The 508,922-nt window shown below is 45.8% G+C and overlaps 1 protein-coding gene and 1 pseudogene across 1 annotated transcript; both read left to right on the top strand.

Annotated features, from left to right (window-relative positions):
* The first annotated feature begins 45,530 nt into the window (after positions 1-45,530).
* On the top strand, positions 45,531-506,785 carry myo15b (myosin XVB). Its single transcript, XM_078529125.1, has 65 exons — positions 45,531-47,375; positions 49,014-49,075; positions 67,404-67,467; positions 71,743-71,852; positions 77,270-77,344; positions 77,647-77,743; positions 107,218-107,321; positions 116,701-116,764; positions 116,891-117,004; positions 123,251-123,412; positions 136,526-136,639; positions 137,514-137,572; positions 141,125-141,248; positions 144,975-145,070; positions 158,547-158,678; positions 167,813-167,938; positions 186,289-186,366; positions 187,910-188,058; positions 199,703-199,748; positions 216,205-216,329; positions 235,725-235,842; positions 236,328-236,503; positions 238,590-238,680; positions 259,477-260,004; positions 262,955-263,070; positions 268,195-268,327; positions 291,424-291,481; positions 313,334-313,464; positions 319,282-319,377; positions 323,588-323,823; positions 324,603-324,766; positions 326,044-326,116; positions 332,496-332,705; positions 334,804-334,922; positions 347,632-347,720; positions 348,771-348,858; positions 350,228-350,257; positions 352,723-352,893; positions 353,615-353,725; positions 362,815-362,972; positions 368,017-368,283; positions 391,817-392,028; positions 401,984-402,080; positions 404,071-404,314; positions 408,292-408,395; positions 417,961-418,020; positions 449,021-449,096; positions 449,741-449,859; positions 454,133-454,251; positions 457,675-457,816; positions 459,437-459,548; positions 460,916-461,070; positions 473,719-473,873; positions 484,057-484,120; positions 484,943-485,015; positions 485,820-485,896; positions 489,615-489,691; positions 493,661-493,791; positions 496,284-496,378; positions 497,038-497,115; positions 503,481-503,577; positions 504,050-504,198; positions 504,276-504,400; positions 505,922-506,055; positions 506,727-506,785. The coding sequence occupies exons 1-65, from the start codon at positions 45,531-45,533 to the stop codon at positions 506,783-506,785; spliced, it is 9,663 nt and encodes a 3,220-aa protein (XP_078385251.1).
* LOC144699565 (large ribosomal subunit protein eL33 pseudogene) lies at positions 498,579-498,911 on the top strand (annotated as a pseudogene).
* Positions 506,786-508,922: the final 2,137 nt, after the last annotated feature.

Here is a 508,922-nt window from a genome sequence, read left to right as displayed (position 1 = left end):
TAGTTCTTATGTTCTTATGGTGGAAAGCTGAAAACCCCACTACTGTCTCAGCCCCAGTGTATGTCACAGACATTTATATTCATAGCAAGGTTGGTAGCAAGCTGTGGCTTACTGAAAAGAACTCTCATCTTCAGGGTCAGGAAGAATGAGTTCAAGCCCCACTTCAGAGGCTTAAGCACAAAACCTAGGCTGATTCTATCATACTCTACTGAGTCATTACTGCACTATTAGAAACACTGGGCTGGATTTTCACCCCTGAATATGGGGACAGGAATGGAGGCAGGCAGGTATGTAATTTTGCACTTTGAGGAAAATTCCAGTCAGCTTATGGGCCCTCTTGGCATCGGGAGCATGGGGGCTAACTGGAGGTGGTTCCTGGTGGAAGACTGGGTGTGGGGGGGCCTACCCGACCATGGCTTCCATTTAATTGGATGACCTGCAGTATAGTGGGAATAGGGTCAAGAAAACAGGAGGTGGGTCTCATGGACAAGATGAACTCGGAGAGGGAATGAAGGGATATAGGAGAGAAACTAGAGAAAGATGGGAGTTAGGACTAGGGCAGGGGGAACATTAAAGGAAGTTTAGCCAGGTGGCTCCTGGAAGGGAGGGCAAGACAGAGAAAACTGATTGGATGGTCTCAATCTCCTTGACCAAAAAGTCCATGAGCTCCTCACACTTGGAGGTGAGAATGGGGGAGAGGGGTTTAAGAAGTTAATATGCAGTAGAGAAAAAAAGCCAGGGGTTATCTTTGCATTCCAAAATGACCTGGGAATATTGGAGCAGTTTCAGCAGGTGAGAGCAGGACCTGATTGTGCTCTATGTGGTCCAGACCGATCTGGAGGTGGATAATTAAATCAGTTGTTCACCATATCCATTCAAGTCTGTGTCCCCTGGACTTAACAGAGTGGAAATGAGGGGGAGTAATGAAATAAAAACAGGAAATGCTGGAAAAACTCAGCAGGCCTGGCAGCATCTGTGGAGAGACAAACAGTTAAAGTTTTTCAAAACAAAAACAGAATTACCTGGAAAAACTCAGCAGGTCTGGCAGCATTGGCGGAGAAGAAAAAAGTTGACGTTTCGAGTCCTCATGATCCTTCAACAGAACTGAGTAATATTAGGAGAGGGGTAAAATATAAGCTGGTTTAAGGTGGGGGGGGTGGTGGGGGAGAGAAGTGGGGGGGTGGGGGGGTGGTGTGGTTGTAGGGACAAGCAAGCAGTGATAGGAGCAGGTAATCAAAAGATGTTTTAGTAAACACCTTGTCAAACACCAGGAGAGAAATGGAAAGCAATGAAGGTGAACAAGGCAAAAGAGAGATACGGAAATCCTGTCGGAGAGAGGAGCAGTACTTCTTCAAGGTAGGCATTTCTTGAAGAGAAGTGGCAGTCAATTAAACACAGAGATAAAAACAAAAAACTGCAGATGCTGGAAATCCAAAACAAAAACAGAATTACCTGGAAAAACTCAGAGGATCTGGTAGCATCGGCGGAAATTTTTAGTTCGCATGACTTCTTCAGAGCTGAAGAGAGGTAGAAATGTGGTAGGTTTTATACTATTGAAGAGAGGGGGTGGAGTAGGTGGAGCAAAATAGAGGGGCAGGGATAGGTGGGAGCTCAGGAGAGATTTGACAAAGGTATCATGGACACAAGACCAAAGGGAGTAACACAGAAAATAGGAGCAGGAGTAGGCCATTCGGCCCTTCGAGCCTGCTCCGCCATTCATCATGATCATGGCTGATCATCCAACTCAATAGCCTGCTCCTGATTCTCCCCATATCCTTTGATCCCTTTCACCCCAAGAGCTATATCTAACTCCTTCTTGAAAACATACAATGTTTTGGCCTCAACTACTTTCTGTGGTAGCGAATTCCACAGGCTCACCAATCTCTAGGTGAAGAAATTTCTCCTCATCTCAGTCCTAAATGGTCTACCCCATATCCTTAGACTGTGACCCCTGGTTCTGGACTCCCCCACCATCAGGAACATCCTTCCTGCATCTACCCTGTCTAGTCCTGTTAGAATTTTATAGATTTCTATGAGATCCCCCCTCATTCTTCTGAGCTCCAGCGAATATAATCCTAATCGACTTAATCTCTCCTCATATGTCAGTCCCGCCATCCCAGGAATCAGTCGGATAAACCTTCGCTGCGCTCCCTCTATAGCAAAAACATCCTTCCTCAGATAAGGAAACCAAAACTGCACACACTATTCCAGGTGTGGTCTCACCAAGGCCCTGTATAATTGCAGCAAGACATCCCTGCTCCTGTACTCGAATCCTCTCGCTATGAAGGCCAACATGCCATTTGCCTTCTTTACCACCTGCTGCACCTGCATGCTTACCTTCAGCGACTGGTGTACGAGGACACCCACGTCTCGTTGCACATTCCCCTCTCTCAATTTATAGCCATTCAGATAATCTGCCTTCCTGTTTTTGCCACCAAACTGGATAACCTCACATTTATCCACATTATACTGCATCTGCCATGCATTTGCCCACTCACTCAGCTTGTCCAAATCACACTGAAGCATCTCTGCATCCCCCTCACAGCTCACCCCACCCAGCTTTGTGTCATCTGCAAATTTGGAGATATTACACTTAGTTCCCTCATCTAAATCGTTAATATATATTGTGAATAGCTGGGGTCCCAGCACCGATCCCTGCAGTATCCCACTAGTCACTACCTGCCATTTGGAAAAAGACCCATTTATTCCTACTCTTTGTTTCCTGTCTGCCAATCAGTTTTCTATCCATCTCAATACACTACCCCCAATCCCATACGCTTTAATTTTACAGGCCAATCTCTTATGTGGAACTTTGTCGAAAGCCTTCTGAAAGTTCAAATAAACCACATCCACTGGCTCCCCTCATCAATTCTACTGGTTACATCCTTGAAAAATTCCAGTAGATTTGTCAAGCATGATTCCCCTTTTGTAAATCCATGCTGACTCGGTCCGATTCTGTCACCATTTTCCAAGTGTTCAGCTATTAAATCTTTTATAATGGACTCTAGAACTTTCCTCACTACCGACGTCAGACTGACTGGTTTATAATTCCCTGTTTTCTCTCTGCCTCCCTTTTTAAATAGTGGGGTTACATTAGCTACCCTCCAATCTGTAGGAACTGTTCCAGAGTCTGTAGAATCTCGGAAGATGACCACCAATGCATCCACTATTTCTAGGGCCACTTCCTTAAGCACTCTGAGATGTAGATTATCAGGCCATGGGGATTTATCGGCCATCAATCCCATCAATTTCTCGAGCACCATTTCCCTACTAATACTGATTTCTTTCAGTTCCTCCCTCTCACTAAACCCTGTGTTCCCCAATATTTCTGGCATGTTTTGTCCTCCTTTGTGAAGATGGAACCAAAGTATGTATTTAGTTGGTCAGCCATTTCTTTGTTCTCCATTATAAATTCCCCTGTGTCTGACTGTAAGGGACCTGCATTTGTCTTCACCAATCTTTTTCTCTTCACATACCTATAGAAACTTTTACAGTCAGTATTTATGTTTCCCGCAAACTTACTCTCGTACTCTATTTTCCCCTTCTTAATCAATCCCTTGGTCCTCCTTTGCTGAATTCTAAACTGTTCCAAATTCTCAGGTCTGTTGTTTATTTTAGCAAATTTGTATGCCCCTTCCTTGGATCTAATACTATCTCTAATTTCCCTAGTAAGCCATGGTTTGGCCACCTTTCTTGTTTTACTTTTGTGCCAGACAGGAATAAACAATTGTTGCAGTTCACCCATGCGCTCTTTGAATGTTTGCCATTGCCAATCCACTGACATCCCTTTAAGTAACGTTTCCCAATCTATCATAGCCAACTCACGTCTCAACCCATCATAATTTCCTTTATTAAGATTCAGGACCCTAGTCTCAGAATCAACTATGCCACTCTCCATCTTGATGAAGAATTCTATCATATTATGCTCGCTTATCCCCAAGGGGACTCGCACAACTAGATTGCCAATTATTCCTTTCTCATTACACAATACCCAGTCTAGGATGGCCTGTCCTCTAGTTGATTCCTCAACGTATTGGTCCAGAGAATCATCCCATATACACTCCAGGAATTTCTCCTCTGTGGTATTGTTAGTAATATGATTTGCCCAATCTATGTGTAGATTAAAGTCATCCATAATTACAGATGTTCCTTTATTGCATGCGTCTCTAATTTCCTGTTTCATGCCATTCCCAACATCACCACTATAGTTTGGGGGTCTATATACAACCCCCACTTAAGACTAAGGCAGGTATTAATAGTGCCATAAAGGTCAGATAGTAGAATGTGTTAATAGCAGAATAAGGGTCAGTGCTCTCTGAAAGCAAAACATAAGAACAAGTTACAGACTGGTTCTGTGGGGAGGGGATTGGGGGGAAAATATATCAAAATGGAGGACAGAGTTCATGGTCTGAAATTGTTGAACTCAATGTTAAGACCAAAAGGCTGTAAAGCACCTAATCAGAAGATGAGGTGCTGTTTCACCAGTTTGCGTTGGGCTTCACTGGAACATGGTAGCAGGCCAAAGACACAAATATGGGACAGAGGAGTAGGAGAACAGACCAAAGTATGATTTGGTGATAGGTGTCACACCATGACTGCGAAGGCCTTGACCGGAAAAGTGGTGAAATGCAGGGAAGCTTCATTAAGGGGGAAGGTGTCATCGCCCCTCAACCAGGTTTCTGTTAGGGCCATGATGTTGATGCAATCATTAACAATAAACTCATGTACGGCAAGGGCCTTGTTCACAAATGAATGGCCATTTTGGTGGGAGATGCAGACAGGGGTGATGAGAGTTGATCAGCTGGCAGAGTACCCAGCCCCAGCAGTAGGAGGTATATGTTGGATGAAGGGAGGTTGGTATGATTATTCTGCAGTAAGCACATCATCAGGAAAGTTGGCAAGGAGTGGGATGAGGCATTTGGGGTTGCTGCTCATAATGAACCAGCGTTGAGTACCTCAATGGGCCATTTGGAGGCAGAGAGGGAAAGTTGTGTCAATCCAACAGGGAGTCAAACCTGGGATGGTGGCAAGACAGCAGGGAGGTCAAGGAGCGCAGTAGAGTAGGGGTGGGGATTTGGAAGGTGAGTACCCTATAGGGGAGAAATGAAAAGAAGCATGATGGTAGAAGAGAGAGGTTACGGAGGGGTAGAAAGAAAAATAGTGAAAAAAAGAAAGTGGAAATAGAAGTGATGGGGCTTGGATTCGGAGTGGCAAACAAAATGTGCATGCCAATCCGTGCTGTTCCTGTCCTGGGCTTAATGGGATAGTGTAGGGGGAGCTTTACTCAGAATCCAACCTGTGCTGTACATACCCCGGGCGTGTTTGATGGGACAGTGTAGAAGGAGCTTTACTCTTATTTTACCTACACTTTCTATAATGTCTAAAAAGCAGCGAGTGGTCTCAAGTGGCTAATGGTATTGCACCTGCAGAAGGTACTGTGACACAACATCCTGTAACTGATTGATCTAACCAACTTTACACAATGGCTGCCAATTGAATAGACTGGAATCTACCTAATTGTAGCCTGAATATGGCTTCGCTTCCTGCTCCTTAACCATTACCTCTGGTGTCCCCTAAGGGTCTATCCTTGGGCCCCTCTTATTTCTTATCAACATGCTGCTACTCAGTGATATCAACTGATAACATGTCAAGGTTCCATACGTATACTGACAACACCCAGCTCTGTCAAACCACCTCCTCTCTCAACCCCTCCACCTTATCTGATTTGTCACATTGCTTATCCAGTTTCCAGTACAAGTTGAGCACAAATTTCTTCCAACTAAACATTGGGAAGATTCTGTCTTCAATCCCTACCACAAACCCTGTTCCTTAGCCACTGGTTCCATTCCTCTTCTGGGCTGCTGCCTGAGGCTGAACCAGGCTGGTCACAACCTTGGTGTCACATTTGATGCTTTTTCCAGTGCAGTACCTGAGGGAGTGCTGCATTGTCAGAGGTGCTGTGTTCTGAAGGAGAAGTTAATTCAAAGCATTATCTGCCCCATTGAGTTGGATGTAAAAGGTCCCATGGCATTATTCAAAGAAGAGCAGTGGAATTGTCCCTTGTGTCATGGTCGATCTTTATCCCTCTATCAACATCACTCAAACAGATTATCTGATCAGTATCACATTCTTGTTTATGGGAGCTTGAGGCTCAAATTGGTTGCTGCATTTCCAATACTTAAAGAGTACGCCATTGTCTTTAAAGTGCATTGAGATGTCCCATGGCTGTGGAAGATGCTATACTAATACAAGTTATTTTTTCATCTCATTGCTGTTTGTAGAATCTTGCTGAGCACAGCATGGCTGTTGCATATGTTTGCATAACAACAGCGGTGGTACTTCGAAGCAATTTAGTACCTGTGAAGTACTTTGAACATTTTTGATGGAGGTTATAAAGGCTTTATTTGAAATGCTTGCATGAAGAAGGGTAAACAGAGAGAGACAAGGAGTTTTATTGTTTTAAGGTCCTAAGAAATAACTGGTATTGAAGAGAGTTTGAGATTTGACCTTAACATGATGTGGACACTGAGAGAAGGAAAAGCTTCCAGGACTGGCATCGGGATTCTTGGAGTTTTATGTAAGAAGACAGGAAGTTGAGGAGGAGAAATGAGCTTGGCATTGTCAATAAAATAGACAAGAAAAGTGCAGAGATTGAAAGAAATGAGAGAGGACAGAGGTGGCAGTGGCATAGCAGTAATGTCATTGGACTAGTAATCCAGAGGCCCAGGCTAATGCTCCGGAGACATGAGTTCAAATCCCACCATGGCAGCTGGTGGAATTTAAATGCAATAAATCTGGAATTAAAAGCTACTCTCAGTAATGGTGACCATGAAACCCATCGTGTTCAGTAATGCCCCTTTAGGGAAGGAAATCTGCCTACATGTGACTCCAGACCCACAGCAATGTGGTTAACTCTGAAATGGCCGAGTAAGCTACTCTAACCACTACAAAGTCAAAAAGGAATGAAACCTGACAGACCACTGGCCTAGGCACTGACAGTGGCAAACCCAGCCCTGCCAACCCTATTCACATCTGGGGGTGGGGGGGGTTGTACCAAAATTGGGAGAGCTGTCCCACAGGCTAGTCAAGAAACAGCCTGACATAGTCATACTTGCCGAATCATACCTTACTGATAATGTCCCAGTTATCACCATCACAATCACTGGGCATGTGCTATTCCACTGGCAGGACAGACCCACCAGAGGTGGCGGCACAGTAGTGCATAGAGTCAGAGTCATAGAGGCCTACAGCACAGAAAAAGGCTCTTCGGCCCATTGAGTCTGAGCTGGCCAAACAAGTACCTAACTATTCCAGTCCCATTTTCCAGCACTCGGCCCATAGCTGTGTACACCGTGACATCGCAAGTGCACATCTAAATACTTCTTAAATGTTATGAGAGTTTCTGCCTCTACCAGCCTTTCAGGCAGTGAGTTCCAGATTCCCACTACCCTCTGGGTGAAAAATTTTTCCCTCACATCCCCTCTAAACCTCCTGCCCCTTACCTTAAATCTATGCCCCCTGGTCATTGATCCCTCCAGCAAGGGGAAAAGTTCCTTTCTGTCTACCCTATCTATGCCCCTCATAATTTTATACACCTCAATCATATCCCCCCTCAATCTCCTCTGCTCCAGGGAAAATAACCCCAGTCTATCCAACCTCTCCTCATAACTAAAACTCTCCAGCCCAGGCAATATCCTGTTAAATCTCCCCTGCATTCCCTCTAGTGCAGTCACATCCTTCCTTTAATGCGGATTCCAGAACTGCACACAATACTCTAGCTGTGCCCTAACCAGCATTTTATACAGTGCCAGCATAACTTCCCTGCTCTTATATTCTATGCCTCGGCTAATACAGGCAAGTATCCCATATGCCTTCTTAATCACCTTATCTAACTGTCCTGCTACCTTAAGAGACTGGTGGACATGCACACCAAGGTCTCTCTGATCCTTGGTGTTTCCCAGGGTCTTACCATTCATTGTGTATTCCCGTGCCTTGTTTGTCCTGCCCCAGTGCATCACCTCACACTTATCCGGATTAAATTCCATTTGCCACTGATCAGCCCATCTGACCAGCCTGTCTATATCCTCCTGTAATCTAAGGCTATCCTCCTCACTATTTACCACCCCACCAATTTTCGTGTCATCCACAAACTTACTGATCAACCCTCCTACATTCAAGTCTAAATCGTTTATATATACCACAAACAGCAAGGGACCCAACACCGATCCCTGTGGAACCCCACTGGACACTGGCATCCAGTCACAAAAACACCCCTGACCATCACCCTCTGCTTCCTGCCACTCAGCCAATTCTGGATCCAATTTGCCAAATTGCCATGGGCTCTTACCTTACTTATCAGTCTCCCATGCAGGACCTTATCAAAAACCTTGCTGAAGTCCAAGTAGACTACGTCAAATGCATTGCCCTCATCTACACACCTGGTCACTTCCAAAAAATTCAATCAAATTGGTCAGACGTAACCTCCCCTTAATAAAACCATGCTGACTGTCCTTGATTAATCCCTGCCTCTCCAAGTGTAGACTAATTCTGTCCCTCAGAATTGCTTCCAATAGTTTCCCCACCACTGAGGTTAGACTGACTGGCCTGTAGTTCCCTGGTCTATCCCTTCCTCCCTCCCTGAATAACGGTACCGCATCGGCTGTCCTCCAGTCCTCCGGCACCTCTCCTGTGGCCATAGAGACATTGAAAATTATTGCCAGCGCCCCTGCTATCTCCTCCCTTGCCTCACTCAACAGCCTGGGATACATTTCATCTGGGCCTGGAGATTTATATACTTTTAAGCCTGCCAGACCACTTAGAACCTCCTCCCATTTTATGCTAATTTATTTAATTATATCACAGTCCTTCTGCCTGATTGCCATACCCACGCCATCCCTCTCACTTGTGAACACTGACACAAAGTATTCATTTAGAACCCTACCTACGTCTTCCAGCTCCACACACAAATTACCACGATGGCCCTTAATGGGCCCTACTCTTTCCCTAGTTACCCTCTTACTCTTAATGTACTTGTAAATTAACTTTGGATTTTCCTTTATTTTACCTGCCAATGTTTTTTCATGACCCTTTTTGCTCTTCTAATTTCCTTTTTAAGTTCCCCCATACACATTCTATACTCCTCTAGGACTTCCGCTGTTTTGAACCCTCGGTACCTGCCATAAGCCTCCCTTTTTCTCTTTATCCAATCCTGAATATCCCTCGACATCCAGGGTTCCCTGGATTTGTTGGTCCCACCCTTTGACTTTACTGGAATATGTTGGCCCTATACTCTCCCTAATTCCTTCTTGAATGAGTCCTACTGCTCTGATGCAGATTTACCGAAAAGTAGCTGCTCCCAGTCCACTGTGGCCAAATCAAATCTGATCTTATTAAAATCGGCCTTCCCCCAATTTAGAACTCTGATTTCTGGCCCATCCTTGTCCTTTTCCATAACAAACTTGAATCTAACGGAGTTATGATCACTATCTGTAAAATGCTCCCCCACTGATACCTCTACCACTTGCCTGGCTTCATTCCCTAAAATTAAGTCCAGGATTGCCCCCTCTCTTGAAGGGCCTTCTACGTACTGGCTTAAAAAGCTCTCCTGGATGCATTTTAAGAATTCTGCTCCCTCTAAACCTATCATACTATGACTAACCCAGTTAATGTTGGGGAAGTTGAAATCCCCTACTATTACTACCCTATTATTTTTACACTTCTCTGAAACTTGCCTACATATCTGCTCTTCTATTTCTCTCTGACTGTTTGGTGGCCTATAGTACACTCCCAGCAATGTGATTGCTCCTTTTTTGTTCTTCAGTTCCACCCATATGGCTTCATTTGCACAGTAGTACACGGTCGGGAGACAGTTATCCGGGAGTCCTCAATATTGACTCCAGAGTCTAATAGCATCAGGTCAAATATGGACAAGGAAACTTCATGCTGATTACGAGCCATTGTGCCCCCACACCCCCTCAGTTGAAGAATGAGTTCTTCTCCCCCTGCTTGGAGGAAGCACTGAGGGTGGCAAAGGCACAGAATATACTCTTGGTGGGGAGCTTCAATGTATATCACCAAAAGTGGTTTGGTAGCACCACCACTGACCGAGGTGGAGAGAGAACCAACAAGAGGGAAAAACCTACTTGATCTTGTCCCCAACAATCCACCTGTTGCAGATGCACCTGTCCATGACAGTATGATTGCACAATGTTCAGCACCATTCATGTCTCCTAAGATACTGGAGCAGTCTGTGTCCTTATGCAGCAGGACCTGGACAATATTCAGGGTCAGGCTGATAAGTTGCAAGTGACATTCGTGCCACATAAGTGCCAGGCAATGAACGAGAGAATCTAATCATCTCCCCTAGAAGTTCAATGGCATTACCATCGCTGAATCCCTTACTACTAACATGCTGGGGGGGTTACCATTGACCAGAAATGAACTGGACTAGCCATATAAAAACTGTGACTACAAGAGCAGGGCAGAGGCTAGGAATCCTTAGTGAGTAACTGACCTCCTGACTCCCCAAAGCCTGTCCACCATCTATAAGGCAGAAGTCAGGAATGTGATGGAATACTCTCCACTTGCCTGGATGAGTGCAGCTCCAACAGCACTCAAGAAACTTGACACCATCCAGGACAAAGCAGCCTGCTTGAGCGGCACCCCATCCACAAGCATTCAGTCCCTCCACCAGCGACGAGCAGTGGCAGCAGAGTGTGTACCATTTACAAGAGCAGTGTGTACCATCTTGCATTTCTGCAACTCACCACTTCGACAACACCTTCCAAACCCGCAACAGCTACCACCTAGAACGACAAGGGCAGCAGATGCATGGGAACAACACCACTGTAAGTTCCTCTCCAGGCCACGCACCATCCTGAATTGGAACTATATTTTTATATAAGGAACTATGGTTCCTTCACTGTTGCTGGGTCAAAATCTTGGAACTCCCTTCCCAACAGCATGTTGGATGTACCTACAACACGTAGACTGTAGCAGTTCAAGAAGGCAGCTCATTGCCACCATCTCAAGGGCAATTAGGGATAGGCAATAAATGCTGGCCTAGCCAGCGAGGCCCACATCCCCTGAAAGGATAAAAAAATGTGATTGTGTGAGCAGGAGTAGGCCATTTAATGGGTCATGCCTGTCCCACCATTCCGTTCTGGTGGTTGATTTGTATCATAACTGCCTTACTTCACCTTCATTGTAAGGGGAATGGAGTGTAAAAGTAGGGAAGTCTTACTACAACTTTAAGGGCAGTTCAGAGTTGGTTCCTTAGGTTGATTCCTGGGATGAAGGGGTTGTCTTATGAGAAAAGGTTGAGCAGGTTAGGCCTATACTCATTGGAATTTAGAAGAATGAAAGGTGATCATATTGAAACATATAAGATTCTGAGGGCGTTTGACAGGGTAGATACTGAGAGGATGTTTCCTCTTGTGGAGGAATCTAGAACCAGGGACATAGTTTCGCGGGCACAGTTAAAAAATATGGGGTCCTCCATTTAAAATGGAGATGAGGACGAATTTCTTCTCTCACAGGGTCACTAATCTTTGGAATTATCCTCCCCAGAGAGCAGTTGAGGCTGGGTCATTGAGTACATTCAGCACTGAGTTAGACAGATTTTTAATCTACAAGGGAGTCAAAGGTTATGGGGGGCAGGGAGGAAAGTGGAGTTAAGACCACAGTCAAATCAGCCATGATCTTATTGAACAGCAGAGCAGACTGGAGGGGGCTGAATGGTCTACTCAAACATACGAACATATGAATTAGGAGCAGGAATAGGCCATTCGGCCTCTCGAGCCTTCTCTGACTCCTTCTCCTATTTCTTTTGTTTTTACTAATTTTGGTCCATATTGCTTTATACCCTTACCCAATAAAAATCTATTAATCTGAATCTTGAAAGCTCCAACTGATCCCCAGCTGAGATGGAATTAGAAGTTAAAGCACTAGTAAGTGAGTCTGGAAGGCAGAGGAAACATCGGCTAGATAAGGTAGAAGTGAGCTTAGCAAGGCTAAATGGAATATATTATAATGCAAGGAACCTGAGGAATAAGACAGACAAACTGAGGGCACAGATAGGCATGTGGGAGTATGATATCATAGCTGTGACTGAGACTTGGCTAAAAGAAGGGCAGATTGGCAGCTTAACATTCCTGATTATAGGGTATTCAGATGAGATAGAGAGGGGGATAGAAGAGGTGGGGGGATCACAATATTGACCAAGGAATCGATTATTGCAGTGAGGAGGGATGATATCTTGGGAGGATCATCAAATGAGGCCATATGGGTAGAAGTAAAAAACACAATAAGGGAAAACACACCGTTGGGTGTGTATTATAGGCCACAAAAACAGTCAGGGAGAGATAGAGGATCAAATACGTAATCAAATTTCAGAGAAGTGTAAGAATAATAAAGCAGTAATAGTAGGAGATTTTAACTACCCAAATATTAACTGGGATAGTTTTAGTGTGCAAGGTAGGGAGGAAGCAAAATTCTTAAATTACATCCAGGGGAACCTTTTTAGTCGGTACGTAGAAAGCCCAACGAGGGAGGAGGTAGTTTTGGACCTAATATTCGGAAATGAGCCCGGGCAGATATAGGCATCAAGGTGGAGGACTGTGAAATATTAGAAGAAATTAACATAGAGAGAGAGGGGGTACTAGCAGGATTAATGTCCTTAAAAGTGGATAAATCTGCTGGCCTGGATGAGATGTATCCCAGGCTGTTGAGGGAGGCAAGGGAAGAGATATCAGGGGTCCTGGCAGTAATTTTCAAATCCTCTCTGGCCACAGAAGGTGCCAGAGGACTAAATGACTGCTAAAGCTGTCCCATTATTAAAAAAGGGAGGAAGGGATAGACCAGGAAATTACAGGCCAGTCAGTCTAACCTCAGTGGTGAAAGAATTCTGAGGGACAGAATATATTTGGAGTTGGAGAGACATGGATTAATCAGGGATAGTCAGCATGGATTTGTTAAGGGAAGGTCGTGTTTGACAAATTTGATTGAATTTTTTGAGGAGGTAACCAGGAATGTTGATGAGGGTAATGCATTTGATGTGATCTGCATGGACTTTAGCAAGGCTTTTGATAAGGTCCCTCATGGCAGACTGGTCAAGAAAATAAAAGCCTATGGGATCCAAGGCAAAGTGGCATGTTGGATCCAAAATTGGCTCAAAGGCAGAAAGCAGAGGATAATGGTAGAGGATTGTTTTTGTGACTGGAAGTCTGTTTCCAATGGGGTTCTGGTCAGCACATTATAGGAAGGATATGATTGCACTGGAGAGGGTGCAGAGGAGATTTACCAAGATGCTGCCTGGGCTGGAAAGTCAGAGCCCTGAAGAAGAGTCATACGGATTCGAAACATTAATTCTGCTTTTCTCTCCACAGATGCTGTTAGATTTGCTGAATTTTTCCAGCGTTTTCTGTTTTTGTTTTGGATAGGCTGGGCTTGTTTTCCTTGGAGCAGTGAAGGTTGAGAGAGGACCTGTTGAGGTGTATAAGATTATGAGCGGCATAGATAGGGTGGATAGAAAGGCACTTTTTCCATTAGTAGAGGGGTCGATAACCAGGAGGCATGGATTTAAGGTAAGTGGTAGAAAGATAAGAGGGGAGTTGAAGAGAAAATTTTTCACCCTGAGGGTGGTGGGAGTCTGGAACTCACTGCCTGAAAGGGTGGTTGAGTCAGAAACTCTCGTAACATTTAAGAAGTATTTAGATATTTACTTGCTTTGCCATTGCCTCCAGGGCTATGGGCCAAGCGCTGGAAAATGGGATTAGTGTAGTCAGATCTTTGTTGACCAATACAGACACAATGGGCCGAATGGCCTCCTTCTGTGCTGTAAATGCCTATGAGCCTATGAGGCGTGAAGGTGTGTGTTTGAGAGTGAGTGGTGATGACCCTTGAGCTGGCAGTGAGTGAGATGCCAGTGAATATGTGATGGGCTTGTGAGTGTGTGAGTTGAGAATAATGACATGGTTGATTTACACTGGACAAGATCATTCATCCTTTTTCGGCACTGGATGACTGACCTCTTGTGTGCAGCATTGGCGCTGTCCACCTCTGCTACCACCTCCCAAGCCGGAGTGTTAGGAATGATAGGCCTTCTGCTGCCTGGGTGGGGATAGAGGACATCGTGGTGGGCCTCCATGGCATACAGAAGGCACCCCAGGTATGTGTCAGTGAATCAGGGGACTGCACTTTTCCTGGCTTTTGGGGCCATGTCTTCACCGGAGCAGTCATGAGCTGCCAGCATTGGGAAATGTACGCGTGGTTGCAGTTTAATTATGGCGCCTGGTGTGAGGAAGCAGCGAGGTAACGGCATTGCGGGCAAATCAGAGGTTGCCCAGCAGCGATCCGTACCCGTGTCGGCATAATTTATGAGGTGGGTAGGGGATGATACGGCACGAAAACCCGCCATTGCGGCCCGAGGGGTAAAATGTCTTTTCTCACGCCTATACCGCACTTAGTGCAAATCTGGGATTCTGCCTGTTAACACCATTTTTTTTAATATGAAAAGCTCTTTGGTTGAATGGGTCTCTTGTTCCTGAAAGAGAGAAGATGTGTGTGTGCTTCATATGGTGACTCCATCATCTGGTCAAGACCACAAGTAATCAAAATTGTAATTATCAGCATGACACAAATCCTATCTCACACCAAGTCCCTCTTTGTTTTCCTTTATTCTTTCATGAGATGTGGGCATCGTTGGCAAGGCCAGCATTTGCTGCTTGTCCCTTTTTGTGCTTGAACCAAGTGGCTTGCTAGGCTATTTCAGAGGGCAGTTGAGAGTCAACCATGTTGCTGTGGGTCTGGAGTCAGATGTAGGCCAGACCAGGTAAGAATGACAGATTTCCTTCCCTAAAGGACATTAATGAATCAGATGGGTTTTTACAACAATCAACAACTGTTTCACTGTTGCTGAGACGAGCTTTTTTAATTCCAGATTTTTAAAATTGAATTTAATTCCACTAGCTGCCATGGTGGGATTTAAACCCATGTCCCCAGAGCATTAGCCTGGGCCTCTAGATTACCAGTCCAATGACATTACCATTATGCCACCGTCTCCCCGCTAACCTTCTTACTCATAACCCCTGTCCGTGCTGACCTATGCTGGCTACTGGTTCTCCAACACCCTCACCCCCAATAGGGCATGTGATGAGCTCATGGATTTTCCTGCTTTGGTTGCCATCTGCCACTTGAATCCAGCCATGCTGCAGATACATATTCCTGAAGCTGATTTAATTCTGGATCCTGATTGTGAGTTAATATTGGGATCAGGTTGCTTATTCCTTGGACCAGCACCAGGAAGAGTATCTGTTGGAGGGAGGTAAACTTCATGCTCACTGCCCTGATAACTTCTTAGTATAGCTTCTACTGGCAACATAACTCCTTACTTTGATGAGTTTGTATGGGGGAGGGGTTAAACCAGGGGAGAGAGGGATATACCTGCAACATCAATTTTCATTCAAAGGGTAGTGAAAATCTGGAAATCTGGAACTCTCTGCCAAAAAGCTGTGGATGCTGAGGGGTGGTGTGGGGGTTGTCAAAAGGAGCTTTCAAGATTGAGGTTGATAGCCATTTGTTCAGTAAGAGTAATAAGGGTTAAAAAGTCAAGGTAGGTAAGTGGAGTTGAGGTACAGAGCAACCATAATCAAATTGAATTTTGGGACAGGCTTGAGGGGGGTGAATGGCCTCCTCCTGTTCCCCTGGTGCTAATTCCAGTCTGTGCCAGGGGACCTTTAAAACAGTTCCTCTGGGTTTGTCTGACTCCCACCCAGAGAAACCTGATGGCTCGTCTCTGCTGTGAATTTGTTGGCACATCATGTGTATGAGGAAGAGATTAGTTTCTATGCTTTACTTCAGAGCCCTTAAGGTTGCCTCAGGAGCCCTGAAACAATAGTGTGAATGGGGAGGGGAAGTGTTGCCAGTTCTGCTTAGATATATTCCTGGAGGTTTGTCATATGATCTCCCACCTCAGCACCCCACCCAATCAAGCAACCATTTTGTTTATCTCCAATATTTTTATGACTGAGAAGTGAAAGTATTCAAAGAAATTGAAAAAAACAGCTTTTTAATGCCCCAGTGGGTTCGCTCACAGCAGTGCCCAGTAATCTTTAATTCCTCTCCACTCCAGGGCAATCCAGAAGAGTTGGGAACTTCAGGGGTGGAGGTGGGGTGGGGAGGGGGGAGGGGGCGGGGGCAGGGTTGGTGTGGGTGGGGAAGCAAACAAAGCTAAGTGTCTGCCAGAAAAGTGGGTGTTGTCATCTATAGGGCGGAATCGTCCCAGATTTGCACTAAGTGTGGTAGTGGGTGGGTAAACGATGTTTTACCTGCCGGCTGCAAAGGTGGCTTTTCATGCTGTATCATCCCAAACCCACCACATTAATTATGCATTCCTGGGAAAAACACCGTTTCCATGGCGGGTGGGCTCTCATTCGCCATCATCTCACCACTACATCATGGCGGGCACCATATTTAAAGTCCAGCTGCGCGCACACACCTCTCAGTGCTTCCAGCCCACAACTGCTGCAAGGAAGACATGGACCTGAAAGGCAAAAAGACTGCAGACCCCCAGGTTCAATGACCCGTCCCTTGAGCGCCTTTTGGAAACAGTGGAGGCTCGCCGTGATGTTATCTAACCCCACTCTGGCTGCAGGATGGGCAGGAACCTCAGTAATCTGGCTTAGGAGGCGGTGGTCAGCACCAAAACCCTTCAAAAGAGGACAGCCACCCAGTGGCGGAAGAGGATGAATGATCTCCTCCATTCCACCAGGGTAAGTCACTCTTCTCATCACACTCAACTCACACACTCACAAATCCATCACACATCCACAGGGCCCTCACTCACTGCCAGTTCAAAGGACATCATCATTCACTCTCACACTCACCATCATTGTCCTCATCCCGTCCATGGGACTATTCACCTCCCACACATGCCAGGCATACTTATCATCTGGCCTGTCCCACTTACGCTCTCCCCATCTCTATTCATGCAGGACAAGCTGGCATACAACAAGACAAAGAGGTCACAGACTGGTGGAGGAATGCCTGAAATCAAGGTCCTCACGGACTTTGAAAACAGAATCATCCAGCTGGCCAACAAGGATCTGGACCATTCCTGTGCTGACGGTGAGGTCGGTGGTGCTCTACCAAGTGAGGAACCAGCAGTGCAACATCCATCAGGCAACCATGCTGTGATTGATGTGCCCTCTTTCACAGGCCACTGCCATGCACTAATTATCTCTCCTTGCTTTCGCAGGCAAATCTGGGAAACACCCAACAGAGTCCATGGCCCAGGGCCTCCAATCAAGCCCCAAAGAAACCTCTGAAGAGGAATCTGGAGACACCCTCCTTGAAGTCCCATCACAGCGCTCACCCACACCCTCCACCAGCGCAGAGACATACCTCGGTAGGACTTAGCTTTACATCAGCCTTGGGATCACAATCTGGTGAGCACATCGCACTATCTGATCCGCAACAGGCGGTGGCAGGGACTTCCCAGGTGTCTGGCACTTGGAGGACTGCTGGAGGCCAGATATTTGCTGAGTCCATGTCAGATGAGGAGCCTCTGGACTCAGTCATGTCACAGTTGTTGGAGCTGCAAAGGTAAGCTCGGGAACATCGGGAAGGGATGTCAGCTGCACTCCTCAGATTGCAAAGCACGATGGAGGAGTCCGTCTACCTTCAGGTTAAGGTGATAGTGCCAGCATGCCAACACACCGATGTGGGTAATGATAGGATGGCAGCTAACATTAAGACCTTGGTCCAGGACCTCGTTCCTGCACCAGTGCTCTGGCTCAACTTCATCGCTGTTAGTTGGCCTCCAATGGTGATCCCTGGAATCAGCAGGTGTATACCCCAGGGCCATCCACCCTGGTGACTCCAGGAGTCTCCAGCCCATCTGACTCCCCTCTTCCTGTGACCTCAGCAGCTCCAGCTCCACAGGCCAAGGAGTGTGCCACTGCCACAAAGCAGGACCCTGAAAGCAGGCCGAGGCCCTCCAGGTCTCGGCCCTCCAGAGGACACCTGCCAAGCTCATCACAGACAGGGCATAGCTGTGGATTTCTGGGGAGCATCAAGACGTAGTGCCAGGGTTAGGAAGGTTAAAATGATGTCGTTGTACAGCCTGGGCACGGTTGTTAATCATTTGTACATACTGTTCACTATTGTCATTAAACTCCAGAAATGTCTCCCTGCCTATGGCTCCTTGTTCTGATGAGTATTGTTCTTTTCACTCAGGCGTGAAACCTTTCTGCACTAGATAAAGACAGGTGTCTCAGTCCAGGGCCTCTTCCCTGTGCTTTGTGCAGCCTTCAGACCAAAGTGATGGTCCAACCTCACATTCCATTACTGATGCCTGTACCTCAATGGTGCTTGTCATTGCTGCCAGAATGTCGTGGGCAGGCATCACCGAGGTCTGTCATTCTCTCTGTGTGCTCTCAGCATCTTTAAGGTGGGGCTGGCCCCTATCCCTTCAGCATCTGTGACCAGTGACACTGTGCTCCTGAAAGGGACACGTGCTGAAGTCGGTCAAAGGATCAGATGCTTTTAAAGTTTCATGGCTGCGTCTCTATGATGTGACCCAGATCACAGAGTGCACCGAGCTGCCCTCAGCCAGACACGAGTCAGAAGTTCTCAGAGGCTACGTGAAGTTTTATGGAACGTCCTCACTGTATGTCATCATCATCCTCATGCAATCGAACAACTACTAGGGCCTCCACTGCGTCTTCATGACAGAAGCCTTATCACAGAGGGTATGTGCACTGCCCTCAGCCTGACTGGAGTCAAACGCTCACAGATGCAATGTGAGGATCTGTAGTGTCTCCTCACTGCATGTTGTCATCACCCTCCACAAACCTGGCAGCTATGAGGGCCTTCCAAGCATGCCTGCCTCGTCTAGCCAGTGCGAGGGCCTCATCCCCATCATCATCGCCTTTGAGGACCTCCTCACCCTCATCCCCATCGGCATCCTCCTCATCAGAGGAGACCTCCAGCTCCTCCATCTCCTCCTTAGCCGGCTCCTCTCCCCATTGCAGCACGAGATTGTAAAGGGCACAGCAGACAATAATGATGCATGACACCCTCTGTGGACTATATTGTGGGGCTCCACAAGACTGGTCCAGGCACCAGAGCCTCATTTTCAGCATCCCGATGGTCTGCTCCTCCAAGTTGCAAGTTGCAGCATGAGCCTTGTTATACCATCGCTCTGCTGAAGTATGAGGCCTGCGCACAAATGTCATCAGCCACATCCTCTGCAGGTAACCCTTGTCTTCGAGGAGCCATCCCTGTAGCTTCTGTGGGCCCTGGAAGACTTCAGGGATATGTGACCGACTGAGAATGTAGGAGTCATGCACACTCTCTGGAAACCATGTGCAGACCTGCAGGATGCGTTTCAGGTAGTTGCACAGCAGCTGCATACTCAGTTGACCCTATGTGCGACGGAGATCTGAGCGCCACGTGAGTGTACTATGGCACCCTGCACCTGTGGGCAACCCGAGATCTGGGCAAATCCAATCGCTCTTGCACCCTGGCTGTCCTCGTCCTGGGCAAAATGCACAAAATTGTGTGCCCTCGGGAGGCGGGTGTCCGTGACCTCATGGATGCATTTGTGGGTGGAGGCTCGTGAGACCCCACAGAGGTCACCTGTGGAGCACTGAAAGGAGCCACTGGCATAGAAATTGAGCACCGTGGTGACTTTCACAGCCACTGGCAGTGGATGCCCGCCATGTCCACGTGGCGCCAAACCCTGCAGCAGCTGGCAGATGTGACCAACCAGTTCCCTAGACATGCGCAGTCTTCGGCGACACTGGTTTTTGGTCATCTGCAGGAATGAAAGGCGCTGTCTATAGACCCTGGGTCTAGCTAGGCACTAACCAGCGACAGCTTGCTGTGGCTCTTCGGAGGCGTGTGCGGGAGCCCAAGCTGCCCCTTATTCCAAAGGGTGCTGCTCCTCCCTCTGCACAGCCAGACACCTCAGTCTCTTTCTTCTCAGTCGTCTTTGCTTTCTGTAAGCCATGTGGCATGCAGCTAAGTCACCAGGCTCCATGATCCTGGTGTACTCCTCCTGCAGGACGAAAGAGAGAGATGCGTGGGTTAGCATGGGGTGTACTAAGAACCTGTCTTGGTTAAATCTGAAAGCCCCTTGATGCATCCCGGAGAGTGCAGGCCCCCTCCACCCAACATGCCTCAACTGCAGGGCAGCCCTCGATATGCGCCTCGACCTTGGAGTCCAACAGGCGACCCGGGCGAGCGCTCAGCAACGTTACTGTGTACTCACCTTGGAGTTCTACTCAAAGTGCAGCCCACCAAGTGCACACCTTTTATATGCTGTTGTGAAACGTGTCGGTGTGCAATCACGCTGATGTCGGCGGATGATCCGGGCGGGGGGGAACGATTCCGGCGGGCTGCACTTATAATGATATGCAGATGTATTACAATGAGGTTCCCAACATCCGATGGCAAGAAATGTGGCCCGTCATCGACGGGCTGAGCGGACAACTGTAAACTGGTTTCATGGCGTTGCGTTGTGAAACCGATTTATGGCCTTCTCGCCATATTGTTTGTTCAAGCCATGCCCGACGCCAGTGATTCCACCCATGGACTAGTTAACTTGTTTTTACTGTAAAGTTGGGTGAGGGAACAATAGTGGCCCGAACACCAAGAGAATTTCCAGATCTTCCTCAAGTAGTCTCATAGGATCTTACTGGAACATTGGAACAGGAAGAGGTCATTCAGCCCCTCAAGCTCATTCCACTGTTCCTGGTTATCTGCATCTTAACCATATTTACCCTCATTGGTTCCATAACACTTAAATCCTCAGCCAATAAAAATCTATCATTCTCAGTTTTGAGATTTTCTATTGACCCACAGCTTCAATGGTTTTTGGGGGACAGAGATTTCCACTATTCATTGTATCTGTAAGTAGAACTGTATTGTTACTCAGGTTGATACAGATAAGTATATAATGTGTGGATATTTGTTGCATCATTCCAGATCCAGGACATCAATGAGGTGGAACCTATGCAAAGTATAGGAATTAATGAATCAGTTTGTGTCTCCTGAACACACCCTAAATTATCCACAAATTTTCATTTTCTTAAAGAACCTTTGTCAAAAAATTCCTCTTTATTAACTGGGATCATTTATTTGCAGAGATTGTGTTGGGTTCTTTTCAAATTACATGCTACTTGCATGATCTCCACTAATTATCTGGTGAGCAAGAGGTACAGGTTCCTACTCCCGATCACCATCCAGTGACCTCTGCTGGAGACTGTGTATAAATGTAAATGGATATTGGGTGGGGACAGGGCCTGACTTGGCTGTGGCGCTTCTTAATTTTTTTTTGATAAATATACTTTATTCATAAAATATCTGGAAGAACATTACAAACCATTTCAAAATCACCATCACAAAATGTGCAATCAGATTCAACTTTTACACACGGATCACGAGGTGCTTCTGTACAATCAATGAATATTACAATCATTTCAATATGGTCATTACAGACAGTCAGACAGTGCAATGGTATTGGAGTTATCATCATGTTGCACTCTGAGGTGCTTCAGTACAATTATAATACAATTATTATTCAATGCATACATTCATTGTGAGCTGTACAGCCCGAGGGGTCGATACAATTCCCAGCCCCTCAGTGCACTATGGCAGAAAGGTCTTAGACAGCGACATTTCCCCATTGCGCCTTTGCGGCGGCTGCCCCAAGCTTTAGTGCGTCCCTCAGCACGTAGTCCTGGACCTTGGAATGTGCCAGTCTGCAACACTCAATCGGGGACAACTCTTTGCGCTGGAAGACCAACAAGTTTCGGGCAGACCAAAGAGCGTCTTTCACCGAGCTGATGATCCTCCAGCTGCAGTTGATGTTTGTCTCGGTGTGTGTCCCTGGGAACAGCCTGTAGAGCACAGAGTCCAATGTCACTGCGCTGCTCGGGATGAATCTCGACAGAAACCACTGCATCTCTCTCCAGACCTTCTTTGCAAAGGCACAATCCACAAGGAGGTGAACAACGGTCTCGCCCCCACCACAGCCACCTCGAGGGCAATGTGCAGAGGGGGTGAGACTCCTGGCATGTTGGAAGGATCTGACGGGGAGGGCCTTTCTCACCACCATCCAAGCTACATCTTGGTGCTTGTTGGAAAGTTCTGGCAATGAGGCATTCTGCCAAATGACTTTGACAGTCTGCTCGGGGAACCATCCAACAGGATCCACCTTCTCCTTTTCCTGCAGGGCCTCTAAGACGTTACGTGCCGACCACTGCCTGATGGATTTGTGGTCAAAGGTGTTTCTCTGCATAAATTTTTCCACGAGGGACAGGTGGTACGGCACAGTCCAACTACTTGGAGCGATCCGCAGCAGCATGGCCAGACCCATCCTTCGCAACACCGGGGACAGGTAGAACCTCAGCACATGGTGTTTGTGTACCGAGGGTCTACGCACAGCTTGATGCAGCTGCACACAAAGGTAGCCATCAGGATGAGGGCAATGTTGGGTATGTATTTTCCCCCCTTATCTAGAGGCTTGAACATCGCGTCCCTGCGGACATGATCCATTTTTGACCTCCAGATAAAGCGAAAAGATGGCTCAGGTGATCGCCATCGCGCAGGAGTCTGGAATGGGCCAGACCTGCACCACGTACAGCAACAGCAAGAGTGCCTCACACCTGATGACCAGGTTCTTACCCGCAACGGAGAGGGAGTGTCGCTCCCACATGCCCAGTTTTCTCTCCACCATGGACACTCGCTCCTTCCAGTTTCTAACGCATGGCCCGCTCCCTCCGAACCATATCTCCAGCACCTTCAGGCCGTCAGCATTGACGGTGAAGAGGACAAAGGATCGGTCAGCCCAGTTCCCAAAGAACATGGCCTTGCTCTTTCCACAATTTACCTTGGCTCCTGAGGCCAGTTCGAACTGGTCACAGATGTGGATCAGTCTGCGCACCGACAGCGGATCTGAGCAGAAGACGGCGACATCGTAATTTCAAATAACTGGCCAGAGCTGACTGCCTATGGTCATACATGAAGAATGTCTACTGTGGTAATCTGAGGTGCAATACACCTTTAAGAGAATGTGAGCAGATTGACCACATCACTGTATTACCCAATTGCTGTGTAGCATGGGTTACAATATTAATTAGTATTTTAGAATAGGGTCTGATTTGAGAAGCACACATTGTGTTAATGCTCTGTTACTTGTGTAAATAAACAGCGTGTGCTTCACCTTACATTGGTTTCTGCATCTGCAGTATCTTGTTTACCAACTCACTCACCAGTAGAAAGGCGTGCAACCATGTTTGCTGAGCAAAGCGACCCAACAAAGAAGGAACACAACAACTGGTGATGAGGCAAAACAGTCGATGACACCAAGGAAAGCCATGGAAATTCAACAGAAGTAAATCAGCCGTCCCTTGCCATGCAATTGTAAGTACAGCCTTCATCATAGTCGTCAAAGTTATCCCCCTCCAGTATGCCACAGTTTGGCCAAATCAAACCATTTGATCAGACCACCGATGACTGGTCACATTATATTGAATGTTCTTTTTTTTGGTCAACGACATATCGGGGGAGGAGAAGAGGCGAGCAATCCTCTTACTGACATGTGGCAGTAAAGTATACAGTCTAATTTGTAGTCTAATAGCACCCAACATCCCAGATTCCAAGAACTTTGATGAGTTGGTAAATCTTGTGAAAAGCCACTTACAGCCGAAACCCTCGAAAAAATGCAGCACTTTAAATTTAACTCGAAGTGTCACGCCCCTTGAAAGACAGTTGTTTGCTATGTAGCAGTCTTAAAACAACTGACAGAGCACTGTGAGTTTGGGACATTGATTAACGACATGTTAAGAGATCAATTAGTATGTGGGATTAATGAAGGCGCCTTTCAAAAAGGTTGTCAGAAACAAAATTAGACATCAGCAAGGCGCTGGAGTTGGCACTCGCAATGGAGAACGCAGTCAGGGTTCAGAAGCAATCAAGGGAGCACAAAATGGTGCCGTGCTTCGTGTCAGGAGGGAAGCATCGGTTAGAAATGGTGTGAAAGCGCAGGGCTCTGCGGAAAGGCGGGAAACAGCTGCCATTAACAGACCAACAAAAAGCAATGGTTTAACAGAGAAAACCCATAATAATAATGGCAGAAATTGAACCAGACAGCCTGCAAGTGAATGACAATTTAAAAAAATCGAGTGTTTCTACTGCCATCATAATGAGCACATTATGCGATATTGTAAAGACAGATTAAGATAAAACTTGAAGCAAAAAGGCAGAAATCATGAAATCCACATAATAGAGGAAGCAGAAGAAACAGAGTCAGGTATTTACTCACTACACAACTTAAAAATGGGTAAAACAGAACCAATCTATGCCACAGTGGAAGTCAACGGGAAACTCAACCAACTGGAGATGGATACAGGGCATCCATGACAATTATACGGGAAGATACATTCAAATATCTGAACGGAGGGGACCACACATTAAATCTGGAAAATTCAGATGCTAAATTAAAGACGTTTACTGGTGAAGACATATGAGTAAGATGTATATATGCAAGGTACAGTATGGAAATCAGTCTGTTAATTTACCCCTAATAATAGTAGCAAGGAGGGTCCAAATCTACTTGGTCAGAACTGGCTTAAGGAAATAAAGTTGGTATTGACCGAGAATTTTCAACTCAAAATGAAAGATCTGCAAGAATTATTACAGAAATATGCCCCTGTGTTCAGGGAAGAGTTCGGGAAGATTCAGGGTCTGCAAGCTAAAATCCACGTGGATCCTGGAGCAACCCCCAGATATTTGAAGGCAAGGCCAGTCCCCTCTGCGTTGCGAGATAAAGTGGATATTGAATTGGGCAGGCTGGAAAGGTTGGGAGTCTTACAACCTTTACAATTTTCCAAATGGGCAGCACCCATAGTTCCAGTATTAAAGCCTAGCCAGAGTGTGCGAATATGTGGAGACTACAAGTTTACCGTGAACAAAGTGGCCAGACTTGATAGGCACCCTATACCGAAAATTGATGAATTGTACTCCAAGCTGGCAGGGGGAACCACATATATGAAACTCGACATGAGCCACGCTTACCAGCAAGTTGAGCTAGAAAAAGCCTCTCAGGATTTTTGACTATCAGCGCACATAGCGGGCTATACCAGTATACCAGGTTACCCTTCGGAAACTCATCGGCTTGTGCCATTTTCCAACGGACACTGGAAAATTTACTTCAAGGTTTGCCCCATGTGGTGGTTTATCTTGATGATGTCCTTGTAACAGGACTAACTGATGAAGAACACCTGGCTAACTTGGAAGAGATATTGAAGCATTTTTCACAATCCAGAGTATGTTTGAAAAGAGAAAAATATATCTTCCAAGAAAAAGAAGTGGTTTACCAGGGTCATAGGGTCAACTAGCAGGGCCATCGCCCAGTAGAAGACAAGGTGAGAGCTATTCGTGTGGTGCCAGCACCAAAAAATGCCATAGAACTCAAGTCCTTCTTGGGAATGATTAAGTATTATGGCCGTTTTCTCCCAAATTTGTCAACAGTACAGGCTCCATTATACGGATTACTCAAGAAAAACCACATGTGGACTTGGCAACTGCACAACAGGTTTTTACGACAATAAAGCAGTTGCTACATTCATCAGCCCTATTGGTACATTTCGACCCAAAGAAAGAATTAATTTTGACCTGCGATGCATCCCCTTACGGAGTAGAGACAGTACTCTCCCACCAGATGGCAGATGGCTCCGAAAAGCCCATTGGTTACGTCTGAAGAACACTCAGTGATGCAGAATGAAGATACAATTAGAAAAAGAAGACTTATCCATTGTATTTGGCATTAAGAAGTTCCACCGATACATCCATGGTCACCACTTCACCGTTGTATCTGATCACAAGCCATTACTAGGCTTGTTTGGGCAAGATAAGGCAATACCCCCAATTGCCTCTTAGTATTAATATGCCCATGCGAACCTACGCATTCAAAGGTGGGCACTGATTCTAGCTGCATACGAATATACTTTAATCCGTCAGCCGGGAAGCCAGATTGCAAATGCCAACACAATGAACTGATTACCTCTAAAAGACAGCAATGTGAACGTCCAAATTCCTCAAGAACTTGTTTTGTTATTAAACTTTCTGGATTCATCACCAGTACATGCCAAACAAATAAGGGAGTGGACAGGCCGCGATCCAGTTTTGTCTCATGTAAAGGAACAAGTCTTATAGGGATGGTTTAACGAGTCAAAGTCTGACAAAATAAAGCCCTATTTTAATAGGAGATACGAGTTCACCCGCCAAGATAGCATCTTACTGTAGGGAGCAAGAGTCATTGTGCCTCTGAGAGGAAGAAAGCCATTATTGACCAAATTGCATAGTGCTCACCCTGGCATCCACAGAATGAAAATGTTGGCGTGCAGCTACTTATGGTGGCCAGGGATGGATACGGAAATCAAAAACTTAGTCAAGAGCTGCATACAGTGCCAACAGGTGGAAAATTGCCCCCTTCTGCTCCATTGCATCTCTGGGAGTGGCCAGGAAGGCAATGGGTCCATCCCCAGGTTGACTGCGCGGGACCTTTTTTGGGCACAATGTTCCTCTTGATTATAGACGCTCACACGAAGTGGCTGGATGTATACAAGGTGAGATCACCCATATCTGCTACCACTATAGACAGATTGCGTCAGAGTTTTGTGAGCAAGCAACCTGACAGAGAAGGAACATAACATTTACATAGGCGAGGTGACACAGCAATGAGCCAGAAAGGGAACAAACTGAATGAAAGTAATAGTAGTTTAAAAACCCATTTGTGAATCAAAATGAAAAGTTGACCATGATTGGTAAAGAATAGCTTTGTTCATTGTATTTATTGGGTTTATATCTGGGAGGGGGAAAAAACCTGCTTTCATGTTGTGACCATTTCACAGTCCTTGTGGAGACAAAGCCCCATCTTCGCATCTTGCCATCTTGCCGTGCGGCACAACCACTGTGTTAAATGGGATAGATTCAGAACAGCTCAAAACTGAGCACCCATGAGGCGCTGTGGGCCATTAGCAGGAGCAGAATTGTATTCAACCACAACTAGTAACCTCATGGCCTGGCTTATCCCCGAATCTACCATTACCATTAAGCCAAGGGGTCAATTCTGGTTCAATGAGTGTGTTGAAGAGCATGTCAGGGGCAGCAGCAGGCATACCTAAAAATGAGGTGCTAATCTGGTCAAGATACAACATAGGACTACATGCATGCTAAACAGTGAAAGCAGCATGTGATAGACAGAGCTAAACAATTGCACAATCAATGGATCAGATCAAAGCTCTGCAGTCCTGCCACATCCAGTTGTGAGTGGTGGTGGACAATTAAATAATTGACCAGAGGAGGATGTCATGTTATTATAATGATACAATACCTTGGACTTATTTACCGTACAAGACACAAGGTATCAATTGCTCATAAGGGGTTGTATAAACATGTCGTGGGTTCATTTATTATCACTAGGCTCATGAGAACAGCTGTACATAGGTAAAATGGAGATATCAGAGCTCTGTGTGTGTGTGTGTACTCTGCCCAAAGCAAAAGTGAAACAGACTGGATCACATGACACGTTTCCCTTCTAGTGATGTCATGCTGATACCCTTAAAGGCATATTACAACAATGCAAGCTTCACAAATTTCCCTATCTTCAATGATGGGGAGCCGAGCACAAAGTCAAGACTGAAGCATTTGACCTAGTGGAGATAAAGTGCTGCCATTTCCAGTGATGTCAGATCAATCCAGTGAAATGTCGAAATTGTAAATGTATAAGAGAAATCAAATGACATACAGGAACCCAGGACTATCTGTAATCCTGCTGTAGAAATTACTGTTTCAACTAAACATGTATCCAAAGAGTCAAAAGCTGAAGTTAAGGTACCATTGGGCAGAATCGTCCGCACCCATTGGCGGTGGGCGTCATGGCAGCTGTGAGCAGACAATATGGCAGGAAGGCCAACAATCGGTTTCACGCCATCATGAAACACATTTGCAAAAATCTGCTTCACCCGTCAAAGGCCGCGTTTCCCACCGCCGGACATCGGGAACTTCATTGCATCTGCATATCATTATATGCCCAGCTTGCTGGAATCTTCCCTCATGCTGGATCATCTGAGCACATTGACGTGCTTCACAACAGCATTTCTAAGGCATGCACCTGGCGAGCTGTACTTCAATGGGAACTCAGAGGTGAGTGAGTAATGTTGTGCAGTGCTCACGAGGGTTGCCTGTTGGTTCTTAAGGTTGAGGTGCCGCTGACAGTGCAGTGCCGGGGCAAGGGCTGCACTGCGGTTGAGGAGAGTTGGGTGGGGGAGCAAGGGCAGCACCCCAGAGGTGCACAAGCATTTGCCCGGGGTTGGTGGGGGGAGGGGGCGGTGGGGGCAAGGGAAGCGGCCATGCATTAGGGAAACTTTGTATGAAGTGACCATTCCTCCGCAGCTCAGAGACAGCTCAGGTGCAGCCACATTGACATTCTTGGAGTTAAGGCTCGGACTTATCTACCGAATCAAGTAACACAGAGGCCTGAAAGTGCCACCAAGTACTCCAGAGCTTTCCACCCCTTGGGCACTGACAACAAACTAATGACTATTTTAATGGACTGCAGAACAATTGGGCGACAAGCACATTGTACAATCTCCTTGCGAAAGCTGACCATGGAGCAGTCACTGATGGAGGCGCTCACAATGTCATCATCCCGTTTTGGACAAGTCTCCCCCATGGTTCAAGCTTATGGTGCAGCCTCACAGTGCAGGTTAGGAGAATGCCTGCGCCTGAGCTGAGAGCACAGCATGCAGTCCAGTAGGCAAAGCTGCTGCCAATCAGTCAGTTGGAGTGCGGTGGGTGGGGTTTTGGACAGTCATGCAGCTAAACTCTAGCTATCCAAATGGTGGCCAGCACTCTCTGGGCTGCGTTAAGGGGCCTTCAGACTTAACCAAGAGAGGTTCTAAGTACACCCACATGTCTCTCTCTTTCATCCTGCAGGAGGAGTACATCAGGACATGGAGCCTGGTGACCTAGCTGTATGTCTCATAGCTTAAAGAGACCTGGGTCAAAGGAAAAGAGAGCAACGGAGGCACCTGGCTAGGCTGAGGGAGGACCAGCACCCTCAGGAAAAAGGGGCGGCTGAAGAACCACAGTGAACCATCATTGGTCGGTGCCTAGTTAGACCCAGGGTCTATGTAGCTGCTACCTTTGATTCCTGCAGATGACCGAGAACCAGTGTTGCTGAAGACTGCGCATGTCCAGGGAACTGCTCAGTCACATCTGCCACTTGCTGGATTTGGCACCACAGGGACAAAGGGGGCATTCACTGCCAGTGGCTGTGAAAGTGACCACAGCACTCAGTTTTTATGCCAGTGGCTCCTTTCAGGGCTCCACAGGTGACATCTGTGGGATATCACAAACCTCCACCGGCAAATGCATCCAGGAGGTCATGGATCACGTCATCTTCGTGAAGGTGCACAACTTTGTGCATTTCGCCCAGGAAAGCCAGGATGCAAGAACGCTGGGACCTGCTCAGATCTCAGGTTTCCCACAGGTGCAGAGTGCCATCGACTGCACTCACATGGCACTTAGATCTCTGTGGCAACAAGCAGTCAACTACGCCAACCGCAAGGGCTTCTTCTCGCTGAATGTTCAGCTGGTCTGCGACCATCACAAACGCATCCAGCAGGTCTGCGCATGGCTCCCAAAGTATGTTCACGACTCCTAAATCCTTAGCAGGTCTCAGATCCCTGACGTCTTCCAGGGTCCACAGAAGCTGCAGGGATGGCTTCTTGGGAACAAGGACTACTCTCAGAGGACATGGCTGATGACACCTGTGCAGCAGCTTCAGACTGCAGCAGAGAGAAGGTATAACGAGGCTCATGCTGCAGCTCATACCTTGGAGCAAACCATTGGGATGTTGAAAATGAGGTTCCAGTGCTTGGACAAGTCTGGTAGAGCCCTGCAAGACAGTCCACAGAGGGCGTCACGCATCATTGTCGCCTGCTGTGCCATTTACAAACTGGCATTGCAACGGGGAGAGGAGCAGGCTGAGAATGAGATGGAAGAGCTGGAGGTTTCCGATGAGGAGGACGTCAAGGGGATGAGGGCGAGGAGGTCCTTGAAGGCGCAGACACCGGCGATGAGGCCACCACACTGGCCAGATGCCTCAGGCCCACAAGAAAAGCCTTCATAGCTGCTAGATTCATGGAGGATGATGATGACATGCAGTGAGGAGACACCATAGATCCTCATGTTGCATCTGTGAATGTTTGACTCGAGCCTGGCTAAGGGAAGTGTACATACACTGTGTGGTAAGGCTCCTGTCATGGAGATGCAGTGGAGGCCCTAATAGCCCCTAGAATCCACGAAGATGATGACGACATGCAGTGAGGACACTCCATAGATCTTAACATTGCCTCTGTGAATGTCTGACTCCTATCTGGGTGAAGGCAGCTCATTTGCACTCTATGATCAGTGTCATATTATGGAGATGCAGCCGTGAAACTTTAAATGCACCTGATACTTTGTTAGTCTTCAGCATGTGTCCCCTTTAGGAGCACAGCATCACTGGATGCAGACGCTGAAGAGGTGGGGAGCTAGCCCCACCTCAAAGGTGCTGAGAGCACACAGAGAGAATGACAGAACTCTGACACCTGCCCACAACATTCTGGCAGTAATGACAAACGCCATCAAGATTCAGGCATCACTATGTGTCCAGTGAGTGTGAGGCCGGACCATCATTTTGGTCTGAAGATTACAGACTGCACAGGGAAGAGGCCCTGGACTGAGACACCTGCCTTTATCATGTGCAGGTGAGTGACATGAACACTGCTCATCATAACAAGGAGTCATAGGCAAGGAGACATTCTTGAGAGTTTATTTACAATAGTGAACATTATGTACATGTATGTACACCCATGCCTTGGCTGTGCAACTACATCTTATTAACCTTCCTAACCCTGCTGCTACATCTTGGTGCTTCCCCCGACATCCACAGCGGAGGCGGAGGCAGCCTGCTGACTGCTATGCCCTGTCTGTGATGACCTTGATGGGCGTCTTCTGAAGGGCCGAGACCTGGAGGGCCCCAGCCTGCTTTTGGGGTCCTGCTGTGTGGCAGTGATACCCTCCTTGGCTTGTGGAGCTGGAGCTGTTGAGGTCACAGGAAGAGGGGAGTCAGATGGGCCAGACATTCCTGGAATCACCTGGGTTGATGCCCTCAGGGTGTACACCTGCTGATCCTCCTCCCTATGGATGCCCGAAGGCCCCTGGCTGACACCTTGAGGAGGAGGGGAAGCTGGAGTGAGATCAAGTTGCCCTGCACCCCTCTCACATTGATACAGTTGGAGGCCAACTATGATGTCAGCGATGGAGTTCAGCCTGCGTAGCAGTGCAGGACCGATGTCCTGGACCAAGGTCTCCATGCCGGCCACCATCTTGCCAGCGTTGACCTTGGTGCATTGACGTGCCAATGCTATCACCTCAGACTGAAGGCGGACAGATTCCTCCATTGTGCCTTGCAATCTGAGGAGTGCAGCGGGCATTGCTTTCTGATGTTCCTGAGCTTGCCTTTGAAACTCCAACAGCTGTGGCATGACTAAGTCCAGAGGCTCCTCATCTGACTTGGAGTCAGCAGATTTCTGATCTCCAGCAGTCCTCCAAGTGCCAGACACCTGGGAAGTCCCTGCTATCACCTGTGGATCAGACAGTGGGATGTGTTCACCAGATTGTGATCCCAAGGATACTCTGAAGCTAGGTCCCACCAAGGTGTGTGCCTCTGCGCTGGTGGAGGGTGTGGGTGAGCGTTGTGACAGGACTTCAATTCGGGTTTCAGCAGATTCCTCTTCTGAGCTGTCTTCGGGGCTTGAGTCAAGGATTTGGGTCATGGACTCTGTTGGCTGTTTCCCAGATGTGCCTGCGAAAGCAGGAGAGATAATTAGTGCATGGCAGTAGCGTGTGAAACAGGACACATCACTCACAGCATGGTTGTCTGATGGCTGTTGCACTGCTGGAACCTCACTTGGTAGAGCACAACCGATCTCATCGTCAGCACACGAACTGTCCAGATCTTCGCTGGTCAGTTGGATGGCTTTATTTTCAAAGTCTGCTAGAGCCTTAATGTCAGGAATTCCTCCACCAGTCTGCAACCCCTCCGCCTTGTTGTGTGCCAGCTTGTCCTGCATGAATACAGATGGGGAGAGTGTAAGCAAGACGCCTACCAGGCCAGATGATAAGGATGCCTGGCATGTATGGGTGGTGAGCGGTCCCATGGACGGGATGAGGACAATGAAGGTGTGTGTGAGAGAGAGTGAATGCTGGTGTCCCTGTGGATGTGTGATGGGTTTGAGTGTGTGTGAGTTGTGGATGATTAGAAGAGTGACTTACTCTGGCAGAATGGAAATCATTCATCTTCTCTCTGCACCAGGTGGCTGTCGTCTTTTGCAGGGCATTGGCACTGGCCACCGCTGCGACCGCCTCCCAAGCCAGATTGGTGGTTTTGCTTTGATTGGTGGCCAGAGCGGGGATAGAGGACATCAGGGTGGGCCACGACGTTGTCCAAAAGACATTCGAGCGACACATCACTAAATCAGGGGGCTGCAGTCTTCTTGCCTTTCAGGGCCATGTCTTCTGTGCAGCAGTCCTCGGCTGGAAACACTGAGATGTTTGTGCATGGCTGCACTTTAAATATGGCGCCCAGCACGAAGACACAACGAGGTGATCGCGTGTTACTCACAATAAGAGGTTGTGGTGGAAGAATTAGTCTAGGCTGGTCTTTTGGTTAAAGCTGGTTTATTTTCAAGACAATTCCTCAGTACTACTAACTTCCCAGTAGCTTCCACACAAAGTGTTCCAGCTGTACCTTTCTATTCTATTTAGATGGGATAATTAATGCCCATCACCAGTTTAACTAACAATTGGTTTTAACAAGGTGATTAATACACCATAGCAGGCAAATAAGAGCCCACCCGACATCAAAACAGCATGTTTCTCGGGATTGCATGATTAATGAGGCAGGATTGGGACAATACAACATGAAAAGCCATCATTTCAGCCAGCAGGTAAAACTTTCTTTTACCTGCCCACTACCGTACTTAGTGCAAGTCTGGGATGATTCCGCCCATTGGAACATTAGACTTACAACAAAGTGTTTATAGCAACTGAAAAAGAATTGAAGCTGTCTGAATTGGACCTGTGGGCAGACCTTAAGCAAGAGGTGTCCAAACAAATAGCAACAGCACTCAAAACTGATGCTGGAAAAAAGGAAAGCAATGCTTTAAAACCAAATGACTTGACTGTAACTAATACTGATACCTTGGGGCTACAAGAAGGATTTGTGTTTTGAACATAGATTAAACCTTCAAATTGATAAAGCAATCACTCTTGCAAGGGAAGAATTGGAGAAATTTTGTGTTGAATGAGAAAATGAAAACAAAAAGAATTTAAAATAATTTGTGAACTTAATAAAAAAGAGAATCAGGATTTTTCACTGATGATCAACGTGACTTAACAAAGTTCTTAAAGCAGCTAAGGAGACAGTGTTAAACCTGCAACTCCTGGAGAAGAGCACTGAAAGTTTAAATCATGGGAAAAAATCTTAATGATAAATGTAATCCTGCATTTAAACAGGAGGAGACAACGTAGTTGTATGGCTGGTTGAAACTTTCCTTACAGATTTGGATATTAAAAAACCTCCAGCCATGAAAGGGAATGGAGATCAGGAGTTAAACCTAAGCACAGTGGTTCAAAGACTGTGTTAAAAGGTCAACACCCTAATGACAGTGTAGTGTCTGGTTTTAAAGAACAAAAGAAATTATTGCATCCAGAGGATAAAACGTGTTATGACAGAAGATTTCTTCTTGGTTTACAATTCACACCTGCCAGTACAGAAGGTCTGAGGGATTATCAAAATCAGCAATGTTGTTCTTGACAAAGTTGCAAGACCAAACCAATAACAATTTTCTAATTCAGGGCATGGAAAAGCTGTAAAATCTATTGGAAATTAGAAAAGAAATGTTCCTGACGGTGAATGACAACAACAGAAGCCCACCAGTAGTAAAAATGAACTCTCGTTCAGAAGAAAATTGGAATTCCAAGAACTCATATGAACTGAACTTTAAACCCTAATTGTCACATGAGATTAAACCTTATAATGCTGCCCAGTTGGACTGTTTAATGATTAAATGTGACAGCAAGGGGGACAATATTACTTTGTTGTATGTAGTCAGTGACAAGGTATTTACCATGTTATATTTAGATGGTGTTGTAGAAAACTGGTATTGTAGAACTATTACTTCAGTAATAGTTCTCATTTTTTAGGGGGCTGATGTTAAAAATGTAAGTTTTTTGGACTGCCTCTTTAATTCAAAGAAAGATGGAGTAATGAAGAGGTTCATGTGATCATTTGAGATGAAGCAAGGATTCCTTGCCATTCTTTTTTATGATGTGGCAGGCCCTGCATGTGTGTGTCTTCATGGTGTGGCTCCTACAATTGTAGGCCTTCTCTTCCATGAAACCCAATGAGCTCCTCAGGGATTATCACAGTGACACTGTCAGGGGCTCTGCCTTGCCAGACCTGAGAGTCACAGGCACCTGCAAACACAGCTGAAGGTCACAGACTTCCTTATCTTTCCTATCTCTTCTTGGCTGTGGTCTGTGTCTTCCGCAGATCTCTTCTACTAGGGACAAATCAAATCGCTCGTTGATTCCATCAAAATCCAGACTGTAGTAAGGAGGAGACTTATTCACCTGTTCACAGGCAGTTGAGTGAGAAGCACGTCCCTCAGAACCAGCTTAAGTTTGTCCTTAACAAAAACAGAATTACCTGGAAAAGCTCAGCAGGTCTGGCAGCATCGGTGGAGAAGAAAACAGTTGACGTTTCGAGTCCTCATGACCCTTCGGCAGAACTGAAGTATAGTTAGGAGAGAGGTGAAATATAAGCTGGTCTAAGGTGGGGGGCGGGGGGAGAGAGAAGTTGAGGGTGGGGTGGTTGTAGGGATAAGCAAGCAGTGATAGGAGCAGATAATCAAAAGATGTCACAGACAAAAGGATCAAAGAGGTGTTGAAGGTGGTGATATTATCTAAGAAAAGTGCTAATTAAGAATGGATGGCAGGATACTCAAGGTACAGCTCTAGTGGGGGTGGGGTGGAAAGACTAACAAACACTGAACAATTTCTCCTTTAACTCCTCTCACTTCCTCCAAATAAAAGGTGTGGCTATGGGTACCCGCATGGGCCCCAGCTATGCCTGTCTCTTTATGGGGTATGTGGAACATTCCTTGTTCCAGTCCTACTCCGGCCCCCTCCCACAACTCTTTCTCCGATACATCGATGATTACTTCGGTGCTGCTTCATGCTCTGTCGGGACCTGGAAAAATTTATTAATTTTGCTTCCAATCTCCACCCCTCCATCATTTTCACATGGTCCATCTCTGACACTTCTCTTCCCTTCCTTGACCTCTCTGTCTCAATTTCTGATGATAGACTGTCCACCAATATCCATTACAAGCCTACCGACTCCCACAGCTACCTCGACTACAGCTCCTCACACCCCGCTTCCTGTAAGGACTCCATCCCATTCTCTCAGTTACTTCGCCTCCGTCGCATCTGTTCTGATGACGCTACCTTCAAAAACAGCTCCTCTGACATGTCCTCCTTCTTCCTTAACCGAGGTTTTCCACCCACGGTCGTTGACAGGGCCCTCAACCGTGTCCGGCCCATATCCCGCGCATCCGCCCTCACGCCTTCTCCTCCCTCCCAGAAACATGATAGGGTCCCCCTTGTCCTCACTTATCATCCCACCAGCCTCCGCATTCAAAGGATCATCCTCTGCCATTTCCGCCAACTTCTGCATGATGCCACCACCAAACACATCTTCCCATCACCCCCCCTGTCGGCATTCCGTAGGGATCGTTCCCTCCGGGACACCCTGGTCCACTCCTCCATCACCCCCTACTCCTCAACCCCCACCTATGGCACCTCCCCATGCCCACGCAGAAGATGCAACACCTGCCCCTTCACTTCCTCTCTCCTCACCGTCCAAGGGCCCAAACACTCCTTTCAAGTGAAGCAGCATTTCACTTGCATTTCCCCTAACTTAGTCTACTGCATTCGTTGCTCCCAATGCGGTCTCCTCTACATTGGAGAGACCAAACGCAAACTGGGCGACCGCTTTGCAGAACACCTGCGGTCTGTCCGCAAGAAAGACCCAAACCTCCCTGTCGCTTGCCATTTTAACACTCCACCCTGTTCTTTTGCCCACATGTCTGTCCTTGGCTTGTTGCATTGTTCCAGTGAAGCCCAACGCAAACTGGAGGAACAGCACCTCATCTTCCGACTAGGCACTTTACAGCCTTCCGGGCTGAATATTGAATTCAACAACTTTAGATCTTAAACTCCCCCTCCCCCCTTCCCCACCCCGTTTCTTCCCCCTCCCTTTTTTTTCAATAATTTATATAGATTCTTATTTCCCCACCTATTTCCATTATTTTTAAATCTACAACTAATACTTTGTTAGTCTTTCCACCCCACCCCCACTAGAGCTGTACCTTGAGTATCCTGCCATCCATTCTTAATTAGCACTTTTCTTAGATAATATCACCACCTTCAACACCTCTTTGATCCTTTTGTCTGTGACATCTTTTGATTATCTGCTCCTATCACTGCTTGCTTATCCCTACAACCACCCCACCCTCAACTTCTCTCTCCCCCCGCCCCCCACCTTAGACCAGCTTATATTTCACCTCTCTCCTAACTATACTTCAGTTCTGCCGAAGGGTCATGAGGACTCGAAACGTCAACTGTTTTCTTCTCCACCGATGCTGCCAGACCTGCTGAGTTTTCCAGGTAATTCTGTTTTTGTTTTGGATTTCCAGCATCCGCAGTAGCTTTTAGCTTTTTGTTTTTATCTTTGAGTTTACCCTTTCCTGTTTGCAGCAATCTACTAAGTCTCCTCCACATATCTCTGGAGTAATGATGACCAATTGGCAAATCAATTGTGTTGCAAATGGCTGAGGACAGTCATAAACGGCAACAAATTGACAGGTAATGGAGGCTACAAGAATTTGGTCTGCTAGAGTTTCCCCTCATTTTGGGATCAGGAAATGTTGATCTGATCTTCCTAGAAACTCTTCAGATATGTTCAGGGCTCTTTTGGTGGGGAGCTGGCTTGTGAGGTCTGAGCTGGCAGTTAATGAAAACTCAGAGAACATGTCCATACAGATTTTCTTCTTGACCAGTAATTTCTGGGCCAAACCAGAGTAGGCTGAAGATTGAGAACAATCTGCAATGTATAGTCCATCAGAAGCTGGACAATATTTCCTTCCAACCTCTCCAACTGGAGTAACAATAGAAAGAGGTTCAAGTTGACAGTGATGTGGTCCACATAAAGAATGCAGCAGGCTAGCACCTGGTGGGACAGGCAGACACCCTCCCAAACCCTTCAGCCCCGCGCACTCTGTTTTGGCGCTGAATAAATATCCCATAGCTTTGAGTCTGCCGTCAGGCTGACTGAGCACTGTTCAGTGCTATTACTGTTGGCATGATTAGTTGTGCAGTCATTGCTTTAATTACAAATGGGAACCATGCAGTGTGGTGCAAAGATGCACTGTGCTGACTTTGTAACCAGACAATGCTGTGCACCTGTCATTGGAAGGTCCTGACTGTTCCCAGACCAGACTGATGGTTATGTCATCATGCTGCCCTGAACTGGGGCCTTGCTGAGGGATATTTGGCCAGCTGAAGCATTTCTGGACAGCCATTCGCTGGTTCATCCCCCAAGGCAATGTCAGAGTAATTCAGAGTAAAGCTGCTGGTTTAAATTTCAAATAATGCTTGGCAATTAACTGTCAGGCACAATCAATTGGTGCATCCTCTGTGGCAATGCCTTTACCAATCAGAGTCCACTTTCCAACCAATCAGCACTCTTTTCTTATACAGTATAAACATGTCGTTTCCCCTGACATTGGTATTTTCTTGCAAATTGTCCTGATGAATGCAAGACAAAAAGTTTCAACAAAAAATGTCTCTTTTTTCAGCAAGACTTCTGACCTTATGGTGAAGGAAAGATCATTGATGAAGCAGCTGGAGATGGTTGGGCCTAGGACACTACCCTGAAGAACACCTGCAGCGACTTCCTGGGACTGAGATGGTTGACCTCCAACAACCATAACCACCTTCCTTTGTGTTAGGTATTGCTCCAACGAGTGGAGAGCTTCCCCCCGATTACCATTGACTTCAGTTTTACTGATGCCACATTCAGTCAGATGCTGCCTTGATGTCAAAGGTAGTCACTCTCACCTCACCTCTGGAATTCAGTTTTTTTTTCTAGGAAATATTCACTCAGAAATCCATAGGGAATTCAGGAGAAACTTCTTTACCCAGAAGTTGGTGAGAATGTGAAACTTGCTAGCACACTGAGTGGTTGAGATGAATAGCATAGATGCATTTAATGGGATATTAACTAAGCACATGAGGAAGAAAGGAATCAAAAGGTATGTTGATAGGGTTAGATGGTGAGGTGTGGGAGGTGTTTGTGTGCAGCATAAACATTGATATGGACCTGTTGTGCTGTAAATACTTTGAAAATGTCTAACACGTCTCTATATATCTGCAGTTCTTTGTATTTTATCCCTTACAAAGAACAAAGAACAAAGAAAAGTACAGCACAGGAACAGGCCCTTCGGCCCTCCAAGCCTGCGCCGATCATATTGCCTGTCAAACTAAAACATTTTGCACTTCCGGGGTCCGTATCCCTCTATTCCCATCCTATTCATGTACTTGTCAAGCTGCCTCTTAAATACCACTATCGTACCTGCTTCCACCACCTCCTCTGGCAGCGAATTCCAGATACTCACTACCCTCTGCGTAAAAAACTTGCCCTGCACATCTCCTCTAAACTTTTCTCCTCTCACCTTAAATCTACGTCCCCTACTAATTGACTCTTCCACCCTGGGAAAAAGCTTCTGACTATCTACTCTGTCCATGCTACTCATAATTTTGTAAACTTCTACCAAGTCGCCCCCTCAATCTCCGTCGCTCTAGTGAGAACAATCTGAGTTTCTCCAACCTCTCCTCATAGCTAATAACCTCCAGACCAGGCAGTATCCTGGTAAACCCCCTCTGCACCCTTTCCAACACCTCCATATTCTTCTGGCAATGTGGTGACCAGAATTGCACGCAATATTCCAAGTGTGGCCTAACCAAGGTTCTATACAGCTGCAGCATGACTTCCCAGCTTTTATACTCAATACCCCTGCCGATGAAGGCAAGCATGCCATATGCCTTCCTGACTACCTTATCCACCTGCGTTGCCACTTTCAGTGACCTGTGGACCTGTACACCCAGATCCTTCTGCCCTTTCCTACAAACATCCTGATTTTCCTCCAAGTGGATATCATCTGAAACTTTAGACAGTTGTGTGTTGGAAGGGAATATCATTTGTATGTCATCACTAGATCAGCAAAGGAGGTGAAAACAATGAGATCAAGTATACTTCCCTGAAGAGCCGGCCCACTGATGCTGTGAAAGTAAGAATGAATGAATAAGTGAGTGATTAAATGATTGAGTGAATGAATGAACTAATGAGTGAGTGAATGCATGAATGTCAATGAGTGGGTGTCTATTTAACGATATTAACTATTCTTTATGTATTCTGAGAAAGTCACATAGCAACACAGCTCACCAATAGGGAAAGGTTTCGGGAGGAAATTCTAGAGCTTAGGGCCTAAGCAGCTGAAGGCACAGTGGCCAATGGAAGGGAAATGGAAATTGGGAAGACACAAATGACCAGAATTGGAGCAACACTGAGAATGCAGGAGGGTTGAAGAGCAAAAGAAGGTTAGCGAGATAGGGAGTGCATTCCATTCAATCAAGGACTACCATGCATTGTCTCCAACATATCTGGCAAGACGGTATTTCTGGTTCCCTCTCTGCTCCGTGTGCAGTGTGAGTGACCCTCCCCCCACACATTAACAGCAGAATTCGACAATCCTCAAACTGTCTCAACAAAGCCAGTGCCCTAAGCGGCTCCCAGTCTATTCCTCCCCAGGGTATACACTGAGCAGTGAGCTCTGTCCTCGTACTTCACCAGCTTTCACATGCCAACATATCTGGCAAGACTTTTTTTTTTTTTTGTAAAAATATACTTTATTCATAAAAAATCTTCAATCACATTCAAAACCATTTCAAAAACAACATTACAAGGGTACAATCCAGGTTAAACTTTTACAAAATGTATCACCAGGTGCATCAGTACAAACAATATTACAATCATTTACAGCCTTTCATTTTGATCTGTACAGCCCGAGGGGCTCTAAACAGTTCCCAGTCTCTCGGTGCGCTGTGGTAGAAAGGTCTTAGACAGCGACCCTTCCCCATTGCGCCTTTGCGGCAGCTGCCCCAAGCTTTAGTGCGTCCCTCAGCACGTAGTCCTGGACTTTGGATTGTGCCAGTCCGCAACAATCGGTCGGGGACAACTCTTTGTGCTGGAAGACCAACAAGTTTCGGGCAGACCAAAGCGCGTCTTTCACCGAGTTGATGATCCTCCAGCTGCAGTCGATGTTTGTCTCGGTGTGTGTCCCTGGGAACAGCCCGTAGAGCACAGAGTCCTGTGTCACAGAACTGCTCGGGATGAACCTCGACAGCAACCACTGCATCTCTCTCCAGACTTTCTTTGCAAAGGCACAATCCACAAGGAGGTGAACAACGGTCTCTTCCCCACCGCAGCCACCTCGAGGGCAACGTGCAGAGGGGGTGAGACTCCTGGCGTGTAGGAAGGATCTGACGGGGAGGGCCTTTCTCACCACCAGCCAAGCTACGTCTTGGTGCTTGTTGGAAAGTTCTGGCGATGAGGCATTCTGCCAAATGACTTTGACAGTCTGCTCGGGGAACCATCCCACAGGGTCCACCCTCTCCTTTTCCCTCAGGGCCTCTAGGACGTTACGTGCTGACCACTGCCAGAGGAGTGACGATCCCAGGCAGTGGAGGCACTCAGGTAAAAGCCTCCCTGTACATGGACGATGTCGCCGTTTTCTGCTCGGATCCGCTGTCGGTGCGCAGACTGATGCACGTCTGCGACCAGTTCGAACTGGCCTCGGGAGCCAAGGTAAATCGTGGGAAGAGCGAGGCCATGTTCTTTGGGAACTGGGCTGACCGATCCTTTGTCCCCTTCACTGTCAGGGCTGACGGCCTGAAGGTGCTGGGGATATGGTTCGGAGGGACCGGGGCATGCGTTAGAAACTGGAAGGAGCGAGTGGCTATGGTGAAAAGGAAACTGGGCATGTGGGAGCGACGCTCCCTCTCCATTGCGGGTAAGAACCTGGTCATCAGGTGTGAGGTACTCTCGCTGTTGCTGTACGTGGCGCAGGTCTGGCCCATTCCACACTCCTGCGCGATGGCGATCACTCGAGCCATCTTCCGCTTTATCTGGAGGTCGAAAATGGATCGTGTCTGCAGGGACGCGATGTACAAGCCTCTAGATAAAGGGGGAAAAAACGTGCCCAACATCGCCCTCATACTGATGGCCACCTTTGTGTGTGGCTGCATCAAGCGGTGCGTAGACCCTCAGTACGCAAACACCAAGTGTCACTACGTGCTGAGGTTCTACCTGTCCCCGGTGTTGCGAAGGATGGGTCTGGCCACGCTGCCGCGGAACGCTCCAAGTAGTTGGACCGTGCCGTACCACCTGTCCCTGGTGGAAAAATTTATGCAGGAAAACATATCTGGCAAGACAGAAACAAAAAGCAATCCTGAGCATTTGAGATAATGAAAGGTGGGCTGGTGTTTGATCAAGGTAGTTAAAGTCTTAATCATTTAGGTGAGGCTATCTCTTCCCATGGAGGGGACTAGAAAAAGCCCATGATAATCATCCCCATTGTGCTCCTTTTAATTATATATGAAGCTTTTCAGCTTGCACTTATCAGCACAAACACAAGAATGCCAAATTTCAAACAATCAAAACAATTTATACGACAGGAGAAAAGGGTGCTGATTGGTTGGCAAGTCCACTCTGATTGGCTGAAATGTTGCCATGGCGAAAGCAATGGGAAACCATAGGCTCCCCAAGCTCCCAGGTAATTAAAAAAAGGCACAAGGCTTGAACATATTTCTTTTGTTTGCAAAGAATGGGTCTCTGCATGTGAATGTACATCATTTCTAGCAAGTGTAAAAGAGTCACATTACCTTGGCAACACCTCGGCCAACCAAAGAGGTTTAAGGCTGGTGTGCTGGAATGCACTGTTTAATGGGATGATGTTGACTGAGATTGACCCTGGGGAGCTGGTGTGTTGGAATATGTAATGAGAAGCTCCCTCCTTGACTCAGAGTTTGACTCTACAAGCTCCCTCTTAAACCTGTCCAAAGCTCACATTACCCAACAGCTAAAGGCAGTCCAACCCTGTGAACAACAGTCAATTACTAAACAAAAGGGCTATGCAATATTAATAACTAAGCCTTGCCATGTGTTTCATAGACTTTTTCTCTCAATAATGAATATTTGATCTCAGCGCTCTGATATCAGTAATGTTGTGAGCTATGAATGAACTCTAGCATCATATTCTTCAAAGTGGAAACATGACCCTTTCAAATCTTATTATATTGGAACACTAATGGCACCAGCTCACCAACCTTCTTTACTTCCAAATATGCACAGTACAACAGAAAACTACAGATTTATGCCATATTAAACAGCGATTCTACCAAGGTGCCATCTGGTTCTTCTGTATCCTTGGTTGAACAACATTTGTTTGTACAACCCAAGAGTTGCTAAATGATAATGTGTGTGGCTGTGAATAAATCTGAATTATTCAGCGTCATCATTGTCAGACTATCACTTACCTCCTGCAGCCTCGTATCTAGTAGGTTCACACGGACCTGTTGGATAAGTCAATGGATGACACGCAGGGAACGCAGGTTTACACCATCCTTTGTGTTTGAAGAGCAAAAGGAACTCTTTGGGAAAGAGGTACAATCTAAAGTGGGAGTGAGATCTATTCTTCATCAAGTTCCAGACAAGGATTTGTTGCTCATTTACTGGAATCAGCTGAGGATACAGCTCACAGGTAAAAACCACAAGTGAATATCCAACTCCATTAATAAGGGCATATGACCCCTTTATCACAGGGAGGGAGTGACAGTCCCATTTATCGGAATATCTTTTGTTTCATCAAAGGCAAATGTTCCATTAACCTGGAATATATGCTCCCTATATCAGAGAGACTATTCACTTTCAGAATGTTTCCTCTTTAACAAAGGATATCTATTTGATCAGAAAGTGCCTTTTAATTAGAAAATGAATGCCCCCCCCCCCCCCCCCCTTTTCAGGAAATGCAATTAGCCTCTTAACCTGAGAGAGTACATAACTTCTTCTTATCGTGTCCACGGACAGTCTGTACTTGGCCCAGCCAGAACTGGACACATTTTTGCGGCTTGTTGTTGAATTCGGCAAGATCTGCAACAGTGCAGGGTTCCTCTAGCGATAGGCATTGCAGGAGATGTTGCATAGTCTGTGGCTCAGTTCCACATTCACAAGTTGTCGGGCTGGTTGTATATCCCCATTTGCTTAGTGACACCTTTGAATGACTTACACCAGTCCTAAGTCTGTTAAGGCACTTCCAGGTTGCCCAGTTGCAATTAGCTCCTGGGGGAAGGCTTTCATCCGGTAGAATTTCCATAATGTACATAACTGGCATGCAGATACAGCTCAGCTACCTGGATGGTTAGTTTTAATATTAGGAAAGAAGGAGCCCATTCCTCCCTAATATTAGGAGAAAGGAGGAGAGCTCAGTGCTTTCCAATATTAAGAGACAGAGGCTGGGCAGGGGTGTTTGCAATGTTCCCCAGTATTAGGAGATGGGGAAAGAGCCCAGGGCTCCTCAACGTTAGGAGATGGCTGGAAGTGGTCCTAGTGCTCCTCTGCATGACTGAAATTATAGACATTGTCCAGCCAGCCATCTGGGTATTATTCAAGTGGGCCTCCCTTCATAGACGTTTTACACTACCTGGCTCACTCTCTGGTATCAGATCAGGAAATAACTTCTGGGCAGCTCCTGTGCCTCTTTGCTTGAATGGGAACCTGAAAAGGAGGAGTGTAGTATAACTGCAGCCCCAGTTATTGTGTGCCAGGCTTAAGTTTTTTGTAAACTGCTTTCCTGTGAAATCATGAGACTCCCATCCCTCTTTCATTTTGGTTTTCTCTCCAGGAGCATTTAGATCTGAAAGCAGCACTATCTCCTGTGAACATGCCAAAATCCACCCCCCAAAGAAAAACAACCCATGGAGCCCAGGGTATGGAGCAGGGTCAGAAAGGGAAAACCACAATCTCAGAGATAGATTCCAAACGGACTCACCAAAACAGAGAGTCCAGCCCCAGAAGAGCATTCTCTCCCCATACTGGCCATGGAAAGCAGAGGTCAGGGGTCAAGCACTCAGGACAGCTTCAGGAAGGACGAGGGGACCAAGGCGATGTAGAATGCAAGTGTAAACTGGAGGATGTGAGGGTGAACAAGCCAAATTCCACTGACAAACAGGACGGAGAGAAGGAGCTGATATTAGGGAGAGGAGCGAGGGAGAAGACAACGGGGAGAAGAGGGAATGAGAAGTCAAAGGACATGAAAGGAAAGAGGAAATCACAGCCAGACAAGACAAGAGAGACTCAAAAAATAAACCTAAAGGAATTTAAAACCAGTGAGAAAAAATGCAATGAGAAGAAGGGAAAAGAGAGGCTGAAACCTGGGAGAAGGAAGATTATTGAAGATGAGTTGGAGAAGAGTGAGGGAGGGAAAGTCAGCAAGATAGAGGGAGATAAAGGCAACACATCAACAAGAAAGGATAAGGAAAAGGGAAATAAAGTAAGGAGAAATGGAAATAAGGAGAAGAAATTCCAGACATTTAATGAAGTGAATGATTCCAGCAAGTTGAAGAGCAGAGGAATCTCCAACACAAGACCAGCAGGAAAAATTGGAAGAAGCAGAAAGGGGGTCAGTAATGATCCCAGTGATGAAGACAGTGAGAGTTTAGTGGAATCCAGCAAGGAACCAAATAACAATGAAGAAAGCACTGACAGTGAGGGTTCAGTAACTAACTTGGAGGATGGCAAGTCAAGCTCCAGGAGGGATATTCATGAAAGGAAAGTTAGGAGGAAAGATAGTGAGCATAGTACTGAGAGTGAGGGTTCAGAGGAAGAAGGAGACAAGAAGGAGACTGGAGATGAAGAGACGGGGAAGGGGGTAGTAGCTGATGAAACAGTAACTGCAGAAAATGACAGAAGCAGCAGTGGGGAGGACAGTAAAGAAGATAATTCAGTGACTAGTGAGAGAGGAAGCCAAAGCAAGTTGCACAACAGTATTATCAGTCAAAATCCAAAAGATAGTGTTGGAAGTGATGGTGAGGGACAGGAGGATAAGCAGGGAGACAGTGATGAAGAGAGTAATAATGAAGAGGGAAAACCAAAAAACCAGGTGCGATCACTAGAGGGAGCTGAGAATGAGGTCGGTGGTACAGAGGAAATTCTCAAGAGAAAAACCTTACAGATGAATGTGAAAAAGAAGCTTTTAATGGGTATGAAAGTCAAAGCTAAAGAAGAAAGTAAGGGAACAGGTCAAGCAGAGACCAAGCAGGAGTCTAAAACCAGAGAGAAGTTTTTGAAAGTCCAAGTTCAGCACAGGTATCCGTCTCGGATGTGTGAAGCAATGAAGAGAAACGCTGCAGAGAAACAATACATCAAGCAGGGAGATCAGTCTGGTGATGAGCAGAATCTTGAGGAGTCAACTGATGTGAAAACCATCCCTTCTCTCAACATTCTCTCACACCAGTCACACCTGATTCACTCTCTTAGGACTAAAAGCAGAGATGTTAGAGCAAGATCAAAACAGCCTCTTACATCAGCTGCAGCAGGGGGTGGCTTGTCCCAACTGGTGAAGGTAGCTGTTAAGATTGGTAAAACCCAACAAGGTGCATTAGTCCAGGAGAAACCTACAGGTCAAACCTCGGGGAAAGAGAGACGCTGGCGGAGCAGCTCTGCTGAGAGCTCTGATGCAGAAGACCACCTTGATGAAGACCAGATACCATGTCCGCAGAATCTGGAGGCTCTGATTCGCCAGAAAAAGATTGCAAAGGTTGTAGGGAAGGTGAAACTTGCATCGATCAGGAAACGTAAAGCTCGGACACTGAAGACAGAGGAGAACACAGCAGTGGCAGATGTTATTGAACCTGAACCTGGGAGCCCCAGGATCGAGGGGAATTCTTGCCAGCGTTTTTCCGCCATTCGTAGGGTCACTGGATGGATCTGCCGTCAGATCCCCAAGATCCTACAACCCAGATCCAAGTTGGTCGCTGTCACCAAGGTGATTGGAACCACTGAGTGGTTGTCAAAGACATTGAGCATGAAGCAAAAGAACAAGCATGGGAAATCTGGTGGCTTCAGGAGACGCATGGCAATCAGGTTTGCTAGTACAGCAGAGCAGGTCAGCCGGAAAGGTCACTCCCCTGGTATCACCAATACAGATTTGAATGTGGGGGAAGAAGGAACTTGTCAGTTACTCGTGGTAAACAACACTACCCCCTGCAGCACGGGTGGTGCTGAAACAATGGCGCCTGATGACATAGAGCTTGTTCCAGAAATGGAAGCCAATGGACAGAACAAGCATCATCGGAGTGAGGACCAGAGTGATGTTGAGGAGAAGTTCAGTAGCAGTGATGCAAAATATGCTATCGTGCTCCCACGAGTACACCGACTGGTGAAATCAAAAGCAACTGTGTTAGCCAGTTGTAGAAGTGAAAGGGCACATGGAGATAGCCCACAGCCCTACAAAGTAGCAGTGTCAGCCCAGCCAGATTACTTGTACATGGATGCCAGTGGGAGGCCTCAGAGTAGACACAGAGACAAACTTCATGCTTTAGGGGACATCACACAATCTAATTCAGAGAGAAAGACTTCAAAACATCAACCAAAAGATGCCAGGATATGGAGGGCCAAGAATGTTCCTCACTGCCAGGATATAGTCACTAGTCCCAGGCTAGTGAATAAGCTACTGAGAAAAGACCAGGAGAAAAGAAAAATAGCCCTTTCAGATCCCAACCGACCCTTCCCATCCCATCTGAGAACAGATCCTCAGCAACAGGTCAAATGTGCCCAAGACACTGAGTATTTTCAGGATATGAAAGAGATTCACTGGGCACAAAGGGGGCATTTCAATAGTGAACATTTAACTTGGTTGGATTCAGAAACATTGCTTCCTCATCCGACAATTAAGAACCTGAACAAATGGACAATATACAAAGAGCAGGACATCATCAGAACATCCAGAAGGACAGGGGCTTGGGAGTCTGAGGACACTGTTGAAGATGTTCTTGAGAAAGACTTCAAATATAAACAGGTACCAATCCAACAGAGATTCTACCTAATCAGAGTTTCTTTTGTTCAATTGAAATCAAATAACCAATGAAAACTATTTATCTACTTTTAGAAATCGCAACTCCAGGACATGAGCACATAATTCAGGCTGGCACTCCAGTGCATTACTGAGGCCGCATCTGCCCTCTCAGATCGACATAAAAGATCCCATGGCACTATTTCAAAGAAAGCCAAGGGAGTTTTCCCCAGTGTCATGGCCAATATTTATCCCTCAGCCAACATCATTATAATTGATTATCTGATCATTATCATTTTACTGTTTGTGAAAGCCTGCTGTGTGCAAATTGGCTGCTACATTTCCTACGTTATGGCAGTGGCTACATTTCAAAAGTACTCAATTGGCTGTAATTGATTTGAGATGTCCTGAGGTTGTGAAAGGCACTATATAAATGTGAGTCTTTCTTCTACTCAGAGTCATTGAAATGACACAGAAGTTATGGCCTGGATTTTCCTTCACTATCCTGCCCCAGTTCAACTGAAATAATGGCAGTGAAAACCAGATACTGAGACCTGTCGCCACTTCTATGGCCCAACTTTGAATTTTCTCTGCTGTGTGGTGCCCCTCCCATGCAACCCCACACACCATCCCCCCTGCCAAGTCCACTGACTCCCATAAAGGCTGGGACACCTGATGACTGCCCCTTCTCCGCCCAATGCAAGCACATTCCAGCACAGGACATGTTCTTGCTTCATGTCTCAGTTCCCTCTTGTTGACCCCTTGAGCTGCTATACCCTGGAGCCTAGGGATGAGAGGTAGCAGTAGGTCCACAAGACCAGCATAAATGGAGAGAGAAGGACTCAGGAGAAGCCTCTGCCTACCACCAGTACCTTTGACCTACTTGCTGAAGGTCACCAGTCACTTCAATAGAATATTTGTTTCTGTCTTTGGGACATCTTTAATCTTTCTGTTCACCTCTTCTGATTCTGCAGTGGTGGATCCCTGGAAAGCAGCACCCTAGTATCGGTACTCAGGCCTGCAGCTCATTCCAACTTTCCTCTCAACTATTCTGGTACTTTTCCCAGTCAATTCCCGTGCTTGGAGTTCCCCAGAACCATAAGGGAACACCCTGGACAACTCCTGCCTCACAGGCACAGTGCACCTAAGGGCACATCATCCCTCTTATGGTGCTATTCACTAAAGACCAGGAATGTTCTCCAGCTGTCCTGGTCAATGTTCTTTCCTCAACCACCACCACAAAAAGCAGATTAATTGGTTATACTTCTCATTGCTGTTTGTGGTACTTTGTTGTGTATAAATCGTTACATTTGCCAACGGAAAATACTTCTTGAAAGTAGAAATAATTCATTGCGATCTGCTTTGTGGTGTTTTTTGTGAGATGTGACAATGCAACATAAATTATGATTCTTTTTTTTCTTTCATTTCGGATCTCTCCTCACTTCCATTTACTTTTCTTTGAATGTCTTTTCCCTGTTCTTCACCTCCCCCACCTATCTTCCTCGTTTCCAATGAAAACAAATGTTCAATCATTTGCAGCGATTTTGAGATTCCCAAGGGGAAAGATGTCTATATTTGATGTTTTGAATTTCAGGGTCTTTGATTAGTGGAAAAAATTGAAGTATCCAATATTCTCTATTTCAGCCAACACTCAGTGAAAATCACAGGCTCGAGACTAAAGATGTGGAGGATCTATCCAACCTAGAGTAAGATACTCACAAAGTTCATTTCATTGATTTTGTGAACTGAGGAGGAAAGTGAGAGACTTCAAGAGGACATGAGGGCATAGGCTGGTGGAATGGGTGTACATGTGGCAGATGAAATTTAATGCAGAGAAGAATGGTAGGAAGAATGGGGAAAGGTAATATAAAACAAAGGCCACAACTCTAAATGGGGTACAGGAACAGAAGGACTGGGGGTATATGTGAACAAACCATTGAATGTGGCAGAGCAGGTTGTGAAAGCGGTTAATTAAAGCTTGTGGGATCCTGGGCTTTATAAATCGAGGCACAGAGTAAAAAGCAAGAAGATTATGGTGAACCTTTATAACACACTGCTTTGGCTTCAACTGGAGTATTGTCTCCAATTCTGGCCTCCACACTTTTTTAGGAAGGATGTGAAAGTTTTTGAGAGGGTGCAGAAAATATTTACAAAAATGGTTCCAGAGATGAGAGACTTCAGTTACGTAGAAAGATTGGTGAAGCTGAGTCTGTTCTCTTTAGGTAAGAGAAAGTTAAGAGAAGATTTGATTAAGGTGTTCAGAATTATGAGTGGTCTGGACAGAGTAGATAGGGAGAAGCTTTCTCATTGGCAGAAGGGTGGATGACCAGAGGACACCTATTTAAGGCAAAAGAACCAAAAGCAACATGAGGAACAGCTTTTTTATGCAGAAAGTGGTTAGGATCTGGAATGCAACGCTATGGTGGAGGCATATTCAATTGTGGCTTTCAAAAGAGAATTGGATTATTATCTAAAGCGACAAAATTTGCAGGGTTACAAGGAAAAGGTAAGGGTGTGAGACTAGCTGAATAGGTCTTACAGAGAACCAGCATAGACGCAACAAGTCAAATGGCTTCCTTCTGTGCTGTAACTAATCTATGATTCTATGATTTCATCATAACCCCGGGAGTTCCATAGCATGAACACGAACTAGTGTTATGACAGGGCACACTGATGTTTCAATGAGTATGGCACAGATCCAGTGAATGTGATAATGTTAGTATGCCAGTATTACAGTGAGTGTGCCATAGTTACAGCGAGTTTATTAGTGTCAAAATGAATGTGTTAGTGTGATAGAGTCTAATAATGTTGCACTGAATAATATCTAGTTACAGTGAAGCTGACAGTGAAGCTACAGTTATGGTAAATATGATTGTGTAATATTGGGCAGAATCTTCCCATCCCAAAGTGAGGGGGGGGGAGACATGAAGTGGGGGGGAGTGGAAGACAAGAAAGGCAGGAGAAGATGCAAAGGGCGAGGAGACATGAAGCGGGATTTGTGGTGGGTGGGGCCAGAAGATATGGTGGGATGCAAAAAATCAGTTTCCCAACGTCAGGACCTTCCCCTCCCAATGTTCATGGTGGGTTGATGGCTGGTCGAGTTTCCTGCTGAAGCTCAGCAGGAACACATTTTGTACCTCATGGATACTCATTAAAACCCCAACAGACTAGAATCGTGTGTCCCCATCAAATCTTCCACCCCGCCAGTGGAAATTTACGCTGTTCCATTACCCGACTGCACATGCCCACCCAGTGAGGGAGAATTTTAGAGCACTAACCTTTCAGTTGAAGCTGTCTGCACCACTGGAGCTGACCGCAGGTATGGTGCACATGAAAACACCAAGTGGGGGAGGCCCAGAGGAGACAAAGTGGGGGAGTGGGTGGGAGACGTGAAATGAGAGAGGGTGGAACCCACGAAGGGGGAAGGATGAAAGACATGAGATGAGGGAAGAGATATGAAGGGGGGGAGGGTGGAAGACATGGAGTGGGGGGGAAGACACAAAGGAGGGGAGACTTGAAGAGGGGAAGGGTGAAAGACACAAAGAGGGAGAATCTGGATCGGGAGAAGATGGGTTGGGTGGAGTGAGGGGGGGAAGGAAGGCATGAAGGGTAAGGGGGTTGGGGCCAGAGTGTTTCAGAGGGAGGGTTCAGTTGAGTCAATGTTGGAATCCTAGGAGAAGAACTGAGGGCGCTGGTGATAGGAGGGACGGTGACTGTGAGAGGGGACGTGGGATGTCGCAGGGTGGTAGGGTCAGGGCCCAGGTATGGCAGGTATAGTTTTCATCCGGGGTGGTGATTGAGGGGGACAAGGATGGTGGCACAGATTACGGAGTGGGGAGGATCAGGGTGGGCATAGGAACGGTGACTGGTGTGGGCTCAGTGGGGTGGGAAGGCATGTTCAAGTAGATGGTGATAGGGTCCAGGGTGATGGGAGGAGGCTCAAGGGTTATCGAGAGAAGAGTTATGATGACAATAAGGTCGGGGGGAGGGGCGTTGATGGTGACGGGGGAAGTTGGTAGATGACAGGGGGAGTCTGATATGTGACACGCAGCACCCTGAGACAGAGCCAGCTCCAGACCAAGGCAACGCCCTCGATGTCCAACTGCAAAACATTGAGGTGGGGGAGGGTCTTCTCAGGTGGGTGGAGCTGAAGGTCAGCACAACTAGACAACCAAAGGAGACTATATGGGAGCTTTTGCTTTGCAAATCCTCACTGGTGAAGACCACGCAGTAGCAGGTCTGGCCCAGCGGGTTCTCACTACAACCAGATCCCAGAAAGGTGTAGAGCTGCTCTGAGCCATTTTCCATCGGCTCCAGGCAGAGTTAGTGAAGGAGGGTGAGAGGGGGATGCTTACAAGGGGCATGCAGGTGAATGGCAGCCAACTCATGACTGCAAACTTCCATCCTCCCATGGGAATGGACCTGCCTGACAAGGGCTCATGTGGTTAGTCATTTCATAGTGACAAGATCTCTCCTTAGAGTCTTGAGGGCAATGGAGGCAGGTGGAATTGTGTGATTGAGAGGCCTCTCAATCTGCCATGTGGCAGTCATCTTCCTTGTCAAAGAACGATGTCTCCATGCGTAGATATGTACTACGGGCAGGAAGACCCATTCTTAGTACCCCTCGGAAGGGGTGGAGTGTGCGCAACCATTAAAATAACTAGCAGCAAGAATGAATCCAAGAGACTTTCAAACAGTGCAAGACAACATATATTTAGAAGTGCAAAAACTATATACAATGATTGGACGCCTGTGCCACCAGCATTAGTTCAAAACTTCTTAATTTTCCTAACTTTACCACTACGTCTAGGTGCATCACTGCCATCTGCAGCAGAGGTGTAATCGGGGATAGTATAGTTAGTTGAATAGATATTGTTCTCTGTAGCCAGGATCAAGAATCCTGAAGGCTGTGTTGCCTACCTGGTGCCAGGGTTAAGGATATCTCATCTGGGCTGCAGAGGAACTTGGAGTTGGAGGGGAAAGATCCAGTTGTCGTGGTCCATGTAGGTACCAACGATATAGGTAGAAGAAGGAAAGAGGTTCTGCTGAGGGAATACGAGCAGCTAGGGGCTAAATTAAAAAGAAGAACCAAAAAGGTAATAATCTCCGGATTATACCTTAGCCACGAGCTAATTGGCACAGGTCAATAAGATTAAAGAGGTAAATGTGTGGCTCAAAGATTGGTTTGGGAGAAGTGGGTTCGAATTATAGGACGTTGGCACCAGTACCAGGGAAAGAGGGAGCTATTCCATTCCACTTGAATCATGCTGGGACCAGTGTCCTGGCGAATCGCATAACTAGGGTTGTAGATAGGGCTTTAAACTAAATAGTGGGGGGGGGGTTCAGTTGCATGGAAATATAAAAAATCAAAGTTTGAGAGGGTAAGAGTGCAGGTTAGTGACGAGGCTGATTGCTATCAAAAAGTGAAAGGAAGGGACAGAGTGTGTGAACGCCATATTGCACCAAAGAATCATATAAGAGTAGGGAAAATTGACAATAGGGCAACTTAAAGGCTTTGTATCTGAATGCACGTAGCATTCAGAATAAAACTAATGAGTTAACAGCACAAATAGAGATAAATAGGTATGATTTGGTGGCGATTACTGATACGTGGTTACAGGGAGAACAGGTTTGGGAGTTGAATATCCAAGGGTACTCAGTGTTTCAGAAGGATAGGCAGGAAAGAAAAGGAGGTGGTGTAGCTTTGTTAGTAAAGGAAGAGATCAGTGCTATCATGAGGAATGATATAGGCACTGGAGAGCAAGACGTAGAGTCAGTCTGGGTAGAAATAAGAAATAGTAAGGGAAAGAGGGAGTAATCTATAGGTCCCCAAACAGTAGGTTAGCAGCAGGGCACAGTATAAACCAGGAAATACTGGGAGCATGTAAGAAAGGCATGGCAATAATCGTGGGTGATTTTAATATGCATATAGACTGGACTAATCAAATTGGCAAGGGTAGCCTTGAGGGAGAGTTCATAGAGTGTATTAGAGATTGTTTCTTGGAGCAATATGTTGTGGAACCAACCAGGGAGCAGGCTATTCTGGATTTGATTTTGTGTAATGAGATGGGATTAATTAAGGATCTCATAGTAAAGGATCCTCTAGGGAAGAGTGATCATAGCATGATAGAATTTCAAGTTCAGTTTGAGAGTGAGAAACTTGAGTCCCACACTAGTGTTCTGGAGTTAAACAAAGGTAACTACATAGGTATGAGGGCAGATTTGACCCTGCTGGACTGGGCAGGAAGACTACAAGGTAAGACAGTTGATGAACAGGTATTTAAGGAGATATTCAATTCCTCCCAAGTAAAATATAGCCCAACGAGGAAGAAAGATGGTAAGAGGGAGAAAAAGCATCCATGGCTAAACAAGGAAGTTAAAGATAACTTAAAGGCAAAAACTAAGGCATACCAAGCTGCAAAGGTCAGTGGCAGGCTAGAAGACTGGGAAACTTTTAAAGATCAACACAGGGTTACTAAAAAAATAATAAAATCACCAAAGGTAAATTATGAAAGAAAACTAGCGCAAAACGTAAAAACTGATAGCAAAAGCTTCTACAAGTATATAAAAGGAAAGAGAGTAGCAAAAGTGAATGTTGGTCCCTTGGAGGATGAGACTGGGGAGTTAATAGTGGGGAACGCAGAAATGGCAGAGACGCTTGATCAATATTTTGCCTCAGTTTTCACAATGGAGGACACTAGTACCACCCCAATAGTAACAGGTAGTGCAGAGGATATAGAGAAGGAGGAACTTAGAACAATCACTATTACTAGAGAAAAAGTACTGAGCAAACTATTGGGATTGTGACAAGTCCCCAGGATCTGATGGCCTACATCCCAGGGTCTTAAAGGAAGTGGCAGCAGAGATAGTGGCTGCATTGGCTATAATATTACAAAATTCCCTGGATTCTGGAAAGGTTCTAGTGGTTTGGAAAAATGGTAATGTAACACCCTTAGTCAAAAAGGGGGGTGGGGGGGTAGGGGGCAGAAAGTAGGAAACTATAGGCCAGTTAGTTTAACGTCTGTCGTTGGGAAATTGTTGCAATCCATTATTAAGGAAGTAGTAATGGAGCATTTGGAAAGTCAAAATGCAATCCATCAGAGTCAGCATGGTTTTATGAAGAGTAAATCGTGTTTGACTAATTTGCTAGAGTTCCTTGAAGATGTGACAAGCAAAGTGGATAATGGGGATCCTGTAGATGTAGAATATCTGGACTTCCAGAAGGCCTTTGATAAGGTGCCGCACAAAAGATTAATAAACAAGGTAAGATCACACGGAGTTAGAGGTAATATATTAGCTTGGATAGAAGATTGGCTATCCAACAGAAAGCAGAGAGTCAGGATAAATGGGTCTTTTTCTGGATGGCAAGCTGTAACTAGTGGTGTGCCACAGGGTTCGGTCCTTGGGCCCCAACTATTTACAATCTATATTATGACTTGGGTTCAGGGATAGAAGAAACTATAGCCAAATTTGTAGATGACACCAAAATAGTAAGTTGCAATGAAGAAATAAGAAATTTACAAATGGATATAGAGAGGTTAGTGAATGAGTCAAAATTTGGCAGATGGAGTTTAACGTGGATAAGTGTGAGATTATCCATTTTGGTCGGAAGAATAAAAAGGCGACTTATTATTTAAATGGAGAGAAACTTCAGAATGCTTCAGTGCAGAGGGATCTGGGTGTCCTCGTGCATGAATTGCTGAAAGCTAATATGCAGGTACAACAGATAATAAGGAAGGCAAATAGAATTTTGGCATTTATTGCTAAAGGAATAGAGTATCAAAATGGGGAAGTTTTGTTGCAACTGTACAATGCACTGGTGAGACTGCACCTGGAGTACTGTGCACAGTTTTGGTCCCCTTACTTGAGGAAGGATGCACTGGAGTTGGTTCAGAGGAGGTTCACTAGATTGATTCTAGAGATGCGGGGCTTGTCTTATGATGAGAGATTGAGCCGTTTAGGCCTATACTCGCTAGAGTTTAGAAGGATGAGAGGAGATCTAATTGAGGTATATAAGATGCTAAAGGGGATAGACATAGTAGACGTGGAGCAGATGTTTCCCCTTGTGGGGCATTCTAGAACGAGAGGCCATAGTTTTAGTCTAAGGGGTGGTAGATTTAAATCAGAGATGAGGAAGAATTACTTTTCTCAAAGGGTCATGAATCTGTGGAATTCACTACCTCAGAATCCAGTGGATGCCGGAATGCTGAATAAATTTAAGGAGGAGATAGACAGATTTTAAATTCGTTATGGGTTGAAAGGTTATGGGGAGAGGGCGGTAAATTGGAGTTGAGGCCGAAATGAGATCAGCCATGATCGTAATGAATGGTGGGGCAGGCTCGAGGGGCTGAATTGCCTACTCCTGCTCCTAGTCCTTATGTTCTTATGTGCTGTGCCTTTTTATCTGTGATAACTTCAGCGGCCATCCTCTGGAGGTCCAATGCCTGGAGGGACCAGCAGGCTTGCATCTCCTGCTCAGGGGCAATTGCAATCCCTGCGGCCTGAGCAGCTGGAGCTGATGGGGTCGCAGACAGAGGGTATTGGGAACACCTGGACACTCTTGGGCTGTGCTGGGTGGATACCCTCGAGGTGCCCGCCTAACGCTGCCCCTGTCTTTGGGTTCTTGAGGGCTCCTCCTTGACTGCTTGAGGAGAAGGGACATCTAGAGAGATGTTGAGGTGCCCCAACCCCCTCTCGCATAGCCACTGCAGAAGTTTACCCATGGCTAGTGATGGAGTGCAGGTCCAAGCGCATCTCCAGCAGAAACTGGGCATTCAGTTGGAGCATGGTCACCATAGCATCTGCCAAGTTCTCCATGGAGACTTCTGTGCGCTCGCATGTCAGAGCCATGACATCAGAGACACGCGGATGGACTCCTCCGCCTCTCATGCCACTCTGTTGAGGGCCTCTGCCACCTTTGCCTGATGTTCCCCTGCGTCTCGCTGATACTCCAGCATCTTTTCCATGGCTGCTTCTAGATGCTCATCATCTGACTTAGACTTCGCAGAGGCCTCTTCTCTAGCAGTCCTCTGAGTGCCAGAGATCTTGGCTGTCACTGCCCCACCTTCTGCTGTGGACCCTGTGGTGAGGTGACACACCAGAATGTGAGTCCAAGCCTTGACTAGATATGTGACCCACCGAGGTGTGTGTTTCTGGGCTGGTGGAGGGTGCAGGTGAACGATGTGATGACTGTACTGGTGTGAAATAGTCCTCATCCTCCTCTGAGGTGTCCTGGGGGCTGAGGCTTAGCTCTGGTGCGTGGGCTGGCCTCACCTTCTTCCTCTTGGCACCTAGAATGGAGGGAAAAGAGAATGAGTGACTGCCTTGGCTGGGTCAAATGTGGCACTCATCAATCAAAGAACAAAGAAAAGTAAAGCACAGGAACAGGCCCTTCGGCCCTCCAAGCCTGAGCCGATCATACTGCCTGTCAAACTAAAACATTTTGCACTTCCGGGGTCCGTATCCCTCTATTCCCATCCTATTCATGTATTTGTCCAGCTGCCTCTTAAACACCACTATCGTACCTGCTTCCACCACCTCCTCTGGCAGCAAATCACTTTGATTGTCCAAGGTTCTCTGGATTATGCATGTTTCATCACTAGATGCTTGGGGGAGACAGACCTCGCTGTCGCATGGCAGCAGATGCATGGAAGCAGCAGCACCTGCAAGTTGCCTTGTACTCCACCCTATGGCTGTGCCTTCGCTGTTGGTGGGTGAAAATCCTGCAGCAGCCTCACTACCAGCACAGCACATGGGCTGCAGTTGTTCAATAAGGCAGCAGCCCACCACCTTCTCAAGGGCATTTAGGGATGGGCAAGAGAAATGCTGGACTTGCCAGTGATGCCCACTTCATGCCCATGACGGAAACACAAAATGTGTGGTGATGTGAGTTGGGAAAGTGAAAGGTTCACTCACCTAGCGGCACGGATGAGATCATTCATCCGTTTCCTGCACTGCAGGGCGGCCCTCCCCTGGATCCCACAGGCACTGACTGCCCTGGCGAATTCCTCCCAGGTCGGTGTGGTCAGTCGGTTGGTCCTCCTGCGGCAATCCCAGGGGAAGGGAATCTTTCCTACACGGCCTTGAGGAGATGCTCCAGGAAGCATCGCTGAAGTGGAGAGCAGCTGCTTATTGCCTTCTCCTGCTCTTCCTTCTTCCAGCGTCCTGGTGCCGTTAATGAAGGCCTGTCTGGGTCCTTTTTAAATATGGCACCCAGACATGTCAGCGGGGTGCCAACTTCCTGCCTGACTTGCCACAAACCTCAATGCAAACTGCGCGCATGCATAACTAATGAGACGGGGAGCGCACGATTGTGTAAAAGCCCGCCCTGTTCCATGGTGGGAATAACTCCGACTTTCAGATCCCGCCATGGAACTTAGGGTGGGAAGAGAAGATTCCACCCATTGAATGTGATGGTGTTATAATAAGTGTGATACCGTTACAGTAAAGAATTGTCAAGCTGCCACATTTTAGGGGGAGACCATGTCATAGTGGCAATGTCACTGGACTAGTAACCCAGAGGCCAGGCTTATCTTCTGGAGACGTGTGTAAATCCTACCATGGCAGCTGGTGGAATTTGAATTGAGTTAACAAATCTGAAATTGCAAACTACTCTCAGTGATGGTGTCCAGGAAACTACCATCTATTATTGTAAAAACCTATCTGGCTCACTAATGTCCTTTAGGGAAGGAAATCTGCCGTCCTTACCTGGTCTGGCCTACATGTGATTCCAGACCCATAATAATGTGGTTGACTCTTAACTACCCTCTTAAATGGCCTAGCAAGCCACTAAGTTCAAGGGCAATTAGGGATGGGCAACAAATGGTGGCCTTGTCAGCGATGCTCATATCCCATGAAAGAAATTTTTTTTAAAATAAAGGATTTATCAAGGAAGTTATTTTAATGTTGGATGTTTTAGGCAAAGCGTTTTCTCAGAAGCTTATAAAAGGTTCCTGGATGAAAGGTGATCAATACATTGGTTGTAAATTATTTTCCTCAATTCACCAGGTTGTCATATCTCACACCCATTGCATTAGAATATTCTTTGATCCTTGTCTGTTTGAAAGCAGAGTGAGTTAGAAAAAAAGGCACAAGGAAACAATTTTTGAATCAGGTGGGGTGCAAGAGCAGCCAGGTTTGTAAAGGAGAAGGCAGTAAGGGGCTTTGCTGAAGAGGTTAGAGATGCTAGAAGAACAGTGAGAAGTTCTTTGGCCCAGCTCACTCATATGGGCAAGAGTGGATGCTGTTTCTTTTGGGTTGTTACCTCTGCTACTGAAGGTGGGCAGATGGAGGTAATATTTTCGTCCCTTTTTGTTTGTGTCAGAAACTAATGGATGGATTTCAATAAAACTTGGTACACAAATAGGATATGGCCCAAGGAAGAACTGTCATTTTTTGACAAAGCTGTGGATCCGGATCCTGATTTTTTTTAAAAGATCCATTAACGTTTGGAGATAGGGTGGATTGACTTTTTCTAGGAATGTTGTTGATTGTTTTAGGATGTTGTGGATTGTCTCAGCCGCTGTGATAGAATTTGTCACAGCCGTCAAAATGTGAGAGTTTTCAAGTTGGATGTGGATTGGCCTGAAACCTCCTCAATGAGATGGAAGATCTTAATAAGAAATATATTTTCAGTTTTGTAGCTACAGAACATCAACCAGGCAGGGAAAAGCCACAAGGAAGATCTTTGTCATTGTAATAATGCTGAGTTAACACAGCATGGTGGAGGTATGTGCTCTACTGAGTGCCCTCTTCACTTGTTTTACTGATGGAATCGAGTGAGTGTGGTCATTACAGCTGTTCTGTATATTACCTTTATTGTGAAACAGCTGGCCATGTCTTTGCTCAGTCCACATTCAGAAAGCTGACAGAGCACATGCCAAAGCCACAAATCATATAGCAATCTCTGTGACAGGTTTCCTGCAGAGTAGGTGTAGAGATGATCTGATTGAGGTCTATGAAATAATTAAAGGACTGGATAGTTGCCTATTAAGAGATTATTTCAGTTTAACAGATTGGGGAGGGTTCATGAGTTTAAACTATGTAAGAGGTGAAAATAGGCTGGATGTTGGGCAAATGTTTGTTTCCCTGAGAGTATTGAGCCTTTGGAATCTGTTGCTGGATAGTGTGATGAGTGTATACGAACATACGAATTAGAAGCAGGAGTAGGTCACTCAGCCCCTTGAGCCTGCTCTGCCAATCAGTAAGACCATGGCTGATCTGAATGTAACCTCAACCCCATATTCCTGCCTACCCCCAATAACCTTTCAACCCCTTGTTAATCAAGAATTTATCTAGCTCTGCTTTAAAAATATTCAAAGACTCTGCTTTCATCGCCTTTTGAGGAAGGAAGTTCCAAAGACTCACAACCCTCTGAGAGAAAAAATTTCTCCTCATCTCTATCTTAAATGAGCGACCCCTTATTTTTAAACAGTGACCCCCCTAGTTCTAGATTCTCCCACAAGCGGAAACATCCTCTCCGCATCCACCCTGTCAAGACCCCTCATGATCTTAAAGGTTTCAATTAAGTTACCTCCTGCTGTTCTAAATTCCAGTGGATACACGCCTAACCTGTCCAGCCTTTCCTCATAAGATAACCCACCCATTTCTGGTATTAGTCTGGTAAACCTTCTCTGAACTGCTTCTAATGCATTTACATCTTTCTTTAAATAAGGATACCAATTCTGTACACAACACTCCAGAAGTGGTCTCACCAATGACCTGTACATCTGAAGCATAACCTCCCTGCTTTTATAATCAATTACCCTCACAATAAATGATGACATTCTATTAGCTTTCCTAATTACCTGCTGTACCTGCACACTAACCTTTTGTGATTCATGCACTCGGACATCCAGATCCCTCTGCATCTCAGACCTCTGCAATCCCTCACCACTTAGATAATAAGCTTCTTTTTTATTCTTCCTGACATATGAACGATTTCACATTTGCCCACATTATTATCCATTTGCCAGATCTTTGCCCACTCACTTAGCCTATATACATCACTTTGTAGCCTCCTAATGTCCTCTTCACAACTTTCTTTCCTACCTATCTTTGTGTCGTCAGCAAATTTAGCAACCATTCCTTCATCCCTTCATCCATGTCATTTATATAAATTGTAAAATGTTGAGGCCCCAGCACTGATCCCTGTGACAAACCACTCGTCACATCTTGCCAACCAGAAAAAGACCCATTTATGCCAACTCTTTGCTTCCTGTTAGCTAGCCAATCTTCTATCCATACCAATATGTTACCCCCTACACCATGAGCTTTTATTTTCCACAATAGCCTTTGATGTAGCACTTTATCAAACGCCTTATGAAAATCTAATACAGTACATCCACTGGTTCCCCTTTATCCATAGCACATGTGACTCCTTCAAAGAACGCCCATAAATTGTTTAAACATGATTTCCCTTTTACAAAACCATGTTGACTCTGCCTGATTGCCTTGAATTTTTCTAAGTGCCCTGCTATAACACCTTTAATAATAGCTTCTGACATTTTCCCTATGACAGATGTTTGGCTAACTGGCCTTTAGTTTCCTGCTTTTTGTCTCCCTTTTTGAATAAAGGAGTTATATTTGCTTTTTTCCAATCTAATGGAACCTTCCCCGAATCTAGGAAATTTTGGAAAATTAATATCAATGCATCAACTATCTCACTAGCCACTTCTTTCAAGAGTGCTGACTCTCTACAAGCCTTCAAGAGGCAGCTGGATCAGCTTCTGACTGATCATATTGTGTAGATGGTGAGTGGATTAGCGGTTAATGGACACATGGTCAAGCTGATCTCCTGGATTGGTATCGAACGCTTAAGGGGGTTGGGAGAGTAATTTTTCAGATTTTTTCCCTTCATTGGCTCTGGATTATTTTCTTTTTGCCTTAAGTTACATGGCTGCCATGGGGTGGGCGTTGGGGGAGAGGGGAAATGGGTGGTGTCTAGTTGTGTTGCTCCAGCTATCACTCACAAATGTGGGGAAGCTTTGATGGACCACTGGTCTTTTCCTGTTTGTCAATATTGAATTATGGTTATTTCAGTAAGGTTTATTCTGATTGGAGGCCAGGGCAGGGACCAAAGGTGCGTTGGGGTGACTCCTGTGTTACGGATAGGAGAGAAAGGCAAACTGAACTTCTTTCTGCTCACCAAATGTCCATAAACAGAAGGTGTTTTGAATTATTTTTAAAATATGCTGTGCGTGTTTTCCCAAACCCTCAGTTTGTGTGATCCAATTTACTAATAACTCGCAGCAAACTCATGTTATGATCAACTCAGAAAGCTAATTTATTTCACATTCAAAACCCAGGGTAGGAGTGTTTGCAACTTCCCACTCCAGTACACACACACACACACAAACACACACAGTAAAGGTGGGTGGGGGGGGGGGTAGAAAATGGAGTTTCACAACTATGGATAGATGGCAAGTGTTGATCAGAGATTTTTAAAAATGAAGCAGGTTTCATGGAGTTGAGAGATGGTGACTGACTGCTTGCTCAGCCAGGCTGCTTGAGTCTTTTCCAGTTGATATTAAAACAGCTGTCTGCATATGAGGCCAAAGATGTAATGTTAAAACTATCCAAATGGCCAGAGGCTTGGGTCATGTGATATGGCACATTAATGGTTAATTGCAGCTTAACACTCAGTTTCTGTGCTTCTAGCCAGAATTCCATTGTTCCCTCAATGGCCCACTTTTGAAATGTTCCTGGACCATGTGTGAGATGAGTCTATTAACAGCTTTGTAGACATAATGGCCAGAATTTTTCGCTTGGCGTATGGGCGCGTGTCTGACACGCTTGAGCGTAAAATAGCATGCAATGACATCGGGTGAGCATCCCGATGTCATCACACGCTCGCATGATATTTCATTGGATGGGCACGAGTGGGAGTTGGAGCTGCGCCCCTCATCAATTATGAGGCCAGTTAAGGCCACTAAAAAGGCAATTAAGCTGGATTTTATATTGCCCGTGCAATTTTGCGCTCGTCGCATGGGCAAAACAGGCAGGCAGGCAGCCGACAATTTCAAAAACCTCATCCAAGGGCGGGATAAAAAAGCTCTGCAGCATTGCCAGTGTGAGTATTGAGGAGTTTTGGAGATAGTTTGATGCTGGTTGCATATTGGTAATTGGCAGCTACATCTCTGTTCGGAGCTTCACTGTTAGCATTTCCAGACTTCATTTCAGGACTTACTGGTGCCTTTTTATTTTATTCATTCACAGGATGCAGGCTTCACTGGCTGGGCCAGCATTTATTGCCCATCCCTAGTTGCCCTTGAGAAGGTGGTGGTGAGCTGTCTTCTTGAACAGCTGTAGTCCATGTGGTGTAGGTACACCCACAGTGCCGTTAGTGAGGGAGTTCCAGGATTTTGACCCAGTGACAGTGAAGGAACAGTGATATATTTCCAAGTCAGAATGGTGAGTTACTTGGAGGGGAACCTCCAGGTGGTGGTGTTCCCATCTATCTGCTACCCTTGTCCTTCTAGGTGGTAGTGGTCGTGTGTTTGGAAGATGCTGCCTAAGGAGCCTTGGTGAATTCCTGCAGTGCTTCTTGTAGATGGTACACACTGCTGCTACTGTGCGTTGGTGGTGGAGGGAGTAAATGTTTGTGAATGTGGTGCCAATCAAGTGGGCTGTTCTGTCCTGGATGGTGTCAAGCTTCTTGAGTGTTGTGGGAGCTGCACTCATGCAGGCAAGTGGGGAGTATTCCATCACACTCCTGATTTGTGCTGCGTAGGTAGTGGACAGGCCTTGGGGAGTCAGGAGATGAGTTACTCGTCGCACAATCCTTAGCCTCTGACCTGCTCTTGCAGCCACAGTATTTCTGTGGTTAGTCCAGTTCAGTTTCTGGTCAATGGTAATCCCCAGGATGTTGATAGTGGGGCATTCAGTGGTGGTAATGCCATTGAACATCTGCAAGGCACCCGGAAGATTCAGACCATGTGGACCCTTCCAGTTATCAGACAGTCTTCCTTTACCCTGGTAATGGAGATTGTGGTCTCCGCTGGTGGCATCTCCTCTGAGGAGGAAGGCAGGGGCAGAAGGGAGAGGAGGCCACCTGTCCCAATACAACTTCCAGGGGAGGGTCCTGTGGGAGGACAGGCGCAGGCACAAGGGGCGCAAGGCCAGCAGGAAGTGCAAGGCGGAAGGGGCTGCAGAAGATGCCACTATCCTGCTGCCAGGGTTTCCATGTGGCGATGCAGCTACCTCAATATGTCCAAGGTATGATGCCGAAGGTGGCTCCGCCTCTCAAGGGAGACCATGACCACTATTTGTGATTGAGCCTGAGATCATCTTCAACTGTGTGGGTGGACACCCCATGCCAGTGCTCTGAAGGTCACAGCAGCCCTCAACTTCTGTGCCTCCGGTTCTTTCCAGGGGTCAGTGGGGGATCTATGCAGGATGTCCCAATCAGCTGTCCACAGCTGCGTCAATCTGGTGACAGAAGCTCTATTCAGGCGGGTACTGACCTTTATTCTTTATCATATGGACAAGGCCAGCCAGGCTGAGCGAGCCAGAGGCTTTGCAGTGATTGCTGGGTTCCCCCGCATCCAGGGTGCCATCGACTACACACGTTTGGCCATTAAGATGCCAGTGGGTCAGCCGAACGCCTTCGTTAACAGGAAGGGATTCCACTCCATGAATGTACAGAAAGAGGGTGATCACAGGATGCAGATTCTGCAAGTCTGTGCAAGGTACCCTGGCAGCTCCCATGACGTGTACATCCTGAGACACTCACAGGTGCCAAGGCTGTTCTGTGCTCCAGCCCGACTGGTTGAGTGGCTGCTGGGTGACAAGGGCAATCCGTTGAAGAGGTGGCTCATGACACTTCTCCACCATTCAAGAACAGAGGCAGAGCAGCGTTATAACAGGAGTCATGCCTCCACAAGGGCGGTGGTAGAGAGGACCATAGGTCTTCTCAAGATGTGCTTCCAATGCCTGGACCGTTCAGGGAGTGCACTACAATATCCCCCAGAGCAGGTGTCACTGATCGTGGTTACATGCTGCGCTCTCCACAATCTGGCACTGGTAAGGGGGGACCCACTGGAGGAAGAGGATCTTGACCCAGCTGCACAGGCCACAGATGCTGAATCCAGTGGTGAGTCAGAAGAGGAGCACGGTGATGAGAACGTTGGGGGCATGGAGGCAGACCTCGGCAACCTCCGGGGACACCTTTATCCAATGCTGCTTCAGCTCAGCTACCAAAGATCTGCTTTCGCCTCATACCAGGGCTGCCGCCTCCATCCCAGATGTCTGAAATGACCCTTCCATTTGCACCCAAATTCCACTCAGTGACTGTGCAATAAAGTATTGAGCCATTCACGTCCAGCATTACATACTGACATACCCTGCACCAAAAAGAAAAAAGGAGAAGCATATTCAGGCCATCAGAACCAAAGCAAATTTAATGTTATTGTCACTTTGAAAGCAGAATTAAATTACCATTAATGGTGTTGATGTCCACACCAGCAGACATATAAACCAATCATAAATGAACAGAAAATCACCCGTGAACTGCTGCTCTTGAGCTCATGGTGCCTTTAACTTACGTTTGCGAGTGCTACGTCTAAGTGCTCCCCCCTCACTGGCACCTGCATTGGAGACAGCCTGCTGACCCTGCTGTCTTGTTGGCCTTGATGACCTTGGCCCTGGCCAGTGGAGTCTGTGCTGGCCCCAACTGGGAGGGAGCAAGTGTGATGTGCCCTTACCAATGTGCACTGACATTCTAGCCACCAATCTAATGCCCACCGAGGTGCTGGTATCTGAGCTGGTGCCTGGTTCAGAGAGCGGGTGTGACACAGGTGCAAATGAATCCCAGTAGTCCTCCAGCATCAGGGGTGGCCCTTTGGGGTCCAGAGAGCGAGTGCGTGATGGTGAACCTAAAAGGGAGAACAAGGACATGTCATTAGTTAAAGTCATCATTCTGTCACTGAGCATGCCAGGCACCCTGGTGAGACAATGGAGATCTGCATCATGGTGCTATCATCTTTCAATGATCAAGGGGGACATCAGGTTTGAGGCTCCCATCAATGAAGAGACTACATTAGAATGGTTGCACAATCCGAAACTCTCACCTCTGTGCACTGCACTCTTACCTTCATCTGGCACCCCTGTTGCACGGGGAGCTTGCCAGCTTTCCAGCTCCAGGGCATCCTGCTCGAACCTGGTGAGCAGCAGCAGGTTGGGTGGGCCTCTGTCTGTCCGTGACTTCTCCAATTGGTTATGGCTTGTCTTCTCCTGAAAGCATCATTGCAGCCTGGCCAATCCCAGCTGAGGAACACCCTGCAGGGCACATCTGAGTCGTGGCCCTCGAGCCACAAGGGACTCAGTCCAAGCAGCCAAGGTGCACCCCCTTGGCCAGCTCCGGCGTCACTGACATTTGGCACTCAGACTCTGGCACCCCTGAGGTCCATGGGGGGGGGGAACGGCCATACCTTAATACTTCTGCACACTGACCCATGCCAACATGGTACTCTTTCCAGTTATCAACAGTCACAGATTGCAACTCTTTCGAGTACAATCACAGTTCTTGGTTTCCGGGAGTGGGACATGAACCCACAACCCTCTGATTCAAAGGCGAGGGTGCTATGAACTGAGCCACAGCTGACACCTCTCTTCTGGAGCGTAGCACATCATTGAACCACACATTATGTCATGGCTGTTAACCAGCGCTGCAACCTCCTCCCATTCCCTCTTTGTGAGGTGTGATGGCCTCCTCCTCCCATTTTCTGGGACAAGGGTGTCCCTCCTGACAGCCACCTCCTCCAGAGGATTGTGAGGCACTCATTCAAAAAGCAGGGGTCTGAGTATCCATCCGACCTGTGCTCCCACCTGCTGTATCCAGCCGCACTCAACTCCATAATTTGCATATTGACAACGCAGAGGAGACGTTCTTCCGTGGCAGCTCTCCAGGGGCTGCCTGTGCCATTTTAAAACCGGCTGCTGGCTCGCCATTGGACCTGGCGGCCAACAGGCACCCGCCTCCGCCCACCCCTTCCCAACCAATGAGGAGCCACGTTTCACGCTGGGTGGGCCTTAATTGGCCGGCCAGGGTGAAATCACGATCAGGGGCTGATTGTGAGCGGCAGGCCGTTTCCTGGCCGCTCCTAGGCCCGCCAACCGCACCTGTCCACCGACTGCAAAATTCTGCCTGACAAATGTCGATCTCTCTCTTTTGTGATAGTTCAGGTTGTGGAACTAGTTTGTCTGCATTTCCTCTGCTTTCTTTGATTACAAGGGGTCTGTACAATGAGGTGTGAGATTTCACAGGCTGAGGGATTAATTATTTTGTTCTTGTAGTAGCTCCCATAACAAAGGGCCAGTCCTGTGGTCATGTAGCAGCCATATTTTTTGGTTCAGCAGAAAGTCAATTTTTTAAATATGGCAAAAGAATGAAGTTTTGGATTTCCTTTCATGTTATGGGTTTGTATCTGAGTGTGGGTCGGTCTGAATAGGAGGGGAAAGTTTATGTGTAGGTCAGTATGGTGACAGGGTCAGGTTGCGGTTCAGTCTGGGGAAAGGCAGATGGGGGACAGTTTGGTGGCTGGGTCAGAGCATGAGTTTTTTTATTTGTTCCTGGGATGTGAGAATCGCTGGCAAGGCCAGCATTTGTTGCCCATCCCTAACTGCCCTTGAGAAGGTGTGCCACCTGCTTGAACATCAGCAGTTCATGTGGTGTAGGTGCATTCACAGTTCTGTTAAGGGAGGGAGTTCCTGGAGTCTGAACCAGTGATCCAGGTGCAGGGTCTGAGTGTGAATTTGTCTGGGTAAGGCAGAATATGGGTCATTAAGGACAGAGCCTCAGTGTGGATAGTCTTGGGAAGGGCAGAGTTTGAGCTAGAGTCACTATTGTGAAAAGAGTATTTTAGTTTGTGGGGAAGAGTTTTAGGGAGATGAGAGTTCAGAATCCTCATGTTCCAGTGTAAATGTCCACCAACTGATTCTCTTTGTTTTCTGGCTTGAGCTTTGTTGTCTGGTTGTTGTTGTGAGCAGCTGGTGACACGTGCACTGTGTATAAACATCTTTTTATTTGATTCACAGGGAGGTATGTGAAAGCTCGGTGTTACTGAGTCTGAAGAGGAGATTCCACAGAGACATTATTTACGTAAGAACTGGTTTCACCCGTTTAACAGGAAGCTGTTCTGTAATTTTTACATCAATCTTTGTTTAATATTCTTGCACTATGTTACATTATTCAGATTGGTGCACTTTCCTCTCTCTCTCTCACTCACAAACATCACACAGTTTAACAGTTTGACCTATTTGATTTTACCAACAGCATATTTAGCAAGTCACTTCACTGTATATGTGTGCAACCATATTCTTGAATTATTGGGAATGAGTTTCTTGTGCAGATGTATGTTTGTGAGTACATAAATGATTGCATGTGAGTGACTGTGGGAATGAGTATATGGATAAATGCAGTGTTTAGGGGTGTAATGCAAATGTACATCAATGCTCTTTGATGTCAGCTGTGGTTCAATTGGTTGTATGTTTACCTCTGAACCACAAGGTTCTGGGCTCAAATCCCACTTCGGGTTTGAGTATAGAAATCAAGGCTGACACTTCAGTGCTGTACAAAGGGAGCATTATGCTGTTTGAGCTGTTGTCTTTTGGATGAGATGTTAAAATGAGGTCCATCTGCCCGCCTGCGTTGATGTAAAAAATCCCATGTACTATTTTGAAGAAGAGCAGGGGAGTTATCCCCAGTGCAGAGCTGTATGGCGAATCGGGGCAACCGCCCCGGGCCCCGCACTGGGGCGACCTTTGAATGTGTGTGACCTTTCGTTTCTGGTTTAGTTTGAAGGCGATGGTTTAATTAATGTAAAGGAGCAGGCCTATTGTTACTTTGAATACAATGGCTAGCACTACCAGGGACAGAGACAAGTGGAGAAAATATAGCTCGGGTGCGGAGAAAAGGCACAAAAAGAAAGAGAGAAGAAATGGTTAAGACTCTGAAAGGTTCACTGGAAAAGTTCAAGGTTTTTAAAAGCATTTCGGCTAGTGAGGAAAATGCTGAATTAGTGCACTCCAGCGAATGTACCACCATGGCTAAGGAAAAGGATATTAGTGCAAAATATACACAGGTTGATGAAACAGCCAATACTCCCGACGTTATTTCCACTGAAGAAGAAATGTATGGTCCAGCAAATTGGCCAGATTTATTCGACAACAAGACGATAGACATTTTAGTGCAGAGAGGGCCTATGAAAATAACTGGTAGTGACTGTGTCTTTTCAAAGAATGATGAGAATTGAAACTTTTCAGAAGACTTATACACATGGAGAATACCAAATGGAGAAAGGGTTGAAAGAAATTGGCTGGTGTACTCAAAGAAAGCTGATGCAGCTTTTTGCATCTGCTGCATATTGTACAGCTCAAAAATGGCACACAAATTAGTAAAGGAAGGCTGCAATGACTGGAAGCATTTCAATGACTGATTGCAATCTCATGAATTATCTAAAGAGCATATTCAAAATGCAACAAAATGGATTGAAATAAAGTGAAGTTTCTCAGCAATGAGGACAATAGATGAGTACATGCAGAGAGAAATAAACAAGGAGAAGGAACAATGGCAATCAGTGTTGACACATGTAGCAGTTGTGCAGTGCCTAGCTGAGCATAACTCAGCATTTCGTGGAACAAATGCAAGGCTTTATGAACATAACAATGGCAAATTTCTCGGATTAATTGAGATGATAGATAACTTCGATCCTACAATGCAAGAACATGTCCGACACATCAAGAGTGAAAATCCATGACCATTATCTTGGACCTCATATTCAAAATGAGCTAATCTCGATGTTAGTGTTGCAGGTGAAGAAAACATTACTAAAAAGGTGAAGTCTGCAAAATATTTTGCAGTTATTCATGACTGTACTCCTGATCTGAGTCACCTAGAGCAGATGTTCCTTGTGCTTCATTATGTTGACATGACTTCTGAAGAAGTGAACATAAGGGAGAATTTTATTGACTTTCTTCCGGTTCAAGACAAAAGCGGACAAGGACTGCCAGATTCTCTCATGGGTGAGCTGGATGGACTTGGCCTCCATATTACTGATTGTAGGGGGCAGGGATACGATAATGGAGCAAATATGAAGGGCCAGAAATGAGGCATAGAGGTGCACATCCTTCAACTCAACCGCCAAGCCTTTTTCACTCCATGTGGCTGGCACACCTTAAATCTGGTATTGGGAGATATGGCAAGGTGTAGTTCTAAAGTCATGACATCTTTTGGAGTTGTACAGTGAGTTTGCAATATATTTGCAGCTTCAACTAATAAATGGCAAATATTGAGAACGAATGCTTCTTCTCTAACTCCAGAGCCGTTGTCAGACACTAGATGGAAGTGTCGAGTCAAGATTGTAAAAGCAATCTGTTACCAGACAAGTGATATCAGGGATGCCTTGCTTAAAGTTGCTGAAGAATGCGATGACTCAAAAATTAAAAGTGAGGCTGAGTCCTTGGTCAACTATGAACTCGAAAACTTTGAATTTCGGTTTACAATGGTTGTGTGGTGCGACATACAGGTCACCGTAAACACTGTGAGCAAGACACTTCAATCCAGGGAAATGAAGTTTGATGTGGCGATCACACACATCAAAGAGCTTATTGACTTTCTGCGGAAGCACAGGAACACTGGATTTATCTCAGCCAAGAACACAGTAACAGAAATAACAGTTGAAATGGATGTTGAACCTAAATTCAGATAACGTGTGAAATGAAAGAGAGGTGAGGAGCAGCTGGAGAATTCGCCTGAGAAAGTATTTGAAACCAATTACTTTTGCTCATTGTGGATCAGGCTTTTGTGTCACTGACCACACGATTCGAACAAATGCAAGTATACACCGACAGGTGGCTAACAGAAAATAGAGAGTCAGGATAAGTACATCATTTTCAGGTTAGCAAACTGAAACTAGTGGGATGCCACAGGCATCAGTGCTGGGCCGCGACTACTTACAATCTATATTAATGACTTGTATGAAGGAACTGAATGTATTGTAGCTAAATTTGCTGATAATACAAAGATAGGTAGGAAAGCAAGTTGTGAACAGGACACAAAGGGTCTGCAATGGGATATAGAGAGGTTAGGTGAGTGGGCAAAAATTTGGCAGATGGAGTATAATGTGGAAAAAACTGAATTTATTCACTCTGGCAGGAAGAATAGAAGAGCAGAATATTATTTAAAAAGAAAGAGACTGCAGAATGTTGTGGTACAGAGGGATCTGGGTGTCCTTGTAATGAATCACAAAAAGTTAGCATGCAGGTATAGCAAGTAATTAGGAAGACAAATAGAATATTGGCCTTTTTTTGCAAGGGGGGGTGTGGAGTATAAAACTAGGGAAGTCTTCCTACAAATATTCAAAGCATTGGGGAGATGACATCTATACTGCCTACAGTTCTGGTCACCTTATTTAAGGAGGGATATACTTGTATTCGACACAGTTCAGCGAAGGTCCATTAGATTGATTCCTGAGATGAAAGGGTTGTTTTATGAGAAAACGTTGAGCAGGTTGAGCCTGTACTCGCTGAAGTTTAGAAGGATCAAAGGTGGTCTTAATGAAACATAAGATTCTGAGGGGAGCTTAACAAAGTAGATGCTGAGAGGATGTTTCCCCTTGTGGGGGAATCTAGAACTAGGGGGCATAGTTTCAGAATAAAAGATCTAACATTTAAGGTGGAGATGCCATTGTTGACATGGGTCAACTAGTTAAGCTTCTGGTCAATGATGACTCCCAAGATATTAATAATGGGATAGTCTGTGATGTTGGAATCATCGTATGTCAGGGCTCAAAGTTGTTATTATTTGGGGCTTACGTGATGTGAATGTTGCTTGCCACTTGTCAATCAAGGCTTGGATGTTATTTAGTTCCTTCGATGGACTGTTTCTTCATTGAGGTTGCGACTGTAGCTGGGCATTGTGGAATGGTCAGTTAAGGGTTCCATTTCTGAAATGAATGTTGGTGAGCAGATAATTAACAAAGTAGCCGAAGACCAAGAATGTTTCCCTGAGGAACACCTGCATTCGTGTCCTAGAGCCATGATGATTTGACTTGAACAACCACAACTACCTTCCTCCACATCAACTGTCACCCCAGCACCAGAGGGATTTTCCTTTGACTTCAATTTTTCTTAGGCTCTTTGGGGCGAGGGTTGTGTTGAGTTGAGGTTTAATTTGGGATGAGGGTTATGTTGAGGTGAGCGTTATTTTGGAGTGCAAGTTTTGGTGTGGTGAGGGTTATTTTGAGGTGAGGTTTATATTGAGGTAAGTTTTATTTTGGGGTGAGGGTTTTATTGAGGTGGGATTTATTTTAGGTTGATGGTTATATTTGTGATGTGCTGTAGGTTGCTTTGAGTCTTCCCTCTATTTCATTTACAGACCTATATTGGAAACATTTTAGTTTCTGTGAACCCCTACAAGCATGTTGGGATATACATCAAGGACAGAATCAAACAATTCAGGAGGAGAGATCTCTCTGAAAACCCGCCGTAAGTACCTCTTCTCATTAAAAGGGAAAGTTGATTGAACAAAGGCAGCTGGGATTGAGGGTGGGCTCAATGGTCAGTCAGGAGCTGATTTAAAATTTCAAATGTGAAATCCAAATTGAGAAAACATGGCCAGATTTTTGAGGACACATTTGCCTCAATTGCTGAATAAAGGATTAATTGCACATGTTTCACAGCTTGACTCAACTGCACAAATGCTGCTTTCACACTTTGAAGTGGGGAGGAGATCTAATATTCCTTTGCGAAAGAAAGACTTTATGAGAAGGCTGACAGGAAGTTAAGGATGGTTTCAACTTGAAAGAAAAGATGTACAATGCTGTGAAGATTAGAGATTGGCCAGAAGGTTGGGAAAGTTTTAGAGACCAGCAAAGGATGACTAAATAAAAAGGGAGAAATTGGAGTATGAGGGAAAGCCAACAACAAAACTAAAAACAAACAGTAAAAGCTTCTACAAGTATATGTAAAGGAAAAGACTAGCTAAGGTGAGAGTTGGTCCTTTAGAGGGTGAGACTAGGGAATTAATAATGGGAAATAAGTAAATGGCAGTGGCTTTGAACAATATTTTATATGTGCCTTCACAGTAGCGACCCAAAAAATATCCCAAGAATAGTAGAAAATCAAGAGGCAAAGGGGAGGGAGGAAGTTAAATAATCATAATCACTAGTGAAAAAGTACTTGGAAAACTAACAAGACTAAAGGGTAACAAGTTATGATCTCATGGAGATCAGTAATTTTTAAAATGAAATTCAAACTCCCAGTTATCAACTGGAAATCATGCTGGAAGATTTCACAATTCAAACAAAAACCTTTACTGTACAACAGTTATACAAAGCAAGCATGGCTAACAACACTATATTCCATAAACGCTTACATTCTGCACTTGAAAATCTCAACAGAACTATTTTTATTTCCACCCAAGAATTCCCCTATACTTTACACAATCTCGAGGGTTCCTTCACTTCTCCTGGGACCAAAGATGTGCCACAGGTTTCAGGAATTCACTTTGATTCTCCTCACTGTTCCCACTATTCTCCAAAGTATGAAATATCTTCAGGTCCTTCCACTAGCAACCAGCTAGATGACCCACCAACTCTTATTAAGCACTTCACGATTGTGGACATCTTGGCTCAAGCAATGGCCTCACTTCAGCCTTGCTTAGTGACTTCAGATCAGAAAACACCCTTGGTCCACAGCTCCTTTACACCTTCTGAAAGATAATCTCTCTTTGCCTGTTTCCAAGCTGTTCCAGCTCCAGACATAATCTGCCTGTTTCAAAGCTGCTCCAAAGCTGACTAACTGTTGCTGTGAAAAGTCACACAAATAAACCCAAATGAAAGGCCACTTGCCTGCATAATCTATTTCCATAGCAACATGGAATATCTGGGATCCTCCAGATAGAGATTCAACTCAATTAAATTCAAAATATCTCTTTGATTCTGGGACCCAAATGAATAATTTAAACCCCTTATGGAGACAGCCAAAGACATCTCGTCTCCACAAAGACACAGAAGACACAGAAAGGTGTCACCCCTTGTTTAGCATTTACCCACCTCCAACTCTGACCTTATTAAATAAACAGAGGCCACCTTTTGAAAGGCAATTACTTCAGGTCTGTTTATCAGCTTCTCAAACCGGGTGCTTTCATTTATCTTACATTCAAAAGAAATTTAAATTCCCAAGCTAAATTCCTGAAACACACGAATCACGAAATTACACATTCATAATACAAATCCCCTTGATGGCCCGCATCCTTGGCTGCAGAGATAGTGGATCCAGGCAGAAATGTGGAATTAAAGCCACAATCCAAGCAGCTATGATCTTATTAAATGGCAGAGCAGGCTTGTGGGGCAGAGTGGGCTATTCCTGCTCCTATTTCTTATGATCTTACGATCTTATGTATTATTAGAGAGGAAAAACAAGGTGCACAAAGAATTGGGAGAGACAGAGTGGGAGAGCACATAGTGGTCCAAGAACAGAGTGTTTTGAGGATGGAGTGCTAAGTCGGGAATGGCTTTATCAGCTTTGTTCTGGACCAGGTTAGTGCCGAGATAGGGATGGACAGGGTATCGAGGAATGGAGGTGAGGATTTTCGAGTCAAGGACAGAGTCTCAGTTGAGGAGTTCTTCAAAATGTTCTCTCCAGCAAGCACGGACTGCCTCCCTGTCCTTAATGAACTCTGCTCCATGCTTGGCTCTCAGAGGAGTGGGCCCTTGAGCGCTTGGGCCATAGATTGTCTTGACTGTGCTGAAGAAACCATGCATGTCATTGGTGTCCACAAATTGTTGAATCTCCTGAGCTCTTTCTACCCACCATTTGTTCTTTATTTTGCATGTTTTGTGCCGTACCATTGCCTTAGCCACCTGTAGGGTTGCTGCTTTTCTCTGGAGCCGTGGTGAAGTTCCCAGTCAATGAAAGCTTTGCGCTGATGCTTGATTAGGTCCTGTATCTCGGTCATTTTTGTCACACCAGTTACGATATTTCCTGGTAGTCAGACCAAGGACCTCTTCGCAGGTGCTTGCTGTGGTGGACTTTAGGTTTGACCAAACTGACCACACTTTGGCTTCTGGTGACTGGAGGTTGGGAAGTTGACAGTGAAGCTCTGACTGAGAAGGGACACCTTGGTGAGATTTTTAGGCCTCCAATGTTTATTTTCTTGTGGCTTTGCTTCTGCTGCCTCCCCTGTTTTGGGGCCAGACTGATGGGAGATAGTAGATCAAATTAGGCGGTGATTGGTCCAGCGGTCACCAGTACCTGTCATGGTGTGGGTGATGTGGACATCTCTGCAATCTTTGCTTGAACAATGACATAGTTGAGCAAGTGCCAGTGTTTGGAGATGGAAGCAATGATCCTCACTAACCCTATCTCAGTGAAAACTGAGGTCATACAAGGTTGTGTCATTGCACCAATTTTCTTCTCCATTTTCCACATTGCAATACTGCACCTTACCTTCAGCAAATTACCCACAGGCGTGAAGATAATCTACAGAACAGACGGAAACTGTTAAACCTATGCCACCTTCAATTCAAGACCAAGACTACTTCAATCTCAGTTATACAGCTTCAGTATGCAGGTGCCTGTGCTCACTCAGAAGCTGAACTCCAAGTCATTGTCAACTCCTTCTCCGAAGCATATGAGAAAGTGGGCCTATCACTAAACATCCGGAAAATTTAAGTGCTCTTCCAATCAGCTACCACAGCAAAACACCCCTTCCTTACCCCATCAATTAAGATCAACGCCAAGATCCTGGAAAATGAGAACCATTTTCTGGATCTTGGAAGCCTCCTCTCAACAAAGGCAGACATAAGAGATTAAACTCATCATCACCTCCAGTGTGCCAGATCAGCCTTCGGCTGACTGAGGAAAAGAGTATTTGAGGACCAGGATCTCAATCCCAAGACTAAGGTCATGGTTTACTGGGTGGCAGTGACCCCCATGCTCCGATATGCTTTTGAGATTTGAATTAATCTACAGCAGGCACCTCAAAGCACTGGAGAAGTACCAACACTGGTGCCTTCACAAGGTCCTCCAAATCCAGTGGCAAGAAAGGCGGTCTAACAGCAGTGTCCTCTCACAAGACAACATGCCCAACATCGAAACGCTAATCACACAAAACCAGCTCCACTGGGTGGTCATGTCGTTCACTTGCCTGGCACCAGACTCCCAAGATAATTGCTGTAGTTAGAACTTGGTTGCAGCAGGACACTCCCAGGAGGAGCTTTAGGGGTGTCTTCAAAGTATCCCTGAAGAGGTCAAACATACCCGCTGACTCATGGGCAACCCTGGCTTGTGACCAATCAAAGTGGAGAAGGCTCATTCGGGAAGGCAGTGAACACATCGAGAGACTTCGTCAGGACCACTTAAAGGCAAAATTTAGGTATCAGAGGGAGCACACAAATCTCCAAACAACCCATCAACCCAACCCTTCAAGCACCACCTGCCCCACATGTGGCAGACCCCATATTGGACTTATCAGCCATCTCAGAACTCATCAAACCAGAGTGGAAGTAAGTCACCCTTGATCCCAATGGTCTGCCTGAGAAGAAGAAGAAGCTATGTTGGGAATTTGGTGCAAGTGGGATCTCTCTGGTAACTATTTTGTGCAGGATTTATAACATTGAAACAGGACATTCAGCCCAACCAGTCCATGCCAAAAGCTGTAGTTTAGATTAATGTGCAGACTCTGACTTCAAACTTTAAAACTGCAAGCTAGTTAAGATATCTAGTTAACAGAAACTGCCTGGAGGTGGCAATTAAGTCAATAAACTGAAAGTCATTGCCTGAACAAGTGTTATTTACTGTAGCAAGAAGCTGACTTAGCAGTGTTAACTTGGGTGTGAGTCATAGGCTCTCTGTAAAAGTAGACAATGTTTGTGACCACACAAAGTAAGGGGCACAGAGTGATCTGACAGCATCATTCACTACCTGTCTGTGCAGAAATAAACTTTCAACAATGCTGAAAGTCTCATTTATCTCTAGAAATAAACAGAAGATTCATAGTGCCATATCTGGCATGTTCAGTTCACACAACCTCATGCTCTACTTGATTTGGGAGACTAACCTGGAGGTGTTCAATGGGATAGTGTAGAGAGAGCTTTACTGTTTATCTGACCCTGTGCTGTACCTGCCCTGGGAGTGTTTGATGGGACAGTGTAGAGGGAGCTTTACTGTTTATCTAACCCCATGCTCTACCTTCCCTGGGAGTGTTTGATGTGACAGTGCAGAGGCAGCTTTACTTTGTGTCTAACCTGTATAGTACCTCCTTTGGGACTGTCTGATGGAGCAGTGTAGAGGGGGTTTTACTCTGTATCTAGTTTGAAGTTAGTGTGTTTGATGCTGACACTGGGTGTCTGGATGGAGAATGTACCATTCCACAGCACTTATCTGCTGACACATGCACAATGGGCTGAATAATCTCCTTTTGTGCCCTAATTGTTCTATGATCCCATGCCCACTTTGATCAACAAAGTTTTCAGATAAAAATGAAGATCGGTGGAGAAGTGATATGACCAGGCCCCTTTTGAGAAAACATCTTCCTCCTGACAGCCACAATCTTAGTGGTTTTGACAATGACTATAAGGTTTCCCATGGTCTGTACTATCATGGCCTCTAGCCTGGCATTGATGGTAACCATCTGTATACTCATGGTCCACAAGGTCCCACCCTGCCACTCTTGAGCAGCAGGATTTGAGATGATGGAATTGCATTGAGAATGTAACCTGTGTGGCAGTATCAACATTTCTTTGATAATTTAACTAAAGAACAGAACCATAAACTCTTTTGCAGTAAGATGTTGGGAGCTATTAGGATTAATGTTGGGAAATCCCAGAGCCACTGTGTAGGATGCTCTGTATGAGTGTAGATCAGAAATGAGTTGGTAATGGATGTTTTATGATCTACAGGCACATCTTTGCTATTGCTGATGCTGCGTACACACTGAGCCAGAGCCTTGAGAGGGAACAGTGCATCATGGTCAGGTGTGTGGGGCAATTTCTCTGTGCTAAGTATCTGTCAGTCCTGAGTGATGCTGGAGTGATGCTGGAGTGATCCTGGAGTGACTCCAGAGTGACTCTGGACTGATTCTGCAGTGATTCTGGAGTGATTCTGGGGTGACTCTGGAGTGACTCTAGAGTGACTCTGGACTGATTCTGCAGTGATTCTGGAGTGATTCTGGGGTGACTCTGAGGTGATTCTGGGGAATTCTGGGTGTTGCTGGAACCTGGGTGTTGGTAGGGAATGATTGTGGCTGATGATTATTTTCCCATTTGTTTCTGTTCAGTGGACAAAGTGGTTCAGGAAAGACTGAGGCAGCCAAATTGATCATTCACTACCTGACGGCACTTTACCAGGACACCAGGGAGGAACGAGTTTGTCAGGTTAGGTTCTCTACAAAAAACCTGCTGTTAACCTGAAAACAAAAACATTGAGAGCTTCCTTCAGAAAAAAGATTGACGGTATTTACATAACGTACAGAGGTACACAGACACACGCAGACAGACACACAGGCACACACAGACACACAGACAGACACAGACACAGGTACACAGAGATGCAGACGCACAGTGACACAGACACACAGAAATACAAACAGACAGATACAGACACACAGTGAAGCAGACACCCAGAGATGCAGACACACAGAGACACAGACACACACAGATACAGATGCACAGACACACAGAGACACAGGCAGACACAGATACAGACACACAGTGACGCAGACACCCATAGACACAGACACACACAGATATAGACACACACAGACACACAGATGCAGACGCACAGTGACATGGAGACACAGACACTCACAGACACACAGTGATGCAAACACACACACACACACACACACACACACAATCTCTGTAGAGACCAATAACTTATAAAAAGAGATTTGAACTTCCAGTTACCAGCTGAAAGAATGACCCGAAAAGATTTCACGTTTTCATTTGTGCTAGCTTCCTCATTGTTATTATTGTTCTTTCATTATCACTTTGCTTCTCGCTTCAGCTCCGTTGTGGCTTTCCAAACAAAGGTTTGATGCCACCTATGGGCAGAATTTTCCATGCCTGCTGGTGTTGGGCATCATGGCAGGTGTGAGCGGACAATATTGCAGGAAGGCCAAAAATCGGTTTCACGACATTGTGAAACAAGGGGCAGAATTTTACATTGATCGGGCGAGTGTCTCGACGTCATCTCATGCTCATGCGATATTTTAGTCAGCGGGTGCACGTGAGTGTTAGAGCCACAGCCATCATCAATTAAGAGGCCAGCTAAACTGGCAATTGACCAAGATTTGATGTTGCCCGTGCGACTTCACACTTGTCGCACGGGCAAAACGGGCAGGCGGGCAGCCGACATTTGGCAAAACCTCATCCAAGCGCGGGATAAAAAGGGTCAGCAGCATTGCCAGTGTGAGTAGTGAGGAGTTTTGGAGATAGTTTGCTGCTGGTTGCTTAGTGGCACTTCATCTCTGTTTGGGGCTTCATTGTTAGCATTTCCAGGCTGCATTTCAGGACTCATTGGTGTCTCCAGGGCCCCCAGAGGATTCAGACCATATGAACCCTTCCAGGTATCAGACAGCCTTCTGTTACCCTGGTAATAGGGATTGTGGTCTTCACTGGAGGCACCTCCTCTGAGGAGGAAGAGAGGAGCAGAAGGTAGAGAAGGCCGGGTGTCCCAATGCAGCCTCCAGGGGAGTGACCTGAGGGAGGAGAGACGCAGGCACAAGGGGCACAGGGCCAACAAGAAGTCCAAGGTGGAAGGGGCCGCAGAAGACGCCACTATCCCGCTGCCAGGGTTTACAGGCGGTGATGCAGCTACCTCAATATGTCTGAGGTGCAATGCCGAAGGAGGCTCCCCCTCTCCAGGGAGACCGTGACCTCCATTTGTCAGATGATTGGGCCTGAGATCAACTCCGACTGTACGGGTGGACACCCCATGTCAGTGGCTCTGAAGGTCACAGTGGCCCACGTCTATGCTTCCGGCTCTTTCCAGGGGTCAGTGGGGGATCCATGTTGTCTGTCCACAGTTGTGTCAAGCTGGTGACAGAAGCTCTGTTCAGGCGGGTAATGACATTTATTCATTTCCGTATGGACAAGGCCAGCCAGGCTGAGCGAGCCAGAGGCTTTGCAGCGATTACTGGGTTCCCCCACATCCAGGGTACTGTCGACTGCACACATGTGGCCATCAAGGCGCCAGTGGGTCAGCCGGGTGCCTTCGTTAACAGAAAGTAATTCCACTCCATGAACATGCAGATAGTGTGTGACTACAGGATGCAGATTCTGCAAGTCTGTGCAAGGTACCCTGGCAGTTCCCATGACACTTATGTCCTGAGACACTCCCAGGTGCCGAGGCTCTTCAATGCTCCAGCCTGACTGGATGAATGGCTGCTGGGTGACAAGGGCTATCCATTGGAAAGTTGCTTATGACACCTCTCCACCACCCAAGAACAAAGGCAGAGCAGCAGTATAATAGGAGTCATGCCTCCACAAGGGCGGTGATAGAGAGGACCATAGGTCTTCTGAAGATGTACTTCCGATGCCTGGACCATTCAGGGGGCGCACTACAATAACCCCAGAGCGGGTGTCACTGATCTTGGTTGCATGCTGCACTCTCCTCCACCTGGTACTGGCAAGGCGGGACCTTGTTCCGCTAGGCTGCCAAAGGTCTGCTTCCACCTCATGCCAGGGCTGCTGCCTCAATCCAGGATTTCCGAAATACCCCTGCCTCGTGAACCCAAAGTCCACTCAGTGCCTGTGCAATAAAGTTTAGAGCCAATCATGTCCAGCATTACATACTGGCGTACCCTGCACCAAAAGTAAAAGGTGAAGCATACTCAGGCCATCACCAACAAAAGCAAATTTAGTGTTTTTGTCACATTGAAATCACTTTGAAATGATCATTACTGGTGTTGATGCCCACACCAGTAGACATACAAACCAAACATAACTGAACAGAAGATCACCCATGATCAGTTCCTCTTGTGCTCATGGTTCCTTGAACTTACATTTGCGAGAGCTGCGTCTTGGTGCTCCACCCCCCTTGCTGGCAGTAGCATTGGGGACAGCCTGCTGACTCTGCTGTCTTGTTGGTCTTGATGATCTTGGCGGTTGTCCTCTTGCCAGTGGAATCTGTGCTGGCCCAGCCTTGGAGGGTGCAGCCAGTGCCAAGGCTGGCATCACCCCAGTCACCGCAGCCTCATCAGATGTCACGGTCACTGGCGGAGGGGCAGAGGAGCTGCTGCCATCACCCAGAGTGCCCTGAGAGGAGCTCACAGAGACGACAAGCAGCTCTTGCGCCAACATCCAGTTGCTCTGGACGTCCCTGCTCGTTATTGATGGATGGGCACCTAGCTGGGATACTGGGTGCCTCATTCACCTCCCACACTGGCACTGACCACCTGAGCTCAGTGCCTGTGTGAGGGCTTGCAGGTCCGAGCACAATCCCAGGAACCCCTGATTCTGTCCCTGGAGCTGCCTCTCCACTCTCTCAATGGAGGAGGCAGTGTGCTCAGCCGTGAGGGTCAACGCAGTTCTCATGCTCTGCATGGACTCCTCCACAACGGAGACCGTGGCACGCAGACCCTCATGGACCTCAGCCAGATCCTTCCACACATCCTGCTGGACATTCAGCATCTGCTGCCTAATGGACGACTTCAGGGGCTCATCATCAGCCTTTGACCCGGCATCGTCTGGTCTCCGACTGCTAGCGCCCTGGGCAATCTCTGCCTCCACCTGCGCCTCGAGCGAGTGTGAAGTGCCCTCACTAATGTGTGCCGACATTCGAGATGCCGATCTAATGCCCATCGAGGTGCTGGTATCTGCACTGGTGCCTGGTTCAGAGAGCAGGTGTAATGCAGGTGCAAATGAATCCTGGTGGTCCTCCGGTGTCAGGGCCTTTGGGGTGCAGAGAGCGAGTGCGTGATGGTGAACCTAAAAGGGAGAACAAGGACATGTCATTAGTTAAAGTCATCACACTGTCACTGCGCATGCCAAGCACCCAGGTGAGACAATGGAGATCTGCATCATGGTGCCATCATATTTCGATAATCAATCAGGTTTGAGGCTCCCATCAATGAAGAGACTACACTAGAATGGTTGCACAATCCGAAACTCTCATCTCTGTGCGTAGCACTCTTACCTTCGTCTAGCACCTCCGCCTCTCCATGCCCAGTTGCACGGGGAGCGTGCCAGCTCTCCAGCTCCAGGGCATCCTGCTCGAACCTGGTGAGCAGCAGCAGGTTGGGTGGGCCTCTGCCTGTCCGTGACCTCTCCAATTGGTTATGGCTTGTCTTCTCCTGAAAGAACAGAGGAGCATTGATTAGTCCACTAACTACCTGCAGCACCATTGCAGCCTGGCCAACCCCAGCTGAGGAACACATCGCAGGGCACATCCGAGTCATGGCCCTCAAGCTGCAAGGGACTCAGTCCAAGCAGCCAGGGGGCACCCCCTTGGCCAGCTCCAGTGTCATTGACAGTTAACACTCAGACTCTGGCGCCCCTGACATCCATGGGGGGACGGTCACACCTTAACACTTCTGCACACTGACCAATGCCGACATGGTAATCACCCTTCCTGAGTGCAGCAGGTCATTGAACTTCTTGCGGCACTGTACTCATGTGATCTGCACCACATCATGGCTGCTGACCTGCGCTGCCACCTCCTCCCAGGCTTTCTTCGTCAGGTCCCTTGGTAGAAGGATGTCCCTCCTGGCAGCCACCTCCTCCAGGAACATGGTGAGGCACTCGTCTGAAAAGCGGGGGCCCGAGTGCCCACTCCACCTGCCCTCCCGCCTGCTGTCTCCAGCTGCTGCCAAGGCCGTTAGTACTGTCTCCGCTACGCAGACGCTTCTTCACCGGCAGCCTTCCAGAGGCTGCCTGTGCCATTTTTAAACTGCCCACCAGGTTGACCTTGGAGCCGGCACACAATATGCCCCCATCCGCGCCCAGCTGTTCCCGACCATTGTGAAGCCACATTTCACACTGGGAGGGCCTTAATTGGCCAGCCAGTGTGAAATTGCGGTCGTGGGCTGACCTTGGGTGGCGGCCTGTTTCCCGGCCAATCCTGGGCCCACTGATCGTGCCCGCCCACCGGCCTGAAAACTCAGGGCCAGTTTGCAGTTGTCCGCTCTGCCTGTCAATGGCAGGCCGTGTTTCCCCCTGCCATACGCTGGGAACTTCATTGTGGTACATCTGCATATCATTATAAGCCCAGCTCGATGGAATCATCCCCCCATGCCGATGTGTTTCACAACAGGATTTATAAGGCGTGCACCTGGCGAGCTGCACTTCAAGGGGAACTCGGAGGTGAGCGCACAGTAATGTTGCGCAGCGCTCGCGAGGATCGCCTGTTGGACCTCAAGGTTGAGGTGCTGCACATTCAGGCAAAGGCACAGGCGAGTCGCATTTTCCTGGCTGGCTGACAGTGCGGTGCCAGGGCAAGGGCTGTACTGCAGTTGAGGTGAGTTGGGGGGTAGGGAGGGGGCAAGGGCTGCACAGTGGCTGATGGTAGTGCACAAGCACGTGAGGGGGCGGTGGGGAGGAAACAGCTAAGCATTGTGGAAACCTTGTATTAAGTGACCGTTCCTCCACAGTTGAGACAGTTCAGGTGCAGCTACATTGACAGACTTGGAGTTGGGCTTCGAGCTTATATGCCCATTCAAGCTACGCAGAGGCCTGAAAGTGCCATCAAGTGCTCCAGAGCTTTTCATCCCTTGGGCACAGACTGCAAACTAATTCGTGTTTTAGTGAACTGCAAAACAATTGGACGACTGGGCACGTTGTACAATCTCTTTGGAGAATCTGACCATGGAGCAGTCACTGGTGCAGGTGCTCACAGCCCCTTGCAATGTCATCATCCCAGTTTGGACCAGTCTCCCCCATGGTTCAAGCTAACAGTGCAGCCTTGCACCGCGGGTTAGGAGAATGCCTGCGCCTGAGCTGAGAGCACAGCATGCAGTCCAGTGGGCGAAGCTGGCGCCAATTAGTCAGGTGGAATGGGATGGAGGTGGCTGGGGTTTCAGGCAGCCATGCAGCGCACTAAGCGCTGGCCATCCAAGTGGTGGCCAGCACTCTCTGGGATGTGTTAAGGGGCCTTCAGACTTAAGGAAGAGGGGTTCTTAGTACACCCAAATCAACCCACATGTCTCTTTCATTCTGCAGAAGTAGTACATCAGGAGCATGGAGCCTGGTGACCTAGCTGTATGCCTCATGGCTTTCAGAGAGCGGAGACGAAGGAGAAGAGAGCGACAGAGGTGCCTGGCTGGGCAGAGGGAGGAGCAGCACCCTCAGACTGGGGCTCCTGCATACACCGCCGAAGAGCCACAGCGAGCTGTCGTTGGTCGGCGTCTAGCTGGACCCAGCATCTATAGACAGCACTTGTCATTCCTGCTGATGACTGAGAACCAGTGTCACCAAACACTGCGCATGTCCAGTGAACTGGTCGGTCACATCTGCCACTTGCTGCAGGACTTGGCGCCATGGGGACATGGAGGGCATCCACTGCCAATGGCTGTGAAAGTGACCGTGGTGCTCAATTTCTATGCCAGTGGCTCCTTTCAGGGCTCTACAGATGACCTCTGTGGAATATCATAAGCCTCCGCCCACAAATGCATCCATGAGGTCACGGATGCCACCTTCGCGAGGGCACACAACTTTGTGCATTTTGCCCAGGACCAGGAAAGCCAGGATGATGCAAGGGTGTTGGGATTTGCCCAGATCTCAGGTCTTCCACAAGTGCAGGGGCCATCGACTGCACTCACTTGCTCAGATCTCCGTGGCAACAAGTGGTCAACTATGTCAACCACAAGGGTTTGCTGAATTTGCAGCTGGTCTGCGACCACCACAAATGCATTCTGCAGGTCTGTGCACAGTTCCCAGGGAACGTCCATGACTCCCACATTCTCAGTAGGTCTCAGACCCCTGACATCTTCCAGAGTCCACAGAGGCTGCAGGGTTGGCTCGACGAGGACAAAGGCTACCTGCAGAGGGTGTGGCTGATGACACCCATGTGGTGTTCTCAGACTGCAGCAGAGAGAAGGTACAATGAGGCTTATGCTACAACTTGCACCTTGGTGAGGTTTCAGTGCCTGGACTGGTCTGGTGGAGCGCTGAAATACAGCCCACAGAGGGTGTCACACATCATCGTCACCTGCTGCGACCTTCACAACCTGGTGCTGCAATGGGGAGAGGCCCCGCCTGAAGAGGAGATGGAGGAACATTTATGTCTCCTCCAATGAGGAGGATGTCAACGGGGATGAGGGTGAGTAGGTCCTCGAAAGCCATCACACTAACCAGGCATGCTTGGGAGGCCCTCATAGCTGCTCAATTTGTGGAGTATGATGATGATATGCAGTGGGAACACCATAGATCCTCAGATTGCATCTATGAATGTTTAACTCCTGTCTGGCTGATGGCAGCGCACATACCCTCTGTGATAAGGCTTCTGTCATGGGAACACAGCGGATGCCCATAGTCGCTACATTCCAGGAGGATGATGATGACATAAAGTGGGGATACTACATAGATCCTCACATAGTCTCTGTGAATATCCAACTCCTGTTTGGCTGATGACACCTTGCTTGCGCTCTGTGAACAGGGTCATATCACGGAGATGCGGCAGGGAAACTTTAACTTCTCCTGATCCTATGGCATCCTTCATGAGCTGAACCCTTCAGGATCACAATGTCACCGGACACAGATGCTATGAGGTGGTGGAAGTGGGGGGGGCGGCGGGGAGTTGGGTGGCTGGGGGATGGTAGTGGGCGCGCAGTCGCATCTCAAAGATGCTGGGAGCCACACAGAGAGAATGATGGAACTCTGTGCCACCGGCCCAGGACACTCTGGCAGCAATGATAAGCCCCATTGAGGTGCAGGCATGACTGATGTGTCCAGTGACAGTGAAGGCGCACCATCAGTGTGCTGGGAAGGTTTGCACAAAGCTCAGAGAAGAGGCCCTGGAATGAGACACCTGCCTTTATCTTGTGCAGGGACCAAGATTTCATATCTGAGCGACACGAACACTGCTCACCAGAACAAAAAGAGCCATAGGCAAGGAGATACTCTTGGGAGTTTACTAACAAAGTGAACCTTATGTACAAGTGATTAACACCCATGCCCAGGCTGTGCAACTGCATCTTCTTAACCTTCCTAACCCTGCCGCTATGTCTTGGTGCTCCCCTGACATCCACAGTGGAGGTGGAGGCAGACTGCTGAAATCAATGTCCTTGATGGACATCATCTGGAGGACCGCAGCTGCTTTCGGGGTCTTGCTGTGTGGCAGTGGCACCCTCCTCGGCCTGTGGAGCTGGATTCGCTGGGGTTACAGGAAGAGGAGATTCAGATGGGCCGGACACCTCCTGAGTCACCTGGGTGGATGGCCCCGGGGTGTGCACCTGCTGATCCTCCTCGCTATGGGTGCCCGTGGGCCCAGGCTGACTCCTTGAGGAGAAGGGGAAGCTGGATTGATATCGAGCTGCCCTGCACTCCTCTCACATTGACACCGTTGGAGACCAACTATGGCATCAGTGATGGAGTTAAGCCCACGTAGCAGTGCAGGAGCAACATCCTAGACCAAGGTCTCCATAGCAGCCGCCATCCTACCAGTGTTGTCCTCGGTGCGTTGGCATGCCGACGCTATCACCTCTGACTGAAGGCGGATGGGCTTCTCCTTTATGCCTTGCAATCTGAAGAGTGCAGTGGATATTCCTTCCTGATGTTTCTGACCTTGCCTTTGCAGATCCAGCAACTGAAGGATGACCGAGTCCAGAGGCTTCTCATCTGACTCGGGCTCAGCAGATTTCTGGTCTCCAGCAGTCCTCCAAGTGTCGGAAACCTGGAAAGTCTCTACCGCCGCCTGCTGTGGATCAGACAGTGCATTGTGCTCTCCAGATTGTAAGAGGCTACTCTAGAACTAGGTCCCACCTAGGTGTGTGTCTCTGCACTGGTGGAGGGAGCGGGTGAACGCTGTGATGGGTCTTCAATGAGGGTTTCAGCAGATTCCTCTTCTGAGGTGTCTTTGGGGCTTTAGTAGAGGACCTGGGTCGTGGACTCCCTCGGCTGTTTCCAAGATGTGCCTGTGAAAACAAGGAGAGATAATTAGTGCATGTCAGTGGCCTGTGAAACAGGACACATCACTCACAGCATGGCTGTCTGATGGATATTGCATTGCTGGATCTTCACTTAGTTGAGTACCGCCAACTTCACCGTCAGCACAGGAACGGTCCAGATCCTCACCAGCCAGCTGGATGACTCTATTTTCAAAATCTGTGAGGACCTTTATTTCCTCCATTGGTCTGCAACCTCGCCCTCTTGTTGTGTGCCAGCTTGTTCTGCATGAAGACAAGTGGGGAGAATGTAAGCGGGATGCCTGCTAGGTCAGATGATAAGTATGCCTGGCACGTGCGGGTGGTGGGTGGTCCCATGGATAGGATGACGACAATGAAGGTGTCTGTGAGAGAGCGAATGGTCATGTCCCTTGAACTGGCAGTGAGTGAGATCCCTGTGGATGTGTAATGGGTCTGTGAGTGGACGAGTTGAGAGTGATGCCTTTTGAGTAATGTCTTCTATATAGCAGTCCTGGGCTGGAAGCAATGAGAGGTGTGCACATGGCTGAACTTTAAATATGGCCCTCGGCATGAGGAAGTGGCAAGGTGATAGCATGGCGGGCGAATCGGAGGCCGCCCACCAGAAAAACGGCGTGTCTCCTGTGAATGCATGATTAATGAGGCAGGATTGCGACAATACGGCGTGAAAAGCAGCCATTGAGGCCGCCAGGTAAAACGTTCTTTTTCCTGCCCACTACCGCACTTAGTGAAAATCTGGGATGATTCCCTCCTATTTGTTAGTGCGATAACTCATAACTATCAGCTAAAACTGCAGCATCCCTCATTTTAGAAACTTTACGGTCTACTAGGTGGGACCTGATTTTTAAAAATTCATTCTCAGGATGTGGGCTTTGCTGGCTGGGCCAGCGTTTATTGCCCATCCCTAGTTCTCTTTGAGAAGGTGGTGGTGAGCTGCCTTCTTGAACTGCTGCAGTCCATGTGGTGTAGATATGCCCACAGTGCTGTTGGGAAGGGAGTTCGAGGATTTTGACCCAGCGACAGTGAAGGAACGGCGATATATTTCCAAATCAGGATGGTGAGTGCCTTGGTGGGGAACTTCCAGGTGCTGGTGTTCTCATCTATCTGCTGACCATGTCCTTCTAGATGGTAGTGGTCATGGGTTTGAAAGGTGCTGTTGAAGGACCATTGGTGAATTCCTGCAGTGCATCTCGTAGATGATACACACTGCTGCTACTGTGCGTCGGTAGTGGAGGGAGTGAATGTTTGTGGATGTGGTGCCAATCAAGTGGGCTGCTTTGTCCTGGACGGTGTCCAGCTTCTCCAGTGTTGTTGGAGCTGCACTCATCCAGGCAAGTGGGGAGTATTCCATCACACTTCTGACTTGTGCCTTGTAGACGGCAGACAGGCTTTGGGGAGTCGGGAGGTGAGTCACTCGTCACACGATTCCTAGCCTCTGACCTGCTCTTGTATGGCTAGTCCAGTTCAGTTTCTGGTTCAGTTTCTGAATATTACTTGCCACTTGTCAGCCCAAGCCTGCATATTGTCCAGGTCTTACTGCATTTGGACATGGACAGCTTCTGTATGTCGTGAATGGTGCTGAACATTGTGCAATCATCAGAAAACATCCCCACTTCTTGTGATGGAAGCAGCTGAAGATGGTTGGTCTGAGGACACTACCCTGAGGAACTCCTGCAGTGATGTATTGGAGCTGAGATAACTGACTTCCAACAACCACAACCATTTTCCTTTGTGCTAGGTATGATTCCAACCAGAGGAGAGCTTTCCCCCTGATTCCCATTAACTCCAGTTTTGCTAGGGCTCCTTGATGCCACACTCGGTCAAATGCTGTCTTGATATCAAGGGCAGTCACTCTCACCTCACCTCGGGATTTCAGCTCTTTGATCCATGTTTGAATCAAGGCTGTAATGAGGTCAGGAGCTGAGCGGCCCCGGCAGAACCCAAACTGGGCGTCAGTGAGCAGCTTATTTCTAAGCAAGTGCCATTTGATAGCACTATTGATGACCCCTTCCATTACTTTACTGATGATCAAGTGTAGACTGATGAGGCGGTAATTGGCCAGGTTGGATTTGTCCTGCTTTTTGTGTACAGGACATACCTGGGCAATTTTCCACATAGCCAGGTAGATGCCAGTGTTGTAGCTGTACTGGAACAGCTTGGCTAGGGATGCAGCAAGTTTTGGAGCACAAGTCTTCAGCACTACTGCTGGGATGTTGTCAGGGCCCATAGCCTTTGCAGTATCCAGTGCCTTCAGTTGTTTCTTGGTATCACATGGATTGAATCGAATTGGCTGAAGACTGGCATCTATAATGCTGGGGACCTTCGGGGAGGCTGAGATGGATCATCCATTCGGCACTTCTGGCTGAAGATTGTTGCGAATACTTCAGCCTTATCTTTTGCACTGATGTGCTGGGCTCCTCCATCATTGAAGATGGGGATATTTGTGGAGCCTCCTCCTCCAGTGAGTTTTTAATTGTCCACCACCATTCACGACTGGATGTGGCAGGACTGCAGAGTTTAGATCTGATCCGTTGGCTGTGGGAGGAATACTGTTTTTAAATTTCTCCACTGACAATACCCCTCCAAAGCTTTCAAAATCCATCCAACTTCATCCACTTATACCATTGCTTAAAGACCATGGCCTGAATTTTACCTTTGGCAGGTGCGCGCGATCGACAGTCCCGGTAGTGGCCGGGAAATGGACCGCCGACTGTGATCTGCCCCCGACCACGATTTCACGGTTGACCAATTAATGGTCAGCCATTGTGAAACATGCACTGAAAAGCTCAGCACTGCTGAGGTGAGGGCGGGGAGAGGGCGGGCAATGACTTCACCACGGGTGCGGGCGAGTTCTGCAAGAGAGCTCCCTGAAGGCTGACAGCTGCCTTGGGGGGCTCAGGCCTTCAAATGATCAAATGAAGATTTAAAAAGCTGCAAAAAAATGTTCATGCATGACAATTAGGCACATGAAAATATACCTGACAAAAGTGCTGTCCACAGATATTTATTTTTATTTTATTTCATAGCGGAGATTTCATCCGGCCCTTGGATGCAGTTTGACAAAAAATCTAAAGGCTGCCTGGCCAATTCGCCCATCCAGGCAACTGTAAGGTTGGATGGGCCATGAAAAATCATAGAAAATTGCGCCATTAATGGGCTTAATTGCCATTTAAATTGTTGGTGGGCTGCTTCTGACTTTTATGCACACCCGCTGAGTGAAATATCATGCGAGTGCGCAATGATGTTGGGATGCTCACCCGACGTCATCTCGCACAATTTATCGCCCGATTGGGTCAGGCATGTACCTGCCCGCAGGAAGTAAAATTCTGCCCCATTTCTTTTTCTCTAGCAAATTCCTCAGAGCTTGGATTCTGTGTCTTTTCCAAGTTTCTAAATATTTGTCTATAGTCTTCTGGAACTAGCTCATATGCATTAAACACAGCAGACTGTTATCTGTGTCATATTCTGTAGACTGTCCGTCTGAAAGGCTGAATAAACCTCCAAACCTTCTCCTAGCAAGACACTTTGGGCAGAATTTTCTGGCTGACGTGCGGGTGGTGGAGCCCCCACGTCAGCGCTTAAAATGTCGCGCGAGTGTCCCGACGTCAGTGCACGGCATCGTGATATTTCGGTCAGCGGGCGCTCACAGCAGCGGGACGCTCGCCCACCATTAATTAAAGGCCTCGTTAAGGCCCTTAACTTGCCAATTGTCCAGGATTTTGAGGGGCCCGTGTGAACTTCGGTTTGTCGCACGGGCCCAACGGGCAGGCCGGTAGGAGATTTTTTAATAAAACTCATGCACTGGCGGGATATGTGGACTCAGAGGGGTTGTTCCTGTTTCCACGAAGTTTTAATTGCAGAAAGTGTTTTAAAGTTGCCTGTTTGATTGTTAGCAGTTCACATCTATTTCAAAGAGCTTTTTATGTACTTTGAAACCAGTCTGCGGACAGTAATCTTTCTCGGGCCTGCAGCTTTCCGGAGGCCTCCATTTAGCCTGGGTATGGGTTCTGACATCTCCACTGGAGGCAGCTCCTCTAAGGAAGAAGGGAGGGATAGAATAAGGAGGAGGCCAGGACTGGACAATCAGCCTCCAGGGGAGCCATCTTTGGGAAGCCAGACGCAGGCACAAGGGGCGCAGGGCCCAGGGGTTGTCCAAGGTGGAAGGGGCCGTAGAAGACGCCACTATCCTCCTGTCAGGGTTTACAGGCAGTGAAACAGCTACCTCAATATGACAGAGGTGCAGTGCCAAAGGAGGCTCCGACTCTCAAGGGAGAGTCAACTATATATGTCAGATGATTGGCCCTGAGATCTCTCCTAACTGTGTGGCTGGACACCCCATGCCAGGGGCTCTGCAGGTCACAGTTGCCCTCCACTTCTATGCCTCTGGCTCCTTCCAGGGCTCGGTGGGTGATCTTTGCGGTGTCTCCCAATCAGCTGTCCACACTTGTGTCAAGCAGGTTACAGACGCTCTGTCCAGACAGGTATTGACCTTCAGCCATTTCCGCTGGGACCAGGCAAGTCAGGCACAGCGAGCCAGAGGCTTCGTGGCCATTGCTGGCTTCCCCAGCTTCCAGGGTACAATAGACTGTACACATGTGGCCAACAAGGCGCCAGCAGGTGAGCCCGGTGCCTTCGTCAACAGGAAGGGCTTCCACTCCATGAACGTGCAGATAGTGTGTGATCACAGGATGCAGATTCTGCAAATCTGTGCAAGGTACCCAGGCAGCTCCCACGACGCCTACATCCTCAGACACTCCCAGGTGCCAGGGCTCTTCAATGCTCCAGCTCAGCTGGATGGTTGGCTGCTGGGTGACAAGGACTATCCCCTCAGAAGGTGGCTCATGACGCCTCTCCGCCATCCAAAAACAGAAGCTGAGGAGCGCTACAATAGGAGCCACGGCACCACATTGGTCATTGGCCTTCTCAAGATGCACTTCCGTTGCCTGGACCGCTCAGGGGGTGCACTCCAGTACCCCCCAGATCGCATCTCTCTGATAGTGGTAGCATGCTGCGCTCTGCACAATCTTTCGCTGGAAAGGGGGATGCAGTTGGCGATGAAGACCTTGACGCACTGGAGGAGGCTGCACATGATGAATCCAGCAGTGGCTCAGAGGATGAGGAAGCACAGGGCGATGATGAGGGGCAGCACGCCGACCCGCTACTACACCAAGGAGGCAGGAACACCCGGGACAATTTAATCCAACGAACCTTCAGCTAGCTCCACACACATGGATCAGCAGGAGCAGCATTGCCTGATGCTTCCACACGTGGCACTTAGGTGCTTCATCTTCCACCTGTTCAGCTGCAACTAAGGGCTTAGTACAGAAACATCAATGTCCACTCAAACACTCATGATATGTCTGTGAAAAAGACAAATGCAGCACAAAGGAAACACCCTCAGCCATGGTCAGAAAAGTGGACTTTATTATGCCCAACATATAACAGAAACGTTTCTATTGCAAACATAAGTATATTTTTCCCTATTCTAAGGCCAACACAAAATCACCAATGACATACCCGTTGAGTGCCTAACTTGCCTTATGCTTTCGTTTGCGGGTGCTACATCTAGGTGCCGCCCCATCGCTTGGAGTGGCTTGTGAGACAGCCTGCTGACTCTGCTGTCCTGTTGGCATCGATGACCTTGGCGGGCGTCCTCTAGCCCGTGGAGCCTGTGATGGCCCCGCCTGGGAGGGAGTGGCCAGTTCCAGAACAGGCACCTCCCCAGTTGTCGCAGCCTCAACGGAAGCAACGTTGACTGCCAGAGGGGCGGAGGAGCTGCTGCCCTTATCCGGAGTGCCCTGAGAGGAGCTTGCAACGACGACAGGCAGCTGCTGCGCTGACATGAGGTCCCGTTGGACCTCCCTGCTCACCAGAGATGCATGGGCACTGAGCGCCAATGCTTAGTGCCCACAACATCTCCCACATTGGGAATGACCCGTGGCCGGTACCGCTGTGAGGGCTTGCAGGTCAGAGCGTAACCCAATCAGAAGATTCTCCATCTGATCGAACTCCCTCTCCATGAGAGTCTCCAATCTCTCAATGGAGGAAGTGTGAAGCTCTGTCCTGAGGTTCATGCCTTCACGTGCACTCTGCCTGAACTCCTCCATGGCAGAGACCAACTGAAGCATACCGTCATGCAGCCCTGCCAGATGCAAACGGGATTCCTGCCGCTTGTCCTGCAGCCGCTGCATTGGTGACAACTCCAGAGGCATGTCATCAGTGCCAGACTCAGCATTTGCCTGGTCCCCTGCAGCCCTCTGGCTGCTGGCGCCATCGGCACTCTCTGTCCCTATCATCTCCTCCAGCGATTGTGAAGTGCCCTCTCCACTGTGACCTGGGACACTAGCTGACGGTAAATTCCCCACCGAGGTGTTTGTGTCTGCGCTGGTGCCTGGCTGGCTGAAATGATGTGCCGCAAGTTTCACGTTTTGGGCCTCATGTGTGGAGGGGGTGCTGCGGTGTCTCTGGGCACGGCCATGTGGTTGTGATGCTGAAATTAACAACTAGGACAGTGCATCAGTTAGTGTACAGTCAGTTAAACCTTTCATCCCTTTCCCCCACAGCCTCATCAGTCACTCACCCTTCAAGACCCTAAGGAGACCAACATTGGTGGGGTGGAAAAGAGTTAAGAGGAGGCCCAAACATTAGACATGCATACAGACAGGCTGGTTAGATGGCCTCAGGAATGCCACATGGCATGTTATGTGCCATTGGAGTGGGGAGAATGCAAAGGTTCCTGACCTGCATGCTGGCCTGGATAGTTGCGGTGCTGAGGAAATATCGCAAACACTTGCAGCATTTGACGTGGATCACAGGAGATTGACAGGTCACATTATTGACCTTCATACCGTTAGGAGGGGCATAGACCGGGTGGGCAGAAGGCAACATTTCCCCTTGGCGCAGGGATGAGTAACGTGGTGGCATTTATTTAAGTTGAGCGCCATGAGGTTCACAGCTGAGGTGCTGAGGACCTTTTGGACAGAGTAATATGGGGCACACTGGCTGAAAGGGTGGTGGAGGTTCCAACTCCCCTAAGATGCAATAAGTCTTTGGCTGTGCAGCAGCGATGCCATGGCATGTTAGGCCATGGGGATAGTGGTCATAAACGGGATAAGGTGACTTTGGAAGGTGGTGGAGACGTGATTCCTCAAGGGGACGAGGGACCTTTGTGTATGACCCACATGTCAGAGTGTCTCAGTCTGTGAATGAGCAGTGTTGCAGCATTAACAATTGTGGCAGCCATCAGTTTGGATGGTGGGCAGGCAGAGTGGTTGGGACTGTGGACCTCAAATACCTGGCCGCTGGACCCCAGCCTCGCTGCCATCTGCCGCCCTGGCCGCCTGCCTCCTCCCCAGCTCCATGGCCTGCTCCTCAAAGGTCGTGAGGCGCTGGAGCAGGGCGTGCCCACCACCAGTCCTCTGGCACTTCCACTGATTGTGTTCAGTTTTTGCCTGCAGAACAGAGAAGAGGATTTATTGGGGCTGATCGCTCATGTACTCTGCACGCACACGCCGCACCCCAACCACAGTGGCCCATTTGAGGCCTCCAGCGGCTCCTGTCCACACTACTGGTGATCAGTCCCCAGAAGATAGTATGGCTGCTCCCAACCCCCTCCCCCAAAGGCCACCTTGGACACATTCGGCGTCCATCACTTTGAATAGCACATTGGACATAGTGCCCATGGCAAAGAAGCGCAACTAGGTGCGGCGCCAATGCCAGCAGATGGCTCTTGGCCACGACACCTTGAGGCTCCCCTTCCACCATCTCATTACCATCAATAAGACATGTGTTGGAGTTCTGAGTATGTGTCTGGCTGCCTCCCCTGCAGGTTGCCCCCAGAGTACTCAAATGCAACAAACACTAACATATGTTGCGGGGAGAACCCATCTTCTCCTCAACCACTAAGGCTGACGTAAGCATGGTCACTATCAGTTTGCCCACCCAGCGTGCGCCAAATGCCCAATGCAGTAACGACAGCAAGACGTCAGGGGGTAGAGGGGGGCTCAAAGGCTAAGGCTACCTGCTGGGTCAAATGGCCAAGGCCGACATGGTACTCACCCTTCCAGAGCGCAACAAATTATTGAATCTCTTGTGGCACTGCGTGCCTGTGCGCCGCACATCATCATGGGCGCTTACAGAGTCACCCACCTCCTCTCACACCTGGCTGGTAACATGGGGGGCCCTCCTCCTCCCATCATCCGGATACAATATATCCCAACGGCTGGACACCTCTTGGAGGAGGACAGCAAGGCATGCATCGGAGAAGCGAGTGGCACACACATGCTCCTGTCCTGTGACAGCTGCCTCTCTCTCTCCCCGAGTGGCCATGGTGCATTGCCTCAAGCAGGCTGCCTGGCCGCTCTTTATACAGACTGCCGGCTCCCCATTGGAACCAGCGGTCTGAGCACACCCACCTCCGCGACTATTTTCCCGTTCTCCACAGGAGTCGCTAACCCGCTGGGCGGACCTTAATTGGCCCACCCGCACAAAATAGCGGCGCAGCCCGTTTCGGCGGCGACAATCGGCTGCCTGCCCGCTCACCCGCCTGCCCGTCAAAGGCAAAATTCTGGCCTTTGTAATTGAATTGTCTAAACTTCCTATGGCCACTGTAACTTTGAAGCAATTTTCATAAATGAGATAAATGCATTATAACTCCTTCCGCATTGAATTTAGACACCAGGTATTCTTTGCCAAATCTAAACTATGAGCTAAATCTGACCCATTGTCATCTCTACATGCTATTTCCTGTTCATGTAATCAAACCCTTTCTGTATCCAGTTCAAATTTTCTGGCTTCCCTTTCTCTTTGTATTCTCTATCTTTTCCTCTTTCTTGCCAGTTTGCAATTGTCTAATCTGCCTGTCAATGGTGGGCCGCGTTTCCCACCATCAGACATTGGGAACCTTATTGTAATACATCAGCATATCATTATAAGGTCAGCCAGCCAGACTCATCCTCCTGCCCCCGCTCACAACAACACATAAGTGACGTGCACCTGGCTTGCCTACCTTGTTTGCCTACCTTGCTTCGCTGTCATCAGCGCCAAGCTTCATAGACAGCATCACATTACTTTTAGGGGGGCTCCCGGGCAGGTCTCTACCTACCAGATCAGCCAAATGTGGGTGGCTTTTCAATGGCTGCAGGGCTAGGGCTTGCTTGGGGAAGGGAGCGAAGTGGCCTCAGGCAAGGGAAGAGGCTGCAGGAACGAGGGTTGTACTGGGGAAAGAGCGTATCCCAGGGTGTGTATGGGGATACATTTTGAACTATACAAGTGACCTCAAGATGGTGAGGGCTGAGGAGGCAGTCTCCAGAGGAGATGAGGCCAAATGGACATGTGGGGTTATGTGTGTGAGAATGTGTAGCGATGTCCCTTGAGTTGGCAGTGAGTGAGATGCTAGTGAATGTGTGATGGGCTTGAGTATGTGAGTTTAGAGTGATGATATGGTTGCCATACCCTGGCTGCATGGATGAGATCATTCATCCTCTATCTGCATTGGATGGCCAACCTCCTCTGTGCAGCATTGGCACTGATCACCGCTGCCACCACCTGCCATGTTGGATTGGTGATGCCGCTGTCCATCCTGATAGAGATCATCATGCTGGGTCCACGCGCCCAGATGGCATTCCAGTGACGGGTCATTAAACCTGGGGACTGCAGTCTTTTTGCGTTTTGAGGACATCTTCCCTGCAGTGGTCGTGGGCTAGAAGCACTGAGATGTGTGCGCGCAGCTGGACTTTAAATATGGTGCCCGGTATGATGAAGCGGTGAGGTGATGGCGGACGGGCGAATGAGAGCCCACCCGCCATGGAAAAGGCGTGTTTCTCGGGAATACATAAAAAATGTGGCGGGTTTGGGATGATATGGCATGAAAACCCACCATCACAGCCGGTGGGTAAAGCGTTACCCACCCATTACCGCACTTAGTGCAAATCTGAGATGATTCCGTCCGTGGTCTCACCAAGGCCCAGTACAGCTGCAGTAAAACTTCCCCACTTTTATATTCCATTGCCCTTGCAATAAACACTAACATTCCATTGCCTTCCTAATCACTTGCTGTTCTTGCATGCTAACCTTTTATAATTCATGCACCAGGACACCCAGATCCCTCTATACCACATAGTTCTTCAATCTCTCTCTGATTAAATAGTAAACTGTTTTTCTATTCTTCCTGCCAAAGTGGACAAGTTCACATTTTCCCACATTATACTCCATCAGCCAAATTTTTGCCCACTTTCTTAACCTATCTATATCTTTTAGTAGACTCTTTACCTCCTCTTGACAATTTACTTTCCTACCTATCTTGATGTAATTGGAAAATAATAGCTACCAAACATTCGGCTCCTTCATCCAAGTCATTGATGTAGATTGTAAATAGTTGAAGCCCCAGCGTTGATCCCTGTGGCACTCCGCTAGTTACAGCCTGCCAACTCGAAAATTATCCATTTATCTCTACTCTCCGCTTCGAGTTTGTTAATCCTCTATCCATACTAATATGTTACTCCCTATACCGTGAGCTCTTATTTTGTATAGCAGCCTTTGATGTGGCACCTTAACAAATGCCTTTTGTAAATCCAAGTACACCACATCTACAGGTTCCCCTTTGTCTATGTTGCTTGTTACTTCCTCAAAGAACTCCAATAAATTAGTTAAACACGATTTCACTTTCACAAAATCATGTTGACTCTGCCTGATCCAGTTATGATTTTGTAAGTATCCTGCTATAAACTCCTTAATATTGGATTCTAGCAATTTCTCTCTGACAGATGTTAGGGTAATTAGCCTGCTTTCGACCTCTTTCCTTTCTTGAATAAAAACATTACATTTGCTATTTTCCAATCTGCTGGGACCCTTCAAGAATCTTAGGAATTTTGGAAGAGTATAACCAATGCCTCTACTATCTCTGCAGCCACTTCTTTTAAGACCCTAGGATACAGGCCATCAAGTTCTAGGGATTTGTCAGCCTTTAGGTCTAATAGATTCTCCAGCACCTTTTCACTGGTGATGGTGTTTGTTTTAAGTTCCTCCCTCCCTTTCACCTTTTGATTTTCAAGTACCTTTGGGAAGTTTTCTCAGTTTTCTACAGTGAAGACGGACACAAAATACCTGTTCGACGTCTCCGCCATTTCTGTTGTCCCTTATTAATTCTCCTGACTCACTATCTAGAGGACCAACACTAGCTTTAGTTACTTTTTTAGTTTTTAAACACTCGTAGAAACTCTTACTATCTGTTTTTATATTTCTGGGTAGCTTTCTCTCAAACTCTAATTTCTCCCTCTTTATTATTATTTTAGTCATTGCTGGTTCTTAGATTCAGTACAATCTTTTGAGTTACCAATAACCTTCACAGAATTGTACAGTACTTCTTTCAATTTGATACTATCCTTAACTTCCTTATTTAGCCATGGATGATGAATCCTTCTGAAAGAGTCCTTCTTTCTCACTGGGATAAATCTTTGCTGAGAGTTATTAAATATCTCCTTAAAAGTCTACCACTGCATCTCTACTATCCTACCTTTTAACCTAGCTTCCCAGTTCACTTTAGCCAACTTTGCCTTCATATCCTTATAATTACCTTTCTTTAGGTTTAAAACACTAGTATTTGACCCACACTTCTCATCTTCAAACTGAATGTGAAATTCCATCATATCATGATGGCTGTCACTTAGAGGCACCTTTACCATGAGGTTATTGATTAATCCTGTCTCATTGCACATTAACAGGTCCAGAATAACCTGCTCTGTGGTTGGTTCTAGAAAGTACTGCTCTGAGAAATTGCCCCGAATGCAGTCCATGAACTCATCTTCCAGGTTACCTTTGCCAATTTGATTCACCCAATCTAATGTGGATTAAAGTCACCCAAGATTATTGTGGTACTTTTCTTACACGCTCCATTTATTTCTTTCTGTATACTCTGTCCTACTACTGTTAGGGGGTCTATAAACTACTCTCACAAGTGACCTCTTACCTTTCCTATTTCTTATCTGTACCCAAACTGATTCTATGGGAGGAATTTTACGGCCCCATTTCCGTATGGGTGGGGGCTGTAAAATGCAGTGAGCCATTTAAAAGCCCATTGACTTCAGCGGAACCGTAAAATCCAGCCAACGTAAAATTCCGACCTACACCTTGCTCTTTTAAGCTAAAGTCATCTTCACTACTGTACTTGTGTCATCTTAAATTAACAGAGCCACCCCATCACCTTTTTCTAGCCTCCCAGCATTCCAAATGTTGAATACCCTTCAATATTCAAGTCCCAGCCTTAGTCACCCTGCAACCATGTTTCTGTGATGGCTATCAGGTGATATATATTAATTTCTATCTGTGGTAACAATTCCCCCATTTTGTTATGAATTCGGTGCATATTCAGATACAGAGATTTTTGCAATTTCTGGCCTTATCTGCAGTGCACTCTTAAGTTTGTATGCTCTGTCCCTTCTTGCCACACTCTGGTTATTTTTACCCAAATTGCTACCTTGTCGTTTACCTTTAATTTACCACATCTCCCCTCACATGATCCCTTCCCCCCAGTATTTAGTTTAAAGCCCTCTCTACCAGCCTAATTATACGATTCTTCAGAACAGTGGTCACAGCACGGTTCAGGTGAAGACTGTCCCAATGGAACCACTTCTACTTTCCCCAGTTCTGGTGCCAGTGCCCCATGAATTGAAACCCATTTCTCCCACACCAATCTTTGAGCCACGCATTTAACTGTCTAATCTTATTTAACCGACACCAATTTGTTTGTGGCTCAGGTAAAAACCCAGAGATTATTACCTTTGAGGTTCTGTTTTTTAATGTAGCCCCTAGATGTTCATGCTCACCATGCAGAACCCCTTTCTTAGTCCTATCTATGTCGTTGGTACCTACGTGGACCACAACCACTGGATCCTTCCCCCTCCACCCACTGTAAGTCCCACTCTAGTTCAGAGCATATGTCCTGAACCCTGGCACCAGGCGGGCAACACAGCCATCTGGACTCTAGCTCTTGGCCGCAGAGAACAGTGTTAATCCCCTTGACTATACTATCCTCTACTACCATAGCGTTACTATTTACTCTCCCCACTTGAATAGCTCCCTGTACCACGGTGCCATTGTCAGCTTGTTTATCCATAAGACCATAAGACCATAAGACATAGGAGCAGAAATTAGGCCATTCGGCCCATCAAGTCTGCTCCGCCATTCAATCATGGCTGATCCACTCTCATTCATACAAGCTGCAAGATCCCCAAACCTGTTGGACAATTGGAAGGGCTGAGGTTCCTCCACTTCTACCTTCTTGATCCTCTTAGCTGCCTCACTTGTAGACTACACCCTCCGGTCCCTGACCATGGACCAAACCAGATGACCCCATCCTAACAGATGTGATTACCTCCTCGAACAAAGTGGCCAGGTAACTTTCCCCCTCCCTGATGCATTGCCGTGTATGTAGCTCGGATCCAGGTCATCAACTCTGAGCCAAAATTCCTCGAGCTGTAGATACTTACAGCAGATCTGGTAGCCGTGGATCACACTGATCACAAGCTCCCACATAGTACAGTTGCAACACATCGACTGTCCTACCGTTGCTCCCAATGCGGTCTCCTCTACATTGGAGAGACCAAACGCAAACTGGGCAACCGCTTTGCAGAACACCTGCAGTCTGTCCGCAAGAAAGACCCAAACCTCCCTGTCGCTTGCCATTTTAACACTCCACCCTGTTCTCTTGCCCACATGTCTGTCCTTGGCTTGCATTGTTCCAGTGAAGCCCAACGCAAACTGGAGGAACAGCACCTCATCTTCCGACTAGGCACTTTACAGCCTTCCGGGCTGAATATTGAATTCAACAACTTTAGATCTTAACCTCCCCCTCCCCCCATCCCCACCCCGTTTCTTCCCCCTCCCCTTTTTTTTCAATTTTTTTTTCAATTTTTTTTTCAATAATTTATATAGATTCTTCTTTTCCCACCTATTTCCATTATTTTTAAATCTACAACCACTACTTTGTTAGTCTTTCCACCCCACCCCCACTAGAGCTGTACCTTGAGTATCCTGCCATCCATTCTTAATTAGCACTTTTCTTAGATAATATCACCACCTTCAACACCTCTTTGATCCTTTTGTCTGTGACATCTTTTGATTATCTGCTCCTATCACTGCTTGCTTATCCCTACAACCACCCCACCCTCAACTTCTCTCTCCCCCCGCCCCCCACCTTAGACCAGCTTATATTTCACCTCTCTCCTAACTATACTTCAGTTCTGCTGAAGGGTCATGAGGACTCGAAACGTCAACTGTTTTCTTCTCCACCGATGCTGCCAGACCTGCTGAGTTTTTCTTTGTAATTCTGTTTTTGTTTTGGACTGTCCTACCATCCTTACTGTGTTTCAATTAACTATTTAATTAATTAAATTATTTATTTATTTGTTTTAATTAATGCCAGCCATTTATGTTACTAATTTAAACCTTAGTAATAATAATGAACCTTGCCACTTATAAGGTAGCTACTTGAGGGTTAAAAAAGAAAATTTTACATTTTTCTAATATTCTAGCTATTTACACATAAACCCGAACAAACAATAACTCACCAAAAATCAAATTACAGCTTTTCTGTGATGTCACTACTAGATTTTTTCACTCTTTCTTCCAACCCAGCATCAGCCCAGCTGCAGCCCCAGTCCCAGCCTCAGGCCCAGCCCTCAGGCCCAGCCCCTGCCTCAGGCCCAGGCCCAGGCCCAGGCCCAGCCCCTACCCCAGGCCTAGGCCCAGTCCCAGCCACAACTCCAGTCCCAGATGCAGCCCCAGACCAAGCCTCAGCCCCAGGCCCAGGCCCAGGCCCAGGCCCAGGCCCAGACCCAGGCCCAGGCCCAGCCCCAGCCACGATTCCAGTCCCAGCTGCAGCCCCAGGCCCAGCCTCAGCCTCAGCCCCAGGCCCAGGCCCACCCCAGCCCCAGCCACAGCTCCAGTCCCAGCTGCAGCCCCGGGCCCAGCCTCAGCCCCAAGCCCCAACCCCAGGCCCCAGGCCCAGCCCTAGGCTTTGCCTTTGCCCCTGCCCCTGCCCTTGCCCCTGCTTGCCTCTCCTGTCTCCCTGCTAACTGTAGACCCTGAGCCTCAGGTTGAGTTTATATCCTCCCTCTCCGGTACGTTTTCTTGCAAGTCCACTGCCTCTCCTCTCTCCCAGGTAAATCATAAACATATAAACAGATACACATGTACAGAACTAAAAGGCACAAGTCACACATAAACATAGACATCCTACTCAAATAAACAACCTATACAATATCCTGGATCAAACTAGAACACAGATGAAAATGCAATCACACACAGGAAAGCACCATTCACATATATCCTTCTGTATGCATGTGTATACTCTGTACATGGTACACAATACATATACATGACAAATAGATATGATCGGTATATTACATGTCTGCATATTTTAGACATATATGCAATCAGGTACATGTACACAAAAATACATCTTAAAAGCACATTCATACACATCATGGAAATATACAGGCAAGCAAATGTCATGCACAATCTTCATACACACTCAGTACTCATTGTCTTATTTCCCTGCAGGTGACTTTGAGATAGTTCTTAGTCATAGCTGATGGAAACCAGAGAATGTAGTACCAATATGAATGACCAATGACCCTGATTAGATCAGAAGATCCCATGTCAGCCTCTTGGCATGTGCTGAGGTAGTTGACCTGAACTGTAGTGACACTTAATGGCCAACAATATGCCTCAGAGCCCCTGGGTTAAGGAAGGAAAATTCAGCCAGAAATTGTGCCCCTGATCACAGTCCAATGGCCCCAGTTGGAAAGCACACAAGGCCATTGTGCAAGAATATGATTAGTGTAGGTGATGACCACATAGGCCAGACTCTCAGATGAGTGATGGCCTGTTGGCTGAGACACTGATGATGGTTGGCCAGTGTGGACAAGACACTTTATTTTTTATCCATTCATGGGATGTGAGCTTCTCTGGTTAGGCCAGCATTTCTTGCCCATCCCTAATTGTCCTTGAGAAGGTGGTGGTGAGCTGCCTTCTTGAACCGCTGCAGTATATGTGGTATAGGTACACCCACAATGCTGTTAGGAAGGGGAGTTCCAGCATTTTGACCTAACAAAGGAACAGCGATATAGTTCCAAGTCAGGATGGTATGAGATTTGGGGAGTGGAATTTGCAGGTGGTGGTGGTGTTTCCAAGCGTCTGCTGCACTTTTCCTTCTGGGTGGGAAAGGTCGTGGGTTTGGGAGGTGCTTTCAAAGGAGCATTGCAGAGTTACTGCAATGCATCTTGTAAATGGCACATGCTGCTGCTTCTGTGTACCAGTGGTGAAGGGAGTGAATGTTCAGGGCAATAGATGGGGTGCCGATCAAGCGGGCTGCCTTGTCCTGCATGGTGTCGAGCTTCTTGAGTGCTGTTGGAGCTGCATTCATTTAGGCAAGTGGAGAGTATTCCATCACACTCCTGATTTGTGCCTTGTAGATGGTGGACAGGCTTTGGGGAGTCAGGAGGTGGTGACTCTCGACAGAATTCCCAGCCTCTGATGTGCTCTTGTAGCCGCAGTATTTATATGGCTAGTCCAGTACAGTTTCTGGTCAGTGGTAACCCCCCCAGGATATTGATGGTGGGGATTCAGTGATGTTAATGCCTTTGAACGTCTAGAGAAGATTAGATTTTCTCTTGTTGGAAATGGTCATTACCTGGCACTTGTGTGGTGCCGATGTTACTTGCCATTTATCAGCCCAAGCCTGAATATTGTCCAGGACTTGCTGCCTATGGACAGGAACTGCTCCAGTATCTGAAGAGTTGCAAATGGTACTGAACATTGTGCAATCATCAATGAACATCCCCACTTCTGACCCTATGATGGGGGGATGGTCATTGATGAGGCAGCTGAAGATGGTTTAGGCTGAGAACACTACCCTGAGGAACTCCTGCAGTGATGTCTGGGGGCCAAGTCAGCACAAGTCAGGCAAAGGGAGAGGAAACAGTAGAAAGTCAAGAAATTTACGCTGACATACCAGGCTTATAGGCAACATAATTAAGTGACCTTTGAGGAGGTGGGGTTGAAATCCTTTCCCTATTCCTCACCCCACCTGGTTGTTATTCAGCTGAAATGCACCTGAAGTGTGTTTGACCTGAACCCACCTGATAGGCCATTTCCCCAGGGACCCAACCCAACCCTTGGCAGGGCCTGGATTTGAAAACTGTGTCGGAATCTAACTGTTGCTGCAGGCCTCAGTGGCTGGTTGCTAGGCTGTCTGCCCTTCATAACCAGATTAGTGGGATCATGAAACCAAAAAGGTCACTTCCCTATCTACCTGCTCCTATCATCTCCTCTGATCTGAGGGGGCCTGGGCAGAGCCTGATGCCTGCTTCTTCAGGTTGCCTTTCTGAAAAAGCAGCCACCCAATGCTAAAGGTGGATAGTGAAGAGTCTATTGCCTTTGAAATGAATCCTCCCTCATTTAAATGTAACTTGAATGTTTTTATTTGCTCCTGACCTTGATAAACTCCCTTCACCACCACCTTCAGGCAAGAACCTGGGTGTCTGCCCCTTTTTCTATTGCTTTGTACTTCAGATGCAAATCAGTGTAGAATGATGCTCAGTGTGTAACAAGCGCTCCCTTTCAGAGTCGTCCCAGAGTCGACGCTGGCGTCGGATTTGTTCGGAGGTATGAGCAGACAATATGGCGAGAAGGCCAAAAATTGGTTTCATGACATCATGAAACCAGTTTGCGATCGTCTGCTCAACCCATCAGACATCGGGAACCTCAATGTAATGCATATCATTATAAGGCCAGCCCGCCAGACTCATCCCCCGCATTGGTTCATCCACCCACATTGTCAGGTGTAGGACACGTCTTGACAACTGTGACGTGCAGAAGTCGGGACTTACTGCCAGGGCCTTGCTCACATAACGGACATCCAAGCAGCAGAAGATGCTGGAGCCCGACAGCAATGGCACACTGGAGGTACATCCATGGCATGCTGGGTAGATTCTCATGGACATGGCTCTGCTGCAAAGCGGCTCATGGAAGGCGGAAAGTCACCGTTGATGCTCACAATGGATGATGGTCGAGGGGGTGGGAGAAGAAGGTCTAGGATCGACTGGGAGAGGAAGAGATGTCGCGGGGGGGGCTGTGAGGTGGGGAGGGAGGGAATGAAGGTGAGAAGTGGGTGAGGTTGGGAGGGGGGTAATGAAGGTGTCGGGGGTGTGAGGTTGGGAGTGGGGAGGGAGTACCAGGGAATGCCAAATCCAGAGGCTCGTCATCTGACTCGGACCTCACAGATGCCTGATTCCCAGCAGTCCTCTGAGTGCCAGGGAGCTCGGCTGAAGCTGCCTTCTCCTGCTGTGGACATGTGTCCGTGTGGTGACCACCAGACTGTGAACCCGAGCCTGCTCTAGATCTAGGTCCCACTGAGGAATGTGTCTCTGCGCTGGTGGAGGGTGTGGGTAAGCGCTGTGACCAGACTTCCAGGCTGCTTCAATGGAGGAGGTGTCCTCTTGGCTGGAGGTGAGGACATGGATGGAGCTGAGGGACTGGCTGGCTGGCTGAGGGTGCCAGTCGCTTGGCAGAGCTTCACACGATCCCTGTGAACCAAAGTACATATAATTAGTGCATGGCAGCAAAGTCAAAAGCAGGATAAAGAGCACTCACAGTTGTGTTGAGCGAGGGATGATGTGGTGCAGGATCCTTAGGTGGATGTTCACCGCTGGCCTTACCATTGGCACAAGCACGGTCCACATTTTCACTAGTCAGTGTGATGGCACGCTCCTCAAAGTGAGTGAGAGGTCTAATGTGGGCCACTCCATCCCCAGTCTAGGACGTCTCTCTGCTGTGAGCCAGCTTCTCCTGCATGAAAACAGATGGAGAGAGTGTGAGCAGGACATGTGGCACGGTGTGGAATGTTTGTGTGATGAGCGGAGCCATGGACGGGATGAGGGTGTGAGCTCGAGAGGATATGGCCTGATGGAGATGTGAGGGTGTGTGAGAGTTAGTGGTGTTGTCCCTTGAGGTGTGAGATCCCTGTGGATGTGTGATGGGTTTGTGAGTGTGTAAGTTGAGAGTGATGAGGAGAGAGAGTTACCTTGGTGGAAGAAATGAGACTATTCATCCTGTAGAGGCACTGGGTGGCTGTCCTCTTTTGCAGGGCATTGGCGCTGACCACCTTTGCCACTGCCTCCCATGCTACATTAGTAATGCCGCTGCCCTTCCTGCAGCCAGAGCGGAGGTAGAGGACCATGGCAGGCCATCCATGGTGTTCGAGGGACGCGTCACTAAACCCAGGGGCTGCAGTCTTTTTGTGTTCTCGGGCCATCCTGTCTTCTGTGCAGCAGTCAAGGGCTGGAAGCCCTGAGAGGTGTGAGCGTGGCTGAACTTCAAATATGGCACCCAGCATGATGAAGCAGCGAGGTGATGGCGTGGCAGGCGAATGAAAGCCCACCCGCCATGGAAACATCGTGTTTCCTGGGAATGCATAGTTAATGCAGCGGGATGATACGGCGTGGAAAGCCGCCACTGCGGCCAGCAGGTAAAATGTTTTAATCACCTGCAACCGCACTTAGTGCAAATCTGGGATGATTCTGTCCAATAATACAGACCAGAAGGACAGATTGGGAAACAGAGCTGGTCCTTCAAGCCTGCCGACACCCCATGATGGCCCGCACTCTCAGCCCTGCAGTCAGGTAATCTCCTCACTGAGGCGAAAGGTAACCCAGAGTAAAAAAATCTGGGAAATTTCTGCGATGCCCTCAGGTGATGGAAACCTGTCTAGGAAATCAAATTGACCAAATCTTCCACATAAAGACAGTTTCCTTCTGTGATCTCAGTGAAGAACTTGTCTAGCTTCTTCCTGAATGCTTGCAAGCTGTTAGCACCCACTGTTAGTGTTGCCAACTGTCCAGGATTGTCCTGGAGTCTCCAGGAATTAAAGATTAATCTCCAGGGCACAGCTGTGAGTAACCCAGGGAAAAAAATCATTGGGGACTTTAAAAAGTGTTCATTTTTAAATTTGCTTTGTATTGGAGATGGGAAGAGGGCTTTGATGTTTTGAGGTGGGAGGTTATGTGATGTAGCCTCCAGAGTACATCAAATCAAAGTTGGCAACATGACTCACTGCACCAGCCAGCAATGCATTCCAGAGCCATTCCATGGCCAAGGTGATGGAGCAGCCACCAGTCAGTCACAGGCCGGGGTAGATTTCCTCTCTATTATTGTTTTTGTTGGTCTTAGATGTGATAGTCATGGGTCTGGACTTATAGATAATACTGCTGGCAATGTTGTTAGCAAACTCTATCTTCTACTGAACATTGTCCAAACTATGTATAAAGTAGACTCAGCACAAGGCCCAACTAGAACTATCTCACTCCATGCTCTGTTGTCATGTAATCTTTCATCCCTGATGTAAACAATATATTTACATATTTAATATTTATTACATTAACACTGCATTCTCCATCATTTAAATGTTGATCAGGAATCATTGCCAAAGACAGCACAAACAAAATTTAAGTGTGAATGAATTTGGCACAAGCAGGGTCATTGATCTAATATTGCATGTAAATGTACTATACAATGCCCCAGCAGTCAACACTTTTACTTCTCTGATTCACAGTCAAAATGCTACTTTTCAGATATCTTCTAGTTTGCACATTGTAATGCATTAGCCGACAGCACATTAGCCCTGTCCATTTTTCCAACACCCTATGCACGCTTGTCAATGTGGAATAAGAAAGTGATAAGATGTAACCTGACCTGTACTGTTCCTCACCACAGGTAGCTGAAGCTTTCCCCATCCTGGAAGCCTTTGGGAATGCTAAAACTGTCCTGAACGATAACTCCAGCAGGTTTGGGAAACTGCTGTGGATACATATCCGTCAGTAAGTAACAGATGATTGACCTGATGCATCTCCCCAGCTTTTGCTGTTTTAATTTAGATTTACATGTGTGTATTTGATAATCTCTAATGTTAGTTTACACTCTGAACCCAATTCCAATGGGTGATTGCATTCACTCCTTTGGGTTGTGATCTCCACTTTGTGTCTCATTCTCATTGGTAACCCAAGTTTTCTTAGGCCAGAATTTTCTCGCTGATGTATAAAATGAAGCACAGTGACGTCAGGCGAGCGTCCCAATGTCACCGCGCGCCATCGCGATATTTAGGTGGATGGGCACGTGATGATCTCCGATGAGCGCCCGCCATTAATTAACAAGCTACTTAAGGCCCTTGAGGCAGCAATTGTCGGGGATTTTTCGGGACCTGTGCCATCTTTAGGTCATCACACGGGCGCAATGGGCAGGCCACGTTTGTATAAACCTCATCCACGGACGGGATAAGAGGGGTGAGTGGGGTCGCGAGTGTTATTTGTCAGACATCTAATGCTTACAGTTACTGATACTTGCCTGTGTGAGCAGGAATACTTCAAAACTCTTCACAGCTGCTTGGACAGGAGTAACAGGCCTCAGGTCAGGACTCTGGAGTAAACATCATTTCTGGGGCCTTGCTGGTTTCAGGAAGCCTTCCCTTAACCTGAATCGGAGTTGTGCTCTCCACTGGAGGCACCTCCTCTGAGGAGGAAGGGAGGGCCAGAAGGGGGAGGAGATCAGGAGTCCACATTCAGCTTCCAGGGGAGCCACTTTGGGAGGAGAGGCACAGACACAAGGGGCGCAGGGCCAACAGGAAGTCCAAGGCGGAAGAGGCCGCAGAAGACACCACTATCCTGCTGCCAGGGTATACAGGCAATGAAGCAGCTACCTCAATATGTCTGAGGTCTCAACAGAGACAGTCACCTCTATTTTTTTTATTCGTTCATGGGATGTGGGCTTCGCTGACTGGGCCAGCATTTATTGCCCATCCCTACATGCCCTTGAGGAGGTGGTGGTGAGCTGCCTCCTTGAACCACTGCAGTCCACGTGATCTAGGTACACCCACATTGCTGTTAGGAAGGGAGTTCTAGGATTATGACCCAGCGACAGTGAAGGAACGGTGAAACATTTCCAAGTCAGGATGGTGAGAGACTTGGAGGGGAACTTCCAGGTGGTAGTGTTCCCATCTATCTGCTGTCCTTAACCTTCTATGTGGTAGTGGTTGTGGGTTTGGAAGGTGCTGTCTAAGGAGCCTTGGTGAATTCCTGCAGTGCATCTTGTAGATGGTACACACTGCTGCTACTGTGCGTCGGTGGTGGAGGGAGTGAATGTTTGTTGATGCAGTGCCAATTAAGTGGACTGCTTTGACCTGGACGGTGTCCAGCTTCTTGAGTGTTGTAGGAGCTGCACTCATCCAGGCAAGTGGGGAGTATTCTATCATATTCCTGACTTGTGCCTTGTAGATGGTGGACAGGCTTTGGGGAGTCAGGAGGCGAGTTACTCGTCGCAGGATTCCTAGCCTCTGACCTGCTCTTGTAGCCACAGTATTTATATGGCTAGTCCAGTTCAGTTTCTGGTCAATGGTAACCCCCAGGATGTTGATAGTGGGGGATTCGGTGATGGCAATGTCATTGAACATCAAGGGGCAATGATTGGATTCTCTCTTGTTGAAGGTGGTCATTGCCTGGCACTTGTCTGGCGTGAATTGCTTGCCACTTGTCAGCCCAAGCCTGGATATTGTCCAGGTCTTGCTGCATTTGGGCATGGGCTGCTTCAGTGTCTGAGGAGTGGTGAACGGTGTTGAACATTGTGCAATCATCAGCGAACATCTTCTAACCTTATGTGGGAAGGAAGGTCATTGATGAAGCAGCTGAAGATGGTTGGGCCTAGGACACGACCCTGAGGAACTCCTGCAGTGATTTCCTGGAGCTGAGATGACTAACCTCCAACAACCACAACCATTTTCCTTTGTGCTAGGTATGATTCTGACCAGAGGAGAGTTTTCCCCCTGATTTCCATTAACTCCAGTTTTGCTTGGGCTCCTTGATGCCACACTTAGTCAAATGCTGCCTTGATGTCAAGGGCAGTCACTCTCACCTCACCTCAGGATTTCAGCTCTTTCGTCCGTGCTTGAATCAAGGCTGTAACGAGGTCAGGAGCTAAGTGGCCCTGGTGGAACCCATCTGGGCATCAGTGAGCAGGTTATTGCTAAGCAAGTTCTGCTTGATAGCACTGTTGATGACCCCTTCCATTACTTTACTGATGATCGAGAGTAGACTGATGAGGCGGTAATTGGCTGGGTTGGATTTGTCCTGCTTTTTGTGTATAGGACATACCTGGGCAATTTTCCACTTGCTGGGTTGATGCCAGTGTTGTAGCTGTACTCGAACAGCTTGGCTAGGGGCGCGGCAAGTTCTGGAGCACAAGTCTTCTGTACTATTGCTGGAATGTTATTAGGGTCCATAGCCTTGCAGGTATCCAGTGCCTTCAGCCGTTTCTTGATATCATTGGAGTGAATCGAATTTGCTGAAGACTGGCATCTGTGATGCTGGGGATCTCTGTAGGAGGCCGAGATGGATCATCCACTCAGCACATCTGGCTGAAGATTGTTGCGAATGCTTCAGCCTTATCTTTTGCACTGCTGTGCTGGGCTCCTCCATTATTGAGGATGGGGACATTTGTGGAGCCACCTCCTCCAGTGAACTGTTTGATTGTCCACCACCATTCACAACTCGATGTGGCAGGACTGCAAAGCTTAGATCTGATCCGTTGGTTGTGAGATCGCTTAGCTCTGTCTATCACTTGCTGTTTATGCTGTTTGGCACACAAGTAGTCCTGTTTTATAGCTTCACCATGTTGACACCTCATTTTTAGGTATGCCTGGTGCTGCTCCTGGCATGCCCTCCTCCATTCTTCATTGAACCAGGGTTGATCCCCTGGCTTGATGGTAATGGTAGAGTGGGGTTATGCCGGGCCATGAGGTTACAGATTGTGCTCGAGTGCAATTCTGCTGCTGCTGATGGCCTCATGGATGCCCAGTCTTGAGTTGCTAGATCTGTTTGAAATCTATCCCATTTAGCACAGTGGTAGCGCCACACAACACAATGGTGGGTCCCCTGAATGTGAAGGTGGGACTTCGTCTCCACAGTGACCGTGCGATGGTCACTCCTATCGATACTGTCGTGTACAGATGCATCTGCGGCAGACAGGTTGGCAAGCATGAGGTCAAGTATGTTTTTCCTCCTTGTTGTTTCCCTCACCACCTGCTGCAGACCCAGTCTAGCAGCTATGTCATTTAGGACTCGGCCAGCATGGTCAGTAGTGGTACTACAGAGCCACTCTTGGTAATGGACATTGAAGTCCTCCACCCAGAGAAAAATCTGCGCCCTTGCCACCCTCAGTGCTTCCTCCAAGTGATGTTCAACATGGAGGAGCACTGATTCATCAGCTGACGGACGGCGGTACATGATAATCAGCAGGAGGTTTCCTTGCCCATGTTTGACCTGATGTCATGAGACTTCATGGGGTCCGTCAGATGATAGGCCCTGAGATCTGCGCCAACTGTGTGGGTGGACACCCCATGCCAGTGGCACTGAAGGTCACGGCTGCCCTCAACTTCTATGCTTCCGGCTCTTTCCAGGGGTCAGTGGGTGATCTTTGCGGAGTCTCCCAATCAACTGTCATCTCTGTTCAGGTGTGCATTGACTTTCATCCACTACCGCTGGGAAAATGCCAGCCAGACAGAGCAAGCCAGTGGCTTCATAGCAATTGTTGGCTTTCCCCGTGTCCAGGGTGCAATCGACTGCACATGTGTGGCCATCCAGGCGCCAGCGGGTGAGCTTGATGGCTTCGTCAACAGGAAGTGATTCCACTCCTTGAACGTGCAGATAATGTATGATCACAAGATGCAGATTCTGCAAGTTTGTGCAAGGTACCCAGGCAGCTCCCATGACGCTTACATCCTCAGACACTCCCAGGTACTGAGCCCAGCTGGATGGATGGCTGCTGGGTGCCAAGGGTTATTCGCTCAAAAGGTGGCTCATGACGCCCCTTCGCCATCCAAGAACAGAGGCAGAGCTGCGGTACAATAGGAACCATGCCTCCACAAGAGCTATGGTAGAGAGAACCATCGGTCTTCTCAAGATGTGCTTCCGATGCCTGGACCGTTCAGGGGGCGCACTCCAATGCCCCCCAGATCGTGTGTTGCTGATAGTGGTTGCATGCTGCGCTCTCCACAATCTGGCGTTGGAAATGGTGGACGCAGTGGACGAAGAAGATGTGCATTTGCCCTGGCTGCACATGATGAGTCCAGTAGTGAGTCCGAGGATGAGCACGCTGAGGGGGTAGATGCTGACCCAGGCATACTTCAGGGAGGCAGGGACACCCGGGAGGCTTTAATCCAATGAACCTTCAACTAGCCCACCACAGATGGACCTCCAACACAAGCCAGGGCTGCAGGCTCCATACTCGATACCTGAGTGCAAAATCTGTTTGGGTAGGAACATTAACTAAGGGGTTGTCAATAAAGCTCAATGTCAAACAACTCACTCATAACATCATGGGTTCCCATCCACCTGCAGAAGTAAGGAATCACCCTGAGCCATGCTCACATAAATGATTTAACAAAATTAAGTACAAAAAAAAATTACAAAGGTGTTACGCATCACACCAAGTGGGCTAATGAACTAATAGTGGGGCAACATAAAACCACCAGTGAGAAACCTGTGGTGTGTCTAAGGTGCCTCAAGTTTACCTATTTGTGGGTGCTACATCTAGGTGCTTCCCCCCTCGCTGGCACTGGCATTTGAGACAGCCTGCTCACTGTGCTGTCCTGTTGGCCCAATGACCTTGGCAGGCATCCTCTGGTCCGTGGAACCTTTGATGGCCCCGCCTGGGAGGAAGCAGCCAGTTCCACAACTGGCATCTCACCAGTCACTGCAGCCTCATTGGATCCCCTGGTCACTGACAGAGGGGCGGAGGAGCCGCTGCCCTCGTCCGGAGCGCCCTGAGAGGAGCCTGCAGAGATGACAGGCAGCTCCTGCGCTGGTGTGAAGCTGCTTCGGATCTCCCTGCTTACCGTTGATGGATGGGAACTGAGCTGGGATACTTGGTGCCCAAACCATCTCCCACACTGGCACTGACCAGATGAGGTCAATGCCGCTGTGAGGGCTTGCAAGTCGGAGCGCAATCCCAGGAGGCCCTGATTGTTCTCCTGAAGGAGCCTCTCCACAAGAGTCGCCACTCTTTCCATGGAGGAAGCATGGCGCTCGGCCATGAGGCTCATTGCATCGGTGATGCTCCACATGGACTCCTCCAGCACAGACACTATGCCATGTATAGCCTCATATATCTCCGCCAGATCCTCCCGCATACCCTTCTGCACTTCCAGCATCTGCTGCCTCACGTTCGACTCCAGAGGCACATCATCAGCCACCGACCAAGCATATGCCCGGTCCCCAGCAGTCCTCCAACTACTGGCGTCATGGGCACTCTCTGTCTCTGCCTGCACCTCAAGCGAGTGTGAAGTGCCCTCACTGCTGTGCCCCGGGACACAAGCCAATGATCTAATTCCCACCGAGGTGCTAGTATCTGCACTGGTGCCTGCCTGGGAGAGATGGTATGACGCTGGTGAGTCCAATTGTTCAGGGCCCTCAGGTGTGAGAGGCAGCCCCTCTGCCTCCTCCTCCCAGCCCCGCTCAAGTGATGCTGAAAGGAAGAACAAGGACATTTGAATAGGGCAAGTGGAGGCAATGTCAATTTGCATGCCTGTCCCCTGGATCAGTATGCGCTTATCCTCCCATAATCAATGGTCAACCCATGTTCCAAGCTTCAATCACTGAACATTCAACAGCGCCATGGCTGCTGGGACACACATGGTGACCTCAGTACTCGGCAATCTTACCTCCCTGTAGCACCCCAGCCTCACTGCCACTGGTGGACCTGGGTACATGGCACCTCTCCAGATCCATCGCCTCCTGCTCGTATCTGGTGACGATGGCCAAATGGGCCTGGCCTCCGCCAGTCCGCATCCACTAGGCAGCATTGAGCGCAGTATTCTCCTGAAAAGCAGAGAAGAACAATGATTAGTGATTAGCCCAGCTTGTACCTGGGTTCCCATCGCATCCCTGCCACCCCAACCTGAGTGGGGCATTGCAGGGCTCCAGTGAATCGTCACCCCACAGCTGCCGCACGCTCACACAAAGAAGCCAGGGCTGACTCCCCTTGCCCACATGCTGCCTCCATTACATTTGGCACCACACGGTCTAACCTTGCAAAGCAAGGAGGCACAAGCACGTGGAACGCCAAGGCCAGTAGATGGATTGGTGCCCCGCCACCTGAAGCTCCCCTCCCAGCATGTCATGTTTGACATGTTTTGCAGTTCCAGCACTGTGCCTAGGTGCAGAACCTTGAGGTAGCCCCCAAAACAGTACTCTGGATGTAAGTATCACACATGCTATGAGTGCAGAACCCATCTCAGCACTACCCTCTCAGAGTGAACTAGGCATGGGCAATATCTGCTGGCCCACCTACTGAGGGAAACATACCGTGAAGGATTCAATGCTGTAACTGCATTCAGAGTTGGGGGGGTGGGGGGTAGCCTTGGGGGGAAAACCTACCTGCTGTGTTAAGTGACCTCTGCCAACATGGTACTCACCCTTCCCGGGCGCAAGAGGTCGTTGAATCGCTTGCGGCACTGGACCCACATGCGTCGCACCGCATCATGGGAACTGACTATCTCTGCCACCTTCTCCCAGACACGTTTGGTCAGGTGGAGGGGCGTCCTCCTCTTGTCCCTAGGAATAAGGATCCCCCGCCGTGCTGCCACCTCCTCCAGGAGGGTAGATAGGCATTCGTCAGAAAACCGAGGGGCACACTGCCCAACAGCCCTACCCTCCTGCCTGGCCTGCTCTCCAGCAGTGCTCTGGGGATCCCTTCTGCTGGCCATGATGAACAGCCTTTGCAAGGCTGCCAGCGCTCTATTTGAACAGGACACCGGGTCACCATTGGACCCAGCAGTCATTGCACTCCTGTTATCCTCAGGAGCTGTGTTTCACGCTGGGCGGGCCTTAATTGGCCCACCCATGTAAAATGGTGGCGCGGAGCCGATCGCAGGCGGCGATCAGCTCCGCGCCCGCCCGCGCTCGCTCCCAAACGGCCCGCCCGACAGGGAGAAAGTTCTCCTCTTAGTGATGGGATCATCTCTTATGTACATTGTGACCCAAGGGAGTGGATGCACTGTTGAAGGGGTGGGTTGTTGGGTGGGGAATGTCAACGACTGACCCATTTGCTAATTTACCCATTCATTTGGGTGGGGGAATGTGGATTCCCAGGCTGGCTGGGGCTTGCTTTTACCTCCACAAACTTTGCTGCCTAGCTCTTTATTAAGCTGGGTTCTGCCCTACTCCTTGTTTCTGAGGTCGACCCACATGAGGCTCTGAAGAGACTACCAGCCTGAAGTCTGTCTGGAAGTGCCACCCATTGGTCTGGTCACCAGGTGAAAATCTTTGAATGCGATGTCATGCAGGGTGGACTAAATTTTAAAAATAGGAAACCAGGTGGTGCATTGTGTTAGACACTGACCTTTCACCCCTGGGATCTGGGTTCCATTTAATCCAAGTTGACGCAATGAACATTTCTATTTCCTGTTCACAGTTATGTCAAGAGAAAACTGTAGTGTAGTGGTTATGCTATGGGGCTAGTAATCTAAAGAATGTGAGTTTAAAATCTCATGATGAAAGTTTGACAATTTAAATTTGGTTTTTGTGCAGTGAGTTGTTGTGATATGGAATATACTGCCTGAAAGGGTTGTGGAAGCCGATTCAATAATAGCTTTCGAAGTGGATTTGGATATGGACCTAGAAAGGGCAGGGCCTATTGAGTAAAGACAGGAGGAGTGGGAATAATTGGAGACAAGTACAATGGGCTGAACAACCTCCTTCTATGTTGTAAGATTCTACTTGAAAACAGGAACAAGCTGGATTACTAAATTCAGTAATTATAATATAATAATGAACAGCACTGTGAGTGTAGCACACCATATGGGCTGCAGCGGTTCAAGAAGGCAGCTCACCAGCACTTTCTCAAGGGCAATTAGAGATGGGCAATAAATGCTGGCCTAGCCAGTGATGCCCACATGAATGAATAAAAAAATACTATATTTACAAAACACCTTTTCACAACTTATTTAACAACAACAGTTTGCATTTGTATAGTGCTTTCAACGTAAAAACATTGCATACAGCTTCACAGAGGTGTAATCAAAACAAAATGGAAACCAAGAGCCAAAATAATAAATATTAGAAAGAGAGACCAAAAGCTTGGTCAAAAAGATGGATTTTAAGAAAGATTTTAAACAAGAAGAGATAGAGGATGGAGGAGGTTAGGTAGGGAATTCCAGAGCAAGGGGCATAATTGGCTGAAGGCATAATGACTAGTGGTGAGATGTGGAGAGTGGGGTGGACAAGGGGTCAGGGTTAGAGGAACAGAGGGTTTGGATGTCAGGGACTATAGAACTGGAGGAGATTATGGAGATAGGGAAAAGTGAGGATGTGAAGGGCTTTAAAAACAAGGAGAGAATTTTGGAGATGTTGAGGGACTAAGATTCAATAAAAGTCAGAGAGCATAGGGGTGATGAGAAGTGGGAATGTCCATAATTGACTGCATTGTGTTCAGTTGCATTTGCAACTCCTGATATAATGAATCAGTTCATGCCAGAAGGCAGCAAGACCTGGTCAGGCTTGGGCTGATAACCAGCAAGTAGCATTCACGCCATGTATCAACATCCTGGGGGTTACCATTGACAAGAAACTGAACTGGACTAGCCATATAAATACTGTTGCTACAACAGCAGGTCAGAGGGTGGGAATTCTGTGACAAGTAACTCACCTCCTGACTCCCCAAAGCTGTGCCACCATCTACAAGCCACAAATCAGGAACGTGATAGAATACTCTCCACTTGTTTGGATGACTGCAGCTCCAACAACACTCAAGAAGCTCAACAATGAAGGGGCTTTAATCAGTGTCTAACCCCGTGCTGTACCTGGCCTAGGTGTTTGATGGGGACAGTGTAGAGGGAGCTTTACTCTGTATCTAACCCCGTGCTGTACCTGCCCTGAAACTGTTTGTTGGAGCAGTGTAGAGGAAGCTTTACTCTATATCTAACCCTGTGCTGTACCTGCCTTGGGAGTATTTGGTGCTGGGAGGTTTAAATGGGATGAGTTCCTTTCAAAGCACCAATGTTGCAATCTACCATGAGCACACAAACATCATAATTATTATTTTGCTTTTATCATAATTATCAGTTCCGAACAATATTGATAAGAGCTGTCTAATGCAACTGTCTACGATGAGATCACTGGTTGGAAAACTGATCTGTTGTTTTCAATGCCTCAGGGGCCGGGTGGTTGGGTCCTCCATCTCCCACTACCTGCTGGAAAAGTCCAGGCTTGTCTTTCAGGTGAGTGTACTTAAGAGTATTCCCTTAGTGATTCTGTGTGTTTGTGAGGATTCAAGTTGATTTATGACTCTGTATTGATTGATCCGTTTCTGGGAGTTGGTTACTGTTGATTCTTTTATCTTTAAGGCACACAATGAGCGTAATTATCATGTATTTTATGAGCTGCTGGCTGGCCTGGATGAGGAGCAGAAACGGGAGCTGAGCCTACAGGAGTCAGAGACGTACTTCTACCTTAACCAGGTGGGATTGTCCCCTCTGCCCTCATGTCTCAGTGTACTGCAAAGATCAAACATACAAGGTCAATGATCACAGGGATAATGGGTGAACTTGGTGCAAGTTAGGATATGGGCAGCAGAAGTTTGGATGTCTTTGTTATCTCTAGACTTGACTGTAATGGTTTCCTGATCAGCATCCCACACTCCATAAAGTTGAGCTCATCCAGAAAGCTCATCTATAGCAATTTGGGGGAGAGAATTCCAGATTTATGCTCCCCTTTGTGTGTGGAAATCATCCTGGTTTCCCCCCTGAGTGACCCAGCTTTATTTTTAGGATTCTACCCCCTGTTCTGGATTCCCCCACCAGTGAAAATAGTTTCTCTCTATCTACCCTATCAAATCCCTTATCATTTTAAAAACCTCAATTAAATCACCCTTCATTCTTTGTGTAGCTTTTTGCACTGAGGTTAATAGCTGTCCCATTTCTGTGCTCACACTTTTACCATCTCAATTCAACAAAAATCAAATACTTTGAAATGTGAATACTATAATTAGTTCTGCTTAGGCCTCAGTTAGAATACTGTGTTCAGTTTTGCCTTCTTCAGATTGAGAAAGATGCATTGAAAAGGATACAGAGGAGGGCCACAGATTAATCCTCAGGTTAAAATGTCTTAGTTATGCTGGCATGCACTGGATGGGCCAAATGGCCTGTTTCTGTGCCATTCATCGAATGTTATGCAGATAGGCTCTGCCATATAGAGAAACCCAAACTTGTGGGTGATTTGATCAAAGTTTATAAGATGATGCGTGGGCTTAATTATTTTTGAGTCAACTATTTTTTTCAACTGTAGGTTAGGGACAGGAATAGAATAGAATAAAATTATGTAGCATGATTACAACACAGGAGGTTATTTGACCTGCTCTCTGCAAGAACAACTGAGCTGTAGTCCCACTCTCCTATCCTTCCCCATAATCCTGAATTTTGTTTCTCTTTAGTTGCTTATCCGATTCCCTGTGGAAAGCCATGAGTGAATCTGCCTCCCCCACACTTTCAGACAGTGTATTTCAGATCCTAACCACAAAAGATTTTCCTCATGTCAGATATTAGGTGATTCTCCTTTTCCCAGAGAATATTGTTTAAAATGTTGTGAAAGGGTAGATATGAAGAAATTATTCCCTGCAGCATGTGGGAGCTGCTGGACACCAAGGTGATCCGAAGCAAATACATCTGTAGTAAGTGCTTGCAGCTTGAGGAACTTCAGGTCCGAATTAAGGAGCTGGAGTCTGAGCTGCAGACATTGTGCCACACCGGGGAGGGGGAAAGTTACCTGGACGTTTTGCTCAAGGAGGTGGTCACACCCCGCGGGTTAGATAATTTGAATTTGGTCTGTGATCAGGGACAGGAGGGTGTGACTGCAGGTGAAGCAGGTATGGGGACCCAGGGGGTAGTGTTCGAGGAGCCTCAGGCCCTGCAATTGTCCAACAGTTATGAAGTTCTTGTAAGCTGTGTCAACGAAAGCAGGGACTGCAGGGAGGATGAACGAACTGACCACGGTACCGTGGTACAGGGAGCCATTCAAGTCAGGGGAGGAAATAGGAATGGAGTGGTGGTAGGGGACAGTATAATTAGGGGGATAGATACTGTTCTCTGCAGCCTTGAATGTGAGGCTGTGTTGCCTGCCCGGTGCCAGGGTTAAGGATATCTCCTCAGGGCTGGAGAGGAACTTGGAGTGGGAGGGGAGGGATCCAGTTGTCATCATCCACGTTGATAGAACTAGAAAGGAGGTTCTGCTGAAAGAATTTGAACAGTTAGGATTTAAATTAAAAAGCAGAACCTCCAAGGTAATAATCTTGGGATTACTACCTGAGCCATGGGCAAACTGGCATAGGGTAAATAATGTCAAGGAGTTAAATGCATGGCTCAAAGATTGGTGTGGGAGGAATGGGTTTCAGTTCATGGGGCACTGGCATCAGGACTGGGGTAAAAGGGAGCTGTTCCGGTGGGACGGGCTTCACTTGAACCATGCTGGGACCAGTGTCCTTGTGAATCAAATAACTAGGGCTGTAGAGAGGGCTTTAAACTAAATAGAGGGGGTGGGGGAGGGTTCTGGAGAGGGGATAAGTAGGCTTACAAAGCAAAAGGATATGGCAGCATTGCAGGGCAGCTACTTAGGTAATGATACCCAGAGTGTGACAGGAAGGAACAGAGCATAAAACATAAAAAATCAGCAGCAAATAGGGTCAAAGGGGGGAAAAAATGGTAAAAAGGCAAAATTAATGGCTCTTTATTTAAATACACATATTATTCAGAACAAAATAAATGAAGTAACGACACAAATAGAGGTTGATGGATATGATCTTATAGCCATTACTGAGACATTCTTACAAGGAGATCAAAGCTGGGAACTAAATATTCAGGGGTATGTGACTTTTCGAAAGGACAGGCAGGAAGGAAAGGGTGGTGGGGTAGCTTTGTTAGTGTGAGATGGAATAAATATGAGAGCAAGAAATGATCTTGGATCAGAAGATGTGGATTCCACATGGGTGGAGGCAAGAAATAACAAGGGGAAGAAGACACTGGTGGGAGTAGTCTATAGGCCCCCTAAAAGTAGCTATGCTGTAGGACAGAGAATAAATCAGAAGATAATGAGGGCATGTAAAAAAGGCAGTATATTAATCATGGGTGACTTTAATATTCATGTAGATTGGGAAAATCAAATTGGCAGAGGTAGCCACGAGCAAGAATTCATAGAGTGTATTCGGGACAGTTTCCTCAAACAATAAGTGTGGATCCAACCAGGGATCAGGTTATTTTGGATCTGGTAATGTGTAATGAGACAGGCTTAATAAATGATCTCAGAGTAAAAGATCCCCTAAGGAACAGTGACCATAACATGGTGGAATTTAGCATTCAGTTTGAGAGTGACAAACTTAGTTCGGAAACAACTGTGCTAAAATTAAATAAGGGTAATTTCAAAGGAATGAGGGCAGAGTTGGCTGGAGTGGACTGGGAAAGGAGTTTAGCAGAAAAGATGGTTGATGAACAATGGCAGACGTTTAAGAAAATAGTTCATGACTCACAACAAAGATATATCCCAGTGAGGAAGAAGGATTGTAGGAAGGGGATAAACCAACCATGGTTAACCAAGGAAGTTAAGGATAGTATCAAAGTGAAATAAGTGGTAGGCCAGAAGATTGGGAAAGTTTTAAAAACCAACAGAAGATGACCAAAAAAATAATAAAGAGGGAGAAAATAAACTTTGAGAGTAAACTAGCAAGTAATATAAAAACAGACAGTAAGAGCTTCTTTAAATATATAAAAAGGAAGAGAGAGGCCAAAGTCAATATAGGCCCCTTAGAGAATGAGGCTGGGGAAATAATAATGGGGAACCAGGAAATGGCAGAGGAGTTGAATAAATGCTTTGCATCAGTCTTCACGATAGAAGACACTAATAGCATTCCAAAAATACAAAATGTTCAAGGGGCAAAAGTGGGGGGGGAGGAAATAAATACAATAACTATCACTAGAGAAAATGTACTAATGGGGCTAAAGGCCGATACGTCACCTGGTCCTGATTGGTTGCATCCTATCATATTAAAGGAAATAGCTGCAGAGATAATGGATGCGCTGGTAGTAACCTCCCAAGAATCCTTAGATTTTGGAAAAGTCACAGAGGATAGGAAAACTGCCAATGTAATACTTTTATTCAAAAAGGGAGGGAGACAAAAAACAGGCAACAATAGACAAATTAGCTTAACATTTGTCATTGGGAAAATGTTAGAGTCTATTATAAAGGATGTAACAGCGGAACATTTAGAAATGCACAATCTAATCAAGCAGAGTCAGCATGGCTTCATGAAGGGGAAATCATGCCTGACAAATTTATTCGAATTCTGCGAGGAGGTAACAAGTAGTATAGATAAAGGGGAACCAGTAGATATAAAATATTTGGATTTCCAAAAGGTGTTCGATAAGATATCACACATAAGGCTACTTAATAAGATAAGAACTCATGGTGTTGGGGTAGTATATTAGCATGGATAGAGGACTGGCTAACTAATAGAAGACAGAGAGTTGGGATACGGGGGTAATTTTCAGAATGGCAATCTGTAACTAATGGAGTGCCACGGGAATCAGTGCTGGGGCGACAATTATTTACAATATATATTATATTGGATGAGGGAAATGAATATACTATCACCAAGTTTGTGGATGACACAAAAATCGGTGGGAAGGCAAGTGGTGAGATTGACACAAGGGGTCCACATAGGGATATAGACAGGTTACATGAGTGGGCAAAAATGTGGCAGGTGGAATATGGACCATTTCACGCCCGAGCATGAAATAAAGCATGTTGATGTTGGCTGAGTGTGCCGACATTAATGCACACTCCCGTGATATTTCACTAGGTGGATGCGTGATGAAGACAGAGGCACGCTTGCCATTAATCAAGTGGCCAATTAAGACCCTTGAGACACAATTGCCCCAGAGTTTATGTAGCCCATGCGATTTTCAGGCCGTTGCATGGGCTAAACGGGCAGATGGGCAGGCCACAATTTCAAAAACCTCATCCACAGGCAGGATTAAAGGAGTAAGTGGGTTTGTAAATGCAAGCAGTTTGTTGTTTAGGATATAACTTACTGCTGGTTGCTTGTGTGAACAGGACATCTTCAATTTGCTTCAGAGCTGCTTTGACAGAAATAAGAGGCTTCAGTTCAGGTCTCAGTGTTGTTTTCCAGGCCCCCGGAGGATTCACACCACGTGGGGTCTTCCAGGTATCAGACAGCCTTCCCTTACCCTGGTAATGGCAATTATGGTCTCCACTGGAGGCACCTCCTTTGAGGAGGAAGAGAGGACAAGAAGTGGGAGAAGGCCAGGTGTCCCTATTCAGCCTCCAGGGTAGCGACCTGTGGGAGGACAGGCACAGGCACAAGGGGCGCAGGGCCAACAGGAAGTCCAAGGTGGAAGGGGCTGCAGAAGACACCACTATCCTGCTGACAGGTGGCTACCTCAATATGTCTGAGGTGCAGTGCCGAAGGAGGCTCTGCCTCTCCAGGGAGACAGTCACCTCCATTTGTCAGAGGATCGGCCCTGAGATCAACTCCGACTTTGTGGGTGGAACCATATGCCAGGGTTGCAGGCTCCATACTCGATCACTGACAGGACCAGTTCCTTGGTCAACAATATACACTATGTGCCATTTCAATAAAGTTAAGGGAGAAACACGTCCATGATAACATCATGTACCTGCAGAACAAATGAAGCATCCAGAGGTCAGTTGCACAAAAACACATTTAATTAAATGGTGCCTGGCATACATTCTACAAATTAACATTGACAGGTGTTTTCCATCACACCAATAAACATTGAACGGAAAATGGGGGAAACAAACACCACCAGTGATCAGGCCATGTTGTGATTAAGATGCTTTAAGTTTTTGCTTGCAGGTGCTACGTCTAGGTTATCCTCCCTCGCTGGCACTGGCATTGGAGACAGCCTGCTCACTCTGCTGTTGACCTTAATGACCTTGGCGGGCGTGCTCTGGCCCGTGGAGCCTGTGCTGGCCTCACCTGGGAGGGAGCGGCCAACGCCATGGTTGGCATCTCCTCAGCCACCGCAGCCTCATCGGATGCCATGGTCACTGGCAGAGGGGCGGAGGAGCTGCTGCCCTCATCCAGAGCACTTTGAGAAGAGCCCACAGAGATGGATGATTGTATGGTGGAGTGATCTGGACACAAGGACTGAATGGTCATCTTCTGTTCGTATCTTTCTAATAGACCTATGGAACAGACTTCTGGCTCATGGGTTGAATGGTGTTTCACTCAATTCCTGCAAATGACAGCTGGACCTTTCTCTGGTTAGGGGTCACTTTGTACAAGAGGCAGGGACTTGGTAACATTAATCAAGTCTAGAACAAGTTCTGGGAATTGTTTTGATCACCTAAGAGGAGAAGAGAGGAATATTTCAGATTTTTTCCACCAATTGACTTGGGTTTTTATCTTTCTTTGTCCCTACCAGGAGAGGTGTAGGGTGGAGAGTGTATGCACAAGGTATCACATTGGCGTAGGACAGACTGCATGGACCTGTAGGACTTTTCTTGTCTGTCATTTTTTTGTATGTTTGGGTCTTTGGGTGATGATAATTACGTGAGGCGTAAAACAGGTGTACTAAGTTAGCTAGATTACTCCATGCCTCTGCCAGTGCCTGCTCTGTGATTGTCGACTAGTCCAGTATCTGCTGCCCTGAACTTTGCCTCTGTTTCTTGGGCAGGGTGGAGCGTGTGAGATCACTGGCAAATATGAACATGAAGATTTTCTGTGTTTGCTGGGGTCTCTGGGAAGAATCGGGCTTTTGGAGGAACAACTGATAACGGTGTGGTCCATCTTGTCCTCCATTTTGCAGCTTGGCAATGTCTGCTTCACATCCTATGAGGTAGGTCAGACACACACAAACTCCCATCTTAGTGTACAGTTGCATTACAACCTTGGTGCTGACATGTTCTAGTTTTTGCTTTGCATCAACAGCAAACTTGTATTTTACTAAATAACCTTGTGACATTTCAGGATTTCTAACAGGAGGACCTTTGTGTAATATATGATAGAAGAAGGACTTGCATTTATATAGCACCTTACACAACCTCAGGACATCCCAAAACACTTTACAGTCAATGAAATACTTTTGACGTGTAGGAAATGCAGCAGCCAATTTGTGCACAGCAAGCTCCTACAAATAGCAATGTGATAATGACTGGATAATCCATTTCTGTGATGTTGGTTAAGGAATAAATATTGGCCAAGACACAGGGGAGAACTACCCTTGTCTTCTGCGAATAGTACTATGGATCTTTTACACCCAGGCAGACATTGGTTCAATGTCTCATTCTAACAGTGCAGCACTCCCACATAACAATGCAAAATTGATTTAAACCTATCTCTCAAGGTGTTGGAAGCATAGGGCAGTAGGTTTGGCAGACACAGATTTAAATTCAGTTGGATGATCTGAACTAGTGTGCTTCAGAGAATGAAAGATAACTTAACATTTTAGTGATCATTTGTACTTACTGCTGCTGCAACAGCTTGATTCATTGAAACACAGGGAATTGGATAAGCACCAGCTGAGAAAAAATTTGCAGGCCAACAGCATAAAGGTGGGGGAGTGAGGCTAACTGAGTTGCTCTTGCAGAGAGCTGGCATTGACACAAGAGGCTGCATGGCCTCCTTCTGTGCTGTAACCATTCCATGATTCCACAAGACACAGGAGGTGAACTACTGCAGATGCTGGAAATTTGAAATATAAACAGAAATTGCCAGGCAGCATTTGTCGAGAGAAAGAGGCTTAACTTTTTAAGTCAGTAACCCTGGGTCAGGAAAAGCTATTACCATGTTCGGCAGGTGGATTCTGCTCCTGGATAGATGAGGTGGGGTGATGTGGGGAGGTGGGGTGTGTGGATGTGTTGTTAGTCGGCCTTAAAGCAGACATGGGAATTGGGCTGATGGAAGAAAAGACAGGAAGCTATAGGCAGAGGAGGCTCTCCATAAATACAGGGGTTCAGTTTCTTACAGCCAATAATTTCACAGAAGGAAACAAGATTCTGAAAATTCCAACATGGAATAAAATGAAGAGTTCACTATTTTCTTTGTTTGGGGAATGAAGTGCACCAGATTGGAATAAGTGGGTAAAAGCAAAAAACTGCGGATGCTGGAAATCCAAAACAAAAACAAAAATAAAAATACCTGGAAAAACTCAGCAGGTCTGACAGCATCTGCGGAGAGGAATACAGTTAACGTTTCGAGTCCATATGACTCTTCAACAGAACTAAGGAAAAATAGAAGAGAGGTGAAATATAAGCTGGTTTAAGGGGGGGGGGGGGGGGGGGGTGGTGGGACAGGTAGAGCTGGATAGAGGGCCAGTGATAGGTGCCAAAAGATGTCATAGACAAAAGGACAAAGAGGTGTTGATGGTGGTGATATTAGCTAAGAAATGTGCTAATAGGTGACATTAAGAGTAGAAAGCAGGACGAGCAAGGTACAGATGGCCCTAGTGGGGTTGGGGTGGGGAGAAGGGATCGAAATAGGCTAAAAGGTAGAGATAAAACAATGCATGGAAATACATTTAAAAATAATGGAGATAGGTGGGAAAAGAAAAATATATATAAATTATTGGAAAAAGGGGGGATCGGAAAGGGGGTGGGGATGGAGGAGAGAGTTCATGATCTAAAGTTGTTGCACTAAATATTCAGTCCGGAAGGCTGTAAAGTGCCTAGTCGGAAGATGAGGGGCTGTTCCTCCAGTTTACGTTGAGCTTGGAATAAGTGGGCTTTGACTGCAACATGCACTCTGGTGATCACTTGATGTGTGGAAAAATACAGCCACTTAAATATGTGAATTTGGCTCATCTTACCCAGTGCACACATGGTGCACCTTCAGAAAGATACAATTATCTGGTGCACGTCACAATATGCCATGGTCACACTCCCAAGGCGTTCTATTACACAAATAGATGGGTGTGACATCTTGACTTGGGTGCACTGAGTTGCTATGCTTGTCACACTAAGCTTCAACTATTGTTAGGTCTTTGCTAACCTGGGCAAGAATGAACAGGCTGCTGTACGATTGACATTACAGAACATTGAGCTGTTAACCTGTCACAAAATAATTCAGGGACTTTGCTTCTTCTTTGGAGACTTTGGTTCAGGGCTAAGGGCCAGATGGAAGACTCTACTAAGGTAAAAGAAGCAAGAGAGACAAAATTCATGGGTACGATTATCATCAGCGAGGCACATTTCTATAAACCCTTTCTCCCTTGGGTCATGACAGTCCTGATGGTGTAGCTTTCCAGAGTTCCTTTCCAACCAACCAACCAATGACACCCTGGTCACTTTGGGGAAGATACCCAGCTCTTTAGGTCTTTGGGCTATTCACACAGCTTTCCAGGCTTTAGAACATTCTAGCCAGTTCATACAGGACCTCTAAGAGCTCCTGTTTACTTTTCTGCCAAACAGAAAAATTGACCACTTCTTGAGAGTGATTGGCTTCTCCTCACAAGAATTCTCTGTTCCCCTTTTGTCTCTGTCAACTTTCTCTTTGTATATGCATCTGTGTCTTCACCCTCTAGCTCCTCTGCTTGTAGATCTCCTTAGTGTCTGCAGTTCTTTGTGAATGGACATACGACTTCTGTCATAACTTCCTTCCTGTTGGTACAAATTCCAGATCAAGGGTTGCTAGCTCGCATGGACCAATATTTATTATTGTCCAATTCCAAAATTACAATTGATCTCTTTACAATTGATGCAAACTCTTAAAAGTCCTTTTCAAACATTCCTAAGAACAATTACAGATTCCACAGATATTTTAAAGAAATAACAAATTTTCCTTACTGTACTGCTTCCAGGTCAAAGGTTGTCATATCCTTATAAACAATAAATGTAGATTATATCACTTGTTATGACCCAGTAGTTGGTAAAGCTGAGTTATTTAAAAATCCCAGAGGGAAACTTTAAACAACTGTCATAACCTATACTTTTATGTGGTATGTTTGAGATGCAACTCTAAATTTAGGAATCAGATCATCGGTTCTCAAGAGGTTTTATATTAAACTAAATGAAACATTTTATTAATTTACACAAGTTAAATATATACACATGGCTACAAATTACTACTATGATAAATTTTGACAAATTCCCAAACTAATCTCCGTTAAGGCAACAGCATCCATAGACTTAACCAGACATCAGGCAAAGCATTTTCACCCTACAAATTCAAAATGAGGTTTCTCTCACTTTAGTTCCTATGGAGACAGTCGTAGGCTTACAGCTACTTTGATTTTACATTGCCTCAGCACTGCATGCACAAAACTGCTGTCTGTTATACCTAGCACAGCTCATTGAATGTAAATTCTCATTGTATCACCAACCTCTTTGAACTCCACCTCTTCTAACAATAAAACCCCTTTCAAAGTACCAATGTTATTAGTAATATAAACATATTGCTTGGTCTCTGCTAGCTAGGTGCCAGATTTCATCCCGCTTCTTGAATAGTCTATTCAAAAAATGCAAATGCACTCTACCTCTTTTACATCTCAAAAGCATCCGGACTAGCTGGCTTTAATCCAATTAAGACACACCCAAAGACTAAACCTCTATTTAAAAATATATATTTTTCAATAATATTACATATATTAATAGCTTCACAACACGCTCATGTGGTTACAGGCAAGGCCAAAAAGCATGAAAGAATTTGGGGTGGGGATGGGGGATTTTGAGGCAGGAAACTTTTGGAATTGTTCTAAATTTTTTATTGAAATTAGATCAAACTAGAGTGGTCAGACCCTAATTTCCATGGCAATGTGGTGTCCCATTGACATCATCGGGACTTGCACACCTTTTTAACTGTGAGTTCAACTAAGGCTGATGCAGCAAAGGCCACCGGCACCAAAGAGGCCCAAGTAACTGGGTATTTTGAAATCTCTTTAGAAATTCCTTCTGAGCCTGGAAGACCAAAGGTCTCTCCTGCACTGGGCCTCATCCATTCACAAGTTCTTCTATTCTCTCTACCCCCCCTCCCCTCACCAGGGACTGTCTCTATGGTTCCCCACCAGTGCCCTGCCACCCAACAAGACTTGACTCCCTCCCATCAGTGGTGATGTCATTCTCGTTTAGGGGGGAGTCTCTAATGGGGCATGTAAATGAGGTATGGGAATTAAACTACCCTGGCCTCAAGCTGGTGTGGGGGAGGAGGGGATGGGGGGGGTGGTCACAGGGCTTGGGAGCAGATGTTTCATTTTGCTTTGCTGATTCCTGTCCCAAGTTAAATTTGCATCTTAAATTGCAGTAGGTTCTTTGCTAAGTGTAAAATAGCACGCCAGGACTAGTATTTCCCAATCACAGTGAGTGCTTTATCTTCACAGGGGTTTGATATAGGTTTTAAAGAGAAATGATGTTTGATGACACTTTCTTCATGCCTCTTGGATGAGGCCATTGTGTCTTCAAAGAAATAGTATTTTCTGTGCTCTGCTGAAGGACATGGTGAAGATGAAGAGGAAATGATTAGACTGTTAGAGAATTGTAAGAGAATTGAAGATCACGAGCATTGAGACAATGTGATCTGAAGGAAGTTGAAGAGTGAGGTGTAGAGTGTTGGTGAAGATGTGGAGAGGAAGAGGCAATAGAATTCTGAGTTATTGGAAACACTGTCAACAATTACTGCACCAGGAGAGCCACTTGAGTGCAAACTTCATAGAAGAGTATATGATGGTAGTTTGTTTAGTTGTGCAGCTTCCCTTTGGAGATGTTCAGGGCAATGGTAGATAATTCACCATAATGTTCAAACACAAAGTAACATAGCAACAAGATGGCCAATAGAACAGCCAATCGTGTTAGCCATGTTAGCCATCATGCACTTGAGAGGAGAGAGCTCCAATATCTTTAGAAAAGCATAGGTACAAGTGCAGCAGGGAGAGAGGGAGTTAGAAAGGTGAAAGGAACTCATTATTACTAGGGATAGAGTGGAGATAAGAAAACTCAAAAGGAAAAGAAAAAGTGGATTAAAGGAGAGCTTGAAGATATCAAATAGACTCGTGGTACATTCAGAGGCTTGCAGCTTGAGAACAGTAGGAGTGAAACCATGAGGAGTACAGTCAATGAGGTCTTATTTCAATACAGAGGTGGCTGGTGGGAACAAGGATAGAATAAAAGGCTAAACCTGGAGGAGAAACTCAGCTTCCTGTTCGAGAGTGTGCAATCCGGTCAAAAAGGACTCGATAAGAAGGATGAACCGCGCGTGGTTAACAAAGGTGGTCAAAGAGAGTATCCAATCAAAAACTAAGGCATACAAAGTGGCGAAAACCAGTAATAGGCCAGAGGATTGGGAAGTTTTTAGGAACCAGCAGCGGATGACTAAAAAGCTAATAAAGAGGGAGAAAATTGATTATGAAAGTAATATAAAAGAAAGAGAGTGGCTGAAGTGAGCCTGGGACCCTTGGACAATGAAACTGAAGAATTGATAACGGGGAACAAGGAAATGGCAGATAATTTAAACCAATATTTTGCATCGGTCTGCAGGGTGGAGGACACTATAAACATCCCAAAGATATCAGATAAGCAAGGAGTTAATGGGAGGAAAGTTCTTGTAACAGTCTCTATCACGAGGGACAAATTATTTGACAACTAATGGGACTAAAGGCAGACAAGTCGCCAGGACCTGATGACCTGCATCGAAGGGTTTTAAAGGAAGTGGCTGCAGAAGCAGTGGAGGCATTAGTCGAAATATTCCAGAGCTCACTGGATTCAGGGAGGGTCCCAGTGGATTGGAAAACCGCTAATGTGACGCCCCTGTTCAAAAAGGGAGAGAGACAAAAAACAGGAAACTATAGGCCAGTCAGCTGAACATCTGTCATTGGGAAAATGCTAGAATTAAGGAAGAAATAGCAGGACATTTAGAAAAGCTTAACGCGATCAAACAGAGCCAACATGGTTTTGTGAAAAGGAAATGATATTTGACAAATTTGCTAGAGTTCTTTGAGGATATAACACACAGAATTGATAAAGGGGAACTGGTAGATGTAGTGTATTTGGATTTCCAGAAGGCATTCGATAAGATGTCACATAAAAGGTTATTGCACAACATAGGGGCTCACAGTATTGGGGGTAATGTATTAGCACGGATTGAAGATCGGTTAACACACAGAAGACAGCGAGTTGGGATTAATGGGTCTTTTCAGGTTGGAAAGACGTAACTAGTGGAGTGCCACAAAGATCAGCCCTAGGGACTCAATTATTTACTATCTATATTAATGACTTGGAGGAGGGGGCAGAGTGTAATGTATCCAAATTTGCTGATGATACAAAACTAGGTGGGAGGGCATGTTGTGGTGAGAACATAAGGAATCTGCAAGGGGATATAGATAGGTTGAGTGAGTGGGCAAAAACTTGGCAGATGGAGTTTAATGTAGGAAAATGTGAAGTCATGCACTTTGGTAGGAAGAATCAAAAGGCAGACTATTATTTAAATGGAGAGAGATTCCAAAAAATTGCAGCACAGAGGGATCTGGGTGTTCTTGTGCATGAAACACAAAAAGTTTAGCATGCAGGTGCAGCAAGTAATTAAGGCAGCAAATGGAATTTTGGCCTGTATTGCTAGGGGGTTGGAGTTTAAAAATACGTAAGTCTTGTTACAACTGTAAAGGGTGTTAGTGAGGCCGCACCTGGAGTACTGTGTACAGTTTTGGTCCCTGTATTTAAGAAAGGATATACTGGCATTGGAGGCAATTCAAAAGAGATTCACTAGGCTGATTCCTGGGATGAATGGGGTTGACTTATCAAGAACGAGTAAACAGGATAGGCCTTTGTTCATTAGAGTTTAGAAGAATGAGGGGTGATCTTAGTGAAACGTACAAGATTCCAAGGGGGCTTGACAGGGTAGTTGTTAAGAAGATGTTTCCATTGGTGGGGAATCTCAAACTAGGGGTCATAGTTACAGAATAAGGGGACAGTCACTTAAAACTGAGATGTGAAGGAATTTCTTCTCTCAGAGGGTAGTGAATGTCTGGAATTCTCTGCCTCAGATTGTTGTGGAGGCTAGATCACTAGAAGTATTTAAAGAGGAGGTAGATAGATTTTTGAAATATCAGGGAGTTGAGGACTATGAGGAGCTGGCACGAAAGAGGAGTTGAGGCCTGGGCAGATCAGCCATGATCTTATTGAATGGTGCGGCAGGCTTGAGGGGCCGAATGGCTTACTCCTGCTCCTATTGCTTATGTTCTTATCTTAACCAGCCCATCAGAGTGAAAAAGGTGGGAAAAAGGGTTCAGAGGAGGTAACAAGAGAGGTAGATGGAAGCAGTGGCTCTTATACGACAGGGAGAGTACAATTGATGTATATTTTCAATAAAGTTATGTTTTGAAGATGATATATAGTGCACAAGCAGAAAGTGCAAGCTTTGGAGTGATCAGGGCATCAAGTGTGAAAGGCAAGGGGAGAGATCTGTTTGAAACAAGATGTAGAACATGACTTGATGGAATGAGGACCAACAAATATGAAGCCCTCTGAGACAATCTTATTTGCAGTGTGTCAGCTGTGGTTCAGTGGATAACAGTCTTGCCCCCTGTGTCAGTAGCTGTGGGTTCAAATGCCACTCCAGAAATTGAGCACAAAAACCTATGCTGGCCCTCTAGACCTGTGCTGTCTCTTGGGTCAGATATTGAAATAAAGCCCTAACTGCCCTCTCAGGTAGGTGTGAAAGTTCCATTGGCACGATTTTGAAAGAGCAAGGGAGTTATCTGTGGTGTTCTGGCCAATACTTATTTCTCAATCAACATCACAAAAACAGATGACCTCATCATTATCACATTGCTGTTTGTGGGAGCTTTCTGTGCGTGAATTGGCTGCCACAATTCCTACATCACAACACTTCAAAAATACTTCATTGGCTATAGAGCTGCTTTGGCATGTCCTGAGGTCATGAAAGGCACCAGATAAATGTAAGTCATCCTCCTTATACTTATAACTATCCAGACGCTGCCTGGAGAGAGTACAGGTGGGCACAAACTGGGCCATAAACTTGTAACAGTAGTGTTAATCTGAGGAAGAACAGATCCTATCTATTCTGCATGCTGAAGGCTCACTTGTTCATTTCCTTCCCTCCTTCCACACGTTCTGGTGAGGGAAAAATTGGCAGACACTTGTATACACACCTTCAGTGCCACACCTGCATAGACACTGTCAGTGCCACACCTGCATAGACACCCTCAGTGCGACACCTGCATTGCCACCCTTAGTGCCACGCCTGCGTCGACACCCTCAGTGCCACACCTGCATTGACACCCTCAGTGCCACACCTGTATAGACACTGTCAGTGCCACACCTGCAGAGCCACACTTAGTGCCACACCTCCACAGCCACCCTCAGTGCCACACCTGCATACACACCCTCAGTGCCACACCTGCATACACACTCTCAGTGCTACACCTGCATTGCTACCCTTAGTGCCACACCTGCATAGCCCACCCTCAGTGCCACACCTGCGTGTACATACTCAGTGCCACGCCTTGACTGCTTGTCAATGAATGAAGAGATGTCCTTGCCTTCAGGTAAAATTCCTTCCCTCTTCCTTCGTTCCACCAAGAAAAGTTTTGGAACAGGTTCTTCAGACTCTCCTGAGGCCTATTAACGCAACACTCCTACAGACTTTTCTAATCTAGTGATGTTCATCTTTAGCCTTTGCCTGTTAATCAGTTTTCACTTCACTAAACTTGATTAATACATGTGATTGCAGTGATTCATACGTTTCAGGGAACTTTAAGCAGCTGACAGTGGGAAAATAAGTAAGCTCTTCAGAGGCAAACATCTGGAAATGCATCATCCTCTTTAATTACCATACTGATATAGAAACAAAGACAGATTTATAATTAAAGCTTTTACTTGGTAGCAGAGCAATTACATAGAACAAGAGTGAAACCATCGATAAGATAATTACGTAAGGGAGTTATACTTGTTAGCTCGTTGGAAAAAGCTAGTTAATTAAGCAAAATGAAATTATTGATCAGTGACAAGCTCATTAAAATTTCTTAGACGTCAAGTTGTATTTTAATGTTTACATAATTATGCAGAGCAGCTTTGTGTGAGTTGTCACATAGAAGGAGTAAGAGAAACATATAAAATTGACAGCTTGCAATGAGTATCTGGATTTGTAAAAGCCCCAGATACTGAGGTCAGAACTATAACATGTAATTGTAACAGAAAACAGTGAGTGATGATAAATGGTTATTTTTCAGACTGAAGGATGGTAGACAGTGATGTTTCCCAAAGTTCAGTGTGAGACCACTGCTTTTCCGATATATATCGGGCTAGAACTTCTGTGGAATGGCCATCATAGTTGGATTGCCACTCTGCTCCTTTTTACTTAGCCGGATTGGGAGCTGCACATTTCTCAGCAGCACCTCTGACCCGGGCCTGCTGAGAAATGTGCAGTGCAGCAGCTCTGGAGTCCTTCCAGGGGCAGCAGGGTCGGGGGAAGTGAAGCCACACTGTCTTTTACAGCACTAACTGCTATAAGGCAGGTAATTTAAAGGGCCTGTAGTATAAGGATCTGGTACATTAAGGGTTAACCAGAGACTGAGTACAGTACCGCCCACCGGTGATGTAAGAAAAGGCCTAGAGCTAGGTTGTAACATATAAGGACATGCCATGGAGCCCTCTCTAAACCAGTACTCTCTAATGTAAATATGCACATAATTCAGTAATGTTAATAAAGACTTCTTGGTAACTTCTACAAGACCGCTTAATAGTGTCTAAACAGTACACACCACGAGTAGTGACAGCCCAACAAAACAGGTCCCAGCCACTTTGAGAAACCAGAGAGAAGGTAAGTGTGTAAGATAAGTGGGTGAGGGGTTAGGGTGGTTGGAGAGGGGGATCGAGTCGGGTGGTTAGGGGAGTCGGATGGTTGGGGGGGTTTGGATGGTCAAGGGGAGGGAGTCGGGGGAAGGGGTGTTCAGGTGGTCAAGGGAGTTTGGGGGTAATTCAGTTGGCGGAGTAGTCGGGGGTGAAGGATTGGGAGGGTAGTTGGGGTGTGAGAGTTAGTTGGGGGTTGGGTGTCGAGGGGGTAGTTGGGGTAGTGAGGGTAGTCAGGGTGTTAGGATGGTAGTTAGGGTGTCGGGAGGGTGCTCGGAGGGGTGGGGGTAGTTGCGGGGTGGGGAGGATGGTCACGGGATGGGTAGTGTAGTTGGGGAGTGGGGGTTAGTCGGGATGGTGGGGTGTAGAGAGGTCGGGAGCAGTAATTGGGTAAGTAGTAAGGGGGATGACAATTGTGGTTGGGAGGATAGTCAGAGAGTCCAGTGGAGTGTCAGGTGGGTCAGTAGGATAATTACCCAGGAGTTAGAAGTGGTTTTAATCCTTCTAACTTTTCTTGGGTAACTATTCTGCTAAGAGAGCCGGAACCATTCGAAGTCTCCGATTTAAATTGGAGTATCAGATTGTTCCGGATGCAGGGTAATTGCCTATTGAAGTTTAAACTTCCTGAGCAATTCCTGTGCAGTCCTTGTGTGGGGATACCCGGGGAGCCCCAACACATCTTCTGGAGTACCTCTGGGGTACAACACCCCAGAGATAGGAAGTTCTGGGCATTTGCTATGATCTTGTTAGGGACTGTTAACATTTAGAGAAATTTGAACATCCAGCAATCAATTGACAGAACTATGCCATACGATTTCACATTTAAAACAAAAACAACTTTATTGAAAATCAAAAAGAATTTTAAAAAATAAGCACTACTAACTTAAAGTTTATAATTACTTATGCTATAAACTTAGTTCCATTTTTTACTTCCCCAAGAGTTCCCTTACCTTACAAAATTATGAAGGTTCATTCACTTTTCCTGGGACCAACTCAAAGGTGTGTTACAGTCCTCTGGAATTCACTTTAATTTTCATCAGTGTTCCAGCTATCCTCTGAGATAAGATTCTAAACCATTAGTTTTTGGCTATCTGACCCTCCACCTTTTCTTTGCAGACCTAATGACTATGAATTTTTTAGCACCTTTTGTAAGTTGCTGGTAGATACCCAGTGGCCTTCCCACAACTTTCCAAACTAACTCTGCTGACTACTTTCTACTGCAAGACTCTTTGAGGACCCCTGTAGATTTCTTCCACTAGCTGCAAGCTTGAGCAAATCTTCCAGCTACTTTCCCCTCACAAAATCCAAAGTGAAATTGAACCCTACCTGCATTCCATGTGATGAATGACAAAGTTAGTATTTTCTCTGTTTAAATGCAGGCCTGATTAACCTTCATTTTCTTTGGCTCTCCCCACTGAGTTGCAGCCTACACAAGATCAAATCTGCAACTGTCTGTTCCCAAACTGAACTGCTTGCTTCTGTCAGCAAACACACATAGATAAATTAAACAAAAGAACCTTCTAACCAAGGCTCCACCTTGAATCACTATCTCTATGGCAATGTGGCATGCTTTCGGAGGCCCTCAAACAAAAATGTAAATTAATTGTTTTATCTTCATAACAACTCTTTGATTCTGTAACCCATATGAATAATTTATATTTTTAATGGATGTAATTGCCCTCTCTCCAGGCTCCTGGCTCCATTACAAGCTTAGAGATGGATCATTCATTGTTCAAGTTTTTTCACGATCAACTCTGACCTTGCAAGGGAAACACAAGCTACCGTTTAAGTGTAATAAACTCAGGCTTGTTTGAGTTGCATTTGCATCAGAGTTGATTTTACTAGTTCCTCACCAGATGCCCCCATTTTTCTACAGTTAAAACTTTAATTCCTAAATCTAACAGTTAAATTCCAAAATATATTAATTATGAACTAGATATTTGCAACAATATAAATGACTTGGATATTGGAATATATAGTAAAATTTCAAAATTTGCTGATGATACCAAACTTATAGGTGTGAAGATGATACCAATTAACTGCAAAATGACATAGGTAGGCTAGTAGAATGGGCAGAACGTGACAGATGGAATTTAATACAGAGGAACATGAGGTGATTCATTTTTGCAGAAGGGATAGGGAGAGGCAATATTAATTTAATGGCCAAGTTGTAAAGAGTGTACATAGACAGAGGGACCTGGTGGTGTATAGATCTTTGAAGGTGGCAGGATATATTGATGGAGTAGATAGTAAAGCATATGGGATTTTTGGCTTCATAAATAAAGATATTAGGTACAAAAGCAGGGAAATTATGCTGAACCTTTATAAAGCTCTGGTTAGGCCACAACTAGAGTATTACGCAGAGTTCTGGCCACCACACTTTAGGGAGAATGTGAATATCCTTGAGATGCTGCAGAGGAGATTTACCAGAATGGTTCCAGGGATGAGGGATTTTAGTTACAAGATTAAAATGGAGAAACTGGGGTTATTCTACTTGGAGCAAAGGAGGTTGAGGGGAAATTTGCTAGAGGTATACAGGATTATGACAGGTTTAGATGGGGTAGATAAAGAAAAGTGTTCCCATTAGCCAATGTTACAAGGACTGGGGGACAGATAATTAAGGTTTTGGGCAGGAGATGCAGGGGATGGTGTGAGGAAGATTTTTTTTTACGCAGGGAGTGGTAATTACCTGGAACTTGCAGACTATGAGGGTGGTGGAAGCAGAGATCATCAATTATTTCAAAAGGAAATCAGGGAAGTAAACTTTCAGGGCCATGGGGATAGAGCAGGGAATGGGACTGACTGGATTGCTCTACATGAGGGGATGGGCTGAATGGCCTCAGTCTGTGCTGTAACGTGTGCTTAATGAACATATGACACCTGACTACAATGTTCTAGAACATTATTGAAAACCTTAGGCCCAAAGGTGCCACCTGGCACCTTTATTGCATCAATCCCAGGTTCCCAATACCAGGTTCAATGCTACTGCTCCTCCAGGATTCACCTGCCTCCAGGTGACAGTTCCCATTGGTAAGTAGGCAGATACTGTCTTACTTTCAAACTCATAGGAGCTGTCAAATACCCCCTGGTACATTCAGCAGTGACTGCTGTGACAGGATGACTCTAACATGTGACTGACCTTGAGGGTTCTTTTTTAGGATGGGTCCCAGGAACTGGCTGTAATTGTTAGTCACACCGAGATACGAATTGTGGCCAATTTGCTGCAGGTCTCATCAGACACGCTTCACAGTGTCATCACACAACGTGTGACAGTAAGTACAACGCAACGCAGGGCAAGTCAACTATTGGTCCTAACTATTGGCATGAGGGACTCTGAGGAAGCATTGGATGGCTGTAACCCTGTTTCTTTGTATACAATTGTCTGTGTGTGTGTTTGTTTATGGGCTTCTATCAATGTGCATATGTGTCGGTGTAACTATTTAAATGTACATATTTTCCTGTGTACCTCTATCTGTGTCCTTCCTAAACTTCTCTACTTTTCTCTCCTCCTTTAAGAGGGGTGTAAGAACTTACTTCTGGGGAAGGCACGCCTCATCTCACTCAGCATACGAGCCCTCAGTCCTTCCTGACTCAGGCAAGCAGCTAATTACCCTGGGAAGGGTAGATGGAAAAACCTCGGAAGGAGCAGGAGCCAGTGGAACCGCCGAGGAAATCAGGGACATGATATTTTTCACTCGTGCCTTCCCTGCTCCATTTCCTGCACTGTCCATTGTCAATGATAGGAAAACACATTCTGAGGAGCATATATGTGGGAGAGTAACAGGAAAGGACAATTAAAGGAGAGTGACAGGAGGGAGGCCAATTACAGGGGAGTAATGGGGTAAGGACAGTAACAGGAGGGAGCGGTAATTTCGGATTTGAAGGGTGGAGAACTAAATTGCGGCAAGGCAGTGTGTATATGTGTGCTAGTGTATCATTGCATGTTTCATGAATCCCTGTGACTGAGTACCTGTCTGTGGTAAATGTTTTTGCATGTATGTGTGCGTATATATAAATGTTGGTTAATATATGGCCAGGTATATTGATCATGACCATACAGGCATGCTTCATGAATGCACACAATGTTGTTTCAGATATGACATACACAGAAATAATAGGTCTGAGTTTTCATTTTAATCTTTTCAGGAGACCAGTTATGACCGGATTTTTTCCCCCCTCTCTGTGGAAAGTTCTATAGATGCCAGGTATCACAGCTTTCTATGGTCTGGGACTATTAGTGTGTCCCTGTACCATTCTCTCTCTTTCTATTTGTTCTTTCTGTCCTGTGCCATCTCACTTTAAGACTTGCAATCCTTTCTCTCTGTATCTCACTCCCTCTCTTTCTCTCCTTCTTTCTTACTCTGTATGCCTCTCACTTGCACTTGATATTAACCCCCTCATGAAGGAAAGGAGAGGGGCGGGCGAGATAAAAGGTTAAATGTGGGGGAACATATTCCCAACACTCTGCACACATGCGCATGGCCATTTTTACAATGGTGGAGATTTTGGATCATCTAAGTGTCCCCATTGGAGAGGTGGGACACACATTAACATATTTAAATCAGGCTTCTTTAATGCAATTTAAAATAAATTGTTGCTTCTTGGGTTTCCCAGAAGTCAAGAACTTGGCAATGAGAGGGAGACAGGAGCTGACAGCTCCACAGGGTAGGTCTTCAGCAATGCTTCAGCATTCATGGCCAGGAGGAGCAGGAGTACTGCCCTTAGCCTTGATCCTCAGTCTTCCCTCTGTCGTCCAATTGACAATCTCCCCAATTGCTGGCCTCTCCCCTCCCCCAATTGTCAGGGACCGTTGCCAAGGATTCCAAGCGCCAGCTTCTTGCTTCTGATGTTCCCTCCCACAATCCAGACAGGTAGTTCATTTGTCCAGCTGCTGGGTGGATAATGGAGCTAAATGTTGTTAATGAGGTCCTGCATTAAGATCACCAAGACCTCTGCATCTTCAGCCTTGCTGGGTTCTTTGGTTGTTTTTGGCCTCACCGTAAATTATGGGGCCTTTGTCCCAGTTTCTTTCTTCCTCTCCCTCTGTCAGCCAAGGTTCATTGGGTAGTACTCTCACCTGTCAGTCAGAAAGGAGTTCAAATCCCACTCCAGAGATTTAAGCCCAAAAACTTATGCTGACACTCCAGTGTAATAGTGGAGGAGAACTGCATTGTCGTAGAGTCACCAAGGTCTACAGCACAGAAAAAGGCCCTTTGGCCCATCGAGTCTGCGCTGGTCAAACAAGTACCTAATCCAATTTTCCAACACTAGACCATAGCCTTGTATGCCACGACATTGCAAGTGCATATGCAAATACTTCTTAAATGTTATGAGGGTTTCTGCCTCTACCATCCTTTCAGGCAGTGAGTTCCAGATTCCCACCACCCTTTGAAATTCTCCCTCACATCCCCTCTAAACCTCCTGCCCCTTACCTTAAATCTATGCCCCCTGGTTATTGATCCCTTCACCAAGGGGAAAAGTTCCTTCCTGTCTCCCCTTCAACATCTTTCAAGTGAGACATTAAACCCAGGCCCTGCCCTCTCAGCTGGCTGTAAAAGATCCTGGGCACTATTTTGAAGAAGAGCAGGGGAGTTCTGTCTGGTCTCTTGGCCAATCTTTGTCCCTTAATCAACATCAGGAAAACAGATTATCTGGTTATTGTTGCACTGCTGCTTGTGGGATCTTGCTGTGCACAAATTGGCTGCCACATTTCCTATATTACTTTTTGCGTTTTGTGGTATATATTAATGGTTTGGACTTAAATGTAGGGGGGTGATTCAAGAAGTTTGCAGACGGCATAAAAATTGGCTGCATGGCTGAGAGTGAGGAGGATAGCTGTAGACGGCAGGAAGATATCAATGAACTGGTCAGGTGGGCAGCAAAGTGGCAAATGGAATTCAACCCGGAGAAGTGTGAGGTGATGCATTTGGGTTTGTCAAACAAGGGAAAGGAATACACAATAAATGGGAGGAGACTGAGGGGTGTCGAGGAAGTAAGGGACCTTGGAGTGCATGTCCACAGATCCCTGAAGGTAATAGGACAGGTTGGTAAGGTGGTTAAGAAGACATACAAGAAGGAATACTTGCCTTTATTAGCTGAGGCATAGAATATAAGAGCAGGGAAGCTTTGCTGGAACTATATAAAACACTAGTTAGGCACAACTTGAGTACTGCGTGCAGTTCTGGTCACCTCATTACAGAAAGGATGTAATTGCATTGGAGAGGGTATCAGAGGAGATTTACGAGATGTTGCCAGGACTGGAAAATTGCAGCTATAGGCTGGGGTTGTTCTCCTTGGAACAGAGGAAGCTGAGGGGGGATTTGATTGAGATGTACAAGGTTGTGAGGGGCTTGGATAGAGTGGATAGAAAGGACCTATAGCAGACATGTCAGTGACTAGGGGGCATAGATTTAAAGTGATTGGTTGAAGGATTAGAGGGGAGATGAGGAAATGCTTTTTCACCCAGAGGGTGGTAGGGGTCTGGAATTCACTGACTGAAAGGAGGCAGAATCCCTCAACTCATTTAAAAGGTGTCTGGATATGCACCTGAAGCCCTGCAACCTCCAGGGCTACAGACCAAGTGCTGGAAAATGGGATTAGACTGGGGGGGGGGGGGCGCTTGTTTTCAACCAATGAAGAGACGATGGGCAGAATGGCCTCCTTCTGTCCCATAGATTTTTCTATATTTTCTAAATATCTGAAAAGGAGGATTGATTGTGCAGCGATGTGGGGAGAGGGCAGGGGTGTGGCAGGATGCAAATTGCTTCCTAGGAGTGCCAACACAGACATGATGGGCTGAAAAGCCATCTGTGTTGTAACGATTCTATGATTCTGTTATAATAGTGATGTCACTTCAAAAAGTCCTTAAGTTGCTGCAAGTGCTTTGGGATGTACTAAGGTTGTGAAAGGCACTATATAAATGTAAGTCTTTCTTTCCTCTGCCTCTTTGTCTCTCCCTCTCTCTCTCACTCTCTTTCAATGTCTCTCCCTCCCTACCCCTCTCTCTCACCCACTGTCATTTTCTCACTCTATGCACGGAGGCAATTTGGAGGTGGAGGAGTTTTTGAAATTGTGTCACACGTTCCCACCTCTGACCAATCTTGCCAGAGTTAGGGTGACTTTGGCATCAGTTACCTGCCCAGCAGTGGTGGGTATTTAATTGTAAGCAATTAAGTGCCCACATGGGAATAAATTAATGATGACACCATGATCTTCTCCACAGTGGATGGCCTCCCCCAAGGCTGAAGCCTGGCATACAGTTGGAAGTGGTCTCCTGGTAGCAGGCTGGGATTCAGTGAGGCCTCCTTTAATTTCCTTCCCCAACACCCCCAGACCCACAGATGCCAGAGGGCCAGGGCTGTGGTTGTCCCTCCACAATGCTGACCTGGCAACTGTGGCCACAGTTTTTTAATCTTTTTTTTTCAGAGAGTGCCTCCATCTGGAGGTGCTCTCGCAGTGTCCCACCCACAGTGGCAGCACCCACTTCTCCTGGTGGGACTGCTGGCTGCCAGAGCCTTGAGCGCTCTGATTGGCCCTCTCACCTGCAGACCCTGCCCGCTGTCCCTAATTGGATGAGGCTCCTGGAGGTGACCTGTTAATTGGCTGCCTCCAGGAAGATTGCATTGGCAGGTTGACCCCATAAACCATTAGGGTTGGTACCTGGAAATTGTCCCACCCCTTGTTTAAAAGCTAGGGCAGGAAGATTTTGCCCTCTGACTCTGTTTGACGATTGTTACTGTTCTGTTTTATCTGCTCAGAGATAGTATCGCCAAAGCTCTTTATTCGCTCCTGTTTAATTGGCTGGTACAGCAAACCAATGCGTGGCTGATGCCAGTGGAGATGGATAGCTCGGTGGGGATCGTAGATGTCTATGGATTTGAGGTAAGACTCAATATATCGTTAAATGTTACCTCTTAGCTCAGTGCTGTCGGGATGCTCTCTGCATGTATGTATACAAGAAAATAATACACCACAGATATCAGGGAGTGAATAATGTGTCCTCTCACAATCTAAACAAAGAAAGACTTACATTTATAAAGCACTTTTCATAATCACGGGACGTCTCAAAGTTCTTTACAGGCAATTATGTACTTTCAAAATGTTGTCACTGTTGTAATGTAGGAAATGCAGCTGCCAATTTGCATACAGCAAACTTCCACGAAGAGTAATGTGAAAATGATCAGGTAATCTTTTCTGGGCTGATTGAAGGATAAACATTGGCCAGAATACTGGCAATAACTACCCAGCTCTTCTTCAAAATATTGCCATGGGATCTTTAAGTTCCACCCAAGAGGACAGATGTGGCCTCTTTTAATGTCTCACCTGAAAGATGTCTCATCTGACAGTGCAGCACTCCCTCATAACTGTACTGGAGTGTCATTCTAGAGTTTTGTGCTCCAGTCCTTTTTATGTTTGCACATTCTACAAATTTACTTTGCTTAGGATCTGGAAAACAAAGGACATTGTACTCTGGATTTTCAGCTCTGGGATCTAGTTTATAATCCAGCCCACAATGAACATCTTCTCTGTCTTTTGATTGTAAGGGATCTGTATGAAAAGAATGTAAGATTTTGGATTTGGGAGCCACAGATACCTAAGGTAGGCAGTCGAGTATTTGTAAATCATTTTAAGGTAGTTTATTGTAGAAGCAGCAGTTTAGACATGATGGGGTAGCTAAATATACAAGAAAAGTGTATGACCTGTGACAGTGGAGAACGGTTCACTGGTTCCAGAGGACAAATGGATGGTGGGCATGAGTGCGCTGATCTCAGTATCTTATGATGGCAGCATTCTGCTCTCCAGCCAAAATGTTGGTGAACTCTTCCTGTGTCTTCCTCACTCTTTCCTGTCCATCTTCAATCTGAACAAGGCAGCTACCTAATAAGGACTGCCCCCTGTCTCTGAACACTCGTTAATATATTTTATTTCTTGGGGCTGATAGTTAACCCAAGTCTTGTTTGAACATTTCTAACCAATGAACACAGGACAGGTACCCAAGAGGTCACCTCCCCATTGTCCATCACTTAGCTCCAGGTCACTTTTTAGTTTACCTCATGCTGAGGGTCATTTGCTAGCCCTTACCAGGCACTCATTTAGATGAAAGGGTACTTATGGTGCCATCCTATCGATTTTGGAATGTTGACATCGAAGCCTGAACCAAGAGACCTTGACGTTTCAAGGGACTGTTTGTGTTTTTCCAGAGAGAGAAAGAGATCAGTTTCTGTGTTTGAGAACAGTTTCTCTGCTGAGGTGGCCTTATGCTAATCCTACCAATTCCAAAGGAATTCTAAACAATTCTTAAAAAATATCATTTCTTAAAGGCTCCTATTTCCTACATGAGGTTAGGATGTCTCAATAAGTTTCTAGTATATGATACTACAGCATAGAATAAGCTATATTCTGTATCTCACCCATGTTGCATTTGCCCTTAGGAGTGTTTGATGGGACAATATAGAGGGAGCTTAACTCTATTTAATTCTGTGCTGTACTTGCACTGGGAGTGTTTGATGGGACAGTGTAAAGGGTGCTATATTCTGTGTCTAACCCCATGCTGTACCTGCCCTGGGAGCGTTTAGTGGGGACAGTGTAGAGGGAGCTTTACTCCATATGCAACCTGTGCTATAACTGCCTGGGAGTGTTTGATAGGATAGCGTTGAGGACGTTTTACAGTGTATGTAACCCATGCTGTACCTGCCCAGTGTCCTGGCCAATATTTATCACTCTACCAACATCACTAAAACAGATTATTTGATTATTATCATATTCCTATTTGTGGGATCTTGCTGTAAATAAATTGGCTGCCACATTTTGTACACTACACCAGTGGCTGCACTTCATTGGCTGTGAAGCAACTTGGGACATTCTGAGCTCGTGAAAGTATAAATGTAGGTCTCTCTTTTTCTTTTCCATATCAGGAAATTGTAAAGTTTCAGGATTTCGAACCATTAACATAATGGATGCTACGCTCCCACAGTGTAATGTGCTGCTCTAATTTGTAATGAATGATTCACTCCCATAGTGTAATGTGCTGCAGTAATTTCTGAACCCTTTCATAGCCATTTGTCCTTGACCCTGAACTTGGTTTCTTCTGATTTAGAGCCAGAAATTTACAAACATGTAAACTACCGCACACCTCTCCACCACCCACCCCCCGCCTTCCCCAGCCCTCCCCAATGCCCTTTCTGTATCGGTCTCTAACTTTAGGTGGGTAAATTACAAAAGCAGAGAGGGAGGTATGCTGAATCTTTCTAAAGCTCTGGTTAGGCCACAATTAGCGCACTGGAACCAGTTCTGGTCACCACACTTTAGAAAGGATGTGAGGATCCTTGGGAGGGTGCAGAGGAGTTTCACTAGAATTATTCCAGGGATAGGGATTTTAGTTACGAGGTTAGGGTGAAGAAGCTGGGGTTGTTCTCCTTGGAGCAAAAGAGATTGAGGGAAGGTTTGTTGAAGTGTACAAGATTTGGATAGGGCAGAAAGGAAAACCGCCCCCATTAGCTGATGACACAAGGACTGGGGGACACAGATTTAAGACTTTGGGTAAGAGATATAGGGGGGATGTGAGGAAGACCCTTTTTATGCAGCAAATGGTAATGACCTGGAATTCAATGCCCCTGAGGGCGGTGGAAGTGGAGACGATGAATGATTTCAAAAAGGAATTGGATGGGCACTTGAAGGAAATAAATTTGCAGGATTAGAGGGATGGAGCAGGGGCAATGGGACTGACTGGCTTGGTGTACAGAGCTGGCACAGACTTAATAGGTTGAATGACTTCCTTCTGTGCTATGAAGACTTTAAATTCTGTTAGTAAATAATTCCAGCCAGTTATATCTACATAGGAAGCCCATTGTTTCTCCATCGCTGATAACCAGTATATAGAACTGGTGTCTGTGCATTGAATAAAAAACATCTGTCCTGAGCAGGCCTTCTCTATTTGGTTCTGAAAAATTCAGTTACAAAGCTGTTTGTGGCTTCATTGAAATGTGAATACTTGCAGATTAGCATGCAGAGATGGAGAAGATCCTATACACTGAGAATTATGGTTTTATTTAGTGTGTAATATACCTTTAAGGATAAAGCTTGTAAAGGCTGATCACATGATCTTCAATATCCAATAGGAGAATAGCATGGGCTACCTCAGTAGTTAGAGTAAGTTGTGTAGAGATAGATTTTGAGTTGGAAGAATATGTGTAGTTGTTGCTGAGTACCATCGTAAATAAACTAAAGGTTTCCACCCAAGAAGTGTCTGCTGATCAACTCTATCAGTAGTACCAACTCGGCCACCACTCATCATAAAATGGATCATGGTGAGCTAAGAGAGACCCACATCATATTCGTACAGCCTGCTTTGAATAGGCCAGCAGTCTAGACAGAAAGGATGGAGGTTTCTTCTACCTCAATGGGTCCTCCCACCTCTAGGACCTGTGTTCCAATGTCCCACAAGTGGCTGGGATGAAAGGCTCTTTGTTTTATATGGCTCTTATACAAAATAAGTTTGAGGTAGCCTGCTGCTGGGAATCTGTCCATGTTTCATTTTAACAGCTCTTTTGTGTGTGTTTTGTTTCAACTTGTCACCTTATTGTAATGGGTTATTTTTCCTGTCCTCAGGATCTGGGAGTGAACAGTTTTGAGCAGCTGTGCATCAATTATGCCAATGAGCAGCTGCAGCATTTCTTTAGCCAATCTGTGCTCACACAGGAACAGGTAATGGCATTGGGCTAAATGGTAAGGGGTTATTTTAGACAAATGATGGAAACTGATGCTAAATGTGTGCTGTGCTAATAAGGAACACTTGTTTGAGAGTGTGGATTTAGCAGGCAGTATGTGGGCTAATTGATGATTGTCATAGGTGCTGAAACTGATAATTGCACCTTTAACACTCAAATCTGACTAGAAGCAATTTTCCTAAAGCTGTACACGGGGGAGAATTTTTGGCTCAGTTCATAGCACCCTCGCCTTTGAATCAGAGGGTTGTGGGTTCATGTCCCACTCCCGGAAAACCAAGCACTGTGAATATACTCGAAAAGAGTTACATGCGATCTGTTGATAACTCGAAATAATTTTTAGCTCGGTGGGCGGGCGCATGCCCACCCGACTGAGCGTAAAATGACGTGTGATGACATTGGGCGAGCGCCCCGATGTCATCACGCACTCGTGCAATATTTCAGTCGGCACGCGCTGGAGCCAGCAGCGTGCTTGTGGACAATTAAAAGGTCTATTAAGGCCATTATAAAGGTAATTAAAATAAATTTTTCACTGCCTGTCCAACCTTATGGTTGGTGGGCAGGCAAAAAGGCCAAGCGACCTTTGCATTTTTTTGGATACCTCATCCATGTGCGAGGTGAGGTTTCCAACAGCAAATAAAATTTAAATAAAAATGTAATTAATAACATGTCCCTGCTCATGTGACAGAGTCACATGAAGAGACATGTTTTATAACATTTTATAAAGTTTTATTTTTTATTTTGAAAACTGTGCCTCAGGGAGATTTTCAAGCACGCAAAGTTTGTGCTTGCCCTCCTCCTCCACCCCCACCCCCACCCACCCTGTACAGGCAGCGCTAAGTGCTGCCTCTTGCGTTTCATGCTGGTCAGGCCTTAATGGGCCCGCCAGCGCGAAATCACGGTCTGGCCCCGATTGCGGGCAGCAGTCAGCTTCCTGCCCGCCTGACGAGGGAAAAACCCTCCTCCCCTGCACTTTCACATTGATGGTGTGGACAGCACTGGTCAGGAGGGAAGCCAATGTAGAAAGCTGGCTCAGAAACAGAGGGGGAGGACACGCCGCACTGGAGATCCTAGTGGAGGAGGTCCAGAGAAGGAGGAATGTCCCTTACCCACAGGGTGGGAGAAGGCCACAGAGGTAGCTAATGCAGTAAATGTGGGAGGAGATGCCCAGGATGTGACAGCCAGGAGTACTGTCCCCAGGCTGATACTCCTGTGCAGCAAGAAATTTAGCAACTTGGGTAAGATCCCATCTCACAAACACACTACTCAACAACAGCACCACCATCAGCATCACAACCTCAACACACTACATTCACCATCCAACCTTACACTGACATTCACACACCCAACGTGATTGCATCCATCACAGGCACTGCTCATACCTCAGTCACATCTCACAGCTATTCAAAAGTGTGAGGCACATACATGCACACTGCGCATTTACAATCATCAACATTTCTCTACCAGGACAAGGTCGCACATAACAGGCACCTGCAGGACCTGACTGGGCGGAGGGAAAGGGAAGAATAACTGCAGGACATCAGTCCCCCTGTGGAGGCAGTGCTGTTCAAGATCAGGAGTGGCAGAAGCTGAGGTTAAAGGCAGAGCACAAGTTATATATCACCTTGAGGTATGTGGCTACTTCAGCTTCCTTGCACATGCACAACTCTTCCTGATCCCTAAAACTTCAAAAGCATCCTCACACACATGCCTTCTCAGTAGCAACATAGCAGTACCCCAATCCTTCCAGTTTTATCATGGCAGATTCCCAGGAGCAAGATCCAGCTCACCCCTCAGAGAAAGTGAAAAACGAACAAGAGCCACATTTCACAAATACCCACCACCACCACCCCCCTCCTCCCTCCCAGAGGAGGAGATGGAGGAGAGTGAGGAAGAATCCACTCCGTCAATGGCTACCACTGTCACAGGCACCAGCTCAGAGAGCAACACCACTTTTAAGCTAGTGGCTAGATTAAACAAGGGATCTTCACAATGAGATGAACCAAGCACTAGTGGGCAGCCACACCAGGTGGGAGGCACACCACAGGTACCATCTTGCCAGGGTGCAAGATCACATTCTAGTTCTGCTCTGGAGGAGTCAGATGCTGACCTTGCAGGGCCAAGCTTCAGGAGAAGGCGAATGGCTTTGCTGAGCCAAATGCTTAGTGAAGTGGAGAGCCTGCCTGAAAGTTTATTGATCATGTCTAAGGAAATGGAATCTAACTCCAGTATGGCCTGTGTTTTGATGCAGAGCTTGGAATCCATCCTTTCCAGTGCGGAGAGGCTGGTCAATTCCAACATCATGCAGCATCTGATGACTGAGGTTGCAGCTTCCAATGAAACCACTGCAGCTACCGCGGAATGATAAAATGCTCCATTGGAACCTCAGCCAGCTGCCCCTGGTGGCTCTGAGTTCCTCCATTCAATGGAGCTTGCAGAATGTCTCTAATGGACAGATGTCTGCCCTCCATCAGAGGAGCCCTAAGGTACTGGTGTGGGAATCATGGAGCAGGAACCTATTGCCCCCTCTCCAGATGCCAGCATTTCTGCTTCCTTGCCTTACAGTTGCCTGTCAGCCAGGTAGCCCAGAATGCTGAAGCCCATGCTGAGATGGTGCAGTCTGGAGCAGGACATTCTGCTTATATCCTCTTGAGGAGAATATCTACCCTCTTCATAATCTTAGTAGCCATCCACCTCATCTACTGCTGCCACTGGGATAGCACTTCACAGATGCAGCAGAGTAGGGAAGAACACTTAAAGGCTGGGATATTTGCTATAAAAATATAAATTGATGTAAAGTTCAACAGGTCAGGTATCATCTGTGGGGAACTGCTGAAAGATCATTGACCTGAAATGTTAACTCTGTTTCTCTCTCCGCCAATGCTGCCAGGTCTACTGAGCATTTCCAGCATTTTCTGTTTTTATTTCAGGTTTCCAGCACTCGCAGTATTTTGCCTTAATGCTTGTTAGTTGTGTGATGTTTCTATTGTTTGACCATACTGCAGATAAAGGTTGAATGTAGTGATTGAGTAGTCATGAAATTGCTGATCTTTTACACTGTGGTCTTCTTGAGGAAGGGCTTGAAGATAATGGTTGCATTGGGTTTTGATTTTCCAGAACTCCCTAGATTCTAGAATGGTCCCCATGGTTTAGAAGGTAGCAAATGTAACCCCGCTATTCAAGAAATAAAGGAGAGAGAGATCAGGAAACTATATGCCAGTTATGCTGACATCAGTAGTAGGGCAAATGAGAGAACTAATTATCAGGACATAGTAACAGAACACTTAGAGAATCATAATATAATTAGGCAGAGTGAGAACATTTTATAATAAACAAATAGCTTTTCACAAATCTGTTTGAGATATTGCGGTTTTAACGAACAGGATGGATGGATAAGGAGGAACAAGTGGATGTACTGTATTTGGACTTTCAAAAAGCATTTGCTAAGGTGCCACTCAAGAAATCATTGCACAAAATTAGAACTCATGGAATTGGGACTAATACATTAGCATGGATTGAGGATTGGTTAATGGACAAAAACAAAGAGTAGGAATAAACGGCTCATTTCCAGTTGGCAGGCTGAAACTAACAAGGATCACTTTTGGGGCCTTGGGTATTTACAATCTATATTAATTACTCCAATTGATTCATCAGCAAACTTGGATATACAAAGTTAGGTCGAAAAGTAAGCTCTGAGGAGGACACAAAAGGGATACAGACAGTTGAAATGTGTTGGCAAGAATATGGCAGATGGAATATCATGTGGTGAAGTGTGAAATTATGCACTTTGGTAGGAAAAATAGAAAAACAGAATATTTTTAAATGGTGAGAGCATGGGACACGTTAGTATTCATAGGAACCTGGGTGTCCTTGTACACAAATCACGGAAAGTTAACATGCAGGTACAGAAAGCAATTAGGAAAGGCAAATGTTAAATCAGCCTTTATTACAAAGCAATTGCAAAGAGTAAAGAAGTCTTACTGCAATTATGGAAGGCATTGGTGAGGCCACAGCTGGAGTATTTTGTACAGTTTTGGTCATCTTACCGAAGGAAAGACATATATGCCTCGGAGGGAGTGCAATGAAGGTTCACTCGACTGATTCCTGGGAGGAAGGGATTGTTCTGTGAGCAGAGATCGAATACACTAGGCTTATTCTCTAGAGTTTAGAAGAATGAGAGATGATTTCATTATAACATCTAAAATTCTTAATGGGCTTGACAGGGTAGATGCTGATTCACCTGGTTGGGGAATCTGGAACACAGGGGTCACATTTAGGATTGACATGAGGAGAAAGAGAAAAGGGTTGCGAATCATTGGTATTCCCTACCCAGAGTGCTGTGATACTGAGGGAATCAAGGTATATGAGGATAAGGTAGAGGGTGTAGTGGGTGTAGCTGAGGTAGAAGATCAGCCATGAGGCCAACTTACTTACTCCTGGTTGTATTTCTTACATTCTTATGAAGGATTCAGTGCCGATGGTGTATTTCCTGATGCATCCTGAACCATGGAAAGTACATCACGCGGTAATAGCGCTCCAGAGTCTGATGGCTTTTCAAAAGTGTCCTTCAATTAAATGGCAACAAGCGACCCTCCCATCTGTGGGCAGTAAACCTGGAAGCCTCTCATGATCTCAATGGCCCCCTCTCCCCCTCCTCTTCCTGTTCCTCCTCTGTGGCTCTTGAGCTCGCCTCTCTGGCACAATTGCTGGTGGTAACAGTTGGTCTCTCATGATCGCCAGATTGTGGAGGATGCAGCAAATCACCACAAACCTGACCACTTTGTTAGCTGAGTACTGCAGGCCACCCCCTGATTAGTCAAAGCATCTAACTCTCTATTTCAGGATCCCAGTGGTCCACTAGATATTCCTGGAGACTGTGGTTCTCACTGAGTGTTCAGCTAATGCCTGAGTGTTTCTCAAGGGAGTTGTATGCCATGGCGTGAGAGGGTAACCCTAGTTACCAGTGGCAAGCCACGCACATCATGTTCTGACTCAAAAATCTGTTGGTCGGAAACTGTCTCATTATATATTCTTGGTGGAAGCTCCCTGGACAGCAGTCAATCACTTTATGATGCACTGTTGGTGGTCACAGACAGCTGTACATAGAGGAATGGAATCCCTTCCTGTTCCTGAACACCTCTGAATTTAAATAGTCAGCTTGCATGCCATGTTTACAGTCAGTGGCTCCCAGGACCATGGGGAATCCTGAAATGCCATTGAATCCTCAAGCTGTCTTCCTCTGAGCTTCTCTGGCATAGGGAATGATATATAGTCATTCCTCAGAGTGCACAGAGCCAGAGAGACCCCCTTATGCAGAAAGCAGGGAGGATTGTGATGTGTGGTTAATATGGCTGCCTGTAGGGTTCCAGTAGGGAAAGAATTAAGCTTCTGCGACCTTACTGTCACTGGCAATGCATTCCTGGCTGTATTGCGACATCTGAGTTTTCATTCCACGGGGCCACAGACCTCTGTCAGGACTTTATTGGTAAAGTGCATGGGTCATATGAATATAGATGTGCTGTCTGAATACTTTGGGTGGATAGGGCCTCCTGCTTGGAGCCCGCCTTTCCCTCTCTCTTGCAAGAGCTGCTGCTGCTCTGCCTGGTCTCACCTCCTACAATTCCTTATGCAAAGTAAGGGGGCACACCTAGCAAGATCTATAATCGCCGTTCCTTCATTGTCGCTGGGTCAAATTCCTCACCACCACTTTCTCAAGGGTAATTAGAGATGGGCAATAAATGCTAGTCTTGTTTTGCCAGCAACACCCACATCCCAAGAATGAATAAAATCAAGATGCCCATGACAAAGCACCTCCCTATCTGCTGGTGAGGCCTGTAAGGTAGGGCACCAAAAAACTCATTCTCTTTAGGTGAAGTCCTGAAAAAATTCCAGGAAAAATGTTGATACAGTGTTGAAGTCTTGACAAAAGGCTGGGATTCTGTCAGACTGATGGGGTCTCTCCCTCCAGTCAGAGAACCAGTGGGGAATCCCCATCAGTTCCTTGTGGAGGTCCAATGGAATCAGTTGCCTTTCAGGCACTTAAGTGGCCACTGTTGGGCTTTCCTGTGATTGATATCCATGGAGACGGAGGTCCTGCACACAGAGAGCTGCCTGCCACTAAAACTGGTGAAAAAGCACCCATTCACTCAAACAGGCTCACTAACTCATCACACAGATACACTCACTCGTCACACACACTCACTCATCACACTCACTCACTCATAGATTCAGTCACTCACTCACTCACTCACTCTCTCACACAGGCTCACTCACTCACTCATACAGGCTCACTCACTCACTCTCACACAGGCTCACTCACTCACTCTCACACAGGCTCACTCACTCACTCTCACACAGGCTCACTCACACTCTCACACAGGCTCACGCACTCACTCTCACACAGGCTCACTCACTCACTCTCACACAGGCTCACTCACTCACTCTCATACAGGCTCACTCACTCTCACACAGGCTCACTCACTCACTCTCACACAGGCTCACTCACTCTCACACAGGCTCACTCACTCACTGTCACACAGGCTCACTCACTCACTCTCACACAGGCTCACTCACTCACTCATACAGGCTCACTCACTCACTCATACAGGCTCACTCAGTCACTCTCACACAGGCTCACTCACTCACTCTCACACAGGCTCACTCACTCACTCTCACACAGGCTCACTCACTCACTCTCACACAGGCTCACTCACACTCTCACACAGGCTCACTCACTCACTCTCACACAGGCTCACTCACTCACTCTCACACAGGCTCACTCACTCACACTCACTCAGGCTCACTCACTCTCACACAGGCTCACTCACTCACTCTCACACAGGCTCACTCACTCTCACATGGGCTCACTCACTCACTCTCACACAGGCTCACTCACTCACTCTCACACAGGCTCATTCACTCACTCTCACACAGGCTCACTCACTCACTCTCACTCAGGCTCACTCACTCTCACACAGGCTCACTCACTCACTCTCACACAGGCTCACTCACTCTCACACGGGCTCACTCACTCACTCTCACACAGGCTCACTCACTCACTCTCACACAGGCTCACTCACTCACTCATACAGGCTCACTCACTCACTCATACAGGCTCACTTACTCACTCTCACACAGGCTCACTCACTCTCACACAGGCTCACTCACTCACTCTCATACAGGCTCACTCACTCACTCTCACACAGGCTCACTCACTCACTCATACAGGCTCACTAACTCACTCTCACACAGGCTCACTCACTCTCACACAGGCTCACTCACTCACTCATACAGGCTCACTCACTCACTCATACAGGCTCACTCACTCACTCATACAGGCTCACTCACTCACTCTCACACAGGCTCACTCACTCTCACACAGGCTCACTCACTCACTCTCATACAGGCTCACTCACTCACTCTCACACAGGCTCACTCACTCACTCATACAGGCTCACTAACTCACTCTCACACAGGCTCACTCACTCTCACACAGGCTCACTCACTCACTCTCACACAGGCTCACTCACTCACTCATACAGGCTCACTAACTCACTCTCACACAGGCTCACTCACTCTCACACAGGCTCACTCACTCACTCATACAGGCTCACTCACTCACTCTCACACAGGCTCACTCACTCTCACACAGGCTCACTCACTCACTCTCACACAGGCTCACTCACTCACTCATACAGGCTCACTAACTCACTCTCACACAGGCTCACTCACTCTCACACAGGCTCACTCACTCACTCATACAGGCTCACTCACTCACTCTCACACAGGCTCACTCACTCACTCATACAGGCTCACTCACTCACTCTCACACAGGCTCACTCACTCACTCACACAGGCTCACTCACACTCTCACACAGGCTCAATCACTATCACACAGGCTCACTCACTCTCACACAGGCTCACTTACTTACTCACTCACTATTACACAGGCTCACTTACTTAGGCCCACTCACAGGGACTCGCTCGCTTGCTCACTCGGGCTCGCTCATTCACATTCGCTCACTCACTCAAACAGGCTTACACACAGGCTCGCTCGCTCGCTCCCGCACAGGCTCACTCGCTCGCTCACTCCCGCACAGGCTCACTCGCTCGCTCACCCACTCACCCCAGTGGCATAGTGGTATTGTTGCTGGACTAGTAATCCAGAGACCCAGGGTAATGCTCTGGCAACCCGGGTTCAAATTCAATTGAAAATCTGGAAATAAAAGTCTAATGATGACCATTAAACCATTACTGATTGTTGTAAAAACCCACCTGATTCACTAATGTCCTTTAGGGAAGGAAATCTGCTGTCCTTACATATGACTCTAGACCTGCAGCAATGTGGTTGACTCTTAAATGCCCTCTGAAATGGCCTAGCAAGCCGCTCAGTTGTATCAAACCACTAAAAAGTCTCAAAGGACAGACCACATGGCATTGACCTAGGCACCGGAAATGACAACGGCAAACTATCGACCTTGCAAAGTCCTCCTTACTAATACCTGGAGGCTAGTGCCAAAATTGGCAGAGCTGTCTCACAGATGAGCCAAGCAATAGCCTGACATAGTCATCCTCACGGAATCATACCTTACAGATAATGTCCCAGGCACCACCATCACCCTCCCTGGGTATGTCCTGCCCCACCGACAGGAGAGATGTGGCAGAGGTGGCAGCATAGTGGTAGTTGAGGGAGTTGCCCTGGGAGGCCTCAGCATTGACTCCAGACCCCATGAAGTCTCATGGCATCAGGTCAAAGAGGAGCAGAGAAACTTCCTGCTGATTACCACGTACCCAGCACCATGCTCCCTCGCTCCTCCCACCTTCACCTGATGAATCAATACTCCTCCATGTTGAACAACACTTGGAGGAAGCACTGAGGGTAGCAAGGGTGCAGAATGTACTCTGGTTGGAGACTTCAATATCCATCACCAAGAGTGGCTCGGTAGCACCACTACTGTCTGAATTGGTCGAGTCCTAAATGACATAGCTGCTAGACTGGGCCTGCGGCAAGTGGTGATGGACCAACGAGGGAAAAACATACTTGATTTCATCCTCACCAACCTGCCTGCTGCAGATGCATCTGTCCATGACAGTGTTGGTAGGAGTGACCACCACACAGTCATTGTGAAGACAAAGTCCCATTTTCACATTGAGAATCATGTTGTGTGGCACTACCATCGTGCTAAATGGGATGGATTTCAAACAGATGCAACAACTCAAGACTGGGTAACGATGAGATGCTGTGGGCCATCAGCAACAGCAGAATTGTACTCAACTACAAACTGTGACGCCATGATCTGGCATATCCCCCACTGTACCATCATCATCAAGCCAGGGGATCAACCCTGGCTCAGTGAAGAGTGCAGGAGGAGCATCAGGCACACCTAACAATGAGGTGTCACCATGGTGAAGCTATAACACAGGACTACTTGTGTGTCAAACAGCATAAGCAGCAAGTGATAGACAGAGCTAAACGATTCCACAACCAACAGATCAGATCTAAGCTCTGCAGTCCTGCCACATCCGGCTGTGAATGGTGGTGGACAATTAAGCAACTCACTAGAGGAGCAGGCCCCACAAATATCCCCACCCTCAATGATGGGGGAGCCCAGCACATCAGCGCAAAAGATAAGGCTGAAGCATTTGCTACAATCTTCAGCCAAAAGTGCAGAGTGGATGATCCATCTCGGCCTCCTCTGGAGTCCCCAGCATCACAGATGCCAGTCTTCAGCGAATTCAATTCACTCCACGTGATATCAAGAAACAGCTGAAGGCACAGGATACTGAAAATGCTATGGTCCCTGACAATATTCTGACAATAGCACTGAAGACTTGTGTTTCAGAACTTGCCGTGCTCCTAACCAAGCTGTTCCAATTTAGCTACAACACTGGCATCTACCCAGCAATGTGGAAAATTGCCCAGGTATGTCATGTACACAAAAAGCAGGACAAATCCAACCCGTCCAATTACCTCCCCATCAGTCTACTCTCGATCATCAGTAAAGTAGCGGAAAGGGTCATCACCAGTACTATCAAGCAGCACTTGCTTAGCAATAACCTGCTCACTGATGCTCAGTTTGGATTCCGCCAGGGCCGCTCAGCTCCTGACCTAATTGCAGCCTTGGCTCAAACATGGTCAGAAGAGCTGAACTCCAGAGGTGAGGTGAGAGTGATTGCCCTTGACGTCAAAGCCGCATTTGACTTGAGTGTGGCATCAAGGAGTCCTAGCAAAACTGGAGCCAATGGGAATTGGAGAAAACTCCGTTGGTTGGAGTCATACCTAGCACAAAGGAAGATGGTTATGGTTGTTGGAGGTCAGTCCTCTCAGCTCCAGGGCATCACTGCAGGAGTTCCTCAGGGTTGTGTCCAAGGCATAACCATCTTCAGCTGCTTTGTCAATGATCTTGCTTCCATCATAAGGTCAGAAGTGGGGATGTTTGCTGATGACTGCACAATGTTCAGCACCATTTGAGACTCCTCAGATACTGAAACAGTCTGTGTCCAAATGCAGCAATGTTCCGGGACTGTGATGATTGACCTCCAACGTCAACAACCAGTCTCCTTTGTGCCAGGTATGACTCCAACCAGCGGAGAATTGACTACCATTGACTCCAGTGCTCGTAGGGCTCCATGAGGCCACACTCTGTCAAAAGCTGCCTAGATGTCAAGGGCAGTGACTCTCACCTCACCTCTTTAGTCCAGCTCATTTGTCCATATTTGAACCAAGGCTGCAATGCGGTCAGGAACTGAGTGGCCCTGGTGGAAACCAAACCGGGCGTCAGTGGGCAGGTTATTGCTAAGCAAGTGCCGCTTGATAGCACTTGACCCCTTCCATTACTTTACTGATGATCGAGAGTAGATTGATGGGGCGGTAATTGGCCAGGTTGGATTTGTCCTGCTTTTTGTGTATAGGACATACCTGGATACCTGGATAATTTTCCACATAACTGGGTAGATGCAGTGTTGTAGCTGTACTGGAACAACTTGGCTAGGGGTGCGGCAAGTTCTGGAGCTCAATCTTCAGTACTATTGCCAGAATATTGTCAGGGCCCATAGCCTTTGCACTATCCAGTTACCTTCAGCTGTTTCTTGATACCACGTGGAGTGAATCAAATTGGCTGAAGACTGGTACCTGTGATGCTGGGAACCTCTGGAGGAGGCTGAGATAGATCATCCACTCGGCACTTCTGGCTGAAGATTGTTGCAAATGCTTCAGCCTTATCTTTTGCACTGATGTGCTGGGCTCCTTCATCATTAAGGATGGGGATATTTGTGAAGCCCTCCTCTTCCAATTAGTTATTGTCCACCATTGTTCATAACTGGATGTGGGAGGTCTGCAGAGCGTAGATCTGATCCATTGGTTCTGGGATTGCTTAGCTCTGTCTATCATTTGCTGCTTCTGCTGTTTGGCACGCAAATAGTCCTGTGTTGTAGCTTCACCAGGTTGACACCTCATTTTCAGCAATGCCTGGTTCTGCTCCTGGCATGTCCTCCTGCACTCTTCATTGAGCCAGAGTTGATCTCCTAGCTTGACGGTAATGGTAGAGTGGGGCAATACTGGGCCATGAGGTTATAAATTGTGGTTAAATACAATATTGCTGCTGTTGATGGTCCACAGCACCTCGTGGTTGCCTAGTTTTGAGTTGCTAGATCTTTGTAAAATCATTTAGTATGGTGGTAGTGCCATACAACACGATGGAGGGTATCCTCAATGTGAATATGGGTGTTCGTCTCCAATAAGGACTGTGTGATGGTCATTCCCGCTGATACTATCATGGACAGACGCATCTGCAACAAGTGGATTGGTGAGGACGAGATTGAGTAGGCTTTTCCCTTTTGTTCGTTCCCTCACTACCTGCCGCAGACTTTAGAACTCGGCCAGCTCAGTCAGTCATGGTGCTACCGAGTCACGCTTGGTAATGGACATTGAAGTTTCTCACCCGGAGTACATTCTGTGCCCTTGCCATCTTCATTGCTTCTTTCAATTGGTGTTCAACATGGAAGAGTACTGATTCATCAGCTGAGGGGGCGCGATAGGTAGCAATAAGCAGGTTTCCTTGCCCATGTTTGACCTGATGCCATAAGACTTCATGGGGTTCAGAGGCAATGTTGAGGACTCCCAGGGCAACTCCCTCTCGACTGTATACCACTGTGCCACCACCTCTGGTGGATCTGCCCTGCTGGTGGGACAGGACATACCCAGGGATGCCACGTTGGTGTCTGGGACATTGTCTGTGAGGTATTATTCTGTGAGTGACTATATCAGGCTGTTTCTTGACTGGTCTGTGGGACAGTTCTCCCAATTTTAGTACATGTCCCCAGATGTTCGGAAGGAGGACTTTACAGGTGTGACAGGGCTGAGTGTACTGTGTTGTTTCTGGTGCCTAGGGCGATGCCAGGTGGTCCATCCAGTTTCATTCCATTTTGACTTTTCTGTAGCAGTTTCATAACTGCTAGGCCATTTCTGAGGGCGGGTAAGAATCAACCACATTAAGGTGGATCGCAAGCCACATGTCGGCCAGACCAGGTAAGGATGGCAGATTTCCTTTGACTGAACCAGATGGGTTTTTATGACAATCAATGATAATTTCATGAGTTTCATTACTGAGACTAACTTTATATTCCATATTATTAATTAATTGAATTTACATTCCACCAGCTGCTATGGTGGGATTTGAACTAATATCTCCAGAGTATTAGCCTGGGCCTCTGGATTATTAGTGCTGTGACTAGGACGCCACCACCTCCCCTAAGTCTCATGCTGGGGTCAGTTTCTTCCGATTGGGTAGTCGGTGTCAAGGGGTCAACAATTTAAGAGAATGAGGAAAGAGATTTGGAGAAATGACTTTGTATGAAGGGCTATTGGGGTATGAAATGCATCGCTACGTGGATTGGATAAGCGTCTTTTAAACAAAAATTGGATAAATATTTGAAGTGGAGGAACATGTATTTAGGGACTGTCTTTTGTTAATTGTATATCAATTTGGTGTTAATTGTATTCGGGTGGTGGGTAGGAATTGGGAACTCACCTGTGTTCCTTTCTATAGGAGCAGGTTTAAAGAGGGCTGTACTATTGGAGGTGTATGATATATATGCACCTCTGCAAATAAAAACTAATCAGTGAATAAAGATTTGTCTTGAGCATTCCACCCTTCACGACTTGGCTATCTGAATTTTGACATCTTTCATGTCTTTAGATGTCGTAATGATACCAGGCCATGGGGAGAAGGTTGTGCATTGGGATCCATTTTTGATTGGTCTAGTAAAGATCTGGTACAGACATGATAAGCTGAATGGCCTCCTCGTGCAGTGAATCTCTAAGGATCTATGGTTTTTTGCTATGTCAGGCACTATGTTTATGACTGAACTTTACAATCTCAGATCTTCATAAACTTTGTTGAGGCTTCCTCAGAAAGGTGGATTTGACAATTAACTTCTCTCCCTCCATGCCCCTCAGGAGGAATATTCCCAGGAGCAGATTGATTGGGCTTTCATTCCTGTCTCTGATCGACAGAATTGCTTAGACCTCATCACAGCCAAACCTCATGGAATTCTCCGGATTCTGGATGACCAAACCAACTTGCCTCAGGTCAGATGGACTTTACAAATCTCAAACTGGTGGGGAGGGGGTGTGTCCCAGGTGTGACCCATAGGTCACCTGTGGTTCACCAGCTGCTTTGATGTGTCCCATGACATCCCCAACATTCCTTCCTTCTCTCCGCACTTGTGCACAAAGTTGATATTGCCCCAGTGGCAAAAGAAAGACTTCAATTTCTGTCGTGATTTTCATGACTTCAGCATGTCCCAAAGTATTTTAAATACTTTAGAAGTGAAGTCACTGTTGTAATGTAGGAACATGCAGCCAATTTATACACAGCTCTGGAGTCAAATTGGAATGTCCTCTCCAGGGTGTAAGCCTGGGTAAAATTTGTGGAGACCCTGGGCTGCCCAAATGTCAGGATCTCCTCTCCACCTCCCTGGTTAAGTCCAAAGGGATGTAAAGCACTACATTTGGCACCGGCTTGGTTGCAGGGGTTGCCGGAAGGATGACGTATTTAGACATCATTCGGGGTTTACTCCCTTAGCTTTCAACTCCCCAGGGTATCCACAAGCCAGTGGAGCTATTCACCCATAGCTGGGAGTTTGATTCATAAGTGTCAGGACATGTCCACATGCTGGTGGGCCTGCACACTGCATGTCTGGGGGCCAAACCTCCTCTGAGTTCCTCTGAAACTTTAGCCTGGGGCTGCGAGGGGTCCAATTTCTGTGTGTCACCACGAGGAGGCACAGCTGAGGACTTACCGATGGAGAAGCTGTGTATTGATAGGGAGAGACTTACATATTTGTGTCTCCTTTTTTTACATTGCTGTGAGCCAGCGGTTTAGGCTGAAAAAGAGAAGCAAATTAGCACAGAAAGGTGGAAAGCATATCAACACTCTCCACCCACACAGTAGATGCATCTCATCATATATAGCAAGATCCCAAAAACATAAAATTAGATAATGACTAGATAATCTGCTATAATAATATGGAATAGATATTGACCATGACACAGTGGAGAAAGCTCACTGTCATGTAATGAGTTAATAGAATAGCTATGCTGACTGATGTAGACCATGACGTGACAGCAACATCAGCAATCATGTGCTAGACACTCGGGAGAGAGGATGGAACATTCTGTACTCATGAGAGACACACTCTGTAACCTATCTTATACGTAATGTTAATAAACCAGTTTGGAGCAAGTACCAGAGTAAGACTACAGTTTCTCTAGATACGTTAGGCTATACATACCAGAAGCCAGCAACCACGCCACCAGCATATGAAACATGGTAGCAGCGGTGGTGACACCAATCTAACCAAGGGCTGGTGCCATCGATGGGACCATGGCAAGAAAGTGCAAGAAAACCTCATAGAAGTAAGAATCTGAACACATCCCTAAGAAAGAGGCAAACTGGAAACTGGTAGTGGTGCCTGTAGCAGTTGAGCAGCCACTGCCTTTTCCGAAGCAGTCTAAAGACTTTAAGGGCCCACACAGAGGCCAGAGTTGGGAGTTTTGGAAGAAAAACTTCCTCAGGCACCCAGCAGCATCGGAATTGCATGCTAAGGAGCAGCAGCACCAGGTTAGTTTATTCCGCTACCTGTAGGACTGGTTGCCGACAGTATCCTCTTGAGACGGGTGGAAGGGACCTCCGCAGGCTTTGACACTGACCTTAAAGCCTTCGACACATATTTTAGTCTGCCACAGAACCTCATAATCGAGCAAGCGGTTCAATATGCTACGCAGGCCGCACTCAGAGAGCTAAGCCAGGCTATGATCTGTCGAGGCACTGAGGCTCTAGATTATTCTTTTTACTGGGTAGGCCCAAGGGCAATGGCTCCACCCACTCAAAAGCCCACTAAAATGGGCAAGAAGACAGGAAATCCCACAGCGGCCATTTTGAGATGCTTATGTTGTGATGCAAAGAAATGACACAGGCGCCAAGACTGTCCAGCAGGGGTGGCAAAATTCTTCCAGTGTGGGAAGACTGGACATTTTAAATGCTTCTCAAGTCCAACACCTTTAAGTGAGGAAGAAGACAAGGAAATATTTGAGGCGCATTCCATCCAAGAAATTAGAAACCATGACAAAGACGAAATTACGGGGTTTCTAGGGGAAGTAAATGGTCTTAATCAAAACTATTGGTCAGTCACAGTGCAAGTTAAAGGCTTCGGCACCAACTTTAAAATTGACACCGTAGCTGGTATTAACATACTAGCTGATCATCTGGATGGCTTCCGTCGCTCTCCATCCATCAGATGCAAGGTCCAGATAGCACAACCTTTCCAGTAAAAGGCAGGCTAATCACTCCTCTTCATTACAAGAGACGACAGATTGTGAACAACATAGAGATAATCAATCAGCACACATCCTTATTGAGTGGAGATGTTGGCGTACTACTGGGTATTCTGGAAAACCAGATGATGACCTGCATTTGACCTTGATGCCTTTCATGGAAGAATTTCTGAAGATTTATGTAGAACCAGTGGATTTCCAGCCTATAGCAGCTGAAGAGGTTTACTCAGTCAGCAGTGATTTCCTTTCCATCACAGACACCATCCACTAGACCCTGGGGGAATATTAAGGTAATGGATCTCTCCATTCTTTACGAAGCTAGGCAAGAGGTGGCACTGAAAGCACAAAATATAGGCTCACATTCCAGTGAATACTGAGTGAATACTGCCCGCTGTTGGATTGAGATGTTAAACCGAGGCCCTGTCTGCCCCCTCATGCGGGTGGCACTATTCGAAGAAGTATAGGTGAGTGTTTCATATGCTGGTGGTGGGGTTGTTAGTGTTAAAGGAGGAGGGGGATAAGAAAGCACTCCGGCAGACATTGGCCATCTACAAGAAGACCTTTTGGACCTGGGTTGGTTCTTTCCTGAAGAATGAGGAAGAGGCCGCCGTAGCTCTGAGTGATCCATTGGAAGATGAGGCCCTAAAGGTTAATACGCTGTCCCACTTGACAGCCAAACCATATGAAGTTGCTATTTTCTTTTTTGAGCAGTCAGTGGCTGAGCAGCATTCAGATCTTCGTCCCACTGAACCTACCAATGCGATGCCTTGTGTATCACTGGTTAGCCAAATGTTGTCCAGGAGAACAACATGCTTGACTCCATGCTTGAGTCCGTAGGATCTCTCTGCCAGAGAGTTGGTAGCACCTGTTTCCTTGGGGAAAGTAAATTGACGCCCATGCTTCAGCCCATGCTGAAAATCGTCTTCCCACTAGATCTGTTCTTCAGAACAGAAGCCATGGCAAAATCTTCAGAGCTTCTACAGCTTCAGAACCCTGAATGGAAATTCTTCATCTTATCATCTTAGAGAATCATCCTAATGTCAAGAATAGTGTTATTTTATCTTCTTATCCTCAACAATTCTTCCCGTTGCCCAAGGTGGAGCAGTTTCACACAGTGAAATGTGTGGCAAAGTTACCACTGCCTACAGAAAGTGAATATCTTTTCCAAAATATCATCAAGAACCTATCTCTTCTTCGTTTCCTACATGCCGACAGGAATTTCGTCATTCTTCTTCTCATAGTCCTGATTCGTTGGAATCTCAGATCTTCAATATCTTTTTCATTCTCAATGCAGCAGTGAATGATATGGCTGTGAGAATCTTCATTGGGAGTTGAAGATTCTTCATCTGTGGTCTTTCCCCAGTGTGCTTCGAGGGAGCAGAAGATTCCTGAGAAAGTCCAAATTTCTTCTCTTCTATTTGAAGAGAGTCCAAGTGTTGCTGTCCTTCAGTCTTCTCTCTTGGATCAGTCTTTCATTGGTAAGGTTCCACGGTCCTTACAATTCAGAGGTCCTGGAGTTTACACTCCAATTACGAGCAGCTGTGAAGTTGCTGTCCCATTTTGCTGTTGATGATGTCCTCCAAGGAGCAGAGGAACACCCGTATGTCTCCAAGACATCATCACTGTGGGAGACTCTTAATGGTGACTTGCGGTGGGGGTGTGGTTGGGGGAGGGGGGGGTGGTGAGGAGGGGTGAGGAGGGGAAGAGTGGGAGTAGGAGTTGGGTAGAATCTGTAGCTGTAAAAGGGAGTTACAGAAATGCAATGTAAATAGTTTAAATATAGTTTCATATTGTTGTTAAGTTGATGGAATAGATGGGGGGAGGTACAGTGTAATGGGTTATTAGAATAGCTATTCTAATGAGTGATGTAGACCATGAAGTATCAGTGAAAGCAACAGTCATGTGCTAGGCACTTGGGAGAGAGGATGGAACACTCTGTAATCAGGAGAGACATACCTACTCTGTAACCTAACTTAACTATAGTGTTAATAAACCAGTTTGAAACAAGTGCCAGAGTAAGACTAGTCTCTCTAAACAAGATAGGCCACACACACCAGAAGCCAGTGTGAGGGGACTAAGACCTCACCCTGTGTATTTTTATAGAATATATATAGATACCCTCATGACTATTTCTAAAATTTTAAAGCCTGGAAAAGGACCTTATAAAATGACTGACTCTATGTCTATCTGTGACCGTCTAACAAAAAGAGCTACCTGGCAGTATTGAAGAAAGTTTCACCTTGTTATCCCTGGAGAGACACTAATGACCCCACTGTGGGCTTCACAGACCAAGCTCAAAGAGAACTATACAAAGGCCATCTGCACTTTAGAACCCATCTGGCCAACCGAAGTCTGCTAGTCTGCTCGGACAGAGGGTCTCGCAACCTTCCTTTTAATTCTTAATGGCTGGGACATTCAAGAACCTCGGGGACCCAGATGAGGGATACATGTCCTTTGTCAAAGGTGGTGTGGAGAGATGGGAGTCATGTGATAGGGACCTCTAGCTGGTGGAACCAGTTATGTTGCCCTGCTGTACTGTAAACTCAGTCTGCCATTTTACCATCCTACGAGCAGCCTCACAGAAAAGGGGCTCTGCCCTGGCCGAAAACTGCCCCCATCTACACTGTTTTCTGCTGGAACACCTGTACCATCGCCTACAACATTGATTCATCTTTGTGTGAAACAATACTTTTTATCTCTGTGATCTCTGCACTGTAAATCTTTCTTTTTTCCATCCCTTTTTTACTGTATGAATGTAAAGAAGGCAATGTTACTTCCCTCCTCCCTTGGTTTGAGTGTGTGTAAATAAACCAACCCTTTGAGTTCACCCTATCTCAGGTTTGCTGTGGGGTTATTAATAGAATATTGGATCACACTAAAACTGAGGGGTTGGGAAATACGCCACCGCTTATAAAAGGGGGAAGCAAATCAAAAACACCTTTCTGTTTATGGGTGGGTGGGTGAAGGGAGAAATTTGTGCTGTTTAAATTAACCCCCCTCCTGTCCTTAACTCCAGCAACCCCGTCACCATCATATGAAACACTCACCTATACTTTTTCGAATAGTGCCATCCACACCCTCAGTTTAACATCTCATCTGAATGATCACCTCCAGTATTCAGTGGGCAATATTCACTCAGTTCTGCACTGGAGTGTGAGCCTATATTTTGTGCTTAAGTCTTTACAGTGGGACTTGAAACTGCAACCTTTTGACTTGGAGGAGAGCGTGCTACCAATCGAGTGACTGCTGACACATGAATTCAATTCTTTAAACCTCTCATGGAGAATTGAGAAAGGTTGCCCCCTGATGGGTGAATTTTGACATTAAGAATCCACCTGTCACCAGTCAGTCAAGACTGTGAATGTACAGGGCCAGAGCTTCCAAGGTTTCAGGGAAAGGGCAGGGAGTGAATGGGAGGGGGAGAGGTTAGGGGAGGCTAAAGGTTGAAGGGGAAGGGATGCTTGTACTTTTGCATAGAGTGTTGCTATTTTGTATATATGAAGTATTTACTTTTAGGTGTCCGTTGGTTTTTGTATGATGCGTGGGTACTTGTGGTATTTGTGTGCACTGTGGCTCACGGTTCAGCGTAATCATATACAACACAGTTATTGGTTTTGACACATGCATCCGGCTCCCATCTTCAAAAGCATGTGCTGGGCACACCCTCTCCGCCAATGACTGGAAGATTTTGGGCCAGAGTCAAGGTGGGACATGGACTCAAACATTTGTGTCACTGATGAAGAACACTTGCCCCTGTTTATTTGGGCCAGTCCTTTGCTGGTTGTTTCACAACTATGTTTCCAGCTGTAGGCAGATTGAGTTGTATACACAGTGATGGACAAGTGATTCCTCTTGGAATATAAATCAAAGAAATGACTGAAACCAAAACTTATCAAACTCCCCCTTTAAACATAGAACCATAAAATGGTTACAACGCAAAAGGAGGCCATACAGCCTGGAGAGACCATGTCACTTCCCTGCAACAGCAATCCAGTGAGTCCTACACCTCCACCCTTACCTCATAACTCTACACATTTCATTCCCTTTAATTAATACCCAATTCCCTTAGAACCATAGAACCATAGAACACTACAGCACAGAAAACAGGCCATTCTGCCCTTCTAGTCTGTGCCGAAATATTATTCTGCTAGTCCCATTGATCTGCACCTAGTCCATAACCCTCCAGACCTCTCCCATCCATGTATCTATCCAATTTGTTCTTAAAACTTAAGAGTGAGCCCGCATTTACCATGTCAGATGGTAGCTCATTCCACACTCTCACCACTCTCTGAGTGAAGAAGTTCCCCCTAATGTTCCCCCTAAACCTTTCCCCTTTCACCCTAAAGCCATGTCCTCTCGTGTTTATCTCTCCTAATCTAAGTGGAAAGAGCCTACTCGCATTTACTCTGTCTATACCCCTCATAATTTTGTAAACTTCTATCAAATCTCCCCTCATTCTTCTATGCTCCAAGGAATAAAGTCCTAACCTGTTTAATCTTTCCCTGTAACTCAACTCCTTAAGACCCGGCAACATCCTAGTAAATCTTCTCTGCACTCTCTCAATCTTACTGATATCCTTCCTGTAGTTAGGTGACCAGAACTGCACACAATACTCCTTCTGAAAGCCCCAGCTGAATCTGCCTCCACCACACTCTCAGGCAGTGCATTCAAGATCTAAACCACTCATACAAACAAAAATCTTTTTCCTCATGTCATTTTTCAGTTCTTCTTCCATTAACCTTAGATCAGTCTCTGTTTCTAGACTTTTCTGCCAATGGGAACATATTCTCTCTCTCTATTCTGTCCAGTCCCCTCATGATTTTGAACACCTCTATCAAATCTCATTCTCAATCTTCTTTTCTAGAGTGAACAGCCCCAGCTTTTCCAATGTAGCACGTAACTGAAGCCCCTCACCCATGAAACCATTCTCGTGAATCCTTTCTGCAATCTCTCTAAAGCCTTTACATCCTTCTTAAAGTACAGTGCCCAGAACCAGACACTCCAATTTTGACTGAACCAGTCTTTGATACAGCCTTCTCATAAGTTAATCCTTTTACAGTACAGAAGGAGCCATTTGGCTATTGAGTCTGTCGATTTTCCCTGGAGCAATCCAGTCAATCCTATTCCACAGCTCCCCTACCCCCAGCCCCTCTCTACCTCTGCAGCCCTGCAAATTTATTTCCTTCAAGCATCCACCCAATTTCCTTTTGAAATCATGAATCATCTATGCTTCCATCATCCTTGTGTGCAGCAGTTGTTCCAGGTCATTACCACTCACTGAATAAAAAAATCCTTCCTCCCATCCCCCTGCATTTCTTGCCTAAAACCTTTAGCCTGTATCCCCCAGTCCTTGTACCATCAGCAAATTTGTTCCCTGTCTACCTTATCCAAACCTGCCATAATCTTGTACACCTCTATCAAATTTCCTTTGCTCCAATGAAAATAATCCTGCCTTCTCCAACCTAACCTTGTAGCTAGAATCCCTCATCCCTGGCACCATTTCGGTAAATCTCGTCTGCAGCCTCTCAAGGACCCTCACATCCCACCTAAAGTGTGGTGATTAGAACTGGACTAAATACTCTCGTTGTGACATAAACAGAGCTTTCTAAAGGTTCAGCATAAGTTCTTTGATTTTGTACTCTATGCCTCTATTTATAAAGCCCAGGATCCCATATACCTTTTTAATCATTTTCTCAACTTGACACCTTCAACGATTTGTGTATATTTGCCTCCAGGTCTCTCTGTTACTACATTATTTTAAGATTGTACCCATTATTTTATATTGCCTCTCATCGTTCTTCCTTCCAAAATGTAAAAGCAGTGATCCTAGTACCTGTCCCTAGGGAATCTCAGTATAAACCTTCCTCCAGTCCAAAAACAACTGTTCACCATGACTTTGCCCTGTCATTTTGCCAACTTTGTGGACTTGCTGCCATTGTCCCTTTTATTCGATGGGCTTCAGCTATGCCTCAGCAAAAAGCTCAATTTTTTTAAACACTATTTGCCTTTAAAAAATCCATGTTGGCATTTTTTAACTAACCCACACTTGTCCAAGACCAACATGGCAGAAATTTACCATTAGGGGCTTCCAACCAGCATATTTTATTTATTACAGCTTCGGACCACGCAGAAAACCAACCTCAAATTAAAGCAACTCAATGGAAGAGCTGAATAGACACAGCAACACTGAACTGAGACAGGCAACTCTTTTGAGTACAATCACAGTTCTTGGTTTCCAGGAGTGGGACATGAACCCACAACCCTCTGATTCAAAGGCGAGGGTGCTATGAACTGAGCCACAGCTGACACCTCCTGAGACAGGCAAAGTGAACCAAGCTAAACCAGCTAATGAGAACTGAAACACCTGCTAACACTGAACTGAGCTAAAGTAACAGAGACAGGTCTAACAGAGACAACACTAAGAAATTGCCAATCACAAACCAGCCAAAACAAACAGCCACACTGAACCACACTATACCAACCTAACTGAATTAATCCACCTAAAGAGAATCAAACCAAGCCAATCCAGCCAAAGAGAACAAAGCCACTTCAATCCAGCAATAGGTCAGCCATCATAGGCAGGCTGAACCAACTCAGTCAAAGAAAACTAAACTAGGACAGCCCCACAGAAAGCAGACCAGGCAAAATGAGCTAATCTAATCCAAACCAGGCAAAGTGCCAAAACAGTTAAGCTAAACTAAAATCAAATAACAGAACTGAGCGAAAAAACAGATCAAAGCCATCTTAGTGAAAGGATGCTGAACCAATTCAACTGAGCTTAACTACAGACAATCGAACAAGAACAATCTGTACTGAGTGAGATGCTGGGGATCAGTTTTGTGTAAATGATGACTGTACTCTGATTTGTGTTGTGTTTTTATTTTAAGGCTACAGATCACACCTTCCTCCAGAAATGTCACTACCAGCACAGCAACAATCCCTGGTATGTGAAACCCAAGTTGCCCCTACCAGTTTTTACAATTAGACACTATGCTGGTGCAGTAACATACCAGGTAAGTGAAAATATTAATTTAATCAACATTTGTCTTTTTAATTTGTGAATTTGAACTTTAATGGTTCTCAATGCTGAGAATATAAAGTCATTCCAACTATTATATCATTATCCTGTCGAACATTCCCAGAACAGGTGCAATACTGGGTTAGATACAGAGTAAAGATCCCTCTACACTGTCCCACCAAACACTCCCAGGGCATGTACAGCATGGGTTATGCAGAGTAAATTTCCATTACACTGTCGCAGAAAGGTCAAGTGTCTTTGTGGCTTTTTTCTGCTGTAATTCTAACCTTTTTTTAATTTTGACAAGTAACTTGTCGTGCTCATGATGCTTTTCTCCAAACCCGTTTCTGTTCTGTTCTCTCCATACGGTTCATCTTACATTCACTCCAACTTTCATTTTACTTAGCAATTTTGTTCCTCTTATCACTAAGAAAGCCCATTTAATGTCTTCCCTCTCTTATGGAAACTGCTATTGGACATCACGTTGCATGTTTATGGAGGTTCCTGTTTCATTCTTGATTTCAGAATCTTATTTTTTGGCAAGGCAATGGTGACCCTCCTGCCTATCTATATAGCTCTCTGATTTTACTCTTAAACACTTTAACAAATTGGTATTGTATTGGATATTTCCTTTTCCAAAGTTTCTGATTGGGTCTGGCAATATATTTTCTGAACCAGTTGACATTATATGGCCTTCCATCAGCTATTTAGCTTCCTCTTAAATCTATCTATTTAATCTGTAGTCCTTGATCCTTTTTTCATGAATTGTGGGTCTTCCCATGTTCTATCGCCTCTCTCATTTTGCTGCTTCTCCACAATAATGATTGCCACACAACCTTATCCACTGTTATGCTGAGCAATCTGTTCCACATTCATCAACTCTCTTTCAGACCAGCCACCTTCAATGCTGCTACCTCTATTTCTGTTGTCATGTATTAGTTGAAGAGTTAGGATGTTGAAGTGTTACAGAACCTTGTCCTTCAATATGGAAATAAAAATCTTGCAGTTTCTTCTTCACGTCTCTATGATCCAATCAACCACTTTCACCTCTTCCCTTTGGCTGCTTCCTAGTCCTTTCTCATCTGATCATGTTCTTGATTATCTTCTCTGGTCTCTGTACAGCTCTTACATCTCCTGCACTGTTAAGAATATCTCCAAGAAGCTTGATTTTCTCTTCCCAGTTTCCTTTCCCAGCTCCTTTTAGGGAAGGCTAAATCAGGTCAATGAGGGAAGATTGGAACTAAATTTGGGAGTTGGGAGTTCCAGTAATCTAGTCTCTAACATCGATTGCATTCAGAGCATTCTTAGTGATTGACTAAACAGGCTAAACTTATCACTGGAACCTGGAGAATCTGCTACTGGGAGCTGGGTTTCTTCTGACTAGTTCCTGAAAAGCCCAGAGCCAATGCCTCAAAAGATCCAGAATAGAGCAGCAGTGCAAAGTTTACCCATGCTCTGTACTGATGAGAAGCTTAGTTTTAACTGGTTAATCTCCAGTAACCTGAGCACACTTGTATTTTGCCAACCAGAATAACAGGTTACTGGGGACTATTATGCTGCACATGCCCTGTAGGTGAAGATTGTATTCATGGTCCAGATCTACTGGTCAGTGACTGAGTGAGGCTACATGCCACTGACCATGTTTAAAACATCGCCCTTAGCTTTACACATTGGACCATTGGACCTTCCTGTCCTGCCTCTGCTTCAGTCCATTGCCGAGCAGAGTTGGGGGGGGCCCAGTAGTGAAGTGCAATTTCAGCAAAGCCACTCCCTTTTTACAACATGAATAGAAGACACGCCCCTGAAGGCCTGTCGTCTGGTCATTCACTTCCACGGTCTTGAAATGGGCCTTTCTTTGTTAGGTTCCCCCCGGCCCCTCAAACCCACATTCCAAAAGGTGCTCAGCCTCCAATCTGACACTGCTCAACCCCCTCCACATACCCCTACACTGCTCACCCCTCTCCACGTACCCCTACACTGCTCACCCCTCTCCACATACCCCTACACTGCTCACCACCCTCCACATACCAAAACACTGCTCACCACCCTCCACATACCCCTACACTGCTCACCCCTCTCCACGTACCCCTACACTGCTCACCCCTCTCCACGTACCCCTACACTGCTCACCCCTCTCCACATACCCCTACACTGCTCACCCCTCTCCACATACCCCTACACTGCTCACCACCCTCCACATACCAAAACACTGCTCACCACCCTCCACATACCCCTACACTGCTCACCCCTCTCCACGTACCCCTACACTGCTCACCCCTCTCCACGTACCTCTACACTGCTCACCCCTCTCCACATACCCCTACACTGCTCACCCCTCTCCACATACCCCTACACTGCTCACCACCCTCCACATACCAAAACACTGCTCACCACCCTCCACATACCCCTACACTGCTCACCCCTCTCCACGTACCCCTACACTGCTCACCCCTCTCCACGTACCCCTACACTGCTCACCCCTCTCCACATACCCCTACACTGCTCACCCCTCTCCACGTACCCCTGACACTGCTCACCCCTTCCACATACCCCTACACTGCTCACCCCTTCCACATACCCCTACACTGCTCACCCCTCTCCATGTACCCCTGACACTGCTCACCCCCCTCCACGTACCCCTATACTGCTCACCCCCCTCCACATACCCCTACACTGCTCACCCCCCTCCACATACCCCTGCACTGCTCACCCCTTCCACATACCCCTGACACTGCTCACCCCCCTCCACGTACCCCTGACACTGCTCACCCCCCTCCACGTACCCCTAACGCTGCTCACCCCTCTCCACGTACCCCCAACGCTGCTCACCCCTCTCCACATACCCCTGACACTGCTAACCCCCCTCCACGTACCCCTGACGCTGCTCACCCCTCTCCACGTACCCCCGACGTTGCTCACCCCTCTCCACGTACCCCTGACGCTGCTCACCCCTCTCCACGTACCCCTGACGCTGCTCACTTCCCTCCACGTACCCCTGACACTGCTCACCCCCCTCCACGTACCCCTACACTGCTCACCCCCCTCCACGTACACCCTACACTGCTCACCCCTCTCCACGTACCCCCTACACTGCTCACCCCCCTCCACATACCCCTACACTGCTCACCCCCCTCCACGTACCCCCTACACTGCTCACCCCTCTCCACGTACCCCTGACACTGCTCACCCCCCTCCACATACCCCTGACACTGCTCACCCCTTCCACATACCCCTACACTGCTCACCCCCCTCCGTATACCCCTGACACTGCTCACCCCTCTCCATGTACCCCCTACACTGCTTACCCCCCTCCACGTACCCCTACACTGCTCACCCTCCTCCACATACCCCTGACACTGCTCACCCCTCTCCATGTACCCCCTACACTGCTCACCCCTCTCCACATACACCCTACACTGCTCACCCCCCTCCACGTACCCCTACACTGCTCACCCCCCTCCACGTACCCCTACACTGCTCACCCCCCTCCGTATACCCCCTACACTGCTCACCCCTCTCCACATACACCCTACAGTGCTCCCCCCCTCCACGTACCCCTGACACTGCTCACCCCCCTCCACGTACCCCTACATTACTCACCCCCCTCCATGTACCCCTACACTGCTCACCCCCCTCCACGTACCCCTACACTACTCACCCCTCTCCACGTACCCCTGCACTGCTCACCCCCCTCCACGTACCCCTGCACTGCTCACCCCCCTCCACGTACCCCTGACACTGCTCACCCCTCTCCATGTACCCCCTACACTGCTCACCCCTCTCCACATACACCCTACACTGCTCACCCCCCTCCACGTACCCCTGCACTGCTCACCCCCCTCCACGTACCCCCTGACACTGCTCACCCCTCTCCACGTACCCCTGACACTGCTCACCCCTCTCCACGTACCCCTACACTGCTCACCCCCCTCCACGTACCCCTGACACTGCTCACCCCTCTCCACGTACCCCCTACACTGCTCACCCCCTCCACGCACCCCTACACTGCTCACCCCTTCCACGTACCCCCTACACTGCTCACCCCTCTCCACGTACCCCTACACTGCTCACCCTTCCACGTACCCCTGACACTGCTCACCCCTTCCACGTACCCCTGACACTGCTCACCCCTTCCACATACCCCTACACTGCTCACCCCTCTCCACGTACCACCTACAATGCTCCCCCCTCCACGTACCCCTACACAGCTCACATCCTCCATGCACCCCTACACTGCTCACCCCCCCCAACGTACCCCCGACGCTGCTCAACCCTTCCACGTACCCCCGACGCTGCTCACCCCTTCCACATACCCCTGACCTTCCCACCCCGTCCATGTACCCCCGAAACTGCACATCCCCTCCACATACCCTCTACACTGCTCATCCCCTCCACATACCCCTGACAATGCTCTCCCCCTCCTCCACATACCCCTGACACTGCTCTCCCCCTCCTCCACATACCCCTGACACTGCTCTCCCCCTCCTCCACATACCCCTGACACTGCTCTCCCCCTCCTCCACGTACCCCTGATACTGCTCACACCCTCTTGGTCATCCAGAGGCGCTGTGGGCCATCAGCAGCTGCAGAATTTAACTCAAACACAATCTGTAACCTCATGGCCGGCATATCCCCCACTCTATCATCACCATCAAGACAGAGGATCAACCTGGTTCAATGAGGAGTGCAGGAGGGCAATCCAGGAGCAACACCAGGCATACCTAAAAATTCAGCGTCAACCTGGTGAAGCTATAACACAAGAATACTTGTGTGCCGAACAGCATAAGCAGCAAGTGATAGACAGAGCTAAGCGATCCGACAACCAACAGATCAGATCTAAGCTCTGCAGTCCTACCACGTCCAGCCGTGAATGGTGGTGGAAAATGAAACAACTCACTGGAGGAGGAGGCTCCACAAATACCCCATCCTCAATGATGGGGGAGCCCAGCACGTCAGTGCAAAAGATAAGGTTGAAGCATTTACTACAAACTTCAGCCAGAAGTGCTGAGTGGATGATCCATCTCAGCCTCCTCCGGAGGTCCCCAGCATCACAGATGCCAGTCTTCAGCCAATTCGATTCACTCCATGTGATATCAAGAAACGGCTGAACACACTGGATACTGCAAAGGCTCTGGGCCCTGACAATATTTCGGCGATAATACTGAAGACTTGCGCTTGAGATCTTGCCGCACCTCTAGCCAAGCTGTTCCAGTACAGCTACAACACTGGCAGCTATCTGGCAATGTGGAAATTTGCCCAGGTATGTCCTGTACACAAAAAGCAGGACAAATCCAACCTGGTCAATTACCGCCCAGTCAGTTTAATTCCACACACCTCCGATACTGCTCACCCCCTCCACATACCCCTAACACTGCTCACCCTCTCCACATACCCCCAACACTGCTCACCCCCTCCACGTACCCCGACACTGCTCACCCCCTCCACATACCCCCGACACTGCTCATCCTCTCCATGTACCCCTGACATTGCTCACACCCCTCTACATACCCTCAACGCTGCTCACACCCTCCATGTATCCCCGATGCTGCTCACCCCCTCCACGTGCCCCCGACACTTCTCACCCCATCCACCTACTCACACCCTCCACATACTCCGACAATGCTCACGCCCTCCACGTACCCCCTACACTGCTCACCCCCCCAATGTACCCTGACACTGCTCAACTTCCTTACCTTCCCCTGTTATTGCCCTGCCCCCATTGCACCCCAGCCCTTGCACTCCCAGCACTGCTCACCCCGATACTGTCCATCCCTCTGAGCCCCCAACACTGCTCACACTTCCCTTAACCCCCTGCAGCACTTGACAATGCTCAGCACCCCACCAAACTCCCATCACTAACATGCTCAGCACTCCTACCCCCTGCCCAGATGTGGAAGTTGGTGGGGTGAGTATTGTCGGGGGTGGGGGTGAGCAGTGTCAGGGGTAGGGGGTGAGCAGTGGCAGGGGTGGGGGGGTGAGCAGTGTCAGGGGCGGTGGGGGTTGAGCAGTGTCGGGGGCGGTGGGGGGTGAGCAGTGTCGGGGGCGGTGGGGGTTGAGCAGTGTCGGGGGCGGTGGGGGTTGAGCAGTGGCAGGGGTGGGGGTGAGAGGTGGCAGGGGCGGTGGGGGTGAGCAGTGTCGGGGGCGGTGGGGGTTGAGCAGTATCGGGGGCGGTGGGGGGTGAGCAGTGTCGGGGGCGGTGGGGGTTGAGCAATGTCGGGGGCGGTGGGGGTGAGCAGTGTCGGGGGCGGTGGGGGTGAGCAGTGTCGGGGGCGGTGGGGGGTGAGCAGTGTCGGGGGCGGTGGGGGTGAGCAGTGTCGGGGGCGGTGAGGGGTGAGCAGTGTCGGGGGCGGTGGGGGGTGAGCAGTGTCGGGGGCGGTGGGGGTGAGCAGTGTCGGGGGCGGTGGGGGTGAGCAGTGTCAGGGGTGAGGGAATGAGCAGTGTCGGGGGCGGTGGGGGTGAGCTGTGTCAGGGGTGGGGGTTGAGCAGTGTCAGGGGTCAGGGGTTGAGCAGTGTCAGGGGTCAGGGGGTGAGCAGTGTCAGGTGTGGGGGGTGAGCAGTGTCGGGGGCGGTGGGGGTGAGCAGTGTCAGGGGTGGGGGGTGAGCAGTGTCAGGGGTGGGGGGTGAGCAGTGTCGGGGGCGGTGGGGGTTGAGCAGTGTCGGGGGCGGTGGGGGGTGAGCAGTGTCGGGGGCGGTGGGGGTGAGCAGTGTCGGGGGCGGTGAGGGGTGAGCAGTGTCGGGGGCGGTGGGGGGTGAGCAGTGTCGGGGGCGGTGGGGGTGAGCAGTGTCGGGGGCGGTGGGGGTGAGCAGTGTCAGGGGTGAGGGAATGAGCAGTGTCGGGGGCGGTGGGGGTGAGCTGTGTCAGGGGTGGGGGTTGAGCAGTGTCAGGGGTCAGGGGTTGAGCAGTGTCAGGGGTCAGGGGGTGAGCAGTGTCAGGTGTGGGGGGTGAGCAGTGTCGGGGGCGGTGGGGGTGAGCAGTGTCAGGGGTGGGGGGTGAGCAGTGTCAGGGGTGGGGGGTGAGCAGTGTCGGGGGCGGTGGGGGTTGAGCAGTGTCGGGGGCGGTGGGGGGGGGAAGTGTCGGGGGCGGTGGGGGTTGAGCAGTGTCAGGGGCGGTGGGGGTGAGCAGTGTCAGGGGCGGTGGGGGTGAGCAGTGTCAGGGGCGGTGGGGGTGAGCAGTGTCAGGGGCGGTGGGGGTGAGCAGTGTCAGGGGCGGTGGGGGTGAGCAGTGTCAGGGGCGGTGGGGGTGAGCAGTGTCAGGGGCGGTGGGGGTGAGCAGTGTCGGGCGGTGGGGGTGAGCAGTGTCAGGGGCGGTGGGGGTTAGCAGTGTCAGGGGTGGGGGAGTAAGCAGTGTCAGGGGCGGTGGGGGTGAGCAGTGTCAGGGGCGATGGGGGTGAGCAGTGTCAGGGGTGGGGGAGTAAGCAGTGTCAGGGGCGGTGGGGGTGAGCAGTGTCGGGGCGATGGGGGTGAGCAGTGTCAGGGGCGGTGGGGGTGAGCAGTGTGAGGGGTGGGGGAGTAAGCAGTGTCGGGGGCGGTGGGGGTGAGCAGTGTCAGGGGCGGTGGGGGTGAGCAGTGTCAGGGGCGGTGGGGGTGAGCAGTGTCAGCGTGCAGGGGGGTCATTGAGCAGTGGTGGGAATGCAGGGGTGCAGGGGGTGGGGAGCAATGTCGGTGGTGCGGGGTGGGCTGAGCAGTGTCGGCGGCAGTGAGCAGTGTCGGGTGTGTTGGAGGAGGTGAGCAGTGTCGGGTGTGCGGGGTGGGGTGAGCAGTGTCTATGGTCAGGGGGAGTGAGCAGTGTCGGGTGTGCAGGGTGGGGTGAGCAGTGTCGGGTGTGCAGGGTGGGGTGAGCAGTGTCTATGGTCGTGGGGGGTGAGCAGTGTCGGGTGTGCAGGGTGGGGTGAGCAGTGTCGGGTGTGCGGGGTGGGGGAGTGAGCAGTGTCGGGGGTGGTGGGGGTGAGCAGTGTCGGGGGTGGTGGGGGTGAGCAGTGTCGGGGGCGGTGGGGGTGAGCAATGTCGGGTGTGCAGGGTGGGGTGAGCAGTGTCGGGGGCGGTGGGGGTGAGCAGTGTCGGGTGTGTTGGAGGAGGTGAGCAGTGTCGGGTGTGTTGGAGGGGTTGAGCAGTGTCGGGGGCGGTGGGGGTGAGCAGTGTCAGGTGTATTGGAGGAGGTGAGCAGTGTCGGGTGTGTTGGAGGAGGTGAGCAGTGTCGGGTGTGTTGGAGGGGGTGAGCAGTGTCAGGTGTGCGGGGTGGGGTGAGCAGTGTTGGGTGTGTTGGAGGGGGTGAGCAGTGTCGGGTGTGTTGGAGGGGTTGAGCAGTTTCGGGAGTGTTGGAGGGGGTGAGCAGTGTCAGGTGTGCGGGGTGGGGTGAGCAGTGTCGGGTGTGTTGGAGGGGGTGAGCAGTGTCGGGTGTGTTGGAGGAGGTGAGCAGTGTCGGGTGTGTTGGAGGGGGTGAGCAGTGTCAGGTGTGCGGGATGGGGTGAGCAGTGTCGGGTGTGTTGGAGGGGGTGAGCAGTGTCGGGTGTGTTGGAGGGGTTGAGCAGCGTCGGGTGTGTTGGAGGGGAGTGAGCAGTGTCGGGTGTGTTGGAGGGGTTGAGCAGTGTCGGGTGTGTTGGAGGGGAGTGAGCAGTGTCAGGTGTGTTGGAGGAGGTGAGCAGTGTCGGGTGTGTTGGAGGGGGTGAGCAGTGTCGGGTGTGTTGGAGGGGGTGAGCAGTGTCGGGTGTGTTGGAGGGGAGTGAGCAGTGTCGGGCGTGTTGGAGGGGTTGAGCAGTGTCGGGTGTGTTGGAGGAGGTGAGCAGTGTCGGGTGTGTTGGAGGAGGTGAGCAGTGTCGGAAGTGTTGGAGGGGTTGAGCAGTGTCGGGTGTGTTGGAGGGGTTGAGCAGTGTCGGGTGTGTTGGAGGGAGTGAGCAGTGTCGGGTGTGTTGGAGGGGTTGAGCAGTGTCGGGTGTGTTGGAGGAGGTGAGCAGTGTCGGGTGTGTTGGAGGAGGTGAGCAGTGTCGGGTGTGTTGGAGGGGGTGAGCAGTGTCGGGTGTGTTGGAGGGGTTGAGCAGTGTCGCGTGTGTTGGAGGGGTTGAGCAGTGTCGGGTGTGTTGGAGGGGGTGAGCAGTGTCGGGTGTGTTGGAGGGGTTGAGCAGTGTCAGGTGTGTTGGAGGGGGTGAGCAGTGTCGGGTGTGTTGGAGGGGTTGAGCAGTGTCAAGGGTGGTGGGGGTTGAGCAGTGTCGGGGGCGGTGGGTGTTGAGCAGTGGCAGGGGTGGGGGTGAGCTGTGGCAGGGGCGGTGGGGGTGAGCAGTGTCGGGGGCGGTGGGGGTTGAGCAGTGTCGGGGGCGGTGGGGGGTGAGCAGTGTCGGGGGCGGTGGAGGTTGAGCAGTGTCGGGGGCGGTGGGGGTTGAGCAGTGTCGGGGGCGGTGGGGGTGAGCAGTGTCGGGGGCGGTGGGGGGTGAGCAGTGTCGGGGCGGTGCGGGTGAGCAGTGTCGGGGGCGGTGGGGGTGAGCAGTGTCGGGGGCGGTGGGGGTGAGCAGTGTCGGGGGCGGTGGGGGGTGAGCAGTGTCGGGGGCGGTGGGGGTGAGCAGTGTCGGGGGCGGTGGGGGTGAGCAGTGTCGGGTGAGGGAATGAGCAGTGTCGGGGGCGGTGGGGGTGAGCAGTGTCAGCGGTGGGGGTTGAGCAGTGTCAGGGGTCAGGGGTTTAGCAGTGTCAGGGGTCAGGGGGTGAGCAGTGTCGGTTGGGGGGTGAGCAGTGTCGGGGGCGGTGGGGGTGAGCAGTGTCAGGGGTGGGGGGTGAGCAGTGTCGGGGGCGGTGGGGGTGAGCAGTGTCAGGGGTGGGGGGTGAGCAGTGTCGGGGGCGGTGGGGTTGAGCAGTGTCAGGGTTGGGGTGTGAGCAGTGTCGGGGGCGGTGGGGGTTGAGCAGTGTCGGGGGCGGTGGGGGGGGAAGTGTCGGGGGCGGTGGGGGTTGAGCAGTGTCAGGGGCGGTGGGGGTGAGCAGTGTCAGGGGCGGTGGGGGTGAGCAGTGTCGGGGGCGGTGGGGGTGAGCAGTGTCAGGGGCGGTGGGGGTGAGCAGTGTCGGGGGCGGTGGGGGTTGAGCAGTGTCGGGGGCCGTGAGGTTGAGCAGTGTCGGGGGTGGTGGGGGTGAGCAGTGTCAGGGGCGGTGGGGGTGAGCAGTGTCAGGGGCGGTGGGGGTGAGCAGTGTGAGGGGTGGGGGAGTAAGCAGTGTCAGGGGCGGTGGGGGTGAGCAGTGTCAGGGGCGGTGGGGGTGAGCAGTGTCAGCATGCAGGGGGGTCATTGAGCAGTGGTGGGAATGCAGGGGTGGAGGGGGTGGGGAGCAATGTCGGGAGTGCGGGGTGGGCTGCGCAGTGTCTATGGTCGGGGGAGTGGTGAGCAGTGTCGGGTGTGTTGGAGGAGGTGAGCAGTGTCGGGTGTGTTGGAGGAGGTGAGCAGTGTCGGGTGTGTTGGAGGGGGTGAGCAGTGTCGGGTGTGTTGGAGGGGGTGAGCAGTGTCGGGTGTGTTGGAGGGGGTGAGCAGTGTCGGGTGTGTTGGAGGGGGTGAGCAGTGTCGGGTGTGTTGGAGGGGTTGAGCAGTGTCGGGTGTGTTGGAGGGGTTGAGCAGTGTCGGGTGTGTTGGAGGGGGTGAGCAGTGTCGGGTGTGTTGGAGGAGGTGAGCAGTGTCGGGTGTGTTGGAGGGGCTGAGCAGTGTCGGGTGTGTTGGAGGAGGTGAGCAGTGTTGGGTGTGTTGGAGGGGGTGAGCAGTGTCGGGTGTGTTGGAGGTGGTGAGCAGTGTCTATGGTCGTGGGGAGTGAGCAGTGTCGGGTGTGTTGGAGGGGGTGACCAGTGTCGGGTGTGTTGGAGGGGGTGAGCAGTGTCGGGTGTGTTGGAGGGGTTGAGCAGTGACGGGTGTGTTGGAGGGGGTGAGCAGTGTCGGGTGTGTTGGAGGGGGTGAGCAGTGTCGGGTATGTTGGAGGAGGTGAGCAGTGTCGGGTGTGTTGGAGGAGGTGAGCAGTGTCGGGTGTGCGGGGTGGGGTGAGCAGTGTCGGGTGTGCGGGGTGAGGTGAGCAGTGTCTATGGTCGTGGGGAGTGAGCAGTGTCGGGGGGTCAGGAGAGGGTGAGTAGTGCGGGGGGTTGGGAGGGGGTGAGTAGTGCGGGGGGTCGGGAGGGGATGAGCAGTGTCAGGTGTGCGGGGGCAGGGTGTGAACAGTTTTGGTGTTTTTTAAATTATTTTTTCACAGGATGTGGGTGTCACTTTCTAGACCAGCATTTATTGCCCATCCCTAATTGCCATTGAGCAGGTGGTGGTGAGCTGCCTTCTTGAACTGCTGCAGTCCATGTGGTGTGGGTATACTCACAGTGCTGTTAAGGAGGGAATTCCAGGATTTTGACCTGGCAACAGTGAAGGAATGGTGATATATTTCCAAGTCAGGATGGTATGTGACTTGGAGGGGATCTTCCAGATGGTGCTATTTCCATCTATCTGAAGCCCTGGTCCTTCTTGGTTGAGTTTGCGGGTTTGGAAGCTGCTGTCTAAGTAGCCTTGGAGAGTTGCTGCGATGCATCTTGTAGGTGGTACACACTGTTGCTACTGTACATCAAAGGTGGAGGGAGTGAATGTTGAAGTTGGTGGATGGGGTGCCAATCAAGCAGACTGCTTTTTCCTGTATGGTGTCAAGCTTCTTGAGTATTGTGGGAGCTGCACTCATCCAGGGAAGTGGAGAGTATTCCATCATATTCCCGACTTGTGCCTTGTAGATGGTGGACAGGCTTTGGGGTGTCAGGAGGTGCGTTACATGCCACGGAATTCCCAGCCCCTGACCTGCTCTTGTAGTCACAGTATTTATATGGCTGGTCCAGTTCAGTTCCTGGCCAGTGGTTGACAGTGTGGGGGTGTGAGCAATATCGAGAGTGCGAGGAGCGGTGAGCAGGTCTGTGGGGTGGTGAGCAGTATGTGTTGCGGGACTGAGCAGTTTTGGGTTGCCTGGGTGCGGGAGTGCTTTGACACTCCACCTGACTGACTGAGAGCGGTGCTCCTGAGCAGTCTGTACACCTGCCATGAAAGTTCGATCAATGTAAAAAACAGCATAAGTTTAGGGAAAACAGCCCAAGTTTACATGTTTACAGTGAGTCAGTGAGGGCTCGTAACAAGCCATTTCTGAGGTATTGGAAGTTCTGCTTCTGGCGTAAATCAGCAGCTCAGCGGTTCTAATGCCACTGCGACCCTCGATAGCAGCCAGCAGCTGAGCATTCTCTGCTATTGAGATTGGAATTAGGTTGCTACACACATCCTTTCTTCAACAGCTTTTGACTCTTTATAGAGCTTAGAGCCTGAATTTTACATTTCCCATGTGGGTGCGCAGCAGTCACAATGCAGCGCGAAATGGTGCGGGATAATATCGAGAGGGCTTCCCGATGTCATCGCGCCTCCTCGCGATATTTCGGGTGGTGGACACTCGTGAATATCGGGAACATGCCCACCAGCAAATAAAGGGTCAATTAAGGCCATTAAAAGGGCAATTGATCCTGCTTTTGAGTGGCCCGCGCGCTTTTATGCTAGGCGCATGGGCCAATCGGGCAGGGGAGGTTTCACTTCTTTTAATCATTCTAGATCCAGGGTGGGAGAAAAGGCCCAGAAGGAATGGAGAGGTGAGGAGGTAGGAATATTAGATGGAATTGTGAGTGTGAAGGGTACAGCTTCATAGGTCAAACCTGTGCAAGCATGAGGTTTGACAGAGGTTTTGTGTACCATGCTCGAGGGATCCCCTCAGATGAGGTGGAGCGGGCAAGAAGGGAGAGGATACCCGCAGGCATCGCAATAGAGTCTGCCCTGAGGGATTGAGAGGCACAGCCAGAAGGGGTTGAAAGTCAGCAGGCATTGCAAGGGAGAAGGGGCAGGAGAAGGCACCAATACCCAGCTGGTAGAGTATACAGGTTGCAATCTAGCTACCTGGACATGACAGAGGTACAGTGCTGAAGAGGGCTCTGTCCCTCAAGACAAGACAAACAGTCACCTCTGTGTGCCATGATTGGACCCGAGATAGGTTGCCACCCAGTGCCGGTGGCTCTGAAGATTTATGCATCGGATTTCTCCTAGTGGTCTGTGGAAGATCTTTGCACACAGCTGCATCAAACTGGTAACAGATGCACTGTTCTGAAAGGTGAATACCTTTATTCAGTACAAGACAGACGAGGCCGGCCAGGCAGAGAAAGCCAGAGGTTTTACAGCAATAGCAGGATTTCTAAGAATTCAGGGAGCTATTGATTGCACAAATGTGGAGGCGATGGCATAGTGGTATTGTCACTGGACTGGTATTCCAGAGACCCAGGGTAATGCTCTGGGGACCCGGGTTTGTATCCCACCATAGCAGATGGTGAAATTTGAATTCAATAAAAATCTGGAATTAAAAATCTAATGATGACCATGAAACCATGTCGATTGTTGTAAAAACCCACCTGGTTCACTAATGTTCTTTAGGGAAGGAAATCTGCTGTCCTTACCTGGTTTGGCATGTGACTGCAGACCCACAGCAATGTGGTTGACTCTTAAATGCCCTCTGAATGAGGGCAATTAGGGATGGGCACTAAATGCTGGCCTCACCAGCAATGCCCGCTTCCCATGAACGAATGAAAAAAAGATCATGGCACCTGCAGAGGAGCCGGTACTTTTGTGAATAGAAAGGGGTTCTATTCTCTGAACATTCGGATTGTGTGTGACAACAAGCACGAGATCCTGCAGGTTTGTGCCAGATATCCTGGAAGTTGCCATGAGCCGTACATCACAGAATCACAGACTTTTAACGGCACAGAAGGAGGCCATTCGGCCCATCGTGTCTGCACCATCTCTCCACATGAGCATTATGACCTAGTGCCATTGCCCTGCCTTTTCCCCATACCCCTGCTTGTTATTTCTATTCAAATAATTGTCTAATGCCCTCTTGAATGCCTTGACTGAACCTGCCTCCATCACACTTCCAGGCAGTGCGTTCCCGACCAAAACCACTCGTTGTGTGAAAAAGCTTTTTCTCACGTCACATTTGCTTCTTTTGCAAATCACTTTAAATCTCTCATTCTTGATCATTTTACGAGTGGGAACAGCTTCTCCCTATCTACTCTGTCCAGCTCCCTCATGATTTTGAACACCTCTATCAAATCTCTTAGCCACCTTCTCTTCAAGGAGAACAGTCCCAACCTCTCCAATCTATCTTCATAGCTGACTTTTCTTATCCCTGGAACCATTCTTGTAAACCTCTTCTTCACTCTCTCCACTAAGTTCACATCCTTCCTATAGTGTGCTGCCCAGAACTGTACACAGTACTCCAGCTGAAGTCTAATGAGTGTCTTATATAAATTCAGCATAACCTCCCTGCTCTTATACTCTATGCCTCAATTAATAAAGCCCAAGATACTCTATGTTTTATTAACTGCTCTCTCCACCTGTCCTGCCACCTTCAATGATCTATGCACATAAGCACCCAGGTCTTTCTGCTCCTGCACCCCCTTCAAAATTTCACCCCTTATTTTGTATTGTCTGTCCATGTTCTTCCTACCAAAATTCATCACCTCACACTTCTCCACATTAAACTTCATCTGCCACCTTTCTGCCCACTCCACCTCCTCGCAGTTCACAACACTCTCAAGCTTCATCTCATCTGTAAACTTTGAAATTGTCGCTTGCACACCAATATCTAGATCATTCACATGTATCAGGAAAAGTAAGGGTCCCAATATCAACCCCTGGGGAACTCCGCTAAAAACCTTCCTCCAGCCTAAAAAATATCCATTGACCATTACTCTTTGCTTCCTATTTTTCAGCCAATTTTGTATCCATGCTGCTGCTGTCCCTTTTATTCCATGAGCAATAACTTTCCTCAAGTCTGTTGTGTGGCACTGTATCAAATCCCTTTTGAAAGTCCATGTACACCACATCAACAGCATTACCTTCATCGACCTTTGCTGTTACCTGTTCAAAAAAGTCCAGCAAGTTAATTAAACATGATTTCCCCTTCAGAAATCCATGCTGGTTCTTCCTTATCAACCCATGTTTTTCCATGTATGCCTTGCGTCACTCCCAGGTGCCAAGGTTCTTCATAGCCCTAGCAAGGTTGGATAGCTGGCTGTTGGGAGGGACAAAGGATATCTGCTCAAAAGGTGGCTGATGACACCGCTCAGACACCCAAGGACATCTGTGGAGAAAAGGTACAACCATAGTCATGCCTCCATAAGAACAATCATTGAGAGGGCAATAGGCCTGCTCAAAATGAGGTTTTGCTTTCTGCACTGCTCTGCAACGCATTTCCCTTATAGTGATAGCCTGCTGTGCCCTTCGTAATCTGGCTCCCGCAAGTGGGGAGCAGATGGAAGGTGAAGACAGCAATGTTGTTCCAGATGCCTCGGACGATTAATCCAGCGCTGATTCTTAGGAGGAGCCTGATCAGCCCCAGGGTGAGGAGCAAGATCCAGCTGTGAGCATGCTTATGGGAGTCAGGGAGACCAGGAAGGTCCTGATTCGGAGTACTTTCTAGTAGGACTCCAAAGCCAGGAGTCCAAATGTTCGTAAACAGACTGCCACCTTACTACTCGGTGCTGATGAGGCGCTCCTGGCAACATCGTCTCCTGTCCCTCCCTCTGAAATACACTTTGCAGCCCAGTTCATGTGTTACACAAAGTTCCAGGCCTCCTCCATAACTATGACATATAGCACAATAAGGCCATTTGACGTGATGTCACATTTTAATAATGATTTGTGACATATACGTACACCATTACACAAGTGACACTGAGAAATGATTCACCCATGATACCCCTTCTATAATCATAGTGACTTAAATTTATGCTTACGAGTGCTACGTCTTGGTGCTTTCCCCTCACCGGCAGTTGCATTGGAGGCAGGCTGCTGACCCTGATGCCCCGTGGACCTTGATGACTTTGGCGGCCGTCCCCTGGTTGCTGGGGCCTGTGTGGGCCACGACTTGCGGTGTCCTCTGATGCAACGGTCGTTGGCAGAGGGACGGAGTAGCTGCTCCCATCATCAGGAGTGCCCTGAGAAGAGCCCCCAGATGCATGGAGCTGCAGGTTATTAGCCAACATGAAGTTTGTTTGAACCTTCCTGCTCACGAGATGGACGGGACTCCAGCAGAGTCACTAGGTGCCTCATCCATCTCTCACCTCAGCAGGTCACTGCCAGTGTGTGGGCTTGCAGGTCTGAATGCAATGCCAGAAACCCCTGATTAAGTTGCCTTTCCATGAAAGGCACCACTGTCTCTATGGAGGAAGCTGTGCGCTCAGAGCTGTGGGTTAACACAGTGCTCACTCTCCACATGGACCCCTGCAATACAGAGACCATGGCATGCAGACCTTCAGGGATCTCTGCTAGATCTTCATGTGCATCCCACTGGACATCCAGCATTTTCCGCCTTGTAGATGACTCTAGAAGCTCATCATTTGCCTCAGACTCAGCATTGTCCTGGTCTCCAGTAATCCTCTGATTGTCTAATGCTCTGGAGACTCTCTGCCTCTGCCAGTTCCTCAAGCGAGTATAATGTGCCTTCCCCAGTGTGCAATGCCATCTGGTCCGGAACGCTCATACCCACCAACATGTCTGTATCTGCATGGTGCAGGGAGAACATATGAACAAGGAGCAGGAGTCGGCCATTCAGCCCACTCCGCCATTCAATAAGACCATGGCTGATCTGATAGTAACCTGAAATCTGCATCCCACCTACCCCCGATAACCTATTACTCCCATGCTTACCAAGAATCTACCCACCTCTGCCTTAAAAATATTCAAAGACTCTGTTTCCATCACTTTTTCAGGAAGAGAGTTCCAAAGGCTCAGGACCCTCTGAGTAAAGAAATTTCACCTCATCTCTGTTTTAAATGGGCGACCCCTTATTTTTAAACAGTGACCCCAAGTTCTAGACTTTTCCACAAGAGGAAACATCCTCTTCACATCCACTTCCAGTCCCGGGAGCAATTTCACATCCACTTCCAGTCCCGCCGACCGTCTGGCAACCCTAAAATTCAGGGTCACTTTAAGGTGTGAATGTTACTCTTAAACATTTCTGGAATTTTAACATTACTACAGCTTAAAGGAAACACAAACCCTGAATTATACAGAGTCTTTCAGGAGCTGAGAAACTGTTAATCCGTGTGAATCCCTCTGATTGAGAATGTTACAGTCCAATAAATCTAAATGCAAATTTTGTTTGTTTCTTGGGTGTCAGCAACACCCTGGCCCCTTGCCATTGTGGCTGTTAGTGATTGCTTCAGCCAGCTATTGTCCATGGAGACCATCACAGCTTGATTCTTTTTTTATTTATGGCCCACATGTATTTTGCAACAGGAATTACCAGATGGTTATCAAGAGTCCCTCACCCTGGAATGCTGAAGAAAGCTGGGTTCTTAAGGTGCCTCTCCAAGTGCTAATAGTTCATTCAACACAGATCAGGTTGATATTAATTTGTATCCAAGCCTCACACCATCCTGACTTGGAAATATATCACCATTCCTTCATTGTCGCCGGGTCAAAACCCTGGAACTCCCTTTCTAATAGCACTGTGGGTGTACCTATACCACACTGACTGCAGCGGTTCAAGGTGGCTCACCACCACCTTCTTGAGGGTAATTAGGGGTGGGAAATAAATGCCGGCCTTACCAGTGACACACATCCTGAGAATGAACAAATTGTTTTTGTTTCTAAATTTGGGCACCCCTGAGTCATCTGGACACCTGTCCATAATGAGCATTAGGCCAATAGCTTATGCACTTACTCATTTCAGACTGTAAAGTTGGATCTTAACTGACCATAGCATTCACTCTGTGTGCTACCATCAGCTTTGTCAGGTCTCGAAGCAGCCAGTGGGCAATCAAAGGGCCGTTTTGAGGCAGCTACCAAAAAGGTAAATGAAAGAAATTTACTGAATGTGGAGCCACGAGGGTCAAGAATACTCCGTCTGGTTCTATATTGCTATTACAGACTGCTGCCAGCCACCACTCATCCCCTCCCATCTCCTTCTCTGCATTCTGGACATAGTATGCCAGCATCCCCAATTGCCAAACTTCACCCTTGTCAACACTGGCATGGTCCCTTTTGGGGTACAATTACTCCCCAACACCCATTTGGATCCCAGTGATGAAGAGGACCAATCTTGCCCATTGGTTTTGGCGCTGTGCCACTTGCGCACCTGAGTTCAGAAATTGATCAATTCTACTCCATGGTGCCGAAAACTGCATTTCATTTTTATCTAACTGAAATTTTCTTTACCATTGACTCTAATCAACATTCTTCCAACACTTGGGTTGGGATTAGGATATGCAACGACTGAATTCCAACACTTTGATCTATTGTTTTTGAGAGAATTAAGCAGGTTACTTCTTTCACACAGGTTCATAAATTCCTGGATAAAAACCGTGACCAACTCAGACCAGAAGTGTTGGAACTCTTCATACACAGCAGGAATAAGGTATGTGACAAAGAGCTTCACTATGAGGTGGACTGGAGGCCGATGGTGGTTTGTACTGGCAGGAGGAGTAAGGTGGTGAGTGGATGTTCTCCGTCCTTGTCAGTGATGAGGCAACTTCTGTCAGGGGAGAACTCAATGTCTAGCCTGAAGAGTTTTCTATCATAGTTGGTGTCATCATTGTTCATACAACAACAATTTGTATTTGTATACTGCCTTTATCATAGTAAAATGTCCCAAGGCACTTCATAAGGTGGAGAGGTTTAGAAAGTGAATTCCAGAATTAGGGTTCAGCTGCTGAAGTAATTAATGGTGAAGCAACTAAAATTGGGGATGCTCAAGAGTCCAAAATTAGAGCAGCATAGATATCTTGGAGGATTGTGGGGCCAGAGGATGTTATAGAGAAAGGGAGGAGTGAGAACCATGGAGAGAGTTGAAAACAGGAATGAGAATTTTAAAATCAAGGCATTGCTTAACCGGGAGCCAGTGTAGATGAGTGACCGCGGGTGATGGCTGACTGGGCCTTGGTCTGAGTTAGGATATGGGCAGCAGAGTTTTGGATGGCAAGTTTACAAGAATAGAAAGTAGGAGGCCAGCCAGGAGTGCATTGGAATAGTCAAGTCTAGATGTAAGAACAGCATGAAAAGGGGTTCAGCAGTAGATGAGGTAGGGGTAGAGTTACGTCATGTTACAAAAGTGGAATTAGTGATGGTGCGGATTTGCATTCAGGAGCTCATCTCTGGATTTGTGGTAGGAAACAAAGGCAATGGGTTTGGGCTTTCTAACGTCTAATTGGAGGAAACTTCTGGTCATCCAGTACTGGGTATTCAATAAGCAGTTGGATAATTTAACAACAATGGAGGAGTTGAGAGAGGTGATGGTGAAGTAGAGCTGTGTGTCAGCATACATGTAGAAATTAACAACTATGTTTTTGAATGATACCACTGAGAGGTAGTACATAGATGAAAAAAAGGAGGGGGTCCAAGAGGTGCTCAGGGAACACACTGCGTGGGGGACACCACAGGAGCAGAAAGAGATGCCATTCTGTGGCTATGATTAGATGGATGAGAATGGAACCAGGTGAGTGCAGCTGGACAACATTGGAGAGGCATTGGAGGGTGATAGTGTCAACTCTGTCAAAGTCTGCAGACAGCTCGAATGACATATTGTGATTTAAACATTGAAATCAGTTGTTAACTTGCCTTGAGGAAATCAATATTATATTTGCCTTCTGCACAGAAGCACAACAGACATTTACCATGTTCTTTATGTCATTCCTCTTTTCAATATTTTAAAACAAAAATTATCACAAAACTATGTCATACAAAGCCATTAATGCCTTTTTGCAGGAACACTGCTAACAGTCATTTACAGGCTATATTCCATCACGACTCGTAGTCCAACATCTCCTTGGCTAACTCTCCTTTGATGAGTTTAAAGTACAAATTTTGGAATAATTTCTAGCTACATATACAGTTGCAGAATTAATTTAATCTTCAGCCACTGGAGTATCCGGACCTTGACCTTCCTTAATGTCCCACTGCAGATGATTGCTGATTTGTTTAAGCGAGCACAGGAGAATCTCTGTCAGCAGAAAAGGATTGGATCAAACTGCCGAGGTCATCGATACCAGTCACCAACTGTGGCTACCAAATTTCAGCACAGCCTCTCAGATCTCATCACCAGGTTGAAGAGGTGAGTAACCATTGGCGACTCACTAAGCAACAGTGTGTTCTCATTACGGTATCACTTTCCATCAAATGAGATTTAAATGTAATGAGGTGGATAAACTCAGCAGACTGTTGAGAAAGGGCCAAGTGAATATTTGACTGGGGCTGTTTTCATCAGAACAGAAGGGGTTAAGGCTGACTTGATGGAGGATTTTAAAATTATGAAAGGATAGGACAATGTAATTGGAAGTGATGGAGGAGTCTAAAGTAAGGAGATGTGGACAGTAAATTGGAACAGAGAGCAGGAGAAACCTTTTTACTTAAGGGGTTTTGAGGCAGTGGAATGTATTACTAAAGTTAGTGACTGAAGCAGAGACCATGTCAATTTTTAGGAATGGGTTGATAGGTGGTTGAAGGAAAGGCAGGGTAAAGAGATATATAGGAATAGATTGGACACATAGGACTCAAACTATGGGTTATGATGACAGCATCTTCAGCTGTTTCACCAAGTACATTCCCTCTGACATAAGGTCAGAAGTGGGGATGTCACTGATGATTGCTCAGTGTCCAGTACCATTTGCAACTGGTCAGATACTGAAGCATTTCATATCTACATGCAGTAAGACGTGGACAACACTCAGACTTGGGTTGATAAGTGGCAAATCGCAAACCACACAAGTGTCAGGCAATGACCATTTCCAAGAAGAGAGAATCTAACCATCTCTCCTTTACATTCAATGTCCATTACTGTCACTGAATCCCCCACTATCAACATCCTAGGGATTACCATTTACCAGAAACTGAACTGGACTAGCCATATAAATACTGTGGCTACAAGAGCCCACATCCCATGAAAGAATAAAAAAGAAATCCCCACTCCAAATTCTCTTCCCTGGCCAATGGCTCCAACCCTTCTGTTGGCAACTGACTGAGATTGAACCAGACTGGCCACAACCTTGGTGTGGCATTTGACCGTGAGTTGATCTTCCAACCACACATTTGTGCCATCACTAAGACCACCTATTTCGAGCTCCGTAACATCACCTGACTTCACCCCTGTTCTCATCTGCTGCTGAGACACTCATTCATGCCTTTGCAACCTCTAGACTTGACTATTCCAACGCACTCCTGGCTGGTCTCCCATCTTCCATCCTACATAAACTTGAGCTCACCCAAAACTCTGCAGCCATGTACTAACTCAAACTATGTCCTATTCATCCATTACCCCTGTGCTTGCTGACCTACATTGCCTTGGAGGGGAACTTCCAGTTGATGGTGCTCCCATGTGTCAACTTGTTTTCAAATTCCTCTATGGCCTCGCCCCTCTGTATTGCTGCAACCTTCCCCAGCCCCACAATTCTCTGAGTTCTCTGCATTCCTCTAATTCTGGGGCCTCTTGAGCATCACTGATTTTAATCAATTCACCATTAGTGGTCATGCTTTCAGCTGCCAAGGTGCTAAGCTCTGGAATTTCCTTCCTAAACCACTCTGATTCCATCTCTCTCTCCTGAATTCACTGTAAAAACTACCTCTTGACCAAACTTTTAGTCATCTGACCTAATGTCCCCTTAATTGTCTCGGTGTCAATTTTTATTTGATAATGCTTCTGTGTAGGTGCCTTACGATATTTACTGAGTCAAAATAGAAGCACTAGAGCCAGCACTGGGAGTGTTTTATGTGACAGTGTAGAGGGAGCTTTATTCTGTATCTAACCCATGCTGTATCTATTTTGGGAGTGTTTGGTGTGACAGTATGGAGGGAACATAACTGTGTATCTAACCCATGCTGTACCTATCCTGGGAGTGTTTGAAAGGATATATTCACTGATTCTATGGCCAAAGAACTTTCAGGTGAGAATCTGATGTTATTGTGTCATTGGACTGAATCTGACCCGTGCTCCCTAGTCTTGTGGCCCACCTCTAATTGCAGAATCAATGCATTAATTGCATATTTTCACATCGTATTTATAAAAAGGCAGAAACCAGTCTATTAGCACATTAGTATCTTCACCCTGAGCTCACAAAATCCAATGATTAGATTCCCTTATTTCTTCAAACTATCATTTTTCTGGAAATGAAATTGCAGTTACTGCTGTGTCTATTAAAGGGTGTTTGAGTTGCATTGTGGCCAATGACAAAGCCTTGTTACTGGGAGTGTATATGTGCATGACCTCAGGATAGTTTGGCCGATCTGTTCTACCAAATCATCAAATTCAACCTTCACAAGCTCTGGCTCCATCCTGGAACAGAGGCTCTTTGGCTCACTCTATGTAATATTTCTTTCTAGATTAATACAAACAAAGTTGAAGGGCAAGCATGGAGGTTAAACACAGAGCTTTAATGGAGATTTCTGCTAACAGACTGTGCAAGAGAACTGAATCACGTGATATTGCATCACTTCCTGTGATGACATAGATATTAACATAAACATATATTTAGATGATTATATTTAACAAACTAACAAATACATGATGACAATATCTGCCTTCTCTTAACTAACCACCCGATATAGTACAGTAAGTCGCTGTTTTAGGTTGTCCTAGTATGTTCTCGATCCATGGAGATCTCCTGGATGGCCTCAGGACAACTGTCTCTAACGAGCTACAGAGCTCTGGGTATGGGGTCTTCTCTCTTGTTTTGACTGTAGCATATTAGGTTTATGCACAGACTTCATTCAGCTGGATGTCAAGTGCTATGTCTCACACCTTCCTAGGGTTGAACAATTTATTTGGAGTGTCTGATAGGACCATCTGACTACCAGGTTTGTATCTGATATCACAGTTATAGCCCTGAATCTTGTTGAGGAAGCTTTGGAGTCGAGATGGTGCATTCATGAGCGGTTTATCTCCAGATTATCTTCAGTGGCTTATGATCTGCTTTGACCGTTGAACTCTTTCCCAAATAAGTATGTGTGAAACCTGGTGATCCTGAAGACAAGAGAGAGTTTTTTGTTCGGTATTGGAATAATTTGCTTGTGCTGGTGACGATCTTTATGAACTAAATGCGACAGGCTTGCCATCTTGAAAGAGGCATGCATCAAGACCTTTCTGCGATGTGGCCACTTCGAATGTTGTTGCCTTCCTAGTGTCATAGAACTGAAGACTTGACTTGGTTGACAGTTCCTGTTTCAACACATTGAATGTTGGAGATCATCCTGCCATAGGAATTGCGTGTCTTTCTTTAGCAATTCTTTTAGTGGAGATGCCTTCTCTGAGAAGCTATGTATGCAGCAAGGAAGCTTAATTGACCTAGACACATTTGAAGGTCGTCCTTGTCCTGCAGTGTCAGCATTGACTGGATGTCTTTGATTTGCAGTTGAAAACCAAACCTTTGTGTCTGGTGGTTTCCATTAACAGGCATAGGTTCCTGTCGTGCTTTTCTCCTGTGCGTCTATCTACAGTGATGTCCTCTACACACACAGCCCGGGATTCATTCTGTTATAAGGTCCACATGCCGTTGAAGTATGTCCTGGCTGAGCAACAGCCCAAATGGTAAGTGGATGAAACAGTATCTGTCAAAAAGAATTCTAAGCATTGTGAGCTTTTTGACTCTCTTGACAAGTTTACAGACCAAAATCTGATTCTTGCATCTAATTTGGAGAAGTGTTTTCACTCCAGCAAACATCGGATTTAACTCTTTTGCCGTTGTATCTTATGAGGACTTATGAGGACATCTCTTTAAGGTTTTGTTTAACCTCCTCAGGTCTAAATGTTGTCTGATTGAACTGTCCTTAATTACGGTAATGATGGAACTGCACCAGTCCATGTGATGATTATCTCATTGATTGGTACCTTTGATTTTCCATTCCATCCAGTTCTATCCTGAACTTCCATCGAATGTGCATGCTGCATTTTCACGGCGTTGACCTTCTTTAAGGTGTAGGACTGCATCCCCATGGGAATTCCCAACTGTGTCAAACTGGCCTGGGTATAACTTCTGGAGGTCTTGTAGCAATCTAGTGGGTGTGCACCTGTCTTGACTGCTGCGGCCTTCTGACTGGGTCAGCTCATTGATGGTGAACATGTTAAATTCATTGCACACCAACAGCTCTGCTACTGCTGGTCCTGGTACACCCACAATGTAGAACATCTGAGTAGACCACGTCGACTCTTCGTACCTGAATTCAGGTCTAGGAAACATAGGCACTTTATTATTGAACCATTGTAACTTCACGCTTGTGGATTGGACCAAAAACTTCCATGCCTCATGGTACATGTCCTGAGAATGCAGTAAGGTAGCGTTCTGGCTCTTGCACCTGTGTCAATCTTCACTCTCAGTCGAAGCCATCCATCCTCACTGGGTCAGATGATTTTGAGTGTTGCAAAAATTTCCGTTTTGTTAATGGAATGCAGCTGTCCCACTAAGGTGATTATGTGAAATGTTGTAGCTTCACCTCAATCCACCTCATCCGTTTTGGTCAGGCCTTTTCCCCCATTTTATTGCTATGTCTAAGCTTCTGGTGATGCCTGGAAGTGCTTTGCCTCCATTCACCTCTGGGTGGCATACTTGTGCAGTTTAAGGGCTGCCCACCCTGGCTTCTCCCTGTGTTTCTGCTGCTGGAACTTCTGCAAAGTTTGGCCCAGTGCCCCCTCAGCCGCAGGCTTTTTACGTGTTTATGTATCCGGGGCATCTACATGGTTTGTGGGAGAATCTGCAGTTACTGCACTCTTTGCTTTGCTTGGGTGCCATGGAACCACAATGGCCTTGCATCTACTTCCGCCCTGTAGTTGACTCTCCTTGGCGTGTCCCTTTGGCTTTTCTAGGAGATCCATATGGAACCCCTCAACAAGAGTGGAGACATTAGCCAACTCCATAATTCATTCCGAGAGTTCAACATCAGAGAAGTCACATTCTTTTGCTTTCTCTCTGTGTCGGTTAACAAAGTTGTCCGGGCTCTCTTCAGCTTTCTGTCTATACTGCTCGAGTTCCAGCAAGTGTACTCTGAAGTAGACTTTAATTCTAAGCTAATTTTCTAATGTTGTCCATAGTTTTGATGGATCCTTCTGGTCAGCAGCAGATAAAGCAGAGGTATTAATTCTGTGCAGACCTCGATTTCCTATGGCGATCTTAATTTATATAGTCTGCTTCTATATATCCACAACCTTGTGGTCTAGGAAGCATAGTTTAATCCACTGCTTAAACAGCTTGAATTTACCTTGGGCATCAGATGCTTTCTAGTCGACCCCTGGAAACCTGGCTGCTGTTGCCTAAGCCTTCTACCCTTTTCTCCCCTTGTGGAGAAAACGTTGCTTTAAAAGTTGCAGCAAGTCGTGATATATACAGAGCTGAGCAGGAGCACGACACCTCTGTTGCTGCAGCGTAGACTTCGAACTTACAGGCTGGAGAGGCTCTGGCGATGGCTAATGGCACGTGAATGCAGTGAGGGTGGGAAAGAACATGTGCCAGTACACAATGCTGCATTGATCTCTGCAGCTAAATCTGCCATCAATTATTTGTCTTGCCAGTTCTCAGCTTCAATCTCTATTCAATCCATTGCTCTGCTAGTGTGAGAGCTGTGGTCCAGTCATAGCACTTCAGGCCGGGCTTCTGACTTGAAATGTTATTTTCAGCTGCTGGCCGATGCTGCCACCTCATTACTGCTGCCACCATGTTGTATGATCGCTTTCTAGATTAATGCAAATGAGGCTGAAGGGCTGGCATAGGGGTTGAACACAGAGCTTTAATGGAGACTTGTTGCTTCAGCTTGCATGTGCTAACTGACTGTGCTAGAGAACTGAATCATATGATATTGCATCACTTCCTGTGATGACATACATGTTAGCATAAAAATATATTTAAATCATTATATTTAACCTACCAACAAATACACTATCACAACACAACCCATGAATCTGTGTCCTGTTTAGTGCTGAGTAATGTTCTCTGGGTTGTGTAGTACCCATTATACATTGCAGGTTAGACACTCATAGATCACAGAGGTCTACAGCACAGAAAAAGGCCCTTCGGTCCATCGAGTCTGTGCCGGTCAAACAAACACCAAACTATTCTAATCCCATTTTCCAGCACTAGGCCCATAGCCTTGTATGCCATGGCATCACAAGTGCACATCCAAATACTTCTTAAATGTTATGAGGGTTTCTGCCTCTACCACCCTTTCAGGCAGCGAGTTCCAGATTCTCACCACCCTCTGGGTGAAAAAATTCTTCCTCATATCCCCTCTAAACCTCCTGCCCCTTATCTTAAATCTCTGCCCCCTGGTTATTGATCCCTCCACCAAGGGAAAAAGTTCCTTCATGTCTACCCTATCTATGCCCCTCATAATTTTATACACCTCAATCATGTCCCCCCTCAATCTCTTCTGCTCCAGAGAAAACAACCCCAGTCTATCCAAACTCTCCTCATAACTAACACTCTCCAGCCCAGGCAACATCCTGGTAAATCTCTTCTGCACTCTCTCTAGTGCAATCACATGCTTTCTATAATGCGGATTCCAGAACTGCAGGCAATACTCTGGGCTGCAGCCTAACCAGCGTTTTATACAGCTCCAGCATAACCTCAGCTAATAAAGGCAAGTATCCCATTTGCCTTCTTAATCACCTTATTTACCAGTCCAGTTACCTTAAGGGACCGGTGGACATGCACACCAAGTTCCCTCTGATCCTCTGTACTTCCCAGGGTCCTACCATTCATCGTGTATTCCCATGCCTTATTTGTCCTGTCCAAGTGCATCACCTCACACTTATCTGGATCAAATTCCATTTGCCACTGATCAGCCCATCTGACCAGCCCGTCTATATCCTCCTGTAATCTAAGGCTATCCTCCTCCCTATTTATCACCCCACCAATTTTCCGTGTCACCCATGAACTTACCGATCCACCCTCCTCCATTCAAGTCTAAATCATTTATATATACCACAAACAGCAAGGGGCCCAACACTGATCCCTGTGGAACCCCACTGGACACGAGCATCCAGTCACAAAAACATCCCTCGACCATCACCCTCTGCTTCCTGCCACTCAGCCAATTCTGGATCTAATTTTCCAAATTGCCTTGGATCCCATGGGCTCTTACCTTCATTATTAGTCTCCCATGCGGGATCTTATCAAAAGCGTTGCTGAAGTCCAAGCAGACTATGTCAAATGCATTGCCTCCATCAACACACCAGGTCGCCTCTTTGAAAAATTCAATCAAATTGATCAGACATGATAAAAGCAAAAAACTGCAGATGCTGGAAATCCAAACCAAAAACAAAAATACCTGGAAAAACTCAGCAGGTCTGACAGCATCTGCGGAGAGGAACACAGTTAACGTTTCGAGTCCATATGATTCTTCAACAGAACTAAGGAAAAATAGAAAAGAGGTGAAATATAAGCTGGTTTAAGGGGGGGTGGGACAGGTAGAGCTGGATAGAGGGCCAGTGATAGGTGGAGATTGCCAAAAGATGTCATAGGCAAAAGGACAAAGAGGTGTTGACGGTGGTGATATTAGCTAAGAAATGTGCTAATGGTGACATTAAGGATAGAAAGCAGGACGAGCAAGGTACAGATAGCCCTAGTGGGGATGGGGTGGGGGAAGGGATCGAAATAGGCTAAACGGTAGAGATAAAACAATGGATGGAAATACATTTAAAAATAATGGAAATAGATGGGAAAAGAAAAATCTATATAAATTATTGGAAAAAGGGGGATCGGAAAGGGGGTGGGGATGGAGGAGAGAGTTCATGATCTAAAGTTGTTGAACTCAATATTCAGTTCGGAAGGCTGTAAAGTGCCTAGTCAGAAGATGAGGTGCTGTTCCTCCAGTTTGCGTTGAGCTTCACTGGAACATTGCAGCAGGCCAAGGACAGACATGTGGGCATGAGAGCAGGGTGGAGTGTTGAAACGGCAAGCAACAGGGAGGTATGGGTCATGCTTGCGGACAGACTGAAGGTGTTCCGCAAAGCGGTCAGCCAGTCTGCGTTTGGTCTCTCCAATATAGAGGAGACCGCATTGGGAGCAGTGAATGCAATAGACTAAATTGAGGAAAGTGCAAGTGAAGACATGACCTCCACTTAACAAAACCATGCTGACTGTCCTTGATTAATCCCTGCCCTTCCAAGTGTAGATTAATTCTGTCCCTCAGAATTGCTTCCAATAATTTCCCCACCACTGAGGTTAGACTAACTGGCCTGTAGTTCCCTGGTTTATCCCTTCCTCCCTTCTTGAATAACGGTACCACATTGGCTGTCCTCCAGTCCTCTGGCACCTCTCCTGTGGCCAGAGAAATATTGAAAATTATTGCCAGTGCCCCTGCTATCTTCTCCTTGCCTCACCCAATAGCCTGGGATACATTTCATCTGGGTCTGGAGATTTATCTACTTTTAAGACTGCCAGACCACTTAGAACCACCTCCCTTTCTATGCTCATTTCTTTAATTATATCACAGTCCTTCTGCCTGATTTCCATACCCACATCGTCTCCCTCACTTGTGAATGCCGACACAAAGTATTCATTTAGAACCCTACCTACGTCTTCCGGGTCCACACACAAATTACCACTATGGTCCTTAATGGGCCCTACTCTTTCCCTAGTTATCCTCTTACACTTAATGTAATTGTAAAATAACTTTGGATTTTCCTTTATTTTACCCGCCAATAGTTTTTCATGCCCCCTTTTTGCTCTCCTAATTTCCTTTTTAAGTTCCCCCCAACACATTCTATACTCCTATCTATCTATATATATATATATATATATATAAAAACAAAAAACTGCGGATGCTGGAAATCCAAAACAAAAACAGAAATACCTGGAAAAACTCAGCAGGTCTGGTAGCATCGGCGGAGAAGAGCAAAGTTGACGTTTCGAGTTCTCATGACCCTTCAACAGAACTAAGTAGAAATAGGAAAGAGGTGAAATATAAGCTGGTTTAAGGGGAGTGGGGGGTGTTGTTGGGACAAGCAAGCAGTGATAGGAGGAGATAACCAAAAGATGTCACAGACAAAAGGACAAAGAGGTGTTGAAGGTGGTGATATTATCTAAAAGAATGTGCTAATTAAGAGTGGAGAGCAGGACAAGCAAGGTAGCTCTAGTGGGGGTGGGGTGAAATAAACCATGGGTGGAATACATTTAAAAATAATGGAAATGGGTGGGAAAAGAAAAATTTATATAAATTATTGGAAAAAACAAAAGGGAGGGGGAAGAAACGGAAAGGGGGTGGGGATAGAGGAGGGAGTTCAAGATCTAAAGTTGTTGAACTCAATATTCAGTCTGGAAGGCTGTAAAGTGCCTAGTCGGAAGATGAGGTGCTGTTCCTCCAGTTTGCGTTGAGCTTCACTGGAACAATGCAGCAAGCCAAGGACAGACATGTGGGCATGAGAGCAGGGTGGAGTGTTAAAATGGCAAGCGACAGGTAGGTCTGGGTCATGCTTGCGGACAGACCGGTCTGTCCGCAAGCATGACCCAGACCTCCCTGTCGCTTGCCATTTTAACACTCCACCCTGCTCTCATGCCCACATGTCTGTCCTTGGCTTGCTGCATTGTTCCAGTGAAGCTCAACGCAAACTGGAGGAACAGCACCTCATCTTCTGACTAGGCACTTTACAGCCTTCCAGACTGAATATTGAGTTCAACAACTTTAGATCTTGAACTTCCACCTCCATCCCCACCCCCTTTCCGTTTCTTCCCCCTCCCTTTTGTTTTTTCCAATAATTTATATAGATTTTTCTTTACCCACCTATTTCTGTTATTTTTAAATGTATTGCACCCATGGTTTATTTCACCCCATCCCCACTAGAGCTACCTTGCTTGTCCTGCTCTCCACTCTTAATTAGCACATTCTTTTAGATAATATCACCACCTTCAACACTTTTTTTTGTCTGTGACATCTTTTGGTTATCTCCTCCTATCACTGCTTGCTTGTCCCAACACCCCCCACCCCTTCTCCCCCCCCCAAACCAGCTTATATTTCACCCCTTTCCTATTTCTACTTAGTTCTGTTGAAGGGTCATGAGGACTCGAAACGTCAACTTTGCTCTTCTCTGCCGATGCTGCCAGAGCTGCTGAATTTTTGTTTTGGCATTCTATATTCCTCTTGGGTTTCCGCTGTTTTGAGCCCTTGGTATCTGCCACAAGCCTCCCTTTTTCTCGTTATCCAATCCTGTATATCCTTCGACATCCAGGGTTCCCAGGATTTGTTGGTCCCACCCTTTATTTTTACTGGAATATGTTGGCCCTGTACTCTCCCTATTTCCTTCTTGAATGAGTCCCACTGCTCTGATGCAGATTTACCTAAAAGTAGCTGATCTTTTAAAATCGTCCTTTCCCCAATTTAGAACTCTGATTTCTGGCCCATCCTTGTCCTTTTCCATAACAACCTTGAATCTAACTGAGTTATAAGACCATAAGACATAGGAGCAGAAATTAGGTCATTCGGCCCATCGAGTCTGCTCCACCATTCAATCATGGCTGATAAGTTTCTCAACCCCATTCTCCCGCCTTCTCCCCGTAACCTTTGATCCCCTTACCAATCAAGAACCTATCTATCTCGGTCTTAACTACACTCAATGACCTGGCCTCCACAGCCTTCTGTGGCAATTAATTCCATAGGTCTTAGATTATGGTCATTATCCACAAAATGCTCTCCCACTGATACCTCTACCACTTGCCCGGCTTCATTCCCTAAAATTAAGTCTAGGACTGCCCCCTCTCTTGTAGGACCCTCTACGTACTGGCTTAAAAAGCTCCCCTGGATGCATTTTAAGAATTCCGTTCCCTCCAAACCTATCACACTATGACTAACCCAGTTAATGTTGGGGAAGTTGAAATCCCCCACTATTACTACCATATTATTTTTACACTTCTCTGAAATCTGCCAATATATCTGCTTTTCTATTTCTCTCTGACTGTTTGGGGGCCTACAGTACACTCCCAGAGATGTTATTGCTCCTTGTTTGTTTTTCAGTTCTACCCATTTGGCTTCATTTGAGGAGCCTTCTAAGATGTCAACCCTCCTTACTGCTGTAATTGATTCCTTGATCAATACTGTGATACCCCCTCCTCTTTTACCTCCTTCCCTGTCTCGCCTGAAGAACCTTTACCCTGGAATATTGAGCTGCCAATCCTGCCCCTCTCTCAACCATGTCTCTGTGACAGCAATGACATCATACTTCCATGTGTTAATCTGTGCCCTCAACTCATCTACCCTATTTGTCAGACTTCTTGCATTAAAATAAATACCATCCAACCTTGTCAAACTCCCTTGTGCCTTAATTGGCTTATAATTTCTATGCCTTCCAGACTCATTTGCTCTCTCTTCTAATTTTAGCTGTGCATCTCCCACTACTGAACCTCCTCTCGGGATCCCATCCCCCTGCTAAGTTAGTTTAAACCCTCCTCAATAGCACAAGCAAACCTCCCTGCAATGAGGTAATTCTCACCTTCGCCACCTGGGAAGTATTTAGTACATTGAAGTTACAAACCAGAAACAGGCCATTCGGCCCAACCAGTCCATGACAGCATTTATGTGAGCAAATAACATTTACCTGCTGTGTTCCCATTTCACTTCATCTCCTTTTTCCTTCAGGCATCTATACAATCAAATCTTGAATAGTGTCATTATTTCTGCCTCAACCATTAACCCTGGAAATGAGTTTTGAAGCTCTCTGTTGTGAACAATCTGTTGTGAAATTCCGGTAAAGTGCTTTAATGTTCGATTTTTCTTTCATTTTCCAGGTGTAACCCATTTTTCATTCGATGCATTAAGCCCAACATTAAAAAGGTATGAAATTTCTTTCCTTCAGCTCGTGCTAAGTCAGGCTGTTTAATGTTAGATTACAGATTTAAATGATATTCAATGCACTTAGAGAGAGCAGTTAGATTTTTTCTTCTTTGTAAATAACTACTGCATTTAAATATTGGTTGCACTTTTTAAATGCAAAACAATCATCTGATTTTTCCAATTACAGCCCAAATACAGATTACAAAGTCTATTTTCCCTGAGGATAAAGTTCCAATTCTGGGTGTAGTCCATATGCAGAGGCAGTTTTTACACGAGTAAATACCATACTCATTTCTTTGATATTGTAGAATTAAGAAGCCCCAATCAATTGGTAGACCAGTGTGCAAACTGGATGTGGGTGAATTTGTGTAATGTGCAAATGTTAGATGGAACGTAGAGTACAAGCGACATTGCCAAGAGAAGGTACAAAGGAATGGAATAAACACACGATAAGCCTCAAAAGTTTTATCAACAACGAATATGTTCTACGCTCATATCATTTTAATCCACTGGCAAAGCCCCAGATTTTCCATTTAAGCGATCCTGAGGCATGCGATGCATATCAGAAAGTTCCTTGCTCTCATTCCAAATACTTATTTTATAATTTTGTTATTATTAAAATCAATGGCTGGAAAATGACAGATTGAAGGGGTGCAATTTCCCCAGTCTGAGCTCCCAGTGTTCACCAAAAAAAGACTTGAAGACTTGCATTTATATAGCACCTTTAACCAGTGGAAATCTCAAAGTGCTTTACAGCCAATTAATTACTTAATTTTTGAAGTGAAGTCACTGTTGTAATGTAGAAAATGCAGCAACCAATTTCCACTCTCCAAACTCCCACAAACAGCAACATGATAATGACCAGATAATCTGTTTTTATGATGTTGATTGAGGGATAAATATTGGCCAGGACACAGGGGTGTGGGGGGAAGCACCCCAGCCCTTTTTGGAAATAATAACATGGGATTTGAGAGGACAGACAGAACCTCGACTTGACTTCTCATCCAAAAGGTGGCATCCCTGACAGTGGATATCTCCCTCAGTTCTTCAGTGGAGTGTTGCCCTTGATTAATGTGCTCAAGCCCTGGAGTGGAACTTGAACCTGGAAACTTGAGACTCAGAGCGAGAGTGTTGTCAAGAGCATGGAAGAACAGTATTTAAGTTAAAGCAGTCAGTCTTTTTATACAGTTGTGGTTCCGGTTCAATCAAAGGTCGACGTCCTCAGCAATTCCTTCTCAGCCCTCTTATCCTGTGGCTTTTCACTTGATTGCTTCACTCATTACTGTATTTGATAATTGGAGAATCGGGTCTACTGTTTGATAGCTTCTCTCTCACTGCACTGCTCCTTTCCCTTAAATCTGCTCCACAGGTTCCAGTGAATTCAAGCATCTTCTCACATTCTCATGATTGTCGATTCCACATGATCTAATTTCATTGTTAAAGGCTTCAACAAAAGCAAAAAAGTCAACATCTGAAATAAAACCACCACAACAGTCCCTGAAGCACAGTGTCCTTCTTGCATATATCAGTGTCAAATTAGTGTCAAATCAATCAAACAAACTCATAACATCATAAAATCCCACAGCACATTAGAAGGCCACTTGACCCATTATACGAATATGTGAACAAGGAGCAGGATTAGGCCATTCAGTCCCTTGAGCCTGCTCCGCCATTTAATAAGACCATGGCTGATCTGATAGTAACCTGATATCTGCATCCTGCCCATCCCCGATAACCTATCACCCCCTTGCTTACCAAAAATCTATCCACCTCAGCCTTAAAAATATTCAAAGACTCTGCTTCCACCACCTTTTCAGGAAGAGAGTTCCAAAGACTCATGGCCCTCTGAGTGAACAAATTTTGCCTCATCTCTGTTAAAATGGGCGACTTCTTATTTTTAAACAGTGACCCCTAGTTCTAGATCCTCCCAAAAGAGGAAACAGCCTCTCCACATCCACCCTGTCAAGACCCCTCAGGATCTTATATATTTCAATCAAGTCGCCTCTTACCCTTCTAAACTCGAGCAGATATAAGCTGTCCAACCTTTCCTCATATGACAACCTACCCATTTCAGGTATTAGTCTGCTGCAGATCCATTTGTCCATGACAGTATCGGTAGGAGTGACCACTGCACAGTTGTTACGGAGACAAAGTCCAGCCTTCACATTGAGGATACCCTCCATCGTGTTGTGCGGCACTACCACCATGCTAAATGAGATAGATTTTGAACAGATCTGGCAACTCAAGACTGAGCCTCCGTGAGGCGCTGTGGGCCATCAGTGGCAACAGAATTGTACTCGAACACAATCTGTAACCTCATGGCCCGGCATATCCCCCACTCTACCATTACCATCAAGCCAGGGGATCAACCCTGGTTCAATGAAGAGTGCAAGAGAGCATGCCAGGAGCAGCACCAGGCATACCTAAAATGAGGTGTCAACCTGGTGAAGCTATAACACAGGACTACTTGTGTACCAAACAGCATAAGCAGCAAATGATAGACAGAGCTAAGTGATCCCACAACCAATGGAACAGATCTAAGCTTTGCAGTTCTGCCACATCCAGTCGTGAATGGTGCTGGATAATTAAACAACTCACTGGAGGAGGAGGCTCCACAAATATCCCCATCCTCAACGCTGGGGAGCCCAGCACATCAGTGCAAAAGATAAGGTTGAAGCATTTGGTACCATCTTCAGCCAGAAGTGCAGAGTGGATGATCCATCTTGGCCTCGTCCAGAGGTCCCCAGCATCACAGATGCCCGTTTTTCAGACAATTCAATTCGCTCCACGAGATATCAAGAAACAGCTGAAGGCACAGGATAGTGCAAAGGCTCTGGGCCCTGGCAATATTCCAGCAATAGTACTGAACTTGTGCTCTAGAACTTGTCGCATCCTAGCCAAGCTGTTCCAGTACAGCTACAACACTGGCATCGACCCGGCTATGTGGAAAATTGCCCTGGTGTGTCCAGCACACAAAAAGCAGGACAAATCCAACCCAGCCAAATACTGCCTCATCAGTCTAATCTCGATCATCAGTAAAGTAATGGAACGGGTCATCAACAGTGCTATCAAGCGGCACTTGCTTAGCAATAACCTGTCCAGTTTTGGTTCTACTCAGCTCCTGACCTCATTACAGCCTTGGTTCAAACATGGACAAAAAAGCTGAACTCCTGAGGTGAGGTGAGAGTGACTGCTCTTGACATCCAGGCCACATTTGACTGAGTGTGGCATCAGGGAACCCGAGCAAAACTGGAGTCAATGGGAAACACTCCATTCGTTAGAGTCATACCTGGCGTAAAGGAAGATGGTTGTGGTTGTTGGAGGTGAAACGTCACAGTTCCAGGACATCACTGCAGGAGTTCCTCAGGGTAGTGTCCTCAGCCCAACCATCTCCAGCTGCTTCATCAATGGCCTTCCTTCCATCATAAGTTCAGGAGTGGGAATGTTTGTTGATGATTGCACAATGTTCAGCACTATTCTTGACTCCTCAGACACTAAAGCAGTCCATGTCCAAATGCAGCAAGACCTGGACAATATCCAGGCTTGGGCTGACAAGTGGCAAGTAAAATTTGTGCCACACAAGTGCCAGGCAATGACCACCTCCAACAATAGAGAATCTAACCATTGCCCCTTAATATTAAATGGCATCACCATCACTGAATCCCCACTATCAACATCCTGGGGGTTACCATTGACCAGAAACTGGACTGGACTAGCCATATAAATACTGTGGCTATAAGAGCAGGTCAGTGGCCAGGAATCCTGTGATGAGTAACTCACCTCCTGACTCCTCAAAGCCTGTCCACCATCTACAAGGCACAAGTCAGGAGTGTGAAGGTGTCAAAGAATAAATCAGCAACTGCAGGTTACTTCAGGAAAAAGTACAATTTATTTAGCGCTGTACAGTACAATGGCCATTGGGAGCAGATCACAACTGATCTGCTCAACGATACAGCGTTCAACAAGCAATATTTATACAATACAATTACGTGACTCCCGCATATTCACACAGTGATCTTATTAACTTGCCCTTTCTTATTCTCTTATAATTAGGTTAGCTAATTGATTTTGTTTACCCATAGTTTTCTTGATCGTCACTTATCTCTTCAAACAATGTACTATTCATTCCATGAGATAACATCTGATCCTTTTTATCTGAGTTATAATCTTGTAACAATCAGGTAGTTATGCATCAACCGTTATCAGTGCATGCAGTTATGTCAAATAGGGGTTCCCAAGGGCAGTTAAGAGCTTCTTCACTTCCCGGGCTCTCCTAGCATTGAGCTTTTTCTGTGCTCAAAGGGATGCTCTGTCCCGGGTGTGGACATTTGTTTTTCCAATGTCCTGATTCTCTACAGTTAAAGCAGGCACCTCTTGCTGCGATTGCCTGCATCTCCCCGCCCCCGTCCTCTCCCTCTGCCTCTGCTCCTTCCTCTTTCCCCAAAATTGTTTCCCTGCAATTGGCCAAGTTGCAGAGCAATCAATCATCCCTCCAATTGTTCTTTCCTTTATTCTAGGCAGCTTTGGCAGTGTGAGGCAACAGCTACCAGCTCTGTGAGGGGTTTGGTTTGCCACCCTATACAGATGCTCTTGAGCTGATTTTGGATTTTGGGCAAAAGCCCTCCCCCAAAGGCGGCTGCAACCACCTCTGGGGCCATATCTCTGGGCTTGGTGATCCCAGAGTGAGATTCAAAGATTCTAATCCTTCGATTGAAAAAAATCCGCAGGAGATTCATTATTTTGCTGCTTACAATTTTGGATTTTGGACCAATCAGCCCTTTTGGGGCATACTGCATCCATCAGTCATCCCTTAAAGTCATCCAAGGCTTCAGTGCGACCTGGATCATCTTTGGGCCACTGGGCTGCTTCGAGCAGCCTTTTCTGAACCTCGCTGGGCACTATCACTCTCAACAATTGCAGCATATCCGACCAATTGGGATTGTAACACTACATTACTGTTACAAGTTCTTCAGTAAATTTCTCTGGCTGTTCTCTAATAGGGGGAAAATCCTTAGCTAAATTCCTGAAATTCCCCGGGATCCATGGGGCATGGACCGTTACCAGTTTCCCATTTGCACCAGGCAGCTCTCTAAGAGGAGCTTGCATGTGCATTACTGGTTCTGCCTTTGCTTGTTGACCTCTAGTTTTTACTGGGAAAAAGTTTCATCGCCCAGGTGAGGGGTTTTCAAATATGTCTTTAGGCTTTGGTTTGGTAGGCCGCTCTTAATTAAGGACAACCAGTCATTCAGATCTGATTTAATAGAGGAACTATCTTCTGGACTGAATATTGAATTCAACAACTTTAGATCTTGAACTCCCTCCTCCATCCCCACCCCCTTTCCGTTTCTTCCCCCTCCCTTTTGTTTTTTCCAATGATTTATATAGATTTTTCTTTTCCCACCTATTTCCATTATTTTTAAATCTATACCTTTAATGCCCGGTTAGTCTTTCCACCCCACCCCACTAGAGCTGTACCTTGAGTGTCCTGCCATCCATTCTTAATTAGCACATTCGTTTAGATAATATCACCACCTTCAACACCTCTTTGTTCCTTTGTCTGTGACATCTTTTGATTATCTACTCCTATCACTGCTTGCTTGTCCCTACAACCACCCCCCCACGCCCCCCCCCCACCTTAAACCAGCTTATATTTCACCCCTCTCCTAATATTACTCAGTTCTGTTGAAGGGTCATGAGGACTCGAAACGTCAACTCTTTTCTTCTCCGCCGATGCTGCCAGACCTGCTGAGTTTTTCCAGATAATTCTGATTTTCTTTACTAACTTCCTCAGTTGTTTTTGATGGGAGTAGAGGATACAAAGGTGCTGTTGGCACTCTGGCACTAATAATCTTGTTAGCTTCCTTTAGAGTTTTTACTTCTCTCAGGAGCTTATTATGCATCTTGGAGTCCTCTAACTCTGGAGTCTGCCTGTCTTTTACTGGCTTCTTGGTACCAATCATAATAAACGTCCCACTGGTCTTGTTTAACTTTACCGCTTTGATGCTCATCCTCTGTGAGGTAGAGGCAGAGGCTGAGCGTCAGCTCGCAGACACTTCCTCCTACCTCCCCCTGGACCATGACCCCACCACTGAACATCAAGCCATTGTTTCCAGGACTGTTACTGACCTCATCTCCTCTGGAGATCTTCCTTCCTCAGCTTCCAACCTCATGGTCTCCCAACCTCGGCCCGCTTCTACCTCCTACCCAAAATCCACAAACAGGACTATCCCGGCAGACCGATCGTGTCAGCCTGTTCCTGCCCCACGGAACTCATTTCTTGCTATCTTGACTCCATTCTCTCTCCCTTTGTCCAGTCTCTTCGCACCTACATCCGCGACTCCTCTGACACCCTGCATCATATCAACAATTTCCAGTTCTCTGGCCCCAACCGCCTCCTGTTCACCATGGACGTCCAATCCCTCTTCACCTCCATCCCCCATCAGGATGGTCTGAGGGCTCTCCGCTTCTTCCTCCAACACAGGCCCGAACAATCCCCATCCACCACTACTCTCCTCCGTCTGGCTGAACTTGTTCTCTCACTGAACAATTTCTCATTAAACTCGTCTCACTTCCTCCAGATAAAAGGTGTGGCTATGGGTACCCGCATGGGCCCCAGTTATGTCTGTCTCTTTATGGGGTATGTGGAACATTCCTTGTTCCAGTCCTACTCCGGCCCCCTCCAACAACTCTTTCTCTGGTGCATAGATGGCTGTTTTGGTGCCGCTTCATGCTCTCGTCTGGACCTGGAAAAATTTATTAATTTTGCTTCCAATTTCCACCCCTCCATCATTTTCACATGGTCCATCACTGACACTTCCCTTCCCTTCCTTGACATCTCTGTCTCAATTTCTGGTGATAGACTGTCCACCAATATTCGCTACAAGCCGACCGACTCCCACAGCTACCTTGACTACAGCTCCTCACACCCTGCTTCCTGTAAGGACTCCATCCCATTCTCTCAGTTCCTTCGCCTCCGTCGCATCTGTTCTGATGATGCCACTTTCAAAAACAGTTCCTCTGACATGTCTTCCTTCTTCCTTAACCAAGGTTTTCTACCCACGGTGGTTGACAGGGCCCTCAACCGTGTCCGGCCCATCTCCCGCGCATCTGCCCTCACACCTTCCTCTCCCTCCCAGAACCATGATAGGGTCCCCCTTGTCCTCACTTATCACCCCACCAGCCTCCGCATTCAAAGGACCATCCTCCGCCGTGCAACACCTGCCCCTTTACTTCCCCCCTCCTCACCGTCCAGGGGCCCAAACACTCCTTTCAAGTGAAGCAGCATTTCACTTGTACTTCCCTCAATTTAGTCTACTGCATTCGCTGCTCCCAATGCGGTTTCCTCTACGTTGGAGAGACCAAATGGAGACTGGGTGACCGCTTTCATGTCGCCTTCCTTCTTGTCCGTGGTGGGTTTCGGTAGGCTACGGGACAACTGGCTATTTTCTTAGCTTACTTCCTCTTACCTCTATTTCTTATCCTGTAATATTTTCTTTCTCAATGGAATACTCTTCACTTGCCTGGATGAGTGCAACTCCCATAACTTGGGAAGCTTGGCGCTGTCCAGGACAAAGCAGCCCACTTGATTGGCACCACATCCACACACATTTACTCCCTCCACCACCGATGCACAGTACCAGCAGTGTGTACCATCTACGAGATGCACTGCAGGAATTCACCAAGGCTTCTTAGGCAGCACCTTCCAAACCCATGACCACTACCATCCAGAAAGACAAGCGCAGCAGATAGATGGGAACATCACCATATAGAGGTTCCCCTCCAAGCCACACACCATCCTGACTTGGAAATATATCACTGTTCCTTCACTGTCGCTGGGTCAAAATCCTGGAACTCCCTTCCTAACAGCACTGTGGATGCACCTAGACCACATGGACTGCAACAGTTCAAGGAGGCAGCTCACCACCACCTTCTCAAGGACAACTAGGGATGGGCAATAAATGCTGGCCTCGTCAGTGAAGTCCACATCCCCAGAATGAATAAAAAAAACGCTCTCTGAACTGCTTCCAATGCATTTACATCCATCCTTCAATTACGTGACCAATACTGTACATAGTGCTCCAAATATGGTCTCACTAGTGCCCTGTACAACTGAAGCATAACCTCCCTACTTTTGTATTCAATTCCCTTCGCAATAAATGATCACATTCTATTAACTTTCCTAATTACTTGCTGTACTTGCATACTAGCCTCTTGTCATTCATGCACTAGGACACCCAGATTCCTCTGCACCTCAGAGCTCTGCAATCTCTCACCATTTAGATAATATGCTTGCCTTTTATTATTCCTGCCAAAATGGACAATTTCACATTTTCCCACATTGTATTCCATCTGCCAGATCTTTGCCCACTCACTTAACCTACCTATATCTTTTTGTAGCCTCATGTCCTCTTCACAACTTACTTTCCTAACTATCTTTGTATCATCAGCAAATTTGGCAACCATCCCTTCAATCTCTTCATATAAATTGTAAACAGTTGAGGTCCCAGTACTGATCCCTGTGGCATGCTACTTGTTACATCCTACCAGCCTGAAAAAGACCCATTTATGCCTACTCTCTGCTTCCTGTTAGCTAGCCAATCTTCTATCCATGCCAGTATATTACCCCTTTACCATGAGCTTTGATTTTCCGCAATAACCTTTGATGTGGCACCTTATCAAATGCCTTCTGGAAATCTAAGTACAGTATATCTACCGGTTCCCCTTTATCCACAGCACATGTTACTTCCTCAAAGAACTCCAATAAGTTGGTTAAACACGATTTCCCTTCCACAAAACCATGTTGACTCTGCCTGATGACCTTGAGCCAAGTGCCCTGCTACAACTTCTTTAATATTAGCTTCTAACATTTTCCCTATGACAGATGTTATGCTAACTGTTCTGTAGTTTCCTGCTTTCTGTTTCCCTCCCTTTTTGAATAATGGAGTTACATTTGCTATCTTCCAATCTAATGGGACCTTCCCCGAATCTAGGGAGTTCTGGAAAGTTAAAACCAATGCATCAACTATCTCACTAGACTCTTCTTTTAAGACCCTAGCATGAAGTCCTTCAGGACCCTGGCTCTTGTCAGCCCGCAGCTCTGGCAATTTTCCCAGGACCACTTCTCTGGAGACTGTAATTTTCCTGACTTCCTTCCCCACTTCCATTTACTGATTTACAGCTACTTTTGGGATGTTACTTGTATCCTCTATAGTGCAAACTGATGCAAAATAGCTGTTCAGTTCATCTGCTATCTCCTTGTTTTCCATTATTAATTCTCCAGTCTCATTTTCTGTAGGGCCAATGCTCGCTTTGTTAACTCTTTTGTTTTTAAATATTTATAAAAAGTCTTACTATCTGCTTTTATATTTCTGGCAGCTTCCTCTCATACTCTAATTTTTCCCTCATTATTCTTTCAGTCATTATTTGCTGTTCCTTATATTCTGTCCAATCTTCTGGCCTTCCACTTATCTTTGCACAATTATATGCTTTTTCTTTAAGTTTGATACTATCTTTAACCTTTCTATTTAACCGCGGATCGTGTGCCTGCTCCTTGGACTTTTTCTTACTCGTTGGAATGTATCTATTCTGTGCATTCTGAAATATCCCCTTAAATATTAGCCACTGCACCTCTATTGACCTATCCCTTCACCTAATTTGCCAATTCACTTTAGTCAGCTCAGCTTTCATGCCCTCATAATTGCCCTTATTTAAGTTCAAAAACTTAGTCTCAGACCCACTCCTCTCTCCCTCAAACTGAATGTAAAATTCAATCATATTATGGTCACTGCTACCTAGGGGCACCTTCACTATGAGATCATTAATTACTCCCATCTCATTGCACAATACCAGGTCTAGTACAGCCTGCTCTGATTAGCTCCAGAAACTACCCCGAAAACATTCAATGTACTCTTCATCTAGGCTCGCTATCTTTGCCCATCTGACTTTTCCAGCCTATATGTAAATTAAAATCTCCCATGATTATCACCGTGCCTTTCTGTCAAGCTCCAATTATTTCTTCCTTTATGCTTCACCCTACCATGTGGTTACTGTTAGGGGACCTGCACACAACTCCTTTATCATTTCTCATCTCTACCCAAACCATTTCCACATCCTGGTTTCCTGAACTTAGGTCATTCCTTTCTATTGTGCTAATACCATCATTAACTAACAGAGCCACTCCTCCACCTTTTCCTCGCTTCCTGTTCTTCCTAAATATTCTGTATCCTTCAATATTCAGGTCCCAATCCATATCCTTTTGCAGCCATGTCTCTGTAATGGCGTTCAAATCGTAATTATTCATTTCGATGTGTGCTCTCAGTTCATCTGTTTTGTTTCGAATGCTGTGTGCATTCAGATACAGAGATTTTAGTTTTATCTTCTTATTCTTTTTATAACCTCTAGTTTCATCTGTTGATTTACTGTTAGATTTGTACTCTCTATCCCTTCCTGTCACGATCTATTTTTCATCTCCCGTAATAACACCTTTTTCTTTTGTCTTTTCTCTGCTCTTTGACTTAACACATCTTCCCAAATTTGTACCCTTGTCCCCACTATTTAGTTTAAACCTCTCTCTATTTCCCTAGTTATGCAATTCGAAGAACACCGGTCCCAACATGGTTCGGGTGTAGAATGTCCCAACGGTACAGATCCCACTTTCGCCAGTATTAGTGCCAGTGCCCCACAAACCGGAACCCACTTCTCCCATAACAGGCTTTGAGTCACACATTCGATTCCCTAATCTGATTTGTCCTATGCCAGTTTGCATGTGACTCAGGTAATAATCCAGAGATTATGACCTTTGAGGTTCTGCTTAATTTGGTGCCTAGGTACTCATACTGACTATGTAGAACCTCCTTCTTTGTCCTGCATATGTCTTTGGCACCTACATGGACCACGACGACTGGGTCCTCTCCCTCCCACTGCAAGTTCCTCTCCAGCCCCGAGCATATATCCCGAACCCTGGCACCGGGCAGGCAACACGGCCGTCTGGACCCACGCTCTTTGCTACAGAGAATGGTGTCAATCCCTCTGACTATACTGTCCCATACTACCACTAAATTCCTTTTTGCTCCCCCCACTTGAATGGCTTACTGTACCACAGTGCTATGGCCAATTAGCTCAGTCACCCTGCAGCCCCCACTCTCATCCAAACATGCTAAAAAAAACCTCAAACCTGTTGGACAATTGGAGAGGTCACACTCTTGCACTCCTGCCCTCTTGAGTCCCCTTACCTGCCTCACTCACAGTCACGCTCTCCTGTCTTTGACCACTGACCAAATCAGAAGACCCTGTCCTAAGAGGTGTAACTGCCTCCTGGTACAAAGAATCCATGTGACTTTCCCCCTCCCTGATGTGTTGCAATGTCTGTAATTCAACCTTCAGCTCATAAACTCTGAACTAAAGCTGCTCAAACTTCAAACGCTTACTGTAGATGCGCTTGCCCTGGATCAAACTGGCATCCAGGAGCTCCCACATGCTGCAGCTGTGACACATCACCTGTCCTGACATCCTTAATGTGTTATAATAAACTATTTCATTATTTTATTCAATTGTATATTTTACTTTTGTTAATATATATTTTATTAACCTTAGCACCAGTTGCTATTTTGAACCTTAGGAATAGAATAAACCTTAGTCACTAACCAGATGCTTGCCAAATAACTAGCTTCTTCTCTTGTAGCAGAGTATGACCACTTGCTGAAGGCTGAGAAAGTTAGAAAGCAGAAAGCAAAAGAGCACCTCTTTCCCTTTCCTTCCCGAACTCCCTTAATTACCCAACCCCCAGCACTCTATTTTAAGTCATATTTATCTCAGTAGACCTCACCTAAAGCACCTCTTTCCCCCTGTGTACCGAATTCCCACTTTGAACCAAATTTCCAAACGTACTCATTCGGTCTCTGTCTCACTCAGGCTAAAGTCTCCACTCACTGATGGCACGCCTCTTACTGATCATGCGCTTAAAAAGTCCCTTTCTAAGATAGATCTGTGATGAGTTACTCTCTAGCCTCGCTTTCTGCTTATGTCTGTGCTGGCTCTTTGAAAGAGCAATCCAGTCAGTTCCATTTCCCTGCTGTCTCCACATTGGCCTGCAAATATTTCATTTTCAGCTATATTTCCAATTCCCTTTTGAAAGTTATTGCTGCATCTGCTTATCCCAACCTTCCTAGCAGTGCATTCCAGATCATAACCACTCACTGAATAAAAAATATCCACTCAGCTTCCCTCTGGTTCTTTTGCCAATTATCTTGGATCTGTCTCTTCTGAGTCCTGACCCTCCTTTCCAGTGGAAACAATTTCTCCCTATTTGTTCCATCAAAGCCTTTCACCATTTTGAACACCTTTATTAAATACCTCCTTAATCTTCTCTGCTCTAAGGAGGTCAATTCCAGATTCTTTAGTGTCTCTACATAATTGAAGTTCCTGATCCGTGGTATCATTCTAGTAAATCTCCTCTGCATCGTCTCCAAGGCCTTGACATCCTTACTGCCAATCATTTCTCTATCAGTTTCGGAAGACTGGCTTGTAAATTAAGTTAGACACATCATCGAAAACCCCTCTCCAGACGACACTGATTATCAACAAGTTTTAAACTTTCGCTTCCATTGACTCTTAAGGACCAACACATTGGGCGGAATTTTTAATTCTGGGACTAAGTCCTGTGGCGGGGGCGGGAACAGGGAGAGTTTAGTTTGGTTTGCATGATGCTGACCTAACTAATTACGCAGTCCCAACGTTTTGCGCGGTGGGGCAGGCTGGATGGCCATCATACCTGAGTGCCATATTTTAGGCATCCGGACATCATCTTACCCACCGTTGAAGGAGAAGATTCACCTCCTGGAAGGTCCTGAAGTTGTAAGATCCACATTGTAGGTGCTCCACCCACCCACTGCTGCACTTAGTGTTCCAGGATCTGGTTGCTGGAGGCCTCCATCTTCCCTTCCAAACTCCGCGAGCTGCCCCAGGCCTTTTTGCAGGTAAGTCTGACATTTGCACACCATGTGTTCTAGACCAGCGTGAAAACCTGCTGACAACGTGGATGATTGGGTGATGATTCTGGTCGGGCCTTCATCTGCATCCAATTAACGGGATGCATAATGGTTTCGTGCCGGCCTCTAGTGGGAATAATCCAACATGACAGGTGGCAACGTATGTTCCCGCCGTCATTTTACGCCGGCAAGAAACCAACCTTTTGTCTCCCACTGCCTTGTCTCTTCTCCCCCGCCCCCACCAACCCAGTTGCCATTAAACCCGCTTCAGGGGGTCTGGAAAATTCTGTCTATTACATCTGTTCTTAGTTTTATCATTTCCAAATTCCACCAATGTTCAGCTATCTGTTATTAGGCAGGTTCTATTCTGCACTTTGATCACCATGGAGTAATTATCAGAACTTGCTCACCAGGCTGAACAAAGGTCACATTAGTTTAAGTTGCTAACTTTGCTTATCAGTGTTTAGCATCTTTCTGTGATGTCAGTTTATAACATAACTCCATCTAATGTGATTCAATTAACAAGATCACAGTCCATCTTCAGTCATTATTTTAAGATAGACAGTTGCTGCAACATGCAGTATCACCTCCACTGTGCCAGCTCAACCTTTGGCCAACTGAGGAATAGAGTAATTGAGAACCAGAATCTCAAACCTGAGACATGGTTTATCAGGCAGCTGTGATCCCTGCGGTCGGAGACTTGGACAACCTACAGCAGGCCCCTCAACGCACTGGAGAAATACCACCAGCAGTGCCTTCACAAGATCCTCCAAATCCAGTGGCAGGAAAGGCGGTCCAACGCCAGTGTCTTCTCCCAAGCTAACATGTTCAGCATCACGGTGCTAAACACTCAAAAGCAGCTCCGCTAGGCAGGACATATTGTTTGTATGCCTGACACCAGACTCGCCAAGCAACTGCTCTACTCAAAACTTGGCTGCAGCAGGAGACTACCACACTTTAGGGATGTCATCGAAGCATCCCTGATGAGGTCAAACATCCCCACCGATTCAGGGGAGTCCCTGACTTGTGACCAACCAAAATAGAGAAGGTTCATTCATAAAGACACCAAAAAGACTTCGTTGGGAACATGGAGAAGCAAAATCGAGACATTGGACAGAGCACACAAACCTCCAAACAATCCAACTACCCAACCCTTTAAGCACCACATGCCCACATGTGGCAGAGTCCGCAGATCCCGCATTGGACTTAGCATCCATCTCAGAACTCATCGAACCGGAATGGAAGCAACCCATCCTCAATCCTGAGAGACTGCCTTAAAAGAAGGAGGATTGCAGTCATTCCTTACAGACGTTATTAATCCTTAAATCCTCTTGCATGAGCCATCCATGCAGCTGATGGGGCACAGTCATTACTTGGTAGACTTACCAGGGCCATCAGATAGGGTTTGTGATTAATGATGGCCAGGGGAGGGGCTCTTAAATGCTTGGCCAGTGTGCCTGAAATTTCCAGGTTCTGGCGTCTCTCCCTAAAACAGATCTGGACAGTGAAGTCAGTTTCTTGACTGATACATGTTAACACATGTATATGTTTCTCCAATTTGTTCAGAAAGGTGCTGGGTTCCTATGACATGAGAAGAAAACCCAACACATATTCAAAACTTTATTCTTATTATTATTTTTAAAAATAGATTTCTTGCTGAACTAAGAAGATGGCTGCTACAAGTCACTTGACCACAGGGTGACGCTTTGTCAGGGAGCTAGCCCCAGAAATTACAAGAACAAAAGAAGTCTTTGCTCAGCTTCTGGAATCTCACACCTCATTGGCATTACCATCGCGGAATCCTCCACTATCAACATCCTGGGGGTTACCATTGACCAGAAACTGAACTGGACTAGCCATATAAATACTGTGGCTACAAGAGCAGGTCAGAGACTAGGAATCCTGGGGTGAGTAGCTCCCCTCCTGACTCCCCAAAACCTGTCCACCATCTACAAGGCACAAGTCAGGAACGTGATGGAATACTGTCCACTTGCCTGGATGAGTGCAGCTCCAACAACACTCGAGAAGCTTGACACCATCCAGGACAAAGTAGCCCACTTGATTGGCACCCCTTCCACAAACACACCCCTACCACCGACACACAGTGGCAAATACAAGATGCCCTACAGGAACTCACCAAGCCTCCTTAGACAGCACCTTCCAAACCCAAAACCGCTACCATCTAGAAGGACAAGGGCAGCAGACACATGGGAACACCATCACCTGGAGGTTCCCCTCCAAGCCACTCACTATCCTGACTTGGAAATATATCGCCGTTCCTTCACTGTCACTAGGTCAAAATCCTGGAACTCCCTCCCTAACAACAATGTGGGTGTACCTACACCACATGGACTGCAGCAGTTCAAGAAGGCAATTCACCACCACCTTCTCAAGGATGGTTAGGGATGGGTAATAAATGCTGGCCTAGCCAGTGATGCCCAAATCCCATGAATGAATTTTTAAAAATCCTGCAGTTTGCACCAACTGAAAAGGGAATACTGCAACTTCAGTCATTAGCCACCTGAACTCAAAATTCCTCATTGTACTCTGACTTTGGACTCTGGAAATCACATGAACTAATATTCATTTCAGAGGTTCTTGTATTATAAAACTCTTTTTCTGTTCCCCCCCTTTACTGTGTGTGTTTGTAGTCGGATGTTGTGAACACTCCTTCCCGGGTTTTTTGAATGTGGAAAATAAACTAACCTCATCCTACTTCGAGTTTGCTGTGGATTCTTTGTAAATCGCATCATAAAAACTGAGGGTTTGGGAAAACACACCACCATCTATTTTTAAAAAGTAATTCAAAACACCTCCTGCCTAGGGACAGGTGGTAAGAGGAAATTGGTGCAGTTTGTCTGTCTCTTTCCTGTCCATAAAACAGGATTATCAGTTTATCAAGACAGGATTATCAATTTATCCAGACAGACTGTAAGCTTTGTGTTCCCCAGAATTCTGCTTCCAGGGCACTCCCCTCACCACTTAACATTTCTAGGAGTTACACTCTATAGAATGACGTAGAATGTGCAGCACCGAAACAAGCCATTGAGCCCAACTGGCCTATGCCGATGTTTAGACTGCACACACACCTCCTCCCAATCTAATTACCTCTTCCCACCCATCCCTTACATCCCTCTACTCCCTTCTCTCTCAGGCATCAAGCCTCCCCTTAAAACTGTAAATATTAATGTACAACTCAGAGGATCTTTGTACCAGGACAGAACTTTTTGTTGCACATCTAGTTGATTCTTTTTTTAGATTAAACAGCTGAGGTATTGGACAAACCATGTCTGAACTGATTGGCTTGCTCTAATCAGCTTCCACTTACCTCTTGGATGAAATATATTGGCATTGTGGCTCAACTGGAAGTGACCGGAGAGTGCGGTGATAGGTCGGGATGGTGCTAGTGTTTGTTTCATGTGTGTTTTCTACTTTGATTTCATTGCCCCTTCAATGGCTGCCTGTGACAGATCCCTGGCCAGTTTGATGTAGAGTGCATTGGTGCCCAACTCAGACACTCTGGGATTATGGAGGTAATCCACATTCGAAAGGAAGGCTATCCTGTCAGAATTCTGCTCCTGGATTTTATCAGCAGGTACAGTTCTACATGTTATGATACCTGCATTGGCATTGGCCCTGATTGGAGGGGTGGGTGGGTGAGTGGTTTGATGGGGATAGGAAATCAGAGTGAAACTTTGTTACCAATCTTTTCCTTTAAATGTTTTCTTAATTCTTTTACAGGATGTGGGTGTCGCTGGCTAGGCTAACATTTTTATTGCCCATCCCTTGAGAAAGTGGTTGTGAGCAGTGACTGGATTCAATTCTCTGACCACTTTCCCCATATCCCAACCCCATCCCCCCTGTCGCCACTGGTCTTTCATCCACAGGCAAAGGAATTTCAGAATATAGGGTAAGCTTGCTATGCTTGATAGAGCCAAGGAACTACCATTAATAGATAAGAGAGAAGTTATAACTCAGTCCCTATCCAGAACAGATAGAAGAATCAGAACCAAAAAATGATTGGAAACCTGTATTCAAGATAGTTACCCTACCCACAAAACGGCTGATAGAGCTGGAAAAGAGGAGACTAGAGAAAGAGTCTCTGAAAAGAGAACAAGAGAGAGAATGGGCTCACCAGCAAAAGATGCTGGGGATGAAATTAAAAGCTCAAGAAGCAGAGAGGGAATTAGCTATATTACGAGGAAATGACTTAGTGCGATCCCAAGCACTGTGCCCCGAGAAACCAGAAAAGCCCAGAGAAGCTGGGCAACCCGTACAATTTCAGCAAAACTCCGCAGTGTGGCAGAAGGCAGAAAAAAGTTCCGAGAACTTGCAGGGGGCGAAAGAACCCATCAGGGAAGAGGTGGCTCAGGGAAAAGATTGATTTAGGATGTGGTGGGTGGGTGAGTGGTTTGATGGGGATCAACCCATCAAGGATTTTAAAAGGTTGAGATTGGGCCAGTAAAAATAAGAGTTCAGGAAAATGGGTTTCAAAAGAGTTGAAGGGAGTGAGCCGGAGACTGAATTAGCTAACACCTTTGCTAAATTAACTAGGGAACAGGGCCATTCCCAGGCAGCAAATTGATAGTGAGGGAGCTGCCTCACAGAGCCAAAGAGCCACATGGTAAAGCAGTAGAAGCTACCCAGAGCCATGTGAGCCAGGGTGTTCCAGAGGACATGGGCCCGAATATAGTAACTACATTGGGGAAGTCATTACCTTGTGAGCAAATCTACACTTGCCACCGCCTAAAAGGCAGAGCAAGTATTACAGTTAACTCCCAGACATCCAAAATAGGTGGGCAGGACTCAGCTGAGGAGCCGGGGTAAGCAAAAAAGCTGGTATGGTGTTGTGAGTGGTGGCCAAGTGGTACTATTGATAGAGTTGATCTGCAGACACTTCTTGGGCGGGAACTTTAAACTTATTTACAAGGTACTCAGCAGCAACTACATGTGTGCTTTCAACTCAAACGCTATCTCTACACTAACTACAGAGGTAGCCAGTGCTACTCTCCTAATGGGTACTAAAGGTCATGTGATCTTCCTTAACAAGCATTATTCTTAAAGGTATATTACACACTAAATAAAACCATAATTATTACCCCCCCTCCCCTTTATTTGGATATACATTTTATATTTACAAGTATAGTCTTTCTGGGGTCTCCTTATGCATGTCGAACATCTCAGCTCTACAACTTCAGATGCTTTGTCAGGAACCTCCTTTTCCAGAGTTGCCTGAACATGAGGTGCTTCGATGAGTACCTGCAGTTTCGTATCCTCAACTCTTACAGGAACATCAGACGTGTCTGTACTCTCAACAGGAAACGCTGACCCGGTCGTGAATACCGGTGGAATCAATTCTTTGTGATCTATTTCTCTCTTCCTTAAATGGTCCACATGTCTCCGTATGTCCTGGCCTTCCGCCTCCACATGGTAAGATAGAGGTCCAGTCACTACGCTTATTTCACCCGGTAACCACTTTGCTCCTTCTCCAAAGTTCTTCACATATACCGTCTCTCCCACAGTAAATATCCTCTCACAACTCTGCCAGTCATGTCTAGTTTTCTGGCTTCCCTGACTCCTTTCCACCTTCCCCTCTAAATTCAGCATTATTAAGCTCAATCTCATCCTGAGACGGCGTTTCATCAATAACTCCGTGGGTGTGACACCTGTTGTTTATGTGAGGGGTGGTCCTATACTGGAAAAGGAAGATTGCTAGCTTGGTTGCCAAGGAATTGCCAGTTAGCTTTTTCATACCTGCCTTGAACATTTGAACCGCCCTTTCGGCCAGCCCATTTGAGGAAGGGTGGTAGGGTGAAGTTTTTATGAGTGATACTGTTGAGGCTGATGAACCATTGAAACTCAGCACCGTAAATGCTGTGCCATTATCAGAAACGACCAGTTCTGGTAGTCCGTGAATGGCAAAACTTTGACAGAGCTTCTCAATTGTAGTGGTCGATGTTGGTGACTTCACCTCAATCCATTTTGAATGGGCATCGACAATGAGCAGAAACATTGTTCCTAGGAAAGGTCCCACATAGTCAATGTGTAACTGCACCTAGGGTCCATTTGGCCACTCCCAAGGGTGTAACGGAGCTGTTGATGACAACTTTTGCAGTTGCTGACATTGTGCACAATTCTTCATTAAACTCTCTCTTTCGCCATCCATCCCAGGCCACCACAGACAGCTGTGTGCTATCGTCTTCATTCGGGAAATTCCTGAACGTGTGCTGTGTAGTTCAATTAAAAGTGGCTCCCTTCCCTTTGGAGGAACTATCACTTGTGCCCCCCACAATAGGATGCCATCCTGGCTGGTTATTTCATATCTTCTGTTGAAGTACAGTTTCATTTCATCAGATACGAGCTCTTGTGACCAACCATGAAGCCCTTGTTCTTGTACTTGAGCTAAGACTGGGTCCCGACTTGTCCAGTCGCTGACCCGTCGGTCACATACCGGCGAGGAATCTAAGAAATGTAACAGTAAAACAAGTTCCTGTGGAACTGGGACGTCCTCACCATTTTCTTGTAAAGGCAAACGACTAATTGCATTGGCGTTTGCGATTTGGTTGCCAGCCTATGTAAGAAAGTGTATTCGTGTGCTGCCAGAATTAAAGCTCATCTTTGTATTTTTGCCGAGGCTATGGATGGTATAGCCTTGCCCTCACTGAACAATCCTAGCAATGGTTTGTGGTCTGAAATGATTGTAAAATGGCGGCCGTGTATGAACTGGTAAAATTTCTTCAAACCAAAGATGATGGACAGACCATCTTTTTCTATCTGCGAGTATCCCTTTTCTGCTGTGGTGTGCATTCTTGAGACGTAATCTATTGGCCGTTCCGTGCCGCCATCCATCCGATGAGAGAGTACTGCTCCCACCCCAGAGAGAGCTGCATCGCATGTCAGCAACAATTCTTTCCTCTGGTCATAATGTACTAATAGGTTGGACGAATGCAACAATTGCTTCACCTTTATGAAAGCTTCTTTCTGTGGCACCTGCCAAGACCAATGTTGGTTCTTCTTGAGTAAATAATGCAGGGGGGGTGCAGTTCTGTAGACAAATTGGGCAAGAGCCGCTCATAATAATTGATCATTCCTAGGAATGATTTGAGCTCGGAGGTGTTCTTTGGCGCAGGTGCCTCAATTATGGCTCTCACTTTCTCCTCAGATGGGTGGTGGCCCTGTGAATCTACTTGATGACCCAAATAGATTACCTCCCTCACTTGGAACGTGCACTTCTCTTTTTTTTAAATGCATTCCAGCTTGCAAGAAACGTTTCAAGACTTCTGAGTTTGCCAAATGCTCTTTTTTAGTGAATCCTGTCACCAATACATTGTCTAAATAGACTATGACCTGGGGCAGTCCCTACAGTAAGCTTTCCATTGTTCTCTGAAAGATGGTGTAAGCGAAGGACTCGCCGAAAAGCAATCGAGCATATTGGTACAACCCTTTGTAGATATTAATTGTGACAAATTCCCTGGAGGCATTACTTAATTCTAGTTGTTGATAAACATGACTCTTATAAAGCTTCATGTAGGTTGTCCCTCCTGCCTGCTTGGCACACAGGTCTTCAATTTTTGGAATGGGGTGCCTGTCAAGCTTAGCTGCTTTATTAACCGTCAATTTGTAGTCTCCACAAATTCGGATCCTTTGGTAGGGTTTAAGGACGGGGACTATGGGCGCTGCCCATTCTGAGAACTGAACGGATTGTGTAACGCCCAGTTTCTCTAGTCTGTCCTGTTCGGTATCGACTTTTCCTCGCAGTGCGTATGACACCGGTCTCGCCTTCAAGAAGCGAGGGGCAGCTTCCAGATTCACATGAATCTTTGCCTGCAGCCCCTGGATTTTCCCAAGTTCGCCCTTAAAGACTGTGGCATACTTTTGAAGTAGTTTTGGTAACCCACTTGCTCTCAACTGGAAAATTTCAGCTCATTCTAACTTAATCTCCTTCAGCCAGTTTTGCCCAGGAGGCTTGGCCCCTCGCCTGCTACCACCATCAAGGGTCGCTTTGCCAATTGACTTCCATAATGGACAGTTACTCTGCCTTTTACTTGAATATCTTCACCTGTACGTGTTTTGAGTTTGGCAGCTGTTTCTTCTAAACTTAATTGATGATCACCATTATTCAAATATCTGAAGATATGTTCCCCGATTATTGTAGTGGAAGCTCCCCTGTCCACATCCATTCTGACAGGTCTGCCATTTACTTTCGCTGTGACAAATATTGGTTCTGCCTTTCCAACTTTTAGATTAAACAATGAGTAAATATCTGAATTTGTTGTTTCAGGCTCTTCTACATTGTAGATTTCACTGGGCTTCTTCTTTTGTTTACAAGCCTGCTTGAATTTTTCCTTGTGGAGCCTCATTATATGTCCATTTCTGTGACAATAATAGCATTCGATTTTTTTAAACTGCCAATCGTTAAAAGACTGCTTGCTTCCACTTCTGTTGAAATTATTCTTTGATTTCGCTGCTAAGTTATTTTCCCATACTCTTCAGCTAGCGGGAGCTGGTCCCCACTTCCTGGCAGAATCTTGCATTTTCATGCCCTTTTCAGCTGGAGTTTCCCGCCCAATGTGGAGGACGGTGCCATTTTGTGTGCCCTGTGTTGCTTTTGAATCTCTTACTGCACTTTCCATGGCCAATGCTATCTCTAGCACCTGCTTGAAATCCAAATTCACTTCAGGCAATAGCCTCTTCTGAATAGTGTCTTCGTTCACACCACACACTAAACGATATCTGAGCATGTCATTTAGAGATGTACCAAACTCACAATGTTCCGTAAAGTTGTTCAAAATTTGCCATATAGCATGCAACTGTCTCACCCAGGGCTCTATTTCTCAAATTAAACTTGAACCTTTGCATTGTGACTGAGGGCTTTGGTTGATGATTGCCCTTCACGAGGTCCACAAATTCATCAAAACTTTTCGAATCTGGGGCACTGGGTGCTGTCAAACTTTGAATCAAACCATAGGTTTTACTCCCACATGTACTTAAGAGGATCACTCGTCTCGTCTCTTCCCCCGTAATCTCATTCTCATAATCATTCGATTAAAAAAAGTATGTGAGGCGTTCAATGTAATGAGACCGATTGTCTGTGGCTAGGTCAAAAGGATCAATTCTCCCGAATTGCAGCATTTTGAGAGGGGATATCTTTCTTAATTCTAACAGGTCTTTCTACTTACAATCACTGGGCGAGGTACAGTGCTGATTTCTTTTCACTTGACTTGTTCTGTTAAACTTGTTTTATCCTCGTCGCCAGTTTGTTGTGAGTGGTGGGTGGTTGGTTCTATTAATGATAGAGTTGATCTGCAGACACTTCTTGGGTGGAAACTTTAAGTTTATTTACAAGGTACTCAGCAGCAACATGTGTGCTTTCAACTCAAACTTTATCTCTACTGTACTAACTACTGAGGTAGCCAGCGCTACTCTCCTATTGGGTACTAAAGATCATGTGATATTCCTTAACAAGCAGTATTCTTAAAGGTATATTACACACTAAATAAAACAATAATCACTACAGATAGGAATAGCAAAGGGTGGAGGAGATGCAGCCAAAGAGGGGCTAGCGAAATCCTTCTCCCCAGGGATAACTAGGGGCACAGGAAGTCCCCAAGAGCCAGCCAGCAAATTTGCAAAGAAGGGAGCCCATACCCCTGCTGGATGATTAGGAGGTCTGGCTGTCAGAAACTTTCTTTTCACTTTTTGAAGAGGGATGCCAAGAAACTTCCCGAACAGATACTCAGTTGGTGAGAAAACTAGCTTACCCAGATTTAAAACAAGAGGAGCCTACAGCCCTGCTGGATGAGCAGGAGGCCTGGCTACCCAAACCCGCCTTTCCAAATTTGGATGCAGACCCGAGATTCCCCTAGTACCCAAGAATTAAATAGGGACCAGAGAAGTCCTAGAGTAGGGAAAGAAATAGTGAGGGAGATGCCCCACCTAGTCGAAGATCCTGAAAGAAGACAGGTTATTAAGCCTGGAAAGGAAAAGGATAAGGACTTGCCTGAAATATGGCCAGCAGGAAACTTCTTTCCAACATTAGATAAGGAAAAGGGGAGTTCCTAAACCCGTGACCAGATGGGGAGTGAGATGCCTCTGCCAGTTGAAAAGCCACAAAGGCAGTTGTGTTCCAGAGGACATGGAACACGTTAGGAGAGCACCATCTTCAAAGTCAAAGGCCCCGGCCAGGAAGCCAGTGATTGATTTCACTGACCACCAGATGGCAAATTTAACTGTGGAGCAGAAAAGTTCATCCAGAAAGAATGAGGGTGATGCCTTGCCCAGTTGATAAGTCACCCAGAGGTACAGCAAGAGCTGGACAGCTACCTGAGGGCAGTAGTGTCCCAAACAAAATGGGACAGCATGGGAACCAAACCCCTCCCAAGGTAACAGATGAGGGTAAGTCAGTAACCCTGAAACTCCAATGCCCTTGGGACTATCATAAGGAGACTTCAAGTGCAGTTAGAACCAAATTTAACCCAGAGCCCAGTCAACCAGTGATTGTCTACCAAGGGGTGGACACATCTGAGTGTAACCAAGAGGGTCAAGTGAGAAGGAGGCTTCCCCAGTTGAACCCTCGGCTGCCAGGCTGGCAGATCCCAGAATCTCAAATGCCCAAACAGCAACCCTGTCCCCAGAGCAGTGGGAGGATGTGGCCACCCTGCTTGGGAAATTTAAAGAAATTCTCAGGTTGGCTGGAGGGTACCCCACCAGCAGTCCATGATGTGGATCTGGGAGAACCCCGCCCCCCCCAAATAAATCAAAAGCCCCAACAAGCTAGGTCAGGCAGGGAACCCAGCACCTGCTGGACTCCAATATAGCTGGAACTCCCCTCAATACCCTGGTGTTGGATCTTTCAGCCTTTTAGCCAACAAAAGAAATTACTCACATTGGCTGACACCCTGTCCCATGTGTAAACCTTGAGAATGCAGCAGGGAACTGAAATTTCCCCCTGCTATTTATATATATATATATATATATATATGTATGTATGGGGACAGGAATATATATATATGTATGTTAGCCTGGCTACCTTATAAAATTATTTTTTCTGTTTTTCAAAATGAACAATTGCTGGGTTGATAAAATGGCTGCAGCTGATCAAATGCTCGTAGTTCTGGAAGATTCTAAGCTGTTCCAAAGGACAAAGGCGACCTTATCATCCCCCTGAATGTGACTTATATTGCATAAACATTCGAGCCAAGCCAATACAAAGGTTTTGTAGATGATAAGCCTGCACCAGCTAGCTATGGGCAAGGGTTATAGCTATTTGTGGCTCCTAATCTCCAATGTTGTGTTGGCCCCAAAGTTACCTGCTCCAAAACACAATGGGTTTCAACTAGGTGCCTCGTTAGCTGAATGGCTCGACCTGAAATCATCCTGTCACATGACTGACACTTAAGCTGTTTGGATTGCTTTAAGTATACAGCTCTTGAATTTTGTCTTGAGTTGCGGTTTAACCTCCGAAGAGAACCGACTCCAGGCTAGCAGCCTGCCTTTGACCTCCATCTCTCTCCAAGTCTGATTTTCAGAAAGAACCCTGTATTTCACCTACGGAGTGAACTAATACCCAGGATACAAGAATACTTTGCTGCATCTTCAATAGACTCAACCTGCAATCAAGTTCCTAGGAGCAAGACCAGCAATTTTGCCAGACAAAGCCACTGGAAAGAACCTTCATTGGACATTGATTTACTGGACACTGGACTTACGTGAAACCATAATTCTTATTGTCATGGTGATCTTGCCCTGAACCGCTTTCTTTCCCTTTTCCCTCTCTTATTATATGAATGCAAAAAGTGGCGATGTTGCGAAACCCCTTTCCCTTGTTTTATGTGTGTGTGTAAAATAAACACACCCTCTTATTTTATCTAATCTTGAGATTGCTGTGGAGTTTTTAATAGAGGATTGTATAACTCCAAAACTGAAGGGTTGGGGAAAGCTCACCACCACTTATAAAGGGGAAAATCAGAAATCAAAATCACCTTTCTGTTTATGGACGGGTAGTAACAGGAGAAATCAGGGCTGTTTGAATTAATCCCCCTCCTGCCCCTAACACAGATTAAAGCCTGGGTAATTATATGACTCCAAACTGACCTTTGCCAATTACCTCCGCCCTCCCCAACCACCCAACTACTCCCTCCAACGACCCAACTAACCCTCCGACTAACCCCGACCCAACCTGACTACTCCTAATCACATATGACTACACCCCCGATCACTCAACTACTCCCCAACCTAACTCCAGCCCAACCTAACTACGCATTCACCCACCTATCCATCTCACCCACCTATCCGCCTCACCCACATACCCACCTTACCCACTTACCCATTCACTCACTCACTCATTCACTCATCCATTTATCCACTCACTCATTCGCTCATCCTTTCACTAACATTTATGAAAAGACTGGACCTTTGAGTACTTACCTGAATATGATGGCTATAGCAGTAAAAAGAGGGCATTATATAAAGTAGAATGTCTAGATTGAAAAAAGGCTGATTTCAATACAATAAGAAGGCATCTGCCAGGGTAAAATAGAACAAAAGACTGACAGGAAGAACTGTAATGGAACAATGGGTAATCTTTAAGGAAGAGATACTTCCAGTACAAGCTCGATACGTTCCAACAAGGGCAAACCAAAACAGGTCCCCTTAAATGACGAGAGATTATCGTGAAATGAAAAAAGGTGTATGATGCATGCCAGGTGAATTCTTCAAATGAGAATTAGGTCAAGTACATGAGGTTGAGAGGGAATGTGAAGAGGAAAATAAGACTGGCAAGGAGAGAATATGAGAAAAGAATGGCGGTTAACATAAAAGAGAACCAAAAAACATTCTACTGGCATGTAAATCATAAGCGGGTAATGAGGTGGAGTAGGCCCTATTAGGGACAAAGAAGGTGTCACGGACAGAATGTATTTTCTCTCTTACTGCCCATAATCAGTATATTTTGTATGGAAAGAGTCATGTCTTCCAATTAAATAGTTCAGCAGCAAGCCTTTGTGAGTTTAAAAATAAATGAGGTTATTTATTCTCATGCACTTACTGTGAATTAATGCAACATACTTGGTCTCATGAATGCACACACACAAACACATAAAGATTGGATACAAATAAAGATTGTGCCCTTTTCAGATTATAGTTAATTCAGCCTCAGATTACAGTTCATTCAGTCTCTGATTTCTGGTCTCCCACATGGCAGGCCTATGGTTTCTTGAATGGTTTTGATGATTTAAAGTTGAAGCAAAGCCCTCATAAAGTGAAGGGTTTGCAGCAGGTTGTGAGGCTTCTTGTAGTCCAATATCTAGGAGGTTGGTTCTCAAGTGAACTTTGAAACTGGAGCAAGTTAAGTACTTTGGCTGCTTGATAACTTGCAGTAAGTTTCAGAGTCTGGTTGTTCTTAAATGGCAAAAATGGCACAGCCTTTCTTTGCAGCTGCTGTCTTGTCCGTGTTCTTCTGCAGGCTGCCCAGGTCCTCTGGGTCTTGGAATAATAAAGGATCTCAGTACAGAAGCCAGTTTTGGTCACATGATCAATGGCCATTGTCCACCCACAATGGCTTAAAACTAAAAGGCTATTGATGTACAATAGGAGATAGATGGTGGTCTTTCACTCCTAACTCGCTTCATCAGCTTTCCTTTGCTGAGCTGCAAACCTGGAGGCATAGAGTTTAGGAGTACATTGACTCTATGTTTTGAGTAATCTTCGAACAATAGCAAGTGTGAATTCCACAGATAATATTTGCATTTGCATGTCCATTCCAGGGGGAGGACCCCACCTGTGGTTTTTCAATTCGGAACTTTCTGGAAGCTTGATAGTTTGTGTTAAATAAGCAAAGGCCACCTGACCCCTTTGGCAAATGAACATACGAATTAGGAGCAGGAGTAGGCCACTCGGCCCCTTGAGCCTGCTCCGCCATTCATTCTGATTGTAACCTCAACCCCACATTCCTGCCTACTCCTGATAACCTTTCACCCCCTTGATAATCAAGAATCTATCTAGCGCTGTCTTAAAAATTTTCAAAGACTCTGCTTCCACCGCCTTTTGAGGAAGAGACACGCTACCCTCTGAGAAAAAAATTTTCTCCTCATCTCTGTCTTAAATGAGCAACCCTTTATTTTTAAACAGTGACCCCTGGTTCTAGATTCTCCTAGAAGAGGAAACATCCTCTCCGCATCCACCTTGTCAAGACCCCTCGCGATCTTAAAAGTTTCAATCAAGTCGCCTCTTACTCTTCTAAACTCCAGTGGATACAAGCCTAGCCTGTCCAGCCTTTCCTCATAAGACAACCCACCCATTCCTGGTATTAGCCTGGTAAACCTTCTCTGAACTGCATTTACATCTTTCCTTAAATAAAGAGATCATTACTGTACACAGTACTCCAGATGTGGTCTCACCAGAGTCCTGTACAACTGAAGCATTACCTCCCTACTTTTGTAATCAATTCCCCATACAATAAATGACAACATTCTATTAGCTTTCCTAATTACTTGCTGTACCTACAGACTAGTCTTTTGTGATTCATGCACTAGGACACCCAGATCTCTCTGAATCTCAGACCTCTGCAATCTTTCACCACTTAGATAATAAGCTTTTTTATTCTTCCTGCCAAAATGAATAATTTCACATTTGCCCACATTATACTCAATTTACCAGATCTTTGCCCACTCACCTAACTTAACTATGTCACTTTGTAGCCTTCTTATGCCCTCTTCACAATTTACTTTCCTACCTTTGTGTCGTCAGCAAATTTAGCCAACATTCTTTCGGTCCCTTCATCCAAATCATTTATATAAATTGTAACAACTTAAAGCCCCAGCACTGATCCCTGTGGCAACCCACTCATCACATCCTGCCAACCAGAAAAAGACCCATTTATGCCTACTCTCTGTTTCCTGTTAGCTGGCCAATCTTTTATTCATGCCAATATGTTACCCCCCAACACCATGAGCTTTCATTTTCCACAATAACCTTTGATGTGGCACTTTACCAAATGCCTTCTGGAAATCTAAGTAAGTACATCCACTGGTTGGTTCCCCTTTATCCACAGCACATGTGACTCCTCCAAAGAACTCTAATACATTGGTTAAACATGATTTCCCTTTCACAAAGCCATGTTGACTCTGTCTGATTACCTTGATTTTTTTGAAGTGCCCTACTATAGCATCTTTAAGAATAGCTTCTAACATTTTTCCTATGACAGTTGGTAGGCTAATTGGCCTGTAGTTTCCTGCTTTCTGTCTCCCTCCCTTTTTGAATAAAGAAGTTATATTTGCTGTTTTCCAATCTAATGGAACCTTCCCCGAATCTAGGGAATTTTGGAAAATTAGAACCACTGCATCAACTATCTCACTAGCCACTTCTTTCAAGACCTTAGGGTGAAGTCCATCCCGACCTGGGGATTTGACAGCCCGCAGCCCCAACAATTTGCCCAATACCACTTCCCTGGTGATTGTAATTTTCCCCGATTTCCTCCCGTCCTTCCATTTCCTGATTTACAGCTATTTCTGGGATGTTACTTGTGTCCTCTATAGTGACGATCGAAGCAAAATACCTGTTCAATTCATCCGCCATCTCCCTACTTTCCATTATCAATTCCCCAGACGCACTCTGTATAGGACCAACACTCACTTTGTTAACTCTTTTCCTATTTAAATATCTATAGAAACTCTTACTGTCTGTCTTTATATTACTAACTAGCTTTCTTTTGTACTCTAATTTTTCCCTCCTTATTAATCTTTTTGTCATTCTTTGCTGTTCTTTATATTCTTTCCAACCTTCTGACTTGCCACCTGTCTTTGCGTAATTATATGCCTTTTCTTTTAGTTTGATACTGTCTTTAACTTTTAGTTAACCAGGGCTGGTGGGCCCTCCCCTTGGAACTTTTCTTTTTCATTGGAATATTCTGTGTGTTCTGAAATATCCTTTTAAATGTCTGCCACTGAGCTTCTATTTACATATCCCTTAACCTGATTTGCCAGTTCACTTTAGTTAGCTCTGCTTTCATGCCCTCAGAATTGCCCTTATTTAAGTTTAAAATATGAGCCTTGGACGCACTTGTTTCTCCCTCAAAATGAATGTAAAATTCAATCATATTATGATCCCTGCTACATAAGGGTGTCTTCACTATGAGGTTAAAATTAATTCTATCTTGTTGCTCAATACCAAGTCTAGTATAGCCTGCTCTGTGGTTAGCTCCGGAACATGCTGTTCTAAGAAACTATTCCTGAAAGCTACCTTAACAGTTCATCAGTGTCCATTTTAAACAAATAAAAGACTATTCCAGAAGCTTCCATATGAGCTCAGTCCATGATTTGCAGCTATTACTGGAATGTTTTTTGTATCTTCTGTAGTGAATACAGAAGCAAAATATTTGTTCATTTCTTCCACCATTTTCTTATCACCTATTATTAACTGCCCACTGTCACTCTCTAAAGGACCAACACTCACTTTACTATGACAGGTTTGTTTTAGGCTGTTCCTTGGGGTACACAGATTTAAGGTTTTGGACAAGAGATGCAGGGGGAAAGTGAGGAAGAACTTTTTTGTGCAGCAGGTGGTAAAGGCTTGGAGCATGGTGGCAGCAGAAACAATAAATGATTTCAAAAGGAAATTGAAAGGGCATTTGAAAGAAATAAATGTGGAGATCGAATGGGGGTGTGGGACTGACTGGATTGCTCCATGGAAAGCCGGCATGGACTCGGTGGGCCAAATGGCCTCCTCCTGTGCTGTAAATGATTTCATGGCTCGATAACATTTTTAAAAAGATTAATATGCCCATGAAAACTGGAGCAACAGACCCAGCCATACAATTAGCAACATGGAATTGTACATGGCCAGAAAAGCATTGCAACTTCTCTAGCAGTGGCCAGTCCCCTATTTCACACAGAACCAAGTGTCCACATGCCTCTGTAGTACAGCATCTAAAGCAGGTGTAAACCCCACTTGAGGAAGTGACTACATTGGCTCATTGAGGCTGTGTTGTGCCGGGGGTGGATAGTGTTGTTCTTTGAGACATTGAAACAAGACCTAATTCCTCCCATTGAGGTGAATGTTAAAGAGCCCATGTCACTTGTTGATAGAGAAGCAAGGATTCTCCTCAAGTCCTTGCCAACATTCACACCACCAAAAATGATTAACTGGTGATTCGTTGGTGAGTTGGTGAGATTTCATTGCAGTTGGTGAAATTTCATCTTCTTCCAATTATCTGTCATATTATCTCCAAAACAACAGTGAGTACACTTCACTGGGTTCTTTGCTCAATGTTGTGTTGAGTTTAGATGGAAGATGAGTATTTCGTCTTGTGTTTGCGGTCTAGATGGGGTTTGTTAAGGGTTTGCCTGTTACGCTAAGAAAACTACTTTAGTCTGTAATTCATAAACATTCTTGTTTATTTACAGATCTGTCTACACCTCAGAACTCTACACGAGGTTGTGCCTTCTGCTTCCCACCAGATCTCAGTTACTTAATAATGTGTCATTGCATCGTAATTACATCAGCACTTACACTAGTATCAGGTGCTTCTGATGTTAACCCTTTACTCTACATCTCCTCCCAAGTCTTTATCCCAACTATATACATCCTCCTGCATCTCCCCACAATTGTCAGACTTCATAGGTTAGTCTTTGAGGTGCCTCAACCAATCTCTCTGATCTGGTCCTGATCTCATTTCCAGGTTAAGGACGATCTGCACACTCTCGTCATTTGATAGGAGTGTCTTCCACCTGGGTGGTTGTAGAGTTTCTATTTGTTCCTGGTTCCTTGTCTCCATCTGGATCTAAATAGTATGTACAAGGATCCATTGGTTTCCTTTCCAATGATACCAAGGCTGTCCAGTTCCTTCTGATATTTCCCTGGTCCATCTCAATTCTATAAGTTCTCGGTTGTGGAGCTTTTCCTATTACTCTGCCTTCTTTCTGTTGATCTCGTGTTCACACCCACTCCTTGGGCTGTAGCACTTTCAAGTCTTGTGCTTTGTGCCTGAAGTTGAAATTACCGGCTTGACTGTCACTTCGTTCCTCCTCACACTTTCTAACTTTCTCACGATCATCTGAGGTAATATTAGGTTATAATGTTTGTTGTCGAGCTGGAAGTTGTGTTTGCAGCCATCTCCCCATCAATAGTTCCGATGGTAAGAACCCGTTTTTTAGCAGTAAAGTTCTGTAGTTAAGAGGGGCTATGTTAATATCTTCATTCTTTTTCATCAATTCCTTGATTAGCCGTTTGGTAGTACAGAACTTGAATATTGCTGAAAAAAGAGACTTTTCGTCTTCCAATCATCAGGCCACTCGCAAGAATACCAATATAAAGGGGAAAACAAGTATTTTTCTTGAATGTGAAGAGAGTGCTGATTGGTTGGCAAGTGGTGTTGTCATGGAGAATGCATCAGTTATTGATGATTGACAGTTAACTGCCAAGTATTGTTTGATACTTAAACCAGGCAGCTTGACCCTGATTGGTTAAGGCAATGTCATGAGGAATGAGTTAGTGAATGGCTGTCACTTATGTTGTTTAGCTGAAACAGGTGCAATGTATGTACATGACAAAAAGCTGAGACATGTCTCTTTCTTCAGCAGTACTCAAATTCCTTGATTGTTTGAACTCCTCTTTCTGATTCTCCAGTCGACTGTGATATCAAGGCAAACTAGTCGCATGCATGAAATCATATTACTGTGCAAAGGGAACAGCTCATTCACAAACTGAGGACACCACAATGTCTGGGATGCCATGTGTCATGAAGATTCTTTTCCATAATGTAATAACTGCCTCTGCCATGGTGCTGTGCAATTTACTCACTTCAAACCATCTGCTGTATGTATCAATGATGATGATGAAAACTCAAATAAATACATTCTCAGGTGCTGCCATGGTCCTGAAGGAAAAGTGGAGTGTGCCAGTGGTTCACTCTGCTGTTGCTATTCACTGCACACGTATGGCAATTCATGTTTAATTCTTCAATGGATTGACCGATGCCTGGCCACCAGACTGACTGCTGGGCTCTTGCTTGGCATTTCGCTATCCCAAAGTGACCTTGATGTATTTTTTGGAGAATTTTGAGTTGAATTGTTTTAGGGATTACTAGTTTGTCATTAAAAACTAAGAAAGCATCAATAATTGTGAGATGTTTTCTCTATTCAAAGTATTGGCAAAGCACTGGATTGTTAGGAGTATATCTGGTCATCCATTCTAGCAATACTGTTTTATTTGGATGCATTTGTCATCCTGCTATGGTGCTTGCTTAATCTCTTGTAATTTTATCCTGCGGCTGGTAAGCATTTAGTAATGAGTGAAGTATATGCTTCCACTTCAATAAAATTTACATCTCCCAGTTTGACTCCTTCCACTGGTATTCTTGATAGTGCAAATGTTTTTGTCTGGTACTTCCCTTGAATGTACTTAGTAACTGAATCATATCTCATGAGTCTCAGTCTAAAAGTTAAATTCTAGGTGGCATGATTTGCAATTTCTTTTACATTAAGAAGTGTAACCAAAGGTTTGTGGTCGATTTCAATTTTAAACCTTAACCCCATGACATAATCAGCAAACTTCTCACAAGCCAAAGTGCTTCATGGTTGCATACCTTTTCTCTGTGTCCGTGAGAGATCTAGAGGCATGATAAACTGGTCTTTGATATACTTGATATAGTACAGCACCCAAACCTTTAGACGATGAGTCTGCTGCTACAATCGTTGGCAATTCTGGATTGCAATTCCTAGAATTTTTGGTAAAATTAGGAGATTTTTGATCTTGTCAAAAGCATTTTGCTGATCCATATTTCAACACTACTGGTGACCTTGTCTCAACAGTTGTTGTAATGGCTCATTGACTTCTGCCAAGTTTGGCAGGAACTTGCCTGCTTGGCTGACCATCCCAAGAAATCTTTGTAATTCTGTGATGGTTCTTGGCTATGGAAATTCTCTAATCACCTTGATTTTTTGTGGGTCTGCCGAATGTGCCCTAACAATCTTATCATAGACTTTGCATTTTCACATTGTTGTTCAATGTCAGACCTGCTTCTTGTAGAACCTTGGAGACTGTTCTCACTGGACTGTAGTGTATGAGAATGTCGCCCATATGGCATATCACCCCTTCCATGTCTTCCAGGTTCTGAGGCATCATTCTTTGGAATATCTCAGGCGCAGAAGCAATTCCAGCTGGTAACCTGTTAAAACAATAATGACCAAACGGGTAATAAAAGTAGTTAACAATCAGGATTCTTTGTGGAGAGGCAACTTCCAAAAGCCTAGTTTGCATCCAATTTTGTGGAGAGGGTGCTTTTTGCTAATTTGACGAGACTTTAATCCACTGATGCCACTGGGTGGATCTTGCGCTCTATTGACTTGTTTAATTGAGTCAACCCCACACAGATTCTAAATGAACCATTTGGCTTTGGTACTGTGACCATTTCAGAACACCAGTTTGTCGGTATAGTTACTGGAGAGAGAGCCCTTTGTTATAACATGTGTTGAATCACGCTCTTGACTTTGTCCAAGAGTGGGTAAGGGACCTTCCTCGCTGTGAAGAGACATATAGGCTTAGCATCTGCCCTTAGGGTTACATAATATTCTGTCTTCAACTTTCCTAAGCCTGAAAATCGAGATGGAAATTCATTTCTGAATACATTACTCGACTCTCATCAGCTATTTCCTCAGCCTTGTAAATCAGCCTCAACTACAAGTTGCTTTTCTGCTCAATATTGATGACTCCTGGTTCTGTATAACAGACAGGGGTTCAATAATTTCTTTATCCTTGTACCTTAATCTCACCAATTGTTGGCCTGTTACTTTCAGAGTAGTCCCTCCTGGACCTTACAACTGAATGGAGGATGGTGATATTTTTAAGTCACTTTACTTCATCAGATAATACTGAAACACCTGCACCATTCTGTGGGGTGACCATTAACTTATAATTTATTGCTCCAGTTATTAATTTCTGTTTCGTTAACTTTTAGAAAGGCTATTTGTTGGTTCAGTGGCCCTTCCACTCCTTGGATTTGACTTGGTCTTGTTATTTCCTCTTTCTTCCTGTGAGCTGCTTGTATTTTAGTTCGGCAGACAGTTTTAAAATGTCCTAACTTTCTACAGTTGTGGCACCCTGCTCCCTTGCTGGCCGTTCTTCCCTCTTGTTCAGGTTTTTCCACCACACTGAGAGCATTTCAAGATGATGGTTGGCATGTTTTTCTCCTTTTTTTGGGCTTTTGCTTCAATCTGCTTTCTCTTTTCTGTCTGACATACTGAATGGCTTCACTCATCCTTTTTGAAGGATCATCACTTTCCCCACGAACAACTGCTGTTTTGCTCCCTAAGTTCAGTTGGTCGTACTATCTGTACTGCCTTTGTGAGAGTTAAACCTTCCCTTGTTTGAAAGAGATCTGATAGGGTTTCATCGAAAACCCCAACTACAATGTGATAACGTATTAATTCATCTCTGAAGATCCCGTAGTCACAATTTTCTGCTAGCCTGTACAGGTCATTAATTGATGAATCCATGCATTCACCTGGTTTTTGTTTCTTCCTCTTAAACTTTTCTCATTTGATGATTAAATTTATTTGAACACTGAAGTATGTATCAAATGCCAGGAGGACTTTATTACATGAGCTTGAAGCCTCATCGAGCCCCCTTCTTCCTATTATAGCATCTGCGATAGCCCCTATTGCATAAAGCAAAGTATTGACCTGATCCTTTTGTTCCTTTTTACGCAAACCTGAAACTGCTCTGCATCTAGAGTCCCAATATTGAGCCTGTTGCAAGCCTTCAGCACTTCAGAAAGGTTCTGGGAGTGGCAATGTGAGCTCCACGCTTGTTCTAAGCACTGGATCTTTTTCTGCTTCAATTGTTTGGCTTATAGGTTGTGATCTGTATTAATTGCTATCTGAACTCCAGGTCTGTGTGTCAGTTTATATCTGCTGCACCCACAATCCTTTGTTCTCAGGTGAATCTTCAACTTGTTTTCTTCTAGTCCTTTTTCTAAAGATTCGTAGGTCTTTTAGGTCTGCAGTCTTCACTTGGAGTTTTTCAGGGTCGTTTATGCTTTATCCTCTGCCACCATGTTTCATCTTGCGTTTGGGGTTTCATTAGGATATGCCTGTTATGCTAAGGACATACGAGCATACAAATTAGGAGCAGGAGTAGGCCACTCAGCCCTTCAAGTCTGCTCCGCTATTCAATAAGGTCATGGCTGATCCGATTTTAACCTCATATCCCAGCCTACCCACCATAACCTTTCACCCCCTTGCTTATCAAGAATCTATCTACCTCTGCCTTAAAGATATTCAAGGACTCTGCCTCAACCACATTTTGAGGAAGTGAATTCCAAAGTCTCTCAACCCTCTGAGAGAAATTTTTTTTATACAAACATAAGGAAGCTACCTTGGTCTGTAATATGTGAAAAAGCATTCTTGTTTAATTACGGATTTATGTACTCTACACGAGGTTATACTTTTGCTTCCTTCCAGATCTCAGTTTCTTAATCATGTGTCATTGCATCGTAGTTACATCAGTATCAGTTGCTCTTGATGTTAACTAATTTCTCTACAATGAGTGATAAAGAGACTTCAAGGGTAATTTTTAGTGGATGTGGAGTAATTTGATGGAGCGACTCACATGTGTTGTTGAACCCTCCAAAATCTCATTCCTTTGGGATGCGAGGGATGAATATTGAACAGTTTCTCCAGCAGGTGGTATGGTCCACTCCAGCACATTGCTAACCATGTAGTGAAAATAACCCATTTAAATCTTTGATAAAAGAATTTTGTTTCTGCTGCAGATTCATTGGAGAAAGGATTTTCCATCCAACAAAAATAAGATTGCAAATCAGGAGCGCAGAGAAATTAAAAAAAAGACTGCTTCTCTTAGGAGATACAATTCTCAGTCACCCTAGAAGCTTGAAAGATACCCAGCAGAATTTTGAGAAAATAAATACATTTTGCCTGTTGTTTAGGAAAATGTGCTGCCCCCTCATCCCCCATGTGTTTTTCTGCCCCCACTGCAGGTACAGCATTTTACTGAGGTGGAACAAGGAGAATTCCTCAGACAGTGAGCTCTGCTCTTCTATTCTAGAAAAGATCACCGAGGGAACTCCGGGTTCCTATCAGCTTGGACTCACCAAGGTAATTAGACTGTTGATACTTCCAGTGGAGTTATGTATTGCAGAGTGAATACTGGTAAACATGGAGATATATACCAGGAACTGATAAGGAGGTTAATAGCATATTTGATGGGTGCACCCTGAGAGCAGCAAGATATACAGAGAATGCTTACTTTGGAACATATAGTGTATATGCATTAGGGATCAGCAGGATACATTGAGGGTTCATAGAGAATACATACTGGGGAGCATTGGGTTATATAGAGAGGGGACACAATGGGGAATAATTGGATATACAGATGGGGGGACACTGAACAGCAGTGAGATATATAGAGCAGGACACATTGGGGAACATTTAAGGGGAAGAATAGTAAAATAGACAATAGAAATTATTCACAAGAGATTGATAACCACAGAGTGGCAGAGAGAGAGAGTGAGATCAATCTGTTGGGGTATATTAAGGCAGATCTTGAGTTTAATGGCACTCTCTCTCTGTGGTTTTCTCAGGTGTTTCTGAAGAAGCAGCTTTTCAATCAGTTGGAGAATTGTTGGCGGAAGACCCAGAACTGGGCAGCTCTCACCATTCAGAAAAACATCCGTGGCTTCATCAACAGAAAGAACTTCCATATCTTCAAACAGAAGATAGTCGTTATTCAATCTCACATCAGGGGACATCAGGCCAGGTCAGAATCCTTTACACTGTCTGCGAGCCTGATATATGCAAGATATTCCATTGCCTTCGAGGCAGTGACACTCAACTACAAGAATGATGGGCTTCCTGTAATTAGGCACTCTTATCAATTCAATGAAGATGGCCTTTACCAGCTAAAATGACAGATTCTTGGTCCCAGCCAACTCTGGCGGCCAACTTAACAAAGAAACTTAAAGAATAGGAACGTTTGGCCCCTCAAGCCTGCTCCACCGTTCAGCAAGGCATTTCCCATCCCTAATTGCCCTTGAACTGAGTGGCTTGCTAGGCTATTGCAGTTAAGAGTCAACCACATTGCTGTGGGTCTGGGGTCACATGTAGGCCAGTCCAGGTAAGGACAGCAGATTGCCTTCCATAAAGGACATTAGTGAACTAGATGGGTCTTTGTGATGATCAACAATGGTTTCATGGTCACTCTTACTGAAACTAACTTTATTTCTTTTTATTAGTTGGATTTAAATTCCACCAGCTGCCATGGTGGGATTTGAAACCATGTCCCCCGAGCATTAGCCTGGGTCCCTAGGTTACTAGTCCAGTGACATTATCCCTATGCCAACATCTACCCTAAACACCATAGCCCTTGATCTCTTTAACATCCAAAAATCTATCTAAGCTTTGAATATGCTGAACAACTGAGCGTTCACAGCTCTCCTGGTAGAGAATTCCAAAGGTTCACAACTCTTTAAGTGAAGAAATTTCTTCTCATCTCAGCTGATCCCTTATCATAAGATTATGACCCCTGGTTCTAGACTCTCCAGCCAGTGCAAAAGCCTCCTAGCTGTAAAACCCTGTAAGAATTTTATATGTTTCAATGGATCACCTTATTCTTCTGAGAATATAGGTCCCTATCCTACTCAATCTCTCCCCATAGGACAACCCTGTCATGCAGGAATCAACCCAGTGACCTTCGTTGCACCCCCTTTAAGGCAAGTCTATCTTTCCTTAGATAAGGAGACTGAATCTATACGCAACACTTGAGGTGTGGTCATACCAAAACCCTGTATAATTTCAGCAACCACTTCCTTACTTGTACACTGCAACTCCCATGTAATAAAGGCTAACTTAACCATTTGTTTTCACAATTGTTTAATCTACCTGCATGTTAACTTTCTGTGATTCGTGTACAAGCACCTCCAAATCGCTGTTACGAATATTTACTAACTTCTCATCTTTTAAAAAAAATTCTGCTTTCCTATCCTTCCTACCAAAGCGGTTTAGTTACACATTTGTCCTACTATACTTTCCAGCCATCTTCTTATCCACTCACTTTAATGTGTATATATCTTTTACTGGTAATTACTGAGAAGTAGCTGTCACAAGACAGAGGCAGCCTTATGAAGGGTAACAGATATGTTACTGAGGAAGTGACTTGTGGCACTAGTTTGCTATAAGACACTTGAGCTCACAAATATGCTGCTGTTGAGGGTTAAATTCCCTTCCACCTAATCCCATGGGATGAATAGTACACGTTTTGCATACAAAGTGATGGGATGCATAGCAGGAGCTTTGGAACAAATTAATGGAATCGGGGATCACAATGATCCATCACAGGGTCCGTAACTGCTTTGCAAATGGCCTCTAGTAGCCAGGTGAGAGCATTTGCAAGCCGATTTAATTCCAGCTTTTGCTTGGTTCCTGTCTCAATGCTCTTGACCTTTGATACCCTACATTGCCTCATTGAGTGTGAAACCACTTAAGACTGTACTGTTGTAAATTACTAACTTAGTCAACTAGTCATCAATGATCTACTGATCCAGTTCTGTTTACATTGATTGATCATATAACTCATTCCAAAGAAACCTGTTGTGCAAGCACAGCTGAGTAACACAGTTTGCACCTCATGTCCCTTATATAGTTAGCTCAGGTATGAAGCGATGTGCTTCTTTGATGGTGTGGACCTCTCCAGAGATTGAGAGTTATAGATTTGGCATGGCTTATCTGGGAATACCTAATTTACAGTTTGACCCCAGTTATTAGCTTTTACGGTAGTGGGAAATGAGGTATGTGTGTGTGTCCATTGTACCATTCTCTAACACCATGCATCAACTTCTCTACAACAGGGCTCGCTACAAGAGGTTGAAGAGGACCTTTGTGCGGTTTGGAACTGCAGTGGTCATCTCACGAGCTGTCGCTCATAAGAGACGCAATCAGGTTGGAAAATAATTAGCTCACATACGATGACAGCCTTCCCTCCCTCTCCCTCCTCTTCTCTCCCTCCCTCACCCTATTATCTGCTCAGCTTATTTCCCCTCCCCTCCTCCTCATAGCCACCACATGCAGTGAGCAAGGTGGTAGAGTGCAACGGTATATGGATAAATCGAAGCATGGTGGCTCAGAGAGCATGTGTCACTTGTACCCTCCTCCTAACACCAAACAATAAATTTTGATTATAGTCTGTTCCTTCAAGGAGGGCCCTTTAGTGATCCCGCCCATGTAGACTGGGCCATGTGAATGTACATATACAGATTGAAAATCGTGGTGAATGTGTTGGTGATTTCTTGTCCCAAGGCGCCTTCACTAGCAGCACACACCCACAAAGTCAGTCTGCAGGAGGACCCACAGAGTCCAGGAGATAACATATAGCTTCCACCAGGTGGCGTCCTGACTCATGCTTTAAATAATAGTCAGAAAGGAAGACTTGCATTGATATATTGTAACTCCTTATACAACATAAGGATGTCCCAAAATGTTTTACAGCCAATGAAGTACTTTTGCACTATCCTCACTGTTGCAATATAGGAAATGTGGAAGCCATTTTGCGCACAGCAAGGTCCCACAAACAGCTGTGAGATAATGAACAGATTATCTGCTTTTTTGTGATGTTATTTGAAGGATGAATATTGGCCATTGCACAAAAACACCTGCCAATCATAACCCTTTGCTTCCTGCCACTGACACAATTTTGGATCCAACTTGCCCCTTTCCCTCAGATCCCATGAACTTTTACTTTTTTGACCAGTCTGCCATGACGGATCATGTCATTAGCTTTGCTAAAATCCAGGTAATTCCATGTGACGGAGAGAATGTGGTGATAAGCTTATCTTGGAGTCAAATAAAACACTGAGGTTGTGAACAATTTGGTTCGCCATCGGGTGGTTGCCAGACAGGGATGGAGTCAATGGCTTGAAACAGAATCTGTGGCAGGTCATCTCGATGTGGGAATATGATACCTGCCAATCTGGCCTAACATCTTCATATTTGGCTCGGTCTCAAATTTTCTTTGCTAAGACTCCTGTGGAGTGTTTTGGCATGCTTTGCTATGTTAAAGATCTTATATAAATACAAATTGCAGTATTGTTAAAACACACAGTTAAACACAATAATCTAAACTATCCCAGCTTCTGTCTCTCCAGAAGTCCCTCATTCATGGTAATATTCTGGTAAATCTCCTCTGAATCCTCTCCAAGGCCTTGACATCCTTCCTAAAGTCTGGTGTCTGGAATTGGACCCAATACTGTAGCTGAGCTCTAAGCCAGTGATTCATAAAGATTTAGCATCACTTCCTTGTTTGTGCACTCTTTATAAATTCAAAGACCCCGTATGCATTTTTTAACAGCCTTATCACCTTGCCCTGTTAACTTCAAAGATTTCTGTATATATGCCCCTAAGCCTCTTTATTCCTACACTTCCTTTAAAGTTGTAACATTTACTTTGTTATACCTTTTCTAATTTTCTTTCTAAAATGCATCACTTTACTCTTCTCTGCATTAAATTTTAACTGTCTGCCCATGTTCTCCTGATGTCCTTCACAATCCTCCTCACTGTTTACTTTCAAAGCTTTGTGCTTTTTTTCATGGGATGTGGGCATCCTGGCAAGCCAGGATTTATTGCCCATCCCTAGTTGCCCATAAGAAGGTGGTGGTGTGTTGCCTTCTTGAACTGCTGCAGTGCATGTGGTGTAGGTACACCCACATTTCTGTGAGAAAGGGAGTTCCAGGATTTTGATCCAGCGATAGTGGGGGAACAGCAATATATTTCCAAGTCAGGATGGTGTATGACTTGGAGGGTAACTTCCAGGTGGTGGTGCTTCCAAGTGCCTGCTGCACTTGTCCTTCTAGCTGGTAGAAGTCACAGGTTAGGAAGATGCTGTCGAAAGAACCCTGGTGAGTTACTGTAGTGCGTCTTCTATATGATACACACTGCAGCCACTGTATGCCAGTGGTGAAGGGCGTGAATGTTTAAGGCGGTGGATGGGGTGCTGGTTAAGTGGGTTCCTTTGTCCTGAATGATGTTGAGCTTCTTGAGTGTTATTGCAGCTGCATTCATCCAGGCAAGTAGACAGTATTCTATCAAACTCCTGACTTGTGCCTTGTAGATGATGGACAAGCTTTGGAGAGTAAGGAGATGTATTACTCTCTGCAGACTTCCAAGCTTCTGACCTGCCCTTGAAGCCACAGTATATATATGGCTGGCACAGTTAAGTTTCTTATCAATGGTAACTCCAGCAGATTGATTTTGTGGGATTCAGCAATGGTAATGACATTGAATGTCAAGGGGAGGTGGTTAGGCTCTCTCTTGTTAAAGAGATGGTTATTGTCTAGTGTAACACAACTATTACTTGCCACTTATTAACTCAATCCTGATTGTTGTCCATGTCTTGTGTTACGACCAATCCCTGGGAGAGGTCCTCTAACTTGTTATGATCCCGGACAAGATACCCCAAATTGTTAACTTCCCGAATGGGACCCCAATTTTGTTATGCTCCCTGGTGAGGAGGAATGAGCTGGCTTTCCTTCTTTATTCAACACCCTTGGTTGGGTTGCAACAAAGTTAATTTAAAAGGGATTGCTTTCCTCGTGGATACCTTTTCCCAGTCCAAAAGTATTTATGTTTTAGAAGGAGCCAATTTAACCAGGCTTTCTTGAGTTAAAGAAAGAGTAGGTTTATTAGTTACTTCTAAACCCAAGAAAAAGTAATAAAAATGCAACACACAGATCAGAAAGGTGAAGTTGAGTTCAAAAATAAAAGTTAAAAAAGATATACGAATCAGTCTTTGGTTTGTCTGTGAGGTGTAGATGGTGAAACATTGCGTCCATTAAGTTGGATGATTCCAGTAGAGCTGACTATGGCAGTTTAGCAGTTGGTTTGGAGACACTTGGTTTTGCAGGTTAGCTGAAGAAGCTGTCCTATTTCCTTTTTTGATTGTGGCTTTGCTGACCTGCCCCCAGCATCAGAGAATGAGGAGAGGGCCTTTGCCTACAAGCTGCAGAGGGATATAGACAGGTTAAGGGAGTGGGCAAAAATGTGGCAGATGCGATAAAATGTGGGAAATTGTGAGGTTATGGACTTTGGCAGGAAGAATAGAGGAGCTGAATATTATTTGAATGGAAAAAGAGTGCAGAAAGCTGCAGCACAGAGGGATTTGGGGGTCCTTGTGCATGAATCCCAAAAAGCTAGCATACAAGTTCAGCAGGTGATAGGTAAGGCAATGGAAGGTTGGCCTTTATTTCAAAGGGAATGGAGTATAAAAATAGGAAAGTCTTGCTAAAACTATACAAGGCATTAGTGAGACCACACCTAGAATACTGTGAACAGTTTTGCTCCCCTTATCTAAGGAAAGATATACTGGCATTGGAGGCAGTCCAGAGAAGGTTCACTAGGTTGATCCTGGGGATGGAGGGATTTTCTAATGAGGAGAGGTTGAGTAGCTTGGGCCTGTACTCATTGGAGTTTAGAAGAATGAGAGGTGGCTTTATTGAAACATATAAGATTCTTAGGAGACTTGACAGAGTAGATGCTGAGAGGTTGTTTCCCCTTGTGGGTGAGTCTAGGACCAGAGGGCATAATCTCAGAGTAAGGGGGCACCCACTTAAAACAGAGACAAGGAGGAATTTATTCTCTCTCAGAAGGTAGTCAATCTGTGGAATTCTTTACCGCAGAGGGCTGTAGAGGCTGGGTCGTTATGTATATTCAAGGCTGAGATAGACATTTTTAATCAGTAAGGGAATCAAGGGTTATGGAGAAAAGGCAGGAAAGTGGAGTTGAGGATTATCAGATCAGCCATGGTCTCACTGAATGGTGGAGCAGACTCGATGGGCTGAATGGCCTACTTCTGCTCCTACGTCTTATGGTCTTATGCAAAATGGTGCCTAGTCGATCATCTTCTGCTGTGACTGTCACTAGCACACAAGAACTAGAACACACAGTTCAGGTTTGCAGCTATCTTTTTAACCCATTTTCTTGTGTATTCCTGGAAGGGAAAAACAAACATGTCTTTCAGCCAGAGTCCGTTTTCTTTCAACTCAGATCATTTCCACATTCTGAGATGCAACTCAACAGGAGATGGTTTCTGCTGAGATGTGGTAGTCAGTCTCCATTGTCTCTGCAACCACAGGAGATTAAAGTTCAGTCTTTTGCATTTTATCTCTTCCTTTCAAGTGTCTCTGTCTAAAGTAGGCCTTGACATCTTTTTAGGTGCGACATTCCATGTTCTTTCTAGTCAAGTATAATCCACATAGGAATTTTACAGAAGGTGGTTACTTTACATACTCAGCCATCTTTTGTTCAGTGTCTTTGCTTGTATGTATTTTAAAAAAAACGTCTTCTTTAAAAAGTTCAATATGCCCGTAAGCAATTTGGAGCTGTAATCCACTGTCATGACACTTGCTACATAAGGGCACAAGACTGCTTCAGTATCTGAGCAATTGCAAATGGTACTGAACACTGTACAATCATAAGCGAATATCCCTGTCCCGGATGGAGGGAAGATTATTGATGAAGCAGCTGAAGATGTTTAAATCTAGGGCACTGACCTGAGGAACTCCTGCACTGATGTCCTGGGGCTGAGATGATTGGCCTCCAGCAACCACAATCCTATTTCTTTGTGTCAGGTATGACTCCAACTAGTGGAGAGTATCCCTCCGACTCCCATTGACTTCAATTTTGCTAGGGCTACTTGATGCCACATTCAGTCAAATGCTGTCTGATGTCAAGAGCAGTCATTCTCACTTCACCTCACCTCTTGAGCTCAGCTTTTTTTCCATGTTTGGACCAAGGCTGTAATGAGGTCCAGAGCTGAGTGGCCCTGGTGTAGCCTAAACTGAGAATTGGTGAGCAGTTTGTTGCTGAGTAAATGCTGCTTGATAGCACTGTCGATGACATCTTTCATCGCTTTGCTGATGATTGAACGTAGACTGATGGAGTGTCAATTGTCCTGGTTGAATTTTGTTCTACTTTTTGTGGACAAGATGTATGTCTTTAGCACTACTGCCGGGATGTTGTCAGAGCCTCTGGTATCCAGTGCCTTCAGTCATTTCTTGTTATCATTGAAGTTTTATGAACACTGTCATCTATGACAGTAGGAACCTCACAAAGAGGCCAAGATGGATCATCCAATTGGCACTTCTGGCTGAAGATGGTTGCAAAAACTTCAGCCTTCTCTTTTGCACTGACATGCTGGGCTCCCCCATCATTGAGGATGGGGATGCTTTTGGAGCCTCTTCCTCTGCTTAGTTGTTTTAATTGTCCACCACCATTCACAACTGACTGTGGCAGGACTGCAGAGCTTAGATCTTATCTGCTGGTTGTGGAATTGCTTAGCTTTGTCTATAGCATGCTGCTTCTACTGCTTAGCATGCATGTAGTCCTGTGCTGTAGCTTCACCAAGTTAGCACCTCATTTTTAGGAATGCTTGGTGCTGCTCTTGACATGCTCTCCTGCACTCATCCAGGGGTAGGTCCCCTGGCTTGATGATAATGGTACAGTGAGGGATATGCAAGGCCATGAGGTTACAGATTGTGGTTGAATGCAATTCTGCTGCTGATGTTTTAAGATGCTAGATTTATTCTGAATCTCTCACATATAACACTAAGGTAAGGCCACATTAACACAATGGAGGGTGTTTTCAGTGTGAGGATGGAATTTGGACTCCATAAGGACTGTGCAGTGGTCACTCCTACTTATACTATTATGGACAGATGCATCTACAACAGGCAGATTGGTGAGGACAATGTCAAGTAGGTTTTTTCCTCATGTTGGTTTACTCACCACCTGCTGCAGACCCACTCTGGCAAATATGCCCTCAGGACTTGGCCAGTTCAGTCAGTGGTGGTGCTGTAACTACTCTTGGTAATGGACTTTTAAGACTCCCACTCAGATTACACTCTGAGCCCTTGGTAGCCCTTGCTACCCTCAGTGCTTCTTCCAACATAGAAGAATACTGATTTGTCAGCTGAGGTGGGCAGTAGGTGGTAATCAGCAAGAGGTTACTAATTCATGTTTGACCTATTCCATGAGACTTCATGGGGTCCGGAGTCAATATTAAGGACTCCCAGGGCAACTCCCTATTAACTGTATACCACTGTGCTGCCGCCATTGGTGGGTCTGTCCTGCTGTTTTGACAGGACGCACCCAGGAGAGATGATGGAGGAGTCTAGGATATTGGAGGTAGGGTATGATTCCGTGAGTATGACTATGTCAGGCTGTTGCTTGACTAGTTTGTGGGACAATTCTCCCAATTTTGGCACAAATCTTCAGACGTTAGCGAGGAAAACTTTGCAGGATGGACTGGTCAGGATGTGCCTTTGTCATTTCTGGTGCTTAGGTTGATGTCAGTTGGTCAGTTCGGTTCTGTTCTTATTCAACTTCTCTGTGGCAGAATTGAGTGATTTGCGAGGCCATTTCACAAGGTAAGAGTCAACTACATTGCTGTGGGTCTGGAGTCACATGTAGGCCAGACTGGGTTGAGATGGCAGATTCCCTTCCCTGAAGGACAGGAGTGAACCAAATGGGGTTTTCTGACAATCCAGTAGTTTCAAAATTGTTATCAATGAGGCTGCTATTTTATTCCATTAATTAATTGAATTTAAAACTGCTATGATGGAATATGAACTTGAGTCTCTGGAGCATTAGTCCAGGCCTAGAATTGTCACCCCCAGTAACATTACCACTACATTACCATCCCGTGTATCTGCAAACTTTGAAATTATGCTCTGTATTCCCAATATCATCAATAGATATCAAAAAGAGCAGTGACCCTCATACCAACCCCCAGGGAACACCACTGTATCCTTTCCTGCAGCGTGAGAAATAACTGTTTACCACTTCTCTCTGCTCTCTGTCCCTTAGACAATTTTGTATCTATGCACAAGAACACACAAAATAGGAGTAGGCCATATGGCCGGTCGAGCCTGCTCCGCCATTCAGTATGATCATCGATGATCTTGGGCTTCAACTTCATTTTTTCGCCCGCTCCCCATAACCCTTAATTCCCTGAGAGACCACATATCTGTCTATGCCAGCCTTAAATGCATTCAACGATGCAGCATTCACAACCCTGTCAGGTTAGAGAAGGCCAAAGATTCACAACCCTTTCAGTGAAGTAATTTCTCCTCATTTCAGTCCTAAATAATCGCCCCCTTATCTTGAGACTGTGCCCATATTTTAGAATCCTCAACCAGTGGAAACAACATCTCGGTATCTACATGCTGCCACTGTCCCATTAATCCCATCGGCTTCAATTTTTCTAACAAGCCTATTTATGTATCACTTTATCAAATGCCTTGGGAAAGTCTAAATACACAACTTGTCAGAAGCACACAGCAAATCAAGTGAAATCAGCAGATCAGAGAAATGCACTAACTGTGTGCTTCAGATGCTTGCTTTGCAAGGTCAACGTGTCAGGTGTGTCAGAATGTTGCTATGTGTTGACAAGTTGATCTGCATTTGTATACAGTGATGTGCATTGATGGGTCAGTGTGTGTTTGTGCACCATGTTCTCTGTGTCAGTATGCTTCTGTCTCTGTACAGCGTCAGTCTTCTACTGACTACAGAGATTGTCTTATCTCCCAGCTTTATATCTTGCTATAAATAGATCAGAAGCACTATTGATTCTATTGGCTGTAAACGCATAAATCTTAGGACTGTAAGCTTTCCATCTGTTGCTAGGATACGTTCTTGATGTGATCCCTGTGTCAGATATTGATCACTCCTCCCTTTCTAAAGTGAGGAGTTCTGTTTGATAGTGGCTGACTCTGACAAAGTGCATGTAGCATTTGAGTGGGACCGTCAATAATCACTGGCCTTTGTAATGTACTTTGTGACTGCAGAACCTCGCCCTGCTCCTGACCAACTCTGATGACTTCTGAAACAAAAATAAAAATACCTGGAAAAACTCAGCAGGTCTGGCAGCATCTGCGGAGAGGAACACAGTTAACGTTTCGAGTCCGTATGACTCTTCAACAGAACTAAGTTAAAATAGAAAAGAGGTGAAATATAAGCTGGTTTAGTGGGGTGGGGTAGAACTGGATAGAGGGCCAGTGATAGGTGGAGATTGCCAAAAGATGTCACAGACAAAAGGACAAAGAGGTGTTGAAGGTGGTGATATTATCTAAGGAATGTGCTAATTAAGGGTAGAAAGCAGGACAAGCAAGGTACAGATAGCACTAGTGGGGGTGGAGTGGGGTGAAGGGAAGGGATCGAAATGTGCTAAAAGGTAGAGATAAAACAATGATGGAAATACATTTAAAAATAATGGAAATAGATGGGAAAAAGAAAAATCTATATAAATTATTGGAAAAAAAGGGGGGGATCGGAAAGGGGGTGGGGATGGAGGAGAGACTTCATGATCTAAAGTTGTTGAACTCAATATTCAGTCCGGAAGGCTGTAAAGTGCCTAGTTGGAAGATGAGGTGCTGTTCCTCCAGTTTGCGTTGAGCTTCACTGGAACAATGCAGCAGGCCAAGGACGGACATGTGGGCATGAGAGCAGGGTGGAGTGTTGAAATGGCAAGTGACAGGGAGGTCTGGGTCATGCTTGCGGACAGACCGAAGGTGTTCTGCAAAGCGGTCACCCAGTCTGCGTTTGGTCTTTCCAATGTAGAGGAAACCGCATTGGGAGCAAAGAATGCAGTAGACTAAATTGAGGTTTTCCAGGTATTTTTATTTTTGTTTTGGATTTCCAGCATCCGCAGTTTTTTGCTTTTATCTAATGACTTCTGCCTTGATTCATACCTTTTAGTAACTTGTTTACCTCATTTCAGCTATGATCTATGGACATACACATTGGCATGTGCCTGTTATCTGTACAACATAGCAATGGAGTTAGGTCACATATCTTTCATAATCTCATTGAAAGGTGGGACAGGATTAAGGAGCTAAACCAGGATCAAGAGTTGCTGTATCCCTAACAACAATCATCTACAGAATACTCAACGAACTCGCCAACTGCCAATAGAAATATGTAACAATACATGTGGCAATTTATATAACTATGTACTATACCAACATATAGCAACGATGCATTGACACTAGAGATCTGTAGGAACACACACTGATGTATGTAATAATCTATAGAAACACAGGGTTACATAAGATAATCTATTGAAATGCACACAGTTAAAAATAGAGTTAGCAGCACAGAAGCAGGCCATTCGGCCCAACCATTCCATGCTGGCATTCCATTTCACCCTCCTCCCATAATTCCTCATCTAACTACCATCATAACCCCCTGTTCCCTTCTCCTTCAGGTGTTTATCCAGCTCCTCTTAAATGCATTTATGGCTGCCATTTGTCTGATCTACTCCCTGATGCAGTGAGTTCCACCATTTTACCACTCTCCAGATTAACGAGTTTTTCCTGAATTTACTATTCGATTTCTTGGTGATGAGACTGTATTGGGAGTGAGCAGGACTAGTCTATGGAAATGCACATGGACACACATGTTAATTTATAGAATGTACACTGTTACAAACTGCAACCTATAGAAACAGTCAGCATCACCCCTGAGACCTATAGAAAGACAGCCAATGAGGTGCTTACATTAGGGTATGGTGCAGAATGAGTGGGATTGCTGTGTTAAGACCACTAGTGTTTATGATTTCTGTCAATGACTTAGATTCTGAAACTCAATTAGAATTGGTCAAATTTGCGGATGATACTAAACAAGGAGAGGCAGTGGATTCTTAAGAGGGAGCTTGGGTATTTCAAAATGAGTTGGATAGAATATTAAGTAGGTGGAACAATGGCTGATAAAATTTATTAAAGACAAGAATTATGTTCTGCCCACAAGAAGAAAGATGGGTGAAAAGCCAACTCCAGGAATGATGCTGAAATATATACAGTTGAAGTTGAAAGCAACTAAGGATGTTTAGTTAGATTTAACATTCAACAAATCTAAGGAATGCACAGCAGCGACTAACAAAACACTGAACTATATAACCAAAACAGCAGAGCACAAGCCAGGAAGTTATGATAAACTATACAGGGTGCTGCTCAGGCCACACCTAGAGTGTTATGTTCAGTTAGGGTCACTGAGACACAATTATACAACACAGAAGGAGATTATTCAGCCCACTGTAGAAAAACATGGGCCTGAATTTTGAGTTCGTCGGACGCGTGTGATCGGCAGGCCTTGGAAGCAGCCGCCCACGATTATTGGAACGATGCGATTTCATGCTGGCCAATTAAGGGCCAACCAGCATGAAACGTGCCGGGACATTGTTGCAGCGCTGCCAGTGGGGGTGGGAGTATGGTGGATGCAAGGTGATCCACAGCGGGGTATAAATCGAGCCCAGGCAGCTCCCAGAAGGCTGCCAGGAGTTGGGAAGGAGCCTAACGGAGTTGTCGCTGAGAGACTGGAAAATTTGGCATAAGTGATGGCCTCAGCACCCAGTGGGCACTGTGCCCCACGATTCTCTGCCTGCGTGCCCTAGTGGAGGCAGTGAGTTCCTGGTGTGATATGCTCAGGCCGGGGGATGGCAAGAGGACTCCACCCCACCAGTCAAAGAAGCCCTGGACGGAGGTGGCTGGCCCAGGTGAGTGGGGATGATGTGGTGCGCCGCGCATGGATCCATTGCCAGAAATGGTTCAATGATCCTCTGCGCTTTGCAAGGGTGAGTGCCAACTTAGCATGGAGGGTGGCTCAGGGGTGTGAGATGCATAGTGCCAAATGGCACATATCCCTGTGCCTGCCAAGGGTGGAAGATGTTGCCACTCACCCTGTGTAGAAGGGTGAGGAGTGTAAAAGGGTGAGGAGTGACAATCTGACGGACACCTCAAGCTGGCTCTCTGGTGGGGAGGTGGGAGTAGTGTTGCCGGTAGAGGATGGACGAATGAATGCATTTGTTCACGTTCAGGAGAAGAGAGGCCATAATGCACTGGAGCACACATGAACAGGTGGAGGGGTGCCCAACATCCTGATCCTGTCCAGGTTTGTCCTGTCCTGGACAATGAATGCGAACGAGGAGCAAGGTCTACAGGTCTCGGAGAAGCAGGGGTCTCGGAGAGGCAGGGGTCTCGGAGGACGGTAAGAGTGCAGTGGGCAGATGAGAGACTGGGGGAGTGTGCAAGAAGGGCAGGGTCATGACACCTCCAATGAGAAGTTCAAATTCAGAGTGCCCGTCGCTTGGCCACTCGGTGCCTCAGTGAGGCAGGTGTCCATTTTGACAAGCAACCGTCATGCTTGCACAGGCACTTAGTGATGATGTTCTTAACTGACAGACTCTGTTTCTCCCTCAGAAGAACCATCCTTACAATCTGCGGCTGACCCCAAGGACTCCCCCTTGAAACCCAAGGAGGAACCGTCTAGCGATGCAGCCATGTCACATACACTCTCTGCACCAAGCACCAGCACAAACACGGGCACGTTGGTGGGCTATAGTGCATTAACTCCATTTGGAGTGCACTGTGGTGAGGGCACATCACACTCTCATGAGGAGCTGGCGAAGGCAGAGAGTGCCCAGGATACTGGCAGTCAGAGGACTGCTGGAGACCAGGACTATGCTGAGTCCGAGGCAGATGACAAGCCTCTGGAGTCATCCATCAGGCAGCAGATGCTGATTGTCCAGCAGAATACGCGGGAAGATCTGGCGGAGATCTCTTAGGGTCTGAGTGCCATGGTCTCTGTCTTGGACGGTCCATGCAGAGCTTGAGCACTACGTTGACACTGAGCACCGAGCACACAGTCTCCTCCATTGGGAGAGTGGCAACTCTAATGGGGAGTCAGCTCCAGGAACAGAATCGGGGTTCCTGGGGTCACACTCGGACCTGCAAGTCCTCACGCAGGCAATGACCTCAGGAGGCCACTGCCAGTGTGAGAGATGGATGAGGCACCTAGTCTCTCTGCTAGGTGCCCGTCCATCAATGGTGAGCATGGTGTCCAGACAGACCTCACGCTGGTGGACGAGCTGCCTGTTGTCTCTGTGGGCTTCTCTCATGGCACTCTGGATGAGGGAGGCAACTCCTCTGCTCCCCTGCCAGAGACCATGGCATCGTTTGAGGCCATGACGACTCAAACCAGCCATGTCACTGGTCGCACCCTCCCACGCTAAGCCTGCTCAGGCCCTGCCGGCCAGAGGATGACCGCCAAGGTCATCAGGGCCAACACAACAGCAGAGTTAGTAATCTGCTTCCAATGCTGTTGCCAGGGAGGAGGTGGGTTGTGTTGGTGGGCACCAAGACATAGCATTGCAAGCGTAAGTTTAAGGCACCATGAGCACAGGATAGCGGTTTCATGGGTGACATGCATTCATTTCATCAGCATTGTTTCTATGCATTGTTTCTGTGTGATTTTGGCAACCATATTATATTTTGTTCCTTGCTTGCAACTCTGGAAAAGATATAAAGCAAGATTTTGTTTCAATGTCCTGAGTGTCCCTCATGTTTTCCATAGGCGCAGGCCTCATCAGTGGTAGGCGGTAGGGGCAGCAAACTTTATTACAGAGGTTGTGGGATGGAACTTTATTACAGAGGCAGCGCCCTTACACGGAGATGGAACTTTATTACAGGGGTCGTGAAGTGACATTGGGATCATGGCCTTGCCTTCACAGAAATGTGTGTGACAGAGGCGGCGCCCTTACACTGGGATGGAAGCCAAGCCTTGGCGGCCTAGCTGAAGAAGCGTTGAACCGAGGCCTCCCCGATGTCCCTGCCTCCCTGAAGGCTCATAAAGCCTGCCTCCTCACCCTCACCCTGTGCCTGCCCAGGCTCCTCATCAGATACATCTGTAGAATCTTCCTCTGAGATTTGTGGAGCTGCCTCAGTATCCTCATCCTCTTGTCAGTGCCAGATTGTGCAGAGCACAGCAGACTACAACGATAAGCAACAAGCACTCTGGTGGATACTACAGGGAACCCCCGGAACGGTCCAGGCAGCGGAACCTCACCTTCATTAGCCCTATTGTCCTCTCAACCGCCGCCCTTGTGGAGGCATGACTCCGATTGTACCTCTCTTCCGCCTCTGTCCCAGGGTGCGGAGTGGTGTCATGAGCCAACTTTTCAAGGGCTATCCTTTATCACAAAGCAGCCAACCATTCAGCCGAGCTGGGGCCACAAGCAGCCTTGGCATCTGGGAGTGTCGGAGAATGTATATACCTCATGGGATCTGCCAGGGTACCTTGCACAGACTTGCAGAATCTAGGCCTTGTGGTCACATACTATCTGCACGTTCATGGAATGGTAACCCTTCCTATTCACAAAGGCACCTGACTGACCCGCTGGAGCCTTGCTGGCCACATGAGTGCAGTCTATGGCACCCTGGATATGGGGGAACCCAGCAACTGCAGCAAAGCCTCTGGCTTGTTCAGCCTGGCTGGCTTGGTCCATCCAGTAATGAATGAATCTGAGGACCCATCTGAACAAAGCGTCCGTTATGACCTTGACGCAGCTATGGACAGCTAATTGGACACTCCACATAGATTCCCCCACTGACCCCTGGAAAGATCTGAATGCAGAAAAATTGAGGGTTACTGTGCCCTTCAAAGCCACTGGCATTGGGTGCCCACCCACACAGTTGGAGGTGATCTCAGGCCCAATCATCTGGCATAATGATATCACGGTGTCCCTAGAGAGGCACAGCCTCCTGTGGCACTGGACCTTGGACATTTTGAGGTAGCTGAATCACTGCCTGTACACTCTGGCAGCAGGATAGTGGCGTCTTCTGTGGTCCTGTCCGCCTTGCTGTCCCTGAGGGCCCTGCACCCCTGTGCCTCGCCTCTCCTCCCACATGTCTGTCACTGCGATGCTACCTGCGGACACCTGGCGACCTCTCCCCTCTGCCCCTTCCTTCCTCCTCAGAAGAGGTGCCCAGCAGAGTACACAATCCCCATCTGCTGAGATGCAGATGGCACTGCCCCATTTCATTAGGCAGAAATGCTCCAGCATTTCTCCAGCTTCAGCGTTGATAAAACAAGAGAGTCCTCAGAACACGGCTAACAAAGCAAATACTTCAGAAGAAACCAGAGGAACAGGTATGAAATCTCAACAATAAAGCAAGAGCAAACTCTCACCTCAATTCCTAACCACTCACACAGCCAATACTCCTGCTCCCTTTTATCCTGCCCTTGGATGGGAAAAGCAAAAAAACGGGATGGCCGCTTGCCCATGAGCCAAATGAAAAATCACACAGGCAGTGTAAAATTCCAGTCAATTACCCTTTTAATTGCCTTAAGAAGCTGATTAGTTGTTGGCGGGCACGCAGCATGTCCGCCGACCATAATATGCGCGATGACGTTAGGACACACGCCCAATATCATCACGCATGATTTAACGTTCTTCCAGGTCGGCCACGAGCCCAAAACGAACACGTAAAATTCTGGCTGTGGACTTTTCACTTAGGAGGCAACTGAGAGGCGATCTTATCGAGATAGGTAAGATGATGAGACTTTTGGATCTGAATGGATGATCTAAAGTCAAATTACCTCCCTCATCCATTTTTATTTTGTGATATTACATTGTTTGAAAGAGCCCCTATATCTTGCTTGCTGCCTACTTTGCTCTTTTTGTCCTTTTCCAGCTTGCAATCTGGCGCTTCCCATTTAGACAAAATGTTTTGACCCAGAATAGCTGCACTTTTTATAGCCTGGCCTCAATGCTGATGGTCTCAGCTTAATGGGTCTCTCAGACAGTAAAGCCAGAGCACTGACCCAATGCAGTCGATCTACTTTAAGGGCAGGATTTTCCCTTCGTTGGGTGGGCCCGGGAGCGGCAGCGAAACAGATTGCCACCCACGATTGGGCCCCGACCGCGATTTCACGCTGGCGAGTCAATTAAGGCCCGCCCAGCGTGAAACGTGGCTCTGCATTGGCCAGGAAGGGGCGGAGGGGGTGCGGTGGGGGGGGCCTGTTGGCCGCCAGGTCCAATGGCGACCCAGCAGCCAGTTTAAAAGCAGCCCAGGCAATCCCTGGGAGGCTGCCATGGAGGATGTTCCCTGAGCCGGTACAATGGACCCGAGCGCAGCTGGACACGGCAGGCGGGAGGGCAGGCTGGCTCCCCACTTCTCTGATGAGTGCCTCGCCACCATCCTGGAGGAGGTGGCTGCCAGGAGGGACATCCTTGTCCCCAGGGATGGGAGGAGGCCACTGCACCTCACCAAGAGGGCATGGGAGGAGGTGGCAGCAATGGTCAGCAGCTGTGACGTGGTGCGGCGCTCCTGGGTGTAGCACTGGAAGCGCTTCAATAATATTCTGTGCTCAGGAAAGGTGAGTACCATGTTGGCATGGGTCAGTGTGCAGATATGTTAAGGTGTGGCCGTACCCCCGTGGACTTCATGGGTGCTAGAGTCTGAGTGCCAATTGCCAATCACACCAGAGCTGGCTAAGGGGGTGAGCCCGGGCTGCATGGACTGAGTGCCTTGCGGCTCAAGGACCATGACTCGGGTGTGCCATGCGAGGTGTTCCTCAGCTGGGGTTGGCCACTGCAATGGTGCTGCAGGTAGAGAGTGGACTAATCAATGCTCCTCTGTTGTTTCAGGAGAAGACAGCCCACAACAAAGTAGAAAGTTTGCGGATCAGCTGAGGCCCCACTAGCCTCCTAATCCTCTCAAGGTATGAGCAAGACACCCTGGAGCTTGAGAGCCGGCACACCCCATGTGCAACCAGTCATGGAGAGGCAGGGGTGCCAGAGGGTGCAATGTACAGAGGTGAGAATTTAGCTTGTGCAACCATATTAGTGTAACCTTTTCATTGATGTAAGCCTCAAACCTGGAGTCCCCATTGATCATTGGAAGATGATGGCACCATGATGCAGACCTCCATTGTCTCACCAGGGTGCCTGGCATGCACAGTGACAGAGTGATGACTTTAACTAATGACATGCCCTTCTTCTCTATTTTAGGTTCACCAGCAGGCGTTCGCTCTCCAGACCCCGAAGGGCCACCCCTGACATTGGAGGACCACTAGGCGTCATTTGCACCTGTGTCACACCCACTCTGAAGCAGGCACCAGTACAGATACCAGCACCTCAGTGAGCATTAGAGCAGCGGCTAGTATCTCGGTGCACATTGGTGAGGGCACTTCACAATTGCTTGAGGTGCAGGCGGAGGCAGAGAGTGTCCAGGGCATCGGCAGCTGGAGGACTCCTGGAGACCAGGATGATGCTCAGTCGAAGGCTGATGATGAGCCTCTGGAGTTGTCCATTAGTCAGCAGATGCTGGGTGTGCAGCGAGATGTGAAGGAGGATCTGGCAGAGATCCATGAGGGTGTGCATGCCATGGTCTCCGTGATGGAGGAGTCCATGCGGAGCATGAGCACTGCTTCGACCCTTATAGCCGAGCGTACTGCCTCCTCCATTAAGAGAGTGGCGACTCTCGTGGAGAGGCAGCTCCATGGACAGGATGAGGGGTTCCTAGGGCTGCGCTCGGACCTGCAAGCCCTCACACGGGCACTGACCTTAGGTGATCAGTGTCAGTGCGGGAGATGGATGAGGCACCCAGTATCCCAGCTAGGTGCCTGCCCACCAGTGGCGTGTAGGAAGTTCCACAGTGACCTCATGTTGGTGCACGAGCTCCCTGTCTCTGTGGGCTCCTCTCAGGGCGCTCTGGATGATGGCAGCAGCTCCTCCGCCCCTCTGCCAGTGACTGTAGCATCTGATGAGGCTACAGTGACAGGGGAGATGCCAGTCATGGTGCTGTCTGTTCCCTCCCAGGCAGGGCTGGCACAGGCTCCACTGGCCAGAGGATGACCGCCAAGGTCATCAAGGCCAACAGAACAGCAGAGTCAGCAGGCTCTCTCCAATGCTGGTGCCAGTGAGGCGGTGGGTGGGGGGGATGCACCTAGACATAGCACTCGCAAATGTAAGTTAATGCCACCATGAGCACAAGAAGGACAGATCACGGGTGATTATACGTTCATTTTTGTTAACTTTATGTATACTGGTTCAATGTTGAATACCAGAACCGTTTCTGTTAAGACTATTGAATCGTTAGAATGACATAAATTGTGTTTCTATCTTCATGGCAGTAATGTTGCGACTGCTCTGCCCTTTGAGGAGTTTGTCTGTAATGATGGAAGTCTATTCACTAGTTTATCAAAGTGTTCACCCCTTCTCTACATGATCTGTGCCTTGCCATTGAGAGAGATGGAACAAGCAGCACCCTGCAGAGGTGTCATGTTGGCTTATTCCAGGGCAAACATTTTCAACAGGGCATCACAGAAGCGCTTTGTGTACATCTGGTCTGTACCAAATTGGATCACATCACCAATCAAGTTTCATTTTCCACAACTTAGCCTGAACCAGAACACTATGGTTACAGTGCTGCGCTTTCCTTACAACTGATCAGACTGGAGGCTCTGTTTCTCTTTAGGCATTGTTTAGATTTAATGGTCAGTACGGGTGCCAATACTCCACTCACTCTGTAAATCATCAATGGAGCTGCAATGATATGGCAGCTACTGTTGAGATTTTGAACCCTTCAGCTTCATAGGCAGAATTTTATGGCCCCCTGGCAGCAAGGGTGGGACCGTAAAATGTGGCGAGCCAATCAAAAGTCCATTAACTTCGATGGGGCGTTAAAATCCGAACAGCATAAAATTCCATCCCATATGTAAGCAATTTCCTTATAGTATTTGAAACAACCTGATTTTTGCCCCATGGATGTATGAATGGGAGGAGGCGATTTGAGGAGTGGATAGTTGCTTCATCAAACTATTCTTCCTATATCCAGAGTTCAATTATGTGTGTGCCCAGAGGAGTGGTGGGCACTTCTGCCCAGACTCCCTTGGAAATTGGCTGCCAGAAATGTTACTGTTATACCCAGTAGTACCCGTGGCTGCAGAAAGTAAATGAATGGAAAGTTTTGGGCTGATGTAAGCTCCAAACAAAGCCCCTCCACCGAGGGAGAAGTGCACGGAAAATGATTTACCTGCCAGTTACGCCAACCTGCTGACCTCCCAGTGGAGCAGCAAGAACCCAGGATGTTACTTTTCCCCTAGTCCTGCTAGTGCATGGGCACCCACTGCCAATCTAGAAATAGTTCTGAGCCCAGGAAATCACGTGAGAATAGGGGGCATTTGGAATTTCCTTTTTTGCCCTCCTGTTTATTGATCTGTGTGTATATACCCCACTCATTCTTCACCTGTTCACTGTGATTGTACAGAGTTCACTCTTTAACATACAAGCTATTTCCAGTGAATAGGAAATTATTGTGAATATCTAAGTTCATAATTCACATGTTCTAGAAGTATAACTTTTAGTTTTAGGAATTGAATTTTAAAGATAGATAATTGGAAACATCTGCTAAACATCCTGAAGTAAGTGCAATTCAAACAGACTCGGGTAATTACAGTTCAAAGGGAAAGTTTTTATTGTGTTGCTAGGATGGTGGTAAAAGTAAAAGCCTAAGTTTATAATGGCTACTTTAGGCAGTTTGTCTCAAGGCACCTCGGAAAATGCTTTGAAGTTGGAGGGTAAACTGGGAAGATTAATGTAGGTTCCCCAAATCAAAAGAGCTAAAAGGCAACTCGGACTTCCTGATGGAATCAGTAAGAATAGTGAGAGGAACGTTATCTCCAATAGAGATATAAGTTATTCGTGTGGGCCCTGGAATCAAAGAGTGTTTTGAAGGTAAACGATCATTAGTTTAAATTTCCATCTGGGACATACAAGGTGTGACATCGCAATGGGGATAGGTTGCAGGGAACTACCCTTTTGTGTGGTGCGTTTTGTGTGTTTTCTCACAGAAACAGTCAGTCAGCTCAGAAAGCTGTGAGAAAGCTGCCAGCATAGTCAATTTAGAAGGCTTTGAGAAGGCAGTTGCGTATCTGCCAGCAGCCAGGACAAGGGGCATAGAGGGCAATAGGAATCAGACGTGTCCCTGACCTGAAGCTACTAAGCAGCAATTATGAGTGGGGCCCGTGCTCGCTATGAAAAGTCTAAGAGCTTGAAGAAGTAAAATTGTCAGATCTGCCTGGTAAAACTAGTGGAAGAGATCAGCAGTGGAATTCTCACAGACAGAGAGATAGAGACCGAGCTCTCAAAGTCTAAGTGATAGACTGGAAAACTGAGGAGAATTAAAATAAATTTTGAAGAGCTGTGGCACACCTTGGGTTGGAGTCAGGAGAAATGAAGGAACCTTCAAGATCCTGTAATGTGTAGGGAAACTCTTGGGTGGAATTAAAAACAGAACAGGAGGTGATCTGTTGCGATTTCCAGGATTAAATAATAAGGTTTTACAAACATAGGGCTGAATAATACGCTTTAGTATTAGGACCTGCACCTGGAAGTGGGCGGCCTTCCACCTTCTGGGCCTGCTGTTTAAACTTGCCAGAAGTGCGTTAATTGATCCAATTGTGAGTGCAGGATGGGTTTGAGGCTTACAGCATCCTGCCCAATCCCCCCCAAGAGAGGGATGTCCGGCCTCCAAGGTCTTTGGCCATGACCTGAAACAAGTCAGTAATTTGAGGGCCCCCTGGCACGGGACAGGGAACCAGCAAATGTCTGCACTCAGCAGAGTTCTGCAGCATTTTTGAACGGGAGATAATTGCAGACCTTTAAGGTAAGTGTGCATTTGTGCGATATCTGACGTATGCAAAGTTTGCCAATGAACATAGGCGGCATTCTTTTTGAACATTAACAAGTTTTCCACATCTTTGCATAAAGGAGTTGCTGCATATTTCCCTCCAGAGATGTCAGACCCGCAAGGGAGAAGGGCTAAACCCCATGATTTAAAGATGACTCTACGAGCTTGGCTGGAGCTCTAAGGCAGCATGATGCAGCAGAGGTGTTGGTGTTAGTGCTGATGTCAGTGTGCATTTATCGCTTTGGTCCAGCTGGAGAGTGGGATGGTGGCAGCCTGTGCAGATGAGGAAGGTGCACAGCATCTAGGCTGCCGAGCACTCTGCTAATAATGCATTGACGGGATGGCATCAAATAAACTAGCAGTGTTAGTGATTGCAATGTTACACTTATTTTCAGGAGAATTGTGCCCACTATGCCAGTGAGCGAGGCCAGACTGGAAGGTGTGTGCCAAACCTTGTTGTACTAATTCCATTTGAGGAGGAGGTTCTGATGCTGTCTGAGTCTGAGTCACCCAGGTCCATTGGCAGAGGCGAGATTGGAGAAAGGTATAGGTCTGGTGAGGTGGCTAATGGCTGAAACAGAGAGAGAAGGGGGTAGGGCAAGTGAGAGATTGATGAAGGTTTGTCATGATGCAATGAAAGTAAAAAACCTCGGTATAACGCCAAAAAGTCAGGGAAGCTTCATAGTCAGAAGCTTTAGATGTTGCTAGCAATGTGTATAGTGTCTGCATAGTCTCATATCTCATGTTGCACATGACTGTAATGTTGCTGAGCATTATGACTTTGCACAGCTGTGGAAAGGTTTGTGATGACCACTAACCCCCTTACTTCTGTCTCTCTGTCACAGCTGACCCTTGTCTCAATGCCAGGCCATCATTCTCCTCTGAGAATGAGGAAGAACCTTCAGAGAATCCAGTGTCACACTCTTTCTCTGTCCCAAGCATCAGTGCAGATACTGGCATCTCGGCAGGGATTTACAGGGCGGGACAAGGGTAGGCACAGACTAGTTAGGGCACTTCACAGTTGCATGTGCAGCTGCCAGACAGTGTGGTAGAGCAGGCCTCGGGTAGTTGGAGGAGTGTCTGGGATGATCCAGAGACTGATTCCAAGTCGGATGATGAACCTCTAGAGTCGTCCATTAGTGGGCAGGTGCTGAATGTCCAGCATGAGGCCAGTGAAGGTTTGGCTGGTATACCAGGGGCCTTGTTTGCTCTGGCCCAGACTGTGGAGGTGTCCATCCAGGCCATGTGCACTTCGATCACCCACTCTTCGGAATGCCAAGCTTCCCCCATGGACAGACTGGTGACGATCCTGAAGGGGCAAACTGAGCGTAATGCAAATGCAATCGTGAGTATGTGTTCTGATCTGCACACCATCACCCCAGCTCTGAGCTCAGGGGCTCAGAGTGACAGGGGGACTTGGAGCATGGGCACAGACCCACCTCCTGGGACCTCACAGGAAGGTAGGAAAGACCAAACGGTCCTAGTGGTGGAGGATGAGCAGCAGCTGCCGCCATCTGGAAGCACCTCTCAGGGCGCTTCTGATGGGGACAGCATCTCCTCTGTCCACCTGCCATTGACACAGTCCTCGATCAGTGCTGCGGTGACTGAAGATCCTCCTGCCACTCAGCAGGAGCTTTCTAACGTTGTGGATCGCTCAAGGCCTCAGCCGCACAGAGGCTGCCAAAGCCCACCAAAGTCATCCAGGCAAGGGAGGTGGCAGGTCAACCTCTCACCATTGCAGCTGCAAGTGAGGGGGGAGCACTGCGCTGGAGCATTTGGAGACATGTCATTAAAACTCTCAGTAGTCACCAAGTGGGTTAAATGAGTGTGTTACTTATGCCTGTGAATGTTAAGTCTCTATAATCAGTATGGAAATAAACCCTGACCTCACGCAGAAATATGTTATAGCTGCGGAACTACTTTCAGGAGATAGTTGACAACTTTAATAGTTTGATGCAGGGCAGGATGCTTCGAGTGTCAGTATTTGGACAGGGTAAGTGTTGACAGGACCCTGACATGAGTCTCACATTGCAGATGGGAAAAGGTTTGGGGACACGGCGTGCATGCATCACTGAGGTCCGGACTTCAGAACCTATTGAAAACTCTGCCTTATTAAAGCATCCCTGGCCATCCATGCGATCACATCCAGGGCCTTCCACCTGAATGGGCCCTAACTGCCATGCCCACATCCCCTCTCTGGTTAGTGAGGTTATGGAGGGCATAGCACACCATGACCACGAGGGACACACTGGATGGGAATATAGGAACATAGGAGCAGGAGTAGCCCATCGAGCCTGCTCCACCATTCAAAATGATCACGGCTGATCATCCACTTCAATGTCTTTTTCCCACACTATCCCCATATTTCTTTATGTCATTGGTATTTAGAAATCTGTCAATCTCTGTTTTAAACATAGATCGGGATTTTCTAGCCCCGGCGCGATGGATCCTCCGTGGGCCATTCAAACTTCCATTCACTTCAGTTGGGGCCGGAAGATCCCACTGGCTGGAGGGGCTGGAAAATCTCGGCCATACCCAATGACTGAGCTTCCACAGTCCTCTGGGGTAGAGAATTCCAAAGATTCACAACCCTCTTAAGTAAAAAAAATTTCTGCTCATCTTGGCCCTAAGTGGCTTCCCCCTTATTTTGAAATTGTGTCCCCTGGTTTAGACTTCCCAACAAGGGGAAAGACCTCATCTGCATCTACCCCGTCTATCCGTTTAAGTATTTTGTAGGTTTCAATGAGGGCACCTCTCATTCTTCAAAGCTCTAGAGAATACAGGTCCTGTTTCCCCAATCTCTCTTCATAGGACAGTCCCGCCATCCTGGGAACAAGTCTGGTGAACCTTCGCTGCACTCCCTCTATGGCAATAATATCCTTTCCAAGGTAAGGGGACCAAAACTGCACACAGTCCTCCAGGTGCAGTCTAACCCAGGTTCTATACAATTGAAGCAAGATTCCGCTGCTCCTGTATACAAATCCTCTTGCAATAAAGACCAATGTACCATTAGCCTTCCTAATTGCTTGCTGCACCTGCATGTCAGCTTTCAGTGACTCAATAACAGGGACACCCAGGTTCCTTTGTACATCTACACTTTCTAATCTCTCATCATTTAAGAAATACTCTGCACACCTGTTCCTCCTACCAAAGTGGATAACCTCACATTTTTTCACATTATAGTCCATCTGCCATGTTCCTGTTCACTCACTAAGTCTATACAAATCCCCTTGTAACCACTTTGCATCTTCCTCACAACACACATTCCCACCTAGCTTTGTGTCATCTGTGAATTTTGAAATATTACATTTGGTCCCCACATCCAAATAACTGTTATAATTGGGGCCCCACTGATCCTTGCGGCTAGTCACAGCCTGCCAATGCAAGGTTTATTTCTACCCTCTTGTTTTCTGCCTGTTAACCAATCCTTAGTCCATGCCAGTATAATTGCCTCCTACTCTGTGTGCTTTAATTTTGCTAACCAACCTCCTGTGGGGGACTTTATCAAAAGCCTTCTGACAAACCAAGTATACTATGTCCACTAACTCTCCTTTGTCAATTCTGTTAATAGCATCCTCAAAAAAATTCAAACAGGTTCGTCAAACATGATTTCCCTTTCATAAATCCATGTTGACTATGCCCAATCAGATCATTATTATCCAAGTGTCCATTTATCACATCCTTGGTTTTTTTTTTTAGCATTTTCCCCACTAATGGTGTAAGGGTAACAGGTCTATAGCTCCCTGTTTTCTCTCTCCCTACCTTCTTAAATAGTAGGGTGACATTTGCTAACATCCAATCTGCAGGAATCATTCCAGAATCTATAGAATTTTGGAAGATGATCATTAATGCATCCACTATCTCCATCGCTACCTATTTCTAAACTCTGGGATGTAGAACTTCAGGTCCCAGGATCCTATCAACCTTCAGTCACATTAATTTCTCCAACACAACCTGCTTACTAATACTAATTTCCTTCAATTCCTCATTCTCCCTCATCCCTTGTATCTCTAATTCTGGGAGATTTCTTGTATCTTCCTCAGTGAAGACAGACACAAAGTAATCATTTAGCTTCTCTTCCATTTCTCTATTCCACATTATAAATTCTCCTGACTCTGCCTGTAATGGACCCACATTTGTCTTAGCCAAACACTTCCTTTTTACATACCTATAGAAGCTTTTACAGTCCGTTTTTATGTATTTTGCTAGTTTACATTCATATTCTATTTTCCCTTTCTTCATCAATTTCTTGGTCCTCATGTGCTGTATTCTAAAATGCTCCCGTTCTTCAGGCTTACTACTATTGCTGGCAACTTTATAGGCCTTTTCTTTTAACATTCTACAATCCTTAACTTCCTTTGTTAGCCATGGTTGACTGACTTTTTCTGGGTTTTTGTGCCTTGAAGGAATGTATAGTTGCTGTGAACTATGTAATAATTCTTTAAAGACTATCCACTTGTGGTAATCTGAGGTGTAATACACCTTTAAGAGAATGTGAGCAGATTGACCACATGACTGTAAGACCCAATAGCTGTGTAGCGTGGGCTACCATGTTAGAGTTAGTCTAGAGTAGAGTCTGGTTGGAGAAGCACACATCATGTTAGTGCTCTGTTGTCTGTGTAAATAAATAGTATGTGCTTTATTTCATATTGGTCTCTGCGTCTGCAGTATATTGTAATCAACTCATCTGCCGACAGATAAGCGTGCAACTGGTTCGCGAGCAAAATGACCCCATAGTAAAAGATAACAACTGGCGACGAGGCAAAACGCAACCACTCGACGACACCAAGGAAGCCGCGAAAACTCAGCTGTAGTGAATCAGCCATGCCTGCAGGCTGATTGTAAGTACATTACAATTGTAAGCCCTCACCATAGTCGTCGAAGTTATCACCCTCCAGTATGCCACAATTTGGCTGCATCGAACCGTTTGATCAGACCACCGATGACTGGTCACATTATATTGAATGCCTCGCGTTATTCTTTTTGTCCAACGACATATCGGGGGAGGAGAAGAGGCGGGCGATTCACTTATCGACATGTGGCAGTAAAACATACGGCCTAATTTGTAGTCTAATGGCACCCAACGCCCCAGATTCCAAGAGCTTTGATGAGTTGAATCTTGTGAAAAGCTACTTTCAGCCGAAACCCTTGGCAACTACGCAGCGTTTTAAATTTAATTAGCGGTGTCGCGCCCCTGGAGAGACACTCATTTGCTATGTAGCAGCCTTAAAACAACTGACAGAGCACTGAGAGCTCGGGACGTCGATTAATGACATGTTAGGAGACCGATTAGGGTGTGGGATTAATGACAACCTTTCAAAAAACGGTTGTCAGAAACAAATTTAGACTTCAGCAAGGCACTGGAGTTGACACTCGCAATGGAGAACGCAGTCAGGGTTCAGAATCAATCAAGGGAGCACAAAATGGCGCCATCCTTCATGTCAGGAGGAAGGCACTGGATAGAAATGGTGAGGAAGCGCTGGGCTCCGCGGAAAGGCAGGATACAGCTGCCATTAACAGACCAGCAAAAAGCAATGGTTTAATGGATAACAACCACACTAATAATAGAATTAGAACCAGACAGCCTGCAAATGAATGACAATTTAAAAGAACAGAGTGTTTCTACTGCCATCGCAATGGGCATATTATGTGACATTGTAAAGAAAGATTGAGGCAAAATTTCAAACAAAAAGGCAGAAGTTGCAAAATTTATATAATGGAGGAACCCAAGAAACAGAGTCAGATATTTACTCGCTACACAACTTAAAAATGGGTAAAACAGAGCCAATTTATGTGACAGTAGAAATCAACAGAAAACTCCTTCGAATGGAGTTGGCTACAGGCACATCCACAACAGTCATAGGGGAATACACGTTTAAGTATCTGAATGGAGGAGGCCAGTCACTAAAGGTGGAAAACTCAGATGCTAGACTAAAGACACATACTGGTGAAAACATATGAGTAAAGGGTCATATGCAAGGTGCCAGTACAATATGGAAGCTGGTCTGCTAACCTACCCCTAATAGTGGTAGCAGGGGAGGGTCCAACTCTACTTGGTAGGAACTGGCTTAAGGAAATAAAGTTGGAGTGGACTGAGATTTTTCAACTCAGAATGAAAGATCTGCAAGAATTATTACAGAAATACGCCCCTGTGTTCAGGGAAGAGCTCGGGAAGATTCAGGGACTCCAAGCTAAAATCCATGTGGATCCTGGAGCAACCCCCCAGATTTTTGAAGGCGAGGCCAGTCCCCTATCCATTACGAGAAAAAGTGGAAATTGAATTGGGCAGGCTGGAAAGGTTGGGAGTCTTACAACCTGTACAATTTACCGAATGGGCAGCACCCCTAGTTTCAGTACTGGAGCCTGACCAGAGTGTGCAAATATATGGGGACTACAAGTTTACCGTTAACAAAGTGGCCAGACTTGATAGGCACCCTATACCGAAAATTGAAGAATTGTACTCCAAGCTGGCAGGGGGAACCACATATATGAAACTCGACATGAGCCACGCTTACCAGCAAGTCGAGCTAGAAAAAGCCTCTTGGGATTTTGAGACTATCAACACACATAGAGGGTTATACCAGTATACCAGGTTATCCTTTGGAGTCTCATCGACTTGTGCCATTTTCCAACGGACTATGGAAAATTTGCTCCAAGGTCTACCCTGTGTGGTGGTTTATCTCGATGTTGTCCTAGTAACAGGACTAACTGATGAAGAACACCTGGCTAACTTGGAAGAGATATTGAAGCATTTCTCATAAGCTGGAGTACGTTTGAAAAGGGAAAAATGTATCTTCCAAGTGATTTACCTGGGTCATAGGGTCGACTTGAAGGGCCATCACCCAGTAGAAGACAAGATGAGAGGTATTCGTGAGGCGCCAGACCCGAAAAATGTCACAGGACTCGGGCCCTTCTTGGGAATGGTTAACTACTACGGTCATACACTCCCAAATTTGTCAACAGTACTGGCTCCATTATACGGATTATTCAAGGAAAATCACAGGTGGACTTGGCAAGCCCCACAACAACAGGCTTTTACAGCAGTAAAGCAGTTACTACATTCATCGGCCCTGTTGGTACATTTCAACCCAAAGAAAGAATTGATTTTAACCTGCAATGCACCCCCTTATGGAGTAGGGGCAGTACTCGTCCACCAGATGGCTCCAAACGGCCCATTGGCTACATCTCAAGAACACTCAGTGTAGCAGAACGAAGATACTCCCAAATAGAGAAAGAAGGCTTATCCATTGTATTTGGCATTAAGAAATTCCACCAGTACATCCATGGTCGTCACTCTACCATCGTATCCGATCACAAGCCACTACTAGGCTTGTTTGGGGAAGATAAGGCAATACCCCCAATCCAAAGGTGGGCGCTGATTCTAGCTGCTTACAAATATACTTTTACCCACCGGCTGGGAAGCCAGATTGCCAACGCCCACGCGCTGACCCGATTACCTCTAAAGGACTGCAGTGTGAACATCCCCATCCCTCAAGAACTTGTCTGGTGGATTTTCTGGGATTCATCACCAGTGAATGCCAAATAGATCAGAGAATGGGCAGACCGCAATCCAGTTTTGTCTCACGTTAGGGAACAAGTCTTGCAGGGATGGTCTAATGAGCCAAAGTCGGACGTAATGAAGCCCTATTTTAACAGTAGGTACAAGCTCACCTGCCAGGATGGCATCTTACATGGGGAACGAGAATCATTGTGCCTCCCAGCGAAAGACAACCATTGTTAATAGAATTGCATAGCGCTCACCCCAGCATTTCCAGAATGAAAATGCTACTTATGGTGGCCAGGGATGGACACTGAAATCGAAAACATGGTCAAGAGCTGCATGCAGTGCCAACAGGTGCAGAAATTGCCTCCTTCTGCTCCACTGCATCCTTGGGAATGGCCAGGAAGGCCATGGGTCCGCCTCCACAATGACTATGTGGGACCTTTTTGGGGCACAATGTTCCTCTTATTTATTGACTCCCACTCCAAATGGACGGATGTATATGAGGTGAGATCACCCACATCTGCCGCCTCCATAGACAGATTGCATCAGAGTTTTACGATACACGGTTTACCAGAGATAATAGTGTCTGATAATGGAACGGCATTCACTAGTGAGGAATTCCAAAGATTTACAAGTCTCAATGGCGTAACACATGTCAAGACCTTGCCATACTACCATTTGTCGAATGGGTTGGCTGAAAGGGCAGTTCAGACCTTCAAGGCCGGAATGAAAAAACTAGAGGAGGACTCTATAGCAACAAAGTTATCATGTTTCCTGCTCAGCTATAGGACTACCCCACAAATTGGTATTTCCCCCGCAGAGTTATCAATGAAGAGACATCTTAGGACACATTTGAGCCTCATAAGGCCAAATTTATGGGGGAGGGTAAAGAGAAGTCAGGAGGCCCAGAAAAATGAACATGATTGCCACAGTCGTGAAAGAAACTTCACTGTAGGAGAAGCAGTTTTTACAAAGCACATTGGAGATGGGCCCAAATGGCTATCAGGTGAAGTCAGTGCAATGACAGGACCCCTGTCCTACCATGTTTTGGTTGAAGGTTGGATAATCAGCAGACATGTAGATCACCTCAGGAAAAGAGGAACAGATCCACGAGAGAAGGTACGCCAAATGTTCTCCTTGGAGTCGACACCACAGGTAGAAGGAACTCCTCTTGCTTTGGAAGTACCTGTAGAACCCGTTGAGGCTGAGAGAGTCAAAGGGGCAAACTTACAGGTTCCTACTGGAGAGCCTAGTGGACAGATAACTCCTGAGAGGAAGGCCTCAGATAAACCATCCGAAGTTGTAGAACTACGGTGGTTGACACATTTGAAGAAGCCTCCTGAGAGACTGAATTCGTAAGTAGTTCATATATGTAAATAGTTAATATATTATAAAATGTGCTTTCAAGTAAAGGGGGAGGGATGTGGTAATCTGAGGTGTAATACACCTTTAAGAGAATGTGAGCAAATTGAACACATGAGAACACGTAAGACCCAATAGCTGTGTAGCACGGGCTACCATGTTAATGTTAGTCTGGAGTAAGGTCAGGTTGGAGAAGCACACATCATGTTAGTGCTCTGTTGTCTGTGTAAATAAATAGCATGTACTTCATTTCATATTGGTCTCTGCGTCTGCAGTATATTGTAATCGACTGACCTGCCAACAGATAAGCGTGCAACTGGTTCCTGAGCAAAGCAACCCCTTGGTAAAAGATAACACCATCATACCTTTTAATGTATTTTCCCAATCCACCTCAGCCAATTTGCCCCTCATATCGTCATAATTTACTTTGTTCAAATTTATCACCCTGCGTTCAGATTGATCTACTTTCAAACATAATGTAAAATTCCATCATATTATGGTCACTCATCCCTTAAGGTTCTTTTACAGCAAGGTTATTAAATAGCTCTTTCTCGTCTCACGGGATGGAGCGTACTGCAATGCCTCTCCTGAACTGTCAAGGCATCTGAACCTCATTTTCAATAGGCCTGGTCGATGATGGCCTTGGTGCTCCCATGGCTATCATTGTATCTCGTATCAGTGCCTGTTCTGGGTGTCCTCACTAGCATTATGAGCCATCTTTTCAATGGGTAACCCTTATCATCTAGAAGCCATCCATCCAGGGCATCAGGGCTGATGAACAGCTCTGGCACCTGAGAGTTTTGCAGAATGAAGGAGTCATGACTGCTGCTTGGGTACCTGGCGCATACCTGCTTGATCCGTCGATGATGATCACGGACCTGCTGAACGTTCAATGAGTGGAAGGCCTTCCTATCAAAAAGGTGCAGGGCTGTCCAGCAGGAGCCTTTATGGCGACGTGAATACGGTCAATGGCTCCCCATCCCTGCAATTGCTGCAAACCTTCGGCTCTTTCGGGTTGACTCTGGTTGTCCAATGTAAAAGAGATATAATTCCCTGCCCTTTGAAACATAGCATCAGTGAAGACCTCGATGCAATGGTGAGCAGCAGGCTGCGTAATGCCACTGAGGTCTCCATAGGCTGCCTGAAAGGACCCTGTTGTGAAGAAGTTGAGCACAACAGTGACCTTCAGAGCTACAGGCATCAGGTGACCCCCAACACAGTTGGATGAAATCTCCTCTGCCAGCATGTCAGAGAGGCATGTGACTGTGGCTGTTGAGAGCCTGAGCCACCTCTTGCATTAGACAGAATCGTCCGTGCCCACTGGTGTCAGGCGCATTTGGTGGTGTGATTGGACAATATGACAAGAAGGCCAAAAATTGGTTTCACAACGTCCAGAAACCAGTTTGTGATTGTCCGCTCAGTCCCCTGATGGCGGGTCATGTTCACTGCCATCTGACGTTGGGAACCTCATTGTAATACACCAGCATATCATTATAAGGCCAGCCCGCCGGAATCATCCACCCCACTGGATCGTCCGCTGACATCGGCGGGAAAACATGCCGGTGCAGAACACGCCTTGATAACTGAGACATGCAGAAGTTGGGATTTACCTCCAGGGCCTTGCTCACAGGGCGGACATCCAAGGAGCAGTTGATGCTGGAGCTTGACAGCAATGGCACTGGAGAAACGTCCATGGCATGCTGGGTGGATTCTTATGGACATGGCTCTGCTGCGAAGCAGCTCATGGGAGTTGTAAAGTCACCGTTGATGCTCACAATGGATGATGGTTGAGGAGGTGGGAGAGGAAGAGATGTCAGGATGGTGAGGTTGGTGGGGAGTGGAATGAAGGCGTTGGGGGGGTGGGGTGAGCTTGGGGGAGGGAGGGATTATGGGGGGAAGAGGGGGTAATGGGGGAGAAGATGGCAACTGGGGAGGTAGGTGTAAGGTGGGTGTGTAAGGGAAGGGGTTCGGAGGGAGGAAGCACTGTGGATAGGGGAGGGAGTCCAGGGGGAAGAACGAGTGCGGAGAGGGGAGGGAGTAAGGGTGGAGGAAGGAGTCAGGAAGGGGGGAAGGACTAAGGGTGGTGGAAGAGGGAAGGGTGTCTGAGGAAGTCAGGAAGGGATTAAGATGGGGGGAGTCTGGGGGGAGGGGGAAGGATTCCAGGAGGAGGAGGAGTTTTTCTGGAGGGGGGAAGAAGTTCTAGGGGCCAAGGTGTCTGGAGGGTCGAAGGGGTTCCAGGGGGAATGGGTCCGGGGGCATGGTGGGGAGGTTCCAGAGGTGGGGGGGATGGGGTCCCGGCATAGGGAAGGGGTACGGTGGGGCAGGAAGGGATTCTGGGAGAGAAGGGGTCCAGAGACGGGAAGGGATTCCGAGGGAAAGCAGTCCGGGGGTGTGATGTCCAGGTGAATGTGCAAGGGAGGGGCATGATGGGTCCATGACTGCCTCCTGGGGAGTGTGATAATTGGGTGTGCGGAGATGCAGGTCGGCTCAGATGGACAACTGAAAGTTAACCCCAGCAGGCAGCATTCAAAATACTCAGGGCATTGAGGTGAGGGTGAAGGATCCGTGTGCGTGGGAGAGTGCTTGGACAAGACTCCGAAAGGCCCTGCCACACACACCTCTCCCTCCAGAATCACTCGTTGGCTGGCTGCTTCCTCTGCGGTGACAGAGGACGAGGTTGAGGGGCTCACAGGCAAAGGGGACTCGGAAGGAGAGTACCATCTCTGAGATTCCTGAGTGAATGACCCAGGGGGTGTCCAGCTGCTGTTCCCCCTCCCTTCAGATGCCCGGGGGCCCCGGCCTGACTCCTTGAGAGGAAGGAGCACTGGAGGGATGTCGAGGTGCCCTGTTTCCCTCTCGCTTTGCCACTGCAGGAGCTCACCCATGGCTCCCGTGATGACGTGCAGGTCTGCACACACCTCCGCGTTCTGCTGGACCAGGGTCTCCATGGCATCCACCACCCTCCCCGTGTGGCGCTACTTCATCAGACAGCAGGCGGACGCACTCCTCTGACTCATGTGCCTCTCTGTTGAGAGCCTCCAACAGCTCTGTGTGATGTTCCCCTGCCTTCTGCTGACTTTCCAGGATGAGTTGGAAGGCCAAATCCAGAGGCTCGTCATCTGACTCAGACCTCACAGATGCCTCTTCCCCAGCAGTCCCCTGAGTGCCTGGGAGCTCGGCTGAACCTGTCTCCTGCTGTGGACATGTGTCCGTGCGGTGACCACCAGATTGTGAACTTGAGCCTGCTCTAGATCTAGGTCCCACCGAGGTGTGTATCTCTGTGCTGGTAGAGGGTGTGGGTAAACGCTGTGACAGGTCTTCCAGGCTGCTTATTTCCAACTCTTCAATGGAGGAGGTGTCCTATTGGCTGGAGGTGAGGACCTGGATGGAGCTGAGGGGCTGGCTAACTGAAGGTGTCGGTCTCTTGGCAAAGCTCCCTGTGAACCAAAGTAGAGATACTTAGTGCATAGCAGCAGAGTCAAAAGCAGGGGAGAGAGAGCACTCACAGTTGCATTGAGAGAGGGATGATATGGTGCAGGATCCTCAGGTGGGTGTTCACAGCCGACCTCACCGTCACCGCAGGCACGGTCCATGTCCTCACCAGTTAGCGCGATGATGCCCTTCTCAAAGTGAGTGAGGAGCCTAATGCGGGCCACTCCACCCCAGATCAGGGACTTCTCCCTGCTGATGTGAGCAGGCTTCTCCTGCATGAAAACAGATGGAGAGAGTGTGAGCAGGACATATGGCACTGCATAGAATGTTTGTGTGGTGAGCGGAGCCATGGACGGGATGAGGGTGTGAGCTCCAGAGGATATGAGCCTGATGGAGATGTGAGGGTGTGTGTGAGATTTAATGGTGGTGTTCCTTGAGGTGTGAGGTCCTTGTGGATGTGTGATGGGTTTGTGAGTGTGTGAGTTGAGGATGATGAGAAGAGTGGCTTACGCTGGTAGAACAAATGAGACCATTCATCCTGTAGCGGCACTGGGTTCCTATCCTCTTTTGCAGGCCATTGGCGCTGACCACTACTGCCACGGCCTTCCTTACTGGATTGGTGATGCCGCTGCCCTTCCTGCGGCCAGAGTTGGGGTAAAGGACACATGGCGGACCTCCATGGCGTCCAAAAGGCATTTGAGGGACACGTCACTAAACCCGGGGGCTGCAGTCTTTTTGCCTTTCGGGGCCATCCTGTCTTCCGTGTAGCAGTCGTGGGCTGGAAGCCCTGAGAGATGTGTGCACGGCTGGACTTTAAATATGGCGCCCAGCGAGATGAAGCAGTGAGGTGGTGGGCAAATGAGAGCCCGCCTGCCATGGAAACATCGTGTTTCCCGGGAATGCATAATGTCGGGTTTGGGATGATACAGCGTAAAAAGCCGCCGCTGCGGCCGGCGGGTAAAATATTGTTTTACCCGCCGTTATTATGCTTAGTGCGAATCTGGGACGATTCCGCCTGTTGTGCTTCGGACATCTGCAGATAGATCAGTCTCTGCCTATATACTCGAGGGACTGCGTAAGTCCTTCTGCACCTCTGTTGGGAGTTCATGATGGCTTCATCATCCCCTGGGGCTGGCACAGCTCTGGCACCACCACTGCATTCTGGACCTCTGGATGTGTCCTTCTTCCTCTCACTCTCCTCCTCTCCTTCTCACACAGAGACCACAGTCCCCATCACAAAAACAAAAATACCTGGAAAAACTCAGCAGGTCTGGCAGCATCTGCGGAGAGGAACACAGTTAACGTTTCGAGTCCAAATGACCCTTCAACAGAACTAAGTAAAATGTTTGGCCTAGTTTAAAGGCTACGGTAATGGACAAGGTCTAAATGGACCTCTCAGCAGGAGGAATAAGGCCTCTAATTAAGATACATTTTAAATGGAAACTCTGCTTTTTGCTTGAAACACTTCTAGAAGTGACAGATCTCTGAACTGCTAAGGTGAAATTCAGGAGTCAGCTGAATCCTTTAAACCCACCCTAACTGCCTAATAAAAAAAATGGGAAACCCACCTAGTGTGAAACACACACACAATTGCAGACACTACATATTATTCAGGTCAAATGCCTCAGTAATGAGCTTAAATACCCACTTTAATGAAATTTGAATAATGCGGGCAGGTTCCGAATTTTTAGCCCCGCCCACCAGCTGTATTATTCGCAACTGGTGTATTGACGTCAGGACTGCAACCTGACATCATGCCTGATAATACATCGGTGCTGGCATGGAACACTTCCATTTTCAGAGCGTATCATTCAGCCCAGAGTGTAGTAGTACTTGCTTTATTTAATTTTTGTACAGTAAAAGTTTTGTTTAAAACATTTCAGTTAGCAACTGGGAGTTTGAATTTCTTTTTAAAAGTTAATGGTCTCCTTTGAGATCAGAACAATATACCCTGTTCTCTTTATATCGACACTGTTCACTGACTATATATCCTGTGCACTGAATAGCAATTAAGAACAGGAAATCTGTTGATTTTTCCCTTTGTTGAGACTCTGCTGCCACCACGTCTGCTGTGATCAGCTTGATCAGTCTAGACCAATAATGAAACCTGGGACCTTCTGGTCTGTATAATTCTAAACCATTTGTGATGTCTACATATAGGTCCACTGGGAGAGGCCAAATCAAGCAGGCAAGAAGTAGCACAATGCCTACCCTTTGTGCAGCCGGTAGACAGCAGCAGGTAGGAGGCAGAATATGGGGAGCAGAGGGTAAGGTGCAGGGGGAAGGGTATGGGGAGCAGGGGGTAGGAGGCAGGGTCAGGGGGGCAGGGGGTAGGGGGAAGGGTATGGGGAGCAGGGGGTAGAAGGCAGGGTATGAGGAGCAGGGATCAGGGGAAATGGTATGGAGAACAGAGAGCAGGGGCAGAAAGTAACGAGCAGGGAGTGGAGGCAAAGAAGTGGAGGCAGGGAGAGCGGATCAGGAAGTATAGGGAGTGAGGAGCCAGGAGCAGGGAATAGGGAACAACAGTGGGGAGCAGGAAGTGGGAGCAATGATCGAGGAGCAGGGAATGCACAACAGGTGGCAGTGCCACCATTGATCCTCTATTCAACAGACATGTCAGTGGACAAGGCCCAAACCATGTGACTACTTTATTGTAGGCAATTGGCACAATGTCTCACCTCTGCCATTCCATGGGTCAGGGAGTGGCTTGGAGTAAAGTGGAGTCTGTTGGGAAGTAATTCACTTTTATTTACCAATGACGCATTGACAACAATGACTGAACAAAGTTCAACTGCAGTAAATCCTGCTTTCTCTTTTTCTGCGTGGACTTTGGTACAATAAGGCATTGTGTTCAGTGTCTTATAGCTAGAGACACTCCGTCTATGCTTAAGCACAGTACAGAGGGGAGGAACTCCCCCTCCACCCCAGCAAAGCTGAACAGAATCTGCATTAAGATAGTTGATAAGGAGAAAGCAGGTATTTGAGATCTGAATGCTGATGCTGGGGATGATTGGTTTGGGACTGGAGTTAGTGGGTGTGGGAAGCTGAGATGGAGGCTGTCCTACCCCTTCTGGATTCTGTCCAAAAGCAGTTCAGTGTGTTACGATTGTTTATTGCTGACTTTGAAACAACAGAGCAGGAGTTTTGACAAAGAGAAGAGTTTCACTATGCCCAGACTGTGTTCAGAAATGCATTGAACCTATTTGGAGTAAGTATGCTGGAGTCTCTCATTTGGATTGTTGGTAATTGCCACAGTAAAGTGTTGAGAGAGTGAGTCTAGGGTGGTTCAAAGAAGATGGGCAAAAGGTTTAAACTGGGTGAAGGGGGGAAGGGGATGGTGTGGGCTTGATCTGGTTATATACAGGTTGGAGAGAGCAATGAGGTAAATGCACTCATACAGAACAAAAGGATCCCAGGCTTGCCCTAGACGAGTGAAATGGTCTCAGTTGGGGACCAGTAGAGTACAATTGCTTTCTCAGCTAAGGAGGATGCAAATCAAGCCAGGATACCATTCCCAAAGGCTAAACCACTCATGTTGCAGGGAGGGGCATTTGTCAGGACAAGGTGATGGTCTCCATAGTGGAAGACCTCTTTGACACACACAGCTCACATTTACATTTGAAGAATGGATGAGGCATTGAAGTGCAATCAGATAGAGCCCTCAAGAAGGAGGCGTGGGGTTGAAGTTGGGGATGAACAAGTAGATCGGAAATCGTGAATGTTAGCTGGATGGATGTGTGACAACGAGAGACTCATTTTTGTTCTTTCTGTTCTCAGCTGCTCAAGGCACCGTGGAATCGGAGGGTATTTTCCAATACCAAGGGACAAGGAACAGCAGTGGGAATGGTGAGTCCTGTGCAGTCTGCCTTCTTACTCAGTAGTTGTGGGGTGTTTAATTGTTCCAACAATGATACTGGGTGTTTAAAACCACAGTATTGCACAGGTCACCTCCCTGGATTAAAGTGCCTCCTTTGTACCTGTTCTGCTGGAGAACATTGGGCATTGTGGAATGGCTATGACTGGAAATGAGCCATGCAGATCGAGTTTTATTTTTAAAGAGTGTGATTGATTGAAATTTACTTCAACTAGTGGCCTTCTCCATTCAAAAAATTGACAATTTTATTATTCATGTACAAAGCAATAGGGGAAGCAATCATTAAGAGCAAAATAAGGCCACAGCTGGTCAACAGCTAGGATTGCCAAGGCTACCAAAAAATATAAAACATACAATTCTAGATGAGGATGGCCAGAGAGACCCTAATGTCTCCCATTGTAATATCACTTGTTTCTTAAACGAATCTAGCCTTTTTGTCTCCATTACCCCATCAGAGAGTTTATTCCACACATTGATCACTCCAGCATCAATTTTAACTCTAATCTGCTCGGAGAGAATCTAACATCAGTAAAGGATAAAATCAGATCAGGTGTAAATCAGGTGTCTAACCCAAACCAAAGCCAGAATTAGATGAGTGCAAAATCTTGGAGAGTGTGAGACTGAAGGAGATTACAGTGATAGGGAGGGGCGAGGCCTGGAACCAGGATTTGGGGTGGGGGGGGGTGGATTTGAAAACAAGGGTGAGAATTTTAAAATCGAGGCTTTGCTGGACAGAAAGCCAATGTAGGCCAGTGAACACGGGTGACGGGAGAACAGGACTTAGTGTAAGTTTAGATACGAGCAGCCGAGTTTTTGATGCGCTCAAGATCACAGCAAAAGAGAAGGGTTGTTACTGTTAGAGAACCAAAACCAATATAAAAAGGGCCCAGCCAGTATCAGAGACCTGGAATGAAGGGAGGTGAAATGGAGCATTCAGAGTAGTCTTCTTAGCACAGCATGAGCGCATTTACCTGCCAGCCCTCCTTCAGATGGAATCACTTTGAGTCTCAGACCAACTACTGATCAAATACTGACAGATATAACTACAGTATCTGGAAGCCTGTACATACACTGTGGGGAAAGATTTCACTGCAACCCATGCATAACACAATCTTCTCATCCACTCCCCTACATTGCTCTTTTTCGGATCGTTTTGGAAATCCCCTGGGCAGAAAGCATTGCCCAGGTAGAGCAGACAAGGAAGGACTGCATGCCCATAAGAGTCTGACCAAATCCTTTTCCATTTGAACTGGAAAATGACAGGTTCCACTATGGTGTGCAGTCCTCACCATCCCTGGTTTCCTTCTGTGTCCTCTCAAATTAGGCTTTAAGTCCAGGTGATGACAACAACAACTTGCTTTAGATAGCACCTTTAATGTACAATATTCCAAGGTGCTTCATGGGAGCGTTATCAAACAAAAATTGGCACCGAGGCACAAAAGGAGATATTAGGACATTGGATCACACATTACATAAGATATACAGTACAGAAACAGGCCATTCAGCCCAACCAGTCTGTCTTGGTGTTTATGCTCCATTCGAGCCTCCTCCCATCTTTTCTCATTCAAATCTGCCATCATAACCATTTATCTCTTCTGTGCCATATGCTTGTCTAGTTTCCCATTAAATGCATCTATAAGTACAGGTGATTAAAAATTTGATCAAAGAGTTAAATTTTAAGGAGAAAGGGGAGAAAGACAAAGAGATTTAGGGGGGCAGTGTCAGAGCTTAGGGGCTAGACAGCAGAAAACTATGCTGCCAATGGTGGAGTGAAGGAAATTGGCTTTGCACAAAAGTCCAGAATTGGAGGAATGCACTCAGAAGGCTGTAAGAGGTTTGAGACATAGGGAGGGGCATATGAAGGTAAAGATCTTCCCAGAAATGTGATCTGTCAGGCAATCATTCCAATGTATACTCTGCATTCATTACAAGAAACAAACTAGATGATTTAGAGGCTGGGAGCAAGCTCCAGTGATGATACAGAACAGGTGGCAGATACAAATGAAGGATAAGAGATATCAGGAAAAGGAAATCAGCCACGCTTTTTAAAAATTCATACATGGGATGTGGGCTTTGCTGGCTGGGCCAGCATTTATTGCCCTTTCCTAGTTGTCCTTGAGAAGGTGGCGGTGAGCTGCCACCTTGAACTGCTACAGTCCATGTGGCGTAAGTATACCCACAGTGCTGTTAGGAAGGGAATTCCAGGATTTTGACCCAGCAACAGTGAAGGAATGGCGATATATTTCCAAGTCAGGATGGTGAGTGTCATGGAGGGGAACTTCCAGGTGATGGTGTTCCCATCTATCTGCTACTCTTGTCCTCCTAGTTGGTTGTGGGTTTGGAAGGTGCTGTCGAAGGAGCCATGGTGAATTCCCGCAGTGCATCTTGCAGATGGTACACACTGCTGCAACTGTGTGTCAGTGGTGAAAGTGGAAAACAAAAGGCGATGTCAATGGCAATAAAAACATGGCTTTAGAGTCAGCAACATGGAAAGAAGATAAGTTTGGCAACTTGGATAGTTTTATAACGTCAAATGGTGGAAGTATTGCAGAAATTTTAGAGCATAGAAATTGCAGAATGTGCATTGAAAATAGCCGTGAAAAACCACCAGGCTATGGTGGAACATTTACATAAAATTACATCACACTGGCAGCACAAAAAAAGACATGTTTACCCAACCGGTCTGTGCCGGTGGTGTTTGTGCTCCACAGGAGCCTCCTATCCTATTTCATCCAACCTATCAATATATCCTTCTATTCCTTTCTCCCTCATATACTTATGTAGCTTCCCTTTATATGCATCAATGGTGTATATGATCACCATAGACACATAGAAACTAGGAGCAGAAGTAGGTCATTCGGCCCTTCGAGCCTGCTCTGCCATTTAATATGATCATGGCTGATTCTCTATCTCAATGCCATATTACTGCTTTCTCTCCATACCCCTTGATGCTCCTAATATCCAAAAACGTATCAATTTCTTTCTTGAATATACTTAGTGACCTGGACTCCACAGCCTTCTGTGGTAGAGAATTCCACAGGTTGACCAGCCTCTGAGTGAAGAAATTCCTCCTCATCTCAGTCCTAAATGGCCTGCCCTGTATCCTAAGACTGTGGCCCCTAGTTCTAGACTCCCCAGCCAGGGGAAACACCCTCCCTGCATCTAGTCTGTCTAGCCCTTTTAGAATTTTATACGTTTCAATCAGATCCTCTCTCATTCTTCTAAACTCTGGTGAATACAGGCCCAGTCAAACCAATGTCTCCTCATTCGACAATCCTGTCATCCCCGGTATCAGCCTATTGAACCTTCGCTGCACTCTCTCTATGGCAAGTATTTACTTTCTTAGGTAGGGAGACCAAAACTGCAAGCAATACTCCAGGTGTGGTCTCACCAAGTCATTTATATATTTTGTGAGTAGCTGGGGCCTGAGCACTGATCCCTGTGGTACATCACTGGTTACCGCCTGCCACCCGGAAAAAGACCCACTTCCCACTCTCTGTTTCCGGTCTGTCAAACAATTCTCAATCGATGCCAGTACATTACCCCCAATCCCATGTGCTTTAATTTTGCTCACCAGCCTCTTATGCGGGACCTTATCAAAAGCCTTCTTGAAATTCAAACACATGACATCCACTGGTTCACTCTTACCTATTCGACTAGTTACATCCTCAAAAAACTCCAGTAGATTAGTTAAGCATGATTTCCCTTTCACAGAATCACAGTGCAGAAGAGGCCCTTTGGCCCATCGAGTCTGCACCACCACGTGAGAAACACCTGACCTACCTACCTAATCCCATTTACCAGCACTTGGCCCATAGCCTTGAATGTTATGATGTGCCAAGAGCTCATCCAGGTACTTTTTAAAGGACATGAGGCAACCCGCCTCCACCACCCTCCCGGGCAGTGCATTCCAGTCCGTCACCACCCTCTGGGTAAAAAAGTTTTTCCTCACATCCCCCCTAAACCTCCTGCCCCTCACCTTAAACTTATGCCCCCTTGTGACTCACCCTTCAACTAAGGGGAACAGCTGCTCCCTATCCACCCTGTCCATGCCCCTCATAATCTTGTACACCTCGATCAGATCGCCCCTCAGTCTTCTCTGCTCCAACGAAAACAACCCAAGTCTATCCAACCTCTCTTCATAACTTAAATGTTTCATCCCATGCAACATCCTGGTAAATCTCTTCTGCACCCTCTCCAGTGCAATCACATCCTTCCTATAATGTGGCGACCAGAACTGCACACGGTACTCCAGCTGTGGCCTCACCAAGGTTCTATACAACTCCAACTGGACCTCCCTACTTTTGTAATTTGTGCCTTGATTGATAAAGGCAAGTGTCCTATATGTCCTTTTCACCACCCCACTAACATGCCCCTCTGCCTTCAGAGATCTATGGACACACATGCCAAGGTCCCTTTGTTCCTCAGAACTTCCTAGTGCCATGCCACTGATTGAATACTTCCTTGTCAAATTACTCCTTCCAAAGTGTATCACCTCACACTTTTCAGGGTTAAATTCCATCTGCCACTTATTTGCCCATTTGACCATCCCGTCTATATCTTCCTGTAGCCCAAGACACTCAACCTGACTGTTAACCACCCGGCTAATCTAGGGTTTCATAAACCCATGCTGATTTTGTCTAATCCCATTAACGCTTTCCAAGTGTTCTGTTACCATGTCTTTTATAATAGACTCTAGCACTTTCCCCCCTACAGATGTTAGGCTAACTGGTCTGTAATTCTCTGTTTTTTCTCTCCCTCCTTTTTTAAATAGTGGGGTTATATATGCCACCCTCCAATCTGTAGGAACTGCTCCACACACTATAGAATTTTGGAAGATGACCACCAATGCATCCAATATTTCCAGGGCCACTTACTTTAATACTCTAGGATGTGGATTATCAGGCACTACGGATGAAGATTATCAGGCCCTGGGGATTTTTCAGCCTTTAGCCTATTAATTTCTCTAGCACCATTCTTTTTTACTAATACTGATTTTCTTCAACTCCTCTCTCTCCCTAGACCCTTGGCTCCCTAATATTTCTGGGAAATTATTTGAGTCCTCTTTTGTGAAGACAGAACCAAAATATGTGTTCAATTCTCCTGCCATTTCTTTGTTCCCCATTATAACTTCCCCCATTTCTGACTGGAAGGGACCTCTGTTTGTCTTAGCTAATCTTTTTCTCTTCACATATTTATAGAAGCTTTTACTGTCAGTTTTTATGTTCCTTGCAAGTTTACTCTCATACTCCATTTTCCCCTTCTTGATCAATCTTTTTGTCCACTTTTGCTGAATTCTAAACTGCTCCCAATTCTCAGGCTTGCTGCTTTTTCTGGCAATTTTATATGTCCTCTTTGGATCTAATACTATCCCTAATTTCTTTTGCAAGCCGCGGTTGAACCACCTTTCCTGTTCTGTTTTTGCGCCAGACAGGAATGAATAATTGTTGTAATTCATGCATACGTTCCTTAAATATTAGCCATTGCCTTTCCACTGTCAACCCTTTTATTAAGGTTCCCCAATCGATCATTGCCAACTCGCACCTCATACCCTCGTAGTTCCCTTTATTTAGATTCAGGACCCTAGTTTTGGATTCAACTTCTTCACTCTCCATCCTAATGAACAATTCTATCGTTTTATGGTCACTCTTCCTCAAGAGACCCCGCACAACAAGATTGTTAATTAATCCTTTCTCATTGCACAGTACCCAGTCTAGGGTAGCCTGCTCTCTAGTTGGCTCCTCAACGTATTGGTCTAAAAAAACCATCGTGTACACACTCCAGGAATTCCTCCTCCACAGTATTATTGCTAGTTTGGTTTGTCCAATCTATATGTAGATTAAAGTCACCCATGATTACAGCTGTACCCTTATTGCATGCGTCTCTAATTTCCTGCTTAATGCCTTCCCTTATATCTCCATTACTGTTTAGACAACCTCCACCAACATTTTCTGCCCCTTGCTGTTTCTTATCTCCACCCAAACAGATTCCACATCGTGATTTTCCGAGCTAATATCCTTCCTCACTATTGGATTGATTTCCTCCTTTTCTAACAGTGCTACCCCACCTCCTTTCCCTATTTGTCTGTCCTTCCTAAATATTGAGTACTCCTGGATGTTCAGTTCCCATCCTTGGTCACCCTGCAGCCATGTCTCCATAATTGCAACTGATAACCGTTTATATCTATTTGCGCTGCTAATTCATCTACTTTATCGCAAATACTCTGCGCATTAAAATACAATGCCTTTAGCCTTGTCTTTTTAACCTTGTTAATCATCTTAGCTTTATTTTGCACTATGACCCCATTTGTTTTTCATCCTTGTTTTTTCTGCCTTCAACTTTTGCTTCCTAATTTTCTGTCTTTCATTTCTATCCTTGTTTCCCCCGCTCTGTCTCCCTGCTCAGGTTCCCATCCCCCTGCCATTCTCGTCTACAACAGCATTGTATTGATGTGAAAACTGGAGCCTGAATGCAGCGGAAAAGGCTGAGGGGTTTAAACACTGCAACTCATAATTATTTGGACAAAAAGGATTTAATGAAAGGATCCTGGAACTGGGACAAGGACAAGAGAGGTGTTGGAGCTAATTATGCAAAAATAAGATCTGTGGGCACATTATTGGAGAGTCGGAGGAAAGCTGTGGGGTTGTTAGTGTACAAAAAGTGCTGATGGTGGTAAAAGGTCAGGAGTAGAATGGGGCTAGATCAGGTGACAGACTGAGCAGTTACAGAATGCATCTGCTATTCCCTTTGGTCCCAAGAAGGAAACTCTTTCGAGTTATCAACAGTCACAGATTGCAACTCTTTCGAGTACAATCACAGTTCTTGGTTTCCGGGAGTGGGACATGAACCCACAACCTTCTGATTCAAAGGCAAGAGTGCTATGAACTGAGCCACAGCTGACACCTCTGTCCCAAGAAGGAAGTGGAACGATTGTGGGAATAGCATTCAATAAAAAGTGTGTTACCTATTATGCAAACAACCTGGATTGGGTTTATTGGTCCATAACCTTGATTTGTTTCAGAGTGATTGTTAATAGTGTTGGCAGTGATTAATTGAAGCGTTTTCTCTCTGCTTTGCATTGAGAACAACTGTTGTCTTGGAGCTTCCTTCCCCTCACTTCGGTTTGCACAGAAAATTGGCTGAGCTTCAATATTTTTTGGAGTTTCAAAATAAATGCAAATGCCTTCTAGATCATTGCGCCTTCTGGGCATGTTGCCTGATTAACCTGGATGTCATGCCTGATATGGTTTGAGCTGGACAGTTGGCACTGTTAACAGTCACTCTGTAGGATACCAGCATGTAGAGGCAAATGATATTATTGAACTTGACCAGGCAGCCAAACCTGGATAGCAGTATCCAGAGCTTTGGTTTGCTGATTGAGTCAAAGGGCTTAGACAGGTCAACACCGAGTACAGATGTTTGTTCCATTTCCACTGCTCCTGTCATGGTAAAAAAATTGTGTTGACAATATTTCACTTCACATGAAACCTAAACCAAGTCTCCAATAGGGTATTGTCATATTTGTTAACACTCTGTTCAGGAGCAATCCTGACAGAATTTCACTTGCAATCATCAGGAAGATCATGGTTTTAAATTCTGTTTTTTGTTTTTCGTTCTGGATGGTTACAATGGTTATGAAAACTGAGCCACAGCTTGGTCCCACCATATAGAAATGAGGAAAACACTGAGTCAATAGAAGAGAGAGCACAGCACTTTTATACGTCTCTGCCTGGGCTCTATTTGGAGCGTAACTGCCAGTGATTTGCCTGATTACGGCTCTGACAGGTTGCCCACAAAGTCAACTCAGCCATTGAACACCTTTTCTGAAGTCAACGAGCTGCCCTTAATACCATTCGATTGAGCGGTGATATTGGACTGTCCTCTTTTATGACTTCATTTTAGAAGTTTACTATGTCCCTGAAACCCATCAGCCATTGCATCATTTGAGTTACAATGTGTTTCTCTAGGCTATTTTTAATGTCAGGGATTGTAACAGAACATGAGAAAAGTCAGACCAGAGTAAAATTTCTTGGGCTCATCAAAGCTGCAACTCTGGGACCCTAACTCCAGTTCTTCCATCAAGCTATTTGGAATAAAATATTACCACTTTTCCTGGCAGATTATTCCAAATATTCCTTACTCTTTGTCCTTCCTAATATCTAATATATAGGTAAAAGGAATGTGGTGGATATTTTATATGTGAACTTCAGAAGATGTTAGATGAAGTTCCAAAACAGAAACTTGTTGTGAAAATTAAGGCCTATTATGCTAAAGGAAGTTCCTGGATGGAGAGATGGTGAGAGGAGGCAGAGAGCAAAGTATAGGTGTAAATGGATGTTTTCAGATTGGCAGAGTGTGAATAGAGGTGTGCCTGTGTATCTGTACAGGGAGCTCTTTTATTTTTCATTTATTTAAGTAGCTTCGACATAGGTGCAGGAGACTGTTGCCACAGGAATTTGTAGGAGGAGAGATACAGGTTAGCAGAATGGGCAGGTAGGCAGCAGATACAATTCACAGCCGAGAAATATCAAGTGGTACGTTCTGGGATTTAAAAAAAAAAAGTGGAGTATATACCCTAAACTTGTTGAACAAATTAAAGCACATGGTATTACAGGGAACAGAGCTGCATTGATGGAAAGATGACTCAGAGGAAGAGAGCACAGAGTAGTATTTTTTTCAGATTGTCAGGATGAAGTTATGGGTGTGTCCTTTGACCTGAACCAGGATTTCTTTATTTATTTATAATCCATTTATAAAAAGGATTCAAACACAAGGAGAATGATATTGAAGCTTTTCTTATCAAATTAGGCATGTTCCAAACTATGGAAGAATGTAGCCGATTTCAGGAGGACAAAAACAGATTGGTGACGTGGGTAGGTAGCTGGGAGATAAAGTTTAATGCAGAGAATGAGAGGTTGTACAATTTTTGGGAACAAAAAACAGAACAAAAGAAAGAAAAGAAAGTGTTTGCTAAATGGTGAACTTCTTAACAGAGACAAACAGAGAGACAGAGATACAAAGAGACTCAGCAAGAGTTGGGAATAATGGTAGATAAACAGAAATAAAGATTTTAAAAATAAAGTAGGAGGCAGGCAGAGAAACAATGATGATTTTCCTTGTATCTGTGAGCAATGTAATGTGAGGTTGGCTATTTGATATATCAGGGTCAGTTTTACAAGGCTCTCACTGTGGAGCATGGATTTGGAAATCAGCCGTGCCATGTAGGTCAGTACATTGGTCAGATAAATGGGATTGCCAGGAGTTGGGCAGGTTGACAGTGCCTCATGCTGTCATTGAATGAGGCTCCACAGTGGTAGTCTCACTTTGCAAAACTTACCCTATAAAACTTTCCGGTAAGTTCTCAGTAACGATGCTGATTTGCCATTATCAACGGTTAATAAAGATGCAGTTTGTCATGCCATCTCCATAATGCTGGTGAAAATCCTGAAATCAAGTGTAATTAAAAAGAGAATTTTACTGATTCAGTCACCATTAACCATTGGTGTTAACTGTCAGCGCAATCTCAATCGGTAATTAATAGATCCAAATATAATATCATCCTCCCTGTATTAGCCATCTCTCATGTACGTCCCCAATACACACACATACGCATGCACACCCCCAATATACACACACATGCACGCACACCCGCAATATACACACACATGTGCACACATCCCCAATATACCACACACATGCGCACACACCCCAATATACACACACATGCATACACACTCCAATATATACACACACACCCCAATATACACACACACACACACACACACCCCCCCCCCAATATACGCACACACAACCCCAATACAAATGCGCACACACATGCACCCCCCCAATATATATACACACGCACACACACACTCTCCAATGTACACCCACACACTCCAATGTACACACACACTCCAATGTATATACACACACCCCCCCCCAATGTACACACATACATGCACATCCCCCCGATATACACACATACATGCACACACCCCAATATTCACACACGCACACACACACCCCAGTATACACACATGCACGCACACACCCCAGTATACACACACGCACGCACACACTCCAATATACACACACACCCCAATACACATACACAGATGCACACACCCCCAATATACATACATACACACACACCCCCAATATACACACACACGTGCGCACACCTCCGATATACACATACACACTCCAATACACACACACCCCCAATATAGACATACACATACATGCACGCGCATGCACAAACCCCCAATATACACACACACATGCACAAACTCCCAATATACACGGGCACAAATGCCCAATATACACACATGCGCACACAGCCCGAATATACACACACATGCACACCCCCCAATATGCACACACACACCCCAATACACATACACACACTCCAATATACACACGCACAGCCCCAATATACACACAATCCCCCCCAATATACATACACACAAATGCACACACCCCCAATATACATACACACACACACACCCCCAATACACACACACACACACCTACACACACACACCCCAATACACCCACACACATGCACCCCAACACACACACACCCCCAACACACACATGAAACCCAACACATACATGCAGCCCAACACACCCCAGCACACACACGCACACACCAACGTGTACAAACCAACACACACACAGACCAACACACATGCCCCATGCAAACGCACTGCAACACACACCCACATACACACATGCACCCCAATACATGCCCACACACATGCATCACAACACATACCCACACACAATATCCACACACATACATGCACACACCTCAATATACACACATACACGCACACACACCCAATATATGCACAGACGCCCAATACATACATACATACACACACTTGTGCGCACACACCCCCAATATACACACATACACGCACACACGTCAAAAATACAGACACACACTGCACACACCTCCGAGACATACATACACACACGCACACACCCCCAATATGCACACACACGCTCCAATATACACACGCACCACAACACACCCACACACACATGCACCCCAACACACCCCAGCACATACACACACCAACGTGTACACACCAACACACACACAGACCAACACACACGCGCACCATACAAACGCACTGCAACACACACCCACATGCGCCCCAACACACGCCCACACACATGCATCGCAACACATACCCACACACAATATGTACATACATACATGCACACACCCCAATGTACACACACACACACACCCCCAATATACACGCTCATTCCCAATGTACACACTTACACGCACACCCCCCGAATATACACACATGCACACACCCACAATATACACACACACACGCACCCACAATATACACACATACACGCACACACGTCAAAAATACAGACACACACTGCAAACACCTCTGAGACATACATACACACACGCACACACCCCCAATATGCACTCACACACTCCAACACACACACGCACCGCAACACACACCTGCACACATGCACCCCAAGACACCCACACACATGCACCCCAACACACACACACACCAACATGTACACACCAACACACACACAGACCAACACACACCTGCCCCATACAAACGCACTGCAACACACACTCACATGCACCCCAACACCCGCCCACACACATGCATCGCAACACATACCCACACACAATATGTACAAACATACATGCACACACCCCAATGTACACATACACGCACACACCCCTAATACACACACACACACATCCACCCCCAATATACACGTACATCCCCAATGTACACACATACACACACACCCCCCGAATATACACACATGCACACACCCACAATATACACACCCGCACATACCCACAATATACACACACACACGCCCAATATACAGACACACACTGCACACACCTCCAATATACACACACCCCCCCAATATACACATACATGCACACACTCACCAATATACACACATCCACAATACACACATGCACACACCCACAATACACACACACACATATGCCCAATATTCAGACAGACACTGCACACACCTCCAATATACACCCCCCCAATATATACGCGCACACACAGTTGCACCCCCCCCCCCACAATATACATACGCACATGCGCACACACCCCCAATATACATACACACATGCGCACACACACTCCAATACACACACCCAATATAAACACACACACACACAAACCCCCAATATACACATGCGCAAACCTCCAATATACACACGGGCGCATACAGCCCGAATATACACACACACATGCACATCCCCCCAAGATACACACACACGCACACCCCCCAATATACATACACACACACACACCCCCAATATGCACACACATATACACACACCCCCAGTATGCACACACACACGCATATACCCCAATATACACACACACAGCCCCAATATACACACAACTCCTGCCAATATATGCACACACAAATGCACCCCCCCCCCACCAATATACACACACATGCACACCCCCCAATATGCACACACACACTCCAATATACACACGCACAGCCCCAAATACACACAATCCCCCCAATATACATACACACAAATGCATACCCCCCCAATATACACACACACACACACGCACACCCCCAATATACATACACACACACACACCCCCAATATACACACACACACAACACACAGCTACACACATGTACCCCAATACACCCACACACATGCACCCCAACACACACACACACACACACACACACCCAACACACACATGAAACCCAACACATACATGCAGCCCAACACACCCCAGCACACACACGCACACACCAACGTGTACACACCAACACACACACAGACCAACACACAAGCCCCATGAAAATGCACTGTAACACACACCCACATACACACATGCACCCCAATACATGCCCACACACATGCATCGCAACACATACCCACACACAATATGCACACACATACATGCACACACCTCAATATACACACATACACGCACACACCCCCAATATACACACACACGCACACACCCCCAATGTACACACACACGCCCAATACATACATACACACACATTTGCGTGCACACACCCCCAATATACACACATACACGCACACACCCCCAATATACACACACACGCACACACCCCCAATATACGCACACACGCCCAATACATACATACACACACACACTTGTGTGCACACACCCCCAATATACACACGTACACGCACACACGTCAAAAATACAGACACACACTGCACACACCTCCGAGACATACATACACACACGCACACACCCCCAATATGCACACACACGCTCCAATATACACACACACCACAACACACCCACACACACATGCACCCCAACACACCCCAGCACATACACACACCAACGTGTACACACCAACACACACACAGACCAACACACACACGCACTATACAAACGCACTGCAACACACACCCACATGCACACATGCACTCCAACACACGCCCACACACATGCATCGCAACACATACCCACACACAATATGTACACACATACATGCACACACTCCAATGTACACACATACATACACACACCCCCAATATACACGCTCATCCCCAATGTACACAAATACACGCACACCCCCTGAATATACACACATGCACACACCCACAATATACACACACGCACACACCCACAATATACACACACACACGCCCAATATACACACATACACGCACACACGTCAAAAATACAGACACACATTGCAAACACCTCTGAGACATACATACACACACGCACACACCCCCAATATGCACACACACACTCCAACACACACGCACCACAACACACACCTGCACACATGCACCCCAACACACCCACACACACATGCACCCCAACACACCCCAGCACACACACACACCAACGTGTACACACCAACACACACACAGACCAACACACACCTGCCCCATACAAACGCACTGCAACACACACTCACATGCACACGTGCACCCCAACACACATCCACACACATGCATCGCAACACATACCCACACGCAATATGTACACACATACATGCACACACCCCAATGTACACATACACGCACACACCCCCAATACACACACACACCCACCCCAATATACACGCACATCCCCAATGTACACACATACACGCACACCCCCCGAATATACACACATGCACACACCCACAATATACACACCCGCACATACCCACAATATACACACATACACACGCCCAATATACAGACACACACTGCACACCTCCAATATACACACACCCCCCAATATACACATACACGCACACACTCACCAATATACACACATGCACACACCCACAATACACACACACACATATGCCCAATATTCAGACAGACACTGCACACACCTCCAATATACACACCCCCCCAATATATACGCGCACACACTGTCACACCCCCCCCACAATATACATACGCACGTGTGCACACACCCCTAATATACATACACACATGCGCACACACACTCCAATACACACAACCAATATAAACACACACACACAAACCCCGAATATACACATGCGCAAACCTCCAATATACACATGCGTGCACACAGCCCAAATATACACACACACATGCACACCCCCCAAGATACACACACACCCCCACCCCCCAATATACATACACACACACACCCCCCCAATATGCACACACATATACACACACCCTCAGTATGCACACACACACGCATACACCCCAATATACACACACACACTCCAATATACACATACACAGCCCTGATATACACACAACTCCTGCCAATATATGCACACACAAATGCACACCCCCCCAATATACACACACATGCACACACCCCCGATATACATACATGCATACGCACGCACCCCAATATACGTGCACACATATACTAACAAATATACACAAATACACACACAAAGCAACACACACACACGTGCTCAGCCCTCTCTGTCTCTCTCTCTCTTCTCTCTCACACACACATGCACACATATACACGCGGATTACTAGTTCGATGACAATACCAATACATACAGACACCCCAACACACACAAGTGCACCTGCACACACATGCACACTCGCACGCACCTCACCGCACACGCACGCACCTACCTCACCGCACACGCTCGCACTTCAACGCACATGCACACACCCCAATGCACCTGCATGCACCCTAACACATGCACGCACCCCAACACATGCACGCACCCAAACACACACACACACCCAACACACACACACAACCTCAAAATACACACACACAACTTCAAAATACACACACACAATCTCAAAATACACACACACCCCTCCAACATACACACCCCCCCACAACATACACACACCCCCAATGTACACACGCCCTCACAACATACACACCCCCCCAACACACATACACACACACCCGTCCCACACACACACACGCTCCAATACACACTCCAACATACCCGTGCACACCAACACACAATCCAACATACACGCCTACGCCCACACACACAATGCCCCCCAACAAACACTCTCTCACACAGACACACACACGCGCACCCGAACACACACACACCCCAACACACACACACACACGCACACACCAACATACACAGCGACACACACACACACACACTAACACAGATGCCAACAGATACACACACACATACACACACACACGCACACGATTACACACCCCAACATACACACACACGCAAACCAACACACACACACACGTGCTTACCCCTCTCTCTCTCTCACACACACGCACACACAGACACACACGGATTACTAGTTTGGTGACAATAACAATACATACAGACACCCCAACACGCACACGTGCACCTGCGCACAAATGCACAAACGCACGCACCCCAACGCACACGTACGCCTCTCAACGCACACGCACACACCCCAATGCACACGAATGCACCCCAATGCACACGCACACCCCTCAACGCACACGCATCCGCCTCAACGCACACGCATGCACCCCAATGCGTACGCACGCACCCCAACGCACACACATGCACACACACCAACACGCATACACACGCATGCACCCCAACACGCGCACGCACGCACCCCACACCTCCACACATGCACACGCACACACCAACACACAAACACATATGGTATCCAAGGTTTAATATTGGGGCATTGAGTACAAGAGTAAGGAGATCATGTTGAACTTGTAGAAGACACTAGTTTGGCCTCACCTGGAGTACTGCATCCAGTTCTGGGTGCTATATTTGAGGAAGGATGTGAAAAAGTACAGAGATTCACAAGAATGATTCCCGGGATGAAGAACTGTAGCTATGAGGATAGATTGGAGAGAAGAAGGCTGAGAGGAGACTTGATAGAGGTATTCAAAATCCTGAGGGGTATTGACAGGGTAAATAGTGAGAAACTGTTCCTACTCAAGAGAACATCTAGAACCAGAGGTCACAGAATTACAATAATTGGCAAAAGTAGTAAATGTAATGTGAGGAAAAGATTTTTCACCCTGAGGGTGGTTGGAGCCTGGAACAAACTCCCTGAAAGGTGGTGGAGGCAGGTTCGATCAAGGTATTCAAAATGAAATTGGATTGCTACCTGAAAAGAAATAATGTGCAAGGTTGCAGGGATAAGGCAGCAGAGTGGGATTAGGTAGAATGCTCTTTCAGCGAGCCAGTGCAGACTCGATGGGCTGAATGGCCTCCTCCTGCACTGTGAAGATTCTATGATACTGTGCATACACACCAGCACACACAGGCCAACACAGACACACACACACAAACAAACAATGCACACACACCAATACAAACACACAAACATACTCATACACACACACACACACACACACGCTCACCATTCTCATTCACACACATGCACACGCGCTCACCTCACTCTCTCTCTCTCTCACTCTCAAACACACACACCTATCTGCATACACACGCATGCACACACACCTACCTTGCCAGCATCTTAATTAATGTCTTTCTTTATCTCTCTGCAGGATGTTGGTTCGCTTGAGATTCCAGCTGAGCTCGCTGCTCTCTTACAGCTTGCTGAAAGTAAGTGAGAATGCTGTGTGCACCATTTGGAGAGATTTGTAAACTTCTCTTTCATTAGTGATTGGAGGAGCATTTATTTATGGTTATGATGCCTCTTGATGCTCACTATGAGGATTATATTTGGTGAAGTTTCGGTTTGATTCCTAGGACAGAAACTGATCACAGTTCAGCGATACTAACTAGGCAAAGACGACTGTTACGGGAAATAGTAAAGCCACTCCGGTGCCGTAGGTATATTCATCTCTGAGGCTGGGTCACCAGTAAGGGAGTCGGCCTCAGAACTGCTTAATGAGACCAAAAATGAGAACTATTGGGCACTGAAATTAACCTCTCTCATCATTTCTTGATTTCTTACCCTCTCTCTTTGTACATAGCCTAGAAATTCATGCACTATTTCCACCCTCGCCCTCGATGGCTACCACATCAATGACCCGGTAATGGCTGTGCCCTGGGTCTTGCCAATGCAGCGTGTAGACTATTCCCACTGTGCACCCAGAAATGGCCTCTGCATCCCTCTCTCAGGTTTTTATGACCCTCTTGTTCGTCCTTTGACCTGATGGGGATGATTTCTATTTTCCATTTGGGTGAGGGTGGAAATAGTGCATGAATTTCTAGGTTATGTATAAAGAGGGAGGGTAAGAAATCAAGAAACATGATGAAAGAGGTTAATTTCAGTGCTCAATAGTTTTTCCATTCCAAAATGATTTCCATTTTGTCACTACATCGTTACGAAATGAGATGCTCACAGAACCAACCCAGATGGAAAAAACAGTTCGGACCAATACTCTTATTTCCCAGCTTTTACTGGTGTTCCATTTTAAGGTATACAAGATTAGTTCAGACCAGTATTCTTATTTCCCAGTTTCTACTGTTTCTTACCTTCTGGGAAAGTAAAATGGCTGCTAGTTTCACTGACTTACAGCTTTAACATCCATTTACAGTTTCCAGGTGGACTTGTACATTAATTGTACATTAACTGTGTTTCATTATATGCAAGTGGAGGGCATTAATTAGGGGTTCACTTGAGCAGATATAATGGGACACTCACAGAATCTCAGTGCAGAAGAGGCCCTTTGGCCCATCAAATCTGCAGTGACACATGAGAAACACCTGACCTACCTACCTAATCACATTTACCAGCACTTGACCCATAGCCTTGAATGTTATGACGTGCCATGTGCTCATCCAGGTACTTTTTAAAGGATGTGAGGCAACCCGCCTTTACCACCCTTCCAGGCAGTGCATTCCAGTCCGTCACCACCTTCTGGGTAAAAAAGTGTTTCCTCACATCCCCCTAAACCTCCTGCCCCTCATCTTGAACTTATGCCCCCTCGTGACTGACCCTTCAATTAAGGGGAACAGCTGCTCCCTATCCACCCTGTCCATGCCCCTCATAATCTTGTACACCTCAATCAGGCCGCCTCTCAGTCCTCTCTGCTCCAACGAAAACAACCCAAGTCATCCAATCTCTCTTCATAACTTAAATGTTTCATCCCAGGCAACATCCTGGTGAATCTCCTCTGCACCCTCTCCAGTGCAATCACATCCTTCCTATAATGTGGCGACCAGAACTGCACACAGTACTCCAGCTGTGGCCTCACCAAGGTTCTATACAACTCCAACTGGACCTCTCTACTTTTGTAATCTATGCCTTGATTGATAAAGGCAAGTGTCCCATATGCCTTTTTCACCACCCCACTAACATGCCCCTCTGCCTTCAGAGATCTATGGACACACACGCCAAGGTCCCTTTGTTCCTCAGAACTTCCTAGCCGTTCATTGAATATTTCCTTGTCAAATTACCCCTTCCAAAGTGTATCACCTCACACTTTTCAGGGTTAAATTCCATCTGCCACTTATCTGCCCATTTGACCATACCGTCTATATCTTCCTGTAGCCCAAGACACTCAACCTCACCGTTAACCACCCGGCCAATCTCTGTGTCATCCGCAAACTTACTAATCCTACCCCACACATAGTCATCTATGTTGTTTATATAAATGAGAAATCATAGGGGACCCAGCACAGATCCCTGTGGTATGCCACTGGACACTGGCTTCCAGTCACTAAAGCATCCTTCTGTCATCACCCTCTGCCTCCTACAACTAAGCCAATTTTAAATCCACCTTATCAAATTACCTTGTATCCCATGTGCATTTGCCTTCTTTATAAGTCTCCCATGTGGGACCTTGTCAAAGGCTTTGCTGAAATCCATATAAACTACATCAACTGCACTACCCTCATCTACACACCTGGGCAACTCCTTAAAAAATTAAATCAAATTTGTTAGGCATGACCTCCCTCTGACAAAGCCATGCTGATTATCCCTGATCAAACCATGCCTCTCCTAGTGGAGATAGATTCTCTCCTTCAGAATTTTCTCCAATAGTTTCCCTACCACTGACGTGAGACTCACTGGCCTGTACTTCCCTGGCTTATCTCGACAACCCCTCTCAAATAGCGGAACCACATTATCTGTTCTCCAGTCCTCTGGCACCTCCCCCATGGCCAGAGAGGAATTAAAAATTTGGGTCAGATCTCAAGGCGATCTCCTGCCTTGCCTCCCTCAGCAGTCTGGGACACAAATCTTCCGGACCTGGAGATTTGTCCATTTTTAAGCCTGCCAATACCTCCAATACCTTGTCACTCCCTATATCAATTTGCTCAAGAACCTCGCAGACTCTCTCCCCGAGTTCCATACCTTCATCCTCATTCTATTGAAAATGTGGCGTGGTTGAATTAGGAGGCGTCTGCTTGTAATGTTTCACTCTGCAAATAAATGTAACATTAGGTTAGAGTTAAGGCACTGCCTGATTCTACATTGACGAGCTGCCTATTGGGAGCACATTTCCTGTGTGCAGATGAAAGCCTCCCCCACCCTCTCGTTGCTGCTCTTGCAATCTTTATTTTCAGGTATAAGTCAGTTGTACTTTAGTTTACATGGAAATGAGGTAGATCATGGCTTCATACAATGTTGTAAAACCCGGTGACAGCGAGTCAACAGCCCTTTTTACATCTCTCCCCATTTTTATTTCTGATGAATTCAGTAGGCAGGGTTGTAAAACTGGTTGTCCCTTTATCTCACCTTGTTTAAAGTAGCCTGCAAAGGAAACATTTACCCCATCTACTTTAAGAGCTGCCTAAATCCCAGTACTGATAGGCTATAACTACCAGAAGGGCTAAGCAGACTAGAGCTCTTTTCTTGAGAAAAGAAGGCTGAGGGGTGACCTGTTAGAGGTCTTTATAATTATGAAGGGATTTGACAGGGTGGATGTACAGAAGATGTCTCCACTTGTTGGTATAACCAGAACTAGGGGCCATAGACCTAAGCTGGTCAGTGATAAATCTAATAGGGAATCAAGAGAAACTTCTTTACCCAGAGAGCGGTGGGAATGGAGACATTGGTTTTAATCTTCCAAAATTCCCTAGATTCTGGAAAGGTCCCAGTAGATTAAAAAACTGCAAATGTAACACCCCTATTCAAGGAATCACAGAATTTTATGATGCAGAAAGAGGCTATTCGGCCCATCGTGTCTGCTCCGGCTTCCCAAATAAGCATTACGACCTAGTTCCATTGCCCTGCTTTTTCCTCGCACCCCTGCACATTGTTTCTATTCAAATAATCATCCAGTGCCCTCTTGAATGCCTCAATTGAACCTGCCTCCACCACACTTCCAGGCAGTACATTCCAGACCCGAACCACTCATTGTGTGAAAAAAAAATTTCTCACGTCACATTTGCTTCTTTTACAAATCTCTTTAAATCTGTGCCCTCTATACCATTAAACCATTGACAGCTGAACAGATCCCAGGGGAGTACAAAGATGTGTTTACAGGGTTTGGAAGTCTTCCTGGTGAATATCATCTCGAAGTGGATGAGAGTGTAAGACCAATTCGGCATCTACCAAGAAGAGTTCAGTATTAATAAATCAGTATTAGTAGGGAAATGGTGTTGGCGAAATTAATGGGATTGAAGGCTGATAAATCCCCAGAGCCTGATAATCTACACCCCAGAGTACTTAAGGAAGTGCCCTAGAAATAGTGGATGCATTGGTGGTCATCTTCCGATATTCTATAGACTCTGGAACAGTTCCAACAGATTGGAGGGTAGCTAATTTAACCCCACCATTTCAAAAGGGAGGTAGAGAGAAAACAGTCAGCCTGACGTCGGTAGTGGGGAAAATTCTCGAGTCCATTGTAAAAGATTTAATAGCTGAGCACTTGGAAAACAGTGGCAGAATCGGACAGAGTCAGCATGGATTTACGAAAGGGAAATCATGCTTGACAAATCTACTGGACTTTTTCGAGGATGTAACTAGCAGAGTTGATGAGGGGGAGCCAGTGGATGTGGCTTATTTGGACTTTCAGAAGGCTTTCGACAAAGTCCCACTAAGATTAGCCTGTAAAATTAAAGCGCATGGGATTGGGGGTAGTGTATAGAGATGGATAGAAAACTGGTTGGCAGACAGGAAACAAAAAGTAGGAATAAACGGGTCTTTTTCCGAATGGCAGGCAGTGACTAGTGGGGTACCACAGGGATCGGTGCTGGGACCCCAGCTATTCACAATATATATTAATGATTTAGATGAGGGAGCCAAATGTAATATCTCCAAATTTACAGATGATACAAAGCTGGGTGGGAGGGTGAGTGAGCTGTGAGGAAAATGCAGAGATGCTTCAGTGTGATTTGGACAAGCCGAGTGAGTGGGAAAATGCATGGCAGATGCAGTATAATGTGGATAAATGTGAGATTATCCATTTTGGTAGCAAAAACAGGAAGGCAGATTATTATCTGAATGGCTATAAATTGAGGGAGGGGAATATGCAACGAGACCTGGGTGTCCTTGTACACCAGTCGCTGAAGGTAAGCATGCAGGTGCAGCAGGTGGTAAAGAAGGCAAAAGATATGTTGGCCTTCATAGAGAGAGGATGCGAGTACAGGAACAGGGATATCTTGCTGCAATTGTACAGGGCCTTGGTAAGACCACACCGGGAATACTGTGTGTAGTTTTGGTCTCCTTATCTGAGGAAGGATGTTCTTGCTATAGAGGGAATGCAGCGAAGGTTTACCAGACTGATTCCTGGGATGGCGGGACTGACATATGAGGAGAGATTGAGTCGGTTAGGATTATATTCGCTGGAGTTCAGAAGAATGAGGGAGGATTTCATAGAAACCTATAAAACTTGAACAGGACTAGACAGGGTAGCTGCAGGAAGGATGATCCCGATGGTGGGGGAGTCCAGAACCAGGGGTCACAGTCTGAGGATACGGGGTAGACCATTTAGGACTGAGATGAGGAGAAATTTCTTCACCCAGAGAATGGTGAGCCTGTGGAATTCGCTACCACATAAAGTAGTTGAGGCCAAAACATTGTATGTTTTCAAGAAGGAGTTAGATATAGCTCTTGGGGCGAAAGGGATCAAAGGATAGCGGGAGAAAGCGGGAGCAGGCTATTGAGTTGGATGATCAGCCATGATCATAATGAATGGCGGAGCAGGCTCGAAGGGCCGAATGGCCTACTCCTGCTCCTATTTTCTATGTTTCTATGTTTAGTTCCAGCTGCCCTCAAGTCCAGCCTAAAAACCAAGATAGAAGAGCTGGAAAAGAGGGGAGTAATCAAGCAAGTAACAACTTCTACAGCCTGGATTAGCAGCATGGTAGCAGTGAGACAACCTGGAAAGCTGTGAGTATGCTTAGACCCAAAGGATTTAAATAAAGCGCTGAAGAAATCTCACTACCACATGCCAGCCATCGAAGGAATTTTGCCATAACTTGCCAAAGCAAAGATCTTTACTACCCTAGATGCAGAGGATGGGTATTGGCAAGTGAAGCTGGATAAAAGCAGCAGCTTTCTAACGGCATTCTGGATGCTGTTCAGAAGATACAGATGGTTGTCCATGCCGTCTGGCATTTCCACGGCTTGAGAAGAGTATCATTGCAGACAGTGTGAGATATTCAGTGATCTTCCCAGAGTGGAAGCCATAGTGGATGACCTTACAGACTATGGATGTGGAGACAGAATGGAAGAAACAATAGCGGACCATGATCAGAATGCTCAACAACTGCTGGAGAGAGCTCGCCAGATGAACCTGAAGCTGAACAAGTGAAGATTGCACCTGAAGATGCCTGAAGTCATGTTCTTGACAGTAAACGATTTTCACCCAGATCCTGACAAGGTGAGAGTTGTAGCAGCGATGCAGCGACTGACAGATGTGGAAGAAATGCACTGATTTGTTGGATTCGTGAAGTATTTAGAAACTTTTTTGCCTAATTTGTCTCCAGAGTGTGAACCATTATGCAAGCTCACTGCCAAGGAGGTGCAGCGTTATTGGGGAACAGAACAAGAAGCAGTGTTCACTAAAATCAAACAACTAGTGATGACAATGCCAGTGATGAAGCGCTATGATATCAATGATGAAGTCGCCCTGCAGTGTGACACCAGCAAGACAGGTCTGGGAGCAATCCTAATGCAGCAAGGAAAACCGGTCACATTTGCATCCAGGGTGTTAATGCAAACTGAATGACACTACACTCAGACCCAGAAAGAGTGCCTGGCTATTGTCTTTGCTTGTGAGCATTTTCATCAGGGATAGACATTGTGACAGTGGAGTCAAGCCACAAGCCACTTCAAAGCATTTTCCTCAAACTGCTGCTATCTGTTCCAAAGCATCTGCCAGGAATGTTACTTCGTTTACAGAGATATCTAGACATGATATACAAGCAAGGGAATCAGATGTACATTACTGCTCTCAGCAGCATGTCAGCACTCCCTATGAAGAAAATTGAGGATGCTACAAGAAGATGTGAAATCTTACAGATTTAATGTAAAACAGCAGTTCAACATGCTCTGGAAGTCATCAACCCAGCAGAGACATTGCATCTGACAGACAAAACCTTGCTCAAATTAAGCGAACTACCCAACTGGATGCAACTCGCCAAGTGCTGCAAGAAGTAGTGATGAAAGGATGGCCTGAGAGCATCAAGGACACACCTTGTTCACAAGAGCATATTGAACTGACAACCCAAGATGGCATCTTGTACAAAAGAAATAGAGTCATTATCCCCACGGTGATGAGAGGAGAGGTGCTGAAGCGCATCCATGCAAGCCATCAAGAAATTGAGTCGAATCTGAGGAAGGGAAGAGACGTGCTTTACTGGCCAAACATAAGCAATGAAATTCAGGACCACATCAGCCAGTGCGGTGCTTTTAACAAGTACCAAGCTAAGCAAGCCATTAGTGACACATGACACCCCAGACAGACCATCGTTGAAGCTGGGAGTAGACCTCTTCACTCTAGCAAGAACTGATTATCTTATTACCGTAGACTACTATTCTGACTACTGGGTGGTAGACCAGATGACTTCAATGACTACTGGTGAAATAGTAGAATGCCTGAAAGCATACTTCAGTCGTTATAGCATTCCAGACATTGTGATAAGTGACAATGGCCCTCAGTTCACGAGTGAAGAATTCAGCCATTGGGAAATTCAACACTATACATCATCTCTACACTATCCCCAGTCAACTGGAAAGGCTGAGACGGCAGTGAAAATCGCCAAAGGAATCATTGAGAAATCGAGCAAATCTAGAACATACATATACAAGACAATCCTTAAGTGGAGAAACACACCAACTGATGGCATGGAAAGTGGTCCAGTCCTATGTCATGCCTCACTCAAACTACTCTTCCAATAGCAAAAAAGCTTCTGAAGCCTGTAGTAGTAACAGATGTGAGTGAAAAAAATCAAGATGAAACGGCAGAAAGCCAAATTTCATTTTGAAAGAACTGCCAAACCGCTGCAAGAGTTGAGCATTGGAGAGCCAGTCAGGGGACAAACTCTCAATGCTCTCAACAGGAATCAGCCCATGTGGCAGCTTGGGACATGTGTGGAGCAGTTATCACCTCAATTGTACACAGTGGATGTGAATGACCAAATATACTGGCGCAACCTCAAGCACATACAAACAACTAGGGAAGTGTTCCTTCACTGCAGGCGGCCAAGCAGAAAGATGGGATCTCACCAGCAATACAGAGTACAGAATGACCATCACGCTCAGAGGTCCACCAGTCCCCAACAACAGAAATGAAAGAACAACAGTTGCCAAGGCAACAAGTGCCATGGGAACAACATTTCCCAGGGAGGGAACATCACCCAGACGAACAGTCAATGACAACAGGCACACGTACCATTAAGAGACCTGCATGATTTAACGACTATGTATGCAATGCATGTGTAGAGACTGACAAGAATAATGAACAGTTTGTTAGTGCATGAGAACATCACAGTTACACATCATAGTGCATGCAAATTTGTCTTTTGTTCATTATGAAAAGAGGGATGTCTGGGTTGAAATGCAATAATTTACTAAAGGTCCTACCTGGCTTGCCGTCTACATGTGACCTCTGCCATGAGGCACAGGTTGGGAGCAGCCATGTTACATACAGTTCCAATAAAGACATTGTACCGGAAGCATTGTGCTCTTTGAGCTCGTGACAGGTTCAGGTTCGATCAAGGTTGCAGTCAAAACAGGATTCATGGATAAATGCTTTATATTTTTACAATTTTCCCCAACAGCTCTGCTGCGTCCTGCAGTTTGCAGAAGTCCAAGTTAGAACTATAGAATGATACAACGCAGAAGTCATTTGGCCCATCATTCCAGTGCAAGTTGTTTGAAAGAGCTATGTAATTAGTCCTACTCCCATGCTTTTCATCATAGCCTTCAAATGTTTCCCCTTCAAATATCTATCCAATTCTCTTTTGAACATTATCTTTGAATCTGCTTCCACCACCCTTTCAGATAGTGTATTCCAGATTATAACAACTCACTGCACATAAATCTTCTCATCTTCCCCTCAGGTTCTCCTATCATATAGCTTAAATCTGTGTCCTTTGGTTACTGACACTTTTACCAATGGGAATAATTGCTCCTTATTTACTTGATTTTGAACACCTCTCTTAAATCCCCTTTTAACCTTCTCTGCTCCAAGCAGAACAACTTCAGCTTTTCCAGTCTTTTCACATGCCTGAATTCTCTCATCCTTGGTACTATTCTAGTAAATTTCCTCAGCACCCTCTCCAAAACATTTTCTTCCTAAAATATGGTGCCCAGAATTGAACACAATAGTCCAACTGAGGCCTAACCAGCGATTTATAAAGCATTACTTTTTGTACTGTGTACCTCTATTACCACATTGTGTTTTTTTAACAACCTTATTAACTTGTTCTGGCAACCTCAAAGATTTGTGTATTTAAGCCCCAAGACCTTTTTGTTCTTGCACTCTCTTTAAAATTATATCATTTAGTTTATATTGTCTCTCCTCATTCTTGACTCCAAAGTTTATCATTTCACACTTCTCTGCATTAAACTGCATCTTCCATGTGTCTGCCCATTTCACCTGTATTCAAATCTTCCCACATTCTCTTCTTGCACCCCAGGTATTTCCCATCTCCACAATCAGCAGGTTGTAAACGGGTTGGTTTAACAGAATTAGGCTCCAACACAAAGAAACATAACAATTATCCTGCACTTTTGTTTCCTGCATGTGGACACATTGAGTTACTCACAATAATAGGGTTGACTTTTACTTGGCCCACCCACTGGAAACAGGGCAGTAGAGCAGTTATAATGAATTTATCATCCCAATCCTCGATCACCTGAATAGGGCAGGAAGTTCCTCACTGTGTGGCAATTGGGGTTCTACGTAGCAAGTTAGAGAGACTGCTGGGTAGAGTGTGTGATATGGAAACTGTGCTCATTTAAACTGGGCAGTGAAGATGAAGAGATCCCATAGAAGGTAAATAGCAAATCATTTTTGGGAGGTCAGGAGGAGCAGGACTGCATCTCTGGGCTCCCCAAGAATGATGCGGCCATTGTTGCCCCATGAACCCATAGCCACAAGGCTCACTTCCTCCCAGACTTGCCTGCTAGTTGGATCAACCCAATATTTTGCTGGCCTGGAAGTGGGTGAGCTGAAGCTGGCTGCCCGCTCACACTGCTCAGCTCCCGTGTGCACTGGTAATGGAGGCCAGGCACTTGAGATGGGCTCGGCCTCCCACCATCAGGACTGGACAGCGAACCCATGTGCTCTATCATTAGGATGTACTAACCTACCATAATCTAGTTACACATGATGTGTGTGAATAGCTGCCTTCATATGGCATCGTAAGAGTGCAGTAAATGTGTCACACCCAGCCTCACTCATTCCTGCTGCTATCTGTCAATGTCATGGGGTTCGATTTAATGAATGGCTCTGGCACTAAGCTCATGGTATTGAGGCATAACTTTGTAACATGCCACAGCACTGATTAAGTCATAGTGATACACAACACACTAACACTGAAACAGCAATGTACAATAATGGCCATTACATGTGGGGGAAATGGGCCAAAGTGGATGGTTTGTTCAGAGAGCCAACATAGGTTGGATGGGTAGAATGGCTTCTGTCTGTACAGTAACATTTTATGAATCTATTTTAGGGTTTGACCTTTCCATGAATGATGCTGACTTGGGTTCACACTGCAAAATCAACTGAGTGCCCATGACCTGAATGTGCTTGTTTGTATGTGCCATGCATATTTTATTACGTGCAAGATTAACATGTATATCTGATTAATGATGACGTGCAGAATGCTGAGGGTAGGGTGTTTGGCGATGGTAAGGCCATTGATCGTCAAGAGTGGGTTGTTAGATATTGTCTTGCTGGAGATGGTCATAATCTGGCACTTGTTTGGTACTTTACACTTAGCCAAGCCTGAATGCTCATGTGTTGGGTTGCAGATTTTGTTTCCAAGTCAGGATGGTGTGTGGCTTGGATGGGAACTTGCAGTTGGTGGTGTTCCCATACTGCTGCTGCCTTTGTCCTTCTAGCTGCTAGAGGTTGCGGGTTTGGATGGTGCTGTTGAAGAAGGTTTGGTGAGCTGCTGTAGGGCATGTGGTATATGGTACACACTGCTGGCACAGGATGCTGGTGGTAAATGGAGTTCCAATCAAGAGGACTGCTTTGTCCTGGTTGGTGTCAAGTTTCTTAAGTGTTGTTGGAGCTGCACTCATCCAGGCAATTGGAGAGTCTTCCATCACACTCCTGACTTGTCCTTTGTAGATGGCGGTCAGGCTTTGGAGAGTCACGAGGTGAGTTAATCAACACAGAATTTCCAGCCTCTGATTTGCTCTTGTAGGCACAATATTTATATGACTGGTCCAGTTCAGTTTCTCGTCAATGGTAACCAACAGGATGTTGGTTGATATGAGGATTTGGTGATAACGCAATTAAAAGTCAAGGGGGTTAGTTAGGCTCTCACTTGCTTGTGATGGTAATTGCCCTGGAACTTGTTTGGAATGAATGTTACTTGCAGCTTATCAGCCTAAATGTTGTCCAGGTTTTGCTGCATATAGGCATGGTCTACTTCAGCATCTGAGGAGTTGGAAATGGAACTGTGCGATCATCAATGAACATACCCACTTCTGACCTTATAATGAATTGGTGAATGCACTCTGCACTGAACCAGGGTTGATTCCCTGGTGTTGACTGTTGTTGTTGGGCTTGGAATGACCTGGGGTGGGGAATATTCTTATTTGGGGTGGGGAATGTTCTGTATTTGAGGTGTGGAATGTTTTGTATTTGGGGTGTGGAATGTTTTGTATTTGGGGTGTGGAATGTTTTGTATTTGGGGTGTGGAATGTTTTGTATTTGGGGTGTGGAATGTTTTGTATTTGGGGTATGGAATGTTTTGTATTTGGTGTGTGGAATGTTCTGTATTTGGGGTGTGGAATGTTCTAAATTTGGGGTGTGGAATGTTCTGTACTTGAGGTGTGGAATGTTCTGTATTTGGGGTGGGGAATGTTCTGTATTTGGGGTGGGGAATGTTCTGTACTTGAGGTGTGGAATGTTCTGTATTTGGGGTGGGGAATGTTCTGTATTTGGGGTGGGGAATGTTCTGTATTTGGGGTGTGGAATGTTCTGTATTAGGGGTGTGGAATGTCCTGTATTTGGGGTGTGGAATGTCCTGTATTTGGGGTGGGGAATGTTCTGTAATTGGGGTGTGGAATGTTCTGTACTTGAGGTGTGGAATGTTCTTATTTGGGGTGGGGAATGTTCTTATTTGGGGTGGGGAATGTTCTGTATTTGGGGTGTGGAATGTTCTGTATTTGGGGTGTGGAATGTTCTGTATTTGGGGTGTGGAATGTTCTGTACTTGAGGTGTGGAATGTTCTTATTTGGGGTGGGGAATGTCCTGTATTTGGGGTGTGGAATGTCCTGTATTAGGGGTGTGGAATGTCCTGTATTTGGGGTGTGGAATGTCCTGTATTTGGGGTGGGGAATGTTCTGTAATTGGGGTGTGGAATGTTCTATACTTGAGGTGTGGAATGTTCTTATTTGGGGTGGGGAATGTTCTTATTTGGGGTGGGGAATGTCCTGTATTTGGGGTGTGGAATGTTCTGTATTTGGGGTGGGGAATGTTCTGTATTTGGGGTGGGGAATGTTCTGTATTTGGGGTGTGGAATGTTCTGTACTTGAGGTGTGGAATGTTCTTATTTGGGGTGGGGAATGTCCTGTATTTGGGGTGTGGAATGTCCTGTATTAGGGGTGTGGAATGTCCTGTACTTGAGGTGTGGAATGTTCTGTATTTGGGGTGGGGAATGTTCTGTATTTGGGGTGTGGAATGTTCTGTACTTGAGGTGTGGAATGTTCTTATTTGGGGTGGGGAATGTCCTGTATTTGGGGTGTGGAATGTCCTGTATTAGGGGTGTGGAATGTCCTGTACTTGAGGTGTGGAATGTTCTTATTTGGGGTGGGGAATGTTCTTATTTGGGGTGGGGATTGTCCTGTATTTGGGGTGGGGAATGTTCTGTATTTGGGGTGTGGAATGTTCTGTACTTGAGGTGTGGAATGTTCTTATTTGGGGTGGGGAATGTCCTGTATTTGGGGTGTGGAATGTCCTGTATTAGGGGTGTGGAATGTCCTGTATTTGGGGTGTGGAATGTCCTGTATTTGGGGTGGGGAATGTTCTGTATTTGGGGTGTGGAATGTTCTGTACTTGAGGTGTGGAATGTTCTTATTTGGGGTGGGGAATGTCCTGTATTTGGGGTGTGGAATGTCCTGTATTAGGGGTGTGGAATGTCCTGTACTTGAGGTGTGGAATGTTCTTATTTGGGGTGGGGAATGTTCTTATTTGGGGTGGGGATTGTCCTGTATTTGGGGTGGGGAATGTTCTGTATTTGGGGTGTGGAATGTTCTGTACTTGAGGTGTGGAATGTTCTTATTTGGGGTGGGGAATGTCCTGTATTTGGGGTGTGGAATGTCCTGTATTAGGGGTGTGGAATGTCCTGTATTTGGGGTGTGGAATGTCCTGTATTTGGGGTGGGGAATGTTCTGTAATTGGGGTGTGGAATGTTCTATACTTGAGGTGTGGAATGTTCTTATTTGGGGTGGGGAATGTTCTTATTTGGGGTGGGGAATGTCCTGTATTTGGGGTGTGGAATGTTCTGTATTTGGGGTGGGGAATGTTCTGTATTTGGGGTGGGGAATGTTCTGTATTTGGGGTGTGGAATGTTCTGTACTTGAGGTGTGGAATGTTCTTATTTGGGGTGGGGAATGTCCTGTATTTGGGGTGTGGAATGTCCTGTATTAGGGGTGTGGAATGTCCTGTACTTGAGGTGTGGAATGTTCTGTATTTGGGGTGGGGAATGTTCTGTATTTGGGGTGTGGAATGTTCTGTACTTGAGGTGTGGAATGTTCTTATTTGGGGTGGGGAATGTCCTGTATTTGGGGTGTGGAATGTCCTGTATTAGGGGTGTGGAATGTCCTGTACTTGAGGTGTGGAATGTTCTTATTTGGGGTGGGGAATGTTCTTATTTGGGGTGGGGATTGTCCTGTATTTGGGGTGGGGAATGTTCTGTATTTGGGGTGTGGAATGTTCTGTACTTGAGGTGTGGAATGTTCTTATTTGGGGTGGGGAATGTCCTGTATTTGGGGTGTGGAATGTCCTGTATTAGGGGTGTGGAATGTCCTGTACTTGAGGTGTGGAATGTTCTTATTTGGGGTGGGGAATGTTCTTATTTGGGGTGGGGAATGTTCTGTATTTGGGGTGTGGAATGTTCTGTATTTGGGGTGGGGAATGTTCTTATTTGGGGTGGGGAATGTCCTGTATTTGGGGTGGGGAATGTCCTGTATTTGGGGTGTGGAATGTCCTGTACTTGAGGTGTGGAATGTTCTTATTTGGGGTGGGGAATGTTCTTATTTGGGGTGGGGAATGTCCTGTATTTGGGGTGGGGAATGTTCTGTATTTGGGGTGTGGAATGTTCTGTATTTGGGGTGGGGAATGTTCTTATTTGGGGTGGGGAATGTCCTGTATTTGGGGTGGGGAATGTCCTGTATTTGGGGTGTGGAATGTCCTGTATTTGGGGTGTGGAATGTCCTGTACTTGAGGTGTGGAATGTTCTTATTTGGGGTGGGGAATGTTCTTATTTGGGGTGGGGAATGTCCTGTATTTGGGGTGTGGAATGTCCTGTATTTGGGGTGTGGAATGTTCTGTATTTGGGGTGGGGAATGTTCTGTATTTGGGGTGGGGAATGTCCTGTATTTGGGGTGGGGAATGTTCTGTATTTGGGGTGTGGAATGTCCTGTATTTGGGGTGTGGAATGTCCTGTATTTGGGGTGTGGAATGTCCTGTATTTGGGGTGTGGAATGTCCTGTATTTGGGGTGTGGAATGTCCTGTATTTGGGGTGTGGAATGTCCTGTATTTGGGGTGTGGAATGTCCTGTATTTGGGGTGTGGAATGTCCTGTATTTGGGGTGTGGAATGTCCTGTATTTGGGGTGTGGAATGTTAAATATATGAACATACGAACTCGCAGCAGGAGTAGGCGACTCAGCTCCTTGAACCTGCTCTGCTGTTCAATAAGATCATGGCTGATCTGCTTGTAATCTCAACTCCATATTCCCGCCCACCTTTGATAACCCCTTGTTTATCAAGAATCTATCAGCTTCTGCCCTAAAAATATTCAGAGACTCTGCTTCCACTGCCTTTCAAGGAAGTGGCAAATTCCTTTGTAAGTTCCAAAGACTCATGACCCTCTGAGAGAAACATTTATGCTCATTTCTGTCTAAAATGGGCAGGCCCTTATTTTTGAACAGTGACCCCTAGTTCTAGATTCACCCACAAAAGCAAACATCCTTTCCACATCCACCCTGTCAAGGCCACTCAGGATCTTATATGTTCAATCAATCGAAATAGGAGCGTAAGAAGACCATTCGGCCCCTCGTGTCTGCTCCGCCGTTCAATAAGATCGTGGCTGATCAGTTTGTGTTTTGAATTCCACATTCCCATCTATCCCCGATAACTTTTGATTCCCTTGCCTAACAAGAATATATCTACTTCTGCCTTAAAAATATTCAGTGACACCACCAAAGTCGTGTGACCCTCTGAGAGAAAAAAATTCTCCTCATCTCTGTCCTATAAGGGCGACCCCTAATTTTAAAACAGTGCCCCTTAGTTCTGGACTCACCCACAGGAGGAAACATCCTTTCCACGTCCACCTTGTCAAGGCCTTTCAGGATCTTATATACTTCAATCAAGTCACCCCTCACTGTTCTAAACTCCAGTGGAAACAAGCCCAGCCTGTCCAACCTTTCCTCATAAGACAACCCACTCATTCCAGGTATCAATCTAGTAAACCTCCTCTGAACTGCCTCCAATGCATTTACATCCTTCCTTAAATAAGGAGACCAAAACTGCACACACTATCCGAGATGTGATCTCACCAATGCTCTCGTAATAAGGGATAACATTCTATTGGCCTTATTAATTACTTGCTGTGCCTGCATACTAACTTATTGTGACTCATGCACTAGAACACCTAGATATCTCTGCAACTCGGAATTCTGTAGCTGTTCTCCGTTTAAGTAATACTCTGCTTTTTATTATTCTTCCTGCCCGAGTGAACAACTTCACATTTTCCCACATTATACTCCATCTGCCAGATCCTTACCCACTCACTCAACCTACCTATATCTGCCTGCAATCTCCTCATGTCCTTTTCACAGAAACTTTCCTACCTATCTTTGTGTCATCTGCAAATTTAGCTACCACGCCTTTGCTCCCCTCATCTACACCATTAATATAAATAGTAAAAATTTGAAGCCTGAATACAGACCCCTGCGGGCAATCAAGTTGCCTCTTAATCTTCGAAACTCCAACAGATACGAGCCTAACTTGTCCAGCCTTTCCTCATAAGATAACCTGCACATTCCAGGTATTAGTCTGGTAAGCCTTCCCCGAACTGCTTCCAATGCATTTACATCCTTCCCTAAATAAGGAGACCAGTACTGTAAACAGTAATCCAGATGTGGTCTTACCAATTCCCTGCGTAACTGAAGCATAATCTTCCTACTTTTGTATTCAATTCCCCTTGCAATAAACAATAACATTCTATTAGCTTTCCTAATTATTTTCTGTATCTACATTCTAACCCTTTGCAATTCATGCACTAGGATGCCCAGATTCCTCAGCAACTCAGAGCTCTGCAATCTCTCACCATTTAGAAAAGATGCTTCTTTTTTATTCTTCCTGTCAAAATGGACAATTTCGCATTTTCACATTATACTCCATTTGCCCAGATCCTTGCCCACTCACTTAACCTACCTATATCCCTTTGTAGCTTCCTTGTGTCCTCTTCACAACTACTTTCCTACCTACCTTTGTATCATCGGCAAATTTAGCAACCATACCTTCGGTCCCTTCCTCCAAGTCATTTATATAAACTAAGAAGTTGAGGCCCTAGCACTGATCCCTGTGGCACACCACTCATTACATCCTGCCAACCAGAAGAAGACCCATTTATGCCCACTCTGTTTCCTGTTAGCCAGCCAATCTTCTATCTGTGCCAACATGTTATCCCCTACACCATGAACTTTTATTTTCCACAATAACCTCTGATTATCAAATGCCTTCTGAAGATCCAAGTGCAGTACATCCACCGGTTCCCCTTTATCCGCAACACATGTTACTTTTTCCATGAACTCTAATAAATTGGTTAAACATGATTTTCCTTCACAAAGCCATGTTGACTCTACCTGATTACCTTGAATTTTTCTAAGTGCCACGCTGTAATGACTTTAATAATAGCTTCTAACATTTTCCCTATGGCAGATGTTAACCTAACTGGCCTGTAGTTTCCTGCTTTCTGTCTCCCTCCCTTTTTGAAATAAGGAGTTACATTCACGATTTTCCAATCTAATGGAACCTTCCCTGAATCTAGGGCATTTTGGAAAATTAAAACCAACGCATCGACAATCTCGAAGATAAAAGCAAAATACTGCAGAAGCTGGAAATCTGAAATAAAAATAGAAGATGTTGGAAAAACTCAGGTCTGGCAGCATCTGTGGGGAGAGAAACAGAGTTAACGTTTCGAGTCCATATGACTCTTCAGAGCGGAAGAAGAGTCATACGGACTCGAAACATTAACTCTGTTTCTCTTTCCACAGATGCTGCCAGACCTGTTTTTCCAGCATTTTCTGTTTTTACATCAACAATCCCACTAGCCACTTCTTTTAAGGCCCTAGGATGAAGTCCACCAGGACCCACAGACTTGTCAGCCCGCAGCCCCATCAAAAAATAATCGAAAGATGATCAGGGACTGGGCTGGGAGCACCAGCTAAATTCTTAATGGACAAAGGAGGAGAATTTGCTAACGATGAATTCAGGAATATGTGTGAAAGTTTGAATATCGTAGCAATGCACACAGCAGCAGAAAGTCCTTTTAGCAACGGGATATGTAAGAGAAATCACGCACTGTTTGATGAAATGTTCTGAAAAATCTTAGCTGACCAACCGAATTATAAATAGACATCTGCTCTAGCGTGGACAAAAAACATGCTCCAGACGGTTGGGGCTACAGCCCTTATCAATTAGTTTATGGTAGGAATCCAAAGATATCTTCAATAATTTGGTAGCAGTCCCCAGCTTTGGAGGCGACTGCCTTTAGTTCAATTTTTGCAGAACATTTGAATGCAGGGAGGAGAGCATTTATTAAGGTGGAGGTTTCAGAAAAAATTAGCAGAGTTTTGAGATATTGAATCAAACAGTCAGAAATTAATTTTGTGCCTGGGGACATGTCATATTATAATAGAGAAGGGCTGAAAGAATAGAGAGGCCCCCGTGAAAAGTTATAGGCACTGATGACAAAATGATAATCTTGCAACTTGGTAATCAAACTGTTAAGAGTATATTCCATGTGGCTTACTGGCACAGATTACACTGACGGAACCTGAACAGAGGATGGAAACTAAAGATGCACCACGCACTTTGCACACACGTTTATGCCAGACCTGTACAAACAACAGATTGTGGCAGATAACTGACCAACTGACAGTAGACCTTGTCACAGTGAAAGTTGGACATAGGGTGGCATATATGCCAGAAAGGGCGAGTGAGTGGAGGGAAGCCACCATATAATAGGAAGGGCAGGAAAGGCCACAGGGAAGTACAAAAACTGGTTGAATGTACAAGACAAGGGACAGAATATCAGATCTACGGATTGGCATAAGGAAGTAAAAATGTGGAAAGCCAGGAAATGTAGCATTAGTTCATACAGTGGATAATGGTGGTCATAACCCAAGGAAAAGATAAAGAACTTGTGAAAGGAAATTTAGTTGCACGATGCACAGCTCAAGTAATAGTCGCCCAGATAGGGACAGGAGATCTAGTAGGGGGCATAATTTAACAAGAGCAAGGACCACACCTGAGCAGCGACACAAGAAGTAAGAGCCCCTATGATAGAGAAGCTCTAATGGCTACCAACAAGTTAGATAGTAAATTGGTAAAGGAGGCAAAAAAAAAAGAACTTGATAGTTGGAGAGAGTTTGGCGTTTACACAAAGTTGCCAAAGGGCAGCCAGTGTTGTCCCATAGATGGATATGTTCGGAGAAAGTACTTCCCAATGGTACGTTTAAACTAAGGCCAGACTTGTAGCTCGGGGTTTGATGAACAACTGGGCAACCAGGGAGTTAGACTTCTCAGTAGCAGGAAAAATAAGTTTGAGGATTTTCCTAGCACTCTTAGCAACATACTCATGGGAATGTAAATCCATTGACATCCAAGCACCGTTTTTGCAAGGGGAACAATTTCAAAAAGAAGTATTCTTAAAGCCTCCAAAAGAAGCTGGAGATATAGAGGGAAAATTATGGTGGCTGAACAAGTGGGTTTATGGGCTAAACGATGCATCCGGGTATGGTATTTTTCAGTTAGGTCTGTCCTACTAAAAGCTGGTTGTCTTCAGCTAAAAGCAGATCCAGCAATGTTTTATTATTGCTATGAAGGAAAACTAGCAGACATTTTCTTAATACATGTAAATAATTTTCTGTTAGCTGGGGAGTCGTGGGGGGTGGGATCTGTGACATTTGAGAAACCTGTGATAGATAAAATTATAAAGGAATTCAAAATTGGACATTGGGCTGGACATTAGGCAGACAAAGTTGGGAATAACCCTGGGTCAATAGTCTTACCTAGAGATTCCGATAATTCGGGCCAGATCCTCACAAAAGGAAGACTGTACAACTAAGGAAACTCTTTCGAGTTACCAACAGTCACAGATTGCAACTTCTTTCGAGTACAATCACAGTTCTTGGTTTTCCGGGAGTGGGACATGAACCCACAACCCTCTGATTCAAAGGCGAGGGTGCTACGAACTGAGCCACAGCTGACACCTCCTACAACCAAGGAAACTCTTTCGAGTTATCAACAGTCACAGATTGCAACTCTTCCGAGTACAATCACAGTTCTTGGTTTCCGGGAGTGGGACATGAACCCACAACCCTCTGATTCAAAGGCGAGGGTGCTATGAACTGAGCCACAGCTAACACCTCCCTACAACCAAGGAAACTCTTTCGAGTTACCAACAGTCACAGATTGCAACTTCTTTCGAGTACAATCACAGTTCTTGGTTTTCCAGGAGTGGGACATGAACCCACAACCCTCTGATTCAAAGGCGAGGGTGCTATGGACTGAGCCACAGCTGACACCTCCCTACAACCAAGGAAGAAGCAAATCAATTAAGAAACTTAATTGGGCAATTAAACTGGTTTGCACACAAACTATACTGGATACGTGCTATGCTGTATTAGAATTGAGCACCATGCTGAAATATGCCACTGTTGGGGAAATGCCAAAAGCAAATAAAATATTGAAGAAATTAAGTTTAGAAGAATGTACGCTCAGATTTCCAGACATGGGTGACCCAGAAGGGATGAAATTAGTCATTTTTAGTAACACTTCACACGCTCACCTTCCTGATGGTTATTTGAGTACAGCAGGATTCATTATATTTTTAGCAGGAAGAAATGACAAATGTTGTCAATTAGCCTAGGAATCGAAAAATAAAGAGCAGCTAAAAGGACCTTAGCTGCGGAGACACTCGCGCTGGTAGAAGCAACAGATATGGCTATGTATTTATCGAGTATTTTAAAGGCACTCCTATATAAGGGGCTACTGGGGAAAAACGTGCCCATAGAATGCTATATAGATAACCGTTCACTCTGGGACAATGTCCATTCGACAAAGAATGTCACAGAAAAGAGGTTGAGGATTGATCTCGCAAGTATAAAATAGATGTTGGAAAGGAAGGAAACTTCTAGAGAAACATGGGTCAATGGAAGTCACCAGTTGTCAGACAGTTTTGCAAAAAGAACTACTTGTCCAAAGAAATTGTTGGATATCCTCGAAGGGGTAGGCCTTGTATTATAATGCATTACGAGAACAAGAAAATTTTCATGTTGTAACCTTACTATTTTTTTTGTTTTCAAGATGGAGGGGGAGTATGGAGTATGTTAAAGATTGATCGTATAATAAGATAACATGTATTATCATTTTGTACATTTTCTTATGAATAGTTTTTGTTTGCATATCAATTTAATTTAAAGAAAAGAGGGGAATCTGTTAGTATCTAATAGGTTCTGTTGATGGATGTTAAATACCTCGTGGTTTAAGATAATCAGATTAACAGGTGTTTGGTATTGATTAGTTAATGATATTCAGATGTGTATATAAAGAAGAGTCAGCCAGCACTGGGTATGGGGATGGAGATGTAAACTCTGCAATAAACAGCCTCTACCAAAAGCATCCCAGGCTCAGTGTCTTCATCACAACCAGGCTTGGGAGTTTCTTTGGAATTTGGAATGTCTTGTATTTGGGGTGTGAAATGTCTGTAATTTCTGTGTACCTTTTTTCTTGTGTGGAGCACAACTTGAGTGGACTGATGCACAAAAATCTAGGCTGACTCTTCAGTGCAGTTGTGAGGGTGCACTGCACTATTGGAGGGTGCCATCTTTGGAATGAGACATTAAACTGAGCTCCCATCTACCCCCCTCATGTGCATGTAATAAGTCCCATGACAGTAATTCATAGAAGAGCTGGGGAGTTCTTATCCCTCAATCAACATAATTAAAATGGTTTATTTGATAATGATCACATTGCTGTTTGTAGGAGCTTGCTGTGTGCAAATTGGCTGCCATGTTTCTTATATTTCAACAGTCGCTACGCTTCAAAAAGTATTTCCTTAACTGTAAAGCGCTTAGGGATGTGGGTGTGATAGGTTCTATATGACTGCATTTTTTTGGATTGTCTGTCTATGTGACGTATTCATGTAGTGGGTGTGTGAACTGTCTGTGTATATGATGGTACAGTGAGTGTCTTTGTTCTTATTGTACTATCTATGCACATACTACCTCACATACTACCTCATAACCCCAGCTGACAGTGATCCTGTATATTCAATTTGACACTAGGTGATTTCACTGGTCCTTCACTGGGATACTTTAATCAGTAACACTCATTGACTCACTCCCTTTGTTTTTCAGGACAACCACCTGCTGTTGACAATCAAATTGCTGAGGTGTCCCTACCACAGGTTAAAGCCGTCATCAATGTGTCTCTTCCTGCAGATGTCAATAGCTTCCCCTTCAGTAAATTCATCAATCAGCACTTTCAGGTAGAGTAAGACTTAATACATGGAGAGGAAAATGGGGCAATAGGCACTCAAATCGTGTGGGGTCAGCTTCAGCTGGACTTCCACCCTTAGCCATCCTGTATTTATTATATCTCCTTATCTTTCTGAGGGTACCTCCATCCAAGTGCCCCCAAGGTCTCTGTGCTGCCTCAAAAGTGCCTACATTTTCTGATGGTACTACTGAGGTTCAGCAGTATCAGGAGTTCACCCGAGGATGGTGAGCCTGGATGCAGGCAATTAGAAAGCTGCATCCGGTAAAATCGGTCAGCCGGTCCCACTGTTGGCATGTCCAAGTTTGGGACTCCCATTTGGTCCCGATCCCAGGGTCCCAAAGCCCACTGTGAAATTCAGCCTGTCTGCCAGCTAGGTGTCAGAGCAGCAATATAGGGAATGTTTAAACGCAGCCTGGATAATATTGTAGGAGAGTTAGGGCAACAGAGGGATGGGCATTGATAGGAGATTTAGGCCCGGATTTTCGGTCCCAGATCGGATGCGCAGAGTTGGGACATTTCATGGCTCTGCAAAACCGATATGGGAAAAGGGGCCCGGAAGTTGGGATTTTCATTCTGGGGGCATGAGCTAAATTAGAATTTGGGCCTGCCACCCCTGGATTGGGCACCGAGGCTGCTGGGGACGAGCTGGATGGAAGGTCTGCCTCTGTGCACCGGCACTGTGTAAAAGATTGGAAAAAGAAACAACAAAACAAAACATCCCTCCAGCCCTCACCTTTCACCCCCCTCACCCCCACTTTTTCCAAATGCCCCATCCATGATAACCCATGCCACCTCATCCACCCTTATATCCTGCATGTCAACCTATGCCTGTGAAACCACACGAATGGCCCCTAATACCACCATGCCCCTCTACCCATCCCCACAGCCCCTCATACCCTCCGTGCCAACCCATGCCCTCCATCCATCTCCATGGCCCTTTAAGTTAGCATAGGAGTTATAGTACCAATTCATGTCCACACCCACCAACCTTTGCCCTTGCCCCATCCATGCCACCTCAAGCCCCTGTACCCATCCCCATACCCTGCATGCCAACCTAGGCTCCTGTACCCACCCCCCTCATACCCCCATGTCATCGTATGCCCCTCTACCCACCCCCATGGCCCTTCATAACTTTTATGCCTCTCCAAACAACCTCCATGGCCCTTTATAGCTCCTATGCCAACTTAGTACCAACTCATACCAACCCATGCCCCCAATCATCACCTTTTTCCCTTACTCCCTCCATGCCACCTCACCTAGTATCCACCATGGGCAAACCACAGGAGCCATGCTGACATAACATAAAGTTGTGTTTATTAATGGCATCACTATTTTAAAAAAAAATTTAATACATTGAAATTCCTTCAACCAATCTCTTAAGAATCACAGAATTTTAATGGCACAAGAGGAGGCCATTCAGCCTATCGTGTCTGCACCGGCTCTCTAACTGAGCATTATGACCCAGTGCCATTGCCCTGCCCTTTCCCTATACCCCTATGCATTGTTTCTATTCAAATAATCATCTAATGCTCTCTTGAATGCCTCGATTGAACCTGCCTCCACCACACTTCCAGGCAGTGCATTCCTGCCCTGAACCACTCATTGTGTGAAAAAGTTTTTTCTCAAGTCACATTTGCTTTTTTGCAAATCGCTTTAAAGCTGTGCCCTCTCGTTCTTGGTACTTTTACGAGCAGGAACAGCTTCTCCCAATCTACTCTGTCCAGCCCCGTCATGAATTTGAACATCTCTATCAAATATCCTCTTAGCCTCCTCCTCTCCAAAGAGAACAGTCCCAACCTCTGCAATCCATCCTCATAGCTGAAGTTTCTCATCCCTGAAACAAACATTTCTATTCTATAACCACTTGGAGCTGTCAGTCAAATTGCTCACTTAACAGCCACCCCACTGTGATAATGTTAGGTTGTAAAATTAGCCATGCAGCTAAATCCTATAATGATAACCCTCAGGTTTATCTCAACAGAGTGAAATAGCAGGCACTGATTTTTTTTTCAAATTCCACACTTTTAAAAAACCCAGCAAATTAAATCCCTTGACAGCTTTGACAGTTCTAATGAGTTTATGCACATTCAAGTCTGCTTTTAACAATCTCAAAGAGCACCTGAGCTCTCCCAAAGGGGTAGCTTAAATCTCCCAAAGGGCACCTGACTTCCCCCTAAGGTGTCCCAGGAGCATATTGACTGTATGGTCTGCAAAGAGGTACCTTACCTCTCAAAAAGGGTACCCTGCCTATCCAAACTAATGCTCAAGGTAGGTCAAGTCTCCACACTCGGGCTTCAGAGACCTACTTCACAAAATGCACGAGTGGAAGCAGATGTTGATTTATATGGACAGCTGCCTATATGAATTAAGGATGTGCAATTTAGAACTCACCCCCATTCCCCAACCCTCCCTGCCAACCCCCCCAAAAAAAGGTGGAGGCCAGGTTCAGGGGTGGGACTTCCGAATGCAGACCTTTGCTAGCATTTTCACGCAGATGGAGAGCCTCTCTGTCCGTGTGGAAATTCAGGCCTTAGGTCACTAGAGCGATATATTGTGTTGGTAAAGCTAGGGTACTGGAGGGAAGGTCTTCAATCAGAGACTTAGAACACTAGAAGAATTGGTGGTGATGATTGAGTTAGAATGCTAGAGGGATTGGCTTTTACTAGAGTTATGGTGCCAAACTAATGGACTTCAGTGGGAGAGCTTCCTGATATTGAGACCATATAAACCGAACAAACTGGCCACCGAGAAGGTCCAGTTAATAACAGACTCTCCCAATGACCAGTGTCTAGGGCTGTCACATCAGCAACCAATGAGTGACCCCAACACTGAGGAGAGCAGCAGCAAAGGAAAGAGAAGATATAAAAAAGAGAAAAGACAGTTTCAGCTTGCCAGTCTTCTTAGTTTTTAACTCTCTCTCTGAGGGAGGTGAGCGGTTCTGCAGTTTAAGGCGTTGGGAAGAAGTTGCTACAGTAAGAGACAGCAAGTCTTGATTACAATAGAGTGAGGATGCAGGGAGCAGGGATAGTGTTCAATAGAACGGAGTATTTGGAGCTCAGTAAGAGATGAAGGAAACATTTAACATAGCAACAACTATGATATTGATAAAACAGATTGTGATGAAAGGTTGTGACAGAGTTATAGGCTAGATATGGGCTTATAATGTCCATCAGATGATAAGCCATTTTATGAATAAATCTGTTAGAGACAGAATTAGAACAGTGTGTGCGTAATGTGGTTGCACTGTGTATAGTGAATATGTTGATTATTTTGAACTGTAATGTGTTGTGGGGAAGTTAGTTCATGAGTGAGTTAGAAGGTCATTTGGTCTACCTTGGCCTATCCACCTTGAAAAACTCAGCCTCCAACACAGAATCCAACATTCTCTTTAATGATTCCAGGTGTTTGTGCCTCCAATACTCTACTCAGGTTTTCATTCTCTCTATCTATCACTCCTGGGTCAAGAAATTCCTGATATCGTAAATCCTACGGAATTTGCTGAAACCACAGCTAAGGGATTAAGACTGATTGCTCTACAAAGAGCTGGCATGGACTCAGTGAGCTGAATCTGTGCCGTAATGACTACATGGTCTATTCCATTATCTACAATTCAATAAGATCCATAAAAGTGGTTGCAATATTCTGAATATGATAAGAGTATTGACTCATTAGACAATAAATGTTTCTCCTGTTTATAGGGCAAAAATCTGTGGAATGTTGAACACAGATTGGAAGTTGATGATCAGATCCTCCCCATGAGAAGCAAACATGTTACTAAGATATAATATTCAAACCCAAATATGGCAACCCAGTGCAACTAGGGTTACAGCAGTCTGAAAAAAATAGACTCCAGATGGATCCCAGCATAAAACTAACATGATCCTAGCACTGGATTAATAATTTCAGAAAAAAGAATGTAATGAATATTATGCTGTGCTGTAGAAAATGCTTCTCTAATGTTAGGGTTAAGGATTATTGTTGGGACAGCACAGACAGAGCTTTACGCTGCATCTAAGCTGTGCTGTACCTGCCCTGGGAGTGTTTGATGGGGCAGTGTTGAGGGAACTTTACACTGTATCGAACCTGTGATATTTACCCTGGCAATACAGAGTGAGATTGCCTCTGTATCTAACCTGTACTGAGAAAGAAACAGGAGGAAGAGAGAGAGAGAAAAAATACAAGTAGAAGAAGGGAACAGAATTGATGAGTTTAAAAATCAGAAGTAAAGGACAGTGAGAATGACAACAGTGTAAATCTACAGCTATTTTTCTTTGTAGATTGCTAGTACTAACATCCTGATTGAGTGGGGAATGAAAGCGTTTGATGACTTTTTGGTGATGCCCAGTCTAATAAAGTTTGCTGATCACTGCTGTACAGGGCCAGGATTCATCTGAGTGCCTTGATTCAGTTACAACTTTGTAACATGCTCTGTGGTGTTCACTACTCCAGAGGTGAATCCGCAGAAAAGGGGTGAAGAATGTTAGGTGCATGGAGAGATGGATAAATGGAAGATGGAAGGGCATGCATATTATGGTAGCTGGATTATGTTACTGAATTGATAATCCAGATATCTGGACTAATAATCTGGAGACATGATTTCAAATCCCATCAATTACTTAAATAAATAATTTGAATTAAATAAATCTGAAGTAAGAAAGCCTGACCTTGAAACTACCAGATTGTTGTAAAAACTCATCTGGTTCACTATTGTCCTTAGAGAAGAAACCTGCCATTCCTACTCAATCTGACCCTTATTTGTGACTCCAGACCCACAACAAATTGGTGACTTTGAACTTCACTCTAAAAGGCCTAGCAAGCCGCACAGTATATTCGAGAAAGCGGCTCACCACCATCACCTCTAGGCAAAATGGGACGGGCAATAAATGCTGGTCTTTCAAACTGCGCCCACATCCTGTGAATGAATTGAAAAAGAAAGGAATCTAGTATGATTGACATACAAAAAGAAAGGGGGAGGAGAGCCTTAGGCACATCAATGGTCCTCTCCATTGTACAACGCTATCTTATACACATCTTCATTGTCTGTCATGTTAATTCCTGAGGGAGGCAAAAACAGAATAGTCAAAACTCATTATTCTAAACTCCCCAAAGCCAGTAGAACCATTGTTAAACATCCCAACACTCCTCCCACACACACATCTCAATTTCTTTAGGAATAAAGATTATTTAGAAGTGGAAACAGTCCTCCCCCTGTTGTACCTGTCTCAAAGGGCCCGGGGGGCATTGTCCCTGCTTCAGATGTTATTCAACGGCCCTGCTATCAATAAATGAACAATCGCTGTCTTAAAATTCAAAACACCTCCGCCCAAGCTTTACTGCCTCCTAGTCAGGGCTATGTCATCTATTTCATATCTTTATCACCCTCTAAACTGCTTTCACCTCAAGTATGAGTCTCCGCTCCCATAACCTTGGGCTTGTAATTACTCCCTAAAATAGGGCCTATAGAACCATAAAGGTAAATTCATTAGTCACATACTCCCAGTTGGCAGTTGCACATAAGGAAGTACAGGGTGAAGATAGGAGCAGGAGCAGTTGACATTGTCTAGTCTAATCCTATTCCCCTGCTATAGACCACCCAGTAGGTGGAGAGATGTGGGAAAACGCAGACCGCAGGGCAACTCCTCATAAGTTCACTGTGTATTTCACAAACATGCTGCAGCTTCTGCACATCTGACCAGCAGCTAATAAAAGAAACTCTCTCTAGATCTTTGAGTACTAAACCCTGTACCAAGTATCGAATTGAACATACACCATCTAAACTGATTAATTTTGTTCCCTCTTGAGGCAGGTTCCTCAGTTACAGGTATTGAACGAACCCCTACAACAGCCCCTCACACACCTGCGGGGAGCAGAGAGACAAGCTGCTGTGGAACTATTCAAACTGGTAAGTATCAACTTTCACATTCTGCAACCAATTTGCTAAGCTCACCGCCTGTTTTGAACACACAAATTTCCCTCCTGTTTTCAAGGACCTCAACATTGTGGTAATTCTTTCAGGAGGAAATCAGAAATCTATCCCTTCCTCCTCTGGCCACAGGGCTTTGAACACTCCATCATCTCATTACTAAGAATCCTTGCCCCTACCTGGGGGGTTAATTTTCTTAAAATGTTAAACATGAGTAAACAGGTGAGCATGGCAGGTGGAAAATGACCTGTGATCACTCATCCCTCAGGCTGATTCAGAATTTGAAGTTGGCAAATGGAAATTACACCTTCAAGCTACTCATTAGAATCACACAATCACAGAATCTCAGTGCAGAAGACGCCCTTCAGCCCATCGAGTCTGCACTGACACGTGAGAAACACCTGACCTACCTACCTAATCCCATTTACCAGCACTTGGCCCATAGCCCTGAATGTTATGACGTGCCAAGTGCTCATCCAGGTAGTTGAAACACAGTCATAAAATGACATAACCTTGCACAGGTGGGACGAGGAACAGAAATTCAGGGTGGGAGTTAATAATATGATGGCGATCATTCCTCCTGAGAAACAAGACTGGATCGTTTTGCTGCAAGTTCCGGATTGCCTGGTATTGGAGACAATTTTGTGACCTGGGTTGGAAATTCATTGGGACACGGTAGGGATAAAGCATTAATGATCAGTTTGGCGGGATGTGCAGTGGAAAGTTACTAACGGACATAGATAGACGAAGTGAGTGGGCAAAACTGTGACAAATGGAGTTCAGTGTGGGAAAATGTGAAGTCATCCAAATTGGATCCAAGAAAGACAAATCAAAGTACTGTAAGTCCTTGCTTAACATTGACTCGTTTAACGTTGTTTCACTTTAACATTGTAAATAAGGTAATGTCAGTATATCCATTTAACACTGCCAGTTTTACTTTAACCTCATCTGCCAGAGCTTCCTCTTCTGTGTCCTGCCTGCTAACATGACTTTTCCTGCAGCGCTTCCACTCTTGCCCTCAGTCCTTCTGCCTCTCTCTCCCGCCCTTGCCAATTGCCCCTCAGCAACCCCCACCACCCCCCCACCTCCCACCTCCTACATCCTACCTCCTGGCCTCTGCCCTTACCTAAGTCCTCAGGGCCTGTTCTTCAGTGGCTGCTGACTTCTGTCTTCGTTCCTAAACTCGCACTAAGGCCTGGGCTCCATCTAGTGGTAGAAGTTGGTCAGTGCAGGTAGCTGCTAACTGCATTGACCGACTTCTGTTGTTGGACGGAACCTGGTCAATCTAAGCACTGTGTACTGAGGTGAGAACAGCTACTGTCATTTTTAAAAATAATTTGATTTGTATATTGTATTTTTTATAATTCAGGATGCATTTTATTTTACAAGTTATTTCAGCTAGGAATGCACAGTGCTGCACATGTACAGCGCAGTATTTCAACTTACATTGTTTTCTTCTGAGTGAGAGATGTCCAAAGGAACCTAACTCTGGCTTTAACATTGATTCCTCTGGGAACCCATGATTCAGTTAAAGTTGATTCAGTTAAAAACACGATTTTCAGGAACGCCAGCACAACTTTAAGTGAGGGCTTACTCGGTTCTGCGGAGGAGCAGAGAGATTTAGTGATCCAAGTACAGAAATCACGAAAAGCTACTGGAAAGGCTCAAAAAGTAATCAAAAAGGCGAATGGAACATTGTCCTTCATCTTAAGGGGCCTGGAGTGCAAAGAGGGAGGAAGTTATGCTTCAGTTGTACACAGCGTTGATCAGACCCCATCTAGAATATTGCCTTCAGCTCTGGACATTGCCTTTCAGGAAGGATATACTGGCCTTGGGGGGGTTGCAGCACAACAACGATACCAGGGCTTAAAGAATTAAATGGTGCCAGATTGCATAGACTAAGCTGGTATTCCCTCAAGTATTGAAAATTTAAGGGGTGATCCAATTACGCTCTTTACAGTGATCAAATGAGTTCTTAAGATTGATAGAGAGAAACTATTCCCTCTCATGGGGGAGTCCAAATAAGGGACCATAACCTTAAAATTAGGGCCAGGCTATTCAGGGGTGATGTTAGGAAGTAAAATATAACACAAAGGGTTGTGGAAATCTGAAATTCTCTCCCCCAAAAGGGTTATGAATACTGGGACCAATTGAAGTTTTCAGAATTGAGATTGATAGATTTTTGTTGGTTAGAGATGTCAAGGGATGTTGAGAAAAGGCAGGATATTGTTAGGAAAGAGATAGTTTAAGTAGGTTATATTGATATCTGTGGGTGTTAGGAATGAGCTTTAGCTTTAATGTTTAAGTTTGATTTGTATTTCTGTATCCGTGTGTTAAGAAGAGGTCAAGTTGAGTTTTAGTTTCACTTTAAAAGGTGCCTGCATTTCTAATGAGAGCTTTACGACTGTTGCAGCTAAGTTAAACAAACAGAAGTAGAAAAACTGGGCTGTTGCCTAGCAACAGGAGTCCTGAGAGGCAGGTCCCTCCCACAGACACACACAAGAAACTAGAAACAGCAGTTTGATTTGAAAGCTGTTTGAATTGAGTTGGTTATGAAGACAGCTGCCAAGCAGAAGCAACCTAGAAGGGGCAGAAAGCCAGTTCAAAGCTAAAGTTGGTTTTGGAAGTAGCTGCCAGGAAGAGACTGGAGCAAAGGGGACAGATACCAAGTCCAAAGCTAAAGAATAGTCCAAAAATCCAGGGGAGTGGAACAGAGAAAGACCCAAGCAGACCTTCTAGTCAAAGGAAGGACAGGATCTGGGAAAAGATACCAAGTCCAAAACTAAAGAAAAGTCCAAAAATCCAGGGGAGTGGAACAGAGAAAGACCCAAGCAGACCTTCTAGTCAAAGGAAGGACAGGATCTGTGGAAGTGAAAGTAAGGAGCAGAAAGGAAGGCTTCAAGCTTAAAGGAAACAGTTTTAAAGCAAGAGGCCAGAAGGTCCAAAGAGATGGCTGAAGGTCTGTAACTCTTTGCTAAGGGCATGTGAAGCAGTGGTGTACTGTTGACAGCTGATTTGGTGAGGGAGAGTGCATGGAGGAAAGCTTGAATACATGTGGTGACCCAGGGGAGAGGAACATCGGAAAGAGAGTTCAAAACCCTGGAGGTGAACCCTTGTGTAAGATGCCTAAGAGAAAGCATCGGTTTGGGAGACAATTCCAAAGCAAGTTCTTGGAGAGTGGAGATCAGAAAACCTCGTGTGAAAGACGGAGTTCAGTGAGACCGGTTGGCTCACAATGTGACAAGAGTCTGGGGATTGGGGGGTTGGTGCTGAGGAGAGGTCCATAGCATCCATTTGGGGTGGCATCTGTCATTTGGTTTCAGAGTGTGGTACACTTGACCAAAGGTCACCTATTGGTTTACATGGACTGTGTACTTACTCACTGTGGACATTCGGGTATAAGATAGCTTTTATAACTGGTGTTATCCTTACAGATCTGTATATATCTGTAAAGGTATGGTTGTGGGTGAAGGGGTATTGTAATATAGTCCATCTTTGCTTGTTTAATAAATATTTTATGTTTTTGTTAAAAGTTCATTAGCTGACTCCTGTGACTCTGTTCAGAAGCCCCTCTCCACGCATCTAAACAAACAAATCAACATTAGGATCTATCAAGCTGGGTTCCACCCTGATCAGGCTTGTCCAGTGGTAACCTCAGCTGGGGATCGTAACAATATGTCAACTTCAAATGTCAATCAGTGTCTAGTTACGGGCTCTGTATTGTCTTGTTCTGTCTGTAATAAGTTTGTGGTGTTGTTCTAACAGTCTCACTTCCACTGTTTATAACGATCTGGCTTTGTAAGCTCCAAGTGTTGCCCTGTTTTCCTGTGATATTGTTGCTCCAGCTTTTCTGTAACGGTGCAGTGCTGTCTCTGTCTGCAACCATCTGACAGTGGTGTGATGATCCAACGCTGTAATATCCAGACTCTGTATTAAGTCTGCTAACAGCAGTCTGATCTGCCTATGGTTCATCTCTGTCCGCAGCTTTCTGAATTTGTAATGGTCCCACTCTGCCTGTCTGTCATGGTCTGACTGTGCCTGTGAGGGCCTTGCTCTGTCTGACTGTAGTAGACTGACCCTGTTTATAATAGTGTTGCTCCGCGCTGTAACAGCCAGAACCTGAGTGTTGCTGTCTCTCCAATGCCCCCACGCTGTGTGCGGTTCCTAAGCTTCCCCTTTTTTTTGTTAGATTCTGCGGTTTCTACAAGATGAGTCGCTCCAAGGCAGGAAGGAGATCATCCTTGGGAATTTTATTGCACAGAAGGGAATATCAAATCCCACACTCCGGAGTGAGATCTTTTGCCAGGTGATGAACCAGATCTGGAAGAACCCAGACATGGAAGAATGGCAGCGAGCTTGCCTGTTAATGGCCACCTGCCTGAGCTGCTTACGGCCCTCGCCTGAGCTCGAGAAGCCTCTACTCAAGTGAGCAAATCTTACAAACTTGTTTAGAATGGAAAGGGGCACCAAAGACTGTCATGGAATAAGAACCAGAAAAGTGATTTTTCATCTCTGCTATCTATATTTCAGTGATTGAATAATATGACTCACCCGCAACCTCTGGCCAGTATAGTCATGAGGTAGGATTGAGCGAGGATTAAGTTTTAAAGTAAAAAAGAAAACATTGTATTTACCCCCATTGAAACAGGGCATTTGGCTCAATTGTTCCATGCTCCACACAAGCTTCCTCACACCCCATTTCATCTCACCCTAGCATCCTTTTATTCCTTTCTCCCTCAGATATTTATCCAGCTTCCCCTTACAATGTTCCTGGTAGCTCCATGTGTAAATAGAGCATCTGATATATTCAATCACACAGAGCAGCAAGATCCCATGGTCAATTGCAGGTCTATGCTGGCTCAGCTGATCCCAGTAGAGTGACAGTAGGGACTCTGCAGGTCAGTACCCCGGAAGGAAAACCTCTAATTTCCCATCACTATGCAATGAACCCTGTGGATAAAGGATCTTTGGAGGCAAGGTGAGGTGAGGCCTTCCTTTTACTCTGTGTCTCGCCTGTACTGTTTCTGCCTGGGAAACTTTGAAATTACTCAAATGGAAAATGTTTTGTTCGCCATTATTAATGTCCCTTAAATTCACAAGAAAAGGGTAATGGTTCCCTAAATGTGCATGGGGTTTGCAGTAACACTGACTTTATGAATGATACACAAGGTACAATGGCTAACCCTGCCCCTATACTCTCACAGGTACGTGTCTGACCATGCCATGGAAGAATATAGGGCCTTGTGTCAACATAAAGCCCTAGGTGCCATGCAACAGAACCATTGCAGGACCTTCCCTCCAACCCAGCTGGAATGGACAGCCAATCGCAGGCGAGGACAGATGGTGCTTGACATTCACCTGCTTAATGGTATTTACTTGAGTAGAGTCACGTCATTGATATAGTTCATTTGTAAAAATAGTGATAATCTGCAATCTCTGTCATACCTCTATACAAATCTCCTCTTTATGATACCTATCCTTGAGTATTTCTAGAATCCCTCCCCATTCAGCGCTGAGTAAGCGCTGCATTGCTGGAGTTGACATGCTTTGGATAAGATGTTGAACCAGTATCCCGTCTGCCTATCCTGGTGGCTCAGGTGGATGCTGAAGATCCCATGGCCCTATTCTAGAATGTGCACAGAATTCTCCTAACCAAAATTCCTCATTAGCAAACAGCACCAAAAATACAGATTCACTGGTCATTGACCTCATTGCCACTTGTTAGATCTCACTGTATGAAAAGTGGTTGCTGAAATTGCCTAAACAGCAACAGGAACTTCACTTCAAAGTAATTAATTTGTGTGAAACATTTTTTGGATTCTCTATGAAGTAGTACTGTAGTATATAAATGTAAACTCTCTCTATAGACAATGCAATGGAATGGAAATCATTGATAATGAGAAATATTGTATCCAAGTGCATTTCCTGTCCACAAAACCTTAGGCCCTGTTGTCATATTTTATTTGCACTTCCATATTTACTTGTCTATAATAAGTTTATATGCCCTCATGTATAATGGTAAATCTCTGTGTAAACTTGTCATGCTGTGTTCACACACTCCTACCAGTGGTGGCAGTGTTTTCCTGATTTATCTTATTAAAACCCCTCAAATGTCAATATCTCTAACTGAATTCCCCTTTTTTTGTCTGAATGAAATCACCCCCAGTTTTTAGTGCTCTTAGTTCATAACTAAACCTTTTTGTACCTGTTATCATTTCAATGAGTCTCTTCTGAACCTTCCCCATGGCCTTGATGTCCTTCTTAAAGAGAGACGCCCAAAACTGGACTTAATATTTCAATTGTAGTCTAACCAATAATTTGTACAGGGTTTTGTATTCAATGTATGCCACACTTATAAAACCTAGCATTCCATTTGATTTTTATCAGCTTTCTCAATTCTACCTTTTGAATGGCTGTGCTTTAGGATGTGGAAGCTGCTATAGAAATGCTAATTCTTTCGCACAGCTCCACACACACATGGAACACCAACCCACCTTCTGCAAAATAGACAAATTAGTCTGAACCCACCCAATATACGCCTGCCAGTCCCCATTCTACTCCTTGGAAAGATGCCCCTGTGCAGTTATCTGGTTGTAGGGATTCAGTCAGAAATTGTTTTCATTTCATTTTATTTCCTTTTGCCAGAGGACAAAGTAGCGACTGAGGTGGAGTCCTGGACAACGGGTGAGGAGCTTGCCAACTGGATTTTAAAATTCCGGTAATGTATGTAAAAATCTCAACCAAATGCACTGGAAAGAGAGGCAACCAGTTCAGACAGACATGCAGCTAGTACAGACAGTCACACAACATGTACAGACAGACATGTAGCTAGTACAGACAGACACACACCCCGTACAGACAGATATGCAGCTGGTACAGACAGACACGCAACACGTTCAGACAGATATGCAGCTAGTACAGACGGACACACAACATGTACAGGCAGATATGCAGCTAGTACAGACAGACACACAACACGTACAGACAGACATGCAGCTAGTACAGACAGACACACAACACGTACAAGCAGATATGCAGCTGGTACAGACAGACACACAACCCATACAGACAAGCATGCAGCTAGTACAGAACGATATGCAGCTAGTACAGACAGACACACAACCCATACAGACAAGCATGCAGCTAGCACGGACAGACACACAACCCGTACAGACAAGCATGCAGCTCGTATGGACAGACACAACCTGTACAGACAGGTATGCAGCTAGCATGGACAGACACACAACCTGTACAGACAGATATGCAGCTAGTATGGACAGACACACAACCCGTACAGACAAGCACGGACAGACACACGACCCATACGGACAGACCAAGGCACAGCCCGTACGGGTGGACCGAGACTGCCCTTGACATAAGGCAGCATTTGACTGAGTGCTGCATTGAGGAGCCCGAGCAAAACTGGAGTCAATGGGAATCGGTGGGGCGGGGAGGTGGGGGGTGGGGGACTCTCCACTGGTTGGAGTCATACCGAGCACAAAGGAGGATGGTTGTGCTTGTTGGAGGTCAATCATCTCAGTTCCAGGACATCATTGCAGGAGTTCCTCAGGGTAGTGTCCTAGGCCCAACCATCTTCAGCTGCTTCATTAATAACCTTCCTTCCATCATAAGGCCAGAAGTGGGGATATTCGCTGATGATTGCACAATGTTCAGTACCATTTGCGACTCCTCAGACACTGAAGCAGTCCATATCCAAATGCAGCAAGACCTGGACAATATCCAGGCACGGGCTGCCTGGAAGTGTGGTGGAGGCAGGTTCAATCGAAGAAGGCATTAAGTGTGCAGGGGTAGAGGGAAAAGGCAGGGCAATGGCACTAGGTCACAATGTTCATTTGGAGAGCCAGTGCAGACACGATGGGCCGAAAGGCCTTTTTAAATTTGTTCATGGGATGTGGGCGTCACTGGCTAGGCCAGCATTTATTGTCCATCCCTTATTGCCCTTGTTCAGAGGGCTTTTTTTTAAAGAGTCAACCACATTGCTGTGGCTCTGTAGGCCAGCCCAGGTAAGGAGGGAAGATTTCCTTCCCTAAAGGGCATTACTGTACCAGATGGGTTTTTAGGACAATCGATTCATGGTCATCATTAGACTTTTAATTCCAGATTTTTTATTGAATTCAAATTTCACCATCTGCTGTGGTGAGATTTGAATCTGGGTCCCCAGATTATTACCCTGGGTCCAGTGACAATACCACTATACCACCACCTCCTTCTGTGCCATTAAAATTCTGTGATTTTGTGGGCTGACAAGTGGCAAGTAACATTCACACCACACAAATACCAGGCAATGACCATCACCAACAAGAGAGAATCTAACCATTGCCCCTTGACATTGAATGGCATTACCATCACTGAATCCCCCACTATTGATATTCTGGGGGCTACCATTGAACAGAAACTGAACTGGACTAGCCATATAAATACTGTGGCTACAAGAGCAGGTCAGAGGCTAGGAATTTTGCAGCAAGTAACTCATCTCCTGACACTCCAAAACCTGTCCACCATCTACAAGGCACAAGTCAGGAATTTGACAGAATACTCTCCACTTGCCTGGATGAGTGCAGCTCCCACAACACTCAAGAAGCTCAACACCATCCAGGACAAAGCAGCGCACTTGATTGGCACCCCTTCCACAAACATTCACTCCCTCCACCACCGATGCACAGTAGCAGCACCGTGTACCATCTACAAGTTGCACTGCAGGAACTTACCAAGGCTCCTTAGACAGCACCTTCCAAACATGTGACCACTACTACCTAGAAGGACAAGGGCTGCAAACACATGGGAACACCACCACCTGGAATTTCCCTCCAAGTCACACACCACCCTGACTTGGAAATATCTCACTGTTTATTCACTGTCGCTGGGTCAAAATCCTGGAGGTGGAGTCCTGGCCTAAAAGTACACCTACAACACAGTGGTTCAAGAAAGCAGCTCATCACTACCTTCTCAAGGGCATTAGGATTGGGCAATAAATGCTGACCTAGCCAGTGACGCCCACATCCCATAAATGAATTTAAAAACCGCAGCCTGTATGGACAGACATGCTGTCCAAATGGACAAATATGCAGCCAGTACAGACAAGCATGCAGCTAGCATGGACAGACTTGCAGCCCATACGGACAAACATGCAGCGAGTACAAATAGACATGCATCCCATATAGACAAACATGCAGATCATACGGACAGACATGCAACCCATGTGGACAAACATGCAGCTAGTGCAGACAAACATGCAGCCTGTGCAGACAAACATGCAGCTAGCATGGACAGACGCAGCCTGTGCAGACAAACATGCAGCTAGTACAGACACAACAGGTGGAATTTAATGGGGTGAACATGATGACGGGAGTGCCATGAGGATTCCTTGCATCAGCAAAGTTGTCCCATGGGAGGTGGTGGCATAGTGGTATTGTCACTGGTCTAGTAATCTACAGACCCAGGGTAATGTTCTGGGGACATGGGTTCGAATCCCAACATGGTAAATGGTGAAATTTGAATTCAATAAAACATCTGGAATTAAAAGTCTAATGATGACCATGGAACCATTGCCAATTGTTGTTAGCACACAGTGCTCAGTTGAGGGACCTGACATCGGGTGCCCTTGCCGCCAACACCCCTGCCTTCCCATTCTCCTCCAAACTCCATATAGCCCCACTCACTTGTATCCAGGGATCCAGCAGTGATCCTCAGGTTGGGCCTTAGAGCATTACCAACATCAGCCACCAGTGGCATAGCTGGCAATAAATATCGGACGTGGGATTTCCAACCCACTGGGGGTTTGATCGTGTGGAAGGCTCAATGCTAGCCAGTTAGGTGCCTGAGGGTACTTAAATTGCGTTGGGTCTCCCATTGGTTCTTCATCCGGTGGGGGGACCCCATCCACTAAATCCCGACCAAAGTATAAATACATGTCCATTTGGCATCATTCACTGTCTCCCTTCCCTGCTGTTCCCCTTGCTACAATCACTATCTTCACTTCCTTCAATTAAAGATTGAGAAGACTTAATTCCTTGCCACTGATTCCACCACCCTAACAGGCCAATTGTTCAGTCTAAACCAGACCATATAAAATCCTAGCAGCCTGTTCATTGCAGAGATAAAATTTATACCATATCCATCACCAAAAGACTATTAATTTCCATCTTCACAATTTTGCCACAATACAGCCCCTCAATTCTGCATACTTTCTCACTCATAAAGTCCAGTTCACCCAGCCCCACCACCCTATACACTCAGTACTCAGACATCAAGGCAGGAAGCCCTTTAGCCCTCACCTTCCTAGCCACCTCCATATGACCTCCATGCCCCTCATACCCCTATACCACCTCTATAGCCACTCACCCATTATCCACTTTGGGCAGACCTCAGAAGCCACGTGAAGATGAAAAAGATTAAACTTCTAACAATCTAAGAGAGCCCCCACACATTCACACTTGATATTGAAAAAAAAAACTCCCATTCATGAAACCCATTCAAAAAATTTATATCTCCTCAGGTGGTCAATCTGTTGTAAAAACAAACAAACTTATTTTTACTAACCACATTAAAGAGAGCTAATCTTTTAATAACCTCTTAAACCAGTCAATCTAATTGTGAACTCAAACCCATGCCAAGATAAGTGGTTCTGGAGCTTTTGAAACTCAGCTAAGCATTCATAATAGTCTCAGCTGTAATGATAACACTTGGGAAATGTCAACAATGAAGTTTATTGAAACTGCAGGAACAGATGGTTTTCTCTAAGCTATACCAGATGGCCTGTCAATCAATGCACTCCAGCAGTGCATACCTGTTTTTTTACTCTAAATGAAAGCTGCAGCCTGTTTATTTTTTGCATTTTTAAGGGGCTGGGAATTTAAATGATTTAAGATCATGACACTTAAATAGACCTTTTCCACCTTTCACAAGTATTTACGCCTCCTCCGTATAAGCATGGTTCCCATACTGCAGCAGGCTAAGGCGCTTTGAACAGCAAAAATGGGGTCTGTTTGAACTCAGCTCTACTTTCAAATGGCCTGAGTTGTGGTTTCCCAGCTGCCTGATTCATACCCCAACACCTTCCCCATGCCGGCAAAAATAGGATCTGCCCAAAATGGGGATGGGACTTCAGCACCGGGGTCCCAACCTGACTCCACGAAAATCTGGCCAATATAGTTCAAACATACCAATACACACACACACACCCAATACAAATACAGTCTGTTACAACTGTTTCTGTTAGCCTGTGTGAGCTGTCTCAATGAGAATCCTGTGTACTTCTGTGAATTTGCATGGGCATTTTCCATTATCCCAAGTGACTGTGTTTCTGCCAGAGTACCATGCAACGTGTGGTGTTGTTAATAAGTTCTAAACAAGAGTTCTTGCATGTTTCTGGTAAAAATCGTAAGTTGTACACACTCATGTGTAAAACTTTGCTTTGGTAATTTGTATTATAGAACACAGACCATGATGAAGGGAGTCCCCACTCCCTCACAACAGTCAATAGCAATGTGCAAAGGGGTGTCTGAGGCACCTCACACTTTGTCACATTCCCAGAAATGATGGGCTGTTTTTCAATGCACCAGGTATAGGTGGAGAGTTTGGTCTGTCAGCACATCAGATCACAATTGGTTGGCCACAATTTTCCATCCAGTAACTCCTTGGAGGGGTGCACTGCAGATTCACCAGAATGACACTGGACATTAAAGGGTTAAATTAAGAAAGACAGGTTGTACAGACTGGCTTGTATTTTTTGGAAGGTTTAGAAGATTGAAAGCTGATGTTTTAAATGTAAAAATGATTTGTTAGAGTTTATAGGGAGAAACTATTTCCTCTGGAGAAATCAAGAACGAGAAGGTATAACCTTAAAATTAGAACAAGGACTTTCAGGAGTAAAATCGGAAAGTCCTTCTTCACACAAAGGGTGGTGGAAATCTGGAATTCTCTACCCAAAACATTGATTGGAGCTTTTAAACTGAGGTTTATAGATATTTGTTGGATAAGGGTATCAAGGATTTGGAGCAAAGATGGGTAAATGGGATTGAAATACAGATCAGCCATGACATAACTGAAGAGCGAACAGGCTCCAGGACCTGAATGACCTCTGTTCCTATGTACTGAGCATGCATTTATAAAATTGTCCCTTTAAAGTCAGCTTCACGTGATCGAGGTTTGTAAGTACAGACAGAGCAGGTCCAGTGCTATGTGGAACATGAGCACTTTGGAGCTGTGGAAATCATGGTAATAGCCAATAGCAAGGGAAGTATTAGGAACATAAGAAAAGGAGGAGGCTATTCAGCCTGTTCCACTATTCAATTAGATCACAGCTGATCTATATCATTCTGTTTATTTACCTTGGTCCTGTAATACTTAATGCCCTTAGCCAACAAACTTCTATTAACCTCAGTCTTAAAAGTTTAACTGATCAACAAATTCTTAGGGGAGAGAGTGCCAGACTTCCACTCCCTAGCTTAAATTTTATGCCTTCTTGTTCTGGATTTCACACCACAGGAAATAGTTTCTCTCCCTTTCCCGTATCAACTAAGTTAATCTTAATGATTAACTTAGTTGATAAGGGAATCTTGAATACCTCATCCTTTTAAACTCAACTTTACTTTATGCAACATGTCCTTATATTAGAGCCCTTTTACCCCATTCTGTTGAATCTGCAGTGCACCCCCTCCAGAGCCAATATCCCATCTGAGGTGCAGTGCCCAGAACTGACCAGAGTACTGATGAGTTCTAACTAGAGCTTTATAGAATTTTAGCATAGCTTCATGCCTTTATGTTCTAGCACCTGAGCGATAAGGTCTAATATTTCAATTGTTTTTCAAATTATTTTTGTAGCTGTCCATGATGCAGTACGCATGGTTAGGTAAACATTACTCCTTAGCAGGCAGCAAACCTTTCTGCGGGAGATTTGAATGGTTTGGTAATATCCGTGATAGAGTGGATTGTTCATGGTCTGTGCAATGAGTGGGATTAATGGAGTGATTATCTGTTAGCCTTGTGTCCTCTTGTGCAGTCCGAGGGCAACATGCATGTGTTCTTGTGCCAAGCTGGATTGGATACTTATCTTTTCTTGTTGTTGATGTGCACAGAGGTCAGGAGGATGAGCAGAGAGGCTGGACAGTGTCCTTGCACACCAGTGAGGAATGGAGAGACATGCCTGGCTGTGACTTTGTCATGGATTTGATTGCTGAAATTGAAGAGCTCGGCTTTTTCCCAGCACAGTCGCCTACCTCCGTCATCCAGCCAGGAGAGATCGGGAATTTTTACGGATCACATTCAAGTTCTGACGAATGCTATCTGTGAGTAACTCTGGCTGGGCAAAATAATTCCCGTTCATTCTCAGTGGCCATTGGAGCCAGTCAGTCAGTACAAAGTATTTGATGTGCACAAGTGAACATGGTACAGACTGGATGAACTAATTGGCCTTTTTCTGTCCGACTCTCACACATGTCCATGTATGGGAGGGGAAGGTTTCCTTTGTCTAAAGTGACATTTTACAGTGAACACATTTACATGTCACATGAAGGAAGTTTATCTCCCATTTGACCATGGGCTGAGAAATGGTTCATTATTGAAGGGTTCCCGTACACTGACTACACCCAGCTCTACCTGTCCAGCATCACCTGTCTCAGTCCCTCTTCTGTGTTGTCAGGCTATTTGTTGACCACTGAGAATGATAGCCTCCTTCCAGCTTTTTCCACTAACCCTGAAAATTAATTCTCTTCAAGTACATGTCCAATTGCCTTTTGAAAGTTTCTATGGAATCTGCTTCCACAACCCTTTCAGGTGGTGTGTTCCAGATCATAACAACCCTTTGTGTGAAGAACAATTTGTTTCCATGTCCAATGTATACAGTGACATCATATTAATATATTTTATCCTGCTTACTCTGTTGGTGAGAATCTCTCTTTCTTTACTGTGGGAAATGGATGCTCTCCTCTGAGCAATTCTGGTTTACCAATCACTGTACTTTATCTGTCAGTTGTATCTTAAATACTTTTTACTTTCTTATACTTGAACAAATGTCGTATACAATTTTAGATTTGTGATTAAAACGCATGACCTATCAGCCGCCTGCTTTCTCACGCTGCTGCCGGCCCATGTGTTCTCATCAGTTGCCACTTGTGCATGCCCCACACTGTTTACTACAACCCCTATACTTTAGTCCAGGTCACTTAAATATCACAAGTAAAGGGATGGTCCTAACAGCTAGCTCTGAGGGACCTCACTGCATACATGTGTTTCCATTTCCTGATTAAGTCTCTGACGTAGTACTTTATCAAACACTTTTTGAAAGTTCACATACACAGCATCCACCTTCATCATCCCTCTTATTTTATTAAAGAAATCATTTAGTTAGTCAGACAGATTTGTTTTTAACAGGTCCATGCTGATTATCCTTTATTCTTCTCCAGGCGAGGATTAATGTTATTCCAGACAATGGTCTCCAGTAGTTTTCCCACCAGTGACATTAGACCGACTGGCCTGTGGTTATCAGATTTATCTTCTCCCCTTTTTTTAATCACTCTGATATCCAACAAGGATTGAAAGATTGTGGTCAGAGCTTCTGTTGTCTCTACCCGAGCTTCCCTCAGCAATCTAGGATATATCCCATCTGGACCAGATGACTTGTTAACTTTGAGCGATGCCAGCCTATTTAGCACCTCCTTTCGATCTATTTTTATCCTACCCAATCATGTACCCATCCTGTACTGAGAGATTTTCATTCTCTTCTTTTGTGAAGACAGATGCAAATACTTATTTAATATCTCAACATCCTCGCTACCTCCACAAGAAGATTTCATTTAGTGTCTCTAATCACCCCCACCATTCCTTTAACTACCCTTTTCCGTTTAAATATTTATGAAAGATTGAGGTTTCCTTTTTATGTTACTCATTAATTTTTTTTCATATTCTCTCCCTGACCTTTTGTATTTTTTTTTTCAATTTTTCCTCCTTTGTATTCTGCCTAACTTTCCATTGTATCCTGTGTCTGACATTCGTCATAAACCTCCTCTTCCGGTTTTATTACAATCTCGATTTTCTTTGTCATCTAGGGAGCTTAAGGTTTGGATGCTCCACCTTTCTGCTCATGGGAATGTACCTAGTTTTCTCCACCTTGTTGACCGGCTATTGCTCATTATTGTTCATCTATTCTTGGATGAACTGCAGGCTGGGGGACATTGGGAGGTCTGAAGCCAGCAGCACCATCCCTCTCTCTGACCACTGTATCAGGCTGCTCACAATCTCAGTGACCCTTCAACACAAACTGAATTTCTGACTCCATAACCTCTCCATCACAAAGACTACCTACTTCCACTGGTGCAACATTGTCCATCTTCATCCATGCCTCAGTCAATCTGCTGTGTTAAGCACCATCCACTCTGTTTCTTCTAGATCACTACCTGAAGAGTCTGAAGGAGTGATTCCTCCAGCACCCAACGTCCAGGCACCTAATTTTCCTCCAGCGTTCTTATCCCAGGATAGGTCCCAGGCTGATCTGTATTCATACAGTGGTAAGTAAACCAGAGACACAGATCTGTCAGAGTGACAGCTCACAAACAAATAATCTAATTGTAACCATCTTCAATCTCGTCCTTGGTCCATTATGGTACCGCCAGCAGTCAGAGGATGATTGCATGACTGTTCACCTGACATAGAGACTCACCTGCTCCTCCCTCAGGAGTTATGGATCAGGAAATTGGGACCATACAGTCCACAATTTACCATCCATTCATTTTATTCAATCATCGATTGAAAATTGGAGTAGGCTGGTGAAAATTGTTTATATACATTCCCAGCATACAAAGCTCTGCAACAGAGAGACGCATTGATTAAAGAGAAGGTAAAAGGAAAAAAAAATAAAACATCAAAATATTTTAATTTAAGGACCTATAGGAACTCTAGCGTGGGGGTTGGTTAGCTCAGTTGGCTAGATGGCTAGAGTGTGGTGCAGATGATGCCAACAGCCTGGGATCAATCTGTTGGCTGTGGTAGTTGATGGAGGTCTGCCTCCTTGCCTTGCCCCATGCTTGATGTGGAGTGGTGCTCCTCGACCTGTATAATCAATTGCCTCTCTCTAATTGAGAGAAATGCTCATGGCCCTTCATGGACTATGACCAATTACCAAAGGAACAACACAGTTGGAGGTTGAATTTCATGTCAGGACTATAAAGCACACCATTAACAGGGTTTTTACAACATGAATTGCCAGCTACAACAAGATTAATATTAACAGCATAAACCCAGCAATTTCATGTCTCACACAATGTTCCCTCCAATGTTTCTTTGTTGTGCATATTTATTTGCACCGTGAGGTATATTCCAGATTGACATGGGGCCCTTGCAGCTGAGAGGGAACATTACTAGGATGTTCACAGCGAGATGGTAATTATCCAATGGAGCTAATAGTGGAGTATTGCGAACTGTTCAGTAATTTGTGGTGAATTGGAACTCATGGCGTATTTCTTCCTTGCCACAGATTGCTGGGTTTTTACATGCTAATAATTGTGGGCACCATGAACTTGCAATTATTTTTCCATCAATTTCAGGGCTCATATTTCCCTCAGCCTGCCCAGTCTGGAATGGCTTTCCCTGTCTCTCCCCTCACCGACACAACCACTACCCCAAGCTGAAGTCAGGGCGAGCATTCCAATATTGGTGTTCCTCCCATAGTTGCACTTCTCTAGCACTGGTTATGCCTATCCATTTGCTTTTGTTCCCCCGTGTGCATGTTATGATGATGAGACTTGAAATCATCTGCCTTTTGAGACAAAATCTTCTTGCCTCAAGCAAAGCAAGTTCACACAGCGTGTTGCGGTTAAGGTGTGAGTTAAGGTGATGTTTCTCAGTGTACAGATGTAGCCCCTTTGAATGTGGCAATGACACAAAAAGACTATGAGAGGCAAGGGGGTGAGTACAACTATGTGTGTTGAACACATTGCTTTGATTCACCTTGGCAATAGCAAGGTGAGCTCAGTGAGACTCTTCCTGCACTGTGTGACAATTCTCAGTATGTTACAGATAGCATCAGCTGCTTCAGTGCCCTCTACCCAAACAGCCAGAACCACCCTCCAATTCCTGCCCTCAATCGCCAGCAGTTGTTCCCTCCTGCTTCCCTTTTGCCCCTTTGTAGTAACTAAAGGTATAGCCTCTCCTACTGTCTATCAGGGGTCATGTGACTGTACTTGGAGGCTCCGACCAATGAGCCCTAAGTGCAGGTAATCCATGGGGCGGTGCTTCTTGGCGAGGACCTGGTTCAAGCATGTAGCATCTGAAAAGTTCTCTGTAATAAAGTTAACTGTTTCTTGTTGAAACCTGTCTGGTATGTCAAGTCATTACATTTGACGATGAAGGTAAAATAGCTCCAATGCTGCACCTCACCATGTTAATGTGAGTACGTCAAATCTTAAGAAAAAAGAAAAGAGTACTCACCAGTCATACCACTTTTCAGCAGAATCGATCCTTATGACGCGACTGTGCAAGACTGGAGCCAGTATGTAGAGTGCCTTGGTTTTTATTTCATAGCGAATGAAATTACTGTGAAGGAGAAGCAGAAAGCAATCCTTTTGAGTGTATGTTTTAGCGAGACATACAATCTCATCTGCAGCCTGACAGCCCCGAATGTGCCCAATTCTAAGTCCTTTAATGAATTAGTGGACCTCGTGAAAACACATTTCCAGCCGAAGCCATCCATAATAATACAGAGGTTTAAGTTTAATTCCAGAGTTAGGGCCCCGGTAGGGTCTATCGCAACATATATAGCGATGTTGAAGCAGTTGACAGAACATTGTGACTTTGAAGACACACTCAATGACATGCTGTGGGACTAATTAGTTTGTGGAGTTCACGACGACATCATCCAGCGCTGTTTACTCGCAGAAGTTAACATTGATTTGAAGTGCATCCTGGAAATATCCCTCGCCATGGAAAGTGTTGCAAGAGACTCGCAGGCTTTGCAACACTTACAACATGGCATGGTTCTTCATGTGGGGCAGGAACCTACCGCTGGGCGTGGTGCAAAAACCAGAGACACAGCAGCGAAGTGAGAGGCAATGCCTGCTGTTAGAAAAACAAAAAGGCCTAGTAGAAACATTTCAGCAGCAACTCCAAGGTTAACCTGCTATAGATGTGGGGGTGACCACGTACCTTCCAACTGCAGATTTAAGGAGGCAGAATGCCATTACTGCCATAAGAAAGGTCATGTAATAAAGCAACGCAGGGTGAAACCAAAACAGTCCATAAAACAACAAACCAACATGATTGAATTAAATAATATAACAGAACCTGAATCTACCGACACCGATATCTATTCCCTGTACAACATCAGAGCTGTAAAAACCAAACCTATTACTGTCGCAATCCAAGTTAATGGGAAGCCACTAACAATGGAGGTGGATACAGGAGCCTCAACCACAGTGGTGGGAGAGCACACATTTAAATACCTAAATGAAGGAACCCAGCCACTGAATCTGGAGCAGACAACTGCTCAATTGAAGAAATACACTGGAGAATACACACAGGTAAAGGGCATCGCCATAGTACCTGTGTCTGATAGACAACAGACAGCTCAGCTTCTAGTGATCATAGTGACAGGTGAAGGGCTTAGTCTTCTGGGCCAAGACTGGTTACAAAAAATCAGGCTTAACTGGTCTGAAATATTTCACATGAGAACAGGAGGAGTTTCTGTGACAATGTATCTCGGGATGAATTCAGAGAATTGAAGGGCCTTCACATGCTGCAAAGATCCCTCAGGTCAGAGTTGGTTCCTCTGGAAAATCATGAAGAGAAACAAAATGAATTTAGTGTCACTCTGAAGAAACAGTTGGCAGAGAAGACTCAACAATGTTCAATATTCCAGGAAGAAGCCAAGAGATACAAGAAAGAGACTGAAGAGCTGAAGAATCAGCTGAGTGAAACAAAAGAGGCATTAGAAGGGAAAGTCATGGAACTTTCTAAGATGCGAGTAGGTAATGAAGCCATGGGTAGCTCAACTAGTGAACTGAACTAAGTTAAAATTACACCAGAGAGAAATTTGGCTGACTGTGAAATCAAAATGAAGGACGAGGTAAAACTCTGCAGCAAACAGGAAAAGAAAAGACAGCAATCAGATCAGAAAGGCCAATTGGCTACATTTCCAGAACCCTCTCCGCAACCAAGAAGAGTTATTCCCAAGTAGAAAAGACAGGTTTATTGGTGATGTTCAGAGTGAAGAAATTCCACCAGTATCTACATGGACGACATTTCATCATTCTGTTGGACCATAAACCATTGATGGGTTTATTCAGTGAGGATAAGGCCATTCCACCAATAGCATCAGCGAGAGTACAACGTTGGACTTTGATATTATCTGCGTATGAGTATACCTCTGTGCACCAACCTGGCTTGCATATTATAAATGCGGACGCATTCAATTGTCTCCCATTACCAGATAGCATTGTACATGCTCCAGTGCCATAAGAAGCTGTGCTTGTACTGAAATTCTTGGATTCTTCATCTGTGTATGCGAAGAAAATTAGAAATTGGATGAACAGAGATCCAATTTTGGCAAAAGTCCAAGACCTTGTATTGCAAGGGTGGTCAAATTAACCAATGTCTGAAGAGATGAGACCATTCCATGCCTGAAAAACAGAGTTAAGTTGTCAAAATTGAATCTTGTTGTGGGGATCAAGAGTTGTCGCCCCTTCGCAAGGAAGAAAACCACTCTTGACAGAGCTTCACAGTGCGCATCCAGGCATATCGAAGATGAAAATGCTTGCACAATGCTATGTCTCGTGGCCAGGCATTACAGTGACATTGAAAGCACCGTCAAGCACTGTCTCCTTTTTCAGCAACAGCATAAGTTACCTGTTTCAGATCCACTGCACCCGTGAGAGTGGTCTGGTCGATCCTGGGTTAGACTACATATTGATCATGTAGGACCATTCTTAGGTGCCATGTTTTTATTGATCGTAAGTGCACATTCTAAATGGGTGATAAAAGCAAAATACTGCGGATGCTGGAAATCTGAAACAAAAATACCTGGAAAAACTCAGCAGGTCTGACAGCATCTGTGGAGAGGAATACAGTTAACGTTTCGAGTCCGTATGACTCTTCATCAGAACTAAGAAATATAGAAATGAGGTGGAATATAAGCTGGTTGAAGGGGGTGGGACAGGTAGAGCTGGATAGAAGGCCAGTGATAGGTGGAGGCAAAGAAGAGATTGCCAAAGATGTCATAGACAAAAGGACAAATGAGTGTTGACGGTGGTGATATTAGCTGAGGAATGTGCTAATAATGACATTAAGGGTAAAAAGCAGGACAAGCAAGTGACAGATAGCCCTAGTGGGGGTGGGGTGGGGGGAAGGGATTGAAATAGGCTAAAAGGTAGAGATTAAACAATGGATGGAAATACATTTAAAAATAATGGAAATAGGTCAGAAAAGAAAAATATATATTAAAAAAATATATATAAAAAATTACAAATTATTAGAAAAAGGGGGATCGGAAAGGAGGTGGGATGGAGGAGAGAGTTCATGATCTAAAGTTGTTGAACTCAATATTAAGTCCGGAAGGCTGTAAAGTGCCTAGTTGGAAGATGAGGTGCTGTTCCTCCAGTTTGCGTTGAGCTTCACTGGAACATTGCAGCAGGCCAAGGACGGACATGAGAGCAAGGTGGTGTGTTGAAATGGCAAGCAACAGGGAGGTCTGGGTCATGCTTGCGGACAGACTGAAGGTGTTCCGCAAAGCAGTCACCCAGTCTGCGTTTCGTCTCTCCAATGTAGAGGAGACCACATTGTGAGCAGCGAATGCAGTAGACTAAATTGAGGGAAGTGCAAGTGAAATGCTGCTTCACTTGAAAGGAGTGTTTGGGCCTTTGGACGGTGAGGAGGGGGGGAAGTAAAGGGGCAGGTGTTGCACCTTCTGCAGTTGCATGGGAAGGTGCCATGAGAGGGGGGTGATGGAGGAGTGGACCAGAGTGTCCTGGAGGGAACGATCCCTGCGGAATGCCGCCGGGGGGGTGTAAGGAAGATGTGTTTGGTGGTGGCATCATGCTGGAGTTGGCGAAAATGGCGGAGGATGATCCTTTGAATGCGGAGGCTGGTGGGGTGATAAGTGAGAACAAGGGGGACCCTAACATGATTCTGGGAGGGAGAGGAAGGTGTGAGGGTAGATGCACGGGGGATGGGCCGGACACGGTTGAGAGCCCTGTCAACCACTGTGGGTGGAAAACCTTGGTTAAGGAATAAGGAAGACATGTCAGAGGAACTGTTTTTGAAAGTGACATCATCAGAACAGATGATGAAGGAGGTGTAGAAACTGAAAGAATGGGATGGAGTCCTTACAGGAAGCGGGGTGTGAGAAGTTGTAGTCGAGGTAACTGTGGGAGTCGGTAGGCTTGTAATGAATATTGGTGGACAGTCTATCACCAGAAATTGAGACAGAGAGGTCAAGGAAGGGAAGGGAAGTGTCAGCGATGGACCGTGTGAAAATGATGGAGGGGTGGAAATTGAAAGCAAAATTAATAAATTTTTCCAGGTCCAGAAGAGTACATGAAGCCACACCGAAGCTGTCATCGATGTACCGGAGAAAGAGTTGTGGGAGGGGGCCTGAGTAGGACTGGAACAAGGAATGTTCCACATACCCCATAAAGAGACAGGCATAACTGGGGCCTATGCGGGTACCCATAGCCACACCTTTTATTTGGAGGAAGTGAGATGAGTTTAAGGAGAAACTGTTCAGTGAGAGAACAAGTTCAGCTAGACGGGGGAGAGTAGTGGTGGATGGGGATTGTTCGGGCCTCTGTTCAAGGAAGAAGTGGAGAGCCCTCAGACCATCCCGGTGGGGGATGGAGGTGTAGAGGGATTGGACGTCCATGGTCATGGGTGCTGGAGGTTCTTGACCTCCTTGTCTCAATTTCTGGTGATAGACTGTCCACCAATATTCATTACAAGCCTACTGACTCCCACAGTTACCTCGACTACAGCTTCTCACACCCCGCTTCCTGTAAGGACTCCATCCCATTCTCTCAGTTCCTTTGCCTCCATCGCATCTGTTCTGATGATGCCACTTTCAAAAACAGTTCTTCTGACATGTCTTCCTTCTTCCATAACCGAGGTTTTCCACCCACGGTGGTTGACAGGGCCCTCAACCATGTCCAGCCCATCTCCCGCGGATCCGCCCTCACACCTTCCTCTCCCTCCCAGAAACATGATAGGGTCCCCCTTGTCCTCACTTATCACCCCATCAGCCTCCGCATTCAAAGGATCATCCTCCGTCATTTCCACCAACTCCAGTATGATGCCACCACCAAAACATCTTCCCTTCACCCCCCTGGCGGCATTCCGCAGGGATCGTTCCCTCTGGGTCACCCTGGTCCACTCCTCCATCACCCCCTACACCTCAACCCCCTCCCATGGCACCTTCCCATGCAACCGCAGAAGGTGCAACACCTGCCCCTTTACTTCCCCCCTCTTCACCGTCCAAGGGCCCAAACATTCCTTTTAAGTGAAGCAGCATTTCACTTGCACTTCCCTCAATTTAGTCTACTGCATTCGCTGCTCACAATGTGGTCTCCTCTACATTGGAGAGACGAAACGCAGACTGGGTGACTGCTTTGCGGAACACCTTCGGTCTGTCCGCAAGCATGACCCAGACCTCCCTGTTGCTTGCCATTTCAACACACCACCTTGCTCTCATGCCCACATGTCCGTCCTTGGCCTGCTGCAATGTTCCAGTAAAGCTCAACGCAAACTGGAGGAACAGCACCTCATCTTCCGACTAGGCACTTTACAGCCTTCCGGACTTAATATTGAGTTCAACAACTTTAGATCATGAACTCTCTCCTCCATCCCACCTCCTTTCCGATCCTCCTTTTTCTAATAATTTATAATTTTTTATATATATATTTTTTAATATATATTTTTCTTTTCCGACCTATTTCCATTATTTTTAAATGTATTTCCATCCATTGTTTTATTTCTACCTTTTAGCCTATTTCAATCCCTTCCTCCCACCCCACGCCCACTAGGGCTATCTGTCACTTGCTTGTCCTGCTTTTTACCCTTAATGTCATTATTAGCACATTCCTCAGCTAATATCACCACCGTCAACACCCCTTTGTCCTTTTGTCTATGACATCTTTGGCAATCTCTTCTTTGCCTCCACCTATCACTGGCCTTCTATCCAGCTCTACCTGTCCCACCCACCTTCAACCAGCTTATATTCCACCTTATTTCTATATTTCTTAGTTCTGATGAAGAGTCATATGGACTTGAAACGTTAACTGTGTTCCTCTCCGCAGATGCTGTCAGACCTGCTGGGTTTTTCCAGGTATTTTTGTTTTTGTTCTAAATGGGTGGATGTATATGAAGTCAGATCACTGACATTGAGAGAAACTATTGAAAAGCTGCACCATAGTTTTAGTATACTTGGCCTACCGTAAGTCATCGATTCTGATAATGGCACAGTTTGTACCAGTATAGAGTTTCAGAGATTAACGAACTGAAATGGAGTCAGACATGTTAAAACAGCACCATATCATCCCTCATCAAATGGTTTAGCTGAAAGAGCTGTGCAAACTTTTAAATCTGGAATGAAGAGGTTATCAGAAGGTACTCTAGAAACTCGACTTTCCTGCTTTCTCCTCAATTATCGTCTGATGCCACATTTGACTACAGGCTTAACGCTGTCTGAATTATTGATGAAACACCGCCTACATACAAGGTTAAGTCTGGTGTTTCCAAACTTAGAGTGGAAGGTAGAGAAGAATCAGAGCAATCAAAAATAGAATCACAATATTCAAAGCAAAGCTCGAAGATTTACTGTCGGAGATACAGTTTTCATGCGGAATTTTGGAAGTGGACCTTGTTGGGTTCCTGGAACAATTATCTCAGAAACTGGTCTCTTATCCTTCCAGGTGGAAGTGGAAGACCAAATTGTTTGAAAATACACGGACCATCTTCGGAATAGAGAGACATTCCAACAACCAGCTATTCCACCTGTGATTAACATTGAACCATTAATCCCTGAGGTGACAGATTGACCTAGCATAGACATGCCCCATATCTCTGCAGAGTTGCCTAACCCTGAACTGCCATTTTCTAATGATGTACCTGGTGCTGCACTTCCTGATCATGTCAATCCTGTAGAAGAACTTCAAGTGGTAGAGCTATGCCGCTCTAACCGAATAAGGAAAGCATCTTTAATCACCTGAGTTGTATCTATGTATATGTTGTTGGATATTCAAATACTCTCTGTAAATAGAAACTGTAAATAAAACTAAAGGGGGAGGAAATATAGTAACTGAAGGTATAGCCTCTCCTACTGTCTATCAGGGGTCACGTGATTGTTCTTGGCGGCTTCGACCAATGAGCCCAAAGCATGGGTAATCTGGGGACAGGGCTTCTTGTCGAGGACCTGGTTCAAGCATGTAGCATTTAAAAAGCTCTCTGTAGTAAAAATAACTGTTTCTTGTTGAAGCCTGTCTGGTATATCAAGTCATTACACCCTTATTTTAGCCAGTAAAACATTCAGCAATGCACCTAAGAATCTGTGTGTCCTTCTGTACATACACACATACATACATACATGCATACATAAGAATTATGATAAGATCACAGCTGATGGCCTTTACTTTCCTGTCTCCTCCCCCCCGGCCCCCCCCTGCCAGTACTCTTGACACCCTTGTCAGTCAAGAATCTGTCTAACTCAGCCTTAAAAATGTTCAATGACCCTTCCTCCACTACTCTCTGGGGAACAGAGTTCTGCAGACTAAAAACCCTCTGAGAGCAAAAAATTCTCCTCATCTCTGTCTTAAATGGGACACTCTTTATTTTTAAACTGTGTCCACTAGTTATAGTCTCTCCCACAAGGGGAAACATCCTTTCAGCTTCCACCCTGTCACGTGCCTTTAAGATCCTGTATGCTTCAATAAGATCACCACCCCTCATTCTTCTGAATTCCCATGGATACAGGCTCAACCTAACTTCAAAGAACAGTGGTGGGGAAACTTCTAGATACAATAATTCGGGACAAATTAGTAGTCAAATGGACAAATCCGGGTTAATTAAGGAAAGCCAACATAGGTTCCTTAAGGGGAAATCATGTTTAACTTGCTGGAGTTTTTTGAAGAGGTAACAGAGAGGGTTGATGAGATTAATGCTGTTGATGTGGTGTACACGGACTTCCAAAAGGTATTTGATACAGTGCTGCACAATAGACTTGTGAGCAAAGTTATAGCTCATGAAGTAAAAGGGACATCAGCAACGTGAATATGAAATTGGTTGAGCGACAGGAAACAGAGAGTAATGATTGTTGGATGCTTTACAGGCTAGAGGAAGGTTTGTAGTGGAGTTCCCCAGGGGTCAGTGTTGGGAACCATTGCTTTTCCTGATATATACATTGATGACATAGACCTTGATGTACAGGGACAAATTTCAAAATTTGCAGATGGTACAAAACTTGGAAGCATTGTGAACTGTGAGGAGGATAGTGTAAAACTTCAAAAGGGCATAGACAAGTTAGTGGAATGGGCAGACAGGTGGCAGATGAAGGTCAATGCAGAGAAATGTGAAGTGATTCATTTTGGTAGGAAGAACATAGAGAGACAATGTAAAATAAAGGGGGCTACTCTAAGTCATTAAAGGCAGGGCAGGTTGAGAGCACAGTTAATAAAACATACAGTATCCTGGGCTTTATTAATAGGGGCATAGAGTACAAGAGCAAGGAGGTTATGCTGAAATTAAAATATGAGTCCAATGTGATTTTTCTTTGGAGTCGAAATGTTAACTCGGTTTCTCGCTCCACAGATGATGCCAGACATGCCGAGTTTTTCCAGCACTTTCTATTTTTATTTCAGATCTCCAGCATCCACAGTATTTTTGCTTTTATTTTAGAGGTAATGTTGAACTTGTATAAAACCTCAACTGGACGATTGTTTCCAGTTCTGGATGCTGCACTTCAGGGAGGATGTGAAGGCATTGGAGAGAGCGCAGAAAAGATTCACGAGAATGGTTCCAAGGATGAGGAACTTCAGTTCTGAAGATAGATTGGAGACATTGAGTCTGTTTTCCTTGGAGGAGAGAAGGCTGAGAGCAGATTTGATAAAGGTGTTCAAATCATGAGGGGTCTGGACAGAGTAGATGGGGAGAAACTGTTCCCATGTGATCGAGAATGAGAGGGCACAAATTTAAAGTAATGTGCAAAAAAAGCAAAAGATATATGAGAAAAAACGTTTTCACACAGCAAGTGGTTAGGATCTGGAATGCACTGCCTGAGAGTGTGGTGAAGGCGGGTTCAATCAAAGTATTCAAAAGGGAATTAGACTGTTATCTAATAAGAAAGAATGTGCAGGGTTACGGGGAGAAGGCGGGAGAATGGCACTGAGAACTGCTCACTCAGAAAGCTGGCACAGACAGGATGGGCCGAATGGCCGCCTCCTGCACTGTAACAATTCTGTGATTCTGCACCCCTTCAGCCCAGGAATCAGTTGAGTGAACCTTCTCTGCTTCCAATGCAATTATATCCTTTCTTAAATGAGAAGTTCAAAACTGTACACAGTAGTTGAGGTGTGGTCTCGCCAATGCCCTATACAACTTTAGCAAAACTTCCCGATATTTGTACTCCACACCCCTTGCAACAAATAACAACATTGCATCTGCCTTCCTAATCACTTGCTGCACCTGCACACTAACTTTTTCTGATTCATGTACCAGTCTCTCTCCATTTAAGTAATACGCTGCTTTTCTAGTCTTCCAGCCAAAGTGGACAAGTTCACATTTTTCTACATTATTCTCCATCTGCCACATTTTTGACCACTCACTGAACCTATCTCTATCTCTTTGCAGTCTCTGTATGTCCTCTTCAGAACTTGCTCTTCTACCTATCTTTGTGTGGTCATCAAATTTAGCAACCATACATTCGGTCCCTTCTTTCAAGTCATTGATACAGATTGTAAATAGTTGAGGCCCCAGCACTGACCCCTGTGGCACTCCACTGATTACATTCTGCTAACCAGAAAAATGACCCATTTGTCCCTACTTTCTGCTTCCCCCCTATACCATGAGATCTTAATTTGGGTAGTAATCTTTAATGTGGCATCTTGTCAAATGCCTTCTGGAAGTCCAAGTACACCACATATACAGGTTCCCCTTTAACCTTGCCTTGAATCACACTGGAGTCCATGAGCTCCCACAACTATTCAGTTCTTGCTTCTCTCCCTACCCTCTATCTGCTCCTTCAGACCTTCTTCCACCTGCAGGTCCTGATCTCAAAAGTGAACCTAACCTGGCTTTTAAGTAGCTGCAAAGTTTTAAATTCTCTCCCTCCAAGTTATATTGCTTGCCCTAACCAGTCCAGTATCTTTAACTAACACAAAGGAAGAAGCACAGGAGGGTGAGAGTATGGCCGCACAGGTTAGAGTTGGATTGAACTAGTGAGGGCAGGGTCACGATGCAGAGGGCAGGGTCACGAGGCAGAGGGCAGGGTCACGAGGCAGAGGGCAGGGTCACGAGGCAGAGGGCAGGGTCACGGGGCAGAGGGCAGGGTCACGGGGCAGAGGGCAGGGTCACGGGGCAGAGGGCAGGGTCACGGGGCAGAGGGCAGGGTCACGGGGCAGAGGGCAGGGTCACGGGGCAGAGGGCAGGGTCACGGGGCAGAGGGCAGGGTCACGGGACAGAGGGCAGGGTCACGGGACAGAGGGCAGGGTCACGATGCAGAGGGCAGGGTCACGATGCAGAGGGCAGGGTCACGATGCAGAGGGCAGGGTCACGATGCAGAGGGCAGGGTCACGGGGCAGAGGGCAGGGCCACGGGGCAGAGGGCCGGGCCACGGGGCAGATGGCAGGGTCACGGGGCAGAGGGCCGAGTCACGAGACAGAGGGCCGGGCCACGAGACAGAGGGCCGGGTCACGGGGCAGAGGGCCGGGTCACGGGGCAGAGGGCCGGGCCACGGGGCAGAGGGCAGGGTCACGGGGCAGAGGGCCGGGTCACGGGACAGAGGGCCGGGTCACGGGACAGAGGGCAGGGTCACGGGGCAGAGGGCAGGGCCACAGGGCAGAGGGCCGGGCCACGAGGCAGAGGGCTGGGTCACGAGACAGAGGGCAGGGTCACGCTGGCGAACTGGATTCTTACTCTCGCTGCTTATCTTTCAATCAGAGGTGCCTTAGGCTGCCAGCGAGAGGATGGAAAATTGTCAGCAATGAGTTCTGTTCCCTCCTTTCAAACCTGTCACTCTTCCTTTCACAGGCTCTACATTGAAAACGGAGACTTCACAGGGCAGCTTTGAAAACTACGTGGACAATCTGTTTGACCCGGTGTTTTCACACGGGGGAGGGGTGAGTGTAAAGTTATCAGGTGAGCAGGTGGGGTGAGTGTGAACAAATGGCTGAGGTGAATGAATGAGAGCGTGGGTAAGTAGATAGGGTGAGTTGCTGTAGGGAGTGGTGAGGTGAGCATGTGAGGTGTGTGAGTGGGTTAAGTACAGGAATAACTTTAACCCTCGAAAAATGGATTTCGGTCAGGTGGGATTTAAAAGTATTAAAAATCTCTAATCAACCCACCCCACCTTGAACCCTCCCACTTCCAGTTTGAATAGAGGTGGGGCAGAGGACAGGCAATGCACCCTCTACTAGGGGATGGGTCCCTTATTTGGATACTTTGGTGATGGAACGGGCCTCAGAACTTATCTGTGGTGCAGCTTTAATGCTGGCTGGCCAAGTCTCAGGAAACATGTGCTAAAGGGAGGTGACAACTGCTACAAGGAACAGCTGAGTGCCTTTCCAGCACTGCTTGTGGGCTAGGAAGAGCATGAGTGCCTCCCCTTGCTATCCAGGCAAACCCCAATAGTTGGATCCTCCCAACCCACAATCCCATCCCCTCCCAATATCTTCTGCTGCCAGCAATCTGCTGCCCACCCCCAAAATGTTCTCAACAAGCTCCTAGAATTTTGTCCCCTCCTCTCCAAATCCCTCCTGGCCCCCTCATCAATGTCCCCTCCGGACCCCAGATCTCTCCTCCCCTCCTCTTCACTCACTAGTTGTGCCCCGGTGAATCACAATCTGACCAGGAAATAGAGTTCAGAAGTAGTAATCAGTTCCTGGCGTTAAATTCACTGGGACTTGAGGGAAACCCATTCTTCCAGATTTCCCAACTGCAAAACTGCCCTCCACCCGACTGTAAATACCGGGACTAATGAGTGTATGGAGTGAGTGTGAGCGCGTGGATTGATGTTGAATGTGAGCGAGTGGGCTGAGTTTGTGTGGAGTTAGGCGAGTGCAGGGTGAGTGAGTGGATGTGAGTGTGAGGTTGCAGTGTACAGTGATAGTTGTGTCGGTGAGTTTCCGAGCCCCCAGGTTCTAACAGGAATCTTCCAATACACTTTGCAGGAAATGGAGAGGTCGAGGGATCTAAACAGGCAGATGAAAGGAGGAGGTGGAATCGGCCCAACACAGACTGGAGTGTACATGACAACAGGTCTGTTAGTGATAGACCAGCACTTGTCTGTGTCTCTGGACTCATTTCTGTGAGGAGTAGAGGAGGGTGTCTGTTTGTGTTAAGAGGAGTGTCTGGAATATTTAAATGGATTGTGAAGTATTCAACATGGCTGACTGCGAGGTGGGGGATGGGGACAGAGATGAGTGTGAGGCGGGGCCAGGGAGGGAGGCGAGTGTGAGGCGGGGACGGGGAGGGAGGCGAGTGTGAGGCGGGGACGGGGAGGGAGGCGAGTGTGAGGCGGGGACGGGGAGGGAGGCGAGTGTGAGATGGGGACGGGGAGGGAGGCGAGTGTGAGATGGGGACGGGGAGAGAGGCGAGTGTGAGATGGGGACGGGGAGGGAGGCGAGTGTGAGATGGGGGACGGAGGGAGGTGAGTGTGAGGCTGGGGACAGGGAGGGAGGCGAGTGTGAGGCGGGGGACAGGGAGAGAGGTGAGTGTGAGGCTGGGGACAGGGAGGGAGGTGAATGTGAGGTGGGGGACAGGGAGGGAGGTGAGTGTGAGGTGGGGGACAGGGAGGGAGGTGAGTGTGAGATGGGGGACAGGGAGAGAGGTGAGTGTGAGGCGGGGGACAGGGAGGTAGGTGAGTGTGAGATGGGGACAGGGAGGGAGGCGAGTGTGAGGTGGGGGACAGGGAGGGATGTGAGTGTGAGATGGGGGACAGGGAGGGAGGTGAGTGTGAGGCGGGGGACAGGGAGGGAGGTGAGTGTGAGGTGGGGGACAGGGAGGGAGGTGAGTGTGAGGTGGGGGACAGGGAGGGAGGCGAGTGTGAGGCGGGGACAGGGAGGGAGGTGAGTGTGAGGTGGGGGACAGGGAGGGAGGCGAATGTGAGGCGGGGGACAGGGAGGGAGGCGAGTGTGAGGTGGGGGACAGGGAGGGAGGTGAGTGTGAGGTGGGGGACAGGGAGGGAGGCGAATGTGAGGCGGGGGACAGGGAGGGAGGTGAGTGTGAGGTGGGGGACAGGGAGGGAGGCGAATGTGAGGCGGGGACAGGGAGGGAGGTGAGTGTGAGGTGGGGGACAGGGAGGGAGGCGAATGTGAGGCGGGGACAGGGAGGGAGGTGAGTGTGAGATGGAGGGCAGGGAGGGAGGCGAATGTGAGGCGGGGACAGGGAGGGAGGTTAGTGTGAGGTGGGGGACAGGGAAGGAGGTGAGTGTGAGGCGGGGACGGGGAGGGAGGCGAGTGTGAGATGGGGACAGGGAGGGAGGCGAGTGTGAGATGGGGACAGGGAGGGAGGCGAGTGTGAGGCGGGGACAGGGAGGGAGGCGAGTGTGAAGAGTGAGCAGTGTTGTTTAAATCCTGCATATGCCCAGATACTCTCTGAGGTATTAATTGTTATATTTTGTACACAGGTATGCCGATGGCCCCCAACTACTTGATGGGTACGTACAGCACCTGACATTCTGTTCACTTTACTCAGTGTGACTCCTATTGTCTCTGTGAATTCTCTTGGTTTAAATCTTTATGCTTCATTCAATAACCTCCCCACACTCTTGGAGTGCAGCCTTTGGAGTGAGATTTTCCAATCCCGCCTGCTGCCGGGATCGTCCATTCGTGCCAAAAGTCAATGGATTTTTGGCTGGGCCACTGCATCCTCCACGGTGCAATCTGCCATCGCAGGGCTGGAAAATCCCAGCCCTTGTCTGGTAATATACATGGCAGCCACATAATCATTACATACATTGTAGATAAACAACGATCCAATCCTAATATTCCCAGAATCTCTTGTCCCCAGCTTTCTTTGCTCCTCACTTTAGGCCTTCCCTCTGGCAGGCTGCCACACAACAACAAATTACATTTATATAGCTTCTTTAATGGATTAAAAAATCCCAAAGCGCCTCACAGCAGTGTTCACAAACCGTAATTAACACAGAAACAAAGGCCAGATAACCAAAAGCTTGGTCAAAGACTTAGATTTTAGAAGATTCTTTAAGAAGGAGAGGGAAAGAGGGAGAGATGCAAAGAGACAGCATGTTTAGCAGCATGAACAAAAGTTAACACTGACCCCATTAACGCCAGTTAAGGAATCCATTACACTGCACTGTGCTCATGAGAGGCAATTTGCCCTTTATAAGCTGACAGTAAAGTCAGCTGATTGAAGCTGCTTGAAGTCTCCATCACCTGTTTAAAAATTGCAAAGTAATGCAGACTTTGGGCAGCTTCAGTCACCTCCCTGGAATTAAAATCTATAATTTGTTCTGAGACAGAGTCGATAATAAAAAGAAAGACTTGTATTTATTACAAACACCAGACATCTCAAAATGCTTAACAGCCAATGAGGTATTTTGAAGCATAGTCACCATTGTAATGTAGCAGTTAATTTGTGCACAGCAAATCCCCACAAGCAGCAATGTTATGATGATCAGATTTTCTGTTTTTGTGATGTTGATTGAGGATAAATATTGGCCAGGACATGAGGAATAACCCGTCGGCTCTCCTTTGCAAATAGTGCCTTGGGATCTTTCACATCCACATGGGCAGACGGATGGGGCCTTGGTTGAATGTCTCATCCGAAAGACACCTCCGACAGTGCAGCACACCCTCAGTACTGCACTGGAGTGTCAGTGTAGATTTTTGTGCTTATGACTTGAGCCCAGAACCTTGTGATTCTGGGTCGAAAGTGCCACAAACCGTGCCACAGTTGACTCTGGGGTAAATACGTCACCGCAAATATTCAACATTGCACTGTTTAAATGTCCAAAATATCCAGCACACGAAATTACTCATAAATCAACACCTTTGTAATTGGCTTCACTGGAAATGGCAAATAGTGAGCAATAGTCGCCTCATGTAAGTAGTTGTCTATGGTAATTGTGAATGTGTAAGCAGTGGCCTGTACTATAGAGCAAATACTCTCACCCTCAGGAGCATGTAAGGGATGAACATACAAATTGGAATTTTAGACTTTGAACTTAGCTGTGATTGAAGAGTAAAGCCTTCAGCAATGAGCCAGCCATAGGACCCACCAGCTGCATTAAAGCAAACCGAGTGTCCCTATAGTTGGATTAGCACAACAGTGCTAATGTTGGCTAAAGATGTTAAATATTGTGCAAAATGCAATGGTCCATTGACAGTCTTGTGATTGTATAAAACACTTGCTACCTAAACACAATGCTACGAATTTGTCTTGAGTTCATGTGATATCATAGAGTTATTATGTTACAGGAGGAGTGCCCATCAGGTCCTGTACTGTATAAGTTGCTGCGCTGTGCTTACAGCATCCCCCAAGAGGTTATTGTCGGAGGGTCATTTCACCAACACACAGCTGAGACCTGCCGGGTGATCAGATTGGACACTAAACCAGCTGATATAGACAGATTGCTAGTTTCAGGTCCATTTCCCTAGAATCTCACAGCATTCAGCCCATCATGCTTCTGCTGGCTCTTTGAAAGAGTCCAATTAGTCCCACTCCCCTGCTCTCTCCTCAGAGCACTGTAAATTTTCCCTTTTCAAATATTTATCCAATTTGCTCTTGAAGTTACTATTGAATCTGCTTTGATACACTTGCAGTGTTAAAGGATACTAATGAATAAAAAAGCTAGATTACATATTTACAAATGTTATGCATTCTTTGCACACCATGATCTACTCATGTCAAGAGGTTGATTAATTTTGGTTTAGCTTCAGATCAGAATGAACTGACTCAAGAACCTGTCCTGGGCTATTATGTGGCTAATGAGTCAGTGAGTACATTTGACCATTGCCTATCTGCCGTGTATGTTCAGACATGGTTTGCAGAAACTGTATGTCAAAGATACACTTGTAAAGGGTGTGGGGGATGCAGACTTTTTCAAGAATGGAGAGGGTTGCACCACATAAGTATTCATTCTTTTTCTCTCTTGTTCAGGTGCTGCAGCAATGCCACAGATTCCCGCTGTACCTGCTTATCAGACAATGCCTTTAATGCCTGCAATGCAGCCAATGCCTGCAATGCAACAAATACCTGCAATGCAACAAATGCCTGTAATACAAAGTGTTCCTATGATGCAACCAATGGCACCATCAATGCCAGCTCACGGTATGTTACAGCTCTTTCTCAATCACAGCCTGTCTGGCCTCTCTCTATTCTATCAGTACTACTATGGTCAGCGAACATTAGAATGTTCACTGTTGTTCCTCTGAAATTGCAAATATCCTCTCCCTGCTCTCCATATCACCACTGGGTTGAAATCAAAGTCTAAATCCTGGTCTAGAAATTTGATTCCCTGGCCCCTGTTTTCCAGGCACTACATAGATACCATGTTTCTTATATGGTAGCCCAGTAGCACATACTAGTGATGAGCCAGAACAGTACCGCCCTCCGTATTGGTATGGGGAAAAAAGAAGTGTCCAAGGCCTGGGCCTGAAACAGATGTTAGTCTCTTTACAAATGCAAATAAGGGGCCTAACACCTGCTTGAGGCACCATGTACAAAATTGGGATGCCTTGGATCCAGATGGCATTGAGTGGCCTGCATTCAGGAAAATCAGTTCCACATGTGGCCTAACCAGCAGTTTTTAAAGAGACTGTCATTAAGTGAATAAGTGATTAAAAAACACTTACTAGTACTTGGAGCCAGGTTGGGCAGTACCCCTTTTGGGTATCCATTAAAATTACAGGACGCTGATTGCATCTTCCTAATGGGCCCCTTTCTCAATCGCCCTCTTCTCTCGGTCATCCTGCTTTCCTCCCCCTATCCATGTCCTACCCTTCAATCTCCTTCCCTTTCTCTCAAGCTCTAATGTGAAGCTTGTCAGCAGCACAGCAGCCGAAATTCACTCAATTCCTCATCACTATCGATCTGCCCGGGGATGTCCAAATGTCTACAGCTCGCTGCTCTGATATTGAAAAGGCCCAGAGTTTAACAACAGGTGGGTGGGATGATGTCCTTATACCTCTAGGCTACTAACTCATTTTATCACTGGATCTTAAACTGAATAACTCCTTATAGAACTTCCGAAAAGTTCAGGAAGGTTAAAAGAATAAAATCTTCCCTAATCTTTAATGATGGGGAGATAGGAACATAGAAACGTGAAGAAACCATTTAGCCCCTCGACCCTGTTCTGCCATTCAATGTGGTCATGGCTGATCTGTTTAACAAAGTCCATATACCCACCTTTGCCCCGTATTGCTTTTGGGTTAACCTTTGGTTAACAAAAATCCATCAGCCCCAGTTTTTAAATTTACAATTGATCAAGCATCAATTGTCATTTTTGGAAGACAGTTCTAAACTTCTGCCACTTTTTGGGCTAGATTTGATGGAGGAGACAGGGGTCTCGCTCACCAGCTAGAGAGTAGGCGGGAGCCCTACTTTAGAGGAGGGCAGCAGGATTAAGTGCCATTCGGACACTTAACTGGACAGTGATGGACCTTCCCCAGTGACAACTCTGAACAGATCTGCTTGTCATGCTCCACCCATGATGAGCCCCCCTGCCCACATAATTGCCCACTTAGGGGTCTCAGTTGGAGGCAGGTGGGAAGGACATCCACGTGTCTTCCTGTCACAGACATAATTGGGTGGAGACATGAATGCATGAATGAAGCAGAGCCTCCACCTGCTACCCTCACGCTTGATTAAATGCCCCACCACCAAACTGGCCACAGGAGAGGACATTAAATTCTGCCCTGTGTGTGCAGAAGTGTTTCTTAATTTCACTTCTGAAAGGACTAACTTTCTCATTTTTAGGCTATGTCTCCAGTCCTAGACTCTTCAACCAGCAGAAATAATTTTTCTCTATTTACCTGATCTGCTCCTCTTCAATCAAATTGCCCCTTAATCTTATAAATTCCAGGGAATACAACCCCAGTTTGTTTAATCTCTCTTTATAGCTGACCCCTTAGAGTCCAAGTATCGTTCTAGTAAATCTATGCTGCACTCCGTCCCAGGCTAACATATCCTTCCTATGGAGCCCAGAGCTGCTCACAGTATTCTGGGTGTGGTCTAACCAAGGCTTCAGAGAACCAGTGCAGACTCGATGGGCTGAATGGCCTCCTTCTGCACTGTAATGATACTGTGATAGGATAACTGGGGGAGGCAGTGGCATAGTGGTATTGCCACTGGACTAGTATTCCAGAGACCCAGGGTAATGCTCTTGGGATCCGGGTTTGAAATTTGAATTCAGTAAAAAAAAATCTGGAATTAAAAGTCTGATGATGACCATGAAACCATTGCTGATTGTTGTAAAAGCCCATCTGGTTCACTAATGTCCTTTAGGGGAGGAAATCTGCCGTCCTTACCTGGTCTGGCCTACATGTGACTCCAGACCCACAGCAATGAGGTTGACTCTTAAATGCCCTCTGATCAAGGGGAATTAAGGATGGGCAATAAATGCTGGCCTAGCCAGCGACACCCACATCCCATGAACGAATAAAAAAAAAAATCATGACCTGAACCTTGAAGTCAGGCGCGTGCCTGACCTGAACCCACATAAAATTGCACGAAATGACATCGGGCATGCATCCCGACATCTTCGAGCACGCGTGCAATATTGAGGTTGGCAGGTGCCCACAGGAATTGGAGCAGCGACAATTAAAGGACCAATTAAGGTCATTGAAAAGTCTATTGGCCGTGATTTTACATTGCCCGTGTGATTTTTAGCTTGTTGCATGGGCAAAACGGGCCAGCGGATATCACGTTTCAATCATTCCCTCATCCACGAGTGAGATAAAAGGCCCCCGGAGCAGCAGCACTTTCTCTGTCATTGCCAGTCCTTTGCTGTGTGAATACAGAGTTGTCCCAGAGTTCCTTTGCATCTTGTTCGATTGTCAAGCCTGCCTTTCAGCATCTCAGGTCCTCATCTTCCCTGGAAGGTTCCCCTGAGTATTGCAGCACAGTGCTCCTTCATTTTCAAAGCACCGGTCCTCTGCATCCCATCCAGCGTTATGACTGCTCTCCCGCTGACTGGAAAAAATAGCCTCATTATTGCTCCGTCTCCCTGAAGGTCTTTTCCTGCTTTTCCTGGTAACCATCCTCCCCCCACCCCGATCCTGGCCACCCACCCAGGCATATCTTGCCCTACAATGCACTGAGGCCAGTCGTGCTGACATCCCAGCCTTGGCAGGGCAGGTTTCAGTGCCAGTTGGCAATCACACTCTTAGACTGCTGACCGTTCCGAGCAATGGGCACCCGACCAAATTTCTCCGCACAGATCCATGCCATTTCTACACTTACCCTTGCTGACAACAGCAAATCATTGAACCTTTTGTGGCACTGAAGCCACCAGCGGTGCACCACGTCGTGCCCACTGATCTGAGTGGCGACCTCTGTCCAGGCCTTCTTGGTCAGGTGGGGAGCCTTCTCTTGCCGTCCCAGGGCATTAAGATATGCTGCCTGTCACCGACCTCCTCGACCAGCACTTCCAGGCACTCATCTGAGAAACAGGGGGCAGAGTGCCCAACCAACTTGCCCTCCCACCTTCCATGACCACCAAGTGCTGAGGCCATGACTGCACACCAGGACATTTGTTGAACAGCTTCCAGACAGCTCCTTTCGCCTCCCCCACAACTCCTGGCAGCCTTCAGGGAGCTGCCTCTCCTGTTTTTGATACCCCACTGAGTGCCCATTGGACCTGGCACCTGACATGTTCCCACCCCTATGCACGGAAAACACATCTGGCAGTCGCTTTACCCACTGGGTGGGGCTTAATTGGCCACCCAGCGTAAGACCGCGTTCATGGCGCGATCTTGGCCAGGAGAGAGTTTTACATCCGCTTCCAGTCAGGCAAACTTCGGGTGCACCTCGAGGGTAGAATTCAGGCCCATGACTTCTACCCCCTTGTATTTTTTTTATTCATTCATGCGAGTGTCACTGGCTGGGCCAGCATTTATTGCCCATCCCTAATTGCCCTTGAGAAGGTGATGGTGAGCTGCCGTCTTGAACTGCTGCAGTCCATGTGGTGTAGATTCACCCACAGTGCTGTTAGGGAGGGTGTTCCAGGATTTTGACCCTCTGGATATAAAGGCCTGCAATCCATGACCCTTACCTGATCGTTTTCTGTATGTATTTATGACTTTTTAATGATCTATGTATCTACACCCCCAGAATCACTTTGGGTCTCCACTGTTTCAAACTTTTTACTATTTTAAGTCCAAAATGAATGACCTCACATTTGCCTACATTAAAATCCATTTGCCACAGTTTTGCACATTCATTCAAACTATTAAAACCTGTTTGTAGTTTTACACTTCTACCTACACTGTTTACAATGTCACCTATCTTTGTATCGTTGAGAAATCTGGATATGTGGCTTTGTATCCCATCCATGACAGTATCAGTAGGAGTGATCACCGCACAGTCCTCGTGGAGGTGAAGTCCTGCCTTCATGTTGTGGATACCCTCTGTCATGTTGTGTGGCACTGCCACCATGCTAAATGTGATAGATTTTGAACAGGTGTGGCAACTCAAGACTGGGCATCCATGAGGCACTGTGGGCCATCAGCAGCAGATTGTAGTACTCAACTACAATCTGTAACCTCATGTCCAGGCATATGCTCCAGTCTAACATTACCTCCAAGCCAGGGATCAATCCTGGTTCAATGAAGAGTGCAGGCCATCCTCATGCCAGGAACAGCACCAAGCATACCAAAAAAAAGTATGAGTTGTCAACCTGGTGAAGCTACAACACAGGACTACTTGTGTGCCAAACAGTATAAGCAGCAACCAATAGACAGAGTCCAGCGATTCCACAACCAACGGATTAGATCTAAGCTCTGCAGTCCTGCCACATTCAGTCGTGAATGGTGGTGGACAATTAAACAACTCACTGGAGGAGGAGGCTTCACAAATATCCCCATCCTCAATGATGGAGGAGCCCAGCACATCAGTGCAAAAGATAGGGCTGAAGCACTTGCTACAATCTTCAACTAGAAGTGCCAAGTGGGTGATCCATCTCGGCCTCCTCTGGAGGTTCCCAGCATCAGAGATGCCAGTCTTCAGCCAATTCAATTCACTCCACATGATACCAGGAAACAGCTGAAGGCATTGGATACTGCAAAGGCTACGGGCCCTGACAATATTCCGGCAATAGTACTGTAGACCTGTGCTCCAGAATTTGCCACGCCCTGAGCCAAGCTGTTCAGTACAGCTACAACACTGGCAATAACCCAGCAATGTGGAAAATTGCCCAGGTATGTCCCCTACACAAAAAGCAGGACAACCTGGTCAATTACCGCCCCATCAGCCTACCCTCGATCATCAGTAAAGTGATACAAGGAGTCATCAACAGTGCTATCAAGCGGCGCTTGCTTATCAATAACCTGCTCACTGACACTCAGCTTAGGATCACTCAGCCTCTCTCATTACAGCCTTGGTTCAAACATGGACAAAAGAGCTGAACTCCTGAGGTGAGGTGAGAGTGACTGCCTTTACATCAAGGCAGCATTTGACTGAATGTGGCATCAAGGAGCCCTAGAAAAACTGGAGTCGATGAGAATCGGGGGGGAAAACTCTGCACTGGTTGGAGTCATACCTAGCACAAAGGAAGATGGTTGTGGTTGTTGGAGGTCAATCATCTCAGTTCCAGGACATCACTGTAGGAGTTCCTCAGGTAGTGTCCTCAGCCCAACCATCTTCAGCTGCTTCATCATTGACCTTCCTTCCATCATAAGGTCAGAAGTGGGGATGTTTGCTGATTGTTCAGCACCATTCACAACTCCTCAGATACTGAAGCAGTTCATGTCCAAATTCTGCGAGATCTGGACAATACCCAGGCTTGGGTTGACAAGTGGCAAGTAACATTCGCGTTACACAAGTGCCAATTTCAACAAGAGAGAATCTAAACATTGCCCCTTGACATTCAATGATTACCATCGCTGAATCCCGCACAATCACCATCCTGGGGGTTACTATTGACCAGACACTGAACTGGACTAGCCATATAAATATTGTGGCTACAAGAGCAGGTCAGAGACTGGGAATCCTGCGGTGAGTAACTCACCTCTTGACTCCCCAAAATTTGCCTACCATTTACAAGGCACAGTCAGGAGTGTGATGGAATACTCTCCACTTGCCTGGATGAGTGCAGCTTCAACAACATTCAAGAAGCTTGACACAATCCAAGACAAGGTAGCCTGCTTGATTGGCACCCCTTCTGTATTCATTCCCTCCACCACTGACGAATAGTGGCAGCAGTGTGTACCATCTACTAGATGCACTGCAGAAATCACCAATGCTCCTTGGGCAGCACCTTCCAAACCCATGACCATGACTTGAAGGACAAGGGCAGCAGATAGATGGGGACACACCACCTGGAAGTTCCTCTTCAAACCACTCACCATCCTGAATTGGAAATATATTGCTATTCCTTCACTGTCACTGGGTCAAAATCCTGGGACTCCCTCCCTAACAGCACTGTGGGTGTACCTACACCACAGGTACTGCAGCAGTTAAAGAAGGCAGCTCACCACCACCTTCTTGAGGGCCATGAAGGGACAATAAATGCTGCCCTAACCAGTGACGCCCACATCATGTAAATGAATAAAAAAAATCTAAGTCATCAATAAATGCAGTGAATAGTTGAGGCCCCAGCACCGATCCTTGTAGGATACTACTAATTACATCTTGCCCATTAGAGCAGCTGTCCATTATCCCTACTCTCTGTCTCCTATCACTCGAAGAATTTCCTCACCAGATCAATAATTTGTTTTCAATTCTGAGATTCAGCTTTAGCTAATAGGCTCGTATGAGGGTCTATGTCCATTTAAATAACATCCATAGATATTTCCCTGTCCATTACATTTGCCAAAGATTCAAATAGGTTCACCAGGTATGACCTACCTTTTACAAATCCATGCTGGGTCTCTCCAGTCAGCTGAACCTTTAAGATTATCCATCACTCCATCCTTTACTATACAGCCTGATAATTTCCTGGTAACAGATATTAGGCTAACTGGTCTATAATTCTGTGGTTTTCCTTTCTCACCTTTCTTGAATAGCGAAGTAACAAAGTTTCCCAAGCTAAAGGAATGGTTCCAAAATCAAGAGATCTTTGGAAATTTGTAATTGGGGCATCCACAATGTTCTCACTCATTTTCTCTGAAGCCCTGAGATAGGAACCATCTGGTTTGGGGATTTGTTGCTCTTTGTTGTCAATATCTTTTTCAGTACTGTTATTTTGCTTAAATTAATTCATAAGATTCCCAAACCTGATTCAATATTAGTTCCTTTGGGATTTCTGGCCTGCTGACCATTTGTTTTTCCTAACTCGGTGTGGCTCTGTATCCCAGTGCAGCTGGCCTTGGAGCTAGGCTACTTTTAATGTGGACCATTGCGATCCCATGATTCTGCCACAATTCAGCCTCTTCCCCTTTTATGTGTTGGGTTCCATTACCCCCCTGACCCTGATATACGGTGCTAAATATCTCTATCCAGTTCTAAACTTACTACTTGGTGAAGAATTGCCAGTGTTCTGCTTTCTTGCATTCTCTAGATCTTGACCTTTGTCCGTTTGTCCCTCTCTCTATCTCTTACTTTCGGTTCCTTTCCTTCTCTAGGGTTAATCTCTTGCTCAGTTCTGCTCTCACCTGTTGCTCTTCCCTTCCTTTCTCTCTCTTGGTTTTGGCCTGTTTCTGTCTAGCACTTGCTCCTCCAATAATTCCCAAATGTTTAAAAACGAATGCTGACCCCACCTAATCACTGCTTCCTGATTTACGACCACTCCTATTTTACTCTTTTTAACCTTGGTGCTATGAATGGAATAGGGTTTTTGGCCTTTCACCTAGGTTTCTCAATTTAGAAACTGTGTTTTTCAAGGTCTCCCTCAGTTGCAAAAACTTGGTTTATATTCCCTTGAATATAGAAGATTCAGAGGTAATTTGATCAAGTTAATTAAAATATTAAAAAGTTTCAAAAGGGTAGATATACAAAACTTATTTCCTTTAAAAGTGGAATCAAGTACAAGGGGTCAAAACCTTAAAATGATAGCTGGGCCATTTGGGAATGAAATCAGGAAGCACTTTTTTCACACAAAGAGTAATGAGAATCTGGAACTTTGAGCTGAATTTTCACTCCCAAGGTGGGTAGCTCGAGTCAGGAAATTTCCCCACTCAGCGTACCCGGCTTGGGAAAAAGTGCCCCGAATGGTGCGATTTTCACTCCAGTGGACGAGTGCAGGATGGAGTTGGGCCCGCCGTCCCTGGTCTCAGATCGGAGGCAGACACAGGAGTGCCAAGGCAGGCTGTTTTAAAAGTTCTCTTGTACTTGTTCCCGGTTGTTCTGTTAAACATTAGGCCTCTAGCCCTCACCCCTCACACTCTCTCATCCCTCCCCCACCCACTCCATGCCCATACATGCTAACTCATGCCAACCCAGAATTCCATCCAGCCCCAATGGCTTCTCATACTCTCCATGCCAACCCATACCCTCCCACCTACCCCCAATAGCCTCAGATACCCTCCATGCAAACCCATTCCCCCAACCACCCCCAATGGCCCCTCAGATCCAAATGCTAATCCATGTAGGGGGAGATGGTGGGGTAATGGTAATGTCACTGGACTAGTAGCCCTGAGACCCAGGTGAATTCTCTGGTGACATGGGTTCAAATTCCACCATGGCAGCTGGTGAAATTTGAATTCAGAAATAAATCTGATATTGAAAAACTATTCTCAGTAAAGATAACCGTGAAACCAACATCGATTGTCGTAAAAGCCATCTGGTTCACTAATGTCCTTTATGGAAGGAAATCTGCCATTGTTGCCTGGTCTGGACTACATGTGTCTTCAGCCCCACAGCAATGTGGTTGGCTCTTAACTGGCCTCCAAAATGACTGAGCAAGCCACCAAGTTCTAGGGCAATTAGGAATCGGCAACAAATGCTAGCCTCGTCAGTAATGCCCACATTCCATGAAAGAATATAGAAATAAAATGTCCCATCCTTCTCCTTGGCCTGTGCCACTTAGTGCCAACTCATGCCAACCAATGCCTCTCAAATACCACCCTTTACCCTCACACCCTTAATGTAAACTCATCCAGTTTCCACCATAGGCAGATCTCAGGAGCCATGCTGAGATGAAATAAAATTCCAAATATCCCTTACACAGTTAACTATATAAAAAGACCCCCATTCATGAAAGCCCATTTAATACACCTAAATCCCTTAAAATACTTAATTCCTCATAAAAACAACATTTGGTTGCCAAATACGTCTAATTCTTTAATAACCTCTTTGATCTGCCAATCAAACTGTGAATTTACAACCTTCCACTGGAATGATAGGTTGTTGAAAGCAAATACACATTAATAATTCTATAATGATAGCACTTAAGGTTATGTCAACAAACAGCTATTGAAATTGCTAGGACAGTTTCTTTCAACTCTCGCAGACACAGGCAGGCAGTTTTATTTTCAATTTTGAAAGCCTGGTCATTTAAATAACTTGACGACATGATAGTCCTACATAGTTTATCCGTCCATCAAGAGCATTTATAACCTCTCTAAAGATTCATAACTCCCGCACTGCAGGATAAGGCCCTTGCTCCAATGAAAATTGGGGTCTGTTTGAACCTGACACTGAGTTCAAATGGTCCTGCTGAGTTCAGGCTTCCCAAAACTGTGAGTGACATCCCAACCCCATTTCCATCCCCCACCCTCGGCAAAAATAGGATATGTCGGAAATGGGGGCAGGACTTCCAGATCTGGGTCCTGCCTGGCATTTTTGAAGGTTCCCTGGAGTTTCCATGACTCTGAAAATCTGGCTCCATATCTGGCAGTAGTTTCTGGGAGCAAGAATAGATTTGAAGACTGAGATTAATTGTTTTTAATAAGGTAGGGAAATCAAGGGAATTAAAGCAGATAAATGGAGCAGAGGTGCAGATCAGTCATTATTTTATCGAAAGGTGGAACAGGTTCGAAGAGCTGGAAGGACTCTACTTCCCATTGTCCTACATTATGTGCTTGATAATAGTGTGTTACATGTTTTACTAGTTTCCAGTGAATTGTTCATCTCTGATTCGCCCTTTCTCTGCAGCAATAATGATGCCACAGAGCAATGTGTCTCAGATGGCATCTGTGCACCAGACTTCCCAATATCCAAGATCTCATTTCTCCCAGCCTGAAAGTCGGATTGACTCCTCCCAACTAGCAGCTCAGCAGCAGACGTTCATCAACCAGCAGGCGCTCCTATTGGTGAGTGTATAGGTCATACTTAGACCAACCTACTGACAGTTATACAGTGTGAAATGTGTTGGATCGATGGCTGAATGAATCAAGAGATGCATGAACAAGAAACTGTTATACAGACTGGTAGATCTATGCACAGCAAATCTATTTGAAATACAAGCTACATTGCTTACTCCTTGCCATTGTGAGTAAAGGTAGTCCTCGGTGTAGTACTGAGCCAGTCAGACTTGTATAAGACGAAGAACATAACGTAATGAAAAATAGGCCATACAGCCCCTGAGGCTGCTCCACCATTCAATAATATCATGGCTCAATTCCACTTTCCCACCCTATCCCCATATCCCTTGATTCCCATAGTATCCAAAACTTTATTGATCTCAAGCCTGAATGTACTCAGTGCCTGAGCATCCACAGCCTTCTGGGGTAGAGAATTACACAGATTCACAACCTTTGATTGAAGAAAATTCTCTTCATCTCAGTCCAAAATGGTTGACCCCCTATGAGACCGTGACCATCGCCCCCATTCTACACACTGCAGCCAGGTGAAACAGCTTTTACCCTGTCAAGCCCTCTAAGAATGTTATAGCTTTCAAGAGAGATCACCACTCATTTGTCTAAATTCCAGAGAATATAGGCTCAAGATACACAATTCCAGGAATCAATCTAGCGATAATTTTAATCACCTCTATTCACAGAATCACACAGTGCAGAAGAGGCCCTTCAGCCCATCGAGTCTGCACCGACACGTGAGAAACACCTGACCTACCTACTTAATCCCATTTACCAGCACTTGGCCCATAGCCTTGAATGTTATGACATGCCAAGTGCTCATCCAGGTACTTTTTAAAGGATGTGAGGCAACCCACCTACACCACCCTCCCAGGCAGCGCATTCCAGACTGTCACCACCTTCTGGGTAAAAAAGTTTTTCGTCACATCCCCCCTAAACCTCCTGCCCTCACCTTGAACTTGTGTCACCTCGTGACTGACTCTTCAACTAAGGGGAACAGCTGCTCCCTGTCCACCCTGTCCATGCCCCTCATAATCTTGTACATCTCGATCAGGTCTCCCCTCAGTCTTCTCTGCTCCAACGAAAACAACCCAAGTCTATCCAACCTCTCTTCATAACTTAAATGTTTCATCCCAGGCACCATCCTGGTGAATCTCCTCTGCACTCTCCCCAGTACAATCACATCCTTCCTATAATGTGGCGACCAGAACTGCACACAGTACTCCAGCTGTGGCCTCACCAAGGTTCTATACAACTCCAACTGGACCTCTCTACTTTTGTAATCTATGCCTCGATTGATAAAGGCAAGTGTCCCATATGCCTTTTTCACCACCCCACTAGCCAAGCTGTCCCAATACAGGTACAACACTGGCATCTACTTGGCTTCAGAGATCTATGGACACTCACGCCAAGGTCCCTTTGTTCCTCAGAACTTCCTAGTGTCATGCCGTTCATTGAACACTTCCTTGTCAAATTACTCCTTCCAAAGTGTGTCACCTCACATTTTTCAGGGTTAAATTCCATCTGCCACTTATCTGCCCATTTGACCATCCCGTCTATATTTTCCTGTAGCCCAAGACACTCAACCTCACTGTTAACCACCTGGCCAATCTTTGTGTCATCCAATAACCACAGCCATCTTTCCTTTGTGCCAGATATGCCTCCAATGAGTGGGGAGTTTTCCCCTGAGTCCTATTGATTCCAGTTTTGCTAGAGCTCCTTGATGCCACACTCAGTCAAATGCGGCCTTGATGTCAAGGGCAGTCACTCTCACCTCACCTCGGGAGTTCAGCTCTTTTGTCCATGTTTGAATGAAGGCTGTAATGAGGTCAGGAGCTGAGTGGCCCTGGCAGAACCCAAACTGGACGTCAGTGAGCAGTTATTGCTAAGCAAGTGCCACTTAATAGCACTATTGATGGCCCCTTTCATTACTTTACTGATGATGGAGAGTGGACTGATGGGGTGGTAATTGGCCGGGTTGGATTTTGCTTTTTGTATACTGTACATACCTGGGCAATTTTCCACAAAGCCAAGTAGATGCCAGTGTTGTACCTGTATTGGGACAGCTTGGCTAGTGGCGCGGCAAGTTCTGGAGCACAAGTATTCAGTGCTATTGCCAGAATATTGTCAGGGCACATAGCCTTTACAGTATCCAGTGCCTTCAGCTGTTTCTTGATATCATGTGGAGTGAATCGAATTGGCTGAAGACTGGCATCTGTGATGCTGGTTTTTCCAGAGGAGGCCAAAATGGATCATCCACTCGGCACTTCTGGCTGAAGGTTGTAGCAAATGCTTCAGCCTTATCTTTTTCACTGATGTGCTGGGCTCCTCCATCATTGAAGATGGGGATGTTTGTACAGCTTCCTCCTCCAGTGGGTTGTTTAATTGTCCACCACCATTCACAAATGGATGTGGCAGGACTGCAGAGCTTAGATCTGATCCGTTGGTTGTGGGATTGCTTAGCTCTGTGTATCACTTGCTGCTTATGCTGTCTGGCATGCAAGTAGTCGTGTGTTGTAGCTTCACCAGGTTAACACTTCAATTTTAGGTATGCCTGGTGCTGCTCCTGGCATGCCCTCCTGCACTCTTCAATGAACCAGGGTTGATCCCCTGGCTTGATGGTAATGGTGGAATGGGGGATATCCCAGGCCATGAGGTTACAGATTGTGTTCGAGTACAATTCTGCTGCTGCTGATGGCCCACAGCACCTAATGGATGCCCAGTCTTGAGTTGCTAGATCTGTTCGAAATCTATCCAATTTAGCACGATGATAGTGCCACACTACACGATGGAGAGTATCCTCAATGTGAAGGTTAGACTTCGTCTCCAGAACGACTGTGCGGTGGTCACTGCTACCGATACTGTCATGGACAGATGCATCTGCAGCAGGCTGGTGAGGATGAGGTCATGTATGTTTTTCCCTCTTGTTGGTTCCCTCACCACTTGCTGCAGACCTGATTTAGCAGCAATGTCATTTAGGACTCAGCCAGCTCAGTCAGGAGTGGTGCTAACGAGCTACTCTTGGTGATGGCATTGAAGTCCCCCATCCAGAGTACATTCTGCACCCTTGCCGCCCTCAGTACTTCCTCCAAGTGGTGTTCATCCATGTGGTAATCAGCAGGAGGTTTCCTTGCCCCTTTTTGACCTGATGCAATGAAACTTTATGGGGTCCAGAGTCAATGTTGAGTACTCCCAGAGCAAGTTCCTCCTGACTGTATACCACTGTGCCGCCACCTCTGCTGGGTCTGTCCTGCCGGTGGGACAGGACATACCCAGGGATGGTGATGGTGGTGTCTGGGACATTATCTGTAAGGTATGATTCCGTCAGAATGACTATGTCAGGCTTGACTGGTCTGTGAGACAGCTCTCCCAATTGTGGCAGCTAGCCACCAGATGTTAGTAAGGAAGACTGCAGGGTCAACAGAGATTGCCGTTGTTGTTCAGGTGGCTAGGCCAATGCCAGGTGGTCCGTCCGGTCTCATTCCTTTTCTGTGGCTTTGTAGCAGTTTGATATAACTGAGTGGCTTGCTAGGCCATTTCAGAGGGCAGTTATGAGTCAACCGCATTGCTGTGGGTCAGGAGTCACATGTAGGCCAGACCAGGTAAGGACGACAGATTTCCTTCCCTAAAGAACATTAGTGAACCAGATGGGCTTTTACAACAATCGACAGATTTTTATTGAATTCAAATTCCACCACCTGTGGTGGTGGGATTTAAACCCAGGTCCGCAGAGCATTACCCTGGGTCTCTGGGTTACTAGTCCAGCGGCAATACCACTACACCTTCAACTCCCCTCAAGTAGAGAGAAACAGAGTTAACTTTTCAGGTTAATGACCTATCATCAGAACCCCTCGAAAGAGGAAATCTCTGCTCAAAGCAGAGTTGGGAAAGGGATTTGAACCCTAGACCTACAGATTAAAAGCCTTATGCTCTACTAATGGAGTTATCTGGGCTCCATCCCTAAGCTGTGCTGAGTTAGTTGATGTCAGCCAAGACAGTTATAGGGATGCTACAACTGGCTTTTGTGTTTCTGGGAAAGTGCAGAGAAAATCAGCCAGGATTCCTGTTCCTGTTCATGTGAATGTGTGCACTCAAATACATACGAGGCCATTTGCCCCATCATGCTTGTGCTGACTGAAAGTGTTATCCATTCGCCCCACCCTCTTACAAATTTTTCCCCTTCAATTATTGGTCCAATTACCTTTTGAAAATTACAATTGAATCTGCTTTCATTGCCCTTTCTGGCAGCACACCAGTGCTGAAACCCTTATATAATCCTTTATCACTTGAGCCCTGATCAAAATAACTCATCCCTTCACGGCCTCCCAAGTCCCATTCTTCACAAATTGCACCTCATGAAGTCTCAGTTGCCTGCCTCCAATCCTGCGCTGTCCCATCTCCCTATTGCCATTGCCCTTACCAACCTTTGCAGGATCCCCAGTCCATAAGGCATGATCTTTGTTTACAAATCCTTCCATAGCCTCATCCCTCCCTCCCCCGTTGATAACACCCTTCAGCCTTATGTTCCTGTACTTGCCCTCTGCTTCTGCGACTCAGGGTTCCTTTGCATCTCCCTCTACTCCTCCATTGGCAGCAGAACCTTCTTTCTGGAACTTTTTCCAAAAGGCCCTACCCCCTCCCCCTGCCTTACTGTCTCTCTCCCTGCCCCCAAAAGCCTCCTTAAACTTCACCTCTTTATCTTTCCTTCAGTCACCACCTCTAATTCTTCTCCCACAGCTGCTCAGTGTCCAATTTGATTTTGATTATTTACCTTCATGACGGACTTTAGGATGTTGTATTTATATTAAAATTACTTTGTCAGCACAAGTATTTCATGTGAAGTGTTCTCGTGGGTTCTAGCGCATGTCTGACATCAGGCTGAACAAAAATCACCTGTTAACAACTAAATATTGTCCAGCTCTATTATTAAGTACAGCTAAAGGTTAGTTTTCTGCTAGGAATCCCTGCAGTGGAGTCATTTATTCATTAATGCCCAGTGTTGAGCAACATTTATCTGATATAAAGTGTTTCCTTTCCCCAGGCCCAGCAAATGACTAATCAGGCCATGTCAATTAGTCAGCAACAACAGCAGGAGCAACAGCAGAAGAAACAGCAGAAGAGACCTCAGGAGCAAAGGGAGGAGCGACAGCCTGTCCCTGAAACTCCAAAAGCCACACTCCCACCAAAAACCAACACTAAACCCACCCTGCCTGCTCCATCCCAACAACCGAAAAAGGCCAGTGTGAAGAAGGAGCCTCTTGTTAATGAAGATCTCCCCAAAGAAAAAGAAGTGCCTCCTCGGGACATGGTATTTATTTTTATCATGTTATTCTTCCCACTCTTTTGTCTCAGATAGCAGTCCAGCAGAATTGGATCTCAGCATGACTTGCTCTTTCGCTCGAGGATTTAAGATAACAAGAACTGGGTTTGGATCTGAATCATTCCTGGAACTTGAGAAACAGGTCAGCCGGGCCTAAATATGGCCTCAGTCTATCTTCCTCCATGAGCTGAGGGAGTAGGAGAGTCAATTTTCCTACTTTGTCAAGTAGCTCTTGATGTTAATGGGCCATATTAGTGTGTTTCTGAGGTACACCATGCTATTAATTTATTTTTTGTATAAACTAAGTGCATTAGGATAACAGTGAGGTAAGGCATTGTTTTAGCAAATAGTAGGCAGAATTTCATGAAAGTAAATTGATTCTTTAGTAACCTTTGTTGATTGATGTGTCAGGAAAGAATACATTTATAAAAGACAGTGTCAGCCATGGTAGTATATTCAGTGGTAGCATTCTCACCTTTAACTTAGAAGATCATGGGTCAACCCACCCCCCACTCCAAAGACTTGAGCACAAAATCTAGGTGCTAGCGTTTCAGTGCAGTAACGAGGGAGTGCTTCATTGTCAGAGGCGCTGTCTTTCAGCTAAACCAAATCTCTGTCTGTCTGTAGATATAAAAGATCCTGTGACACCATTTCACAGAGGTGGTTTTCTGCAGCCCTGGTCAATAATTATGCCACATCTAACATCGTTAAAACCGATTATTTGGTCATTATCACATTGCTGTTTGTGGGATCTTACCATGTCCAAATTGGGTGCTGTATTTCCTAAATCATGACAGCAGCCGTACTGCAAAAGATTTCATTGGCTGCAAAGTGCTTTGGGGTGTCCTGAAGAGATGAAAGGTCTACACAGATGCAAGTTTTTTCTTTCTGAAAAAGCCCAAGTCTTGTAAGAGTTAAATTTCTCACCTTTGAGACACAGCTTCATTTTCTTTTTCATCTCTCTGGCTTCAGATTGTCAGAAGAATGGTTATTTTATAATATCAGGTGACTTCTCTCCATAGGATGTCCAGGCTGCAGACAATGATATCACTGAGGAGTTGGCCTTGGAGCAAGCTGAATCTTTTCAGCAGAAACGAAAATTCTTCCAGAAGTTGGGTAAGAATTTGAAACACAAGTAGGCCATTCAGCCCATTACGCCTATTCTACTATTCAGTTAAATGATGGCTGATCTGGGTCATAACTGCTTTTATCCAGTTGGTTCCATAACCCTTAATACCTTTACCCAACAAAAATCTACCAATCTTGGTTTTGATTTTTTGAGTTGACCTTGATGCGGGAAAGAGTTCTAGATTTCCACCACCCTAAGAAGTGCTTACTGAAATCCTCTGAACAGTTTAGCTCAAATTTTAAGGTTATGCCTTCTCGTTCTGGACTCCCCCAACCAGAGGAAATAATTTCTCCCTATCTTCCCTATGAAATGTTTTAACCATGTTAAACATCTCAAATTGCTCAATCCTTAATCCTCTACACTCAAGTAAATACAAGCCTAGTCTATGTATGATGTCCTCATAAGTTAACCATTTTAGAATCACACCAGGTATCACAGAAATGTTACAGCACAGAAGGAGGCCATTTGGCCCATTGTGTCTGCACTGGCTCTCCGAATGTGCAATTCACTTATTACCATTCTCCCGCCTTCTCCCCATAACCCTGCACGTTCTTCCTGTTCAGATAACAGTCTAATTCCCTTCAGAATGATTCAATTGATCTTGCCTCCATCTCACACTCAGGCAGTGTGAAAAGTTTTTCCTCATGCCGCTTTGCTTCTTTCACCAATTACTTCAAATCTGGGCCCTCTCATTCTCAATCCTTTCACAAGGGGGAACACTTTTTCTCAATCTATTCTGTCTATATCCCTATGATTTTGAATACCACTATCAAATCTCCTCTCAGCCTTCTCCTCAAAGGAAAACAGCCCAAACCTCTCCAATCTATCTTCATAACTGAACCTCCTCACCCCTGGAACCATTCTTGTGAATGTTTTCTGTACTCAGTCCAATGCCTTCACATCCTTCCTAAAGTGCAGTGCCCAGAACTGGGGGCAGTGCTCCAGATGAGGGAAAGCTTGTACCCTATGTTCCTATTAATAAAGCCTAGGATACAGTTTGCTTTATTACTCACCCTCCCAACCTCTCCTGCCACATTCAGTGACTTATACACATGTACACCCAGGTTCCTCTGCACCTACACCCCAATAGAATTGTGCCCTTTATTTTACATTGTCTCTCCATGTTCTTCCTACCAAACTGAAACACTTCACCTTTCTCCGTATTGAACTTCATCTGCCACCTGTCCACCCATTCCACCAACTTGTCTATGTCCTGTTGAAGTTCTACACTATCCATAGAATCATAGAAAAGTTACAGCACAGAAGGAGGCCATTCGGCCCATCTTATCCATGCCAGCCCGAGGACACTCAAGTGCCCTTTCTAATCCCACCTTCCTGCACCCGGCCCATAGCCATGCAGCTTACAGGACTTAAGGTGCAGGTCCTGGTACTTTTTAAAAGAGTTTAGAGTTTCTGCCTCCACCACCAACTTGGGCAGCGAATTCCAGACACCCACTACCCTCTGCATAAAAAAGTTCTTCCTCGTGTCCTTCTGCCACTTATCTTGAATCTATGTCCCGTGGTTCTAGAATTCTCCACCAAGGGAAACAATTTTATCCTGTCCACTCTATCTATTCCCCTCATAATTTTGTACACCTCAATCAAGTCACCTCTCAGCCTTCTTTGTTCGAAGGAAAATAACCCCAACCTATCCAATCTCTCCTCGTAGCTACACTTTCCTAACCCTGGCAACATTCTTGTAAACCTCCTCTGCACTCTCTCCAGAGCTATTTCGTCCTTCCTGTAACGTGGTGAGCAGAACTGCACACAATACTCCAGTTGTGGCCTCACCAATGTTTTATACAATTCAAACATTATATCTTTACTTTTATATTCTATACCTCTGCCAATGAAGGAGAGCATTCCATATGCCTTCTTTACAACCTTGTCTACTTGAACTGCTGCCTTCAGGGACCTGTGCACTTGTACACCCAAGATCTCTCACTTCATCTACCCCTCTTAGTATATTCCCATTTATTGTGTAATCCCTGTAACTGTTTGACCTCCTTAAATGTATGACCTCACACTTCTCTATGTTAAAATCCATCTGCCACTTTACCGCCCACGCCACCAACCCATCTATATCATCTTGGAGATTATGGCTATCCTCTATACTATCCACTACTCGGCCAATCTTTGTGTCATCTGCAAATTTCCCAATCGTGCCCCCCACGTTCACGTCCAAATCGTTAATATATAACACAAACAGCAAGGGTCCTAACACCGAGCCCTGTGGAACACCTCTTGAGACAACTTTCCATTCGCAAGGGCATCCATCGACCATTGCCCTTTGTTTCCTGTTTCAAAGCCAACCTTTTATCCAGTTTACCACATTACCCTGAATCCCATGGGCTTTTACTTTCCTGACCAATCTGCCATGTGGGACCTTGTCAAATGCCTTGCTAAAATCCATGTACACAACATCCAGTGCACTACCTTCATCAACCTGCTCAAAGAATTCAGTCAAATTTGTGAGGGAAGACCTTCCTTTAACAAATCCATGCTGACCATCCCTGACTAGTCCATGCCTTTCCATATGACAGTTAATCCTATCTCTCAGGATTGATTCTACTAATTTGCTCACCGCCGATGTAAGACTAACTGGCCTATAATTGTTTGGCCTTTCCTTTGATCCCTTTTTAAACAATGAAACTACGTTTGCATTTCTTCAGTCCTCCGGTACCTCCCCTGTATCTAGTGAAGATGGAAAATCATCCTCAGAGCATCTGCTATCTCCACCCTGACTTCCTTCAGCAGCCTCGGAAACAATCCATCTGGTCCTGGTGACTTGTCAACTTTCAAGGATTTCAACCCTTCGAGTACTTCCTCTCTCTTTATGACTATCCCTTCCAATATCTCACAGGGTTCCTCCTGGACTATTATATCTACATCCTCCCTTTCCTTTGTAAACACGGAGACAAAATATTCATTCAAAACCCTTCCCACAGCCTCTGCATCTACACACAAGTTTCCATCTTCATCTCTGATAGGTCCCACTTTTTCCTTAACTAACCTTTTAGCATTAATGTATTGGTAAAACATCTTTGGGTTATCTTTAACTTTACTTGCTAATCTTTTTTTATGCCCTCTCTTTGACTTCCTTATTTTCTTTTTCACTTCGTCCCTGCACTTCCTATATTTGTCTTGGCTATCTGCAGTGCTTAGTTCTTTGTGCCTATCGTACGCTTTCTTTTTCTGTTTGATCTTCCCCTGTATTCCTCTAGACTACCAAGGGGGTCTAGATTTGGCAGTACCACTCTTATTTTTGTAGGGGACATGTCTACTTTGTACAATTAGGATCTCGCTTTTTAGTGCTTCCCACTGGTTTTCCACTGTTTTATCCTCCAGCAGTGCTGTCCAGTCCACCTCAGCCAAGTCCCTTCTCATTTTTGCAAAATTTGCCTTCCCCCCAGTTCAAGACTTTTACTCCTGCCTTAACTCTATCCTTTTCCATGGTAATGCTAAATCTAACTAAATTGTGATCACTGGCCCCGATATGGTTGCCAATTGTCACTTCACCCACTTGCCCTTCTTCGTTCCCCAAGACTAGGTCTAGAATTGCATCTCCTCTCATTGGGTTTGCCACTAATTGGTTGAAAAAATTTTCCTGGACACACTGCATGAATTTTTCTCCCTCAGTGCCCCTTATATTGTTTGAATCTCAGTTGATATTAGGATATCTCCTACTATTATAGCCCTCTTTTTCTTACAAGCAGAAATTTGCCTACATATTTGTTCTTCTATCCCTCTTTCACTATTTGGGGGTCTGTAGTATACTCCCAGTAGTGTGACTGCCCCTTTTTTATTTCTAAACTCAATCCATAAAGCCTTGTTTGTGGACCCATTTAGTATATCATCCCTTCTCACAACTGGAACTTATTCTTTAACCATTAGTGCTACCCCCCCTCCTTTTTTATCTCCTACTCTATCGTGTCTGGAGACTCTATAACCAGGGATATTTAGCTGCCAGTTTTGTCCCTCCTTTAGCCAGGTCTCCATTATGGCAATGACATCCTGCTGCCATGTGTCTACCTATACCCTTAACTCATCTACCTTGTTTGTAATACTCCTTGCATTGAAGTATAAACAGTTTAACCCCGTCAATTTCCCTTGCTGGACACTTTTTAAACTTTAACAGAATTACCTGGAAAAACTCAGCAGGTCTGGCAGCATCGGTGGAGAAGAAAAGAGTTGACGTTTCGAGTCCAATGACCCTTCAACAGAACTGAGTGTAGTTAGGAGAGGGGTGAAATATAAGCTGGTTTAAGGTCGGGGGTGGGGTGGGGGGGGGGGGGCGGGGAGAGAAGTTGAGGGTGGGGTGGTTGTAGGGACAAGCAAGCAGTGATAGGAGCAGAGAATCAAAAGATGTCACAGACAAAAGGATCAAAGAGATGTTGAAGGTGGTGATATTATCTAAGAGAATGTGCTAATTAAGAATGGATGGCAGGACACTCAAGGTACAGCTCTAGTGGGGGTGGAGTGGAAAGATTGACAAGGTATTAGTTGTAGATTTAAAAATAATGGAAGTAGGTGGGACAAGAAAAATCTATATAAATTATTGAAAAAAACAAAAGGGAGGGGGAAGAAACGGGGTGGGGATGAGGGGAGGGAGTTTAAGATCTAAAGTTGTTGAATTCAATATTCAGCCCGGAAGACTGTAAAGTGCCTAGTCGGAAGATGAGGTGCTGTTCCTCCAGTTTGCGTTGGGCTTCACTGGAACAATGCAGCAAGCCAAGGACAGACATGTGGGCAAGAGAACAGGGTGGAGTGTTAAAATGGCAAGCGACAGGGAGGTTTGGGTCTTTCTTGCGGACAGACCGCAGGTGTTCTGCAAAGCGGTCGCCCAGTTTGCGTTTGGTCTCTCCAATGTAGAGGAGACCGCATTGGGAGCAACGAATGCAGTAGACTAAGTTAGGGGAAATGCAAGTGAAATGCTGCTTCACTTGAAAGGAGTGTTTGGGCCCTTGGACGGTGAGGAGAGAGGAAGTGAAGGGGCAGGTGTTGCATCTTCTGCGTGGGCATGGGGAGGTGCCATAGGTGGGGGTTGAGGAGTAGGGGGTGATGGAGGAGTGGACCAGGGTGTCCCGGAGGGAACGATCCCTACAGAATGCCGCCAGTGGGGGTGAAGGGAAGATGTGTTTGGTGGTGGCATCATGCTGGAGTTGGCGGTAAATGGCGGAGGATGATCCTTTGAATGCGGAGGCTGGTGGGGTGATAAGTGAGGACAAGGGGGACCCTATCATGATTCTGGGAGGGAGGAGAAGGCGTGAGGGCGGATGCGCGGGAGATGGGCCGGACACGGTTGAGGGCCCTGTCAACGACCGTGGATGGAAAACCTCGGTTAAGGAAGAAGGAGGACATGTCAGAGGAACTGTTTTTGAAGGTAGCGTCATCAGAACAGATGCAACGGAGGCGAAGGCACTGAGAGAATGGGATGGAGTCCTTACAGGAAGCGGGCTGTGAGGAGCTGTAGTCGAGGTAGCTGTGGGAGTCGGTAGGCTTGTAATGGATATTGGTGGACAGTCTATCATCAGAAATTGAGACAGAGAGGTCAAGGAAGGGAAGAGACGTATCAGAGATGGACCATGTGAAAATTCAGCTCGGCACAGTGCTGAACTCTTCTTCCACCGTCTTCGTCTCCGTGCTCACTTCTTTGGGCAGGAGTCCTCTCCCCGTTCAACGGATCCTTTTACCCACCTCCAATATTCTCCCTCCACCTGGACCCCTCCCTCTGGTTTCTTACCTTCTCTTGATCTTTTCATTGAGAACTGTCGGCGTGACATTAACCGTCTCAATTTCTCTGCTCCTCTCACCCGTTCTAATCTGTCTCCCTCTGAACTTACTGCACTCCGTTCTCTCAGGTCCAACCCCAACACTGTCATCAAACCCGCTGACAAGGGTGTTGCTGTTGTTGTCTGGCGCACTGACTTCTACCTCGCGGAGGCTGAGCGTCAACTCGCAGACACTTCCTCCTACCTCTCCCTGGACCATGACACCACCACGGAACATCAAGCCATTGTTTCCAGGACTGTCACTGACCTCATCTCCTCTGGAGATCTTCCTCCCACAGCTTCCAAGCTGATAGTCGCCCAACCTCAGACGGCCCGCTTCTACCTCCTACCCAAAATCCACAAACAGAACTGTCCTGGCAGACCGATCGTGTCAGCCTGTTCCTGCCCCACGGAACTCATTTCTCGTTATCTTGACTCCCTTCTCTCTCGCCTTGTCCAGTCCCTTCCCACCTACATCCGTGATTCCTCTGACACCTTACGTCACATCAACAATTTCCAGTTCCCTGGCCCCAACCGCCTCCTCTTCACCATGGATGTCCAATCCCTCTACACCTCCATCCCCCACCAGGATGGTCTGAGGGCCCTTAGCTTCTTCCTTGAACAGAGGCCCGAACAATCCCCATCCACCACTACTCTCCTCCGTCTGGCTGAACTTGTTCTCACACTGAACAATTTCTCCTTTAACTCCTCTCACTTCCTCCAAATAAAAGGTGTGGCTATGGGTACCCGCATGGGCCCTAGCTATGCCTGTCTCTTTATGGGGTATGTGGAACATTCCTTGTTCCAGTCCTACTCCGGCCCCCTCCCACAATTCTTTCTCCGGTACATCGATGATTACTTCGGTGCTGCTTCATGCTCTCGTCGGGACCTGGAAAAATTTATTAATTTTGCTTCCAATCTCCACCCTTCCATCATTTTCACATGGTCCATCTCTGACACTTCTCTTCACTTCCTTGACCTCTCTGTCTCAATTTCTGATGATAGACTGTCCACCAATATCCATTACAAGCCTACCGACTCCCACAGCTACCTTGACTACAGCTCCTCACAGCCCGCTTCCGTTAAGGACTCCATCCCATTCTCTCAGTTCCTTCGCCTCCGTCGCATCTGTTCTGATGACGCTGCCTTCAAAAACAGTTCCTCTGACATGTCCTCCTTCTTCTTTAACCGAGGTTTTCCACCCACGGTCGTTGACAGGGCCCTCAACCGTGTCCGGCCCATCTCCCTCGCATCCGCCCTCACGCTTTCTCCTCCCTCCCAGGAACATGATAGGGTCCCCCTTGTCCTCACTTATCACCCCACCAGCCTCCGCATTCAAAGGATCATCCTCCGCCATTTCCACCAACTCCAGCATGATGCCACCACCAAACACACCTTCCCTTCACCCCCCCTGGCGGCATTCCGTAGAGATCGTTCCCTCTGGGACACCCTGGTCCACTCCTCCATCACCCCCTACTCCTCAACCCCCACCTATGGCACCTCCCCATGCCCACGCAGAAGATGTAACATCTGCCCCTTCACTTCCTCTCTCCTCACCGTCCAAGGGCCCAAACACTCCTTTCAAGTGAAGCAGCATTTCACTTGCATTTCCCCTAACTTAGTCTACTGCATTCATTGCTCCCAATGCAGTCTCCTCTGTTTCGAGTCCAATGACCCTTCAACAGAACTGAGTGTCGTTAGGAGAGGGGTGAAATATAAGCTGGTTTAAGGTGGGGGGTGGGGTGGGGGGAGAGAAGTTGAGGGTGGGGTGGTTGTAGGGACAAGCAAGCAGTGATAGGAGCAGAGAATCAAAAGATGTCACAGACAAAAGGATCAAAGAGGTGTTGAAGGTGGTGATATTATCTAAGAGAATGTGCTAATTAAGAATGGATGGCAGGACACTCAAGGTACAGCTCTAGTGGGGGTGGGGTGGAAAGATTGACAAGGTATTAGTTGTAGATTTAAAAATAATGGAAATAGGTGGGACAAGAAAAATCTATATAAATTATTGAAAAAAAAAGGGAGGGGGAAGAAACGGGGTGGGGATGGGGGGAGGGAGTTTAAGATCTAAAGTTGTTAGAGAGGGGGATGACCACAGGGGACTCCTGCACTACCTTCCTGAGTCTTTTACTGTTCCTGATGGTCACCCATTCCCTTTCTGCCTGTGTGATCTTCACCTGCGGTGTGACCACCTCGCTAAACGTGCTATCCACGACTTGCTCAGCATCGCAGATGCTCCACAATGAGTCCACCTGCAGCTCCAGCTCCGAAATCCGGTTAGCTAGAAGCTGCATTTGGACACACCTTCCTCACATAAGGTCAACAGGGACACTGGAAGTGTCCCTCATTTCCCGCATCCTGCAGGAGGAGCATATCACGGGTCTGAGTTCTCCTGCCATGATGTCCCTCTCGATTAAGCTAGTTATTCCCTTAAAAAATACGTTAGTTCAGGGCCTTATTTATGTTAGCTAGGAACCTTGTTTCTTGACTAATTATACTTCTACAGTGCTATATACTTTTTAAAAAAAAATCCTACCTCAATGTTAAGCAATGAATTACTTTAATAGATTGAAAAAAAACCTCACCAGGATTTACTCACAAGTCAGCTGCTTTTTTAAAAATCCACTTTCAGAAGAGTGTCCCTCGCAGGTCTGGTGCACTCCTGAAGGTACTGCCTCTCCCTCTCTTTTTTTTAATTTGAGGAGGAGGGAGGGATGGAAACACTACAGCAATGTAATGTTTGGGGCTATCCTCCTCACACTTCATAATGCTTTCAAGTTTTGTATCATGCACAAACTTTGAAATTGTGCCCTGTGCACAAGATCTATGTCATTAATATATATCAGGAAAAGCAAAGTTCCCAACACTGACCACTGGGGAACTCCACTACAAACCTTCCTTCAAGTCAAACAACATCCATTAATCACTATCTGTTTCCTGTCACTCAACGAATTCCGTATCCATGTTGCTACTGACCTTTTACTGGCACTTTATCAAATGCCTTTCAGAAATCCGTCTACACCACAGCATTGCCCTCATCAACTCTCTCTGTTACTTCTTCAGAAAAACTCCAGCACGTTAGTTAAACATAATTTTCCCTTAAGAAATCCATGCTGGTTTTCTTTCAATTAACCCGCATTTTTCAATGTGACTATTAATTTTGTCCCGAATTATTGTTTCTAGAAGTTTCCCCACCAAAGTTAAACTGACTGGTCTGTAGTTGCTGGGATTATCCTTACAAAATTTTTTGAATGTTTGTAATTCCCCTGCCCTCTGGCACCACCCCCAGATTTAAGCAAAACTGAAAAGTTGTGGCCAGTGCCTCTGCAATTTCCATTCTCACCTCCCTCAGTATCCTTGGATGCATCTCATCTGGTCCTGGTGCCTTATTCATTTTAAGTTACAGACATCCTATCCAATTCCTCCTTACAAATTTTAAACCCTTCTAGTATCTGAATTACCTCCTCTTTCACCATGGCCTGGGTAGCATCTTCTTCCTTGGTAAAAACAGATGCAAAGTATTAATTTAGTACCTCCGCCATGCCCTCTGCCTCCATATATTAATCCATTTTTTGGTTTCTAATAAACCCTACTCCTCCATTTACCTCCCTTTTACTATTTATATGCCTTTGGAAGACTTTGGGATTCCTGTTATGTTGGATGCCAGTCTCTTTTCATACTCCCTCTTTGCTTCTCTTATTTGCTTTATCACCTCCCCCAGAAGCTTCCGTATTCAGCCTAGTTCTTAATTGTATTTTCTACCTGACACCTGTCATAAGCACACTTTTTCTCCTTTATCTCAATTTCTATCTCTTTTATCATCCAGAGAGCTCTGGATTTATTTGCCCTACCTTTCCCTTTCAAATGAATATACCTTGACTGTGCCTGAAATATCTCTTCTTTGAAGGAAGCCCATTATTCAGCTTTCATTTTTCCTGCTTCCAGTTGACTCCAATTTATTCAGCTCACATCCGTTCTTACCCTATTGAAGCTGGCTTTTACCCAATTATTTATTCTAACTCTGGGTTGTTCATTGTCCTTTTCCATAGTCATCTTAAACCTTATGGCCAGAATCTTACGCTGATTGGGCGGGCACTCGCCCAAAACTTGAAATTGCGCGAAATTACATCAGATATGTGTCCCAACGTCATCGCGCACACAAGCAATATTGAGGTCGGCGGGCGCGTGCGAGAGTCGGGCCGCACCTGCTGACAATTAAAGGGCCAATTAAGGCATTTAAAACCCTATTGTCTACAATTTTACGCTGCCCACATGATTTCAAGCTCATTGCACGGGCAAAACGGGCAGGTGGGCAGCCGATTTTTAATGAAACCTCATCCAAGGGCAGGATAAAGTGTCCAGGGTGAAATATAGTAAAAATATATACATATCTGGGGACTGATGTTTTTTGAGTCCTGCTGTCAGGCGCTTGAATGTGCTGCATAGACACGGTTTGCAGCAATTTTTTCTTCACATTTAATCTGAACAGGTCTGCAGCTTCCTGACGGAGTTCCGCAGCAGCTGTCTGCCTTAAGGGAGCTCGGTAGAAGCGCCCACCCGCACCCTCACTTCTGTCAGCGCCCACCCTCTTCCCGCCACCCCCCACCTCCCCGGCAGCGCCGAGGCTTGCTCAGCAGGCGTTTCACTTTGGCTGGCCGTTAATTGGGCAGCCAGCATGAAATTGCGTTCAGGGGCCGGTCACAGGCGGAAGCGTGTTTCGCGTCTCCTTCCGGGCCCACCGACTTGGCGCAGACACCAAGCGTGAAATTCAGGCATATGTTACAATGATCACTGTCCCTTAAATGTTCTCTTACTGACACTTGATCCACTTGGCCCACCTCATTCCCAAGAACCAGGTCTAGCAATGCCCCCTTTCTCACTGGACTGGAAACATACTGCTGTAGAAAATTCTTCTGAACACACTGTGGAACTCTTGCATCTCTCTGTCTTTACACTACTACTATCCCAGTCTATATTAGGATAATTAAAGTCCCCCATTATAATTACCCTATAATTTTCCTTGCAAATTTGTTCCTCTGCATCCTTCCCACAAGTTGGTGGCTTATGGACTACACCGATCAATGTACTTGCACCTTTTTTGCTCCATAGCTCTTGCCAAATCGATTCTGGCCTTGAATCCTCTGGGACACCCTCTTTATCCAGCACTGCAATGGTCTCTTCAATCAATATCACTACGCCCCCTCTTCCATTCCTATATTTTCTGAACATCTTGGCCTTTCATTCTTGAGGCAGGTAGAGGGAGTCGGGAAAATTGAGAACTTGGCTCACCTGCCTGGGGAGAAGGTGCCCGCAAAGGAGAGATCTTGCTGCGGGCTGGTTGCAGGCTGGAGTTGGGCCAGCTGACCCGGGAAGAAGTACGGAGGCAGCCATGGGCTGCCGGATGTGGATGCGGGTTGTTTAAAAGACCCATTGTCCCATTGGAAAAAAAACACAAAGGCCCTCCAGCCCTCAGCCTTCACACACCCTTCATCCTCGAAACATTCCCCATGCCCCATCTATGCTATCTCATGCCCCCCCACCCACTTCCTATGATCCCTCATGTTTCCACTGGGGCACAGATGTTGTCATATTATAATAGCTGTCTGGGCTCTCAGCCAAGCATACATAATGAAGAAACATTGTTTGATTGACATCTCGTGCTCTCTGACCACTGCTGTCAATTTTACAGTGCCTATTTACACAAATTAAGTGGTTTAAAGGGTTGTGGCTTGTGGCTTTTAAAACCCAAAGGGCCTGGATAATTGACACTTTTATTAGTTTGCAGTCCAGACTTTTTTTTCAAGCAAAAGAGAAAACTATCAATGGATTATTTTCTTTCAAAGCTTTTTTTTATACAAACCACTGTACACTATGGGGTTCATTGGTTCTAGAAAGTGTACAGTGATTCAATTAGCATGGAAGTGCTATAGCTTGGCATATGGGCATGAGGGTCTATAGGGGGTGGGTGGAAGGGCAGAGGTTGGCATAGGGAGCATGAGGGGACATAGGTGGGTAGGGGTGTAACTTGGCATAGGTGGCATTAGGGTACATAGGGGGTGGATAGAGACATAACTAGGCATGTGGGGCATGAGGGGACATTGGGAGTGAGGGGCGATGTAACTTGGCATAGGGGCATGAGGAGAACCTTTTGAAACTTACCTTTTAACTGAGGGGCCGTGAACTACGACTCTTTCAAAACTTGGCCTGACTCCATGAAAATTGTGGAGGAGTAGGAGATACCTATCTCCACAATGGAGCCAGTCAGGTCTGGAGTGCTGGAGGTGGGCTTTTGACAAGCACCCCTTAAAGGCACTCCCAAAAATCACATAGTCTGGAAATGGGGTCAGAAATCCTGGAATCGGGACCCGCCTGCCATTTTTAAAGAGCTCCCAAGTCATCCTGATTCAGTGAAAATCCAGGCCCTTGTATCCAGGAGTATTTAACACCCAGTCCTACCTTTTTTTGAGCCAGTTCCCTGTTATAGCCACAACATCATAGTTCCACATAACAATCTGCTCCTGTAACTCACCAGTCTTATATACCACACTTCTTGCACTCACATGCATGCACATTAACCCTGATTTAGGCCGGTATTTTCTGGCCCCGTCATGACAGGACCCGCTGCGGGAGAGTTGACGGCCCAGCCAAAATTCCATTGACTTTCGGCGGGACTGGACGATCCTGGTGTCAGGCGGGGCTAGAAAATCCCACCCTTTACACTTTGTTACTTTCTCTGTTACCCTGACTCCACCATAATATTTTAGTGTTAAATTTGTTTTATTAATCCTTATTTTAGTACTATCTATCTCTCACAGTATTCTGTGCACCTTGGTATTCCTCTCTGATATTATTTCTTGGTTCCCACAACCCTGCCAAGTTAGTTTTAAACCCTCCCCAACAGCACTAGCAAGCTGTCCCCTAAGGAACCCTGCCCCAGCTCTATTTAGCGGCAACCCTCCCAGCCTGTACAGGTCCCATCTCTCCCAGAGCTGGTCCCAATGTCCCAGGAATCTAAAGCCCTCCTTCCTGCGCCATCTTTCCAGCCACACGTTCATCTGCTTTATCCTCCTATTTCTATACTCGCATCTGGTATAGGGAATAATCTGGAGATTATTACATTTGAGGTCCTGCTTGGAACTCCTTACCTAGTTCCCTAAATTCTGATTGCAGGATCACATTCTTCTTTCTGCCTATGTTGTTCATTATCAATGTGGACCACAACTGCTGGCTGTACACCCTTCATCACATCCACCGCCCCCACCCTGCCAAACTTGGAGTGCTGTTCAGCCACTCACTTGTGACACTTCCTACACAAATGGTTATCCAGGACATGGGAAGCATCCTGGAGCAGTCCTGCAATTTCTTTATTTATTAGTTAACCTTGCTACTGCTGATAAACCTTACCAATACTAATAAACATTACTGCTATTAGTAAACTTTATTAATACTGATAAATCCGACTAATACTTAAAACACCCTACTAGCCATAATATAGCCAACTTAAAAATAGAAGATAATATTCGCCAGCTACTCACTTGTTACTTCTTATTAATACTTAATATTTTTATCATTTTTAATCTGCCAGATGTTTGGAATCAGTCCCTAAGCAGTAATACTCACCAGTCAATCAACTTACGAATTTCCTGTGGTGTCACACCTCGATTTTTGATTCCAAGTGCAGGCTCTGACTGTCCAGAGGCCGCAGCAGCTGGACACTCTGCTCACTGACCACTCGCTGGCTTTCAGGACCCTCCGCTCACTGACCATTCACCGGCTTTCTGGACCCTCCGCTCATTGACTACTTGCCAGCTTTCTGGACCCTCACTCTCTGACCACTCGCTGGCTCTCTGACCACTCACCAACTTTCGGACCCCTCCACTCTCTGAACTCTCTCCGCTTTCAGGCCCCCTGGTAGATCCGGTCATTCTGTTGAACCTCGCTACACCCTCTCCAAGGATTGCTTATCCCTCCTGAAGTCAAGGCCCTAGAGCTGAATGCAGTACCCCAGAAATAGTATAACAGAGTTTTATTAACCGTAGCATAACTTCCATCCTGTTGTATTCCTGCCCCCATTGAGATGAAGTCAAACTGTCAATTATCTTTTCATGTTATATGTTATACCTGTCCATTAGTTTTTACTGATTTCTGTACTTGAAACCCTAAATCTCTCTACTCCTCCACAGTTCCTAGCTTCTCAGCATTTAGAATATACTCTGACCTATCTTTATGTTCAAAGCGGATGACCTTGCACTGCCCCCCTTTGAACTCCATCTGCCACAGTGGTGGAATCAGTTTGGGTAGAGAAAGAAGCCATTGGTGGGAATAGTCTACAGGCCCCCTGACAGTAACTACATTGTAGGGCAAAGTATAAATCACAAAATAATGGGGACTTGTAAGAAAGGTAATGCAATAATCGTGGGTGATTTTAATCTTCATATAGATTGGACAAATCAGATCAGCAAAGATAGCCCAGAGGATGAGTTTATAGAGTGTATTTGGTATAGTATTAGAACAATATATTGTGAAACTAACCAGGAAACAAGCTACCTGAAAATGTCTAATCAGACAAGAGTAATCAATGATCTAATTGCAAAGGATCCTCTAGGGAAAAGAGATCATAACATGATAGAATTTCACATCCAGTTTGAGGGTGAGAAACTTGGGCTTGAAACTAGTGTCTTCAACTTAAATCAAGGCAATTACAAGGCTATGGAACAAAAACAGAAAGTGCTGGAAAAACTCAGTAGGCCTGACAGCATCTGTGGAGAGAGAAACAGAGTTAACGTTTCACATCTGTATGACCCTTTTTCAGGGTAGGAAGACAGAGTTGGTTAAAGTGAACTGGGAAATTGGTTAAAAGGTAAGATGGTAGGTAAGCAATGACAGATAATTAAGGAGATATTTTGTAATTCTCAACAAAGATATATTCCATTGAGAAAGAAAATTTCCATGAGAAGAATGCACCAGCTGTGGCTAACCAAGGAAGTTAAGGATGGTATAAAATTGAAAGAAAAGGCAATGCTGTGAAGATTCATAGTAAGCCAAAAGATTGAAAATGGCAGAGACCTTGAACAAGTATTTTGTATCTGCATGGTAGTAGAGACAAAAATCATCAAGAATGTTGGAAAATCAAGGGACAAAAGGGAGGGAGGAACTTAAAACAATAACAATCACTAGAGAAAAGTAATAGGGAAACTAATGGGACTAAAGACAGACATGGAATGTAATGTGGGAAAATGTGAGGTTATCTATTTTGGAAAGAAGAATAGAAAAACAGAATATTATTGAAGTGGAGAAAGACGACAGAATGCTGTGGTACATAAGGACGTAGGTGTCCTCATACATGAATCATAAAAAGTTAGCATGCAGATTATGCAAGTAATTAGGAAGGCAAAGGGAATGTTGGCCTTTATTGCAAGGAGGGTGGAGTCTAAAAATAGGGATGTCTTGTTACAACTGTACAGGGAATTCGTGAGACCACACCTGGAGTATTGTGTACAATTTTAGTCTCCTTATTTAAGGAGGGATATACTTGCATTGGAGGCAGTTCAAAGAGAGTTCCATTGTTTGATTCCTGGCATGAAGAGGAAAGGTTGATCTGGTTAGGCCTATATTCATTGGAGTTAGAAGAATGAAAGGCAATCTCATCGTATTGAAACATGTAAGCCTCTGAGGGGACTTGACAGGGTGGAGGCTGAGAGGATGGCAGGAAAATGGAGTTGAGGCCACAATCAGTCATGATCTTATTGAATACAGAGCAGGCACAAGGGGCTGAATAGCCTACTCCTGCTCCAATTTCTTATGTTAAGTTATGTTTTACCAACTCAGTTAATCTATCAATGTCACTTTGCAATTTTCTGCTCCTATCTACACTATTTGCTGTGCTGCCTAACTTAGTATTATCAGCAAACTTGAATATACAGCTTTCCATTCCTTCATTTAAGTCATTAATAAATACAAAGAAAAGCTGTGATTCCAGTACACATCCTTGGGGAACACCATCAGTCACATTCTGCCAAATTAACTAAATACTCATTACCCCTAGTCTCTGTCTCCTACCTCCTAAACAATTTCTTACTCATATCAACGTTTCCTATTTCATGCACTTCCATTTTCCCAACAGTGTCTTGTGTAAGACCTTGTTGAATGACTTCTGTAAGTCCATTAAATAGCATCCATAGACAGTACTAATCTACTATGTCAGTTACCTTTTCAAAAAAATTCAACTAGGTTTGTTATGATTTATCCATTATAAATCCTTGCTGGCTCTCTGAACAGTCACAGTACCCCCAAAAGAAGATTCTAATAGTATTCACACAACAGACATTAGACTAATAGATCTATAACTTCCTTGCTTATCTCTCTCAACCATAATAATTTAATAATGGACTGACATTGGGAGTTTACTAATTTCTGAATCGAGAGTTTAGGAAGATCATGACCAACATATCGACAATTCCCTCATCTACTTCCTTTATTACCCTGGGGTGGAAACCATCGAGTCCTGGAGATTTGACTATTTTTAATAACATTAGTTTGTCCATCACCATTTATTTTAATTATATTGAATCTAGGTAGTTCCTCCCCTTGATTTCTGCTTAGTTTTCCTTATATCTCTCATATTCTATCCTCATCTTCTACTGTGAAGACTGATACCAAGTAACTATTTAGTAATTCATCAATAAATTTGCTTATTCCTGATTTCCAATTACAATATTACCTGCGCCTGTCATTAAGGCGCCCACACCCATTTGCATAGGATTACATAGGATAGGAGGCACGGACACAGGCCACTTGGCCCGACCAATCCATGCTGGTGTTGATGCTCCACTCAAACCTCCTCCCATCTTTTCTCATCTAAGTCTACCATCACAGCCCTCTATCCCCTCCTTCAAATGCTTGTCCAGCTTCCCCTTAAATGCATCTACATTATTTGCTTCAACCGCTTCCTGTGCTAGGGACTCCCATATTCTTACCACTCTTTGGGTGAAAAGGTTTCTTCTGAATTCCCTATTGAATTTCTTGGTGGCTCTTATATTAATGACCTCTAGTTATACTCTTCACCACCCTTATGCTTAACCAATCTTGTCTTCTAATATATTTGTAAAATCTTTGAGTGTTATCCTTGACATCTCGCACATGCTGTTTCTCATATTCCCATTTTAAGGCTCTTACTACTCCCTTTGTATTGCTTTGCTGTTCCAGCTCCCTCTCTCCCAGTCCGCAGGACCTCTATTGTTCTTTGTATAAGCTTTTCCTTTTATTTTACACCATCCCCATTTCTCTTCCTGACCAAAGTTGTTTAATTACACATATAGAGCTCTTGTCCTTTAAGGGTAAGGACAGGTTTTGTGTCATACCAGTGACTGCTTTTAACACAGCGCATTGTTTATCCATAGTTTTATGCATTAATAATTCTGCGCCATCTATCGTGGTCAATTCCTGTCTCATCCCTCCAAACTGATCCTTATCTAAATGTAAAACCTTGGTTTGTACCTCAACTTTCTCCCTCTCAAATCCAACATCGAACTCAATCATATTATGGTCACTGTTAACTGTGTTCCCTAACCGTTAGATTGTAGACTAATTTTAACTCAATATTCATCACTAAATCTCGTATGGCTTGTCCTCTAGATGGTTCAAGAACATAAAGGGCTGGGTCTCTTTATTACCGCTGACCTTGGTTCAGCAAAAAAAACAATTCCAAGATAATCAGGCTCCAGAAACGTCTGGTTACGGGTTGGGTTTATGTCCTTATAGGGAACTGTTTTGTGATTGGAACTCCCCCTTGTTTGTTTTTGAAATAAACTAGCTTATTTGAATTACATTTTGAATTGAAAAAGAGGTTGCTCCTAACTGCTAGTCATATGGGTTAAAGGTAAAATCTCAGTCCAAAACTAATAAAGGCAATGCGGAACTACCAATAGAATAGCAAATACCCTCTCAGACTCTGCCAGATTATAACAACATAAATAAGAAATGGGGTGGCTCAACTTTACAGGTTTAGATTTTGTTCACCTAAGCAGGAGACAAAGGAGAATAATCCCCCCTGTGATTGCTAGATGAAAAATGAATATGGTTACTCTAATTTGCTTTGTATCAGCCTGGCAGTCACATAACACAACAATAACTGCGTTATTGACTGGAATTGCTGAATTTCTATCTATTGGACTACAACAGACCCAGCCATGAGGCAAGGAAACCTTTAGAGATATAAATTCTTGGGAATCATAGCTCCAAATTCTGCTATTCCTCCCAAGCATTCTATACATACCGCATGTCAAGCCTCATTACTCATCTACTCTATCCCAGAATATTGAATTAACTAGGTCAAAGTCCAGTAATGAAATTCATTTATTCAGTGATAAAAACAAAAAACTACTGCGGATCTGGAAATCCAAAACAAAAACAGAATTACCTGGAAAAACTCAGCAGGTCTGGCAGCATCGGTGGAGAAGAAAAGAGTTGACGTTTCGAGTCCTCATGACCCTTCGGCAGAACTGAGTAAAGTTAGGAGAGGGGTGAAATATAAGCCGGTTTAAGGTTGGGGGGGGTGGAGAGAGAAGTTGGGGGGTTTTGATCTTTTGATTATCTGCTCCTATCACTGCTTGCTTGTCCCTACAACCACCCCCACCCCCAACTTCTCTCCCTCCCCCCGCTCCCCCCCCAACCTTAAACAAGCTTATATTTCACCCCTCTCCTAACTTTACTCAGTTCTGTTGAAGGGTCATGAGGACTCAAAACGTCAACTCTTTTCTTCTCCGCTGATGCTGCCAGACCTGCTGAGTTTTTCCAGGTAATTCTGTTTTTGTTTTTTCATTTATTCAATGCTGTTTGCAAACAAGTTTTCATGTGTGAGAATTGCTTCCTCAATGTCCCATAATTTTCTTTCCACTTTGGCCTTCCTCACAGGGAAAAGGGAGCACCTGCAGGTAACACCTCCATCTAAGATTTTGCTTCCTAAACCAAAGGAACCAGAAAAGAAGAAGGAGACCGAGGAATCCAGTAATTCTGAGGCGGAGGAACACAAAGGTATCTTTGAATACGGGGAAGCTCACAGAATCTGAGGACATAATATGACATGATTTGGATGTCAGATGGAGATGCTGATTCGGTTTAGTTCTCTTATTCAGGTGGGGGGAGGGAGAAACAGAGGATTCGTGCTTCAGAAATATCTTTATTGTAGTACAAAACTGATGAAAACAGATTTTTCGCCTTCTGAGATCGGCAATTCTCACTAAGTATGAGGGTAGATTTCCCAAACATGTGATCATGCCTCTGATTCTCAACTCAGGGGGGCATATTAGGAAATCTGGGGGTGGTGCATTCTCCAGGATGGTTTTATCTGTTACAGGCAAGGCTCTATGTCAAGGCAATACATTCACGTGCTTTCTTATCCTTCTGTGGATCACAATGGTTCTTGAATTGTTTGCCCAAAATCCATTCATGTGAGTCTACTGGTGAGTATTTTAAGAACATTTGACTGCGCAGAGCATCATAGTCAACTCCGACTCACAAGAACATAAGAAATAGGAGCAGGAATAGGCCATTCGTCCCCTCAAGTCTGCCCCGCCATTCAATAAGATCATGGCTGATCTGCCCCAGGCCTCAACTCCTCTTTCGTGCCAGCTCCTCATAGCCCTCAACTCCCCGATATTTCAAAAATCTATCAACCTCCTCTTTAAATACTTTCAATGATCTAGCCTCCATAACTCTCTGGGGTAGAGAATTCCAAACATTCACTACCCTCTCAGAGAAGAAATTCCTTCGCAACTCAATTTTAAATGAGTGTCCTCTTATTTTGTAACTATGTCCCCTAGTTTGAGATTCCCCCACTAGTGGAAACATCTTCTCAACATCTACCCTGTCAAGCCCCCTCAGGATCTTGTAGGTTTCAATAAGACCACCCCTCATTCTTCTAAAGTCTAATGAATAAAGGCCTAACCTAACTTTTGGCGTTCTTGATAAGTCAACCCTTTCATCCTAAGAATCAGCCTAGTGAATCTCTTTTGAGCTGTCGCCAATGCTGGTATGCCCTTTCTTAAATACGGGAACTAAAACTGTACACAGTACTCCAGGTGCAGCTTCACCAACAGCCTGTACAGTTGCAACAAGACTTCCCTATTTTTAAACTCCAACCCTCTCTGCCCTGACTTGTACATTTCGTGGATGAAAGGTTCACATGTGAGGACTGAGCACAATTGGGCAAGGTACTAGAGGGCAGTGGCACATTACCCCAACTGGAACCAGCACCTGTATTGCATAAAGTAGTGTAAAAACAATAGGGTGACATCTTGAATCAGGGTAACTTGTTAACTTCTGGTCAATTGCCACAATCACAAGTTGCAGCATAGTTTTAAGCATCATTAGAAAGCAGCTAGCCAGAAATCGGTTTATATAAAACAGACACCTAACATGGCATGTGTGCACACATTCCATGACAGAAGTGCATTGCCAGCCTTATTGGTAAAGGTTCCTGTCTAGGCATTTACAGCCCAAGTCTGAACAGGCATTAGGCCCTTTCCATGTGCAAACAGGGAGGTTAACACTTGTTTGAGGCCTCATTCCCAAACTAGGCTGTCCTGAACCAGCACCAAGTCTCCCAAACCATGGGTCCTTAATGAGACCATCTGAGGCTGCCACCAAAAAGGAACTTTTAAAAAAAATATACCCTACCTGAATGTGGACCCAGGAGAGGCATTCCACAATCCCTGCCTCTCCAAATCGCCCTGTTGCCAGGGAGATAGCTGATCTAATTCATTCTCTGGATGCCCAGTTGATGCCTGCAGATGACTAACAATATGCTGATGAGGCCTGAGGCCTAATTTTGAGTGACCTCTGGTGCACACTCCCAATTCACCGCCTATCTCAAGCCCGAGAAAAGGCCAAAACTGATTTCCACACTTATTACTATAAAACTACAGTATCCGATATTACTCACCTATCCACGTATTTTAAAAGTCTTATAGAAACATAGAAAATAGGAGCAGGAGTAGGCCATTCGGCCCTTCAAGCCTGCTCCGCCATTCATTATGATCATGGCTGATCATCCAACTCAATAGCCTGCTCCTGCTTTCTCCCCATATCCTTTGATCCCTTTCGCCCCAAGAGCTATATCTAACTCCTTGAAAACATACAATGTTTTGGCCTCAACTACTTTATGTGGTAGCGAATTCCACAAGTTCACCACTCTCTGGGTGAAGAAATTTCTCCTCACCTCAGTCCTAAATGGCCTACCCCATATCCTCAGACTGTGACCCCTGGTTCTGGACTCCCCCACCACCGGGAACATCCTTCCTGCATCTATCCTGTCTAATCCTGATAGAATTTTATAGGTCTCTATGAGATCCCCCCTCATTCTTCTGAACTCCAGCGAATATAATCCTAACCGACTCAATCTCTCCTCATATGTCAGCCCTGCCATCCCAGGAATCAGTCTGGTAAACCTTCACTGCACTCCCTCTATAACAAGAACATCCTTCCTCAGATAAGGAGACCAAAACTGCACACAGTATTCCGAGTGTGGTCTCACCAAGGCCCTGTATAATTGCAGCAAGACATCCCTGCTCCTGTACTCGAATCCTCTGGCTATGAAGGCCAACAACATACCATTTGCCTTCTTTACCGCCTGCTGCACCTGTATGCTTACCTTCAGCGACTGGTGTACGAGGACACCCAGGTCTCGTTGTACATTCCCCTCTCTCAATTTATATAATAATCAATTCAGATAATAATCTGTCTTCCTGTTTTTGTTACCAAAGTGGATGACCTGACATTTATCCACATTACACTGCATCTGCCATGCATTTGCCCACTCACTCAGCTTGTCCAAATCATACTGAAGCATCTCTGCATTCTCCTCACAGCTCACCCTCCCACCCAGCTTTGTGTCATCTGCAAATTTGGAGATATTACATTTAGTTCCCTCATCTAAATCATTAATATATATTGTGAATGGCTGGGGTCCCAGCACCGATCCCTGCGGTACCCCACTAGTCACTGCCTGCCATTTGGAAAAAGACCCGTTTATTCCTACTCTTTGTGTCCAGTGCGTTCTTCCTATTTGTCCCTCATACTTCACATTAAAAAAGCACACTCAGTATACTCTTAACCTAAGTTAAACTTTTTGAAATTTGTCCCAGCTTCAAATAATTCAAATAAACAAACAGCTATTTTTAGATTTGAATCCCTGGGCTAACGAAATGGTTTTGATGCAGCTCTGGAAATTAGATAGACTGCACATGCTCAGAATTCAGGATCTGCATTCTGTCATCTCTGGGACAAAAAGCCCAGGTCCTCTGTGTTTTGCCTCTCTCACTGAACACTCAAGGAACTTTCCAGTTGTTTTCTCTAACAGCTGGCCATTCAGTCAGCAAGTGCTCAGCTCCTGTTTGAAATCAGTTTGGGCTGAATTGTTAAAAAAAGTTACTGATATGTAAACTGTCTGTTACAATAAGCCTGTTCCGCCCCTTACCCTCCAGTGCATTCAGTCACCCATCAAATCACTGAACATTGTGATAGAATCTCATGAACACTGCTGTTTGCCTCTAGGGGATATAATGAGTACCATTACCTTTGATAAGCCTCAACTTAACACTGTCCTTTACTCATTCCTGTAGAGACCCCTCCCCCAGCGAACTCCATTAAAGAGACACAGTGCAAAGAGAAGGAAAAGGAGAAAGAACAAAGTGCAGGAGATGAGACTAAGGAACCAGAAATGGTGAAGTCCAGTCAGGGCACAACACGACCAGAACCTAGTCAAAACATCCGAGAAATAATCAAATTGTACCAGAGCCAGCCAAAACCACCTCCCCCCTTGTACCAGCCTATCAGGTGAGAGCAAAAGGTCCACACTGTCGAATTGTGAATGCTGTGTAATATTCAGCTTAAGCAATAAATGATTTGCGTACTGATGGACATGGGAGGATGGCTGTTCCAATCCAGTCAATTGTCTCAGGTGCTTTGGGGTTGTCACTAACTTGGTGGGCTGCTAAGATCAGATTTCCTGCTGTTATACAAAGGATTCCAGAGCCAAGGGGCAGGAGTTTACCACAAACTTCGGGACCCCAATATTGGGATGAAATGGAGTCATGAGCACTCACTTACCGGCAACAGAATAAGCTAAGCAATTCTACAGGAGGTGCCCGCACTATCCCCATATTCCTTGATACCTTTAATATCTAGAAACCTATTAATCTCTGTCTTGAATATACTCAATGACTGAGCCTCCACAGTCCTCTCGGTAGAGAATCCCAAAGATTAACTGCCCTCTGAGTGAAGAAATTCCTCCTCATCTCAGTCCTATATAGCCTATCTATTTTTCCAAGACTGCGTCCCTTGGTTCTAGACACCCCTAGCCAAAGGAACCTTCCTGCAACCACCTTGTCAAGCCCTGTAAGAATTTTATATGGTTCAATGAAATCATCTCTCATTCCTCTAACCCCTAGACAATACAGGCCCAGTGTCCTCAACCTCTCATTAGAAAATCCTACCATTCCAGGGATAAGCATGCCCATTTCCAGCAAGACCTCGATAACATCCAGGTTAATGGCAAGTAGCATTCATGCCAGGCAATGACCATCTCCAGTAAGAGAGACTACAATCATCTCCCCTTGACATTCAATGGCATTACCATCGCTGAATCCCTCACTAACAACATCCTGGGGGTTACCATTGACCAGAAACTGAACTGGACTAGCCATATAAATACTGTGGCTATAAGAGAAGGTCAGAGACTGGGAATTCTGTGCAGAGTAACTCACTAAAGCCTGTCCACCATCTACCAGGCACAAGTCAGGTTTGTGATGGAATACTCTACACTTGCCTGGATGAGTGCAACTCTAACAACGCTCAACACCATCCAGGACAAATCAACTAGCTTGATTAGCACACCATTCACCACCTTCAACATCCACTCCCTCCACCACCAATGCACAGTGGCAGCAGTGTGTACCATCTGTAAGATGTACTTTAACCACTCACCTTCGACAACACTTTCCAAACCCACGGCCTCTACCACCAAGAAGGACAAGGCAAGCAGATGCATGGGAACACCATCACCTGCAAGTTTCCCTCCAAATCACACACCATCCTGACTTGGAAATATATCCCCGTTCCTTCACTGTCACTGGGTCAACATCCTGGAACACCCTTCCTAACAGCACTGTGGTGTACCTAAACCACATGCACTGCAGCAGTTCAAGAAGGCAGCTCACCACTACCTTCTCAAGGGCAATTAGGGATGGACAGTATAAATGCTGGCCTAGCTAGTGATGCCCATGTTCCTGAAAGAATAAATAAAATTCCTGGTGAACCTTCATTGCAGTCACTCTTTGGCAAGCCTACCCTTCCTTAGGTCAGGAGAGCAAAGGTAATTTCAACTTTCCCAACATTAATTGGGATAGACATATTGTTAAGGGCTTGGATGGAGTGGATTTCTTGAAATGTGTACAGGAGAGCTTTTTAGGTCAATATGTAGAGGGTCCAACAAGGGACGGCGCAGTGCTGGACCTAATTCTGGGAAATGAAGCCGGACAGGTGGCTGAGGTGGTGGTGGGGGAGCATTTTAGTGATAGCGATCACAACATGGTACAATTTAAGCTTCTAATGGACAAAGAAATAGACAAATTGCAAAAAAATGTTTTGGATTGGGGGAGAGCGGATTTTAGTAAAATAAGGCAGGATCCGGCCAAGGTAGACTGGGAACAGGTACTTGTGGGGAAATCTATAGAAGAGCAGTGGGGGGCGTTCAAAAAGGAAATGGGGAGGGTACAGGCTCAACATGTTCCCTCTAGGGTGATAAGAAGGAATAACAAGCCCAGAGAACCATGGATGACCAGAGATAATCAGGATATGATGAGAAGGAAAAGAGAGGCTTTTAGCAGGTACAAGGGAAGCAAATTAGCGGAAGTATTAGTGGAGTACAGAAAGTGCAGGGCGAAGCTTAAGAAAGCAATTAGGAGAGCAAAGAGGGGATATGAGAAAGCTTTGGCTGGTAAAAATAGGGAAAATCCCAAGATATTCTATAAGTATATCAATGGGAAGAGGATAACCAGGGAAAGAGTAGGGCCCATTAGGGACCAAGGGGGCAATCTATGGGTGGAGCCAGAGGACATCGCTAAAGTGTTGTACGGACACTTCACATCCGTCTTCACCAAGAGAATGAAGATGAAGGTATGGAACTCGGGGAGAGGGACTGTGAGATTCTTAAGCAAATTGATATAGGGAGTGACAAGGTATTGGAGGTGATGGCAGGCTTAAAAGTGGACAAATCTCCAGGTCCGGATGACTTGTGTCCCAGACTGCTGAGGGAGGCAAGGGAAGGGATCGCAGGGGCTCTGACCCAAATTTTTAATTCCTCTCTGGCCACGGGGGAGGTGCCAGTGGACTGGAGAACAGCTAATGTGGTTCCGCTATTTAGGAAGGGTTGTAGAGATAAGCCAGGGAACTACAGACCAGTGATACAGACGTCAGTGGTAGGGAAACTATTAGAGAATATTCTGAAGGAGAGAATCTATCTCTACTTGGAGAGGCAAGATTTGATCAGGGATAGTCAGCATGGCTTTGTCAGAGGGAGGTCATGCCTAACAAATTTGATTGAATTTTTTGAGGAGGTGACCAGGTGTGTAGATGAGGGTAGTGCAGTTGATGTGGTTTATATGGATTTCAGCAAAGCCTTTGACAAGGTCCCACATGGGAGACTTATGAAGAAAGCAAATGCACATTGGATACAGGGTAAATTGATAAGGTGGATTCAAAATTGGCTTAGTTGTAGGAGACAGAGGATGATGACAGAAGGCTGCTTTAGTGACTGGAAGCCCGTGTCCAGTGGCGTACCACAGGGATCTGTGCTGGGTCCCCTATTATTCATCATTTATATAAACGACATAGATGGCTATGTGGGGGGTGGGATTAGTAAGTTTGCGGATGACACAAAGATTGGCCGGGTGGTTAACAGTGAGGTTGAGTGTCTTAGGCTACAGGAAGATATAGACGGGATGGTCAAATGGGCAGATAAGTGGCAGATGGAATTTAACCCTGAAAGGTGTGAGGTGATACGCTTTGGAAGGAGTAATTTGACAAGGAAGTATTCAATGAACGGCATGACACTAGGAAGTTCTGAGGAACAAAGGGACCTTGGCGTGTGTCCATAGATCTCTGAAGGCGGAGAGACATGTTAGTGTAGTGGTGAAAAAGGCATTTGAGACACTTGCCTTTATCAATCGAGGCATAGATTACGAAAATAGGGAGGTCATGTTGGAGTTTTACTGTTGGTGAGGCCACAGCTGAAGTACTATGTGCAGTCCTGGTCGCCGCATTATAGGAAGGATGTGATTGCACTGGAGGGGGTGCAGAGGAGATTCACCAGGATGTTGCCTGGGATGAAACATTTAAGTTATGAAGAGAGGTTGGATAGACTTGGGTTGTTTTTGTTGGAGCAGAGAAGACTGAGGGGCGACCTGATCAAGGTGTACAAGTTTATGAGGGACATGGACAGGATGGATAGGGAGCAGCTGAAGGGTCAGTCATGAGGGGACACAAGTTCAAGTTGAGGGGCAGGAGTTTTAGTGGGGATGTGAGGAAAAACTTTTTTACCCAGATGGTGGTGACGGTCTGGAATGTGCTGCCTGGGAGGGTGGTGGAGGCGGGTTGCCTCGCATCCTTTAAAAAGTACCTGGATGAGCACTTGGCACATTATAACATGCAAGGCTATGGGCCAAGTGCTGGTAAATGGGATTAGGTCAGAAGATCAGATGTTTCTCACGTGTCGGCGCACACTCGATGGGCCGAAGGACCTCATCTGCACTGTGTGGTTCTGTGATTCTGTGAAATCTGTACACACTACCCCAGATGCAGTCTCACCAAGGCTCTATATAATTGCAATGAGACTTCTTCACTCCTATACTCGAATCCTCTTGTAATAAAGGCCACCACACCATTAGCCTTCCTAATTGCTTGCTGCACCTGCAGATTAGCTTTCAGTGAATTATGAACAAGTGCACCCTGTTCCCTTTGGACAGCAACACTTCTAATCTCACCATTTAAGAAACACTGCATTTCTATTTTTCCTAGCAAAGTGGATAACTTCATATTTTTCCACATTACCTGCCATGTTCTTGAATTGTTTCGGAGGTGCCCTCCGAAAGGAAAGTGAGAAGTTTAAAATCATAGAGGGAGAGCAGGCAGCCCCTCTGATTGGCCCACTGGGGCCCTAGGGCTGGCCTTCACTGCCCTCAGGCCCCTCTTTGGGTCATGAAGCCTATGAGAATTTGGTTCGTTCCAGCATGTTGGCACAAGCTAACCACAGGAATGAATTCCCTCAGTGGAATGGGTTATGATTGGGAGAGGGAGTCTGTGTGATTGGGAGGAGGGAGGGGTTGTGATTGGGAGGAAGGAGGGGGTGTGATTGGGAGGAGGGAGGGGGTGTGATTGGGAGAGGGAGAGGGTGCAATTGGGAGGAGGGAGGGGGTGCGATTGGAAGGTGGGAGGGCGTGCGATTGGGAGGAGGGAGGGGGTGTGATTGGGAGGTGGGAGGGGGTGCCATTGGGAGGAGGAAGGGGGTGCGGTTGGGAGGAAAAAGGGGGTGCGAATGGGAGGAGGGAGGGGGTGTGACTGGGAGGATGGAGAGGGTGTGATTGGGAGGAGGGAGGGGGTGTGATTGGAAGGATTTTTTATGAATTGACCTTTTCATGGGAGCCTGCATCAATGCCATTCAGACCGCTTGTTAGGCCGCATGTAACCCTTTTCCCGCATGCTATGCTGACTGCATTTAGTGAAAAAAAAAGGTAATCCTGGTAAAGGAGTCCTGAAGCTGGCTTTAAACTCCTTATTTGCAGATGTGAAGGACAGTAACATTTCAGGCATAAGCCCTGATTGCATCTTTTGATGCCTCCATCAATATGGCGTTTGGTGCAACGCCTCCAGCTCAGAATGCGCGTTTTCACATCACCCACCATACTGGATGCTTCACGGTCTGTTTTCATAGAGTCATAGAGTTTTACAGCACGGAAAGAGGTCCTTCGGCCCATTGTGTCCATGCCGGCCATCAAGCCCCTATCTACTCTAATCCCTTTTTCTAGCACTTGGCCCATAGCCCTGTATGCTTTGACATTTCAAGTGTTCATCTAAACACTTCTTAAATGTTGTGAAGGTTCTTGCCTCAAGCACCCTTTCAGGCAGTGAGTTCCTGATACACCCTCTGGGTGAAAAAATCTTTGCTCAAGTTACCTCTAAGCCTCCTGCTCCTTACCTTAAATCTATGGCCCCTGGTTATTGACCCCTCCACTAAGGGGAAAAGTTTCTTCCTTTCTACTCTATCTATGCCCATCATAATTTTGCACACCTCAATCAGGTCCCTCCTCAGCCTTCTCTGCTCTAAGGAAAAGAACCCCAGCCTATCTAGTCTCTCTCCATAGCTGAAACGCTCCAGCCCAGGCAAAATCCTGGTGAATCTCCTCTGCGCCCTCTCCAGTTCCTATAGTGTGGTGACCAGAACTGCACACAGTACTCCAGCTGTGGCCTAACTAGTGTTTTATACAGCTCCAGCATAACCTCCCTGCTCTTGTATTCAATGCCTTGGCTAATAAAGGCAGGTATCCCATATGCTTTCTTAACCACCTTATCTCCGTGTCCTGCTGCCTTCAAGGATCAATGGACATGCACACCCAGTTCCCTCTGTTCCTCCGTACTTCCTAGGGTCCTACCATTCATTGTGTATTCCCTTGCCTTGTTAGCCCTCCCAAAATGCATCACCTCACACTTTTCAGATTAAATTCCATTTGCCACTGTTCTGCCATCTGACCAGCCCGTCTATATCATCCTGTAGTCTAAGGCTTTCCCCCTCGCTATTTACCACACCACCAATTTTCGTATCATCTGCAAATCTACTGATCATACCTCCTTATATTCACATCTCAATCATTAATGTACACTACAAACAGCAAGGGAACCAGGACAGGACCCTGTGGTATGCCACTGGACACGGGCTTCCAGTCACAAAAACAGCCTTCTACCATCACCCTCTGCCTCCTACCACTAAGCTAATTTTGGAATCAATTTGCCAAATTACCCTGGATCCCATGGGCCTTTACCTTCTTGACCAGTCTCCCATGGGACACCTTGTCGAAAGTCTTACTGAAGTCCATGTAGACTATATCAACTGCGCTACCCTCATCTACACACCTAGTCACCTCCTCAACAAATTTAATCAAATTTGTTAGACATGATCTTCCCTGACAAAGTCATGCTGACCATCCCTGATTAATCCCTGCCTCTCCAAGTGGAGATTAATCTTGTCCCTCAGAATTTTTTCCAAAAGTTCCTCTACCACTGATGCTAGACTCACTGGCCTATAGTTTCCTGGTTTATCCCCACCACCCTTGTTGAATAATGGTACCACATTAGCTGTCCTCCAGTCCACTGGCACCTCTCCTGTGGCCAGAGGGGACTTGAAAATTAGTGTCAGAGCCCCTGCAATCTCCCATAGCAGCCTGGGATATATCTCACCTGGACCTGGGGACTTATCCACTTTTAAGTCCGCTCAATACCAATTTGTTCAAGTATCACAGTCCCCCTCCCTGATTTCTATACCTACATTGTCCTTCTCTATAGTGAATACAAATGCAAATTACTCATTTAAAACCTCACCTAAGTCTTCCGGCTCCTCACACAGATTGCCACTTTTGTCCCTAATGGGTCCTACTCTTTCCCTGGTTATACTCTTGGCCCTAATATACTTATGAAACGGCTTTTGATTTTCCTTTATTTTACCCACCAGTGTTTTTTCATGCCCCCTCTTCACTCCTAATTTTTTTTTTAAGTAACCCCCTGCACTTTCTATACTCCTCTAGGGCTTCCGCTGTTTTGAGCACTTGGTATCTACCATAAGCTTCCCATTTCTTCATTATCCAATCCTGTACATTTCTCAACATCCAGGGCTCTCTGGACTTGTTGGTCCCACACCTTTACAGGAACATCTTGGCCCTGCACTCTCACTATTTCCTTTTTGAATAACTCCCACTGCTCTTCTGTAGATTTTCCTACAAGTAGCTGCTCCCAGTCCACTTTGGCCAGATCCTGCCTTATCATATTAAAATCAGCCTTCTCCCAATTCAGAACCTTTATTTCGGTCCATCTTTGTCCTTTTCCATAAGTACCTTAAATCTTACTGAGTTATGGTCACTATCACTGAAATGCTCCCCCATTGACACTTCTACCACTTGCCCGGCTTCGTTCCCCAAAATTAGGTCCAGCACCACCTCTCTCTTGTAGGACTTTCTATGTGCTGGCTTAAAAAGCTCTCCAGGATACATTTAAGAATTCTGCCCAATCTAAGCCTTTTGCATTTTGTATATCCCAGTTAATATTGGGGAAGTTGAAATCCCCTACTATTATTACCCTATTATTTTTACACTTCTCTGAGATTTGCCTACATATCTGCTCCTCTATCTCCCCCTGACTGTTTGGGGGCCTATAGTACACTCCCAGCAAAGTGATTGCCCCCCTTTTGTTTTTAAGTTCTACACATATGGCCTCATTTGAGGAAACTTCTAAGATATCACCCCTCCTTGTTGCAGTAATTAACAATTCTTGATCAATATTGCGATACCACCTCCTCTTTTACACCCCCTCCCCTGTCTCGCCTGAAGATTCTATATCAAGGAATATTGAGCTGCCAGTCCTTCCCCTCCCTCAACCATGTCTCCGCGATAGCGATGATTTCATATCCCCATGTATTAATTAACACCCTCAATTCATCTGCCTTACTCACAAGACTCCTTGCATTGAAATAAATGCTATCCAGCCTTGCCATGCTTCCACGTGCCTTAACTTAACTATATACGCTCTGCCTTCCAGACTGACTTGGTTTTTCTTCCACACTTGTACACTTCTTCTACAGCATCACCCCCTGCTGTACCTCCACTCCATATCCCACCCCGCCCCCAAATTAGTTTAAACCCCCACCAACAGCAGTAGCAAACTGCCTCCAGCAAGAATGTTTTTCTTTCATTCACAGGATGTGGGCATCACTGATTGATACCCATCACCCTCAGAGCTGGCCAGCATTTATTGCCCATCCCTAATTGGACTTGTTCATAGGACATTTAAGAGCCAACCACATTACTGTGGGTCTGGAGTCACACATGTAGGCTAGACCAGGTAAGGACAGCAGATTTTCTCCCCTAAAGAACATTAGTGAACCAGATGGATTTTACAACAATCGACAATGGTTTCATGGTTATCATTAGACATCTGCCATGGCGGGATTTGAACCCGGGTTCCCAGAGCTTCGCCCTGGGTATCTGGATTATTAGCCCAGTGACAATACCACTATGCCCTCATCTCCCCTGTTGGTCCCATTCCAGTTCAGGTGCAACCCATCGAACTTGTACAAGTCCCACCTTCCCCAGAAACGGACCCAGTGATCCAGGAATCTAAAGCCCTCCCTCCTGTACCAACTCTTCAGCCACATATTCATCTGCTCTATCCGCCTATCCCCATACTCACTAGCACGTGGCACCGGAAGTAATCCAGAAATTACAACCTTTGAGGTTCTGCTTTTCAATCTGCTACCTAACTCCCTAAATTCTTGTTGCAGGACGCCATCCCTCTTTCAACCTATGTCATTGGTACCAATGTGAACCCAATCTTTGACTGTTTGCCCTCCCCCTTCAGAATGCCCTGCAGCCATTCAGTGACATCATTGACCCTGGCTCCAGGGAGGCAACACACCATCCTGGAGTCATCTCTGTGGCTGCTGCAATGCCTGTCTGTACCCCCCCACTATTGAGTCTCCTACCACTATTGCTCTTTCTCTCTTTCTTCCCACCTTGTGCAGCTGGGCTCTGGCTGCATTCCCCAGAGGAACCATCACTCTCACCATTTTCCAGCACAGAAAAACTATTCTTGAGTGGGATGCACTCTGGGGCTTTCCTGACTACCTGCCTGCCTCCCTTCTTCTGACTGGTGGTCACCCATTCCCTCTCTGACTGCATTTCCTTAAGCTGCGAGGTGACCATGTCTAAAAATGTGCTATCCACATAACTTTCAGCCTCGCGGGTGCACTGTTGTGCATCCAGCATAAGCTCACGCTCCGAAATCCGGCGCTCAAGCTGGTCAAACCAATGGCACTTCCTGCAGATGTGGTCATCCGGACTGCCAGGAACATCTAAGACTTCCTACATACTGCAGGCTGTGCAACACATGGGACTGAGCACCCCCCTGCCATACCTTTAGTTAAAATATTCTTACCTTAAATTTAAGCCAAGTAGAAAATTGTTTAAGTTTCTTTCTTTTTTAAAAAAGAAAGCTAGAACTCTTACCTTTCCTTAATATAGCTTTAAAGTGGAGAAAAACAACTTACCCACTACCTACCAATCAGCTCTCTGCTTTCCCCGACATCACTTCCGTCAGACTTTTTGAATTCTGACAGGGTTTCTGTTGGGGTTAGCTGCTGCTCCAACTGCCTCGATTTGGGCCTTGACCCTCAGGCTTTTATTGAGAAACTCCGCTCCGTTTTGCATCAGACATGGTGTCATTGCATTTTTAATTCAAAATATTCACCTTTGAACTGAATATTTTGCTTTTGGTATCTAACAGTGTCTGGTTTTTGAAAAGCTGCAGACCATGCTTTGTGTTTATTGAATACCCCAGTCACTTACCTGCTTAAAGTGTTCTGACCCTTGTGTGGAGCCCATCAGCTGACCAGCTTTGTACTGGGTGTTTGATGCATTCCCCCCACACTGTCCTGTTGGTTCCCACATCTAATATCTCTCTACTGTTGCTGTAGGAGGTCGGCAAAACCATTCCTGAAGAAAAGCAATCCCAAGGATGAGGCGTTATCTGTTTTAGGAATGCGACGACCAGCGTCTCCTCCAGAGGCTAAGGTAGGCTTGCCAACTCTGCTTGGGCATATGCCTGGAGATTTTATCACATGACCTCCAAACACCCACCTAGACAGTCCTTTATTCTTCATCTCCAATATTTTCATAACCAAGAAGAAAATGAAGAAAAATGGACAATATTTTATCCTTCCCAAGTCTCTGCCATGTAGCACCGTCCTGGAGATTAATCTAATTTCGGAGAGGCCATGGTAATCTGATACATAAATTAAAAACAGTGTGTGGAATACCAGTTACAAGAAGCAAATAGAAAATGGAGTAAGAATAATGTGCTTTACATCTGGTGTAATTTGTATGTCTCTGTCACACACACACAGTTTCAGTGGGGCAGTGTGTCCTGTATAATGGAGTATTGCATTTTGAGAGATGCCATTCTCTGGTTGAAATATTAAAACAAGGCTCTGCCCATCTGACCTGATGGTTCTTAGCTCAATTTGTAGAAGAACAAGTAGTTCTCCTGGTGCCGGGGCCAACATATCCCCCACGGACAACACCACCAAAACACAGAAATTGATTTTTCTCTCATTCCTGCTTTTGGGATCTTTGGTCAGAGGTTGGCAATTCTGTAATGAGTAACTCACCTTCTGACTTCCCAAAGCATGTCCATCTCCTACGAAGCACAAGTCAGGAGCATGATGAAACACTGTGCTCAGCAGGTTCTTTTCAAAATTAAATTTCATTTGTAAATATTTCATGTTGCATTTATTCAGATGTGCATCATCATTTTTTGTTGGGACCAGCTTAGCCAGAGCTAAATGTACTGACATGCCTCATGGTTGGCACATATTGATGGTTACGGGGGAGTTAGGGACATTTCCTTTATTGTGATGAAACGATGTTGTATTTTGCGTTCACCCTTCATTGAATGTTCCTGTTGGTGTCCAGTGTTATACTCACCACCCTGTGAGCTTGCAGGCTCAGTTGGCTCTCCCTCTATGTATTGTAAAGGACATTGTCTGAGATCACTCTCAGCAGGAATAATTGAAATATTGTAGGTGAAGCCAACACCCTGAGATGGACCCACATTTAGACAGTACTGACACTGCCCTTTAGGCCCCTAATTTCATTTGACTGACTGTTCCCCTTACCCCCACCATACCCAGGACACCAGGCTCTTCCCAAATCACTCCTCCAAGCCCCCGACCCCATTCTCTGTCCTCCCCTGGCTCCCTCTTCCGCTCCTTCAAGCCCCTGACCCCACTCCACACAACCCACTGTCTCACTGGTCCTGAGCCTCCATGCAAGCTGCCATTTTCCTCCTCCCTTTTCTTATGCCACAGAGTTCAATGAGGAAAACCTCAGACACAGCTGCACAAAGCTGATTGGTACATGCCACCTTCAAACAAATGTCAACTGGGTGCCATGAGATTTTCGTGCGCTGCTGACTTTATCTTGGAGGTAGGAGGTAATTTTTTAAAAGCTCTACGCAAATGAGAGTTCATGGCATGCAAATGTATTACAAGTATGAACCCACCACAGGCCAGAGTGAGGCCCGACATGCCACAAGAATGCTGCCGACTCAATCTCTGCATCTCAACCTGCCATTGGGTAATGGGATTTCGCATTGCGCCTAATTATGTCATGTTTCCCGCTCTTGTGCATTCCTTAAAACCTCACTCAAACTGTTTCACAGTGCTTAGTATTGAATAACAAGATTTTCCTCTACCTGGTTTCTCAGATATCACAATCCCTTGAGACACCTGTAGCCAGGTGAGTGATCACTCAAGTTAACTGTCAGATGGTGGCTGATCAGAGTCAGATCAATGGGGCAGGAGAGGCATCAAGCAGAGGTGGGGCACATCCGTTCAGGAAGTGAGGAGTAAAAGAGTTAGGTACACCTGTCACAGAGCTCATGAATTGCTAATCTGTTGATGTGATGTAAGCACACTGAAGTTTTTGAGGAAAGTAAATATGACTGAAAGGTTATTAATGAAGATCAATGCTTTCTCTAAAAATGTGTCTATTTCTACTGCAGGATTCCTCTGCCATAAAGGAAACACCGCCTGCAAAGGTTCCACCTAAGCCATTGCCAAAACCACAGAATTTTCCCCTGTCCTCTCAGCGCTCCATACAAGACCAACTTACACGGATATTTTCTCCACCAGCAACTGAACCCCCACTGCCACCTCTTCCCCCACCTCCTCCTTTTGATCCCCCTTCACCATCAACATCGACCAGTGAATTTCAGTTCTCCGCACTTCCACAAAAGAGAGGGGCAGGTAAGGCCAAGCACATTTTTAAAATCTTTCATGGAATGTAGGCATCACTGGCTAGGCCAGTATTTGTTGCCCATCCTAATTGCCCTTGAGAAGGTGGTGGTGAGCTGCCTTCTTGAGCCGCTGCAGCACCTGTGGTGTAGGTGCATCCACAGTGCTGTTAGGGAGGGAGTTCCAGAATTTTGACCAAGCAACAGTGAAGGAACGCGATACATTTCCAAGTCAGGATGGTTAGTGGCTTGGAGGGGAACTTCCAAGTGGCGGTGTTCCCATGCATCTGATGTCCTTGCCCTTCTAGGTGGTAGAGGTCGCTGGTTTGGAAGGTGTTGTCTAAGGAGCCTTGGTGAGGTGCTGCAATGCATCTGGTGTATATTACACATTGCTGCCAGTGTGGGTCTTTGTGGAGGGAATGAATGTTTAAGTTGGCAGTTGGGATGCCGATCAAGCAGGCTGCTTTGTCTTGGATGGTGTCGAGCTTCTTGAGTTTTGTTGGAGCCACACTCATCCAGGAAAGTGGGAAGCATTCCATCACACTCCTGACTTGTGTCTTGTAGATGGTGGACAGGCTTTGGGGAGTCAGGAGGTGAGTTACTCATCTCAGAATTCCCAGCCTCTGAACTGCTTTTGTAGCCACAGTTCAGTTTCTAGTCAATGGTATCCTCCAGAATTTTGATAGTGGGGGATTCGGCAGTGGTAATTGCTTTGAATGTCAAGGGAAGATGTTTAGATTCTCTCTTGTCAGAGATGGTCATTGTCTGGCACTTGTGTCATGTGAATCTTACTTTCCACTTATCAGACCAAGCCTGAATGTTATCCAGTTCTTGCTGCAAATTGACATGGACTGCTTCAGTATCTGAGGAGTCACGAATGGTACTGAGCATTGGGCAATCATCAGTAAACATCCCCACTTCTGAATTTAAGATGGAAGGAAGGTCATTGATGAAGGAGCTGGAGATGGTTGGGCGGAGGACACTACCCTGAGGAGCTCCTGCAGAGATGTCCTGGAGCTGAGATGATTGACCTCCAACAACAACCATCTTCTTTTGTACTAAGTAAATTAAACCAGTGGAGAGTTTTCTTCAGTTAACCAGGGATTCTTGATGCCACACTCTGTCAAATTCTACTTTGATCTCAAGGGCAGTCACTCTCACCTCACCTCTTGAGTTCAGCTCTGTTATCATGTTCGGACTAAGGCTGCAATGAGCTGAGCGGATCTGGTAGAACTTGAGCTGAGCATCAGTGAACTAGGTCATTGCTGTTTAAGTGCTGTTTGATAGCACTATTGACGACATCTTCCATCACTTTGCTGATGATCAAGAGTAGAGTCATGGGGCAGTAATTGGCCAGGTTGAACTAGTCCTGCTTTTTGAGGACAGGACGTATCTGGGCAATTTTGCACTTTGCCTGGTAGATGCCAGTACTGTAGCTGCACTGGGACAACTTGGCTAAGGGTGCAGCTAGTTCTGGAGTGCAAATATTCTGTACTACTGCCGGGCTGTTGTCAGGGCCAAAACCAGTGAATTGAATTGACTGCAGACTGGCACCACTATTCTCGACTGGATGTGGTAGAACTGCAGGGCTTTGATCTGCTCCATTAGTTGTGGGATCACTTAACTCTCTCAATTGTGTGTTGCTTCCGCTGTTTATCATGCAAATCGTCCTGTGTTGTAGCTTCACCAGGCTAACACCTCATTTTTAGGTATGCCTGGTGCTGCTCCTGGCATGCCCTCCTGCACTCTTCATTGAGTCAAGGTTGATCCCCTGGCTTGATGGTAATGGTAGAGTGGGGGATAGGCTGGGCTATGAGGTTACAGATTCTGCTGCTGCTGATGGCCCACAGCACCTCATGGATGCAGAGTTTGATCTGTTAAATCTGTTCTCAATCTATCCCATTTAACATAGTGCCACACAACACAATGGAGGGTATCCTCAACGTGAAGACGGGACTTGGTCTTCACAAGGACTGTGCGATGGTCATTCCTACATTTGTCATGGACAGATGCATCTACAACAGGTAGGTTCGTGAGGACAAGGTCAAGCAAGTCTTTAACCTCTTGTTTTTTCCTTCACCATCTGCCGCAGACCTAGTCTAGCAGATACAGATATTCCTTTAGGACTCAGTTTAGACATCATGAGGCCCAGAGTCAATATTGAGGACCGCCAGGGCAACTCTGTCCTGACTGTACACCACTATGTCACTGCTTCTGCTGGTCTTTCGTGCCAATGGGACAGGACATACCCAGGGATAGTGATGGTGGTGTCTGAGTCATTGTCTGTAAGGTGAGATTTGGTGAATATGACTATGTCGGGCTGTTGCTTGACTAGTCTGTGAGACAGCTCTCCCAATTTTGGCATAAGCTCCAAGATGTTAGTAAGGAGGACTTTTGGGGTTGACAGGGCTGAGTATAATGTTGTCGTTTCTGGTAGCTAAGTCGACGCTGGGTGGTCTGTCCAGTTTTATTCCTTTTTGATTTTTCTCTTGTAATTTGGTACAACTGAATGGCATGCTATAGGCCACTTCAGAGGGCATTTGAATCAACCACATCACTGTGGGTCTGGAATCACATGTAGGCCAAACCAGGTAAAGATGCAGATTTCTTCCCGTAAAGGATATGAGCGAGCCAGTTGGGTTTTTATGGCAATCGATGATAGTCTCATGGCACCATAACTGAGATTCGCTTTCAATTCCAAATATTTTAAAAATTAATTAATTGAATTCAACATACCATGAGATGGAGTAATCATGCAGTTTACCAGACCTTATCAGGGTCAGATCTTATGAATTCAGACTCCCGCAGAGATCTTCACTCTGCTGGATCTTGTATCAGGCATTTAAGCTGAAATGCCTAAAACATTCACCACTTCCACACCAACACACAGTGACAGCAGTAGCAGCATATACAGGATGCACTCCAGCAACTCACCAAGCTTCCCTCGACAGCACCTTCCAGACCCGTGACCTCTGCTACCTAAAAGGGCAAGGTGGAGCAGACCCATGGGAACACCATCACTTGCAAGTTTTCCTCCAACCACACACTATCCTGACTTGGAAATATATCGCCGTTCCTTTGCTGTTGTTGGATCAAAATCCTGGAACTCCCTTCCCAACAGCACTGTGGGTGTACCAACACCACATGGATTGCAGCGGTTCAAGAAGGCAGCTCACCACCAGCTCTTTTTTTATTCTTTCATAGGATGGGAACATTGCTAGCAAGACCAATATTTGTTGCTCATCAATTAGGGATGGACAACAAATGCAGAGCTTGCCAGCGACACCCATTTCCCATGAAAGAATTTTAAAAATTGTGCGTTAAAACTAATGCACAACTTTGTAAAGTTTACCCTAGAGAATAAATCCCTTTCACATTGTACCATCTCCACAGGAGATGCAGTACTTTCTCTGTCCATGTCTTTGTGATCGTCTCCAGTATTCTTTTTACTGAGAACCTTGTTGCTGGACAGGCTGATGCTGCTGCTCTGAGCAACAACCAGTGATCATCTGGCTCAAACTTTCTCATACTTTCATATCACTTTCTCAGTGGGCAGCACTCTCACTTCTGAGGTAAATGGTTGTGGGTTTAAGCTCCATTCCAAGACTTCAGCACGTGGTCTAGGCTGACACTTCAGTGCAGTACTGAGACAGCACTGTAATATTTAAGGTTATTCCTTAAAGATGAACCATGAAACTGAGGCCCAATCTGGCCTTCACAGTGCAACTGATTGAAGAAGCGGAATTCTCCTGGTCTGTGCCAATATTCATCCTCAACCAGCATTGTGAAAATAGATTAAATGGTCACATGCTTGATTGTTGTTCCTGGGGCCTCGTGGTGCACTAATTGACAGCTTCATTTTCTTAGACCACGACGGTAACATTATTTCACTGTGTACTTCATTAGTTATATAACAGTTTGGGACATTGAAAGATCATGAAAAATGCCATAAAAAGAGAGGTTTTTTTTTTCTTCTCTTTATCTTAACAGTGTTGTTACAAGATGAGGATATCAAAACCCATTTGTACAGGAGGACGGCCAGTGTATACTTCTCGTACATCAATATACCTTGGAAGCTCTACCTACGCAAAGAGGTACAGAATACACCAACTATGACAGTAATAAGTAACAAAGGCATAGCACACAAGGACTGTCAGTAATAATGGAGATACGGTACACAGAGACTGTCCGTAATCAGTAACAACGATGCAGTACACGCAGACTGTCAGTCACTAGTAACAGAGTTACAGGACATAGAAATTGTCAATAATCAGTCACGCAGGTACAATACACATTGACTGCCAGTGATTTATAATTGAGAAATAGAACGCATGGTGTGTCAGTAAATCAGTAACAGAGAAATAGGACATAGAAACTGTCAGTAATCAATCACATAGATCAGTACACACTGACTGCCAGTAATTAGTAACTGAGATACAGTATATAGCATCATTAATCAGTAACAGAGGCACAGGACACAGGGACTGTTACTAATCAGTAACAGGTACAAGACACAGAGATTGTCAGAAAACAATAACGGGTAAAGGCCACACAGACTATCAGTAATCAGTAACAGGTACAGGAGACAGGGACTGTCAGTAATCAGTAACAGGTGCAGGACACAGAGCGTCAGTAATCAGTAACAAGTACAGGACGCAGAGACCGCCAGTAATCTGTAACAGGTACAGGATGCAGAGACCGCCAGTAATCAGTAACAGGTACAGGACGCAGAGACCGCCAGTAATCAGTAACAGGTACAGTACACAGGCACTGTCAGTAATCAGTAACAAGCACAGGATGCAGAGACCGCCAGTAATCAGTGACAAGTACAGGACGCAGAGACCGCCAGTAATCAGTAACAAGTACAGGACGCAGAGACCGCCAGTAATCAGTAACAGGTACAGTACACAGAGACTGTCAGTAATCAGTAACAGGTACAGGACGCAGAGACCGCCAGTAATCAGTAACAGGTACAGGACGCAGAGACCGCCAGTAATCAGTAACAAGTACAGGACGCAGAGACCGCCAGTAATCAGTAACAGGTACAGTACACAGGGACTGTCAGTAATCAGTAACAAGTACAGGATGCAGAGACCGCCAGTAATCAGTAACAGGTACAGTACACAGGGACTGTCAGTAATCAGTAACAAGTATAGGACGCAGAGACTGCCAGTAATCAGTAACAGGTACAGTACACAGGGACTGTCAGTAATCAGTAACAAGTACAGGACGCAGAGACCGCCAGTAATCAGTAACAGGTACAGTACACAGGGACTGTCAGTAATCAGTAACAAGTACAGGACGCAGAGACCGCCAGTAATCAGTAACAGGTACAGTACACAGGGACTGTCAGTAATCAGTAACAAGTACAGGACGCATAGACCGCCAGTAATCAGTAACAGGTACAGTACACAGGGACTGTCAGTAATCAGTAACAAGTACAGGACGCATAGACCGCCAGTAATCAGTAACAGGTACAGTACACAGGGACTGTCAGTAATCAGTAACAAGTACAGGACGCAGAGACCGCCAGTAATCAGTAACAAGTACAGGATGCAGAGACCGCCAGTAATCAGTAACAGGTACAGTACACAGGGACTGTCAGTAATCAGTAACAAGTACAGGACGCAGAGACCGCCAGTAATCAGTAACAGGTACAGTACACAGGGACTGTCAGTAATCAGTAACAAGTACAGGACGCAGAGACCGCCAGTAATCAGTAACAGGTACAGTACACAGGGACTGTCAGTAATCAGTAACAAGTACAGGACGCATAGACCGCCAGTAATCAGTAACAGGTACATGACACAGGGACTGTCACTAATCAGTAACAGGTACAGTACACAGGGACTGTCAGTAATCAGTAAAAGGTACAGTACACAGGGACTGTCAGTAATCAGTAAAAGGTACATGACACAGGGACTGTCAGTAATCAGTAACAGGCACAGTACACAGAGACCGCCAGTAATCAGTAACAAGTACAGGACGCAGAGACCGCCAGTAATCAGTAACAAGTACAGGACACAGAGACCGCCAGTAATCAGTAACAAGTACAGGACGCAGAGACCGCCAGTAATCAGTAACAGGTACAGGACGCAGAGACCGCCAGTAATCAGTAACAAGTACAGGACGCAGAGACCGCCAGTAATCAGTAACAAGTACAGGACACAGAGACCGCCAGTAATCAGTAACAGGTACAGGACGCAGAGACCGCCAGTAATCAGTAACAAGTACAGGACACAGAGACCGCCAGTAATCAGTAACAAGTACAGGACACAGAGACCGCCAGTAATCAGTAACAAGTACAGGACACAGAGACCGCCAGTAATCAGTAACAAGTACAGGACGCAGAGACCGCCAGTAATCAGTAACAAGTACAGGACGCAGAGACCGCCAGTAATCAGTAACAAGTACAGGACGCAGAGACCGCCAGTAATCAGTAACAGGTACAGTACACAGGGACTGTCAAAAATCAGTAAAGGGTACATGACGCAGGGACTGTCAGTGATCAATAACAGGGACAGGGTACGGACTGCCAGTAACAGGTACAGGACATAGGAACTGTCAGTAATCAGTAACAGGTACAGTACTCAGGGACTGTCAGTAATCAGTAACAGGTACAGTACTCAGGGACTGTCAGTAATCAGTAACAGGTACAGTACTCAGGGACTGTCAGTAATCAGTAACAGGTACAGTACACAGGGACTGTCAGTAATCAGTAACAGGTACGGTACACAGGGACTGTCAGTAATCAGTAACAGATATATTACACAGGGACTGTCAGTAATCAGTAACAGGTATATTACACAGGGACTGTCAATAATCAGTAAAAGGTACATGACACAGGGACTGTCAGTAATCAGTAACAGGTACAGGACACAGGGACTGTCAGTAATCAGTAACAGGTACATGACACAGGGACTGTCAATAATCAGTAACAGGTAGAGTACACAGAGACTGTCGGTAATCAGGTACAGTACACAGGAACTGTCAGTAATCAGTAAAAGGTACATGACACAGGGACTGTCAGTAATCAGTAACAGGTACACGACACAGGGACTGTCAGTAATCAGTAAAAGGTACAGTACACAGGGACTGTCAGTAATCAGTAAAAGGTACATGACACAGGGACTGTCAGTAATCAGTAACAGGCACAGTACACAGGGACCGTCAGTAATCAGTAACAGGTACAGTACACAGGGACTGTCAGTAATCAGTAAAAGGTACAGTACACAGGGACTGTCAGTAATCAGTAAAAGGTACATGACACAGGGACTGTCAGTAATCAGTAACAGGCACAGTACACAGGGACTGTCAGTAATCAGTAACAGGTACAGTACTCAGGGACTGTCAGTAATCAGTAACAGGTACAGTACACAGGGACTGTCAGTAATCAGTAAAAGGTACAGTACACAGGGACTGTCAGTAATCAGTAAAAGGTACAGTACACAGGGACTGTCAGTAATCAGTAACAGGTACAGTACACAGGGACTGTCAGTAATCAGTAACAGGTACAGTACTCAGGGACTGTCAGTAATCAGTAACAGGTACAGTACACAGGGACTGTCAGTAATCAGTAACAGGTACGGTACACAGGGACTGTCAGTAATCAGTAAAAGGTACATGACACAGGGACTGTCAGTAATCAGTAACAGGTACAGTACACAGGGACTGTCAGTAATCAGTAACAGGTACGGTACACAGGGACTGTCAGTAATCAGTAAAAGGTACATGACACAGGGACTGTCAGTAATCAGTAACACTACAGGACACAGGGACTGTCAGTAATCAGTAAAAGGTACATGACACAGGAACTGTCAGTAATCAGTAACAGGCACAGTACACAGGGACTGTCAGTAGTCAGTTACAGAGATGCAGGACACGGACTGTCAGAAATCAGCAACAGGTACAGGACAAAGAGACTGTCAGTAATCAATAACAGGTACAGGACACAGGAACTGTCAGTAATCAGTAACAGGTACAGGACACAAGGACTGTCAGTAATAAGTAAAAGACACATGACATGGACTGTCAGCAATCAGTAACAGGTATATTACACAGGTACTGTCAGTAATCAGTAAAAGGTACATGACACAGGGACTGTCAGTAATCAGTAACAGGTACAGTACACAGGGACTGTCAGTAATAGGTACGGAACACAGGGACTGTCAGTAATCAGTAACAGGCACAGTAGACAGAGACTGTAAGTAATCAGTAACAGGTACAGGACATAGGAACTGTCAGTAATCAGTAACAGGTACAGGACACAAGGACTGTCAGTAATAAGTAAAAGACACATGACATGGACTGTCAGCAATCAGTAACAGGTATATTACACAGGTACTGTCAGTAATCAGTAAAAGGTACATGACACAGGGACTGTCAGTAATCAGTAACAGGTACAGTACACAGGGACTGTCAGTAATAGGTACGGAACACAGGGACTGTCAGTAATCAGTAACAGGCACAGTAGACAGAGACTGTCAGTAATCAGTAACAGGTACAGGACATAGGAACTGTCAGTAATCAGTAACAGGTACAGGACACAAGGACTGTCAGTAATCAGTAACAGGCACAGTACACAGGGACTGTCAGTAATCAGTAACAGGTACAGTACACAGGGACTGTCAGTAATCAGTAAAAGGTACAGTACACAGGGACTGTCAGTAATCAGTAAAAGGTACATGACACAGGGACTGTCAGTAATCAGTAACAGGTACAGTACACACGGACTGTCAGTAATCAGTAACAGGTACAGTACACAGGGACTGTCAGTAATCAGTAAAAGGTACATGACACAGGGACTGTCAGTAATCAGTAACAGGTACAGTACACAGGGACTGTCAGTAATCAGTAACAGGTACAGTACTCAGGGACTGTCAGTAATCAGTAACAGGTACAGTACTCAGGGACTGTCAGTAATCAGTAACAGGTACGGTACACAGGGACTGTCAGTAATCAGTAACAGGTACGGTACACAGGGACTGTCAGTAATCAGTAACAGATATATTACACAGGGACTGTCAGTAATCAGTAACAGGTATATTACACAGGGACTGTCAATAATCAGTAAAAGGTACATGACACAGGGACTGTCAGTAATCAGTAACGGGTACAGGACACAGGGACTGTCAGTAATCAGTAACAGGTACAGGACACAGTGACTGTCAGTAATCAGTAACAGGTACATGACACAGGGACTGTCAATAATCAGTAACAGGTAGAGTACACAGAGACTGTCAGTAATCAGGTACAGTACACAGGAACTGTCAGTAATCAGTAAAAGGTACATGACGCAGGGACTGTCAGTAATCAGTAACAGGTACAGGACACAGGGACTGTCAGTAATCAGTAAAAGGTACATGACACAGGGACTGTCAGTAATCAGTAACAGGTACAGGACACAGGGACTGTCAGTAATCAGTAAAAGGTACATGACACAGGGACTGTCAGTAATCAGTAACAGGTACAGTACACAGGGACTGTCAGTAATCAGTAACAGGTACGGTACACAGGGACTGTCAGTAATCAGTAAAAGGTACATGACACAGGGACTGTCACTAATCAGTAACAGGTACAGTACACAGGGACTGTCAGTAATCAGTAACAGGTACGGTACACAGGGACTGTCAGTAATCAGTAAAAGGTACATGACACAGGGACTGTCAGTAATCAGTAACAGGCACAGTAGACAGAGACTGTCAGTAGTCAGTTACAGAGATGCAGGACACGGACTGTCAGAAATCAGCAACAGGTACAGGACAAAGAGACTGTCAGTAATCAATAACAGGTACAGGACACAGGAACTGTCAGTAATCAGTAACAGGTACAGGACACAAGGACTGTCAGTAATGAGTAAAAGACATATGACATGGACTGTCAGCAATCAGTAACAGGTATATTGCACAGATACTGTCAGTAATCAGTAACAGGTATAGTACACAGGGACTGTCAGTAATAGGTACGGAACACAGGGACTGTCAGTAATCAGTAACAGGCACAGTAGACAGAGACTGTCAGTAATCAGTAATAGGTACAGGACACAGGAACTGTCAGTAATCAGTAACAGGTACAGGACACAAGGACTGTCAGTAATCAGTAACAGGTATATTACACAGGTACTATCAGTAATCAGTAAAATGTACATGTCGCAGGGACTGTCAGTAATCAGCAACACGTACAGGGCAAAGAGACTGTCAGTAATCAATAACAGGGACAGGACACGGACTGCCAGTAACAGCTACAGGACACAGGAACTGTCAGTAATCAGTAACAGGTACAGGACACAAGGACTGTCAGTAATCAGCAAAAGATACATGACACAGGGACTGTCAGCAATCAGTAACAGGTACAGTACACAGTGACTGTCAGTAATCAGTGAAAGGTACATGACACAGGGACTGTCAGTTATCGGTAACAGGTATATTACACAGGGACTGTCTGTAATCAGTAACAGGTACAGTACACAGGGACTGTCAGTAATCGGTAACCGGTACAGTGCTCAGGGACTGTCAGTAATCAGTAAAAGATACATGACACAGGGACTGTCAGTTATCGGTAACAGGTATATTACACAGGGACTGTCTGTAATCAGTAACAGGTACAGTACACAGGGACTGTCAGTAATCGGTAACAGGTACAGTACACAGAGACTGTCACTAATCAGTAACGGATAAAGTACTTAGGGACTGTCAGTAATCAGTAACAGGTACAGTACACAGGTACTGTCAGTAATCAGGTACAGAGATACAGTACACAGGGACTGCCAGTAATCAGCAACAGCTACAGGACACAGCGCCTGTCTGTAATCAGTAACAGGTACAGTACACAGGGACTGTCCGTAATCAGTAACAGGTACAGCACACAGGGACTGTCAAAAATCAGTAAAAGGTACATGACGCAGGGACTGTCAGTAATCAATAACAGGGACAGGGTACGGACTGCCAGTAACAGGTACAGGACATAGGAACTGTCAGTAATCAGTAACAGGTACAGTACTCAGGGACTGTCAGTAATCAGTAAAAGGTACATGACACAGGGACTGTCAGTAATCAGTAACAGGTACAGTACTCAGGGACTGTCAGTAATCAGTAACAGGTACGGTACACAGGGACTGTCAGTAATCAGTAACAGATATATTACACAGGTACTGTCAGTAATCAGTAACAGGTATATTACACAGGGACTGTCAATAATCAGTAAAAGGTACATGACACAGGGACTGTCAGTAATCAGTAACAGGTACAGGACACAGGGACTGTCAGTAATCAGTAACAGGTACAGTACACAGAGACTATCAGTAATCAGTAACAGGTACAGGCCAGAGAGACTGTCAGTAATCAATAACAGGGAGAGGACACGGACTGCCAGTAACAGATACAGGACACAGGAACTATCAGTAATCAGTAACAGGTTTAGTACACAGGGACTGTCGGTAATCAGTAGCAGGTACAGGACACAAGGACTGTCAGTAATCAGCAAAAGATACATGACATAGGGACTATCAGTAATCAGTAAAAGGTACAGTACACAGAGACTGTCAGTAATCAGCAACAGGTACAGTACACAGGGACTGTCAGTAATCAGTAACAGGTACAGTACACACGGACTGTCAGTACCAGGCACTGGACACAGGGACTGTCAGTAATCAGCAACAGCTACAGGACACAGGGACTGTCAGTAATCCGTAACAGGTGCAGTACAAAGCGACTGTCAGCAATCAGTAACCAGTACAGGACACAAGGACTGTCAGTAATCAGTAACAGGTACAGTACTCAGGGACTGTCAGTAAACAGTAACAGGTACAGTACACAGGGACTGTCAGTAACAGGTACAGTACAAGGGACTGTCAGTAATTAGTAACAGATGCATGCACAAGGACTGTCAGAAATCAGGTACAGTACACATGGACTGTCATTAATCAGTAACAGGTACAGGACACGGGGACTGTTAGTAAGCAGTAAAAGGTACAGTACACAGGGACTGTCAGTAATCAGATACAGTACAAAGGGCCTGTCAATAATCAGTAACAGGTACAGCACACAGTGTTTAGTTACACAGATACAGGACACAAGGACTGTCTGTAATAAGTAAAAGGTACATGACACAGGGACTGTCAGTATTCGGTAACAGGTACATTACACAGGAACTGTCTGTAATCAGTAACCGGTACAGTATAGAGGGACTCTCAATAATCAGGTACAGAGATACAGTACATAGGGTCTGTCAATAATCAGTAACAGGTACAGCACACAGTGACTGTCAGTAATCAGTAACAGGTATTTTACACAGGGACTGTCAGTAATCAGTAACTGAGATACAGAACAGAGGGACTGTCAGTAGTCTCCAACATGTACAGAACCCAGTGACTGTCAGTAATCAATAACAGACACATATTCAGAGAGCATCGGTAACAGGTACAGTACTGACAGTAATCAGTAACAGGTACAGTACTGACAGTAATCAGTAACAGGTACAGTACTGACAGTAATCAGTAACAGGTACAGTACTGACAGCAATCAATAACAGATAGAGTACATGGGAACTGTCTGTAATCACTAACAAGTACAATACACAGGGATGTCCGTAAACAGTAACAGGTACAAGACAGAGGGACTGTCATAATCAGTAACCCATAGTACAAGAGACTGCCAGTTATCAGTAACAGAGATACAGGACACAGGATCTGTCAGTCATCAGTAATAATGGTTGTGATGATCTCAGTTGTTATGATCCCAGTAACTTTGTTCTTAAAGAAAGAAATCTGAAATCCCAGTTATTTACTGATGAATGAAGCCACAAAGATCCACCGTATAAAATGGAATATTTTTCACTATACAAGAGTCAAACAATGCAAACACAAAACACTAACTTAGCTACCGCTCTACTCTAAAACCCAGAATCAACATAGTTAAACTTTAATTCACAGGCAAATTGTGGTCAATTATAAACTATAAATTACACATTAAATGGCTGTTTTTAGCTACTGTTATTATGTTCTCTCCATCATGATCAGAAACAGAATCCAGGGAATGAACGGTGAGGGTCTGGTAATGTCTGGGCAGTAATTGTTATGTGTGGAGTCATTGTCAGTGCTGCCTTTTATAATGGACAGAAACTTTTGGCATTTATTTAGAACTGTCCTATATCTTGCATTAATATGGAGTGTTCCACTTTGACTGAGAGAATGAAACCTTCCCTAATCAGCTTAATATATCGCTACTCCACTCTTAAGCCCCATGGCTGTAGCCCAATGACTCTCACTAACTCACCAATTTCCTCATTCTCCACATCTGAGGCTCGACCACAAGTATCAAGATGCTATTTGACTATGGGCATTAATTTGCATCGAGCACTGATATGCTTTCCCACATTCTAGCAGGAATAACCATATGCTGGTAAAGAAGAGCAACTTGTGTTGTTTCTAACCAATCTGCCAATCCTATTGCCATGCTGACTGAGATCACCCGACTCAGTGCCAACAAGAATTAAACCTGGGATCTTTCTGTTCTTTATTGTTCGGTAATATGATGAATTCTGATGATACTGACTGAATCTTAGGGCAATCCACAGGTGGTGCTGATATCAATCATTAGAACTGGACAGATTTCGCTTCTCTCCAAAATTTTGTATAACTAACTCTCAGCTTTACTCCTGCAGCTGTTTTACCCACGGGAGAGGTTTAACAATGATTACATTCTCAACCTGATGTGTGAACAGGTAAGAGCATCTGACTGGAGCATTTCAACTTCTGCGCATTGTGAGACAAGGATACTGCTAAGGAAAGGGTTTAAACTGTGCAGAACTAATAATACACAGTTTCAGGACGAAACACAGATCAATTGTATTCACAAAAATTAAACTGAGGTTCAGCATGTGTGATAGGAAACTGAGGTACAGGGCTGTGTGCTATTAGAGACTGATGTCCAGGACTGTGTACTGTTAGAGACTGAGGTACAGTACTGTACTGTTAGAGACTGAGGTACAGGACTGTGTGCTGTAAGAGACTGAGATACAAGATTGTGTGCAAGATATTGAGGGACAGTACTGTGTGCAGTAAGAGACAGGTATGAGACTGTGTGCTGTAAGAGACTGCGATACAAGACTGTGTGCTGTTAGAGACTGAGGTACGGGACTGTGTGCTGTAAGAGACTGAGGTACGGGACTGTGTGCTGTTAGAGACTGAGGTACGGGACTGTGTGCTGTAAGAGACTGAGGTACGGGACTGTGTGCTGTTAGAGACTGAGGTACGGGACTGTGTGCTGTAAGAGACTGAGGTACGGGACTGTGTGCTGTAAGAGACTGAGGTACGGGACTGTGTGCTGTTAGAGACTGAGGTACAGGGCTGTGTGCTGTAAGAGACTGAGGTACAGGGCTGTGTGCTGTTAGAGACTGAGGTACAGGACTGTGTGCTGTTAGAGACTGAGGTACAGGGCTGTGTGCTGTTAGAGACTGAGGTACGGGACCGTGTGCTGTTAGAGACTGAGGTACGGGACCGTGTGCTGTTAGAGACTGAGGTACAGGGCTGTGTGCTGTTAGAGACTGAGGTACGGGACTGTGTGCTGTAAGAGACTGAGGTACAGGGCTGTGTGCTGTTAGAGACTGAGGTACGGGACTGTGTGCTGTTAGAGACTGAGGTACAGGGCTGTGTGCTGTAAGAGACTGAGGTACAGGGCTGTGTGCTGTAAGAGACTGAGGTACGGGACTGTGTGCTGTTAGAGACTGAGGTACAGGGCTGTGTGCTGTAAGAGACTGAGGTACAGGGCTGTGTGCTGTTAGAGACTGAGGTACAGGGCTGTGTGCTGTAGAAGATTTGAATGATGACATCCCATATGTGTAAAACTCCCATCATGTATGCCTGCACCATGCCAATTATCTATCAAGTAATTGCCGTCTCGTTTACAAGTAGCACAGCCTGTATTCCAATTTGTATCAGTACCATTGAGTGCAATACTGTCTATATTAGTATCATTAGTTTTTTTATTACTAGCAATAGCTGTAAAACTGCCTGTAATTTAGTCTGATACCAGTAACACTGCCTGTGTTATAACCTTATTCCAATAACATTATAGCAGTATCAATTGCAATATAGGTTGAATTACTGGTATAAACCTGCTTGTATTACAGCCTTATACTAGCAACACTGTCCATATTACAACATGCTGCCCGTCTTACAAGCCATACGATTAATATATACGTACTATACTTCCCTCCCTATCTCTGTAACCTCCGCCAGCCCCCAAAGTCCTCTGAAATTTCTGCAGTCCTCCAATTCAGGCCTTTTGGACAGCTACAACTTTCTTCTTACAACCAGCCATGCCTTTAGCTATGGACTTTACTCTCTAAAACTCTCTACCTCTCTCCTTTAAGATGTGTCTTGAAACCAACCTCTTTGACCAAGCTTTTGGTCACCTGTTTTAATATTTCCTTATATGGCTTGGTGTAAAATGTTGTCTCATGACATTCCTGTGAAGAGCCTTGGGACGTTTTACTACATTAAAGGCACTGTTTAAATGCAAATTGTTCTTGTTGTATACCATTCACGCTGCCATCTCTACAACCAAAGCCATTAGTACTGCTTGTAATATAACCTATACTCGCAATAAATGTAAAATAAAATGGTTGTCTACTCCACCAATGGGAGCATAGTGTTGTGTTTATGATATTTCCAAGCCCTTGTAATGCCATCCAGTGTGGAGGATAAGATGAGCTTTGTGAGACCCTGCAGAGACCTAGGGAGTTCTTGGTTACCTTCATAAGAACATAATTACATAAGAAATAGGAGCAGGAGTAGGCCATTCAACCCCTCAAGTTAAATACGGGGACCAAAACTGTAAACAGTACTCCAAGTGTGGCCTCATCAACATCCTGTACAGCTGTAACAAGGCTTCCCTATTTTTAGTTTCCAGCCCCCTAGCAATACAGACCAAAATTCCATTTGCTGCCTTAATTACTTGCTGCACCTGCATGACACTTTGTGTTTCATGCACAAGAACACCCAGATCCCTCTGTGCTGTACTTTTTGGAGTCTCTCTCCATTGAAAAAGTAGTCTGCCTTTTGATTTTTCCTACCAAAGTGCATAACCTCACACTTTCCTACATTAAACTCCACCTGCCAAGTTTTTGCCCACTCACTCAACCTATTTATAACTCCTTGCAGATTCCTTATGCCCTCACCACAACATGCCCTCCCACCAATTTTTGTATCATCAGCAAATGTTGATACATTACACTCTGACCCCTCCTCCAAGTCATTAATATAGGTAGTAAATAATTGAGGCCCTAGGATTGATCCTTGTGGCATTCTACTAGCTAAGTCTTTCCAACCTGAAAAAGACCCATAAATCCTGACTCTCTGTCTTCTGTGTATTAACCAATCCTCAAACCATGCTAATACATTACCCCCAATACAGGGAGCTCCTATCTTGTGCAATAACCTTTTATGTGGCACCTTATCAAATGCCTTCTGGAAATGCAAATACACTACATCTACCCCTTTATCAACTCTGCTTGTTATATCCTCTAAGAACTCTAGCAAATTTGTCAAACATGATTTCCCATGTTGACTCTGTTTGATTGCGTTAAGCTTTTCTAAATGTCCTGCTATTTCTTCCTTAATAATGGACTCTAGCAATTCCCCAACTACAGATGTTAGGCTGACTGGCCTATAGTTTCCTGCTTTTTGTCTCCCTCTCTTCTTGAACAGGGGCGTCACATTATCAATTATCCAATGCTCTGGGACCCTCCCTGAATCCAGTTAGTTCTGGAATATTTCAACCAATGCCTCCACTATCTCTGCCGCCACTTCCTTTAAAATCCTTGGATACAGGCCATTAGGTCTTGGTGACTTGTCTGCCTTTAGCCCCATTAGCTTGTCAAATATTTTATCCCTCGTGATAGAGATTGTTATATGATCTTTCCTCCCATTAGCTCCTTGCTTACCTGGTATCTTTGTAATGTTTATAGTGTCTTCCACCATGAAGACCGATGCAAAATATTGGTTTAGATTATGTGCCATTTCCCTGTTCTCCTTTACCAATTCTCCAGTTGCATCCTCCAAGGGTCCCATCCTCACTTTAGCTACTCTCTTTCTTTTTATATACCCATAGAAGCTGTTGCTGTTTGTTTTTATATTTCTTGCCAATTTACTTTCATAATCAATTTTCTCCCTCTTTATTAGCTTTTTAGTCACCTGCTGCTGGCTCTGAAAAAATTCCCAATGCTCTGGCCTATCACTAGTTTTTGCCACTTTGTATGCCTCAGTTTTTGATTGGATACTTCCTTTACCGCCTTTGTTAACCAAGTTTGTTCATCCTTCTCATCGAGTCCTTCATTTTGAACGGGATAAATTTTTGCAGAGCGTTATGAAATACCTGCTTAAATGTCTGCCACTGCTCATCCGCTGACCTTCCCCTTAGTCTATTTTCGCAGCCCGCTTTATTTAAGCTGAGGATGCTGGTTTGAGATCCGAGCTGCTCTCCTTCAAACTGAATTTGAAATTCTACCATGTTGTGATTACTACCCCCTAGAGGATCCTTAACTACAAGATCTCTTATTAATCCTACCTTATTACACATTACTAGATCTAAAATAGCCTGTTCCCGGGTAGGATCTACAACATATTGCTCTAAGAGACAATCCCTGATGCATTCTACAAATTTGTTTTCCATGTTACCCCTGTCGATCTGATTTGCCCAGTCAGTGTACAGATTAAAATCACCCATGACAATTGTAGCGCCCTTTTTACACATCACCATCATTTCCCGATTTATACTTTGTCCTATAGTGAGGCAACTCTTCGGGGGCCTATAGACAACTCCCATCCGTGACTTCTTCCCCTTGCTATTCCTTATTTCTACCCAAATTGATTCCATATCATGAACTATGGCACCTATATCAATACTCATCACTGCACTGAGACCTTCCTTTATTAACAAAGCTACCTCACCTCCTTTTCTTTTTGCCTATTTTTCCAGAATGTCGAATACCTTTGAATATTGAGTTCCCAGCCTTGGTCACCCTGCAACCACGTCTCTGTAATAACCATTGAGTCATATCCATATATTTCTATTTGTGCCATCAACTCACCTATCTTATTACAAATGCTGCGTGCATTCAGATAAAGAGCCATAAGCTTCGACTTTTTACCATTATTACTCATTCTGATTCTAATTTCTGCTGCACTCTTCTGCTTCTATTTTCTGCTCCTTCCTGTCACACTTTGATTATTGTTCGCCTCTTCACTACCCTGCACCTCTGCTCTCTCATTTCTTTTCGATTTTTTAAACTTCCCTTCAATTGAACCCTCCTCCCAACAAATTTGTTTAAAGTCCTATTCACAAACCTAGTTATATAATTCGCCAGAACACTGGTCCCAGCATGGTTCAAATGAGGCCCATACCAACAGAACAATTCTCTCCTTCCCTAGTACTGGTGCTGGTGCCCCATGAATCGGAACCCATTCCCACACCGATCTTTGAGCCACGCAGTTACCTCTCTAATCTTATTTTCCCTATGCCAATTTGCATGTGGCTCAGGTAGTAATCCGGAGATTATTACTTTATGGTTCTGCTTTTTAATTTAGCCCTGAGCTGCTCATAGTCCCTCAGCAGAACCTCTTTCCTAGTCCTACCTATGCCGTTGGCACCTACGTGGACCATGACAACTGGATCCTTCCCCTCCCACTCCAAGTTCCTCTCCAGCCCACAAGAGATATCCTTAACCTTGGCACCAGGTAGGCAACACAGCCTTCGGGACTCGGATTTCCCGGTTGGCGTGCAGGGGGCGGAACCCGCACGCCAACGCATAAAATGACGCGGGATGATGTCGGGCGGAACTCCCAACGTCACCCCGCACCATTTCAATTTTCAGATTGGCGGGGGCGCAGCCAAATCAGCTGTGCGCCCACCAATCTGTCAACGGCCAATTTAGGCCATTTAAAAAGTAATTGCAGTAGTTAAAGGACCTGCCCATCCAACCTTAAGGTTGACGTGCAGGCCGGGAGCCCTGGCGGGCTTCAGAGGAGGCATGAAACCTGATCCATGGACGGGATGAGATTTCATGTAGGTTTTTAAAAATTTAATAAAAGTTTAATTAAAAGTGATGGACATGTCCCAAATCATGTGACAGTGTCACATGAGGGGACATGTCAGGGAAATTTTATTTTTCTATTTTTAACATTTTTGAATTTGGCGCCGATCTCCCTGAGGCAGCACTTAGCCTCAGGGAGATGAGTAGGCTCTTTCGTGCGCCTGCACTCGCCTGCTCCTGAATTTCCCCCCCCAACGGGGGGAAAAATTCTTCCCTATGTCTTTGCTGCAGAGATCAGAATCTATTCCCCTAACTATGCTATCCCCTATTACTACTACATTTCTCTTTTCTCCCCCAACTTGAATGGCGCACAGTACCATGGTGCTGTGGTCAGTTTGCTCATCCTCCCTGCAGTCTGTGCCCCTGTCCACACCGGGAACAAGGACCTCATACTATTGGACAAGGGCACTGGCTGAGGCTCCTCCAAAGCTAAATTCTGGATCTCAATACCTGCCTCCTTCTCAGTCACATCCTCTTGACCACGGACCAAATTTGATGCAATTAATCTAAGGGGTTTGCCTGCCTCCTGAAACACAGTGTCCAGGTAATGCGCTGTGTCACAGTGTCTGCAGCTCGGACTCTAACTCATCAACTCTAAGCCAAAGTTCCTCGAGCAGCCAACACTTGCTGCAGAAGTGATCACCGTGGATCACACCGATGTCCACCATCCCACATACTAAAGCTGCAACACATCGCCTGCCCAGCCATCTCTATTCTGTTTAATTAATTAATTTGGATGTTAAATATTTTCAAAGTGAATTTTCTTCAGCTGTGAATAATGTCTCCTCATTTAAGCCACTTAGCCAATCAAAAGAAACATGGAAGAGATACCCACCAATCACCTACCTGTTTTCCTGTGACATCACACTTTGGCCCTTACAGGCAGGCTGAAGGGGCTCTCTGCCACCGGTTTTTATCTCCCGCCGCTGTTGCCCTTCTCACGCAGGTCCACTGTCTGTGATCTCCTGGCTTTCTCTCACTGTTTCGTATTGTGAAAATCCCAGCTCTCCTCTCACTGTTTTAACCTGTGAAAATCCCAGCTTTCCTCTCACTGTTCTAACCTGTGAAAATCCCAGCTCTCCTCTCACTGTTTTAACCTGTGAAAATCCCAGCTCTCCTCTCACTGTTTTAAACTGTAAAAATCCCAGCTCTCCTCTCGCTGTTTTAACCTGTGAAAATCCCGGCTCTCCTCTCGCTGTTTTAACCTGTGAAAATCCCAGCTCTCCTCTCACTGTTTTAAACTGTAAAAATCCCAGCTCTCCTCTCGCTGTTTTAACCTGTGAAAATCCCGGCTCTCCTCTCACTGTTTTATACTGTGAAAATCCCAGCTCCACACTCACTGTTTTAACCTGTGAAAATCCCAGCTCTCCTCTCTCTGTTTTAAACTGTAAAAATCCCAGCTCTCCTCTCACTGTTTTAAACTGTAAAAATCCCAGCTCTCCTCTCACTGTTTTAACCTGTGAAAATCCTGGCTCTCCTCTCACTGTTTTAAACTGTAAAAATCCCAGCTCTCCTCACACTGTTTTAAACTGTAAAAATCCCAGCTCTCCTCTCACTGTTTTAAACTGTAAAAATCCCAGCTCTCCTCTCACTGTTTTAACCTGTGAAAATCCCGGCTCTCCTCTCGCTGTTTTAAACTGTAAAAATCCCAGCTCTCCTCACACTGTTTTAAACTGTAAAAATCCCAGCTCTCCTCTCACTGTTTTAAACTGTAAAAATCCCAGCTCTCCTCTCACTGTTTTAAACTGTAAAAATCCCAGCTCTCCTCTCACTGTTTTAAACTGTAAAAATCTGAGCTCCTCTCTCGCTGTTTTAAACTAAAAATCCCAGCTCGCCTCTCTCGCTGTTTTAAACTAAAAATCCCAGCTCTCCTCTCACTGTTTTAAACTAAAAATCTGAGCTCCGCTCTCACTGTTTTATACTGTAAAAATCCCAGCTCCTCTCTCGCTGTTTTAAACTGTAAAAATCCCAGCTCCACACTCACTGTTTTAAACTGTAAAAATCCCAGCTCCTCTCTCACTGTTTTAAACTGTAAAAATCCCAGCTCCTCTCTCACTGTTTTAAACTGTAAAAATCCCAGCTCCTCTCTCGCTGTTTTATACTGTGAAAATCCCAGCTCCTCTCTCACTGTTTTATACTGTAAAAATCCCAGCTCCTCTCTCGCTGTTTTATACTGTGAAAATCCCAGCTTCTCTCTCGCTGTTTTATACTGTGAAAATCCCAGCTCCTCTCTCGCTGTTTTATACTGTGAAAATCCCAGCTCCTCTCTCGCTGTTTTATACTGTGAAAATCCCAGCTCCTCTCTCGCTGTTTTATACTGTGAAAATCCCAGCTCCTCACTCACTGTTTTAAACTGTAAAAATCACAGCTCCTCACTCGCTGTTTTATACTGTGAAAATCCCAGCTCCTCTCTCGTTGTTTTAAACTGTAAAAATCCCAGCTCCTCTCTCGCTGTTTTATACTGTGAAAATCCCAGCTCCTCTCTCGCTGTTTTATACTGTGAAAATCCCAGCTCCTCTCTCGCTGTTTTATACTGTGAAAATCCCAGCTCGTCTATCGCTGTTGTATACTGTGAAAATCCCAGCTCCTCTCTCGCTGTTTTATACTGTGAAAATCCCAGCTGCTCTCTCGCTGTTTTATACTGTGAAAATCCCAGCTCCTCTCTCGCTGTTTTATACTGTGAAAATCCCAGCTCCTCTCTCGCTGTTTTAAACAGTAAAAGTCCCAGCTCCTCTCTCGCTGTTTTAAACTGTGAAAATCCCAGCTCCTCTCTCGCTGTTTTATACTGTGAAAATCCCAGCTCCTCTCTCGCTGTTTTATACTGTGAAAATCCCAGCTCCTCTCTCGCTGTTTTATACTGTGAAAATCCCAGCTCGACTATCGCTGTTGTATACTGTGAAAATCCCAGCTCCTCTCTCGCTGTTTTATACTGTGAAAATCCCAGCTCCTCTCTCGCTGTTTTATACTGTGAAAATCCCAGCTCCTCTCTCGCTGTTTTATACTGTGAAAATCCCAGCTCCTCTCTCGCTGTTTTAAACAGTAAAAGTCCCAGCTCCTCTCTCGCTGTTTTAAACTGTGAAAATCCCAGCTCCTCTCTCGCTGTTTTATACTGTGAAAATCCCAGCTCCTCTCTCGCTGTTTTATACTGTGAAAATCCGAGCTCCTTTCTCACTGTTTTAAACTGTAAAAATCCCAGCTCCTCTCTCGCTGTTTTATACTGTGAAAATCCCAGCTCCTCTCTCACTGTTTAAACTGTAAAAATCCCAGCTCCTCTCTCGCTGTTTTATACTGTGAAAATCCCAGCTCCTCTCTCACTATTTTAAACTAAAAATCCCAGCTCCTCTCTCGCTGTTTTATACTGTGAAAATCCCAGCTCCTCTCTCGCTGTTTTATACTGTGAAAATCCCAGCTCCTCTCTCGCTGTTTTATACTGTGAAAATCCCAGCTCCCCTCTCACTATTTTAAACTAAAAATCCCAGCTCCTCTCTCGCTGTTTTATACTGTGAAAATCCCAGCTCCTCTCTCGCTGTTTTATACTGTGAAAATCCCAGCTCCTCTCTTGCTGTTTTAAACTGTGAAAATCCCAGCTCCTCTCTCGCTGTTTTAAACTGTGAAAATCCTAGCTCCTCTCTCGCTGTTTTAAACTGTTAAAATCCCAGCTCCTCTCTCGCTGTTTTATACTGTGAAAATCCCAGCTCCTCTCTCGCTGTTTTAAACTAAAAATCCCAGCTCCTCTCTCAGTGTTTTATACTGTGAAAATCCCAGCTCCTCTCTCGCTGTTTTATACTGTGAAAATCCCAGCTCCTCTCTCGCTGTTTTATACTGTGAAAATCCCAGCTTCTCTCTCGCTGTTTTATACTGTGAAAATCCCAGCTCCTCTCTCGCTGTTTTAAACTGTGAAAATCCCAGCTCCTCTCTTGCTGTTTTATACTGTGAAAATCCCAGCTCCTCTCTCGCTGTTTTAAACTAAAAATCCCAGCTCCTCTCTCACTATTTTATACTGTGAAAATCCCAGCTCCTCTCTCGCTGTTTTAAACTGTAAAAATCCCAGCTCCTCTCTCGCTGTTTTAAACTAAAAATCCCAGCTCCTCTCTCACTGTTTTATACTGTGAAAATCGCAGCTCCTCTCTCGCTGTTTTAAACTGAAAATCCCAGCTCCTCTCTCGCTGTTTTAAACTGTGAAAATTCCAGCTCCTCTCTCGCTGTTTTATACTGTGAAAATCCCAGCTCCTCTCTCGCTGTTTTAAACTAAAAATCCCAGCTCCTCTCTCACTGTTTTATACTGTGAAAATCCCAGCTCCTCTCTCGCTGTTTTAAACTGTGAAAATCCCAGCTCCTCTCTCGCTGTTTTATACTGTGAAAATCCCAGCTCCTCTCTCGCTGTTTTAAACTAAAAATCCCAACTCCTCTCTCGCTGTTTTATACTGTAAAAATCCCAGCTCCTCTCTCGCTGTTTTATACTGTGAAAATCCCAGCTCCTCTCTCGCTGTTTTAAATTGTGAAAATCCCAGCTCCCCTCTCACTATTTTAAATGGTGAAAATTCCTGTTCCCCTCTCACTGTTTTAAACTGTGAAAATCGTGGCTCTACTGTTGTAGTATCTTTGGTTCTATATTGGATGGATGGGAGAGGTCTGGAGGGTTATGGACTGGGTGCAGGTCAATGGGATTAGCGGAATAATATTTCGGCACAGACTAGAAGGACCGAATGGCCTCTTTTCTGTGCTGTAGTGTTCTATGGTTCTATGGTACTCTCGATGATTTAAACTGTAAAAATCCCAGCTCTGCTTTCGCTGTTTTAATCTGTGAAAATCGCATCTCTCCTGTCACTGTTTTAAACTGTGAAAATCCCGACTCTCCTCTCACTGTTTTATACTGTGAAAATCCCGGCTCTCCTCTCACTGTTTTAAACTGTGAAATTCCTGGCTCTCCTCCCACTGTTTTAAACTGTGAAATTCCTGGCTCTCCTCTCGCTGATTTAAACTGTAAAAATCCCAGCTCCGCTTTCGCTGTTTTAATCTGTGAAAATCGCATCTCTCCTGTTGCTGTTTTAAACTGTAGAAATCCCAGCTCCACTTTCGCTGTTTTAATCTGTGAAAATCGCATCTCTCCTGTTGCTGTTTTAAACTGTAAAAATCCCAGCTTCCCTCCCACTGTATTAAACTGTGAAAATCGCAGATCTCCTCTTACTGTTTCAAACTGTGAAACTCCCGGCTCTTCTCTCACAGCTTTAAACTGTGACAATGACTACTCTCCTCTCGCTGTTTTAAACTGTGAAAATCCCGTCTCCCCTCTTGCTGTTTAAAGCCGTGAAAATCCCAGCTATCCTCTCACTGTTTTAAACTGTGAAAATCTTGGCTCTCCTCTCTGTTTTAAACTGTAAAAATCGCACCTCCCCTCTTGCTGTAAAAAACTGTGAAAATCCTGGCTCTCTTCCTACTAGAACCATAGAACACTACAGCACAGAAAACAGGCCATTCGGCCCTTCTAGTTTGTGCCGAAATATTATTGAACTATTCCCATTGACCTGCACCCAGTCCATAACCCTCCAGACCTCTCCCATCCATGTATCTATCTAATTTATTCTTAAAACTTAAGAGTGAGCCCGCATTTACCACGTCAGATGGTAGCTCGTTCCACACTCTCACCACTCTCTGAGTGAAGAAGTTCCCCCTAATGTTCCCCCTAAACCTTTCCCCTTTCACCCTAAAGCCATGTCCTCTCGTGTTTATTTCTCCTAATCTAAGTGGAAAGAGCCTACTCGCATTTACTCTGTCTATACCCCTCACAATTTTGTAAACTTCGATCAAATCTCCCCTCATTCTTCTACGCTCCAAGGAATAAAGTCCTAACCTGTTTAATCTTTCCCTGTAACTCAACTCCTTAAGACCCGACAACATCCTAGTAAATCTTCTCTGCACTCTCTCAATCTTACTGATATCCTTCCTGTAGTTAGGCGACCAGAACTGCACACAATACTCCAAAGTTGGCCTCACCAATGTCTTATACAACCTCACCATCACATCTCAACTCCTATACCCAATGCTTTGATTTATGAAGGCCAGTATGCCAAAAGCTTTCTTTACAACCTTGTCTACCTGTGACGCCACTTTCAGGGAATTATGTATCTCAACTCCCAGATCCCTTTGTTCCTCCACACTCCTCAGTGCCCTACCATTTACTGTGTATGTCCTACCTTGGTTTGACCTTCCAAAATGTAACACCTCACACTTTTCCGCATTAAATTCCATCTGCCATTTTCTGGCCCATTTTTCCAGTTGGTCCAGATCTCTCTGCAAGCTTTGAAAGCCTTCCTCGCTGTCCACAACGCCTCCAATCTTAGTGTCATCAGCAAACTTGCTGATCCAATTCACCACATTATCATCCAAATCATTGATATAGACAGCAAACAACAATGGTCCCAGTACAGATCCCTGAGGCACACCACTAGTCACAGACCTCCAGTCTGAGAAGCAATCATCCACTACCACTCTCTGTCTTCTCCCACACAGCCAATTTCGAATCCAGTTTACAACCTCTCCATGGATACCAAGTGTCTGAACCTTCTGAACTAACCTCCCATGTGGGACCTTGTCAAAGGCCTTACTAAAGTCCATGTAGACAACATCCACAGCCTTTCCTTCATCTACTTTCTTGGTAACCTCCTCGAAAAACTCTACAAGGTTTGTTAAACACGAACTACCACGCACAAAGCCATGCTAACTATCCTTAATCAGTCCTTGGCTGTCCAAATAATTATATATCCGACCTCTCAGAACACCTTCCAATAATTTACCTACTACTGACGTCAGGCTCACTGGCCTGTAATTACCTGGTTTACTTTTGGAGCCTTTTTTAAACAACGGAACAACATGAGCTACCCTCCAATCCTCCGGCACCTCACCCGTGGCTAAGGACATTTTAAATACTTCTGCCAGGGCCCCTGCAATTTCTACACTAGTCTCCCTCAAGGTCCGAGGGAATATCATGTCAGGCCCGGGGGATTTATCTACCTTTATTGGCTGTAAAGCAGCAAGCACCTCCTCTTTAATCTCTATATGTTCCATGAAACTACTGCTTGTTTCCCTTCCTTCCTTATACACTATGCCAGTTTCCTGAGTAAATACTGATGCAAAAAAACTGTTTAAGATCTCCCCCATCTCGTGAGGCTCCACACATAGACGACCACTCTGATCTTCAAGGGGACCAATCGTGTCCCTTACTATCCTTTTACTCTTAATATACTTGTAGAAACCCTTCGGGTTTACCTTCACATTATCTACCAAAGCAACCTCATGTCTTCTTTTTGCCTTCCTGATTTCCTTTTTTAGTATTTTCTTACATTTTCTATACTCTACAAGTACCTCATTTGCTTCTTGTTGCCTATACCTGCTATACACCTCTCTCTTCTTCTTAACCAGATCACCAATATCCCTTGAAAACCAAGGTTCCCTATGCCTGTTAACTTTGCCTTTAATCCTGACAGGAACATGCAAACTCTGGACTCTCAAAATTTTGCCTTTGAATGGCTTCCACTTACTGAACACATCCTTGCCAGAAAACAACTTATGCCAATCCACTCTTCCTAGATCCTTTCTCATTTCCACAAAATTGGCCTTTCTCCAATTTAGAATCTCAGCTCGAGGACCAGACCTATCCTTATCCATAATTAGCTTTAAACTAATGACATTGTGGTCACTGGACCCAAAATGTTCGCCTACACATATTTCTGTCAACTGACCTATCTGGTTCCCTAATAGGAGATCAAGTATTGCATCCTCTCTCGTTGGTACCTCTATATATTGATTTAGAAAACTTTCCTGAACACATTTGACAAACTCCAAGCCATCCAGCCCTTTTACAGTGTGGGAGTCCCAGTCAATATGTGGAAAGTTAAAATCTCCTACTATCACAACTTTCTGTTTCTTACATCGGTCTGCTATCTCTCTACAGATTTGCTCCTCCAATTCTCTCTGACTATTGGGCGGTCTATAATACAACCCTATTAGTGTGGTCACACCTTTCCCATTCCTCAGCTCCACCCATATGGCCTCTGTAGACGAGCCCTCCGGGCTGTCCTGTCTACGCACAGCTGTGATATTTTCCCTGCCTAGTAATGCCACTCCTCCCCCTTTCATTCCTCCCCCTCTATCACGTCTGAAACAACAGAACCCCGGAACATTGAGCTGCCAGTCCTGCCCCTCCTGCAACCAAGTCTCACTAATAACAATAATGTCGTAATCCCACGTGCCAATCCATGCCCTAAGCTCATCTGCCTTTCCGACAATACTCCTTGAATTGAAATAGATGCACCTGAGAACATTTCTATCACGTACAAACCTTTGATTTCTGTCTATACATGCATTCCTCGCTTGACCTTTATCCTCCTCCACCTCACTATCTGCTCTAACACTCTGGTTCCCCTTCCCCTGCAAATCTAGTTTAAACGCCCTGGAGCAGCACCAACAAGCCTACCCGCAAGGATGTTAGTCCCCCTCCAGTTCAGGTGCAAACTGTCCCATCGGAACAGGTCCCACCTTCCCTGGAACAGAGCCCAATTGTCAAGAAACATGAAGCCTTCCCTCCTGCACCATCTCCTTAGCCACGTATTTAGCAGCATTATCCTCCTATTTCTAGCCTCACTGGCACGTGGCACGGGTAACACTCCTGAGATCGTAACCCTGGAGGTCCTGTCCTTCAACTTTGCACCTAACTCCCTAAACTCTCTTTGCAGGACCTCCTCCTCCTTCCTATCCACGTCATTGGTCCCTACATGGACCACGACATCTGGCTGCTCACCCTCCCTCCTGAGAATACTGAGAACTCGATCCGAGATATCGCGGACCCTGGCACCAGGGAGGCAACAGACCATCCGGGATTCTCGATCTCTCCCACAGAACCTCCTATCTGTCCCCCTAACTATCGAATCCCCTATCACTACTGCTGTCCTCTTTTCCCTACCTCCTTTCTGAGCTGAGGGTCCAGTCTCGGTGCCAGAGACGCGACCACTACAACTTGTCCCTGGTAGGTTGTCCCCAACAACAGTATCCAAAATGGTATACCTATTGTTGATGGGAACGGCCACAGGGGTGCTCTGCTCTTTCTGTCTATTCCCCTTCCCTCTCCTGACAGTCACCCAGCTACTTGCCTCCTGACTTTTAGGGGTGACTGTCTCCCTGAAACTCCTGTCTATTACTGCCTCTGCCTCCTGAATGATCCGAAGTTCATCCAGCTCCAGCTCCAGTTCCCTAACTCGGTTTGTCAGGAGCTGTAGCTGGATGCACCTTTTGCAGGTGTAGTCACCAGGGACAATTGTGCTGTCCCTGACTTCCCACATGCTGCATTTGGAGCACTCGACTGCCCCAACTGCTGCCTCCATTACCTACTCCTAATTTACTTAAAGGACTTTACCCGGCCCTACCTCACTGGGAGCAAGCTCGTCCTCAGCCTCTGCTTGCCGAAGCCTCTCGAGCCAAAGCCTCAAAGCTCCACTCCTTCACTGGGCCACTCGCCCACTCACACGCTGGCCGCTCCTCTTCAGCTTCCCCTCCTTTTATTTTCAATCTCCGCGCTCTTTTTCAACTGACCTGCCTTCAAGATCCGCGCTCTTTTTCAAATGTTGAGTGCAAGAGTCCTTCTCCTCGTTTCCCTCCTGAGTCGTGGTGACTGTGCTGACTTCTCCCAGAATGCCTCAGTCACTTCTCACCAGCGCCCTCTGTTGCGACAGGGATCCGGCATTTTCACAGTTCAAACCAGTGAGAGAAGAGCTGGAATTTTCACAGTTTAAAGCAGCGAGAGGGGAGCCCGGATTCTTAAAGTTTAAATCGGACAGAGAGAGGCTGGGAGTTTCACAGTTTAAATCAGACAGAGAGGCTGTTTTAAACTGTGAAAATCCTGGTACTCTTCCTCCTGTTTCAAACTGTGATTCTCCCAGTGCCTCTCTGTCTGATTTAAACTGTGAAACTCACAGCCTCTCTCTGTCCGATTTAAACTCTGAAACTCCCAACCTCTCTCTGTCCGATTTAAACTGTAAGAATCCGGGCTCTCCTCTCACTGTTTTAAACTGTGAAAATCCTGGCTCTCCTCTCGCTGATTTAAACTGTGAAAATCATAGCTCTCCTCCCGCTATTTTAAACTGTGAAAATCTTGGCTCTCCTCTCGCTGATTTAAACTGTGAAAATCCCGGCACTCTTCTCACTGTTTTAAACTGTAAAAATCCCAGCTTCCCTCTTGCTGTAAAAAACTGTAAAAATCCCAGTTCTCCTCTCGCTGTTTCAAACTGTGAATATCCCAATGCCCCTCTGTCTGATTTAAACTGTGAAATTTACAACCTCCCTCTGTCCGATTTAAACTGTGAAAATCCCTACTCTCCTCTCTCTGCTTTAAACTGTGAAAATCCCAGCTCTCCTCTCGCTGGTTTAAACTGTGAAAATCCCGGATTCTTGTCGCACTGGTTTAAACTGTGAAAATCGCATCTCTCCGCTCACTGTTTTAAACTCTGAAAATCCCAGCTCTCCTCTCGTTGTTTTAAACTGTGAAAATCGTGGATCTCCTCCCACTGTTTTAAACTGTGAAAATCATAGCTCTCCTCTCACTGATTTAAACTGTAAAAATAGCACCTCCCCTCTTGCTGTAAAAAACTGTGAAAATCGTGGCTCTCCTCTCACTGTTTTAAACTGTGAAAATCCCGGCTCTCCTCCTATTGTTTTAAATTGTAAAAATCCCGACTCTCTTCTCGCTGTTTCAAACTGTGAATATACTAACGCCCCTCTGTCTGATTTAAACTGTGAAATTTACAACCTCCCTCTGTCCGATTTAAACTGTAAGAATCCTAGCTCTCCTCTCGCTGCTTTAAACTGTGAAAATCCCGGCTCTCCTCTCGCTGTTTTAAACTGTGAAGATCCCAGCTTCCCTTCTCACTGTTTTAAAGTGTAAAAATCCCGGCTCCCTGTCTCGCTCGTTTCAACTGTGAAAATCCCAGCTCCCTTCTCACTGTTTTAAACTGTGAACCTCCCGACTCTCCTCTCGCTGTTTTAAACTGTGAAGATCCCAGCTTCCCTTCTCACTGTTTTAAAGTGTAAAAATCCCGGCTCCCTGTCTCGCTCGTTTCAACTGTGAAAATCCCAGCTCCCTTCTCACTGTTTTAAACTGTGCACCTCCCGACTCTCCTCTCGCTGTTTTAAACTGTGAAAATCCCAGGTCCCCTTCTCACTGTTTTAAACTGTGAAAATCCTGGCTCTCCTCTCTGTTTTCAACTGTAAAAATCGCACCTCCCCTCTTGCTGTAAAAAACTGTGAAAATCCTGGCTCTTTTCCTACTGTTTCAAACTGTGATTCTCCCAGCGCCTCTCTGTCCGATTGAAACTGTGAAACTCCCAGCCTCTCTCTGTCCGATTTAAACTGTAAGAATCCGGGCTCTTCTCTCGATGGTTTAAACTGTGAAAATCCCGGCCCCCCTCTCGCTGTTTTAAACTGTGAAAATCCCGGATCCCTGTTGCACTGGTTTAAACTGTGAAAATCCCGGCTCTCCGCTCACTGTTTTAAACTGTGAAAATCCCGGATCCCTGTTGCACTGTTTTAAACTGTGAAAATCCCGGCTTCCGTCTCGCTGTTTTAAACAGTGAAAATCCTGGCTCTCCTCCCACTGTTTTAAACAGTGAAAATCCTGACTCTCCTCCCGCTATTTTAAACTGTGAAAATCTTGGCTCTCCTCTCGCTGATTTAAACTGTAAAAATCCCAGCTCCCCTCTTGCTGTAAAAAACTGTGAAAATCCCGCCTCTCCTCCTATTGTTTTAAACAGTAAAAATCTCAGTTCTCCTCTCTCTGTTTCAAACTGTGAATATCCCAATGCCCCTCTGTCTGATTTAAACTGTGAAATTTACAACCTCCCTCTGTCCGATTTAAACTGTGAAAATCCCGGCACTCCTCTCACTGTTTTAAATTGTAAAAATCCCAGCTCCCCTCTTGCTGTAAAAAACTGTGAAAATCCCGGCTCTCCTCCTATTGTTTTAAACTGTAAAAATCCCAGGTCTCCTCTCGCTGTTTCAAACTGTGAATATCCCAATGCCCCTCTGTCTGATTTAAACTGTGAAATTTACTACCTCACTCTGTCCGATTTAAACTGTAAGAATCCTGGCACTCCTCTCGCTGTTTTAAACTGTGAAGATCCCAGCTTCTCTTCTCACTGTTTTAAAGTGTAAAAATCCCGGCTCACTGTCTCGCTCGTTTCAACTGTGAAAATCCCAGCTCCATTCTCACTGTTTTAAACTGTGAACCTCCCGACTCTCCTCTCGCTGTTTTAAACTGTGAAAATCCCGGCTCTCCTCTCACTGTTTTAATCTGTGAAAATCCCAGCTCTCCTCTCGCTGTTTTAATATGTGAAAATCCCAGCTCGCCCCTTCACTGTTTTAAACTGTGAAAATCCCAGCTCGCCCCTTCACTGTTTTAAACTGTGAAAATCCCGGCTCTCCTCTCGCTGTTTGAATATGTGAAAATCCCGGCTCTCCTCTCACTGTTTTAAACCGTGAAAATCCCGGCTCTCCTCTCGCTGTTTTAATCTGTGAAAATCCCAGCTCTCCTCTCGCTGTTTTAATTTGTGAAAATCCCAGCTCTCCTCTCGCTGTTTGAATATGTGAAAATCCCAGCTCTCCTCTCACTGTTTTAAACTGTGAAAATCCCGGCTCCCCTCTCACTGTTTTAATTATGTGAAAATCCCAGCTCGCCCCTTCACTGTTTTAAACTGTGAAAATCCCAGCTCTCCTCTCACTGTTTTAATCTGTGAAAATCCCGGCTCTCCTCTTGCTGTTTCAATCTGTGAAAATCCCGGCTCTCCTCTCGCTGTTTGAATATGTGAAAATCCCAGCTCTCCTCTCGCTGTTTTAAACTGTGAAAATCCCGGCTCCCCTGTCACTGTTTTAAACTGTGAAAATCCCGGCTCTCCTCTCACTGTTTTAAACTGTGAAAATCCCAGCTCTCCTCTCACTGTTTTAACCTGTGAAAATCCCGGCTCTCCTCTCACTGTTTTAAACTGTGAAAATCCCGGCTCTCCTCTCACTGTTTTAAACTGTGAAAATCCCGGCTCTCCTCTCACTGTTTTAAACTGTGAAAATCCCAGCTCTTCTCTCACTGTTTTAATCTGTGAAAATCCCAGCTCTCCTCTCGCTGTTTTAATATGTGAAAATCCCAGCTCGCCCCTTCACTGTTTTAAACTGTAAAAATCCCAGCTCGCCCCTTCACTGTTTTAAACTGTGAAAATCCCGGCTCTCCTCTCGCTGTTTGAATATGTGAATATCCCGGCTCTCCTCTCACTGTTTTAAACTGTGAAAATCCCGGCTCTCCTCTCGCTGTTTTAATCTGTGAAAATCCCAGCTCTCCTCTCGCTGTTTTAATCTGTGAAAATCCCAGCTCTCCTCTCACTGTTTTAATCTGTGAAAATCCCAGCTCTCCTCTCACTGTTTTAATCTGTGAAAATCCCAGCTCTCCTCACACTGTTTTAATCTGTGAAGATCCCGGCTCTCCTCTTGCTGTTTCAATCTGTGAAAATCCCGGCTCTCCTCTCGCTGTTTGAATATGTGAAAATCCCGGCTCTCCTCTCGCTGTTTTAAACTGTGAAAATCCCGGCTCCCCTGTCACTGTTTTAAACTGTGAAAATCCCGGCTCTCCTCTCACTGTTTTAAACTATGAAAATCCCAGCTCTCCTCTCACTGTTTTAACCTGTGAAAATCCCGGCTCTCCTCTCGCTGTTTTAATCTGTGAAAATCCCGGCTCTCCTCCCGCCGTTTTAAACTGTAAAAATCCCGGCTGTCCTCCTACTGTTTTAAACTGTGAAAATCGCGGGTCTCCTCTGAATGATTCTAACTGTGAAAATCCCAGCTCTCCTCTCGCTGTTTTAATCTGTGAAAATCCCACCTCTCCTCTCACTGTTTTAAACTGTGAAAATCCCAGCTCTCCTCTCACTGTTTTAAACTGTAAAAATCGCACCTCCCCTCTTGCTGTAAAAAAACTGTGAAAATCCTGGCTCTCTTCCTACAGTTTTAAATATTGAAAATCCCAGCTCTCCTCTCGCTGTTTTAATCTGTGAAAATCCTGGCTCTCCTCACGCTGTTTTGAACTGTAAAAATCCCAGCTCCACTTTCACTGTTTTAACTGCAAACATCCCAGCTCTCCTCTCGCTGTTTTAATTCATGAAAATTGCATCTCTCCTCCCGCTCTTTTACACTCCAAAAATCCCGGCTGTCCTCCCACTGTTTTAAACTGTGAAAATCGCGGGTCTCCTCTGAATGATTCAAACTGTGAAAATCTTGGCTCCCCTCGCGCTGTTTTAATCTGTGAAAACTGCATCTCTGCTCCCGCTCTTTTAAACTCTAAAAATCCCGGCTGTCCTCCCACTGTCTTAAACTGTGAAAATCTTGGCTCTCCTCTCGCTGTTTTAAACTGTGAAAATCCCGGCACTCCTCTCACTGTTTTAAACTGTGAAAATCTTGGCTCTCCACTCGCTGTTTTAAACTGTGAAAATCCGGGCTCTCCTCTCGCTGTTTTAAACTGTGAAAATCATGGCTCTCCTCTCACTGTTTTAAACTGTGAAAATTATGGCTCCCCTCTCACTGTTTTAAACTGTGAAAATCCGGGCTCTCCTCTCGCTGTTTTAAACTGTGAAAATCATGGCTCTCCTCTCACTGTTTTAAACTGTGAAAATCCCAGCTCTCCTCTCACTGTTTTAAACTGTGAAAATCATGGCTTTCCTCTCACTGTTTTAAACTGTGAAAATCCCGGCTCTCCTCTCGCTGTTTTAAACTGTGAAAATCCCGGCTCTCCTCTCACTGTTTTAAACTGTGAAAATCCCGGCTCTCCTCCCATTGTTTTCAACTGTGAAAATCCCGGCACTCCTTTCACTGTTTTAAACTGTGAAAATCATGGCTCTCCTTTCACTGTTTTAAACTGTGAAAATCTTGGCTCTCCTCTCGCTGTTTTAAACTGTGAAAATCCCGGCTCTCCTCTCACTGTTTTAAATTTTGAAATTCCTGGCTCTCCTCTTACTGTTTCAAACTGTGATTCTCCCAGCACCTCTCTGTCTGATTTAAACTGTGAAACTCCCAGCCTCTCTGTGCCGATTTAAACTGTAAGAATCCGGGCCCTCCTCTCGCTGCTTTAAACTGTGAAAATTCCAGGTCTTCTGTCACTGTTTTAATCTGTGAAAATCTCAGCTCTCCTCTCGCTGCTTTAAACTGTGAAAATCACAGCTCTCCTCTTACTGTTTTAAACTGTGTAAATCTTGGCTCTCCTCCCACTGTTTTCAACTGTGTAAATCTTGGATCTCCTCTCACTTTTTTCAACTGTGAAAATCTTGGCTCTCCTCTCGCTGTTTTAAATTGTGAAAATCCTGGCTCTCCTCTCGTTGTTTTAAACTGTAAAAATCCCAGCTCCCCACTTGCTGTTTTAAACTGTGTGAATCTTGGCTCTCCTCCCACTGTTTTAAACTGTGAAACTCCCGGCACTCCTCTCGCTGTTTTAAACTGTGGAAATCCCGGCTCTCCTCCCGCCGTTTTAAACTGTGAAACTCCCGGCTCTCCTCTCGCTGTTTTAAACTGTAAAAATCCCGGCTCTCCTCACGCTGTTTTGAACTGTAAAAATCCCAGCTCCACTTTCACTGTTTTAACTGCAAACATCCCAGCTCTCCTCTCGCTGTTTTAATCTGTGAAAATCGTGGCTCTCCTCTCGCTGTTTTAATCTGTGAAAACTGCATCTCTCCTCCCGCTCTTTTAAACTCTAAAAATCCCGGCTGTCCTCCCACTGTTTTAAACTGTGAAAATCGCAGGTCTCCTCTGAATGATTCAAACTGTGAAAATCCCGGCTCTCCTCTCGCTGTTTTAAACTGTGAAAATCCCGGCTCTCCTCTCGCTGTTTTAAACTGTGAAAATGCCAGCTCCCCTCTCGTTGTTTTAAACTGTGAAAATTTCGGCTCCCCTCTCGCTGTTTTAAATTGCAAAAATCCCAGCTCTCCTCTCGCTGTTTTAAACTGTGAAAATCCCAGCTCTCCTCTCACTGTTTTAAACTGTGAAAATCCCAGCTCTCCTCTCACTGTTTTAAATTTTGAAAATCCTGGCTCTCGTCTTACTGTTTCAAACTGTGATTCTCCCAGCGCCTCTCTCTGTCCGATTGAAACTGTGAAGCTCCCAGCCTCTCTCTGTCCGATTTAAACTGTAAGAATCCGGGCTCTCCTCTCGCTGCTTTAAACTATGAAAATTCCAGCCCTTCTCTCACTGTTTTAAACTGTGAAAATCCCGGATCCCTGTTGCACTGTTTTAAACTGTGAAAATCCCGGCTCTCCTCTCGCTGTTTTAAACTGTGAAAATCCCGGCTCTCCTCTCGCTGTTTTAAACAGTGAAAATCGCGGCTCTCCTCTCGCTGTTTTAAACTGTGAAAATCTTGGCTCCCCTCTCGCTGTTTTAAACTGTGAAAATCCTGGCTCTCCTCTCGCTGTTTTAATCTGTGAAAATCCCACCTCTCCTCCCGCCGTTTTAAACTGTAAAAATCCCAGCTCTCCTCACGCTGTTTTGAACTGTGAAAATCGTGGCTCTCCTCTCGCTGTTTTAATTTGTGAAAATCGTGGCTCTCCTCTCGTTGTTTTAATCTGTGAAAATTGTGTCTCTCCTCTCGCTGTTTTAATCTGTAAAAATTGCATCTCTCCTCCCGCTCTTTTAAGCTCTAAAAATCCCGGCTGTCCTCCCACTGTTTTAAACTGTGAAAATCGCGGGTCTCCTCTGAATGATTCAAACTGTGAAAATCTTGGCTTTCCTCTCGCTATTTTAAACTGTGAAAATGCCAGCTCCCCTCTCGCTGTTTTAAATTGCAAAAATCCCGGCTCTCCTCTCACTGTTTTAAACTGTGAAAATCCCAGCTCTCCTCTCACTGTTTTAAACTGTGAAAATCTTGGCTCCCCTCTCGCTGTTTTAAACAGTGAAAATCGCGGCTCTCCTCTCGCTGTTTTAAACTGTGAAAATCTTGGCTCTCCTCTCGCTGTTTTAAACTGTGAAAATCCTGGCTCTCCTCTCGCTGTTTTAATCTGTGAAAATCCCACCTCTCCTCCCGCCGTTTTAAACTGTAAAAATCCCAGCTCTCCTCACGCTGTTTTAAATTTTGAAAATCCTGGCTCTCGTCTTACTGTTTTAAACTGTGAAAATGCCAGCTCCCCTCTCGCTGTTTTAAATTGCAAAAATCCCGGCTCTCCTCTCACTGTTTTAAACTGTGAAAATCCCAGCTCTCCTCTCACTGTTTTAAATTTTGAAAATCCTGGCTCTCGTCTTACTGTTTCAAACTGTGATTCTCCCAAGCGCCTCTCTGTCTGATTTAAACTGTGAAACTCCCAGCCTCTCTCTGTCCGATTGAAACTGTGAAACTCCCAGCCTCTCTCTGTCCGATTTAAACTGTAAGAATCCGGGTTCTCCTCTCGCTGCTTTAAACTGTGAAAATTCCAGCTCTTCTCTCGCTGGTTTAAACTGTGAAAATCCCGGATCCCTGTCGCACTGGTTTAAACTGTGAAAATCCCAGCTCTCCTCTCACTGTTTTAAACAGTGAAAATCCTAGCTCTCCTCTCGCTGTTTTAAACTGTGAAAATCCTGGCTCTCCTCTCGCTGTTTTAAACAGTGAAAATCCTGGCTCTCCTCTCGCTGTTTTAAACAGTGAAAATCCTGGCTCTCCTCTCGCTGTTTTAAACAGTGAAAATCGCAGATCTCCTCCCACTGTTTTAAACTGTGAAAATCGCGGCTCTCCTCCTGTTGTTTTAAACTTTGAAAATCTTGGCTCCCCTCTCGCTGTTTTAAACTGTGAAAATCCCGGCACTCCTCTCACTGTTTTCAACTGTGAAAATCCCGGCACTCCTCTCACTGTTTTAAACTGTGAAAATCCCGGCTCTCCTCTCTCTGTTTTAAACTGTGAAAATCGCGGATCTCTTCCCACTGTTTTAAACTGTGAAAATCGCGGCTCTCCTCCTACTGTTTTAAACTGTGAAAATCATAGCTCACCTCCCGCTGTTTTAAACTGTGTAAATCTTGACTCTCCTCGCACTGTTTTCAACTGTGCAAATCTTGGCTCTCCTCCCACTGTTTTAAACTGTGAAACTCCCAGCTCTCCTCTCACTGTTTTAATCTGTGAAAATCGTGGCTCTCCTCTCGCTGCTTTAAACTGTGAAAATTCCAGCTCTTCTCTCACTGGTTTAAACTGTGAAAATGGCATCTCTCCGCTCACTGTTTTAAACTGTGAAAATCGCGGATCTCCTGCCACTGTTTTAAACTGTGAAAATGATAGCTCTCCTCCCGCTGTTTTAAACTGTGTAAATCTTGGCTCCCCTCTCGCTGTTTTAAACTGTGAAAATCCCGGCACTCCTCTCACTGTTTTAAACTGTGAAAATCCCGGCTCTCCTGTCACTGTTTTAAACTGTGAAAATCTCAGCTCTCCTCTTACTGTTTTAAACTGTGAAAATCCCGGCTCTCCTCTCACTGTTTTAAACTGTGAAAATCTCAGCTCTCCTCTCGCTGTTTTAAATTGTGAAAATCCCAGCTCGCCTCTTACTGTTTTAAATTGTGTAAATCTTGGCTGTCCTCTCGCTGTTTTAAACTGTGAAAATCCTGGCTCACCTCTTACTGTTTTAAACTGTGTAAATCTTGGCTCTCCTCCCACTGTTTTAAACTGTGAAACTCCCAGCTCTCCTCTAGCTGTTTTAATCTGTGAAAATCGTGGCTCTCCTCTCACTGTTTTAAACTGTGAAAATCCCGGCTCTCCTCTCTGTCTGATTTAAACTGTGAAACTCCCGGCTCCCCTCTCGCTGTTTTAAACTGTGAAAATTCCAGCTCCATTCTCGCTGTTTTAAACTGTGAAAATCCTGGCTCTCCTCGCTGTTTTAATCTGCATTCTCCAAGTCAACCTGGAGGAACCTTGACTGAGGTGCCAGCAGAGCAGTCTTCACACCAGCTAGACGATATACACAAACAGTTGCAGCGAGCAGAGGTTGATAGTTTCAGATATGGTGGATTGTGCTATTTGACTTCTGATCCCTTCACTTCTTACATTTATGGTATCAGTGGTCTCCAAGTATTTGTCAGTGGCACGACTGGCCAAAGACATCCAGTCTTAACTGGTTAGAAACTGTAAGAGCCCATGTGTCTGTTCCAGATCCAGACTGGGATAAAAAGACAGCAGTATAATCTGAGCCTGGTTGGTCCTTGGATTTTTAACTTGCACATATTCTTGTCAAGAGATTGCATAACACCTCTAGAATGCAGTTAGACTGGGTATCTTATAGTTTTAGATCAGTAATACTGGCTGTATTATAACCTGTATCAGTTATATTACCTGTATTATAGGCTTACACCAACAACACTGTCTGTGTTCCAGTTTCATACTAGTAATACTGGCTGTGTTATAACCAAGACTATTATTACTGACTGTTATCTGAATACTCCTGAACTGTTCTTTTTGTGTATATTGGTGCTCAGCACCATCACCACAAGATGGATAGTGGAATGATGGGAAACGGACATGCAGGTGTCAATATCATGAGATGGTCACAATACCCCACCCATGCCTGGTGCCATTCAGGGATATGTTAGTTTATATAGTGATTGAATCTCTGCACCATTTATGTAATCTCTGGTTGCAGTGGCAAGAAATCACTTGGGACTAGGATATTCCTGCAGTCTAATAATGTAACTGCCTGACATAATCATAGTCATCGAATCATACCTTACAGACAATGTAACGTACACAACCATCACCATCTCTGGGTATGTCCTGTCCCATCAGCAGAACAGACCCTCTCAAGAGGTAGTGGCACAGCGTATACAATCTGGAGGGATTTGCGTTGGGAGCCTCAACATTGACTCTGGATCTCACAAAGTCTCATGGTATCAGTCAAAAATGGGTGAGGAAATCTCCTGCTGATTATCAGATACGGTCCCCCATCAGCTGATGAATCAGTGCTCCTCCATGCTCCTCCATGCTGAACACCCAATTGGAAGAAGCACTGAGGGTGGCAAGGGCACCGAAGGTACTCTGGGTTGGGGACTTCAATGTCCATCACCAAGTGTGGCTCAGTAATACCACTACTGACCGAGCTGGCTGAGTCTTAATGGACATAGCTGCTAGATTGGGTGTGTGGCAGGTGGTGAGGGAACTAACAAGAAGGAAAAACCCAGTCAGCGAGAAATTGAGGAGCAAGTATGTGCACAATTTGTGGAGGCGTGTAAAAACAATAACAATAGAGTAATTATATTAGGTGATTTCAACTTTCCCAACATTAATTGGGATAGACCTGGTGTTAAGGGCTTGGATGGAGTGGATTTCCTGAAATGTGTACAGGGGAACTTTTTAGGTCAATATGTAGAGGGTCCAACAAGGGATGGCACAGTGCTGGACCTAATTCTGGGGATTGAAACTGGACAGGTGGCTGAGGTGGTGGTGGGGGAGCATTTTAGTGATAGCGACCATAACATGGTACAATTTAAGCTTGTTATGGACAAAGAAATAGACAAGTTGCAAAAAAATGTTTCTGATTGGGGGAGAGCGGATTTTAGTAAAATAAGACAGGATCTGGCCAAGGTAGACTGGGAACAGCTACTTGTGGGGAAATCTACAGAGGAGCAGTGGGGGGTGTTCAAAAAGGAAATGGGGAGGGCACAGGCTCAACATGTTCCCTCTAGGGTGATAGGAAGGTGTAACAAGCCCAGAGAACCATGGATGACCAGAGATGTTCAGGATACGATGAGAAGGAAAAGAGAGGCTTTTAGCAGGTACAAGAGAAGCAAATCAGCAGAGGCATTAGTGGACTACAGAAAGTGCAGGGTGGAGCTTAAGAAAGCAATTAGGAGAGCAAAGAGGGGATATGAGAAAGCTCTGGCTGGTAAAAGTAGGGGAAAGAGGCCAAAGGGCCTGTTCTGTACTGTGTGATTCTGTGATTCTATGAAAATCCCAAGATATTCTATAAGTATTTAAATGGGAAGAGGATAACCAGGGAAAGAGTAGGGCTCACAAGGGACCAAGGGGGCAATCTATGGGTGGAGCCAGAGGACATCGGTAGAGTGTTGAACGAATACTTCACATCCGTCTTCACCCGAGAGAATGAGGATGAAGGTATGGAACTCGGGGAGAGAGACTGCGAGTTTCTTGAGCAAATTGATATAGGGAGTGACAAGGTATTGGAGGTGTTGGCAGGTTTAAAAGTGGACAAATCTCCAGGTCTGGATGATTTTGTCCCAGACTGCTGAGGGAGGCAAGGGAGAGGCTCTGACCCAAATTTTTTAATTCCTCTCTGGCCACAGGGGAGACGCCAGAGGACTAGAGAACAGCTAATGTGGTTCCGCTATTTAAGAAGGGTTGTAGAGATAAGCCAGGGAACTACAGACCAGTGAGTCTCATGTCAGTGGTAGGGAAACTATTGGAGAAAATTCTGAAGGAGAGCATCTATCTCCACTTGGAGAGGCAAGGTTTGATCAGGGATAGTCAGTATGGCTTTGCCTAACAAATTTGATTGAATTTTTTGAGGAGGTGACCAGGTGTGTAGATGAGGGTAGTCCAGTTGATGTAGTTTATATGGACTTCAGCAAAGCCTTTGACAAGGTCCCACATGGGAGACTTATAAAGAAGGCAAATGCACATGGGATACAGGGTAATTTGATAAGGTGGATTCAAAATTGGCTTAGTTGTAGGAGACAAAGGGTGATGACAGAAGGATGCTTTGGTGACTGGAAGCCAGTGTCCAGTGGTGGTACCACAGGGATCTGTGCTGGGTCCCCTATTATTCATCATTTATATAAACGACATAGATGACTATGTGGGGGGTAGGATTAGTAAGTTTGCGGATGACACAAAGATTGGCCGGGTGGTTAAGAGTGAGGTTGAGTGTCTTGGGCTACAGGAAGATATAGACGGGATGGTCAAATGGGCAGATAAGTGGCAGATGGAATTTAACCCTGAAAAGTGTGAGGTGATACACTTTGGAAGGAGTAATTTGACAAGGAAGTATTCAATGAACGGCATGACACTAGGAAGTTCTGAGGAACAAAGGGACCTTGGCGTGTGTGTCCATAGATCTCTGAAGGCAGAGGGGCATGTTAGTGGGGTGGTGAAAAAGTAATATGGGACACTTGCCTTTATCAATCAAGACATAGATTACAAAATTAGGGAGATCATGTTGGAGTTGTATAGAACCTTGGTGAGGCCACAGCTGGAATACTGTGTGCAGTTCTGGTCGCCACATTATAGGAAGGATGTGATTGCACTGGAGGGGGTGCAGAGGAGATTCACCAGGATGTTGCCTGGGATGAAACATTTAAGTTATGAAGAGAGATTGTATAGACTTGGGTTGTTTTTGTTGGAGCGGAGAAAACTGAGGGGCGACCTGATTGAGGTGTACAAGATTATGAGGGGCATGGACAGGGTGGATAGGGAGCAGCTGTTCCCCTTAGTTGAAGGGTCAGTCATGAGGGGACATGAGTTCAAGGTGAGGTGCAGGAGGTTTAGGGGGAGGAAACCCTTTTTTACCCAGAGGGTGGTGACGGTCTGGAATGCGCTGCCTGGGAGGGTGGTGGAGGTGTGTTGCCTCACATCCTTTAAAAAGTACCTGGATGAGCACTTGGCATGTCATAACATTCAAGGCTATGGGCCAAGTGCTGGTAAATGTGATTAGGTAGGTAGGTCAGGTATTTCTCACGTGTCGGTGCAGACTCGATGGGCCGAACGGCCTCTTCAGCACTGTGTGATTCTGTGACGTCATCCTCACCAATCTACCTGTCACAAATGCATCTGTCCATGATAGTATTGGTAGAAGTGACCATCCCACAGTCCTGTGGAGACCAAGTCCCGCCTAAACATTGAGGATATCTTTTATCCTCATTGTGTTGTGTGGCACTACCACCATGCTAAATGGGATGGTTTTTGAACAGATCTAGCAACTCAAAACTGGACATCCACGAGATGATGTGGGCCACCAGCAACAGCAGAATTGTATTCAACCACAATCTGTAACCTCATGGCCCAGCACATCCCCAACTCTACCATTACCATCAAGCTGGGGGATCAACCCTGGTTCGTGGCAGGAACAGCACCAGGCGTACCTAAAAATGAGGTGTCAACCTGGTGAAGCTATAATACAGGGCTATTTGCATGCCAAAAAGCAGAAGCAGCAAATGATAGACAAGCAATCCCACAACCAATGGATCTGATCTAAGTCCTGCCACATCCAGTCGTGAATGGCAGTGGACCACTCAATAACTCACTGGAGGAGGAGGCTCCACAAATGTGCCAATGGGAGCACAGCACATCCAGGCAAAAGATAAGGCTGAAGATTTTGCAACAATCTTCAGCCAGAAGTGCCAGGTGGATGATCCATCTCAGCCTCCTCCTGGGGTCCCCAGCATCACAAATGCCAGTCTTCGACCAATTTGATTCACTCCACGTGATATCAAGAAATGACTGAATGCACTGGATACTGCAAAAGGCTATGGGCCCTTACAATATCCAGCAAGAGTACTAAAGACTTGTGCTCCAGAACTAGCCGTGCCCCTCGCCAAGCTGTTCCCATATAGTTACAACACTGGTATCTATCAAGCAATGTGGAAAAGTTGTCCAGGTGTGTCCTGTCCGCAAAAAGCAGGACAAATCCAACCCAGCCAATTACCATCCTATCAGTCTAGTATCAATCTTCAGCAAAGTGATAGAAGGAGTCATCAACAGAGCTATCAAGCAGCATTTACACAACAATAACTGCTCACTGACACTGAATTTGGGATCCGCCAGGGCCACTCAGCTCCTGACCTCATTACAACCTTGGTCCAAACATGAACTCAAGGCATGAAGTGAGAGTGACTGCCCTTGATATCGAGGCAGCATCTGACCAAGTATGACATCAAGGAGCCCTAGCAAAACTGAAGTCAATGGGAACTGAGAGGAAAACTCTCCGCTGGTTGAAGTCATGCCTAGCACAAAGGAAGATGGTTGTGGTTGTTACAGGCCAACAATCTCAGTCCCAGGATATCGCTGCAGGAGTTTCTCAGTGTAGTGTCCTAGGCCCAGCCATCTTGAGCTGCTTCATCAATAACATTTCTCCATCAAAAGGTCAGAAGTGGGGTAGTTGGCTAACGAGTGCACAATGTTCAGCACCATTCACGACTCCTCAGATACTGAAGCAGTCTGTGTCCATATGCTGTAAAAACTGGACAAACATTCACGTTGGGGCTGATAAGTGGCAAGTAACATTCTTACCACACTAGTGCCAGACAATGACCATCCCCAACAAAAGAGATTCTAACCATTGCCCCTTGACAGTCAATGCAATTACCATCACTGAATCCCCCATTATCAACATCCTGGGGGTTACCATTGACCAGAAACTGAACTGGACCAGCCATATAAATACTGTGGCTACAAAGGCGGGTCAGAGGCTGGGAATTCTGCAGCGAGTAACTCAGCTGCTGACTCCCCAAAGCCTGTCCACCATCGACAAGGCACAAGTCAGGAGCATGATGGAATACCCGCCACTTGCCTGGATGAGTGCAGCTCCAACAACACTTAAGAAGCTCAACACCATACAGGACAAAGAAGATCACTTGATTGGCACACCCTCCACCACCTTAAACGTCCACTCCTTCCAGCACTGATGCACAGTGGCAGCAATGTGTACTGTCTACAAGATGCACTGCAGCAACTCACCAAGGTTCGTTCGACAGCACCTTCCAAACCCATGACTCTACCACCTAGAGTTACGAGGACAGCAGATACATAGGACCTCTGCCGCCTGCAAGTTCCCCTCCTAGCCACTCACCATCCTGACTTGGAAATATATCGTTACTTCATTGTCACTGGATCAGAATCCTTGAATTCCTTTCCGAACAGAACTGTGGGTGACCAACATCACATGGACTGCAGTGGTTCAAGAAGGTAGCTCACCACCACTTTCTCAAGGGCAATTAGAGATAGGCAATAAATGCTGGTCTTGCCAGCGATGCCCACATCCTGTGAATGAACAAATAATTAAATTTTAAATGTAAACCCAACCTCAGAAACATATCACAACTATTAATGAACCAAAACCTGGACAGGAAAAGGAATTGGCAACATGTGGGAATGAAATAAGAATAGATTTACAGATTCTAACCTTTAAATTTCAAATTGACCAGCATTGGAAGAATTTGATGTACAAGCATGAAAGCATGTGAAGTGAGACACTAGAAGCTAAAATGGCACAATTCAATTCAATATACTGCCAGGGGAGCCTTCTCTACCAGATGCACATATTAGAATTTCAGGCATTATTGAATGTTACAGCACAGAGTCCATTTGGCCCACTGCTCTTTGATAGAGCAATCCATTTAGTCCCACTCCCCTGTTCTTTACACATTGTCCTTCAATTTTCTTCCCTTCAATTGCAACATCACATTCCAAAATGCTGATCCAGCCATTAACTTATGTGGTCAAAAAAGTGCACTAAGCACCCCCCATACTTCTAATCTGCGCTTCAAGCAAGCACAAAGTTACAATATTTTCCCGATAATGTTTGTGCGAGTCTGTCTGTGTGTATTTGTGTGTGTCTCATATCGTGTATGGAGTATGTCTGTGTCTAACAGCAATTGGATATCTCCTCAGATCATACAGGACACTTACTCTGACAGCTGTCTGCGCATTTCAAAGGAGGAGCGACGCAAGATGCGGGACCTGTTAGGTACGTAGTTCTGGGTCAGAGGGAAATCTCCTCTTTCAACAATGTCTATTGGGTCAGAGGAAGGATGTGAAGGACATGTGATTGTTGGCAGAGATAACACTGTGAACAGATGACACCTTCAGACCTGACAATCTTTATGGACTTTTTTTTATTTGCTCATGAGATGTGGGCATCACATTTATTGCATCCCTAATTGCCCATTTGCTGTGGGTCTGGAGTCACATGTAGGCCAGACCAGGTAAAGACGGCAGATTTCCTTCCGTAAGGGCATTAGTGAACCAGATGTGTTTTTACAACAATCGACAATGGTTTCATGGTCAAATTAGACTTTTATCCTTAGACTAATTCCAGATTTTTGTATTGAATTCAAATGTCAACATCTGCTGTGGAGGGATTCAAACCCAGGTCCCCAGATCGTTACCCTGGGTCTCTGGAATACCAGTCCAGTGACAAAACCACTATACCACCAGGGGTATTGCAAGGGGTATTGTTGCAGGGGAAGGGGGTCGGGTCAGTTCAGCAGGCAAATTATCCCATGAGGAAGGGGTCAGGGGTCTAATCAGTTTCTTTAAGAAATTTGCTGATTGTACATGGTGAGGCCTTCATTATGTTCTGGTTAAACATTACCATATTCTTGTTCGCAGCTGAACTTCATGTTGGCACTGATGCCCAGTTGGTGCAGGACAATGGGCTGAAAAAGCGGATTGTGGTGGCTGCACGTGACAACTGGGCTGTGTATTTTTCTCGGCTATTTCCTGTTTGTGTAAGTATACGTGTATATGTATTTTATATATCTATAGAATATTAAAAACCTAACACTTGCTAATTGTATACAAACTTTACTTCCTGTTTTCATATTCTTAGTCTCACTTTTGTATCAATCTTCCCCTGTGTGAATTTCAATGTAAATATTTCCCGTTCAGTTTTCCTTTGTGAATTTTTCACTGACACTGCTGATGAATCACTTAACATGTTTTCTCATTTTTCTCAGTAACTGAAATTTCTAACATCCACAGCAAGTCTTTAAATAAAATACCAAGGCACTTATTTCCCGCTAAATTAATTAAATTTACCCATTGTAATGTCGTTTGAGTCTTTTAATACCTTGGTTAAAGTATTTATAAAGTTTTTAAAGTATCAATGTCTTGATTTTAAAATTCTCATTCTTGTTTTCAAATCCCTCCACAGTCTCGCCCTTCCTTATCTTTGTAATCTCCGCCAGACCCACAACCCTCTGACACAAAAACAGAATTACCTGGAAAAACTCAGCAGGTCTGGCAGCATCGGCGGAGAAGAAATCAGTTAACGTTTTGATTTCTTCTCCGCCGATGCTGCCAGACCTGCTGAGTTTTTCCAGGTAATTCTGTTTTTGTTTTGGATTTCCAGCATCCGCAGTAGCTTTTAGCTTTTTGTTTTTACCACAACCCTCTGAGATACCTTCGCTCTTCTAGCCCTGACCTCCTGAGCATCCCTAATTTGAATTGCTTCGCCATTTACGGCCATACCTTCAGCTGCCTAGGCCCTAATCTCTGGAATGACCTCCCCTTCTCCACCTCACTTTTCTCCTTTAAGACACCTTTTAAAACTCACCTCTTTGACCAAGCTTTTGGTTATCTGATCTAATATCTCCTTATGTGGCTCGGTGTTATATTTTGTTTTGGAATTCCCCTGTGAAGCAGCTTGAGACATTTTATGATATTAGAGACATTATATAAAGATAAGTTGTGTTGTCACTCAATCTCTTTAAATGCTTTGATAATCTTTCTCTCTCACTCTCCTTATGTTTTATAATGCCAAGTGAAGTGTCTGGGGATGTTTTATTTTGTTAAAGGTACTATGTGAATATACATTGTTGTTTTTATTAAAATATTTGCTCTGAAACCCTAGCCTGTCTCAAAAGCCTTGGATTCCACTGGAATGTTTTTTAACCTCACTACTAGAAGATCTTTCAATCACATCTGTGCATTCTGAATGTGTGCAGTTGCTAATTATCCCAACAAGTGTCTTTTACGTCTGTAAGTTTTCAAAGTATTAAAGTATCAATGTCTTTATTTTAAAATTCTCATTCTTGCTTTCAAGTCTCTGTATTACCTCACCCCTCTCTATCTCTGTAATTTCCTTCAGTCCCACAACCCTCCCAGATATCTTCACTCTTCTAATTCTGGCCTCTTGAGCATCCCGGTGATCAGGATTGGAGTATATAAATGTATATGGAGTATATTCACCTTGTGAGAATCTGAGAGCTTCTTTGCTTTTTCCTAAAAACTTTGGGAATAAAAACTGAAATTGAATTCTGAGAGCTGTTATTTCAGCCAAGTGATCAATTTATACACATTAACAATTGTGATTTTGTATAAGTAACTCCTCATTGCTAATACCTGCAAACAGCATTACACATGAACAGTATCATACAGAATGGTTATAGCACAGAAGGAGGCCATTCACCTGTCATATCTGTGCTGGCTCTCTGAAGGAGAAATTCAGCTTGTGCCTTTCCCCCAGCTTTTCCCATAGCTCTGCACATTCTTCCCTTTCAGATAATAATCCAATTCCGTCTTGAATGCCTTGTTTGAACCTGCTACACCACACTCTCAGGCAATGCATTCCTGATCCTAACAACTCAGTGCACGTAAAAGTTTTTCCTCATGTCGCCATTGCTTCTTTTGACAATCTGTGTCCTCTGGTTCTTGATCCTTCCACTGATGAATTACTTCACACTTCTCTGCATTACATTTCACCTCCCACCTGTCCGCCCATTACGACAATCTGTCTATGTCCTTTGAAGTTCTACACTATGACCAGAGGCCATAATCTCAGAGTAAGGGGTCGCCTATTTAAGACAGAGATGAGGAGGAATTTCTTCTCTCAGAGGATGGCGAATCTGTGGAATTCTTTACCACAGAGGGCTGTAGAGGCTGGTTTGCTAAGTATATTCAAGGCTGAGAGAGACAGATTTTTAATCAGTAAGGAAATCAAGGGTTATGGGGAGAAGGCAGGAAAGTGGAGTTGAGGATTATGATATCGACCATGATCTCACTGAGTGGCGGAACAGATTTGATGGGCTGAATGGCCTACTCCTGCTCCTACATCTTATGGTCTACTATGTCCCTCACAGTTCACAATACTTCCAAGTTTGTCCACAAGTTTTGTAATTGCACCCAATCCACCAAGGTCTTGGTCATTTATATATATCAGAAAGGGCTGGAGACCTATCATCAAACCTTCCACCATTCTGAAAAATATCTGTTTCCTGTCACTCAGCCTATTCCGTATCAATGTTGCTACTGTCCTTTTTATTCCACACACTCTAACTTTGCTCAGAAGTCTGTTGTGTAGCATTTTATCAAATAGCTTTTGAAAATCCACGTAAACAACATCAATTGCATTACCCTCATCAACCTTCTCTATTACCTCATCAAAAAACTCAAAAAGTTAATTAAACACAATTTTCCCTTAACCATTCCATGCTGGTTTTCCTTAATTAACCCACATTTACCCAAGTGACTATTAATTTTGTCCTGAATTATCATTTCCAGAAGCTTTCCCACCACCAAAGTTAAGCTGACTGGTCTGTAGTTGTTGGGCTTATCTTTACATTCTTCTTTGAACAAGGGTGTAACATTTGCAATTCTCCAGTCCTCTGGCCACCACCCCGAGTCTAAGGAAAACTGGAAAATTATGGTGAATTCCTCCGCAATTTCCACACTCTCTCAGTCCAGTATCCTTGGATGCATCTCATCTTGTCCTGGTGCCTTACTAGCTTTAAGTACAGACAGCCTATCCAATACATCCTCCTCATAAATTTTAAACTCTTCAATTGTTGAAACTACCTCTTCTTGGGCAGTACAGTAGCTTCTTCCTTAGTGATTGCTGTTACTGTTTTTTGTTGAAAATAAAACAAAGATTGTTCATTGAGAATTATTTTTTAAGTTAATCATCTCCTTAGGTTGAATCTATTCAGTGAAAGGAATGTTCTCCTCTTAACCATTTTGAAGTATAAAGATTCATTCATGTATGAACTTGTTAACTAAATAAATAATAATTTTTTTGTTATTTATATTTGTTTACTGTATAAGTCAGCAAATTTATTATTTTTTATTATCTCTGTACTGCTGGCACAAGACAACAAGATCAGCAAATTACTAACCCCACAGCTCATGATTTTCTGTCCATTCAACCTCAGAAGAAGGAATTTTATCGTAAATGTTTTGTGACAGGATATCGAGACAGGGATTAACTTGATGATGGGGAATGTGGTGGTGGAAATCCCAGATGGTGCAAGAATGACTAGGCAGGCTGGGAAAGGAAGCTGAAAGGTGGGAACAAGTTGAGAATTGGGACCTGAATGTTTGGGTCCAAGTCTCCTGTTCCTGGGATGAGGGGGTTGTCCAATGATGAGAGGCTGAGTAAATTGGGTTTATATTCTCTGGAGTTTAGAAGAATGAGAGGTGGTCTCATTGAAACCTACAAAATTCTGAAGGTACTTGACAGGGTAGAGACTGAGAGATTATTTACGTTGGTCGGGGAATCTAAAACATGGGGCAGAGTCTCCAGATAAAGGGCTGATCATTTAGGACTGAGGTGAGGAGAAACTACTTCACCAAAGGGTGGTGAATTTTTGGAAATCTGTACCCCAGAGGGTTGTGCATGCTTCATTGTTGAATATTTTTAAGGCTGGGATAGGCGGATTTTTGGTGTCTCAGGGAACCAAGGGATATGGGGAGCAGGCAGTAAAGTGGAGTTGAAATCCAAGATCAGCCATGATCGTATTGAATGCCAGAGCAGGCTTGATGGGTCATATGCTCTACTCCTGTCCCTATTTATTGTGTTCTTTCCCACCCAATTTTCTGTCTACACCCACGGAAGTTATGTCAGAGTACTGGTGCAACTCTGCCAGAAAATCAGTGTGTAGTGTAACTCTGAACAGAATGCTGCTGATAAAATGAAGGAAGGGTTGAAGCGGAAAGGTGCCAATACTATGTCATGTGGTGGTTGTGCTGAATTGAGGGCCACACACTCATGTTTTTTTGTTTCAGAGTGACATTGGCAGCAATGTGGAGGTTCTCAGCGTCTCTCACCGAGGGATCAAACTGTTGAAGTCAGTGAAAGCGGTCGGAATGAACACTGAATATTACAAAGTTCTTCAGAGTTACAGGTAAGAGGCAGGGAAAGAAACTTTCATGAGTTAGTGTGTCATCCAGGTATGTCAGTGTGTCTGATTCTGTTACTGTCTTCAGCTGTGTTAGCATGCCTGGGTGTATCAGTATGGACCTGCATATGTGTGTGTGTGTGTGCATGGGTGTGTGCATGGGTGTGTGCATGTGTGTGGGTGTGTGTGTGTGTGTGTGTCTGAGTGTGTCATTGTGTCATCAAGTGTCTGTTGGCATGGCTGTGTCTCAAATGTCAGTGCTTCAGGTGTGCGCAGCTACATCTGAATATATCAGCCCATGGACACCTTTATAGAACTCCTTGGTTACCATGTTTAAAATCATCGAATGATACAGCATGGAAGGAGGCCATTTGGTTTATTGTGCCTGCGCTGTTCAATTAGTCCCACTACCCTGCTTTTTCACCATTGCAATTTTTTCTGTTTTCTGTTCAACTCTTCATCCAATTCTCTTTTGAAAGTTACTGTTAGGCAGGATTTTTGTTCTGAGTTCAGGAGCCGATACCAGAATTAAATTCAGGTCCCAACCCTACACAGTGTCCAAAATAGTTACCCAAAATGATTTTCAAAGGAATGGTGAATTAAGAGCCAGAGGGCACGCTCACTGTATAATTAAGGGCAGCAGGTAGGCTCCCAAAGTTGGAGAGCCAATAGGAAGCCCTCCAGCATTGAGAGAGCGGCAGCCTGCTGGTGCAGGTAAGGGAGAGAGAGGGGCATATCCAGATGGAGGCGCCCTCTCAGCACTTACAAACCTTTTATAAATAAAAATGTCCACAGCTGCCTGACCACTGTTATCTGAAAAGAGATTTAAATGTTTCTGGATCTGGGCCCCATTCCACAGCCAGGAGGTTGCCTCCTTTCACTGGCCATGTTTCAGGTTCCAGCCGCCAGAGGTGGTCCACCTGCCATAGAACCATAGAACACTACAACACAGAAAACAGGCCATTCGGCCCTTCTAGTCTGTGCCGAAATATTATTCCGCTAATCCCAGTGACCTGCACCCAGTCCATAACCCTCCAGACCTCTTCCATCCATGTATCTATCCAATTTATTCTTAAAACTTAAGAGTGAGCCCGCATTTACCACGTCAGATGGGCAGCTCATTCCACACTCTGACCACTCTCTGAGTGAAGAAGTTCCCCCTAATATTCCCCCTAAACCTTTCCCCTTTCACCCTAAAGCCATGTCCTCTCGTGTTTATCTCTCCTAATCTAAGTGGAAAGAGCCTACTCGCATTTACTCTGTCTATACCACTCATAATTTTGTAAACTTCTATCAAATCTCCCCTCATCCTTTTACGCTCCAAGGAATAAAGTCCTAACCTGTTTAATCTTTCCCTGTAACTCAACTCCTTAAGACCCGGCAACATCCTAGTAAATCTTCTCTGCACTCTCTCAATCTTACTGATATCCTTCCTGTAGTTAGGTGACCAGAACTGCACACAATACAACTGGAAAGTTCTAGTTGGCATGGGAGAGGGGCCTTAATAGGCCCCTCAATTGCCTTCATTGTCTCGTACCCTCCACTTGCAAACAAGTAGCTGTTTTGTCCCCAACCTGCCCTATTTGGAAATGGCTCGGAGGTGAGACTGTGCTGACAAACTGACAGGCCAGCTGGCAGTGGGCAGTTCCGGGTCCGCCCACCTCTGGCCCCGTTCACCAATGACCCACTGAAAATTCGGGCCATTGAATCTGTTTCCACTATCCTTTCAAGCGGTGCATTCCAGATCATAACAAATCACTGCATATTTTTCCCCCTTATTTAGCTCCTAGTTCTTTCGCCAATTACTGTTAAATATGTGTCCTCTGGTTCCCTCAGGAAACAGTTTCTCTTTATTTCCTCTATAAAAACATTTTGTTATGTTGAACTTTATCAAATCCTTCTCCAAGCAGAACGATCCCAGCTTCTTTACCTTCTCCACATAACTGAAATCCTGGTGCTATTCTTGTAAATCTCCTCTGAATCCTATCCAAAACCTTGACACTCTTTGTAAAATCTGGTGCCTAGAATTTGTGACAGTACTCCAGCTGGGGCCTAACCAGTGATTTATATAGGTTTAGCATAATTTCCTTGCTTTTGTACTCTGTGCCTCTATTTATAGAGTCAAACATTCTGTATGGCTCATCTGCCCATCTTCAAGAATGTGTACATCCACCGCCAGGTCTCTGTTTCTGAATCTCTTTTAATAATGTACCTTTTACCCATGCCACATGTACGCCCATTTCATCAGTCTCTCTCAATCTATCTCAATTTCCTGAAGTTTGTTACTATCTTCCTCACTGATTACTACATTTCTGAGTTTTGTATCATCTGCAAATTTTGAAATCATGCCCTGTATAGCAAATTTCAGGTCATTAAAATATACCAGAAAACAACCTCCTCCTGGCATCATGCCCTAAACTTCCTTTGGATTGGTCCATGGTTATGCTTGCCTTCTGCAGTATGGCTGACCAGGAAACTCTCTTGCTCTTACCACCTGCCATTGGCAGGATTTACAGGCTGATAATCAATCTGTTTGGCCACATTATTTCCATTGAGTCCTGAAATGGGACTTGAACCTGGAGCTTCTGGCCCACAGGTAGGGATGCTACCACTGCGCCACAAGACCTCCACACCAAAAGTACCAGTGATCCTAAATACAGACCCCTGGGGAACACTGTATACATCCCTCCAGTCTGAAAAACATTCACCCCTACTTTCTATTTTCTGTCTCTTGTCTAATTTTGAATCCAGACTGCCGTTGTCCCTTTAATTCCATGGGCTTCAATTTTGCTAATATGTTTGTTCTGAGGTATTTTGTCAAATACATTTTGAAAGTCCAGAAATACATCAACCATACTCTCTTCATCAACCCTCTCCATTACTTCATCACAGAACTCAATCAGGTTAGTCAAACATGATTCACCTTTAACAAGTCAATGCTGCCTTCCATTTATCAATCCATTTTTTCCAAGTGCCAATTAATTTTTCCCCAGATTGTTGTCTTTCAATAGTTCCCACCACTGATGTTAGGCTGACCAGCCTGTAATTGCTGGGTTTATCTCACTTTCTTTGAACAGGGGTGTAACAATCATAATATTCAGGCACCAGCCCCATATCTAAAGAGGATTGGAAGATTGTGCAATTTCCACCCTTAATTCCATCAGCTGCCTAGGGTGCATTCAATCCAGACTGGTGACTTTTCACTTTAAGTGCCTCCTTTTTATTCAATCCTTTCTACTATCTCCTCCTTTACTTGTTCATAGAATAGTCAAGATTTAACAACACAGGAGGCCATCCTGCCTATCATGTCCATTCCGTGTTGGAACCTTAGAGAATGTTGCCTGCAGAAGTGATCCAGTTGAGGCTGGGTAATATACCTGTGCAGATAACGGACACCTCTCTCTCTCTCTCTCTCTCTCTCTGTTGCAGTTACGTGGAAATACTGAGTGTGACATTACAGGAAGAAACCATACTGGAGCTTGCTCTGAAGACTGAGCAGCTGGTCCTGTATTCGGAAAAAGCCAAGCAGGCAAAGGCACTCATCACTTTATTCCTGGAGGAGTTGCAGAAGGTACAGCATTAGATCTTAAAAAATGTCACAGTGAAGGAAAATGAAGCAGGCATTAAACTAAGGCAGGCTGCTAGAAGGCAACAACTTAGACTGGCAGCCCATTGTGATTTTTTGGAAAGATCCACACTGATCACCCTACAGTATTACTGACATAGGAACAGGGTCCGTGCTCATATAGGCACAACTTTAGTGCTGATATTTCTCATGGGACTGGTACTATCCCAATATTGGGTCTAGTTACTGGTACAGGTGCTTCCCCAGTTTTGGTTGTAGTTACCAGTACAGGTTCTGCTCCAATATTGGGTGTAGTTCCTGATATAAAAAATCTCACAGAATGTACAGCACAGAAACAGACTCTTTTCCCAACAATTTCATACCAATGTTAATACTCCACATGGGCTTCCTCCCACCCCTCTTCATCTAATCCTATCAGCTTAACCTTCTATTACATTGTCCCTCGTGTATTTTTCTAACTTTCACTTAAATATATCAATGCTACTTGCCTCAACTACTTCATGGGCAGAATTTTACGTCCCTAGGGCAGGCATGCGCCCAACCCAATCTGGACTAAAATAGTGCGCGATGACATCGGGCAAGCATCCTGACGTCATCACGCACTCACGTGATATTTCGGTCAGCGGGTGCGCGCGTGAGTCAAGTGTGGCGAGCCAGCATGAAATCACGGTTAGAGCACAATCGCGGGCAATGGTCCGTTTCACGGCTGCTCCTGGGCCCACCCGACAAAGGGAAAATCCTGCCCCATGTGTAGAGAGTTCTACATTCTAACTGATCTCTGGTTGAAGTGGTCCCTCCAGAATCGCCTATTGGGTTTATTAGTGAGTATCCTACATTTATGACCCTGAGTTTTGGACTCCTGCACAAATGGAAACACCTTCCACCCGTCTATCCTATCAAATGCTTCTTATTGGGTTACCCCTCAGATTTCTCTTTTCATTCCTTTCTGATTGGTATAAGCTTAGTTCTGATATTATTCTAGTAAATCTTGTTTCATCTATTTCAGTGCCTCTATATCCTTTTATAATATGGAGACTAGTATTCCTGGTGGGATCTATCAAATTTTAAGTCTTACTGGCTTCTCTGCTTTTCAATTCTGTACCTCTAGAAATGGCTCCAGTACTTTGTTTGCTTTTTTATGGCCTTATTGATATGAGTTGTTACTTTTAGCGATTTGTGCATTTGCAACCCTTAGATTCTCTTTAGATTCACGTTAGATTTTCTTCTCCTCGACCCTGTTTAGACTCTTATTTAATAAGAAGCTTGTGGTCTCCTTAGCCTTCCTTTCAAAATGCTGTGGAGTTACTGGTACAGGGACTGCCCAGTTGCCAGTGTGGAGTTACTGGTACAGGGGATGAAAAGTGCCGGTGTAGTGACTGGTACAAGGATGACATTTAAGATGCTGTGGTCAATTGTACTGTCCTATTCATTGTTCCAGTAGAGATCAGTGATTTCACTAGAGACCTGGCCAGAATTCAGCTCGTCTGGATTGCATACCTCAGCTGCACAGCTACTTTAACAGGCAAGGCACTGGGATGTTTGATTCATGTGTTCACTTAGTTGAAGTCTTGTTATTTTATAGGATTGATTTATATTTTCTTATAGGACTCCAAACATGTCATGGCTATTAAGAGCTACATCACAGATGACAAATGCTTGCTGAACTTTCATAAAGGAGACATCATCAAACTGTTGCCTATGGATGGGCTTGAACCAGGTTAGTTACAAGGGGAAATTACAAACACTGCAATCATTCAGCATTAGGGCCTCATTCAACAGCAGATGCAACAAAATAGACTTAATACCTAATCTGATTGGTCAGGCACCCAAAGGGCATGGTCAGACATCCAACCTGACTGGGCAGTGCAATTGGTTCCATTATTTTAATGAGAATAGCCCAAAAAATTGATTCTGTTAATTTCCTGCTTTTATTCGGGTGACCAACAGAAAATTGCAGAAATCCATTCGAGCTTTCGACATCCCACACAAGCAACAACAGAGGGCAAGTGTCATGGAGGAGGGGTGGGGGGGGGCTTGTTAATGACAAATTTAAATAAACCCCTGATAAGACCTCAGGAGGATTATTGCTGTCAGTGTTGGGCACACAATAGAAGGGTATTGAGAATTTGGAGAGGTTACAACACCGATTCATTGGGATTCTGCCGAAGATGAGAAAGTAGAAAGACTCGATAAATGAGACCTTTTCTCATTAGAACACTGTAGATTACAGGGTAATATAATAGAAGTTTTAAAGTTCTAAATTGCTGAGTGGTATAAACAAACTGACTTTTTGATTCCAGTAGTTGAGGTGTCTAGAAAGAGAGGCCATGGAAACAAGATGAAATTTAAGAGACTAGAACAAGGGGCAGGAGAAACTTTTTCAGAGAAAGTCGTGAGGCTGAGGCATTCACTTCCAGGGTCAGTGATTGAGTCAGAAACAATGTCAAGATTGACGATTAGATTGGATAGGTGGCCGATGGAAAAGGGAAAGAAAGGAATATGGAAACAGGGGGATGTAGATGTGATTAGAATGATTTTCTTATCTGGGTGGTATACGCTGGCACAGGTTTGCTGGGCCGAACGGCCTGATTTGGTCTTGTAACTTTTATGTATTTAACCCATGTTGTACGTGACCTGGTACAATATAAAGGAAGCTTTACCCTGATTTTAAATCATTTTTTTATCTCATCTGGGAGCGTTTGAGGAGGCATAATAGAGTTTTGCTCCATATACAACCCATTCTATAGCCGATTTAGAAATCTTATACAGAACAGGGAGGTTTACACTTCGCTGCCTTCAGAGTGTTGGAGCTTTTTTCTGTGTCTATGCTGCCAATAGCTTCTCCCATATTGATGCAAATGTTTAAACAAAAGAAAAACCCTCTAGAATCTTCTCCATCACAGATTATACAAATTCTCCTTAACACCAGAACTTGGGTAAAATCTTTAGCAGGATAGAAATATGAACAATTGCCTGAAACATGAGGAAATGTAGAAGAGAAATAAAGATGTAAAGTGTGACAGAGAGTAAGCTGAGAGGTATGGCCCTACCAGTGTTGTTCATCTTGATCTATTCCTTCCATAGGTTGGCAGTTTGGATCGATCGGTGGTCGATCTGGCATATTTCCTGGAGACCATGCTCAGCCAACGGCAGCTCCCGATTACTATAGCAGTAACGTGGGGAAGAACAAAGAGTGGCAAAAAAGCACGCCCAGTTCTAATAGATCATCCACGAGAACGGTAAGAGAATGCAGTATCCAGAGCAGCACAACATATGGACATGAAGGGTTGAATACCTGGTCTGGACTGAGTTACCTGATTTCAGCTAATGCAATGGATGGTGTGACACCATTGAACTCAGTAACACAATATTAAAGATGGGGAAATTAAGCAGGTTCGTAAGGTCATAAGAAATAGGAAAAGGAGTAGGCCATTCGACCTCTTGAGCTTGCTCCAGTATTCAATAAGATCATGTCTGATCTGATTGTGGTCTTAACTCCACTTTCCGATCTGCACCCAACCCCTACTAAAACCCTTGTCTCCCTTGTCAATCAAAAATCTGTCTAACTCAGCCTTGAATGTATTCAATGACCCATTGCATCCTCCCAGCATCCACCCTGTCAAGTCCCCTCAGAACCTTATATGTTTCAATAAGATCCCCTCTTATTCTTTTAAACTCCAATGTGTACAGGCCTAAGCTGCTCAACCTTTCCTCATAAGACAACCCCTTCATCCCAGGAATCAGCCAAATGAACATTCTCTGAACTGCTTCCAATACAATTATGTCCCTCCCTAAGCAAACAGACCAAAATTGTACACCGTACTCCAGATGCGGTCTCACTAATGCTCTACAGCTCTAGTAAGACTCCCCATTTTTATACTCCATTCTCCTTTCAATAAAGGCCAACATTCCATTTGCCTTCTTAACTACTTGCTGTACCTTCATGTGAGCTTTTTGTGATTCGTGTACAAGGACACCCACATTCCTCTATACAGATTTCTGCAGTTTCTCTCCATTGAAATAATATTCTGCTTTTCTAAACGTTCCTCCAAAGTGGACAAGTTCACATTTTCCCACATTATACTCTGCCAAATTTTAGCTATTTACTTAACCTATTCATATCCCTTTGTAGACTCTTCGTGTCCTCTTCGCAACTTGCTATCCTACCTATCTTTGTGTCACTAGCAAATTTAACTACCATACCCTTAGTCTCTTCATCCAAGTCATGAATATAGATTATAGATGAGGCTTCAGCACTGATCCCTGTGGCACTCCACTAGTTACAGTTTGCCAACCCGAAAATGACCCATTTATCCCGATTCTCTGCTTCCTGTTAGCTAACTAATCCTGTATCCATTCTAATAAGTTACTCCCTACACCATGAGCTCTTATGTTGTGTAGTAACACTTTATATGGCACCTCACTGAATATCTTTTGGAAATCCAAATACTACCAATGGTACAACCATCTACTGGTTCCCCATTATCTATCCCTGCTTGTTACTTCCTCAAAGAACTCTAATAAATTGGTCAAACACAATTTCCCTTTCACAAAACCATGTGGACTCTGCACAATTGTATTATGGCTTTCTAAATGCCCTGCTATTACGTCCTTAATAGATTCAAGCATTTTCTCCATGACAGACATTAGGCTAACTGACCTATAGGGCAAAATTTTCTGCTTGACATGCGGGGGGCGCGTGATGAAGTTCGACGCGCACCCACAATTAATTAACGGGCTAGTTAAGGCCCTTAAATCAGCAATCGACGCTGATTTTCAGGCGCCCGTGCGATCTTCGGCTCAGCACATGGGCGCAATGGGCAGGCGGGTAAGCAACTTTTTAATAAAACTCATTCACAGGTGGGATAAGAGGGCTCAGCGGGGTTGTCAATCTGGTCTGTGAGTATTTATTGCAGAAAGTTTTTTAAATTTGCCTGTATGATCTTTAGGAGGTCAGAATGAATTCCAGCAGCTTTTGTGTACTTTGAACCCTCAAGTCAGCACTCTTCAGTCAGGAATCTTTATCAGGTCTGCAGCTTTCTGGAGGCCTCCCTTTAGCCTGGGTATGGGTTCTGACATGTCCACTGAAGGCAGCTCCTCTGAGGAGGAAGGGAGGGATAGAATAAGGAGGAGGCCAGGGATGTACAAGCAGCCTCCAGGGGAGCCGCCTTTGGGAGTACAGGCACAAGGGGCTCTGGCCAAGAGATGGTCCAAGGTGGAAGGGGCCGCAGAAGAAGCCACTATCCTGCTGCCAGGGTATACAGACAGAGAGGCAGCTACCTTAATATGACTGAGGTGCAGTGCCAAAGGAGGCTCCGACTGTCAAGGGAGACAGTCAACTACATCTGTCAGATGATTGGCCCTGAGATCTCTCCTAACTGTGTGGGTGGACACCCCATGCCAGCGGCTCTGAAGGTCACAGTTGCCCTCAACTTCTATGCCTCTGGCTCCTTCCAGGGCTCGGTGGGTGATCTTTGCTGTGTCTCCCAATCAGTTGTCCACACTTGTGTCAAGCAGGTCACAGACGCTTTGTTCAGGTGTGCATTGACCTTCATCCACTTCCGCTGGGACCAGGCAAGTCAGGCACAGCAAGCCAGAGGCTTCGCAGCCATTGCTGGCTTCCCCCGCGTCCAGGGTACAATAGACTGTACACATGTGGCCATCAAGGCGCCAGCAGGTGAGCCCGGTGCCTTCATCAACAGGAAGGGATTCCACTCCATGAACGTGCAGATAGTGTGTGACCACAGGACGCTGATTCTACAAGTGTGTGCAAGGTACCCAGGCAGCTCCCACAACGCCCACACCCTCAGACACTCTCAGGTGCCGGGGCTCTTCAGTGCTCCAGCCCGGCTTGTTGGCTGCTGGGTGACAAAGGCTATCCCGTCAGAAGGTGGCTCATGACACCTCTCCTACACCCAAGAACAGAAGCTGAGCAGCACTACAACAGGATCACGCCTCCACAAGGGCTTTGGTGGAGAGAGCCATCGGTCCTCTCAAGCGCGCTTCCGATGCCTGGACCGCGCAGTACCCCCCAGATCGTGTCTCAGTGATAGTGGTACCATACTGCGTTCTCCACACTCTTGCGCTGGAAAGAGGGGACGCAGTGGACGATGAAAACGTTGACGCAGTGGATGCGGCTGCACACATCCTGAGGATGAGGAAGCACAGGGGAAATATGAGGGGCTAAACACTGACCCAATACTACACCAAGGAGGCAGGGACACCCGGGAGACTTTAATCCAACGAACCTTCAGCTAGCTCCACACAAATGGATCAGGAGGACCAGCCTTGCCTGGCGCTTCCATACTCAGCACTTAAGTGCTACATCTGCCACTTTATCAGCTGCAACTAAGGGCTTTGGACATAAACCTCAATGTCCACTCAAACACTCATGACATGTATGTAAAACATACAAATGCAGCAAAAAGGAGCCACCCTCAGCCATGGTAACACATCTGGATTTAATTTTCTCCATCATATGGTCAAACAAAATGAAAGCAAAACGTTTTTCAAACATCAAGAAATAATAATAATTCCCTAATCTAGCGCCAACAGAAAAGCACCAGTGAGAAACCCGTGGTGTGCCTAAGGTGCCTTATGCTTACATTTACGGGTGCTATGTCTTGGTGCTGCCCCATCACTTCTGAGACAGCCTGCTGACTCTGTTGTCCTGTTGGCCTCAATGACCTTAGCGGCCATCCTCTGGCCCGTGGAGCCTGTGCTGGCCCCGCCTGGGAGGGATCTGCCAGGTCCACAGCTGGCATTTCCCCAGTCATTGCAGCCTCACCTGATGAAGCGGTCACTGGGAGAGGGGCAAAGCAGCTGTTGCCCTCATCCGGAGCACCGTGAGAGGAGCCCACAGATACGACAGGCAGCTGCTCCGCCGACATGAGGTTGTCCTGGACCTCCCTGCTCACCATCGATGGATGGGCAACGAGCTGGGAAACTTGAAGCCCACAGCATCTCCCACATTGGCAATGACCAGCTGTGGCCACTGGTGCTGTGAAGGCTTGCAGGTCCGAGCGTAACCCCAGGAGAGGCTGCTTGTTCTCCTGGAAGCCCTTCTCCATGAGAGTCGCCACTCTCTCCATGGAGGAAGCATGACACTCTGACATGAGGCTCATTGCATCACTCATGCTCCACGTGGACTCCTCCACCACGAACACCAAGCGAAGCATAGTCTCATGCAACACTCCCAGATGCATTCCCTGCAGCTGCTACGTCGTGGACAACTCCAGAGGTACATCATCACGCCCCGACTCAATATGTGCCTGGTCCTCTGCAGTCCTCTGGCTGCTGGCGCCATCGACTCTCTCTGTCTCTGCCAGCTCCTCCAGCGATTGTGAAGTGCCCTCTCCACTGTGCCCCGGGACACTAGCCAATGTTGCAATTCCCACCGATGTGCTAGTATCAGCGCTGGTGCCTGCCTTGCTGAAATGGTGTGACGCAGGTGACAGTTGAGGGCCCTCAGGTGTGAGAGGGGGCATCTGCAATCGATCCTGGTCGATAGGCTCTGATGATGCTGAAAATAACAACAAGGACAGTGGATCCGCACATTGACACACTTCATCCCTTTCCCCTAGGCTCATTATGCACTCAACCTTCCAGAACCTATGGAGATGAATATTGGTGGGGTGGCAAATAGTCAGGAGGAGCCCCAAACATGACAGGTGGATACAGACGGGCTGGTCAGATGGCCTAAGGAATGCCAAATGGAATGTTATGTGGATAAGTGTGAGGTGATGCACTTGGGCAGGAGAAACAAGGTACGGGAATACACGAGGAATGGTAGGACTGTGGAAAGTAAGGAGGATCAGAGGGACCTTGCTGGGCATGTCGACAGGCCCGTTAAGGTAGCGGGACAGGTACATAAGGCGTTTAAGAAGGTAAATGCCATACTTGCCTTTATTAGCTGAAGAATAGGAACAGGGAGGTCATGTTGCAAGTGCAGTAAATGCTGCCGAAGCCACAGCTATAGTTCTGTGTGCAGTTGTGATATGTGCTTCACGGGAGGGATGTGATTGGAGTGGAGAGAGTGCAGAGGTCACTGACCAGGATGCATGCTGGGCTGGAGAGTTGGAGTTATGAGGACACATAGCATAGACTGGAGATATTTTCCCTGGAGCAGAGGAGATTGAGTAGTGACATTATTGAGATTTATAACATTATGAGGGGCAGAGAAAGGGTCGACAGAAAGGAGCTTTTCCCCTTGGCGGAGGGATGAGTAACCTGGAGCATTGATTTAAGGTAAGGGGCATGAGGTTGACAGGTGAGGCGATGAGGAACTTTTGCACACAGTAATGTGGGACACACTGCCTAAAAGAGTGGTGGACACAGAAACCCTCCTAACATGTAATAAGTATTTGGATGTGCAGTTGCGATGCCATGGCGTACAAGGCCATGGAGATAGTGGTCGGAAATGGGATAAGGTGACTCTGGAAGGTGCTTGACATGCGCATCTTTGAAGGGCCGAGGGACCTTTGTCTATGACCCACACCTCTGACTCTATCAGTCTGTGAATGAGCAATGTTGCTACAATAACGATTCAGATAATCATCAGTGCTTTGGATGTGGGAAGACAGCGCAGATGTCACTGTGGACCTCAAATACCTGGCCTTTCCACCCCAGCCACACCGACACCTGTGGACCTGGGCGCATGGTGCCTTTCAAGCTCCAGGGCCTCCTGCTCGAAATGGCTCAAAATCATCAGCCTCCACTCCGCAAATGCTCACAGGCATTGTGAGCACTTTTCTCCTGAAAAACAGAGAAGACCATTCATTGCGGCTAATCACACATGTACTCTGCACACGCACACTGCACCCCAACCACAGTGGCCCATATCAGGCCTCCAGTGCCTCCTCTCCATGCTACCACTGATCAGTCACAAAAACATAGTACGATTGCTCCCAACCCCCCACCAACGACCACCTTGGACACATTCTGCATCCATCACTTTAAGAAACACACGGTCTTAGCTCCCATGGCAAGGAGGTGCAACTAGGTGCAGCGTCAAGGGCAGTAGATGGCTCTTGGCCACAAGACAAAGAACAAAGAAAAGTGCAGCAGGAACAGGCCCTTCGGCCCTCCAAGCCTGAGCCGATCATATTGCCTGTCAAACTAAAACATTTTGCACTTTCGGGGTCCGTATCCCTCTATTCCCATCCTATTCATGTATTTGTCAAGCTGCTTCTTAAACACCACTATCGTACTTGCTTCCACCACCTCCTCTGGCAGCAAATTCCAGACACTCACCACCCTCTGCATAAAAACTTGCTCCGCACATCTCCTCTAAAGTTTTCTCCTCTCACCTTAAATCTATGTCCCCTAGTAATTGACTCTTCCACCCTGGCAAAAAGCTTCTGACTATCTACTCTGTCCATGCCACTCATAATTTTGTAAACTTCTATCAAGTTGCCCCTCAATCTCTGTCATTCTGGTGAGAACAATCCGAGTTTCTCCAACCTCTCCACATAGCTAATAACCTCCAGACCAGGCAGCATCCTGGAAAACCTCCTCTGCACCCTCTCCAATGCCTCCACATCCTTCTGGTAATGTGGTGACCAGAATTGCACGTAATATTCCAAGTGTGGCCTAACCAAGGTTCTATACAGCTGCAGCATGACTTGCCAGCTTTAATACTCAATACCCCTGCCGATGAAGGCAAGCATGCCATATGCCTTCCTGACTACCTTATCCACCTGCGTTGCCACTTTCAGTGACCTGTGGACCTGTACACCCAGATCCCTCTGCCCGTCGATGCACTTAAGGGTTCTGCCATTTACTGTATAATTCCTACCTGAATTAGACTCTCCAAAATGCATTACCTCATATTTGTCCGGATTAAACTCCATCTGCCATTTCTACGCCCGTCTCCAACCGATCTATATCCCGTTGTATCCTTTGACAATCCTCTTCACTATCTGCAACTCCTCCAACCTTAGTGTCATCTGCAAACTTACCAATTAGCCCAGTTACATTTTCCTCCAAATCATTTACGTATACTCCAAACAGCAAAGGTCCCAGCACTGATCCCTGCGGAACACCACTAGTCACAGCTCTCCATTCAGAAAAGCACCCTTCCACTGCTACCCTCTGTCTTCTATGACCAAGCCAATTCTGTATCCATCTTGCCAGCTCACCTCTGATCCCATGCAACTTTACCTTCTGTACCAGTCTGCCATGAGGGACCTTGTCAAAGGCCTTACTGAAATCCATGTATATAACATCCACTGCCCTTCCATCGTCGATCTTGAGGCCCCCTTTCCACAATCTCATCATCGTGAATAGGACATGTGCTGGAGTTCTGAGTATGCGCCTAGCTGTGTCTCCTGCAGGTTGCCCCTAGACTAGTCATGTGCGACTAAGAGCAACACATGGCGCAGGGAGAACCCATCTCCTCATGAATCACTGAGGCTGATGTAAGCATGGTCACTATCTGCTTGCCCACCCAGCGTGCGACAAATGCCCAACATGATTCAATGCAGTGACGACAGTAAGACTTTGGTAGGGGGGGCGCCCTCAAAGGCTAAGGCTACCTTCTGGGTTAAATGCCCAACACCAACACGGTACTCACCCTTCCAGAGCACAACAAATCGTTGAAGCGCTTGCGGCACTGGATCCAGGTGCACCGCACCACACCGCGGGAGCTCACCACCTCTGCCACCTCCTCCCAGGCACGCTTCGTCATGTGGGGGGGCCTCCTCCTCCCATCCTAGGGAATCAGCACCTTCCCCCCCCCCTCCCCCAGCTGTGCTGCCACCTCCTCGAGGAGGGCAGCAAGGCAATCATCAGAAAAGCGAGGGGCACATTGGCCCCCCGCTGGCCTACCCTGCAGCCTGGCCTGCTCCTCTGCCCTTCCCTCCGGGGCCCCTGCGGTTGGATCTCCAGGTGGCCATAGCGAACAGCCTACAGGAGGCTGCCAGGCCTTCTTTTAAACAGACTGCTGGGTCGCCATTGGACCCGGCAGTCTGTACACGCCCGCTGCAACCTGCACACTCCCGCTCTCCATGGGAGTTGGAAATGCACCGGGCGGGCCTTAATTGGCCCGCCCGCGCAAAATGACGGTGCGGCCCCAATTGCGGGCGCCGATCGGGTCCGTGCCCACCCGCGTCCGCTCCTGCTCCGCCCGTCAAATGGAAAATTTTGGCTATAGCTTCCTGCTTTCTGACTCCCTCCTTTCTTAAATAGAATGCTCTTAACTGGAATAGGTGGGATGCTCTTTCAGAGAGCCACTGCAGACTCGATGGGCTGAATAGCCTCCTTCTGCATGTAAAGATACTGTGATAGATGTGTTATATTTGTGTTTCCCAATCCACTGGGACCTACCCAGAATCTAGGGAATGTTGAAAGATCACAATGAATGCATTCACTATCTCTACAGCCACTTCTTTTAAGATCCTAGGATGTGGGCCATCAGGTCCAGGGGACTTCTCAGTCTTTAATGCCATTAGTCTTCCCAGTGCCTTTTCCCTAGTGATTGTGATTATTTTAAGTCCACTTTTGCCTTTTGATTTTCAACTAATCTTAGAATGCATTTTGTGTTTTTTACTGTGAAGAGTGCGAAAACTATGAAAACAACAAAATATCTGTTGAACACTCCTGCCATTTCCTTGTTTCTTCCTCACCGGCACTGGGCATTCCCTGTACCAGTAACCCCTCACCGGCATTGGGCATTCCCTGTACCAGTAACCCCTCACCGGCACTGGGCATTCCCTGTACTAGTAACCCCTCACCAGCACTGGGCAGACTCCGTACCTTTCTTTCTCAATGAAATATATTTTTGTTGGCAGTTATGAAATATCTCTTTAAATGTCTGCCACTGTTCCTCTATTGCCCTACATTTTAACCTATTTCCCCAGACCACTTCAGCCAACTCTGCCTTCATTCCCTTGTAATTGCCTTTATTGAAGCTTAAGACACCAGTCTTAGACACACATTCCTCACCCTCAAACTGAATGTAAAATTCTATCATGTAATGATCACTGTTGCCTAGAGGCATGAGCTCATTAATGAATCCTGTCTCATTGCACATTACCAGATCTAGAATAGCCTGCTCACTGGCTGACTCTAGATTGTATAGCTCTAAGAAACTGTCCTGAATATACTCTTCTTTCAGGCTACCGTTGCCAATTTTATTTGTCCAATCTAAATGAAGATTAAAAACACCCAAGCCTCCATTTTTCCTTATTGTATACTCTGTCCTACAGTGTAGCTATTTTAGGGGGCCTATGAACTACTCTCGCAGGTAACTTATTTCCTTTGCTATTTCTTATCCTCACCCAATATATTCTACATCTTGTTCCTCTGAACCAAGATCATTTCTTAATACTATACAAATCTCATCGAAAGCTATCCCACGACCTTCTCCCTTCTTCCTGTCCTTCTGAAATATCAAATACCTTTGAATATTTAGGTCCTCAAGATTAGATGTTACAAAGACAACAAAAAGACAAAACTAATGGCTCTGTATCTGAATACATGTAGCATTCATAACAAAGTAAATGAATTGATAGCACATATTGAAGTAAATAAATATGATCTGATAGCCATTACAGACGTGGCTGCAGGATGACAAAGATTGGGTCCTGAGTATTGAGGGGTATATGATATTCAAGAATAATAGGAAGCTAGGCAAAGGTGGAGGGGTAGCACTGTTAATCAAGGATGGCATTGGTGCAATAGTAGAGATGACCTTGGTTCAGGAGATCAGGATCTGGAATTGGTTTCGGTGGAGATGAGGAATAGTAAAGGAAAGAAGTCACTAGTGGGAGTGGTCTACAGGCCCCCTAACAGCGACCACAATGTAGGACAAAATATACAAGAAGAAATATTGGGTGCTTGTGATAAAGAGACAGCAATAATCATGGGTGATTTTAATCTACATATAAACTGGAAAAATCAGACTGGCAGTAGTAGCCTGGATGCAGAGTTCATAGAATGCTTTTGAGATAGTTTTTTAGAGCAGCACGTTCTGCAACTGACCAGAGAGCAGGTTATGTTAGATTTGGTATTGTGTAATGTGACAGGATTAATTAATAACCTCATAATGAAGGCACCCCCAGCGACCACAATATGATTGAATTCTACATCCAGTTTGAAAGGGAGAAGGGTGGGTCTAAGACTAATATTTTAAACTTAAATAAGGGCAACTATGTGGGCATGAAAGCTGAGCTAGCTGAAGTCAACTGGGATACAAGGCTAGGGGGATAGATCAATAAAGAAGCAGTGGCAAATATTTAAGGGGATATATCAGAATACTCAGAATAAGTATATTCCTACTATAAAGAAGAATTCTAAGGGGAGGATCCACCTTCCGTGATTAACTAAAGAAGTTAAGGAAAGCATCAAACTTAAGGGAAGATGAGTGGCAGGTCAGATGATTGGTCAGAATATAAAAAATGGCAGGGAATGGCTAAAAGGTTAATCAGGGGGAAGAAATTAGAGCATGAGAGAAAGCTAGCTAAATGTAAAAATGGATAGCAAGAGTTTCTACAGATATTTTAAAAGGATAAGAGTAAATAAAGTGAGTGTTGGTCCTCTAGAGAGTGACAGTGGGGAGTTAATAGTAGATAATAAGGAAATGGTGGATGAAATGACAAATATTTTGCTTCTGTCTTCACTATAAAGGATACAAAAAACATTCCAGTAATAGCTGTAAATCAGGAGGTGGAAGGGAGAGGGGAACTTGGTGAAATTACAATAACTAGGGAAGCAGTACTGAGCAAACTGATGGAGCTGCGGGCTGACAAGTCTCCGGGTCCTGATGGACTTCATCGTAGGGTCTTAAAAGAGTTGGCTAATGAGGAAGTAGATGCATTGGTGTTAATTTTACAAAATTCCCTAGGTTCTGGAAAGGTTCCATCAGACTGGAAAGTAGCAAATATAACCCCTCTATTGAAGAATGGAAGGAGGCAGGAAACTATAGGCCAGCTAGCTTGACGTCTGTTGTGGGAAAGGTATTAGAATCAATCATTAAGGTTATAGCTGCGCACTTGGAGAAATTCAAGGTGACCCAGTAGAGTCAGCATGGTTTTGTGAAAGGCAAATCATGTTTAACCAATTTATTGGAGTTCTTTGAAGGAATAACATGCACTGGGAATAAAGGGGATCCTGTAAACATGCTGTACTTGGATTTCCAGAAGGTGTTTGATAAGGTACCACGTCAAAGGTTATTATGGAAAGTAAAAGCTCATGGTGTAGGGGGTGACATGTTAGCATGGATAAAGGATTGGCTGGTTGGCAGAAAACAGAGAGTATGCATAAATGAGTCTTTTTCTGATTGGCAGGATGTGACAAGTGGAGTCCTGCAGGGGTGTGTGCTGGGGTCTCAACTTTTTACAATTTATATCAATTACTTTGAAGAGGGGAGTAAAGGCATGGTAGCTAAATTTGCAGATGACACAAAGATAGGTAGGAAAGTATGTTGTGAAGATGACATAAGGAGGTTGCAGACAGATATAGATATGAGTGGGCAAAAATCTGGCAGATGGAGTACCATGTAGGAAAATGTGAAGTTGCTCAATTTGGCAGAAACAATAAAAAAGCATGGTATTATTTAAACAGGGAATGGCTGCTGAATTCTGAGATGCAGGGTGATCTAGGTGTTCTGGTGTATGAGTCACAAAAAGTTAGTACGCAGATACAGCAAGTAATTAAGAAGGTAAATGGAACGCTATCCTTCATTGCAAGAGGAATTGAACATAGAAGTAAGGATGTTATGCCTCAGTTATACAGGACATTTGTGAGACTGCATCTTGAATATTGTGGGCAGCTTTGGTCTCCTTATTTAAGGAACTATGTAAATGCATTGGAGGCAGTTCAGAGGAGGTTTACTAGATTGATACCTGGAATGAGTGGGTTATCTTATGAGGAAAGGTCAGACAGATTGGGCTTGTTTCCACTGGAGTTTAGAAAACTGAGGGATGACTTGACTGAAGTATATAAGATCCTGAATGATATTGACGAGGTGGACGTGGAAAGGCTGTTTCCTCTTGTGGGTGAGTCCAGTACTAGGGGGCACTGTTTTAAAGTTAGGTGTCACCCTTTTAGGACAGAGATGAGGAGAAATTTTTTCTCTGAGGGCTGTGTGACTTTGGAACTCTCTGCCTCCAAACGAGATGGAGGCGGGGTCATTGAATATTTTTAAGGCAGAGGTAGATAGATTCTTGTTAGGCAAGGAATCAAAGGTTATCAGGGGTAGTTGGGAATGTGGAATTCAAAACACAAGCAGATCAGCCATGATCTTATTGAACGGTGGAGCAGGCTCAAGGAGCCAAATGGCCTACCTTCTGCCCCTATTTCACATGTTTGTATGTCCCAGTCTTTGTCACCTTGCAATCATATTTCTGTAATGACTATCACATCATACTCATTTATTTCTATTTGTGGCATAAATTCATCCATTTTGTTATGAATGCTGCTTGCATTTAGATGCAAAGCCTTTAATTCTGTCTTTTTACTGTTCTTCTACACTCTGATTTTATCTGCTGGTGCACTCCTAATTATGTATGCTCTGTTCCTTTCTGTCACATTCTGGTTATTGTTAGCACAAGGTGGTGATATGGGTATTGTTTTGTCCTTTCTCATCAACTTACCAAATCTCCCCTCGCATGATGCCTCCACGCCTGTGGTTCCATTGGCTTTTTTATTTGTGCTTGGATAGCCTACCTACATTCAATATGCACGAATAGTGGACAGTTGGGCGAATTCTGCCAAGTGCTTGTGGAACAATCCCAGGCAGAGTCAGTAATGTTAAGGGAGGGAGGCATGACAGTGTGATTTATTTTCTATAAAATTGTGGCTCTGGTTTTGTTCATATTGATTTGCTCAGCATGTCTTCATTTGCCTCTTGCCATAATAATGGAATGCGTGCTTTGCTTGTTATTTAGAGTGTTGCATCCACTGAAGTTTCAGAAAAGACAACCATCTCCACATCTGCTCAATCCTTGATCAACCCTCCATCAAGCGTTCATTCCTCGCCTGAATTTGGCCAATATATAATGACAGAATTTGCCATGAAGTACTTCAGAGAGCCTGTGACCATGTGAGTAATATGATTGGCATGTATGTGCATTTCCAGTCATCTTAACATCAATAAGTGGAAGACACTAAAATAGAGGTCAACATGCAGCAATTCTTAAATGTGCCTCAGACACACCAGAGACAGAGAGAGACCGAGAAAGACAAAAGTCTACACATTCATCCAGTGTTACAGCTGAGACATGAATAAATTGTGAACGTGAATGTGGATCTCATTTTCTTCCAACCCTTCTCTGAAAATTTCTTCTTTGTCTAAAATAGCAATACACAGCCTGAGGATAAGTCATATTTTATTATTTTGTGTTAAACGTTAATTAAGTATTCCCATTTGTATTGTATGCATAATAGACAATAAACGCTGGCAATGGTACCACGGAGGGAGTTTGCAGTATAGGATACATCACCCACACAACTACAGATAGATAAGTATTTTGAATGGGCGCACCAAACAGTGCCACATAAACAGATATGACCTCTTCAGCACAAGACAGGAGTACCAGGAAGTCAGAGGATATAGGATGCAGTAGTCTGGTCAGTATTTTTACCAGAGAAACAGTGAGCTATCTGGGCTTTACAGAGAATAAGTGCCTGAGGAGACTCCAACTCAATGGAGAAGCAATCATTGGTCAATATCATCTGATCAGGGACAAGACTCACAGTTCGTCATCTGTATTATTTGAGCAGTAGCAGGAAAAATCACCAGACCCTTCAACGTCAGTGCTAAAGGATCCTTTCAAGTACTCACAGGGAATATCTCTGGTGTTTGCACTCGCCAACAGTACCTGCCTTCCTTCCTTGGCTATTGACACCTTTGTGTAAACTTGCTGTAGAGGCTTCATATCGTTCTGGGGCATTTCCTGACCTTTATTCAGATGTGGCATGAACCATAGAATAGAAAGGCTTTAGCACAGAAAGAGGCCATTCAGCCCATCATGTCTGTGCCGGATGAAAAAGAAAACATAAAAAAACTAGCTGCCCATTTTAATCCCAACCTCCAGCATCTAGTCCATAGCCGTGCAGGTTACAGCACTTCAGGTGCAGTTCCAGGTACCTTTTAAATGAGTTGAGGGTTTCTGCCTCCACCACCAAACCAGGCAGTGAATTCCAAACACCCACTACCCTCTGAGTGAAGAGGTTTTTCTTCATGTCCCCTCTAATTCTTCCACCAATCACTTTAAGTCTGTGACCCCTGGTAATTGACCTCTCTGCTAGGGCAAACAGGGCATCCCTGTCTCTTCTATCTAGGCCCCTCATAATTTTGTACACCTCAATCAGGTCACCCCTCAGCCTCCTCCATTCCAAGGAAAACAACCCCAGCCTATCCAATCTTTTCTCATAGCTGCAATTTTCAAGCCCTGGCAGCATTCTTGTAAATCTCCTCTGTACTCTCTCCAGCAAATATGCCCTTCGTGTAATGTGGTGACCAGAAATGTACACAAAATTCCAGCTGTGGCCTAACCAGCGTTTTATACAGTTCCATCATTACATCCCTACATTTGTATTCTATATCTTGTCCAATAAAGGAAAGCATTACATTTGCTTTCTTTACCACCTTATCCACCTGTCCTGCCACCTTCAGGGACCTGTGGACATGCAATCCAAGGTCTCTCATTTCCTCTACCCCTCTCAATATCCTCCCATTTATTGAGTATTCCCTTGCTCTGTTTCCCCTCCCCAAATGCATTACCTCACACTTCTCTGGATTGAATTCCATTTGCCACTTTTCCGCCCATTCAACCAAACCATTGATATCTTTCTGGAGATAACAGCTATCCTCTTCACTATCAACTGCGCAGCCAGATTTTGTGTCATCTGCAAATCTCCCAATCATGCCTCCCACATTTAAGTCCAAATCATTAACATACACAACAAACAGCAGGGGACCCAACACTGAGCCCTGTGGAATGTCACTGGAAACCATTTTCCATTCGCAAAAAGATCCATCAACCATTACCCTTTGTATCCTGTCGCTGGGCTCATTTTGAATCCAACTCACCACCTTCCCCTGTATCCCATGGGATCCCACATTTCTGACCACTCTGCCATGTGGGACCTTGTCAAATGCCTTACTAAAATCCATGTAGACAACATCCACTGCACAACACTCATCAATCCTCCTTGTTACTTCCTCAAAAAATTTAGTAATTAGTAAGACACGACCTTCCCCTAACAAAACCATGCTGACTGTCCTTGATCAACCCCAGGCCTTTCCAACTGACAGTTTATCCTGTCTCTCAGAATTGATTCTAATAATTTGCCCACCACAGAAGTCAGATTGACTGGCCTATATTTATTTGGTCTATCCTTTGCACTCTTTTAAATAATGGTACAACATTCGCAGACCTCCAATCCTCTGGTACCTTGCCTGTATCTAGTGAAGATTGGAAAATGATCCTCAGAGTATCTGTTATTTCCTCCCTGGCTTCCTTTAACAACCGGGGATATAATCCATCTGGCCCTGGTGACCCATCTTCAAGGATGTCAATCCCTCCAGTACGCCCTCTCTCATTATGCTTATTGTATCTAATATTTAACTAGAATGCCTGCATCACCCCTCTCCTTAGTGAAGACAGAGACAAAGTACTCATTGAGAACCCTACCCACATCTTCAGAATCAGAGCACACGTTACCATGTACACCTCTGATCGGCCCCACCTTTTCCTTAGTTATTATCTTGCTCTTAATGTACTGGTAAAACATATTTGGGTTTTCTTTGATTTTATCTGCCAATATTCTTTTCATATCCTCTCTCTGCTTTCCTAATTACCTTTTTTTACTTCATCCCTGTACTTTCTACATTCCTATAGACTTTCTATAGTATTAAGTTTCTTGTGACTGTCATAAGCTTTCTTTTCCTGCTTTATCTTACCTTGTATACTCTAGATTTGGCAGTACCGCCCTTTTTCTTTGTGGGGACATGTATACACTGTGCCCATAGAATCTCGCTTTTGAATGCCTCCCACTGGTCTGTCACTGATTTCCCTTCAAGTAGCTATAACCAGATCACCCATCAGCTTCATAAAATTTATCTTTCCCCAATTTAGAACTTTTACTCCTGTTCTGTCTTTATCCTTTTCCATAATTATATGCAATGAAGCTATTAATGTATATTATATTGTTCAAAATTATTTTTTTTAAATAGAGGTTTAGTCTATGGGTGTGTCTTAATTGGATTAAAGCCAGCTAGTCTGGGTGCTTTAATGTATAGTAGTTTTGAGATGTGAACAGTAAGGTACAGTGCATTTGCATTTTGTTGAATAGAGCATTCAAGAAGGGGAGTGAATTCTGGCACCCAGCTAGCAGGCACCAATGTTTATATTACTAATAAAACCCAGCTTCATTTCCTAAGACTAAACCTACAATTGTACCCCCTCTTGTTGGGTTTGTTACATGCTGGCTAGAAAAGTTCTCTTGAATGCAGTTCAAGAATTTTGTGCCCTCTGTGCCTGTTCGTATCCCAGTTGATATTAGGGTAGTCGAAGTCCCCAATTATTATTGCCCTATTGTTTTTGCATTCAGAAATTTGCCTACATATTTGCAATTCTAGCTCCCTCTCACTATTTTGTGGTCTATAGTTCACTCCTGGTAGTGTGACTATCCCTTTTCATTCCTGAGCTCAACCCATATGGCCTCATTTGATGATTTATTTAGTATATCATCCCTCCTCACAGCTGTAATTGATTCTTTAACCAATAATGCTACACCCCCACCTTTTTTAGCCCCCTCTCTATCCTGTCTGAAAACCTTATATCCAGAGATGTTGGAAATTATTTTTTTTAAATAGAGGTTTAGTCTGTGGATGTGTCTTAATTGGATTAAAGCCAGCTAGTCTGGGTGCTTTAATGTATAGTAGTTTTGAGATGTGAACAGTAAGGTAGAGTGCATTTGCATTTTGTTGAATAGAGCATTCAAGAAGGGGAGTGAATTCTGGCACCCAGCTAGCAGGCGCCAAGCAATGTTTATATTACTAATAAAACCCAGCTTCATTTCATAAGATCATAAGACATAGGAGCAGAAATTAGGCCATTCGGCCCATCGGGTTTGCTCCGTCATTCAATCGTGGCTGATAAGTTTCTCAACCCCATTCTCCCGCCTTCTCCCCATAACCTTTGATCCCCTTACCAATCAAGAACCTATCTATCTCAATCTTAAATACACTCAATGACCTGGCCTCCACAGCCTTCTGTGGCAATGAATTCCATAGATTCACCACTGTCTGGCTAAAGAAGTTTCTCCTCATCTCTGTTCTAAAAGGTCTTCCCTCTACTCTGAGGCAGTGCCCTCGGGTCCTAGTCTCTCCTACTAATGGAAACATTTTCCCCACGTCCACTCTATCCAGGCCTTTCAGTATTCTGTAAGTTTCAATCAGATCCCCCCTCACCCTTCTAAACTCCATCAAGTATAGACCCAGAGTCCTCAAACGTTCCTCATATGTTAAGCCTTTCATTCCTGGGATCGTTCTCGTGAACCTCCTCTGGACCCTCTCCAGGGCCAGCACATCCTTCCTGAGATACGGAGCCCAAAATTACTCACAATATTCTAAATGTGGTCTGACCAGAGTCTTATAAAGCCTCAGCAGCACATCCCTGCTTTTATATTCTAGTCCTCTCGAAATAAATGCCAACATTGAATTTGCCTTCCTAACTACCGACTCAACCTGCAAGTTAACCTTAAGAGAATCCTGGACTAGGACTCCCAAGTCCCTTTGCACTCCAGATTTCTGAATTCTCTCCCCATTTAGAAAATAGTCTATGCCTCTATTCTTCCAACCAAAGTGCATGACCTCACACTTCCCCACATTGTATTCCATCTGTCACTTCTTTGCCCATTCTCCTAACCTGTCTAAATCCTTCTGCAGCCTCCCCGCCTCCTCAATACTACCTGTCCCTCCACCTATCTTTGTATCATCTGCAAACTTGGCCAGAATGCCCTCAGTTCCTTCATCTAGATCATTAATATATAAAGTGAAAAGTTGTGGTCCCAACACTGACCTTTGTGGAACTCCACTAGTCACCAGCCACCATCCTGAGAAGGACCCCCTTATCCCCACTCTCTGCCTCTTGCCAGACAGCCAATCTTCTATCCATGCTAGTACCGTGCCTCTAACACCATGGGCTCTTATCTTACTGAGCAGCCTCCTGTGCGGCACCTTGTCAAAGGCCTTCTGGAAGTCCAAGTAGATAACATCCATTGGCTCTCCTTTGTCTAACTTGCTCGTTACCTCCTCAAAGAATTCTAACAGATTTGTCAGGCATGACCTCCCCCTAATGAAACCATGCTGACTTTGCCCTATTTTACCATGCACTTCCAAGTATTCTGAAATCTCATCCTTAATAATGGACTCTAAAATCTTACCAACGACCGAGGTCAGGCTAATTGGCCTGTAATTTCCCTTCTTTTGCCTCACTCCCTTCTTAAACAGGAGGGTTACACTAGCGATTTTCCAGTCCTCTGGGACCCTCCTTGACTCCAGTGATTCCTGAAAGATCATCACTAACGCCGCCACTATCTCTTCAGCTATCTCCTTCAGAACTCTGGGGTGTAATCCATCTGGTCCAGGTGATTTATCCATCTTCAGACCTCTCAGTTTTCCTAGCACCTTCTCCTTGGTAATGGCCACCATACTCACCTCTGCCCCCCCGACTCTCTTGAATTTTGGGGATGTTACTCATGTCTTCCTCCGTGAATACTGATGCAAAGTACCTTTTCAGTTCCCCTGCCATTTCTTTGTTCCCCATTATTACTTCTCCAGCGTCATTTTCCAGCGGCCCAATGTCCACTTTTGCCTCTCTCTTACCCTTTATATGTCTAAAAAAAACTCTTGCAATTCTTCTTTTATATTACGGGCTAGTTTACCCTCATATTTAATCATCTCCCTCCTTATTTCTTTTTTAGTTGTCCTCTGTTTGTCTTTGTAGGCTTCCCAATCCCCTGGCTTCCCACTGCTCTTCGCTGCATTGTATGATTTCTGTTTAGCTTTTATGCTGTCCCTGACTTCCCTTGTCAGCCATGGTTGCCTCGTCCTCCCTTTAGTATGCTTCTTCTTCCTAGGGATGAATTTTTGTTGGGTCTCCCAAGTTACTCCCAGAAACTCCTGCCATTGCTGTTCCACTGTCTTTCCTGCTAGACTCATCTCCCAGTCAATTCTGGCCAGCTCCTCCCTCATGCCTCTGTAGTTACCTTTATTCAACTGTAATACTGTTACATCTGATTCCAGCTTTTTCCTCTCAAATTGCAGGGTAAATTCTATCATATTATGGTCACTTCCTCCTAAGGGTTCCTTCACCTTAAGCTCCCTTATCAAATCTGCCTCATTACACATCACTAAATCTAGAATTGCCTGTTCCCTGGTGGGCTCCACCACAAGCTGCTCCAAAAAGCCATCTCGTAGACATTCCACAAATTCTTTTTCTTGGGATCCACTACCAACCTGATTTTCCCAGTCTACCTGCATATTGAAATCCCCCAGGATCACTGTAACCTTGTCTTTCTTACACGCCTTTTCTGTCTCCTGGTGTATCTTGTGCCCCACATCCTGACTACTGTTCGGAGGCCTGTACATAACTCCCATTATGGTTTTTTTACCTTTGCGGTTCCTCAACTCTACCCACACAGGTTCTACATCATTTTTTCTCCCTACGTCGTTTCTTGCTATCGATTTAGTTTCATTTCTTACTAACAAAGCAACCCCACCCCCTCTGCCAACCTGCCTATCTTTTCGATAGGATGTATATCCTTGGATATTTAGCTCCCAGACCTGATCCCCCTGCAGCCATGTCTCCATGATGCCCACCACATCATACCTGCCAATTTCAATCTGCGCCACAAGCTCATTTACCTTATTTCATATACTGCGTGCATTCAGATACAACACCTTCAGTCCTGTATTTCCCGTCCCCCTTCTCATTGTCGTCCCTTTATCTGATGTGCTTGAAGTTAGATTCCTAGCCCTTTCCAAACACTCTGTCCTATTTTGGGTTCTGGAGACTTTAATAGCCTCTCCTGGGCTCTCCTTCCTTTTCAGTTTTTTCATAATATTCCGTGAAGTTGAATCCACCCCCCTACACGCTAACCTGCTGCTTTGTTTCCCATTAGTCATACTTCTTGGAGTTTTACTCTCCCCCCCCGCCACCCCACTTTCTAGTTTAAAGTCCTGTTGACCACCCTGTTTACCCTTTTCGCTAGAACATTTGCCCCAGATCGGTTCAGGTGGAGACCGTCCCAACGGTACAGATCCTTCTTGTTCCAATACTGATGCCAGTGCCCCACGAAATGGTACCCCTCTTTCCCGCACCACTCCTTTAGCCACGTGTTTACTTCCCTTATTCTCACGTCCCTATGCCAATTTGCATGTGGCTCGTGTAGTAATCCAGAGATTATAACCCTTGAGGACCTGTTCTTTAATTTAGTTCCTAGTTCCTGGTAATCCCCAAACAGGTCCTCTTTCCTAGTCTTACCTATGTTATTTGTCCTGACGTGGACCACAACAATTGGATCCTCCCCCTCCCTCTCCAAAATCCTTTCAAGCCGGTCAGAGATGTCCCTCACCCTGGCACCGGGCAGGCAACATACCCATGCGGGACTCTCGATCCTGCTTACAAAGGATGCTATCAATTCCCCTAATTATAGAATCCCCTACAACTACCACCTGTCTTTTTGCTCCCCCACCTTGAATGGCCTCCTGTGCCACAGGGCCGTGGTCAGCTGGCTCATCCTCCCTACAGCCCTCTTCCTCATCCACGCAGGGAGCAAGTACCTCGTACCTGTTGGACAAGGTCAAGAGCTGAGGCTCCTCTGTTCCTGAACACAGGATCCCTCTACCTGCCTCACTTGCAGTCACACCCTGCAGACCCTGACCACTGACCGAATTTGAGGTACTTAATCTACCGGGTCTGACAGCCTCCTGATACAAAGGTAACTCTCCCCCTCCTGGATGTGCCACAGCGTCCGGAGCTCGGACTCCAGCTCATCAATTCTGAGCCGGAGTTCCTCCAGCAACCAACACTTGCTGCAGATATGGTCACTGCGGCTCGAAATGGGATCTGCCGGCTCCCACATCATATAGCTAGAGCACATCACCTGCCCAGCCATCTCTACTTAGTTAATTTATTAGCTTTACAGTGTTTTTTTCAAATTTGGTGCAGATTTCCTACTAACCAATCAGGTCCAAGCTTTCCTGTGACATCACTTTTTCAGTTTTATCCTGTGTCTCCGCTCTCCTCGCGCTCTTTTATCCTGTCTCTCCGCCGCTTTCCTCGCGCTCTTTTATCCTGTCTCTGCCGCTCTCCTCGCGCTCTTTTATCCTGTGTCTCTGCCGCTCTCCTCGCGCTCTTTTATCCTGTGTCTCCGCCGCTCTCCTCGCGCTCTTTTATCCTGTGTCTCTGCCGCTCTCCTCGTGCTCTTTTATCCTGTGTCTCCGCCGCTTTCCTCGCGCTCTTTTATCCTGTGTCTCCGCTCTCCTCGCGCTCTTTTATCCTGTGTCTCTGCCGCTCTCCTCGCGCTCTTTTATCCTGTGTCTCTGCCGCTCACCTCACGCTCTTTTATCCTGTGTCTCCGCCTCTTTCCTCGCGCTCTTTTATCCTGTGTCTCCGCTCTCCTCGCGCTCTTTTATCCTGTCTCTCCGCCGCTCTCCTCGCGCTCTTTTATCCTGTGTCTCCGCCGCTCTCCTCGCGCTCTTTTATCCTGTCTCTCCGCCGCTCTTCTCGCGCTCTTTTATCCTGTGTCTCCGCCGCTTTCCTCGCGCTCTTTTATCCTGTGTCTCCGCTCTCCTCGCGCTCTTTTATCCTGTGTCTCCACTTTCCTCGCGCTGTTTTATCCTGTGTCTCCGCTTTCCTCGCGCTCTTTTATCCTGTGTCTCCGCCGCTCTCCTCGCGCTCTTTTATCCTGTGTCTCCGCCGCTCTCCTTATTCACTTTTATCCTGTGTCTCGGCCACTCTCCTCGTTCACTTTTATCCTCTGTCTCCGCTGCTCTCCTCACGCTCTTTTATCCTGTTTTATCCGTTTTTCCTAAGACCTAAAACCTAGAACCTGCCATTTCTGCCCCTCTTTAAGCCAAATTTCTTTTATAGCAATGATATTATGCTACCATTTGCCTATCTGTGCCCTCAGCTCATTGGCTTTGTCTGCTATACTCCTTGTATTTAAATAAATACCTTTTAACATTGCCAAATTCCTGTGCTGTAAACCTTCTCAACTTTGCTTCTTCTGTCTTTCAGAGTCACCCGCTAATTTTCTGTCTCCTGCTTCCTGCTCTGGCTTTGTCCTATCTGAATCTGCCCTCAGGTTCCTATCCACCTGCCAATCTAGCTTAAACCTCACCCAACAAACCTCCCGGCAAGGTCATTCATCCCAGTCCTATTCAGGTGTAGACCGTGTATGGCTTGTACAGATCCCACGTTCCCCAGAACCAGTCCCAATGCCCCAGAAATCTGAAGCTCTCCTTCCTGAAGACCAACATAAGAAGCAGCTGTCTTTTCCTGTGCTATTGAACACATGTCACTGTCAAGTCTCATATAGTTAACTGATCTCTGTGAATAGGATATTGAACGAGCCCTCCAAAAACCACGTGCACTGTCTGGCTCCTCAGTGTGTTGAAGCCATGTTCTCTTCTGACTTGGCTTACACCAGCCTAACCTTACACTAGTCCTAACATTTTATTATCAGCAGTGCAAGCGTTCATGAGAGATGCTCCTCTGCTGCTTATTATGGGATTTCAGCAAAGAATATTGATAACAGATTGCAGAAAGCTACTCTGTCACAGCATTGCTTAGGTTGCATATGGTTGGACTCCATATACCCCCAGTTTCTGTATGCATACCATCCCAGAATACTCAAACCACCACCCAATATGTGTTGAATGGCTGATATACATATTAATATGTTTGAAAGCTGGCTGCAGAAGGTCTGAATCCCAAAGCCATCTGCAAGGCCATTCTCTAAGCTGGACTTGAGCTCAGCACTAACCACTTAAATTGCCCCTTCTGAATTCCGTGTTCCTTTTTCAATCTCACTATCTACAGTGGAATCAATCCAAAAACAGAACTGAGATTGGCATCTCAGACCCTAAGGTGTGCTTCTGATGAGCAAAAAGTTTGTCTCTGTTGTGTAGTTCTGTAAATCTACTGCACTGAACAAATGTGAGTGTGAGTTAGTGAGACTGGCTTTTCTGTCTCTCGCTCTGATTCTAGGAATGGCTGGAAGGGTATGAACGCAGAAGGAAAAAATCCCAATCACCTGGTCCGGCACACCAAGGTAAGAGAATGTGGCAATCAGGAGGTGAGGAAAGTGAAATGCCTACATGGCAATCGGAAAACCGGAATTACTCTCTTTATATTTGTGAATGGTAATGGCATGAGAGTTGCTTGAAAGATAGAAAATTCATTCAGACTGACAAAGACCCTGAATCAATGCCACAGGGTTCTGAGAGAAACCGGGAAGGAGATTTGTAGAGCACTGGCATGAAGGAATTAATCTGGTCACTGATCAACTAACTTGGTACTTGTGTTTTTAAAGGGACACTAATCTGACCCAGGTGTATTAGCCTAATGATTATCATAGATTTTTAAAAAAGAGGGAAACTATTTCAAGGGCAGGCTTTAGGGATGTCTGTGCAGCAACAACTTAAGCATCAGCATCCTAGACAAAGAAAGGGCTCCTATGATGTTATTTATTTGGACCTTCAGAAAACTTAAGTTAACGCCAAAGTTAAAAATGGAAGAACTTTAGTTAAACTAGGGAAGATTTCCACCATTAGCTAAATCAATGTAAAGAGTGCATTTATCACTGCGTTACAAGCAAGAAAAATATTTCTTCTAAAGGCCACAAGAATGCAGGGAACATCTTTGGAGTGGATAGGAAGTTAGTTGAAAAGTAGGAAACAACTGAAGATTTCAAAAAAGTCTTAAATTAGTTATACATTTAAGCAGGCAAATGAGAATTAAATAAATGTTATGTATTCCACGTTGGTCAAAAATGCATCATAAGAATACAAAGATAAACTGAGTTAGCACAGGGAGCCTGGGAAAGCGACTTTAGTGTCTTTGTGTCTAATTCCTGACGTAATTCTGGTTGCAGGTTCCCATCCAGGAGTCACTGATTTATATTGTTGACAATCAACTAAGTGAGCTTGCTGCAAAGAATTTCATGGGTGAGTGTCACAGGATGGAACACTTAAAACAAAAACAAAAATACCTGGAAAAACTCAGCAGGTCTGACAGCATCTGCGGAGAGGGATACAGTTGACGTTTTGAGTCCGTATGACCCTTCATCAGAACTAAGACATATAGAAATGAGATGAAATATCAGCTGGTAGAAGGGGGTGGGACAAAAGAGCTCGATAGGGGGCCAGTGATAGGCGGAGACCAAGAAGAGACTGCCAAAGATGTCATAGACAAAAGGACAAAGGGGTGTTGAGGGTGGTGATATTAAATGGTGGAATATTTAAACCTGATTTGTACCATTTCAAGCGGTTTAGTGATGTCAGGACATTGGATTACTCTCAGCGTGATTTGGGGTGAGCAGCAACAGGTTTGGGGATAAAGACAATAGGATTTGCAGTTAGTGATAACAGCTGTTAACGGCGTTAATGAAAACTAGCTTTGAGGGTTAGAGTTGACAAGTTTGCGGTTATTAACAATAATAGTTTAGGATGCAAAAAAACAGGATTCGGTGGTTTAGTGACAACCAGGTTTGGGTGTTAATGACAAAAGGTTTGAGGCTGATGGAGATTTAGGGTGAGCTGGGAGTTAATGATCTCAGAATTATCAAATGGTTAAGCCCAATATTTTGCTATTTTTATTCAGCAGATATTGGGTTTCTCCTTGACTTTCACAATGCAAACAAAAGACATGAGGCATCATTCATTGTGTGAAGTGCTTTGGGAGATCTCTACAATAAGCCAGGTATAGATACATGCAGCCCTTTTCTCTCTTTAATTCTTGTTTCTCTGCAGCTCTGATGAGGTTTATGGGAGATCAGCCCCCTGAGAAGCATCAATCCGACAAAGATTATGTACAGAGCATCCTCCAGGTGAGTTGGTCTCTTTCAGAACATTACTTTTTTTAGGAACTTTCTGTTTGGCAATGCTCAAGTGACCAGAATTGCAGAGCGCAGATATTTCTGAGGGCTGCGAGGCTGGAAGAGATAGAGAAGAGCGAGGCCATGGAGGAATGAAAATTTCAAAATTGAGGTGTTGCCAAGGTCAGCAAGCACAGAGGTGATGGTGAACAGGATTTGGTATCAGTTAGGATTTGGGCAGCAGCATTTTTGATTACCTTAAGTTTATTGAAGGTAATTTCAAATAAATGTTTAAAGCAGATCACTGATAGCGTGCAGTTTATGCATTTCCCTGGTCTTATACTGAATGCCAGATCCCAGAATCAATTCCCAACCTTTGCTGTGTTAGAAACATAGAAACTAGGAGCAGGATTAGGCCATTCAGGCCCTTCAAGCCTGCTCCGCCATTCATTATGTTCATGGCTGATCACCCAACTCAATAGCCTACTCCTGCTTTCTCCCCATACCCTTTGTTCCCTTTCGCCCCAAGAGCTATATCTAACTCCTTCTTGAAAACATACAATGTTTTGGTCTGAACTACTTTTTGTGGTAACGAATTCCACAGGCTCATCACTCTCTGGGTGAAGAAATTTCTCCTCATCTCAGTCCTAAATGGTCTAGCTCATATCCTCAGACTGTGACCCCTGGTTCTGGACTCCCCCACCATTGGGAACATCCTTCCTGCATCTACCCTGTCTAGTCCTGTTCAAGTTTTATAGGTTTCTATGAGATCCCCCCATATTCTTCTGAGCTCCAGCGAATATAATCTTAATCGACTCAATCTCTCCTCATATGTCAGTCCCGCCATCCCAGGAATCAGTTGGGTAAACCTTTGCTGCACTCCCTCTATAGCAAGTACATCCTTCCTCAGATAAGGAGACCAAAACTGCACACAATATTCCAGGTGTGGTCTCACCAAGGCCCTGTACAATTGTAGCAAGACATCCCTGCTCCTGTACTCAAATTCTCTGGCTATGAAAGCCGACATACCATTTGCCTTCTTTACCGCCTGCTGCACCTACATGCTTACCTTCAGCGACTGGTGTACAAGGACACCCAGGTCTCGTTGCACATTCCCCTCTCTCAATTTATAGCCTTTCAGATAATAATCTGCCTTCCTGTTTTTGCTACCAAAATAGATAACCTCACATTTATCCACATTATACTGCATCTGCCATGCATTTGCCCACTCACTCAGCTTGTCCAAATCACACTGAAGCATCTCTGCATCCTCCTCACAGATCACCCTCCCACCCAGCTTTGTGTCATCTGCAAATTTGGAGATATTACATTTAATTCCCTCATCTAAATCATTAATATATATTGTGAATAACTGGGATCCCAGCACCGATCCCTGCGGTACCCCACTAGTCACTGCCTGCCATTCAGAAAAAGACCCGTTTATTCCTACTCTTTGTTTCCTGTCTGCCAACTAGTTTTCTATCCATCTCAATACACTACCCCCAATCCCATACGCTTTAATTTTACACGCCAATCTCTTATGTGGGACTTTGTCAAAAACCTTCTGAAAGTCCAAATAAACCACATCCACTGGCTCCCCTTCATCAACTCTACTAGTTACATCCTCGAAAAATTCCAGCTGAACTCAATTTGAGACATTGCTAAGGGTGTGACAATTGCCTTGAGCTCAATGACAGGAAAAGTCTTCACGGAGATTCTCTTCAATAAGTTTGGTCAGGAAGCATCAAGTGAGTTTAGGATCAGGCCAATACTTTAAGAACCCTCAGTCCAGGGTGACCAACCATCTTGGATTTTCTGGAATTGTCACAGAATTTGGCTTCCCAAGAGCTATATCCTGTGCATAGATTTCCGGGATGCCATTTGTCCCGGATTCCTCCAGGCAGTGATTGAGGACACTGTGTCTGTGCATTGTGCTGCTGCGCATGTGCAGTCCAGAGCCAGCGCATGTGCAGTCCAGAGCCAGCACATGTGCAGACACAAGCCCACACAGCCACGAGGGAGCAGGAGCACTGGCCAGCACTCTCCTCTCAGAGTTGCTTGGCTTCGGTAGGTGTGGTGGTTGGGGTTGGGGTGTCCTGGGGAGGGTCAGTCAATGGGGGTCGGTTGCCAGGGATCCAGCAGCAGGTGGAGTCCAGTGGTGACTGCGGGTTCCAGTGGCGTTCAGCAGTGGTGGGAGGGGGGCTTCTGGCGACATAGGGGGCACCCAGGCCAGCCGCACTCAGCCCAGACTTGGAAACAGGCTGCGGGGGATCTGAAGTCAGGTCTAGTGGCAGTGGTGGCACACAGGCTGAGTCCAGGGGGTCAGATCTTGCACAAGCCTGAGGGGGAGGGGGTTTCAGGCAGGCTTGGGGGGTGGGGGGGTTTCCGGCCAGGCCCAAGGGAGTATTGGGGAGGGGGGCTTCTGAGTGAACAGGAGGAAGGGGGATTAAGGGGAGGGAGTCTGTGAGTGTGTCCATTCTGGGAGGAGATTTGGGAAGAGATGTGAGTGTCTGCCTGTTGGGAAGCTGAAAGGAGAGATGAGGAGCAGCCACCCCACCCCCACCCCATCCCGTCCCGCCGGCACCGCACACCCCCACCCCCACCCCATCCCGTCCCACGGGCACCGCACACCCCCACCCCCGCCCCCACCCCATCCCGTCCCACCGGCACCGCACACCCCCACCCCCGCCCCATCCCATCCCACCGGCACCGCACACCCCCACCCCCACCCCATCCGGTCCCACCGGCACCGCACACCCCCACCCCCACCCCATCCCGTCCCACCGGCACCGCACACCCCCACCCCTGCCCCATCCCATCCCACCGGCACCGCACACCCCCACCCCCGCCCCATCCCGTCCCACCAGCACTGCACACCCCCACCCCCACCCCATCCCGTCCCACCGGCACCACACACCCCCACCCCCACCCCATCCCATCCCACCGGCACCGCACACCCCCACCCCCACCCCCGCCCCTTCCCGTCCCACCGGCACTGCACACCCCCATCCCGTCCTGCCGGCACCGCACACCCCCACCCCCACCCCCTCCCCATCCCGTCCCACCGGCACTGCACACCCCCACCCCCTCCCCATCCCGTCCCACCGGCACCGCACACCTCCACCCCCACCCCCGCCCCATCCCGTCCCGCCGGCACCACACACCCCCACCCCCACCCCCTCCCCATCCCGTCCCACCGGCACTGCACACCCCCACCCCCTCCCCATCCCGTCCCACCGGCACCGCACACCTCCACTCCCACCCCCGCCCCATCCCGTCCCGCCGGCACCACACACCCCCACCCCCACCCCCACCCCATCCCATCCCACCGGCACCACACACCCCCACCTCCAGCTTTGGCAGCAACCCTCGCCCCGTTCCTATGGTTTCGTCAGCACCCAACCACCACCCCCAACTCTGCCGAAATATCCCTTATTTTCTTCCCTCAGAGTTGGTCACCCTGGTCAAAGCTCATGCTTCATAAATGGTCACTTGAGCCTGGGAAAAGTGTCTGTGGAAAGTGGCTGGTGAGTACCAGGTTCCGATGGCCTCCAAGGGAGAAGGCCGCTAAAACCGAGGTCACGTTTCACTGCAAAAGCTGTAACTTCCAGGAGAGGAGGAGCAATACAGAAGGAAAATCAAAAGTTGGTCCAAGTTACTAAAGTCTTTGCTCCTTGAAATGTTCAAGTATCTCTTACTAACAGATTGACCACATTATGCTTTCATACAGCTTTGTAAGGAGAAGGAGTTGCTACATGATGAGATCTGCTGCCAGATCATCAAGCAAGTCACAGATAATCCCAAGAAGTAAGTGTCCAGGGCCTTCACATGGTCATAGCACAGTGTAGAATCACTGCGAAAATACAGTGGCCTCACACCACAGCTGCTCAATACCCCAGCACCTGAGATACCAGAATTACGTTTCGGATTTGCACTTGCACTATCTGTCATTGTTACTTGGGCTGAGTTGCATTTCAGCAGCATGACAGAGGATCTGCAGTGAAGTGAGAACTCTTAATCTGAGGTGCTGTTGCACATCTAATCATTAATTCAAGAGTGGCACTGGCAAAGGCCTTGGAGTTGGTCAGTTCCTTCCCTGTACGTTCAGTTAGGGAATGATGCATGGGAGAGTGAAAGAAAGGATTGTATTAAATGACAGCAAGAGCACTATTTAAAAATGCCAAGTGTGATTGAGTAGGAATATGTATCTGACAAGACAGTGTGACCCTGGAGTTAGGTCACAAATCAGCCATAATCTCATTGAATGACAGAACAGGCTGAAGGGTCTAAATGGCCTCCTCTTGTTTCCGATGTCTACATCTGACTCAACTGTGTTTGTTCACTTTTATGGACTTGTGCACTCTCTTCAACAGAAGACATGTTAAAACTGCACACAGAATAGCACTAAGTTATTAACAAAGGCCAAAAGGGATTGTTTGAGATGTGGAATTGTTGGCAGTTATCCAGTCTTTTTTTAACCTGTTGAAGTTTAGTGGTCAAACACTGTGCAAGGACATGTCTTTACCTAATCTATATGGTTTCACTGGCCCAGGAGTGAGTATCTGAATATCAAAGGTGGGAGGAATTCTCTGAACACCAGAAATGAGTTCGGCAATTTTGAGTCCAGCAATTACCAAAAAATAAATACTCAAAATAAAACAAATGATGGTGATCAGGATACATAAAATATTTGAGTCAGCCCACCACTGGGAGTTGCTGAGAAGGTAGACTGTAAATAGCTGGTTACGGTAAATATCTGCTCATTTATTCACATGGCCTGTACTTTGCTCACTATGTTGAGACCAGGTAGGCCCTAAATTCTATCCCTGGCCTGCTAACCTAGATTAGGGAAGGAGAGAAGAAATCAGCCAGACCAATGATTCCTGCTATTTTGGGTGGAATTTAATGCTGTCCACCGAGGCAAGTTTAGTGGCGGGCGTGCATTTAATCAGGTGGGAATGTGACAGGTGGAGACCCCGCCGCCATCATCCCACCTCTGCCCCGATTAAGTCCAAGGTGGGAAGGCTTGTGGTCAGCCTTCTAGCCCCACTGCCAGTTGAAGCTGTAAATTGGGCAATTAATACCCACTTAAGGGCCTCATCCTGCCATTGCTGGTGTTCAACCAGTGGCGGGCCATGCAGGAAGCCCAAAAAGCAAACCTTATCAGTGGGTGGGGGGTGCACGGATTGGCTGGCAGCTCTCGGGGCATGAGATTTTCACCCCCAACTTCCTTGATCTTGTGGAAGGCTCACTGTTGCTCAGTTAAGCACCCAATTGGCACTTAATTTGGTCAGCCTTCACAAGAGGAGGCAACATAGGGCTCATGACAGCTCTGCAGCCAACAGGTGAGACCCCTTAACAAAAACAGAATTACCTGGAAAAACTCAGCAGGTCTGGCAGCATCGGTGGAGAAGAAATCAGTTAACGTTTCGAGTCTTCACGACCCTTCGGTAGAACTGAAGCATAGTTAGGAGAAAGATGAAATATAAGCTGGTTTAAGGTGGGGGGGCGGGGGGAGAGAGAAGTTGAGGGTGGGGTGGTTGTAGGGACAAGCAAGCAGTGATAGGAGCAGATAATCAAAAGATGTCACAGACAAAAGGGTCAAAGAGGTGTTGAAGGTGGTGATATTTGTCTAAGAAAAGTGCTAATTAAGAATGGAAGACAGGACACTCAAGGTACAGCTCTAGTGGGGGTGGGGTGGAAAGACTAACAAGGTTTTAGTTTTAGATTTAAAAATAATGGAAATAGGTGGGAAAAGAAGAATCTATATAAATTATTGGAAAAAAAGGGAGGGGGGAGAAACGGGATGGGGATGGGGGGAGGGGGAGTTTAAGATCTAAAGTTGTTGAATTCAATATTCAGCCCGGAAGGCTGTAAAGTGCCTAGTCGGAAGATGAGGTGCTGTTCCTCCAGTTTGCGTTGGGCTTCACTGGAACAATGCAGCAAGCCAAGGACAGACATGTGGGCAAGAGAGCAGGGTGGAGTGTTAAAATGGCAAGCGACAGGGAGGTTTGGGTCTTTCTTGCGGACAGACCGCAGGTGTTCTGCAAAGCGGTCGCCCAGTTTGCGTTTGGTCTCTCCAATGTAGAGGAGACCGCATTGGGAGCAACGAATGCAGTAGACTAAGTTAGGGGAAATGCAAGTGAAATGCTGCTTCACTTGAAAGGAGTGTTTGGGCCCTTGGACGGTGAGGAGAGAGGAAGTGAAGGGGCAGGTGTTGCATCTTCTGCGTGGGCATGGGGAGGTGCCATAAGTGGGGGTTGAGGAGTAGGGGGTGATGGAGGAGTGGACCAGGGTGTCCCGGAGGGAACGATCCCTACGGAATGCCATCAGGGGGGGTGAAGGGAAGATGTGTTTGGTGGTGGCATCATGCTGGAGTTGGCGGAAATGGCGGAGGATGATCCTTTGAATGCGGAGGCTGGTGGGGTGATAAGTGAGGACAAGGGGGACCCTATCATGTTTCTGGGAAGGAGGAGAAGGCGTGAGGGAGGATGTGCGGGGTATGAGCCGGACACGGTTGAGGGCCCTGTCAACGACCGTGGGTGGAAAACCTCGGTTAAGGAAGAAGGAGGACATGTCAGAGGAGCTGTTTTTGAAGGTAGCGTCATCAGAACAGATGCGACGGAGGCGAAGGAACTGAGAGAATGGGATGGAGTCCTTACAGGAAGCGGGGTGTGAGGAGCTGTAGTCGAGGTAGCTGTGGGAGTCGGTAGGCTTGTAATGGATATTGGTGGACAGTCTATCATCAGAAATTGAGACAGAGAGGTCAAGGAAGGGAAGAGAAGTGTCAGAGATGGACCATGTGAAAATGATGGAGGGGTGGAGATTGGAAGCAAAATTAATCAATTTTTCCAGGTCCCGACGAGAGCATGAAGCAGCACCGAAGTAATCATCGATGTACCGGAGAAAGAGTTGTGGGAGGGGGCCGGAGTAGGACTGGAACAAGGAATGTTCCACATACCCCATAAAGAGACAGGCATAGCTGGGGCCCATGCGGGTACCCATAGCCACACCTTTTATTTGGAGTAAGTGAGAGGAGTTAAAGGAGAAATTGTTCAGTGTGAGACCAGTTCAGCCAGACGGAGGAGAGTAGTGGTGGATGGGGATTGTTCGGGCCTCTGTTCAAGGAAGAAGCTAAGGGCCCTCAGACCATCCTGGTGGGGGATGGAGGTGTAGAGGGATTGGACATCCATGGTGAAGAGGAAGCGGTTGGGGCCAGGGAACTGGAAATTGTTGATGTGACGTAAGGTGTCAGAGGAATCACGGATGTAGGTGGGAAGGGACTGGACAAGGGGAGAGAGAAGGGAGTCAAGGTAACGAGAAATGAGTTCCGTGGGGCAGGAACAGGCTGACACGATTGGTTGTTGCCTTCATTAAACACCAACCATTGTGTGTACATGTGCATATTGGATGAAGATAGAATCGAAATTTTGATGTGATAGCCTAAATGGCAAAGTAGCTTGTTAACACTTACTGCTACATGTAAAATGTGTACCACCTGAGCAGGATACCAGAGGCCACATCAGTGTGATTGACTCTTAACTGACCTGTGAAATGGTCCAGCAAGCCACTAAGGTGGCTCACCACCAGCTTCTCAAGGGATGGACAATAAATGCTGGCCTTGCTAGTGACACCCACATCCTGTGAATGAATTAATAAATGAAAAGGCCTGCCACTGCCTATGCTACTTTATGCTGCTAATGGTCAGTGCCTTACAGAAATTAGGAGGGAATATTGGGAAATAGAATACCTGACACTATTCATGTCTTTGCACAGGGAAAGTTGCATGCGAGGCTGGCGGACCCTCTACCTCTTCTTGGGCTACTATCCATGCACAAGCAACCTGAGGCCCTTTGTCCTGAATTACCTGGAGGACATATGCACTAACTCCAAACACGACTTCCAAGGTATAGTGTATCGAGAGGGAGGTGAGGTTTAGCATTTCTTAGTTAAAAAAGTTAAAAAATAAAGAGATTGCTACACAGAATTTCCAGCACAGAAACAGCCTAGTGGGTGAAACTAATTGATGATTGTGTTTACACTCCACACAAGCCTCCTCCAAATCTAGTTCACCTAACCCCATCAGAATAGACTTTAATTCCTTTCTCTCTCATATGCTTATCTAGCTTCCCCTTAAATGCTATTTGCCTAAACTACTCCCTGTGGTAGCAAGTTTCACATTCTATCCATTCTTTAAGGTAAAGAAGTTCCTCCTAAATTCCCTTGGATTTATTAGTAACTATTAAATAAATAATCGCTTGGTAGTACAGAACTTGAGTGTAGCTGAAAATAGAGATAAGCTATGGAAGCTTTTTGCCTTGCACTCCTCAGGCACAAGAATGACAAATTTATACTGCATGAGAAAAGGTGCTGATTGGTTGGCAAGTCAACTCTAATTGGTTAAGGTGTTGCCATGGAGAATGCACCAGGGAACGATTGTCCCCCACGCTTTTGTTTAATTCCAAGGAGACGCAATAACTAGACCTGTTCCTTTTGCCTGCAGAGGACAGGTCCCTGTAAGTGACATGTATAGCTTCTAGCAAGCGTATGTGAGCCACATTGCGAGCCCGACTGATAATCCAATTAGCTTTCTCATGCTACTACTATGCAGTAGCAATGTTAGTGGTATTTTCCACTAAAGAGATTCTGCCACCAACCCACACAAATGAGTAATTTGGTATATGAATTTCAGTGCCGGTGCAATGCCAGGTATGTAGACCGTATGTCCCAACAACTGGCAGATCGTATCAAAGAGCATGTACCTTCAGCTGTTCACAATAGGTAGTGTACTAACTGCACTCAACCAGCCCATGCTTGCAAAACTCAGAACATAATGTCTAACGTTAGATGTGATTCCATGATTGTTCAGCGAGTACTGTCCAATCTCAAGTGTATTAAGAACTACACTAACATCAATTTAATGTGACTCATTTATTCTTGCAAGAAGCTACATAAATTCATACGTAGGGACCTATCATCTGCAGACAAAAGGAATATGCCCAGGCATTGCATCTTTTTTGAATTAAATAGAAATCAACCAAAAATTAACTTGCCAACCAAACAGGACCCTTTTCTCACGCAGTATAAGTTGTTGCTTCCTTTGAAATTTGGTATTCTTGCATCTGACCTGACGAGTGTAAGACAAAAAGTTCAACAGTGTGTCTCTTTCTTTCAGTCTACCTATTACATATATTTATGGTCCACAGTTTTTGTCTGCCCCACAAGTGGAAACAACAGGTTGAATTTTAACCAAAAAAAAAAAATGTTTTCAAGTCTTGTTTGAGGGTGAGGGTAAAGTTTCAAAAATCTGTTTCGCGACCCAAATCAATCTCCAACCCACCCATTTGCAGCTTTAACTGAGACCAGACATTGGTGGGCGAACAACCCAATCCAAGGATGCGGGTTGGAACTTTGAACATGATAATTATGCCACTGGCCTCATTGGCTTTCAGGTCTTGAACTTTAGCTCTATTCGGCAGGATTTTCCAAAAAGTCAGGAAACCCGACAGCTTAATTCAGGTGAGGACTTGGTGGATTCAGGAGGTAAGTGCCTTCACACCTATCTCCTGATTTAGATGCCGGTGTGAGAAGCTTTCATGATCAGGCCCACACCCCACCATGACCACCTTCCCACCGAAGTCTCTGATCCCACCACAAGGTCTCCATTTCCACCCCCCCATCCAAGGCCTCCAAGCCACCAACAACCCCTGCCCCACCACAAAGTCACTGACCTTTCCCCCACTCAGGGTGCAACTTTCTCCCTGGGATCAACAGCCCAACCCTTCATTTCTGCACCCCCCCACCCCCCTGACCTCACCCATCAATCCCTCCCACCCAGGTAAGCTCTCCACCCAGTTGATACCCTCCTGCCGCCCCCCCCCCCCTCCCCCCCCCCCACCACCCATTCCTGCCAAGCCTCCCTCATACCCAATCTCCACCAATCCAATGCAACCCCTGCTGCTGCTGTGCTGATTGGCTCCCTGAGTGACTGGAGGGCCAGGTTGTTTGTCCAGCTGATCTCTGGGCAGGGCACCTATGAGTTACATGCCACCAAGTTCAAGCTCCAAAATGCATGGGGAAATCCCAATTGCAGGTTCCTTATCACTTGCTGACTAAATTGCTCCCTGCTGGCCAGACTGCCCATCTTGCCTGTGAACCCTGTTGAACACTTTCACAATTTTAAAGACCACCATTCGGTTACCCTTCAACCTCCTGTTTTCTAGAGGAAAGAGCCCCAGTCTGTTCCGTGTTTCCCAATAGTTATAACCTTAATAGGTTGCTAAATCTCTTACGCTGTATCACAGGGGTAAAGAGAATGAGTACAAGGACAAATTCATGCAGGCAGTTTGTAGAAATATGGCTCAATTGTACAAATGAGGTCTATTTTTTCTTTTCCCAGAAATAGCAAAGGTTTGTCTGGACAACATTCGTCGCAATTTGCAATTTGGGGGCCGGCAACGTGCCCCATCCAGCCTTGAAATGGAAGCTATCATTGTGAGTTTCATCAAGGGGGTGGTGGCGTAATGATAATGTCACTGGATTAGTAATCCACAGACCCAGGCTAATGCTCTGGAGTTCAAATGGTTTCAAATCAAATTAATTGAATTTAAATTCAGCTAATAAAAACAAAAAATCTAGAATTGAAAGCTAGCCTCAGTAATGGTAACCATGAAACTGTCATCGATCGTCGTAAAAACCCACCTATTTCACTAATGTCCTTTAGGGAAGGAAACCTGCTGTCCTTACCTGGTCTGGCCTTTATGTGACTCCAGACCCACAGCAATGTGGTTGACTCTTAACTGCCCTCTAAATGGCCTAGCAAGCTACGCAGTTTCGAGGGCATTTAGAGATGGGCAACAAATGCCTACATCCCATGAAAGAATAAGAAAAATATCAAAGGGAATCAGACACGGGCTAAGTTCTATGACTGGGCAGTTCTCATTATCAGGGACTGAAGGGTCAGGTACCAATCATCTATATGAAATAGAGTTACTGAGCAGAGTAAATGGACACTGTGCGGGCTGACCATCAAAGTGAAGATGGTTCCTCAGTCCCTGAACAGTTGCAAATTACCAAAAAGTTCCCTAATTTTTGATTGGTTGATTGCACAGTAAAGCATATATAATTTGAATGATGCTCTCTTTATCTGACAGAAAGGACGCAGCTCTCGGAGAGTTATTGTGTACCTGCCTGGGAAGCTGGAACACACAGCCAAGATCAGGCCCTTTTCGGTATGTCAAGTGGCTGGAGACTGGGCAGGCAAAAATCACTCAAGTAATGCATGCATTGGAATGTACTATTTTTAGATTGAAGTTTCGAACATCGAATTTGCAGTGTGGAGGTCAGAAAGTACCCAGATAAGTGATCATCAGGCAGTTGGTTGCAGCATCAGTGGTCTCTGCTATAAAGCGGATCTCATGTCCTCTTTGACCAGGAATTTACCTTTACTTTGTACTGGATACTGTAATTTCACACCTGCCCACTGCCTCCCCTACCAATTGAGTTCATCCTACCTGCTGAAAAGTGCCTTTGCAACTCCAGAAACTGTTTAAATCAGTTTTTGGGCAAATATGAAAACATGAAAAATTGCCGTCAGTGCCACTGCTGACATCAATGGGAATCCCCTATCAAACATGTCTGACAGAAGAGAAGTACTTCTGGAAAAATACCAGGCAGATCATGTTGCAGAGGGGAGTGCTAGCATAGTGATTTGGTTCTTCATCAGGTAGCATTCTCGACTATTTTGAATGGGGATAAAACACAGCACTGTTGGCATTCTTCTGACACATGCTAGTCATCATAACCACCCCTCCGCCTCAGTGGTTATATTACTGGGCTAGTAATCCAGAGACCCGGACAAATGATCCAGTGACATGAGTTCAGATCCATCACAGCAACCTAGGAATTTAAATTCAGTTCTTTAAATAAATCTTGAATAAAAAGTTAGCATCAGTAATGGAGATCATGGGTGGGATCTTCCCGGCTTGAAATTGGAACAGAAGGATATTCACAAAACTTAGCATTGGGTCAGTGGACTGAAGCATTGCTGCGTTCAAGGTGATCAGAGACAGGTCATCACCAGGAGAGGCTGCCTGTGTGGCAGTGGTTGGTAGCCAATCTGCATAATTAACTGCCTATTTATGGCCTGATCTTTGTCAGTCAGGACGCATACCTCACCCTCTCACACTTAATTCTGCTGCAAGCCTCACAGACACTTCTTACAGCATGCACACACTGCTAGCTATTCAGCAATGACAGGTGCACTCCACACTCTCCTCTCTTATAGAAGGTGGTGCACAACTGGAGGCAGCAGGAACTAATCGGAGGGGGAGAGATGTGCATGTTCTAAGCCTCATGGAGGAAACAGTGCTGGCCCTTGCTGGGATATCCCTTCCTGAGGCCATGACCAGCAACAGGGCTGAATTCATAGAAGATAACACTATCCTCTTAGTCCTCCATCTCACATCCCGCTTCCCTTCAAGCTACAATCTATTCTGACGTACAAGGTACAAATGGAGGAAGCATGCACTTCTTAATTTCCCCTTGCCCCTCACTACAACCATACCCTTATCCCTTTTTCCTTTCAGATATGCAAGACCTGCAACCTTCCCAGGTAGTGCAGGAAGACCAAGGCAACCTCTTCCTGCATCTTGGTATCAGGGCGGGCAATCCAGCTGCCCTGAGCGCTCTGGCAATGCCTGGAAGATTATGGTGCAAAGCTGTGTTTACAGGCTATAAATGAGGGCTTCAAAAGCAAAAAGAGCACACTGCTCTCCTGAAGATTGAGGGTGTTTATTGCCATGATGAAACAGAATTTTACCTGGGCAAGAGATGTGCCTACGTCTACAAAGCAAAGAACAACACTGTCACCCCTGGTGGTAAACCAAACAAGATCCATGTCATTTGGGGCAAAGTGACCCGTGCTCGTGGAAACAGTGACATGATGCGTGCCAAGTTCAGCAGTAACCTGCCTGCTAAGGCTATTGGGCACAGGATTCATGTGATGCTGTGCCCATCAAGAATTTAAAGCGTTGCTTTACATAAATTGATAAATAGTAAAATGATCTAAAAAAAAAGACCAAGACGACAGTGATAATGAAGACACACTGTCCCTTGATTTTATACTTGCAGCCATTAACTCAGCTACTGACAATCATATCTTGTATGATAGCATAGAGGCAGGATCTTCACATGGTGACACACCAGGCATAAGGGCACTGCAACCAGGGCATGGGACCATGAATAGTGCAGGTGCAAGCTCACTGGAAGATGAGGTTGTTGATGGAATCTGCTGCAAAGGAATCAGATTAGGACTGTGATGGGCCAGAATACAGAAGACTGATGGGTGTACTCAAGAAAATGTTTTATGCTACTGGAAAAGCCTGCAAGGAGCCTGAAGGGGTACAGCACCAACATGGCACAGGACTTCATGAAGGGCTTGGGGCCCTCCTTTCCAGTGTGGAAGTGGAGGCCAACTCCACCAACAAACTTGTGGACCCAGCTATGATGCAGGCCAGAATTTTTCAGCCTCCCCATGGCAGGGCCGGCGAGCTATTGAAATCTCCATTCACATCGGCAGGACTGGAAGATCCCGCTAGCGTGAGGGGCTGGGAAATTCCAGCCACAGGGTCTGAAGGAGAGTGTCCAGTCGGGATGGGGGGTAATTAGGGGTGGATAGAAGGACGGAGGTGTGATAAGGTAGTCGGATATGGGGGAATTGTCAGGGGTGGAGGGTTGGGGGGTAGTCAGGCTGGGGTTTAGGGAGGTAGTCAGGCTGAGGGCTTGGGGGGGCTAGTCAGGGGTACGGGATAGTTGGAGTAGGCAAGTAGTCAACGAACAAAGAAAAGTACAGCACAGGAACAGGCCCTTCGGCCCTCCAAGCCTGTGCCGATCATATTGCCCATCAACTAAAACATTTTGCACTTCCGGAGTCCGTATCCCTCTATTCCCATCCTATTCATGTATTTGTCAAGCTGCCTCTTAAACACCACTATCGTACCTGCTTCCACCACCTCCTCTGGCAGCGAATTCCAGACACTCACTACCCTCTGCGTAAAAAACTTGCCCCGCACATCACCTTTATAGTTTTCTCCTCACACCTTAAATCTATGTCCCCCAGTAATTGACTCTTCCGCCCTGGGAAAAAGCTTCTGACTATCTACTCTGTCCATGCCACTCATAATTTTGTAAACTTCTATCAAGTCGCCCCTCAATCTCCGTCGCTCTAGTGAGAACAATCCGAGTTTCTCCAACCTCTCCTCATAGCTAATAACCTCCAAACCAGGCAGCATCCTGGTAAACCTCCTCTGCACCCTCTCCAACACTTCCATATCCTTCTGGTAATGTGGTGACCAGAATTGCACGCAATATTCCAAGTGTGGCCTAACCAAGGTTCTATATAGCTGCAGCATGACTTCCCAGCTTTTATACTCAATACCCCTGCCAATGAAGGCAAGCATGCCATATGCCTTCCTGACTACCTTATCCACCTGCGTTGCCACTTTCAGTGACCTGTGGACCTGTACACCCAGATCCCTCTGCCCGTCGATGCACTTAAGGGTTCTGCCATTTACTGTGTAATTCCTGCCTGTATTATACCTTCCAAAATGCGTTACCTCGCATTTGTCCGGATTAAATTCCATCTGCCATTTCTCCGCCCAAGTCTCCAACCAATCTATATCCCGTTGTATCCTTTGCCAATCCTCTTCACTATCTGCAACTCCTCCAACCTTGGTGTCGTCTGCAAACTTGCTAATTAGCCCAGTTATATTTTCCTCCAAATCATTTATGTATACCACAAACAGCAAAGGTCCCAGCACTGATCCCTGCGGATCTCCACTAGTCACAGCTGTCCATTCAGAAAAGCACCCTTCCACTGTTACCCTCTGTCTTCTATGACCAAGCCAATTCTGTATCCATCCTGCCAGCTCACCTCTGATCCCGTGCGACTTTACCTTCTGTAACAGTCTGTCAGGTGAGGGTTAGTCAGGGTAGAGGTGTGGGTGAAGGTGTAGTCAAGGATGGGGTAGGGTGGTAGATGCAGGTGGGGGTAGGGAGTTAGTCGGTGGTGGGTGTAGGGAAGTAGTCAGGTGTGGGGGTATGGCGGTAGTTGGGGTGGGGGTAGGGAGGTAGTCAGGGGAGAGGTTGGAGCGTTGGATGGATAAGGGTTGGAGGGTTGGGCAGATAATTGGGGGTGGGGGGTAGAGGGATTGTCAGGAGTGGGTGGGGGATAGTTGGAGTTGGGGGCAGTAGACAAGGATGTTAGTCAGGGATGGGTGGTGAGGGGTAGTTGGGGGTGAGGGGTACTAAGGTAGTCATGGATGGGGGAACGGGTGGTTTTAAGGGGTGGGGGTTGGAGGGATGGTGGTCAGGAATGGGTGGGGTGGGGGGTAGAAGGGGTGGGGTTATAGTTGGGGTGGGAGTTGGATAGTCGGATGGGGGTGGGGGGGTCTAGTCGTGGGTGGGTGTGTGATAGATCGAGTGGGATGTAGTCAGTTTGGGAGGGTGGGGGTATAGTCAAGGTGGATGAGAGGTAGTTTGGGTGGAGGGTGATATTTAGGGGTGGAGATGCAGTTGGGAGTCGGGAAGTCGGGGGCAGTCAGAAGAGGTGGGGGGATCAGGGAGTTGGTGGTGGGTTTTGGGGAGTCGAGTGGTAGTTGGGGGATGGAGCAGTTGTTGGGGTGTAGTTGGGTGGGGTACTTTGTGGAGCTGTCATGGGGTCAGAGGGAGTCTAGTCAGGGTGTCCAGTGGGGGGTCAGTGGGGTGGTGTTAGTCGGGGTGGGAGGGGGGGGGCGTCCAGTGGAGAGTTGGGTGGGAGGGTGGCGGTTAGTCGTAGTTCACCAGGAGTTAGAACTGGTTTTAATCCTTCTAATTTTTCCTGGGTATTTATTCTGGTAAATGAGTTGGAATCATCCAAATTCTCCAACTTTAACTCAGAGTTTTGGAGGGCTCCAGATTCAAGGGAATTGCCCAAAGGGCATTGAAACTTACCGGGCAATTCCCGTGTAGTGAGGACTTCCAAGGGCCTCCCAGCGCATCTTTAGGGTACTTCAGGGGTAAGACCATCTACAGACTGGAAGGTCTGGGCTGTGGCCTCTTACTGGGAGCTTCTCCTCCTCTTCGTCCCTCTTCTAACAACTTGTCCTGTTCTATATTGGCCTCTGTTCATTCTTGCAATTGTGCTCAACTCCAAGAGGAAGGTCTACTAGTGTACTCATGTCTGGAAATAACACATTTGTGCAGAAGCTTTGAAGTGAGAAAAATGTCCTCAGTACCAACTACGTAACTGCCTGTAAACTTTTGAAACTTGAAACAACTATAAGAAGGCAAAAACACTTGTAGAATTGTACCAACATCCAGAATAAATAAACCAGTAGCTAATTTGCAAGTTGTTGATGATCCCTTTAAATGACACTTGTGTGGTACAGGGTCCTTCTTGCTGTTGAATGCATGTTCAACAAGGTTATGAGAGGCTCTTGGCTGGACTGTTCAATTCTAAAATGACATGACTGGCATCAAATTAGCATTGCATGCTAACTGATGCCATGACCTGCTTGCTTTGCATACTTCTGGTGGCTGTTAAGTGCACATACATAAACCTTTTTGCCAAGATGGTCTCTGGCATGCTTTGCATCAGAAATCTGCAAATGTACGTTGGATGCCATTTTGGAACCCCAAGGGAAATTGTTAACACTCAGTTTTGCCACCTGTGACTTTAAAGTGTCAATCCCATTCCTGTTCTGTAACAGTAACATATTTTCTCTCTTTTGTTGTTGATGACATTCCGATGTACTTCCAACATTTGCCGTTTATAATCTCACTCAGATCACAATTGTGATGTCACACTCATATTATAATGGCACGCTTCCAAGCTGAGGTTTAAAGCACCTTGATGGGATTGTAGTATAAGGCACATACAGGCTTATTGTGGGACTGAGTACAGCACCGCCCACACACTGAAGTAAGAAGGTACATGACTCAGACCCAGGGGTCAGTGTGGTATTGAGCAGAGACATGTAAAGACCTAAACATAGAGATAGCTCCTAGCCTGTACTCTTTACTGTATATGTACAAAGACACAGCGTTATGCAGCCAACACCCTCCCAGCAGGGACCTTGTAGAGGGAGCTTTACTCTGTATCTAACCCTATGCTGTCGCTGCCCTGGGAGTGTTTGATGAGGTCTGTGCAGAGGGAGATTTACTCTGTATGTAACCCATGCTTGTTCCTGCCCCAAGAGTGTTTAATGGGACAGTGTAGAGGGAAGTTTACTCTGTATCTAACTCATGCTATGCCTGAAATAAGAATACTTATATCCATTATTGCAATGACTGGAAAATTCAATCTTCCACTGACAAACAAGGACTGTCAAATCAAAGCTGCTTTAAAAATTAAACAGTTAAAATGAATAATAAGAATCCTGTTGTCTTTATAAATATTTTCAATTTCAGGTGAATTTTGGAGAAAATTCTTGGAGTGAATACTGAGCTCCTTATGTGTGTATATGTGTGCACCTTCCAGACCTGAACAGATCAACTAGCTCTGTTGCTTGCCCTAGTATAGAAGAATATGCTCAACCTGCTTTGCTTATGGTTATAGGTAGGAAACGAAATAGTGATGGAAATTTGTGCCACTATTGGGATTAATGACTCTGAAGAAGCCAAGGAGTTTTCCCTCTTTGCTGACAGAAATAATGGTGAGTGAAAGTCACAAAGCATAAAATAACCAACAGAGAGACTTTTTCACTCAGGGGAGTTATTGAGGGGAGTTAGAGGTAAGCACTAAGATACATAAGGAGTAGAAAAAGGAAATATAGGTTAAAGGCTTAGAAACTGAGGAAGAAATAAGATAAAGGTAGAGAGAGGGTATAGAAATACAAGCAGGCAAAGGTAGGGGTAATAGAGATAGAGATCGAGAACTGACGTACATAAAGACAGAGCTGAATAAAGTACAGAAAGGTGGTAGGGGGTGGGTAGGAGAGCAAATGAAAGATATGTAGAGATAGAAAGCCATGAAGAATCAGCAGAGTAGAGGTACCAATCACCAGTTTTGGGTGGACGAGGAGGCTGCATCTTTGATTTTCTACCTGTTTCATGTGGAAGTTATCTTGATACCTTATTGTTAGAGAGTTTAGCCTCATCAGCACTGTTGTCTTTGTTTCTTTGCAGGAAAGGTTGTCAGACCCATCAAATGTAATGAATACATCTTTGACTTCCTGTTAGACGATAACTCAATCAGTCTTCAATTCCGACGCATTACTTGGAAAGAACCTTTGCATTTTTACAATGACCTCTATGTTAATGTACATTATAATCAGGTAAACCTTTGACTCTGGACTTTCACCTTTTAAGTGACTGATTCTTATTTAGTTAACCCGCTCCTGATGTGTTTCAGGTACTTCCCATCTACCTAAAAGGACAGCTGCATTTGCCAAACAACATCCGTGAGGCAGAACAGTTCACTGCAATGCTGGCAGCTTATCAGCACAGAACCAAAGGAGCAGGGCCTGTGCCAAATGGGTAAGTGGTGTAACCACAGAAACAATCACAGCTCCTTTTAGGCAAAGGTGTTGAAGGCACAGTACAACATACCAATAAGATTTAAAATGGCAAAAGAAATTTGGTAAGTTAGAACATAGTGAATAGGTGACATTATTTTGGATTTTAAGAGTGAGGTAATACTGAGAGAAAAAATAAGTTTTACAGTTTTGAGATTTTGAATGAATGAGTCAGTGTACAGATGGTAGGATGAGTCTTGATTTCAAAACAGTGAGGCTGCAGAAAGGAGGGAGAGCAAGTAGAAGAGCATATTCACATTCCAGGAAGAAGATAAGTTCAGCTAAGTGCTGTTCATGTTATTGATAAAATAGAGAATTCGAAGAAAGGTTACAATGGAGGGAGGTTGAAGACCAGGAAGGAATTATTTATCAGATATCTAATTTTTCTTTTAGGTTTTATCAATGGTGTCTTCTGTGTGGAGTTCAGCAGCATTTCATTAGTTTATTTAATTTGGAAAGAAATTTTTAAAAGATCTATTTTTAACCATCTTGACCTTAACCTCCCTGTCCATTCACATCAGTGATATTGATTTCTTAAAGAATCATTGTACTAAACACTTTCTTGGGGTAAAGTGCACCTGTTTAAAAAAGTTCAAACCTTGAAACAGAGGTTTTAAGAAGAAAACATGTGAAAGCTGGAAACCTGAAATAACAACAGAAAAACACACCAAGTATCAGCGTCTAACAGAGAAAAATGGATAAATGATTTTGCTCCAACTCTCCAGAAAACAACATGAATTGCTCTGGTTTTATTTTTAATTCAAACGCAAAGGGCCCTGCTGCACATTTACAGCATCTTCTGTGTTTATTTTGAAGAAGAGGAAACTTGCAGCTCACTGGGATTGTGGAGATTGTCAGATAGTGAAGTGGGAATGAAAGACCTAGGAAGAACATAAGAAATAGGAGCAGGGGTAAGCCATTCAGTAAGATCATGGCTGATTTGACTGTGGCCTTAACTCCACTTTCCTGCTTCTCCCTCCCATTGACTCCCTAATAGATCAAAAATCTAAATCAGCTTTGAATATATTCAATATCTCAGCCTCCACTGCTTTCAGGTGTAGAAAATTTAAAAGATTAACCCTCTGAGAGAAGAAATTCCTCCTCATTTTTATCTTCAATTATAGCTGAGGAAGGAAAAAAGGTCAGCGTGTCAGATAGTGGCAGTGTGCCCATTCCCCCATCCTAACCACCTGCCCACCCCACCCCCTGTTGCCCATTCCCCCATCCTAACCACTCCCTCCCACCCCACCCCTGCCTTGAAAGCTTTCGCCATTCCCTAAGCCACACTCCCTTTTCTCATTCACTTGCTTCTTTCTCAGTTCTCTAAATGAAATGAACAGTTGTCCTCCCCTGAGAGCTCATAGGAGACTTGCTCTTCCTTAACCCTGTGTGAACCACCCTGGATAGTAAAGAATAGCACTGTACAGACAGCTCAGATTAGCATCACGTCAGATAACTCACACTCAGGTTTTTGTCTCTGCAGGCAGCAGCTACAGGCTTACCTCCCGAAAACCACAATGGTAAACTTGAACCTTGAACCAATCCTGAAGCAAACCATTCAGGAACTCTACACAATGCACACACTCAGCCCTCTGGAAGCGAAGATCAGTTTCTTAAGTAAGTGTCTCCATGATGAGGAAACAAAAAAACTGTTAAATCGCTACAGCAACATCTGAGAATGCTGTCAGTAGAATGGAGTGCTGCTCAAGGACCATAAATCAGTAAAAATATAATGAGAGCAGCAATCTTCGGCAGAATTTTGGGATACTTTTTCAGGTCCCCAGGAAAGGGGTCCCATGGTACAGTAAGGAATTGTCTGCCTTGTCTATTCTTCAATCCTGAGGTGGGGGGAGGATGTTGGCAGGGGGAGTTAATGAGCTGTAGCATTTGTGACATTTCCTGAAGGATTTCTGAAGTAACTTATGTTTGAGACAACTTCAAAGCTAAAACAAACTGTAATTTGATAAAGGGAAATTTTCTTGCAACAAAAATCCCTCTGTGAATCAATATCACAATTTAATTTCAGCAAAATATCCAAAGGATTGACTGAGGGAAAATCTTGACCTGGCAAATGGGAATGGAACTGCAACAGGTCAAAGCAGCAGAGGCAGAGGGGGTGGCGGTGCGCGGCTCAGCCAAACTAATATTTTGGATGAGAATCTCCTCTGCTCAATGGTCCCTAATTGATTGCCCTGATTTTCACCAATGACTTGGGAGCCCTTTAAAAATGGCAGCCAGGACCTAATTCTGGGATTCCTAACTCCATTCCCTGTGTTTCTGCTTTTCAGGAATGACTTTTAAGGGTGCAGGTTGGTTTGGGTCAAAAGCCCACAAGACGCATTCCTAACTTGGCTGGTTCCATTGTGGGGACAGGCCCCTATCCACCCCCTATGACCTCATACCCATGCCAAGGCATGCCTCCAAGTAACCCCTATGACCCCTCATGCCCCCATGACAAGCTATAGCACTTCAATGCCCATTCACCTATTATACACTGTCGAGAACCAATGAAGCCTGAAGTGACAGTAGTATGTGTTTAAAAAAAAAGCTTTTAAAAACATAGTCATTCATTGATAACTTTCCCACTTTCTTAAAAACAACTTTATTACAGCTGCCCAATAAATTGGTCAATCATCCAGATCTTTTAAAGTTTCAGTAACTGAAACTGCGAGCACTTGAAACCTCTTTATCTTGTATAAATAAATTGACAGAATAGATCAGAGAGCCAGAGCTGTGGGTGGCACTGTCCCAGATTTGCACTAAGTGCAGTAGCAGACAGGAAAAAGAACATTTTAGCGGTAGGCTTAGGAATGTTAAGAAGATGCAGTTGCACAGCCTGGGCATGGGTGTTAATCACTTGTACATAATGTTCACTTCGTTAATAAACTCCCAAGAATATCTCCTTGCCTATGGCTCCTTGTTCTGATGAGCAGTGTTCATGTCATTCAGATGTGAAACCTTGGTCCCTGCACAAGATAAAGGCAGGTGTCTCAGTCCAGGGCCTCTTCCCTGTACTTCCCAGCACACTGGTGTGCCTTCACTGTCACTGGTCACATCAGTCATGCCTGCACCTGGATTGGGGGCTTATCATTGCTGCCAGAGTGTCCTGGACTGGCAGCACAGAATTCCGTCATTCTCTCTCTCTGTGTGCTCCCGTGACAGTGTGGTTCTGAAGGGTTCCGCTCATGAAGGATGCCATAGGATCAGGACAAGTTAAAGTTTCCCCACTGCATCTCCATGATATGATTGTTCACAGAGTGCAAGCGAGGCGCCATCAGCCAGACAGGACTCAGACATTCACATAAGTTATGTGAGGATCTATGGTGTCTCCTCACTGCATGTCGTCGTCATCACCCTCCATGAATCTAGCAACAATGAGGGCCTCCAAGTACGCCTGCCTCGTCTGACCAGTGCGATGGTGTCATCGCCATCATCCTCGCCTATGAGGACCTCCTCACTCTCATCCTCGTTGACGGCCTCCTCATCAAAGGAGACATGCAGTTCCTCCACCTCCTCCTCAGCCAGCTTCTCTCCACATTGCAGCGCCAGGTTGTGAAGAGCACAGCAGGCATCAACGATGTGTGACACCCTCTGTGGGCTGTATTGCAAGGCTCCACCAGACCGGTCCAGGCACCAGAACCTTATTTTCAACATTCCAATGGTTTGCTCCACCAAGGTACGAGTTGCAGCATGAGCCTCACTGTACCTTCACTCTGCTCCAGTCTGAGACCACGTCTTCTGTGGGTAGCCCTTGTCCTCGAGGAGCCAAGCCGCAGCCTCTGTGGGCCCTGAAAGGTGTCAGGGATCTGAGACCTACTGAGAATGTAGGAGTCGTGGGCACTCCCTGGGAACCATGTCCAAATCTGCAGGATGTGTTTGTGGTGGCCGCACACCAGCTGAACATTCAGTGAGTAGAAGCCCTTGCGGTTGACGTAGTCAACCACTTGTTGCCACAGAGATCTGAGCGCCACCTGAGTTCAGTCGATGGCCCCTGCACCTATGGAAAACCAGAGATCCGGGCAAATCCTAGTACCCTTGCATCATCCTGGCTTTCCTGATCTGGGATGAAATGCATACAGTTGTGTACCCTCAGGAAGATGGCGTCCGTAACCTCATGGATGCATTTGTGGGTGGAGGCTTGCGATATCCTACAGAGATCACCTGTGGAGCCCTGAAAGGGAGCTACTGGTGTAAATATGGCGTCACTTTCACGGCCACTGGCAGTGGATGCCCTCCATGTCCCCGTGGCACCAAATCCTGCAGCAGGTGGCAGATGTGACCTACCAGTTCCCTGAACATGTGCAGTCTTCGGCAACACTGGTTCTTGGTCATCTGCCATCTATAGACCCTGGGTCTAGCTTGGTGCTGACCAGCATCGCTCATTGTGGCTCTTCAGTGGCATGTGCAGGAGCCCCAGCCGCCCCTTCTTCCAAAGGGTGCAGCTCCTCTCTCTGCCCAGCCAGGCACCTCCGTCGCTCTCTTCT

The sequence above is a fragment of the Cetorhinus maximus genome, chromosome 24 (assembly GCF_964194155.1).
Source record: "Cetorhinus maximus chromosome 24, sCetMax3.hap1.1, whole genome shotgun sequence".
NCBI classification, from domain to species: domain Eukaryota; kingdom Metazoa; phylum Chordata; class Chondrichthyes; order Lamniformes; family Cetorhinidae; genus Cetorhinus; species Cetorhinus maximus.
This window is presented reverse-complemented; position numbering and strand designations above follow the sequence as displayed.

What these genes read in the sequence shown, in the direction of transcription:
- myo15b (XM_078529125.1), top strand. Translation starts at nt 45,531, where the DNA reads ATGAATGTGAAAAAGAAGCTTTTAATGGGTATGAAAGTCAAAGCTAAA. An exon ending in AAGACTTCAAATATAAACAG is followed by an intron (nt 47,376 to 49,013) that starts GTACCAATCCAA and finishes TCTCTATTTCAG; the next exon opens with CCAACACTCAGTGAAAATCA. An exon ending in TTAATGTACATTATAATCAG is followed by an intron (nt 504,199 to 504,275) that starts GTAAACCTTTGA and finishes GATGTGTTTCAG; the next exon opens with GTACTTCCCATCTACCTAAA.